The following is a 576,716-nucleotide window of genomic DNA, read 5'->3' on the forward strand; positions in this document are numbered from 1 at the left end:
TGTCACCTGTTGCTAATCATGCTAATAATTCTTGATTTGCCTTGTTTGTTTCAGATGCGGCTGAAGAAACGGGCTTGGGGGGAGGGATCGCTGAGGGGGGAGGTTCCCAGGGAAGGGGGGTTCGTAGGGTTGGGAAGTATCGCGGATTGAGGATTCCCAGGGGGGAGAGTCCCGGGGAAAGGGGGGTACGTGGGGTTGGTGCGGCATCGCGGGCTAGGGTTTCCTAGGGGGGCTCCCGGGGAGAGGGGGGATGTTCGTAGGGTTTAAGTAGGATCGCGGAGTAGGGTTTCCCAGGGGGGAGGGGCCGCGGTGTAGAATCACGGGGGGAGGCGTAGGATTTTTTTTTTTTTTTTTTTTTTTTTTCTGCGACTGGCTTGCTGAGATCCTCCGGGGCGTTACGTCCCGGGGTCCGCCGTCGCCGGCAGGGGCGCTCGCCGGGACCCCGTGGGTCCGTTGGGCGTCCCTGCCCCCGACCCCCCGCGAGGGGGGTCTTTGCCCCCCCGCAAGGGGGGGCTTTTTCCCCCCTCGCGGGGGGTTGGGGGTGGGGGCGCCCAGCGGACCCTTATGGGGTCCCGGCGGGCGCCCCTGCCGGCGACGGCGGCTCCGGGGCGTTACGCCCCGGAGGATCTCAGCAAGCCACGAGTGGAAAAAAAAAAAAAAAAAAAAAAAAAGGGAGGAGGTGGGAAAGGAACCTGGGGGCCGGAGGGCCTGAAGCCGGGGTTGGGGGAGGCCGTCATCGTAACGGGATCGTCGTGCCAGGATCGTCGTACCGGGATCGTCGTACCGGGATCGTCGTACCGGGATCGTCGTACCGGGATCGTCGTACGGATTTTTTTTTTTTTTTTTTTTTTTCTGTTTCAGGTGCTGCTGCTGCTGTTCCCGCAACCGAAGGTAAGATACCGTTTTATTTCGCCTCATTGCTAGATAAGGGTTATAATCGTTAATCAGTTTTAGTGGGCACTACTTCCGTCTCACGAGCAGAGCTGTTTTTAGCAGAATCAAAAACGGCATGGAGCAGAAGAAGCTGGAGCTGCGTCAGCGTTGGTAAGTGTGCTATTTTGTCCCCCCCCCTCCCCCTCCCCCGTGGATTAGGGCTCATGGCGACACCACGTTAAAAAAAGCGCGCCGAAAGCTCTACCTCCAGGAGCAGTACCGTATCATTTTCCTGATCGGACTCTCCTAAGGTGGTGTGGAAATGAGCTTTTCAAAAGTTGTTTCCCCATTCCTTTTCGAGTTGTGCTTTCTAGTTTCTAGCTGTACACATGAAAAACATAAATAAGTAACGTCAAAACCTGAGAATCTTTTTATTGAACCGTGCGAAACTGAAATTTTCAGGTGAGAGCAACACAAAGCTGTAGAAGCTGTGAATTTTTTTTTTTTTTTATATTCAGAGCAGAAATTCAAAATCTTGTAAGTGTTATCAGGTGTTGCTATACCTAATGTTTTAAGTTTCTAATAGACCAAATTTAAAGAAAATTTCCTCATGAAGACGGGGCATTACGCTGAGGAGCAACATGCATATTTTAGCAATAACCTGATGACGCTCGCCAGGTTTTGAATTTCTGCTCATCATGTATCGATGGCTAAATGCGAAAAAGATGTATCTCACTTTTAAGCGTTTTAAAAACCTCCGATTATTTGTTTTATTCTCTGCAAGGATTACTAACCAAAATGGTTCCTTGAAGTTTTCTATGATTTACTTAGAATACATGATTATATAAGTATGTTGGTTGACATTCACTCAAAAAATAAAACATGATCGGAGACTTTTCGTCGCAAACTGAAAAACGCATTTTCCACTTTTCGTCGCAATCTGGAAAACGCATTTTTCGAGTTCCGATGTGACCGTCAAAGGGGCCCCAAGTCGCACAAATTGCAATACGTAGTAATTACATAATGTGAATATTGCTATTCAACTGAGTGTTGTGTATGTTGCCTAGCTCCTATTTGAAGGGGCCCCATTTACTGAAACTTATTGCAATATAATATCTCGGCGTTAATTCCATTAACACATAACTCGTGCCGTCGCGCCGCATTTTTACACAACGCGCGCTTTCCCGGGAAGAATCGTGAACAGTTTAGGAGGGAAAATTAAAAGTTAGTACTTACGTCACGGAATCTTCTAATAACAAAAACATTGTTATTGTTTTAACATCTAACATCTAATCCGACGGATAACTGAGTAATCGTCCGCTTATTTTTATCTTCATTTCATTTTAATTCGTAAAATTACAGGTCTCCGTGCGTCGAACACTGACGAATACTTACAAATGGTCTGTACGCCTACTTTTTTGCACTGTGTTTAAGTCTCCAGAATGATTCCTGCATTTTTCTGTCTTGGCAGGCTCTCGTGTGGCTCAGTTTCTCAGAATGATCAAATTTTTAAGTTACGAAACTTTAGGAACGTCTTCCGAGGCAGATGACGGATGTTGTGCTTGACTTTCAATGTAGCAATCTTTATTGTCATTGGTTTGTGATGCGCACACTTTTCATGTATGCGACGTTACGAAAAACCCCGCGTGATTTTGAATTGAGCCATTCATAGCGCGTCAACAGTTTCCATCATTCATCGGAGCGACCGAAGGCGCACGGCGTGTTTGTTTACAAAATAGCCGATGTGCCGTTTGCCGAGTGACAATTGAAGTTTCGGCCTTCCTTTATCAGTTATTTCCATCAATTTATTCAAAAGAATTTTGTCATCTTCGTAATTTTTGTGTTTTCAATTGTTTATCATGATGGTTAGTTTCTCTTGTTCAGTGAGATGAAATTTTTCTGCCACGCTCAACTATGGAAGTAACGAAAGATAGTAAGTATCTCTGCTTATCTGCGTACAACTCGCTCCTAACAAACTTTCGAGCTCTCATCATGTTAACGCGAGTTAGCCTGATGCAAAATATTACATGTACAACTCATATTTACTCAGCTCTGAATTTGCCGTACCGTTTGCCAATACCACCTACCCATACCGAATCATTGAGGTAATCTGGTCAATGGTGCGGAGAATACACAGGATCGTACGAGGAGGAATTTAAAGAATTAATTCGTTTACTTGAAAAGTAAATTTTTACTGGGCATGAAATTTCTAGTTGAATTTTGAGGCAGGTTAGATCGCAAACATCTCACATTTTTACGAAAGTAACTTCTTTTGCCTGTATAGGTATCTCACGCTCAGTTGGATGATAGCTCTAGGTGTTAATAACTTAGTTTCAGTTTAAAAAATCTCAGACCAAGTATTCTCATACCCATCCGATCAGAAAATGAGATGAATTTACAAGGCATAGTTGAGCAAAACGACGGTGTAAGTCGGCAATCACATAACTCATTTGCGGTGTCTGAAAATCTCCGCCTCTAAGTTATTTTTTTAAAGGAGAACAAATTGACATAATTTACTGAAGTTTTCGCTGAATTTTCTTTGCACAGAGACAAAAAATCACGGCAATTTTAAAGAATTGTGGTTGAGTAATTTTCCATTTAAAAATAAAAGTATGACAAAAAATCTGCGACGTCGCAAACCGAGTTATGTGATTGCCGCCTTACACTGTCAAAAAGAGAGAGCGCTTTAGGAAAAGTAACATCTTTGTATGCAATTCATTATAGAGCTAGTGTATCGTATGTTGAGACAAATGTCAATATCTGATTAGCTCTGAATTTGCACCACTCAACAGGTTAATACATGTAGTCAGGTGGCACCACTGGTGAATGGTAACATTAACAATACTTTGACCGTTTTCTCAACATACGATGCGCAAGCTCTAATCATTGCAACACAGTTTTTTGGTAACGAATTTCATTCTAATCATTTTTTCCCAGGGAAGGAACGTAACTCAATTTCAAGGTGACATAGTCGAAGAAAATTATTGTTGATTTTAGCTGGTGAGCAGAAGAAGAATCAGAGAAATTTTTTTTCAGAAACACCCACCTCGAGTTATAATACCACTCACAAGTGCAAATGCAGTGTTATCCAGTAGTTATGTTCTTTTGTCTGGGAAACAACGCCATGAGTAAAATTATCATTAGGATAAATATCTTGATTGTAATGTCAGAGTTTTTCAAAATTCATATGAATACCCAAGTATGAAAGTCAGATACACCCGTAGATTATAAATATTCTTTTTCCTAACTTTTTTAATTTGTATTTTATTTACCTATTTCTTTTCAGATTTTCAATCCCTCCTCCCAGACATAAAAAAATCAATCGATGAAGCCTCTTTCCTGGCTATTGACGGTGAATTCACTGGGCTCAATGATGGTGGTCCTCGAGCCAATCCTTTCGATACTCCAGCGCAATATTTCGACAAAATACGAAATGGATGCTCCGAATTTTTATTGATTCAGTTTGGTCTCTGTGTATTCAAGTACAATCAGAGCCTCAAGAGGTAACTTGTGCATCAGCTATGTGTACATCAATTTAAAGTAAAGCTTGTACTTGGCTATCTGATAGCACTTTTCTTCCATCTAAGGGGCCATCCTTTGAAGTATCGAAGGTGAAAGGAGCGTAGAGATGCTGAATGAAGAGGGCCTCCTGCGTCCTCTTTCTTATGAGCCCAATCTGACAGGACTCAAGAAATGCCTGTAGATTAAGAATTAATAAAGGTTAAGAAGAGGTAAATTATTAAATTGTATTTTTCCCCCAAAAATTGGGAGAGAGGATGCTCATCCTAAGACATTTTTTAAGAGAGTTTAGAGGGCTCTAACTTAAAGGAAACTAAGGAGGCTGACAAAATAAAATAAGTACCTGACGTAATTTATAAACAACTCAGTAAATATATTAACCAATTTATTCAGGCGCGCAAATAAAACAATTACATTTTGATAATTGAGTTAAAAAATTATTATTTTAGTCAGGCCGATGTTAAAAAACAGAGTTAGGCTGGTCTCTTGTAGAAGACGTCCGTCTTATAAACATGTCTAGAATGAAAGCTGAGCATTTTTTCACTGACTTGCAGATGAAGACCTGAGGCTTCTTTTGCTCAGACTCAAAAAATCTGCTGTATGATTCTACCAACCATTGATTTATCATTATTGAGCATTTTTATGACTCTAATCAAATTTAGATGGAGTTCTGTGATTAATTAAAATCAAGAAATTACATAAATGTGGTGATACTGAAATGAAATGCACAGCAGACACCAAAATTTTACATAACTAGAATGGCGATCCTCATCCTCCAAGGCACTTGAAAGGGGTGTAGTTTGGTACTCGGACTGCATCGAAAGTCCATGAAAGGTACTCCCTAGTAGTTCGATATTTGGACTGCATGAAAAGTCCATGGAAGGTACCCTGTAGGAGTTTGATAAAGATAAAAAAAGATCCTAAAGTAGATTAGTTCCAAGTAGAAGGGTAAGAAGTGCGTGAGAATGAATCCCTTACATGAGAAGGAAAGAGGATGGATGCGCCTCTTCAACAAACATTGGAGTATTGATGGCAAAAGTCTAAAACTGAGGATTACAATATTTTAAAATTTCCCATGATGCTTTATTTTTATGTGGAAACTAACCAAGTTTTCCTCTGAAATTGTATTGTAAGTATGCACATTTGAATGAGCAAAAGAAATCTCAAAAATAACTGTTAATTAGTTAGCTTTTACGAAAATAAAACGCCAGAGAAGTTGAGCAAAGTTTCAATTGAGGACATACATTTTTTTACTGTAGCCATCAAATTCAACCTCGGAAAATAGTTTAAAAAAGGTGACAATTTCTTGAAAAGTCAGAAAAACTTGGAAAAGTCAAGAAATTCTACTCAAAGCAACTCATCCAAGAAAATATAAAATCTTCTCCGATTTAACATTTAATAATATTAGTTCTATGCCGATGCACTAGCTCCATAAATTTTATATTAACTGCTTCTCTTTTCAGGTTCACTCATACTGCTTACAACTTCTACATATTCCCATGCCCAATCAACAGAGATGTTCCTGATTTTAGATTTCGTTGCCAAAGCTCATCGTTGAATTTCCTAGCCTGCAACAACTTTGATTTCAACAAACTGTTCAAAAGTGGTAAGTTGAAAATGTGTTCAGCGCTCAGAAAAACTAACAAATTTCTACTTACAATCGAACAATGGAGCATCTTTTTAAAGTAGCTCATTGTTGAACAAGAATTTGCTTGTTTTACAATGTTACACTTTTTTATCCGAAATCATTAATGTTGGTCCACTTTTTCATTGTTCATAACTCTCGTCTGAGTGGTTCTTCTCCTACTATGAAAATAGCAAGGTCAGTAGATCATACATCTAGTGTGCAATATCACTCAGTTACCTTGATTAACCTGCTTCTTCACTTCTTCAGTGTATTTCTCAGGGACACTGTAAGATGGCTGGTGTTTTATCAAGTTATCAATATATATATAATCAAGTTATTTAATGGCTAATTTTCATCCTCCTAGCAGCCGCCATCTGTCACCTCCAAATGAATACTAATGAGCTAGTATACTAGTATGCTACCAGTTTTCAAAGCTAATCGAGAAGTATGAGAGTAACCTAGAATAAAAGCAATTACTATAATGCCTCTAATCCTGTAATATGGCAGGAAAATGTTGATGCACATAACATAACAGCATTTCTGTGAAAAAAGCATTCTTGTGTCTGCCGAGGTGAATTTTTCAGAAACCTACCAGTTTGCATACCTTGATGGAATTGAAGAACTTCAGTATTGTAAACTTCGATCAAACAAATAAAACCTGTCTATGCTGACCAAAATCTAGGAACATTTAGACTGACCCACAAGCTAATCTATTAGAATACATGTAACTCTAAATGATCTGGAGTCTTTTCTAGCCCATTTTTTATATCGAGTACCCCAGTTAATGTTAAATTATGCATTCATCATGCAAAATAAAATTTGCAACCAAGTGATAAGCCATGGTGCGCCAAATGCTTCCCAACAGCTTTACTCCCTTATATGACAAGCCCTTAATAGAGATGTTTGTACTTTGCGTATTTTCGCAGTATGTCATTATTTTATACATCTTTAATTGTTTCAGAATATAGTTGATAAAGTAAACTTTAAAATCCCAGCATGAATAATTGAAGCATAAGAGTACCAACAGGTCTTTTAAAAAAAGAGATGTGTGAATTCTGACCTTACTGTGTCCTAAAGGCTGGCTTTATTAAACTCCAGCAGCCTGATTGTTGACTTTTTTTGTTTGTCAGGACGACATAGATGACATAGGTTAAAAGGCGGAGCGTGATTGGTCGGCTATGTCTTATCGCTGCTTTGTTGTGCCTATGTCAGGTTGAACTCATGACAAGCTAACGGCACCTTTTAAGTTTCCAACAGTATGTCCTTCATTCCACCTGACAAAGGCACGACAAAGCAGCGATAAGTCATAGCCGACCAATCACTCTCCGCCTTTTAACCCATGTCATCTATGTCGTCCCAACAAACAAAACATTTCAACAATCAGGCTACAGAAATCAGCTTTGTTAGAGAAAATCAATTAGACCATATTCTTGTCAATGGAACCTCATTAACTGGGATCAAAAATCCATTTGAGTAATTTAATTTTTTCAAATATGCGAGTTCGGCCAATTGTGCTCTAGATGATGCATTAGTACGGTTCCGCACCACAAAGTCAATAGAATTGCTTCAGTACCTCTCAACATGCATGTCTAGAAATTACTTCCCAATTTTATATGCCTGCGTTTGGAAATCAGACTTACCAACACTCAAGAGGTCAAGTAACTGATAAACATGGGAGCAATATCAGTGAATGTGCCTCTGTAGCAATGGCAAATTTTACTCTCTTTTTTTTGTTTTTTTTTTTCAGGAATTCCATTCTTGACACACGATGCAGAGCAAGAGTTATTGAAAGATATTGAAGAAAGAGAAAAGCAACTAAACTCGAGTAATTTGCCCAATAGACCTAGCGAAACGCCAATTAAAATTCCTGATGATCTGAAAGAGAATGTTGACAGTGCCTGGTAAGGATAAAACATCACTTTTTTTCTCTTTTTTTTATCATTCAAGTTGACCGTGTAGAGGCTTCTAATACTTTAGTGAATATTAGCAAAAGATTCAAAGAAAGAAAAAAAAGAAAAGAAAGTTTCCAACCCCGTGATTGGTCTGGTCATGAGCCGGTCGTGTGAAGAGGAGGAACCCGTAGGACAGGAAAAAATGTGGGAATCCCATGTAAAATATAGCGTTTTAAAGGTGAAAATGCCGATTTTTTTGGTAGTTGGGGTTTTTCTTTTTTTAAATCTTCTTGGGGAAGTGATCATGAATTTTGGCTACCAGTGGCGGAAAGTTGATTGAATTTGGGGGAAGCCTTAGAGCTATCTGCACACCTGTTTTGAATTTCACTGTGGGTGTCTCATCACCTACCAAATAGTGATTAATTTAGCTGAAGTCATCTGAAATGCATAAAACAATCAATTTCATAATAATATTCATTTTGGTGGGTAAGATCTGATCATCATCTTCTGAAATGAAGTTCAGTAAATATTTTTAATTGTGAAAAATTGTGGCAATACTGCTAAGTAGTCTATTGCTGCCACGTACATTCACGTCAACATTATGGAGTATAGCGCAGAATGGATCAGTTGCGCTTGTTACAGAATTGTGTTTTGATTTTTGATTCTTATGAATCAGCTAAGTATATTAAGATACGTCCAAACAGCAACTTGTTTAGTGCCGTCATCCACCGCGGTAGTGACAATCTTGGTTTCTTCCACCTTGCATTCATTTGGTAGGGAGCCTTGCATTTTCACTGGTTACCAAACTTGAAACTCGGATGAAAACAAGGTTGAAGAAACCATGAGTGTCACTACCGCGGTGGATGAAGTCATATACTGAATCTTTCAAAGCGTGATATATCAGTTAATATTGAACATGGGAAGTTGCTGTTTAGACGGATCTTATTATTTTTAGCTGATCTACAAGAATCAAGCATCAGAACATAATTCTGTTACCAGCGTAACTGATTCATTTATAAAACACCTTCTTTTACTATGGCTGCACAACTAGAGATGACAAAAGTTTCTGATTGGGAATGAGCATTTGGAGACTAGTTTCAGGCACATCCGCCATCCACAGTCCCAGGTATCTCTTTCTGAATCAAATCAAGGCACCTGCCAGGCCATCAATCTGATGCTGGCCTCTCCCCTTAAGCCCTGCATAGACGATCAAATTCCGAACCAATTCCGATCAAAGTAGACATGCTGATGACTGGTGGTCACCATCTACCATCAAATTTTGACGGGCCGCACTTTTTTGTTCAAAGTAAGATCAGAACGGAGTGCCACCATTCATCATTTCCTGCCACAGGAAACATTTCTGCCAAGTTTTCTTTTTAAAATGAAGCAAATTAATGAGTTTAAGACTGATGACTCCCGACACTTTGATGCTACTTTGATCGAAATTGGTTCGGGAATTTGATCGTCTATCGAGGCCTTATGAAACACGCTAATAAAACAGGGCTCTACAGTACTGCTGTGATTTTTCACAACTTAAACCGTTGAATTCCTTCATTGGCCGAAAGGCTCTGTAACAAACATTTTCTACAAATTTTGAAGGCTTTGTCAGTACTGTAAAGGCTTAGAGGTGTACTTTTTCTCAGAATATATCAGTTATTTGAGTGTAGCAAGGAAGAATCGTAAAATCTTGAGAGTGAAGGCTCCATAAATCACAGGGAAAACATCTGTAAAAAAGAAGTCAACAGATTGAATCAGAAGTTCTCTTGACTTTAAAATATGTTTAGGCTCGATTGAATTATTCTCGAAGATCCAACTCTCCAGTCTATGAAGTTCTCCTCTTGTAGGTGTGTTTTCATATTGATGGATTTTATTCACTTATCACAACTTTTTCTTATTTTGCTATATTGCTTTTTGCTTCTTTTTTTTTCTAATTTATATCATGTACCCAAGTGTATGTTCTCTCTTTTTATTTGTTTTAGTAATAAAATTCAATCGCTGATCGACAAAGGCAAGCCAGGTGATTCAATTGAAATCGAAGAACCCAATGGTTTTGCACGGAAACTTATTTACCAGGTTTGTATTTGTGAGAAAATTGAAATTTGTATAAATAGAATTGAATGGAAAATTACCTTTTTATTCCAATTGAATACTTTCCTTTTCATAGACAACGATTACTGTTTCCTACTCTGAAATTGTTCTATTTTTGGCACACGCTTGCAAATGGTTCAAAATTAAAAATAGAATAAAATTTGTAAAATTAAGCTTGGGGGGGGGGGGGGGGGGGTTTGCATGAGGAAGTGAAAACAGACCTGGAGGTGTTCAAAATGGTTGAATGGCACAAAAAAAAAAGAAAAATATTTGATAGGGATAAGAAAGTAATTTTCCTCTCAATTCCAATGAATCAGGGTGAATTAAAAAAGGTTACGTACCCGAATTAAGTAAATCAAATTGGCAACTAACATAGTTAAAATGTGAAAAATTAAATATCTTCACAAACCGTAGATTTACCTAGATGTGTAATGTATCATAAACTTTGCTCTCTTATTTTATATTTTTGGTAGAACACCAAACATCATCAAGCTTTACAATTTTTTGAAGTTCACCTATAAATTAGAGAAAATAAAGATGTTCATGAGTATAATGCACCCCTCGTCGGGACCAGGATTTTTTTGTGAAAAAATGAATAATTCACTATTTAATGAGCAAATCAGAAAAATGACTTGAAATTCAATTTCAGTACAAAAAATATTAGCTTCATATCATGAGATTATCACACACCATGTTTTACTGTATTTGTAGAATAAAATCACGAGAGTAACACTAAGTTACGATGTGATATTGCAGAAATGAGTACCTCGGTTTGCTATGTTACAGACTTCCTGTCATACTTCATTTTCTACATAGAAACTGCTCAATGTTATTCTTGAAAACATCAATTATGTCTGTTCTCTTTGTGAAGAATGTTGTGGAAAATGTCAAGCAATGATATTTGTTTGGTCTCCCTTGAAAAATAAAATAGGAGCAGAGATTTTAAAGCACCAAAATCAAGGCAGACGGTCATGTCGTTTCACCGTCAATAAGCCGTCCGCTATCCCTGCCTTCCTTTGGCTTCCCCCTTACTCTACCCATTACTTTTATTCTCTGTTGAAGAATAAAAATAATACCAACACTTAGAGTAATTTTTACTCAACTTTTTTACCGAACATTCCAATGATGACAAAATTATGAATTCAGATCAGGTTTTCTTAGTGTTGTAGCATGTTATTGACTGGTTCTTTCTTATAATCCGCAAGTGGTCCGCAAATTAGAACTTCAGAGTTCCTACTGCACTATGGTATAACAGAGCTTTTGTTCTTGTTGTATTTATTTTCATCTGATGATGGCATTTTAACGCCAAAATAGCAGTAGTGAGTAAGTCACCCATTTTACCGCCTATTAGGAATTACCAATAAGAACCAGGCCATAAAATAATGAATCATTTCTTCATAACTTCATTTCTTTCTTCATTCTTTCTTCATTTTTGTTTAGGCTGTGGATAATAACTTCTCCACTGACCCCATCATCATGGAGTCCAAGAAGCAGCCAAATCGAACAATATCTTTGATTGTGACTAAAGGCGCAAGCAGGCAAGAATTAGAGAGGATTAAGTCTATGAAAGCATTAGAAGAGATGAAGGCACGTCTAAAGGAAACTGTTGGGTTCTCAGCAATTATTAGGCTTATATCTGAGTCTGTAAGTATTCATGAAAACTCAAATCTTCGAATCTTTTTCAGGAAAGAATCTGCCCTCTGAACGGATTTCTCGTGAAATTGGTACATTTTAGGTTTTAATGTTGGCTTTTCTCTTCAATAAAAGTGTGAGGCTGAAGAGCCCTATGAGGGCAGCCCTAATTCTATTGCTAATTATCTAATTCAATAAAGTCTTCTCGGCCACATTACTCAGGGTTGCCACAGTCAGGGAAAACGGGGAAATGTCAGGGAATTTTAAAAAGTGAAGGAAAATGACGAAGATGGCAGAGAAAAGTTGTTAAATCACCTTCATTTGCTTTCTAGAGTGGGTTTGAGATTTTGAACAACAAATTTTGCCTGAAATCATGCCTTCTTAACCATCCGTCCTATCTTCAATTGTCAGGGAATCCCACTCAGGAAAAGTGTCAGGAAAATCAGGAAATTTTATTTTCGAAATTCTGTGGCAACCCTAATTATTCAGTGCATTACTCATTCTATTTTGGCCTTCATGTTGCAATCACGTGTTATCATCTGGAAATGATTGTGAAGTTTTACTAATAGATGAACTTTTGTACACAGGGTAAACTTGTCGTTGGCCACAATATGTTCCTGGATATTTTCTACACTATATCTCAATTTTGCACTCCACTTCAATCTAGCTATGAAGAATTCAAAGAAATAACCCATTTCACACTGCCCAAGTAAGTTCATCCATTCCTCGTTGAAAATTCAATCATTAAAAATTGTACTTTTATCAATGTGTTTGACGTCTCTGCCCATCATCAGGATCTGCGTACACTCAGAATTTTAATTTTAGTATCCATTTTTTCCCAGTCCTCTTTTTTCTATGTATTGTTCTAATTTTCTTAATCAATGTTAAACTTGGTCATAATTTTTTTTACTTGTTGCCCCACCTAACCAGAGTTCATTTGTGTCCATGCAAGATAGTTACTGAACTATATGTATTTGCTATGAAAAAGTCAAGGAACTGAAATTTCAATCATCCAGTTCCATTTATGTATAGGACCCTGCATGGAATACCAAAGGGTTTGGCAGCTGCTAAATCTTGTTGTAAAATAGGATGATATTCTTTATAACCTCCTTAGCACATCGAGTCTTTAAAATCAAAATTTCTTTATACTTTTTTCAATAAAAGGAGGGCTAAAAAGTGAATTTGCTAGAATTTTTACACCTGTTTTTATAAAGAATTGTAGCTCTGCCGATGTGCATGAATTTATGTGAAAATATTTAAATAAGTTCATCAAATCTACATCACTAAACTCACCAAACAGGGTCTGAGTAATCAGGAGCCTTCTCCTTTGTAAACATTTTGTCTTTGCTGAAGCATCCTCAGTTGAGGTGTTTGATTTTAAACAATAATTGAACGAAATAATACTAAAAAATTAAGAAACTTACTGCAATATTGAATATGTGGAACATGAAGGACCCTGCGTACTCTTTATGGGAAAATGTGCCATGTTCGATTTTCAATTTTTTTATTTGATCAAACTCATCCATGGATGCTGACCAAAAGTATCATTGCACCAACTTTCTATGGAGCACTGTTTTTGCACAATCTGTGGTTGAAGTTTCAGTTATTCTGCCATAGAGAGTCAAAAGTCTTTCGGCACTTGAAAACAGGCCCACTGAGAACAAGGAAAACGCTAGTATGTTCATGCCAAGCGACAGTCTTATCTCGAATTTCGCATGTCTTTTTGCTTCAGCAAAAGTACGAGAGCAGGAGGGAGATAGGCAGGAACAGACCAAAGGACAGATATGAGCTACGATTTTCTTTGTTTTCAGCGGGCCTGTTCTTGAGCGCCAAAAGAAAGAGGGATCTTCTTGACTCTTTATTGGCGAATTATTGAAACTTCAACTGCGAATCATGCAAAAACGGTACTTTGTAGAAAGTTGGAGTACGGGTGATTTTTGGTCAGCATCCATAGATGAGTTGGATGCAATGAAAAAATTTAAAATCGACCAGAACACACTTTTGCATAAGGATTGTGCAGGGTCTTTTGAAAAAACAATGGGTTTTCACCTAAAAGAGTTTAATATTGAGATTTCTAAATAATTTTCTTAATTTCTTCTTCTTCTTGTTCCATATCTTTTGTGTCGTCCTCTTCTTTTCTTCACAATAGGACACCACAAAGTTTGACCATTCCCTCAGGTAGAAAGATCTATCGTGCGTGTGTGGCATTTCTTAAAACTAATGCTAATAGATCCTGTTCTATATTAACAGCCAAATAAAGTATGTCTCCTGAAATGCCTCCTCAAAGGTACTCCAGAAGCATCCTTCAAAAACTGATAAAACAATTAAAAACATTTACAGTTAATACCTCCATTCCTGAATAATAGTAATGGAGTTTTTTTTTTTGTTTGTTTTCAATTTTAGAGTGATAGATACTAAAGTGATGTGTTCTTTAGCTCCTCTGAAAGAGAAAATTCGTTCAAGCGTTCTACCACACCTTCTAGAAACGATTCAAACAGAGCCTTTTGAAATGCAGCAGATTGGTAAGATACTAACACTTCCAGTATTATACTGGATCCGAGTATAGTTTTAAAGTCTTAAAACCAATAAGTTCTCTTTTCAGGAACTGGTGTAAATCTATTCCTAAAGAAAATCAAAGTCAATGAAGTGATAGGAAGACACAACAATTACTTTTATTGTAGTATGGCTATGTGTCTATTACTGTTTCAGCCAAAAACGGACAAAAAGACGGTTGCAATCACCGGTTAGAAAACAGACAAGATAGACTGCAGCCTGATTGTTGAAATTTTGTGTTTGTCGGATGGAAATGGATGATGTAGATTAATTGGCGAAGCGTGATTGGTCGACTATGTCTTATCGTTGCTTTTTCGTGCTTTGTTGGGTGGAATTCACGACAAGCTAAAGGCACCTCTTGAGTATCCGACAGTATCTCGTCCATTCTACAGGACAAAGCACAACAAAGCAACGATAAGACATAGCCAACCGTCACGCTTCGCCATTTAGCCTATGTCATCCATTTCCAACCGAAAAACACAAAATTTCAACAATCAGGCTGCTGGAGTCTTCCAATAACCTGCCACCTGACATACTTGTAGCTTTATCAATTTCTTCATCTTCAAGTAAGAGTAAAATGTGTGTCATATGCCTTAGATAAAAAGAACTATAGGTGTTAATTGATACTTTAACTCACATTCAGTGTCATTCCTCACAGTGTGATGTTGGGAGTACTCTAAATTTTAAGCTTCTCAGTAATTTTTTTTGCCTCAAAGTCAAAGGGATTCTTTTGTTTTTCAGCTATGGACAAGGAAGGATGTGGCTATGCCCTGAAAGACGTCAAGGAACACGAAGCAGGATACGATGCATATATGACCGGAGTCTGTTTTTTAGCCTTGTATGACCACTTAAGTATGTATCAGAAAAAAAATTGCATACCCCATATTGAAATGATATTGTAATCTCAATCATAGAATCTGAATCAAATTACTGTAAAACCAGACCTGCACAATTCTGCAAAACAAATTACAAAAATTTCCTGAGCCGCTGAATCCATGAATGGAAGCAATGATATGTTAGAACGGATCAATTTAGAATCTTAGACAGTTTACCCACTTCACGTTTAAAAACTTGGAGCATTAACCTAACAACGCGTAAAATTCAGACACAACCTGCTGCAAATTCTTGAAGCAGCAATAGTACGCCACTCTCAGAGTCATGCTTCAATTGTATTTTTCTTTTTAATAAAGTTTGCTTATTTTCTGATTGATTTCATGCATATTTTTCCACAGATTCCTTGAAGAAGCTTGATGCTCTGAACTATAGTAGCTCTTACATTTCAAATGCGCCAGCTTTAAAAGATTTCATCAACAAGTATGTACTAAACTTTTTTCATTAATTTTTTTTAATCACCATTCAAATTCAATTTGAGATACTTCAGTTACTTTATCAACTCCAACTATTCATGCATGCTATTTGGTGTCAATCAATCAAACGGGACGGATTATAATTCTATTTGGTTTTTCATAAAATCCCTCTCAATAGTTGAAGATTTATAATCCATTACTGGCTTAGCGCCAAAAAGTCGATGTCAAAATATTCACAATTTCTTTATGTACAAAGTATCTCTCAGAATTTGAAAAGCTAATCAGAGCAATTAAAAAATGCTTGTAAGATATGGTGTGTGGTAGAATAAGAAATATTCTGGTGCATAATTAACATTAACCAGGAAGGAATGTTCAGAAACGGAACTACGGCTTGTCCAATGCTCATTGCTATTCCACTTAATTTATCTATTTGACAGCCATTTTTCAAAGAGAAAACAGAATGCAACTGGGTCATTTAGAAAGTATGGTGCTTTTCTTCTTAAGCCAATCGAAAGAAACAAAATTTAGGATCTAAGTTTGGAAATACCTGTATCAATTAAAGTTCACTTTGCGAAAATGACGGCAATCCATCTCCGGAAATTTTTATTCTTGACACTATTGCATTCATAAAAAGTTGTTCCACATGTGTAATGTCACACAATGTATCTTTAAGCTTCCTACCGAAATGTTTGAATCTCATGTAGCAAAATTCATTCTAGCGTGAAGGTAGGAAAATGGTCATTTTCTGTCTGAATGGGCCTGTTGCAAACTTTTGCTAGAGCAAAAATAAGAGTTGTTTCTTATAAATAATGCCTCAAAAATCACGATGAGCGCATCGGCAAAGTCTGATTGCACTTATAACTTCACAATCTGCGTAAGAAATTTGCGGTTTTTTGAGCTTTCCGCTTCAAAAACGATACTACGGCACAGGTGAACATTTTGTTAGAGGAGTCGCTCCATCGTGGGCAATATTCATCATGGCCGATGCTTGCGCAGTTCTGCGTGTAATTCGAGGAGAGTTCAAGGTCAATCAAGGCGGGCGAGAAAAATATGAACGTAAACACGTCGATTGTTATCTGGTCTAATCCTGTTCAGGTGTTATCTCGTACCATCACACGTGTTTTGGCGGATTGGCGTCGGCCATGATGAGTATTGCAGACGATGGAACGACTCCTCTAATAAAATGTTCACCTGTGCCGTGGTATCGTTTTTGAAGCAGGAAGCTCAAAAAACCGCAAGTTTCTTACGCAGATTGTGAAGTAATGAGTGCATTTCAGACTTTGCCGATGCGCTCATCGTGATTTTTGAGGCATTATCTATAAGAAACAACTCTTAGTTTTGCGCTAGCAAAAGTTTGCAACAGGCCCATTGTAGGGATTAATATTACTGTCATTCTAGCAAAGTGCAATTGTCAGTAAGTTTTTTCTCATGAAAGATGTTTCCTTTTTATTATTTTTTCTGTAAAGTAGGAAATAAGCAATTGCCCATTATTATGTAAGAAAAATTCTGTATTGATGACTAAAGTAGAAAAATGTGTATCTCTGATTTCGAAGTTGCAAACCACCGCTCATGTTTTATCTTTTCAAAAGAAAACTAAGGATCACTTTATCTTGAAATTTTGGTTAGTTTTCTTTCTAAGAAGTGAAACATAATTGGAAATTTTGAAAGGTTACAATTGAGACTTGCACTTTTCAAATTTTGAAATCGGTATACAAATCAAATCATCGCTTCTTTAATTCTTTATTAATTTCTTTGCAAAATATGACCACTTTCTGCTTAAATTTTAGGTTCTTCTTTCTTTTTTCCTCAATAACTTGATTCTCAAATTCTTAGAAGTCCTAGAATTCTCTATAGATTCTGTCTAAAATTACCTAATCATCCTGGGTTTCACAGTCTTTTTTATTTTTATCAACTTTTATGAATTTTCTTTCAGGGTGTACCTTATGAGGAGATTTGATGCCCCTTACATCAATTTAGGTGGCAAAGATCGTAAGTTGAATCCTATTTACCTCTGTCTTACGAAATTTTGAACGCTAATACCATAACTGAACTGCATTTTGCAATTCAGAACAGCTATTTCTAACTCATCTGCAAAAGCACCTATCTGCATGAGGAGACTAACGGCACATACGTTGTCTCTAAAATGAGCAAGGAATAGTAGTCCCTAATTGCAAAATGTAATCCATCTTGCTAATAACTGCAAAATAAAAGAGCTTAATTATCCATAAGAACATCAAAAAATTTGTCTTTAACTTTCTAAGAAGAAGTTCCCTCTTCCATACATGTTTACGTTACTATTTTGAGAATAAGTTAAGATAGCTCAAGAAAAATTTTACCTGATTTAAGAATTTTAAACACGGATTCTTCAGCATTGAAATATGTTTGACAAGAAGTTCAAATGATAGATACCACCAAGGGGTGTGTTCTTCTAGTTCACTGTTGATATTCTATGTGTACCATGTGGTTTCCTTTTTTTTTTTTTTTTATCATTGTGTTTTTTCTCTTCCAGCAAGTGTCTAAGTCGTATTTTGCTTTCGTGTAACTTTTAAAAACTGAGAAAATCTGTTGAGCAGTATTTTAATTTTTCTTCCGTTTTTTTTTTTCTTTTCAATTTTAGCTGTTCTCTTTCGAAGAAACGTCTTTCATGTTGATTTTCCTAAAGAGTGGGCCACTTCTGATCTAATCAGTCTCTTCAAACCTTATGGTAAGTACATTGAACCTGTTCTGGACAAATCTCAGACAAATGGAAAAGTAGCACCACAGTAAATCAGTCTAGCTCATGGTGTCTAGAACGCGAAAAACCGGAATTCATCAGGGAATGAAAATTTAAATGGAAAATCAGGGAATCTGTTCCAGAAACCGGGATCTCTTTTTCTACCGCTTAGGGATCATTTCATTTACAAATTTGGCAGTTTAATCTGACCGAGCGCCACTCTTGACTTCTTGAATTACACATTTGAAGCTTCAAATCATCAAAAGAATGGAGAAGCTTTCATTGACCATACAATATAATCATCAGGAATGCCATCGAAATTGAAATTTTGAATGTGCGCCAAAGAAATGACTGAAAGATTAATTGAAAAAGATATTTATACATGGAACTCTGGAGAAATTTATTTTTACCCTAGAAAATCCCGGGAAAGTTGGAGAAAACTTCAGTTTTTCATCCGGGAATGAGCTCCTGAAAATCAGAGAAAAATCAGAAAATGAGCCTTGTCAAAAATTCTAGACACCCTGGTCTAGCTTAAAATCTGAGCCCCGTCAGATTATTTAAAGCCTATTCAAACCTTTTCCATATGCAGAGAGTATTTTCTATTCAATAAAATTATTTTAAAGGGGCAAAGTACCGATGAAAGGAGGAGAATAATTGATATAAATACATTAATATAAAATTAATATGAAATGAATGGTCTGGACCGTACCTTGAAATGCATGCATTCATTTTCATTACAGTGAACAAAATATTAGTAGAGATACTGGAACACTGCAACCAAAAAGTGCTCTTTTTGCACCTAGCGCTTCTATTATCAATTTCCTTACTTTATCTGTGTCTCTACTTACTTTTCAAATTTTCAACCTCGGTAATCATGCATAATTAATTTATTAATCATTCAAGATATGATTTTGTTTATTTTTTATTTCCGTCCATCTCCTCTGAATTTTTAATTTTTTAATGGAACTTTTTATGCAGTCCAATAATCAAAAAAGCGTTTAATTTAACTGAGCACTGGCTTCTCTTTTTAAGGTGACGTGGATGTAGTCTGGTGCAATTCTACCTCTGCCTGGGTCTCTCTCTATGATAAAAGCAACAACACGATTCAGAAAGTTATCAAGAATCTAGTGAACTGCACTGAGCCAAAGAATTACACAGTCCGAACATTTGCCCAGTATCAAGACTATCTAGAGAGCATGTCCACCCCTGTAACGAATCCATCGCCTTTGATGGGATACCGAAAGCGAAAACTCCTGGAAATGGCTTCACCTGATGCTGGAAACTCTGCAAAAACGCCAAAGATTGAGCCAACAACCTCGAATGCATCTGAGTTAGTATCATTACATTTAAGTAGATTTCAATTATTCCTCGTTTCTCTGGCTGCAACTTTTCCAAGGTTTTCATGTGAGTTGATGTATTCTTTCCGGGAATTACTGGACAAAATTGAAAATAACGATTATCTGGAAAGAATCTATGAAAATAGAATGCAGGAACTACCATTGAATGGCTTTTTTGGAGAGGAGGAGATGCGTAAGTTCCGTCTTTTACAAGAAATTACTCCTAAAGTTCCTACCTCAAGAAAGGTGAAGTCCACAACTATAAGCACTTCAAAGTTACTGGCCAAACATTTGACTTATTCTCAGTTATACAGTTTATACCTTAGTATCTCTTGTTTAATTTGTATCCCAATTGGTGTTCTTCTTATCCCTTTGTGTGTTTATCTCTTTTTTTCAAGTGAAAAGCCGATTTAATTAAAATATGGGTAAACAAGGCTAAAAAATGATTGAACACTAAAAGGCAGGACGTTTCGAGCTGTTACCAGCTCATTTTCAGCTGCAAAAACACATAAAAACGAGGAAAAAATTGAGTTATGTTTTTGTGCTTTATCGTTATCCACACTGGGTTACTGGTGTCCTAAACACTCAATTTTTGTTTTTGTTTTTATGTGTTTTTGCAGCTGAAAATGAGCTGGTAACAGCTCGAAACATCCAGGCTGCTGTAATGTATCATTCACTGGATTCTAACGGTGCATGACTGGATTTCTTACAGTGAAGCAACTCAGGCAATTACCTTGAGCTGCAAATTGCAGAGGGGAGGGTTTTGAAAGGAACTGTAAGAAAATGGCAAAACTAACTGAAGTTAGTGATATTCTGATTGATACCAACTGCCAAAATTATATGAAGGTGTTTCTTATACATACTATTTTCAAACTGCAATAATTTGGGAAATTTTCGTCTAAATAAGTTGATCTTGGTTTCAATCGATTGCTTTTACTCCATCTCAACACGTAGCTCCATCTTAATCAGCTTAACAAGTAGCTTTATCTTGATCAGCTTAATAAGCAGCTCCATCTTGATCAGCTTAACAAGTAGCTTATTGTTAATTTTTGAAGTATGAGGTCTGTCCAGAAATTATCTGGCATTTGTTGTTTTTTGGAGTAAATGCTATCTTATGATGTGGAAGGTTTTATATCTTTCTAAGTAATCTCAAATAGACAAGATAAAATTGGCCTAGCATTATTTAACGTTCGAAGCACTTGGAGAAGTCCACTTTTGAGGATTGATGTTCTTCGATGCTCTCAACCGTTTTGAATCAGTTACTTTTCTATGGAGTTTAGAGGTTCAGGAAGAACCAAAGATTTCAAGGCACTAGGCATTAGGCTGAATATGGAATGTGGTATTTGAGTGATGCTGTGCTTAACCAAGAACTGCTAAATAAGATAATAGGAATGAGCTCGGAGCATTGTTTTTTTGAAGCATCCAGCTGTTGCTTGCTCTTAATTTAAGGTCGTATGTGTAGTATGGCATCCTGTATTCCCTACTATTAAGTTTCTTGATAATTGTCTCTGTTAATTGTTTGGCCCTCAAGAGCCTTTATGATAGACAACATCCCTGTTGTAGGCAAAATCGTCAGCATTGCCTTGGCACTGCTGCGACTCTTCCATCAAAATCGAAACTCTTTTTCCATTGTCTCTTTTGAATCATCTGCAAATGCATACTAATCATTTAGATTGTTTTTGATGACGTTTTGTTGAGCTTGAGGCAAAAATTGGTACAAATTTTTTTAGCAAAATTGTAGGGTTTTCGGCTACTCATAATGAAAGAAACAAATATTGAGCTTTTAGCCAATTTTCTTTTTAATAATGAATAAACTCAAGCCATGCCTTAAAAAAACAGTTTACAAGAGAATGTTTATTTAAAATTTACCTTAATATGGCGATCATAGCAAACGTTTGCTATTGTTCCAATTGAGGACGCCGCACCAAGAACAGCCTATAACTGGAAACCGCGTTTTGAGAAAAATGCATTTTAAGTTTTGTTTTTTATGTACTGCGCAGACTTTTCTCTGCAGGTACCCTGTTTTGGTGTTTTTGGGTGACCTAACCCTTCTATTGAAGGATGCCGGGTAGATTTTGCAATACATTTTGGGTTTACACTCTAATATATTTAATTTAAAAAAGCGGTTTATAGGCCATTATTACGCCCAACAGTCATTTTGGTGGCAATATGAAGTATAAATCATTTTAATCATGCATGATTAACGCAAAATGAAAGAATATCGATAGTGAGTAAAGAAAGGGCACCTTTCAGGCCCTTAAGTTTATAGGCCCGTTTATAGGTCGTTCTTGCACCCATCGATCCAGAGACCTGACTTAACTCGGGAAAAAAAAGGTTTTTCGACCTCGAACCGTTACCTATCTATATTCTGTCGCTACCACGGCATAGTCCAGGGTACGTAGAATCCAAAAAGCAGATGGGCGTAATAACGACTTATACGCCCATAGGCTGTTCTTGGTGCGGTGTCCTCAATTTTAAGGTGAAGTTTAAATAAACATTCTCTTACACGATGATTTTTTAAGCATGGCCTGAGTTTACTTATTATTAAAAAGAAAATCGGCTAAAAGCTCAATATTTGTCTCTTTCAAATTTTTTTTGTTTGCTTGCTTGGTCGAACATATATTGAACAAATCACTATATTCCCAACTGACTTGTCAAACTTACTCATCAATCATTTGCCAACTATTAACTGATGATGGGGCACTGCACTGGGGCAGTACACCTGAACTTAGAACTCTGGGCAAAGTTCAGTCCCAGCCACAGCCTGTTATCTGCCGCAGATATCAGAATGAAAACAAGGCTGGATACTCTCAGGACAGACCTTGTGCAGCATTAATCCAGGTCTGTATTAATGAGACAGCCTTTGTTAGTGTCTGCATGATATAGCAGCACAAAGAACAAATCTACCAACAACCATGTGGATGCGGTATAGGCATTGTGTCTTAACAACAGTACCTGATAGAGGAAATTATAGAATCTAAAAAAGTTGTAAAATAAATTTTAAGTATTTTAACTAGTAACTCATTGAACGTGTAATTTACATATTCTATGAGTGGTGGATTTAGTATTTTAGACTGTTTGAACAATCAAAATTGAGGCAAAAAGAAACGATGTATAATAAAAAATAGCTCTCCTGGCCTTGACTCTCTTTACAATATTTATAGTGGGTGCAAGGAATTCTTTGTGGTAAAATGCACTTCCGAAGTACACAACCTTCATCAGTTTCGATTATTTCAACTTCTCTCATTGGTAAATTAGTGACCGCTCCTCGAAATTTTCTCTAGCTTATCAAGCTTGAGTTTCTCGCTCTTTGATGTAAAAGTATGCTGCAATTATGTAAAATGGGGTGAATTTACAGATGAACTGGTGTAGCTAACTCCCAGTTGAAAAGGTTTGAGTGCTACGAAGAAAAACAGGTAGCTTCATGAAGGTGCTTTAAATATTTTGAATCGGAAGAAAAAATGGAGGGATCCTTTCCATGTAATTTAATGACTCAACAAACTGACATAATAACTGCCTGCTGCTTACAGCAGCTAGAGCTACAAGAAGATTTGTCCTTAATAGAAAATCGCTCAAAAATGACGCAGCTTAGCATTTAGAAGAAAAAGTGCATTCATTTCTCACACGGATGGTGAGAGGGTGCGCTCAAGCTTGTATGTAATTTTTGAGCTTTTTCTGTAAGGATCACCTCTCTTGTTTGCTTTACCTACTGTTTGCAATAAATTTATTTTGTCCCAAGAAACGCAATGTTATGAGCTGAGAAATATAATTTTTCCTACTTATTTTAAAATGTATCGCCCTGTGAGGAGAGTATGTATATGGCAGACAAACATTTCATTGCAGAATTTTTCAGGTAGTGTCATCGTAGAGTAAAAACCAGGAGGCCTCATGTAAGAGCAGAATCAATCATCAGGAAAGGGGTCCTATTTTTCCGTCAAATGACGTCAAGGGAATTCACATTTAATCGTTTGGCGTTTGGACTTCATTTCGCAATTAAAAACTGCTACTTTTGTCTCGTCCATAAAAAAATTTATCCACCCAGGGAAGTAATGACACATACGGTGTTTCTAAAATGAGCAGGAAATAGAAGTTCTTTATTGCAAAATGTAGTTCATTTAATTCTTAACTCAAGGATATTTTTAATTTTTTTACTCCGTTGAAAATCTTAGCTACAATATATTTTCATCACTCTTATATTTTCCATGTCTCACTTCATGCCATTGTTATTTTTAAGCATGTTCTATGTAGAATTAATTATTTTGGTACACCCCATTTTGAACATTATAGAATCACAGCCTGTCTTCTGCTTCAAACATTTGACTCAGAATTTTTTACGCTTCATACTCAATTTATCCTGAATACCATATATTGTGACTCCTTAAACACATTTGTCTATCAAACAAAATTGTTTGTAAAATCTTACCCGAAATGCATCGCTGCAAGTTTAAAATTAATTCAACCTTAATAAACCTCCAATGTTCAAAAATTCATCAAGATATTTTGAATACTTATCTCTGAAGATAACTGAAGTTTTATGGCTTCATTCTTTGATTACAATTCTCCTAATGGTTGTTTTCTTTATTCAAATTTTACCTAAGAATTATCAATCAGTACTGAGGACCCCAATTTCAATCGGAATATTATGCTATGTACGTATCATCATTTAAGGTTAATTTCCCTCATCAACCACACATTTAAATTTTTTTTTTTTTTTTTTTTTTTTTTTTTTTTTTTTTTTTTTTTCCAAAATTAAAATGACCTTATTCAGCCAGATTAGTCATTTAATGACGATTTCATTACCATAAAATATTTCATTTCATAAGTTATTATAATATTAACATTGTTGCTCTGTGGTAAAGTCATAATATTGCACTTCTGGTTCTACTTGACATTATTACACAGCTACAATTTATGACTAAGTCGTTGAATTTATTTTTTCGGAGAGACATTAAAATTCAAACCCTCATCCAAAGCAAGCATTTATATAGATATGCTGGGTTCTTTAAAATAATAATTCCTATTATCTATACTCAATTTTGGTTTAAATTATCTTTCCTCAGAGAATAAAAAAAAAAATCTTACTTTTTTGTTTGTACTAATGAAAAGAAATAGCTTGCTTTTTATTTTTTACTCTCCTGTAATGATGACTATCTTGGAGATTTTATATCTACTTCAGAGATTCTATAATAGTCTGAGTGCATGAAACTGTAGAATTTTTGCTATTTATTCTCATGGACAATTGCCGTAGTCGCAGAATCGTGTTTTGATGGTTCGAGCTAATATATTAGTAGAAATTTATGAGATCAATCCAAATTTCAAATTCATTGTCAAGTATCTGTGGAGGATATCACCTATCACAAAACTTAGTATATGACATCATCCACTGCAATAGTGCATACCGTGGTTTCTTCCACCTTGCTTTCATCCGTGTTTTATGTCAAGTGATCAGTGCGAATGTGTGTATCACTAATTGATCAAACCAAGATGGGAGAAACTATGATAGACCTGTATGTATTACTGCAGTGGACGATGTCACATGCCACGTTTTTTGATGGGCCATATTTTTGTTAACATCTGCTGTACAAAGAAAAGCAGTTTAACTGATCGTGTTATAATTTGCTGATTAATAAGCTCAAACCATCAGAACATGATTTTGTACGAAAATAAATAAGCCAATGCCATGTAAATTGGAAATTTGATTTACTCATATTAATGGTACACATCAACAGTAAAATCCTATTCTTTAGCTTGATAAAATTTACAATTTACATTGCTTGGTTGATTCATTTTTTTAAGAATTCTATCTGGTGATGTTGAGCATTAATTGATTATGATTTTATTCTGCGTTTAGTGCAACTGACCCATTTGAAAGGTCAATCTGACCAATTTTTTCTCAATATCTAAGAAAAATCGTAAAATTTGAGTTGTAGAAAATAATCAAATATGAAGAATAACAAGAAGAGCTTATCTAAAATGACTAGTTATTTTTTTTTTTTTACTCAAAAGGGAAAAAATACTTTCAAAATAGTTAATGCTTGATGATGATCACCCTATTTACCTCTTTTTCTTGCTGTTAAATGATTGACCTAATAATGCACTGCCGATTAGCAAGTGTCCTCCTCTTCTTGTTATATCATAAAAAGAAAATTATGTGATCTCCTCTTATATCATTTACAAGGCCTCCTTAAAAATTTTAAATTGAAACTGAAAACAAAAACAAATCCAGGAAGCAGCTAATTACATATGAAGTTTGTTAGGTTACTGGTTCCAATACTTCCCAAGCAGAGCTGTATTGCTTGGACAAGGAGAGAATTATTCTTGTATTTCATATCCTCGAAGAAAACGATTTTTTGGGGTATCTAAGCCGAAGAGTAATCTACATGTCCGAAACTTCTAAATAAATAATTATTTTACTTATTTCGCGTAAAATCTTAATGTTCTTAGAAGAGCAGAGTGTGTCTAACTTAAAACTGCATTTAGTTTCTTTATCTTGCTTTCAGTCCAAAGAAACTTCGAACTTTTTTTGATGCCTGTGGATCATCAGAATCTAATTTGGGCTGTTGGTTCAGGACTGTATTTTTTTTGGGTGGGTGCTGGCTTTGACCTATTACTTTGCGTTGATAAGGTGTTTTTGATGTTGGTTTTGAATTCTTCTGACTTCGCCCATTGAACAGCAATATGTCAGAAAACGGGTCTCTTCTGCCGAGAATAGGTTTTTTGTGGGATAGATCAACATTTGATGCGTTTTTTGATCCTAATGGGACTGTTCGTATGTGAATCTCAATTTCAGGGATGACTTGACTTGAATCAGAGGTATGAGTAATCGGTGAATCAATATCTGTGAATTTAGAGGCTCCTCTTTCCTTCGCCGCCTCAGACTTAGATTGAATTAATGAATCAAAAAAATCTGGGAGAAGGTTCTTGTCGAATATACTCTGATGCAGGAAGCTTTCATTAGGGTCAATAGCCAGAACAGATTCACCCAGTCTGTTTTTATAATTTCCATCTGGTGAATCGGTGGCAACCAGTTGATCAAGAATTGACGCTAGATCACTTTGATCAGTGATTTTCATCTGCGCATGAGCAGATTTGTTTGCAGAATACAAATCGTATATATAGATCTCTGTGTTTGGTATCTTGTACAAAGGGATTCCAGCTGGTTTTGTAATTGATTTTGTGGTAACAACAGGAAAATTTAAACTTTTTAAAGTATTATATTCCTCCTTTTTTCCTTTGTCTATTTGATTAGAAAATTTTAAATTGCTCTGGTTTCTTTTACTTGAGTTCGAACAAAGATCTGGATTTAAAAATCCCGTGTGATCTTCCATTTTCTTAGTGAGGGTTGCGCCTTTGCCAGGCTCAGATTCACACTCATGTCTGTATCTCTTGTCGATTTCTTTAACAATATCCGCAACAATTCGAGCAGTCAAAGCCGTGATTTCCCCAGTTTTAAAATCCATTTTTTTTACTTCAGAATATTCCTCGCCAGATGCATCATGAGTTTCTTGTTTGGAATTGCTCTCTTGGTACGTTTTTCCTCCAGACCTTTCTCCTACACCCAGAAATTCGGAATTTTTGTTTGAGCTCTTAGGAGAAGATAATGGGACTTTACTTACAGTTTTGCTTGAATTGTCTGCCATTGAGTTGTTGCGTTTTCTAATTTTGACACTTCGGTTCATTTTCCGACCCGTCTTTGTAAAGCTGCTCTCATCCTGTGAGTTATGAGCTTGCAAATTACTATCATCAAATCTACTAGTTTGCTTTGCTGTTAACTCACTTGTTCTCTGATTTGCACCCAGTGTATTCTCTTTTGCCGCAGAGTGCGAGTATGTTTCCTTACAACCATAAGTTGCTGTCGGTCCATAATAAAGGTCCTGTTCTCTAAAGATATTGAAGGGATCCTGCAGAAATCTAGCAGCAACCGTCCTAACTGATGTTTGATCTTGTTTGCTTTTAGTTATATTCCGGATGTTATTGAGAAGGTCTGTCATATTCGGGCGACTGTCAAAAAATTTTGTCCCGGTCTGTTTGTTGGCGTCCGTGCGACTTTTCAAAACTTTTACGTCTACTTGCGAGGTATGCTTAACTTCGTTTTCGGCGGCTTCATTTTTGTATACTTTTTCCTGATCTCCTGCTCCAGACTTTCCTCCGATGTAAGGTGCTAGCAAAGAATACAAATCGGCAAGCACTTCATTCCTTTGAAGTGTCGAAAGTGGTAAAACCTCTTTTTTAATGTTTTTGTCTAAGTTTCGAAAATCATCATCTTTCATTTTCTGGAAGAGCTCGAGACTCTTCCCCTCATCTCCAGACTTACCAAGTATGGCATCAAAAATGTTTGATACATCCGAGCTTTTATTCGTCAGGTGTTGCCCGTTGACCCCATCCGATGTAGATGACAATTCCGCCAACTGTGAGAGTAAGTTTGCCTCTAAATGTTTTTCTTCCCTTTCGTGATGCTCATTTTGGGGGAAAACATTTCGAAGTAATTCGTCAAATTTTTTGTCTTCAGATTGCCTCAGTCCATTCAGATTTGTTCTGGGGGGAAAAGAACGTATTTATAGGTATGAAAAATACCTTACATATGTTCAACTCATAATTAAAATTTTTTACCTGTCTCAAAGCTATTGCCTCTCAGGCTTTGTTCATTAAAAGCACTCCTACCAACCATATCAAAGAACTTCAGCATGAAAAATCTAAAATTTAAAGTGAAAACCTATACCAGTCCTTTAACGAATATCTACTCTCCTCTCAGAATCCCGTTTTGATATGAAATAACTTAAAAAGATGACGTCTATCTGTTAATGTAGGTGTGTGTGGGTTTTTTTTTTTTTTTTTTTTTTTCGTGAATTGCAACATTTCAAAGTCAAAGAACAGGTACCATCACTACGGTTCACAGTAAGGTTGCAGTAATTGTGTCCCAATTTTCACATCCGTTTTTCCTTTTTTTTCTTTTTGAAACCTTATTTGGCCTTTGTAAGGCCTCAAGGCCTCATTTTACAACTTTTCTCCCGAATCTAAATATGACACTTCATTGCCAGTATAGAGCAGAGCACTGCAAGTTCAAGCCTCGCGCTATGGCGCCTTCAATTTTGCAGATGCAACACTGACGTCCATGAAGCTCGAATAATCGTATCTCTGCGCCGTTATCAACTCGCCCTCTTTCCCTTGCTCTGTTTCCATATTGTGTTGGTTCCGTTTTTCTTATTTGTAACGATGCATGTGAGCAACAGCCGAAGATAGGTATACGAGAGACGCAAGCGGAGCTCGGTTTCTAAATTTTCTCCCGAATCTGAGCTAGACCTTGTTGGCAGCCTAGAACGAAAAATTTTGGTTTCACGCCTAGTTCCACCGCGCCTTCAATTTTGTGGATGCAACATGGACATCCATCATTCCATCAAGCACGAATGGCTGCATCTCTGCACTGCCATCAACACGCGTTGAGGTGTCTCTTAGTTTTGAAATTCGAGAAAAGTTATGGATAAGTTTTCCAAAATATGCTATGATGTGTGCAAATCAATAATCATTTGGAAAAAAATTAAATTTAAAAAAAATAAATACAAAATATTGATAAGTAAAACAAGTTCTCTCAAGTGCCCTGAAAGGCGCAAGTCTAAAAATCGATGTTTTAGCGAGGGTTGTGTCGTGTTAGGGAATTTTTATCTGATGACTACCCCTATATACCTTAAGCCGGGTCAAAGTGGTCCGAATATTTCTTCTCCGCGAGTTACATACGGCGGATGAGTAGGGGTGGTGAGAATGAGCTAGTATGTTATCCAGAATGTGAAAATTTCAAAAAAAAGTAATTCGAACCTTCAAAAACATAGAACTACTATTGATAATACTTCAAAAACTATCTGAATTAATGAATTTTAATACGGGTTAATTTGAATCTATTTGGGCGCGTATAAAAAAGTCTCGGGCATCTGAAGGATGAATGATTTATGATACCTTAAGAAAAACTGTTGTAGAGTTTTTTTTTTATTATTATTATTATTATTTTCATGGTTCATAATGTAAAAAAGTTTTTATTTCCAGTTTTACGGGTGCTAATTTTCGGTGTGAAAAGACAGGGAATCCTAATTATTTTGTTCAGAGATATGTGAACTGTGAAGAGGTCATGGAATTTTTCCGTACCGACTCTGTAACCATTGGCGGATCCAGCAATTTGGCAACACCGGATTCCCTCCATTCGATTTCCTTCGATCGATTCCTGGAGGGGCAAGGGGCTCCGACAAGAATCGATTATTTAGCATGGGTTTAAATTGAGGAAATCCGGTGTTCAGGGTGTCTACAAGTCCGGAATTTCCGGAAATAATACTGACTTTTTAAGGGCGGTCAGGAAGTACTGTTAAAGTGCGGAAATTCGGCAAGGAGGTCCGGAATTTTTGTCATTTTTGTTGCAATTTGAGCGAGAAATTCAAATTTTTGAACTTTTTCGAATTTCGTCAAATGGTGGTACTGAAAAAGTACTTAATTTTCCTATCGAGGAGGTATTAAAATTCTTGGGAATGTACTGAAAAAGTACCTACTGTAAAAGTACTGATTTTTGATCATCCTGTTTTAGTAGACACCCTGGGTGTTGCCAAATTTGTGGATTCGCCTTTGCTGTAAACATCATGTGGCACTGTAAATATCAGGCGTCAGTTCTCAAATATTACATATATTCTCCTAAATATTATAAATATACTTTTAAATTCATCACTTTTCAGTTTCTAATTCAAAATATCGTGCGTGTGCCGGAAGGTCTTACCGTGACTCTGTCCCAACGAGCGATGTCCCGAAGCTGAGGAAAATGAGGAAACGTCGCAGTGTCATTCTTCCCACCTTCGCGAGAAACTCGCGTCTATTTAGCGATAATCTCTTTGCATTTCTTCCTACCTCACCGTGTTAGCAACTCGCGAGAATATTTGTAATCAGTTTGTTTTGTTTTCTGTCGTCACGTAGTTTTAAAGAGAGGTTAGGTCGGCCAATCATATGATCCTCGAAGCCTGTGATTCGCAGCTAGAGCCAAAGACAAAGTATTTTAGATACCTCGCACCACTATGTTTCTTGTACTGCCGTGCTAAGAAAAAACGCCGTATGAACATTCGATAGTTGCCAAATTTCCCCCGATTAATCATGCATTTTTCAGGAGAGCTACTCATATTTTTACTTGAAATTTTCAGGAATTTTAAATCCAATTGCGAACAAAATCGTCTGAAAAATTTGAAGCAAAACATTTAAAAAATTTCCAGTAATTTCGGTTTTTATTGAGGGGGATCTGGCAACGCTGAAGGCTCATACGGCGTTTTTCCTTAGCACGGCAGTATATCGACGGTGGAACTCCCACCGTCGCCTTTTTCTCAAAATCCTTCGTAGCTTCTCACGTGGGTCTACGCGAGCCACTTGTGGGGGGGGGGGGGGGGGGGGCAAAACGAAGGTCTTTCTTTTAACGACCAGTGGAACGCTCGAATTCCACCGTTTTTCTGCAAGTTTTCCGAGTCGCGAGGAATAATCTCCCAAAAACTCGTTCGAAGTGAGCGTCTTCAAAGCGTGGAAGTCAACGCAGCAAATTCCACACGGATCGTCCGCTCTGATTCGTTGATGCGACGATCACTCACACATGCGTAGAACACTCCAGTGGATTGCATTTTGCAAAAAGGAACCAAAAGCATTCCTATGTTGCTAGGATTGTACAACGTACATTCTTTGAAATAGAATTACTGAAATCATGCCACGAGTACATTCTTTGAAATAGAATTACTGAAATCATGCCACGAATTAAATTTACAAAGGTTTTCGTATTGAATTAATAGTTTATTGGGAGTAAAGATAAAACTGGTTTAGATGCTCAGTTTATATTCGCAAGGTAAAAAAAGTCGCACGATTTTAGCGACATTGTCATGCTCTTGGTTCCTTTTTGTAGAATGCAATGCCGGTGTTGTAGGTACCTTTTCGCGGAGTTACATCCGCCTTGTTGAAATAGCTTCGCAAATTCGAGCGTCTGATGGACCGCGCTACGATGCGGAGCAGTAGCGTGGCGTGCTCTGCGATGTATCTACTGATACGCCACTCAAACCTATGAAAAAAGATCGATTACCAGGGTGTTCGCAGCGAACACCTTAGTAATCGATTCTTTACCATAGCTTCAAATGGCAAGATATCGATAATCGATCATTCACGCCACGCCACTGATGCGGAGAAGGATTCATAGCGATCCTTAACGATCCATTTCCTTGGTGTGATGCAGAGATGGCGACGGCGAGGACGAGGAAAGCTCCAACAACCTGACTGGAGAGTCGGCCGAGATGGAGGAGGGCTCGGAAAATGGCAGCGCCGAGACGGACGGAGAGGAGGAGGCTACATCGGCCGAGGAGGAGGAAGGAGAGACCTCGGAGAATGGTGAAGAGGTGGAAGAGGAAGAGAGAAGAAGAAGAAGAAGAAGAAGAAGACGAACTTGACGAGAACGGAGTCGAAGAACTCAAAAGCAAAGGTAAATCTGTCGTTTTACCTTCAGAGCTGTTAGTAAGTACACGAGAATAGAAGACAAAAAGAGAGTAGTAGTCAGTGTTCGAAACTCACAGGCGCCAACCGCCATGGCGCCTAAAAAATGAAGACTCTGCGCCAACGTGGCCCCTAAAAACTGCCCCCTAAAAATCTAAATTTTCATATCAGGTGATTATTCGAAATTTTCAGCACTACAAGTGAAAGCTTTCTCTATTCTTCACGATTTCATCCTTTGTGCTTTTGTCTTCCCCAAGTTACAGCTATTTACTAGTTCTGTCGGATACATCTCGCATCTAACTTTTCACTAAATGCGCCGTAATATACAGGCAATAAGTCAATTTGGCCCCTAAAAAATCTTCAATGGCGCCTAAAAATCGCGCTTGATGCGCCACTTGACTCCTAAAACTCAAAAGTGAGTTTCGAACACTGGTAGTAGTAGTAGTAGTAGTAGTAGTAGTAGTAGTAGTAGTAGTAGTAGTAGTAAAGATAAGTTTATTTTAATACGGCGCTTTAGCATCTAAGGCCATTTACACCTCTGTGTGTTTATAAAGAAAGAAAGAAAGAAAGATAGTAGTAGTAGTAGTAAGATAGTTTATTTTAAAGCGGTGCTTTAGCATCTAAGGCCATTTACTCCTGTGTGTGTTTACATGGAAATCAAGGTAACAAAAACCGTCACCTTCCGGCCAAAGTATCACAAGCGCCATGCGAGGTTCCAAAATTGTTGCCGCCATTTTATTATTTTACAGAGACACTTTTCAACGAAGCCGTCCGAAAATTTTACTGAATTTTCTTAGTGCTGCCAATTTTAACGGAAATTTTCAAACAGATTCGACCAAAAATTTCTCTGTAAAACAATAAAAACCGGACGATTTTGACCTTGTTTTTGTTTTTATTACGCTTCTCTCTAAAATTTCTGAAAATTCCGTGAATATGTTGCATTTATCTAGACTATATTATAATAGCTTGGCACTCTAATGTTAGCGTTTCTTTTCTGTCATTGTCATGAGTGCAGAAATGAAGTTTTGAGAAAATGCATTTTTCAAATCTTTACAAGCAGGAAATCATATTGAATAGATACCATCCATTTTCCCGAAAACTATCGAAATCAGAGGCTTCACTCGTGGAAATCAACATGTATTGTGATAATAATTAAGAATAGACAAAATTTTCCCTTGACTGAATAACTAGATTTTCTGTATTGATTATATGTGTTTCACACATGAGGCATGTACCGAAACAACTTCTAAAGGCATGTTGCTCGAGTGTAAATCGCTCCCCGAACATAGCACTTTTAATCTCGGAAGTCCCATCTACTTATCTAATATTTATTTTTCCCGCGGCAAGTTTAGTAACTATTTTTTTCAATCTTCCCCCGTCGTATTTCAGGACTCACAACAAATTCAAAGCAACCCGGAAAATCTGGCAGACCCCAAAAGGCATCGAATAGCAAATCAAAGAAATTGTTCCAAGAAAATAATGCTTGGGAATGAGATGATCAAATATACCCTTCCGTTTGCTCATCTACCATCAACATGTTCATCGCTGCAGATTATTGACATCGAAACACGTATCTTCTGGTCTTGGAACGATCTACTTCTTCTTTTTCGACGAATTCTCCCCGTTAACGAATCATTACTGAAACGGCAAAAAATCTGTTTTGACCGACTGCCAACTATCATGAGCTGTTTTGTTTCAAAATTCCAGCAAATGACTTTGATCCTGAATAAAAACTGTGTTATGTTGCTATGGTGTTACAAAAAAAAAAAATTATGAAATTTTCCGTTGATATTTGTTCCGCAAATCTTAGCTTAAGTATCCATCGCTACGATTTTTTTTAACGATTAGGGTTTTTTTCCGCTTGCGAGACGAGAGAAAACCTTGTTAAATAAAATATAAGCACCTAACACGATATGACACTCTTGTTTTACTCGATGATTTTAACTGGCCAGGACTTACACCAAAATTTGAACTCTGTACTCTCATGGTATGTTGTGTACTTGCCAGAAAGTTAATAAAACTGTGAAACCCGACTTTATCTGTTTGATTATTCATTCACTATTTCTGCCGCAATGCAACCAAGTCTCTTGGTAGCCTTGCCGAAGTATACATATACAATTCTAGCTGGAGCGCACTTCAGCTATGTATTCACCACTGCAAAAAAGTCAAAGGAAATCGACAAGGCAAGCGTGCACGGAGGCTATTTCCATTTTAATCTTCCGTCACATTCTTACGGCGCAATGATACAACTATTTGAACTCTCCGGAATGCGTGAGGTATCACGCCACATTTGAAGGCGTTTTCAAATCAGCCAAGTTCCGATACCTGGATTATCGTTTTGCATGGTTCATATTCTTTTGTTTTATTCCGTACCACTTGTTTATTTTTAATCCTCCTATAATAACCACAAATTTGCTGAATACAATTCTAGCTGGAGCGCACTTCAACTATGCATTCACCACTGCAAAAATGTCAAAGGAAATCGACAAGGCCAGCGTGCATGGAAGCTATTTTTATTTAAATCATCCGTCACATTCTTACGGCGCGATGATACAACTATTTGAACTCCCCGGAAAGCGTGAGGTATCACGCCGCATTTGAAGGCGTTTTCAAATCAGCCAAGTTCCGATACCCGGATCATCGTTTTGCATAGTTCGTATTCGTTTGTTTTATTCCGTACCACTTGTTTATTTTTAATCCTCCTATAATAACCACAAATTTGCTGAATACAATTCTGGCTGGAGCGCACTTCAACTATGCATTCACCACTGCAAAAATGTCAAAGGAAATCGACAAGGCCAGCGTGCATGGAGGCTATTTTTATTTAAATCATCCGTCACATTCTTACGGCGCGATGATACAACTATTTGAACGCTCCGGAAAGCGTGAGGTATCACGCCGCATTTGAAGGCGTTTTCAAATCAGCCAAGTTCCGATACCCGGATCATCGTTTTGCATAGTTCGTATTCTTTTGTTCTATTCCGTACCACTTGTTTATTTTTAATCCTCCTATAAAAACCACCCATTTGCGAAATACATTGGAGATGTTGCATATGTGAGGAATTTGCGATTTCACTGTTGATTATGAAGTAAAAGTTCGTGAGAAACAAGATGGTGTCACTTGTTTTCTCTGAAATCAACTCCCAAGTTCAAAATAAGCTCTCAACTTGAGGCCGAAATGGAGGGGATATCCCACTCTACCCTGAGAATCCACATCTACATCAAGCCAAACTCTCCATGCACAGATAGGGAGCAAATACATTGACAGGGCTGCAACTTTATTTGGGAACTCCAAAACTGAAAACACGACAACCCTGCTAATGTATTTGCTCCCTATCTTTGCATGGAGAGTTTGTTTTGATATAGAGGTGGACTTTCAGGGTAGGGTGGGATATCCCCACAATTTTGGCCTCAACTTGAACGATTTTTTTGAGCTTGGGAGTTGATTTCAGAAAAAAAACCAGAAGCACCACCGTGTTTCTCGCGAACTTTTACATGTGAATCAACAGTCAAATCGCAAATTCCTCACATATGCAACATCTCAATTGAATATGCTACATTCATCAGTAACATCAGAAAAATCGAAACCTCGGAACCTAGACTTCTTAAAGGGGCAATATATCGTTTTTTTTGGCGTGAAAAGGTGCTGTTTTGTGGACCCTCGAAACCCCAGCTTAACGGAGATTTTCGAATTTTCCAGTGCCCGTAATAACTTCCCGGCGCGGGTGGTGCCAGTTTGACCATCCTGGACCCTCGATGATCGGAAAAATAGAGGGCTCAGCGGCCCTTGCACCCTCTAATGGTCCAGTCACACGATCAAATTGAGCCATCAAATTGAAGCTCTGATTGGTGGAAAAAGACCTGAGGTGAGTATGCGACCAATGAGAGGCCCAATTTGATGGCTCAATTTGATCGTGTAACTGGACCTTGAAAGATCTGTTATCCCGTTCGTCCCGTCGGGAGACGCGTGGTTTTTCGTTATTTCCGGGCGCTCCATTTTCGGTCAGCAGAATATTCGGCTGCCCTAGGCGTTCGTCGTCGTAGAAATTGCTGTGGGTTATGGATTTACGGCGGAAGCGTACTTCAAAATTTTATGCGAAGAAACCATTCACATAACAGGAAGTTCGGAGATCAACTTTTAAACGAAATTTGAACAAAGCGATGAGCAAAGTGCGAAGCCACGGATCTCCTTTTGTGAGGTTGCAGAAGCAAACTCCACGCCATACTCAACGTAAATTATTTAAAACTATCTTGATTTTTCTTCACCTTCGGCAGAATCTTCCATACCTATTTCAAGCTATAATGTTAGTTTTTTCCTCATTTAAAAAAAAACGAGTAAACAAAAAGCAGAAAAATGTCCACAATCCGCCGATCTCAGGATTGCAGGCTCGCGGTGCACCGCGGGTTATGGATCTAAAGCGGCATATACACTTGGGAGTAGAACACGTTTTTTGAAAGCGAAACACCAATAGGTACCTATGCAACGAAGATTTCGATCCCTCGACGTCGAGGGATTGAAATCCTAACCGCGGTAATAACGTTTTATTATTAATAAATTCATATTTTTTTGCTCACGGAAGAAATAATAATTTACTTGGGTTAAATTGCAACCTGAACGTCACAATGACAGTCTCAGCATTATGAAAATATGGCAATGTCAATCTTGACGCTCAGCTATAGCAAGCTGTACACACTTTGAACAACACAGCTAGTGTGGGAAAGAAACAATGCTCGATTGAGAAGTCTGCTAAAACCGCTGTAGTGCGCTATTTTACTCGCGTAAGGTATTGTTTTTCTTGCGACCGGACAATTCAAAGTTCCCGTAACCAATATGCTGTATAAAAACGTAAATCGTGTAGCTAGAGGTTGACTTCAGTAGTTATCGTTGCGCGAATCGTCTTCTACGTAAAATTCTGGTGAAGAAGCATGTATCAGAGTGTTTAAATTCGCACCTAGTTAAATTGGCCATTCAATCGAAAAAGCGAACATAGAGAACTTTCAAACTGATTGCGGTAGACTCACTCAACAACAGAATGTTGGAGTTTTTTTTGCCAACGTGCGTTAAAAAATTCAGCATAAAGCTGGAAGTCTCAATACAGAGGGAAAAGCTCATATCTCTCAGAGGGAAATTTGTGCTCGAATGAGCTTTTCCCTCTGTTTTGAGACTTTCAGCTTTATGCTGAATTTTTTAACGCACGTTGGTAAAAAAAAAAAAAAAAAAAAAAACTCCAACATTCAGAGAACCTATCTTTCCTATCTTTTCTCGGAATAAATATCTAATCGGGAGAAACGAGGCAACGTTGGCATGCTTAAAAGGTGTCAAAACGCAACATGCGTCATCATTCAATGCCGCGATCATCCTAACGCGAGTTCGAATAATCGCGCCAAACACAGTGCGGCCGTCGTCAAAATCATATCAGCGCCTGCAAGACCGCATGAATACTTCTCGCATTGCGCCAAACAGTACGGTCGGCGTCAAGCGCTTATTAGCGCCTACAAGACCGCATGAATACTTCTCGCATTGCGCCAAACGCCCTGCGAGATGACTCGACACTCAATCAGCGCGGTCGTGGGAAGGGAGCGCCACTCCTGTCGCTTGCGCGACGCTAAAATCGCCGCAAAGCTAGGACCACGCGTCATTACTTTTGACGGTCTCTACCCGTTTTTTTACCACGAATAAAGGGTTAATATGTACCTTAATTGCTACGATTCAGAAACTCGGACGATGTTTAAACGATTCAGCGATTCTGAAACTCGATTTGCCTAAAATTAATTTTGGTTTAACAAAAAGTAAACAGAACGAACGAGAAGATAGCGTCGAAATTGTTGATGATTATATTTTAAATCATTCCGGGAATTTCTCGGAAACTTAAAAAAAACTGTGTGTAGCTTTTTTAAAAAAAAAAATTGATTAAAAAGAAAATATGAGTAGAGATGTGCAACGTTTCAATGGAGGTAAGAACACTTTTTTCCACGTGCAGGCGTCGATGTTTCATTTGGACGTATTTCTACCAAACAGACCTATGTGGAGGTGAGAAATACAGGGTGAGCGAAAAGTCCCCGACCCCCCCTCTAACTTTTGAACGAATTAAGCTAGGGAAATGAAACTTTGGGGATGTTCCTATCTCAAAGGGGACCATCTTTTGGGGGGGTCAAAATTTTGGTCCCCCCTCAGGGGGGGCGCGGGGGGCCCCCAACTTTTTTTTTTCAAATGGCAACCCCTATCTTGTGATACCTCATTCGAAAGAGCATAAAAAACTAAGAATTTTGGCGCAAACCGCAGATCAATATCTTAATTTTTGACTGAGTTATGATAGGTCAAAGGTGAAATTTGACCTATTTTCAAAAAATCATAACTCCGGTTCAAATTATCGCAAAGAAAAAAATAAAACGGGAAAATTTACCAAATTGTGTCCGCTTTTAAGTAAAAATTGCAAAAATCACTTCGATTTAATTGTAAGGGGGGGCTCGGACCCCCAAATACGTCAATTCAAAGGTCATTCAATTTTCCCGCGAAATAAGCCAATTTCCCCTGGATTTGCCTCCACATTATCTCAGTAAGGTCAAAATCAGTTCAACATTACGTTGGCAAGTCCCCAAATTTCGGGAAAAGTTAAAAAAAATGATATTTAAACGGTCAAATTTAGTTACCTTAAATTTTGTTTTTTTTTAACTTTTCCCGAAATTTGGGGACTTGCCAACGTAATGTTGAACTGATTTTGACCTTACTGAGATAATGTGGAGGCAAATCCAGGGGAAATTGGCTTATTTCGCGGGAAAATTGAATGACCTTTGAATTGACGTATTTGGGGGTCCGAGCCCCCCCTTACAATTAAATCGAAGTGATTTTTGCAATTTTTACTTAAAAGCGGACACAATTTGGTAAATTTTCCCGTTTTATTTTTTTCTTTGCGATAATTTGAACCGGAGTTATGATTTTTTGAAAATAGGTCAAATTTCACCTTTGACCTATCATAACTCAGTCAAAAATTAAGATATTGATCTGCGGTTTGCGCCAAAATTCTTAGTTTTTTATGCTCTTTCGAATGAGGTATCACAAGATAGGGGTTGCCATTTGAAAAAAAAAAGTTGGGGGCCCCCCGCGCCCCCCCTGAGGGGGGACCAAAATTTTGACCCCCCCAAAAGATGGTCCCCTTTGAGATAGGAACATCCCCAAAGTTTCATTTCCCTAGCTTAATTCGTTCAAAAGTTAGAGGGGGGGTCGGGGACTTTTCGCTCACCCTGTATGGGGTGTGCTCGTTAGTTCTCTGGCCGTAAGAGTGAATGAGAATAATAAAGCGCCAGTGACGTCAGCGGCGACGATGGAGACTCCGAGCCGCGGATCCGTGTCTTTAACTCATGAGCCCTGTCCACAAGGCTCTCTTGCCATGCCCGCGGCTCATGAGTTCCGCATTCAGTTGGCACATAGGTCTCTTTGATAGAATGTAATATCCCGCTTTTCCAATTCTTCAGAGGGAATCACGCCCACTTTTACATTGCTTCTTATGCAGCTTCGACGAGCACACCCCACATTTCTCACCTCCACATAGGTCTGTTTGGTAGAAATACGTCCATTTCATTCACGGCAGGCGTAACGAGATAACTATTCAACCACGGGTGTAGCCATACTGCCGCTAGCCGGATGGAAGGCGCGTCACACTGTGAGGATGGCTCCACCGCGTCCCTCCCCTGGTTCGCGCGACTCAGAAGCCACCGTTAAACTAAGATTACGTGTCACCATTCTTGACTCTCTGCTCCGGGTTTTCACCATAATCAAAGGGAAAATATGTATGACGGGCAACTTTACGTTGCATTATCAAGATGTAAACCAAAACATGGTATAAAAATTGAAGTAGCGAAGGGAATTGATTTGAATAATATGATACAACATGAAGTTTAGCCAGTGATTTTTATTTATAAATGTATTTTATTTACATATTAGAAGCGCAAAGCTCCTGGGGGGGGGGGGGGGGGGGGTTGGAACGCAAAGCTCCAGAGTGCACCCCTTAGTCTAATTTAAACTTCTCTTCTATTTCTTAATTTTTACTTTGCTTCGTGGTTCTCCTTTGGGGAGATGCAAGTCCCCCACGCGGTGCACCGCTTCCCCTAGTTCCATCCAGGTCCTTTACCTGCCTCCAGCCCATGGGCGTACGGAAGAGAGAGGTGTCCAAGGGGGCCTGGTTCCCCATAGAATTGAAAATAGTATCATCTGCCCCCCCCCCCCTCCCCGAGAAATTGTGGGTGGTAGGAAAAGACCAACACCGAGGATGATTATCTCTCTTAATGTAGAGTCTTAAATGAAAACATAGGGTTTATTCACTTAGTATATTCTACAATTTTCACAAAGGAAGCCTCAAAATGCTTCCAAATAGAGTAAAAATTACACAAAAATTCCAGATGTATGAAATGCAACAGTTCGAAAGTATTTTGTGCCGAATATTGAAGCGTAATTATTCTGCAGAATTTGATGAAAAACTGCGTCATTCCGCAGAAATTGATGGTGAATATGCGTCACGGGTGCCTCAAAATGTGTTCAAAGAGATTTAAAATTTCCAAAATTTCTCTGGGGAGGCCTCCTTTGTATTGGGGGTATTGCGCACCCCCAAGCCCACGGTAGTAGGAGGGCCAGGCCCTCTTAGGAAAGTGGCCGAGGTACGGCTATCCGCCAGCCGGGAAGGTAAGTGGTTGTTGAGGTGGCACACCGGCCAGAGGTGAAGGCGGTGGGGGCGGTGGCACAGCAGCCGGTGGTAGGATACCGGCCCCGGCCATGATGCTGTAGAAGCAGTTGTTGATCAGCTCGTACCTCCTCTCCTCTCTTGGCGCGTGCGAGTTGACGAGGATGTAGCACCTGCCAGATCCCTTTGCAAACTGGAAAGATAACGTTTTAATTAGCACAAACTAGGGTAATGTAGCCCTTCATACTGAGAGTTAAGACAACCCCTCACTGAAAAAAAAAATCTCGGTGTATTTACTAAGAAAAGGGTAAAATTACCAAGAATTCGGGGTTCTATTTGATCCCAGTTTTTTCTTGGTAAAATTACCATTTATGGAATTTGTAATTTTACCGAGAAATCTCGGTAAAATTTTTGAGCTTTCTCGGTAATTTTACTGGACCTTGGTAAAAACGCCAATATTTTTTATCGACTGTGGTAGAATTACCGAGATAAAATGGCAAAGTTACCGGGAATCGATTACCAATAAAAGTGGTATTCTTACCTGAAAAAAACATTAAATATACCGGAAGCGGGTGGTTGCGATGGACGAAGGAGGTAGGTAATAGCGGCAGCTCACGAGAGACCCTTTCGTTCGTCCATCATTCACTCCCTGGTAAAAATTGGCAGTAGAATCTGTGTTCCAAAATACCATAGACCTACAGCCAGCAGTAAGATTTCCAATAGCTTCTACAGCCGGCTACACAATTTCTTACAGCCTTTTATAGCCGATGGCGATTAAGCAACAGCCAGGCGATAAAGTGTATACTAAACGTTACTAATTACGGATGCTAGGACTTAGTGAGTTTTTGGAATACCGCTCTCTTTTTGGGCCGTAGTATCTTGATTTATTTTGCGAGGAAAGCTCCGTACTTTTGATGGATGCCTGCCATTACTGATATATTAGAGCGCCTTCAGTTTCGTATGATACTGTGCAATAACTCTGGTGTGAAAAAGTTGCTTCAAACGCCGTGGCAGGCGGGCAGCCAGCGCGAAACGCGCATTGGCGCCTACAAACCTAACAGGGATACTTCACGCGTTGCGCAATGCGTGAAGTATCCCTGTTAGGTTTGTAGGCGCCAGTGCGTCGCCGCCGCTCCGCTTTGTGTTAGGCTCTAATATTTAATCTGGCGGAGTCAGCGTTATTCAACTCATGATTTTGAAATGTTTTGCACATCCTGTATGGGTTATTCTCATTTTAATTGATGAAAAAAAATCTGTGTCAAAGGAAAATATAATGTGTGTTTTATCAATATTGAGGTGGTTCCGTATCAAACTTAATGATTTCCAAAGCACACGAATTTCTACACAATTTCTTATAGCCTTTTATAATCGATGGCGAAAAAGCAACAGCCAGGCGATAAAGTGTAAAGCCCGGCGATAGGAACTATAGCCCGGCTGCATAAATTTTAACGCCTCGTATAGCCCGGCCGTATGATTTTCTCCGCATTCTACAGCCAGCTATATGATTTTCTGTAGCCTTCTTTAGCCGGCTATAAGAATTCCTGTGGTATTTTGAAAAGCAGCTCTTATCGCAAATTTTTACCAGGGCTCCATTAGTTTTCAAGAACCCCCCAAATTAACCAATAGGATCGTGCCGTACCTCTATATGTCCGCTTTGTTTATCGCCTCGTCTATCAATTTCAACAATATCCGCCCGCAGACAAAACGTAATCTTTGATAATGGACCATGCCCTCGCACACCATTTCTCTGTTTCATCGATCTGCCGGTTTTTTGTTTAGAATGCTCAGTTTTTCGTTATAACCGGAAGTTGCCGCGGGTTGCCGTTGCTTGTTCCCAAATACGGTGACCATACTGTCTTCAGACGCGGTTTTAAAAGTGTCCCAGCTACGCAAATTGGGCCTTAAGGAGAGATACCCGATTTTTTCCATGTTTTTCTTCGTGCCACTTCACCGCTAATAAGTCTACTCGCACGGCTGTATCTCTAGCGTACTACACTGCCGTGCTAAGAAAGAACGCCGTATGAACATTCGAGAGTTGCCAAATTTCCTTCGATAAAATGTTTATTTTTGAGAAAACTCGTGAATATTTTGCCTTGGAATTTTCAGACACTTTACATCAAATTACGAACAAAATTAATTAAGAAATTGGCAGAAAAAAATTCAAAAGTTTTCCTGAAAATCAGTGATTTGCCAGAGGGAATTTGGCAACGCCTGAAGGCTCATACGGCGTTTTTCCTTAGCACGGCAGTACAGGTCCGCTGTTGCAATGCCCCACGCATTTTTAAATAATCCCCGGTACCATCATTAAAGTGGCTCTCCAGCACTTTTGAGAACGATAGGACAGCCGCACGATCGCTTAATAATTTCTGGATTTTAGTATATTGCTCGGTAACTTCCGAGCATCACGTCACAGTGCACGGAGAGAAATCTATGGCTTTATAAACCAAATATTGGTTCACTTGGAACACGACTGATAGTCGTAAATAAACTAATGATTCCCGGTCTGTGAACCATACTGAGGTATCTGGTACCATACAAAGGTATATCGACGGTGAAACTACCAAACCACGTATCTCGTTTGCGGTGTTTAAAAATCCACGCTCACATTTTATTTTTTTGAAGTAGACCAAATCAATATCATTCCTTGAAATTTTCACAGAATTTTCTCCGCACGAAAAGGAAAAATCACAGAAATTTTCAAGACTGGACGTTAAGAAGTTTTTCATTTAAAAAATAAAGTATGACAGGAAGTCTGCGACGTCGCAAACCGAGATACGTGGTTTGGTAGTTTCACCGTCGATATGTGCTACTATTATATGTTTTCTTTACTACTATTAGTGGTGTTTCATATATACCACTAATTGGTTTAATAGCCATAGATTTTTCTCAGCGTGTGGCGCACAGTGGAGCGAGTCAATCAGAGAGGTCGGACATGAACTTTTTAACAAAAACTGCGAATTTTGGTGTCTAACTCGTCACATTTTAAATTTTACACTTTATCTTACTAATACTTGCACCGTTTTGAGCCATCGCGATATCATTCTCATTCGGCATATCATGTTTCGGCACTTTGAATTACTCCGAAAGTACGAAATTCCCCAAATCTCGTATTCTTCAGTTCTAAAGCGTTACGTGACCGATCGGATCTTTAACCATTGATAATATTGTTTGGCATCAGGTGTTTCAGGAGAAAGAATGAGGACATGTCAGTATTTCAAAAAATGTGTTGCTATGAATGAAAATGTTCCCTCCGACAATACTCGATCTTCTTAGAGATCGATCTATGTATGAATCACCATCACAAGGTTTCTGTCGGGCTGAAAAACTTCGATGTCGATGGATTTGCGGCGACCGGAAAAATAAGGGGAAGAAAAAACATTTTTATGGAAAGTCGATAAATTTCTTGCGGGGCGTGTCGGCACGGAAATTTCAGCCCGCGCCATTCGAGGGGGCTCGAAAATCTTTCCAGCGTATTTTTCGATCAATTTATTATTTAAGAAAATAGGTATTTTTTAAAAAAAATAGGTAGAAGTTTTTTTCGGAGTCCACAAAAAGTTAAAAGAAAGCCGAGAAAAATAGGAAAATTTGTCGATTTTGGAGTCGGGGAAAGCCCGCTAAAAAGGCAAGGGAATATCTATGAAAGTTAAAAAATTTCCAATCGGGAACTGGAAAAATTATGGTAATCCTGCACATAATTTGAACCATCTCATCCTAAGCTAGCTAAACTGAAGTGACAGATGAGGGGGTTTTCTCACTCCGTCGAATTGCATAACTAGAAAATATTAATCTTTTTTTGAAGGATCCGAATTTGAAAACGGTTCAAAAGCTGGTAGACAACAGTCATTTTGAATTATTGCCCATCTTCAGGTCTGAAAACGACATTCGCCAAAAATTTTTCACTAATACAGTTTTTAGACGTGAAAACAATGAGAGCACAGCTCGAAGTGGTCAGCGTCTAATAAGTTTTAAACCGTTTTCAAGTTCGAATCCTTAAGAAGTTAACAATATAAGTCCCAATAACCCCATCTTATCTTTCCTTTCTTGGACCGCGTCAAGCAGAATTAAACCAAGCCACGTTAACTGGATTGCATTTTGCAAAAAGGAACCACTAGCATCGCAATGATGCTAAGATTGTGCAACTTCATCTTTTGCAATAAAATTGCGGAAATCGTGAAAAACTATGAAATTTAGATGGTAATTTTTGTCTTAAATTTACAGTTTTTAGCGAGTAAAATGGAAACTATTAATGGACAATCGCGTTTTTCCTCCAAGACAAAAGAAGTTGCACAAATTAGCAACATTGCAATACTAGTGGTTCCTTTTTGCAAAATGCAATCCAACTATTGCCTTTGATTTGGCGATTTACTTTTTCACGTGAAATGGTTGTGCGTACCTATTCAAGTGCAAATTTCAGTGAATTTTTTTGCAAAGTACGAAGCGAATTCCTGAAAATTGTCAAAGGAATCTGCACGAACATTTTCGTGTAAAAAATTAAATTGCCCGATTAAATTTGGTAGGTAATAGCTGAGTAGCCCGATCGTTGAAATTTTGTGTTTGTCGGGACGACTTAGATGTCATAGGTTAAAAGGCGGAGCGTGATTGGTCGGTTAAGTTTTACCGCTGCATTATCGTGCCTTTGTCAGGTGGATTGGACGACATACTGTTGGAAACTTAAGAGGTGCCTGTAGCTCGTCGTGAGTTACACCCGACACAGGCAGGACAAAGCAGCGACAAGACATAGCCGACCAATCACGCTCCGCCTTCTAACCTGTGTCATCCATGTGTACCCGACAAACACAAAATTTTAACAATAATTGGCAGCCTGATTGTTGAAATTTTTTGTTTGTGGGGACGACATAGATGACGCGTGATTCAAATGCGGAGCGTGATTGGTCGGCTAAGTCTTATCGCTGCTTTATCGTGCCTATGTCATGTCGGGTGGAACTCACGACGAGCTACAGGCACCTCTTAAGTTTCCGACAGTATGTCGTTCATGCCACACTCAAAAAAAGGTATGACTCTGAGACCCATAAAAAATGGCTCGGAGATCCATGATTTCTAACCAAAGTGACTTACCGTCTACAGTATGACTTTCTGAGCCATACTTTATTGGGCGTGAACCTATAAGCATGGCTCCATGAACTATATTTCATGGCTCCATGATCCATAACTCGGCCGGTCAGTCACTCTTTCCATACTTGTTTTTTAAGTGCACCTGACAAAGACACGATAAAGCAGCGATGAGTCTTAGCCGACCAATCACGATCCGCCTTTTAACCTATGTCATCTATGTCGTCCCGGCAAAGAAACAATTTCAACAATCAGGCCGCAGGCTGCTGATGTGGCTTGGTTGATTTCTGCTGAAGGCGGTCCACTTAACCTAACGGAGCTGACCTGGAAGCATCGGCCTGGACCAGGGTCCGGGCAGTTGGGCAGGGTTCGTCCCGTGGCCTGGATGTAGTCCTTGACATGATTGGCGGCATGCTTGCAGCCCTTCTTACGCTTGTAGTTTTTGGGCTTTTTCAACAATGGCACGTGATTCTCCTTGTACTTTCTGCACGGGTTCTTCACGTAGATAGAGATCCCGTCGACCGTGAGGGGGGAGTTGACGATGTCGTCGTTCGGTTCGTCCTCCTCCACTTCCTCGGGTTCTTTCGCCTTTTTGTGGAGTTTTTTCCTGCGGCCCTTGTCCGGTCTCACCACACCCACGCGGGTTCCTTCCGTCTTCGCGGGACGTCCGAAGGGCTTGAAACTGCCCCAACCGCTCTTTGGGCTCTTCGACTTTTTGTCCACCACATTCGGGTCGGACTGCGGGCTGGCACTGTCTGGCGCCGTCACATTCTCCGATGACACCCACTCGTCCTTCAACAAGCAGAATCTTAAGTTAGTAATGGCCGCCCAGGTTGGCCCAGTGCTCAGCGCGTCTGACTCTAGGTCAATAGGCCCCGGGTTCGAATCCCGGTTTTGGCGACAAAATGGAACCGACCAGTGGATCTGCAGGAACAGATTCCGCTCGGCCTTAATCCTTGAAAATTTGAAAGCCTGGACCGTGGATGTGCACTAACCCTGACCCGATGCTCATTCAAGGTTGCGAAATCCTCAAATGGATTAAAGATCTCAAATAACTTTAAAAAAAAAAAAAAAAAAAAAAGGTAAGCAAAGGAGCTTTTTACATTTAATTTACTTTTAATATTTGGCGCTGATTCCAAATATGACCTTGGTTTTTTTCTTCCACTTGCCGATTGTCTAATATTCGGAAATTTACCTGAAAATTGGGCTTTGCCAAAAATAGCTCGATTTTTTTTAATTTGCGTGCACAAGAGAAAAAAACCAAGGTCATTTTTGGTATTCCACGACCAAAAATAGCATAGGACAGCATGTGCCGCAATTTTTCCCCCACTGTTTCTAATAACGAGGTGTTTTCCTATCAAATGCCATAATCCGCCCGTAAACCACTATGTAAAACTGATCTGCTTGTTTTCCGTTTGGAATAACGGGCAAATGTATTTACCCAGGTGTCTCACGAAGCCATTTCCCCTTCCTTTTTGCTGTTGAGATCGAAAATGACCTTGTTCTTTTTCCACAACTACAAAATTTCCCGGAAAGTGGGTTTGTTGGCACCTAAAGGAGGCAGTTTTTTTTTTGTTTGAAAAAGCCGTTTATGACGGATAACAAACTACTGTCATTTTTGGCGTCAGCAGGAAAATGTCAGAGGTACTCGTTCAATCAGACGCAAAACAAACGGATCAGTCGTAAGTGCGTAGTTCTAACGTTTTGCCGAACCATGCTACGTAAGCGGAAAAACTTTGTTTTCTGAAACAGAGGGGAAAATTTGTTTGACATTCGATACCTACCTATTTACGTCCCAGTATATTTTTAGCTGTCAAATCCTAAAATGATCTTAAATTTCTCTTCACAAGCACCATTGTTCAATCGAAGATTTCTGAAAAAGCGGATCTTTCCTCAGAACTGCCTGTTCCTTTCAGAAAATCTCAATTTTTTGGAAATTCGGTGTCGGTAAGAGATGAAATCACTGTCATCGTCAGACTTAGCACGAAAAATTACATGAAAATTATCCATCAGATGCCCGGTATTTTTGGCGCGTATACGTAGTGTATCACTTTTGCGATCGTTTTGACACCCCCCCCCCCCTCCCCACCATATATATCGAGTACCTTGGTTCCTTGCCGGAGAACGACTGTCGTGCTGGTTTCGAATTTTTCGAAGTCTGTAAAAAAGTTACCAAGTTATCAATAATTCCGGCTGATGAATTTTTGCCTTTTTGTCTTTCTCTGTATTTTTTGAGCTTAGATAATAAACACAGAGTCTGCGTCATTTTATTTATTTTAAAGAAACAACATTCGGAAGACTGTGCCGTCCGATTTTGAAGGAATGAATCATTATAAGCAATTCGACGTTGTAAGTCGGCAATCACATAACTCCTTTGCGGTGTCTGAAAATCTCCGCCTCTTTGTTATTATTTTAAAGGAGGACAATTTGACATCATTCTTTGAAGTTTTTGAAGAATTTTCTTCGCATAGAGAAGAAAAATCACGGCAGTCTTAAAGAATTGCCGCTGAATAGTTTCCCGTTTAAAAAATAAAGTATGACAGGAAATCTGCGACGTCGCAAACCGAGATATGTGATTGCCGACTTAAACCGTCGAATGGGCCTGTTGCAAACTTTTGCTAGAGCAAAACTAAGAGTTGTTTCTTATAGATAATGCCTCAAAAATCACGATGAGCGCATCGGCAAACTCTGAAATGCACTCATAACTTCACAATCTGCGTAAGAAATTTGCGGTTTTTTGAGCTTCCCGCTTCAAAAACGATACTACGGCACAGGTGAACATTTTGTAAGAGGAGTCGTTCCATCGTCGGCAATAATAATCATAGCCGACGCCAATCCGCCAAAACACGTTTGATGGGACGAGATAACACCTGAACTGGATTAGACCAGATACAAAGACATAAAGACGGAGCACTAAAAGCAAAAAATGAAGCTTCTAGAGCTTCTTTTCAATCACCTCTACTATTGGCTAGAGGATTGGCGGCGAAATCGGGACAAGTTTGAATTCAAATGTAGGGCGGGAACTAATAAATAAAATTGCGGAAACAAAGTATTTTAGGTTGATTTTTGCCCAAATTCAGGTACACACTCATATTTTATTAACTTTAGGTTAGTTTCGGTCCGTCGTCGACCGACTGATTTCATTTGGGAGTAACGTAGATCTAGAACTGTAACGGCCTGTTTGAACCTGCAGAACCACCATAAGCAGAAGAAAAACTAACTTTATCTGAGATTACTGCCTGTTACCGAGCAAAAGTAGGTGTAATATATTAGGACGCAGACCGAACTTTCTTAATATAATCGTTTTAAGCATTTAAAACACGTTTCGAAGAAGAAATAAGGAAAAATCAAGAGGACAAGTTCAAATCAAATTTCCGTTTGCCGCCATGGATTCCCGCGCTCATTTACACACTCACACAAACGCGCAGCGCCGAACCTAGCTTCACTTTTTCCCCGTGCTTTTAGATACGAGCACTCCGTCTTTATGTCTTTGACCAGATAACAATCGGTGTGTTAACGTTCATATTTTCCACGCCCGAATGGATTGACCTTGAACTCTCCTTGAATTACGCGCGGAACTGCGTGCAAGCGTCGGCCATGATGAATATCGCCGACGATGGAGCGACTCCTCTAACAAAATGTTCACCTACGCCGTAGTATCGTTTTTGAAGCGGGAAGCTTAAAAAAACGCAAATTTCTTACGCAGATTGTGAAGTTATGAGTGCATTTCAGACTTTGCCGATGCGCTCATCGTGATTTTTGAGGCATTATCTACAAGAAACAACTCTTATTTTTGCTCTAGCAAAAGTTTGCAACAGGCCCATTGCGACTTTCAATGGTGCTGGTTCACTCCTATCAGACAAGGAATAGGGAATGCACCTCCTCCAGGATGTTTAAAACGCTCCTGCTGAGTTGGTTTTAACACTGATCATACTCGCTGAGATGTTCCTCAGATGATATTCATGAAATCTTGGATAGCAAAAATCAAACTGATGGGATTTTCATGTTATTCAAGGTAGTATTTATTTTGTATTTTACGAGTTAAGCATGTAAATAACAAAGTTGGTAACGAATTCCTAGAATTTCGCGGACCTTGAGAGGCCGCCATTCTCTCATTTAAAAAAATATTAAGCATTTAATATGGTGGAAATTGCCATTTAGGAACAATTGCGTCCATAGGAGCCAAAATCAGTCGTTTATTTCAAGGGATTGATTAGTTTAATTCATACGAAAAGGTTAAGATGTGAGATTTCTATTGTTCTCCAAGGTCACGTGAAGAGTCATCAGACATATACCTGATTTGCCCCGTTCCAGGGCTGGATTTAGGATTCAAAATTAACAAATTAAAAGGTGATTCGATGGACGCCATATTTTGTGTCAGAACGGCATGCGATATATCGCATCAATTGGTTCCATTTTTTCAGCTACCTACTCGTCATTTTCCTCCAATTTTGAGGTCGCAATTCTGTTGTCAGGAGACCAAAGCACTCACTTATCAATTTGAACAAAGAAATTCAACGTAATAAAGGCGTGGTTTTTTCAGAGAGAAAACATCGCATTCGATACTGATATCGAAACTGCCCTCGAATGCGATATTTCCTCTCTCTACAAAAAAAAAAACACGCCTTTATTACGTTGAATTTCTTTGTTAAATTTGGTAAGTGAGTGCTTTAGTCTCCTGACAACAGAATTGCGATTTCAAAATTGAAGAAAAATGACGAGTAGCTGAAAAAACGGAACCAATTTATGCGATATATCGTATGCCGTTCTAACACAAAATATGGCGTCCATCGAATCACCTTAAGATAAAAAGTAAGACGTTTATGTTGTGGGAGGAGGGGGTGAACAACTTTGTTGTGCAGGCCCCTAGGCGCGTGCCTAGTGCGCCATATGGTAAATCTGGCCCAGTCTTGCCCCTTCAAGCGATTATAGCTCAATCGGCTCGTCTCGGAAAACCTAGGTATAGGATTCGAGGCTGTATACTACCCTAAAAATTTTGTATTCGTCCTTTAAATATTGATCAATTATTATAGAGTTTTTCACATGAAATGTTGAATTCATGTTTTTGTCTCGTTTGGAGAGTACAACCTGGTGTCATTTTTTTAAAAAAATTCAAATTTTCATGTATATTTTTATCATACTGAAGAGGACTGTGGTGTTTCCAGCCGAAACGTCTTGGTGAATGTGTTCTCTAGCCATTTGTTAGCCGCAGTGGTGCTTTATCATCCCCCTCCTTCATTCTCTATGTGATTCTGTGCTCGATTTTTAGACATACGCACACTTTATAGACCTCTTCAGAGACCTTTGAACATATTTCTTCCTTTTCAAAACGACTATTGATTTGGACATATCATAGCATATCTCGGACAAACTTAACCTTAATTTATTTCGAAATTCAAAAGTTAGAGACTTCTAAAGTGTAAATGCGATACAACTATTCTCGCAAGATGGATGTCCACATTGCATATGAAAAATGTAAGACGCGATTGCGTGAGTCGTGAACTTGCAATGCTCTTTAAAGCAACATTACAAACAAGAAAAACGGAAACAAACACAACATGGAAATAGAGGGAGGGAAAGGATGCGCGTTAACGACGGCGCAGAGATACAACTATTCGTACTTGATGGACGTCCGTGCTGCATCTGAAAAATTGAAGGCGCGATGACGCGAAGCGTGAGTTCTCAACGCTCTGCTATATGCTGCCAATGAGGTGTCGCTCAGATTCGGGAGAAAAGTTAAAAGAGAGGCCCGAATACGTCTTTCTTTTCGTCGGCTGTGTTTATACTCCTTCTTTCTTATTTTTTCAGGTTCTTGCCTGATTCTTTTTTTGGATGGATTTTTGGACCCACGTCTTAAGCTCGTGTAAACCGCAGCACTGACACGGTTCTTATGGAAATAATGGTGCTTGAATGCGTCTAGTGGCTTTAATTTTTTTCGTTTTCTTTAATTTCAGAAGTCTGGCGGTCACTCAACGCTTTTACTCAACGATTAGATAAGATTTAGATTTCTTGAAACGTTCAATTTTACAATTTTTACTCTGTACGATTAATAAACTTTGAACCTGAAAATAGCGTAAACTTGTGCTGCTTTGCCAAAATTTTCTGAACCCCTCTCGACGAAGGGGATGCCCCATCAGGAAATATCACATTGCGCCCCTTTAACCGGCCAAGGGTGTACGCCCTCAGATGCGAGCCAGTCCGACCCTGTAGCGTGCATTTTGCTGCACGCGGTTTTAGATTTTAGCACCTGAGTTGATTTCAGCTCGCACATATTTACCACTATTTGCACTCTGGCCTCGCATTTCAATTTAAACTGTTTAAGTATATGTGGCAGTGCATTTTTTTCGTATGCTTTTTTCATTACCTAACTGATAACTGATATCAATTCATATACGGATAAACTTTAAACAAAGCTGACCTATTCATTAAATGCACACTTACCTTAGCAGGCAGAAGAATTATCACATAGATCCCTAATGCCAAGGGAACACTGGAGAAGGATGTAACAGAGTTTTGTGTTAACATTATTGATTCTCATCCAACAACCCAGTTACGTTTTAATGTTGATAAAAATAATACAAATGCAAGACGTAAGTCAGAAACATGCAATGTCGGGCTTAGCACGTGCTCTCTGGAAACCAAGCTCTACATTTTTCAGGACAGAAACATTTTTATCGTAATGTCGTGCTTCTATTTGTCGAGTATGCTTGATCAGCCGTTTAAGTGCCACGACAGTTACAATTGGGTCAATTTAGTAACTTTCCAGTTTCCTGCGAGACATTATAGAGGAGCCCGGAAATGGGGAAACTGCGGTAGTCATAAAAACAACGTTAAGGGGAAATGGATGATGGATGATGGAAGATGAATACTTCGAAGGTGCTGCTCAGTTAAGTAAGACGAACTGAGAGATGTGGTGTTTTTTTCAATCCCCCTTAAAAGTTTGTTTATCATGGGTATGAATTCATATTAGCTGGATAGAAAACTATGATTTTAAACGTGATCTTTAAATCGATTTTCCGCAAAATTTCTGGCGAACAAGACATTAATAAGAAATGCATCATACACAATGCCATTTATCGATGTACCTATCCCAACTTTACATCGCTATTTGTGGTCTGTCCTTACGAAACTGCCATGCATCTTATTTTCTCCTCAACTATTTTCCGTTCTTTTTGGAAAAGAGAAAACTCCAAAAAGGTGGGTCTAGTAGTGTCTATTATTCCTGCCTTGCAGCATGAACCTGCAGGTGTGCTACTTTTAGTTTTCGCACTTAATTATTTCTGTATTTATTTTACCGATTTTTAAAAGTAGAATGACTTAGTTAGAAAAGGTCGTCAAAAATACAAGAGTTTCAGTCTTTCATTTTTTTAATAAAAATTTTGATTGTACAGAGCATACACTCCCCTCCATGATAGTGTTTGACATTTAGTAAAATATATTGAATAAAAAGAAGACATTTACAAGTTTTTATGAGATTTGCTCCGATCGGTTTTTCTGATCCTCTTTGTATTATTTTCTCTTTTTAACTTATTCACTTCTCATTCACTTTATCTTATTTTAATTCATTTATATTTATTTGCATTACAAGAAAGTTTCAAGTTTACAATTTAAAATACATTTAAAATATTTGTCTGTATCTCTCGTATGCAACAGACCCATTTTGTCCAGTGAGCTGTCCTGGTGCCGGGGGTGGGGGGAGGGGGGCGCCTCCACTCCCCTTTAGCTCTATCGATGCTCCCTACCCAGGAAAAACAACTGGCACAGGCGGCGGAGCCAGAGGAGGTGTTGCAACAGCCGGCGGTATGATATTCGACGGTGGTAGAATAGGAGGACTGTAGAAGCAGTTGTTTGCAAGCACGAACTTCCTCACATTTCGGGGTTGGGTTTTGTTGACAAGGAGGTAGCACCTGCCAACGTGTTTGTCAAACTGAAAAGATAACGTTCCAATTAGCCGAGGTCATTGCACCGCGCTGGAGAATTACTTCGATGTCCCACAGATTCTGAAATATTTTGTAGCGCTATTTTTAAGAAAAAAGTCACCGCATTGAGAAAAGAAGAGTCGTGCTACCAGAAGGGCAGCAGTCGGTCATCTTTGCTCCGATTCTTGAAATCCCCGCGACCCCCGCTCAGCCTACCGTTTCAAATTTCGCGGGGATTGGAGCAAAGTCCGGCCGCTCTCACCCTACGTTTCTCTGCCGTTTCAAATTTCGCGAGGAATTAGAGGCAAGTCCGCTTCGAAAAAGTGACTATACGTGATCCTAAGGCCTAGATAGGTACACTCGGCGATTACTCGCCGCGAGTGAAAGACGAAAGCCAATGGAGAGCCTTGATTTCGATCCATTGACGTCGATATATCAAAATCAAGGCTCTCCCTCCATTGGCTTCCGTCTTTCGCTCGCGGCGATTAAACGCCATGTGTATCTAGGCCTTTACGGGAGGATCTGCCAGTTACCTCTCTGCGGGCCGATTATTGAAACTGATAGACAATGCTATAGACAAAGACGACAAAAGGGATTTGGAGGGATCCTATTGGTGGAAGCGGGTGGTGGCAATGGACATAGGAGGTAGGTAATGGACTAACTAACGGCAACCCACGAGAAACCTGACAGGTAGTCTATCATTTTCCTCCTTAGTCTATAAGAACCAATCATGTCAACAAATAGGATCGCTCTATACTCCTATGTCTTCTTTGTCTATCGCTTTGTCTATCAGTTTCAATAATCGGCCCGCTGGTAGCTATTATTCTATGGTCTCTTGTCTCAGGAGAAAACTCACCGCGAAGCACCTGCCGGGGCCGGGGTCCGGGCAGTTGGGGAGGCCTCCCGGCCTGAGGAGGCTGTACGTCTTGATCCGCCTGGCGATATGCCTGCAGCCCACCTTGCGATGGTAGTTCGAGAGAGTGGGAATGAACTGGTTCTCCTTGTAATTCTTGCACGGGTTATCCTGGTAGATGAAGATCCCGTCGACAGTGAGGGGGGAGTCGACGACGTCGTCGCTGGGGTCGGTCGGTTCCACTTCCTCCGGCTCGTCGCCCTCTTCCTTGAGCCGCTTCCCGCGCTTTCCCTTGACCCTCTTCTGAGCCGCACGCACCCCCGCCGTGCTCGGCGGCAGCGTGAAGGGCTTCCACGAACTGGGCGCTTTCGGCGGTCGCGATTTGGATTTCTTGTCCACCACGTTCCTCCCGGACGGCGGGCTCGTTACTGGGTTCGGGTTGGTGTCTGTCGCCTGTGTGTTCTGGGATGACACCCAGTCCTGGAAAAGGCAGCCAAAGCATTATTCGAGCCCATTAACAGAGCTAGAGTCCCTTTATACTGAGAGTCAAGACAACACCCCTCATGGAGTCACAAACGGGAATAAAGATTACAGAAATTGAACGTTCTTTGTAATCTTTGATCGGCCCATTCTTAAATTCCTTTCTCCGTTCCTTCTCTCATTCCGTTTGTTCATTGCCGAACCCGTAATTCCCTGGTCCATTACAGATTATAATCTTTGCAATTGGTGAAAATGTAATCTTTATTCCCGTTTGTGACACTGTGAAGGCCTAAAATACGGGAACCAATCAGAAATGGATTCACATTGCCTTGACTCTCAGTATAAAGGGACTCTAACAGAGCTAGACAAATAGGAACTGGACATATTTCTATCAAACAGATTTATGTGGAGGTGAGAAATATGGGGTGTGCTCGTTAGTTCTCTGGCCGTGAGAGTGAATGAGAATAATAAAGCGCCAGTGACGTCAGCGGCAATGATCGAGCGCGCGCGCGAGGGGGAGATCGTCGTCGAGGCGCTTTAACTCATGAGCCGTGTCCACAACGCTCTCTTGCCATGCCCGCGGCTCATATATCCCGCACTCAGTTGGTACATAGTTCCCTTTGCTCAATTTAAAATCCCGCTTTTCCAATTCTTCAAAAGGAATCACGCCCACTGACCACATTGTTTCTTATCCATCTTCAACGAGCACACCCCATGTTTCTCACCTGCACATAGTTCTGTTTCATAGAAATACGTTCAACCGGAGCGATCCTATCGTTGGAACCAGAGGCGGGCACCACTGGAAAAAAAGTTCGGTCATGTACCAAAGTTCGGTGTTCCATATCATCCAAACTACATACATAAAGTCGCTTTTATAGCGCCGCCTCGCGCTCTGCGACGCCCAATCGCCATTGCCCCCTATCCTCCCAGAGATCATCAGGCAATTGGCACCTTCTGATCTCCTCCTCCACCCCTTGTCGCCAACCTTTCACAGGACCATCCAAACTACCCTGGTAAAAATTGGCAGTAGAATCTGTGTTCCAAAATACCATAGACCTACAGCCGACTGTAAGATTTCCAGTAGCTTCTATAGCCGGCTACACAATTTCTTATAGCCTTTTATAGCCGATGGCGACTAAGCAACAGCCAGGCGATAAAGTGTATGCTAAGCGTTACTAATTACGGATGCTAGGACTTAGTGAGTTTTTGGACTACCGCTCTCTTTTTGGGCAATAGTATCTTCATTTATTTTGCGAGGAAAGCTCCGTACTTTTGATGGATGCCTGCCATTACTAATATATTACAGCGCCTTCAGTTTCGTATGATACTGTGCAATACCTCTGGTGTGAAATAGTTGCTTCAAGCGCCGTGGCAGGCGAGCAGCCAGCGCGAAACATGCATTTGCGCCTACAAACCTAACAGGGATACTTCACGCGTTGCGCAATGCGTGAAGTATCCCTGTTAGGTTTGTAGGCGCCAGTGCGTCGCTGCTCCGCTTTGTGTTAGGCTCTAATATTTTTCATCTGGTGGAGTCAGCGTTATTCAACTCATGATTTTGAAATGTTTGCACATCCTGTTTGGATTATTCTCATTTTAATTGATGAAAAAAATATGTATTAAAGGAAAATGTAATGTGTGTTTTGTAAATATTAAGGTGGTTCCGTATCAAACTTAATGATTTCCAAAGCACACGAATTTCTACACAATTTCTTATAGCCTTTTATAATCGATGGCGAAAAAGTAACAGCCAGGCGATAAAGTGTAAAGCCCGGCGATAGGAACTATAGCCCGGCTGCATAATTTTTTATCGCTTCGTATAGCTCGGCCGTATGATTTTCTCCGCATTCTGCAGCCAACTATATGATTTCCTGTAGCCTTCTATAGCCGGCTATAAGAATTCCTATGGTATTTTGAAACGCAGCTCTTATCGCCAATTTTTACCAGGGTAATTCGGTTCGTTTAACCCAACTTGTATGATAAAATGAACTAACGAGCTATGTTTGGTCATATATGCCGAACGTTCGGTTACACTAGCCGAAAGCTCAATTTGACAAACGGAATATTTGGGATGATATGGGACACAGAACGTTCGGTTCATATGACCGAATTTTTTTTTTCTTTTTCCGGTGGCAGAGACTTTGAACGGTGGGCGGATAGGAGTCCAGAGGGCGCCCCCTCCCCCCCTCCTCCCAAAAAGAAAAAAAATGTTTAATATTTTATAGCACCTAACATGTATTTTGAGTCTACTCCCTCCCGAATAATTACCATATCTAAGCGTCCTTCCTCCTACTTTCCTCCGTTTTTTCTCTTTGGTGTAGTCGCGTAGTTGCAATGAACAGAGAAGGTGGTTAATAGACTAACTAACGGCGACCCGCGAGGAACCCTATAGTTAGTCGATCATTTTACTCCTGAGTCTATAAAAACCACCATTTCAACCAATAGGATCACTTCATTTTCCTTGTGTCTTTCTTGTCTATAGCTGTATCTCGTAAGCGTAATCTTAATCAGGAGTATGGGCGAGGGCCATGAGACCAGGACCCCGCAGGGAGTCCAGTTTAATAGCACAGGTACAAACTGTCGGGAAAATTTGGGTTGGGGGTAACCGATTTCATATCGATGGTTCAAATGCGACACTACGTATCTCCATTGCGGTGTTAAAAACCTCCACTCCTAGTTTATTTGGATTGCATTTGGACGTATTTCTAGCAAACGGAACTATGTGCATTAAGACATGAGCCCTGAGACCCATAAGAATACATGCATAACAGGGTTCACGTCATAATGTACATAGTTCCGTTTAACAGAAATGCGTTCATTTTGCAAAAAGGAACCGCGAGTATTCCAATGTCGCTAAAACTGTGCAACTTTTTTTTACCTTGCAAATATAAACTGACCATCTAAATAAGTTTCATCTTTACTAGCAATAAACTATAAATTCAATACTAAAATTACCATAGTGGATTTAACGTTTTGCAAGGTTTCAGTAATTTTATTGTGCAAGCAATGTAGGCTGCACAATCTTAGCAATAATGGAATGCTCTTGGTTTCTTTTTGCCAAATGCAATCCATTTTTTCGAAGTGAAGCAAGTCAACTTTAGAGCATACCAAATATTATACTAAATGAGAAGAAAAATCAAGGAGGTTTTTAAGAAAATTCATCGACCAGTTCTCCAAGGAAAAAATAAAGTATGACTGAAAGTCCACAACTTCGCAAACGAAGATGCGTAGTTGCGTACTCTCGCACTTTAGCCATCGTTTGTGTTATAAGTCGTGTATAGTTAAAATATATATTTATACCTATAATCATTACTATGAGCTCTCTGACCCCGTAAATTGATATTTTTTGTGACAGTTCAGCAGCAGTACATGCATTCGAATGTATTCGAATACGATTCGGTATGTATTCGCTACTTTATTCATCCTCGTGTACTCGTATTTCTGAATGATTGTTAGATGTTTCAATTTAATCAATATTGGTTTTTCTACATTACGCATAAATTGTCTGGAAAAGTCAATTTTTCCTTGGAATTTCCTAGTTTTAAACAAAATCTAGATCTTTTAAAAATTCATTGCCGGCAGGAGCTAAATCAAGGTCAATTTCAGACTTAGCGCTGAAAATTTCCCAAACCATAATATTCCCAGTTTTTTTTTGTTTTTTTTTTTTTTTGGGGGGGGGGGGGGTCCGACCTGTCTAATTCTAAAGAACTGTAAGTCATTGAAACACAGTTTTGTGACCCGTTTATCACACACTTACCTTTGCAGGTAGAATAATTATCACAATGATTTCCAGTACCAAGGGAGCACCAGAGTAGGATGTGATAGAATTTCGTATGAACATTAATGTTTCGGTTTCAACTGCCCGGTCAAGTTGTTCGTGTCAAGGAAGTCAAGTGTTCGCGTACTAAAAAAATTCTAGAGACAAGTCAGAAGCACGCATATCCGTCTGAGGCCATTCTCTCTGAAAAATAGACTCTAAATTTTTCGAAACAGAAAAATTTATAATGTGATGCCACGCCTCTGTTTGTTGAGTATGCTTGATCAGCCGTTTGAACGACACAATAGTTACACTTGAGTCAATTTAATAACTTTTAAGCTTCCTGCGAGACAATATAGAGGAACTCGGTAATAAAAAATGCGTTAATTTTAATCAAAACATCAACAACATAACTTTTTTTGGGGACTCTGAAACTGAAAACACGGCATTACTGCTAATGTATTTGCTCCCTATCTTTGCATGGAGAGTTTGTCGTGATGTAGAGGTGGACTCTCAGGATAACGTGGGATATCTCCTCCATTTTGGCCTCAAGTTGAGAGCTTTTTTTGAGCTTGGAAGATGATTTCAGCGAAAACCAGTGGTACCATCGTGTTTCTCGCGAACTTTTACATAAGAATCAACAGTCAAATTGCAAATTCCTCACACATGCAACATCTCCATTGTGTGTGTTGAGTGTTGTGTGCAATTAATAGTAAGCCTGATTCTCTGCCATTAAGTCAAAGCAATACCGTTGAAGGCGCTCTGAGCAACTATTCCGCCGCAGAAGTATTGCACAGTATCAGATGAAAATGAAGGCGCACTAACGTACGTAAATGGACTGCTAAAAACCACTGCATCGAGTCCTGATTTTGTTGGAAAAATAGACTTGTGAGAGGCGACATCACCACGCCGAAAAAGAAGTGAAGTCGATTTATGAAATTTTGGATGTAAAAAGAAGTGTAAAGAAGTTTAAGAAGTGTTTAAGAAGTTTTTTCAGCATTAATAAAATGCTGAATTACCCGCTACAGCAGTTGCCGTAGGAATGCCAATATGTAAAACTAACTGCTGTGACGTTTAATTCGGCATTTCACATAAGTTTTCGCACAATTCTTTTTACATCCAGAATGTTGTAATCGACTTCACTTTTTTTTTTTCGGTACAAAAGCGACATCAACATTTGAAACTTACATCAAAACATGGAGCCTTTTTCGAAACCGGCAAAATTCATTGAAGTGTATAACGTGCGCTAAAAACTAATGCGCTTGTTCGAAATTCTCTCTCACTAAATGCGCAGTTCCGATACAATGCAACGTTGAATGGCATTACTCATTTAATTTCCCAGAAGGGGGATTCTTTTGTGAATGTGTGGTGGGAAAATATGTTTGAACGAACATAGTGATATTTTTCGCAGGATCCTGCACTGTTGAAAACTACCTGTTAATTTACTCACGTAAGCCTTCATGTTCATCTGATACTGTGCAATACCTCAGTGCTGCAATATTTGCACAAAGCGCTGCGATCCATTTTGCATAGCCTCCGAGGTCAGATCTCATTTCACGATCCTCAAATCGTCGGCACATTGAAAAAAAAATTCTCGGCATTTTTACGATGGTCCGTTGGTACCTTTATCATTTCACTTTTTTTACCAATTATTGGTAATTTTACCAAGACAGACTGGTAAGCTTACCTAAAAACCGGTATTTTTACTGTTTTTCCAGGTAAGAATACCACTTTTATTGGTAATCAATTTCCGGTAACTTTGCCATTTTATCTCGGTAATTCTACCACTATAAACAATATTGGCGTTTTTACCAAGGTCTAGTAAAATTACCGAGAAAGTTCAATAATTTTACCTAGATTTCTTGGTAAAATTACCAATTCCATAAATGGTAATTTTACTGAGAAAAAACTGGGATCAAATAGAACCCTGAATTCTTGGTAATTTTACCCTTTTCTTAGTAAATACACCGAGATTTTTTTTTTCAGTGCACTCTGACGTAAGGGCGTATCTCGATTTCCGTATGAGCTTCAGAAAGCATGGATTCACATGTGAAACGAGGCTCACGTAGAAATAGACATACGCCCCTACTTCAGCAGGCCAACGATAATAACCATGGTTCCTTCTCTGCGAAACCTTAAGGAAATGTCACGGATTTGCCCTAACCTCAAAAAAACGATTTTGAGGATAACAATCCGATTTTTCGTGAATTGTAAAAGGAATATACAGTTTATTAACGTTACATAAGGAACAAAAGGATCTATCATTGAGACTTTCTTGAATGATCCTGAAAATTATAAAGAATTTTCTTTACACAAAATACTGCAGACAAAGATGTTTGCATAATTTACGAGTAGAATCAATCTACACAGAAATTAGGAATAAAATTGTATGCTAAGTTCGGGTGAAGTTTTAGAAGCACCATATGAGTAGGCATAGCCGCCTAGAACACCCTCCATTCCCCTCAACCAAAAATTTGTTTGATATTGCTTTTAAAAATGCGCTCTGAAAAATACAAATATATCTAAGGCATATATAAGTATACAAGTACAATTGACTCTAGATAAGGTAAGAGCTAAAGCATTCCTTCATATGTTTCCTCCTCAAAATGTTCAGGATAAAATGATTCTTGTATGGAGAGGCTCTGAAATTAACTCCCCAAGCTGATCTATATAAGTTTTTATAACAGTGGAAAAAACAAGGAGGAAAAACGGGAAACGAGGTTAAAAAACACGCAATCAGATTTTTCTCAGATCTCAGCCACCACCATGTAGGGCTCAGGTTTTTCTTCGTTTTTTTAAAACTTTTTATTGTTTCCGACTGAAAATGACTCAGTTTTGAGTCGAAACGTCTTGGTTTTATTGATTGTGTATTTTTTAGCCTTGTTTCCCGTTTTTCCTCCTTGTTTTTTCCACTGTTATCGTTGTCTCGGGCTGCTCTTAAAAATTTGTATAGTTATATACAACATTACACAACTAAGTTTTTATAACTAACATGATTAAAATGCAAAAAAAAAAAAAAATAAACTAATAAATTTTGCCACTACATTCTTCATACTTGGAAGAAAATCAACGGAAAATTTGAGGCGCCAAGTTGCTTATTTTGCCTGAAAAAATGAATCAGAGAAGAAATTATACGATGTAAAATGCAGGTAGGCTATTTAGAGTTACAGCCGTTCCATTTAAAAAACGGAGTTAGATTAATGAAAAAAGGATGCGTTGAAAATAGCAGCCGTATTTGCCAATATTCTACAGTTGGCTTTTGAAAACACCAGTCAAAATGATTATATTTGAAATGAATCTAGTTGTTGCTTGGGCAAAAGTTTTCTCAGCGTAATTCTGTATGCTGCCTTCGAAAATAGCCGAGGAACGCTTAGCAAATTGCATTTTCTTTTCTACTTGTGCATTAGAGGCTCTGAAGAACATTCATTTTGTGATAAATTGACTACTTTTACTACCTATCAAGAACTACAATTTCTGACTCATTCATAGAGGCACCTATTGAAACAGTGAAACTAGAGGAACGCTGAGAGAATTCAGCTTCCTTTTCTACCCGCATGTTAGAGTCTCTCAAGTAACATTCATTTTGTATGAAATGGACTAAATTTTTCAATTAGGAGCTACAATTTCTGACTCATCCACAAGCACCTATTTGTATACATACAGGGAAACTAGAAGAGCGCTGAAAAAATTCAGCTTTCTTTTCTTCCCACACGTTAGAGTCTCTCAAGTATATTGATTTCGTCATAAATTGACTACATTTTTCAGTGAGAAACTACAATCACGAAGCTATACGTTCTGTATAGAGAAACCAGAGGAACGCTGAAATAATTCAGCTCTCTTTTCTACCCGTGTCCTGAAGTCTCTCAAATACATTAATTTTTTAAAAGCTGGACTACATTTTTCGATAAGGAATTACAATTTCTAGCTGGCTTATTCACCCTTTTTGTAAAGGGAAACTAGAGGAGCGCCGAAAGAATTCAGCTTTCCTTTCTACCCACGCGTTAGAGTCTCTCAGTACATTAATTTCTTAATATATACATATTTCAATTACAACAGTTAAATCTGTATTAACATTAGTTGAAATATGTATAGCGCCTTTATAGAGAGAGTATGGACAACTCGAAAATTTGGAGATTAGGTTTGACCAGGTCATTTTGCTCTTGGGGCCCAAAAAGACAGCCAACCTATGAACTCGAACTATCCAGTGGTACTAATTTCCGAGAGTAAGTACACCGATCAAAAATTATAAAATCATATATAAAACTTTTGTTTTGCATTCATTTTCTAAGTTTCAAAATCTTAATCCTTACAAACGCTCGTTAGCAATGCGCTTTTGGCCCTATTGATTAATCTTTCAAATGCATAGGTTGGCAGCGGCACTTTTCTGGTGATTTTCGTTTTTCACGTTGTCGCGCCTTTTTGGGCCCTAAGAGCTACAAAAATCGAGTTGTCCATTCTCTCCCTATAAAGGTACTCTACTTTGAGCGAGTTGCGGGCAGCGAGTCGCAACCTGATTGGCTACAGAGATTGCCGAACAGGGCAGAATACCTACTCGCCGCTCAAGACGCTCGTCTAGCTCGCACGTGTATCTGGGACTTTACACTTGTTCGAAACTCACTTCTAACTGACAAAGCAATTGTTGACAAGGACCCATTTCCTTAACGACTTGGGTGCATTCTGGATTCTCCATGTAATAGGCTGCTCTCACACGTAAATATGCCCCCAAAATACTAATTTCATCCCCTGGAATCAGCCCCTGAAAAATCGCAAAACAGGGAATCAGCGATTACGAATAAAATCAAAAGGAACTATATGTAATTCCCTTTGATTTAATGCGCTAACCCGGATTCCGAATTAAATCAAAAGGCGCTATCTCCACTTGACTTGACGCGCGCGCGGCGAAGCTTGGTGGAAACTTGGTGAAATTTAGTACGGGGGTATTTTTGGACGGGAAACTCGAATTTCGGGTCAAATTTTGAAAATTCAGAAATCCAAGATGGCGGACATGGCCTAAAATGCTATCTCGGCCCCTATCCAGCCGATCTTGGTGAAACTTGGTATCAGGGGGTATTTTCGGACGGGAAACTCGAATTTCGGGTCAAATTTTGAAAATTCAGAAATCCAAGATGGCGGACATGGCCTAAAATGCTATCTCGGCCCCTATCCAGCTGATCTTGGTGAAACTTGGTATCAGGGGGTATTTTCGGACGGGAAACTCGAATTTCGGGTCAAATTTTGAAAATTCAGAAATCCAAGATGGCGGACATGGCCTAAAATGCTATCTCGGCCCCTGTCCAGCTGATCTTGGTGAAACTTGGTATCAGGGGGTATTTTCGGACGGGAAACTTGAATTTCGGGTCAAATTTTAAAATTTCATAAATTCAAGATGGCGGATGTGGCCTAAAATGTTATCTCCTATTTAAACGCGCATCGCCAAAAAATCCCAGATGTCGTCCCCTGAGTGACGGTCACATATCGACCGTGCGTTCCCTCTGGCTCGATCGATGTCAGTGTGCACTGACATGGACAAGGGGCTTTTAACGAGCGAACAAATTAACGAACCCATCGGAATCACTTAATTTTCATTAAAATCACTGTTAGGTACTTTATTGGAATCGGAACAGTATTTAGAAATTCATGAGTATTAAGAGCGCGCTGGAAGGATTACGTGGTCAAAAGCGTGACCGTCACCTAGGGGTTCGTCAGGCCCCATCTTGACTTCCTCGGAGACGCGAGTTTAAATGGGAGCTCAGAATACGCAACTTCGAACTTGTTTTCCGTGGGTTAATAATGTTTCAAAAAATCGGAGAAAATTCCAGCGAACTGTGCGTACTCAATCCTCCAAAAAAATGCAAAAATTAAAAATTACTGAATAACCTCATTGTTAAAATTTTAAACTCCGATATGGCGGATGTGGCCTTCAACAATAGCTCAATGCCTGAATCGTTTGTGTGAAGTTCGGTATTAGGGGCTCAAAATGACAACAGAAACTGTTTTATTTAGATACGAAAATTTTAACATAGGTAATCAGCACATGAAGGGAATTCACGATCCGACGCTGCTAGGTAAACCACGCACCTCGACGAGGCGGTGTATTGTGAACGTACACGGAGAAAAAAACTTCGTGCGTGGGACCCGAAGTTTAGGTCATATGGATCTGTGAAGTTTTCGGATTGAGCATCTGAACACTTTCGGTCCAGCTGCTGAGGTTTTGATCACACATCTGAAACTTCAGTTCTTACATCTAAAGTACTTCGGTTTTCACATCCGAAAATTTCGGTTCTCACATCCGAAAAACTTCGGTTCTCACACCTGAAGACTTCAGACGTAAGAACTGAAGTTTCAGATGTGTGATCCGAACCTCGACAGCTAGACCTAAAGTGTTCAGATGCTCAATCCGAAAACTTCAGAGATCCATATGACCCAAACTTCGGGTCCCACGCACGAGTTTTTTTCTCCGTGTAGAGTGCCATATATTTAAAGTTTACAAACGTGGAAATTTCCACATCTCATCCACATTGGCAAGATGCAGCGGGAAAGCAGATTGAGGTTAGGTAGGTATATTTGGGCTCCCACCACCTCCGGCCTTCACAACCCGGCCCGTGCGCTTTACGCAGGTTCATTGGCGGCCATTCTAGACGTGTAGTGCGTTTGTTTAAGAAATAGATATCATTTTAAGCCACATCCGCCATCTTGGATTTCTGAATTTTCAAAATTTGACCCGAAATTCGAGTTTCCCGTCCGAAAATACTCCCCGATGCCAAGTTTCACCAAGATCGGCTGGACAGGAGCCGAGATAGCATTTTAGGCCATGTCCGCCATCTTGGATTTCTGAATTTTCAAAATTTGACCCGAAATTCGAGTTTCCCGTCCGAAAATACCCCCTGATACCAAGTTTCACCAAGATCGGCTGGATAGGGGCCGAGATAGCATTTTAGGCCATGTCCGCCATCTTGGATTTCTGAATTTTCAAAATTTGACCCGAAATTCGAGTTTCCCGTCCGAAAATACCCCCTGATACCAAGTTTCACCAAGATCGGCTGGATAGGGGCCGAGATAGCATTTTAGGCCATGTCCGCCATCTTGGATTTCTGAATTTTCAAAATTTGACCCGAAATTCGAGTTTCCCGTCCGAAAATACCCCCTGATACCAAGTTTCACCAAGATCGGCTGGATAGGGGCCGAGATAGCATTTTAGGCCATGTCCGCCATCTTGGATTTCTGAATTTTCAAAATTTGACCCGAAATTCGAGTTTCCCGTCCAAAAATACCCCCCGGTACTAAATTTCACCAAGTTTCCACCAAGCTTCGCCGCGCGCGCGTCAATCAAGTGATTCAAGTGGAGATAGCGCCTTTTGATTTAATTCGGAATCCGGGTTAGCGCATTAAATCAAATGGACCTACGTGCAAAAATCCCCTATATCTCGCTTAATATGCATTTTTTCCTAATTTTGGCAACGTACGTAATTAGAGGAACTCTTCAGCTTTCAAACAAGCTAAAGTAAACCAAAATCGGTCCATTAGTACGGAAACGCCAATTGTTTTAGTCAAACTTGCTTTACTGAGAAGTTTGGAAATGGCGTTTAGCGCCTTTTCGCATAAATACGTCCATTTGTGCTTATTTCCAGTTCCGTTCTCTTCGTATTTTCTGCAAGGATTCTTCTCGTAGATGAAGAAGCCGTCCACGGTGAGACCGGCATTGATGGTTGCGTCGTCCGGGTCCTCCTCCTCCGTTGTCGGCTCCTCTTCCTCCGTCTTCTCCTTGAGTTTCCTCTTTTTTGTCCTATCCTTGGGTCTCTTCGCCTTGATCACAGACCCGAGGATCTTGTACGACACCCCGGGGATTATCGGCGCCGAGGTTGGTCGCGGATAGATCAACGGTTGTCTCGGCCAGGGGAAATAAGACGGTGGGCTCTTCACCGGCGATGGTGGCGATCGGGCGGGTGAGGGTGGAGGTGGTCGGGCAGGAGGGGGTAGAGGTGGGGGTGGAGGTGGGAGTGGTCGGGCAGGAGGGGGTGAAGGTGGGGGTGAAGATTTTGGGGGAGGGGAGGGGAATGAACTTTTAGGTGGCGTTGATGGTGATGGGTTCGGTGGAGGTGAAGGTGGGGAAGGTGAAATTAGGTTTTTCTTGGCCGTTATTTGCATGGGGTGCTCATAATCAGGGCCGGCTAGTGCTTCGGTTTGCTGCTGAGCTCTGACCGCTGATCCTTTCTGAAAACAGAGTTGCGCGGCAAGGGTTAGATCTTGTATATTTCACGTCCTTCCCAATTAGCACATAGTGCAATGAATTATTGAAATACACATGTAAAACTGCTACGTGATGCAATAAAATTGCAATATTTTTACATCATCAGGGAACATGCCCCTGGACTGCTTCGCAGTCCAACCCTCCGAGGAGATTCGTGCCGTAGGCGTTATTCTTATGATTTTATGTTACGGAGTAAGATTCGGTCGATCAATGCCGATTTAAAACGATTGATCCTAAACGAGTTCCAAGAATCAGAAAAATAGGCAATTTGCGCTGCAAAGACAAATTGCAACTTATTACAATTTAATTGCAATAAATCTTAATAAACTCCGATGCAGTGGCAATAATTTTACCATGTAATTTGCAACTGAATGCGGCGCGCGTTTGTCGCACAAAAGAGATACAGCCAACGGATGTGGGCTCTGTAAAGGTAAAATCGCACAATAATCACATCGAGCACATCGGGAAAGTTTAAAATTCACTTCCCAAACAAGCCCAATTTGCGTGGTTTGCTTCTTCGATTTTTTTTAAAATTTCCCACGTGCGCCAACTTCTAAATTTACCAGGAAACAGGTTCGCCGAGAGAGAGGTTTAAAATAACCCAACCTTCGTAAACGTGTGAATTTTTAGCCTCGAACTAATATTTTAAATGTTTTAAATTTTTAGCTTTGAAACAATTTTTAAAATTTTAAGCTTTTTTAATGAGTGGCTGTCAGATTTCAGGCAGTCCAGCGTGCATAAAATCGTGAAAAATTATGAAGAACAAAGATTCAATAATGTACTCAAGGTTTATCATAATGGTCTGTTGTATTAGAGCCAATCGAGCCATACAATGCTTGATCTAGCTGTAAATAAGTTTTAAGTGTGAATAACTCTATTCTTTTTTCTTAATGATCAAAAGCAGGCTCAAAACAATACTGACAGGCATGCGTATCTCGTGATCAAGTTTCAGTTTCTAATCATACAACTCTAAATCCAGCCGTATGAGATGAAATTAAAGTTTCTGATAAGGAATTCTAAGCGCAAAACTCTTTTTTCGGTCTTCAAATTATCATAGTTCGCCAACAACCGGTTTAATACACAAATTGCAAAAGTGCGTATCTCGTGATTTAGTGTCAATTATTGGTGCCGAAAACGCAAATCTCGGTATATTTCTGTCGTATTTTCTAACAGTTCGAAAAATTATTCAAAATGCTGATGGTATATGAAAAAGCATTTTATTCTTTGCTATCCTCAAGAATTATTTCCTTTCTACGGACAATAAGGAGGGATGTTGACACTTTTTTTGCTCTTCCGAAAAATCGTGTTTTCCGAGATACGCACTTCTGCCGTCTCACCATCGCATTGGCAGATACGCCCTTTTGGCGTGCCAAAGACGCGCTCCTCCGAGAGATGGCAAAATAAGAAGAAAAAAGAAATTATGACCGAAAAAAATGCTTAAAATTCTTAAATGAACGGGAGAAGAGAAGGTAAGAGTAAAGAAACCAACATAATTTGGACTAGAGGGACGGAATCAAGGGAAAGGTAGCGCGTTGACGACGGCGCAGAGATACAACTATTCGTGCTTGATGGATGTCCGTGTTGCAGCATTTGAAAAATTGAAGGCGCCGCGCCATAGCGCCAGGCTATAACTCGCAATTCTCCACTCGATGCTGCCAAATTAGGTGTCGCTCCCATTCGAGAAAAAGTTAAAAATCGAGGCCCGAACACGCTTCCCGTGAGCACCTTCGGCTGTGTTGACACTCGATTTTTCCTTTTGTTTCAATTTGATGTATGCTTCTTTTTCTTAGGATGTATTTTTAGACCTGTACATCTAAAGCTCGTGGACATCGGCCCCACATCCTGCGGGGCGCGTGTTTATAGGAAGGACACGGTTCAATTTAACCTGGTTTGGGCATTTAAGGGCTAATTTAAACTAATTTTCTCCGTAATTCAAGCGCTCTCCCCATGTTTCTACAAAGACTCAGCTCAGGAAATTTTTAAGAATTACTAATCATGTTTGAGCCAAGCCCGCTTTTTGCGAGTGATGAGGGTAGTGGCGATTCTTGAAAGTTGGCGACACTGTTTTCCCTCCATTTAAATGCATGTGAATCAATCGATTCACCTGAAATCGATAATTTTAATGGATTTAAATTAAAGAATAACAGTGTTGCCAACTTTTCAGAATCGCCATTGGATGAGGGTCTTGCTACTCACACTATAATAAATGCGATAGTCACTAAAAATGGTCTTTGAGAGGGGGGGGGGATAAAAATGGCATAACTAAATTGTGTGTGCCCTTTGGACCGATAGTGTTTGTTTTGGGTTTTGGACTTCTATAATAAGAGCGAGAGACGTAATCGGACGCGGTTTTCCGGATGGATGTTTACGCGTTCGTGACGTCTCATAAGCCCAGGAGATAGACGATCAAAATCCGAACCAATTCCGATCATAGTAGACATGCTGATGACTGATGGTCACCATCTACCATCAAATTTTTACCGCACTTATTTGTTCAAAGTAAGATCAGAATGGAGTGCCACCATTCATCATTTCCTGCCGCAAGAAACATTTCTGCCAAGTTTTCATTTTAAAATGAAGCAAATTAATAAGTTTAAGACTGATGACTCCCGACACTTTGATGCTACTTTGATCGGAATTGGTTCGGGAATTTGATCGTATATCCAGGGCTATAGCCGATTTTTTAGCGGAGCTAAGTTCGTTCGGCTTCAACTTTGGCTCTGGGCGCTCGACTACGCATTTTGGTATAGTTTGCGTTCGCCGAGGTCCGACGCCCTAAGCACTTGGAGATTTGCCTGCTTAGTTTTGGTGTTTAGTACGGTATTGTGGTCACGAAGTCCGAGTTTCGTCGTGTTGTGGGATTTCATAGGAAATTGAGGGAATAACGAGTAATCCCCAGTAAAGTCGTGCGTTAGGAGTAATTTTCATGTATCGAGCTACGCTGCGCCCCCAAAAAGATAAGCTCCGGGCTCCGGGACTCAGATTATTGAGTTTAATTTTGTATTGATTCGCGCAAAGAGCACCCTTTAATTCTAAATATTGAACCCTCGCAAACATAATGCACTGACGAGAGTGATCTGCTGATGAGGTCTAAAAAGACCCAATGCGGTATACGAGGGTCATCCAAAAAGTAAGTTTCCCTACCTTGTATATTCCAAACGAAAAGAGATTAATCAAATCGGTAAAAAGGCACATATTAGGCATACTCTAAGCTTTAAAACAAGCTCAAGCTTTTGAAAATCGGTCAAGGAGTTCGCGAGTAAACTTAATTTTACTGAGACAACCTCCTGTCGCCGCGTGCCCACCTCCGGGGTCAGGATGCGCGGAGAGTCGATTATAGAAGACTCGGGTTATCGCCTCTATACATCACATCAAGAAGAAATGTTAAAGTTTTCATTGAGTAACTACCTTACTAGTAGTTAGTAGTAGTTACCTTACTTTTTGACGTAGTCTCCACATCTTCTTTGACATTTTTGGTATCATTACAGCAGCTTCTTGACGCCCTCCGCGTAGGAGATCTCGTCTTGGCTCCGAAACTAGTCATTGACAGCGATCTGCACTCCCAAATCAGTTGCTTTGCGTAGGGAAATTTTCCCCCAATCCTTCAAACTTTCGTACTTTAGCTTCATGTGACTTTCATTTGTTCCCGAGCGGAAAAACTTCCACGATGGAAGCGATTTTCAACCGATTCAGAGGTACAGATCGCTGTCAATGACTGGTTTCAGAGTCAAGGCGAAAGCTTCTACGCGGAAGGCATGAAGAAGCTGCTGTAATGATACCAAAAATGTCAAAGAAGATGTGGAGACTATGTCAAAGAGTAAGGTAAGGCCTACTCAATGAAAACATTAAAATTCCTTGTTGATGTGATGTGTAGAGGCGATAACCCGAGTCTTCTATAATCGATTCTCCGCGCATCCTGACCCCGGAGGTGGGCACGCGGCGACAGGAGGTTGTCTCAGTAAAATTAAGTTTACTCGCGAACCCCTTAACCGATTTTCAAAAACTTGAGCTTGTTTTAAAGCTTAGAGTATGCCTTATGTGTGCCTTTTTACCGATTTGATTAATCTCTTTTCGTTTGGAAGATACAAGGTAGGGAAACTTACTTTTTGGATGACCCTCGTAGATCTTTCGCCGTGACTCCGACTTAATATTCCAATGCAAACTGCCTGAGCAGAACCCCCCCCCCCCCCCTCCACAGTTTTTTCTGGTACTCATTAGTATTTTTTACTCTAATTATAATTTTTGGAACATCTTGGCTTTGATTTCCCCGCGAAATGGTGTGGACCCAGCACCATTTCTCCACCCTGTTACGTACAGTGTTTGGGCCACCTCTCAGTGTTTTTTTCTCATAATTCAAAGTTAGAGAACAATTAGCTCTGAATTGGATGAAAACGCCATCGAAGTTTGATCGCATTGTTGCCATCTGTGGAAACGATTTATTTCAAACGTTCACAGTATGTATTTTTGTCATCGTAAATGAAGGCTTGAAACTTTGACCCAATACTCTTGATAGCATTAGAAAACGTTAAAAGCTAAAAATTGAGAGTTGATATTTTTGACCCATCATTTGTTTACTACACTGAACAGTTTAATGGTGCCACCTAAAAGCAAAGGCTCTGAGGGTCGATCTTGGGTTTGTAAAAAAAAAAAAAAAAAAAAAAAAAAAAAAAAAAAAAACTCCTATGAACCCAAGTTGCACCGGTCGCAATATATTGCGGTTCTGTGTTCTGTGGTAGGATGTTTGCTATTGCATGTGCAGGAGTGCTGAGTTCGTTGTCTAATCACTAGGTGATTGAAAAGGCTCATCTGATTGAAATCGATTGCGAAAAAGTCGGAATGAATTTTCGCATCGCAAATTGCTACCTTTCTATCGGACTCATTTCATTGGTTATTTAATATAATCGGCACGTCGTATTGATCAAATTATGTAAGAATATTGCAGTTTTGTCGCATTGCGGCGTTGAATTGCATGATTATTTCAATGTTCTCGTTGCCTTGTGCTACTTTAGAGACTTTGATAACAATATCTTCATTTTAACATTTTCGGTGCGGAGGTACCTATAGGTATACTCAAGTCCCTTAAAGGGCAGAGTGAAAATAGAACTATAAGCAAAACTGAATGACGTGATTTAACCTGTTAAAAATATAAAGCACTTAGATGAATTACCTGAGGGGGACCGGAGATAGTCATAAAAATCTCGCAGACTAACATCACACCAAAAATAAGTTTTACAGATCCCCGTTCCAACACCATTGTGATTCAGATGAATACTAGATCGACAAAGCTTCTCAATTTTGAATGATAAGAGGTTGGAATTCAAATAGTCTATCAACATTCCCATGAAAGAAGAGATCACTCGCTTTTTAGACATCCGGTTTGACAGTCGGTAGGGAGAAAACGCTAGCCAGCGTTCCTCCTCTGTTTTTAATGCTTTTAAAACAAGCTGTAATAACGAGATTATGGTAAGTCCCAATTGCGTCAACAATCCTCGACCATTTACCTACATACCATTATATCGACGAGATGTTTGAGCTTTCAATAGTATTTAGTGCGTGTTCCCGCAACTCTGCGCCTTGTATAGGACGAGTGTACGCCATACAGCGGTCATAAGTGGAAATTTTGCCAAGTTCTAGGTGGCATTTTGCTTTGATTATCGCGGCCACGCCAACACAATTCGCACAATCTGTATCAGGTTTTTTAAATAATTGCCTCCATCCAATCCTAACGACCTATCCGAATATTGAGAACATTAAATTACAACTCGTGCTTTATCATTCTATTTTTAGACACATATTGATGGTGAAACTACCAGACCACGCTTCTCAATTATGACGTAGTGCACCTCCTGTCATACTTCCTTTTTTAAATGGAAAACTACCAGGGTCGGACTGTCTCACATCTCAGAGCGTAGACCCTTAACCGGCTAAAGGGTCTTAAAGTAATATCCCCCCCCCCCCCTGGGGAGGGGGAAGTACCCCGACGTAAAAGGCGGTCCAGATATTTCTGACAAATCACCACAATTTTACGCTATTTCCAGGTTCGAAGTTTATTAAGTAATCGCACGGAGCAAAAATTGCAAAATTGAGCACTTTAAGTTACCGGGAGACTTGGGAAATGAAAAATTAAATAAAATCAAAGCTGGCTGCCTATCAGAACGCATCTATGCATCATTATTTCCAGAAGAAACGAGCCAGAGCTTGCAACCTATAGTGCTGCTTTTAAAAACTAAAAGCCGGAAAATGATGCTTCATTTTCGGGTTTTCGGGTTCATGAACCCGAAAATATGTACGCCGAAAGGATCTTTTTAACCTCATCGCAAAATGTAAGATTCAATCTAGAAGATACAAGGTGTTCAGTAAGAAATGTAGAAAGAATGAGATAGAAATACATGTATATTAAATGCACCAGTGATCTAAAGCAGGCTGCAAGATATCCCATTCAACAATCATTTTATTGGTAATAACAATGTTTTGGGGTGTCGCCGAACAGTTGGAGCCTAATTTTCCAAGGTTAAACATAACGAAATTTTATTTAAAACTGACTGATTGCGAATGGTTTCCTTTGGCTCCCTCCTTGAATCCTGAGTTTTTAGCGAACAAGGTGCAGTTAGGTATATTTTAATAATATTTTCATTAACACTTAGATGCTAAAAACCCGGTCACGTGACAGGAGACTTTTTTATAAAAAACGTACCACGCGAGTTGTAAGATACCGTCGTAAATATGAGCCGTAGATGTAGGTCTGTAGATATTTGGACATTAAAAGAATAATCAAACTTCAAATTGAATAAGAAGAAAATATTGAAGAACAACAGAGTCGAGACGTAATCTGGCCTAGTTCTTTAAATTTATCCCTCGAATCTGAGTGACACCTCACTGACAGCACACTAGAAAAAAAACCACAGTGGATCTAGAGTCCAGACTCTTAAAAACATCGACAAGAGAAAATACTCTTGATTCAATCAGATTTAAGCTTAAATCAAGAACCAAGCCTCTTAAATTGAGCGAATTTCCTTTTGATTTAAGCTTAAATCTGATGAATCAAAAGTCCTTTTTCTTGTCAATGTTTTAAATAATCTGGACTCTACATCCAATGTGTGTTTTTTTTTTTCCAGTGCATAGAAAGGAGCAATGCAGGTTCAAGCCTAGCGTCATCGCGCCCTGCTCAATTTTGCAGATCCATCACAAACATCCATCATGTACGAATAGTTGTACCTCTGCACCGTCATCAACGTGCCTCCTTTTATCTTGCTCCATTCTCATACTGTATTTGTTTCAGTTCGTCTTATTTGTATTTGTAGCGATGATTTCAAGGTGTATACCTACAATTCTAGCTGGAGCGCACTTCAGCTATGCATTAACCACTGCAAAAAAGTCAAAGGAAATCGACAAGGCCAGCGTGAATGGACCATGGAGGCTATTTCCATTTAAATCTTCCGTCACATTCTTACGGCGCAATGATACAACTATTTGAACTCTCCGGAATGCGTGAGGTATCACGCCGCATTTGAAGGCGTTTTCAAATCAGCCAAGTTCCGATACCCAGATTATCGTTTTGCATAGTTCATATTCTTTTGTTTTATTCCGTAACACTTGTTTATTTTTAATCCTCCTATAAAAATTACCCATTTGCTACATTCAATTCTAGCTGGAGCGCACTTCAGCTATGCATTCACCACTGCAAAAATGTCAAAGGAGATCGACAAGCCCAGCGTGCATGGAGGCAATTTCCATTTCCATCTTCCGTCACATTCCTAAGGCGCAATGATACAACTATTCGAACTTTCCGGACTCTCCATGCACAGATAGGGAGCAAATACATTGACAGGGCTGCCACTTCATTTGGGAACTCCAAAACTGAAAACACGACAACCCTGGTAATGTATTTGCTCCCTATCTTTGCACGGAGAGTTTGTTTTGATGTAGAGGTGGACTTTCAGGGTAGGGTGGCATATTCCCTCCATTTTAGCCTCAACTTGAACGATTTTTTTGAGCTTAGGAGTTGATTTCAGAAAAAACCAGTAGCACCACCGTGTTTCTCGCGAACTTTTACATGCGAATCAACAGTGAAATCGCAAATTCCTCACACATGCAACAACTCCATTCTAGCTGGAGCGCACTTCAGCTATGCATTCACCACTGCAAAAATGTCAAAGGAAATCGACAAGACCAGCGTGCATGGGGGCTATTTCCATTTAAATATTTCGTCACATTCGTAAGGCGCAATGATACAACTATTCGAACTCTCCGGAATGCGTGAGGTATCACGCCGCATTTGAAGGCGTTTTCAAATCAGCCAAGTTCCGATATCCGAATAATCGTTTTGCATCGCTCATTTATTATTTAGTTTTCATTTTTAACCACTTGTTTATTTATAATCCTCCTGTAAAAATTACCCATTTGCTACATACAATTCTACCTGGAGCGCACTTCAGCTATGCATTAACCACTGCAAAAAAGTCAAAGGAAATCGACAAGGCCAGCGTGGATGGACCATGGAGGCTATTTCCATTTTAATCTTCCGTCACATTCCTAAGGCGCAATGATACAACTATTCGAACTCTCCGAAAAGCGAAAGTTAAAAGCGTAAAGCGTAATGGCGTAGGTTTGCACTTTATTTAATCGAATGTCTGCTGGTGAGTGAAACAATTGTCATTCATTACAGCTTGATTAAACCAGTATGTCCCAATTTTTCACATTCTCTTCCTCAGAAAATTAAGCTACGAATACAAAATCTGGTTTTAGCTAATAAAAAAAAAACGAAAACATCCATTTTCCAGCATTTTTGTAGGCCCAGGCGTCTCTGGTGACTTATTTCCGGTTTATGGTTCCAGGACCTCCATTCACCACTATCATGCGTACGAGTACCCTTCTTTACTCTTACTTTCTATTAATTCTCCTGTTCATTTATGAATTTTCCGCATTTTTTTTCGGTCATAAGTTTTTCTCTCATCTTATTTTGCTATATCTGGCAGGGGGGCGTATCTGCCAATGTCAGATTGGCTTTATGGCCAGTCCGACTCTGAAAACTACTCAGCATCAATTATTGAAAACTTCCGTGATTTTTTTTCTCTGTGCGAAGAAACCTTTGCGAAAACTTCTAAAATTGATATTGATTTGTTCTCCTTTTAAAAAATAAAATAGGAGCGAAGTTAAACACCGTAAACGAGATACGTGGTTAGGGAGTTTCGACGTCGATATGACGTTAGTGAACAGTGGGGCCGATCCATGAGGAGATTCTTAATAAACGCGTATGAATTAAAACAACACCAGAAGTTTTTTTTATTTATTTTTTTTTTTGTTCAGTGGATCCCTCCGGTTGAGTTACTAAAATTGAGATCCCTATCTCCCTACGTTGAACCGATTATTTTCCGAATAATGTAAAGCGTCAAAAAGTGTTTCTTCATTTCTTAATTTTTCAGCGAGGGGGTCGCGGTCGCCATCGTTTACCATAAGTTTTTTAGGAAAACAGTAATTTCTGAGTTCTACATCGATGTTTAAATCAGACGTACACATTTTCCGTGCTAAGATTTGTGGCAAGTCGAGTAATACACATGTTTCTTATTTCTCAAAATCGTGTTTGTGGCATGTGGCACTTGCGTTATTTGAAGAATAATCAAGGTCGGCCGCCCTCTTTAGCGATCATGGGCGAAAGGGCTGCATTTGTATCGGCGAGTCGACTGTTAGTTTAATTTTATTGCGGAGAAGAGAGGATAATAATGTTGCTCTTGGCCTTGCTGGTAGCTGGGCGCTACTCTGCCGTGCTATGTGGAAGAACGCCGTATGAGCCATCAGACATTGCCAAGTTGCCTTTGATAAAATACGAATTTATTGGAAAAGTTATGAATATTTTCTTTTCAATTTTTCAGACGATATTGTTCGCAGTTTAATCTAAAATATGTGAAAATTTCAAGAAAAAATATGCATAACTTCCTTTCAAAATAAAAATTTAATTGGAGGAAATTTGGCAACGCTCGAATGTTCATACGGCGTTTTTCCTTAGCAAGGTAGTAATGGGAAGTGCGAGGCACCTTGTCGTGAAGGGGTGGGGGGGGGGAGGGCTCCAGGATGAAGCTGAATGCGTCTTCCTTTCTTCTGCTAGGGCAAGTTTTAGAAACCATATAGACTGCATTTTGCAATTTGGAACTGTAAATCCTAACCCGGTTTAAAAATAACGTATGTGCCATTAGGTTCTCCATGAACACAAGTGTTTTTTTCAGATGAGCCAGAATTTATAGTTCCAAATTGCAAAATGCAGTCCAATGAGCTTCCTCCCAATCCCCCCCCCCCTTTCTCCGTACCTCTTTCCCTCCATCGCTGATTGTGAGTCCAAACGGATCAAGCAATTCTTTCCCGAAAAATTGAATGACTTTCGGAACGGACAGTTGCTCCATACCCCAGAATAATTTTCGTCATCTAGTTTTATTGAGGGGGTATTCAGAGTCAGCATTCGTAGTAAATTGAGGGGGGGGGGGGGTAGATCTTGCCAAAACGCAAAGGAACCGGGGGGGGGGGGGGGGGGTAAAAATCTCTTAAGAATGCGACCCACAAGATCGACTCATCCATATTTCAAGGGAACTTTTTCGATACTTATGGTCTTTATTTTCCTTTTATTAATTAATTTCATTTTATTTCAAAAGCAAGATGCTCACAATCAGATGGAAACAGCGAAACGGTATTTTTCATTCTTCGTCGTCGTCTTAGTGAAACAAAAACAAAACAAAACAAAAAAAACACTGATATTTGATAAATTAAGAACACCTGTGGTTTTTTCCCACGATGTTTAATGAATTAAAACGCAAGATAGCCAAAATCTAATGCAGATTCGGATTCCTCGTGAAAAATCAATGCGATTTCATGTATCGTGCGTTAGTATAGCGTGTAGGAAAAGATAATTCAAACCTGATTCTAAGATATCAATCAAATGTGGGTCAGAGGGTCGGTTGAGGAAGAAGAAGAATTTACCATGAAGGAATTCAAACCTTTTATCCATGCCGCGCGGAATGTACCCGGGCGCCGGCGCTTAGCATTCGGTTTCGTTTTCGTCCCGAAGAATTTCCGAGAAGATAAACATTCTTCTTACTCATCAGCTGATCCACTCAGTGAGTCCACCCATGTTGCCAAGTTGAACTGATATGATAGAATCAGTATGCCTCCGTCAAGTCTCTTCCCAATACGCTATGCTAGTGTGTGATACATGTAACTGCATCGATTTTTAACGAGGAATCCGAATCTGAACTTCATTTTTGGATATCACGCGTTTCAAGTCAAATTTTCAAGATTCCCAAATCAAAGATGCCGGACGCGGCTAGAGACTCTAGACGCGGACTAAAATGCTATCTTAGCTTTGTGTTCGATCGATTTTTCGGGAACTCAGAATCATTCGGTACTTTTTGTCGAGCAACACGAATTTTCAGTCAAATTTTAAATATTCAAAATTCTAGATGGCGGACGTGGCCTAGAATGTTACCTCGGCTTCTGCTCATTCTATTTTTGTGAAGCTCGGTATCAGAGGGTATTTTTGAACGGAAAATTCGGATTAGTCAAATTTTCAAAATCCCAAAAATCATGGCATACTTGGCCTGAAGTGCTATCTCGGTTCCTGTTTGTTCGATTTTTGTGAAACTCCGTTATTGGGGGGGGGGGGGGGGGGGGTAAAAAAACCTCGAGTTTGATGTTACATAATGCCCATGGATCGAATCGTCCATGTTGCAAGGAATCTTCGGTGGTTTTAATTGCATTACGTTACTTTTACTTTCGATTGTTGATTTAAAAAATGACATTACCTATACATGGTTATTTAACTTAACACCAGGTCAATGTTAAATAAAAAAGAGAAAAAAAAATTATTGCTGTCATAAACAAAATTTTATAAAACTAAAAGAGACGGACGGCGACGTCAAAGTAGGTAACGCGTGGTTGGGTTTATGGGCGGGAAAACACCGATGTTCGCGCGGGGGGGGGGGGGGGGGGGTTGGAATACTTCAACCAACAACAGGTCATAAAATAAAGGAAATGGGTGATTGATTCATTAGAGAAAAATTAATGGTCTATAACTGTAATATACTTAATGTCATAAAACACGGAGTGACGTTACTAAATGCACTTATGTGCTTTAATGGGCGAAAAAATACCAATATTTGCGCGTATGGGTGGTTTGGTTTGGTTCCGAAATTATTGGTTGGAAAAATTTCATCCACCCATAATTTATTTTGACTTCACTGTGACTTCAATGATTCCGTAAGCACAATTTGCGCAATAACCACCTACACGTCTATCCGTGGGCATGTCAGCATAGGTCTGAATTGCAAGAGAAAGTACCTCGGAGGATTAGGTAAGGCCTGGATGCAGGCTCAAATTTCCGTCAATTTCCGATCAAAATGATGACAAAAATGCAAATTCTTGCAGGCGGCAAAAATTTGATTGTATAGTTGGTACGCACTAGTCACCATTTGATCGGAAATTGATGGAAATTTGAGCGTGTATCCAGGCCTTTAGACCGCCCTCGCCAGGGTGGAGGGTGCTCTTGCCCCCAGTGGCGTAACGGGCGCCCCCGCAGACCCTGCTATGCAGGGGGGCCCAGGCGCCAAGGGGGCCCTCGGCCGCCGGAATTTTTTTTTTCTCTCTCTATCTTTGATGCTTAGCTTAGGTTTCAAACTTTGGGCATTTACTTACTGAGATGGGGCTTCTTCCTCCGATTTTTATTGTTAGCTCGGGGTTTTTCATACTTCTTTCGGACTGTTCCGAACTTTTTAGTTGCTGGAGGGCCCCTGCCTTCCAATGTCCACTCAGTGATTACTAAATTGTTTTTCTTTTTTTGTCACTTTTCGTATTTCGGGCTTTGGGAGATCCAATAATCCTTGGGCCTGGGCTGGGCCCCCGCCACCCTTAAGATCCTTGATCCTTTAGGGGTCCCATATAATCGGGTACGGGACCTGGGACGGTGAGGGGTGAGGCAGTCCAAGTCCGTGATTTGGGATGCCTCGGGCCAAAAAATGGGAAGGGGTGGGAGGGGGGGATAATTTTGGAATTTTATGGACATGGGGGGGGGGGGCCTAGAAAAAATTTTGCGGGGGGGCCCAGCGGAAGTCCGTTACGCCACTGCACAAAAAAAGTATAGTTCCTCGCGTTTATGGTCATAATCTTGGCTGCTATTTATATATGATGCAGGTAATGAGCTTGTTTAGTCATTTTTAGTTATTAAATTTTTTAAAAGCAGAGAGTTCGCACACGGAAATTTGCCCCGATTTTTTCGAGTGGTACTAACCCACGAAAAATGAGTTCGAATTTGTGTGTTTTGAGCCCTTATTTAAACGCTTGGTGCTGAGAAAGTCAAATTCAAAATGTCGTCCGGAAATATCTCTGTCGATGCGTTTAAGATCCCAATGGCCTCTGAGCTTTGCCACGATCCTGTCAGTGCAGCCGTTCTCAATGCACGGCTGCCGTAGCACGGATAGGTCACAGCAAAGGCAATTACCCATCGAGATTCTAGCCGCAACAAGATTGAAGGATATTTTCGGACGCCATTTTGGCTTTCTCGGCAAGCTTTGTTAAAACGGGAGCTTACATACGCGATTTGCAAGTTGAACTCTAATTTTCGGAAAATTGCTCAAGGCAATCCAGGAAAAATCCTGTCACTCTCTATCCATGGGCACTTATTATCATTATTGACTAAATTTCGGTTTGTAATATCTAATGGAAAAACCAATTCTCATTCATCTCGGTGATTCCATTGCATAATTTTTCGCAAAAAAATGAGAGGAAACAGAGGAAACCATCTTGTGGGAAATACTCGTACTACAGCAATGTTGAATTTTCAACTACAGTCAAGTTTTTGATAAAAAATAAACAACAAATTTTGGTGGCTTTTTAATAGTGTTGGGCATAAAATTTGTCTTTCGAATAAAAAGTGTGAAATTTTGTCACCCCATTTCAATGAACACTTTGCAATAAATATTGGTTTAAGTACCTACTTCTAGACACATCTTATACACACTTACTTAAATAAGCCAATATTATCTTTCAGTTTCTTGAAAATATAGATACTGTACCTGAAAAAAGCAATTAAAAAATGTGATTGAAAATCTAGGAAAGAATTAAACATTTTACAACAAGGGATTCAGTCTAAAAATTGTATTTAAAATTAATTATTGGTCTGAAAAAAATTCTGCTTACAAACTTCAAAAAGTATCTACTAATAAGATCACAAGATATTTCAAAGATACACATAATTCAAATCTATCAATGAAGACAATCAGTCAGAATGATCTTCAGAACGCACTGTGTCTACCAAATTCTCCTATAGTATTTTACAGAGCTCTGTGTGCTATGTTAATCAGGCCTGTATCCAGGTAAAAAGCGACATGTTCTGTAAAAGAACAAAAACTACCCATCTGATGATATAATTTTTTTTTTCGGTGATAAAAAAAGGTAAAAAAATATCAACTTTTGGCATCTCAAAGAGGAAAACAGGGTTTCAATTGAAGCATAAAAAAAGTTTCCCCTCATGTCTTTACAATTGACCAGTCCTGTGTTATGGAGCAATTCCTGAAATTTTACTGACGACCACTTGCTGACTTTTTTATTACTACTTTCATCTGAAGAGAGGTTGTGACAACACCTTTGCCCATTGATAAATTGATAGCCTACATATTGGTGTTACTTGATAAATTCAGATACCGAAGAGAAAGGCTCAAGATCAGTTTGAGCGATTGGATTTGCTTATTCAAATAACACAAAATGTATGCAGCATTTATGAATCTGTCATCCTCAATAAAAAAATCATACCTTCATTTTTGTTTTTGCAAATTTTATAGTGATGCAAAACTCTAATGCAGAGGAGCATTCCACTCAAATTAGAAAAAATCTGAAATGGCTTTGCCATAATTTTACATTTTGGTTGTTTGTTGAGGTCATCAATACATGTTGCATGCCCTACAGAGTAAGTCTCCCTACTACAGCTTCCTGAAAACTCCAAAAACACTTGAGAGAATAAACTAGTGATGATTAAAAGACATATCATTAATTTACACAATTGTAAGATCCCCAAAACTAGTAAATACAGCCAGATTTTACATGTTCAAATGATAAGCAAAGTTACACACAAGGTATCATAAACAAAATTGCCCATCAATTTCTGTTGACCATTGAAAGAAAAGAAAAAAAATATCAGTGTAAGGCAGAAATATTGCTTAGATATATTGAGTAATTATGTGATTTCTAATAGAAAAAGTTCTGCTCTTATCAGATAATGTATAAATCGAACAGGTAAATAAATTTAGAAGGATTTAAGGCAATTTTTTCTTCTTTTAACTGTCACATCTAGAAGACGCAGCTGTCAAGCTAGAGAAGAGAATGGTATAAGTTCTTGAAAAGACTTTACAAGTTTACTTTATGACCTATTGGCGCTGCAATCTCAACAAAAACAGAGATACCTAACCTTCTCTGAAAACCATTGTTTGATACCTCTCTCAAGAAAATTGCTGGTCAATGAGTAACAAAACAGAGCTTAACAACATAGATTATTTGATTATAGATAATATGAGGTACTTATCAGCCACAAAAAAAGGGTTTAGCAAATTAGAGAGGCTCATCAATTGAATATTCCTTTATATTTCATTCGAAAGATAATTGGTCACAGAGAATTGGAGACTTTTTGAAAGTGTGCAAACTTTTTGAAAGGAGGATATGCTGAACTCAAAATTGATTCACCTTCTTATCAGAGTTTATGTTTAAATAGTTGATTGATAAAAAACTACACTGAGAGTAAAAATTCAATCTCTTTCGATACAGAAAGTATGTGCGTTAAAACAAATGGAAAGTGTCTTTACCTTCAAGAGAGTGTTCCATATTATCTACATAAATTAACAATAATTTATTTTTATAAGAATACGGAAGAAACTGGAGGAAGCACAGTGATTAATAGAACTGCAATTATTTTTCACAGAGATTAATGTGGGAAGTGTTTTAAAGGTTAAATCGAGCCTTGGACACTCGACACCTTTTTTGTTTTGTGAGGTTTTCAAACAAGGGAAACGAATAAAGCCATGGAGATAAGCACTGTGAATCAACATTAGAGATCCTCTCAGAAATATCATATAAATGTTGCTGTTAGCAAAAATTCTGATCCGACATTTGATTTTAGCGAGCCATTCTTTCTCCTGGTACACTCTATAGTGTCACAAAGAATGAAAAACAACAGACTTCAATCAACTGCGTGTAAGTACAATTTTTAGCCATGATAAAAAAAAGGTATCGGACATTTGTAGGAAAGTACAAGATAACGGACGGAAACTGCATTAAAAGGAAAAAGAAAAACAACCTAAAATGTTTTACTACAGGTTCTTTAGTAATTGCTCTCTAGAAAGTAAAAATTAAGTACCACAAATAGCAGTAAGAACGATGATTTCTACAGAGAGTAAAAAACGGGGGGTAAAACAATTTATAGGATCAATCTTTTGCTAAAAAAAGAAGCTAAATATCTCAAAAACCTTAACTTAAGGCTGCAATTACATTCTTCAAAAGCAATTAAAAAATACAGCGTAAAACTCTATACTGCCAATTTACTTGATGGTTCAGCTAAACCTCTATAAAAATTTTCAGCTCCTAAGATAACAAAAGGACAGAATTTCTCTGACACTTGCTATCCTGCCTAAAATTTAGAGCTTTCTTTCGTATTGGGTTCATCAAAAGCTTTCACTCCCCAGTTTTAAAAGTAATTGAAAACCGTTCAACTTTACCTTTAAATAATCTTGGTTATGTCTGCGTTTTTTCTTTCACACCGACTTGAATTTTAACAGTCATTTAAAAGTGATTCAGGTAAAAATCAGTGTTGCGCCTCATTGACCTTGAACCTCCGAATGAGATTTTTCAGTGAGGTGCCATAGAAAATATTGGAACCAAATTATTACTTCTCTTTTGATCAAGTAATTGATTATAATTCATTCACATAATTTTTCTATCATAATGATTACTGCACCCTCAAATGAACTCTGAATCTTGATGCACAATCATTTTTTGAGTATAGCTACGAAGTCATAATTTTTGTATTGACAAAGCTGAGAATTTTTCTCTGAAGCAAGAGAATGGAATTTCATTAAGGTTAGATTATTTTCAATCGATAAAACTTTTGTGTATTAATATTCTTTTTATCTTGCTCCCATTCCCACCTCACCTAATGTTTTTAATAAACAGAAAATACTGAGTTGTTCAGTGAATCTCGTACTACACGATCACTTCTTGTACTAGCTACCATTAGTCTGACACACTGGAAAAAGTCTTAAGACAAGAGATGTTACAATAAAGCTATGAGTCTTTTACATCTTACAAACCTGCCCAGTAGCATTGACTGTTATTAAAAAGTAAAAAAAAAAAACTTGTAAATTTCAAAGATAAAACTCTAAAAAACAATTAAAATTTCCAAGTTAAGAAACCCCTTTTGATCTTTTTTACATGAAAATGCCCTTTTAGACTTGTAAAAGTTTTAGATCACTTTATTTTAGTGAATATTGAAAACAATTTTACAGGAAATTTTAGTTTTTTATGTTGTATATTTTGCACGTTATCTTGTAGCATTAGTATGAAAGATTTTCAGAATTTGACACAATTTTGATAGAAATTTTGCACAGCTTTTTATAAGCATCAATTTCACATTTTTACTTTAAAAAAGCGAAGAGGGTTTGCCACCTAATACATTTTAACAATTATTTCTTGAAGTCCACATTTTAACAGTCAATGATACTAGGGTGGGAATTTGAAATTAGGCATACATCCTTATACAACTAGAGTCACGGGTCTAAAACTATTAAACAGGCTTTCGGTGTTATATTCTCCAATATCAGAAGAAACCTGCTTGAATAAAAAATTTGGCTGCCCAAGAGGGACAGATGCTGAGCATAGAGTTATGACTTTTAAAATCCAAAAATCTGATATTGTTATGGACCTACAAAATTTTAAACTTTGGATGAATCTATAGCGCAAGAGTTCGGCACTTCACCATCACTTAAATCATAGGTCCTTCCAAAATGTTCAGGCATTTTAAAAAAATTAAAAGGGTAAAAAATCTAAATTTAAAATATTTTACAATGCATCAGGGATTTGGCTACAAAATTTGATGATGAAATTGCTTAAAGTACTTCTGAAAGTATACATTAAGTGAATATTGTGATAAACTGGCTTTTTGAAACTGTTCTACTACTTATAATTATTAAAGGCTTACTAAAATTTTTATAGATAGAAAGAAAGAAAAATTTAGTTAAACTGAAGTGGGAAAATGTTTTTTTTTTTACTATGTTTTACTGCTGATGATAAGTGATTACAAGGAACGAAATTTTGACAGCTCTTAGTTGGTTCATGAGTATTTTTAGGAGACTCGGGTAATTTGCTACCTTAATGGGATTGACAAGTCTAGTCAAAAACCTTTTACTCGAAGTAAAAACTTTGCAGACATTGCTTCCCAGTTGGAACATCCTGTTAGGATCTGCTTCAATGGATTCTCCTTAAAAATAAGCTGTAATATTGTTACTTCAATAATTACATAAGTGGTAAAAATTGGCAATCAAATCTTTTCGCATCAAAAAAACTGAATCACTTATTGGAGATATAAACTGAATCTGCGGTGCACTATAGAGCTACCTCTAAAATATACTTTGGGTTTTTCATAGATATGAATACATCAAGAAGCAGGTTAGAGGGCTGACATTTTTCAAAAGAAACATTTTATTCTCTTTGATAAGAGTTGGGATATGAAGAGATGAAACCTCTTTCAGTCATATTTACACCACCCAAGTAACATTTTAAGATGGAAGAGTTATGATTTTCTTGACTATTTATTGCAATAGAATTGCTAGAATTATCAATATTTGAGTGTTTTCATCCGGACTCATTGCAATGAAATTAGACTTTCATAAAAATGAAATTTTACGTCAATTTATTTTTTCTTCCTTATTATCATCTAAAATTGACATTGATCGAAGAGTAATTTAATCACAATAAATTGTCATTTTTGGTTCTGGTAATTTTGAAATAAATTTTCGTTTATAAAGCAGCTATAATCTACCGATCGAATCCCAACTTATTGCCTTCACTACCACTTGGACACCGAGACGAAGCAAGAAAAAGAAAAGGTATAAAGTGATAAAATCATGGAATTCTTCCCCCAGGAAATATCTGTGCATCTTCTCTACATAATAAACGCACCTCTGCTGACCTGAATCAAAGCTACTACTATCACAGGCATTCTTTCTTAAGAGCACTTGTCCCTCTTGAGCATGGCTTCCAAAAAACAAAAACTTAACAAAACATTACACTCAGGTCTCTTGAGCCCTTAACGAACCAATACTAAGTGGGCAACTTTGAGGACGAGGACACACTCAGCTGTGGACTGGATGACTGCTTAACTTTCCTTGAGAATTTGGGAAAGTGAAGAAGCGACTTCTTCTGCCGCTTAAGATCACTGACGTCTTCTGTCGCAGAAGCAAGGAGCTCACCTGCCAAAACTTCCTCGTCAGCAGATGAAACGCCACTGGTTGAGTGTGACTGGTGGAGTTCGTTGCGTTTATGCAGCCGCCTTCCCCGCGGTAGAATCTCAATATTTTCTGTTGATCCTTGTGATGTTTGCGAAGTCTGCGAGTGCTTACGTCCAGGTCGGCACTGTAATTAAACCAAAAGGAAAAGCTGAGTCTCATGTTTTTAAGCTGATGAGACGCACATACAATGGACCTTTTTAGAAAGATGGTTTATTTTCAGGATGCATTTGGCTTAAATTTAGCCGTACAGAGGCTGAGTTAGGGGTAATTTTCTGTTCAGGCCCTTGGCATATAGAATACGAGCGTAGAATAACTAAAACAATGACTTTGAGCGCACAGAATGGGGTGGGGGAGGGCACACTTCCGCAAATATGTTTGTTTTACTGGACACTGTAGAAACGGGACTATATGAAGCAAATGAAATATACATAGAGGAAGATAAAAACATTTAAATGGCTTTAGATAGTTTATTACAGTCTTGAGTGCTTTTTACAAGTGTTTCTTGTTTTTCTCTTTTGCATGCATTGTTTTCATCTTCTAATTTTATATGAGGTCCTATTCAACACAAGCTAGTGGTCCAAAAGTTTTGGACAAACTTTTCTTTAAAAAATCCAAATGTTTTTAAATTCTGTTGGCCTAATTCCATCATTTCCAGCTTAGTATAAAGTCTACTGTAAATAGATGTTTGTTCAGCACTTTGAAACAGAGGGCGGAGCATTCATCCATACCTGCATCAAACATATCTGAACAGATCACAAAGTTTGTGCCCTAAATAAATGACTTAATGCGTACATATCTATCCAATCATCTCCTCATCCATTTCATTATTTTCTTGTCCATTTCAATGATTCAAAGCTGGTGCTGATGGACTACAAGATTTTCAAAGAGCAAAAAAAAATGGCTGAGATAGTATGACCATTCCACTTCTGGACTCTTTTGTTTCCATTCTTCTAACACCAGAAACCTTTTTACCATTTTGACTTTCGCCCTCCCAGCACAAATTTTTCCTGCTTCCTAAAAATATTGATTTTCCAGAACTGGCACTCATTTTTCAGTAACTGCTTTTAATTGTGAGTAAAGCATCATGAATGGTCCTCTGAAGCTTTCTGGTCTTTTTTAAGCTAATTTACGACTAATTCATGCAAAGAAAGCAATAAAATCAACACCTCTGAATTCAAGTGTGCTGGGAGAATAAAGCAACTTACAGAGGTCCCTTACTTTGTAGTTAGAGTTAGTGGTAAAATTGTTCAGAATGCCTAAATTTTGTTAGGAGTTTTCAACATCAAGGCTTCCATAAAAAAGAGCTTTTCGGCAATTAAGTTGCCAGCAAGCCTCATTCATACCATTATTCATCTTAGATAATCAATAAATATGGTTTCTTGAGGAATATTAGAAATCAAGAATTACCTCTGTCTCCAAAGCCATTGCATCTACGTTTTGGCTTACTCTGATCGATTTCTGGTTCTTATTTAAGTAAGGCACAGAAGCTTCTCGGTCACTATGCGACAAAGCCCCTTGTTTCTCCGACGCAGCTGTCGCTTCATCTGATTGCTGGGGAACTAATTTTTGAGCAGGCGATGTCTCATTAACTGGTCTAAAATCAGAAATATAACACAATCACATACATAAATGAAAACCAGCAGCGCACTGAATTTAAGTCTTTGAGTTAATTAAATGTTATTCAATACACATTATCATTATGAAGAGGATAGATGCCTCTCCTCTGAATGGAGAAACCAAAGATAAAAAAAAAAAAAAAAAAAAAAAAAAAAAAAAAAAAAATTAAGTAAACACATTCCTTTCTTTTCTTTTTTCTACATTTAGCATTTATTGTTCTTCCACAAGAAATTGCAATATTACCTACACATCTTAAAAAATGTATTTTCACTCATTTAATAGGTATAGCTCTAAGAGACTTTCACTCCTGTCATACTTATTGATACAACATAGGTACAATTACTAAATCACTAATTTTCACTTACTTCTAGTTTTAGGTGTGGCATTTGACACAGGCAAGTGCTTAGACACAATGGCTGTTTTCAATCTCTAAAATTTAAATTGCTCGAACTGTGTGGTTAATTTTTTCTTTGCATGTTGTTGGTTTTCTTGTATAGATTCAACGAAAAATGAACTCCAGGATGTAGAAAGGACAACAATTTAAATTGGCCTCTTCAAAAATGGAATATTTCCTTTTAAAAGCTATTGTGTTTCTTCTTCTCAATCCAAGTGATATGCAAATGTTAGAGATCAAATAAAATTGTGCAGATGCAAACATTTGTCACAACAAAACCAAGTTCACTTTGAGAAAGGTTTAATTACAACGATCAACACATTTTTTTGGTACAGAACAGTTTTCCTTACTATCCTCACTCAGAATTTAAGTGAGGAGGTGAATTTAAGACTGTGTTGGAACAATCCTTGATCAACGAGCAGCAGACAAAGAAAATCTATCCCCGACTTCTTAAAGTCGTCTCGTTTGTGGCTCGAGCAATGCAGCACCATCTCAATAAGAAAAAAGAATCAAACTTGATCACAAAAATTCACTTGATACCTGTCAAAAATTGGTAGGCTACTGATGAAGTAAAAAATACTTACGAGTCACCTCCTACTATAAATTGAACTTGAGAATGGCGAGATTTTTCATCTTCGTCCTCGGGATCGAACCGCTCACTTTCAGATGAGTTTTGATCCTCTCTTACAGATGAACTTTCAAAATCGCCAAAGTCTACAACAGTTGTTTAGAGATTTACATTCGGTTAGTACCACAACCACAAAGAGGTAAATGCACCAATCAGCTTGACAATGCCAGAATGCAAAATACATAAAATAGTCAGTACAGAAAGGATGGAAGAATTAAGCAGAATTTCAGAGAATTGCTTTCTTTACATATTAATTACTTATTAATCGTTCAATAAAGTCCGTCAGCCAAGGCCGAAATATAATATACAAGAGGCAGAGCCCTCAGTATGCAAGAACATCTTATGGTGCGTGCGATAATCAGAAAGGGTAAGTTATAGGGTCTAGGCATTTCTAGCAGTCATAGAATAACATGGATCATTGATAGAGGATCCAGTTGGTGGATAAAAGAAGTACCTAAGTAATTAAAAAAAATGTCTCTCTTTTCTTTTTCATCATATAGAGATGCTACATTTGATTTAAAGAGTTTGAATAACATAATTTTACAGCAATAGGAGACAGTTTTTAAATGAGAGGGTTTTAAAATGGAAGGTTTTATAAGGTACTTTTTAATATCTGTATATTAGCTCGAACCCCCGATTTTAACATTCAAACTGGTTCAAAAAAAGGTTTTAACCCTCACTTTTTGAACAAGAAAAGTGGTTATTCATTGTGTTTTGTTATGTGATTCCCAACTGGTGGAAAATCTGCTACAGGAAATGCATCTAAAATACGAACCGTTTAATTCGATGTATTAAAGAGAGGGATATGCTTCACCCTGTAGGCCATAATTTTGACCAAGAGAAGAAATTTAACTCAATTGAATTTTTACATTAAATACTTTAAATATTTGTACAACATGATGTATATTGTATTCTCAAAACCAGCTTGTAGTTGAGTAACCATTGATGAGGGTTACATTGCATTATCGTTAAGCTTGAAGATGGAAGAAACATGAAAGAGGATCAACAAAGCAAAAAAATATCATAATGCACATCAAGAGACAAGAAAGAGATTGCATCATCCCTATTTACAGAAATCTTTAGTAATAAAAAAAAAAATTATGCGTTGCATACTGCTTTAAGAGAAAAATACTTACGATCTAGAATGAATTGGATACAATACAAACCTAAGAACCAGAAAAGAAAATTAAAAACTGAAAGCAAAAATTGCTTGATAAACCCTGAATGAAGGATCAATGTTACACCCAAGCCAAATGAAAACTAAAACTTAATTATGACCACATGTACCCTTTGCTTTGGGTTTTTTTCTGACTTTTAAAGCCTATATTTTCTACAGGAGGTGACAAAAAAAAAAATGGTGAGAAAAAAAAGGGGGTGGGGTCTTTCAATACTGATTGTAGGGTGATGCAAGCCTTCAAGACAACTTTTTCATACATGTTCACTACACATGACTACCTTTTCATATGTGAAGTGCAATCTCACATGTTTACAAAACATGAACGAGACGTCATTGAACAAAGAAAAGAAAAAGTATTTAATAAAATTCTATAATGCAAGCAAAAGTTAACAATCTAGAGAGACAGGATGAGACAGAAAAAAAGCATAAATAAATGAAAATTCACTTTTCTTTGTTTATATTTTAAACATGAAGGGAAAATTGATTGACAAGGAGTTCAAGTTTAGATCCGAGAAATATTTTCTACAAAATTTTCCCGGTATTGAAAACAACTTTCAAACTTCAAAAGAGCTTGGCAAAAAAATTACCAAAAATGCATGATATTTTCCAAGAAAAAAAAATGCCTTCACAATGGAAGCAAGAGAAAAGAGGCTGTACCAGTCCAAACCCTTGTCTTTGCAAACTAAGCCTGCGGGCCCCCATTTTTCTGCATTCCTGACTGAGTTTGAAATTAATTATTTGTGAAAAAAAAATTACTTCAGAAATTATAAAGTGCAGAATGTTTCATGTGCCCAGTGAAGAGAAACAGAAATACATACATTAGATTTTCATGCTTTAGGAATTTTACTCTCATGCAGAGGCTAGAGAACATTCAGTGCGCATGCACTACTCTTGAATTTAAAAGAATTATGGGTAAACTGAAAAGACTAGCTACCTAAATGTGTTTAAGTTAAAAAAAAAACAAATTGCATTAAACTCACTCAGCGTAGCCTGTAAATGGATACTGCATTGTTAATAATTCATGCTGGATTGAAAAAAAAATAATAAAGTATTTTCAGGCAAAATGTACGCTCAATAATAGAAAGAGAAAGCATCTTTAGAAAGACTTTTCAAAAAACTGGGCAGTCAAACTGTACATAGCTGTTTGGAGAAAAATAAAAAAGTAATTTTTTTTTTTTCTTTTTTTTTTTTTTTAGGGCTCAACAGCTTTATGTCTTGCATTCGAGTCAATCACTAAAACTCTTCAAAACTCGCTGACTTTACTGATTTTTTCATGAATTTTTTACATTGACACTTGGGAATAATGTCAGGAGCCCATTGACAAATAACAATGCTCTTAATTTGGGGACAGGGTCAAAAACTTGTTACTGAAAGGTGAACGTCGAGCTGCAGAGCAATCTTAAAACCTTTTATCCTCCAGTTATGATCTTAAAGCTCTACAATATATATAATAAAAAATCAAACTGTGACGCGGATTCTGACTCAAGCTCAAAAATGAAAGGAAATGTGATTGGGGGATATGTTAGGTGCCAGCTCTGGACAATATGCTTATCCCACCGTGGTGTTTGCTATAAAGCACCTCTGTTCCTGACAAGTTAAAGGCAGTAAAACTGAAATTGTGTCTGATCTGTTGTTTTGAACTTTCTTTATTAAGTTAATTTCAGTTATTTTTTCCTATTTTTTTACAAACAAATTAATTTGCTATGGAAGCTAGTCAATGAAACTGCCGCTCAGTGATACTAACATCAAAGTGCCATAATCAGTCTGGTCAGAAAAAATGTGCAACAACTTATTAGAATTACAAAGAACGAGTGCTGGTAGAGTCACCAGTGCGCAAGCACAAGGTGGTGATCATCATGTAGTAGATCGAGGTAATTTCCCTTACTTGTGAGAATACACTGCGTATGCAGTGTATGACGTCACCATGGCTATGATCATATGATCACTTCCTTGTCAATAGAATTAGGTGATCATGCACACAATGTTTTCCCATCTCTGGTGGTTGCTTAAATGAATGAACTGACTTAGCTAAACAACTTTGAGCCAAAGTTCAAAGTAGATTTGCCTCTTCAATAGGAAATGGTACAATAAAGAGTTTCATGACTTGTCCTTTAATAAATTAAGGGTTTACAATTCCCACTTTCTTCCCCAAAATTAAAGATAAAAACGAAGCCATCCTTTATCAGAAATTCAATGTGAGTGTCAACAACACTTTCCTATCGGTAATTGGAGTTTTTCAACTCAAAATAGGAAAAGAAGAATAGTAAGTCATTGCCATAAAAATTGTCAAATAAAAATGAATTTGACCATGAAACAAGGCTAGAAATCAGACATCATGACTTGTAGTCTCATCAAGATTCCTCGTGGAACACAGTGAAGGCACTGACAATTAAACCCATTATTTTCTAAATCAAATAAGCGCCGATCTCTATTTTGGTGGTGGTGGGGTTGTTTTTTCTTTGTTTTCTCTGGTATAATCAATCATGTCTGATTTCAAAATAGCCCTCTAAAAGGACATACATTTTTGGGAATTTGAAGATTGTCCCAAAGCAAATAAAACCGTTTTTCTTGTTTTCCTCACATTCTCAATTTCAGCGCTTGCGAGCTTTGGAAAATAATCGATTCAATTTTAAAATAATGTTCACAGTAAGCAGGATTTTGGTTGACAAGCTTATGAGTACGGCATATTAAAGAGAAAGGAAAAATCTAGTGAAGCTAAATTCTAGTCACTTGTCCAGGGATAGGTTTCTTTTTGATGATCTATTTAACTTAGGCTGGTTTTGGTTCTGTCTTCGATAGGAAGTTGGATTCCACCAACTTTAAAGTAAAAAATAAAAGTTGATGACTTGGTTTGGAAGATTTTCGATATGTTCAACAAATTCTGCATGAAATTATGATGATCCTTACCAGGTTAAATTCTTAGTTCATTATTCCGTCAGTTAGTGCACACCTTAAAATGCAAAAAGGTTGAAGATGCTCCACTCAAGCCGATGAACTGATTTTTTTTTTACGGGTTAGTAATTAAAAAATGCACAATATAAAAGAATGATTTAAAATTTTTCGAGTCTCTCCTTTTTTTATTTGTTTTGCTGGGGGTTTTTTCAATGCCTGCGGTTATACCGAACATTATCTTAGCACCTTTTTCCACTTTGTAAAGTTAGTCTTGACTTATTTTTTCATTTATTAATAAGGCTTCAATGAAAAGTTAGCCTCTGTTCACTTTGCTACGACCAAGACACTCAAGTTATGTTCATTATAATTCCATTGCAATGGATTTTGAAGTTCAGGGGCAGCTCTAGTATTACATAAACTACTTAAGGGGGGGGGGAGGGTCTGAGCTTGCCATGCAAGGTCTTACTGGGGAGAAGGGAGTCAAGCTCAGTTTTACACGAGCTTTTTTTTTTTTTTTTTAAAAAAAAAAAAAAAAAGAATAATAGGTAATTTTCGATAAAAATGCATTTTCCAGCCATTTTCAAGCTTTCTCTTTTCCTTTCTGAAAATGTAGGAGGAGGGGGGGGAGGACGGCAAGACCCTGCCTTGAGTCTAAGTTTGGAAAACTTAAAGATTTTTATGAGTCCTGATTATTAAGTAGAAGAGAGTATTGTGAAAGTCAAGCTAGGAATTAAAACGTATCTTTTAAAAATAAGACTAAGATCCTTTCAGCCAAACTTAAAAGGATTTAAAAAAATATATATCTAATTAACAGCTGAGGATTTGTCTAGACCTGAACGCTATATATCATACTTTTGGTAGATACACTTATGTTGGGAGGGTCGTAAAAGGTTACTAATTACTGCTTCTACACATGGATGTAATAGGCCCTTATTTAAAAAAAAAAAAAAAGTTGCACATCCCATCTTTTTTGATTAAACAAAAACTAAGACCAAACAAGTAGGACTGAGACAAATTAAAAGTTAATTAGTGTGTGAAAAAGGAAACATAATTAAAAATTAAGGTTTTTTACAATTATAATTAAAATAAAAAATTAACATAGAAAACATTTACAAAATCAAAAGTCCGGAGCTTTTGTAATTGGAAAATAAATTAAAATGGGAAGAGACGATACATGAACCTATGAGAAAAAAAATTGATTACAACAAATGTCAAGTCTGAAAAAATCAATCTTTTCCTACTTTTAAAGTTTGAGCTGAAAAGTTCAAGAATGTCAAGATCAAAAGCAGATCAGCCAATTGGCACATGATCAGTTTTTTTTTTCTTTGGCACGGAAATGCAAAAACGAGAACAAATTAAAACGATTTAGAAGCTAGGAATACTTTAAAATTTGATTTTTAAGAAGCTTAAAAATTCATGATTTTATTGCAGGTCAAAATCTTCGATCAATTATCAAAGCGTTTAAGAATTCGGGCAAAAATTTTTTAATGATCGAAAGGGAGATATTGCGTTTGTTTTTGGTGAGGTTGGACTAAATTGAAATAATGCAAGTCAAAAACAAGTAGAATAAATTTAAAAATAAAAAATAAAAAGCTGATGAAGTGCAGCCTGATAAAAATCAAGCGAATATTAAGAGACATTCAGGAACTGTGCAGCTCAAATGAAGAGTGTTGTACAAAATTATTAATGTAGATCACGTTTATCACAATTATTGAAAGGAGAGGGTTTAGGGTGAATACTGCAGAAGGAGGGTGTGAGAATTCACTTAAAAAATGAGAAAAGAAGAAATGGTTAAAATTACTAAAGCTCTCCTTTCTGAAGAACTATTTAGCACTGATAGGCGCCCCTGAAATACTCACTGATAAATCTACCATGAGGGACCTGACCTATCTCAGAAACTTTAAAAGCGCACGGAGAGGTAGCACACTCTTTATGCCCAGTATCTCTCCTTGCTTGAAATATGGGAAGTAAGCGGTTATTAGAAAAACAGAAAACAAAACGAAAAAATAAATAAATTATTAAATAAAATAATAATTAAGTAAACAATAGGGAATAATTAAGTAAAAGAAAAAGAAGGGAAATAAATTAATAAACAAACAAATAATAAATAGAGAGAAATAAAACTAAGATAGCGAAATAAGCTTAAATATCTAGATGAAAATTTTCTGACAGTGTGAATAAGTACATTTCATACGCAATCACAAAACAGGAAAGAAGAGATGAGAAAACGTAACCATGATTTGAGAAGTGAATCGAAAAATACATTAAATTTCGGAGAGAACACATGATAAAATAAAGCTCTAACTACACAGACAAAAAGGATTGAGAAAGTTTTTTCAAATTTCTAAGCACAGAAAGGTATTTTTTCCATGATGAATTTCATAAGTAGACAACTTTCACTATCTCTTGAATACTGCGTTTCAAAAAAATGCTTTTGAATAGGACATTCAGAAGCAGTTTGAATTTCATTTTATTTTAAATTCCGCCCGAAATTCGATTTTCATGGCTAATGCCCGGGTCACGATTGTTGAAAGTACGGAAATTTTTGAGAGGAAACCAAACACATAAAACTTGGGTCCCAGGAGATTGAATACAGGAGTGTGCAAAACAAGCTTTTTAAAACCGAAGCAAAGGCGAAGCGAAGCAACAGTCTGCTTCACAAAGCACAAAACAAAGTGTGAAGCAGCTATCTGAGTGTGTGCAAAACACTGATTTTTTGATTAGCTGCATTTTTTAGTCAGATTTTAATCTAAAAACATTGAAAGTAGCTTACCTTCCAAAAATCCTCTTAAAACTCACGATTACGCACCCTTGAGAATGGAATAAATTTACCCATACCTTGGAATACTTATATCTGTACCTTTATATTTGTGGCAAAATCTGATACTACACATGGGAAAATAATGATGATGTGCATACATAAGTATTGAGTGTCCAGGAATTAATACACTATATTTTCAGAATTGATTTTTGGGGTCACAGTGAGACTTTCAATCAAAATTTTTTTGAGAATACTTTTTTTTTCGACACCAAAGCATGTTAAAGTTGTGGATTCTTTTTCAAAAGGACCCCGCACACCTCTTGTGAGAAGCTGCACCATGACCGAATGCTAATTTATTTACGTCATTCGATTCTCCTCAAGATGCTGATCAAAAGTTATAATTGCGCCAACTTTCTACGATGCACAATTGTTGAAAAAAAAAAACCGCCGAGAAGATTCAATTATTCGGCGACAATGAATAAAAACGAACAAAGCATTTGAGAACAGGCCCGATGTAAATAAGGAAAAACCGTAGCGCATGTCCGTCTTCTTATCTGTTCCTGCCGACTCTAGGGCTATCTCCCTCCCGCTCTCGTCTGGTTGACGTTCCGACTTCCCTGTTCTTATGCTCCTCAAGAATCTGATTTGGATGGTCAAGCAAAACGGCGTGTGGAATCTGAGATAAGACTGCCGCTAGGTGCGGGAGTTCCCATGATTTCCTTGTTGACACACAGCCGCTTGCCAATCGAGTACCGAAATGAGGAATCTTTCTGGCTTTTTATCGCCGAATAATTGAATCTTCTCGGCGGTTTTTTTTGCGAAAACGGTGCATCGTAGAAAGTTGGCGCAATTATAACTTTTGATCAGCATCTTGAGGAGAATCGAATGACATAAATAATTTAGTATTCGGTCATGGTGCAGCTTCCCATAAGAGGTGTGCAAGGTCCTTTGTCCATAACTCATCTTCAAAGCGTCAAATGTCAATGAAAACTTGATTTAAGTGAAAAATTTTCAGTCTATATTTCATTTTATGTAGTTCCGAAGGTCGATGCTTCCATGGAGAGGCAGTGGTCAAGATCAATATATTGAAAATAGATATATTTGCTTAACTAAGAGAATTTGCATATCGCCTTTCTATAAAATCATAGGCCTTTAGTACTCCAAAAAATTGAAAATACGCTAAAATTACTCCTTAGATCCAATGTTTACTGACATTTAACCTTTTGAAAAGGAGTTATGAACAAATATCCGAAAAAATTCACAACTTTGACGGACACTAGCACTGAAGAAAAATGTTCTCATAGAAACTTTCATACAGCAAAAAAGTCATCGTTTGCCTCAAAACTCAATTCTCAAAGGAATGCCCATTAACTTTCGAACACCCTATACAAGGAAAGTCAATAGTCGCATGAGATACTTCCTTAAATATGTACACGATTCGTCAATCGTTTTCTTTGCATTTGAAAACCTGAATCTTTTGCAGAATTTTTGTTCACACGATTCTTAACATTCTCCATTCTTCAAAATTTCCTAACCTATTAGAAAACAGATTAAAACTTCCAGAAAATACCTTGAAACTATTCCTGGCCCTCATGACCACCAGATCAGCAATATTCTGTGAACTTTAAATACTTAAAAACTTTTAATTTCACTTCCTATGATCTAGTTCCTATGATCTTTCGACTTCTGACAGGTAATAATTGCTGCATGAGCCTGCTATCTTTACAATTTTCGATTGCAGCTCAAATTCTTCATTCTTATGAAGGGGCAAGAATCAACTAACAGGGTTTGGGCTCTTTAGCAGCAAGAGTGACCTCCTAAGTTATTGCAACTGCACTTCAAAATGTGGGGATTTAGAGCGGGTCTAGAGCTTACGCTTTGCTCTGTGCTTTGCAAAGCAAACATGAAGCTTCGCACACTCTGGAAATTTTCTCCGATCAGACATGAAATTCATAAATTAGAAATGGTATGATGCAGAAGGTTGCATAATTTACACTTGCCTTCTCTCAGAAAACTTAAGGCTTTTCAGAAAAAAAAGATCAACAAAGCTCTCACATTTCATTAAAAAGAGATACGTTGTTGTCTCAACAGAGACATAAAAAAGTTAGGATTACATACAAAATTTGCAAAATTGACAAATTTTAAGAATTTCCGCTTAAAAAAGGAAGATCCTTCAATTTTATCACGATAAAGGTATCAATTATTCATTAGAATTAGACGCTAATATGTTTGCTCAGCTATACACGAAAAAAGCTCATCGAGATTCTCTGCACTTGGCATTATAATATTCGGAACTTAGCTATAATGTATTGTAAATTTTTCGAAGAAAATTCAAGCTCTCCTCCCCCCTACCTTCCTCTTTAAAAATCACAAAGTTTTCGACTAGCTGCCCCAAGCAGGTAGAATTTCAAACCCATCATTGGAAAGGACTCCGGTTAAAATTACATTTTCAAGATGTGCTTTCATCACAATCAAACTTAAATTTTGGTAAGTAACAAATTTCAACATTTCTAATGATCAGTATAACTATTATGGCTTTTGTGATCTTAGTAACTGCTTTTGGTAATCATGATGTATTTACTCAAAGTGATTTGACCTTGGTCGCACCCGAACAGACACGATCAAATTTTAGACTAAGAATTCAGAGAAATGACTCACCAGACAGGGTTAGAATCGATTCATCGATACATTACATGATTCTTCATCAAGATTTTTTATGAAAATCACTTTGGTCAAGAGAAATTTCTTGAAGTAATTGCTGAGCCAAATGATAATGTTTTTCAGGGTCTGTAAATTCAGATAATTCGAACGAAAGCATACAATGCACCTCATAAAGTTAGACCCTGTCTAGTTGGTTATTGACTCACAGAGAAATACACAACATAACCTTCATTAAGGACAATTTTTCTCTTTAGAATGGTAGTGACATTTTCAGATGATACAGACGTCACCACACGGATGCTGCTCACACACCGAATATGGGTTGGGGTCTCGCGATGAGGGATGGCCACAGCAAAACAAATGAAGGTGATGAGATGATGACGGATCAAGCAGAAATGGACGATGCGCACACAGGGATGAGTTATCACACGCAAAACGACAATGCTACTACTCTATACGGCGAAAGGCCTAGTTGTAGTCCGAATTATAGCCAGTTGATTCATCATCAAACTTACCTTGAGACATTGAGTAAGACATTGAGTCATCATCTAAATCGTCTTGACTACTGCTCATGCGACCTGAAAAGAGAGAGATGAAGATTATTGTAATACATGGCAAAATATTACAGCATTCAAACTGAACTCTCAAATAAGCATAGGCAGGACCTATTTTAAACAGAAACGTACAGCAGAGAGTGAATCTTCTCTTCATAAAATATTATTTGAGTTGGATGAACTGAACTTGAAGGCAACAATGTTCAAAATTCAATAACTCAACATTGACTGGTTAGTCTGCATGTCGATTTGGACTAAGTTTGAAGAAACGAACCAAGTTATATTTTGTAAAAATGAGTTAGGAGTAATTTTAGATTTGACTAGATGTAAATTTTCTCCTGCCAAAATTTCAAAATTGAAAAAAAAATTTGAGCATGAAAATAGTCGCACTTAGTTAAACGTTTCCCGCAACATTTAGTCTTGTGGAAGAGTAAAACGTCAAGACTCTTGTCCTCGGTACTAACTTCCTGCGACTTGAGGCCCTAGTGGACATCAGTTTTTGGCCCCTTTTCGTTAAAATTGGCTCATCTGGTACCAGATCTCAAAAAGATGGATCAAAAGAAGGGGATTTGATTTCGAAAAACTTCACAGTTACAGGATGCATCAAGAACCACAATGGATTTTAAATACCACGGAATGTCTACAGAGGTGCAGAAATTCCGTGCGTCCTGTCCTGATCAGGTTCATTCTGTTTAATTTTTTTTTTTTCATTCCTTTTATTCAAATCTACATCTTGTTGCAAGTATCTGTGAAAAACCGGGAAAATACGCCGGTACTTGCAAGAGTGCTGGAAATTAGGAGCGCATTCTGTGAAATTGGCAAAATTATGCAAAAATCCAAAAGAACTTCCAGAAAACCATGAATTCTGGCGAGCACCTGCAAATTGCAGAAATTCTATCAAGTACCCGCAAAACTATGAAAATCTGCACTAGAAAGTTCAGATTTTCCGCACTGGAAGCTTAATATCAAGCAGAGTCCAGATCAGTCGTCTAATTTGAGCTGGTTTGAACTTCTAAAGATTCACACAACCCATTAAGTACATGATATTGTGCATGAAAAGTCTGTTTTAATAAAAGATTCTTACTTCTGAGCGAAAAGCCTCTACCATTGGCTACATTTCTATACAGCATATTTTCTAAATATGCTAATCCACTATTGTTAATAATATTGAAGCCACAAAGGAGTTCAATTTGTTTCCACCGGTGAACTCGTTCTGCTAATTCTTGCGTCACTTCATTCAAAGATGTTCTGCAACAGACAAGCACCATAAATCAGATACATGAGAAAATGTTGCTGTCATCAATGATTTTTAAATTCTGTGTTCCTCTTCTTTTATAGTGGTGTACTATAGAGATAATCAAAGCTGGCTGTGAGTGGTCGTGGAGCCTTTCAAACAAATTAAGCCATTTGAGCAGATTATGACAGAAAATACTGACTAATGAATCTTTCAACATCTTGCTAAAGCAACCAATCCAAACCTATGACAGCTGTAGCTCGCTTTTCTACAGAAAAAAGAGGATACATACCACTTTTGAAAATTACAGACCTGTTTTTAAATTACATCTGTAAAACACTCTGATATAATAGATATTTAATAGGAACATTCTGTTTGCTTAGTAATTTAATACGAACAAATCATGGCCAAAAGATTCTCTGAGGCAGAAAATGTTTGTCAGTTGCCACTTTTTGATATTTTCAGGAAAATCTCTGGTTTTTGTAGGAGAGGCCTTTGTAGACCACTCAAGGCTGACCTACAGACCAGTGTTCCAGAGCTAATAACAGCGCATCGCTGGAGCACTGGAGAAAAAAAGTATGAATATCCTTAGGCCCTGTGCTTTATGAATGTCTTTAGAATTATATAAATTAGGGATATCTGCTTATGGATATTCTGCTACACCGCTGATTTTTTTTCTTCCATAAATCAGAAAAAAAATCCTGTCGTTCCAGTGAAAATCTGAAATTAGCGTCTGCATCAAAAATTTTCTCTGAAAGTTAAGACACATGTAAGAGGTTTGAGAGAATCAAGTGATTTTAAAGAATGAGGACTCTGCCACTAAAATTCGTAGATTTTAAGAAAGAAAATTTAAACGCATTACCTGGCTTCGACTATACTTCTGTCCACATCATCTATTGATTTCCCATGGGTTGAAACAAAGGCACCAACTAAACTAGAACGTTTTTTCCTCAGTTTTTCACACTGAAACAAAACATTCATAATTAATTATAACTATTCACATTATTCTTTTTAAGGGTGCAAAAGCATTGGTGGATTGGTGGATCCAAACTAAACCAAAACAAACCTTTAGAAATCTCATACTGTGCTTTTTCTTGTGCTTTGTAGCAGTAAATATAAATCAAGTGATTTTTGGAAGGTCTTGTTATAAACCTGAACTTTGAGTTTTCAACAGATACCATACTCTGAAGTAAAATATAAAATAATAATAATAAAATATAATAGAGTAGTCATGATTACTAGCATTGCCAATAGGATTAAGAGAATCTTTGTGAGAGCCACCATCACAAAAATCCATGGGAGGTTAAATAAGGCACCATTGTCGTAAATGTTCCATTGGTTCTGAATGGAAATTGCTATTAACTCCTCCAGGAAATACATATTTGATACATAATCATTAACGTTTAGCTGTCTCTAAATTAGTGAATTTTCACTAGGTACTGAGAGATACACAAAAATCAACAAAATAATGTTTCTTTATAGTTTTGCCATGGCATGGCAAAACTGGAGTCCGAGCAAGCTGCACGCACGCTCCACCAGCTACTCCTGCTCTGTGATCGCCTGCACATCGTAGGGGGTCTTTGCCTGCAAAAACGCTCAATCGTGAAGAGGAGTGGCTAGCTCCTGCGATCTCTTTTGTCATTAGACGCAACCGGTCGCACAAGATGCCCCCATCATTATGGCTGACCTGCAGGGGGAGCCACCGAACACTTCCGAATAGTTCCGATTCGTTCCGAATGCCGATAAAGAGGATGAGTTGGCGGAAAATTCAAAATACAACGAAGGAATTGCAATTTCAATTTTAATTCTTTTATTTTTATTTGTTTACTAATTAATATTTTTTTTCTCAGTACTTGAAAAAATTCCAGACTTTTGGAGCAAATTCCCTGACTTTTCCATGTTTTCCAGGCCATTTTTTTTCCCTGACTTTTCCAGGTTTTTCAGGTTTTCCAGATCGCTGGGAACCCTGCATGCAATGTACAATTACGCTACCTTCATTTTTATTTTTTCTACACTTAAAGTCTTTTTCCTGTGGACGATCACAAAACAATAAATTTAAGAGGAAGTAAAGATAAAACTTACAGCTTCTCTGGCCTGTTGTAACTGTTTCTCGGCTGAGATTTTCTTTTTGACGTAGGATTTGTTTTCTAATTCGTGCGTAAGTTGGAGCCAATGCTGAAGCCCTGGAGGTGGCGCCCAACACCGATCTTCCAATTCGCCTTCAGCTCTTTGTAATTCATTTCTAAGGGCCTGTAATTCATAGTATAAAAATTAGCTACAGACAGTACTTGCAGTGCCATTTTAAAATGTATCCTAAAAAGTACTCTACCTAATTTCAGATCTCATGTTAACATGGACAAATTAAATGGTGGAGATTGCAGATTCAGGTGGTGCATTTGTGCAAAAAATCTCAGGAAAACAATAGGTACATTACACATAAGAGATATGGCCAACAGAGTGGACTTGTTAATAGGTGATATTGGATAAAAATTGTAGAGAGAATGCAATTTTGCACGTTTTTTTTAGTTTTTTGGGGGGAGGGGGAGGGAAAGGGGAATGCTGTGACACTGGGGAAGATTTGTGTCGTAGATACCAAGGCATGCAACGTGTTAACACCTACAGTGCTATAACCTCCGTAGACGTATACTTTGAGAAGATAAGATGACGTAAAAGAGGACTTACTTCGATCTCAGCTTTTAGTTGGGACACTTCCAAATCAGAGAAAGATGTCTTCAAATCACTATTATCGCTAGTCTGTTCCTTGAGACGCTTTTCTAGGTTCTGCTTTTCAGTTGTGACAAATTCTTGCTCCTGCTTTGCCCTCTCCAATTCTTTCTGCAGATAAAAATGAAGAACCATACATTAAGACTTGTTGATTATGTCAAAGTAAATGTTATTTTGAGGATGAAATTTTACAGAAAGGCAAATAAAAGAGTCTAAAATTGTAATTAAGACCGTGTTCAATAGCTACCTACCAAAATAATTGAGCTAAATGAATGAATAAAAGTAATAAGAGCTTCATTTTTCCTTAAACTGATTTTTCATTTTAACTCGTCCAATAAAGCATTTGCAAGAGAGGAACAAATCATATTCGTAACAAAAACAAAATGCAAGTGCTGCAAACATGTGGCTTGCAAGGTTAGTTTGTAACGATCAACTATCAAAATGAACAAATTAAATCATAAAAAACTGATTAAAATTTGCATTAAAGATGATTGACAATATAAATCAAAGATAAAAATATATTTGATCCAAATTAAAAATAAATTCAGGGCAGGGGCTCTGCAATAAAACATTACTGTCAACAGTATATGGCAACATTCATTTAGTTTTTAGGTGTTTTCAAAAGTTTGAATGGAGATCAAAGGAAGAGGAGCCATTAGGAAATTCATAAATGTAGCCGATAAGTGATGGTTAAAAATTCCAATCGTCAATAGCAAATCAATTGATGAAATTATGTTTTTGTTGATAAGGAACACAGACATCAAGCTGAAAGGGAATATTGTAATCAGTCAGTGGATCAATAGACAGCGTGAAAATTGGAGTACCACAAGATGAGTTTCCTCATCAAAATTTCACAAGAAAGTGTTGAAGATGTTTTAGGAGTCCTCATGAGAAATAATTTAGTGTTGAATTTTGTACCTCACTATTAAAACACATTAAAACCAATTGATTCAAACCTTCTCTTTGGACAGCATTAAGCAGAAAGGAACCCAACCACATCAGCTATTGCCAAAATTGGGCAATTTAATTTTTTACATGAAAACAGTTGTGCGGATTTTTGTGGAAATTTCAGTGAATTTTCTACAAAGTACGAAGCAAATTCCTTAAAATTTTCAAAGGAGTCCGCTTTTACATTCTCTTGTAATAAAATAAAATTTCCCAGTTTTTGACAATAGCTGATGCGGCTTGACTCCTTTCTGTTAAAGGCGGACCATTTGTGAAAAAATCAAAATCCAATAAGATTAAAGAAGCCACAGAAAATCATTTGCGTCCTATTAAAGGCCACAAATTTTGAGCAATGGACTGAAGACTCTAGGTAAAAATTTCTAGCTCCTAATTGGCGAATTATTCCTGTCAAAACTCGGGGTATTTCACATGATAAAAAGACAAAATTACCTGCAAGTTGTCGAGAGCGAGCTCAGCTTTGTGCAAACCTTCCATGTCTTTCATCATGCGTTTTAAGTGCCGACGCGAAACTTTGTTAGTGTGGTAGGCGTACCAACAGCCAGAAAGTGCCAATAACAGTAAAGATACAAGGACTAAGTCTTTCACGTGGTGTCCGTAGTCTGCAAAAATTAGAACGATTTTCAATTAATACATTTTCAAAAATTTACAGTTTGAAATTTGAGTTTGAGCAATATGTCTTACACTTGAGGGGCTCGGAGAACAAGACGCTTGAGTGCAGTTTTTGAAAAAAAATGAGATATTAATGATTTCAATTAAAATTAGTGTAGATGCATATTCTGTGAAAATTTCGCTCCCAAATTCCAATTTTTAGCATCAAAAAGTCAGTTTGAACTTTCTTTCCACCGTAAGGATCCATGTAATTTCGAAACTTTAAACACATGTTTCTCGAAGTAGCAAGAACTGCACTTATGCGCATTGTCCTTCAAGTCCCTCACTTGTAGAAGCTCAAAAAGGAACAGTACCTGAAATCAAAAAGGCAAAAATCTGAGAGAGACTTCAAACACAACTATCCTACCTACCTCGCGGATTAAATAAGACAAAAGGATGACAAGAGTTAGGAAGGTACCATGATTATGTACTTATGTAGCTTTAGGTACCTGTTGCATCAGTTGAAAACAAAGAGTACAAAAATATTTTGATTTTCGCCTTCAATTGATCGCGTATGCAACACAGTCTCGATTAGCAACGAGAGTTACCTCATGACATGATCCATGTTTTCCTTCATTTACGGCGAATATGCAATACGCACTCCTTGCGAGTCGAAATAGTTATCCGAGATCACGGCGCACCGAAGAAGTCACGCCAGGTCCGTCGGATGTTGCGTTATCTGTGCAACCGTGAATCTCTCGTGGGGCATCCTCTAGACGCTTAAAATTTTGCCGAAAAACTTGTCCTTCGAAAAAAGAACTTTCCTTTCCGAAATTCAGGTACTTAAGCTTGCAGTAAAAATTAAGAGAAGTTCATTCCGTTTCACATTTTCTTATCGACCCGGACAAATAGATTGCCAATGTATTACTAACATAAAAAACCGCATATCTACCTTTTGCGAGTTTCCAGACTTCACCTCTAACTTTATTTTTTATTCGGAAGGCTTACCACTGATTAACAAAATTCATTGAACATTTTCGTAATGATTCTAGGTACCCCGCTCGATAAAGAACTGTTTGAAAATAATCATTTCTAAAGCTGGCGACAGCACGCCCGGCAAATTTTACCTGCGTTCATCTGAAAATTACGATTTGTCGTCTTCTAACTTTAGAAATTCCTTCTTTCAAAGAAATCGTTCAGTAATAATTGCGGAAAATGATGCTAAATTAACCCCTCCTCTGGGCTGTGGTATCGTTAGATTTTTTCCCCACCTTGAGCGGTCTTTTGCCGGACTTCATCACAAATGGACCGCGTTAACAGGGTGTCTAGTTTTTTTTTTCATTTTGGGAAATCCTGATTTTTCCTAATTTTTGACTGCTAAATCCTGAGTTCATAATTTTTTCCGAATCCTGATCAAATCCTGATTTTTTGCGGAGAAAAATCAACGGACGGATAATGGATAGTTAGCGGAAAATAAGCGGACGGCCAACTTTTCTCAAATCCTGATGGAATCGGGAAAATATTCACGCTAGACACCCTGGTTAATCAAAAAGAAACCAAGTCACATCAGCCATTGCAAAATTTCATCAGAAGGTGGTTTTTTTTTCTTTTTTTTTTTCTTTTTTTCTTTTTTTTACGGGAGAAAGGTTTTGTGCAGATTCTTTCGAATATTACTGAGAATTCGCTTCACGCCACAGAAGGACATCCCTATTCTTTTCAAAATAATTTGAGCAACCGTTATACCGTAAAATAATTAAATCATCAGGTGAAATTTGACAATGGCCGGTATGACTTGGTGCCTTTCTGCTTCGTAAGGTCCAAGTGATGTTAAACTAAATAATACTTACAGCCCTATCAAGGTTCCTAGTGAAGTTTCAAAAATTTAGTATCCCGATTCACGCAGATCGTTGGTTAAACTTGAATCGATGTTTGCGAAAATGTTCTTTTTTTCAGACGCGGTGTTCAGTATTAATCTCGAAAGAGGATATGTTTTTGGGATCAAGGAGTTTGAGGTCACCAATCAACATTATGATCAACGTTATAAGTTCGGTTACATAAAACCCATCATTAAATTGGATTTATGGCAGGATCGAGAAATCGAAATAGATCGAATTCACCCAGTCGACATTCTTCCTTTCGATCGGATCCGATTAGAGTCTTGCCTCAACGTTTACAATCATTGAGAAGAGCATCAATGAATGTTATGTTAGTTTATATTGATCAGCGTCCGCCGAAAAACATTAATTCTCGACACAAAGCCGAGTTGGAATTATTATTAAAGTTTTTGTTGCTCTATAATAACGCCATTTTACCACCAATGCAACGGACCACTGGACAAGGTACGAATTTAAGCATTCTGATACATGTTACTTAACCAGAATTTCACGTAAAACACGATTCGTGCAACGAAAATTACTGAAACCAACTCCTAACGGAGATATTAACATTTTTATTTCACATTAGTTACGAGGAATTTGAACTGCCCGCTCACAAGAAACTCAAAGCTTTACGTGAGTCAAATCGCGCACTACAATTACGGTTTCAGCAAGCTCCTCAATCGAGCAATGTTCATTTCCCACCATGTTTTTTTCAAACAATGAGTAATTTGCTATAGCTGAGCCAAAGCTTCAATATTGAGGTTGCCAGATTTTTGTTATCGCAGAGACGTTCGTGATAACGTTTAGCGCGCGATGTGAGTCGCGTAGAGCATTGAGTTTTCATGGGCGGGTGGTTTCAATTCACGCACCAAGAATCATTAAATATCTTCGGAAGGAGTTGATTTCGGTAATTTTCGTTGTGCCCATCGTGTTTTACGTGAAATTTTGGTGAAGAAACATGTATCAGAATGCTGAAATTCGTACCTTGTCTAGTGGTCCATTTTTCACATAATTAGATACAGACGAATTGCACCGGAATTTGCATTTCACGTTGCCTAATTATTATTTTAACACAGAACTTAACTACCTAACGCTTTTAAAATTTCTGTGAATTTACTATAGATAGTGAAGAATATGCTAAACAAATTTCAATTTTTACTGTTTTAGAGGAAACATCAAAGAAATGTGGCAGTGCCTCATATAGTTGGGCCTGTTTAATCCGTTCAAATAGCAATAGCAGCATCTCGCAAAAAAACTTTTGAACATAAACGTCATCGAATCATATATCGACAGTCTAAGTCGACAATCACACAACTCGTTTGCGGTGTCTGAAAATCTCCGCCTCTATGTTATTTTTTTAAAGGAGAAAAAATTGGCATCATTCTTTGAAGTTTAAGCAGAATTTTATTCGCACAGAGAAGAAAAATCACGGTAGTTTTAAAGAATTGCTGTTGAGTAGTTTTCCGTTTAAAAAATAAAGTATGACAGGAAGTCTGCGACGTCGCAAACCGAGTTATGTGATTGCCGACTTACATCGTCGATATCGTGTTTACAGGTTTGACTAACAAACAGGTCTACCATTAACAAAAAGTACAACCTAGAAATGAGGATATATTCAAAATTACCCTAAAATAACAGTTCTTGATGGAAAATTTCAAAAATAAAAAAGTTTATCTATCTCTCCTATCTTTGGCTGTGTTGTTCGCGTAGCTTTTGAAGCACCACTACAAATGAGACAAACGGAACCAACACAACATAAGAATAGAGCAAGGGAAAGGACGCGCGTTGACAACGGCGCAGAGATACGACTATTCGTGCTTGATGGATGTCCGTGTTGCAGCATCTGCAAAATTGAAGGCGCGATGGCGCGAGGCGTGAACTCTCAATGCTCCGCTCTATGCTGCCAAGGAGGTACGTCGCTCAGATTTGGGAGAAAAGCTTAAAAAACGAGTCCTGAACACGTCTCTTCTATCTTCGGCTGTGGGTTGAAAGATGAAGATTAAGAGGTGAGTTTTATCTAGACATTTTTAAAAAAATTGCCCTGATCGTAAATCCTGAATATCGGCAATTTTCGAGGAAAAATGTTCATGATTTTGCAAAAAATTGCACACGCAAAAGTAATACTTAATGGATTTATGAAGATAGATCGATCAACAACGTTATTCCAAATTCGATAGTGTTTTCCCAAAGTTTCCCTGATGCCAAAACATTTTCTCATATCATCTTCGGCTGTGAGTTTCTTTTTTTTTGGGGGGGGGGGGGGACACTCAATTTTTTTGCAATTTGATGGTTCTGGTTCTGTTTTTAGGATGTATTTGTAGACCTACATCGAAAGCTCGTCAGTACAACCCGCGCAACGCGTGTTCTTAGTAAGCCTCGGGTCCATTTGACCCGGCTTGGGCAGTTAATTGCCAATTATAATCGCACTCCTTAAATATTCATAGAATATTTCGGTGGAAAATATTAGACATGAAGAGGATGACAATTTTGCGACAACGTTGGTTAAAGATTTCATCTGAACTGGAATCTTATGAAAGAAGAAAGTGTACACATCCTTCTGCTTGCTTAATTTAAATGTAATTTAATGTACAGTCTCCCTCCAAGGTGGAATATAATCAACTTATCTCGGCTGTCTGTCATAGTGCCTGGTTCGATCTTTGCCATGGCGGCATTTAGGGGGTGGCCACAAGGGGCCGCGGCCCATGGCGGCAAATTTAGGAGGCGGCAATTTTGCAATTTTTTTTTAAATGCAGGTATAAAAAAATCGAATTTCGAAAAAGAATTACGAACGAGAAAAGGCGAAACAATCTCGCATTTCCTGAGAGTATAGTAATTTATAATTTTGTCGTCTTTCGGTGATACAAGAGACAGCACCTTCTATAAGTCGAGTTGAGAGAGAAACCAAACCCGCAATTTGGCCTGAAGCAGCGCGGCGCAGACAGCAATGATGACGAGGACTTGAGATGAATAGGAGAAGCCCTCGGCGCGGCGGTCGGCATGTAAAACATATTAGCGCCTACAAGACAGCATGAATACTTCACGCATTGCGTCAAACACAGTGCGGTCAGCAGCGGTCGACGTGAAATGCATAGGGCTTTCGCAAAAAATGTGTCCAACACGAGTAAAAACGTCTTATGCCCCCTCCGGCACGTTCATTTGATGGTTTTTATTGATAATTCAAAACGAATGAGAAGGAGGCGGCAAAATACAGGCGGCCCATGGGCGCCAGGTAGGTAAATCCGATCTTTGCCTGCGGACATATCCATCTGAAGTCAGAATGTCCAGTACTTTTCAAGAAAAAAAAAGAAAAAAAAAAAAGAAACAGATACGCGATTAAAACGTGGAAGAAAGTGCGATATAACGTTATTTTTATTTTCATTCATTTCTAATTTCCGACAAGTTCGCGTTTTTCGCGTTTGCTTTTGTCCTAAAGATGGACCCACGTATGGACCCGAAATGATCATCGTCATAATTTTCTAAAAACATCAAAACCGCAGATTAAAAGGTGAGTTTTACCTAGACATTTAAAAAAAAATGTCCTGATCCTAAATCCTGAATATCGGCAATGTTCAAGAAAAAATGTCCATGATTTTGCAAAAAATTGCACACGCGAAAGTGACATTTAATGGATCAATAAGATAGATCGATCAACAACGTTTTTTGTTCGAATTCGATAATGTTTTCCCAAGGTTTCCTGATGCCAAAAAATGTCCTCATAGTGAAGAATTTTCATGCAAAATTTTTATTGCTTCATCTGAAAGTGCCTAAAGAGCTTATTTCACAGAATTTGTTATAATTTTTTTCTTTTCTGGGAAAAAGTATGAAAATCTATTTAAAAGAGAAAAAGTAAACCGCCTAGTGACGTCATCTGGCGGCATTTCCCATTAAAACACACGTATGTTAGCAGATTAGATCATTTTGTCATATCTTCCCCAATGATTGTTCAATTCATGAACTAAGGGTATCCTCGTGTTCAGTTCTCTCTGTAGTTTCCATTTAAACACGAAATTCATCGAATTTCAGACACCTGCAAATTCCCTATTCCCGGTGTTCTAGGTTGCAATGGACACCCTGTAACTTTAGTAACTTGGCTTGTTTTCCCACGAATGGTGTGGACCAGCCCATTTCCACCTGTTTGTAACTGTATGTATAGTAAAAATGTGTAAAGAAGCGTACCGTAGCAATAGCACATATCCATTCACCTTCGATGCGAAGCCGCACCGCACCGCGACACATGACACTCCGATATAGCTCCGCGAACAATACGACGGATTTAAAATTCGAAAATGTGTAAACAAAACCTCAAACTCGGCGTTACGGCACGGACAGCGGACAGTAATGTCGAAAAAAAATTTTCATCGTTTCACTGATGATAAGATAGCGCGGGAAAATAAGCCCGATGTCAAATTGTGCACGGTATGCTGCCTCGGAGGATCTCGGACCTGGCTCAACGTAACTACTTATTATAATGGAGATGTTGCATGTGTGAGAAATTTGCGATTTGACTGTTGATTCTTATGTAAAAGTTGTGAGAAACACGATAGTGCCACTGGTTTTCTCTGAAATCAACTCCCAAGCTCAAAAAAAGCTCTCAAGTTGAGGTCAAAATGGAGGGGATATCCCACCGTACCCTGAGAGTCCACGTCTACATCAAGACAAACTCTCCATGCAAAGATAGGGAGCAAATACATTAGCAGGGTTGCCGTGTTTTCAGTTTTAGAGTCCCCAAATAAAGTGGCAGCCCTGTCAATGCATTTGCTCCCTATCTTTGCATGGAGAGTTTGTCTTGATGTAGAGGTGGACTCTCAGGGTAGGGTGGGATATCCCCTCCATTTTGGCCTCAACTAGAGAGCTTTTTTTGAGCTTGGGAGTTGATTTCAGAGAAAACCAGTGGCACCATCGTGTTTCTCGCGAACTTTAACGTGAGAATCAACAGTCAAATCGCAAAATCCTCACACATGCAACATCTCCATTAATTGTTTTGTTGCTACTGCCGTGCTAAGTAAGAACGCCGCCTGAGCCATCAGGCTTTGCCAAATTTCCTTCGAAAAATCACGAATTTTCAAGAAAATCTGAGAATATTTTTCCTCCTGTCTTTTCGTAGGATTTCGCTCGTAATTTGATCGACAGTCTGAAAATTTCAACGAAAAACATTCACAACTTTTTTCAGAAATAAATATTTTCAAAGAAGAAATTTGGCAACATTCGGATGCGTATACAGCGTTTTTACTTAGCATGAATCGTTTATCGAATGCTTCTGATGAATAAATCCTTATCTTAGCAATGCTTTTTATCGATCACGGTCATTAGATATCGATTTACCAACCGATCCTGATGAATAAATCTCTATTTCAGCAATGCTTTTTATCGATCATGGTCATTCGAAATCGATTCATTAATCGATCCTGATGAATAAACCTCTATCTTAGCAATGCTTTTTATCGATCATGGTCATTCGATATCGATTTAACAATCGACCCTGATCGATGAAGCCCTATCTTAGCAATGCTTTTTATCGATCATGGTCGTTCGATAACGATTCGAGAATCGATTCGCTGAATGCATTGTGCCGAAACTGCGTTAAAAACTGCGTTTGAGCATCGACAGCACGAGGCGAGCAGCACGTGAAATCGATAAACCGATCGACATATTAACTGCAGGCGTAACAATAGCCGAAGGATTTAACGAGCGAGGCAATTTTCCGGGTTTGAAAACCAACTCTGACAACATGCTGGAATCGAGGAATTTTTAACAAATTCACTTTTACCGCGCGGCGCGGGAAAAGAGGGGATACGTTACGAATACGTTACACGCGAAAAAACGTTATGATACGGGAGAGACCGACCAAGAAGAAAAACTGAGAGATGTAATTTAATTATTCGCGATCGGTTACGTTGGCCAAGGCGTTACACTTGAGGGCGACGACAATACGGGGGCTCGAACAATGCAAATTTCAGAGTCACTGGATTTTAATCACTGCATTCGAGAGCTGCGTGCGAGTTCGGGCGCCTCCTACGTCGCGTCGCCTGCATTCGGTGTTTTTTCCCAAGGATACATGGACCGCGTTAAACAGAAAGGAACCAAGCCACATCAGCTATTGCCAAATTTAATCGGGCGGTTTAATTTTTCACATGAAAAAGGTTGTGCGGATTTTTGTGCAAATTTCTATGAATTTTCTCCATAATACAAAGCAAATGCCTTAAAATTTTCAAAGGAATCCGCACAAACGCTCTCTCGTAAAAAATCAAATTCCCCTGTTAAATTTGGCAGTAGCTGATGTGGCTTGATTCCTTTCTGTTTAACACGGTCCACATGACTAACGCACTCCAAAAGCAAAGGCTTTTTTTTGGTGAATTTCGCAAGGCCGAAATACGATACTGATGCGCTGAGGAAGAACGCCGTATGAGCCTCCAGACGTCGCCATATTTCCTCCAATGGAGTCCAATAGATCATCAAAACATAAAAAAATATCCTCGATTTCTATATAAAGCTCACAATCAGATCCAGATCAGACGCTAACATTTTTGCTGAATCAGGGGTAAAATCTGTCGGTACATTTGAGGCTTTTTCGCATCAAAGTTGTACTACATTGATTCAAACAGCCTGTAAGAACTGAACTGCATTTTGCAATTTGGAACTATAAATTCTGGCTCTTCTGGAAAAACACTTAGGTGCATAGGGAAACTAATGGCACGTACGTTGTTTTTAAATCGGGCTAGAATTTATAGTTCCTAATTGCAAAATGTAGTCCAAGTTATCAATGATCGTGAAAATTGTACGGGTCCTGCAATTTTCATAGTTAACACTCATCGACGCATCGATGATACTCAGATTCAGAGAAAATTGCAGCGTGCGGTCCGCGCTTGAGCTTGTCTGGTGGTCCATTCAAACAAACAAACATACTCTCAAAAGACACAGATCCGGTGACTTCCGGAAACACTCGGGCAACGAAGTAAGCTTTCCTCGACTCCGCGCAGAGAGAAAAATGTACGGTTCGAGCGGAAAAAATCGGCGAGGCGATAAGCCTAATTCTTGTGGCGCAAAAACAACGCAGACTCGCAGATTGAGGAGACGCAAAACTGATCTCATGTATTAACAAAAAAAAAAAAAAAAAAAAAAAAAAAAAAAAAAAAAAAAAAAATGCGTTGAGCTTTGAAATTCATTATGAAACTGCACAAAGCTTCACGTGAGCCCATGTTTTCTTCCTAAAATTGCTCAATAAAAAAAAAAACTTCACTGTTTCGAATTTTCCCAAAAAAAAAATAGTCACGTGCGATCGGAAGAGCACCCCTTAACCGGTGGAAAATCCCATTAAACCTTATGAGAATTTATGTTAAGATCATTTTTTTCGTCCTTGGATCGGATGAAATTTAGTTGACAGGTTCCATAACTTTATCAGGTTGATTCGAATACCAAGATAATGATTCACTTTTATTTCTCGGCCCTGACTGTCAAATTGGTGAAGTTCAGACTATGATCATTTCGGACTTCTCAATCTATCATCAGGTCGATACAATAATCGCGATCGCAAACGCGATTTTGTCGACTGCAGCACTACTCAAGATGCATAATTCACTTTGTTCCCTCCTGCTGAAGCAGGTCCAGTAAAAGAATGGAGAAGTTGCATGTGTGAGGAATTTGCGATTTGACCATTGATTCCTACGTAAAAGTTCGCGAGAAACACGATGGTGCCACTGGTTTTCTCTGAAATAATCTCCCAAGCTCAAAAAAAGCTCTCAAAGTGAGGCCAAAATGGAGGGGATATCCCACCCTACCCTGAGAGTTCACCTCTACATCAAAACAAACTTTTCATGCATAGATAGGGAGCAAATACATTGACAGGGCTGCCACATTATTTGGGGACTCCAAAACTGAAAACACGGCATCCCTGCTAATATATTTGCTCCCTATCTTTGCATGGAGAGTGTGTTTTGATGTAGAGGTGGACTCTCAGGGTAGAATGGGATATCCCCTCCATTTTGGCCTCAACTCGAGAGCTTTTTTTGAGCTTGGGAGATGATTTCAGAGAAAACCAGTGGCACCATCGTGTTTCTCGCGAACTTTAATATAAGAATCAATGGTCAAATCGCAAATCCCTCACACATGCAACATCTCCATTTGATTTTTGAAAGAGATCAGTGAGCACCGGAAGGCGTCCAATGAAGAGACGTGACTGATTCGGCGCTATAAACTTCTGATTGATGATTACGGAAAACGATACACTTTACGACAAGTAAAAGTATCACGGCTGGCGCCGAGAGATAGTCATCAATGATGGATAGCCTCCAAAAATCTACGGCATGAACACAGTAAATAATTACTATAATTTCTCAGCCCTCGAAGGGATTGGTTCCCTACGAAAGAAATAGTTTTTTCGTGGTCGACTGCCTGCTATTCATACAAGAAGCCTCCGAATTTCTCGGTGTGTTCATCATCACGTGTTTTTCGACGAGTTTCTTAAAGGCACTTTCCAAAATACGATCGCTTCGTATCCGAGACCTCATCTTTCCTTCGAAATTCTGGTTCCTTTCAGCATACATTATGACATTCATATGGACGTAAATCTGTTAAACGGAACTAAGCGCCAAATTGAGTTCCATTTGAGGACTTTAGAATCCCGATAGCGCGTTCTGTCAAACGGAACTAAGCGCCATGGAAAAGCATTGCGAGTATAGGACGGAACGGGCATCCGCAACACCCGCCAATCCAAGCCCCCCTCTCCCTTCCTCCCCTGATGGCGCTTAGTTCCGTTCGATAGAAATACGTCCATACGTCGTCACCGTCCGGCCAAAGTATCACAAGCGCCATGTAACGTTTCAGAATTTCCGCCGCCATTTTTATTTTTTTTACAGAGAAATTATACAATGAGACTGTCCGAAAATTTCGCTGAATTTTCTTTGTGCTGCAGATAAAATTCAGTAAAATTTTCAAACAGATTCAACTAAAAATTTCTGTGTAAAAAATAAAACAGCGGCGGAAATTTTTGAAACGTCGCATGGCGCTCGTGATACTTTGGCCAAGAGGTGGCGATTTCTGGTCTTTAACTCCGAACCCCTGATGAATTCTCTGACTGTCCCCAACTGTCCAGTTTTAAAAGGTCCTGCTGGACACCACGGTTTTAATTTCAATTAGGTTTGACATATTTTCGTCAAAATGTGCGTGACACAGCTTGACCAGTCATATACGAACAACATAATGTTCACTTTTTCGACACTGAAGTCCTTTACCTTGCGTTACCTTCCGCAAAAAAGCAAGAAAAATCAAGAAGCAAATATACGTACTCGTCGGCAGTGAAGTCTTGGCTTCGTATTTAAACCGCCGAAGTTCCAGCCGGTGCACCTGGCTTATTTTTCTCGCGCACTAAATGAGTTCTCGAAAGCAACAATGTTACAACAATTGCAAGATGATGTACAAGAGGAAATCGCACAGGCAGGAAAGGTCGCTCATTCTCGAGAAATCGCGTGAAAAAACGAATCTAGAAGTATTTGACCGTCAGACTTTTATAGAAACTTTGTTAAAATTGGCGCTTAATCTGGAAACAGGAGATGTGCCCACTATGCCTGCAGCAAGACTTCTTCACGTTCGAGAGCCGAACACTGAAACTGGCGATACCGACACTGCTAATTTTCGTGCACTGACATCGAAGATTCACTTATTAAGTAACACTGATTGCACTCAGAGGGACGTTTTCTGCACAGGCTTTTGAAACTTGCGGTTATCTACATGCTTCATGCAGAGTTGAAAAATGAAACTTCGAGTACATTGGATATTTTCAAGGATTTTTTTTTCCATGAAAATATTCAAGAATTTTACGTGTATTAGACTTTTTTTAAAATGGAAAAATTTTCAGAAAATATCACGAAGAGAGAACAGGAGGACTTGAATTTTCATGGATTTGTTTAAAAATTTCAAATTATCTACTTGCATAAGTGCCAACGCAAATACAGCAAAAAACACTTTTAAACATCTCACTATCCGCATCCAGGTTGACTACCAAAAACTTGTTAGGCATTCTTAAGCGTTGTTTTTTCTCACAGGTTTTTCAGGGAGGTTTTGTATCTGCTCACAAAAAGTCAAGTAATCTGAAATCGTATGCTTGATTATCCAGAATTAAAATAGTTTTACGTACAAAATAAAAAAATAAAAAATAATAAAAATGAAGTTGGGAAAATCAAGTACAGAGCGAGCCTCGATTATCCGAGCCCCGCATTATACGGCAGCAATTTTTCGCAATTTTTTTGCTTTCAGATCAATTTGGGGGGAAAAATGTGGCAAATATATCCTTTTTTCATTTTCAATCGTCAAGAGAGTAACTTTCACGCTTTTTTACGTTAGTATCTGATGCATAGATGGATGCACATGATGAGTTTTCAACAGATTCGGGAATTGAGTGGGCAGGTTACTCCAAGTACTACCGCGTTTATCAGAAATGAACCAAGCCACATCAGCTGTTGCCAAATTTAACCTGGCGCTTTAATTTTACACAAGAGAACGTGTGTGCGGATTCCTTTGAAAATCTTAAGGAATTTGCTTCGTACTGTGCAAATTTGCGCACAAATCCGCACAGCCGTTTTCATGTAAACAATCAAAATGCCTAATTAAATTTCGACGGTGTAAGTCGGCGATCACATAACTCGGTTTGCGACGTCGCAGACTTCCTGTCATACTTTATTTTTAAAACGGAAAACCACTCAACGACAATTTTTTAAAACTGCCGTGATTCTTCTTCTCTGTGCGAAGAAAATTCTGCATAAACTACAAAAAATGATGTCAATTTGTTCTCCTTTAAAAAAATAACATAGAGGCAGAGATTTTCAGACACCACAAACGAGTTATATGATCGCCGACTTACGCCGTCGATTTGGCAATAGCTGATGCGGCTTGGTTCCTTTCTGCTAAACGCGGTCGAAATGTATCCAAACTGCACGAACCATGTAAACCGCGGGAAAAAGCGGAAATATTCGCGGAAACACTGAAACCCGAGGGGTCGGGGTTGGACGCGGACTGATCCACAAGCAATCGGAAACTAGAGGGTGCGGTTGAGATTACCTTTGGGCGGGCCGAAGAGGACGACATCCATAGCTTTGAGGGCGATCTTCTGCTTGTGAATCGGGTCCTTGATGCCGAGCACGTTGCTTAAATACTGCATGTTGTTCACCGCCAACCTGAGGGGCAGAAACAGGGAGAGGGTCAGGAGGATCCCGTGGACGAAGACGACGGAAAACAATACGGACTTTTCAAGCTCGCTCTCGAATCGCCGCATCGAATCGCCCGCGAATGGCCGCTCATTAGCGAAAAGCCTCGCGATCCCCGCCGCCTTCGAGTAAGTCATTATCGGAGCCGCGCAGAGACAAATGAAATCGAATCAGATCCAGCCGCGAGCTTTTCGCCGATTACCGGCGCTACCGGAGCGATTCGCGGGTTTCGGGACGATCCGAGCTTCGGCGCATTGTTTGTAAATTCGGTGACTTGTCCCGGAGACTATTGACATAACCTGCGATGCGCAGCTCAAACAATCGTTTCACGCCCGAATTTTATTTGACCGCTCCGGCGCGAATATTTGACAGCCGACTTGTGGAGATTTCAGTCCTCCGTGCGAAAAACAGATCTCGTCTTATCTTCCTAGATTGCGGTTGCGCTTGAGAACGAGCTTGAAAAGTTTTGACCGATGACGTCACAGTGCGAGAATCCCAGGTCGAGAATCAAATAGACTGATTTAGTGGCTACGGCATATTTCAATGGTAAACAAACACATAACCTCATGTTCACGGAGAAAAAAACTTCATGCGTGGGACCCGAAGTTGAGGTCATATGGATCTCTGAAGTTTTCGGATCACGTATCTAAAAACTTGAGGACCAGCTGCCGAAGTTCGGGTCAGACATCTGAAGTACTTCGATATATACCGAAGGGTTCGGGTCACACATCTGAAGTACTCCGGTACATACCGAAGTGCCTCGATGTCTCACCCGAACTTCGGCAGCTCGACCTTAAATTTTCGGATGCGTGATCAGAAAACTTCAGATATCCATATGACTTCAACTTCGGGTGTCCCATGCACGAAGTTTTTTTCTCCGTGCGTCAAATAGCTCGCTCTTGGTTTTGCATCCAAATAAACAAACAAGATGGAGACAGATTCTGGAAGCCATCTTCTAAAACAGGTTCTCAAAATTACTTTTTTTGGATATTTGTACGAAGGATTACAATTTTTCCGTGAGTACCATTCAATTTTCCCTCTGATATACAAATTCTTCCGAATTTGGTTTTTTTACGAAAGTCCTTAAGAGCTCCTAGAAAAGTCTAAAGCGGAGAGCCAATCAGGAGGCAGAGAAGTTTTTCTGAAAATAAAAGAATTGAGATGGCAACGTTTCTCCTATTCCTGCGACTAAAGCTCATGAGCATTCATCATTTTCGCGCAGCTAGCAGGAAAGCTCAGCTTCGGAAGCGCGCGAAATTTGAAATGACGTGCGGCTTTGGCACAAGGCAATTTCGCGCCATACCTCTCATCGAGGAAAATCGGACAAATTACAACATAGAAAAACGTTTAACTAGCAGCTTCTCGTTGAGCTGCAGAAAATACTTATAGCGTATAGGAAGCGATTTTAAGCGTCAACTAACATTTCAATAGTAAAACTGAAGTTAATGAAATGTATCTAAAATTACTTTCCAGTAATTATACTTCGTTACGACTTGTCTGAACTTGTTCAAGAATGACTGGCAATATGTAGATAGTTTATTTCATATTTAATTGAATAATGATATTCTTATTTACTTCTATATACTTTTTCTTAATATTTTAGAAATCAAGATTTGTTTTCTAATTTACTTACGATCAATGTGTCTTATTCATTTTTGTTTTTTTAACTTTTTTTCAAAAGTTTAGTATACAAAGTTGGCCGCCTCTGGGCCGCATACTCCTTATTATTAACGAGAGTTTTCTAGTAATGAAATATTTTAGATTGACAACTTGAAGCATGTTATTCCCAAAAGGAAAATTTCCTTGTCACGACTAAAACAATGGGCCTGTTGCATGCAAGAGATACAGCCGTGCGAATAGACTTTTCAGTGGTTAAATGACACGAAAATTACGATGCTCACATTAAAAAAGTCTGAAATACACTCCTTACTGCGCAATTTGCGTTGTCAGGAACGCGCTTTTTCAAATTTCCCGCGTCGGGGGCAGTTTTCTAACGGAAACATTAACGGCAACTCGCGGCTATTTCCGGTCAACTAAAACTGACAACATAACCTAAAAATCGGAGCTCGTGATATCGTGAAATGAAATCAGAGAATGAAATGTAGAAGGATTGCGTTGGATATTTAACAGTTGATCGATTTGGTTACTGCATAAAGCGTATATGGACCACTATAAGAGATCACGTTGGGTTTGTAAACAAACTGAAGGAAAAAATAACAACAACAACAACGACTCAACATCTTCCGGAAATCACCGAGCCCGCCGTTTGCTCGTTTCCGGTGATTAGAAAACTGCCCCCAGACGCGGGAAATTTGAAAAAGCGCGTTCCCAACAACGCAAATTGCGCAGTAAGGAGTGTATTTCAGACTTTTTTAATGTGATCATCGTAATTTTCGTGTCATTTAACCTCTAAAAAGTCTATTCGCGCGGCTGTATCTCTTGCATGCAACAGGCCCTGGATTCATTTTCATAGAGAAAAACTTAGACGGAATGTCCTGAAACCATTTCAGGTTTCAGGACATGTTGTCAACGATTTTTTGTCCGCGCACCTTTTTTGTCCAGTAGTTTACGCCCACACGTAAAATAAGCAACAGTGACTTGGTCCAAGCGTTGTATTTTAGTCGGTATGTAAAATTATATTGACAATATGGAAATGAGAAATTGAGAGAGAAAGAGGTGTTGTTATGGTTGCTCATTTTCTATATGAAATGTTATTACTTCCTCCTTTTGAATCATCTTTTTAAATTGTCATTGGTGAATATTTGGTTTTATTTCTATCCTTAAAATATTCGATGTACAATATACCTTACATATGTATAGGTACTTTTTTTTATTTTTTAATTTTTTCTTTACGAAATTATTACTTCATTTAGAAAACATTTATATTTTTAAAACGTGGCAAATATTTGTAAAACCTTTTCCAAGAGACATTAATCTCAATGAGCCGCAGTTGTGCCGACAGAAACTGCAAAAATGAATAAAAGAGGGGAAAAAACCAAGAAGCACGCAATCTTTAGTTTTAACCCATTTGTACATCGATCTTTCAGAGTCAAATACGTCAAATTTTGAGCGTTTGGTTGCGCGTACACCTCGCTGCAGCACAACAAAAGCACAAAATGTAAAAGAAAAAATTAAAGTGCTTTGGAAATCATTAAAATTGACACGGAACCACCAATATTTAAAAAACGCACATAATATTATTATTCTCCTTTGACAAATTGATACATATTTTGATCCCATCAATTTAAATGAGAATAATCAATGCAGAGTGTGCAAACATTTCAAAATCATGAGTTAAAAAACGCTGACTGTACGAGTATAAATATTAAAGCCTAACAGAGCGGAGCGGCGTGCTGCCAGCGCGAGAGGCTCACTGGCGCCTACAAACCTAAGTGGATACTTCACGCATTGCACAATGCTTGAAGTATCCACTTAGGTTTGTAGGCGCCAGTGAGCCTCTCGCGCTGGTCGCCCACCCGCCGTGCAGCGGCGCCTGAGGCAACTATTTCACAACAGAGGTATTGCACAGTATTATACGAAATTGAACGTATTAAGAATGACAGGCATCCTTTAAAAGTACAGATCTTCCCTCGCAAAATAAATCAAGATACTTATCGTGCACAAGAAAAATCCAAGAGCCTTTAGCTGAGGCAAATATAGAGGTTTATCCGGTTCAGGTATAATAAGGTTTGGATTTCTTGAAAGATAATTCAGTCCTGTTACACCAAAGAGGTGTAGATAGAGAGTTTTAGTGAATTTTGTCTCATGGAATTGACGCTCCCCCATTTTTACCAAAACTCTCAACTATACATTATTCTCCGTTGGACCAAAGAGACAAAACAAAAAAACAAGCGAACCCTCATTTTTCCAAGACATTACACATTTTCATCCAAAAAACGTCGTGAGCAATTGTCGTTTGTATTTACATGTGGGCCAATTAACTTTGGGTCTCAACTGGCACGTGAACCAAAACTCCCGTGCCGAAAAAATGCGTGGACGTAAATTACTGGAAAAAACAGGTGCGCGGACAAAAAATCGTTGACGAAATGTCCTATAACCATACCTATCCTTAACGCAACGAGAAACTACTGAGAAAACAATGTTTAAAGTGAGCCGAAAGATTTGCCATCTGAATTCGGATTCGTGTGTTTTTTAGAATGATGATGAAAGAAAATATTCTATTCTTTGACACTGTTGAAATGAGTAGTAATTAGTCGGGTTGGTAACTAGAAAATGCATGGAGAAATAGATTCAAAAAGGGGAAGGAAGGGATTGTCCTATGGGGGACTATGGGACTATCCTATATGGGATCGTCCTAACGCACACAAGTTTTTTTGCTATGATACATTGTTTCCAAAACATTTAAAATGACGTCTACGGCAGTTTTGTTCTTAAGAGTATCAAAATACAAAGGCTGCTAGCGAGAAAGACGTACGAACCTTGGTAAGTGGGCACCGGTGACACGATGGAGGATGAAAATCGGCACATACTGCGGCAGTTCCACGTTGCTGGCGAGCCATTCAGAGGTCTGCTCCACCGTCCAATTGTGCACCTGATTTCAATGCCAATCAAAATTAAGTAAGCTAGCACGAAACGTATATTTTGGTTAGAAGCAGGATGTCTATATGTCGCAGGCAATCAGCAATCGCTGGCAAATTGCAAGCAGTTTACATGTTGTTTCTAAAAATCGTAAGAATACTCATAGGCATAATGAAATTTTTAGGGGTTTTGACCTGCAAAAGGACGATCTTGACTTAGAGCCCCTTCAATTACTGTGATACTCTCCGCTTTGGTACGGAGTTAATTTAGTTGCCTATCCAAACGAACTAATATCACAGAGTTCACTACACGCTACTCTGATGATTATGCCTATTCCTACAATGTTTTTTCGGAGGGAAAAGTGCCTATTCACATTATACCTACAGGCAACATAATCAGCGCTCTAATCTTGTTCTTGTGCTTTTTAATTTTATGATTTTCTACATTTATTTACTATTTGCTTGCAAATACCCGGCGATTGCTAATTGCCTGCGACATCTACATCATTGGTATAAATACCTTATTGTTAAATAGTTCAATTGAAAAATTGAAATAATTCAAAAATTGTTGATAATTCAATGGATGTGTTTGCCACTTGCCTAACTTTTACAAAAATTTAAACACAAAGAGGAAGGACAATTGCATTGCATTTTGCAAAAAGGAACCAAGAACAATCCGATGTTGCCAAGACTGCGCTACTTACATTCTCGGCGATGAAATTACTAAAATCACGCAAAAAATTAAATTTTCAATAGTAGTTTTCGTCTTGAAAAATATTTTATTGGGAGTAAAGATAAAACTTGTTTAGATGATCAGTTTATATTTGTAAGGTAAAAGTTGCACAATCTCAGCAACATTGGAGTACTCGTGGTCCCTTATTTCTGCAAAGTGCAATCCAAATTTGTTTCTGATTTTCTCGAAACTTGCTACCGAGAGGTTGTCTTGCGCTCTTTCAGGAATGATTTTTTCGACTGAGCAACTCACAGATGAATCTTCAGATGTTGTTTCCGGACCTTTGACGTAAACTGGACTTTCTCCGGAATTGCAGACCTATTCCGAACACACTAGCCTTTCTCTTTTTTCCCCCAATTTTCCGAACCTGATTGTGAGATATAAGAGACGCACTCACTTAGCCGTATTTCAAGTTGCATAACCGAAAAATTGAAGGAGGGATTAGAATGTTTGAAGACTACGATAAAGAAGACTTACCTCTGACTTGACCCAGGCATCCCAGAGTTCTTTCACCGATATATGCATGTCGTCGTTTCGGTGGAACGCCTTCTGCCTCCGCTCAGCGCCATTTTCGTACTTGAGCTCTTCTCTTAAGAACTGCACGGACATTCAAAGAAAACACGCCCATTAACACAGGTAAAAACTAGCATTTTTCTGGTGAATTTTTTATCCTGTTAATGACATGAGCCAACCACCATAAGCCTCCCAAGAAGCACGCATTGAGATGAAAAAGGGGGAATTTTTCCATTGCACTGGAAAAAAAGGCGCTTGGATCTAGAATCCAGACTTTTAATAACATTGACAAGAAAAAATACTCTTTATTCAACCCGATTTTTCCTTGAATCGAAGAACCGAGCCTCTTGATTTAGGCGGGTTTTCTTTTAATTCGAGCAAAAAATCCGATTGAATCAAGAGTATTTTTTCTTGTCGATATTTTTAAGAGTCTGGACTCTAGATCCAAGCGACTTTTTTTTCCAGTGTGCCGCGGATATAAATTCTCCATTGACGTGCATTGAGTACCTAGCACCTGGCGACTAACGGGAAGGACCCTCCGATCTGAGATATCACGAAAGCTTGGATTTTCGGCGAGTTATAGCGCCTCCGCTCTATTAATAAGTCGTCGATCTGGAGACCCCCCGCCAACCCAATCCCTTGTTTACCGAGCGAATTTTATGTTCTGAAAAATGGACGAAAATAATTTCTTACTCCTTCGATACGTCACTTTTCGAGGGCCTAGCATGAATCGCCACGCTGCGCTGGCGTTGGACATTCCACTCGAGGGGGTTATGCGCCACGCAATGTGTAGATCGTATTCGATAGTGCTTCGATGTATCCTTTGGTTCAAAACAATAGAGCATAATGTCGAATAAAAATTGTAGGATTTAAGTTGGGGAAGCTGAAAATTAGAAAAAACCCAACAATTTCAGTCTTCATTGGCATTTATTTGTACTTAAGAGTATCAAAAATCTATCACAAAAAAACCCCCGTTCCCTCGGATTAACTCAATTGACTTTTGAGGCTATGTCTACACGTTGAACTAATCGAGATCGATACAATCTCGTCACCTGTTTGATGTATCAAATACGATCTATTGTTCGATCCGAAAATTTATCGAGGTGTGACATGATTCTCGACCAATCAGAAATTAAAAGTTTGTCACTTCTTTGGAATTATTTAATAGATCAAGATATAAAACGCTAGACATCTACGTAAGGACCAATGTGCGGGGATGACAGTTGGGAAGTAAGTAGCAACTTTTCCGAAAGAGCTTCCAGTCAGCTAAAATTTACTTTCCCCGAGAAATTGTGTTTTTAATAATTAGTGTTTATTTATATTATAATTTTCAACATACTTCTGCTCACACTTTGAACTAAATAGTTAGACGAATATTCGTGTAAAAAAATGAAGAAGAGAAAAGTATTAAAAATTGAAATTTTTGGCGGGATTTTTGGCAACCCTCGAAAGTTCATAAGACATTTATCTTCAGCATGGCATTACACCATATCGCAACTCAAGACAAAAGTACTGTATCTGGTACAAAAAATGATGTCATCGGTTAGGTGATTATGCCAATTACAGTGATTAATTTATTAAAAAAAGTAAGCTGAATTAAATTAATTAGGCCCCAAGTTAACGGTTCAGTTACCTCTGAGGCGACCATTCTTTTTCTCTTTTTTATTGGTCTAAATTTGGACAGCTCGAGTCTCAATCTTTTGGCTATTAAAAGTAAATTTCTAGAGAAAACTTAAGAACAATGGTATCATGCACACATTATCACTTTTTATAGCTCCTCTCTGAAAATACCGGGGGCATTGATGAGGCACAAACAATGACAGCGCAACAGAGTGATATCTCTTGTATAATATTGTTTATCACCGCTATTCTATTTTGAAGAATTTTACCAATTTCTTACTTTATAATATTTTCCATCAAAACATTCACACTCAGGTTACATCAGATTAACAATGGATATTCAAGGACCGATTGCGATTACGCGTACACAATATTTCATCACTGAGATTTTTGTTTCTTATGACAGTTGATTCTCGTTCAAAGTAAAAAATAAAACGCAAAAAGATGCATGCTTAAAAAAAATTGAAAACAGAGAAAAACTACAAAAAATCATGAGAAAAGACCTCCTCCTCAAATATTATAGAGTACGTTGCCAAATTTTGCGTACCTTTCTTGGGAAATTCTTTCAACGCTAAATTTCTCTGTCAATGAAATACCTACTAATGAAAGGCGATGAAACACTCGTGAAAATACGGAATTCTTGGTTTTTTATGCTATAATTGCTTTAAGAAACCCCCGCATCATCAGAGAATGCAGTTGCAACCACTGGAAATAGGAGGGGTAGCCAGCTGGGTCAATCAAATGTCTAGGATCATTCTTATTTAAGTTGAATTATAATCAGTGCTAATATCTACTAATATTGGCAACCATGTAAAGTTGATGATCAAAACCAAGTGTCATATTCACATTCTTTTAGATAAACAAAAAGGCTCCCACGACTGTACTGCAGCCCGAGCCGATCCCGAGTCAGTTGGTCCATAGTTGCCAGATAGTGCTGATTTTTCAGCGCACTTTTCCCCATTTAAACACATGTAAAATATCTACATTTAATTGCACAATCTGGCAACTTTGTGTTAAACCCTCTGCCCAGAGAACCAGTCATGTACTTAATGTCTAGAAAATTACGTTTTTGACTCATGAGATCCAGCCCAAAACTATATTCCGTTAATTTGACGGGGTGACGAATTTTTTTAAAGTTTAAAATGCCTTGAATTTTCCATGATTTTTCAGGGTTTCCGAACGAGGAATTCCCTGACTGTTCCATGATTGTTTCCGATGGTTTTTCGGTAAGATTTTTTATGAGAATGCTTTCCACAATTAATCTTTGGCGTGACGTTCCTTGCAATGGAAAATGATTACACACTTCGGCCTGACGAGAGAATTTCAAAGTTCTGCAGCAAAATTCACTGACTTTTCCCTGAAGTTACAAGAACTTGGTCACCCTGGTGGAGCCCTGGTAAAAATTGACGATAGGAGCTGCGTTTCAAAATACTATAGGAGTTCTTATAACCGACTGAAGAAGGCGATAGAAAATCATATAGTTGGCTGTAGAAAGTGGAAAAAATCATACGGCCGGGCTGCACGAAGCGATAAAAAATTACACAGCCGGGCTATATTTCCTATCGTCGGGCTTTACACTTTATCGCCTGGCTGTTGCTTTTTCGCCATCGGCTATAAAAGGCTATAAGAAATTGTGTACAAATTCGTGTGCTTTGTAAATCCTTCAGTTTGTACGGAATCACCTTAATATTTACAAAACGCACATCATATTTTCCTTTACTACATATTTTTTTTCATCAATTAAATGAGAATAAGCCATACAGAGCGTGCAAACATTTCAAAGTCATGAGTTGAAAAACGCTGACTCCACGAGATTAAATATTAGAGCCTAACACAAAGCGGAGCGGCGGCGCACTGGCGCCTACAAACCTAACAGGGATACTTCACGCATTACACAATGCGTGAAGTATCCCTGTTAGGTTTGTAGGCGCCAATGCGCGTTTCGGCTGGCTGCCCGTCCGCCGCGCCGCCGCGTACCACGGCGCTTGAAGCAACTATTCCACACCAGAGGTATTGCACAGTATCATACAAAATTGAAGGCGCTCCAACATATTAGGAATGGCAGGCATCCTTCAAAAGTACGGAGCTTTCCTCGCAAAATAAATCAAGATACTACGGCCCAAAAAGAGAGCGGTAGTCCATGCAAAAACTCACTAAGTCCTAGTGTCCGTAATTAATAACGTTTAGCATACACTTTATCGCCAGGCTGTTGCTTAATCGCCATCGGCTATAAAAGGCTATAAGAAATTGTGTTGCCGGCTATAGAAGCTATTGGAAATCTTACAGCCGGCTTTAGAAGCTATCGGAAATCTTACAGCCGGCTGTAGATCTATGGTATTTTGGAACACAGATTCTACTGCCAATTTTTACCAGGGAGCCTTTGAGGCTCTGCCCGACGCGGGAGGATTAAAAAACCATGAACCGGCCGCGGCCGAGAGACAGTCAAGCGCTGTACACCCGATCGGTCCATCATACTCTGACAGAAGAGAAAAAATCACTTTCTGCGAAATCCAAGGGACAAGTATGTCTTATCGTGGAAAAATAATTCACTCTATATACAGGGCGATCCAAATGTCCGCATCACCAGCACTAGGCACCAACTCTGTAACTTCTGAATGAATTGAGATGGAGACTCGACATTTATTTTGTGCGTGCTCTTAGGTCAAAGGAAACGACTTTTGGTAACCCTCTCCCCCCCCCAAAAAAAAAAAAAAAAAAAAAAAAAAAAAAAAAATATGAGAGGCATACCTGCAAGGTTGCAATTTTTTATGACAAATAAAAACTGGAAAATATCATGAAATTTCAGAGAAATGTGAAAAATATTTTACAAAATCAAATGCAAAATAAAATGGAAGGCAACTGGTTTTTGCTTTTTGCTGTTTTTTAGTGCGTGTTGCATACCCAGCCCCTGAAAATATGTTGCATATTTTTCAAAATTTTATGAAACTGCAAGACACATTTCTCGGAAATGTTCATTATTTTATAATTTCAATTTCACCCGTGAAACCCAGGATACCTGAAAAAGAAGAAGCCGACGGTTTATTGGGGTTGGTGCGGGAATTTTGGACGACCCTGTACGAGTAGAGGTAAGAATATGTTGGACTCACCTCATCGGATTCCATGAGATCAACAGCTCCGTCAGCATCGTCGTCCAGCTGCCGGTGGAGAGACCTGATGGCTTCGAGACCAAGCCGATCTTGCGACGCCATCGTCAAGCAAGCCATGTCGTCTTTGCAGCTTTCCGCACTTAAAACTGCACATACAAGAAAAAAAAAGAAAAAAAAAAAAAATATATTAATCATGGATTCCGTCAAACTCGACGCATTGAAACGCTCTTGTGAGCCGAAAACCAAGCTAAAGTCTAATCCAGTTGTGTTTACCTCACTGGAAAAAAGTCGCTTGGATGTAGAGTCCAGACTCTTGAAAACAGTGACGAAAAAAAAATACTCTCGATTCAATCGGATTTTCGCTCGAATCAAAAGGAAATCCGCTTAAATTAAGAAGCTTGGCTCTCAATTTAAGCAAACATGCGATTGAATCAAGAGTATTTTTTCTTGTTTATGTTTCTAAGAGTCCGGACTCTACATTCAAGCGACTTTTTTTTAGTGCTTTTTCAAAATTCACCGCAAAAAAGTCCAATTCTTCGATTTTTGGGACAGGTGTTATGAAAAATCTCCAACACGATCCCATTTTTGTCAACGTTTTAAGTACAATTTTTGTCTGAACAAAAATTGTTTGATTTTAATCGTTAGCTGAATTTATTGTAAAATCGATTTCGACTTTACCGAAGTCCGAAATGGTTCGTATTGGATGGAGGTTCGACGTATCATTTGGTTCAAAACAATAGAACATAGCTTTTCTAACAAATATTTAAGTTGGGAAAGCTGAAAATGAGAAAATTCCTAACAATTTCACTTCCCGTTTCGATGTTGTACTCATAAGAATCAAGAATCCATCGCAAAAAAACCGTTCCCTCAGATTACTCAATTGACTTTTGAGGCGATGTTCACATGTTGAACCAATCGATATCGATAAAATCTCACCTGCTTGATGTATCGAATAGAATCTATTAGGATTATCCAATGCCCAGCTCGCCTGTGCTGAGGAAAAACGCCGTATGAGCCTTCAGACATTGCCATATTTCCTTCAATAAAAACCTAATTTACCAAGAAAATTATGAATATTTTTCTTCAATTTTTTTAGACCATTTTGTTCATCATTTTATCGAAAACGTCTGAAAATTTCAAGGAAAATACGAATATTTTTTTCCAAAAATACATGTTTTTTTCGGGGCAATTTGGTAACTCTCGAATGTTCATACGGCGGTCTTCCTCAGTATACGGCAGAGCTTATGAGTCGCAAAGAGCTCAAGTTCGATTGACTGTGTGACGTTCGGTTCGAAGTGCTATGCATTTGGAATAAGCCGCTGATTTGCTGATTATTCGCGAAACTAATTATCGCCCGACGCAGACACAGAAAAGAAAGGTTCCAATTCACCCACGGCAGTTCTTCGGATGGCGATGTTCCGTTTCGCGCGAAAACCTATATTCATCTCCTTCGATCGGCTCATAATAATACTCAAACAGCGCCTGAAGCTACGGGTCATGGACCCGTGCGTAGAGTACTATTACAGAAGGGGCAATGGGGCATGGATACTGGTATACCCATGGAGACCCTTAGGATCCGAAAAAATGGCGGTGACTCTGGATAGGAGGGGGTTGTTGCCAACCTTTGACGTAGGTATATCACCTGCTGCATTTAACATCGATTCCGACCACGAATCATTTACGTCTCTTGTTTTTTTTTTTTTTTTTTTTTTTTTTTTTTTTTTTTTTTTTTATAAGCGCACGGAGAAAAAAACTTCGTGCGTGGGACCCGAAATTTAGGTCATATGGATCTCTGAAGTTTTCGGATTGAGCATTCGAACACTTAAGGTCCAGCTGCTGAGGTTTGGATCACACAACTGAAACTTCAGCTCTTACATTGAAGTACTTCAGATGTGAGAACCGAAGTTCTTTCTGATAAGAAAACCGAAGTACTTCAGACGTGAGAACTGAAGTTTCAGATGTGTGATCCAAACCTCAGCAGCTGGACCTTAAGTGTTCGAATGCTCAATCCGAAAACTTCAGAGATCCATATAACCTAAACTTCGGGTCCCACGCACGAAGTTTTTTTTCCGTGCATTTATATTGTCCACAATCGCTCACTAGATGGCGCAAGTTCACTTGCCGCCAGCAACCGCTTGCCCAAGTCTCGGGCTGTTTTAACGACCTCTCCGAGCTTGGTAGCAGGAAATTCAGGAGGCTGCACTGCACTTGGGATTGGCCCAACAAGGCCGAAACGCTTCTGCAGATGCCTTCCTGAACGGTTGTTACTAGTTTTGCACCGACCAAGCAGCGTATCTCTTTGAGAGTAACTTGTGCTTGTGTGTGAGCTTTTTCCCTCCGTGTCCGTGCTCTGACTAGGAAGAAACTCTAGTTGGGTGAAGGCGCGAAGAGTGCGGGTGTGGGTGAAAACTCTCGGGTGCGCGACGTGGCCGATGAGGTGGAGGTGGATCGGGTGACGTTGGTGAGGAGCGAGTGTCGACAGGATATTGGCCGAAAAAAGAGCCGGGTCTGGCGAACGTGGACGCGCCGACACTGACGACGACGACGACGGGACGTGGGCAGACTCGCAGACGCGGGTTATGACACGCGAAAAAGTGTGGAGCAGAAACTGCCATCGACTCATTATCACCGCGCGCGGGCTTGCGCTTGACGCTGCAGGTGTGCTCGTGCTCGTGGATCATGTCGAGCGCCTTCCAACCGCCCACGCTCCAAACCGAGGAGAGTACCTCGGGTGTCCACTTACAAGAAATTCTGCAAATGGGCCTGTTGCAAACTTTTGCTAGAGCAAAAATAAGAGTTGTTTCTTGTAGATAATGCCTCAAAAATCACGATGAGCGCATCGGCAAAGTCTGAAATGCACTCATAACTTCACAATCTGCGTAAGAAATTTGCGTTTTTTTAAGCTTCCCGCTTCAAAAACGATACTACGGCATAGGTGAACATTTTGTTAGAGGAGTCGCTCCATCGTCGGCGATATTCATCATGGCCGACTCTTGCACGCAGTTCCGCGCGTAATTCAAGGAGAGTTCAAGGTCAATCAATTCGGGCGTGGAAAATATGAACGTTAACACACCGATTGTTATCTGGTCTAATCCAGTTCAGGTGTTATCTCGTCCCATCAAACGTGTTTTGGCGGATTGGCGTCGGCCATGATGATTATTGCCGACGATGGAACGACTCCTCTTACAAAATGTTCACCTGTGCCGTAGTATCGTTTTTGAAGCGGGAAGCTCAAAAAACCGCAAATTTCTTACGCAGATTGTGAAGTTATGAGTGCATTTCAGAGTTTGCCGATGCGCTCATCGTGATTTTCGAGGCATTATCTATAAGAAACAACTCTTAGTTTTGCTCTAGCAAAAGTTTGCAACAGGCCCATTCAGAAACATGCGCTTCCCAAAAGTGGCTCGACAGCCTGAAATGAGGGAAAATTTGGACGTATTTCCGTCAAACAGAATGGACCACGAGACAAGGTACGAATTTCAGCATTCTGATACATATTTCGTAACTAAAATTTCACGTAGAACACGATGCGAACAACAAAAATTACCGAAATTAAATACTTACGAAGATATTCAATGATTCTTGATGCGTGAATTCAAACCACCCGCTCATGAAAACTCAATGCTCTGCGTGATTCATATCGCGCGCTAAACGTTATCATGGCAGTCTCAGCGCTATAAAATTCTGGCAACCTCAATCTTGACGCTTTGGATCAGCTGTAGCAAATTGCCTATAGTTTGAACAACACATGGTGGGAAATGAACATTGCTCGATTGAGAAGCTTGCTAACAACGTTGTAGTGCGCGATTTGACTCACGTAGAGCTTTGAGTTTCTTGTAAGCGGGCAGTTCAAATTCCTCGTCACCAATGTGAAATACAAATGTTAATATCTTCGTTAGGAGTTGGTTTCAGTAATTTTCGTCGTGTGAATCGTATTCTGCATGAAATTCTGGTTAAGAAACATGTATCAGATTGCTCAAATTCAGACCTTGTCTAGTGGTCCATTATGTGCGAGTGGGGAAGATGGAGTCTGCTAGTTAGTGATGGGGCCATAAGAATGAATGGGAAATATAAAGTGCCGGTGACGAAGCCGTCGTCGCGGCTCCTCATAGTGGCCATGGCTCATGAGTTAATGCTCACTACAACGATATATACGGCGCTTTACATTTCCCATTCATTCTTGTGGACCGGGAGTTATGCTTCCCAAAATATTGAAAACCCGTGAAATCCTCGCCATAAATGCACAGAATTCCGTAAACTGTCAAAATTTGACTACCGGCCTAGGCATTTGATAAAATGCCTGATTTGACTAATTGCCTTCGATATATCAACGAGGGAGAAATGAATGATTCTCGCAGTAAAGCTACTACTCATCTAGTCGAAGAACGTACACTCATTATGTTGAATGCACGTATTGACAGAACCAAGAAACGACGTGCGAGTTTGTCGGTTATCGTCCACTTCAATTTTGTCTGCAATGTCTGTGTTTTGAGCACGCGGGCCTCACGGGCAATAAATCTACCTGGGAGCGCAGATACATTGTATAAAACTTCTGTCTGAAAATCTCACATTAAGTATCCCTCCATAAGCTTGGACCGCATCGAGAAATGATTATGTTAATCAATTGGGTATCGTCCATTCAAAGTTTGCCTTCAATTTTACTGCATAGGCAACAAATCTACCGAGGAGCGCAAATAGTTGCCTAATTGAAACATACACATTTATTTCACTCCATATACTTTTAAGGAACCAACAACCAATAAACCATGTGTCAACCTGTCATCCTCGAAAGTTGCTTTCAGTTTCGCCGTATAGGCAACTAGCACAACCTACCAGGAAGCGCGAATAGTTCTTTTACGAAGAAACATGTTTTAATCGCTCCACCGATCATATGTTAACACAACTTTTTCTCCGAAATATCCAAATACGTTTCCTTGAGCTGCAATTTCCAAGAAGGCATGACTCTGACTTCGATTGACATTTTTGAAAATTTTTGTAGCAAAAACTTAGTGTGAGCAAGGATGCTAATACCTCAATTTCCAGTTTTCCTGAGGTCTCTTAATCGTCGACCACCGTGGAACGCGGGCTAGTCTTAGATTATTACGAGAAAAAATCCTCACTCGAATCAAACCATTTGCAGCCCTTCTATCAAAGCTGATTACTCAATGCTCAATAACCACGGACTAAATTCATCTCTTTCTAATTTTCGTCACTTTTTTGCCTATTTCTGTTTTAATGCAAAAAAAAAACCCCCCGACAGAAAATCACACCTGGAGCCATGTTTCGATGATATCGTTTCTGTTTCAGAGTAAGAGAGAATGATGATTAAGAATAGAAAGGTCAATAAAATATATTGGCGGGAGCAAGTTGAGATAGGAATATTTGTCGCTCTTTAAAAATGGCTACGGAATTCTTTCATTTAAATAGATGCTACATGAAAAAATTTCGACACGTTTTATCAAGCAGATACGGCTTATCTGAGGCTTATCAACTGGCTGAGATTTTATTAAGAGGCAAAAGGAACGAGACATTCGCAATGAGAGAAATCGGACTCATCACAACAAAGAAAGGTGTTTCTACGGCATGACATGTCTGGTTGCGTTGAAGAAACGAATTAACAACAAAAAACAACAACAATTTTTTGGTCGTGACTGTGACAATTAAATTATTATAGTAGTGATAACTGGAAAAATTTTCTTCCGACGGTGAGACTTTCATGTCACAACTGAAAGTTCGCTTGGTGGGATAAATAGCTCCCTTGACTTTCCTCTAGTTCCGACTTTAGTCTAGTTCCTAGACTTTCTCTAGAACACCCAAGACCTGCGAATTGAAACGAAAAGGGTTGCTACCAAATCTACAAAATGAAATTCCCCGATACATTTTTTAAGATTCCCTGACAATTTAAGATATGCCAGATAATTAAACAGACATACTTTGGAATAGTTTTCAGGCGAAATTCGTTGCTTGAAACATCCAACCCATTCTCGAGAGCAAGTAAAGTTGACTTAACAATTTTTCACTGACACTCACGTCATTTTCCCTGACATTTCCATGTTTTCCCTGACTTTTCAAAATTCCCTGACATTTCTCGATTTTATCGGTATTCCCTGACCGTGGCAACCCTGGCAATTGTGCAAAAAATAGCACGAAGAAGCTGCAAAATATTTCAGGGACTAAGAAATAAATTATACACTCTCATTTTTTTATTAAAAGAGAGAAAGAGAGAGAGAAACATGGCGTTCGAATTTTAGAGGTACTTTGTACTCAGTACTTCTAAAACCTGGCTTCGAGAACATTCAACCATTTTTCAAGCACTAACCAAACAATCGCATGTTTCAAGGATTTGGGAAAAAGTTAAAAGTCGAGCACTTCCCCAGGCCGTGCAAATAATGAAAACAATGATGATTTTTTTGTCGGAGTACGAGTTTATTACGAGTAGAAGTTGCAGTTACTCGCATTTGACGTTAGTAACGAATGCCAGATAAGGATACCAATATAAATCGGGAAGACTTCGCGCGAGAATAATAAAGGATTGTAAACATCGCTGCATGCGACGTATCCAGAAATTTGAACACTCAAACGGAACCGTTCATTCACGAGGAGCACCAAAACTTCATGGGCCTCGGAAGCCGTGGTGGATGAAGGACGCAAAGGCCCACGAGATTTGACTCGTACGCCGTTTTGTGATTAAACGGTTCGATATGGAGCTCGATCGGGATAGGGGTACTCGAGAGGAATCAGCGAGAAATAGGAGTACCGAGATTAAGCAGAATGACGAAAGGCTTCGAATCACCTCCTGACGAGCGACGACGGACGAAGACGACGCACACTGTATTTTTTCACCGGGATACCTGGTCAGGGGCGCTGGGCCCAAATTATGTCGGTCCTTCTGCCGTTACTTAAGCCATTACTTTAACTACTTCAGCCATTTCTTTAACAATTTAAATATGCTTTTAAAAGATATGTGTACGTCTAAAAGTGCAATTTTGTACTGTTTATTTTGTGTAAAGAAAAAAAAATAAAAAAAAATAAAAAAAATTACTTGAACATGAACTACAATTTGCAATTGAGGACTAAAAGTTCTAGATCATCCGTATAAACACTTACTAATGTGCGTGAGAAAACTAATGGTATGTACACACGTTGTTCCTACACTGAGTCGGCGCGGCCGGCGGTCAGCATGAAACGCATAGCGCCTACAAGACTGCATGAATACTTCACGCATTGCGTCAAACAGTGCGGACAGCAGCGGTCGGCGTGAAACGCATAGCGCCTACAAGACTGCATGAATACTTCACGCATTGCGCCAAACACAGTGCGGTCGGTGCAGCGGCGGAAGTCAAAATTATTAAACCACATTTATGTTTGTTCTTTCATAATTTTTTCGTTCGTTTGTTATAAATGGAGGGCCTTGTCCAAACAGGGATGGGTTTACGGAATTTAACTTTCGCGTAAAGTTCCGTGAAATTGTATTGGTGTTGACAGGGCTTTCACAAAAAGTGCGTCCAACACGAGTAAACGCGTCTCATACACCCCGCCCCCACTGGCACGATAACTTAACGAATGAGAAGGGGGCGGAAAAATACAGGCGGCCCATGGGCGGCAAGTAAGTAAACCCGGCCCTCAAGGCCCGGCAAGTAATCGTTGATATAAATTATATCAACGATATTTAGCATGTAGAGAACTGAAGATGAACGATTTTTGCATTAATTTCACCGCAACTGACAGAAAAACATGGACCTATTTTTCCCCAGGTAAAGGGTAACCAGGAAGTGAAATTACAATTCGTTGTTGAATTGTCCTCTGTTCGCTGTTCAGAAAGTAACTCAGAACCAGATAGACTTTTAGTTAGATCGCAAGGACAGCGTTGATGGTTCTTTTTTTTCAGATTTAAAGTTTCAAGATGGTTCATTTTGGTATTCTTCATGAAATTCTCTGATTTTTACCCGATTTCATCGATCTGATAAAGTGCCCCGTTTCCCCAGGTATTCTAGGCCTGTATAACCGCTCTGCTGCACTCGGGTCCGTCCCAATGCATCTGATTGGTCAGAGGTGCAGTTTAGACTGATTGACGGAAATTGCATTTCCGTGTAGAAGCACCGATAAAATCCGGCCCCAGCTAAAGCTGATGTCACACGATCAGATCGAGCCATCAAATCTTCAAGGTCAGGTATTGTGATTGGCTTATTCGATGAATTGGACCAATCACAGCGATTGACCTTCACATATTGATGGCACGGTTTGATCGTGTGACATTAACTTAACGCTCGCGTGGGGCGTGAGGGAATCCGCAATCTCGGGGTAAAAATTTCCGTGGCTCGTTTTTTCTTCTTCATTTTTTGCCGCGCAAAAATTGAGTAAAAGCCTCGAAGCACAATTTTTTTTGATGCTTCCGCTTAAAACGTAGGTACTTCTGACATTTACGCGGAATGAGGGGATTTTCCGTGAGAGAGGACATTTTCAAACTTGGATTGCGGCTGATCTTATTTGCTCCGAAGAACTGTCGCCCCTGAACCTAAACCAAGGCCCAATTCCCAATTTTGACAGGAATTTCTCCCCTACAATTGAACCGCGTTAAACAGAAAGGAACCAAGCTACATCAGCTATTGCCAAATAATTGGGCAAATTAATTTTTTACATGAAAACGGTTGTGCGAATTTTCGTACAAACAGTGAATTTTCTTCATAATATGAAGCAAATTCCTTTAAATTTTCAAAGGTACCCGCACAAAAGTTCTCTGGTAAAAAATTGAATTGCCCAGTTAAATTTGGCAATATCTTATGTGGCTTGGTTCCTATCTGTTAAACGCGGTCCGATTGCAATCTTTTCCATCAACAAACATCAATGAGCCAATTTAAATGCAACTGAAATTAGATTTGACTGTATAGGCAGCGCTGATGTTATTCCTTGTTTCAAGTTTCAATATTTTTAAACTTCCAGTATTTTTTATAAAATTCCCTAACGATGCTAGTTGTCCTGACCTCTTACTGCCGTGCTAAAGAAAAACGCCGTATAAGCATTGGATAGTTGCCAAGTTTCCTTCTATAAAATGTTCATTTTTAAGGGATGTTATGAATATTTTTCCTTGAAATTTTCAGGAGCATTAGCTGAAATTGCGAACAAAATTATCCGAAAAATTAGAAGAAAAATATTCATGAGTTAACCAGAAAATTCGTGTTTTATCAAAGGAAATTTGGCAACGCCTGAAGGCTCATACGGCGTTCTTCCTTAGTACGGCAGTCTAGATGCCCTGATGTAGCCAGGTTTCGAGTCGCTACAGCAGAATGTGCGACTGCTGACACGAGTTAACACTTGTAGGGGAACTTCAAATTGCAGAAATTCAGTGGCTCAACAACATGTACTTGAGGAGATTAATCGAGAATAAAAATGGATTTCAGTTGAGTCGGGCTCTCGAAAGTGTCGAGTCTTCCCGTCAATCATGCGTCCGTTTATAGAGCGAGGAAAAAATCAAGAAAAAGAGCGATTCGCCCCAGGACGATTGAGCGCAGTTCAAACACAAGAAGTCTGCGTGAATATACAGGAATATTTTAAAAACGTTTTAAGTCGGGACGTCAACGGAATTTGGAGGGACGAATCCGGACCTTGTCCTGACTTAAAAAATGTCTCGCTATGTGACAGAACGTACCTTTTTTCCTCAAGTTCTCAAATTTTCCTAGTCTTTTCACCGAAAATCCGTACCTCTCCCGTACTTCCGTACCGACCTTCCGAAATCACGTGCTTTTTCAGTGTATCTGTACTTTTTCCGTACAGTAGACACCCTGTGTGAAAATTTTTCTCCTTGTTTATAGAAGATGATAATTTTTTCGCAACTGGGACTTTCTCCGCGGAAATAACGCAAATGCTCTCTTGCTGAGGCATACGAGAGGTATGCAGAAAAACAACTCGAGACAGCAACCCCATCTTCACGCAAGGAGCAGAATTTGCCAATTAACACGCTTGCTCACTGCCGGCTTGTCTGACAACGACAAAGAAAATCACGGTGAATAATACCACCATTGCCGGATCGAGTGAGATCCTAAAATGCCCCATTGACATTGAAAATAACTCGGAAATCTACATCTGTTCCTTCGAGTATAGTGAGAGTCAAGGAATCGATGGAAGATCTATTCCTATGATTGGCTCAGCGGCTCAGCCAGCTGAGGATTTATCGAGCTTTCACTGGGACCCAAAAAATGCGGACATTGCCATTGTAAAATCACCAAGAATCAGCTTCTTCAATAATGTTTAATTCCTCCTTCTTTAAAAACTAGAGAGAGCAGAGAGTTCACAGGAGTTTTCCCCGATTTGTTTCAACAATACTAACCCACGAAAAATGAGCTCAAAATACGCAACTTTAAGCTTGTTTTCCCTTAGTTAATAGTGTTAAAAAAAAAGTCGGGGAAAATTCCTGTCAACTCACTGCACACTCTAGTCTTCAAAAATGCAGGAAACATTGCTGAACAAGCTCACTAGGTGTTATTTACTTTAGTCACGGTGAAATTTACTCAAAATCAGAGACTTCAACTTCATACTTTCAACGAACTTGGAGGGAAAGAATCGCCCGTCTTTATAATTTAGATCCTGGATCAAATTCATCAAAATCCCCTCTTTTCTAGGTTTTTCTGACCTGTAGACACTCTAATATTACACGAATTGGCGTATTAAACTCACAGTCAGTTTTCAATCCAAGTTTGCGCATTCGATAACAGAAAATCTCTTCAACCTAAACCTTTAGTGGAGCAAGGTTGACAATAAGTGCAAAGAGTGATAACCGTCAACGGTTGGCAAAAACTCTCTCTTATCCTGCGTCCCTGCCATTTTTTTGGACCCTACGTACCTAACTTTGCGACGTTGCAAATCTCTCGACGCACCTTCCTTTTTTTAAAAAAAAAACCTACTTGTTGTTTCGGCGCACAATTTCAATTGATTTTTCTCCGTTTCCTCAAGAATATCTTTGGAAAATTTTGCGCAGGAAAGTCGAAAAGTATTCTCTGGAGAAAATAAAATATGAGCGTAGGTGCACTTTCGAACACCGCGATCCAAATCTATGGTTTTGTATTTTGGTAGTTTCAACATCGCTTGTTGCACGATACCTCTGCAGAATCTCGTGCAGGAAATGATTCGTGCGACGGCGAATTCCAGAAACGACTTCTGAAGGGTAAGGATTGTAAGCGGTAAAAATCATTAGTCATTGATGCCAATGCGTAAATGACGCCTTACGTCTTTTATTTGATCAGCTTTAAGCGTTGCATTCTGAACTCGCAGTTGTTTGGTAAATCGTATGCTACGCGAGTCTTTGAAGAAAGCGCCTTGCTTGAATTCATACCCTAGCTGGTACAAGTCCATAGCGTGAGAGTATGCATACAGCGTTTATAGAAACAGTTTACGAAGACACTTAAGGTTGGTAACCGAAGAAAATTATGCTATTTCAGAAATACGGTAAAAAGTTGACGTGCGTACCTGCCTAACGGCATTCATTTCCATCTCATACAAATGAAAAGTTTAAATTGGATTGTACTAAACACAAATTATATGATGGAATCTAGAGAGACTAAGACTTCAGACGAAAGGGTAAAATAAATTTGCCTTAGCTATATGGATTACATTTTGCAATAAGGAACCACTATCTCTGGCTCCTGTAGCTCCCCCATAAAAACACCTTCCTGCATAAGGAAACCAATGGCATTTATGTTGTTTCTAAAATGAGCCAGCAATAGTGGTTCCTTATTGCAAAATGAGCTCCATAATATGTCACTGCCAATAAAAATTAAAGTTCGATTGTCAGTACTTCGCAAAAATTTGGAAATTCTGAGGTAGATGTTGAGTTTTTTCCGATTTTTTAATGTTATTCGTGATAAATTATGCGGTATCAATTGAAAGGAAAATATGGTTAGGGGCCGCCCATTATTTCACGTATTTAAATCAAAAGGAAATATAGGTATTGAAACAAGAGCCTTGAGATTCTTGAAAATACATACATGACAGGGCTCAATTAGTCACAATGGATGTGGTTCCATTCGATTTAGATGCTCCCAAATGACATTAGGTACTTAGAAGGTCTACTTGACAAACATTTTTGAAGGGAGGTGGGATGAGGAGAAGGGACTTAACACGGCGGATAGAGGGGGCTTTTCAAAACTTGGGAAAAAGTAGCTGACGTCATAGAGGGACGGACGGTTCCTTGCGTCAAAATCCTTTCATTTCCAGTTTCTTCGTCCACGTCTGAGTCAAAGTTAGAGATGTGAGGGTAGAGACTTGATTCGGAAAGAAATAGTAAAATTTTCAACCGGGTGCCCTGAGCTCTGCAGTGGCGTAGCGTGCTTTGCGATAGGTCGATTGCTCTGCCATTTAAACCTGTGGAAAAGGATCAACAAACAGGGTGTTCGAAGCAAACACCTTAATAATCGATTCTTTACCACAGCTTCAAATGGGGGAATATCGATAATCGATTATTCACGCCTCCGCACAGCAGCTCTGACTTGTCCTATATGCCCCAAATTGGGATTCGAAGCAAGGACTTGCACTCGCTCCGACTTCAAGTGCAGAGCAGCGGAGTACACTACCGCACTACCGTCATAAGTAAGACCGCCGTATGAAGCCATCAGGCGTTGCCAAATTTCCTTCGAGAAAACAAGAATTTTCAGGAAAATTTGTGAAAGTTCTTATCCGATTGGTCAGAGGATTCCGTTCATAATTTGATCTAAAAAGTCTGAAAATTTCGAGTTGTTATATTCATAACCTTCTTCAAAAATAAATATTCTCCAAGAAGAAATTTGGCAACATTCGAATGCTCATACGGCGTTTTTACTTAAGACGGCAGAGCAGTAAGGTGACTATCACTGCTCAGCCTGGCGACATCGACGTTACGTTGCGAAGTGACAGAGACACACAAATTGTGATTATTCAAAGTTGCTTTTCACCCGCAAAATTAGCATAACTGGCATTCATGGAGAGAATGTGGGTAATTACTCTATTGGTCCTCAAACTGAGAAGTTAAGAGCGGGGCTATGCGGCCAGTTGGTGCGATCCAGGGTTGGAACTTGCACATTCAACTGGAGGCTTGTCATCCGTGTGATGCCTTTCCGAGAATTTTCAGATTTTTGCCTTCCTAGATTTTTTTTTTTTTGGGGGGGGGGGGGGGGTTTATAGGCCCGGAGCAGATTTTTCGAGGGAAAGGAGAAAGATGCATCAGATTCGAAATCGATACGAGTGCTTTTGATAAACCTGAATGATACTCAGGCTTCAGAGTTCTGCTTTAGAGATCTGTAAGGAGCGCTAACAACAATTGGACACATCTCGCTCAATGTAAAAAGTTAAGTATGGAAGTTGACACTACTCTACACATGCTTTTCAACTTTGGGAATAATAATGAATTAAAAACATCTCATGCCTTACTTAACACGTTTTTCTCTCTATTTCTACCTCCCTACAGCATTCTCCCCCATATTTAAAAAAAAGAAAAAACTTGCTGCAAACGTGTTAATAAAAGAGTTTATGATCTCCTCGAGTCATTTAATTAGCTAAAAGTAAGCAAATATAAAAGGAAGATAATTAGAAAATTCCATCCCTTCTCCCCCCTCCCTCCTCCCCTTCTCCTGGAAACTTCAATCTGGTGCTTGAAAGAAGCCCCACATAGAGTGACCTTTTTTGAGGACAATTTTCTGGGGGTCCTTCTAAGAGCGTTTCTTAGGAACCGAATACAGGAGGTTCTTTTCATCCGGTTTGTTTTTAGGGGGACCCTTTTATAAGGGTACATGCTGTATTGTACGAGGAGGGCTTCCTTAGGGGTCAGCCGTGCTGGTCGAGGGGGGTCCTTTTTAGGGATATGTCCTACCGGTTGAGAGGGATCTATTGGAAAAGAGACCAGTGCGGTCTACGACCAGTTCAAGGACCTTTCTCTTAGGGAAGATTTCATTTCCTCTGGTTTTTTTTTAAGAATTCTGGAGGAAAAATGGTACACATTCTTACAAAAGCTTATACTCAAACCTATAGCATGTTCAAACTAACATGCTGTTGAAGCAATCACACGCCTATGCTGTGCACACCTATTACAAGAAGTTTGGGGGTCTTCTGTAGTGGACGCTTGCGGCTGATTTCTAACCTCAATTTTCCACTATGATTGTTGAAAACTGAAGCAAATGTCAGAAATTAATCTACCACTTATAGCCCCAAAGAGAACCTAACCTAACTGGTAGGGAAGTGTAACAATGTGTGTTAAGAATCAGTTTAACACCAATGATGGGCGCTTTCTTTAAAAGAGCTGAATTTTGTTTAAATTCCACTTCCTTTCAATTTCTTAAAAAACCCAATGAGCAATAAGCCTAGTACACTTGAAATGCTAAGGATATCCAAAGCCAGTCAGCAAGAATAACATTAATCTAATTTGATTGCATATGGAAGCAGGAAGTATCATTCAAGGCGCATTGAATCAATATTATTATACCTTTTCATATAAGAAGAAATAGTTCAAAATACTAATAATGGCTAGAAAAGGAGAAATATTATCTGCGGTAAGCAGATCTGTTCATTGTCGGAAACTTCCCGACTTTTATGTAATGTAGCCTGAATTGGCAGCAGCTCAAAGACGCTGTTATCAGCGAAGTGAGAGCCAAAATATAGAAATGGTAAGTGTTTCAGAATAAGAGTAACTAAGGAATACAGTCCTGGCATACTGCTCTCATAGAATTCTGTAACAAAAATCATGGTACAATGCACTGCCACTTTGACTGAAGGCAAGTATCTCTGCTAGAGCGATGACCATGAGAATTGGAGAAGAACAGACGTTAAGAGGTTAGGAAACTACTGATAAGGCTCTCAAACAATCTTCATTAACAGCTTTATCCAATGAAAAACTTGATGTTTTTTGCAATTTGCAGAACCCCTCAATAGAATAAAAGTATCTGTAAATTTAAGGATGCATGAAAAGGAAAATTTGTTTACCAGATGATTCAGTGATTGGCTCCTCTGTGGTGGTATGTGAAGTCCTAGAGAAAGGTCTTGAAGTGGTGCTAGCTGTTCTATAATGATCATCACTCTTAATTTTTTTGCCATCTTCGCTAAACACTTGTGAAATTAAGAAACTGTACAAAACGAAACATAATTTGAGCTCATGACAAACGAGATTCATGATTTGATGAAAATTTTGAAGCCCAGTACAGGCCAGGAACTAGATTGGTTCATTAACACTCAAAACAATCACTTTTCACGAGATATAATATTAGAAAATAACATAGAAACAGTCGTGGTAGAACTTATAATTTAAACAGTAGAAAATTGCTGATTAAAATGAAGAACAAACGATATCATTATAATGAGTGTTGTGATTTTGTCTGGCGCGATCGCGGAGGAAGAGGCGAAAAACTTTGCTCAACTTTTTCTCGGATCCAAGGTCCTCTTCACTGACGATCATGAATCATGAATCGGAGCTCGCGAAACAAAAAACATCGGGGATCTTTGCAGAAAATGTACTGCGTGAACGTTCTTTTCAAACAAAACCGGGGTCACAATTGTAAACAAATCCTTATTGTTCTAATCAAAAACATTGCCCCTTATCGCCCAACTCTGATTTGCCCTGAAACCAATCGTATTTCAGCATCACAAGAGCCAGTCCATGGAACTTATTGTAAATCCAGAGCGGAAGTAAAAAAATTGCAGAGCAAATCCAAGCAAACTCACATGCGGAAATCACGCAAAGTTCGGAGTAATTGGTGGGATGAAATTTAATGCCAGCTGGATAATTTTCAGAAAATTTCAGATGAAAATTAGAAAACGAATTCAGGGAGGGCAATGAAGCAATGGCTGAAAATTTTTGAATTACTCTCTAATCTTGCGTCAGGCACGTGGCCATGGCCAAGAGGAGAAGCGAACTTTAGGGACTCACTCCTCCCCCCCCCCCCCCCTCTCGAGGTCAATAAAGGGTTTCTTTGCAAAAATTTTGGAGACTTCAGAAGTTCGGACCCCTTTTTCCTGCGGGGGAAGATACCCCTTCCCCTTCCTCATCCGGACACTTGGCTACGTACCTGTTTTACTTGCTTCAAAGTGCGGGATGCATATGCGTGGAAAAAAGGGAGGAAAATTTCAGTGAGGGGGCGGATAAGTTCACCCTTAACACCCCCCCCCCCCCCCACCATCGTGCATTTCGCACCTTTCATGAAGTAAAAGGTGAGCATGTCTGGTTGTATGGTATGGCGTAATGGAAAACGTTTGGAAGAACTTTCCGATCGTGTTTACTGAATATTTTCTACTTCCGACCACAATTTATTTAATTATTTTTTTTTTTTTTTTTTTTTAATATGCTAGCAACTATCACTAATAAGATTTTATGGCAGGATGAAAACCTAGTTTTGTTCTCTTTGATATTAGTTTATAATTTGAAGAGATTTTGATTGCCCCTCTAAACTTGAATACTTAATAATTGGTAAATTCAAGATATGCAAAGAGGTTCGCAAACTCTCGGAAAATTGAAAGCATGACAATTTTTTAATGAAAAAAAAAAAAAATCCAGGCATGTGAACGTGGTTTCATAGTTTCGGAATAGGTAGATCCTTTTTCATGTACCTATTGACGGTTGACGGTAGGTCCGAGGAGAGGAAGAGCGGTTGGGGGATGATGATCCTTCCTGCACGTGGTTGCTCTGGGGAGGGGGGGGGGGCGTCATAAAGGAATGTAGGTAGTAGATCCATAAATGCTCAACTGCTTTTCAAATTGTATTACATACGAGAAGTCTTTGAAATTGTTCTCGGTTAAACAATTTTGGAGCGTGGCGGAGGTTCAAACCATGACGAATGCGTAAAGAGGAATTTAAAACACGCATTCGCATCAGCAACTATTGTAAATTAGAACACCACAATAACAAATGTTTGCTGAACTCGAAGTGCTCGAGAATTCGCAATTTTTTTAATTTCCCTTCAAAACGCTATGCGGCAATTTTCGCTACAGGTGTGTCGTGCGCGCAGATTCTAGTGCAAGTAGTACCTTCTAATGTCGCCAGAGTCGCTAGTAAGCAATTATTCAGCCAATCAGAGATGAGGAAAACGTAAAAATGTAACTACAAACCACGCAAGTAGCAGACGTTCGTCGACCTCTCTTCATTATCCCATGGAAGATTTTGGTCTTGTTTTTGTTTTCTCCTCCATAATGTAAACATGGCACGTCTGAAGTCTGAAGTTTGGAGTTGATTATTCTGATCTTTGTGGCATTTGTATTGAGCTAATTTTCAAGTAGCAGAAATGGAAACATCCTTAGCCAGGAAATTATTCTCCTTTTCATATTAATATTAGAGTGCGAAGTGTTGTTTATTTTTGTGTCAAAATTGTAAGAGTCGAAATCTTTTGATATGGAGGAGTCAACTGTTCTTATACTACTATCTTTAGTAATGCTAATTGGGAGCTACTTAGTGGGGTCCATCCCCTTGGTCATGCCCATGTCAGAGGTAAGGAGTCTCCTTTACGCTCACTGATTTTTCAGTTTATATTCCTCAAAACTCAGTATTCTCAGTTATCCTGGAGTAAGCCCCTACACCGAACGGCCCTCTCTCTGGCACCTCTCTGATGCAATATGATATGCGTACATAAAATTAAAGTGACGATAAATGTTAGCACAGTGCTTTAGGTGCTCACCTATAGCTTCATACCAGCTATTATGTGCGGTAGCTTTGAAATAAGGACTTGAATTCCAACTCTTTTGATGTTCCTTACGTCCCAGTCATGGATCAACTAACAGCTCCAGTAAATATTGAGAAATCACAGTTATAACAGGCCTACAGAAATTATGACTCAACATCAAGGAGGTAGATAATGGGGCCCTAGTTTTGTCTTCCAACTGCCCTGTAAATATTCCTAACTCCTTGTCAATGGAATCGTACAATGAAGCGAAAATCAAATCATTCTATCTATGGTGCTATCTGTATCCATGTGTAGAATTTTTACGGAATGCTGATTCTGTGGTGGTTATTCTGAGATTGACATTAGTCTTAGCACATGATGGACAGGATTTATAATGTTGCTTGCAGATTGTGTGACATTTTAAGGTCTGCTTTTGCTTCATCAATTCTATACTTAATTACTTACCTACTTTAATATAAGTTGTTCCCTCTTATTACTAAAATAAAAACTGAAAACACCCACACGATGACTTCAGTTAATTTAAATGGGGAATCATTAAGTGCCTACTGCAATTTGAATTGTTTGAAACTAATTAATGATAACTCACATATCATGAATAGAAAGCTGTGTATGCTCCTCACACTCTTATGAAGTCTTTGTTTTCTTTTTTTCTCTTTAGTCCAAAATGCAAAATGTGTCTGTATTGGGCGCTGGCTTACTGGTTGGAACTGCATTAGCTGTGATAATACCCGAAGGAGTGAGAGCCTTGTTTTCCTCTGTTGGAGCACCTGGTTTGTGAAGCTAATCAATTCAATTTCTTTAAATTTTAAATCCTAGAGCCTACAAGATCAGTTTGACATAATTTTCATTCTGGCGGGCCATATCTGTTTGGCCTGGATTTTCCCAGATGAACTTGTATTTTTGAACTCTGCATCAAGGTATGGTGAAGTTTGATGGTGAAATATTCCTAATCATGTATTTATAATCATGTTGGAATCAAGGCGAAAATCTTATGACATCAATAACTGCAAATTTTTAATGGAAGTTTCTTTTTAATACGCAAAGGATTAATTTTGCAATGGTTTTTTTTTGCAATGTAATGTCACTGTTTTTGGGGAAGAAACCTAATTGCTGAAAAACTCAAGATTAAGCAATCAGTACTATTGTTCCAAGAAGTGTTGAATGAATATTTAGACACCAGAAATGCGCAAAAATGTTGAATCTGACCAGAGTGGTGACTGCTAATTTTATATTTCATGCTCAAAATATATAATCCATTAAGAAGTGCTCTTAAGTTTTAGTTTTTTTTTCTTCAAGTAGCCTTTTTACTAATCCCGCTCCATTCCTACATTTTATTTCTTGTATACGTTATCCCTACACGATCATGTACCTCAATAGAATGCAAGAGACCTTTGTTTCTGTCAATAATATTGAATTTTTATTCGAATTGTACTAAAATTTTTCACCTGAAAAATGGAGCCCTGAGAGTACTTGGTAAAATGTTTTGAAAAGAAGACTAAGTCCTGTTTACAAAGTGGATACGTTCAGTTACATTTCTTTGAAATGCTTTTCGTAGTTTTGGAAGCATAGGTTGATCGCTAAAATTTGCATATTTTCGGATCAAACCAAAGAATGTGTTATATACATGTCTTTTGCATGCTCATCTGTGCCAGGATTTTCTCTGAGAAAGCAAGAGTTTGATTTAATCACTTTTGTCTCTCATTCCAGAACTGAAACATGCATCTCCAACTGACCTCAAATTAGAAGTCGAGACTACAGATTTACACTCGCTCATTGGAGTCTCCCTAGTTTTAGGCTTTGTCCTAATGTTGCTAATAGACCAATGCTCCACATCTTTTACAAAAGGTATGTAATAATTTTGATTAATTCTCCTTTTAAAGTTTCGGTACAATATCCAACGAATAAGACCAATCTACGCAGGTCAGCCATAAGGCATCTCTTTGTGATCCACTTCCTGCCTGGAACCAGAACTTCTTCATCCCAAAATGATCCCATGAGATATGCACTAAAACTAACTGCCATCACCCCGCAGCAGTGTCTCAGACTTGTGCACAGGAATGACTAGCCTGTGTGGAATTGTCTTCACATTGAAGAATCTTTTAGCTCTAATAATAGGAGCCGTATGTTCGTCTGTAGTTTTTCTCTGGCATGACAGCATGCCTTTTAGGTCTCTTGAACTTACAATAGAATCCATTAAGGAATCTCCAGGGGACGAACACTCTCTCTATCCATGAAGGGAGGGAAAGAAAAAAAACAATCTTGGAAAAGATTCATCCTGAAGTGAAAGGCAGTGTATTTTCGGCACACAATTTCTCCAAAACCCTGGGAATGTTATTTTAATAGGTAGATATTCATTTTTGTGTCATGGGTAAACCCTGAAACGCAAGAAAAATTTCTTTTGCCCAGGTAGAACTGTAGCAATGTGAGTAATAACTGTGCAATGCAAAAAAGCACTTTGGCCCTAAAACCTCATCTAGGTAATGGTTTTTTTTTTTTTTTTTTTAATAATTGTTTCCATCTTTTCTTTTAGATGTAGAATCTGGAATGAATATAAACAATAAAGGAAACATGACAGCGACGCTAGGTCTAGTTGTTCACTCTGCTGTTGATGGTGTAGCGCTTGGAGCTGCAGCCACGACCACTCACACAGACGTAGAAATGATTGTTTTTGTGGCAATCATGTTGCACAAGGTATTTTTGAAGATTTATATACTTAAGTCATTAAAAAACACTTGAAATTCATCCTCTAACCATAATAATTCCCTTTAACGCTATTTTCTATTTTTATTGATATAACAGCCAGATCATGAAATTTAAAAATAAAATTGTTGTAGTGTGTTTGGGTAGTCGATGAAAGGACTACGCACAAAATACTGAGAAATTTTTTTTGTGATAATCCTGACAATCTCCATAGTAAGATGAGCTTTTAAAATCAAACTTTCTGTGTGCCACTTTCGAGAAAATTGTGTCTGTCAAGGGAATTTTTCAGGAATGTAACTGGTGTTACTAAGCGGAAAAGTGGCACTATTGCTGAGTCAAAGATGTGGAGCCTTTTATTTTGAACTGAATCTTATCTCTCCGGCCGGTGCAAGGGAAGGAAAGAGGAGCAAGCTGTTTGATCACCTACATTATTTCGCTTGATTATGCATATAAAGTTTCCAAAAAATTCACATTTAGACATCGGTGGATTTTGACACCAAGAAGCGGAGGGGCCAAAGGGGGGTCAGGGGGTCTCTATTAGAAAATGCTTAAATTTGTTAACCATTTAATATGCAGTTTGAGCCAATTTTGCCATGAATAAGCACCAAAAGTAAGCGTTTTTCCCTCTTCTCCCCTCTTTCCTTTCCTCCATTGCAGAGCAGCTGATTAAACTGCATCAATCGAACGATTAAATTGGGACTTGTCAGCATCAGTGCTACTTGGCTCTTATTGGCACAATATTTAGCTAATACTGCAAAAGTCTACATCTCTCGCTCTCTCTGCAGTTTAATTACATTCACCTACCTCTCAAAAGTTCCCCAAAAATAAATCAATCATTAAATGGATGTACTTCTGCCAAACAGAACTATGTTCATTAAGGCATGAGCCCTGAGACAATATGTGCAGAACAGCGCTCACGTCATAATGCACACAGTTCCGTTTGATAGAAATACGTCCAAATCATCATTATTCTTTAAAATTCATTGTGATAACGTCACCTTCCAGACAAAGTATCACAAGCGCCAAGCGATGTTTAAAAATTTCCGCTGCCATTTTATTTTTTTACTGAGAAATTTTTGGTTGAATCTGTTCGAAAATTTCACTAAATTTTATCGGCAGCACAAAGAAAATTCGGTGTATTTTTCGGATAGCTTCGTTGAACAATTTCTCTGTAAAAAAATATAATGGCGGCGGAAATTTTTAAACGTCGCATGGCGCTTGTGATACTTTGCCTGGAAGGTGACGATATTGTATCCTGTCATTAGAATTATTTTTTATTTTATCTTTTTTTTGTAGGCTCCAGCTGCCTTTGGTCTAGTTACTTTTTTACTTACTGAAGGTGTGGACCGGAAAAGAACGCGGAAGCACCTGCTAGTTTTTTCACTCGCAGCTCCTTTGATGGCTCTTCTTACTTATTTTGGCATCGGACAGGTATGCATTTCTCCTGTTCTACTGAAGGCGTATAGTAACAACTAAAGAACCCCACACAGAGCATGGGGTCAGCGGCTCTCGATGAAAATCGATGAAACTTTAATAGATTGATATAAAGTTCATAATTAAGAGAAAGCCCAAAAATTAGCTCACTTTTGCGAGTAGAAGCTGAGATATTCGCGATTGCACCCAGACTATTTTCTGTGCGGCGGAGGTAAATTCTCCGTGTCGCCTTAACTTGCTTGAGCACTTCGGCCAGGAAACCCCCTCTCCTCACCAGGTAACTAAGATGTCGCATTGTTTGCACTCACTCCAGGACGCTCCGTTCGGGCTGTGCGATATGGAGTTCCCTGCCTCTCGCACCTCTCCCGTGTCGGCGCCGTAATCGGAAATGTAGTTGCTGAAACAGAATTGGCAGATGCGGGGAGAGGGAGGGAATGCGGCATTCGCACCGGCCGAGCGCATAAGCACCTATCTTCACGTGAGTGACGTGTGGTCTGATCGAGAACGCCTAACAACGAGAAGAGAGGGGACCCGGAATCCTTAAGCCATGCTGCGGCATGATAGAAAATAGTCCGGATTCAATTGTAAATATCTCGGCTCCTACTCGCAAAAGTGAGCTGATTTTTTGGCTTTCCCTTAATTATGAACTTTATATCAATCTATTAAAGTTTTATCGACTTTCATCGAGAGCCGCTGACCCCATGCTCTGTGCGGGGTTCTTCATTGAATTAAGTATTCTTCAAAATTCAACTAATTCAACTGAAAGGAGCTGAAAGACTCTGTTAAAATCACAAGAGATCAGAATGTTAAAAGGCTTTTTCCTGAAACGATGTTTTTTGAACTATGAATATCAAATAGCTGCAACTATGTTTGATTTGAAATATTTGATCGTTGCTCCAAAATAATTTTTTGAAAGAATCGACTTTTTCAATATTCATACTTAATCCTGGGATACACTACTGTATAACCTACTTACCGACTCTCTGTATCCCCAGAAATTGAAAAAATGTAGAAACTCACCAAGCCCATTCAAATTGGCTTTTGCAAAAAGTGTTGTCCTGCGCTTCAATGAGGACCCAAAAAGTGAGTGTTTATCCTCATGGGTTATCTGAAATTTTATTTTTGTTTCAGGAGGGAAAAGAGACTCTATCCTCAGTTAATGCCACAGGAATCGCTATGCTGTTTAGTGCAGGCACATTTTTATACGTTGCCACAGTGCATGTCTTACCTGAACTTACGCTAAAAGCTGGTGGACATTTTCGGTTTCAACAACTTTTCTTTTTAATTTTAGGCACCTTACTCCCTCTCTTATTAACATCAAATCATCATCATTAGCTCAGGGACAGTTTTAGATTTGTTTTAATTTCTCAAGGTTTTTTAAAAAGTTTTGTTAGTTTTCTCAATTTTGTCATCTTACATTTTCTTTTCTTTTTTTCCACACTACTTAAGTCCAATAGAAGGGCAGTATTTGGAGACTGTAGTGTTTGAACAACAATCATTTTTAACCGCATTGTATGCCCAATTGATACGATACAATCTGTAATTAAAGTTACGAGAGCCCCTCAGAAAATGAGATTTGTCATTCATTTTTCACTTTCAAAAATAGTACATTTATTTAGAGGATGAATGATTCCAACTTGCCAAATCTATTTCTATTTTCAATTTAATGTTGGCTTAAAATCCCCATATTTTCTCTTACCATCTCCTTTTGCGTCTAGAAATTTTGTGGAGAAAAAAGTATGCCATTGAGATGGTATGTATCGTATTCAGGGGAAACCAATTTGTAGAGCTACAAGATTAAAAACTCTGAGTCCCAAATAGTCAACAGCAGAAGATTACAGACAGAAGCTGAAGATATAATGTTGTTAGTTACTTGTGGGTATATATGTATGAATGTGCAGTTTGCAAGAAAGTTTGCAATGCATTTGCAAGAGAGGAATTTTGACAGTCGTTTTAACTCAAATGAAACGTATCATTCAGATTTGACTGAGCCAAATATTTTTTTGCAGTGTGCAAACCTACTTTGAAAACCCTATTGCATTTTAAGACTGAATAAATAATTATTGGGTCACAAACATAATCAAGAAGAATAGATTAATCTAAATCTTAGAGAGGAAGTATTAAGTGTATAACATTAATACACATTATTTGATGTAAAATTTTAATTGCAATACCTATCCAATTGTCAGATATTTTTCAAGAGGAGTAAGACACAACTGAACTTGTTTTTTACAGTGGAGATGAAGCATAATTCGATTAACGAGACATGAGCATTGAAATTAAAAATGCCTTCCTTACTTTGATACATTAAGTGTACATATTGAATAATATCTCGTCTGAAGACTTTATGTTATGCTCTTTCATAAATTCTTAATGTAGCCTTGAATTCTATCATCGTACATAAATGTTATTTGGTTTTCCTCGTACTAAATGGGTAATGGGTCATTAGCACCCATTATTTATAGTTTATTTTCTGAAAGCACAGAGTGAACTAAGTTTCTAGGAATTTTTTCAGATTCTGTATGATCATAAAAGACAAAAAAAAAAAAAACCTTTGTGGAAAATGTCAAGAACGAAACTCGTTTGAAATTATACTTTTGAAAGATTTTGATGATGTAGCCAGGTAGGGGAAACAGTGTTCGTTTATGGCTGAACTCAGCTTCAAGCCTTACTTCATCAATTTGACCGTTGGCATTTGATTGGTCAGATCTTTGTTAGCTGTTACTCCCCTTAAAACTGATATCTTGAATTTTTTAATGAACTGATTAGTTCTCTCACAAAATTTTATCCACAAATAACCGAATTACAACACTGCAAAAATTCCTTGCCCGAAGAATAGTTCATAAGTTATTATTTTGTCTTTAGTAGGATATGGAAAGGGAAAAGATAAATTGATTATGTTTGATCAGGAGCCCTTATTCTAGCAAAGTGACATGTAAGAAATCTAATTACTATAGATGAGAGAGCTGTTTAAGTCAGGGGCAGATAGGCAGGCGGGAACACGGAAAAATCCTGTTCGGCCAGTCGATGACTAATGTGATTGATTTTGGACCGGTTTACCCCCTCGCACTGCAAAAAAAACCAACTAAAATGGGTGGGTATTCCTGATCTCTTTTTTGGTGCCAGTCTGCCCCTGGCTGAAGTCCTTTTGTAATCCATACTACCCTTTCCTTAGCCTGATTTTACAAGGATGAGGTTATTTATCTGTGATCCCTAAAATAGTGGAAAATGCAGCATTGGCACACGTTTATTTATTTATTTATTTTTTTTTAGCCTTTTAAATCCATTTCTAGCTCTGATGAACGTACTGGGTTTTTTCATCCTTTGAGTGGGAGCATTCATCATTTGGAGCCAAAAATTTCTTATCACATCCCTTTTTCCTGTCAAGCACTGCTAGCAAAGGCAAATTTTGTACAAACTCAATTTTATGATTCTAGCCTCATTCCTTCTGCCAATTATCTCCAAGAATCAAGTTCAAAATGTTGCATTATATTAACGCTTATTTATTTATTCATAAATTTACTCATTAATTTTCTCCTTCATTTCATTAGTTAGTACAATCAGTTACAAAATTTTCCTCCTCGGAAGTAACTGCTTAGTTCGAAAGTATACATTATTGTATGGAGATAGTTACATTTGAGTGTAAATTTTTCAGATACAGTAATGGCCCGATTAGCCAACAATTTGTGGCAAGGGTTGTTTCGGGTATTAGAAAAGTCAGATAATCAAAACTACCAATGAAACACCAATGAAAAAATGCTTTCACAGGTTCTGTTTGCAATGGACTTTGTTGGTTAACTAGAGCGTCATATAATCGGGGCATTACTGCACTTTTCTAACTGAGTACTTCAATGTTAGGAGGCTAGATTTTAAAGAGTAATTTTACATCTAAGGGAGCTACCTCTCTCAAGTCAGTTTGTTCCTTGTCGCTTATGCCAGGCGTAATTTCTACTTTTCTAAACATTTTAATTTTAATTTGTGCTTTCTGTGATGCTGATGGTTACTTTTACTTGATATATTAATGCCCCACCCCTCTCCAATTTTTTTTTTTTTTCCAGTGTTTCACTTGGATATAACACTGTTTTCAGGTAATACGCAATGATTTGGCACTAGTTTGAATAAGATTTTTCTACCCCCCCCCCCCCCACCTCCCTCCTGTTGCTTATAAGCAGTATAGTTCATTTCCTCTTTTGATTAATAGCTGTTGTAATTATTATTTTGTATTCAAATTTTTTGCCTATTTTTCTATTGACATTTGCTAGAATTCAATTGATTTTCTTGAACTTTGTGATAATTTCAAATTGAACTTTGTTATTATCTTGTTTCTTCATACTGTTTTAAAGTTTGAGAAGAACCAATCATGCTTCTAAGTATTCTGAGTTTTTAATTGGTTCTACATCTTAAGTTCACATCCTTACAAGTTTTTTAATCCCAGTTAGTTTATTCCTTTAAATTCTCATCAAGACAGATGTAGCTCATTAAATGTAGCTACCTTCTCTGTCATTCAAATCACAGAAATAATATAGGAACCTAAAATGCAAGAAATAAAAATACGAACTGCCAATGTTCATCAAACATTCCATTCATTTTGCAATGCCTCATGTATGGCTAATTACGAAATATTCATACTTCAGAATGAAATTATAAAAACCAAAAACTGGCAACTTCATTAATTTTGAATATTCCAAAGTTGATGGGTTGCACATTGTCGTGAATGTTTTTTTTCCTTTTTCAAAAAAAAAAAACATGATGATTGTAGCTAGGTATTTGTTTAGGTGTAAGGCCTCACTTTTTTTTGTTGGTTTTTTGAATGATTCTGTTGTGCAATAAAAGTAGGACTTTTATGCAATTCTGTTACTTGAGGTGAATTATTACCCTCCAGGTTTTAGTTTGGCATTTTAATTGGCTGAATGACTAATTCAGCAAAAAAAAAAGTAATGCAACATACTTAATGATGATTAAAGGTTCTTTAAATTTTTTAAATTGTCTTGAATTGCATCTGGGTATTATTGCTGTTTTAAAGTACCTATGAAGACATCGAATTTGTCAACTTCAAAATTGTTATCTTTCTCAATTAAAATTTTTTTCATTTTAATTTTAGTGCCGATTTATTATTTCTCAACTAAACCTTTACTGAAAAGCAAATATGTAGTAGAATATTATCATCTCAATCTTCAAAAAATAAAAAAAAAGGTTGATAGATACTCAATTAATTTAATCAACTGGAGACAAGGAAATAATTATTGTCCAAAAACATACACTCAGGTAAAGGTTTTTTCAGAGAGAATTTTACCTTCTTGAAAATGTGCATGCCTGTCTCAAGTTGTTGGTTTAACATCTAGTAATTTGAAGTTGGTGCTTAAAATGTATTATTTTCAAATGCTTTGTAAAATGTTTGAGTATTTAAAAAGTCTTCCTATGTTTCATACAAGCGTTTTAAAAAATATCTTCACACTCCCCTAAAATAAATTTACTCTAAGAAGGAAAATGAGCAGAATGCAAAATGGACGTATTTATGCTAAAAGGAACTATTTGCATAGGGTTGGCATGCAACATAGTTCCTTTTAGCATAAATACGTCCAAATATGAGTTAAAGTTGAATTAAGTAGGTAATAGACTAAAAACTCATGTCTAAGTTTTATGAAAAAAAAAAAAATATCCAACAAGTTTCAAAGATGTCTGTCCTCTTCTTGGTGAGAGACAGTTCTGAATGAAACTTCAGAAGCCGACTGCAGGAGTTCTCCAACAACATCAGATTTTGTTAGTTTAATTCTTGTGTTTTTAGCTTAGGTACCTACCACTTCCAATTTACTTGACGCAGAACTGCTTAAGGTTTGTTACCGCAGACTTTTTCCAGTTAGTCGTTTTAAATTATCTTGTTCTAAGCTATTTTAAATTTCCTTAATTTCTCCCTCCCATTTTCCATTTTCTCTTAGGTACTACCTCGTTCCTAATTTTGAGGATTTTTTATTTTTTGCATGCATTAAAACTCACAATCAGATTTTGTTCTGTGGCTCAAGCATTCATTTTCCATGGATTTTTTCATTGAAATTTTCCTTTTCCAGGCATAGTCAAAAGAAAGTTTACCACGTCTGGGGGCGTAAGTGATAACAATTGGGAAAAAATACTTTTAGTAGTGAATATCATCTGTCATTGGAGTATGCCGGAACAGATCTCATCCATTTCCGGTTCCTCCCCCCCCCCCCCCTCGCCTTCCAACAGTGCCCCTGCCTCGTCCCTCATTGGTCACCCTGCAGAAGTTCAAACTTGATGAGAGCATACTGTGACCTTGGGGAATGACCTCAGCTGCACCCGTCCATCCCCTCGGCCGTCGCCAGTATTTTGCTGCATGAGGGAGAATGACTGCAGAGGAGGGGAGGAGAGGGCACAGATGACGCGCCCACACCGCAGATCCCCCGCCGGAACAAAGAATCTCATCCTCGTAAAATTTGATCTTGCTTCAATGACTAACTTTCGAAGCGCGTTGAGTAATCCGAGTTGAGATGCACCGCAATTAAAAATATTTCCTGGCATTCCTGCGACTTGAGATTTTTGATAAGGAAAATGATGCCGGTCCAACCACCGGACACGAGAGATGATAATTTTCGATTCGATTGATCGCTATTCGTGTCGCAATACAACGCAATCGATGTTTGGGTTTTACTTATTAATGAAGGAATCGTAACTGAAAAAAATTGAGCTAGGCTAATGTTCCGTAAAACTAGAATTAATTTGCGGCGAAGATCACTTTGGATCGCCTGATTTTAACGCCCCTAAAATTTTTACCATCTGTGATCGCGTTCGAGCTATTCGACCTTGAATCGATACCGCGTCGTGTGACATCACCGGCGATTCTTTCTTTCAGGCGTTGTGATTGGTCGGTGCTGAGGAGACCGAAAATTACGCGTAGTGATTTCAGTTGGTGTTGTGACTCGGAGGCCATCTTTCTTTTCTTGTGTTATTAATATGGCGACTTCTGATTACATGGGAGAGGATGAAATACCGCAGCAAGATATGCAGGAAATCGAGATCGAATCCGTTCAGCACGTCGAAATATCCCAGCACGAAATCCAAGAAATCGAGATCGAAGCTATTCAACAAATGCAGGATCCCGTGGCGGAGGAAATAATTTTACAGACCCCTGAAGAAATTGTCGGTTGTAATGATCCTTTGACCGAATATGAAGAAATTCAAGTGCCAATAGATAACGATATGTATGCAATTTCAAGTCCTGGACCATCGTGGAAAGGGAAGAAAATCAAGAAAGAACCCAGGTTTAGTGAAAAGGTTTTTATTACACCCGAGCTCATCGAAACCGACACGAAAGCCAGGAAATGGGAACAAAAGCAAGTCCAAATCAGGACGTTAGAAGGAGAATTTTCGGTTACAATGTGGGCTTCAGGGACAGATGACGGTATGTTATTAAATTGATTCGCTTTTATCCTTTTCTCTTGGCTTCTTTTTGCATTTTACAACTTCATCATCTTCCATATCTTCACAGTTGCCACTTGGTGTCTGTCATCTAGCCAAGACCTCGCCACTAACACTACAATTCACCGCTAACACCTCCCGATCACTTGAAATCTCGCTTCTTTTCTCGAATTTTTTCGCAGCGTTTCGGAAATTTTCAGACCATGAGTTCGCATGGGGGCTGCCATATCAATTTAAATTTGTAAATATGGCCGTTTTATAAATGGCAGATGCTCGCCATATTTGTTGTTATTGAAGGCTCCGAAAAAAGATGGCCACGTTTGTTACTAATGCATGTAAACACGGCGATGCTTTACATTACTATTCCTTGATATTCTCCTGCTCCTTTACGCTGGAAGTTAGTTTCCAGGATGCAGTATTCTTCCCCATTATCATATTCCCACCTTCACCCTCTATGCCTAAACAGGCTTCTTCTTATACAAGCATTTTCATTCACTGTAGTGTGTCCTTGAAAAATTGAAAGGATTAAACTGAATAGATGAAGCCCCTCATCCCCTATGAGAGTAAAACCGTAGGTTTAGGGTTGCTTAATTACTCGCATCAATTATGGTTCCCCTGCATCAACCACGCTGTAAGCCTATTTTCACTCTGATGTTTGCTGTGGCGTAGCCTACGAGCTTTCGGTTTTTCAGAGCACCGTGAAAATTGACTTCACCCAAGATTGAATTACCGCAGCATGTCATGAACCTTTAGGGAGAACATAAATATCTATCCAGGAATATCATGACTGGCAGATATGTATTATTAAAATCTCATGATAACAACATGTTGTAGTGGTAAGTAATGACACTAGCCGTGAGCTGTGATGAAGATGGAACAGCTCCTTTCATAACTCTGCATATCTATCAACATGCTCTGTTATTTTTCATAGAAAGCTCAGTGTATTATCGGGAGTTTTAATTCATATATTTACCATCTACCTCCTAGTTGGGTGTTGTCCTGGCGTAAACGTTTTGGCTCTTAAATGAGCAAGAAGCATCAAGGTTATCAAAAGTTTTCTCGCAATTCCTTGTGGAGACGCAAATAGTTTTTGTTTCTCGACAAAGCGCTCAATGGACACTTTATCCCTTGTGGACACCCATGCTCTTGGCTGTTTGTCGCTAACCCAGTGGATGATTTTTTAGTCCCCTAGGTACTGGTGTGTCGATTAGTCAATTCCAGTCAAACAATATCGTTCAGCCGTACTTAGACATTATTAGTGAGGAGGATTTTTTTCTCACACTTTTCCAAGCACAAAAAGGCATTAGATACCATCATCCTTATAACGTTATTTATAACTTATTTATAACGTTTAGTTTCATTACTTAATATGGTCTCTTCTTTTTTTCTTCCATGTTTCTCTTTTTGTTGTGAAATTGTTGCCAGTTGCCCTTGTTATAAAATATGTATTGTCTATTAAATAAGTAAATGAATGTTTGCAGATGAATGCAGTAATCCTGAACCTGAACAGGAGTATGAAGATTACATGATAGAAAGAAAAATCCCAAGTGAAGGAATTCCAGGATTAGATCTCAGTGACCCAAAACAATTGGCAGAATTTACCAGGTTGGTATCCAAATCTTATGAATTAATAGTTTAAAGGAAGAGTTACTAGAGCGCATACTTTCGTACCCTTAGCCAATTCTCAAAGCTGCGTCTACCAGAAATCAAATATGAAAAATCATTACAGCCAATATTTTAGAATAATGCTTGCTCTACCAATCAATTTTGAGCATAATACAATGGGTTTCCAAAAAATCTGAAAATGTTTTAATCTTAAAAAATTACCCACATCAAAAAGAGAAGAGGGACAGTATTATCTGTCTCAGCAACAGATCATATGATATGACACTAGCACTCTTAATTTGCTTAATAGTCTTTAAAGTGCCCTTGGAGCAGCTTTCAAGATTTTTTTCCCCTTTCTCCTCTTTTTTTCAAACCCTGTTTTTTCTCCCTGTTATGTACTCACTGAGAAGACTCTCATTTAGGGATTCTGATTATGTTCTATCAATCTTCTAGTTTTTCACCTGATTCCAATTTTTTTAAAAATTTGATTTTTTCCTCCCTTGCAAGTAATCATGTTTACTTATACCACATCTACCTTGTACTGTAAAAATACCAGCTTTTAAGTTACTTTTTTCTGATTATTATTTTTTCAAATATGTTTTATTTTCTGCATTTTCTCATTTTGATTATCATTTCATTCATCTAATCTACGAAGTGACCAAAGTGATTATTGTTACAGGCCAGGCAACAAAGTGAAAGCAAAGAAAGACTCCTCCTTGGCTGGAATCGATCGAACGATAGCATGCCCGCACAAAGGATGCACGAAAATGTTCCGCGACAACTCAGCAATGCGAAAGCACCTTCATACCCACGGGCCGAGAGTTCACGTCTGTGCAGAGTGCGGGAAGGCCTTTGTCGAGAGTTCCAAGCTGAAACGCCATCAGTTAGTCCATACTGGAGAGAAACCATTCCAGGTATGTTCGGAAAACAGAAATTAATGTTTCAATTTAAGCAATCTTTAAATCAGTTTCCCCGTCAGGATATTTATTGAAGCGGAAACTAGAAAAGCTAAGCTCCCCTTATGTGAACCCAATAGTCTTATGACCAAGCAACTATTGCAAAGCTCATCACTCGGTTTTTCAAAGCTGCTGGAAGAAGAAAAAAAAATCTCCTACTGGGAAATAGTTATCTATCAAATATTGGTTGACGCTTATTGATAATTTTTTTTTGGAGCCTGATAACATGAAGTACGCATAATGTAAAGGCTGTTTGAAAGGTCAATGTCCTTGTTGATGTAACTTGTCATCAACTCAAAAGAAGAGAACCAGTCACTATGCAAATAATTTAAACTCCTCTATTTTTAATTCCAGTTTAAAGGTTTGGTTAAGGCACCTAGTGTTTTGATAAAAGCTAAGAAGAAACTTGAATTTTTTAAAAGAAAAAAAAATCTTTTCGTGTGATGTGTAACTTTTTTTTTTAATCATCTTGCTGTAATCCTGATCTTATCTCATAACTGGAACTATCAAGTGTTGACAGAAGGTCACTTTCTCGCGTGAGAATTGAAGTATTGCAAAACATGTTTCTTCGTTAAAATTCTTTGCTAACTGATACAAAAATATTGAAAATTTCTAAAATTGACTTACAAATAAGGTATTAATGCTCATTTTATACTTCAAGTTCAGTCTATTTTAACTTCCTGTTTGTGAAATAAACCAGAATCAATATAAGTAGGTATGTCAAATTGGTCATTGAAAAAAAAATAAATAAATAACGAAAAAACGCTGTGAAAATGACCGTGGCAAGGTTTTAAAAAAATGATGTCCTTTCCAGGCGCATTGTACTCATTACCCTGTCTAAAAAAAATTCAGCACGGTGAAAATGTGATTGTATTGCCAAGCATGCTGAAACTAATAGGTACAGCGCCAAGTCTACTTTAATTAGTTTTTCCAGGCAGCAGGTAGTCTTAATTCTTGCTAGCCTGAGATGTTAATTTCATACTATTGAATTTTGAACTTCCTTTAGGAAACATATGCGTATTGTAATGCTCAGTTTTTTGCCATGTCCCACGTTTCATCATATGTTATCCTTAGCTTTGTTCATTCATTTTAATTATTAATGTGTCTCTCTGTTCACAGTGCACGTTTGAAGGTTGTGGGAAGAGATTTTCTTTAGATTTTAATTTAAGGACGCATGTTAGGATTCACACTGGGGATCGGCCCTATGTCTGTCCGTTCGACGGTTGCAACAAGAAATTCGCCCAGTCAACGAACCTGAAATCTCACATTCTAACACATGCGAAAGCCAAGTAAGTAGTCAATCATATTTTCATCCAGGCATGCTATGTGTAGACTCATCTAGTGGCTACATTGTTTGAAAAATGAATAATCAAAATCTAATTTGCTCATTTGATCATTGTCACACTTAAAAAAGCAAATGAAACTGTTTGAGTAAGTGGTCATATTTTTGTTTTGTTTGGAAGTTTGAAAATATCGAGCTACATCATTTTATGTGTGATTGCAGTTTGATGGTTTCCATCTGACCCAATAGATAACTCCATAGTATCTACTTGAGGGTTGTTCCATGCGTCTAAATGTTTCTTGCAGTCAATATTTCTCATATTTGATCAGTCCAAAAGTGATGTATAACCTGCTATCAGGGTTTCCATTCATCTGGAAAATCAGTGAAAGTTAGGAAATATTCTACGATCTGGAGAAGTTGCAAGGAATTTGCTGGGGACCTTGCAAACAAGTACCAGCTCAGCAATCTCAGCTGGTACCTTTTGCAAATAATTCCTGATTGCCATTCTACGTAATTTGAATCTCTAAAAGTGGAAATTTCATCCACAGTTTAAGGTGATTCGATGGACGCCATATTTTGTGTCAGAACAGCATGCGATATATCGCATCAATTGGTTCCATTTTTTCAGCTTCTCCTCATTTTTCTCCAATTTTGAGATCGGAATTCTGTTGTCAGGAGACTAAAGCACTCACCAATTTTAACAAAGAAATTCAACGTAATAAAGGCATGGTTTTTTTAGAGAGAAAATTTCGCATTCGAGTGCAGTTTCGATATCAGTATCGAATGCGATGTTTTCTCTCTAAAAAAACCACGCCTTTATTACGTTGAGTTTCTTTGTTAAAATTGGTAAGTGAGTGCTTTAGTCTCCTGACAACAGAATTGCGATCTCAAAATTGGAGAAAAATGACGAGTAGCTGAAAAAATGGAACCAATTGATGCAATATATCGCATGCCGTTCTGACACAAAATATGGCGTCCATCGAATCACCTTAACAGAAATTAGCCTAATTATGATGAAGGAAAATCTAAGTGGAACTTGTGTTTATATGTTGTGAAAAGTCAAGAGATTTGTGGATTTTGGAATCAAGGAAAGTCAAAGAATTGGAAAAGTATGGAAATCCTGCATTAAATGGCTAATTCTTCCTGAGCTATGTAACATTCCGAACACCTACTTGGCATCACATGTAGATTTAAAGTTAAATTTGTTTTCTAAATATAACCATGGAATGTTGATACATTTAATATTGAAGAATGATTTGCTGTGCACTGGTTTCTCATGCAAATAAGTGACCTAACCAATGCTTAGAAATTGTAGTTTGTATTCGCATAATGCAGTCCAATCTTGATTGTTTTTCATGTACCAAGTAATGATTTTTTTTTTGTACGCAGACCAAGGCAGCACAATGCTGGACGAAGTGTTCAACTGAAAGAAGAAACCCAGTTTGTAGAAGTTCAAATGCCAGATATGGACCATCAGCAATTCATAGTCTATGCAGATTAATCTCAGTAAGTTTTTTATTTATGTCATGTTAAACTTATAATTTTATTTTGTTAACAAATGGACGGTTACATTTTCAACTCAATCTGTTTACTCACACGGGGAGTCTACGATGTGACATCCTGGGATTGGGTTCATTTTGCTTGTACATGTAGAAGAGACAAATCTAAGGTTGGCATATTTTTTTTTAGCCGCCACCTCCCAACCGTTCTCGAGGTATCGATTTTTAAAGTTACGATTTTTGCACGTTTCTGCGCAGTGTGCCAGCAAGTCAAAACTGAGCGCCGGCAAGCCGGACAAAGCGCTTTCCCCAAGAGCGCGGGTCAAGATGTATATCTACCGACTTGACCAGCCTGATCCTTCATCAGTTCTGTAGGCGAGCGGTAGAGCGCTTGCCTACAGATCCGGCGGTCCTGAGTTCGGATCCCGCGATGACGTCTTGCGGTTTATAAGAGTCGCAAGGCTTTTTTACAAGTTTTATATATTTTTATCACCTATACTGTTTCTAAATGATTCTTTTTATGCTCATTCACGATTTCAATGCATGTTTTTTTATGAGTGCTTATTTCTTTTCTTAAATTCCTGTGAAGTTTTTTTTTTCTTTTTTTTCCCCGCTCATTTCTTCTCTTTGTTACGTAAACACAGCTTTTTAAGAATATATGAGGTCTTAAGAAAAGTTTTCATTGGGGCAGTCTAATGGACCACTAAGAAATTTAAAGCGTCTGTACCGGGGGGTAATCATTCGACATTATGCAGCAAGAAAAAATGAGGAACTGATAAGTAAATAGAGTTTGCTGATTTAAACTCCTCTAATTTTTAATTATCTAGGCAGTGCTAATTTCTGTTTCTCTTTCATTTATTTTATTTTAGATGTTTTGAGGCAAAAATTATGCTGAAAGCTGCGTGACAGCCATGCAGCCTTTCAAGCTGATGGCTTCATCGACTGGTAACGAACTTCAAAGATAAGGTATCAAAGTTACTTTAACCTGATAACTAATGTAAGCTCTGTATAATATACGATTCCTCCTCCTACTTTGTTGTGTGTACATTGTATATTTTTATCTGTATTTATAATTTGAGGGTTTTAACCCGTCTCAATCAAATCCAGAGGTTTTTTCTTTTTATTTGTTTATTTTTTTTTTTTCCATCCAACCTCACCTCATGATAATGAGTAAAGATACATTTTAGGTTTTTAAAATCTTGATATATTGATTGTCTTTGAAGTCCTCTATCTATTGGGCCATGTCCATAAAACTACTCCTCTTAATTGGGAATTGAACCCATTCATCCCTCATTGAGCGTAATTCTTGCGCCAACTGAAAGTTACATGTTATGACCTCTATGCGTAACAGTGCAGATTGGTCAGGAGTGGAAGACATAAAGATTCTAAAAGCGATCTGTTGAATATGCGGGTACATATTGCTTCGAAGTAAATGGTGACCACTGATTTTCAACTTCTAAGGTTGCTTTTTTGCATCAGTTAAACACTGTGTGAAGTCAATGGGAAACTTTAAATCTTGCATGTTGATAACAATGAATTCATGCACAGCCCACCCCTGGGGGTCGATTATTTAAAGTTCAGCGCTCCTTTATCAATCAACCTGAATTATTAAAACTCAATTTTCACAGTATTTAATGACGATGGTTGTTGGATAAGATATCGATTGAAGTTTAATAATCAGCCCTCCCTTCTTTCGTTGCACAATAAAGGTGGAAGCTGTTGAATTTACCATCACAATATGGAGGTTTGAAGAAACATGCCAATGTAATTTAGACAACCTCCATTTTTTCCCATGGTTATGTCTTGTTCAATCTTCAAACCTACCGTATAGTTTTGGGGAATGTGATATTGTTTTCATTTGTTTAGTAAAGCCACTTTGTTGTCCTTTCAGTTCTTTTTTTTTCAAATTTGAATTGAAGATACAGATTTTAAATTGTATTTAATGAAAGTACAGTCATCTCTAACTTCAATGGCTTCGATTCTATTTTGAACTCTGTTCCAAAATTTAGGTATTTGGTAGTTCCTGACGCAAGTCAAATATTGTGGATTTAAGTTGCCTTTCAGTTTAGCCGTAAAATATTCCGTTGTGATTATTATAAGCTGGAGTATTTTTCTGCTGAGTGAGTCATTAATTTCCATATCTAAAACATGACAGTCCATTGAAAAATAGAAAATTATGTTCGTGATCAGATTTGGAGAAAAGAAGAAACGGCCAGCAGTAAAATTCTTGGGCAGTAGTAAAATGACCATGATAAGATTGCTAGAACCCACCGTGTTTTAATCTCAAATCCTCAGAAAATATAGGTTATCAAATCCACTGTTGAAAATCTTGACTTCTGAATTTCTTATGCCCCTTTTTCAATGAACTGTCTAATTTAATGAGCATACCATAGGAATACCTGATGTAACGCCCTGTATTTTATGTAATAAGATTGAATTCAAATTTTATGCGAGTTTAAGTTAATTTCAATTTCTTGGACTTAGTTTTCATCAAATAATAAATATTGACCTATATTCACTGGGAGTCTCAAAAAAATGTTGGACCTACTTAAGTTTCGTGAGTTTTATAGAGTGTTGACTTACATAAGGGGAGAGGCCCTCAACAATCGCATTTGTTGGAGTTATTCAACGGATATACCAAGTAAAGTTAAAGTAAGCCTGGTGGATAAAATTGTATTATATTTTTGAGGAAAGAAACTGAAGAGAGGCTCAAAGCCGTTAAGTTCATATCTGTGCCTGTCTTTAAAATGCGAGGCCATCTCTCATATGCATTCCTCTCATGAAGGCAAAAGTTGATGACATTTCAATTTTCAACTCTAGGACAAGATATTCTTTTGCTGTATCACTTTCGTGTCCGCAGGTATTTGCAGAAAATTATTTGACATCTCTTTTTTGACTCATTAATGCAACATGTGCGGATAGATAAGTGTTTGGAAAAATCGCACATCAAGTTTTTTTCATAACTCTTGAAGTTCCGTTTTTCACTGTCTAGTTTCAGCAGAAATGAGATTTTTAATGGTTCATATCAACGTCTAGAGAGAGCCAAATTATTGTTGTTTATGTACAAGTTTGTAATTTTTCTGGAGAATGAGACCGAATTTAATAGAAATGCTCTCAGTTGCATCAAGTGAGAACAGAGAATAAGAAGTTTGAAGTTTTATTCCTCCGTAAGACTCAATGTTTAGGGACAATGTAAAACGGCTATTCTCCTGTTCAAAAACATTTTTCCTCGACTTTAGATTTGTTCTAGGAAAAAGTGAACAACTAGTTCAATCCAAATCTACTCCCAACTCATTTTCCCCTCAAAATAGGTCTATTGTGTTTCTGTGGAACTCAGTCCAATTGAAAAGTTGTCACAAAACGGGTCTTGATAACGCTGAGTTCGAATTTGTCACCTTGTTACAATCTATCTCCGCACTGTTCTTTTAGCGGTTTAAAATTGCGATTAAAAATTCAGCTCCTGGAACTCTACTGAAACAATGCTTGCCTTCCTACAATGTATTATTTCAGCTTGTTGAATTACTTTTTTACCATTGCGAGAGATACTCTTTATTTTGCTACCCTTGAATTTTTAGTTTTCTTCTTAACAGAGTCTGTGTTCACTCCATTGTTTTTCTTTTCACATAGTAGATTGTGAAGCTCTCGGAAATTTTTTGAGGCAAAGTGTACAGAGATTAAGTGATCTCAAAGTGTTAAACTTTTTCACTTGTTACATTATCAGCCAATCAATCGAGAACAGTGGCTTCTTACCTCATTACTTTTGATCAATAACTTTCAACAGTCAATCAAAAGCTCTTGGAGCTTCTGAAAGTTACTTCAGACTATTATTGTTTACCATGCAGAATTTAAGTTAATTTTAAGAATCAGGTCGAAAACTCAAATTGGGATATAAAATGTTGTCTTTTTTAGCTTTTTTAAATTGCTCCCTGTTGTCAAATCACTCCATCTTTGATTCATTTTCTGTCTTTCATGTTTAAAGTACCTATGTTTTTTATTATACATTAGGGGCTCAAAGTCTCAGCACTGTCGGTGAAGTTGAGCGTATTTCTGTTTCGAAGGTAGTAATGGAGACATTGGCTGCAAAAAGAGTGCTCCTACCTTTTTTTACACCCGACGTCTTAAAAATGCATGAATTTCCTATTTTTAATCAACTGCCTTCTTTACAGTTAATTTAGCTCTTTGTACTATCATTTAAGCTTCATTGAAGGCCCTGTTTCCACTGGTGTCTTTGAACAATTGATTGCTGTAACACCTCCGTGCTAAGAATGAACTTAGTATACCTAAACATCATAAAGTTGCCAAATTTATTTTGATAATCTACTGCTCTTCTAGAAAACCTGGTAAAATTTTTGTTTGACAATTTTGAGAATTATATCCATTGCATCTAGAAATATGAAGGCATAATGACTCTTTGAAACAAATTTTCATCGAAGAAAAGTTGGAAATGCTTGAATGTTCTCAATGCTTTTTTCCTTAGTATGTTAAAATGAGTCTGGCAAACGAATCGGCAGTTGATTCTGATCTCTAAATGGACAGTCACAACAAACATATTCAGCAGCAACATGCTAGCATCTTGTATTTTGTCTGTGTATCAATTTTGCCTCACTCTCTCTTCTAAATGCTGAAATGAACTTTGTTTGAGCGACTAGTTACTACGATCACTTTGCAAAAACGTTCAATGGAGATAGGCCTAAATCAAGAAACTCAGCGCTTATGCAGTTTGTTGGTCATTTTTACCAGTAGCTTTAAAAAGAACAAAAATCGGAGCAAAGAATTTTCAAATGTTCTTGTAAAGTCTAAAAACTAATCACAGAATGGTCTATGCACTGGGTCAAACAGGGCAAGTTTCTGCTATACTGGGAAAGTGTTTCATACTTCCTTTTCTTGAAAGTGTGGCACATAATTGTTGTAATTAATGAATGCTTTCCCTGTGGTCCGATTGGCTTTCACTCTAACCAGACTCATGCATACAAACAATGTTAATTAATTTCTTCTGCTCATTTCTAGCGCTGTTATTTTAAGGTTTGCTCCAAGGTCTGAAATAAAAAATTGAGGCCATCGTCTGACTCTTGATGTACAATAAGATTTTTCTCTTTTTTTTAATTTGTTAAATTAGAGTGTAAATACTTTTAAATTATAATTCCTTTACATTTATTTTTATTTTAGTATTCACTGTCTTAAAAAATTATAGTTTTGATGTTTTTTAATAAAATAGAGTCTGAATGATACATACCGACTTGGTTTTTTTTTTTTTTTTTAACTCCCTGTTGTCTTCGACCTACCACTTCAAATTACTGTACCTTGAGAATTGTTTTCTCTTAAAAAAGTTGGACATCATTCAGCAGAACTGATCTGTCTATTATAAAAAGCTACGACCAATAGCTCAGATGTTATCTTATAATAGTAAAAGACGCCTACGCAAAATTAGAGAAGATCGTAGGGATGCTGCTCCACAGCAGAGAGGATTAGAAGTGACAAAAACCGTTCAAGACACAGTTAAATACCAAAGTCAGTTGGAGGTTTTCAACAGATCTGTTTTGTTACATGCAATTCCTGCTTATAGAGTTGGGTAGTCAACTGAATTCGACTGCAAAATTATGTAGAAAAAATAAAAATTCTCTCGTTAGCCGAAGGCCAGCATATTGACTTAAACACTTGTCTTCAATTAGCAGAGGGGTTTATCAAATATAATTTTTCTAGCCCGGCCACGGCACAAGCTCATTTAGAAGATCTCCATCTATAAAATAGATAGGTTCTTTGCTGCATAATGATGTCCAATTTTGGCTGATGTATTTTCTATTAGTGATCAATATTTTTTCAGAGGAGAATTGCCTACAAAGGTCTTATTTGCTCCAGTCAATTAATATCAAACAAGTAAACCAAGACAATAACCATGTATTTTTCGATAAATTTCAAAGAACAGTTTGTTTTATTTAAATTAGGTAGTTATACATCATATTTTTTAAAGTTAAACCTCATTTTAATTCTATGATTAAACAACGAAACACTGTCACAGCACTTCGAAAAAATAGTCCAAATTCATGGGCCTTAGAAGGACTAAAACACAGCAACCAGTGAAGTACAGTTCAAGTCTTATTTATTGACTTCAGTTAATTGAGAAGATAAATAACAATTGACGACAGAGACATTACGTGAAGGCGAGATGCCTTCCTTTTTCTTGATTCTCTTATTGTAATCTTAATCGCACCTTGGTTTACATTTTGAAGAGTGAGGAAAGATATTCTTGGTTACCGTATCCTTAGAGGGTTAAACATCCAAAGATGCGAACCACTCATGGATGTCCTAAGAGTACAGAACGGTCGAATTTCTTGCCAAAAAAGTCAGAACTGAGAAAACAAGACTTTAACCTTAAATAATATAGCTTGAAGTCAACCATCTGAAGGACGTCTTTACATTAAGACATAAGAGGGCTTTTTTTTTATCCGAACCGTACGAAACGCATCACTTTTTTTATCGAGTGGCGCGTTCCAATGGAACACTTGGACTGCTCTTCCGAGGTGGGTTGAGGCCGCGGTTAGGCCGGTTGAACCAGCCCGAACCGCAAAGATCCGGATCCATTGAATTCCGCGGATAAAAAAAAAAACCCTAAGGGATGAGAAGAATATTTCACAATCAGTGCAGTACAGATGAACCAAATTAATATAGGAAAAAGAATACTGACTCAAATTGCACCTTATCGCAATAAACCCATTGAAAAAAAATAAATGCTATGACACAAACCAACTTAATCTATAGACCTGAAAGACATTCTTTAATCAGAGGAGCAAGTTAATGATTTTCTGATGTCATAATCAGTGGGTCTTTCCATCTTCAACCTTACATCATAGAATGAAAATGCAGATGCTTGCTATTGCCAAAGTCAAGAAGCAAGGGCTCGTTACATTTTTTAAATAGGTTCTGCGAGATGCAGGGGCATGGATATACAATTGATTGCTATCATCCTTGACTTAACGTAGTTACATCCTTTTTGTGTTATTCTTACTGAAATGTTTTGAACAGGATACCTCCGATAGTAACTTCAACAGGGCCGGTCAAAAATCTTGCATAGAGGCTTTCAACCTGACAGGACCAGTGTGCATATAAAATCCTTGGACGTTTAGTGATAAACTTCAATTTGAGATTTATAAATTATAAATTTTTAAAAGTGATTAAAATTTAACTGATTTCCTCCCATTGATGAATGATGAAGAAAAAAACGCTCAACAATGATCGATGAAAATCATACAGAAATTGTACAATGCACAACTCTATGACCATGACACCTTGCCAGTGTCCATAGCTGCAAAAGTATTGTGTTCAAAGGAATTTAGGCTTTTAGTTAAAACAAACATAATTTGATTTGATAACAAAAAAAAACCCAACTTGATGTGATGATATTTTATGAAATTTATAAGGGAGTATTTTGGACAAAATTATTACTGCTATTAAATGAGGAAAAACTTGTAATATCAGTGAATAGTATAACAAGCTCCCAAGGGGGAAATACAATTTTTTAGTAAGACTTCAATCGCAAAACCCTTATGCGCTTCTCTCAGTGCATAAAAAGAATGCAAAATAATTATTTGTCATTGGATATATCCTCTTATCAGTGCTTTTTCATGGAATGAAAAAATAATTTAAATTGCAGGAAGGAATAGCAGTGAGAGGGAAAAATGAAAAAAAAAAAGCCACTATCGCTCAATCTTTTGATATTATTTTATGCAAGCACTGAGGCTAAAGTGTGCGTTGTTCTTCCCTACAATCATCGAAAGTACTATTGACAACAGAGTTCTATTTTCTTTCTTATTTATTATTAAAAGATTGACAGATTTTCAAGATAGGAGGTAATGGATCTAATTAGATTTTGAGGTTGGAATTTTGTCTACTTTCTTAAATTTAGAAAATATAAATGGAGAACCGATTTTAATGGAAACATTGAGGTGCTTATCATACCGTGCGAAGTAAAACTCGTATTTCTATTCAGCGTTAGTATGTAAGAGCATTCATGACAGACTTCTCAAATGAGCTTGCAAGTCCATACGGTAAAATTTTGACTGTAATCAGGCAACTGAAAGTCAAAACCACTAAATGCAATCTATTAAAAAAAAATAAATAATTAAAAAAAGCGAAGAAAAGGTAAAATAAGAATGCCTGAGAAAGTTTGCACCCGCTGAGATTTAAATATGAATGCAACAATATTTTACAGATATTTACTTGTCATTACTATGTCACTTTGTGACACACATCTTTCAATTGCTGATTCTTTGATTTTTTTGTTATTTATCTTTGAACTGGAGAGCTTTGAAGCATATTCGTGTACAGTTTGAAAGTACTAAGAGTAAAAGCTCAATTGTCACACTGAAAATGATAAACAGTATCCTGCAAAAATGTTTAAATGCAAATTTTCAGATGAGACATGGATTGACTGTCCTCTTCAGCTACTGATCAGCTTTCCATTACGTCAAATGTAGGGACAAAAGGTTTAAAACTTGTGTTGAGCTCAAAATGGAACTCCAACGACTTGCTAAAAAATTAAAAACAGAAAACTAAACGGATATGAGAATAAAATTTTACAAGATGTAAATTTCAAAATTGACGAGAATAAGGAACTCTTAAGAAAACTTACTATCAAGTTGCTTTTTGCCAACCTGCTTTTAATGAATAAAGAATCATCCTAATTTTTAATTAATTTGTTGGAGAGATAGTGAGAGTTCAAAGTCATAGTACGGTAAAATGTCAACCACACTTCATCATATGCCCTTTTTTTTATCCAACGAAGACAACGCTGGGTTGCGGGGGCATCAAAGTAAAGAGAGCAAAACAAAAAACATGCAAAAGTACGTCCAGTCTTTCCATTTATTTAAAAGCTTCTATTTGCCAAGAGAAAGTCCCTATATCCCCGATAACAAAATAAAAAAATTCGCTGCCTAAATTGGCTGGATTGCTTACTGAGCATGACTCTCAAGACTGGTAACGTAAGCTTCGATGAGCCAAAATAGAACACTACAATTAAGACAAGTAACAGAACAAAATAGTTAACAGGTTTCGAAAACAGGGAGACTCTGTTTTCTCAATAAATAAACAACTTCTTCATACATGTAGATAATTGCAAACACATATCTGTATGTAACTAATTCTAAAGTGAATGTAACAGCGGACTGACAAAAAAAATTTACACTACAGAACTAATTACTGTATGAACATAGGATCCCAGCAACTTCTTGAAGGAAAAAGAAGCGGCAGAGCAAGTCTTGGAGCTAATGGAAAATTGAATGTTATTCAGCAAAAAGGATCTACGTGCAAAGAGCGACCAGACAACATTTGAATTAGAGAAAACCATCACATATTTCCCCTTCAAAATCTTACTTAGAAAACGACTCAAGCGACAGGAGAGCTCAGAAGAAATCATCAAGAAATCAACTTGTGAATGAGACATTAACAAATATTTTTAACACAGATGAAATGGAAATTAGATCATAGAAAGGATGTAATTTGTATTTTTGCCATATGACCAATGTTAATTGTAAACACTTGCGTCTCATTCAAGAGTTTATTTCCAGACTTGATGTCGTGTCGTTTTCCTTAGGAAATTTTGAAGATAAATCAAGCTGCGAAAAGCTTAAATTCATACCTTGTCAAGAGGTCCCACGATTTTACAGAGAGCTTTTATAACTATACATGAGTTTCATGAAACTTATACATGCTTTAAAAAAGCCCCTGAAGATCAATCCTGTTTGCTCAATGACACCCACAATGAAGGATACTGTGGGGCTTAGATAACAAAGCCTGCTGAGAATTCTGAGCACTTTTTCATTTACTTGTAACCTTTCAAGGAAAAGAGACCTTACAGCACGAGAGTAAATTTTTCAGAAGAACGTTTTCAATTTCAAATTCAGTAAAAAAATCAGAATATGAGTTTCCCACCAAAAACACTTACTTATAGCCCAAAAAAAGAACTTACAAGTTGCTCAGTTTAATTTTGCGCCAACTAGAGGGGAGAATTCGAATAATTAAGTAATTGAACTCCTCCACTCGAGGGTACCAAAAACTTACTTTCAAGTTTTTTAGTAAAAAGATCCCTTTTCTTGTTGTATTTGATTCATTCAGACACAAAAATAATTCTAAAATTTGGCGGAGACCAGATACTGCTGCCACAAAAATTAAGACATTGTTTTGATTCACCGTGCAGAAGGGTAACATGCGTTTGAATATTCAATAAACCTGGATCTTATGTTCAAACAAGTGCAATTGATCCTACAGAGATTAAGAAAAAACTTCCTATCGACGAATTTTGAAGCAGGAAAGCAAAATTCTCATTTGATAAAATGTTTGTGGAAATTCCAGGAGGTAAGTTCGATAAATTACTATTTTTTACACTTTTCTACAACATTAAATACATATCAATAGTTTTCAATTAATTTATGACACCATTTAAAGGTAAAGAACAATAGAACGGCTGAGATGCATCACCACCGAATTAGAGAGGAGCAATTCGTAGAATTCCTCCTATACGATCGACCGCTTCAGGCTGCTTAGTCGCTGTCCGCTTTCATTCCTCGCACCGTACCCGTGTTTCTTTGCTGTAACATAAAACAGTATTTATTTTCGAAGCAGATACTAGTATTGTCAGAGGGTGAGGCACAACAAAATACAGAGAACTGCTCTCAGTATATGTTGCATTTCAACAGTGGAAAATTGATGGTTAACGCAGTCACACGTTGCCATATTGAGTGATGAGATATTTATTATTATTAGAGTCGTGCAAGGAAAAATGGTTATTTACACCACCATCTTCCATCTACAATAGAACCATACCTGGATTTCATGTTCTGAGAGCATCAAGCTTTAATCAAATTGAATCAGTGCTATAGATTTTGCATTTTTCTAAGTCTTGATTGTCGTCTTGGATTTGAAAATTTCGAAAAAATAATTTCAAATTTTTGTTTTGCGACCCGAAAAAATCAGTAAGCAAAATGCTCAGTCAATCAAGCATTAACAATCTTGAAACAACAAGAGTGCCATTGACGTTCAGTAAAAATTCGGAAATTAAGAAATAGTAACGGCAGAAAAAACTGGAAATGCACGGAAAATATATGAATGATTCAGAATTTTTTGTGTTACATGCGTTGCTCATCCTGAGAGGTATGCAACATGCAACACTGTCGACTGGGCAGGATTGGTGACTTTGTCATGGAGCATATCAACATTTAACTGTGCTGTTCTTGGAAAGCAAGGAAAAGTAAACAATATCAAAACAGACCATATGTTCTGGGTGGAACCATCAGATATATTGAATATCAAATGACAGCCTCTAAATCTGTCAACAAGAGGCAAGAGCAAAGTCTGCTAGGATAGTCATTTTGTGAGTGTTATATCAAGTAGTTTGATTGCACAGTTTGACCTCATACTTACAAAGTAAACAAGCAAGTCAAGATAAGATTATTTACTCTTAGATTCACATTAATCCTCCAGTTTCATCTCAGTTTCTGACGAGACTTCCGTTCAATCAGTTCATTTTGTGGTGTGCGCTTTCCGAAAGCTCCTATTTTTCTTGCAGCTTTGTTTGATGTGTAACCGAATGTGTAAGAACCAAGACTTTAACTTTTACGTTACTGTAGTTTGCCGCCAGGACTACAATGTTTACGACGAAGCACTTCTCCGCAAACCCCAGGGTGCAGCTGCTCCCTTGGCTGCACCCTCACTCAATGGATCATGGGACCAACAGACATCATGAACGCAGAGCCAATGGATGCAATGATGGCAAATCGATTGGCAACGTGCGTAACGATGCAACACACAGTTGTGGACGCTCCTCGACCGAGTCACTCAGTGGGCGCTCGTCTGAAGGAAGCCGGTCTAGCTCCCCACGATTCCTCTTCTACTGATGAAAACTCGAGCCTCTGAACCTCGGTCCCAGCATCCCAATCACAAATTCTTTATGTAATGACTGAATTTTCACTTTTAGTTACTCAAGTATTTAGTCTTAAGAATTCTGTTCTATTATGTGGTATCAGAATAAAAGTTTTATTTAAAAGCAAAAATTGAACAGTTTAGAGTTTTGAAATATTTATTAACCCATCAGAAATCAGGTTTTCATCATGACCAGTTTGTTGCAAAGGAAACAGCACAAAATCTTTGGGATTAAATGAAGCTTAAATTTTGTTATTTTTTTATAAAGTATCTTCTTATCCTTCAGAGTAGAGTAGACTTTAAACTGAAAAATTTTAAGTGCCTATTGCTTTCTGGACAAAAAGTTCCAGTACATTGGTGGTTAAACCAAGCTGTCTCTCCTTCGAGGAGAGTATAAGACACCTGTCGCCTGCCATTGAATTTATTTCTTGAAAGATTCCTAAAACTAAATCGACAGATTTTAAAAAATAAACTGAACTCTTTGAACTCAGTTCTATTGCTCTGAGAAACGTTTTTATTCCTCTTTTGACAACTCACTTTCTTTCATTTCTCAAAGTTCTCTAATCTCATATTCTCTTCATAGATAAAACTAGTTTTGGTAAAAATTTGAAGTCAAAATAAAAAATCCGAAAAAGAGCTAACATTTTTGGAAATGAGAACAGCACAATGCAGCTGCATAGAAACTATGCATCGTTGACAGTGGTGAAGCCATAGCTCCGGACAAAAAATCTCCATTTTCTTGAAAACGAAACATAAAGAATTTCAGTTTAAAGGCCTACTATTTTCAAAAGGTAATGAAAACAGGAAAAAAAATAACCTAAATTTAACTGACACTGAATTCATTCAGATTTTTTGCAGCCTCCTTTAAATTTTGAAAATGGTCTAAATATGCTGCTGAAGCTGAATTTGAATTATTTTTATGAGGATCTTATCAGCGTCCACAGTTGAGAATATTTTAGTAGAAAGAAAAACAAAAAATTCACCTTATCGAGTTCTTCTCGTGTTTTTTCCTCAAGTTGCCTAATATCATCCATAGTTAATCCATACCAGCGATCTATCCAGCAGAAGAGTTGTCTGGAATATAAAAGGACGATTACAGTAACGATTGTAAGACTGGCTAAGAGAAGGGAAAGATTGATGCAAAAGTAAGCACTTTTTAAAAAATGAAGAAATTAGGGTTCAAATCAGGGAGAATTTCTATTTTTTCCTTTTTTTGGGGGGGTTATTCGAAAAAATGTAAAACTTTACACAGGTCAAATCACAATATCTGATACATTAAATTAGAATGAAAAGAAAGCAAAATTTATCATAATGATCCTACATTTTCAAAAATTTGACCCAAAAGGTTGCTGATTAATAAATGAATAGTCCTATTTAGAACTTTAGGTAGAGAAAAATTGGAGTTGCTCTGTATATACACTGGCTCATAAATAACGAGGAGCGCTCTTGCAAACAGAGATATTCCCTCCTTACTCAACAATCAGCTTTAGGAATTTTAGTATTTTCTATAGCCTCTAACTTCAAAAAATACATAACAGCAAAGGCTTAATTTAGTACAGACGATTTACTTCGATTTTATAATTTCATGTGAAACGCAAAATGACTACCTTCGAGCGGGAGAGTTTTTCAGTTAAGAAAAAACAACATAATGAATGCCTCTTTTCCAAATTTTTTTCTTTTCTACTTTCTAATCTGCATTTCAGTAGCTGAGGTACAAAAATATCTAACTAACATTGCAACATTGTAAGTTCCCGCTCATGTTTTATTTTTTTAAGGAAAACTGACCAACAGTTTTAACTGAAATTTTATTTAAATATTCTTCACTCGTCCTAAAAAAAGTCACACAAGACTGCAAGGTAGCAGCTCGATTTCTTAGGGAAAATAAAACATAATCGAAAATCTTTGAAGTTTGCATTATTTGCATTTAGCCATCAATTTAATAAGGGCGAAAGTTGTAAAGTTGTATTTGTCGTAATTTGAGGAACTATATCACATTAAGGCAGGCATATTGAGTTTCAAGTGAAGTCATAAAACTGAGTCAAATCATGTGTTTCTTTATCAAGTATGCATTTGTTGTACTCGATGCAGGAAGCTCAAGAATGTGCAAATTCTAGATATTACCGATTCACTCATCTTGATTTTTGAGCTACTTTCCTTATAAAACAAATAAGAATTTTGTTTCAGCTATAGCTGAAGTTTGCAAGAGACTTTACTGACTAAGTACAACTCCAAGTTTAAATAATCTAATTCAAATTGTTCCATTCAGTAAGACAAAAATCTCTCTCTCAATTTTGCCTCTGTGCTCTATTTGGGATATTTTTCATCGAAGATAATTACGAAAAAAAAGGGGGGACACATTCATCTTGCAAACTATTATTCTTAGACAAGTAAATAAATACTTTTGATGAAAGCCACATCCTATGGGAAACTGAAGAAATATTCTCAAAAAAGAAGAAAAAAAAAGAAATTAATTTAATATATTTCGATGGATTAAATAATAGAAAATAATTTCATAAATATTATGATGCAAACAATGGCAATTACATACCTGTGAAAATTTGTAAAGAGTCTTCTTTCTGCTTTTTGAATGAAATTTTCTACTCTATTCTGTAGACCAAACCATTTGAATTCCACAGTGACTAGCTTATAACAAGTCATGATAGGATCCGACTGAAAGAGAAGAATAATGAAAATTCAAATAGTTATCGTATTTTAGCTCTTAATTTTTAGAACACTAATTTTAGGGCAGTAGACTTCAAAAAATTGAGTATGAATTTTTCAATTTCAAAAAATGAAAGTACTATAATTACAACTGGATGAGAAGTAATGAAAGCTTTGTTTTCAAGAAAATTTAAAAATAGATATTTGCTAATTTAGTGCAAAAAATTTAGTCAGTTTTCTCTTGAATAATATTCTGGCAAAAATTTGAATTACCCGAGCAAGATACCTGTTTTCCATGTGGCGTATTTGATTCCTCATGCAATATGTAAATTGATTTTTACTCAACTAATAATTACTTCCTCCATTCCAAATCTTTCTCTTTAGCTGGATAAAAATGATGGTTTAAGACCTTCTGAGGTTACAACTTAAGTTACAATAGAAAAACTGATGGATTATAATCCTAAGTAAATACTTACAGAATCTTGCCACTTTCCTACGAGGGGTCCGCGACCAGTTTTCTGTGACTTGAATTTTTTTGGATCCTCAGTTTCCTTGTAATCACCCGGTGGTACAGGATCATTCCCAATATCTATCATGATAACATCTCTATTTTTTAGTTTCTCTGGTGGTAACTCGTGGATCTAGAAGTATGAAAAGGAAAACAAAGGTAGTTTTTAGTTACATAAGGTTTAGCACTCGATTTCTCTCCGAATGATTACTCATTCAAAAAAAATTCAATACCTGTTATGATCAACTTTGAAAAAACATAATGATGAACATACAAAAATGAACGTGCAATGCATTCAATATTATTTTGCCTTTCTTCCACACTTTCCAAGACAGAAATACCCTTTTGTAGGCAATCATCAATGAAAGATTGATTCAGAATTAATTTTTTGCCATTTCCTGAAAACTGGATAATCTTTGTGGCCTAAATGTTTTTTGAGACTTCTCATTAAAAACAAAGTTTTTAAGCCTTAAATGGTAGGAAAAGTGTACTTGGATACTGGTTTCTTGTATATCATATAGAGCATTGCTCATTTATTTCACGTCCATGCTTGCTTCATGGGGATTTGAAAGTTTAACAACTTCATTTTTTATTTGAAGTCACAACAGAGTGTTCAGCTCACACTGGCAGTCCTATTTTCATAAGATAACTAAAAGTTAAATAAATCCTGGCTTGAGATGGGTATTGATTAATAGCCAACAAACGGGTGGTTCCACCATGATCATGCTGACAGGAGTCTCTCTTATCGATCATCAAACATGAAGTCATCGACCAAAATAACAGCATTTAGTGTAACAACAATGGAACCAATTTTTTTCTCAAGAGCCCGAGCGCATAAATCCAATTTTCTGGAGAAACGAAAAAAACTGAGCCACTCAGTATTCCTTGGGCTCTTAAAAGAAAAACTAATAATTAAAATGTTTACTCCTATGTAACCATAATCTGCCAAAAAAGTCAATATAAAAAATGTTGGTGCTCGAGGCTTCCAGAAAAAAATCGCTTCGATCGAGGAAGGTTCCAGAGGGAGAGTCCATGATAGTCCAGGTACACTCATTTCTTGGAGCAGCAACTATCTGGACGAACAGGAACTTGGCTACAACCATTGCTACTGGCTTGTCTGTATAAGACAGATTGGAGAAACGAACTTGCCCATAATTCATGGACTGTTCCTATGGGACCCTCCTTAATTGATTTTTAAAATACATAGAACATGCTGCAAACCATCACCTCCAGGTAAACAAAGAAAATCCACAAGTAATCTGGATTTGCGTAAACAAATGGAAACCGAGTCCAAAGGATAAACATATATATTCATAGCTTTTACCCAAACACCAAACAATTTGAAAAAAACTTATCATATTTGCCTTCAGTTTTTGATTAATTTTCACTTCACTAATTTACCATGAAAGGCAGAATCCGGCTTAATTACAAGATGAGATTATGTACAAAATAATACAGTTACAGATGACACATGGGATAATTTCTACATCAGACGAATATATTCCCAGTTTTTTGAGACCCTCTGGCTCTCGGTATATCACCCATAGCTCAGCTTTGGAGAATTGATTTTTGATGAAGCTAAGACTAAAATTGGACATGGGGAATTTGACCGAGATCTTAGAGTCAATGTATGGAACTACTTGATAATAAGCTAAACGCCGAAGATTTTCACTTTTCAGTTCTTCGTGTTTTGTTTCCATCTCAGATGATGAAATTTTGACATGAAAAGCTTCAGCAATAAAAAGGTTGAGTAATGCCATATACTGTAGCTCTAGGGCCTTAGCCAAATCTACTTTTCCGATAAAAAAACAGCTCTGAATTTGATAAAAAATGCCTTCTACCACTCCACATAAATTGCATTAGAGAGCATCATTCAATGTGTAAATTTATACATCGTAAGTTTTTAAGGCAGTACTTAGAGATTTGATGGACTTGATTACTAATGACGATTAGCTCAAGAAAAATTTCAGTAGTTTCTAGGATAACCCGTTAAAGCTGTAAAGTTTTTAGTGATAAAATTAATTCTGACGATAAGTTGAAAATACACATTTCAAGTTATTACCACAAGTAATTACAAATAAACATGAAAACATGTAACTATGCCAAGTTCATGGTTTTGCAATTGCAGTTCTTCATTTGATGTGAGGTCCCATTGTAAAAATATGTTTAAACGAGGACGTGAGCTACCTTTAATATTAAACCACAACACCGGGGGGAAAAAAAAAAACTAGAAAAATTTAAGTGTCATTTTTCTTTGTATTTTTTTTTTCCAAACTTCCTACTTAATTAAAAAGAAATCAATCTTCTTGTTGTGCCATTGAAGTTCTTGGACGTTCTCTGTAATAGAAATTACATTCCTATAGAAAGCAGAGAGACTGGGAAATTCCCATTTAATTACAGTGTTTTACTGTACGAACAGCTTTAATGAGATTTGTGAGTGTATGAGTGTGTAAATATGCATGCGAGTGCGCAGGTTGTCTCTGGTGAGTCGCACAGATAATTACTTTCGAAATCATCCCATTTCAATAAGCATGTGCAGGAGGAAAAAGGACACCGCTGATACCACCAACCACCGGGCTAGTCATTTGGTAATTGATATTGAGGTGAGGGACGTTTATACAGAGGACTTTGTTAGTTTTGACCGACGGTTAGTACTGATGCTGTTGCTGTGTTGATAAAAACTTACATTATTATGATCTCCTGAGTCTGCAATGTGAAAGGATTCAATAGAAATTGAAAAATTATCTTTCATAAATCCAGGGTTCTAAAAGGGAAAACAAAAAAGAGTGGTTAAACACTTACATTGTCTTGACATCCTGAATCTGCAATGTGATAGGATTCAATTAAAATAGAAAAATTTTCTTTCATATAACCAGGATTCTGAAAGAGAAGATGACAACACATTTGAGATTAAACAAATCAGATGTTTCTGAGCATGCACCAACGCTACTGCACCTAATAAAAGCACCAACGGAGAGAGAGGTCTCCCGAGTGACTTCTTAAATCCAGTTCATACGGCATAAATTAGACACACGTTTCTTCATAATAATATTGAGGGGCACAAGTCTAGATTGGAAATTCACATGCTTCATCAGTTTCATCAAGTTCTATGGTAATTGGAAGAATATTTCATGAATGTTTTAGAATTCTGGTACTATCATGTAAAGAAATTTGAGATACAAATCAGGAATTTTCAAGTATCTGCACAAACCAAGTTGAAAAGCAAAAGGAACTTAGCTCTACTAGCAAAGATTTCCCTCAGGTAAAATGGCATCAAACGTGCATATTTATTTCAATAAATTGTAACTTTTTGGTTGAAAAATGCTAGTTGGGTCGTGTTTTTCGAGTGAAAGTATACATCATGTCTTCATGATAAGAAAAATTGTAGATTTTCAGGACAACCTATGGTGCGGTGCTTTTCACTAATTTAGATAGTAAAAGAACTTACAGTTAGAACTGTTTTACAGTATGGATAAGCGTTCCATGCTTCCTCGTGTATTTCTAGAGAGCCTTTGGGTGCAAGGTACCGGATGAAAGGAGGCACTTTGCTGTAAAAAAAATAACAATAAAATTTGAAGTTAAGATAAGCTGATGTAATTGTATAGTTCCAACAAACAACGAACAGTAGAGAAGACTGAAACTGAAATATGAAATAGAAGTGCAAACTGAAAAATAAGATAAATTTCAAAATTTTCAAATCAAATTTACTCCTTTCATGTAAATATGTGATTGTCCATGAGAAAAAAGACATTATAGTCCACAAAAACTTAAAATTGAGTTATTGATACCTGAACATAAAGGACTGTTCTCCGAACATTTGGGGTCTAAAAATGTCGAGCTCAGCCAAAGCTGTGGTGGTTTAAAGTTCCCAGTTCAAAAATCATAGTTTGGCAAAAAAGGCATTTAAAATTCTCATCTGCTACGTTCAGGGTATGGGGTTGCCAGCTTTTAATGCGAACTTAGAGCCTCTGCCAGCACAAAAATTAACTAAACTATTTGCAACTTAAACTTCTGAAAATCGATTTCCGATTTTTCGACCCGACTCGACAAAATTGCTCTACTGAAAATTTCGTCTCATTCTTGTATGCATAGGAAAATCTCCGAATGAGCACTTGAGAGTCGCCAAATTTCCTCAGTTTGTACACTGTATTTTTGTATTTGAGGAAAGCCACGCATATTTTTCCATGAAATTTTCATAAATTTCAGATTAAATTGCACCAATAGTCTGAAAATGTTGAGGAAAAATATTCACAATTTTCCCAGTAAATTCGTTTTTTATCGAAGGAAATAATATGTCAACGTCTAAAAGCTCACACGGCGTTCTTTCAGCAGGTCAGCATTAGCCTGTGTCACACTATCAAAGCTGGTCATCAAAATATCAAGGTCAGGTGTTGTGATTGGCTTATTCAATGACTTCCTGGACCAATCACAGCACTTGACCTTGACATTTTGATGGAGTATTTTTATAGTGTGACACAGGCTATTGGACTGGGTCCATCAAACTTCTGACGGTCCCATTTCACTTTCCAAAGAAAAGCAAGCTGAGTTAGTTGCTTTGAATGTTCCACCCCTACAAGAAACCAGAGACTAAAACTTTTGATCCTCTGGATCAAAGTACATTTTGCTTTAACACCTTAAAAACTGCACCAACTAGCAAACTAAGTAAACCTGTAAAGTAAACTTTCCAGGCTTCAAAAACTTCGATGTGACCTATAATGGATGTTGATAGTGACGGAAATTACCTTTGCAAATGGTATATTTTATACGTGTATTGCCCAGTCGTGTATTTGCCGCCCAAGAGAGGAATTTTCGGCTCGTTGCAGCCTGGACTGAACGGCTCATTTTTGATGACTTCAATTCCCTCACCACCGCCAGTTTCGTTCTTACTTGCTTCGGCTACTGAATACAGTTGCGCTACTTGATACTGAAATCACAAGAGAAAACCAATGAATTAATTAACGAAAGAAAAGTAGTTAACGAAAAAATTATCAAAATCTTTTTCCATCAAAGTCCGTTCCAAAGCTCAGAAGTTCTTCACACAATTGTTTTTTAACCGTTGAATATTATAGCTTGGTAGGAAACTAGGGTGCTAAGTATGCCTCCTGGTCGCTACACGGCCCAACCCCCAAAGGGCGCTTCGCGGTGATCCGTAAGGTAATTTTAATACAACGGCGGGATCATCGCCTCGAGTTTATCGCAAAAATCACGAAAATCGGCCCGACCGATCTTTAGAACGACCGGGACACAAAAATAAACATTCAAACTGTTTAAATTGGAGAATGCGCCACTTTAGCACGGAATAAAAGAAACACAACCGTCTTACTTCCAAAATCTGAATAGAGCGGGCTTATTATTTAGGGGCTATCGGGTGTCAGCAGCCGTAAAAATTATGGAAATCGGCCCAGTAGAACGCTGGACCGAACGAACTGTAATGAAAATGAAAATTTAGGGGCTCAGGGAGCTTAAAGTAGTATTAATATTAAAATTGAGTCACTCTAGCCTGCCGTCTGCGCTCACTCCGCACTGTGAGCGCAAGCAAAGTAAAAGCGCCTGCATTTCCTTACGTATGCAACACGGTCATCTCTCAAGCTTGAATAGTTGCATCCAAGAAAACTGCACCTACGTGCGTGCATGGTCTTGGCCATCGCTTCGCACTAGGATTTCTTATCCTGTGGGGCTGTAGACGGTCGCAATTTGGCTCGCATTTCAAGCAAAAAGAAACCAGCGCAATTACAGTGTTGTTAAAATGTTGCTTGTTCATAATTATCTGAAAAATCTTCCAAAATAGCGAATAGCTTTTGCATTCCACCGATAAATTGTTCATTTCAAAGGGAAATAATTGTGTAAATTTTAATACTGTACTTATATTTAGCTTTTTTAAAAGAAAAACAGGATTTGCACGATTTTGAAAACACTGTGATCACAGTGGTTACGTTTTGCTAAATGCGATTCAACTGATATTCGTGCATACAGTGCCTTTCACTGGTCTGAAGTTAGACCACTAGACGAGGTTAGCTCAAGCTATGCCTATGGCTCGTAGGATGTCTCCTAAAACAGGCTGGCCAAAAATCAGAACTTTTACAGCTCTTTTTCAGTTCGTTCCCAAGAAATTCAGTGCCTCCTCAACAGAAAAATTCAGTACTTTTTCAGCACCTCCAATTGTCTAAATTCGAAAAATTTCAAAAATTTGAATTTCTCGTTCAAATTGCGACAAAAATGACAAAAAAATGAAAAAATTCCAGGCCTTCTCGCGGAATTTCCGCACTTTTTCAGTACTTCCGGACTGCCTTTGAAAAATCAGTACTATTTCCGGAAATTCCGAACTTGTAGACACCCTAGACTCATGTGACAATGATTCTGGATGGTCTCCCTGCTGAATCCTAAGTTTCACTACAAGCATCATCACCAGGAGGGATTCGGCTTCCACTGGGGCCACATGTGAACTCGTCCATGTAAAAACCTCTCATTCCCAGTTTCTCTCAAGCCCTGAACCTCATGTATACTACTTGGACTCAGGGCTCATCCAATGATGTACTTGCTCGGTTTTGAGATTCATGGATCCATGTGTTGACGCTGATGAGGGCAGGACACTCGACGATGACAAGTGTACCAAGTGGTCCCTCGTTGCCAATCCGGGCATTTTAATCTTCGTTATTCAGCGATTGAGACGTCATCGGTGGAGCAAGACAGGCAACACGCTGCTCATCCTTGGCGTCGCGCGTCGCGGAAAAGGCGCGGGAACCGCAGCACTGGATCAGTAAGGCCAAGAGCGACTGCGGCGTAGTCATGTCGCATCATTAAATTTGTTTTTTTTTTTATATCACGCCGTACCTTTGGAGTGAGAGTGCTGACAGTTAATGTCCATCTCAGGCCCCATGGATCTCTTCGGATCCGAAAATTCAAAATGGCAGGATTCGGTACAAATTTGGGAAAAATATGAGTAAATTTTGGTGCATATAATAGATGGATATTCGGTTAAATTTGATCAAAATTTTTCACGGATATTCTGCCGTGCTAAGGAAAAACGCCGTACGAACCCTCAGGCGATGCCAAATTTCCTTCGATAAAAACTGAGTTTACTGAGAAAATCTTGAATATTTGTTTCCAAAATTTTCACACAATTTTGTATACAATTTAATCCAACTTACCTGAAAGTCTTAAGAAAAAATATGCATACATTATATAAAAAATTCACGTTTTATCAAGGGAAATTTAGCAACTCTCGAATGTTCATACGGCGGTCTTCCTTAGCACGGCAGTATTGGCGGAGAGAATATGATCGAAAGTTCGCAACTGGACGCGAGTACAGAGCCAAAATTCTAAGTGAAAAGGCTTTGCTGTCTCGTCTTGCGACGTGGGAAAAGGGAGGCAAACTTGACAACCTGAAATGGCGCCTGCTATCCTTCTCCGGAACTGAATACGGAACAGTATCTACCAGTATCAGTTCCTTTCAGGCAGGAGACAGTTGAATTGACGCGACTCAGACAGTCGGTCTGTTTGTCAAACCACGCCTTGCCTTGCGAAACTCATCGTTACACTAGCTTCTAATACTATGATTTCGTTATGGGAACGTTAATGTCGATCCGGGGAATCTAGGTTCCCGGAGGAGATCCCCCCCCCCTTTCTCCCAGAGGGCTGCTACCCCCTCTCTCCCGGGAAAGTTGCGATTTCGTGTAGTCGCTCAATACCGGTCGACCTCAATGAAGGGTAAATGGGTCCTTCGCCCCTCCCACAAAGTTTTTCTGCAAAGCAAGCGACTACACCCGAAACTTGCGGTCTCTGAGCCCGGAACGCGGACGGTATGTCTATGTAGCTCATAAGGTCCAGTTACACGATCAAATTGAGCCATCAAATTGGGCCTCTCATTGGTCGCATCCTCATCTCAGGTCTTTTTCCACCAATCAAAGCTTCAGTTTGATGGCTCAATTTGATCGTGCAACTGAACCTGTAAGTGCGACTCCCACGGGTGGTTTTTTTTTCAAGGTAGTAGTTGGTGGATGGAATATTAGCCCTGAATCAGCTTCTAAAATCCAATCCTAAAAACCTGTCCATCTGAGAGGTTCTTTCTGGAGAATGTCTTCCGATGCAGACGCTGGAAGAAAAATTTACGGGCTATGTAGACATGACGTCTGCGTTCCGGGATCAAAGGCCGTAAGTTCCGGGTGCTGGAGCCGTGGCTTCGGTTGCTCTGGTTGCCACGCCCGGAACGCAGAAGGTACGACTATACAGCCCGTAAGTACGGCTTCCACGACCGGAGTTTTTGGTTTAGTGGATGCATTTCTTTGGCGGATATGATTGCACCTAATGGAGATGTTGCATGTGTGAGGAATTTGCGATTTGACTTTTGATCCTTAAGCACCTAAAAAAAGCTCTCAAGTTGAGGCCAAAATGGAGGGGATACGGGATACCCCACACTATCCTGTGAGTCCACCTCTACATCAATACAAACTCTCCATGCAAAGATAGAGAGCAAATACATCGACAGGGCTGCCACTTTATTTGGGGACTCTAAAACTGAAAACACGGCATCCCTGCTAATAAATTTGCTCCCTATCTTTGCATGGAGAGTTTGTCTTGATGTAGACGTGGACTCTCAGGGTAGCGTGGGATATCCCCTCCATTTTGGCTTCAACTTGAGAGCTTTTTTTGAGCTTGAGAGTGAATTTCAGAGAAAACCAGTGGCACCATCGTGTTTCTCGCGAACTTTTACTTGAGAATCAACAGTCAAATCGCAAATTCCTCACACATGCAACATCTCCATTCCGTCTAGTTCCACCCGTCTGTGGGGGTGCCCGCTTCTTGGGTGTACTAACCACCGGTTGGGGACAGACTCGTGTGAAAGGGCGATGAGTCCGTGGTAAAGTTGGTGTTGGACGTGAAGCTGGTGGTGGTCGGCGCGCGGCGCGGCGTCCGAAAGTGATGGCGCGACCTCGCGGATTCGCGGACTGGCTCAATGTTAGCGGGGCCGGGCCTGGGCAGGCGCCTGTGCTGGGCCGGTGGATCGACCTTGCTCGCGCCGCAGCCGCGCGTGTCGCGCGTCAAGCCGCGTATGCCTCAAAGTACCCGTTGCCGTTTCCCGTTCATTGTCACTCTCCGTCTACGTCACGCACGCTCAGACAGACGGCTCTGACTCATGTGCCCACTCTCCACTCTCGCACGTCATCACGTCACAGTCATGGGGAAAATACAAACGGTGCACTCATGGCGAGCGGAGAAATGTTCGCCTACATTACATACGCACTGAAAAAAAAATCCGGCCGTGGAAGCCGTACTTACGGGCTATAAAGACATACCGTCCGCGTTCCGGGCTCACAGGCCGAAAGTTCCGGGCGTAGCAACCGGAGCGATCGAAGCTACGGCTCCAGCACCCGGAACGAACGGTATATCTAATCAGCCCATAACTTTATTTTTCAGTGTAGTGCCAACCCCTGGGTATCGAAGTGGAAACTTCCCCATTTCCATGAACGGGAGCTTTCCCGGAAGTTCCCGGCTAAAATCTAGTTTCCCGGGAAACTTCAACAGAGAAGCACACATACGAGTCCGGGCTCAGAGGTCGATAGTACCGGACGTGACACTCGGAGCAATCCAGGATCCAGCACCCGGAACTTTCGGTCTCTGAGCCCGGAACTATAAAGCCCCTGACTTTTTTTTCAGTGCCGGTCAACTCTACTGAGCTCTTGAGGGTTCTCCATGAGCATTTCTACCGCCACGCCGCGTTCAGCGAAAACAATTTTCATGGAGAACGCATTGATACTCGGCACAGATCCGGAGAACACCTGCCGCGTTGATTATGTCAATTCCGTTCAAAAGCCTGTCAGAGCTGGAGCTCTGCGTTCGCTGAGTGGGAGGGTGGGGTGGGGGAGGGCACTTGTTGACGGTCGTTCAGCGGCGAGGTGGTGAGTTTTATTAGATGAGTAGCCTTTTTGAATACAGGATCATCCCCGGGCGCCAACGCCTAGTTGAGCGACGTTCAGCGACCCCGGCTCACTGTCCGATGGGGAAGGAAAGCTCGCAAGTGCCTTTTGCTAAACCATGAATTAAATCAGGGGTTGTTCTTCGATTAGACCGAGTTCATCAGAAGGGAACCGACCCACATTGAGTTGAAACTGAGAGAAAGACGTTTGAATTTGTTTTATTCCAACATATAAGGCTCAATGCAGAGAATAAACTTTAAAACCCCTTTTCATAAAACTAATTTCTGTTTTTCGACTTGAAGTCTTTGACTGGAGAAAATACACGGCTGGTGGAACTCAAAAACACTCTCAACTCAATTTTTTTTCGAAAATGTGGGTTGGTTCCTTTCTGATAAACTCGCGGTCCATTGGGCACATGTATGCAAAAGAAGCCTGGGCCGGCTACATTGGACGGTTTAAGAAAGACCTTTCTGTTTAAAGATAAAATTGGGATTCCGCTGTCCCTTTGATAATTATGACTGGAGAAATTCAAGGGGGTCTCCCTAGATACATTTTCAAAAAGTACGTCCCTTGCAGTAAAATCGGCCTATTTTTCGTCTTATCCAGCGTATAGAATCTAAATCTAGAAGACCTCTCTAACGTGCGACCTTCGAAAGAAACGCATCAATTCCAGAAATGTCTTAAATTTTTAAGGTGAAAACCCTTGTGGTCATTAGGCAACCCTTGCCTATGGCCTAGAACGAATCGGTGCGAATGTCACGTGTATAACAGCAGTTGGCGTGACACCGTGCCCTTTCCTCCGGAATGGGATGAAAAATTAATCTACTAAAAAATTAAAGCCCCTTCACACCCATTTTAAGTCAAGCTAAAGCAACACTCTCCCAAGGAAATAACTATCGACGACGATCATCCCCTCCATCTAACGATTAACTATTGACGACGATCATCCCTTCCATCTAACGATTTTTCATGAGGCAATAAATTGATGAAACGACCTCAATGCGGACTGACAATGAGTGTGCAATCCGGAATAAATAACCGAAAACCGATTCATGATGATTATGCTCCTCCAGAATTGAGTTTTTTTTAAACTATTTCCAGGCGTTTCGTCGTCTTCTGAGCCTATCGTAAATACTGCCGTGCTAAGGAAAAACGCCGTATGAACATTCGAGAGTTGCCAAATTTCCTCCGATAAAATGTTTATTTTTGAGGAAGGTTATGAATATTTTTCATTTATATTTTCAGAATCTTTATGTAACATAGGGAACTAAATTATTTGAAAAATTGGGAGGAAAATATTCATAACTTTACCAGGAAATTTGCGTTTTATCAAAAGTGATTTGGCAATGCCGGAAGGTTCATACGGCGTTTCTCCATAGCACGGCAGTATAGTAAATAGTTCCAGTTTTCTTTGTGAACTTTCTTTTCACGAATTTCATGAAATTCTGCATCTATGCGTGGCTCCTGGACAAAGTGGGAACATGAAGCGGAAGACGAAAGTCGTCTCTCTTTCCTGCCACCTCCTCCGGCTCCTGGAAATTTGACGAGATATAAAGGGCGTAATATTTAGGTTGCATTAGCCGAGAAACTCGATGATTCGATCAATCAATCAAACGGCCAATCAGTCGTCGCGCACTCGAGACAATTAAATTAATTTGAGCCGCTCTTCTCCCGCCCAATTTCCTTGCTTTTTTTCTCGCCCCCTTCTCCCCCCACCCCTTCGGGTTAGCTCTCTATTGCCGTCTCTTGGAAGCTCGTGCTTTCGATGGCCCGGCGTGACGTCATTAATTCGCTGTTGCGAGTTCGATGTGGCACTATGCTACACGCAGGAGGGTGTACGTGGCATTGAGTCATTGAGTGGGAGAGAGGCTGAAACCTGAGAACCTGGTGACATCTTCATTCTCTTCTTCCCTTTTCCTTTCTTCTTCTTTTCCTCCTTTCCTCTTTCCTTGTGTTTTTTCCTTCAGGCCTCCCCTCTACTTTTCATCATTCTTTCATACAATTTATGGGAAATTTTTAAGAATTTTCTTGCTAATATTTCAGATGATTCGCCACTCACAATGTAACCTGAAGTATCTGTCAATTTCAGAGAGACATAATCATGTAGCGATCCTTAAAAATTTGGCAACGTCCCAATGTTTATACGGCATTTTCCCTCAGCACGGCAGTGGTGGACGATAAAACAGTAACTACGGTCATAAAATCGGCCTACTGCTTCTCCAGACATCCCCTCCACTTCCGCAAATCGGCTAAGCTCCCATTTTCAAGTGGAGTCTCGGTAACACTGCATGCATAGGGGCTCTATCCCCTCGTACCAGTGGCGATTCTTGAAATTTGGCAACACGGTTTTTTCTGCATTTAAATCCATTACAAATGATCGATTCTCGGTGAGGCACCTGAAATCGATACATTCAATGGATTTAAATGCAAGGAAAACAGCGTTGCCAACTTGCAAAATCGCTGCTGCCTCGCACCTTGACGCACTTTTGAAGGCCCCTTCACGAGAAGTAAATGCAATACACGTTCCACGTTCCGTCTGGTGTTGAAGCATACGCTGCGCCGTGCTAAGGAAAAACGCCGTATGAACATTTGAGAGTTGCCAAATTTCCTTCGATAAAATGTTAATTTTTGAGGAAAATTATGACTATTTTTCCGAGAAATTGTCAACAACTTCAGGTAATAATGCGAGCAAAATTATGTGACAAATTGGGAGAAACACGTTCACAAATTTTCCCGAAAATTCGCGATTTACCAACGGAAATTTGGCAACGCCTGAAGGTTCATACGGCCTTAGTACGGCAGTACGGTCACCTAGGAAAAACCGGCAACTCGGTGACAAATTAACGACTACTGATTCACGCGACAAGCGACGCGGCGCTAGAGAGAGGGGGAATTCGTTTCTGCTATCAACTCGTGTGTACCAGGAAGTTTCGGACAGTGTAGTCCTCTTAACCCCCCTCCCCCTCTCCCTAATTTTTTATGCATTCACGCGCGATCGACACGCTGCAGTGCTGAGCGGCTGTCAGACGTCGAAGAATAACGACCGGGAATTTTATCAGCAGACCGGAGGAAACTCGTCATAACATCATTTCCCAACCGAGAGAACGTAACGAGCTAACGACATGTCAAAGCTGCGAAATTTACACTCGCAAATTTTCTTTCGACGAGAACTCTCGAGGATTTCCAACCGAAAAAGCCGTTGATTTTTCATTTGATAACACTGTAAAATCAGCGAAATTGTTTACCGCAGTCATGTACTTACTTGTTAGCAAATGAATTATTGAAGTTGATTTTGCATCCTTGGAATATAGGTTCATATGATTATTATAAAATTATAAAAATTTTGGCTATCCCTCTTTTCTTCATCTTATTCATTAAATTTGGGGTTTAATTCCTCATGTATTTATTTCATGCTCTGCTCATTTTGTGTTCTCTGTCAGACTTTGTTTTTCAGTCTGATTATTTATGATTTTGTTATTTAGACAATACAATTTAGTGACAGGTCGCCTGCGATTACTATGCGAGGGAGATGTGGGCGAAATTCGATAGAGCCGAGCCGATGAAACGTAAGTGCAATGAACTTTTTGGAAAAGAGTCGATCATTTTAAGGCGAGATTTAGCCTTACAAACCATATCTATAGTGGGTAGGTTTCGGATAATTTCATGCTCACGCTCTTTCGCAAATTGAAAATTGGGTGTTAGAGAGAAGGGCCAACGATCTTCGGAAGACCGACAGTCTCTCCTGAGACATTTTCCATGATTTTGAATCCGTGTCGTAAATTCGCAAAATAGAAGAAGGTGCGGTTGGGGGAGCAGAACAGGCAAAAGAGGAAGATTAAGAAGAAAGAAAGGAGAGGAGGAGGGAGAAGCAGAAACAGAAGGAGAAGAAGGGGAGGCAAAAGGAAAAGAAAGAAGAAGAAGGAGAGTAGGAGGATAAAGAACAGGGTGTCTACTAAAACAAGCTAGGCAAAAATCAGTACTCATACAGTCCTTTTTCAGCATATTCCCAAGAAATTCAGTACATCCTCGACAAAAAATTCAGTACTTTTTCAGTACCTCCAATTGACGAAATTCAAAAAATTTCAAACATTTGAATTTCTCGCTCAAATTGCGACCAAAATGACAACAAAATATTAAAAAATCCGGACCTTTTGCGGAATTTTCGCACTTTCTTAGTAATTCCGGACCGCTCTTAAAAAATCAGTACTATTCAAATTCTGGACTTCTAGACACCCTGGTGTAGGTATATGACAGACTACTCGATAACTGACAACTCGAGGAAGATGAAGAGGAAGAAGCAGAGGTAGAAAATGAAGGAGAACAAGAGGAGGAGGACAAAAAAGAAGAGGGAAAAGAGGAAGAAGAAAAAAGAAAAGAGAGAAAACAGCAGAGGAAGAGGAAGAGGAAGAGGAAGAAAGAGGATAGGAGTGAGAAGAAGAGGAGACAGGTTTTCTCGGATATGATGGTTAGATGCGGGGCGAACGGCCGATAAGGCGTCCCTCTGGCCCGATCAAGACGGTTCAACCTCACGAAGTCGAACTTTTGCGAAATTAGTTTGACGGAACAGATTTGACTCATTGCCAGCGAAAACTTGTCCGATGAAACGTCGCAGTTCTGACGAAGCATGACGAAAAGTTCGGAGGCCTGGGCCCCCGGCGGAACGGTGAACGGTGAACAAGAGAAACAAAAGTCAGGAGGAAAGCGCGTTGGAGGGTGACCTCCGTCTCCGGAAACTAATAACATAATGTACACTGACCTCCTTAAGCGCATGTTATATGCGCTGTGGTTTGGTTTATAGCCATAAAATGTGCGATTGTTCCCGTTCGGACAATGGGCGATTGCACGCCTGTATGCAATAACTACGAAAAGACACTTAAGCCTCGTGTTGTTATTTACATTTGTAAAGTTGAGCCTATTGGATTTGATTTGACTCCGAAAAAATATCCGACGAGAAAAGCTTCGGATTAAACGCTTCGAGTGCTTTGGAAATGCGAGCGAGGGAAACTGCCAAGGGACGGGCGACAGTTCAACACTCGATAAACACAACTGGTGAAGACCGGTGTGTTTCAAGCGTGACTTTGGAAAACGTTCTTTCCGTACGATTTGTAAGCATTTAGATTTAGGATGAAAGCTTCAAAACTCTGATTAAGACGCATATTATGTAGTCCGCACTCTACATACATAAAAGTTGCTGTTTTTCTCACACGGAAAAAACTTAAATGCTGATTTAGCATTTAAATTGTTAAAAAAAGCCCGTTAAGCTTCAAACGCTGATTTTACGGTACAGGAATGCTGACACAACATTTGAATTTGTTCGTTTCACAGTGGGCGTAGTTAAGTTAGCATTTCTCCAAATGTAAAATCAGCATTTGAAACTTGTCGGACATGTTTTTAACCAAATAAATGCTAAATCAACATTTAATTTTTTTTTTTTTTTTGCAAATGTATTGCACACAATTGGTTACAAAACTTTAAGTAAACACGTCTGAATATGAAAATTTAGTGAAGTCTACGGCGGTACAAGCAAATAAAACTTCATTTTCTGTCATTTTGAATTAGCTGCATGATTTGGAACCCTAAGAGGTCCACAAAATCTGAGATGGTAGAGTCGAGACACGCGTATTGCCATTCGCTGAGCAAAAACAAGAAAAGCCATGCACCGGCGCCTTCATTTTCGATGTCGGCAACACGGACATCCAAAAAGCACGAATAGTTACGTTCGTTACATTCAGGCGCCGAGTTATCCTGGAATCACGGTTTTCGGCGTGGCCGAGAAAATAATGGCGAGTGGCTTTATTATCCGATCAATCACGGCAAAAGGGACTTGAGTTGACAAGGAAGGCATCCTCGCAGAGCAAACTTTGTCCGATGACTCAAAAATTAGGCACGTCTATTCTGGGGTCCCCGTCACTCTCTCTACGAGGGTACTTCAGTTCCTGGTTGGTATTTTACGTGAGCCACCAAGAACGTTGCCACCGGTGGCTCGTGAGACGCGATCCGTGGCCGCCACGGCCGGTCACCTTGGCCCACAGCAGGAGTGGAGGGGTGGAGGGGGGGCTGACGAGCAAAGCTCCGGCGAGGCGCGCTGATCGCAAGTTGGATTCGCGGATGCGGATCTGAGGAGCGACGAGCGAGCTTTGGCGGTCATGCGGGAGGACGTAACGTGGAATATTCTCGCCGAAAAACTTGGTCCGTGCGCGGGAGCGCAGGCCGCGACGCCCGAGGCTTTCGGGCTCCGTTCGTAGATTTCGCGCCTCAAGCCTCATTTCACGGCATTTCTTCCTTTGAATTACGCAATTTTATTCTCGCATTTAATCGAAAATGTTGAGTCTTTATCGAGGTTGCCAAATGAAAAGAAGATTGCGCAAAAGAGGAAAAAGAGGAGGAAGAAGAGGGAGAGAAAGAGGAAGAAGAAGCTAGGGGGGGATGAGGAAAAAGAAAAAGAAGAGGAAGAAGATGGAGAAGAGATAGAAGAGGAAAAATAAGAGAAAGAAGAAGATGACGAAGAAGGAGATGAAGAAGAGGAAGAGGAAAAGGCCGACGAAGAGGAATAAAAGGAAGAGGAGAAAGAAGCAAAAGGAAAAGAAAAAGAAGAGGAAGGTGGGAAAAAAGAAAAGGAGGAAGAAGATGAAGAAGAGGAAGATGAGGAAGATGAAGAAGATGAGGAAAAAGAAAAAGATGAGGAAGAATATGGAGAATGAGAGATCGATGAAGGAAAATATAAGAGAGAGAAGAAGATGACGAAGAAGGAGATGAAGAAGAATATAAGAGAGAGAAGAAGATGACGAAGAAGGAGATGAAGAAGAAGAGAAAAAGGCAGAAGAAGAGGAAAAGGAGGAAGAGGAGGAAGTAGAAGAAACAACGATTTATCTCCTTTACCTAAATCAGTTGTGAATATTGACGAATTAAAGTGAGGAAAATTTGGAGATAGAGAAACTGACTGAAGAACTGTCTTAAGAGCCATGAAATAATGAAAAATCCATTTTGAAAATTTAGACAGGAAGAAGAAGACTAGCATACGTTATTTTTTCGGTTGAAACCTCGTCTTTGATCGTCAACACGTAATCCGTAGTAGTGTAACGCACGGTGAGACCGCAAAGGCGACAAGACGCGACGTGCGTATTTATGTTTGCTGGGGGATCGAAGCGCCTTCATTATCTTTGTATAGGCAACACGGACATCCATAAAGCACGAATAGTTGTATTCAGGCCCTGAGAATCTTAGCAACACGGTTTCGGCGCTGCGATGGACAGAGATATTCACTGGTGACAAAGTGACACATGTGACCGTCTAAGGAAAATGGGACTTTGGCTCACGAGAAAAACATTCTCACAAAGCAATCTTTGTCTAACAGTGTCGAAAATGTGGATTTTAAGATTTCGATGGAAAATTTTTTACGGTTCAAAAGAATGAGTTGTAAACAGTATTTAGCTTAGGTTTAGGCCGAAATAAGGCACAGAGTTGCATAATGATACAGCAATTGATTACGTGCCTTAAACAAGACGAAATATACTTTTTTATTGCGTTTTTTTCAACATTAGACTTCTTATTTTAGGGCGTTTCAGTCTAAAATGTGCATTAATCATTTCTCTGTGGATACTAATATTATGATATTGGAGTTTTCAGCATGTAGGTCTTTCCTTTAAGGTCTAGGGGAAGGTCACGGCTGACATACAATTTTAAAGAAAAAGTAGTAAATGTAGTGATAAAAAGTCACTGCAATTTTAAAACGGCAAACAGAGATTATTTTCAACGCCTCGATTCAAAGTAAATATTCCACGGAGATGTGCATTAAGCTGCTTCACGTGTTTACGCGCTAGTTGAAGGCCACCCACTTTCGGAACAGACGTCTTCCAACTGTCATTATTTTAATGAAAATTTGACGAAGAGAAACTGATTTTTATCATCCTCTTCAGGAAGAGCATTGCAGGTTTAAGTACAACAGATTGAATTAGCACTGCCGAAGATGATTACATGGCACACTTATAAATATGCACAAATGCTAAAGCTAAGAAACAGCGTTGTAGTTCGGGAAAATTTCTCTCCATCCAGCCAAACTTCCTCGTATGCAGATTTTTCCTCGGATAATAATTCACGGCCTCTATCCTCAAAACCCTCCTCTTCAAAAAGAGGCCGATTAACAATCTAATTAGTTCCAAATTTTCCCGTTAAGTTTCGATCATCTCTTGCCTCGTCATGGGTGGTGTTGAAAAATTCACGGGCTGAAAATAAAAATTGGATGGCTCTTCTCTGAATTGCTTATGATGTCTTTGAGGTATTGTAAATCGTAATACTGCCGTGCTAAGGAAGAACGCCGTATGAACATCCGAAGTTGCCAATTTCCTGCAGTAAAAAGTTCATTTTTAAGGAAAGTTATGAACATTTTTCTTTGAAACTTTCAGGGGCTTTATGTGAGATTGCGAACAAAATGATCTAAAAAAAATGGAAGAAAAATATATCATAGGTCAACCAGGAAATGTGTGTTTTGTCAAAGGAAATTTGGCAACGCCTGAAGATGAACGCGGCGTTTTTTTCTTAGCATGGCAGAATAGTCGAATCAGTTTTCTTCTGTCCTTTCTCGTTCCTGCTTTTTATAGTTGCCACAGAATTTATAAAAAGAAATTTTCTGACGTCTCCCTTACTTTCCTGACATTTTCGCACATGTGGAATGTAAAAAAGCCCTACTTCGAAATGGTTGTCACGCAAAATTGAATTTTTGAAATGTCACACACATCAGAAAGCAAATGAGGATGATTAAACAATTATTCCTTCACACTATCGTCATTTTCTCAGACGTTTCCCCTATTTCCCTGACTGTGGCAAGCCTGTCTTTTTTCTTTTGATTTTTCCCACTAATTTTTAACCTTTCCTTTCAGTTAACATGTTGATTAGATATAATGGCTGTATACCTCTACGAAGGGGTATAAGCCATTAAACCTGCAAAAATAAAGATGTAGCCACAAAATTTCGTTCCGCCAGCTAGGAGTCCCAATGTTAACTGAAATTCAAATTCCCTGCGCATTTCTTGTGTTTTCTTTGACTTTTTTCTGCGTCAGTACGTCGAACGGATTAAGAGCATAACGCGTTCAGCATGAGAGCCATTAGGGCAGCAAAAAATTTTATGGGGGTGCGATAGTAAAATGCCTGAAAAGTTTTCAGAAGATTACAATGCCTCCGTAGGGAACGCGAGTATTACTTTCCTTTCTCAACTTTGGGACACTGATGACGTAAGAGCACAAAAAAGATGGAACAGCTTCCGAAGTAATTTCCGCACTTTCCCGCTTCGAGCCGTCGCTGGCTGCCGAAAAAATGAGTAAAAAAGTGGATACGACCTCGTTAGCGAATTGCTATACGACGCAGACAGTCGCAAAGCCTTGTACAATAATTTACGCATAATAAGACTGCAACAACGAGGCATGACATGGTGCGGCATATCTAGCTGTCTGCGGGGCCAGCACTGGTCATCTTATTTATTTATTCTCATTATTTTCCCCCAAAATATTCCTGTTTATTTAATGTTTATTTGCGTGAAAGGACTGCCGAGCAGTCCTGTGTCCATCAGGGGAATCAGGGCGTTTTCAAGAAAAATCGCCTTTCAAAAAATACCAAGACAAGAGCTCAGACGGTGCTTTTCGGTTAGTAGACTAACTAAAAAAAAGAATGTAAGAACTAGCCGATTTGAGCCATTTGACAAATATATTCTTGTTTTGTTTCGGGTAAAAGAATACAACTACAGATTTTCTTAATTTTTTTTCATAAAGGAAACTGGAATTATTTTGTAGGATATGTTCATTGCAATGTTCCCTATCTTTTCGGCTGCACTGAAAAAAGATCCTTGTCTGAGTCAAAAAGAATTTCAATTTAGTATTTCACGCAAAATAAGTCAAGTTGTTTCAAGAACAATTTCTTTGAGAGCAAACTCTAATACATAGTGCGGCCGGCGTTAAATGTACATTAGCGCCTGCAAGACTGAAGGAATGCTTCACTCATTGCGCTAAACAGTGCGGTCGGCGTACAGCCCATATTAGCGCCTACAAGACTGCGTGAATACTTCTCGCATTACACCAAACGCAGTGCAGACGGTCAATGGAGAATTAGCACACACAAATTTGAGCTGAGTTAGCAGTATATGTCATAATTTTTATCTGACATGGGAAATTGGAGAAAAATTGATTTACAAGCTTTATGACGTCATCTGGCGGCATTTCCCTTTTAAACGCATGTATTTCAGCAGAATCGGTTACTTTGTCATATCTCCTCTAATAATTGCTCAATTTATGAATCAAGGATATCTTCAGGTTCAGTTCACTCAGTTGATTCCACTTAAACACGAAATTCATCAAATTTCAGACCCTTGCAAATTCTCCATTGGCGTGAAACGCTCAATAGCGTCTACAATACTGTAGGCATGCTGAAGGACTGCGTGTCATCATTTTTGACTTTCTGCTCCACTGTTCTCCATAATTAAAGGGAAAATATGTATCCTCATTGTAACGATTCAGAAACTCTGATGATATGTAGTTGTTTTTTTTTTTGTTTTTTTTTTTTTTTGTTTTTTTGATGACATTGAAAGAAAATAGAACGAGCAAGAATATTGCGTTGGAATTTTATTCGTAATTTTATCGTAATTCTAAAACAAACTAACATTATTTCGCCATTAACACACGATGGAAGTTCCAGTAATAAACATTTTTTAGTCGGATACGTGGGTGAATTCAAATAAGGGTCAAATTCAAGGTTCTATTTCCTCCCAAAATTTTTTTGTGAATTTTTGGGCAAACCAAACTTTATTTTGACTATCATTAGGTGTAGACTTAGGAAATATAGCTCGTCGAGCTTAATAGTTGGGCTTAAACCCGAATTTCCACCGTCAAGTGTATCACTTCCCAAAATTTGCTCTAATTTTGCCTGATTTCCCAAATTTTCGTCCCAGAGGTGACATATGATACTTTTAATTGAAAATTGAACACAATTGTCATAAAAGCACCATCGAGCACTAAATTAAAGCATAATTGAAAACATGTAACCCTTTCATATCTTGCAGAACCAAAAAAATTGAGGAAAAATCATCCGTCATGAAAGATATCTGGAGCTTATTCTGCTTGTCTTTTAGACAGTTCCGTCTGTTATCAAAATGCGCACTGTTTTCCTTTAACACGAGAAGAAGCTTTTATTTCTTGGAATATTGCAATACAAAATGGATCAAAAACATCGAATTTTAAAACTTCGAGTGGGCGTGTACCCGCTGAAGTGGAGATAAAGCCAGGAAAAGTTTGAGGACTAACACCGGTCAACTTTTTTTTTTTTTTTTTTTTGATTTTCCGAAGATTTGCCAATGGTTTTGGAGTAGATTTTTGGCGCTGATTCTGAAGAACACCTCCATTTAACTGTATCAGTGCGATTTATCCTGGGAAAGTTCGGAATTTTTCCGGAGAAATCGGAATTTTCCTTAAAAATCTAGCTTTTCCAGTAGAGTCAATTTTCCGGAAGAATCTATGCACGATGGAAAAAACCCAGGAATTTTTCGATTTCGTAGCTTAAGATACGTAAGAAACCCTATTGCACCCCTATTAAAATTTCCTTTCTTTTCCTAATACCAAGGTTTTCCGGTCCAGTTTCATTAAAATCAATTAGTTAGTCACCGAGATAGTGTTTTAAGCCACGACCACCATCTTAGATTTTCGAATCTTGGAAATTTGACTAAAATTCGAGTTCCCCATTCAAAAATACCCGCGGGTACCAAGTTTCGCGTAAATCGCTTGATTAGGCGCTGAGGTAGCATTTTAGGCCATGTCCGCCATCTTGGATTTTTGAATTTTGGAAATTCGACTAAAAATTCAAGTTCCCCGTTGAAAAATACCCCCGAGTACCAAGTTTCACTTAAATCGGTAGAAAAGAGCGCCTACAGGGCTTAAACAAGCAAGTCTCAGTTGTAACAGTTTTCCACTCTGTCCCACTTAACTGGGACATGGGACAGGATGGAACGGAACAAGATGGAACGGGACAGGATGGAATAAGCTGTTTTTTAAGCTTATCTCTAACAGTAAAGACAATTTTGGTGTTTTTTTTCACGGAATATTTAGTAGCACATCCTAGAGGATCGGAATAAGAGAAAATTTTCCCTAACGCACACTTCGAAAGTATTTTACGAGCTGATATTAGTGTGTGTGTGTATGCTTGACGCCCTGTTAGTTATCGTGTATAGAATTCTGTTTGGCATCGTTAATGGCGTTAATCTTGCACAAAAATTTGCGAATTTCAGAATTTTTGCCATCTACGACGTGTGAACTATTCAATCAAAACAAAAAAAGTCGTTTTTGGAAAAACCTCTCAAGGTTACGGCAATCATTTAGAGCTTATTACATCGTTGCCATGTCTCTCCTGACTGTTGCTGACTGTTGCTCGGGACAATGATTCTAGGGCGTGAAAAAGTTATTGATGGAGCAAAAAAAAAATTGACATATTTTTTTTCTCAAATTCAAAAGCATTACCTATCATCTCCGATAAAGTTTTCTCAAATAATCACTCTGGTTATGCTGCAACATCGATTTAAAGTCAAGAACCAGGCACGGGGGACACGCAAATTTGGGACAAATATAGGCAATTTGCACATTCAAAGTTCTCCTAAATTTTTATTTCAGTCCAAATAAAGTGGGAAATAGCATGTAATAGTCAACAATAGTGTGGAAAATGAGAAAAAAATTTGATTTGCCCATGTTTCTCAGATTATGACGATTAAAACAGCTCGGGACACCAGATTAGACGCTTATTTGAACTCACCCACGTACTCAACGATGAGCGGGAGGCGCGCTACGATGGCGAGTCTCGTAGATTGGCAACACTGTTACTCCTCCATTTAAAGTCATCATGAGTAAATAATCGACCCTCATTGAGGCGGTGTATCGAAACATGCATACATTGTTCCACGTGTCTATAGGAATTTAAATTAAAACTTCAAACTTTTGGGCAACTTTTTACGCTTCTATTGAAAGCTTACGGAAAGCTTTACTGCGGTCGATATTCCTACATTCATGACTCTCAGGAGATACAGCACGGCCCTCGGTGCAGATTTCAGGGCAGAGTGACTTGAAAACATTACTGATTTTCGATCTGGTGCAGGTGCTCTTGAGCCCCGTTAGAGGCATTCTTATGGATCCGCATGACTCATCATAGCTCGACGATGGATTAGTCGCATGCAAGAGATACAGTCAAGAAAATTAAGTTTGTTTGGGTAAAATCGCAAGAAAATCACGATGGGCGCATCACAACAGCCGGAAATCCACTCTTTAGGTCGCAATTTGTGTAGTTAGTAATGCACTGTTTTAAAATTTCCGCGTCCGCATTTCAGATTTTTCAGTGGCCGGTGATTTTTTCCTAAGTAGACTACCTAACCTAAATAAACCAACAAAATCTCGCAAAATTTTTCTTGCGCGTGGTTTCAATCTTTTCCAACAGCTTGTTTCCTCTTCAATGCTTTTTTTTTTGGTAAAAACAAATTGAAACCATACGTTAAGAAAGTTTGTGACACTTTGTGAGACTATTTACTTACATTCGGTTTTCTTACCTCTCTTTTTGAGCAAACCTAGTGGCAGGCCTCGTTAGAAAAACTGCCCGCGGACGCGGGACATTTGAAAAAGGGCACGCACTCTACAGATTGGGCGCTAAGGAGTGGATTTCATACTTTTGTCGATGCGCCAATCGTGGTTTTGTCCAATTTCACTCACGAGTCCATTCACTTGGCGGTATCTCTAGCGTGCAAAAGACTCATTTGCGGACTCTTACATACCAACCATAAAAACTACATAATTTACAACCCGGTCGTTAAAATTACGGATTTCTTATACTGACTCGACAAGCCCCGTAGACACCCTGATTATTTTACATAGATTTAATGGACGGAACCCAGCGCTGCCAACTTGTGCTCCATACTGAGCCGCTATGCCCATCGCGAGGGGTGGAGAAAGGGAGGAGGAGGCAAAGGCGCGAAACAACGGACCTAATTATGCATTAATACATACAACTTTCGCTTGATTTGAAGAAACAGGGACGAACGGACGAGGGGACGAAGGGGGTTGGACGGCAGGGCAGGGGGCGCGTGCCGCGACATCGGGGAGGAAGGGGGCGATGAGGGGGGGATGTTCGCGTTCCGGTAGACCTCGTGACCTCAATTCGGGCTCCCGCCGCCCCCGACAACCGACCCCTTACGTTACGTTACCCCCATCCCCCCCGCAGCGGGATTGATTGAATTTTCGCAATTTTCCACGGACGCGCCGGCAATTTTTGCCCCGCTCCGAATTCTGTTCGTCGATCTTGCTTACATCCCTCCTGCATGCACGATGCGGGGATGCAGGTCGACTCGTTATCGAATGACCTCGATTCGATACATTCCCTATCACGGCAATGATTTTTCCGATCAAAGATCGTTCGATATCGATCCGATAATCGACCCGCTGAAGACCATTGGCGGATCCAGCGAATTGGCAACATTGTTTTACTCCGTTTAAACCTGTGGAAATGTATCGATTCTTGGAGAGGTCAGGTGCTCCGACGAGAATCGATTATTTAACATAGGATTAAATGGAGGAAACCCGGTGTTGCCAAATTGCTGGATCCGCTTCTGCTGGTCGCATCGCCAGGATTCAGATCCTAAAGCAAGTGTACAAGGAAACACAAAATCGAGGAATTTCAAGGAGCTTTAATTGGACTACATCAAGGATTTCCAAACGGTTCATTTGAGGAAATCCAACACATTTTTCAGGTACTCTAGATGATGTACTAATAGAGGCGATATACGTTAGAGACACCGCACTGCTTTCTCCCATACAGTGTAAAATTTACTCTTGGAAGTCGACGCTCAGATTTGCTTCATGATGACTGATGATCAAATTAGATTTGAGCATTTGCGGCAATTGGGCTGGCACATTTTCCCACTTTTAAATCTGTTTTTCTACAGTTTTTCAAGCCAGATTATTTTCTTCTTTTTTTTAAAAAAAAAAAAACAAACAAAAAGAAAAAACCCATCTAACTCAGCTTACTTAGCACTCGCAGATGGAGAAACATTTCTCCAAGCCAAATCCTCCATTTAAGTCAATGCGAAGGATGTCAGCGTTTTGCACCAGGGCACCCAACTCGACATTCTCCGAAAATTCTCCACCCGATATCCCGGCATTTTCCGGTGAATAGAGGGAGAACGACTTGGGACTGAAACCGGGTTTCGCCGATGGACGAGGCGACAAACTCGGATTGATGTCCAAGGGAACGCAAACCGCAACTTCCGATGAGCTTCGTGACGTTGCCAAAAGCGACCACGACGTGGGACGTCCGGACCGAGGGTAGACCGTTTCCCCTGCAAGAACCCCCGCGATAGTTGGTAACGCTGGATTCGCCAAGAAACTTGATCCTCACGAGATCCGCCCACAACCCCTTGTAATTATCGCACCTGCATAATCAACGTGCAGTGCAGCATTGCCCGATGCCAATAATAAGATGTAATACTCTCCAGAGTGTCTAGTTTTTTTTTTGTCATTTTGGGAAAACCTGATTTTTCCTAATTTTTGACCGCTAGATCCTGATTTCAATTTTTTTCCAAATCCTGACTTTTTGCGGAGTAAAATTAACGAAATGATAGCGGATAATTAACGGAAAATAAGCGGACGGCCGACTTTTCTCAAATCCTGATTTTACGACCACTTTTTCCTCAAATCCTGATGAAATCGGGATTAAATCCAGATAGAATCGAGAGAATCGGGAAAACCCTGATAGAATCGGGAAAATCCTGATAGAATCGGGAGAATCGGGAAAATCCTGATGCTAGACACCCTGGTTAGTAAACTAGGGTGACGTTGTCTCAAAGGGGGCAGAGTCACCTGTACTTGGAAAACTCGACTTGTGCGAGACAATTTGTGAGTGGCACTCATTATTTCAATTCATTTTCTGAAAATGCTCAGTGAAGTAGACTTCTAGGAATTGTTTCTATTTTTTTTTCTTATCGTAAACTGGCAAAAAAAATCCTGCGTTTAAAATACCAAGACTGGAACCCGTTTGGATTGATATTTTTGGCGGGCTCGGCAACGTGACCACTATGCTGCCGGACTAAGCAAGAACGCCGTAAATCCATCAAGATTTTCCCTCGTTTTTAGGAGCTCAATACTTCATAAAAAAAATGTTGTTTTACCTATGCACCTCAAATTTTCAGGTAAAGTTCTTGATAGTATTTGCGAGAGAATTCTGTTAAAACATTGCCCCAATGTACACGCATTTTTCTGCTACGATACTTTGTTTCCAAAAAATGGACGTATTTCTATCAAACGGAACCAAGCGCCAAATTGAGTTCCTTTTGAATATTTTAGAATCCCGGATAGCGCGATGTGTCAAACGGACCTAAGCGCCACGGAAAAGCATTGCGAGTATAGGAGGAGCGAGCATCGCGTTCCGCAACACCAGCCAATCCAAGCCCCCCTCTCCTTTCCTCCCCCTATGGCGCTTAGGTCCGTCTGATAGAAATACGTCCATTTGTAAATGGCGTTTACGGCGTTTTTGCGTTGCACGGTAGTGTGAGGAAAACGGTGTTTGCTGATTGGCTGGATTTTGCTTCAGACATCGCCTTGCTGCGTCAACTTGACTGTCGATTTTTGATCCGGATGGATTTTGATTAGCTTCCCCTCCCCTTAAAAATTATTTTTCGAATTTTTCTGGGTTTTCCCGAAAATTTTCGTCCGTAAAAATATACAGCTGCCGTGGAAAAAATCCTGAGGGCTGTCCCGTTTGACCAAATACTTTTCTAGGAGCTTTTCATGAAAAGAGGCAATCCCGCATAGAGAAAAAAAAGGAGGTGTTTGCATTTCGGGCATCTTGGAATTTTTTTGATGATTTGATGACGTAGGTCGGTACAGCGACGTTTATCCTGTCGATTTCCTTGGAAATGGTGTAATTTAAGGAAAAAAGTCATTTTATAAAAAGTGCTTGAAATTATATAATGAGTTGATTTAAGTAAAAAAATCGGACATTATGGTCCGTTTTTCATGTTTCGAATTCTGGATTTCGCTGGCCAGGTTGTGACGACCTACGTCACAGGGTAAACAAACCTCAAGATGCAAACACCTCATTTTTTTTCTCTATGGCAGCCCCGCACAATGTGACAGTGCACTAATTAAGGCGCACGCTCGGATTATGTCAGAGGCTGGGACTGGGAGGCGGATCTCGTCGGCGAGGTTCAAGGGTCGCGGATGCGGGTGTCGCTCGCGTTTCGATTCCCTCCTTATTTTTCATCTTCGTTAGGGTCCCCTTGAATTATCAGATTGATCTAGAGGTGTGGCAACGCTGTGCGGAGTTGGCTGAACTTGGGGGCTTCACGGATCCGGTCGGGACTAATCGCTTTTCACTCTCGTTTCCAAGACTAGCGGTAAAACCAAGCGACACGCTCAATCGCTCTCTTGGACTTACTGCAGATCAAGTTTCCACGCTGGAAGCTCATTCGTGGACAAAGTGAGAAAAGATGACCTCGAAAGAAAATTGTGGAAAAAATTAGAAGCGGCGCTCTTCATAAAACGACGAACAAAACTAGAGGAGATGAGGCTTATCCCTGGAAATGTGCCCCCCTCAGAAAATGAGATTTTGTGAAATGAGTGTATTTTCATCTTCGTCATCGTTGATACCTAGTGGCCTTAAATCAATTTTTCAGGGATTATTCTGACGTCATATACGATCCGACAATTATTTTCCGGGGTAGGCCCCTTCGGACCCCATCCGGGAGTTGCTAGATTCGCTCCAGACCCCCTGGTTGGGTTGTCTTCCTCGGCTCCCCAAACTAGGATTCGGAGCTCTTCTGTCGCCCCCGTGCGAGAAACTCCTGGTTCCCTGTGTCCGTCACACGTTCATGATTTTTGGACGATCGGCGAAACAGATGAATGGTTACTCTCAAAACTTCAAGGTATGACACAGGTTGCCCCACGAAGCGGCTCTTTCGATGCGCAAGGAGCCATGCGAAAGTTGGACCGCGTAGCGGACGGGGTAAGAGCCCCTTATTCTGCCGTGCTAAATAAGAACGCCGTATAAAGCCCTCAGACGTTGCCAAGTTTCCTTCGATAAAAACCAAATTTACTGGGAAAATTGTGAATATTTTTTTCTAGAGTTTTCAGGCAATTTTGTACGCAATTTAATCTAAAATATCTGAAAATTGCATAGAGAAATATGCAGGAACGTCGTCAAAAATACACGTTTTATCAAAGGAAATTTGGCAACTCTCGAATGTTCAAACGGCGTTCTTCCTTATCACGGCAGTATTTCTGGCATTACTTCCGATTAGTCAGTTGAAGGAGGAGTTGTTTGGTGCGCATTGCAGAGGTAAAACGCCACGAGTACCATTGGCTCCTCAGTGGAAGGCACATGATCCGAGGAGCGGAAGGGTGGTGATGGTGTTAGTGTTAATGCCGAGACATCTGCATCGGCTAATTTGCGATAATTGGCGAAAAGGCCCTCGAGTGCCCGATCCGAAGACATTAGAGCGCGCGACGGGGGAATAAAAGCGGGCCGCGGGCGTTGCAAAAAACGGGGCCTCGCAGAGCACCGCCGCCGTCGGGGGCGCGAGGGCGCTCGCCCTTCGGAAAAGGAGCACAAAGCAACTGAATTAATGACCTTTCCTCTCGGCCAGATTTCCCGCGCTAATTAAGAGCATCGCCCCAGACTGCCGGGCGGCCGGAAAAACTCCGCTTTTCCAGGGTCTCCGCATCCCAGCGCGCGGCGCTTTTATTCTCGGGGAAAACGCCGTCTTAGCCTCCGGACGCTGCCGAATTTTCTTTGCTCAAAAACACCAAGGTTCAGGGAAACTTCTCAATACTTTTCTCTCGATCATTCGGAGAAGTTTGTTTGTACATCAATCTTCGTCTAACCAGTGTTCCTATTCCATGTCCGTCAAAATTTCCGGGATTAGGAACTTTTGTGTTCCAATTTCTCCCACTCTATGACCGTCGACTGTTCGGGGATTCTTTTTAGTTTTTTCAATGTTCCGAGAAAGTTCCGAAAGATGCAAAAGATCCGGAGAGATTTTGGAACTTCAAAAGTTTCGGGAAATATTCAGGAAAATCTCAAAATGGACCACTAGACAAGGTACGAATTTAAGCAATCTGATACATGTTTCTTAACCAGAATTTCACGTAAAACACGATTCTCACAACGAAAATTACTGAAATCAACTCCTACCAAAGATATTAACGTTTTCATTTCACATTGGCTACAAGGAATTTGAACTGCCCGCTCACAAGAAACTCAAAGCTCTACGCGAGTCAAATCGCGCACTACAACGGTTTCAGCAAGTCTCTCAATCGAGCAATGTTCATTTTCCACCATGTGTTGTTCAAACTATAAGCTATTTGCTACAGCTGAGCCAAAGCGTCAAGATTGAGGTTGCCAGATTTTTACATCGCAGAGACTGTCATGATAACGTTTAGCACGCGATGTGAATCACGTAGAGCATTGAGTTTTAATGAGCGGGTGGTTTGAATTCACGCATCAAGAATCATCAAATATCTTAGTAAGGAGTTAATTTCGATAATTTTCTATGTGCGCATCGTGTTCTACGTGAAATTTTAGTTACGAAACATGTATCAGAATGCTGAAATTCGTACCTTGTTTAGTGGTCCATTTCCGGACTTTGGAACTTGTTCCAGGAAATGGGAGCACTGGGTCCAACGGACGTGAAGTTGGATTTGGGATTCTTAATACACCTATGTCAGATGAAGCCGGAATCGGGAGAATAATAGGGAGCAGAAGAGGAAGACGCAAAGAACGAAGAAGATTGAGAAGACAAGGAGAATGAAAGGAAAAGAAGAAGAGAAAAAACAAGAATATGAGGAAAAATGTGAGGAATTTTTTTATTCGTTTTATCTCCCACTTCATCATCTTCTTCCTTTCCCTTTTCTTCTTATCCTACCTCTTTTCCTTTTTTTCCGTCCTTTCTTTATAAACTTCTTCTTCCACGTCATCTTCCATAATTTAGGATTCCAAAACTATTACACATAATGTGTCCTTCCGAAAATCCCCGTGCAGTTGCCTAAGACTCTATTGGATTTCTTAATTCCATTCAATTATGACAAGCCTCAAGTGGGGCAAACCGTATCAGGTCGAACGAAAATAAATCTACAGTACGCGAAAATTTCAAGGAGAAAAATCAATAACTTTCCTGTATACATGATGACAGAGAAAAGTGCTGAGTTTACTCTATTCTGCGGAGAAATCAAGGCCAAAAAATTAACATTGGAGGCACTAAATGATCTGTAATACGTGCCAGGCAAGATCGAGGGAGTGTTCTGCTCAGTCAGATGCATTGGAACGCTTCCCTTAAACTAAACATTTCATCGGGGAGATTTTGACTCATTTCGGATGCTCATAAGACGTTTTTCCTCACGACGGCAGTGTCTGCGACCGCCATCCGGCACGCTTAGCGGGGGTCTTGACCCCGTCACCAGATATCCGCGCGGTAACCCACCTATCTCTGTGTCCAATCGGGGGGTTTTGGAGATCTGACAACTCCGCCGGTAAAAGGGCACCCCCCGAAAACGATGCTAATGACTCGCCGCCCTCCCCCGTCGCGTCTCGAGCTGGAATAGATTTTCCATTTTCCTCCCCTTTTCCCTTTTTTCAATCACAATAAAATCTGACCCTGTGGAAACATCCACACCACACCGAGAAAAATCTACAGATAAATACGAATCCTCAGTTAGCCTCTTAGCGACGGATGGAAGTTTCTCTTTCAGAGGTATACCACTTGACCCTTGTATTGCCTTCTTCTTCTTGTTGGCTGGTACAATGTACATACAACCATGCGGGAACACCATCTTAACTCGTGGCGGTATTCAGGCTGTAGCAATGCTGCCGCGCTAAGGAAAAACGCCAGATGAACCTTTAGGCGTTGCCAAATTTCCTTTGGAAAATCACGAATTTTCTGGAAAATTTGTGATTATTTTTCCTCCAATTTTTTAGATAATTTTGTTCGTAACTTCACTTAAAGTTCCTGAAAATTTCAAGGCAAAATATTCGTAACTTTCTTCAAAAATAACTATTTTCTGAGCAGAAATTTGGCAACTCTCGTATGTTCATACGGCGTTTCTCCTTAGCACGGCAAAATGATACAGCGTTCGCCGGACACACCTGTGAAATCCTACATTCTTGCCAGATGATTATTGAAGTTGGTAGACAAAGCTATAGGCAAAGAAGACTTAGGGAAAATGGAGTCATCTTATCGGTTGAAAAGGTCGGTTGGTTATTGTAAGCGGAAAAATAATGGAGGAACAATAGCAGGCGGGTGTCTACTTTTTTATCATTTTGGGAAATCCTGATAAAATCCTGATTTTTCCTGATTTTTGGCTGCTAAATCCTAATTTCATAATGTTTTCCGATCCTGATTATTTGCGGAGAAAAATTACAATTTCTGCATAAGCGTATGCGAAAGCATAAACAAATTTGATCGGACAGCCGACATTCCTCAGATCCTGATTCTACGACCAATTCTTCCTCAAGTCCTCCGAAATCGGGATTACATCCTGATTGACCTCAAATCCTGACAGAATCGGGAAAATCGGGAAAATTCTGATGCTAGACACCCTGAATACGGTCTCCCGTAGGTTGCCGTTAATTAGGCTGTTCATAATCTTTTTTTCCATAACAACCACCGGCTTCCACCAATAGGGTCCTTCCATTTTCCTGGCGTATTTTTTGTGTATCCCTATGTCTATAAATTCCGCTGAATGCTGACAGGGCCGGATTTACCTACTCGCCGCCCATGGGCCGCCCGTATTTTTCCGCCCCCTTCTCATTTGTTTTGAAACATCAATAGATCGTATTCGACAGTGGTTCGATGTATAGTTTGGTTCAAAACAATAGAACATAACCTCAAACAAAAATTTTAGGATTTAATTTGGAAAAGCTGAAAATGAGAAAATTCCTAACAATTTCACTTTTCATTGCCAGAGAGTAAAAATTTAGTCAGTCACATATGACCCGTTACCTCAGATTTCTAAATTGACTTTTGAGGCTTTGGTTACATATTGAACCAATATCATGTCATCAATATCATCCATATTGGATCGATATCAATATAATCTCACCCGTGTGATCTGTCGATTACGATCTATAAATGCCATCAAGTGAACGTGCTGGTGGGGGAGGGGTGTATGAGACGCGTTTACTCGTGTTGGGTAAATTTTTTGTGAAAGCCCTGTCAACACTAACAAAAGTTTAGTTCCGTGAACTCATCCCTGTTTGGACAAGGCCTTCCATTTATAAAAAACGAAAGAAAAAATTATGAAAGAACTAACATAAATGTGGTTAAAAATTTCAACTTCCACCGCCGCGCCGACCGCACTGTGTCGGCGCAATGCGTGAAGTATTCATGCAGTCTTGTAGGCGCTATGCGTTTCCAGCAGCCGACTGCTGCTGACCGCAGTGTGTTTGACGCAATGCGTTAAGTATTCATGCAGTCTTGTAGGCGCTATGCGTTTCCAGCAGCCGACTGCTGCTGGCCGCAGTGTGTTTGACGCAATGCGTGAAGTATTCATGCAGTCTTGTAGGCGCTATGCGTTTCCAGCAGCCGACTGCTGCTGGCCGCAGTGTGTTTGACGCAATGCGTGAAGTATCCATGCAGTCTTGTAGGCGCTATGCGTTTCATGCTGACCGCCGCGCCGCTCCGTCCCAGGTCAAATTGCGTGTTTGGTTTCTCTCTTAACTCGACTAATTGAAGGTGTTGTCTCTTGTATCACCGAGAGACGACAAAATTAGAAATTACTATACTTTTACTCTGAGAAAATGAGAGATTTTGTAGTCTTTTCTCGTTTGTAATTTATTTTCTGAATCCGATTTTTTCTCTCTTTTTTTTGATACCTAAATTCAAAAATATTGCAATATTTGCCGCCCCCTACATTTTGCCGCCATGGGCCGCGGCCCATGTGGCCACCCACTTAATCCGGCCTTGGATGCTGAGGCAGCAAGTTATTTTATTTGGTCTATCGCGCTTCTCATTCCGATGGACAGCGACTCTAGAATCGAGGTAATCCACGATCAGATCGAGTACTCCGCGCTCGAACTTCGAGGTGCAATGACTCGAGGAGCTCCTATGCGGAGATTCTTCACTCTCCGTTTTCAACGAGAAAAAACACGGTGCTTGAAATGGACTGCGTTTACCAGAAAGGAACCGAGCCGCATCAGCTATTGTCAAATATAACTGGGTAATTTAATTTTTTACGAGAGAACGTTCGTGTAGATTCCGTTGAAAATTTTGATGAATTTTCTTCGTACTATGCAGAAAAGTGGCTGAAATTTCCTAAAAAATCCGCACGACCGGTTTCATGAAAAACAATGAAATGGCTAATTGAATTTGGCAATAGCTGATGTGGCTTGGTTCTTTTCGGCTAAGCGCAGTCTGAATAGAGGACTACTCGAGTAGCCTAGAGTCTCTTTATACTGAGAGTCAAGACAATGCGGCTCATGGATGTCACAAACGGGAATAAAGATTACAGAAATTGAACGTTTTTCGTAATCTTTGATCGGCCCATTCTCAAATGCCTTTCTCCGTTCCTCCTCTCATTCCGTTTGTTCCTTGCCGAACCCGTAATTCCCTGGTCCATTCTAGATTATAATCTTTGCAATTGGTGAAAATGTAATCTTTATTCCCGTTTGTGACACTGTGGAGGCCTAAAATACGGGAACCAATCAGAAATGGATTCATATTGTCTTGACTCTCGGTATAAAGGGACTCTAGAGTAGCCGAGTGTGTGTTCTACACGCTGAACGAACTCTAAGGATAATTTCGGCTGGGAAAAGAAGAAGAAGGCATTTACGTCACGACGCACAACAAAGCACCATCCTGTTGCCTAATGATATTCATTTATAGCGCTGCCCTCGCCTGATAAAACCCTCGTGAAAACAAGGGCGTTAAAAAAAGCGGGCGTCTTGTCTCATTATCAGCGTGCTCGCACCTATAGCCCAATTCTGCCTACGCGTGCCACCGCCCTCGCCGTTACAACCCCTCCCCAATCTAAATATTTCGTCGTGCATGGGTTTCCTAGTTACAAAATCCCACTGGAAATCGTGACACCATTCCTAAAATTTGATGAAATTCCATTGAAAAAAAACTTTTTTTTTTTTTTTTTTTTTTTTTTTTTTTTTTTGTTTTTGTTTTGTTTATTTGTCATTCAACAACGTTACAATAGAATTAAAAGATTTACATCAAAAGAGATAAAAAAAAAATAAACAGGTAAGAAAAGGGGGGTACGAAAAAATTTAATTAAATCATTAAATCATTGTTGAGTGACTGCTGGAAACACCATCAGGCATAGCATCAGCAAAAAAAAAAAAAAAAGTCAAATCAGTCAGTCAATCAGTCAATCAGTCAATCAGTTGACAGATAAAGTTTCGAAATGGAAAAAAACTTACTTACGGGCTATATACACTGGAAAAAAAGAGGCTTGGATGTAGAGTCCAGGCTCTTGAAAACTATGACAAGAAAAAGTACACTTGATTCGATCGGATTTTTGCTTGAATCAAAAGGAAATCCGCTTAAATTAAGAGGCTTGATCCTGGATCTGGGCGAAAATCCGATTGAATCGAGAGTGTTTTTTCTTGTCGATGTTTTTAGGAGCACCGGAACAAAACATATTGGATCTAGAGTCCAGCACTCTTGAAAACATTGACAAGAAAAAGGACTCTTGATTCAATCAGATTTAAGCTTAAATTAAAAGGTAATCCGCTCAAATTAAGAGGCTTGATTCTTGATTTAAGCTTAAATCTGATTGAATCAAGAGTATTTTTTCTTGTCGATGTTTTTAAGAGTCTGGACTCTAGATCCAATGTTTTTTTTTTTTTTTTTTTTTTTTCCAGTGTACCCTTGCAAAATGCCTGGCGATGCCACTAATCGCAATGTCGGTATCTTTGGAACTGACAGCTGGAATGGATTTTCTTAGCGAAGTATATGTGCCGCATATAATGCTCGAGTTAACTAAGTGTTTCGAGTACTTCTAGAGGATTTTTTTCATCCCCTCCCCCCTCCGTCGAGCCATGATAATGCCCTTATGTTTTCCAAAAATAAGACTCGAAGAAGAAAGTAGGCGATAAAGTCGGATGAAAAAGCTAGAATGTGGCTATGATTCTGTAATAGAAGTGCTATTAGACGCTCGACGGCGGCTGTGAGTACGAGCACAGCCGGGTCACCATTAAATCGATAATTTTACCGCCTCTAATGTCTCAGTGTGCGTACTTTTGTCGTATCTCTCGAAACTTGTTCCAGAGCCAGAGCGTCAATGTAGGCCCGCTATTACAGAAGAAATTAGCATGTGCTATTTTCCTATTAAGCGGAGTTGCATCATAATACTAATTGTGTTCGTCAACGGAAAAGGGGGTCTTAGTGCGCAGAGGCAAAAGTCCCCAGGGAGGCAATTTCTTTCCAACCTGAGGTTCAAGAATCAGATTTTGAGAATTCGACCGAAAAATCTAACAGCAGTGTACAGGGTGTCTGCTAGAACAGGCTGGACAAAAATCAGTACTTTTACGGTGCGGTTTTTCGGTACATTCCCAAGAAATTCAGTACGTCCTCAACAGAAAAATTCAGTACTTTTTCAGTACCTCCATTTGACGAAATCCGAAAAGTTTCCAAAAATTGAATTCCTCGCTTGAATAGAGACAAAAATGACAAAAAAGTGAAAGAGTACCGGACCTCTTGCGGAATTTCCGCACTTTTTCAATACTTCCGGACCCCCCTTAAAAAACCAGTACTGTTTCCGGACTTTCCAAAAATTCCGGACTTCTGGACACCCTGGTGTGGGTACCTATACGTCTGACTATTCAGTTCGCTTCGCTCGCCTTCGCACCTAGCCAGGGGCAGTGGCGTGGCGTGAATGATCGATTATCGATATTTCTATATTTGAAGCTATGGTAAAGAATCGATTATCAAGGTATTCGCTGCGAACACCCTGTTTATCGATCCTTTTTCATAGGTTTGAATGACCGATCAATCGAAATATCGCAAAGCACGCCACGACACTGGCCAGGGGGCTCCGCGGCTCCGAATTCCGGAAAACCAAGTTCAAAAATTCACACCGCGACTGTTCCCGTAGTCGCTACTATAAAAAATGCCTGAAACTCATTAAAGATAGTCATTACGGTCCGTGATTAAACATGTTCTGCGATCATGACCGTTATCAGTCACCGACGGACGGACATCGAACGCACGGAAGAACAAGAACAAACACAGAGGTAGTTCGAAAAAATACTTTAAAAGAATATGATAAAGAAAAACAGGAGAATAATTTGAGCCCCCCACGCTAGAAATATGTATATACTACGAACGGCATTTCTAACAGACACGATTCGTCGCTCCCCAGACGTAAGGGCGTATCCCTATTTTCACGTGAGCCCTGAAAAGCGTAGGGTTGTATGAAGAACAGGGCTCACGTAGAAATTAAGATACGCCCTTACATCAGACGAATCAGAGGCGCGCCTTCTCAGTCACCTTCCTTCATTTCTATTCGAGATAAGTCAATTGGGCTCTTCCGCCGCGAGTTATGTTTTTTGTTACTTTTCCATCCGGCACGATAAAGCGTGACAATCAGCTTTCTGTGCGGCATTTTTTTCGTCGTTATGTCACACGGAAAGAGCAAGTTTAAAACGTTTCTGGCAGCGTATAGTTGTCGATGTCCTTCTCCACGTCAAAATCTTTCAGTGACCTCCAAATTTTCCTATTATTTCACTACACTTGAAAAAGTTACGGGCTAGATAAACATACTGTCCGTTTCGGGCTCAGAGACCGAAATATCCGGGTGCTGGAGCCGTAGTTTCCATTCCTCCGGGTGCTACGCCCGCAACTTTCGGCCTTTGAGCCCGGAACGCGGACGGTCTCGAAAACTATTGGACGTTTTTAATTGAAAAATGCCTGACGTGTTACATGGATATTAATCGAATGTCACGGGAATTGTCAACAGAAATTGCGATATCATTTTCAAGTGAAGGAAATGAATTGTGTGAGTAGATTTTGCAGCCTTGAAGTGAAGATACGTTTCCTCGTCTAATAAACGACGAGAAATGAGTCCACTAAAAAGTGCTTCAAAATTCTCGCTACATCACTTGATCAGAAAAAAGGAAAGAAAGAAGAGGAATCTCGCGAAGCTTTCTACGCCATTCTATTCGTTATTAACGAGACTTCTATGCAAATTTTTTCAACAGTTTCCCTTCCTCTTCCCATGGTTACAAAATGACGCATTGAAAGCGCCTTGGCTATATTTACGAGGCAACCCTTGGGTGAGGGGGGGGGGGGGGCTTTCTTGGGGAGACGGGGGACGGGTTGGGTGGGCGGTGGGCATAGGCTCCAATCCCTCTAGTGTCATCGTTTAATATTCCTTTCACAAATAGATGCGGGCGGTGAAAGAGGATCTACCCTCAGATATTAAGCCAGTGCCGGCCCACATCTATAGGCGCTGAGGCCACGGCCTACGAAAAAAATATGCCTTCAAGGAACGGTCGTTATGTCCTTCTTTCCCGCCGTTGCGTTGTATAAATATGAACGAAAATACAGAATTACTATAATTTCCCAAAAATGGAGAATTTGCACGCAATTTTTTTATTGTTTCGTCTGAAAGTGCCTAAAGAGCAAATTTTGCAGTATTTTTTATAATTTTTTTTTGGCTGTGGGAAATAGTATAAAAATATATTTAAAAAAGAGAAAATGCGCCGCCTAAGGACGTCATCTGGCGGCATTTCCCATAAAAACGCGTACATTTTAGCAGGATAGATAATTTTGTCATATCTCCTCCAATAATCGTTCAATTTATGAACCATGGGTATCCTCGTGTTCAGCTCAGTTGGTAGCGTCCATTCAAACACGGAATTCATCAAATTTCAGACACCTGCAAATTCTCCATTTCTCAAAGTTACAGTTTAGGGTGGAATAGCACTTCAGAGAACGAGTTGAATTAGAGAATATGCAGGTGTCTGGAATTTGATAAACATGTTTAAGTGAAATTTACTGACTCAACTGAGTACGAGACTATCCTTGGTGTAGAACTTGAAATATTATTGGAGGAGATATGGCTAAATGACCAAATCTGCTATAGGACATGTTTTTAAAAGGCAATGTCGCTTAATGAAGTCAGAGGGTGGTAATATTTTCCACTTTCAAATCTATTTTTCTACAATTTTCCATCAGGAAAAAATTATAAAAAATAAAGCGAAACTCGGAACTAAACAAGCGAAACTAAACAACGAAACTTGGAACTAAACAAGCGAAACTAAACAACAATTTTGACTAATGGAATAGATTTTTTTACTTTCTAGGATTTGAAAGCCATCAAAACTTAAAATATTGGCTCGTCATTTGAAAATGAGCGAACCCTCTATAGGTCCGAAAAAAAAGAAGAGAAATGTCTGATCGTACGGTCACCTTAAAAACGGGTCTCACACTCTCACATCCGATTTTCGAGGCAGCTTCGTTATTACGTTTTCGGGCCGTTTTGCCATAGAAATCAACAATTATTGACCTCGACTTCGACACAAGATCTGCGTTGACAAATTCCACGATCGACTCCGACAATGATGCTCCGAGGTTTCGTCACCCGATGTTCAATTGTTTACCTACTCTCGCGTAACCAGGAAATAAACCACTTTTATGGCCAAATGAAAACGAGAAACGAGTGCTCCGTCCTCAGCTTGCGAATTTCGCTTCTTCGCTTTTTTCCCCATTCGAATACGAATCAAGCTTATGTAGAGTCTGCAATGTTTCATTTGAATACAAGTCCTGTGTAAAATTTCGAGAGAGAAACGCGACGCGACGGAGACGACGGACACTTCGGGTTTCATTTAAAACAACGACAAAGCTGTATAGTGTATACAGCTCTTACAATTAGTTAAAATTGCACCGCGTTTAGCAGAAAGGAACCAAGCCACATCAGCTATTGCCTAATTCAACTATAAGGTATCAACTATCAACTTTATAGGTAATTTAATTTTTCACAAGGGAACGTTTGTGCGGATTTCTTTGAAAATTTTAAGGAATTGCTTCCTACCAGGCAGAAAATTCCAGGAAATTTGCAAAGAAATCCGCACAACCATATACATGTAAAACATTAAATTTCCTAGTTAAAGGCAAAATCTGACGTGGCTCGGTTACTATCTCCTGAACGCAGTCCAGTTAAAGCCGTCACAATGAGTTGGGAGAAGCTTTTGAATTCGACTGACTGCTCGTAAATTTTCTTCTGTCAAAAAGTCAAAATCAATAAAAAATATTTTCAACTTGAAAACAATCCCTGAGCTATGTCCTTACAGTTGAGCCGTAAGATTAAACCTCAGACCTCTTTTTCTCGATTCCACGTAGCTGCCTTCGAGTCCCCGAGGCAAACAGACGTTATTCACAAACGTAATCGTATACCTGCTTCGTTCCTGCTCAGCTCGGTCCAATTAATGTCGTTCTTGAGCTCGCGTTTAAATTTCATCCCCGAAAAGAAAATGAGGCTACGCGATACTGCTTGCGTTTCGGGAAACAGAGGCAGTCATCATTACCGCGGGAGCATGCTTTTTTACGAGAGTCGGAGGGAAATTTTCCTTTCGGACAACGATTCCTGGTTAATTTTTAATGGCGGAGCGAGCCGTCGGGTTATCCTCTAGCGGCGCACAGTGGATCGAGTCGATGGGAGAGGTCGGACAAACTTTGGAAACTTTAAAAGCTTCCGTTGAATCAAAACTTTGATACTTTAAAAATGGTTCCATTGATTTCTTCGTGAACTTTTCTTTTGAAAGCACCCCTCAAAATTTAAAATTTGACGAATTAAACGTCAAAATTTGCAGTTTTAGTAAAAAATTTGTTGTCCGACCTCTCTGATTGACTCGATCCACTGTGCGGAGACTTGGAAAGTTGAAGAGGGAAAAACAATGCCTCTCCTACGTTTCCTATCTCGAAAGTCGAAAAAACTACCATTACGGCGCGCCGTTAAATGAAGGGTGAAAATTCAAAACCTGTTGTTCCTCTTGGTAAAATAATCGAAAATATCGTTCTTTCATGCACTAATTGAGATATTTTCTCTACATTTTGGCCTTACTTTCATGATAGGAAGTATTGAAATTCTGTGGTCATTCGATACCCATTAAATGAGGAAAATAGTTGTGCGACTTTAGCAACACCTGATGGTGCTTGTCAGCTTTCAATTCCAATTCTTAAACTGGATTAAATGAAACAAAAGGGAGGTATGGTATCTACTTCTACATTGATTGAGAGTTTAGGGAAGACAAAGGGGGGAAAAAAGACCTACGTGCAAAGTTTAGGTATGCTAACGTAGGTTCTTTGGGGAAAACCATGGCAGAAAACTCAAAAGGTAATTCGAAAAAGATGGAAACATTTCGATCTATTGGTAAAACTCCCTGGCTCTTCGAGGCCAAAACTTATCCCATCAGTCTTTTTCGGGATTTTCTTGTAGCGCTATATATAAAAATATGAAAACGTGAGCTTCGAAAATTTATTAGGTACTGAGAACTGAAAATTATAAATATAACCTGCGGCTGAGTTGCCGAAAAAAAGAGACTTTGAAAAAAAAGAGTGGATACCTACTCTTTTTTCTACTTACTGATATCAGTGATTATTAGATTTCTGATAATGTACGATTCCCAGGAAATCTGGTAGCCGGTACTAGATTTCCGACAGGACTTATCAAGCGGCTGGTAAACGTGATCAGATGCATGATTAAGACTTACGAAAATCTGGTACTATTAGAAGCCACATGGATTACATCATGATCGCGAATCTGGTAACCACATACAATCTTTCATATATTTGCAACTAAGTAGGACTGCCTGAGAGGCAAGCGAGAGTGATAATTACATTCGCTGAGCAGAAAGAGAGGAAGGCTCAGCAATAGTCTGTTCAAGGTCACTTAACATTCATTGCAGATCTTTATCTACTTGGGCCTACTTTTCCCTCTTTCCGATTTCCGAGTTAGAGTGAGAGCACCGAATTCTTGATGTAAAAAAGCAATGACCTACATGTTGTCATTTCCTATCTTCCATATCGCTGGCACGTACAGTTGCATACATAATATACTAGTTAGTATTAACTCTAATTACTTCGTTGGGATAATTCCATCGCAGTCACGAAAGTGCCTTCTCAGCGGATGAATTTCATCCTGACTAACAGTTCTTATTGTTAGATTTTAGGAACCCCAGGGTGTCTAAAACAGGCTGGTCAAAAATAAGTACTCTTACAGTATTTTTTCAGTACATTCTCAAGAAATTCAGTACCTCCTCCGACAGAAAAATTCCGTACTTTTTCAGTACCTCCATTTGACGAAATTCGAAAAATTTCAAAAATTTAAAATTGCGACAAAAATGACAAAAAATTTAAAAAATTCCGGACCTTTTGGCGGAATTTCCGCTTTTTTTCAGTACTTCCGGACTGTCCTTAAAAAATCAGTACTATTTCCCGACTTGTAGACACCCTGGAACCCAGTTTACTTATTTTAGGGTGGAACCCGGAGGGAGGGGAGGGGCACATTCCCTCCCTAAAGCTTGTTCTGAATTCTTCTTCAAAATTTAGTCATTCAGTCAAATTTAGCCACACCTAGTCACTCAGCGAGCCTAATTCTTGGGAGCTACCTTAATTTTTTGGAGAGCCATGGATGTTTTTGATAAGATAGCAGTAGCACGGAACGGAGATGCGACAAGAATCAAGGCTTCACCGATTTATCCACTTAGGTACCGTCATCATGTGAAATGTCGAAGGATAAATGGATTGACTATAGGAAGACTAGGAGGGGGACTATACATCGATTGTTCGAGGGAACAGTTCCATAATTCGAACAAAATGAGTTAATATCAACATTTTGAGGGTCCCTATGAATTCATCTTGGTAGAACTTTTAGGAGGGGTGCAGTCGTGTTTCATCCCCTGAAAAATTATCTGAAACATGATAAAGCATTGTTTTGCTGCGACTCGCTCCAGCCCATTTTGCTACTCGAGTTGAGTGGCACCCCTGCTCCTCCCCTTCCCTTCTATTCCAAGATGAAATGGATAAGATTACAGAATCGGAAACTTTGCATGCTACGTGCAGTCAAGTACGGATACTAAATGTATTTCATTATAACGCCTGTGTGCAACTATTCGGGCCCCATGGATGTCCGTGTTCCATTTAGTGGGTACAGAACACAACGGCGTGCTCTACCCCCACATAACCGGGTTTTTCCATCTTGCAGCGGTCGAGTCGGTTAAGGGTCGCTTTGGCGGCTCTTCACCAGCTGATGGCCGTTGCCGTCCCGGTATTTGGTGGGCCCCTTTCATGGGGGCGTTTTGGCAACCCTCATGATGGGGGCACTGTAGCGAATTTTTCCCCTCATCCAAAAAAAAAAATTAGATTACCTTTAACATGTCAACGCTGTCTTGCCTCCTGCAGAGACACCCTTTCTTTTCAAGGATATACCAAAGAGCATACGCCTATCGGAAAAAGAAAAAAGTAAATTCCAACAGAGAAATAAAATTCACTCACCTCCTCAACTGTTAACGGCAACGTGACTCGGCTGAAACAAGTAATAATTTGATATTAATTTTTAGTGCACTGAAAAGAAGGAAGTTGGAACTCAAAAAAACATCCACACGTTTGCCTGGGGGCAAACTGACTGTAATTTCAAAACCTTCAAGGAAATTGACAATATTTTGTGTATATGACAAGTAGGTAAGTGTCCTAAGATCTTCTAATGAAAATTGTTACTTCTACAGGACACCCTGATCAGCGCGAGTGAGTGGACCGAAAAGTAATTCCTTGTCGCGGAATATACGAGGCTAAGAGCCACTATCAAAATAGGGAATATCGATTGATTTAAACTCAGAAGGTGCATTTATGTATAGTCGCTTTACCATAGGATAGGACAAGATAAAATTACCGATTACAATGATTTAGAAAAGAATAATTGATTGCAACAGTCATCTACAGGGTAGGGATATTATACTACTACAAGATTTTAGATCCTTTCAGCAAGGAAAGGTTTACCGTTGTGGAGCTAAAATGCCGGCCGCCTGTGGAGTAGTGATTGTAACGGTGGCCTTATGACCAGGAGGTACAAGGTTTGATTCCCAGACAAGCGACCTGAGTCTGATAGTCTCAGGTAATGGTCACCTGGAGCTAGGGTATTAAGCGTGGGATTAGCCAATAGGCTATTTGAAACTTGGTAAAACAAAAAAACATTAGGGGAAGTCCCAACTTAAGTAAATAGAAATTATCTAGGGATTATTCTTTGACATCATCTATAAAAAATTTAATGTCCCTTAATCTGCTGGGAATAATATTAAAATTGATTGGATGAAAAAAAAATCAATGATGGACAAGGCATTTTGTTTACAAACCACTTGCGCAGCGCCCAATTGTAGCACTTCATAATGATGGCGCTAAGGGTATCGGCTACATTGTTACCTCTGTAAAAGCCGACAGACTATCAATGCAAGTGCTACTTCCAACTTTATTGAAACGAAAATAGAAATTCTCATGAGTGCGAGGGCAGAAAAGGTTCTACTTTTGCTGTGCTGGAGAAGTACTTGTACTTGGGGCAGGTCCATTATCTCATATTGGTTGAGAACCTAACCTCTCAACTGATAAGGAATCACTTCTCATACACAAGTAAACACCTGCGAAAGTAAAATTCATGCGAGGAATTTGTCCGTGTCTTTCGCAGTTACTTTCTGTGCATGGTGATACGAAGGAAAATCTAACAATTTCAGAGGATGCGAGTCATACTTCAGGCTTATTTATCCTGCACAAGACTCATGGTCACGAAGGGGTGGAGAGGTCCAGTTGCAGTGGAAACTTTCGGGAACGAGAGGAAAGTGTGGATGCAATAAAGAGAGACACAAGCTGGAATTTGAAAGAAAGAAAAATAGTTTGAAAGGTAAAAAGGAAACCGGGTTACAGTAGGATGTTTGAAAAGCCTTGACACAAGTCGAAAATGAGTGTTTTGGCCAAGGCTAGGCGGACACATTTCTCGTGGATGAAACGGGTGCGGAGCATAGCTAAATAACACAAGGGTGATGAATGAATGGTAATAGATGTTACTCACTATTCTTTAATCAACATGTTTCCGAATTGAGAAAATCCACTACGCTATCAGCACTAAATTCACACAAATCGCTGACGAGTACTCAGAGAACTCGATATCAGTCATCGAGTGTCAAGTCACACCACTACACTGACAGAGCGGCGCCACACGCAAACTCCAACTTATCAGCTTCGGCCAAACTGGAACGCGCGCTGTACGGCTGTACTCTATGGCGCTGCTTCGCCTCTCAAGCGCAGGTAAAGCACAGCGGCCAAGTATCAAAGCGGGCAACTTTGTATTCACAATTTCGCGCACCCGTGTGACGTCATATTCTGCCTTTCTTCGAAATTTTTCCGAATTAATTTGAAAATTTTAATTTTAGTTGAAAATTATTCAACCGTAAAGTCTTGGATGCTTTTGCCCGCCCACACACACTTACACCCACATACCAACGATACCTAGGTCAAGGCTCAGGGTCTCGCAGACTGCACCGCATTACTTATTCCTGACTGACGTTGCACAGGGAACATCAGCATCTCAAATTTTCATAGAATAAAATTTCATGAATTTTTAAAATTAACATTCAGGTCCTAGAATTACTCACTAAAAAAAAAACGAATAAGAATTGATTAAAAAAGGATGACCAAGAAGAAACATGATCACGAGCCGAGCTTCGTTATAATGTTCGAAGGATGCATGCATGCTGCTCTATTCCTGAAAATTTTCGCATCACTGAAAAAAAAATTCATTTCGCATCTCTTGTCGTCTGAACCTATGCGGTTCAGATGTAAATAATTTCTTAAAATGTATATTACTGTGTGATTTCACGAAATTTCTAAAAAAAATTTATCTTATAATTTTCATGACGACATCTTCGGTATTTTCTGAGCACCGGTATCCACAGGGCATCGCAGGTAAATTTGCGTGCGACTTAAACTCTCTGAATGTGATTCGGGGCCGGATTAAGGGGGTGGTCACATGGGCCGCGGCCTATGTCGGCAAATTTTGCCATTTTTTTTTTTAAATGTAGCTATTAAGAAAAATTGGATTCAGAAAAAAAAAAAAAAATTACGAACGAGAAAAGGTGACAAAATCTCTCATTTCCTGAGAGTGTATCTCTAATTTTGTCGTCCTTCTGTGATACAATAGACAGCACCTTTAATTAGTCGAGTTAAGACTAAGAGAGAAACCGAACACGGGATTTGGCCTGGAACGGCGCGGCGCAGAGAGCAATAATGACGAGAACGTGATGCAAGATGAAAAGGAGAAACCCTCGGCGCGGCGGTCGGTATGTAACACATTTTAGCGCCTACAAGACTGTATGAATACTTCAAGCATTGCGCCAAAGACGATACGGTCGCTGCGGTCAGCAGCGGGCAGCGTGAAACGCATAGCGCCTACAAGACTGCATGAATACGTCACGCATTGCGTCAAACACAGTGCGTGCAGCAGCGGTCGGCCCGAAACTCATAGCGCTTGTAAGACTGTAGGAATACTTCACGCATTGCACCAAACACAGTGCGATCAGCGCGGAGCGGCGGCGGAAGATAAAATTATTAAACCACATTTATGTTTGTTCTTTCATAATTTTTTGGTTCATTTCTTATTAATGGAAGGCCTTGTCCATACAGAGATAGGTTTACGGAACTTAACTTTCGCGCCATGTTCCGTGAACTTTTGCTAGTATAGTGTTGTCAGGGCTTTCGCAAAACATGTGACCAACACGAGTAAACGCGTCTTATGCACCCCTCCCCCGCTGGCACGTTCACTTGATGGTTTTTATTGGTGTTTCAAAACGAATGAGAAGGGGGCGGCAAAATACGGGCGGCCTATGGGCGCAAGTAATAAGTTAATCCGGCCCTGGTGTGATTAGATCATATGGCAAGAATGGTACTTAGGTAGGTATGTGAGTAAGCAGGGCGAGAGAATTTGTTGAAAAGCGTTGAGATTTACCTTATCATCTAATCGCTGCAAATTTTAAAAAAATTTAATCTGACATTAGCCTCTGAGATCGGAGAGAAAGGAAGAAAAAAAAGAAGTGTTTTCATGTTTGCGACACACGCACGCGCGCGCACCGAAAAAAATAAAATAAAATGAAAATAAAAATAAAAATAAAAATTAGGGGTGTCTAATTTAATATAAGTGTTGCAGAGTATGGTTGGAAAAAATTAATCAGCACCGCGTCAAGCAGAAAGGAACCAACCCACTTCAGCTATTGTCAGATTTAATACTGGGCAATTTAATTTTGTACACGAAAACGATTCTGCGGATTATCGTGCAAATTCCAGCGAATTTTCTCCGTAGAACGAAGGGGATTCCTTACACTTTTCAAAGGAGTCCGCAAAAACGTTCTCATGTCTGCAATAAATTGCCCAGTAAAATTTGGCAATATCTGAATGTGGCTTGGTTCCTCTCTGCCAAAGTCGGTGCAAATGAGAGTGAATGAGTGTGTCCACCCAGTGGGATTTGAAACTTGAATTGGACTACATTTTGCAATTTGGAACTATAAATTCTAGCCCGGTTTAAAAACAACGTATGTGCCATTAGTTTCCCTATGCACATAAGCGTTTTTCCAGAAGAGCCAAAATTTATAGTTCCAAATTGCAAAATGCAGTCCAATTTTGGTTGAATTTCTGAGGCACACTTGTGAAATTTTACTCATGACGACCGGAGAGTTGGATGCGCATGTCTCGGAAGATCCTAATCGGAGATCACGTCGGGTTTCCTCGATGAAGAACGCACAATGCAAGGCAAGCGAGTGCTCGAGTCCGCGAATTAAAGATGCGGAAGGTTAAATGGACAATATACCGGAGATACAAGCTTGCATCAATTTTGTATGCGAGTAGGAGTTCTTTACCATCAAAAATAAAATTCTTCTCTGCAGAGGGTAGGGATTCGATCGACATGAATCGATCGAAAAATGAAAACGTGAGTCGATCGACATGAAGTAATCGACACACCGATTCGATCGACAGTTAATTTAAAAACACCCGTGTTGATTCGATAGACATGAATGGATCGAAAAACGAAAACGTGAGTCGATCGACGTGAATCAATCGACACCGATTTTGTCGACAAAATTCGATTGATTCACGGCTTTTGTCGATCGACTCACGGCTTTTGTCGATCCATTCACGAGTTTGTCGATCCAACCACAGGCACGTCGACCGATTCACGGGTTTGTCGATCGAATCGGTGTCGATCGATTCATGTCGATCGGTTCACGTTTTCATTTTTCGATCGATTCATGTCGATCGAATCGACACCGGTTTTTTAATAGTTTGTCGATCGAATCGGTGTCGATCGATTCACGTCAATCGATACACCCGTTTATTTTATGATCGATTCATGTCGATTGAATCCATACCCTCCCTCTACTGCAGTTCAGTATCAATGGCTAAGCCCGGAGATCCATGCCCGCATTTACGGGGTGAGTAGAGGTAGAGGCCACAAATTACGTACGGAGAGAGGAAGGGGGAAAAGGCTGTTTTAATTTTTTTTTTTTTTTTAATTATGTCATGCAGGTAAAATAAGACCGGACGAAAATTGGGGCAAATTTATTTCGTAGCTTGTATCAGTTTTTGACAGTTTTCCGGGGGAGGGAGGAAGCCCTCCGCACCCCTATTTATACGGAATCTTCCTAGCTGGAACCAAAACCAGCACGGTGGCAGTATGAAATTCTCGTTACCCCAGGGCGGCAAAAATTTAAATCTAAGCGTGGGCGTGGAAACGACGTATCTCATTTGCGATGTCCCAAAGCTTTCGTTTGCATTTTATTCCTCTTTCGAAGGGAAACAAGGCAACTCAATTGTTTGACATTTTTCAGGGAATATAAATAATGCTTTAAACAGAGCAGAGGAATCATGCAAATTTTTCACGCATACGTCATGCAGAGTTCTAATTCAAGAGATTAAACATGGTCAAAAATCAACCACTCCGCAAAGCAAGATACGTGGTTTCTGAGTTTAGCCATCAATGAGTACCCCTGCCGGCCGCGCACTGGGCGCAAACTATCTGCTTCTATCCGTTATGGATCGTTTATAAGTACTTTTACGCTCTTTTTCCCATTTTCAACTCCCCCTCTCCCCTCCCCACTCTTCCCTCCTCCGCCTCCCTGCATGAAGCCGTGCGCCCTTAAATGTCTCCAATGTGATAATGGTATGAGGTTAGAAGGAATGGAACTTGTGGTGAAAGCTCCCAATTTTTCTTACAGCAAAAAATCGCAACTTAAGTGAAAATTATCTACTCTCTATTCTTGGTACATACTAGGGTGATGACTTTCCAACACCCTCAAGAACATACTGGGTTAACATCTCCAGTAATAATATGAATAATATTGAGAGTAATAATACAATTATTTTGAAATGAAGCATGAATAAAACTGGCACCAGGGTCGGACCTATCTTGTTTGAGCTGACAATGAGCGGTAGGTATCAGTCAAGGTATCAGTTATTTGCTCACACATGAAGGCAGAGTTATGATAACTTTTTTTTTTTTTTTTTTAATGAACGTTGAATTCATGGGTATGTTTGACTTCGGCTAACATTTTGAAGAATAATGATCAGAGGTTCCGAACACAAATGGGTGCTGAAACCTTATCACAGTGAAATTTTCTCAAAACTAGGACTGGGTTTCCCCCTATCTTTTGCCTTAAAAAGTGTTATCGAACTTTGGAATACTCCCTTAAAAAGAGTTAATATTCTCCGAATTCTTGGCAAATTCGTGCATTAGGTACAGGATGCAGAATTGACCAGATCATAATTGTGTTCCTTTTTAAAATATTAATTTTTTGATCCAGCGATGTGCAGTCGCTTTGTAATAAGAACTGTTGGGCTTAATCAATTTAAATTTCAGTTCGCCTTCAATTTGCTACGCGACAATTGTTGTTCTTGGCAAGGTATGCAGAGCGTGTACGCCAATCGATGCTGATCGATAGCTGTAAGTGCGACACTATGTATCTTTGGATCTTTCACTATGGATTCGTTTAAGACTTTTTCAAAAGTTCCGAGAAAGTTCCGAAAAATACAAAAGATCCGGATAATCTCGGTAATTTCAAAAGCTCCGGAAAAAATTCAGGAAAATCTCAAAAGGTCCGTGTAACTATAGTATATATCGAGAAATGGGAGCATTGCCTAATCGCTAGAATGAAGGAGCACCTCCGCAAGTTGCTTCGTTAATTTTTCTTTCTCCACGTCTCCTTGTTTTATTATGCCAGCATTTTGAGGCCGTTATTAGAGCAGATCGGAAAAGCTTCACAAGTTGCTGGCAGCGACACCCAGATAATTCGCCGCACTGTGAAGGTTTTCGGCAAGAGAAAGAACCAATTACTTAATGAGCCCAACTCGGGCCCTGACTTTAACATCCCTCTGTAGGACCCAATGCGACAGTTCTGCGGTATGAGACGTAGCGCCCAACCACTTCTGGATGAGTTGCTCGTTATTTTTTTTTCTTTCCCCTTTCGACCCCGCGCCGCTCTCACAGCTCCACATCTCAATCAATACCATCCATGTGCCGAAGAAAGCGCCCCGGGCCAAATTACAATGAATATTACACATCCGTCGGTGGCTGGTTGCCGGAATCGAATACCTATCTCGATTGCAGTGTTTCTAAATTTCCGTCGGAATCTCAATTTCTCGATGGAAAATGATTCAAATACTGCTGAAAATTTTCACCGAATATTTCACAAAATGGCCGCGTTTAGCAAAAAGGAACCGAGCCACATCAGATATTGCCAAATTTAACTGTTCATACGGTGTTTTAACTTAGCAGGGCAGTACGTTCCACACGGCCGGATGGGCGCTAAAATGAGAGGGAAATGAGGAGAGAAAAAATAGTGAGTAACGATGAGTATCGAATTTTCCGAAGAACACGAACAGCAAGACATTCGAGAACATATAGTCATCCCACTGCATGCTTTGACTGAGTCAATGAACGATGTGCGATTCTGTTGGCAGACATCGTCCACTTGGAGTTCGCCTTCAATTTCACCGCATAGGCAACAATTATGCCATGAAGCGCGAATCGTAGTTATCTATTCGAAAAAACACACTTATCTATCGCTCGATTGACCCGATAAACGAGGTTGCCTTCCTGATTGGTACAGTACCTATGGTAGTTATTGTCTATGTAAATTTCGCCTGAAATTTTTTTACATGGCAATTTAATTTTTTACAAAAAAAGGGTTGTGCGGATTTTTGTGCGCAATTTTCAGTGAATTTTCTGCATGGTGCGAAGCAAATTCTTTTTAATATCCAACGGAATCCGAACAAACGTTCCCTTGTAAAGAATCAAATTTTCCACTTGAAATTGGCAAAAGCTAATGTGGCTTGGTTCCTATCTGCTCAACTCGGTCCATATAATAGAGAGTATAGACCAATTACCTACGCAAGCAAGAAAATTGTGAACTGAGACGGGAGGTCTGCAACGTTGCAATCCTATCCATAAATTACGTAAAACTCTAGGGGGTGGGGGGGTCTAAGAGAGCGTTACGCCATTTTGTTTTTACGTTGTTGAAGGATAGGGACCTACGTCACAAGAGCGCGTTACAAGGGGGAGGAAGGAGGGGGAGTCAAAAATTCCGAAAAAGTACATTACGTACTTTACGGGCAGCCCCCAGGCGGTTTACGGAGTCGAAAAGTTGCATTGCATGAGCCGCTTTTGCAAAATAATGGAAACCCCAAACCACGTAGCTTGGTTTGCAACGCTGCAGCTTCCTGCCATACTTAACTCTTTAAATGTGAAAGAACTCTTCGTCAACTTCAGCTTCAACAGGCGTCATCAAAACACAGAAGGGCGCTAAATGAGGGGGAAATGAGAAGAGAAAAAATACTAAGTAACCCCTGGTAAAAATTGGCAGTAGAATCTGTGTTCCAAAATACCATAGACCTACAGCAGGCTGTAAGATTTCCAATAGCTTCTATAGCCGGCTACACAATTTCTTAGCCTTTTATAGCCGATGGCGATTAAGCAACAGCCAGGCGATAAAGTGTATGCTAAACGTTACTAATTACGGATGCTAGGACTTAGTGAGTTTTTGGAATACTGCTCTCTTTTTGGGCCGTAGTATCTTGATTTATTTTGCGAGGAAAGCTCCGTACTTTTGATGGATGCCTGCCATTACTAATATATTAGAGCGCCTTCAGTTTCGTATGATACTGTGCAATACCTCTGGTGTGAAATAGTTGCTTCAAGCGCCGTGGCAGGCGGGCAGCCAGCGCGAAACGCGCATTGGCGCCTACAAACCTAACAGGGATACTTCACGCGTTGCGCAATGCGTGAAGTATCCCTGTTAGGTTTGTAGGCGCCAGTGCGTCGCCGCTCCGCTTTGTGTTAGGCTCTAATATTTAATCTGGCGGAGTCAGCGTTATTCAATTCATGATTTTGAAATGTTTGCACATCCTGTATGGATTATTCTCATTTTAATTGATGAAAAAAATATGTATTAAAGGAAAATATAATGTGTGTTTTGTAAATATTAAGGTGGTTCCGTATCAAACTTGATGATTTCCAAAGCACACGAATTTCTACACAATCTCTTATAGCCTTTTATAATCGATGGGGAAAAAGCAACAGCCAGGCGATAAAGTGTAAAGCCCGGCGATAGGAACTATAGCCCGCATAATTTTATCGCTTCGTTAGCCGGCCGTATGATTTTCTCCGCATTCGACAGCCAGCTATATGATTTTCTGTAGCCTTCTTAAGTCGGCTACAAGAATTCCTATGGTATTTTGAAACGCAGCTTTTATCGCCAATTTCTACCAGGGACGATAAGTATCGAATTTTCCGAAGAGCACCAGTGGCGTGGCGTGCTTTGCAATATAACGATTGATCTGCTATTAAACCTATGGAAAAGGATCGATAAACAGGGTGTTCGCAGCGAACACCTTGATAATTGATTTTTTACCATAGCTCGCAATGGAGAATGTGCCGAGGTGGAGCGCAAATTCCCGAGTTGTTTGATTTAAGCACGAGTATTCCAACGAGTCGGTGAAGGGGGGAAGGCTGCCGAAGAAGATGCTTGATTGGGTTCCTCCTGGAAGGAAACGAACGTGAAGGGGATGCCCGATGAAAGGGTGGCGACAGGGGGTTTTACAAGAAATGAGGGAGTGCTAACTCCTTGGAGGACTTGGAGAGGATAGGGGACTTTGGCAGCCTGGTGTCGGAGAGTGCCAAAGAGCGATATGAAAGCGGTATATCGACGGTGAAACTATCTAACCACTTATCTCGGTTTGCGACGTCGCAGACTTCCTGTCATACTTTATTTTTTAAATGAAAAACTACTTAACATCCAGTCTTGAAAATTTCTGTGATTTTTCCTCTTTGTGCGGAGAAAATTCCGTGAAAATTTCAAGGAATGATATTGACTTGGTCTCCTGCAAAAAAATAAAATGTGAGCGTAGATTTTTAAACACCGCAAACGAGATACGTGGTTTGGTAGTTTCACCGTCGATATGTAGATTCGAATCTCGTCACCTTCCAGCCAAAGTATTACGAGCACAATGTGACGTTTAAAAGTTTCCGTATTATTTTTTTTACAAAGATTTTGTTTATAAAAGCTGTTCGAAAATTTCACTGAATTTTCTTTGTGCTGCCGATTAAATTCAGTTTTTTTCACAAATTTTCAAACCGATTCAACCAAAAATCTCCCAGAGAAAAAGTAAAATGGCGGCGAAAATTTTGGAACGTCGCGTGGCGCTTGTGATACTTTGGCTGGAAGGTCGATCCATGCTTATTAGCGTTAAAATCAGAACCGGAGGGGCAAGGGAGCCGTTTTGATTATGATAACACCTCATCAACGTGAAAGCCTGTGATACTTGATTCAAACTTATTTGAGATTTTATTCATACAAAGGCTACTAAAGTCGTCATTAAGAAGGCAGAAACATTTAATAGTCAGCCAAAATTAAATTAAATGAACTTAAAAATGGATAAATGAGCTGGCTCGTTGCCTCACCGACGGAATGATGAACAAACAAAACGCCTTCAATTGGTGTGCACGCAGCATCTTTTACAATCGGATGTTGCCTAATCTTTGATCAAAAACTTGTCTTGTTCGCATCACAATGGATTTTCCAGTTTTTGTGTCCTCTCATACTTTTCTCTATTTTTCATTTTTTTTTTTTCAAAGAAACCTTCGATATCTAAAGTTTAGTTCTGAAACTCAAAACCTGAAAAACTTGTCTCAAAGAGTCAAATTTGTCAAAATGGCCACGTACTTCCAGAATTTTTTTTGCGGATCACACCAGATTCCGCTCCGTATCTTCTCCGCAGTCCGCAGTTTCGTTCCAGTGTTCCGCCAATGTTCCGCTGTGTCAGAGGTAAACAATCAGCTGACGGCCATTATTATTATTTTACACTGTGTTTTGCTTCGTCCCGAGACGGAGAACTCTTTGATTCGGAGGTGACCGTAACTTCTAGCCACGTATAATTCTATTTGCGTTTAGTTTTTTGTGAAAGTTCAGGAAGTTTCGTACAAGATGACTGTCATTACGAAACCCATCAGTGGAAGTAAATCGGATAAACTTCAGGATCCTCTGGTTGTGAACGAGCAGTTGGTGAGTGAGATGACCCGTTCTAGAAACTTTCACATATTCTTCTGATTATTGTCACCTCTCGCTTACATCTTTTACAGTTTTCCTCAGAATTCTTCCATTTCGCACGTTATTACATGATTAAAAGCTTCTCTCTAGCGCCTCCTTCATTAGGCTCCCTAGCGCTTTCTAATCTCTCCTCATTCTGGAGATTATCATGCAAGGTGTTCCGGGGAGCCAGTTGCACCCGTGGTCAGGGTTTTTTAGCTGTAATTTATAGAATTTCTCCAGTGTTTTTGCTCACTGAATACCCTTATCGTTTTTGCTGGGTTAGAAGATACCTTACACTGGCCAAGCCTACCCATCAACGTCTGCATTAACTAGCCTTAATCTTCATGAGGTTATACGATCGTATTACTATTTAGAACAACCCAGCTCTATATAGTTTCTTAAACGGTTGCATCACTGGAATTTCTCTTACAACAAGCGTGATCAATCATTGATTTTCGTCTAATTGACTTGCGTCAAAAGCCAATTATCATTGCTTCTATCATGAATTGAGCACTCGCACTCATGAGCATCACATCTTTGTTGTGAACAATTATCCAAGAAGCAACATAAGTTGAAAACCAATCGTTGTAAATCAATGAGCAAGTTACAATGCTCCTCAAATACAAGTCATTGGAAAGGCCTGTTCACTCCTTTCAAACTGTGGTGAAACAAAGGATCACATTCATGTATTGCGCAATAATCCATCAAGCAGACGTAACTACTTGTTTACTTGTTTTAAATTATTTTGAGCAGCATATTTAGTGATCACATACTTCTTCTGATTATTGTCACCTCTCGCTTATTTCTTTTACAGTTTCCTCAGAATTCTTCCATTTTGTAAGTACGTTAGTAGTACATAATTAAAAGCTTCTCACTAATGCCTCCCTCATTAGGCTCCATAGCGCTCTCTAAACATATAAGACAGGTTGTTTCACCCAGAATTGATTATTTCAAATGAATTTAAGTGAGGAGAAAACATGTCTCTAACTTGGGAGACCTGACTGCTGTCTAGCTATTATCCATATCCATACATCCTGATAGTAATGCAAGTAGTAGCCACCTAGATTCTCGTAAATGCGAAACTATGCGTATAGCAGATCTCCTATCATCACAACTATTTAATTATCTTTTCTATCTAAAAAAATTAAAATGTCGACGTTTTTCGTGGTCAGAATGAAAAAACAGATTAATTAGTAGCAAGTTAAAGTGTGTCAAAAAGTTGTCATTTTATAGTCAGGGCGTAATTGAAGCGCCGGGTGAAAAAGGACATTTCTTGGTTGCAGTGTCGCAGAATCTCCACTGACGTTTCATCCGTTAAAGTTGAAGCAAATTGTATGGAATTTGTTGAAACTTTTAATGAATTTTCTTCATAATTTTCCAATGCTGAAAATGAAAAATTCCAGAAAATTCACTATGTAGTCTCCTCTCTAAAATATTAGTTTGCAGTGAAGATTTTTAGACACCGTAACCAAGAAATGCCCTTCCTGCATCCAAAGCCTCAACTTTTACTTTACTTTACTTAGTGCAAAAATGGCCTAAAAATGATCGAAAGCTCAGAGAGCATATATCCTAAGAATCCGGGTGAATTAGGTAGGAACATCTTTTCTAAACCCTTGAGTTTACATCAAGAAATGCCTTGATGTGCTAAAATTTAAACTTTGTATACCTCGCTCAGCTTTGAATTCTAACTAAAAATGACAACGAAGGTTTTTCTCGTAACGAAGTTTCGTAATAATGAACCACGTTTCACTGAACTCGCCGGGCTCCCGAGGAAAAATTTTTGAGAGGCTATCACCTCGCCGGTAGTAGCCGGTAGGAGGGACTTGCATAGCTTTTCTCGACTCCTCAAAGCGAAGAGAATGCTTTTTCTGTTGTAGCTACGACGCGACGCGCTCGCACGAAGCAATCTGTGCCGTAAATCCTTTCTTCGGCATTAATCTGAAAACCGGTCTGTTTAAGGCGTCGGCATGCAGCGATGCGCATATAATGACTCTTAAAAGCGCATAATTGACGCGAATAGTGAAGAGGCCGCAGAACGACCTTAACCTAACCACCGATTCCATCAATAAGACTTATTTTCATCGCCTTATACTGCGCGTGCTAAGGAAAAACGCCGTATGAACCTTCAGGCTTTGCCAAATTTCCTTTGATAAAACAAGAATCCCCTACTTAGTAAACTTTTGAATATTTTTCCTCCAATTTTTCAGATAATTTAGTTCGTAATTTCACCTTAAATTCCTAAGAATTTCAAGGAAAAATATTCATAATTTTCCTCAAAAATAAACATTGTACTGAAGGATATTTGGCAACTCTCGAATGTTCGTACGGCGTTCTTCCTTAGCCCGGCAGTGCAGTACTCAGTAGAGTCTTTCATCAAAGGGATTCTACTATGCTCAGGGTGTCTGAAGGCAGGCTGTCTACAAGTCCGGAAATAATATTGATTTTTTAAAGGCGGTCCGGAAGTACTGAAAAAGTGCGGAAATTCCGCACAGAGGTCCGGAATTTTTTTCATTTTTTTCGGTTTTTTTTTTTTTTTTTTTTTTTGTTTTGTCGCAATTTGAGCGAGAAATTCAAAGTTTGAAATTTTTTGAATTTCGTCCCATGAAGGTGCTGAGAACGAACTGAATTTCTTGGCAATGTACCGGAAAAGTACTGTAAAAGTAGGGTCATTCCATGTCAACTCAACGAGGTCTTGAACCTTGACCTCTCGGATCATGTTCAAACTTGGTGTGCTGCAAGTTCCTATTGAAAAAAAAATATTCCCCAAATTTTAGGTCATTTGGTCGCTCCGTTAATTTTGTACGGAATTTCAAAGTTTGGAAAAAATTGAGTTTTTGTATGACCGATAAAACTTTGAACGGCTGTTACTTTTCAACGGATCATCGGAAAAACTTGAACTAAATCTTGTTTTGAAGCCTAGAGGTTCTTCTTAAAAAAAAAAAAAAAAATGAAAAAAAAAAATTTGAAAATTTTTGAAAAATTTTGAATTTTCAAATTTGAATTTCTCAAAAAGGGCATTTTTTAAAATTTTGATTATCTTTGTAGGTGATCCTTAAATAATCTTAAAGCGTTTCCCAAAGTTTCATTGTGGGCCGCCAAGCGGTTCCTGAGTTATAGCAATAAACGTACCGTAATCCTACTTAAAATGCATCATATGTACCTACTATGTATACATAAGTCATGCATAAGCCATGCATAGTAGGGAGGTAGGTGCATAGTAGGTACTATCGACGAATTTAGTTTTGCGCAGAGTCTCTGGTGACTATTTAGCGACGGAGCGGCGCGGCGCGTTGCCTGATAACAGTCTCATGAAGACGCACTCGTTCCGCTGTGAGTGCGTAGTCACTAACACAGACGCACATGAAACACACACAGACATTTTCGCTCATTCAATGTCAGAATTCACGTTTTTGGCTCTTCGGACTGTAAACAAAGCTTTGCCTTTTTTCAACCTTGGCCTGATCTTCGAAATATTTTCAGAGTTGATAGAGGATTACTTCTCGAGTCCAAAACACTGTCGATTTTTGAAATCGGACAATCCCGGGGGGAGGGGGAGGGGAGTCAAAGTAAACAATTTAAACTCGCATATCTCGCTAATGGTTTGTTGTAGACAGGTGATCTTGGTCTCAAAATTTAGAAAATACCACATGCTTTCAGGCAATGTTTTAAAAATTGGTCCATTTTGAAAATTTCATCCATTGCTGCCACGTTGCCGTAATTCAAATTTTCACACTTTCAGCTGTAACGTTGAGGGATTCGCAGTTAAAAGTAACAAAAATATTTTCTGGTGAAAGGAGACCGTTTAAGCTTCAAAACAAGCACAAGTTCATCCTCGGAAAACAAATTGGAGGAGAGATATGATTTTTCAAAATGGGTGCGGTACACTAGAACCTGGTTTGTTCCGAGTCCCAAGATCACCCATGCCCCCAAACCGACCACGAATTGCGATACCCCATTAGCTCATTCCCTAAGAAAATTATTAAAAAAGAAGAAAATATCGAGACATATGAATGTTACAGGAGTAGCCTCAGCTGACGCTCGCTGCATCAACTTTAAAAAATCATGACTCTGTTTCAAATTGTTTCTCTAGGATGGACTTAAATTTTTTAAAACGCTCAAATGGTACGCTTTTATTAGCAGCTCCTCTTGTTTCCTCTTATTTATACCCAGAGAACCGTTGAAGGTGTTAAACATAAATTTTTTTATGATCGAAAACTTTGATTCCCCTGTATCCATCGCATATTAATCATTTATCCTGATCTTGTCATTTTTGACGAATGATTTTGTCTAGGAGTGACCTAAAAAGGTATCGCCCCAACTAAAAATGAAAGAAATTGAAAATTTGAGCTACGCCAACGTGACAGCAATGGGTGAAATTTTCAAAATGGACCAATTTTGTCATCATCATGTTAAAATTGGCGGTTTTCTCTAAATTTTGACACCAAGATCATCTCTCTACGACAAGCCGTTCACGAGTTATGCTAGTTTGAGGTTTTAACTTTGACCCCCCCTTCCCCTCTATCCGTAATTGTTTGATTTCAAAAATCGTCAGTGTTTTGGACTTGAGAGGTGATCCTCTATCGACCCTGAAAGTATTTCGTAGAACAGGGGGAGATTGGAAATGACCACTTTTGAATAAGACCGTCTCATCACCCACTCTCCTTCATTTTACTGAAAGACTCCTGCATGAAATGTTCCTGCAATTCTGCGGTAAGTTAATGTCATAATATCATAGACAGATTTTTAATTTCACCTTTGCCCCGCATTAAAAATATATCCGGAAAAATTGATGATAGTTAGAAATACCTAGTGATTGTCAGTAAAAGGGAGTGACAGTTAGCAAATTGGAGTAGAAATATAGTGTCATTTAGTCCAGTGGGTCAACTTTTCACCCACCTCTCCTCACAAAATGGCGCTGTTGGGTGAATGTTCCCATTTAACCCATAGTTTTTCTCACTTGTCAGCAATATGCGCAGTAGCAAACTTGGAATCGATGTCTGTCGGTGGCGAGATTTCAAAATGTTCAGTCTTACTTAATTTTTTCCCTCGGATGGAAAAAAAAGTATCATGGATCCAAAATCCAGACTCAAGGTTCGACAAGAAAAATACTTTTATAGTCTGTCCCAGATACGAAGAGCCCTGGAAAATCGGAATAATTTGCACGATGTAGAAGCAAGGTATCGTTCGTTCTATTGATACCCGTCTAATCACCGAGCCAACCCCGCACCGCACAGAGGGCTGGTTACGAGCTCCGCAGCGCGGCGGCGCCTTGCGTCGGGAATCCGCTCCTGGGTCCCGGGGAAAACCGGCCTCGTGCATCGCCTATCCCGGTCTGGAGATGCGAAGGGAGTATGCGTTGCCTCAAGGTAGGGCTGTTCAATCGGTTGTCGGTAAGCCACCGAAACAGTTCCGTTAAGAAAAAGTTACGATAAGAGCGCTCTTACCGACAGCGATCAGAGTTTTCGGAGCTGGCGAAAATAAGCTGTTGCCAATTGTACATCTATTTTATACGCGCCGCCGCGCCAGGCAATCTGATAAACCGACACACGGGGCAACAATGTATTGAGTGCGAGCTCTCAAAACTCCGATAAGGCCGGCTGTTGTCGATATCATCGCCACTGTCGGTACTGCCGCCAATTTCAACAAGAGACGATGTCGATAGTGTTCCGGCAAGAATTCGTTTGTACACCCCTACCTCAAGGTGGCTTGCGACCCTCTGTGCGACGCATGTGACAGGCGACGAGATGACAGGTGACGAGGGTCGAGGCACCCCAACCCGCCAAATAGTGCTAATTACTCTGATTTTCCAGGGCTCTTCGTATCTGGGACAGACTATAATTCAATCGTTTTCCTTGAGTCGAGCCCAGCCTCTTATAATTCAAGCGGATTTCCTATTTGTTCAAGCAAAAATCCGATTGATTCGAGAGTATTTTTTGAGAGTCTGAACTCCGAATCCAAGAGACTTTTTTTTCCAGTGCAGGTAAACGAGTTAACATCATCGTTTGCGCTTTTCGTAGATACTTCCTTAAGTACAAAAATTACGTCGAATTGTGTTTTAATTGAAAATTGTCGGAAAGGCCGTAAAGTTGCTACCTAAGTGACGAATCCTTTTCCTCAATCCAAATAAAGAATCATGAGAGATTCAAAGAGGTAGGAAAAAGCTTAGTTTCTTGTTGGGGAACGAATAGTCTAAAAACAATCGCATTTTTCAGGCCCGAGGCGTGAATTCGCAATGCTCCGCTATATGCTGCAAGTGAGGCGTTCCTCAGATTCGGGAGAAAAGTTAAAAAAGGGGCTCGAATAGGTCTTTCCTGTCTTCGGCTGAGTTGATAAGCGATTTTTTTTCAGGTCCATGTCCGATTCTTTTTTGGAATGATTTGCAGACCAACATCTAAAGCTCGCGTGAACCGGCCCCATACAATCTGCGGGGCAGGTTTTGTTAGGAAGCCTCGAGTCGATTTGACCCGGCTTCAGCATTTAAGGATTTATGAAAATATCATTAAAATGACTGCATATACCTCGCAAAAAGTCAGGATTCAACATTGGATCCAAAAGAGGCCATTCAGTCTGTGAATTTCAATAAAATTTGGTAATGCAATCTCACAAAATTAGGCTCCAATTGTTCGGTCACGTCTGAAAATATTCTCATTTCCAATAAAATGATTCCTGAATGGGACTTCCTGCTATAGACCTCTGATGCATTCAATTGATTTGTTCCTATCTCTTTTTTTTACTTGCCTTACTGAACACATTGTTCTTAGCCAAACTCAACACTCTTTTTCCCCCTCTCTCTCCTTCAAAATTTTACATTGTACTCACTAGATTGCATGTTTCATTTTCCGATCGAGGAGGCTAAAAAGATCTTTCTAGCTGACATGTTTCTTGGGTTCATAATTTTCAGACTTATAGACATTAAAGCAATAATTTAATTCGCCAGCTCTGCCTCGGTTTCTCTAGAAATAACGGTGCTTGGATGCTGCTAGTAGCTGTGATTTGTTCTCTTTCTTTTTCATTTCACAAGTCTATCCGTTACTTTTACACGTTCAATTTTGAAATTTTTTCTCTGTGCTATCAATCAATTTTGATCCTGAAAATAGCCTAAAATTGTGATGATTTTCCAAACTTTTCTGGGGCCCCCTCCGCGTAGAGGGTGAATCCCCCGGGAAATATCATACTCGTTATCAGAAAAAGGGTGGCATATTTTTTAGACATGCGGTATGCGAAATATGTCTGGCTAAGTATCTTTAGCTCCTAAATTCAAGAATTACTTTGGTTTTTCTCAATCATGCATTAATTTCCAGACAATCAAATTTTCCAAGGAAAATTCATTTTTAAATAATCCCAATTCACCTGGAAAATGGCGGAGACAGGGAAAAACCAAGGTCATACGTAGACCCAGGGCTGAATATTACACGAGAATCCGCTTTTAAAGCACTAACTTTTTTTTTTGGTGCATACTTGTGTAATCTTCCATAGTCAACAGCGGACCAGTCTTGCGTCATTTTTAAACTTCCTGCGCGAAAAAGTGTATCCTGAGTTAAGGAATTCTTTGGAACAAGGGCGTATACTAGAAAAAGTAGTTCCGCAGAAACCGCTTTTGAAAGTTCAAAAGTGTATAGCGCTGGTTGTAGCCAATATCTTCGCACGAAATTTAATTAATTTAAAAGAACAAGTCTTTGAGAGTATACTTGCAAAAACGGAACATTGTGACTACATTCCCCTATGATTCCTACATGATAACGTGGATCGCTGTGTAAAAAAAAGGGGGGGGGGGGACTTTTTAGTACACTATGTATATTCCCTGAAACTAGGAAGAATCCAGTTTCAGTAAACGCGTTCTCCCGAAAAAGGGCGGATGCGCGCATACGCCTTTGTCCCAAAGAACTCCATGTAACCTGCCGGCGCGGCGGCCGGCGTCTAGAAGAAGAAATCAGTTGCACCTCATGAAATTTTAGCTCTATTTTCGAGTGACCGCGGTGTTGCGCTGTCTATCATAGTTTGCACCTGTAGATGCTTGTCTGAGGGATATTTTCTTAAAAAAGTAGTAGATTTGTCAATTGTCCATGTGCCTCCGTTTTCCTCGTTGGCATGAGATGAGATAGGTCCAATCAGCACCCGATATGTCCGAAACGCGCCACGCTGCGCTGCGCCTCGTCGCACAGTTTACATTTGATTTGGAGCGGCCTATGCGCAAAACTAAATTCGTCGATAGTACATATGATGCATTTTAAGCAGGATTACGGTACGTTTATTGCTATAACTCAGGAACCGCATGGCGGCCCACAATGAAACTTTGGGAAATGCTTTAAGATTATGTAAGGATCACCTGGAAAGAAAATCAAAATTTTAAAAAATGCCCTTTTTGAGAAATTCAAATTTGAAAATTCAAAATTTTCCAAAATTTTTAATCGATGTGTTTTACAAAGCTCCCTGTAGTTTTCTGAAGGTTTTCCGGAAATTTTCTGAAATGATTTAAAAATAAAAATCATAGAAAGGGAAGGGAACGCGGTTGGGTGATCTTCGCAGTTTGACGCGCCTTCAATCCGGCTGGCTGCAACATGCCTACATCCGTGGTCGAATAGTTGTATCATTGCGCCTGCCGTGGATGAACCGAAATACCGACGGCTGCGCGCGAATAAAAGCGTATTTATCTCCGATTGTAACGTTGCACACATCTACTGATGTTTTATTTTTAATCGATGTGTTTTACGAAGCTTCCTGTAGTTTTCTGAAGGTTTTCCGGAAATTTTCTGAAATGATTTAAAAATAAAAATCATAGAAAGTTTCGACGCGTTACTCTCGTTTTTCCATTTTCTTCAATCAAAAAACGAATCAAATACGATTAAATTTTTTGAATCGTTATAGTTGAAATACATATTTCAATTTAAATATAGTAAAACAGGGCAAAAAGTGAAAATAATGACGCGTATTCTTAGGTTTGCGGCGATTTCAGCGTTGCGACAGCCAGGGAAGGGAACGCGGCTGCGTGATCTTCGCAGTTTGACGCGCCTTCAATCCGGCTGGCTGCAACATGCCTACATCCGTGGTCGAATAGTTGTATCATTGCGCCTGCCGTGGATGAACCGAAATACCGACGGCTGCGCGCGAATAAAAGCGTATTTATCTCCGATTGTAACGTTGCACACATCTACTGATGTTTTATTTTTAATCGATGTGTTTTACGAAGCTTCCTGTAGTTTTCTGAAGGTTTTCCGGAAATTTTCTGAAATGATTTAAAAATAAAAATCATAGAAAGTTTCGACGCGTTACTCTCGTTTTTCCATTTTCTTCAATCAAAAAACGAATCAAATACGATTAAATTTTTGAATCGTTATAGTTGAAATACATATTTCAATTGAAATATAGTAAAACAGGGCAAAAAGTGAAAATAATGACGCGTATTCTTAGGTTTGCGGCGATTTCAGCGTTGCGACAGCCAGGGAAGGGAACGCGGCTGCGTGATCTTCGCAGTTTGACGCGCCTTCAATCCGGCTGGCTGCAACATGCCTACATCCGTGGTCGAATAGTTGTATCATTGCGCCTGCCGTGGGGGTCATTCCATGTCAACTCAACGAGGTTTTGAACCTTGACCTCTCGGATCATGTTCAAACTTGGTGTGCTGCAAGTTCCTATTGAAAAAAAAATATTCCCCAAATTTTAGGTCATTTGGTCGCTCCGTTAATTTTGTACGGAATTTCTAAGTTTGGAAAAAATTGAGTTTTTTTTTATGACCGATAAAACTTTGAACGGCTGTTACTTTTCAACGGTTCATCGGAAAAACTTGAACTAGGTCTTGTTTTGAAGCCTGGAGGTTCTTTTTTTTGAAAAAAAAACTTTTGGAAAACGCTTTAAGATTATTTAAGGATCACCTACAAATGATAATCTACAAATCTTAAAAAATGCCCTTTTTGAGGAAATTCAAATTTGAAAATTCAAAATTTTTCAAAAATTTTCAAATTTTTTTTTTCAATTTTTTTTTTTTTTTTAAAGAAGAACCTCTAGGCTTCAAAACAAGATTTAGTTCAAGTTTTTTCCGATGATCCGTTGAAAAGTAACAGCCGTTCAAAGTTTTATCGGTCATACAAAAACTCAATTTTTTCCAAACTTTGAAATTCCGTACAAAATTAACGGAGCGACCAAATGACCTAAAATTTGGGGAATATTTTTTTTTCAATAGGAACTTGCAGCACACCAAGTTTGAACATGATCCGAGAGGTCAAGGTTCAAGACCTCGTTGAGTTGACATGGAATGACCCAGTACTGACTCTTGGCCAGCTTGTTTCAGTAGACACCCTGCTGATGAATTTAAACAATTTAGGAGAATTCAGGACCCGGGAGTGAGGGAATCGTCTGGAAATCAGGGGCGTTGAGGTTAAATGGACGTCCACGCCAATAGCAAATTTGTCGTCTCCTGTCCCCGCCGTTGGTTCCTCGAAAAGGGAAAGAAGACGAGAGTGAAGGAAAGTAAGGAAGAAGATAGTATAGGAAGACGAAGAAGAAATTATGATTAAATAAAAGAAACGCGAGAAAATTTGACGCCCCACGCGTTTTGCTTTTTGTGCTCATTCACGATGGGCTCGCTGGAAATTTGCTTCTTAAGTTTGGAAAAAAACTTTAATAAGTTACGCAACAGTGGTTCAGTTATTCACGTTGTTAAGTGGTCTTGACCTTGACTTTGTACGTTTGTCGTTTCTGGTTTTGTGATCGCTAGGTTTCGACGTACTCGTGGTATGGCAGCCTTTAAATGTAGAATTTTGATTTTCCGTAGCAAAACGGAACTTCAAGAGATTATTTTCTGCCAAACAATCCTCGGATATTGTAAAAAAAGGCATTTGTTAAAGTGAAAATAAACATGATAACGCCTAGTTGATCTAAAACAACTTAAGTACATCATTTTTGGAAAAGCTGAATTTCTTTTGCAGGAAATTTTTTTAGAATAGAATTTCAAAATCTGCTAATCGCCACCAATTGTTGCTAAAAACGTTCAACATTTTTCTCTCTGCAAAAGCACTTTAATGGTCTTGCGCCCTCGCCCCGCAATTTTTACAGGCTCCCGCAAGTTTGCTCTTAATTTCACGAACAGGATGTTGTTCTCTCTGAGGCCACTATTTTCTCGTTTAATCTTAGAAATAGTTGCATGATCTTAGCAACATTTGATGCCACTCGCCAGGTTTTACATTTCCATTCTTCATTTTACGGAAGATCTCTTTTATACAAACAATAATTTTTTCCCTGGAAGGATTTTACAGAAAAGCTCCAATCCTTAGTTTGAATGATAGGCTTCATCCGTGTTAGCAGAATTGGCGGAAAAGAAGAGGAAAAATTGGAAGTTTCGTCGAATCGATCATTGTGCCGGGGTCTGGGAGGGGTTGTGACCGGGATGGGGGAGGGGGGGGGGCAGAAAAAAGCTGACGCAGAGCAGGAAACTTCCTGGAAATCAAAGCTCGAAAAATATTCTGGATAAACAGAGAGCCAGACGATAAGGGAGTAATAATTGTCCGCAGTCTCACCAGAAATTCTGCCGTGCTAAGGAAAAATGCCGTATCAACATGCAGACGCTGCCTTATTGCCTCTGATAAAGCAAGGATGTCTGAAAATGTTGAGACATTTTTCCTTCGAATTTTTCGCAGAACATTATCCCTGAAATGTAGCGTGTCTCAGAATGCTGAGGGAAGAAACGCTGAATTTTCCTCAAAAAAATTCGAATCGGAAGTAACTTTGCAACATTCTGATGCCAGTAATGAAATACGTATTTTATTTTAGAAGAAAAATTCGAATTTTGTCCTATTGAAATGTTATCTAATGTGTTTGAAAATTTGGGGGGAAAACACTCTTTTAACTTTGCTCAAAGTTTTATCGGAGGCAATTTGGTGGCATTTTTCAGGGTTGCAAGTTTCTCCGCATTTTAAAATCTCCCGGCTTTCCATGGACTTCGGTGAAAAAATTTGCTGACTTTCCCCTGACTTTCGGCGTGTAATATGCTGTTTCACGAGACCTACTTATTGTTAGGACAAAGTTCAAGCTCTGCCGATCTGAAACAGCTGTGTCATCTTTCTACATGGTGAAGTTTGGACAAATTGGAAACAGATTTTGATAGCGAAACTTCTCGCCTTTCCACGGTTGGGTAAAATTGTCCGTCTTTTCAAGGTTTTCCTTGTAGGCTCGTCCCGCTGCTCTCTAGCTCGTCAAAGCACAAGGATGCCGTTCCGACGCATATACACTCGGATCTTGTAAATAAAAGGAGGGGAATAAAATAGAGAAAAAAAGAATGAAGGAAAGGTTTTTGAAACGATTTCCTTGGAACTCGGCGTACGAGTCAGAAATCGATTAGAGGCGGAAAGATTCGAGAGGGATGCTTCGAAAAAGCGCGGGTATCCCTAACAGCTGGAAAATCAAGGAAAGTCAGGGAATTCGCGACGACCAGGCAAAGTCAGGGAATTTGTGGGAAAAGTCGGGGAATTTCTGAAACATTTACTTATCAGTGAAACGTTTCACTGATCTTCCAACTGTCTATCCTTCTGGTTATTTTTAAGGCTCGTAATCTTTTGAAGTAGCCTCCACGTTGGCCTTGTCGGTTTTCTTTCCCGCTATTGCAGTTTTGACCGCATAGTTTAAGTATGCTCAAGCTATGATTGTATTTAGCAAAATAGATAGTTTTCATAGAAGAGTTAAAAATAAAGGAGCTGTAAGAAATATAACTAAATAAGATGAATTCAAGTCAATGATAAAATACAAGAAAGTACAGTAAAAAGTATGTATAAAAAGCTTACACAGAACGGAACTACATCCGAGCAAATTACACGCTCGCTATCAGTTGGAACGAAAGCTATAAACAAAAAATTAAAAGAAGGAGATTTGCGCACAACTGTTGCACTAGCTCGTAAGATCAGTCATTCTATTTATCTCATGCCCTGAATTTTACGCTACACCGAGGATCCCGATATGGAAATCTGGTAGTTTTGAAAACGCCTTCAATTGTGGCGCGATACCTCACGCATTCCGGAGAGTACGAATAGTTGTATCCTTGCGCCTTAGCAATTCGACGGAAGATGAATATCGAAGAAGCCTCCACGCTGGCCTTTTCGGTTTTCCTTCGCCGCTATTGCAGTTTTGATCGCATAGTTTAAGTGTGCTCAAGCTATGGTTGTATTTAGCATACAGGTGGATAATTTTTATAGAAGAATTACAAATAAATAAGTGACAAGAAATATAACTAAATTACTGGAACTTAAGTCAACCATCAACTTGAAGGTACCGAAAAAGCACTGAATTTTTCTGCTTATGAGGTACTGAATTTTTTGGAAAGGTGTTGAAAAAGTTCTGTAAAAGTACTTTATGTTTGCCAGCCAGTTTTAGTAGACACTCTGTAGACCCAAAATGCTTTCATTTTATTCACTTTTCATCGGGATTTTTTTTTTTTTTTTTTTTTTTTTTTTTTTTAAAGAGTGTCTTTTTATTTACATCACAAGAATTGCTATTTCTAGACTCATATGGCACTCATAAAATGAGTCGGACAACGTAAGGGACACCTGATTACGGTTATTCAGGTTTTGAATTTCTTTTCTTCAGCTATGTCCAAGGACCGGTGTGGGGCGTTTTTTAATGTAAAATCAGGCAGCATTGTTGCAAATCCTTTTTCCTCTGATAACGTTGTTGGTATATGGCCGGTCAAGAACTTCTCCTTCCTCTCCGAATAACGATGACGGAGTTTTAGCTGCATCTCTGATTCGCCGCTTATTGAGGGATAAGGGATGATCTCCATCTATTTATACCAGGAAGCTCACGATAATCATTCGAACAAGTTGATGGGACCGACCTTGTAAACAAACTTGATATTGGCGTGTGTCATTTTCCTTTCTCGGTCTCATCAACTTTTTCCTTTTCAACGATATCATAAGAGCTGAAAGCGCTGTTTTCCTTCGAGTTAAAAGATTGAAGATTATTCGCTTCAATAACACAGCAAAGCTTAGCCCTTACGAATACGTCAACCGACCAAATTTCCAACATCCAAACTGAAAGCATATTTGGCATTGCTAAAATCGTGCAGTCGCTACTTCTATATTACTCCTCTGCCCTCTTCAACCATACATAAACATGTTGTTAAAATGAAGATACAATAGATGAAGCTAAGCAAAACGATTTGTTCTATAAGGAAAATACATAGGTTGACAATAAGCCATTCGAAATATTTCATTACCATTTTGGAAATTGTCTCTTGCAAACAACAGCACGTGCAGCCACTTGACGAGACAATGAGGAACATTAATGATCGAACTTGATAAAGTTCGCAAGTTTTTGCCCTAATCATCTGTCTGATGCTCTTCGCAAAAAGTTCTTTAGAAACTTGCTGGTATGCCACCGTAGGTTTTCACAGGAGTTAACTTTCAACGCAGGAGAAAAGGCCAAAAGTTAAGGCAGGCCAAAATTGAGGATCATCCTCGCTTTATCCGAAAGTCAGCCTCCATATACAGATAATATTCTATTCGAAGTTGGGATGAATACATTGGGGGTCATCTATGAATTGTGCGCACGCCAAAAAGAACTGTGCAAAAAATGAATTATTCCAAAAAGGACTGTGAAGCACGCAAATCTAATGCATGTACCGCCGTGCTAAGGAAAAACGTCGTATGAACATTCGAGAGTTGCCAAATTTCCTTCGATGAAATGTTCTATTTAGGAAATCTATGAATATTTTTCCTTGAAATTTTCAGGAACTGTAGTTGAATTTGCGAGAAAAGTTATCTGAAAAATTAGAATAAAAATATTCATAAGTTTAGCGGGAAATTCGTGTTTTACCCAAGGAAATTTGGCAACGCATGAAGGTTCATACGGCGTTTTTCCTTAGCACGACAGTGTAGTCCCTCTTCAATAAATTAATTTCCTCATAGTTCCTTTTGGCATAAATACCCCCATCTACGCCCCTTAAAATGGGGAGAAAGCTTTATTCTCCACCGCCCTCCCTCTCTGTCCAAGAAGAGCAAAATTTTCTGAAAATTGTTTGATAGATAGTTTAAATAAAAATACGCGATGATGAGGGGAATTTCACACATTTTCGAAGACCATTGTCACTATTAACGTAGACATCTGCCAATAGCTTAAACTCGTGTCCTAAAGATACCTCATTTCCAAAATGACCATGATAGGGCTTCCAGATTCCCTCATGTCTTCGAGAGGCCTCAGAGAACCTCCTATCTCATCAACTCAACTCCCAATAGATGTTGTTTGGATCTGGGCCCAAGAACTCTATTACAGTCAAAAATTGTATTATTGACCATGAGTCGGAGCAAGCAGTTTTCACCTACTGTCGAAATTCCGGTTCACGTGAAAAACGGTCCGCAAACATTCGAGCAGGCAGCTTCTCAAGCTTCGGTTCCACAGACCTCGCGCGACCCGGGTTAGTACTCTGAAACCTATCAGCGGGCTGATCATTGAAAATAGACAAAGTAATATACAAAGAAGACAAAGAGGATATGGAGGGATCCTATTAGTGGAAGCGGGTGGTTTCAATGGACAAAGGATGTAGGTAATAGACTATAACTAACGGCAACCCACGAGAGACCCGATAGTTATAGTCTATCATTTACCCCTTTAGTCTCTTAGAACCACCCGTTTCAACCAATAGGATCGCTCTGTACTCCTTATGTCTTAATTGTCTATAGCTCTGTCTATAAATTTCAATAATCGGCCCGCAGTTACAACAGACTTTAACGACGTCGTCGTCCTAAGTGGCAACAGCAGTAGGCTAATAACTGAAATCGATAGGCAAATAGAAAATAGAGCAATCCTTTCGGTGGGAGCGGTGGTTGATAGAGACAAAGGTGGTAATAGTTATTGGTAGTCATGAGGTAGTAGTAGACTAACTAACGACAACCGACGAGAGGAACTTTTGTTAGTCCATCATTTTCCTCCCTTAGTCCATAACACCGTTCCAACCAATGGGATCATTTCATTTTCCCTTCATCTTCTTTTTCTATCGCTTTGTCTATTATTTTGATTTGACTAATCGAATACGATATTTTGCTCTCGCGGACTTACAGTTTCATTGTAAAGCTTGCAAAATAGGTATCTTTGGGGGAAAACAGCTGAAATGTGCCTTTTAACGTTAAGAGTCCGCTTTTTATGACCATAAATTTAAATGAAACCAGTGTTTCAGCAAAATCTGTCGGACATCTAGTTGTTTGTTTACTTCCGGTGTAGATTGCCCTTAACTTTGCGCGACCACTTTCGCGTCGTGCGCTATCTGTGGAACCGTGGCTTCAACCGTCATACCGCGAAAAGCAGCCGCGCTGGTGAGTAGGGGGGGGGGGGGGGGGAGGTGGGATGCCGCAATAACCGCGTCACAACGGAAATTAGCCGAAATCATGAGTCTACCCGCTGCAAATTGCGTACTTAGGCACCACACGTTCCAGCCGCACCAGTACTGCCATGCTGAGGAAATACGCTGTGTGAACTTTCAGGCGTCGCCAAATTTCTTTTAGTAAATCACGAATTTACGGGAAAATTCGTGAATATTTTTCTTCCAATTTTTCAGATAATTTTGTTCGCAATTTCACCGAAAGTTCCTGAAAATTTCAAGGAAAAATATTCATAACTTGCCTCAAAAATAAACATTTTATCGAAGGAAATTTGGCAACTCTCGAATGTTCATGCGGCGTTTTCCCTTAACACGGCAGTAGAGAAACCCGTCGACGCACAGTGAAACGAGTCTCTGGAAGAAGTCGGACATGAAATTTTCGACAAAAATCCAAAAATTACACGTTTATCTCGTCACAATTTTAATTTCAAGGAGTGCTTCTTACAGTAAATTTTACGGAAAAACCAATGAAACTACTTTCTAAACATCAACTTTTCATATTGATGAAAAAATTCGCTTCTAAAGTTTTTAAATCATGTTCGACCTCTCCGATTGACCCGCTCCTCTGTGCGACGGCTCGAGTAACGTTTTATGATCCGTTGCGTTTGCCGAAAGAGCATAGTGCATCGCGTCATGCGATGGGGCCATCAGAGATAAGAACTGCAATTTTTTTTCTGGACGACTACGTTAAGTCGAAACATTTATCAGGCGGCCAGCGAAAAAGAGATAACGGCGAAACATGATCTCACAATCAGCCGCACACCCTGTCCATCTAATATCCAATTTTGACAAGGGGCCGTTCAAGTATTACGTAACGTACTTAGGGGGTTTTTGAGCCAGCGTTACGGTGCGTTACACGAGTGACGGGGGGGGGGGGGGTTAAAACCCAGCGTCACGTAACAAAGCCAAGCCGGAAAATGAAAAAACTTTGAAATAATTTCCCAAAAATTGAAAATCCCGCCCTTACCTTGTGAACACACCTTTGTTGATCTCTTCTCATCGTATTTCAGCGAAATATCTCCAAAAAACCCCGGAGAGAGAATAAGATTTTGTTTGTACGTCTTTGAAAGTCCTTAAAATTTGTTTCGAAATTCTTTCAAAAGTCCTTAAAACCTCTTGATCCATATCATAGATAATTAATTTTTGAAAAGTCCTTGACTTTGATTTTGAATAGCTTTCATGAAAGCCGTGAAAGTCCCTAACCAATACGGCTCACGCAGGCGGATCCAGCAATTTGGCAACACCGGATTTCCTCCATTTAAACCTGTGCCAAATAATCGACTCTTGACCTGGCCCCTCCAGGAATCGATACATTTCCACCGGTTGAAATGAAGAAAAAACAATGTTGCCAATTCGCTAGCTACGCCAATGATACGGCAACAATGGTCGGGAACTCTTCAGTCTTGACGTGGTGCGGAGTGCGTGTTGGCTGTTGGTTCGCCGCAAAATGCGAAATGGGAATCCGAGGATTTGACGGTTGGCTTGTCTCACGATCTCGCGTGCAGGACAGAGAAATTTTTCGAAAGGCAAATAGAAATAAAAAATTGCGACCTCAAACTGTCACGGAAAATTCTATCCTACCGATAAGTCGGAGCCAGCGACGTGCATCCAGCGCAGTGCGCACGAAAACAAAGTTCAAACGACGTTTTCTAATGGATTTCCAGAAAATTCTGCTTAGCACCTGATACCACTCACGTTGATGTCTAGACGAAAGTGAAAAAAAAAAAAAAACAAACAAAAAAATCCACGCCAAAATCTTTTCCACGACGATTTCGAGGTGAAGTAGGCGATTTGGGGGTTCGATTGGAAGCCAGATAATTCTACCAGTTTCAAACTAGATTGTGGGCGGATTCAAAATGTGTCACTTTCGGTCAGTGTTCGAAACTCACAGGCGCCAACGCGCCAAATGCGCCTGGCAAATCCGTCATGGCGCATAAAAAATGAAGGCTCTGCGCCAACGTGGCCCTAAAAATTTTCCCACCCCCTCATGAAAGAATCCTAATTTTTCTGTTCAGTTATTTTTTGAAATTTCAACGCACGGCACCGGATTCTACTTTTTCACTAAATGCGCCGTTATAAATAGGCAAAAAGTCAATTTGGCCCCTGAAAATGGTCCCTAAAAATCGAGCTTGATTGGCCACATGGCTCCTGTGACTCAAATGTGAAATTCGAACACTGCCTCGATACCATAGACAGGGTTGCCACTGTCAGGGAATACCGGGAAAAGTCAGGGAAAAATTGATAATCCACCTCCATTTGCTTTTTAGAAGATGAGATGGTATACTCAAGCCAGAATTTCTTTCTCGTGCGTAAAAATTCGAAATTTTCCTTGTTTTAAAGTCTTCACATTCCTCACGAGTATACACATTGCGGAATCACGATTCCGTCAAAAATCGCGCGCGCAAAATCGTGAATCACGATCGCAAAATTTTCTTTTAGAATAGCTCTTCACAAAAAGTTTTACGCGCGCGACAAAAGACAAACGATCGTGGCATTCCTGGTAACTTATCTGCTTTTCTAGATAACTAAACCACGATTCTGCAATTATTTCTCTACGCGCTCGTGTTACAAGTTATTTTCGAGAGTCAATAATAATTTTACCAAATTAATCTGTTGTTTGTAGAAAAGGAACTGGTCAATTTCCAGCTGAGTTCGAGGGGGAGGGGGGGAGGCTGGAAAGCTGCCAGAAAGGTAAAACTTCTCTGTGGGGCTATTTTCTTTGGGCGCTTCCTGTCGAAAGGGCTTACTCATAATGGGCAGAGGTTAGTCATTTCGTCGTAGGCACTGGAGTACAGGGAGCTATCCATGAAACTTCATCATGGTATCTTATCGCATTAAAAGCTCTCCTTCGGTATCGCCAGAGATTGTGCGTGTGTGCCTGCCAGAGCGAAAACCATATAACGCCGTACGATCCCTCAGATGTCGCCGAATATTCTGCCATGAAACACGAATTTACTGGGAAACCTATGACCTATGAACGTTTTTCTTAATTTTTCAAATGATTGCAGTCGCAATTAAATCTATAAGTAGTATCTAAAAATTTGGAGGATGAGTATGCATAACTTTTGTGAGAATACGTATTATATCGGCCAAGATTTGGCAATGTTCGAACGCACGTACAGCGTTTTGCCCAAGCACGGCAGTATGGGGATAAACGGTCGAAGGGGAGTATCTCTAGACTGAGCTGAAAGCGTCTGAAACGAAATCATGTTTCTATCATCGAGTTTCTTTTACGGAGCTCCACGAGACCATTTCCATCAGGAGATATTTTTCAGAACACACTTAAAAATCTGCAGTGGGATGGGTTTTGCAATAATTTTTTTCCCAAGCTTGCTTGAAATTTGACTACTGGAGACCTGCTTTCCTGATTGGAGGGTCCACAGTTCCAGACCAAGAGACATTACTGCCGTGTTAGGAAACACAGCGTGTGAACATTCAGGGGCCAAATCTCGACCTAATATTTGTTTTTGAAGAAAGTATAAAATTTTTCTCCTTTAATTTTTCAAATGCTTTGGGTTGTATTGTAAATGAAATACTCTGAAAAATTTAAAGAACAATAGCCTCATGTTTTCCTGAAAATTCTTCTTTACCAAAGGAACTACGCAACGCCTGCATGCTCATACGACGTTCTCCCTAAGCATTATCCGTGATAACGCCTTAAACGTCTTATGAGCAAAATGCATTAGATAGATCAAAGTTAATCGGAAATTATTCTCCCTAAACTTTTTAAAAAATGTTGAAGAAATAATGCCCTCTTATCGGAAAATTCGTATTTTATCTGGATTTTGCACTGTTCGAATTATCATACGGCTTTTTTGTGTCCTATGTTGCCAAATTTCTCCGGTTAAAACACTTACTTAGGTACTTTGATCAAAGTTATTGATTTTATCCTTTGAAATCATCAGATAGGTAAGAGTAAATCAAAAATTTTTGTCCCTAAACTTTTTCCAAAAATTTGGAAAAATAATGCCTTTTTATCGAAAAATTCGTATTTTATTAGACTGAATTTTGTACTTCTCGAATTATCATACGGGCTTTTTCGCGTCGGGACGGCTGATTACCTTTTACGCGTTTAGAAAGTGTTATTAGCGTAGACTTTCAAAGTCATTAAAATCATATTTTTAGCCCGCCGCACGCGCCATGGTTGATTTTCATTGTGCTCAAGTCACGAGTTGCGTCCTGAATACAATTTTCCCAGTCGTCAAGGTCAAAACTCAAAAGCTTTTTCGATTTTTTGCACATTTTTTTTTTAAAAACGTCTCGCTGATGGGTATAGAAAAGTAACGACGTGACGTCAGCTAAAAGCTAAAAGCCGTTCGATTTGCGTGTGTGCAAATATCTTTCAGAGGCTCCATTAGGGTATGCTGCCGCTGCCGTGCTATGGAAGAACGCCGTATGAACATTCGAGAGTTGCCAAATTTCCCTCGATAAAATGCTTATTTTTGAGGAAAGTTATGAATATTTTTTCTTGAAATTTTTAGAAGTTTTACATCAAGCTACGAACAAAATCCTGTGAAACATTGGAGAAAAAATATCCAAAGATTTTTATGAAAATTCGTGATTTGTAGAAAGAAATTTGGCAACGCCTGATGGTTCTTACGGCGTTTTTCCTTAACACAGCAGTATGGGGTATGCGAGGGGGAAGGTGAAATTTCAGATCCCGATGATTTTTCCCGTCGGGAAAGAGACCTGCGCAACGGCTCTGGATGGATTTTCAGCTAGGCCTGAAATCGGATTGTATGTGATCGAAGCTCTGTCGGCCCGGAGACATGGTGCGTGTGACTTCTTAGACATTTCCAAAATCCATCCCGCATCCACGATCTCGGGGGATCGCGCCCCTAGCCAACCTCCCTCTCCGACCGCGATTTTCTCTTCTGCCGACCTTAATCGAGACCGGGTTTCCGTTTTTTCGACTCTGAAAATGTTGTATCTTTCTAAAAAAATGTGCGGATCCCCGACAAAACTTCCGGTAAGTGACCTAACGACCATCTCAAGTTCATCGATATCGATGTTTTCCCTCCACATTATAATAAAGTTACGGGCCTTATAGGCATATCGTCCATTCCGGGCTCAGAGGCTGAAAGTTCCGGGTGTTGGAGCCGTAGCTTCGATTGCTCCCGGTGCTACGCCCGGGACTCCCGGCCTCCGAGCCTGGAACGCGGACGGTATGTCTACATAACCCGTAAGTATGGCTTCCACGGCCGGAGTTTTTTTCAGTGCTGGAACGACAGCGCAAGATCGAGGTGCTAAAAAGAGGATTTTTTTGGTTTTCTGTGTTTGCGTGTTCGAATTGAGTGTTTTTAAGGCGTCAAAATTGTGGCTCTCGCATGTAGATTCGTGTTTTGGTGATCGGGTTTTCCAGATTTCACTGGAATGACGAAATTAGACCGTTCCGAACGCTCGGTGATTCGAACTATTCGGTTCGTAGGCGGTAAGCTAGGCTACGATAGGATTGCGCGAATGCCCCCTGTTTTACCTTATGGAGATGCTTAGGATTGGGCGAATTTTTTTGATACCGACTGTACTGCGTTTGGCGCAATGCGAGAAGTATTCATGCAGTCTTGTAGGCGCTATTGTGGGCTTTACGCCGACCACACTGTTTGGCGCAATGCGTGAAGTATTCCTCAAGTCTTGCAGGCGCTAACATACGTTTAACGCTGGCCGCACTGTGTTGGGCACGATTATTCGAACTCGCGTTAGAAAAAATCGCGGCATCGAATAATAGAGCTTCAAAGGCTTACGTTGGGTTTCGACGCTGTATGAGCATTCCAACGTTGCCTCCTTTCTCCCAATTAAATATTTTTTTGAGAAAAGTGAAGAAAGTTCTCTAAACCCACGACCATCATTCAGTATTTTCACCTCATTTATCATCAGAAGGTAAGATATCGATGACTTGTCAAAAAACTAACCTAAACAAGCGTTAACATAAAAATGCGTTTATTCTCCGACTGTTTCCTGTTTTGCCAAACTTCTACCTTAAATTAATTCCATTTTAATTTCACGCTTTTCTGTAGCAGATGGTAAGGTTTCTATTCGCGCAATCCTTGTGCCTATTTTGCGCAATCCTCATATATTTTTTAAGACCTTTCGGGTAATCCTGGATTACCGGTAGGCGATAGGGCGATTCATAGGACCTAACGGTTGATTCGTATGATGGAACTTATTTTATCAGTTCGTTTCTATCCATGAGTTCGATCTCATATTGGAAATGCCCACATCACCCAACATCCCCTACCTCTTTTTTCTCCGTGCCAATACCCTTTTCCTCTCTTTTTTCACTTGTTTGTGAATTATCGGAATCCGATGCAGTATGTTCATTCCCATAGCCATCGTCCGCATCCACCACCGGTGCGGCAGTGGCAGAATTCGAGATCATCCGTTAAACCTTCTCCTAATTGGACAAGGGCGACCCGCGCCGCGTAAGAACGGAGCATAGCACTTTCCGTTGACTGGTGACGGAGCTTTTGACACATCTCATCGGTTTGAACACGGGCTGGAATTGGGTAGAGTCCCTTTATGCTGAGAGTCAAGACAATTCGGCTCATGGATGTCACAAACGGGAATAAAGATTACAGAAATTGAACGTTTTTCGTAATCTTTGATCGGCCCGTTCTCAAATGCCTTTCTCCGTTCCTCCTCTCATTCCGTTTGTTCCTTGCCGAACCCGTAATTCCCTGGTCCATTCCAGATTATAATCTTTGCAATTGGTGAAAATGTAATCTTTATTCCCGTTTGTGACACTGTGGAGGCCTAAAATACGGGAACCAATCAGAAATGGATTCAAATTGTCTTGACTCTCAGTATAAAGGGACTCTAGAATTGGGTCGAGACAGAGTTCCTTGATAGTGGAGCCTGGACGATAAGCCCCAGCCTGGAGATCAAAGTGTGCAGCCTGCGCTTTGCCGCGTCGCGTCGCCGTCGCACACGGAGAACGAGTCAATGCAATAGCTTGGACAAAATTTGGAACGCTTATTTTGTCGAAAATGAAGTTATAATCAAGTTTAAAAGTTGTTCCATTGGTTTTTTTGTGAATTTACCTGTCAGGAACACTCTTTGAAATTGAAATTGTGGCGAAATAAACATCGAAATCTGAAATTTTAGCAAAAAATTTCTTGTCCGACTTCTTCGGATAGCTGGTTCGACTGTGCGTCGCGTCGTCGCGTCGCGAGCTGCACTTCGGTTTTCTCAACGTCAAGTGCAAAGATCCACTGTGCTCGGCTAGCTAACAATAAGTAAAATCGCACCCAGACATCCAGAAAAAGACAAAAAAAAAAAGACTTTCGAACGTTGAAAAATTGCTTCGCATTGAATTAAAAATTCCAGGGAGGTCGAATTTCTTTCCGATTTTTTTTTCTCAGAATGTCACCGTCGTTTACTCACAATACCAAACTGCCGTATTAAGAAAAAAACGCCGTATGAACCTTCAGGTGTTGCCAGATTTATTTTGATAAAACACGCATTTCCTGATGAACTTGTGAATATTTTTCTGCCTTTTCAGGTAATTTTACTTGCGTTTTTACCTAAAGTTCCTGAAAATTTTAAGGATAAATTTCCATGACTTGCTTCAGAAATGAACGCTTTATCGAAATAATTTTGGCAACTTTCTAATGTTCATACGTCGTCTTTCCTTAGCACGGCAGCGAAGGAATCGTACGTTTCACAATGTTCATGTCGAGAAAATCCCTTTCCAGGTTTACAGTCAGTTACAATCTTAATTTTGCACTAATAATTTTTTTAATTCCGGTATTGTGGATCCTGGGGAATTGTGATTGGTGTGGGTGCAGAAAGTTCAAAAATGCTGACCGTTTTCCGCGATCCCGCGTTTATTCTCCACTGCATTTTTCCGATTTTCTTTACAGCCGAACACGTTTTATCTCATGGGAAATGTACGATTTCCCGGTGATATGTACGATTTGTCCTACCTAAAGTCCCGATTTGCCAATAGCTTCAAAACCTTCGGCTTACGTTTGCCGGCAGGATCGAGCACCCTCAGTGAGGAATCGAAAACTCTATTCTTAGAGCTCTACTTTCAACCCCTAACTACCCTTATTTTTTTAGTTTTTGAACAATTTGTTCGGCAAAGCAGTTGACGTCAAGGTAGAGAACTCTCATAGTGTGAATATGGGCTCAGGTGGATCACTTTCTGACCATCTCACTAACCATCCTAGACTTCGTTGAACTGTCAGTTATCTATAAAATGGTGATCCTTGCATATAGCTGATTCAAAATGTTGAGTTTTATTCGCCTGTATCACCATGCGTCTTGCGATTAGCTGACACAGCTACCTTCATTCATTGTAGAAATTTCTAATGGATTTGAAAAGTGTTCCTAACTTCCGGGAATCCCCATGCACCGGCCTCAACATGTATTCCGATCGATCAAGCCGTCTAACAGATGAATATCGCCACAGAATGGATCAATTGCAAAAAACTACATCCGTGGACGGATCCGAAAAATCGTTGTTACATCTCCCACGAGTCAAGGTCGCGCCATGGAACGTGCGTGTTACGATAAACACCGCCGATTTGCAGTCGTATCACAGTCGTAATCCTTATCTCTAGCGAGCGTGAAATTTCTAATCGCGCACGCTTAGAAATGATATTGAAAAAAACAGAAACAAACAACTATCATCCAGTTATCACCTCTTGCAATAAAAGCAATATCTCAACGGGAGAATGCCGGATCATCAGTTGGACAGTTTTGCTATACTTATAGATTTGTGGAATAACTGCGCTTCCTCGCGATCTGCTCCGCCGCCGCGTCACCAAAGAGAACGGTACCGCCCTTTCGAAGATCGGGTTTCCTTCAGAATTCGACGAATCTAGTTTAAACGAACCAATTGATTCCTCTGACACAACAAAATTCTTGTTCACTACTTGTAAATAAACCCTGGAATTGTGAGAAAACAGTATGTTGTTGCGCAAAAATTTACGGACACTTCAGACGAAACAGCTGTTTCGGACAACACGGCAGTGTTGAAGCACCGAAGATTATGATGCACTCGTATGATAGAGGTGCGGTACCATGGTGTCAACAAGTCCGGAATTTCCGGAAAGTCCGAAAATAGTACTGATTTGGGCGGTTCGGAAGTAATGAAAAAGTGCGAAAATTCCTCTAGAAGGTCCGGAATATCACTCATTTTTGTTTCAATTTAAGCGAGAAATCCAAATTTTTGAAATTTTTAAAATTTCGTCAAATGGAAGTACTTAATAAGTACTGAATTCCTCTGTTGAGGAGGTACTGAATTTCTTGGGAATGCACTAAAAAAGTACTGATTTTTGGCCACCCTGTTTTAGTAGACACCCTGGGTGCATTTAAATCAATGAATTTCCTCGACTATCGCACCAGCGGCGAGGCGTGAATGATAGCTATCGATTTTTCCCCATTTGAAGATGTGGTAAAGAATCGATTATTAAGGTGTTCGATGCGAACACCCTGTTTGTCGATCCTTTCCCATAGGTTTTAACGGCCGATCAATCGATTCATCGCAAAGCTTGCCACGCCACCATATCGCACCAGCAACGGCGGTCTGACGCCGGTGTAGAGATGGGCCTAATGAAGATGCATATTTCTGACAAGTTACGTGTGACACTAATGACACGGCGAATGACAACGCCAGCCCACATCCTACATTTGCACGAGAAAAGAGGTTAGTTCCAGTTCGCACCGATCCTACACCGTACTGCCGCTGACCAATGTCCGATGTCGAACACCACACGAGTAAAGAAAGAGACTGTAATCCCTCAATTTCTCTCGGTAATTTCCTCCCCCTACCCTATTCACCTTTCCCCTTCGCAACAAGATTAATTCTAGTAAAGCCTTTGGAATTTGTGTCGGATTTGAATATTTTCCGCTCATCGTCATCGAGAAGTAACAAGAATACAGGATGATTCAAAATTATGTGAAATTATTCTGTGAGACGATTCTTTGGGTCAGAATGGGGCTCTTATTAGAGCTGAGCTATGATCGGGAAAAACTGGGAAATTTCTGGTAATTTTAAGAATGACTTAGGGTAACCCGGGAAATTTCTGGGAAAATGGTTTGATCCCTGTTAAATTAAATGACTTTGCCGTTTCGAACTACAAATATTGTTTGAAACCCGTCCCAAATCATGTTTTTTCAACCACCGCGGATATCCTCAAATGTCGTCGCTTCTCTGACGTAAGGGCGTATCTCGATGATCTCATGAGCCCTAGCAGGCATGGATCTATACGTAAAACGGGCTCACGTAGAAATTGAGGTACGCCCTAACGTCAGAGGAGCGCCGATGTAAGGGAATCCTATCAAAATATGTCTTGGAAATCAGGATGATGCCAGGAAATTTTAATTTATAAATTCTGTGGCAACTTGTCTAATAGAGAGACATTTTTCGTTGGATTCGGATATTTTCCGTTCATTTTCATCGAAAAGCAAAGTGAATACAGGGTGATTTGGATGTAAGTGAAAATATTGCATGAGACATAATTCTCTGGGTCAAAATAAGACTTCCGTGCCGAGAATTTTTTCTTTTTCCCAAAACCGCTTAACCGCGGGCCTACAGCTCTCGATTTTCAATAGCTCTCATAAGTTTTATTGATTTCTTTTTTCTTTCTCTTGTCGAGGCCGAAAATGGGTTATTCATTTCCTTGTGGTAAAATGCAAGGTTTCAGAAAATACTCGCGCGTGACTTAAAAAAAAACGCGAGCTGATGAGAAAATTGTTCGATGAAAAGGGGTTTTTCTTCAGCGTCAAATGAGACATATACGATGAATAAAAACGAAAAAAAAGCGCTGCATTTTAACATTGCACTGGACGCGTAATTTTCACGTTCCGCGGATGTAAACAAAAAATGCGTCATGAATTTTCGTGATTTCCACCTCTGCAAAGGCTGAAATCGCGACTACATTTGGCTCGGAAAAACTTTCCGCACCCCAAGCGAACTGCGAACGCGAGTATCGAGTCCAATAGCTTTTCCTTTTCACAAAAGCTCGTACTTAACGGAAGTTTCAGATTCGATTGCCTCCAAGTCAAGTTGATTATTTACTTTACCGCGAAAAGCGTCGCGTAGATAAAACCTCAAAGCCGACCACCGAATGCGAAGGTCGCGGCTACTTTTCAGCCAAGGAAAAACGCCGTATGAACCTTCAGGCGTCGCCAAATTTCCCTCGATAAAACACGAATTCCCTGGTAAACTTATACGAATATTTTTCTTCCAATTTTTCAGGGAATATTCTTTGTGTTTTGATCTAAAGTTCCTGAAAATTTCAAGGAAAAATGGACCGAGTTTATCAGAAAGGAACCAACCCACATCAAGTTGAAACTGAGGAAAAGAGACTTGAAGTTTTATTCCTCCATAAAACTCAAAGTAGAAAGTGAACTTTAACTTCTCTTTCCACAAACTAATATTATTTGTTTTTCGACTTCAAGTTTTTGGCAGAAGAAAATATACAAGTAGAGAAACTCATAAACATTCTTAACTAATTTTTTCGAAAATGTGGTTTGGTTCCTTTCTGATGAACTCGGTCCAAATATTCATAATTTTCCTCATAAATAAACATTTTATCGAAGGAAATTTGGCGACTCTCGAATGTTCATACGGCGTTCTTCCTCAGCATGGCAGTTTTCTGCGTATATTTCTGCGACTTCGAACCGCCTCCTCACTTCTCATAACAAGAACCCCCGTCGGATCGGAAAGGACTTGAGTTAATGTATATTGTCATCGAATACGTCGCCCACTCACGCCGTCGCTCCGAGGACCCAAGGGCGTATCTTCATCCCTGCGTGAACCCTCTTGTCCACGTGTCAACATGCTTTCGGGGCTCACGTAGAAATACAGATACGCTCTCACGTCCGGGAAGCGAGGGATCGGCCCACAAGCAGGAAACTCAAATACCAGGATTGTTACGGCTCGAAATTCGGAAGTACCTCACGAAATGATGCGGAAAAAGGGAGAGTATTCATATCTATTTACGGCTTCTTTTTTCCATTGTAGAGCGTGATGGAAAGTTACTGAATGAATCCGAGAAAAGACTGTGAATCAGGGAAATTTGACAGAAGTGGAACGTTTTATTTTTTTTTTGAGGGGGGGGGGTAGCGTCAATAGGGTTTCAAAAGTCTGCGCGCAGAAACGTGAAATGTTAGGGGAAATCTGTAATTGTCAGGGAAAAGGTCAGGTAAAAATTGTCAAGTCGCCTTTATTTGCTTTCTAAAATGGGTTTGAGACTTGGATTAACAAATTTTGCCTGAAAACTATTTCTAATTGTGTCATTTGAACCATCTGAAATATCCTCATTGGTCAGGGAATTTCGCCAAAATGTGTCAGAGAAATCAGGTTAAATTCAGGGAATTTCATTTTATAGATTCGGTGGCAACCCGATTTGAGTTGCGGTGGTTGGCTGCTATTGGAAAGACTGCGCGAGGAGAAAAATTAAAGAAATTGGGGCGTCAGGAAGAGCCGGAACAGCCGGTCCTCTCGGGAAATGCATCGAGTTGAGGTCATGACAAAGCGTGCAGTTGTTTTATCGCAGCGCTCGCCACAGCAAGGGACAGCCGCTTATTACCCACCAGCAGTATCCGAATGTCATATAACCACACACACGTGTTCTGCCGTAAGGAAGAACGCCGTATGAGCCAATAGGCGTTGCAAAATTTCCTCCGATAAAATACGAATTTTCAAGAAAACTGTTGGATATTTTTCTTCAAATTTTTAAGAACATTTTTTTACACACTTAAATCTAAAATATCTCAAAATTTTAAAGAAAACTATGCTCAACTTTCCTTTAAAGGGCATTTTTTATCTGGGAAATTTGGCAACTCTCGAATGTACATACGGCATTCTTCCTTAGCATGGCAGTGTTACGTTCCACGAGGACAAAGGGTCTTTTTGTTAGTTCAAATAGTCAACGGAGCAGCCAATATTATTGGTAAGGTGAATTTTGTTAAGTTCGATGTTGATGGAGAACTTTCTAAAGGAGCGTCCTGCAGAATAAGCTGCAAGCCGGTTTAGACCATTTTGATTTTCGGCAATTTCGTGTCCTGAACTTAGTAGATCAGAATTTCGAATCCCTGTCTTTAAAATTTTGCTTTTGAAACTAATTGTAAAATCTAAAGAGCGCTCAACTCCTCTGGTTTGTTTCGATATTTTTGACGCTCTTAGCCTAGGACCAAAGCGAACTAGCCAAATAACGACGTAGTTCTAGACGTGATAAGGATTTTTTCGATTTCCAACTTTTGAAGTAAGTTACACTCTAAAGCCTGAAATGATTCACTAAACAGAGAGCTGCAGTGACAGCAATACTAAAAGCTATTGCTTGCGCCTGGGATTTGCGATTTAAGTACTTTGTGCTGTGTACAATGTCGCAAGAAACACGATGGTGCCACTGTTGTTTCCTTAAATGAATTCTCAAGCTCGAAGAAAAGCTCTCAAAGTTGAGGCCGATATGGAGGGGACAGGGCCGGATTTACCTACTTGCCGCCTGTATTTTGCCGCCCCTTCTCATTCGTTTTGAAACATCGATACAAACCATCAAGTAAACATGCCGGAGGCCGGGGAAGGGGTGCACAAGACGCGTTTACTCGTGTTGGGAACAGTTTTTGTGAAAGCCCTGTCACCACTAGCAAAAGTTCACGGAACTCGGCGCGAAAGTTAAGTTCCGTAATCCTATCTCTGTGTGGACAAGGCCTCTCATTCATAAGAAACGAACGAAAAAAATTATGAAAGAATAAACATGAATGTGGTTTTATGATTTTAATTTCCGCCACCGCGTCAAGCGCACTGTGTTTGGCGCAATGTGTGAAGTATCCCTGCAGTCTTGTAGGCGCTATGCGTTTCACGCCGACCGCGCTGTTTTTGACGCAATGCGTGAAGTATTCATGGAGTCTGTAGGCGCTATGCGTTTCAGGCCGACCGCTGCTGACCGCACTACGTTTAATGCAATGCGTGAAGTATTCATGGAGTCTTGTAGGCGCTAATATGTGCTCCATGCTGACCGGCGCGCCGAGGGCTTCTCCTTTCCATCTCAAGTCCTCGTCATCATTGCTCTCATTTTGCCGCCCCCTAAATTTGCCGCATGGCCGCGGCTCATGTGGCCACCCCCCAAATCCGGCCCTGGGAGGGGATCATTGACGCCACGCCGTGACCGAGAAATCCATCTCCACGTACCGTACCTACAGTACCTACACGTAGTCAAGGAGACTACAAGGAGACCCCGCGCCAGCCGGAGCAGAGACAAGAGACCCTCCACTAGTTTCTTGGCAATGGTTGAAGCTTTTACTTTGGGACTTCAGCATTCTATTGTTGACCTACCTAGATGATAGATGTTTAAGAACGCGTTGGCAGTTTCGTTTAGCAAACAAGCCGAAATTTGGAGAACTTGTTTGGCTCATGACGTCACCCGAAGCTCATCATCCACCATGTAGGTAGGTCAACAGCCGAAATAAGAGTGGTGACTGTTGCGCCCTTATAATTGCCAAGAAATTGTTGAGTCCCCGAAAGTAAAAGCTTTCACCTGTCGCCAAAGGCCTCGATACATGATCAAATTCCCGAACCAATTACCATCAAAGTGTCGGGAGTCATCAGTCTGAAAATCGTTACTTCGTCTAATTTTCAAATGAAAACCTGCAGAAATGTTTCGCGTGGCAAGAAATGATGAATGATGGTTCTCCATTTTGATCAAAATTTGACGGCCCGTCCAATTTTGATCAAAGAGGACTGTTGCATGGTGACCATCAGTCATCAACTGGTTTACTTCGATCGAAATTGCGGGCTGATCATTGAAATTGATAGACAAAGCAATAGACAAAGAAGACTTAGGGAGAATGGACCGATCCTATTGGTTGAAATGTGTGGTTCCCATCGACTAAGGGGGAAAATGATTGACTAATTGTCAGGTCTCTCGTCGGTTGCCGTTAGTTAGTCTATTACCTACGTCCTTTGTCGATTGCAACCATCCGCCTCCAACAGTAGGATCCCTCCATAACTCTGTTTTCGTCTTTGTCTATAGCTTTGTCTATCAATTTCAATAATCGGCCCGCAGGTTCGGAATTTGATCGTGTATCGAGACCTCAAGAAGCCAGTGGAGGGTCTCTTGTCTCTGGAGCGGAGCCTTCTGGTGGCCGAATCGGAGCCGGAAAAACGGCCGATGAATTTCCCAGACGACGCTTGAGCCAGGAGCCGCGGCCAGAGCCAGGCTAGAGGCCTGCTCGGCCGGGGCGATCGGCGATAGCCACTTTCTCTTCCTCGTTTTCTGAGTCTCGGCCTCTTGGCGCGGTCGGCGCTGCCTCTCGCGGGTACAATCGCAATCGTCGTCGCCGAGTTTCCACCGCTCCCGGCCCCGCTCCGTCTTGCTCCACTCCCGCGCCGCGCCGCGCGGCCCGCCGAACGAAAAAAGGAAAGGGAGCAGAAAACAGCGCTAATCTACCGTCACGCTCCGCCTCTACACTCCCGTACCGTGCTGCCGTGCTGAGGAAAAACGCCGTATGATCATTTGAGAGGTGCCGAATTTCCTCCGATAAAATTTGGATTTTTCAGGAGATTTATGAATATTTTTCCGAGTAATTTTTAGGAGCTCTCAGTGAAATTGCGAACAAAATTATCTGAGAAATTGGAAGGATAATATTCATAAGTTTACCAGGAAATTCGTGTTTTATCAAAGGAAATTTGGCAACGCCTGAAGGTTCGTACGGCGTTATTCGTATCAGCCTTCAGCCCTCGCCAAATTTCCTTGGATTAATCACAAATTCTCAGGGAACCTTAAAAATAGTTTCCGTTAAATTTTTCACAGAATTTTCTTCGTTACTAAATCTATATTATCTGAGAATTTCAAGAGAAAATATTCGTAACTCTCATCAAAAATAAACGATTCATTGGAGGAAATTTGGCAAGTCTCGAATGTTCATACGGTGTTTTTCCCCAGAACGGTAGTGGACGCCACAGCACTGCGTCGGCCACCACCGTCAACGGCCGAATCTACCACCTTCCGCAGTGCGAACAACCCGGTAGCAGAGACAAGAAACTCCGCTGGCCTCTCGCCGAAAGGTGGAAGCTTTTACTTTCGGGGATTCCACATTTCCCTGTGGACAATCGTGAGGAGGCAAAAGTCATCACGGTCTCGCTTAGAGGGTAAACTTGATGGATAAACAGGGCCGGATTTACCTACTTGCCAAGTTGCCACCCGGGGGCCGCCTGTATTTTGCCGCCCCCTCCTCATTCGTTTTGAGACATCGATACAAACCATCAAGTGAACGTGCACGAGTAGGAGGGGTGCATAAGACTTGTTTACTCGTGTTGGGCACATTTTTTTCTGGAAGTCCTGTCAAAAATAGTAGAAGCTCACGGAACTTCGCGCGAAAGTTAAGTTCCGTAAACCTATCTCTGTGTGGACAAAGCCTTTCATTTATGAGACATCAACAAAAACATGATGAAAGAATGAACATGATCGTGATTTATTAATTTTAATTTCTGCCACCGCACCGACTGCACTGTGTTTGGCGCATTGCGCGAAATATTCCTACAGTCTTGTAGGCGCTATGCGTTTCACGCCGACCGCTGCTGACTGCACTACGTTTTTGACGCAGTGCGTGAAGTATTCATGCAGTCTTGTAGGCGCTATGCATTTCAGGCCGACCGCGCGCTGCTGACTGCACTGCACTACGTTTGACGCAATGCGTGAAGTATTCATGGAGTCTTGTAGGCGCTAATATGTGTCTCATGCTGACCGGCGCGCCGAGGGCTTCTCCTTTTCATCCCGAGTCCTCGTCATCATTTTTCTCTGCGCCGCGCCGCTCCTAGCCACTTCGCGTGTTCGGTTTCTCTCTCAACTACACTAATGAAAGGTGCTGTCTCTTGTATCACCGAAAGACGAACAATTTAGAAATTACTATACTTTAACTCTCAGGAAATGAGAGATTTTTTCCTCTTCTCTCGTTTCTAATTGTTTTTCAGAGTCCGATTTTCTTTTTATACCTACTTTTGAAAAAAATGCAAAATTTGCCACCATGGGCTGCGGCCCATGTGGCCACCGTCTTGATCCGGCTCTGGGTAGGTATCGTTTATCTGAAGTTCGCTTTCAGTTCTACTGCTTAGGCAATATACCTGCCTATTCGAAATAAACACACTATAACCTCGTTCTATATTTGATAGAACCAAATGGCCATGCGTATACTTTTTTACAGGTATCGCCTCTTTGAAGTTCGCCTTCAATTTTGTCGCATAGGCAACAAAAATATTGTGGATCGCGATTGGTTATATTTTTTAAACCTTCCATTCATATCGTTTCATAAAATTTGATTGAACCGGAAAGGATGTTGTTTAGTGAAAAATGCGTCTGGTGATCCATTGATGCAACATTTGCATCTCCGTGCTGTTAACTTTGCATTCTCAGGATGTAAACTTCATCGCGGCCAGGCTGTCTAGCCAGCATCCTGGGGATCACTGGAATTATTGTTTTTCCCAGTGCAGGGTATATAGGCCTGGATACACGCTCAAATCTCCATCGATTTCCGATCAAATGGTGACCGGTGCGCACTATCTACCATCAAATTTTTGCGGCCTGTAAAAATTTGACCGCCATTTTTGTCATCATTTTGATCGGAAATTGACGGAGATTTGAGCGTGTATCCAGGCCTTATCAGATACTGAAAAAAAGCAAGAATTCATGAAATTATGTTTTTGCTACCACACTTTTGTAAGTACCCTTTCTCTGGTCGAGGAAGGTCGGTGCCAACACTCACTTGAGTGCCGAACAATGGTTTGATCGTAGCTCCACGAGTACTCAACAATCGCTCGTAGTAGCAAATCCATTACGTTCGCCGACCCGGTGGTCTATTGTTTGACGCTCGGTGTTTTTTTTCTCTCTCTCTCTCTTTCTTTTTTTTCATTACATTTCGGCGCAGCCATCCGCAGCTAGCCGCGCTAATGTTCTTACTTGAATCAGAATGCTTGCAGTTGCAGGTGCTTTGGACCAAAATCAGTGATTTTGTTCAAAACAGGACCCTCGAGGACCTGATAAAATTAGAAACAGGAACCGATATGTATTAGAAAATGAAAAATGACTGGGGAAATGAAAAAAATTTCAGGGAATTGATCTTATAAACCGGGAATTCCGTCTATCTCCACTTTCCAATTAAATCTTCAGTACGATTAAAGTTTCGTGTTGGCTCATTGTCAGCCTCAAAAAATCAGAAAAATATAGAAAAGTTGATTTTTCCCTCCAAGCGTGGAGCTCTTCAACGAATTTAAGGGAGGAAATTTGTGGTAGGGGAGTTAGGGGGCGCCCCTGAATATGTAAAAAATATACTGTCTCACCAGGCCCTAAAATCGCTTATGTATACCAAATTTAATACAACATTCAAACAATGATCTTTTTCCTATATTTTTTGCCTGCCCTCAGGCATATGCGTCTGATCTTAAAATCAGAATAAACATTTTTTTTAATACAAACTTTGGTGCATTGGCAAATCTGACGCAAGGCAATTAAGTAGTAGTGTTTATTTGGTTCCTATTGTTTTTGCTCTTCAAAATGTATGCAACTATAATTTATTCTCCAATCTTATGATGATTTTGTTTTGTGTGTTTACAGCCTTCTGGTAAAGATGTTGAGGCTAACATGGGAGCTGACTCCCAGCCAGCTGACTTGTTCCTTCTCAAAGCTCAAAGATCCCGAGCCTTGAACACTTTGTTCCTCCTCCTCACCGCCCTTCTGGTCACAAGTATTGGAATTTTCAGTGGAATCCTTGTATACCGTCAGTACACCCAGGTATGCCATGCTAAGTTGGGAATTTTTAACATTTATTATTTTCAGTGATTTTCTAAAAAATCGAATCTTAGAGAAAATTTTATCTATTTATTCATGGCTCACAGCAAGAGGTTTTCAACTTCACTTTTCCGCATTCCCAGATATAACGCATGAAAATTGCCTGGCAGCCTCAATCTCTTTGCTGTATAATTCGCATTATTTGAAGTTTCGCATTTGCTTAGCGATAGGTATCACTAGCGAATTCTTTCACTTCTTAAGGTCTCCTTTTTTAAAGCATATTAAGAGTAAGAATGACTCGATTATTCTCAAAATGTTTGTCTAAATTCTCTTGTTCTTAGCAACTGGTAAAGCCATTTATTGCCGCATCCATGTCTCATCCTTAAATGTAAACTCAATTGATTTTTGATAACTATCTTTTTATACACTGTTAGATATTGTCCGTTCCAAGCATTTTTGTGCTGATAATTGTTTCGATGAGTCATGCAAACAAATTTGATCTTTGAATTATGGAGAAGGATGAAGTAAAAAAAAATGGAAATGGTAAGATACGTCTTTCATTAGGAGAGTTACTGAAAGTCTTCTTGGTTGTGACAATTAATTTTAGTAATATTTTAATTGTCGATTCATCCGCAAAGTTTCCTGCATCAACTTATTGCAAAGTAGTGGTGGAGATAGGCCTACATAGCATTGACATTTTGTGGCTGATCAGTTATCACCCTCTAATTTTCTCTCATTTTAGATGAACCGTTACCAGCGCACTCTTTACCTCCCTCGTGAAGGCTCCTCTGACGAGACTCTGCAACAACTTGAATCCTACTACAAGGTATGTAGCCTTCATATCAATTGTGCAGTATATCAAAGGCAAAGTAAAAAAATGCAATAGTCTAATGTATCATTTCAAAATCACGGACTATGTCTTATTTTATCGAAAGAAAAAACGAAAATGTATCATTTTAAAATCAAGGACTATGTCTTATTTTATTGAAAGAAAAAACGAACAAAAATGGCACCCTGAAATTTTTAGCGAAAATTGTTTGACAAGAGAAGAAAATTTTTTTTTAAAAAAATGATCTTTGGTTTTTTTCGAAAAAGGTTCAATATGAACTGCAATTTGCAACGCTCCAATCAGAGAACCGCAGTTTCCTACTTTAGCCATCAATATTCTGAATCATTCTCAGATTTTGCGATCCGCTTGAATATGTGAGATAGTTTATTTTATGTTTGTATGAAGGAAAGGAATTGGGATTTGGCCTTTCAAGAAGTATCATATTTCTAAAATTGCCAATTGATCTAAAACTGTATCAAATACCAATAATTTATCCTGCTTATCCTTTTCTGCTGTTGGGAAAGGAAAAAATATTCAGAAAAAAATTATGAGTCCTTCATCAATTTTATTAAATTACTGAAAGTTTCCATCTACACTTTTTGTATCTTCATTTTGCTAAGGTAAATCTTTTCACAGAGAAAAAATTATCCAATAAAAACATCAAAGTAGGATGAAGAGCAAATAATATATCCTCCTCCAACATGAACATTTTCGAAAAAACTCACCTCTCTTTTATCCTCAATTTTTATTTTCAAGATTGTTAATTTTTCAAATTTTGTTTGTTTTTAGGACCGTGGCTTTTTGGATGGATTGAAATCATGGACTTGGGGAAAACCACCTGCAGGTGATCACGTACAAGAAGATTTCGATCTTGATGTTGCAGATGGAAATTACGAAAAGATCACAGTTCCAAGCTTCAGCGGCGGACCTAACACTCGCTTCATCCACGATTTCAATGCTGTAAGTAACCAAGAATCGAAAATGCTTGTTTTCAGCATTAGCTTCAAAGACTTTTTCGGCCAAACATAGATTAGATTTAAAATTGGTAATGGTTTAGTGATCGTGGATTTAGTTAATTGTCGTTGTTTTTCAAGAAAGGGTTGGCTCAATGTAAGGTGTAGTTTTTTTTCTTTAATTTCGAAGTTTCCTGTTTTTACTAACCTACCAAATCAGTGTTCTTACACGGGGAAAGGAGTTTGATGCCTCGAAGTTAAAATTGCATTAGATGGTCTCCTCCATGTATTTGCATTGGATGGAAAATTTGGTCAGTATTCCAACTTTTTATTTCCTAGTTCTGAGAAAAAAATTTTCCTCTTTCTTTCAGAATATGACCGGAATCGTTGATTTCATCCAACAAACCTGCTACATCATGCCTCTCAACAGATCTGTCATCATGCAGCCCAAAGATCTCATGGACGCCATCAAGCACATGATCACCGGTGAGAATTCTAAATCTACAGCAAGATATCACTGAAAATCAGTCTTGGAATGTCACATGAACAGAAAGTCAACACAAGCTAATCTTTGAGATTTGAAGACATAAAGTGGAGAATAAACAAAGCTGCAAGTGGCAGCTCTTGCTAGACTTTTATTAAAGTTATAAAAATATTGCTGTACCTTTATAAATACTCCAAATGATCGTGGAGGAAGCTGCGTAACAGCTGAATCAGCCAATGACAGACAAAAAAATGAGAGTGAGAAAAAGCCTGTCATTTTCAGAGTTGAGAGAAAATATGGGCAAATTTTTATCACATGGCTTTGAAGATGGACAAAAGGAATGCAAAAATCGACTTCCAATTTTCCTTTTTTTGTAATTTAGAACCAAAAAGTCTTCTGACGTCAGCTTTAAATGTCAAACATTTCACAAGAAGGTTCCAACCAGTCATCAAACTGTACAAATTAATCACCTTTTTGTAAACAATTTAGGTTTCCCTGCTTTATCTTTCATCATCGATTTTAGCTATTAATCAATCGTCTTATTACAGGAGATTACACCTTGGAACCAGAGGAGATCCGCGAAAACTGGAGAGTAGTAACCCCTGCCTTGAGTGCTTCAGAAGTCGCTGCCAAGAGCGAGCTCCTATCCAATGAGTGCATAGAATTCAACACCTACAATCTTGAGAAAATTGTCCAAGGAGGTATGTTTCTACTAATTCTTACAATTTATTTAGGTTTTAAGTTTGATTATCCAAATGAAATATCTAGTCGATAAAATCAGATCAGGTTGTATCTCATCGAATTTATGCTTCAGGGAGTAAAGGAGAGAAGCCAAACTTCTGTGATTGTGAGGATCAAATTAAAATTTTAGAAATCACCCGGAGTCTTACAGTCCTCAAAAGTTTTAACTTGTTGAAATGTTTGAATGTGTTACTGTTGAAAATTGTGTTAGCTTACTTTGATTTGATTAGCCCACTTTGAAACTGAGTTTTGTTGAAAACGCTCAAGATTTTAATTTTTTCAAAAATTCAATGTGTTTTTTTTAATAACCAGAATTTCAACCTCTACCAAGGCTTTCTTAAAAATACTGAAAGTCATCCTGTTCTGAAGAACCATTCAAGATGCTAGAATTTGGTTTAGGAGCTTTTAACCAAATTTGTTGATCTCATTTGGTCAAAAATTGTTTGTGGCAGTGATTTTTTGGCCGTTTGAAAGAAAAACTCTGCAATTTTTCAGTAATCTTTCTCTTTAAGGACACAGCAATATTAGAAATAAAGTTGACAACCTTTTAGCTGTTCAGTACGACTTTTCCAATGAAGTTTTAATCAACATTGTAGAAGTTTTTGCAGTGTAATGCTCAGTGTATTCGAAAATTGCCTTTCCGAAATTTTTTCCGTAGAACATCGTAAAATCATAAAAAATATTTGTAAAAATTTGAAAGTGCATGCATTCACTTTCCTCATTTTTCTTAGTGAAATATCAGTAATACTACAAGGTATGTAGGCTTCTGAAATACTGCAATGTAGAAGTTCCCCTCGTGTACCTGGCGCCTCAATCACAGTGTTTTCTAAGGGCATAATAATATGTATGTTGCTAAATCCCTCAGTTAATTTACTTATGATTCATATAATTTAACGGATAAAATTACCCTTGTTTTCAGTCTTCAAACGAAGTCTTGACGCAGCAGATGTGCGGCAATTTGATGAAATCATTGGATCCAAGAAATTCTATTTCAACATTCACCAGTAAGCCGTTATTCCAGCCCCGGAAAATTTAACTATTTTTACAAGTTTGTAAATTGAGATGACTGTAATAATGGTACATAAGTGAAGATTGTTGTGTTTACCTATTCGTAATTATTTATGATAAATTTGCCCTAACATTCGCTCATATTGTTGATGAATTTGCACTCTGTACATTTGCATGGGAGGGGGATGACGAGGCTCCTGAAACCTCACTTGAAAATTTAAATCATACACCACAGCAAATTCCCATGATCTGACAAACTTAATCTCATCAATCTTATTACTGTGTGAAGTTGAAATAATAGGAGAAAAACTTACTTTCTCAAAAGTTTTCCTCGGTGCTCAAGTAGTATCGATCGCCACATCATTGCAATTTTATCAACAGGAATTTATTGCAATGTTATAGCAGTCAAAAATCCTGACATATTGTTTTTTCAGTTAAATAAAATTTCATGCAGATGTCAATTTTTGGCTGTATTATCAGTGAAGAAATGGCAATAATTGTGATAAAGTCAGGCAAGGCAGCCTCAATGTCATTCTATCATGATAAACCAGGAATGAAATTCCAAATTTCCCATCGAAAAATGCTACTTGGACGATTGATCATGCTAGAAATTTTGGCTCTGAGCTGGCATCCGATTTTCAATGCTTAAATAAGATTTTCAATTCTCAACACTATCCGAAGATCTGGAGTGAGTCCCCCTCTCTTGTAATTATATTTACTCTTACCGATATCTGTACCTTTTCGTATTAGAGTTTTTTCTGCTTGAAATTCAATATGTATATCCATGTAGGTGTCCATTCGTGGTTAAAGTCTACATATTATTGTCTACTCTTTTTCTGTCTCTTCAAATCTTCAGGAGGATCGAAGAGGCTCATCCAGCAATAAGTTTTTCAGTGAAGATGTTTTGTCGAATTATTTTTAACCAGACATTATTTTATCTATCTTATAAAATTCCATAAGGGATCCATCTAAAGTTTTTTGATTCAAGATATAGTTTTGTTGAATCCTATCAGTTCAAGATGACATTATCTGAGGAGTATAAGCCAACGACTCGCTGAAGTTAAGACTCTAATTAAGTCAAATTTATCAATTTGTAAGGGTCAAAGTTAAGTACATGCTTTCAATTGCTCGCTTTGGACTCAAAAATATTTTTTTACCATTCCTACCAGAGTATGTACCAACTAACCCTTCTTCAGGAAACCGTAGAAGTAGTTAGGTTTGAACATTTGCAGAGTAGAGGGACTCAATCTGTTGTGTACATTCTTTGTCTCATTCTTGAGCACTCACTGTAAACCACTAACTTTATGGGATAGGATAGGAATTGTGATACTTCTATTAATTCTCAAATGATTAAAAATCAATAGCCTTTATCTCTAATCGCCCTCTAATGTTATGACGTACACTCAGTTTCTCTTTTATATTTGAAACTCAAGTTTTATCACCAGTCTTGATCATTCCATTTTCCAGCTTAGTTTTTCAAGACCATTTTAGAGGACATAAAATTTAGTGGAACTCATTTTATCCAGTTCTAACTGCAATCCTTTGAATTTGAGTACCTAATTGACTCCAGGAATTCGTGAATTGTGAAAATTTCCCCACAAAAGTCACTCAGATTGTAACGTAACTTGATACTCATGATGATAACTCGTAAAATAATTTGTCCACCAATTGCCATGCGATTCGTATTTTTGTCTGACATGATCGAAGTAATCCTGTCTCCTCAATAGCTTTCTTCATCCACCAAGCACGTAGCATTTACTGTGTTGCCATATTTTAGTTATATTTTTTATTTCTGAGTAAATTTTTGTCAAAAAAGTTTTCCTTTACAAATCTCGACTTTTAAATAGGAATACACGAATAATAATAATTTATTGATCATAAAATAAATTACTCTCTAAGGATCTGATATTTACACCAAATAAACTACATTTATAGTTTTTTTTTTCTTCCTGTATTTGTAACTTTGTTACTCGACGTAATCTTTCCAGTGACTGGTAAAGCTTGAAACTAATTTCTAGGAGCAGGCTCTAGATTAAATTTAAATCTGTCTCCTGGTTTGACAAGTATTATTTCATTTTATTTGTCGCATAATCATCATTGAACTTCAAAATTGTTATTTTGATCTCCCTAATTGCTTGGATTATTTTTTTTGAATAATTTTTAAGAGGAAATATTTGAAAATGCTCCTTAATCTGGATATTAATGTGGGTTCAAGGATTAAAATCCTTCCTTTAATTTTTGCTCTTTTGGGCCAATTCATCCTTTACTCATCAATTTTTAAACCCTTTTTATGTTTTACAGTCATCTTACCCTTCTTTACTCTGGTCCATGTTTAATTTCATTAATTACCTGAATTTTCTTTTCAACAATTGAATCCGTTCAGTTGTATTTTACTCCCTCATCAGTTTATTTTTTAGCTGAACACCTGTCTCATTGACAATGATTGGTAGTGGATCAATGTACTCAAATTTTATTGTGATCAGTTTTGAACGGTTTTTCATGAAAAAATTATTTTGTATCAAAAAGTAGATGTGCTGTTACAAAAATTATACAATTTCTTTGATTAAAAATTGTCGTTTTGGTTTATTTTAATGTTTCTTAATAGTGGCTAAAATAGGATGGGTCCATTTGGATGCTTGATTCTTGTGGATTAGCTAAAACTAATAAGATCCGTCAAAACAGCAACTCTCCACGGTCAATGTTAACGGAGATATCGCACTTTGAAAAATTTGTTTAATGATGTTATCTACCGCAGTATTGACACCCTTGGTTTCTTCCACCTTGCTTCCATTTGTCAGGGAGACATGCATTTTCTCTGGTTACTCAACGTGAAACCCGGATGAAAGCAAAGTGGAAGAAACCGAGGGTGTCACTACCTCGGTGGATGATGTCATGAACCGAATTTTTCAAATCGCAATATCTCGGTTAATATTGAACGTAGAAAGTTGCTGTCTGGACAGACCCTATTACTTTTCACCGATCTTCAAGAATCAAGCATCAAAACACGAATCTGTGACCAGCGCAACTGACCTATTGGGCGAACAAGGAGACATAATAAGAAATATGCTATGATCAATGATAATGATTCCTATTCGCAACTGTCCTTGGAAGAAAGACTGTAGGAACTGGAGAATCAGATCATGGTTTGTGCGGCCTTGAGGGAAGCGTAATTTTAAAACAATTTTACAAGGCCTTGAAAGTGCTTGAATTTTACCCTTTACTATCAAATGTCAGCGGTAAAAATTTTGCTTTACGGATATTGGAAAACATTTGATGTTAAATAGATTGTTTGGCAAAACATCCTTTTTACAAACAAAATCACTTTCTTTTAAAAGAATCAATAATTGCGGAACTAGGACATGGGGAGAAAACTGCATTTGAGAAAAAATTAAACGAAACGTCTTGAAAAGAACTTCATTTTCAATTCTAGAGGCTGAGCAAACCACAAAGAATACGGCTGTTAAATTGTTTCAAGTTGCGTCAAAAATTCATATTAGATATAACTTCAGATAGAACATTAGATATAACATTCTGTCACCACTATTTCTTTCAGAGTGAGGAAATCATCCATACATGTCGCTCTTTGATCGTGATTCGTGACCATCTACCAAAACTTAAAATACATTTTCATCCAAACCCTTCAGGGATAAGTTGCTTGATAAAAGAAACTTAATAGAATTTCTCTGTACTCATAATTTATTCAGGAAATAGTCGCCAAAAAAACAAATAGGTAACAAATTCACTTAACACCTGTGGAACTGGTAAACCATTTTCTTCATTCTTATTGAAAGATATGATACTTCGTTGCCTTATTTTATGTTTGTAGATCTCCATTGAAAAGAGCCTTTTGTCGATATGCAAACAGCTTCTTCACCCATCTGTTAAGCTTGTCTGATTTGTTCTCTAGCAATAACTGTCAACAGAAGATTTGAACAACATATGATCAGACGGAGAGTGAAAAACAAGGAAAAAGGCCATGTAATTAAAAGACAAGGATAGACTTTTCGAGTGGGTAATGAGTTGGACTGCATTGTATTTTCAAAAATCATTATGCAATTGGTTTAAATGAGCACACTTGAAAGTGAACAGCTAGAGAATGACCCCTTTAGGTCCAATCATAGGTCCTCACTGCATGAAAGAAAAGTCAACTCTTTCTAATGAAGTTACCCTCAGGCGTGCCTTCCTATAAATCGTAATAAGCCCAATTGCACCGTGTTGTCTAATTTTCTCTCGTGTTCCATGTTTTTAACAGAGAACTAATCTACTTAACACCTTTAAACTTTCTTTATGAATTGACCCTAGATTATGAAGAAAATACACACTCACAAAATTGAATCAGTGAGAACGAAAACACACCGACTCGGTAACTCGAAAATGCTCAATTTCCATTAAAGACTGTTAATTTACATAAAGGTCATTGAAGTTAGTGCATCTGTTCTAACTTGGACCTTTAAAGTGTCCATGAGTACTTGTCTTTCGGCAGCAAAAATCTTTCTCTGAAACTAACTTCTTCACCTGCTGTGCAGTTTTGTGTGTCTTAATTATTTTCATTTTTCCGAGTTGGTGTGTTTTCGTTCTCACTGATTCAATTACAAACTTCAGTGTTGAATGGTTTTCTGTTTAAATAGTAAAACATCAAAGAAAATTAGGCAACTTCTGAAGTGGGTAGTTAGGCTGATCCCGAATAGATGGATCCAAATCATTCAGTTTGATTATTTTTGTGTCTAATTTAGACTGTATGAAGACTCACGAGAAAATGCCCATCATGCTGGATTCGACAGTGAAACTTTAAAAATGTATACCTTGCTTTTGGTGTTTCTATTCAAAAGTCTGCTACTATTTTGTTTATTAAAAGAAGACTCAACCAACATCATGGCTTGAAATTTTCACAGAATATTTCATTCACGGAGAAGAAAAATCACTGAATTTTTCAAGAAATAACGTTTTGTAGTTGTCCATGTAAAAAATGAAGTATGACAAGAGGTCTGCAACGCCACAAACCGAGATGCGCTTTTCTGCAGTTTCCTCATCGATATTTACTGCGAGATGTAACACTTTTAGGTTTTACAAAAGTTAACAAGAAGCAAGTTGAATTACACCAGAGTGAAATCTGTACAAATGTGGATAGATATTGATTAAATATCATTACAACGAACTTTTGAAGATTACGAACATTATATTATTTAAATTGGAAGGAAGAAATTTACGATATTTGGGAGATGGAAATGGGAGCAAACTACATTATTGCTTGAATTTATAATTTCATTTTGAGTGACAGCAATCTGTGATTTTTGTTATTGTTATGATGTTTAATCTGTATCTTTTCAAAGAAAACCAAACGTTATTAACTTGCATGAAACGCTGATCAGCCAAAATGGTTAAGGTGCGATGATATAATGTTACTTCAAAACATCGAACGACTTCAAATTTTTTAACCTCACATCCCTTTCACTAAAAACAACATTTTCTGTTTAATGTGGAGATGCTAAAAGCATATTTTTTGAATTCCTCACAATGGAGAGGCGTCAAAGATGGCACTTACGTTTGGATGAAATATACTATCCGCCATTTCATCATCTTTAGGAGGAGGATTTCCAGCATAGGTTTTTTCTGTCAAATCAACCATAACAGGGGCTGATTTTTCTTTTAAGGCACTTGGTTGAAAAGCAGTAGGCTTGAAGCCAGAGGAGTTAATTTCATTTAATACATCGCTTTTTGGTGCTGCATCACCTGAAGAAGAGAAAAGCAATTTATTAACAGAACAATTAATCGGATAGACATATCTCACTTTTTCATTCCCACACTTAAAAATAACTGCTGATAAAGCCTTATAGTTGGATTAAGCTAGACAAAACCGTCAAATCTACTTACAGTGTTTCAAAATCTCATCTCTTATTTTAATTTTTTGGGAGGAACCCAACAAAAATTTTGCAGAAGGAACCCTCATACAGGTAACGAAAATTGCAACAAATTTTTGAGTGGGACTGTTGGTTGGTTTCTTTCTAAAAATTTACAATGAGAGATGAGATTTTAAAACACCACATGTCAATGTGACTGTTTTGCTTAACTCTATCCATTTATCAGTTAGAACAATTGAGCAGTGAGAAGATTGTAAAGTACAAAGCAGACAATGAAAATAACAAGGGTCTGTTAAAACGAAGATACAATTAAGATGTTTTGTAACAATTTAATTGTATCGGCTTGGAATATCAACTGAATCCACTAAATGAAGCAAAACAGGGTAAATGACAGTGTAAACTCAGAATATATACGAATATATATATCTCCATAAGAGGGATTCAATTGTAAGTATCAAAAACCTAAAAATTGAGGAATTGGGACCATTGTTCAAAGGAGTGCCTAATGTCAGAAATATTGGCACAAAGAGTGCTTAAAATTGTCATACCAAATCAATGTTAGGAGTTAGATATGCGTAGATCAAAAAAGCAGTTTTCAGAAATAAAAAGAGGCTGATTTCCGCTTTTTTTATAAATCTTACAGTAAAATCTTGTACATTTTATCATGAAGTATTAAAAAAAAATTGTATTCTGCTCGTACTGCAGATAATATAAACCCCAATAATTAAACCTGGGCCAAAAGTCAAATTTGATGGACAAAAATGTCTCACAATTTTGTCACTGAAGTTTATCATACATAAAGGAAAAAGAAGAAAACACTCATCTATACTTGTGGTGTTTCACATCTTCTGTTATATGCTCTACATTTTTTTTAAGTGCCAAAGAGTGCGATGCCATTTCTTGAAAATTTAATTTTTCCCCCTATTGTAAAAAAATTCTGCGATCTGAATACATAAACTTGATACAATTCCTTTTGAAAAAATATTATGAGAGCAGATATTTTGAAATGCTGCAAACAATATGAAAGTTACTTTAGTTTCCCTAGGAATACATCCTCAAGATTTTGAAAGATTGGCCTTACCTACTTGAGTTTAACCGACTAACAATCGAAAGGTACTTACTGTATAAATTATCTATGGAGGCAAAAGATTTCTTCTTGAGCGAATCATCTGCATCTGAAATCACTCGCTTCAACCTTTCAACAAGGCTCTCTGGACTCAGACGCTTATCTCTAGGTGACTTCGATGATTTAGAAGATGTAGATGATGATCGAGATGGGGACCGTGACTTCTTCTTTGATTTTTTCTTTTGTTTCTTGTCTTTCCTTCTCGGCGATTTGGATCTGGATCTTGAGTAAGACTTTTTCCGGTACCTTTTGGATCGACTATTACTCCTGGACCTAGATCGATAGCGTTTGGGAGATTTTGAAAGACTTCTAGAGTAAGAACGGCGATACTTTGAGACAGATCGAGATCTGGATCTACGACTTGAAGAGGAAGATCTTGAACGATGAGACCGTTTGGTGTAAGATGATGATCTGGAGCGCTTGTTACGAGACGATCGGTCTCTTGATGTTCTTCGGTCTGATCTGCGGCTGCTTTTAGAGACATCTGAGTGTTTGGATTTGGATCTAGGAAAGATACAACAAAGATGTAATTTCACGGAACAGGTAGAGAGGATTTAAAAGGGGGAAGAATATTTGCAGATATTTTTATTCTCTTCAATTTCGGCACAGTAAAATGCCGATGGTGCTGATGATTAATCCTTGAAGGGGTCTCCCACCTCTCCCAAACTTTAATAAAAAAAGTAAGCTAAACATTTGAGGTGATACCACAAAATTTAAAAATATTGAATGCTCTGATACATTCAGTTTGAAATTTAAAATTCAAAGCAAATGGTTAATTTATCTCAACATTCTAGATCTTTTTATCCTGTTTTAAACTTTGTTAGGTAAATCCAAATTTTTTTAAATAAATGTCTTGTTCTTGAATTACGGACGATTCTAATTGGGGTATTAATTTGCCAAGCTTGCAATATAACAGTGACTAAATTGGGCTCACACATGTTTGGTATGTTTGGTTTGCCATGCTTCAAAATCACCACTCTTAGGTATTTTATTCTTAAAAAAGTAGATGAGCCAATGTATTAGCTTGACATTTTCATTGAGTGTTTTTGAAACAAAGAAAGAAATCAAAGAAGAAATATTCATAAATTCTTCTGATAAAAAATTAGAGTATTAGTCCTGTATAACACATTGTCTACAAAAGGGAAAACCGAGATTATATTTTCCAACTTAAGCCATCTAAATGCTGCCTCAGTTCATTTGATAGTGATCATCATATACTTACATTACCTCAATGAGCTATAAGAACTACTAAAAAATATTTTTTAGGTGACCTTGAAGATTTGAACACAATCGGTAAAGAAAAGAAACACGATTAAGACTAATGATGAGTGGTATATCCGTTGGTTTCACTGTTAATAGAAGAGGCTGCTATAGAGAGAAGTGAAATAAAAAGGGAAGATCACACAATATTCCACCTAGCTTTTAACCAAAGGATAGTCAAGTTCCTTCAAATTAAACAATTATTGGATTTTTTTTTTTTATTGGCTGATCGATTGGCATCGAAGTGTGTAAATCCTCTACCTCAGATCTCTACAATTCTCTCCAGCTTAATTCTTTGGAACCTACTGAAATTTTTTGGAGCCTATTCGCAAGGACAGCTGAGTAGGGGTCTAAAAGTTTCAAATGAAGAAACTTTTTGCAAAAATCTTATCAAAATCAATGTGCGACACTGCTTGACCACCTCCATGAGAAAGAAAACGTTTTCTTATTTTGAGGAGGAAAAACGCTCAAAGAGAGAGGGAAAAAAAACTTAAGTAATAGACATACTTGCTCTTATGGTATGAACGAGACTTTGCATGTCTCCTGGAAGAGCTGCGACTATCAGATGATGACGATCTACTGCTGGACCTGTATTATGAGCAAGACCAAAAATACAGTGAATTAATATTTGAAGGCATAAGGCATACCGAAATGAACATAGACAAAGAATGTAAAGCTTGCATTATTTTTTAATGAATGACAAATTAAACATCCCTTAGATAGGTAAGTGCTATAAAATAGACATGACTTTGGCTGATGCTCAGGCAATTTAAGACCTGTATTTACTTACTTCTTGTGGATAAATTCATAGAAACAATTTGAATAAAACTCACAGTTAATGCTATGTTGAAATAGAAACTATACGGAGACCCATACGGATCCTAGATTAGCTCTAATTTGAAATTGAGTGTGTAAATATAAATGAATGAAAATGCCTAAAAACGCTGCACACAAACTTTTTTGAGTGCATGGGTCTTGCAACATTTAAGGGTAAATTTCAAATGATATTATGCAATTTAAAGTGGGATACAAGATTCGCATCTTCATCTTAGATCTCCAGTTTAATCCTTAGAGAGGGTAAAGTTATACAGTGTGGACTCCATTACATTGTAAAGAATGTTGAGTTTCCCGTAATTTTTAGATGGTTAAGATTCAACTCATTTTTCTTTGATTTAACCTCACGATTAATAAATAACATTTACATTACATTAGGAAATTAACACACGAATGTTAGTCTCTAACAGAAATATTACCTTCGAGACCTATGCTTCTTTTTGCTGCGCCCTCTATCATAAGAGTCTGAATCACTTGAGTATTTACTCATTATTTAAATTGATCTCTAGACAGTGTAAGGGATAAAGGATGATAGTTTTACAAAATTAACAAACTTATAAAGATGCGATTTTAAAGAAGAGAATGTCTCGTGACATCTGTTTGTAGATTTACAGGTGACAGGTTTAACATTCAGGGTGACTTGCAATTGAAAATATTATTTCAACAAGCTTTTAAGAAAGCTGTAGTCTTAAAAAAAAATCACTAAAAAACAACTGAAATATTGTAAAATGTCAGAATCAATTAAAATTACGGTAACTTGCACATAAGCTCCACGATAGGAATCGATCCTAACCTCACTTTTTGTTTCTGGTGTGTTTGTTTGTTTACCCTGAAAGTAGTGCAAGCAACCGGTAGGCAACCACAAAGCACTATTTCCGCAAATATCTAGGCAATTCTTGGAAGAAATAAATAAAATAATATGGTAAATCAATATTGAGAACTTTTCAGCGGTAAAAAAATGGCAATCGGCACATTTTTATAATGCTGCAGTAAAATTTCTCTCTAGCACATTTTAATTCGCCTTCAATTCTGTGTACGGCAACTGTTCCTGCAATCATGTTTTTTTATCAAGACGCATAAAAAAAGCGGTTAACCTCAAAATCCTCACAACCCAACGACAACATAACCCCTAAACAAAACAACTAATTTTTGTGATAGCGATTCCAATCGTCTTTCAAATTTTTTATTCTGTATCAAAATGTTGTTTTTGTGAGCCTTGTTCATAGTGTTTTCAAATTCTGCGTCGACTACTGTCCGTTTTAATTTCACCACAATGGACAGAGTGGACATATTTTTCGTAAGTATACAAGTATTATAAGCTGCAATACTAACGTTTTTTCTCCGGCTTCAGTTATTCAACGTCCTCATGTTAGCATTGCATTTCATTGCTCAAAGATGCTCCCAAGGAGTATCATTTTTTATCAAAAGTTGATGGATCTTGCATGATTTATTCCAAAAATTTTCTATCGTGTGGTAACACGCAAGCATCAAACTTATGATATGACGATGCGGACCGTTTCTGTTGAGCATTAGTTCTGGTGCTTAATGTTGACCGGATGCCAATTCATTGGTCTCCACCAAATCACAAGTAGACCAAAAGGTAGGTCTGCCCGTCGAGATTGTCCCTCCAATTTGAACTGTTACGAAGGAGCATGTGGCTTCCAAACTAAACTCAGATTCAGCTGAGAATGCGCCTGTTGCAAACTTTCGCTGAAGGTAAAATAAGAGTTGTCTCCATCCGTAAATGTCTCAAAAATCATGACGAATGCAGCGGCCAAGTTTGAAATGTACTTTTAACTTCACTATCCTCGTAAGAAATTTGCAGTTTTTTGAGCCTCCCGCTTTGAAAACGATACTACAGCACAGGTGAACATTTCGTTACAGGAGTCGTTACTGTTAACCCTTTCGCAATAGTAATACTCAACACCCAATATAGCCGACGCTTCTGCGCGCTGAACGCAATCGGTAGCTTAAGCTAGGTCAACCCAAACAGATCTTCATCCACGCGGAGAAATCATATGTAAACACAATGGCTCGTTAACAAATGGTTAGAATCTCGTCCAGGCACATGTGTGTTGGCGGATTGGTGCCGCCCATGTTAAATATTGTGTAGTATCCCAGTGCACAGGAGTTGGATAGAACGACACCTCTAACAAAATGTTCACCTATGTCGCAGTATCATTTTTGAAGCGGGAAGCTCAAAAAACGGCAAATTTCTTACGCAAATTGTGAAGTTAGGAGTGCATTTCAAACATTGCCAAAGCGCTCATCGTGATTTTTAAGACACTTACTGATAGAAATAACTCTTATTTTTGCTCTAGCAAAAGTTTGGAACAGACCCATAGCTGTATCCATGAAGGACTAGGGCCAGTAAAATTGATGAAAGTATTTTTGTTTCTTGGCTCAGTTACCTGAAGCAAATGGTACTCAGGCTCATTTGCCTTTGAGCTATTTATCATTTCTCCTCGAGAAAATTGATTTTGATACACTCATTCGAACTTCCTCATGTTACTTATCTAATCCTCCATTATTCAGAAGTTTAGAGCCTAATAGAACACATGGCTTGTCTAAGAGAGGTCTAGAAGAACCCGAGACCTGGAGGTAGCTTTCATATGTTGAAACTGCTTTGGCAGAGTGAACGTGTGTGAGTGTGTAAATAAGCACAGGAATCCATGCGCAGCAAACGAAAATTTGTCGTAAAGTATTTTCTTGGTTTTAGCCTATATTATGTTCTGAGTCTACCATGAGTCTTGAAAAAAAATGTGATCGATAGCCTAATCTGACTTTATAATGTTTTATCTATTTTTACAGAATGAGGAAGACTTACAGTATGAAGAGGAAATCCTTAGAAATCCTTACTCAGTAAAACATTGGTTGAGGTACATTGACCACAAGAAAGAAGGACCTAAGTCATCAATAAATATAATCTATGAAAGGGCTTTAAAAGAGCTGCCTGGGAGGTAAGTCAAGTATCATTTCTAATGAAAGCTAAACTGAAGAAACATTTTGAAGTTTTTTTTTTACTTGAAGTTTTACAAGCAGCGTTCAAGAGTTCATATGCTTTTCTGTTGCTCTAGTTGAAAGATTAGGATCAGATTAACCAGTCAACTTTTCTAGACGGAGTTATTAACTTATCGAGCAAGCACTTAGCAGTATGGCCCTTTAATTATATCTATTTTCTATCCTTGTACTTTAGTATTCATGATGGCTTTTTCTAACATGCACATAAATGCCAAAATGTATTTTCCATTAGCAAGGGTTTTTGTGCCCCTTGTGTCTTTGGTATAAGATGGGATTAGCAAAGTCAACTAAAATCTCAGCAACTTTGCACCTAGATTTTTTTGTAATCTCTGCTAATTTTACAGCAGCCTATGATTTGCCACATGAAATTCACCAGAGACAAAACATATTTCATATGCACTGAAAGTGTCAAAACATTTCCTTTTAATTAGTAATTTGATTTTACCTTTTCTTCTTGATACAGCTACAAATTATGGTACAGCTACTTGAAAGTAAGAAGAAAACAAGTGAGGAAACTTTGTATCACAGATCCAGGCTTCAAGGATGTCAATAACTGTTTTGAAAGAGCCCTTGTATTTATGCATAAGGTATAATTTTCCTTTCATTATCATTGCTGTATTCTTACATTATATCGTCACCTTCCCGGCAAAGTATCACAAGCGCCATTTTTACCGAAATTGAGTTATGAATAGTTCCGAAATAACGAGATGCATTTACATACGAAAATAATCATTTTTTTTACAACAAATATGTAGAAATATGAATAAAAGTCGATTAAAGTTGATGTACTTTCGTATCACAAGCGCCATTTGGGAGAAAAGTATCACAAGCGCCAAGTTCGGCAACCGCCTACCTTTCTGATTGTTTTACAATTTTTGTCACGGCAGTCTTCGGAATGACTTGAAACTAAATTATTTTCGCATGTAATTACATCTCGTTATTTCGAATATAATATTTTTTTTTAGACTAAATATAAATAAATATTTAAAATACTCCATTGAAGTTGACGAACTTTCGTATCACAAGCGCCATGTAAGAGAAAAGTATCACAAGCGCCAAGTTGGGAATAATCGCTCATCTTTGAGATTGATTTTCGATATTAGTATCAACAACTTTTGGAATGACTTGGAGCGATTCGTCACTTTTCGGCCGAAGTATCACAAGCGCTATTTTTATTAAAGTTGAGTTATGGGTAGTTTTGAATTAATGAGATGCATTTACATACGAAAATAATATTTTTTTTTAGATTAAAAATGAAGAAATATGGAAAAAACTCCGTTAAATTTGATGGGCTTTCGTATCACAAGCGCCAATAGATTCTCAGAGTGCCCCGAGAAGCCGATATCACAAGCGCCAATTTTCAAAGAAAAACCCGTTTTTTTAAAGAAATTTTATTAAAATTCGAAGCAGGGAGGTGTGCTGGATCTATATTTCAAGTTTCAAGCCAAACATCCGTCTTTTACGGTCGCAATTCAGTTTTTTGTGTCTCTTGAAAAGTTGGCAAAGTGGCGCTTGTGATACTTTGCCGGGAAGGTGACGATATGATACTTTTAGTTCGAAAGTAATTTAATTTTGTAGTAAAATTCAGAATCTAGTTCTGAAATGAATACTAACAGGGTATACATGGATGAAATTTATTTTCACTAGCCTTTTGAATTATCTCGCGAAATAGCTTTTTTTTTTAATTCTGTAAGTATAAATTTTATTAGTTTTCCCTCTATTAAGGTAGCTTTACTGAGAATCGTAATTTTTTGGACTGTGTTAGAACCCAATATTTATCAGAGAAGATAATGTTTGATGACATTAATTAATAACACCCACAGGTCTCAAAGAAATTGAAACACAATTACCTAATAACCCAGGTTCTAACTGATTCTCTCAGATTTTTGATGTCTGAATTATCATAAGAAGCCAAAAAAATCCAAATGTTTTTCAGAAATATGGAGAAGTTACTAAAGAATACCTCCTTTTGTGTAAAAACTTTATAGTGATTTTCAGTTTCCAAGAAAACGTCTTTTTTCTTCAGATAATTATTTCAAGGATATCGAATAAGATTTTTTTTTTTTTTTTTTTTTTTTTTTCTTATGTTGTACTCATCCGTTTCTTAATGGTTTTCTTTTCCCTTTCAGATGCCTAGAATTTGGCTTGATTATTGTGAATTTCTAATTAGTCAGAAACAAATTACTACGACAAGGAGGGTGTTCGATCGAGCTTTGAGAGCGTTACCAATTACTCAGCACCATCGAATTTGGCCTCCTTATTTAGAGTTCGTTAAGAGCTACAACATAACTGAAACAGCACTTCGGGTTTTCAGGAGGTATCTAAAGGTATGATACCTTTTTGAAGTTTTTTATTTTGTGCAATCATTTGGCCACTCTTTTGTGTCATATGTTTTTGTTTTTCTATTTAAGATACCCAAGATTTTTCCAAAAGTAATGCAACAATGAGCTTGTCAAATAATCTTAATTTTGAGAATTTTTGAAAAGTGAAAAGCATGCACAGTCCACAAGAATTTTCCTGGATTTTCTTGAATGATATTTCTTAACTCTTAGAAAATGAGCGTAAAGTTGCGTTTTTTGAGCTCCCATTTCTATGTGCATTGCCAAGGAAGTCAAATGGTTAGATGGCGTCCGAAAATATTCATCTGGCTACGGGTACACTTTTGCTCGAGCAGAGCCTATGCTGAAGTTTATGGTCTGTGCAGTCGCGCATTGATGCATGGACCATGAATCATGACAGAGGAATCTTGCAGACACAAGTGTACCCACTGCCTGGAGATATATTTTCAAACGCCCTACATATAGAGTAAAAAATTATTTTGACACATGTGTCTGCCAAACTGGTTCAGATTTGTCAACAATATCTGAAGCAACATTCCAAGATTAAATCAAACTTTAACATACAGACTTTTTTTTATTGTGTCATGTCAACCCATGATTTGCATCTGACTCAAAATCAATATGAAAATGGAAAGGAATCTTTTGTCCATGTGAATCTGATGAAATATTGAATGTTTTTTAGACTTGAAAACCATGTTATGTTAACAATGGGTTAGTTGGGCTGGTCATAGAATCACTAGTTTCTACGCACAATATTAACAGAGATATCGCCCTTCAAAAAACATGACGTATAATGTCTTCCACCGCAGTGGTACGCATCATGGTTTCTTTCACCTTGCATCCATCTTAAACACATATTTGTACTGGTTGTTGGACTGAAAACATGCATGAAATCAAGGTGGAAGAAATCATTGTATGCACCACTGGCAGATAATGTCATACGCCAAGTTTTTTAAGTGCAATTTCTCTGTTAATATCGGGCCCTGAAAGTTGGTGTTCGAGTAGATTCTATTATTTTTTGCTGATCTATAACATGAAATAATTAAAGCATGATTTTTGACTAGCGTAACTGATTAATTTTCATAATTTTTTGAGAATCATTTGCTTGTTCCTAAAATTATTATTTGTTTCAACAGCTTTGTCCTGAAAACACTGAAGACTACATTGATTATCTAATCTCTATAGATAGTTTAGATGAGGCAGCAACCAAGCTGGCTGAAATAGTAAATAAGGAAAATTTTGTATCAAAACATGGTAAATCTAATCATCAATTGTGGAATGAGTTGTGTGAACTGATGTCGAAAAATCCCCAGAAAGTCAGGTATGGCAACAAGCTTTCAAATAAATTGATTCTCCTGTAAAATTCCTCCCCTGGAATTTGTTTACCTCATTAAGGAAGTAAGTTTGATGAACGAGGGCCCCTATTAGGTCTCAAATGCCCTAAACAAGTGCAAGCACTTTATAATTTTCGAAATGGTCTGGAGGTTCTTTTGTGATTCGCTTTAGTTGTAGCTGTTATCCTGCGAGTTATGCAGCCTGTCACTCTACGTATTTGTGACGATGAGGTGAGGAGTGCAATGGGGAGAATAAGGAGCTGTATGTATGTATAAGTTGCTGTGAAATTGCACAAGGGGATAACTATTGATAAATAGTTATGGCTATCGTTGTTGAAGAGATGATGAGTTGAAAACGCTGATCACCATTTACTTTGCATTTAATCCAGCTCTCTATTTGCCAAGTCTTTCTTTTACCATAATTTCTTTCCTGCTTCAAAATCAGAATATCCAAATTTTATTCAATTCCAAGTGTTATTTTCAATTGTTTTAGATCTCTAAATGTAGATGCAATCATCCGCGGAGGACTAAGGCGATACACCGATCAATTAGGACATCTATGGAACTCGTTGGCTGATTATTATGTGCGCAGTGGTCTTTTTGAACGAGTAGGTTTTGTAACCCTAATTTAATCCGAAACACCTTTTTTCTTTACCTACAAAAATGCTACCATACTTCAAAACTTTGGTTAGGATACCTAGGAGGCAAACTTCAATGTTTTTTAACAATTTGTTGGAGTCTTTCAAACCATCAAATGAGTCTTCAGTTTTTTCTCTTTCTTCTTCATCAATGATAAGAAACCTGTGGATAGGACCATTTTTGTTGTTTAAGGGTGATGCATAGCCTAATTGGACGTATCTCTGTCAAACGGAACCAAGCGCCATTGGGAGAGGGAGGCTTGGATTGGCAGCGGAATCGAGCATCGGGCTCATTCCGTCCTATACTCGCAATGCCTTTCTATGGCGCTTAGTACCGTTTGACAGAATGCGCTATTCGACATTCTAATTGCCTCCAAAAGAACTCAAATTGGCGCTTAGTTCCGTTTGACAGAAATACGTCCAATTGCTGTTTAGTCTCAGCACTTATAGAATGAAAAAAATTAATCCATTTTTGTAACTGTAATCATGAATATAGCAATCACACCTACGTCTTGTCAATATGTACGTATCTGAAATATGTATAATTCGCATCTCTTGCTTTTAAAAACACAGTAAACGAATTTCATCTCATTCCATCATCGCATTTCATCAGGATTTATTTCAAGTCATGTGCTGAGAAAGCTGATCTGAATTTGCAGAGATTGTTTAAAAACTTTGCAATCTTTGTTTCATGTCACACCAGGTGCTGCCATCAGAGATTTTTTCAAATAATAATGTATACCGTTCTCTGTTCTCCCAGTCTGGACTAATTATTATGATATTTACCGTAACCATCCTTTTTCAGGCAAGAGATATTTATGAAGAAGCAATTCAAACTGTGCTTACAGTCCGTGATTTTACACAAGTGTTCGATGCTTATGCTCATTTTGAAGAACTCACTCTGAGTAAAAGGATGGAAGAAATTTCAGAAAAGGAGGAACCTACAGAGGAAGGTATTCAATTTTTGGACTCTTGTTAAACGTACACATCCTTGCTGTCAAGATGCGGGTTGCCCACTCAGCAAGTGCAAGAATGCAGAGCTTCATTTGTCTCTTTTCTTTATTCGATCAGTATTTCATGTTTTGGAGCATTTCGTTTAAATTAATACAATCGATTAAAGGAATGTCAAAAAAAGTTTCTGTTACATTTTTGCCTCATTACGTTGTCTTGCACAGGAAGGAGCTTATCTTGATTACATTGTTTCAGTATTTCTTACTTGAATTTTATTTGTTTGTAAGAGAACCTCCCCATGAATTTTTCTAAAATTTCTAGTGATTTCTCTTTACCCCTCTGAGAAAAGACTCCGAAATTTTCAGACTAATTTGTGTGATAGTTCTCTTATGAAAATAAATTGTGTGTAGTAATACTGGAACATTGTAGACAAGATACATTCCCTCATCCGGAAAACCATTATACATCCTGTTAGTTGTGGGGTCAAAATGGTCAGAAAATGACAGCTGTAATATTTTTTTCTAGATTTTCAGAAGAGAAAAAAGATAAAACGGCAACATACCAATAGATCAAGTATTTTCTCTTTACAGGAGTCTCTTGAAATCAATGCATCAAGATATTTTTAGTGTTCATCGTATTGTACAGTGAGCTGACTACTGAATTTCTGTGTTTTTGAGCGGGTAAGATGAGATGCAGGTGAAGTGGAGGTATTTTATTGGTCGATTTCTTTATCCGCTTCCACGGAACTCTCTTTTTTAAGCTTATATCTGGCCAAATAAACATGAAGCTCAACAGGTGCCGACGAGGGAATCAACCTATCTCACAGCTCCATTTCATCTTAGTTTTGTCATCTAGTCGGGTCAAGAAACGAAGAATAGCAAAGATCTTCCTGCTGAAATACACCTGTAACTTATATGATCTTTTTCTAAAAACATTACTTGTCCTACAGTTAAAAGCCATCTGATTGCCAAAAATTCACAGTTGGTACACATAAAAATTATTAAAATTTTGAAGTGCGAACAATAATGCCTCATCAATTTAACATTGTGACTATGCAGTCAATGTAATGTTGTACGGCCAATTGCCATTATTTTTCAAAATATGTAGATAAACTTATTTTAGGAACAAAGAAAAACTCACTGATAAGGTGGCAATTTGAAATATGTTCTTTCCCATTAGCTGAAATCCTTTTATATTCTTTCTGGATTGAAGTAAAATGTACTTATCCTGTTTTTTTTTATCATTTCAGAGAATGTAGAAATTGAATTGAAAATGGCGCAGCTGGAATATCTTATCGAAAGGCGGCCTCTTCTCCTCAATTCTGTGCTGCTTCGTCAAAATCCTCACAATGTCCACGAGTGGCATAAAAGAGTCAAATTGTACGAAGGCAACCCTCATCAGGTATTTACATTCAACAACTATTTAAATCAGAATCAGTGTAACTGCATTAAATGTTGCCTAGTTTCCTTTTTTGTGCAAAAATATTTGTAAAACACTCCTACAAGCCCCTCTACCTACACTTTAATTCGGAATTTTTTAACAGGAAGATCTAAAATATCTTTCTATGTGGATGGTAAGATTTGTTAATTATCAATAATGAATCAGTACTGGCACTGATACCATAATTTTAAATTCATAGTTTTAAAAACGAAGATTTCTTTTTCCAAGGATGGTAGCGTTTGTTCAATCATCCTCTCAAGGCATTTCAATTAAAATTTCACTAAAATTTTCCTTTCAGATCATCAACACATATACAGAAGCTGTTCAGACTGTTGATCCCAAGCTAGCTGTTGGCAAATTGTTCACATTATGGGTCTCATTTGCCAAATTTTATGATGAAAACGGTCAAGTTGATGATGCAAGGCTTATCTTTGAGAAAGCAACCCAAGTGCCCTACACCAAAGTTGATGATTTAGCTTCAGTTTGGTGCGAGTGGTGTGAAATGGAGATCAAACACGAGTAAGTTGCATCAATTTCATTTTTTTTTATTCAACTTCTTCTTTTTCCAAGCTGTGACCATAAGTGCCGGCCCTCCTAAAATCGGACCTGTGCTGTACTAATGATAAGTCCAACTGGACTCAAACCACATCCAGAGTTGCTTTCTGATTGGTCGTGACTTGTGTTGCGCCAAACAGCATAAATTCAAGAAGGATATTGTGTCCTAAATGAGTTTTTGCCCTCTGAAGTGAGAATACTGTGTATAATGCCGAAACATTATGTCACCTTCTATGATCAACAACTCGAGTTAGCTGACTTGTAAGTTTCGCCGTAATGCATTTTGTAACTGACAAGATGGCCAGTTTGTACGAAAGTGAAAACAGAAAAAAATGTAATAGATCAAGAGTAATCTACTCTATCACAGATAACAACCCAAGAGCTTTTCTTACACTTTCATAATTATCATTCAATATTATTGAGAGTCAGCTAATGTAAGCACTCTGTTTTGTACTTATTTTGTTCACCTCTTTTCTACCTTGCTCAACAGCCTAAGAACAACACTCCATGCACTCTGTTTTATATTTTCAGAAACTATGATGAGGCTGTAAAATTGATGCAGAGAGCGATAGCAATGCCGGAGCATAAAGTTGCTTACCATGATGAGACTGAAACAGTTCAAAAGCGACTTTATAAATCACTAAAAGTGTGGTCAATGTATGCAGATTTGGAGGAAAGTTTCGGGACCTTCAAGGTAAGAATATCATAGAATTTGGGGGAAAAAAAATGCTGATGTAAAAAAAAGCACTATGTTAACAATTGCATCTTAATCGGAATCCTATCATCCTCTTTCTAGACTGCCGCATGAGGGCATTAACTCTTAAGTGCTATTCTAATTTTCCGAGACCAGTTATTCACAGAATATTTCCCTGTTTTGTTCTGTCTCCACGTTCAATCGCCTTTAATTTAAAGTTGAAAGCATTTCTATCGGGAAGAAACCCAAGGTATAATCTCTTCTAAGTTTTTTTTCATAATAAAATGCTGCAAGGAGAAAATGCCTGTGGAGAGTAGGCGTCGCAGAGCGCCCTAGCGCCCCATAAAAGCGGCTTATACATATACAAATGCTGCAAAGTCACTTCATGTTCAAAGGTATTGTGGGGGATTGGATGTTTGAAGTTTTAACCAAGAGATAGTATGCTCTACCATCCACGGGTAAATTCGCTTTAAGCAGCAATGCTGTTTGGCAAGCAGACCAGTAAAAATCAAATATGATAGAATTAGCATTCTATTTCAAACTTTGTACTAAAACTGAAATAGGGTCAAGGAAACTGAGCAATTCATTGATTTTAGGTGCTTAAATAGGAGAAGAGAATACCTTTGTTTCACTCATCTTTCTATTGAACATCAATGCATTGAGTCTGACAAGAATGACGTAGGCACTAAACCAATCTACGTTCTGATTGCTGGTAATTCCATTATTCTTAATTTATTTTATGTTCTGAATTTAAATCAGAATGTGGTTTAGCATTCCGAAGTGTCTGATGAAGAATTTTCAAAAACTTTGAAATGAAGGAAGCACATAGTTCCTCAATAGACTGATGTAGTGACTTTGTCATTCGATATTTGTTACATTTGATGGTTCGACACAGAATCAAAAGGACTCTTTTGATATGGATCGCTTTGCCTCAAGGGCAGCACAATTTAATAACAAAATATCGAATCATGCAGCCACCAATCAGTCTATAGCTATTGTCAGGTAAAATAACAAGAGGAGATGGGGGGAATCACGGTGAGTCATTGTCTAGTAGGTGAATAGTATTTATTTATCCAGTTTAACTATTACTTTCAATCCTCACTCTTTTCCTTAATCTTTTTCAGTCTTGCAAATCTGTCTACGATAGAATAATTGATCTGAAGATTGCAACACCTCAGATCATCATCAACTATGGTGTTTTTCTTGAAGAACATAATTACTATGAAGAGGCTTTCAAGGTAATGTTATCACTCCACCATTTTTACTTACTTAAGTTTCTTCAGTTCTTGCTAATGTGTGTAATTCTCCCAATGTCTCTCACTCAAAATTATTCAATCATGATGCAAGAGTGAAAAAGCAAATCAAGAAAAAATCTCAGGCTGTTTGAGAGTCTGCGGCATCTGAGAGCTGCAAGTTTCCTTCTCAGGAGTTTTGCTTTTCACTAGGGGTCCGCGAAGCGGCGATTTTCAAAGGCGAAGCGAAGCGAAGCGAAGCTTCGCTTCGCTTCGCAATTTGCGAAGCAATGCGAAGCGAAGCGGACAAAAAAACCCCTTCAAATACGCTGGATGCAACCCGCGGAATTTCGTAGCGGTTACTCCAGCGAGCCGCGACTCAGCGTGCGGCAGTGGTAAATTTCATTGAACACTGGGAAATACGTGAAAAATACATTCATTAAATTTGCCCCCTCTTCCCTTAAATTTTAAGAATGAATTTTTATTGAGATGCCAGCAGATCTAAGATTTTTTTTTTTAAATTTGTCATCGGTTTTGCTTTAATGATCACGGAATGATAAAAAATAAAAACTGTTTTTACTTTTTATTTTTAGTTTCCTTTTAATTTTTTTTATCTAATTTAATGTAAAACAAAGAAATACCTAAAAAATTGTGGTAAATATAATTTAAAAACCATTGATTTAAACTTCTTAAGAAATTTTATTATTTATATTCAATTCAAGAACAAGAACACAAAGTAAAAAAGTCTCATAAGACGTAGGAACAAATAAGATAAACATTTGTTACAAATGTTATGAAAAAACGATTTACTTAAGTCAGTGAGTGTCATTCACTAAGTGACATGGTAGGAACGCAGTCTTATATAAAAGAACACAGAACGTCTGAGAGGAAAGAAAATAAATCTACAATTTCTTAAGGATAATAAGAAAAATGAGCTAATAAAAATTGAAATATTGAAAACAGATGGAAAAAACTTCTGGAAGGAACAAAGAAAAAAATTTCCTCCAAGAAAAACAAACTAACACACTAAGGACTTAGAATAAGTTGTAAATAACAAAGTGTGAAAAAGGTTGTTGCAAAAACGGGTGGCTGATCGGAGGGAGATTTCAGGAACAACCCGAACAACCATAAAAAATAGGATTACAAAGTATTATATGAAAATAAAAAAAGGAAAAGTTTAAACAAGGTAGAAAAAAATCAGAAAGAAAACAAAACAAATTGTGAAAAAATTTGAATTACATACTATTCAAAAATCAAGATAAAAAAAAAAACAAAAGAGAATCAATTTCCAAAATCACAACCCTGCTTCGGAAGCTGCTTTGGAAGCACAAGAGATTCAAAATAGGCAACGGAAATTGCACTGAAGTACATTTCTGCACTGATTAAGTAGTTAGCGTTTACAATTTGCATTCTAATTTAACTATTAACAGTACTTAATTCATTTATGGGGTAGCTTTATTAATAATTAATAATAATTAAATTTTGTTAGTTTAAAAATTCATCCTTAGGTTTTTTGAAAACTGTTTCTTTCTGGAGGTAAATTATTTGAATTTTGTATTTGACTAGTATCACATAATGCCCATGGTCATATCTTCTCTAACATCAAACGCAGTAACTCTTAATCAGGCAAGAATCAATCACTAAAACTTCACGGAAAAAATTAAATTGCTGATTTAACAATTCAATTGCTAAAAAAAGTGACTGCCATGTTTCAATGTAGATTTTAAAACATAAAAATGCTACTTTAACCACCCCTGTGGTTAAAGTAGCTTACAATAGTGGTTAAAGTAGCATTTTTTTGTTGTAAAATGTACGTTGAAACGTATTTGAACACATATTTTTAAAATAAAAGTCATCATCAAGGTAGTGGCCAGTAACACCTAAATAGGAGTCCCCAGCTTTTGATGTCCAACCATCAGTAGTGAATGAAAATGAAGACATGGAATCTTTATCCTCGTCAATGGTTTTCTTTAACTCTGCTTTTTTTTCATTATAAAGTTCTGGAATAATTACCGATGCGAAATTGTCCGCTGATGGCACATGGTAGTTAGGTTCTGTCATTTCTATTAGTTCAAGGAACTCTGGTTGTTCAACGTCTGTGTATGGGTGGAAACCTTTCACAAGCCACTGCGCCGTCTTCTTTGTAAGGGCTTGGGCTTTGGGATGCTTGGAAGACCACTGAATTTTCTTTTTTTTAAGAACCGTTGTAATCAAGGGGTGGGCAGCTCCACATGATTCCTCCTTACGCTTTTTCTTTTCAAGTTCAAGCCGCTCTTTGTCCGCGTTATAGGTCTTGAATGCTTCATCGTGCTTCCGTTTCAGATGGTCTGATAAAGTTTTGGTTGTACCTGAAATCAGAGGAAGAGAAAAATTGAAAATGTAAACCAATGATCAATCAGTATGCAGCTTCTAAATTATTTATAAAAATAGGTACAGCTTTACCGTGAACTTCCACAGAGTTTGACTGGTTCATTACATTCTATTCTGTAGGCAACAGGATCAGATGAGATTCAAGAGCGAGTAACATTGGCCATGCAGATGACCATGGAAAATGAAATGGAACGAAAGAATTGACATTATAAATTGTTACTCTGCTCCACAGGTTTACAACTTTTCCCTTTCTTCTTTCGATGTAATTTCAAGCACATAGTTTAATACTTTGGACAACAAAGTTTCAAACATCAGAGAGAAAGAAAAATCAATTGCTTGTCTGCCAAACTGGAGGAAATAAATAGGGATGGCAGAAATAAAGAGCATAATTCCAGCCATGATTGTATTTGTGTATTATAGATTTTATGTGATGGCAAGAAGAAGCAGATAGCTCCAGCAATGAATTTGAATCAGCAAGAAATTATGAGAGGTACTTACCAAATGGTGTTTTAAAGATGAGATTACAATAAATGCACTTGGCTGTTTGGTCCTTTCGGTCTTTTGCTTTGATTGATACATAATGTTTGAATAATGGCCTTTTAGACACATCTATCTGAACGTCAGTGTTACTAGCTTTGTTTACCTCCTTTTCAGTTGTGTCGCTTTCCTCATGTTCTGTGAGATCAATGTGGTCATCATCCATTGCCATTACTGATTCGGAAACTTCAAACTTTAAATAACTGCACTCCGCGTTTGTGATAAGGAAAAATATGATGGAATTGAGGTTAGGAGACGAGAGACGGCGCTAAATAACGTAAATAATGCGGGACGGCCGCAAGCGCATGCGCAAAGAACCGGCTCACGGTATCCATCAATCATCGGCATTCGGCATCAATTGCGAAAGCGCGCGAAAATTTGAATTACCGCGAAATTTTCGCTTCGCTTCGCTTTTCCCGACCTCGCGCTCCGTTTTGCGAAGCGAAGCGAAGCTTCGCTTCGCTTCGCAAAATGCGAAGCAATGCGAAGCTTCGCGGACCCCTACTTTTCACCAGATAGTTTCATCTCAGCCCACAGCTCACACTATTGTATTAGTCTAGGACATAAAATTTTATTTGATTAGATGGATTGAAAGCACTCTTATGTTCTGAGGACTCACTAAATATGTAATTTCTTTTCCTAGCATAAAATTAGTCAATACAATTTTATATTCACTCCAAATAATTATTCTAATTCTAATTTTTTTAATGGTTTTAGTGTGATTCAGTCTGAATCTAAGCGCATTTAAAAAATATTTTTAGTTTCTGGAGGCTTTCAAAATTTTTTTTGTCTAACTCAAATGCTGAAATTTTTGTTTGTTTCATTTAGGCCTATGAGAAGGGTATCACATTGTTTAAATGGCCAAATGTTTACGATATCTGGAACACGTACCTTACCAAATTCCTGAAGCGGTACGGTGGTAAAAAGTTGGAACGAGCGAGAGATCTCTTTGAGCAATGCCTTGAAAGTTGCCCTCAAAAGTTTGCAAAGCGTAAGTTTAGAGATAACCAGTGTATACTTTCCGATTTAGTTATTTTAGTATGTTCTGATTACGTTGAAGCTTATTTGTAGTATCAAGAACCATGAATAATTGAATTGATAATTTTCAAAATGTGTCGTCCACTTTCCAATGCCATGCTGCTGAGATTGTGCAGTTCATTCATTTATTTGCTGAAAATCTGAAATAAGCGCTTTCACTTTGCTAGTAAGCAAGCAAGATAAGAAGGCAATGTGATAATTTTACCGCAAAAAATGGCTTTCAAGCCTATCGTTAGATTTTTTCAGAACATAAAGAAAGTGTTGCCAAATTTTTGCGGCACTGCCAAGGAGATGGCATAGTAAAAAAAATAATCGATTCAATTCAAGCTGAATTTCTCCATTGTTTCAAACTAAACAGTAGTGTCTCTGGAATACACACAGTAAATTATAGGTAACCGAAAAGAGTTTCTATCTCATACTTTTAATACAAATGGGTTTTGTTGATAGAAAGTTTTGTTGAAAAGACCTCTCTCTGCTACCAAGCTTGATGGGTCATGAACAAATTTTGGTTACCTGTTTTTATCTCCTTCAGGTTTAAATTTAATATTTTCTTCTGCATCAGTAACTATCATGAATTTAGATTAAATTTACGGTGAAAAACGGACAAAAAGTTCATCAATCATTTCTCTATTTTTTATTTTACTGAGCTAATTTTTCTATTTCAGCACTGTATTTACTGTATGCTAAACTTGAAGAGGAACATGGTTTGGCCCGGCACGCAATGGCTGTTTATGACCGAGCAGTAACGGCAGTTTTGCCTGAAGAGCAATTTGAGGTCAGTGTAATTAACCAACATTTATTTTTATCTTTTTTTTGCATGTAACTTTATAAGCTGCAGATCTTTACTTAATTTTTATCCAAATCAAAAATGCGCAGTTTAGATAAAAGTACATATAATTATGCAATATCAGGTCAATCTGCAGTGATTCCACAATAATGTTCTTGATATCAATTACATCAATTTTATTCTGAAATTTCAATAACAATATTGAAATCCTGATTCTGACAAGATTCTTCAAGAATACATTTTGATATAGTCATTTCCATAGTGTTCCACTTTAGTTTTGCTCCTATACTGAAGATTAAATTTTTCTACTTTTTTAGTTCATTGTCTGTTCACTGAGGTGCAATTTTCTCAGTTATTCTATTGATTTTAATTGATTCTTCCATTTTTTATACAGCTTTTCAACATATACTTAAAGAAAGCAGCAGAAATATATGGCGTTCCCAAAACGAGACAAATTTATGAGAAAGCCATTGAAGTCCTCACCGATGAAAACGCTCGAGAAATGTGCTTAAGATTCGCAGAGATGGAAACCAAATTAGGAGAAATAGACAGAGCAAGATCAATTTATGCTCATTGCAGCCAAATCTGTGATCCAAGAGTAAGATTACTGTTTAATATAATTTACATTTTGTATCATCTTAAAATATTGGCTTGTTTGTGTCTGCGTACACAGGGTGATACAAAAGTTCCTCACCACCAGCACCAGGCATAACCCCCATAACTATTGAACGAATTGAGATACAGACTCGAAATTTTGTTACTGCTCTTAGGTCAGAGGAAACGACTCTCGAAAACCTCCAACATTCTAGAGGGACCACCCTGATAAAGGGCAAGAACCCTAGGTTAGGGTGTGCCTTATTTTTGAGTTTTGCGAAAATCAAGTTGGTCAACCCCTAAAAAGTTTCTATGTAGTCTCTAAATGAACCTTCTAAAAGGAAAAAATTTTAAAAAAATTTTAACCCGTGCCTCAAAGGGCCTAAAGGGCCTAAACCCAAAATTCAAAAATTTTGGCAAACGACACATCAATTCTGAAGGAAAATGGCAAGTTACGGCCCTTTTAGGGCAGAAATTTCGTCCGTTTTGCCGTATCTTGAAGCGTAAGGTCACAAACGGCCCAATGACGACGTGAGGCTATGGGCTGGCGGGGCGCGCCGCGGCCGGCCCGCCGCTGAGCGTGCGCGCGCGGCAGGGTTGCGCATCGCCGCTTTACACCGGCGTAGAGGAACGAACGGTGGGGTAGGAGGGGGATATCCGGTGGAAGAGCATCCACATTTTCTATCCATAATGAAAATGCATTATACTTTTTCAATATAGATGAGGAAATATGAGCCATACAAGGAAGTGATGAAAAGAGTGACAAATACATATATAGTTTGTACGGTTAGGAGTGTAAGTGGGGAAAATTTGCCGTAACTACAGAACAGCCCTGAAAATCTCCGGGAAATAAAAGCTGCTATTGATGAGAGGTTTGCATGAGAGGTTTAATTAAGGACTAATTAAAAAGATAGGTGCGATGTTGTCGAATCGTAAGCCCTTTACGCGATCAAAAGCGATTAGTGTAAATTTAATTGGAAAAGTTTAAGAAAAATTTGATGAAAGAAAATTGCCCCAAATTCGGGAAGTGCTTAAAGTGTTTTTCTATTATGTGAAGTTTTCGCACATTAATGTCAATGGCGGTGCGTCGAAAACCTCTGATCTTGTAATTCCAATATGGAATGAAAAATGTAGAATCCCTGTGATACATCCATGTTTTTAAAAATGTTTACATTTTTATGAGGAGTGGAGGCGCGTATCAAAAAATGCTAGCCGTCGATCGCTGGTTCAAGAGAATTTGGAGACTGATTTTACGGCAAAAATCGACGTGTTATTCGACATTGCTTTATGCAATACTCTAGATATCATGGAAAATGAAGAGGATAAAGCATTTTTAATTCTTCAGAAAAAACCTGAATGAGAATGCATAATATCCACAGTGAAGGATACTATCCTTGCAGCAGAGGTGAGGAGAGCAGACAAGAAGAAAGCTCGCGCCCAGGAGAGAGTTTCTCGACAGGAAAAATTCACGCTCGCTTATGAGTCCCGCCAAACGGAAGAAAATAAGTTTTTTCATTTCATATGAAATCACTGAAGGTTTGATACATCAATAAGACTTTGTTTACCCTCCTTTTCATTGGTGTATTTGACGCGGCATCAATTAGAAAGTTTTATTCAATCGGTTCAATCTGGCTTCGCCAACTTACAGCTGATGTTGATTGCCTGGCCTTACCCACGGGGCTAAAATAATGACACATTAGCCTCAATTACTCAAATCTTCCTTAGTAGCCGAGTGGCCAAGGGCATTGCCCACGGTTATAAAGAGTGGGGTTCAAACCCCAAATTAAATCATATTGTTTCGAGAAACTAATATTACATTTTTGATTATAGCAAGTAACTGTGGCGGGGGGGGGGGGGGGGGTTCAGTACCAGAAAATGTAAGTGGGTAAGCCATATTGAACCTCTCGAATTAAACTTTCTAATTGATGTCACGTTAAATGCACTAATGAAAAGGAGGGTAAACATAGACACTATGTATCACAGGGATTCTACATTTTTCATTCCATATTGGAATTACTGCCATTGACATTCGTGTGCGAACACTTCACATAATAGAAAAACACTTTAAGCACTTCCCGAATTTGAGGCAATTTTCTTTCATCAAATTTTTCTGTCGAGAAACTCTCTCCTGGGCGCGAGCTTTCTTCTTGTCTGCTCTCCTCACCTCTGCTGCAAGGATAGTATCCTTCACTGTGGATATTATGCATTCTCATTCAGGTTTTTTCTGAAGAATTAAAAATGCTTTATCCTCTTCATTTTCCATGATATCTAGAGTATTGCATAAAGCAATGTCGAATAACACGTCGATTTTTGCCGTAAAATCAGTCTCCAAATTCTCTTGAACCAGCGATCGACGGCTAGCATTTTTTGATACGCGCCTCCACTCCTCATAAAAATGTAAACATTTTTAAAAACATGGATGTATCACAGGGATTCTACATTTTTCATTCCATATTGGAATTACAAGATCAGAGGTTTTCGACGCACCGCCATTGACATTAATGTGCGAAAACTTCACATAATAGAAAAACACTTTAAGCACTTCCCGAATTTGGGGCAATTTTCTTTCATCAAATTTTTCTTAAACTTTTCCAATTAAATTTACACTAATCGCTTTTGATCGCGTAAAGGGCTTACGATTCGACAACATCGCACCTATCTTTTTAATTAGTCCTTAATTAAACCTCTCATGCAAACCTCTCATCAATAGCAGCTTTTATTTCCCGGAGATTTTCAGGGCTGTTCTGTAGTTACGGCAAATTTTCCCCACTTACACTCCTAACCGTACAAACTATATATGTATTTGTCACTCTTTTCATCACTTCCTTGTATGGCTCATATTTCCTCATCTATATTGAAAAAGTATAATGCATTTTCATTATGGATAGAAAATGTGGATGCTCTTCCACCGGATATCCCCCTCCTACCCCACCGTTCGTTCCTCTACGCCGGTGTAAAGCGGCGATGCGCAACCCTGCCGCGCGCGCACGCTCAGCGGCGGGCCGGCCGCGGCGCGCCCCGCCAGCCCATAGCCTCACGTCGTCATTGGGCCGTTTGTGACCTTACGCTTCAAGATACGGCAAAACGGACGAAATTTCTGCCCTAAAAGGGCCGTAACTTGCCATTTTCCTTCAGAATTGATGTGTCGCTTGCCAAAATTTTTGAATTTTGGGTTTAGGCCCTTTAGGCCCTTTGAGGCACGGGTTAAAATTTTTTTAAAATTTTTTCCTTTTAGGGGGTTCATTTAGAGACTACATAGAAACTTTTTAGGGGTTGACCAACTTGATTTTCGCAAAACTCAAAAATAAGGCACACCCTACCCTAGGTGTTACACAGGTGGTGCAGAAGTTTTTGATCACTCTTTATTTTTCTTAAATAGAGTGTGAGTGTTTTTTTTTAAAATTGAGAATGAATTCTGTATCTTCATTATCTTTTTGATTCAAGAATTTGTCGCGTTTTTTTAGAACAATCTTTTTCATAATTGGCTTTGGCTGTGCATATTTGATTAACTATGCAAAAACTACATCTTGAACCATGCGCAGTTGAGGAGTCAGGTGGAAAAACGGTCCAAGTGGGGTCGGCCCGTTTTTATGGAGGACAATCCTTTGGATTATACATGTCATTCTTAGGTGGATAAATTTTCAATTCTTCCTCTAAATTTTTTTTTAATTCATTAATTTGCATTAGTTTGAGACTTTGGGGCATTTTTTATCTCAAAACGTTTATAGAACTTTTATCAATGCTTTGATATCAATAACTTCATTTTGCGTCTTAGATGGAAAATTAAATTAGGACAGTCATTATCGCATTTTGCATTTTGCATTTTGTATGTGGTTGAGGCAGATCAGATGTAATATATTGCTTTTTTAATTTTCAGGTGACAAGTACATTCTGGCAGACGTGGAAAGAATTTGAGGTCCGCCATGGCAACGAAGATACTTTGAGAGAAATGCTGCGTATTAAACGCAGTGTCCAAGCCACTTACAATACTCAGGTATGATTGACACTTTTTTCAGAACTACTGCTGCTTCTTACTTCTAAAGAACACTGTAAAATAGTAAAAGTTTTGCTCATCTTGGGAGTCAATCTTTCAGATGGGAAGTATCTTTATCTCTTAGGACATATACATGTGATGGGTTCTTTACAGCGTGATTTTCGATATATTATTCAAAAAAACTTTTGTTTTTTTTGTAAAATGCGTAGACAGTATGAAACTTGATTCAAGAAGGGTGGTAAAAATTTTAGGGTAAAAACCAGTATAGAAAGAAGATTCCAATGTTATCCAAACTTTATCGTTAAATATCTGTACATGCAAACCGAGGAAAATTTTCAAAAAAATAAATTTACAATACATGCAAACGATTTTGGTCTTGTATTTGGCCGAACGAGAGATAATTTGGTCAAAGGAAGTCTGATCAAAGTATGATTCACTCTTAACTGTATAGTTCATGTACAATCTTACCATCCTTATTTTTCCATTACTTGTATAATTTTTCTAATGATTTTGATTGCTTTATCAAAATGACAAAGATTTAGAAGAGAATATTAGATTAGGGCGCAACTTTCTAAGAGGTATGTACTTTTCCTATAATGAAGTGACTCCGTGCTTTTTGCAAGTCTTTGTACAGGAATAAGAATCTTATTTTACGGAGGACATTTGTTCATGAGAGTAATTTTGTCAAATTTCATAAAAAAAAATAGAATTTCTGAAGGAAAATGGTATTATCTGTCCCCAAGAATAAGTTGCAATCGGTGTAGGTACTTAACTGTAAAGACTAAACAGCTTTCTCTCAGATGTATAACGTTTGATTTTATTTTTAATTTTAAATCATCAAAACGTCAGTCTGGTTTGACACTTCTAAGCTTTTTTTCTGGCAAAAATTTCTGCAAAATTTTTTTCTAAGTAGCGTTTCAATATTCAGCATCAATGTCCCAGTTTGAGATTTTTTTCTGTCCCTCCAAATTGGTTTGCATCCCTAGCAAATATTGGTCACCAGTGCCAAATTCTTGCATATGGGCCTATTTTCAAAAACCTCAAATTGGATGCATTTACAATGCTTTGTCTGTCTGTTTGATAGTTTCATCCAAATAATCTACTGTTTCCTCGTCTGTGTTACATTTTTGATATAATTTAATCATTTTTAAATTCATTGATTTCAGGTGAACATGATGTCAGCTCAGATGCTGTCTGCAAATACTGCTGCCACTGGCACCGTGGCTGACTTGACTCCTGGCATAAAAGACGGGATGCGCCTGCTGGAAGCAAACGCAGCGGCAGAACCACCGCAGCCGAAAGGAGGCAACATCCTGTTTGTACGTGGAGAAACTCAAGGCGCAGGGGAAGACAGGATTGTCAACCCTGAAGAGATCAAGCTGGACGATGATTACTCAGACGAGGAGGATGAGGAAGAAGAGAAAGAGATGGAGAATATTGATAGGGATGACGATATTGATGATGATAATTCAGATGAAAATGAAGAGGAGGAGGAAGGTAATGAACAGGATTGAATAATAAATTTTATTTCCTTGCCGTTTTCATGCTGTTTTTGTGTCCAGATGTGTTGCACTGGGGCTAAGCAGGCTGCTCAAATAAATTGCAACTTTTTATTATGAAATACTTCTTGGAAGGTGGATTCAAATTTTTGTTATGTTCAATGAAGGAACTAAAGTTTTGGTATTTTAAAAAAACAGACCAACCCAAGGTTCAGGTAAGGACAAGTTCTGTAGGATAAGTTACTGGTATTACAGTAGATCGCAGCACAACCTCGTGTAAGATCCTTGTACAATCAGAAGATCCCACCCTCCCCAACCCCAACTCATCCATCATTTGTTTCTAGAGTAAGGTTAAGCCAACAATTGATAAATAAAATGTTTAGTGGCTGAACCATTAAAAAATGAAAATAGTTTCAACTTTTCTGAGCCCTTTTCCATTTTCAATGCATTACATTGATTCATTTCAATGCATTTTCGATGCCGTTCACACATGGGGTAATACAAATTTAAGGTAGATATTCGTCATATCATGATTTTTTTTTAACATGTCTGACATAAATTACTTGCAAAAATCCTACAGAAGATTGTGCTGCTCACAGGTTTTTACATTGGCTCTTACGGAAGTCTATTCGTCCCTGGTTTAAGTGTAACAACTATGTATTTAGAAACGTAAAAATAGAATTTTCTCAATCATAAATCCTTGTGGATCTCTCACTAGACTTTTTTCCTTGTTTAAAATTTTAATGTCTTTTTCTTTTTTCAGAACTCCCCATTGAAAAGAAGAATATTCCTTCAGAAGTTTTTGGCAGCCTGGGAAAAGGCGGACAGATTGGAAACTAAGAAAACATAATTAATAATTGATGATTGAAAGAATTTGTGAATATTTCTTTCTTAGTCTAAAGATCTCTTAAATATTGTCTTCAGACTCAATTAAGATGTGTTTAAATCTCCTCTTGTACTTTAGCTCAGATTGTGTAATATATTGTAAATATTAGGGTCCCATATCTAGGAAAGTAAAAAATTAAATTTTGACATTATTTTTACAAAAACTTAAATGCGGAGGTTTTTTCCCCCTTTATCCTCTCAACCTATAAATAGTCCATCATTCAGACCAAGACCAAAGAAGCCATGAAGAATTTGATCTGAAATAAATTACAAAGGACAACTGGGCTGCATTTTGCAATTTGGAACTATGAGTTCTGGCTCGGTTTAAAAACAACGTATGTGCTGTTAGTTTCCCTATGCACATAAGTGTTTTTTCATAGTGACATTTCTTAAAAATTAAGGTCACTTTTAGTATCTTCTAATAGAGCAGAGCTCATCTTGAGACATAATCTTCAAGAATTAGTTGAACATGGGAGCTCATTTTGCTGAAATTCGGGTAGTTGGAGTATATAGGTGACCAGTTAAAATCTGATTCTCTCCAAAATATCAAAAGAGTCTCAGGAAGAAATTCCCAGTCAGAGAATTGTAAATCATAACACGCAACTTTGTCGGCCTCCTATGGTGTAGTGGTTATAGCGCTTGCTCTATGATCGGGAGGTCCCGGGTTCGATTCTCGGCCAGGCGACCCGAGTTTGATGGTCTCAAACAATGGTTGCCTGGGGCTGGTTCAGTAGGGACGGTGGGGGGATGGGACATAAAGCGTGGGATTAGCCCTTGAGGGCTATTTGAAGTGGTAAAAAAAAAAAAAAAAAAACTTTGCGTCGATCAGCACCGAGATGAACTTTTTGTATCAGTGCTTGAATTACCTGATAATTCTCAATTCGCCTTCGATATTGTGAACGGCAAATACGACTATCAAAATGATGTGTGCCAGTTATTACATATTTTACCTTTTTGAAGGCGTTTTTCAGTGTAGCCAACCAACGCAATTAATAGAGTTTAGTTCGGAAAACCACACACAGATGTCGTTAGTGAGTGAATCGATGTTTTTGTGTTTTTGTTTATGATGATGTGAGGTTATGTTTACATGAAACCGTAAAAAATGTAAAATTATTTTATTGTGTTGTGTTTTCGGTGTGTCTTGTGTGAACTTACAGAAGGATATCCTGGATTCAAGAACGTGCAATGTAAGCGGCGTTGAATGGAGCTCTCAAAAATATGAGCAGTTTCGACATAATTTACGGCAACTTGATGCATGCCTTGGACAAATCAGATCGCATCAGAAGCATCTCGAAAGTCTTCTCGGAATGCAGTTGTGATGAGAAGAGAGTTGAATTGGTATTTAATATATTGCAGGAAAATGTACTCCCGCTGACCATCCATCAAAGAGGTAAAAGTACGGAGGAATCAATTCGATTAAGGAATGTTGGAAACTCAGCTTTCAAGCAGAAGAAGCTCTCTGCTGCCTTGAAATTATACTCTCAAAGTGTTGCTGTTGCCCCTAATGACAGTGCTGAACTTGCTCTGGCTTATGCGAATAGATCTGCTGTGCTTTTCATGTTAAAATCCTATGAATTGTGTGTCGTTGACATCAACAGGGCAATAGCTTGCAACTATCCGGACCACCTGAAGTACAAATTGTATGAGAGAAAAGCAAAATGCTTTCTGCATAATGGATGTCTTGAACAATCTAAAAGATCTTTCACTGTAAGTCAATCAATAGATTTTTTCTGATAGTATCATAGATTCAGCATCCCAAGCCATTTTTATCTGATAGAGGTGTCGTCACATAAGTTGCCCATTGTTTACTTTCGGTTTGCAAGCATTTTGTGTCACCACTATCCACATGAAAACATCTGTCTCTCGCAGAAGCAAGAATACAAGCTTAGATAAGTTTTTATATCCTTTCAAACCTTGTAACACTCTAATTTTTAGCCACACAGAAATCACAACCATATAAAAGTTGCGAATCATAACTGATCATAGTTTTTTTACTATACGATCATGATACGAAGGTTTTCAAGGTGGATAGTAGCAAACTCCGCTTTGTGCAGAGGCCTAAATTCGTTGTTTGCGCTTGCAAACCGAACGTAAACAATGGTCAACTTATCTGACGACACCTCAAGTACCTCTTCGCCATGAAAATGCAAGCAATGTTTGATTTAAGTGTCACTTCACTTCTAACACATTGTATGACATGGTCTCATGGGTCCACATTTCTCCCAGCACCATGGTGTTGTTGTCGTCCCCCTTCCCCTCCCCTAAGAAACAAAAGTTCAGTCCTGACTCCTGCTGGGGCCATGCTGGTCGTGAGCTGTTAGCATATACGTAGCTTCAACAAACTGCTGGCTTTATGAAAGCGTTTAATGCAAGAAACCGCATCCCAATCGAAAACAGAATTGTGGTAGGCAAGGTGTCAAGGATAATTGTTGCTGAAAGTCAAATAAAATTGTGCATTCAATTCAAAGAAAAGGACTTTTTTTAAAGTAAAGTCGTGCTGCCAACTGAGTAAAATACGTCAGCTTTACCGGATGTCTCCTCTTTCTTTTATACCAGAAAAGTAAAGGATGCTCAAAGAAAAATAGTAGCATTCAATTTTGATCCTCAAATATAAACTAACTGATTTTCATCTTATCTCAATTTTATGTGTAGAAGTAGGTAGACGATTTTATATCTTGCTCTGTTCCTTTGTTAATGACGGAGCTCATGAATTTTTTTTAGAATTTTTAATTTCATTGCATTTTTTTAATATTTTATTCTTTATGTTCTTATGTTAATGTATTAATTTTTTTTTTTAGCTTGCATTGAAGAACTTGGGGGTGTCCACAGTAAAAGACAAAACAAGGGAAAATCTAGAAAAAAGCTACAATTCTGAACTTGAGTCGTGTGTGCTGAAGGCAGATGGAGGAGAGTCAACAAACAGCGAGACTTGTTTCTCAGCTGATGTTGAAGATGCAAAAGACCCACTATCATGTCAAAATTCTAACTGTCTACCATCCGTGTCGTCACCTGGAAATGCTGTCATCCCATCTGCATCTCGGGCAATCAAACTGGACTACAACAGTGAGGAGGGGCGATACTTGTGTGCCACTGAAGATATACATCCAGGTCGGTTACAATATTTATGTCATTAGAAGAAAAACTATTACTCCCCTATTACTTGACTTTCGTTCAATGAGCTAAGACCTGGGCCAAATTCCTCATCTGCCCCCAGAAAAAAAGAACAGGGATTTCAAGAATGAAATATGAATTCATCATCAGTGTCATGACTCATTTTAGAAACACAAACTTCAATAAAGCTCTCGGATAGCTCTTGGATATTTCTGACAGCCTTTACTAGAATCTTTGTTAAGTAACACACATCAAATTGCTTAATTTCATCTCGAGTTATACTTTTAAAGACAAGAACTGAGCATTGCAATACTTACAAACTTTCTGTGATTTTCTTGCTAATCGCAAAGTATATTCTTCTGAAATTTTGAGACAAAATTTCGCTCGCTGTTCTGTCAGAAAAATAAAGCATGGGAGAATGTGATGTAATCGAGCTAATTCAGATCATAGTATTTTCTAATTTATTTTCTTTAGTCAGTTACTTAGACCCTACCTAAATCCCTCATCCGCCTCAAATAGAGGAGGACCAACATTTCATCAGCAATTCCAAAAATAAAATATGAATACATTGATAAGTAATATAAGATCTCCTCACTCAAAGTGAAAATTCAAATGAGCCCTCTTTAAAAGATTTTAATTATTTTACTGCTTTTAAATCTATTAGGGACCAGACCAGATCTTTCGCTAATGTTTCTGAGAAAAAAAAGATAGGAAATTCCTAGGAAGTCTCTTAATTAAAATATGAATCCATTGTCGATCTCATAGCTCCTCTGAGTAAAAGAAACTTAAAACAAGCTTAAAAGTACATAATACTCTTATCTAATTTTTTCACTGTAGGTACACTGAAAATAACTGTACATTTCTATGTTTTGATCTCTGGTTTCAGGCGATGTTCTAGTCGTGGAGGAGCCGTACTCTTCTATCTTGCTTCCTGATCAGTACTCCAGTCATTGTTTTGAGTGTTATAAGCGAAATGAAGCTCTAGTCCCTTGCTTAAGTTGTTCATTGGTGAGACTCTGCATTTTTTTTTATTGTAGTAGTTGAAAAAAATATGTATGTACAGGAAGTAAAATTGGATGCTTTCTCCTAACCTTGCAAATTTTGCAATTTGACAAGTATGAAATTTTGGTGGCTCATTTATGGTCAGCATCAGATGTTTTCTCCCCTAATCACTAAAACCCATGCCAACATTTGTTTACTTCATCTTACCTCAATTTTCCAAATTACCAGCCTTGGAAAACCTTCTCTTGTGACTATATAATCAGATCCCCGGGACATGCAGATCATACTGCAAATGCTGTAATCTGTACACCAGAAGAGACCAACATTTTTTATAATCAATGAATGAAACAAAAATTTAATCCTGGCTGATGATAAACAGTTTGAGATACTTTTCCTGGAATTTTTCAAATAATCCAAGCAATAATTTTCGAGAAAATAGTGTCAGTGAGTTTTCTCAATATTCTCTGAATAATCTTCCCATGCAATTTATTTAAAAATAATTTTGAACCTCTCTTTGCTGGCTGTTCGTAAGTTGGTATTTTTCTATATGTCGATGGCTGAAGTGCGAAACCATGTATCTCCGGTTGCGACGTTGTAGACTTCCTATAATTCAACGTAATTTCTTGGAAACTGTCTTCAGTTTTCTTCTCTGTCAGTAGAATATTATGTGTAAATCTCAAGGTATAAAGTTGGCTTGTTTTTCTTTGAAAAAAAATTAGGAGTGTAAATTTTGAAACACTGCAATGCAATACATGGTTTTGCACTTTAGCCATTGATGTGTAGTTGCATTTTGGAATGCGATGGCTGAAGGAAAGCAATGTCAGTTTCTTTAGATTCCATTAAAAACATTCCAAACAAACCGGGAAAAATACGGTTAAAAGCACAGTGCTCTCTATCTGTAGGGGTCCTCACCGTAACATAAATCTTTCCCTAATGGATAAATCCATTGGTCTTCTCGTATACTTAACTATATACATGTTTTTTTTTTCTATGTCTGTTGTATTTTCAATCCAATCTAAAGAGGGGAAGCAGAGAGAGAGGGAGTACTGAATTTTTCAAAGATTAAGCTTGGCTTCTCTAAACAAAAGTGTACTTGTAATTCTGCAAGCTGTTCAGTTTGTGTGTAAGATATTAGTCAAAAAAGTTAGAGGAGTCAAAACAATTTATTGCCCATTGGTCTTGTCTCTTTATTATACATTTGTTTATTAATGACCAAATTGAAGTATATTTAGGAATAAAATTGAAATTGGAAGGATTTTGACCAAGACCAAGGCCCTAGAAGAGGCAAGGTAGTTAATTAGTATGATACATACCAAAATAAACCAAGTCCAAAGCGTTTCGTGCATGCTGTCGCACATTGTCAGGGAAAGAAAATTAAAGAAACATAAATAAACTAAAAGATAAGATAAAATTGAAGGTAATACTAATGACCGAATTTTTTTCAACAGGTCATGTACTGCTCTGAAAAGTGTCGCAATCGAAATTGGGAAAAGTGTCATAAAATAGAATGCAAAATTCTCCCGACGTTGCTGGACCTTGAGTTCAACAAGATGGAACTCTTAGCTCTACGAATATTGTTGGTAGCCTCGAGACAAGGCTTAGAAATAAACTTGCTACGAGATTATGTTGAATCGTTTTCCCATCAGGAGTCTGATGTGATAAAAGGGCTCAATTCTAGCGGTCAATATATCTCCAGTGATTACTGTTCGATGCACCATTTGGAAACAAATAGTCACCGTCGAAGCCTAGCTGATTTGTTCCGTCGATGCACAGTTGCGACTGTCTTCATTTACTTGTTGGGAAGGATTGATTTTTTTGAGTCCGAGTTGTCCAGCAAAATTGAAAATGTAAGTTGTGACTGTCAAAGATTTCAAAATATTCAATATTGGAAACCTTAACTCATTTTAAATCTCATGTAAATCTTGTTTCCTGTATAATCCAGTGAATAAGATGTACCATTACTCTTGTTAGGGAGTATCACTAAACTTGAGCAGGGTTTCACATACATGTATTTAAAATATTTAAAGATGAAAATTTCATGAATTCGATTTTAATGCCAGCAAAATCTCAATGGTGTTTTCCATCAGCAATAATTTGAACTCAATTTGACACTTATTCTTAAATCATAGTGGATCCCTAGACAGAGATAGAAATTAAACTCTATAATACATTTTTCCTCTTATAAATTCTATTTGTAACATGCTAAACACACCAGATTTTTTCAAGTACATCTCATCAATGAAAAATAGGAATTTTGTACCCAGTAATCTTCAGATTCTGCTCGCTTAAAAACCGAAGTTTATTTGAGTCGAATCTGTCTCAGAGTTCACTTTGGCAGGTTTCACATTAAAATATTTCTTTCTGTGTTCTGATTTTTTTTTTTTTTAATTAGAGTTACCAGACACCAAAGTAGAGGGGAAATTAGCGTAAAATCAACCTTGCATTATCTTATTTCCCGAGCGTTTCAAAGTTTTCAATGGCTGGTTCAACCTACATTGACTCAGATTTTTTTACGAGCAGGAAGTTTCTTACTGATCCTGATATGATTTACAATTATGCTAGTCTCCATTTTTAGACTTACAATTAGTCCATAAAATTTGCATATGAAAACTTGTAATCATAGTATACTGGTTAATCAATTTTCATTGCAATTTTTTCCAATAAAAATATGTCTAGAGAACTTAAGTCTGAAGCCTAGCAATCCAACTGTAATGTAGTAGGTAAAAAATAAACATATTTGGGCACAGATCAACATAAAGGTGTATTAACAAGTGAAACATGAGTATAGCATTGATTTAGATTTATTTTATCACCTTTGGCGGCTTGTGAAGACATGCATGGAATTAAAAGATTATACTCCCCCCCCCCCCCTTCATGTTTAATTTACTGCAAAATATTTACAATTTTCTGTTGCATATTTTCAGGGTTTTGTCGGATCATTTGAGATGCAGCCTCACCTGTCAGGGGCAGAGCTTTTCTGTGGTGCATTGCTGATGAAATATTTGCAGTGTTTACCATGCAATGCGCACGAAGTGTCTGAGATGCTGTTTTCAAAGTGTGCTGATAGTCACATGGTATATGACAGTCTTGAAATTGGTGCTGTCGCTTACCCTGTTCTGAGCCTAATCAATCATTCATGTGATCCAAACGTTGTTCGGCACAGTTACAACGGAGACACAGTCGTCCTCAGGGCAATCCAAGTCATACATGCTGGTGATCAGGTAAGCCTTTTGTTTCTATTTTTGTCATTGAATTCTACATAAGCGCAGTCGCAGATCATTTCACGAATCTAGTTGGTCATTAGACCAGAACATTTTTTTGGGCAAATTTGTGGTTAAATAGATTTTTACTTGATTACCAAGGTTCTCCTCTATTATTATTTACGTTTAGAATAATAAGTAGTAATTTTACCTCCTATGTAATTCTTTTTCTCTTTTTTTTTAGTTGTACGATAATTATGGTTACCACCATGCTCTGCATTCGCGAGAAGAAAGGCAGAAGCATCTACTTGAACAGTATTACTTCCAGTGTCAGTGTTTAGCATGTTTGGAGGATTGGCCACGTTATGGTGACCTGGCATCCACAAATCCGGTATATTTAACTAGGTAAGTGTCTAATATTTATCCTTTCACTCCTCACTGAGGATGTATTTTAATTGGACTACACTCAGCACTGTCAGAGAGAGATTCATTCACTGAAAGACGGAAAACTGTTTGCATGCTTTTGTAGCCTTGGACAACACAATTTCGGGCTGAAAATTTAAATTAAATGATACCAGTCTTTTCTACAAGGGGAGAGGGTCTACTAAACTGAAAACCACTATCTAAAAATTGTTTATACTCTTTGATGCAAAATATTCACTGTAAATACACCCCGCTGTGTTCATATCGCCTGACAGCACTACCTACATGAGACTTTCGTTGTCATCATTCTTTTTTATCAAGTTTTTTAGGAGAATGATTGCAGCATTTGATTAGATTCTTTATGTTCCAGAGATACTGAACTCCTGAAAAAAGTTTCTGTATCATCGAAAGTATTTCAAAGTATTTTGGAGAAAGTACTTGAGATGAAAACCAATGGACACCTAGATTTCCTCTACAAACACTTAGCCCTGTTGCAGCAGACCATCCAAAGACCATGGAAGGAGTTCAGCGAGTGTCAGGAAACAGTGAAACAGTGCCTTAGCATGGAAGCCAATCATTATATCTTTGAGAATCAATCTTGAATTCAGTAGTATCCAGAGTTGCCTTCTTTTCTCTAGTATTTTTCATTTTCTCAGGGCTTCTTTCAAAGAAAACTTTCCAATGGAAAGCTCAGCCAAATGCAAAGCAAACAGAATGATTAAAAAGCATTAGATTTTACGCAAAAGACCTAATTGAATCAATTTCTTGTAAGAAATCATCAGTCTTTATTAAGTCAGCTGTAATCTTGAGGACAGTTGCGTCTACGAAAATTTGCAACGGTGAAGGACAAGGTCCTAGTGAACTTGCAATGATGACTCATAGTATACGTATTTCAGAAGCCTATTTTTTGTTTTCAATTAAATCTTCTATTTTTTGTTTTTATTAACTTATTTCAATTGACAGTAGTTATACTAGTTGATTTTTATCTGTGATTTTCAATGTCACTGGATTGTTTTTATTATTAAATTGTTTTTAAATTAATATCTTTTATGGTTCTTTTATCATGTTAAAACATGGGAGAGTTGTCGCTCATTCAACTATAAGTTGTAATTTCTTTCCTTTTGTAAGCATAGCATTCGTTCAAACCTCTAAGCCTAGGCTTTAGAAGTAAAATTTCAAGACCTTTTGCAACATTAATGAGTTTATAAACTTACTCTCTCCCCCACTCTTTGAAGTATATTTGAATCTGAAAATCTGAATCAAAAAATTTGTGTCAACAGAGACAAGGAGCTGAATAAAATCTTCTGAGCAAAAATCATTCAAATATAAGTTAAGTGAAGCTTCTTGCTCCCCTCCTTTAGAAAAAAAAAAAAAAAAAAAAAAAAAAAAAAAAAAAAAACCTGCAAAGTAAATGTTTTCTGATTTTAAGAAAATGACTAAAATTTAAAGATGACATCAGGTATCATGGTTGGCTCACAGGAATTTCAAAGTACAAATTGAGCTTCAACCTGTCTTTTGTAGCACCACTTATTTGGTCTCCCACATAGATTCCTATTCATTTATTTTATTTTTTTGGGCAGAATTAGGTCCTTCTGAAACAAGATTTGTTGAAAAACATCTTTATTCCGATTTTATCAAGAATTTCGTTCACTCCCTTGATACACCTCTAATGGAAGTAGCAATGGTTCCAATGAATTAAGATCACGCATCAAGTTTCATTTATTCATAAAACTTAGGTAATGTTAAATGTGAAGTTTAACGTGCTTTCAGGCTTAAAAATGTTTTCTCGACTTTGAATTTTAGCCAGGACACGATGCAAGACTAATTGTATTAAACTACTTCAAACTCTTCTCTTTTCAAAATGCGGCATGGTAACTGGTAAGTTCCTGCTGAACTTGGTCCAATTCGTTGCTCCTATGGCGTAAGGGTATATCTCAAATTCCGCATGAGTCCCGGCACAGTGGTTTTGAAGCAAAAAAAAAAAAATGGGACAAAAATGTTCCCTAAAAATGGTTTGCTCCCGGTGAGTCCATGGTACGTGCACACTTAAAATCGCGAAAAATCAAAATCTTGGCTAGTGCTATTTTCGAATTATGCGCTTTGAAATTTTCATAGTAAATGCAACTTTTCTACTGTTCTTGATCCACTTTTTATTTATTTGTACATTGAATCGGTGTTGATCGGTTCACGTTTTTATTTTTTGTTCGAATCAAGTCGATCGAATACATGCCCTCTCTTTACACGCACACTTCCTTTCATACTCCTTTTTACCGAAAAATTCGCCTTCTGCTGCGTCTGCGGCAATTGTTGTTACGTGTATGCGGTGCGTGCTGGTTTCAGGTAGTTACATACTCGACTCTTTGAAGGCGTTTTGTGTGCGAGAGCAATTCGCCAGTTCTCCAACAGGGTACGCCACTTGCGCACATAAAACGCCTTCAGAGAGGTGAGTATGTAATGACCTGAAACCAACACGCACAACATATTCGTAACAACAATTGCTGCAGACGCAGCTGAAGGCGAATTGCTCTCGCACATGAAACGCCTTCAGAGATTCGTGTATGTAATGACCTGAAACCAGCACGCACAACATATTCGTAACAACAATTGCCGCAGACGCAGCTGAAGACGAATTTTTCAGTTTAAAAAAAAAGGGTATGAAAGGAAGTGTGCGTGTAACGAGAGGGTATGTATGATCGACATGAATCGAACGAAAAATGAAAACGTTAACCGATCAACACCGATTCAATGTACAAAAAAATAAAAAATCGGATCAAAATCAGTGGAAAAAAAATCAAAATCAGTGGAAATTTACTATGAAAATCTCAAATCGCGTATTTCGAAAAAAGGATCAGTCAAGATTTTGATTTTTAGCAATTTTACGTGAACACGTACCATAGACTCGCCCACTGCAAACCATTTTTGGATGCAATTTTGTCGCTTTTTTTTATCTTTTAGATAAAAAATCTCGGCAGATTTTGAATTTTCAGCAAAAAAAAGGACGATAGCCCCTGCGCATGAGTCTAAAGAATCATTCTAAACCCAAAAATCGGCAAAATTAAGAGAAGTGAAAGCAGAATAGTGTTTGGAAAAAAACCTCACATTCGATACAGAAATCGGTCAAGGGTCAATTCCAAGCGAGCTTACTTAGTTCCGACCCTATTGGCGAAATTTCCATTTTGACCCGAGAAATTTAGTCCATGTTATCCGTTTCGATTTTTCTCGATTTGGGACGGAGAAAAATATTCGAGATTTCAGTTGCATCCTACGTTGCTGGAAGCGTAGAATCGATTCAGCACGGTCCCGACTCTCGGCGAGGCTCCCTGAGCTAAGAAACAGTCAAAAATTGGTCCAAAACTAGCTTTTCTGACCACTTTTTGTCTCTTTCTTCGGAGCGTTTTCAGCGGATAACTCGTAGCGAGGGACACGAGGAGCTTTCCCGACTGGAAAATCCCACTCAGCGGGTCAATTACAAGCGAGCTTACTTGGTTCCGACCCTATCGGCGAAATTTCCATTTTGAACCGAATTTAGTCCATGTTATCCGTGTCGATTTTTCTCGATTTCGAACGGAGAAAAATATTCGAGATTTCAGTCGCACCCTACGTTGCTGGAAGCGTAGAATCGATTCAGCACGGTCCCGACTCTCGGCGAGGCTCCCTGAGCTAAGAAACAGTCAAAAATTGGTCCAAAACTAGCTTTTCTGACCACTTTTTGTCTCTTTCTTCGGAGCGTTTTCAGCGGATAACTCGTAGCGAGGGACTCGAGGAGCTTTCCCGACTGGAAAATCCCACTCAGCGGGTCAATTCCAAGCGAGCTTACTTGGTTCCGACCCGATCGGCGAACTATCGATTTTGACGCTAATAATTTAAAAAACGAGCATTTCTGACTCCTTTTTGAATCTTTCTCTGGAGCGTTTTCAGCGGATAGCTCGAAGCGAGGGAGTCGCGGACCTTTTCCGACTCGAAAATCGCACTCAGCGGGGTCAAATCCAGGTTACCTTACTTGGTGTCGGTCCGATTGGCGAACTTTTGATTTTGTCCAGCCGAGAACCAGTCAAAAACAGGTAAAAAACGGGCATTTCTGACCACTTTACGACCCTTTCTCTGGAGCGTTTTCAGCAGATATAGCTCTGAGCGAGGGACTCGCGGAGCTTTCCGGATTCGAAAATTGCACTCAGCGGGTCAACTCCAAGCGAGCTTACTTGGTTCCGACCCGATCGGCTAACTTTTGATTTTGACGCTAAAAATTTAGTCCATGTAACCCCTGTCGATTTTTCCCGATTTGGGACTGAGAAAAACATTGCAAGATTTTAGTCGCATCCTATGAAGTTAGAGGCGTAGAATCGATTCCGCACAGTCTTGGTTCTTTGCGAGCCTTCCTTAGCCGAAAAAACAGGTCAAAAACGAGCTTTTCTGACCAATTTTTTACTCTTTGTCTAGAGCGTTTTCAGCGGACAGCCCGAAGCGAGGGACTCGCGGAGCTTTTCAGACTGGAGAATCGCACTTAGCATGGTCAATTCCAAGCGAACTTCCTTGGTTTCAGCCTGATCGGCGAACTTTCGATTTCGACCCCGAAAATTTAGTCCGTGGTTCGTACCCCTGTAGATTTTTCTCGATTTGGGACTGAGAAAAAAATTTCGAGATTTCAGTCGCATCCTACGTTGCTGGAAGCGTAGAATCGATTCAGCACGGTCCCGACTCTCGGCGAGGCTCCCTGAGCTAAGAAACAGTCAAATATTGGTCCAAAACTAGCTTTTCTGACCACTTTTTGTCTCTTTCTTCGGAGCGTTTTCAGCAGATATAGCTCTGAGCGAGGGACTCGAGGAGCTTTCCCGACTGGAAAATCCCACTCAGCGGGTCAATTCCAAGCGAGCTTACTTGGTTCCGACCCTATCGGCTAAATTTCCATTTTGACCCGAGAAAAGTCCATGTTATCCGTGTCGATTTTTCTCGATTTGGGACGGAGAAAAATATTCGAGATTTCAGTCGCACCCTACGTTGCTGGAAGCGTAGAATCGATTCAGCACGGTCCCGACTCTCGGCGAGGCTCCCTGAGCTAAGAAACAGTCAAAAATTGGTCCAAAACTAGCTTTTCTGACCACTTTTTGTCTCTTTCTTCGGAGCGTTTTCAGCGGATAACTCGTAGCGAGGGACTCGAGGAGCTTTCCCGACTGGAAAATCCCACTCAGCGGGTCAATTCCAAGCGAGCTTACTTGGTTCCGACCCGATCGGCGAACTATCGATTTTGACGCTAATAATTTAAAAAACGAGCATTTCTGACTCCTTTTTGAATCTTTCTCTGGAGCGTTTTCAGCGGATAGCTCGAAGCGAGGGAGTCGCGGACCTTTTCCGACTCGAAAATCGCACTCAGCGGGGTCAAATCCAGGTTACCTTACTTGGTGTCGGTCCGATTGGCGAACTTTTGATTTTGTCCAGCCGAGAACCAGTCAAAAACAGGTAAAAAACGGGCATTTCTGACCACTTTACGACCCTTTCTCTGGAGCGTTTTCAGCAGATATAGCTCTGAGCGAGGGACTCGCGGAGCTTTCCGGATTCGAAAATTGCACTCAGCGGGTCAACTCCAAGCGAGCTTACTTGGTTCCGACCCGATCGGCTAACTTTTGATTTTGACGCTAAAAATTTAGTCCATGTAACCCCTGTCGATTTTTCCCGATTTGGGACTGAGAAAAACATTGCAAGATTTTAGTCGCATCCTATGAAGTTAGAGGCGTAGAATCGATTCCGCACAGTCTTGGTTCTTTGCGAGCCTTCCTTAGCCGAAAAACAGTCAAAAACGAGCTTTTCTGACCAATTTTTTACTCTTTGTCTAGAGCGTTTTCAGCGGACAGCCCGAAGCGAGGGACTCGCGGAGCTTTTCAGACTGGAGAATCGCACTTAGCATGGTCAATTCCAAGCGAACTTCCTTGGTTTCAGCCTGATCGGCGAACTTTCGATTTCGACCCCGAAAATTTAGTCCGTGGTTCGTACCCCTGTAGATTTTTCTCGATTTGGGACTGAGAAAAAAATTTCGAGATTTCAGTCGCATCCTATGTAGTTGGAGGCGTAGAATCGATTCCGCACAGTCTTGGCTTTCTGCGAGGCTTCCTGAGCCAAAGAACAGTCAAAAAAGGGTCAAAAACGAGCTTTTCTGACCACTTTTTGCTTGTTTTTCTGGAGCGAATTCAGCGGATAGCTCAAAGCGAGGGACTCGCGGAGCTTTTCCAACTCGAAAATGAACTCAGCGGGTCAATCCCAAGCGAGCTTAGATCCAAAGGAGTCAACGTCACGAGATAGTCGATAGGCTTGGAGGACAAGGCGCACATGGCGCACAAGTGCAGTTTCTCCTATTTCGAGAAATACGTGTTTGAAGTTTCGAAATTATACATGGATCCTTATGGCGGAATAAAAGTTCAAACTGACATTTTGATGCTTAAAAATTGGAATTTGGGGTCGAATTTTTCGCGGAATATGCATCAAGACTAGTTTTACTTGGAATTAAAACTGGCGTTACATGGACTAAATTTTTAGCGTCAAAATCGAATGTTCGCCGATCGAGCCGAAAGCAAGCTTGGCCGCTTGGAAATGACCCGCTGAGTGCGATTTTCCAGTCGGAAAAGCTCCGCGAGTCCCTCCCTTCTAGCTATCCGCTGAAAATGCTTCAGAGAAAGAGTCAAAAATTGGTCTGAAAAGCTCGTTTTTGACCAGTTTTTGACTGTTTCTCGGCTCAGGAAGTCAGGCCGAGAGTCGAGACCGTGCGGAATCGATTTTACGCCTCCAATTACATAGGATGCGACTGATATCTCGAATTTTTTTTTCTCACTCCAAAATCAAGGAAATTGATGCTACCGTGTAGGAGTGCTGTGTATGTTGCCTATCCACAAATTGAAGGGGTCTCTCTTTTTTATCGCAATAAAATTGAAATCAGTAGCAATCTTTCTTAGTATTTCAAATTACCTATTTTTCTCATACATATAAATACAAGTAGAAATCATTTCGAGTTTTGATTTATTTAAATTTGCCTTTAACGGCCAAATCGTGTAGAAATATTACAATCTAATGGCAAAAAAGTCGGCTATTTTATCGTATTACTTTGCACATTATTTCAATATTTTCGTCATGAGTGCTACTTGGGAAGCACACTGATTTGCTTTTAGTCTTTAGTCACACCTGGAATTTTTTGTCTCGTAGCTTGCGTTACTACAGTAAATGTCGCAATCTTCTTTTGAAAGGGACTCTCTTCCACGGCGGGTACCATTCGCAAAAAATTCATAAAATATAAGTTTTTCTTGAGGATACACTTCAGGGAAAATTGCTCTGTACTCACTCAGTAAAAATGGAAACAGGATCAGTTTGACGCCTTATTGATTGTCCATGACTGAATATTTCGTTCTTAGTCTCCCTCAAAGATTTATAGACAAACCTATCACATATTCAGGAATCCTCCTCTTTTTTTAAGGATCGAAATAATTACACTCTCTTTTCGACCACGAGGTTAATTCGACGGTTTCGGATCTCTTTCTTCATGGAAGAAAATCGACAGGGAGTACAAGAATAGTATCGAAATCGAAAGTTCTCCAAATACCCACGTTGCCGTGCTAAGGAAATACTCCGTATGAGCCGTTAGACGTTGCCAAATTACCTTTGATAAAACACTAATTTCCCAGTGAACTGTGATGGGAAGAAAGAGCGGTGCGTTGTTGGGCTTGTGTACGTTTGGAGATTGACGTCAGAGCTTTCGAGTTTCATTGACTACAGCAGCATCTACGCGGCTTGGCCTCTGATCTCGAATGCTCGACCTTCTCTCCGGAGTATAAAAGCTCAACAGCGTACTGTATCGAGAGAGTGCCCAGCCAACTGATTCAATTCCTAGCTCGATTGGTCAGCTGGTTCCCCATTTCTCCCTACGTACAAACGTGGGGCGATTTCCCTTGCTCAACGGGACTCTCGTAGAGCGTAGCCACCTACGGGCAATCGTGGGTCGCTTCCCCCCCCCCCCCCCCTTCCCCAGCGTCGGAGAGCTTTTCTTGTATCTTCGCCCCGGAGAATAGTATGTGTAAACGTATATCATGAGATTCATCTTATTCACTCAGACCACTATACCTATTACCATGACAGAACTTATGAATATTTTCCTACCAATTTTTTAGACATTTTTGTTCGCAATTTCATCTAAAGTTTCTGAAAATTTCAAGGAAAAATATCCTTAACTTTCTTAAAAAATAAACTTTTTTTCGAAAAAAAATTGGCAACTATCGAATGTTCATACGGCGTTCTCCCTTAGTACGGCAGTACGCTGATTTCAAGTTAGACTTCTGTAAAACGACACGGGAAGCGTTTTGTGATCTAAAAAGCTCCAAGAGTCCAATATTTCAGAGAATGAGGATTCCGGGTGCATTCCTAAAAATTGTCAGAAACACACGTTCCTCAGCTCAGGGAGGTCTTGAACTCCTGCGGACTGATTGTTGAAAGAGATGGGCAAAGCGATAGACAAAGAAATTTTAGGGGTCCTATTTGTTGAAATGGGTGGTTCTTATTGATTAAGGGGCTAAATGATGGACTAACTAAGGGCTACGTGAGTAACACAACCGAAGATAGCAGAGACGTAATCGGGCCTCGTTTTTAACATTTCTCCCGTATTTGAAAGACTCCTCATTCACAGAATATAGCGGAGCATTGTGAGTTTACACCTCACGCCATGGCGCCTTCAATTTGGAAGATGCAGGACGGATATCCATCAAGTACGAATAGTTGTATCTCTGCGCCGTCATGAACGTGCGCCCATTCTTCTGATCTGTTTGTATGCCATGTTTGTTTCCGTTCGTCTTATTCATAGCATTGCATTAAGGGCTACGAGAGTAACACAGCCGAAGATTGGAGAGACGTAATCGGGCCTCTTTTTTAACATTTCTCCCGAATTTGAAAGAATCCTCATTCACAGAATATAGCGGAGCATTGATAGTTTACGCCTTACGCCATGGCGCCTTCAATTTGGAAAATGCAGCACCGACATCCATCAAGTACGAATAGTTGTATCTCTGCGCCGTCATGAACGCGCGTCCATTCTTCTGATCTATTTGTATGTCATGTTTTTTTCCGTTTGTCTTATTCAAAGCAGTGCATTTAGGGCTACGTGAGTAACACAGCCGATGATAGGAGAGACGTAATCGGGCCTCGTTTTCAAAATTTCTCTCGCATTTGAGCGAATCCTGATTGGCAGAATATAGCGGAGCATTGTGAGTTTACGCCTCACGCCATGGTGCCTTCAATTTGGAAGATGCAGCACGGACATCCATCAAGTACGAATAGTTATATCTCTGCGCCGTCGTCATCGTGCATCCTCTCCCTTCCTCTATTTCCATATTGTGTTTCCTCCGTTTGTCTTTTTTGCAATGCGCTAGTGCCGCCTCAAGGGCTACGTGAGCAACACAGCCGCAGACAGGGATGCCTGAATAATTCGGCCTCGTTTTTTACTTTTCTCCCGACTCTCAGTAGCAGCACAGCAAAGACGTGGCGTGCTTTGTGATTGATCGATATTTCCCCATTTGAAGGTTTGGTTAATATTCGATCATTAAGGTTTTCGCTGCGAACACCCTGTTTATCGGTACTTTCCCATAGGTTCAAACCGCCAATCAATCGATACATCGTAATGCACGCCATGCTACCGCAGCATTGAACAGAACATAGCGAGTTCACTTCTCACTACTCACGCTGACTCGCCTTAAATACATTATGTCACGTGTAATATGGTTATGGACGTCCATCTACCACGAATAGATTTATCGTGTCCAGACGTCTCTTATTTTTGAAATATAAAATAAGTTAAGTTTGCTCAAAATATGCTATGGTATGTCCAAATTGCTGATCATTTCGAGAAAACGAGTCCCTTTGGGAAAACTAGGTATTTTTGACGTTTGGATGCGAAATTTTCAAATAACAATCCTGATGAATCGCATAGGAGTCGAAGCAAAAACAATATGATCATTAATTTTTCAACCAAATGAAATGCGACAGGAAATCTGTAATATTACAAGACTGAGTAAATGTATCTGATTTACTAGGTGCGATGGCGGACCTAGCACAATAAAGTCTGGTTAATATTTTAGTGTATATTAGGTATATTGTGTTATTCCCTTCCTGAAATGTGGGCTGAGTCTAGTCGTATTTAATTGCAACCAGTGCCATACTTAGTGGGTTAGTAGAGGATGAAGGAGAAATTCTTGGTAGAATCATAATAAAGGTAATTTTGAACACACTTCGTTTTAAAGTAGTTCCGCACAAAAAAAATGAGGGGACGGGAGTCGAAATTTGAGGGGGAGGGGGTCTAAATGCAGGAAAAAATCCGAGGGATTTTAAAATGTAGGGGGTATTACAATCAAAGGAAATTTTGGAGGGGGGTCAAAATTCGGGGCAAGTCTTAGGGTAGATTGCAATTCTAGACGAGAGGTCAAAATTTAAATTCAGCGACAAATCAAGGGAAAGACAAAAACTAGGCAGAGGGCAAACATCTAGGATACAATGCAAAATTTGTATTTAAAATTTTTTGAACTTGAAAAAAAAAGAAAAAAAAACACGTACCCCCCAATTTCGAATTTGAGGTGTTGTTCGCACGAAAAACCCGCGTCGTTCACAACTTTTGCCCAACGATTCGTCCATTTCCCACTCGCTAATAGTGCCGCGTCTCAGAAAAACGATGTGTATCGATTTATTCTCATTCGTAGCATCGAAAGAGATTATATCATTGTTATTGTTTGGATCCAATTCGATATCTGGAGAATTCCTATGGTGATGTCAGCACTAATAGAATCTACTCTGCCGTGCTAAGGAAGAACGCCGTATGAACATTCGAGAGTTGCCAAATTTCCTGAGGTAAAGCATGTTTGTTTGTGGAAAGTTTTTATATTTTTCCTAGAAATTTTCAGATGATTGAGATGAAATTGCGAACAAAATCGTCCAAAAAATTTAGAGAAAAATATTCAAAATTTTCTTAGTAAAGTTAGTTTTTAGTGAGGAAATCTGGCAACGCCCGAAGACTCATACCGCGTTTTTCCTTAGCACGGCAGTATTGCTGTGGGACCTGGGCGCTTGGCGCACAGACACTGAAAAAAACTGCTCCTGGCCCGGGGCTGGGGGGGACCCCGCGTCTGGCGCTGCAAATCCTGTTTCGATCTTGATCCGCGATCCAAGATCGCGAACCGCGTTCTTTCGCCGCTCGACAAGTTCAGTTGTCGCTCCGCGTTCATCCTCGACTTGTTCGTCTTCGCGTCCATCCTCGGCCTAAGGTACTAACCCTCTTCTCCGTGACCCAGACCCCATGCGTGAAGTGTATGTGATGTTCCACTTATTTGGGACAGAATTTCAGCGTCCCCCTTTGGGATCCGAGAGTGCATCAGTACAATTCGTGCTCTTTATTCTGGAGGGAATTGCGGGGCATTTGGTTTTACCCGAATGAATGGAATGTCATTCTAAGGAAGATGTGCCGATAATTGTGGCTGAAAATTTAGGCCTGTTTGAAGCTTGTTCAGCCCTGGAGGTTTAGATTAGGCAAAAATAAAAAAATAAAAAATAAACAAAAAATATAAAGGAAAAAAAGGAAAATCCCCGTAGCATTGATCTTCCCTCCAAATATTATCTTCCTTTTCGGTGACTCAGGCGCCTAGCGTGAAGTGTGAGATGCTTCAATTATTTGGGGTAGAATTTCGGTGGCCCTCTCCTGGGATACAAAAGTGCATCATTACGGATTTTTCCTCTTGATTTCAAGGGAAATTGCGGGAGATTTGATCATGTCGTTCAGAGCTCTAATTTCTTGGAAGAAGTGACTTCTCTATCTGAAAATTAAAGACTACGTAAAGCTATCTTTGAGATTCCCGATTATGTTATAAAAAAGCATTAGACACCCCCCTTCCCTAAAAATCCCCCGAAAAATATCGATCATCTTCTAAAGAATTACCTTTTTCCTCTCCCGGTGACTCAGACCCCGTTCGTGAAGTGTGATGTTCAAATTATCTGGAACAGAATGGCAGTATCCCTTTCCAGGGATATGAGAGTGTAATAGTACAAATTCTTCCCCTTTACCTGGGAAAAATTCTGTAAAAACGAATGGATGAACGAATGCATGAAATTTAATTCTAATCTCTGCTTTTAAGAATATGTAGCTGAAATTTAATTTTGGAGTAAATTTAAGGGAATTTAATTCTGGTTCAGTTTTAAGGTTGCTGATTTGGTTGAAAAAAGGATTTAAAATAGAGAGGGAAAAATCCAAAACATTAATGATGACTGAGCTCATTTTTTCAGAAATTTTGTCGGAAACCATTGATAAAATTGTCCAAGCAATTAAGGTTGTCCAGAGATGGAGAAAATTTCATACGTAAGGCGAGGGCGACTCTCGTGATTTGGCCTTGCCTTTGACAGTGTCATGCAAAAATGATACGTGTTTTATTTTGAACAGGAGAAACGATCACATAGAACATGACGTAAGCCTAACCTGCGTCTAAAAACGATTACTTAAGGGAAAATTTTACGATAGCTTCTGTTCGTTTCACCATCCGTGAGCTATATGTTTTGCGAGATTCACGTTGAATGCAGGACTAGCAATAGAGCTGCTGGACAATTGGGCATATTAGGCATGTTTAAGTATTACTTGAATTCAAATGAATCACGTTATTCCAGACATATTCTTGGTAAAAGTGGTTACAGTTTCCCCTTTCTGTTCGTGTGAGTGGAGAAGCAGATTCATAATGACGCCGAGAACAATAAACAAATAGTAGAAGATAATAAACGGTCGAGTGAGTTCAACGATGACATTCTCAAGTTTTATAGAGGAAGTCATTGAACTGACAGTACCTAAGCTCGGTTAAAGCCGAGGTGCGAATTTATTCTCTTTGAAATCGGGATTTTTAATTGTTTTTCTTGTTTATTTTCAATGTCAGCAATTCGATCCAGAATCCGGTTAAAATGTGGTCATTATGGCGTCAAATATGAGACGCAAACTTGCACTTGAGCGCACTCGTACTCAAGTAGCACTAATCGCGATAGGTCGCGATTTGATCGGAGAATGTACCGCGATTTGATCGACGTCTATCTACTGCAATATTGTCGGATGGACATAGACATTTGCAATAAATTGCGATTTCATGGCATAAATTTGCAATATAATCGCGATTTCATCGATGGCGCTTTATTGCAATATTATCTAATAAAAAAACGTGATAAATTGAAATAAAATTCCGATTTTATTGAACGTGATTTTATCGAGTCAAAATCGCGACAAGATTGAGGATAATCACTCTAATGTTGATGATCCTAGCGATTTTATCCCTCAAAAATTGTAAAAAAAATGGCAGCTTAATTTAAAAATATCGCGATTTTTCCGTTGCAAGAAGCTGCTGGAGTATTTATACAGCTGAATCACGATAGCCTTATCTCAAGTATGACACTTGATTCCGTATAAAATATTATCGAATTATCCCTACCATTTGGACTGCATTTTCCAATTAGGAACTACTGTTTCTGACTCATCTATGAAATAACGTACCTGAAGTGGGAAACTAGTGATACGTATGTTATTCCTAAAATGAGCAAGAAGTAGGTATTAGTTCCTGATTGCAAAATGAAATCCACCCATAAAAAATTAAAGTACATGTTCAGCGTAGGCAATGACGTTTTCTGCATTCACTGTTTGAAGCACGGTATTCCAGAGGAAATTCGAGAGTGCTTTATTTGAAGATTTCATTCAGAAACAGAGAATCAAAATGAGCAAGGTTAAGTCAGACTCAATATACGGGGAGTATGCTTTGATGAAAACATCATGAGGCACAAATTCTTGAATATTTAACCATTGCTTCAAGGATTACGCTTTCTTGCCTACCTCAGAAATTGAAGGCAAGATAGCAGTGTGCGTAACCATTATACCCTTTCCGTGTCAATTTCATCTCCTCAAAATTTTAAGTCGGAAATTGTGGGGAAAAAGTCCATCTAAGGCCGAAAAACCATAATTTTCCGACCTTTTTTTAAAAGTCCCTGACCTAAAAATGAGATCGAGTCTTTTTGAAGGTCCCGTCATTTGATTTACATTCTTATAACACCCGCTCGCTACTATCCCCACTCTTCATAAACGTTTTAACAACAGCGTTTTATTTGTCAACTCGTGAAGTAAATTAAGGCAGTGAAATAATGAACAAACAATAGGAACTAAGTTTGAATAATTCAACATGATTTTCCTTTCTCCCATTTATCAGCATCGCCCGGCGTAGCACGAAAGAGGAGCAAAAATACTGTAAATTTTACATCATCAAACCTCACACATTCTGCAATAAAAATTAATTCTGCAATGATAACTGACCCATAAGACGGATCCGGTTCCGATATTTTTCGGATTTCTTTTGATTTCTCTCCATTTTGGGGCCCGCATTTCCCTTTTACGGAATTAGTTTATGGGTTTACGGGTTTCATTCCAATATTAGTATGTTGTTTCGTTGAATAGGTAGATAAAGTTGTTGGTTTTTTTTCGGGGGACTGTGATGTGCAACATTGGACTAACAATTCACAGGTAAGAAATTCTTCGTATTATAGTTTAAGTTTAAATTATTAAGGCTTACATCGACGGTGACATTGCAAAAACGGGTGTCTCGTCTCCGGTGTTTCAAAATCTCCACTTCCTTTTTATTTAAGAAATCGAGAACGAACACTTTCAAATTTTTACAGAATTTTTTTCATACAGAGTGGACAAATCAGGGATGTTTTAATTTCAAGAAATAAATTACTTTGAGTATTTTGCGGCGCCACTTAGAATATGAATTAGATATGACAGAAAGTCTGCAGGGTTGCACACTGAGATACGCGTTTTTGCAGTTTCAGCGTCGATATTTGTAAACATGTTTCTATTTGTGAGTAATAAGTCTGTTATTATTTATGTTTTAACCTGCATGGAAAAAACGGATTGCTGATTGAACAATTAAATTTTTATAAAATATGTCCGACATGGTTCAAAGGTACATTTCACAATAGTGGAAATCGAATTTAACCACGGGGGTGGTTAAATTAGAATTTGTTTATTGTAAAATCTACATTGAAACATGTTGGACATTTTTTTTTTAAACTTCATTATTAAATCAGCAATTAAATTTTTTTCCGTGTACCGGATGGCGAAGCTCATGATTGAGTCCCCAGTCTAGAAGGAGTGATGATTTTAACCATTTATGTGGTCTTCATTTTTCAATCTTTATCACTGACGCATCAAAGAATATTTCCGGTTATGCCCCAATTAAAATCTAATTTAGCGCAAAGTGGAAAGTTTTTGTAGGCATATAGTTTTGATAAGAAGATCCCTCCACGATATTTTTACTCGTTTAAATCCACCTGGTTTCCCCCTGCTTTCAACCCTTTCATGTGTGCAAAAGATCACAATTCCCTGCCCTTTTTTAATTTAGATCGTGTTTTTACTCCAACTATGTTTTAAATGGTAGGACGTCACAGGAGCCTTAAATCTGCACAGATAAAATTTCAAGTAATTTTATGAATGAAAAAAAAGAAGAAAAAAAACATTTGGAACGTATTTATAATTTATAATGTATTGAAAACAATATTATTTATCCATAAACTACTGCTGCCGTTACAACACTAATGTTAGTTAATAATGATGAAATCTCGCAAAATGGGATTTAATGTGAAAGATTAACTTTTTCCACTACCCTGGTAAAAATTGGCGATAGGAGTTGCGTTTCAAAATACCATAGGAGTTCTTATAGCCGACTAAAGAAGGCTGTTGAAAATCATCTAGCTGGCTGTAGAAAGCGGAGCAAATCATATAGCCGGGCTATACGAAGCTATAAAAAAGTATACAGTCGGGCTATAGTTCCTATCGCCGGGCTTTACACTTTATCGCCATTGGCTATGAAAGGCTATTAGAAATTGTGTAGAAATCCGTGTGCTTTGGAAATCATTAAGTTTGATACGGAACTACCTTTATATTTACAAAACTTACATTATATTTTCCTTTAAAACATATTTTTTTTCATCAATTAAAATGAGAGTTGTCCATACAGAGTGTGCAAACATTTCAAAATCATGAGTTGAAAAACGCTGACTCCGCGAGATTAAATATTAGAGCCTAACACAAAGTGGAGCGGCGACGCACTGGCGCCTACGAACCTAACAGGGATACTTCACGCGTTGCGCAATGCGTGAAGTATCCCTGTTAGGTTTGTAGGCGCCAATGCGCGTTTCACGCTCTCTGCCCGCCTGCCGTGCCGCAGCGTGCCACGACTATAAAAGGCTATAAGAAATTGTATAGCCGGCTACAGAAGCTATTGGAAATCTTACAGCCGGCTTTAGGTCTATAGTATTTTGGAACACACATTCTACTGCCAATTTTTACCAGGGTATATATACCTAGAGAAAGAAACGCTTGAGGTCATAAGTATAGAAATTCAGTTTTCGATGCGCAATACCTTTGAACACTTCCGAGAACATTAAGTCACGATTTTAAGACCTAATCTACGTTGTAAGTAATGTTATAGCGTTTGAAATGGACTGCTTCAATAGCTAGCGACAGCAAAATTCAACCGCGTATTTCTCAGATTTGTGATTGAATACTCTCTAACTTAGAACTCCCCTATTAACGTTAATTTTGCTATTTTTAGGTTTTCTTCATTATAAACTATGCAGAATTGGACCGCGTTTAGTAGAAAAGAACCAAGCCACATCAGCTAATGCCAAATTTAATTAAGTGTAGGCAATTTAATGTTTTACAAGAGAACGTTTGTGCGGATTATTTTGAAAATTTCAAGGAATTTGCCCTTGCAGAAAATTAACTGAAATTTACATAAACATCTGCATAACCGTTTTCATGTAGAAATTAAACTACTCTGTTAAATTTGGCAGTAGATGATGCGGCTTGGTTCCTCTCTGCTTAACGCAGTCAAATTAGCACTTTAATCAGACTTTAATTAGTTTCAGTTTTGGTAACTCAATATTATAATTCTTCATCTCGAGACACAATTCCCATAACTGCATTCCAAACGAAGAGTTACCACTCTGATTTTTTGTGCGACCTAATTATAAAATTATATCATACTTAAACACAAGTATAGATACATAAAGAAAAAGACATCGAGGAAAACCTAAAAATATGTGGATTAAGTAACACGATATTGTACTGAAGGGAAAAAAATTGAAAGTGAAATTATGCTCGATTGCTGGCGGGTAATCAATAATGAACTCGTGAAATTAGAAGAAAAGAACAGGAAAAAAGGAAACGAAGTTGGCGAATGATTATAATTGAATGAGAGATAAAAACAAAGTAAATTAAAAGGTCTCACCCCCTAACAAAGGTTTTATGTTTGGTGCGGGAGAAAACTTTTCCTTTATCTTTCTCTCGTATTTAATTTGAAATAATTGCTCGGATCGCACTGTTGCTCGTGAATTCAATTTTCTCCTTTGCAACTTTTCCCGTGTATTATAGTCTTTGTCGCAATCGGTTGTACCATCCCAAGCAGGACCCCTCGCAATTCTACATTCAAACGTAACTTTTACATTTTCAGCAAAGGTTGTGTAATGAAGAAAAAATTGTCTCGCCAGACAAATGAATAGGAGGCGGAGAAAAGTATTTGAATTATTTTCTCGAGTTTTAAACCTTGAAATTTACAAGCGTGGGGGAAGAATGTCTTTGGGGGAAAGAGTCGAAACTCACAGCTAAGTAATCAAGGAAATATATTTTGAGTAACTACACCCATATGAATGCGAAGCAAACCCCTTAGTTACTTGCCCACCAGAGATTTTAATTACCTACTTCATTTTTCTTTTTCTTCTCTCGCCATTTCGTTTACTTATTTAGTTTTTTTTGACCGAGACATTTAGAGCCCACTTTTCGCATTCGTTTTGGACTTACGACTTGTTTATTTAGAATAAAGTACTTAATTCAGAGGGTAAGATATAATAGAAGGGCAAGAATGTAGAGTGTGACCGAGGTCTCGTTATGATTTTTTCATAGGGTGCCATACTGCCGTGCTAAGGAAGAACGCCGTATGAACCTTCAGACGTTGCCACATTTCTTTTGATAAAACACGAATATCATGGTAAACTTATGACTGTTTTTCTTCGAAATCTCCAGATAATTTTGTTTGCAAATTCACCAAAAGCTCCTGAAAATTCTAAGGAAAAATATCCATGACTATCCTCAAAAATTAACATTTTACTGGGGGAAATTTGGCAACTCTCGAATTTTCATACGGCGTTCTTCCTTAGCACGGCAGAATAGTCGTCTCCCGAGTAGAATTACTCAGAGAAAAAGTTTGAACATTTCAATACAGTTTCAACACGTTGTAACTCCAGGCCAACCTAATAAAATTTAATGGTCTTGATTTTTTTTTTTTACAAAAATCGTTGGCTCTTTGAATTAGAAATATAGGCAACAACCAATACTTTAAAAAATGCAATTTGTTGCGACTCAATTGAAAAGTGTTATAAGTCCTTTGCTAAGGTCTAAAACGACGCTTGCTTCTGCTTTATTCTGTTGAAGGGGAGCAGGGCAACTTTGATACCGGAAATTTTCAAAGAAAACGCTCTTTCCAAAGAAGAAAAATGACAGAGATTTTCAAGAAATTATATCCATTAGTTTTCAAATTATGAGATGAAGAATGGCGGGAAGTCTACGACGTCGCAAAGTGAAATACGTGATTTTCGAACCAAGCTACGTATAAACCATAAAATGCAGTAATCAAATTAGCTCAATACATACAACTTATCGCAACCTATTCTTCTGAATTAGAACTCCTCGCGGATGCTTGACTGAATATTCACTGGAGTAGAAAAATGGAATAAATTTCCTGTTTGTGTAAATATACTGAATGTTAGTCGGAGCTTCAAGGAAGCTTCACGGCTGAAATCACGAAAGGGCACAGCTGGATCTTGAATCGCAGATTTTCCCTCGTCCAAACCACTTCCATGACGATTTGGAGGGGGTAAAGGCCCGGGTAGAAGATTTTGCGGGCTGAGCCGCCATCATAATCAAGATCGCACGCGAAAAAAGATTAATCAAATTCTGTAACTTCCGACGTCGCGAATTTTAGGACCTTAAAAGAACGAAAATTATTCGCGGAGAACAGGCTCAAGGATCCGAACGCAGCGCCGTGTCGCAGAATATGTCCGAGTACCTTACGAATCACGGTGTTGTCAAACTGCGGCACGGCGGTCCACATGCAAAAGCTGGGCAGAATATCTTTTCCGCACAAAGTACATCTATGGTAATTTTTCCGAGTATCGTCGCTGCACAAAATCATTTTCGCACAAATCAGATCTCAAACATCTGGCAACATCGCACAGTATCTGAGCAGGACGAATATGAAGTAAATAGTTATTTTAGTACATTTTTCATCGCGCATGTTTCAAGTTTTTTATTTTAATCGTGATATTTGGTATGAATTTTTAAAGCGTGTCTTGAATCGATATCATGCTCGAAACTTTTAAGATAATTCAAATAAATTGTTCACTCATTTTCCTTAAATATGCCTCATATTTTTCTCGACGTTGCCATTAACTTACTACAGAAAAATATCGGTGCGAAAATGATTTTAAGCGGCAACGATAATCGGAAAAATTACCACAAATGTACTTTGTGCGCAAAAGGTAGTCAGCCAAAAGCTGTACTTGCGTGCGTTATTCACGGACAAAATTGAAGGTTTTCGATTAATTCGATTAATTGAAGGTTGTTCGTGAGAAATTTTTCTCGAGGAAACATTCGGTCCGGCACAGTGCACTGTCTTTGGGTAAAATTCTCTTTTCATGCAAAATAGGGAAGGGGGGACACCGTACACGAACCTCGGCACGTGTTCCCGACATTTTTTTGTAAAGTTTTTTGAGGGAGATATAAGTCATTTTCAGTTTTTTTGCACGTTTTGGAATTGACCTTGAGCTGTCATAACGCAAAATAATACTTTGAGATCATAAAAACCAATTTCTCAAGGGTATAACTTATCTTGATCGGATTTTATTCGATTGAATTTTCTTATTAGTATGTTGATTCCTCAATTTATTTTGTAAGAATGAGGATGCTCCTCATTTAAAATTACCGCAAGCATTAAGTCTCTGAGAGAGTGTGATTTTATTATCTAATACCTCAGTTTAAAATGATGAATATCTATTTCAAAATAACGTCATTTCTCATACATATTATTCGAAACTTAGACGGAAAAAATAATGTGGGAAATGTTGAAAATCCACAATCAGGAGTTTTTCTTTTCTCAAATTGCAATTTTACCTTTCAAGGTTTTGACAATTTGTCCAAGCATTTGATAAAAATGCCTGATTTGACTATTAGCTCGCAAAAAATATATCCTTTAACATATTATTTTAAAAATCATCGTTACTCTTGACATGGCAACGAGAGTGGTAAAATTTTGAGTCATTAAATTTTTCATTTAAATTAATGTGCCTTGTAAGTTGCTTAGGATGGATCCCATTGTAGATGACCTCACCCGGATCACAGCATCGATTATTGTTGACAACCGAAAAATTCATCAATAACCCAAGCTGCTGTCAAAGACTCCTCACTCATCGATCTCTCGGATCTCATTGAGCATTTGGAATGTGACATCGTTTGTCAGAATAGATAATTAGGGTTGTTTGACAAGTAAAAATTACAAAGGTTATCCAGCCTCAAATATGAAATCGCCATTAAAATTGGGTGCGCGAATTTTTTTTATGGTCAGCTGCTCATCCGATCTGCGTGTGAAAGATGATTCATTGAGGCGCTTCGTTTCACTAGGACGCGCATTCAAGGCTTTTTATTGACGTTGGATCAGAGTTGACAGGCTGAGAATTGCCCTTTGTAATGTGTACTTGACTTTTTTTGTGATCCCTCGCTTTCACGGAAGCGTGTTAAATCCAAGTAATTTTGATTGAATAATGAACCACTCGCATTTAAATGCGAAGCATGAGATGCGACTGCCCGTGTAGCAGAGTTTATAAATTTTACTTCAACTTATTATCTAGTCGATACAAGCGCTGTGGGCTCATTGTTGAAATTGATAGACAAAGCGATAGACATAAGAGACATAGGGAGTTGAATGGGCTTCTTTGTCCATTGCAACCACCCGCTTCCACCAATAGGATCCTTCCATATCTTTTTTGGCTTCTTTGTCTATAGCTTTGTCTATCAATTTCAAAAATCACCTCCCTGGCCCAAAAAATGATAGTTTGTTTTTCTCCGTGTATATGAGCCTTTTTTCTAGTAGACTATCTTTATTCGAGAAGAACGATGAACATCGAATTCAGTTCTAAATATTCCATCTCTGATTTCTCCGGCCATTGCCGCAGCTATATACAGCGACAATTCTTGCAAACTGACAACACTTCTTTTCCCCCATTTGAATACATGAAAATAATCGATTTTAAGCGAAGCAGAAGCAGACAGACTCATCCAGAATCGAAAATGTAATATGGCTTTAAAGCGAGGGGAAGCAGCGTTACAAACTTGCTAGAATTACCATTGATTAGACGCTGCGAATTCATGGACTACTTTCCTAGTGCGCGTTAAAGTCCTAGTTTGCGTCAAATGTATATGCGCAGCTTCGGGCAAATTGTTTTTGTCTCGATATTTTCCCATCACTTTGAAGTGCAAAGCGCAGAGGAAAGAGGAAATAGAGAGAAAGAAACGCCACATCTTTTGTTTATTCTCATTCTCATTTAACATGAAGGTGCGAGAATAAGTACGGGTTCTTTGAATACAATTTGATTTGCCTGCATTTTGAATGCGAAGCAGGTTCGGGTATTTGGCAATTCAGGTTTTAAATTATTTCATCACAATGGGCCTGTTGCAAACTTTTGCTGGAGCAAAAATAAGAGTTGTTTCTTGTAGATAATGCCTCAAAAATCACGATGAGCGCATCGGCAAAGTCTGAAATGCACTCAAAACTTCACAATCTGCGTAAGAAATTTGCGTTTTTTTAAGCTTCCCGCTTCAAAAACGATACTACGGCACAGGTGAACATTTTGTTAGAGGAGTCGCTCCATCGTCGGCAATATTCATCATGGCCGACGCTTGCGCAGTTCCGCGCGTAATTCGAGGAGAGTTCAAGGTCAATCAATTCGGGCGTGGAAAATATGAACGTTAACACACCGATTGTTATCTGGTCTAATCCAGTTCAGGTGTTATCTCGTCCCATCAAACGTGTTTTGGCGGATTGGCGTCGGCCATGATGATTAGTGTCGACGATGGAACGACTCCTCTTACAAAATGTTAACCTGTGCCGTAGTATCGTTTTTGAAGCGGGAAGCTCAAAAAACCGCAAATTTCTTACGCAGACTGTGAAGTTATGAGTGCATTTCAGACTTTGCCGATGCGCTCATCGTGATTTTTGAGGCATTATCTATAAGAAACAACTCTTATTTTTGCTCTAGCAAAAGTTTGCAACAGGCCCATTGTCATGATCCGACATAAATAAAAAAATCCGACTTATAAAAAAGCCTCTTGACAAAATTTTGTATGGTTAAAAGATAATCTGATGATAAATTATCAGAAATCCAAACGGGACTGGTTCGTGGTATAATTCCACCAAACAATGTTCTTTTCCTCAGGATCTACCAGCGAGCTGATAGTTAAAATTGATAGACAAAGTCATAGCCGAAGATGACATAAGGGATATGGAGGGATCCTGTTGGTGTAAGTGGGTGATTGCAATGGACAAAGGAGGTAGGTAATAGACTAACTAACGACAACTTAAGAGAGAGCTTATGTTAGTCCATCATTTTCTCCCTTAGTCTACAGGAGCCACTCATTTCAACCAATAGGATCCTCCCATACTCTCTATGTCTACTTTGTCTATCAATTTCAACAATCAGCCCGTAGGTTCTTTCTTAGTTGGTCTGTTCCTCTTCGATTTTTTACATCCTTTACTTGAAAGTAACGAGGAGTGTGTTAGAATTTTAAAAATTCGACTTTTGGTAAAGTTTTAAACATTTCCTCCGAAATTTTTGACTCGTCTTTAAACTCAAAATTTGAAAAATCACCTCATCAGATTTTCGTGCTTACGTGTTTAAGAGAATAATATAGAAGAAGAGAAAAAAATAAACTAAAAAATGACTGGTTAACCAAATTGTCAAAAAAAATCACATTCACTTCCAAAAAGATATCATTTTGGGGACATTTGGGTAGAAAATTGAATTGAGCACTCTTAGAATAATTAAAAAGTGCACCACACAATCTTCATTCATTTAAGACGTCTTTTGGAGAACAAATCGTGGGATAAACGATTGTTTTAGTTTTTTTTTTTTTTTTAATGCTGAGCATGTAAGAGGAAATATCCTTGCAAAAAACCGGCAATTTGCGATTTTGCCATGATTGATCCTCTTAAAATATGTTTGAGATAAAACTGAACAATTAGTGCTTCACAATTCGTGAGGAACCGCGTACTCTCACAAGGATATAGGTCAGAGGAAGCAGGAAAATCTTCAGGGGCAACGACTCGCCGTGCGAAAAACTCATGCAAAATTGTAACGAAATATTTCAATTTTCCTCATATTATCATACCAATATATATGATTATTGGTGTATGATATGGAAACACTGTTCGTTACAGTACATGAACGATCTCCCCGGTAGAAAAAAAACGGGTCGCGATATCGAGTAAATCATTGGCAAAGAAACATCTCTCCATCTAATTAAGAGCTTAAACTGGACGTATTTATGCTAAAAGGACATATGTCGCACGCAGGCCCTATGCACATAGTTTCTTTCGGCATAACTACGTCCAACTGATAGCGGATAGGCTGACAATGAGTTTAATTGAATATAACCTCGCGGACTTTATAGAACAAGGGTCCGGTCACAGATCCGGTAGACAGCTGATGGACGTTGCCAAACCCCATTATTAGTCACCGAACGCCCAAGTAGTAATTATTAAGTTGCGAAATATCATACGATCGGTAGACTATCGCGATTTTATCGACGATATTCTGTATACGAACCAAAAATCGTGAACAATGTTTGGTTTTTTCCCCCGGGAAAATCAGTAATTTGTCAGTGCTAATTTTTAGCGACATTATCAGTTATGAAAATTACGAACTCCGAGCGATTAAATTATAATATCATGCTGTTAGAAAATAAAGTGGTTACATCGTTTGGATGTTGACTTTTTTAATTATTCAACATCTTCCTTTATTTGGGGGAGGGGAAGGGGGGAAAATGCGAATTTATAGCGTTTTCACAATGGAAGGAAATCCGGTTGTAATATTTTCTCACATAACCAACTCAGAGATTTTTCAAAAAGAATACAATTAAATAATGATGAAAATGTTTGTTGACTTTTAGGTAATTAGTCAAAAGGTGCAAAGACATTACTAACCATGATGCTAATTAAAAAAAAAAAAAAAAAAAAAAAAAAAAAAAAAAAAACCTTTTCTATCCTCCAAAATCTGCAGTGCTTATTTTCGCCTCACGGAAAACAATTTTTTTTATTGCCGAAATTCACACGAGTTAATTATTTAAAGTCCTTATTTTAGCGTTGTATTTATGAAGATTCTGATACGGTTTTTCAAAATGGGTCAATCAAAAATTTCCCAGGTTTTTGACCTGGAAAACTCATCATGAGAAATGTCATTTTTATCAACGCGTTGCAGCATCGCAATAGCATCATTCGCGAAGTGTTCTCGCAAAATGACTTTCCTGAAGAAGGCCTATGCTTTTTCCCTATTCTACCGTTAAATGGTCATAGCGCGACGCGTGACCTCAATTTTACGACTGTCCGCATGCACTTGATCTCTATTAGACGCTATTACGCTGCTATTTAGGTGAATAAACACGGTGTTCGTGGTGATCTTTGATTGATGCTGTGAAGTGTAAAATAATGTCAAAAAGACTTAGCTGTGCGCGAGATGAGCAGAATAATTTTCTTGAAATACGCCGAAGTATGCAGAATCAACTCTAGGTTTTTCGGACTTGCAAGAAAGAGGAGATCGAATGGAGAAATTTTTGAGGGTTGGAGATAATTGGATCGCATTTAGCAAAACGGAGCCAGCGGGATTACAGTGTTTTCAAAATCGTGCAACTCCTTCTTTTCTTTTAAAAGTACCCACTCAAATTATGTACAATATTAAAATTTACGCAACTCTTTGCCTCTCAGATTGACAATTTTTTGGTGGGAAGCAAAAACTTTTTGCTATTCTGGGAGATTTTCTTTTTTTGGATAATTATGAAGAGACAACCTTCTTACAACATTGTAATCACGCTGGTTCCTTTTTGCTAGATGCGATCCAGTTATACTTATGTATGGTTGTATATGGACATAGTGTTTTTAAAATTTCTGATTTTGAAATGTATCTATGCGAGACTTAGTAGTGAGAAATTGACTGGAAGGAAAGTTTGGCAAGAATGGTTAGCGGCCGGGTGGTAATCTAATAATTTGTTGAGAGCACGCGTCGGCCGCTCTCATTACCCTGATTTTGGGGCAATTTCATTCGTCAGCTTCCGCTCTTTAATGCATTCCACCCTTCGTAAAACTTCTTTGACCGGTACACTCGGATATAATTTTCCAACGTTGCCAAGCTGGACCAGAAATCTTTCCCTTTTCTCAAAATACACCCAGGTCAATTTAATGTGGTCTTATCATCGTTTACCGTGCGAAGGAATGAACTTCACTGAAAAAAAAAATGTACAGATTACATAAGCTCAAGTTTTTAAAAAAATTGAGCTGAGTAATGTAAATTTAAAGTTTATTAATTTTCAGAAAAGAACAAGCTTGAGCTTCTATCTGGATTTTCTCCCTCCCGCGGTAAGGAAGAAAGGCTCAACTTGACCTTAAAGTTCATATACATTGAACATGCACACCCCCCTTAACATTAAACTCACACACGAAAGAATTTACGGTTATCATTAAAGGCTGAATTGAGGTAAAACGTTTCTTTTTATTAGTTACCTGACACTCAATGTGCGAGTAGCTTCAGAATTCATTTTAGATGTGTATTTTTCTAGCTCTTCATAAAAAAGAATCTTCAAGAAGGTAATTGAGGGCCCTTATCTTACTCTTACACCTCTGTTTTTATACGTACGTAAAAATGTTCACTTGCGTTTTCCTCAATAAAGTGTAACGTCCTTGAAAAGTCATGGCATGAAACAAAAACAAAAGAAAGTCTTTGAACTGTAAATTGAACCAAATGCGCAGTCATTTTCTCAAATTTCTGCAATTTAGCTCCAACTAGTTTCTGGTCGCGTAACGACCAGCGGGCTGATATATTGACATTAATAGACAAAGCTATAGACAAAGAAGACAAAGAGAAATTATAGTCATCTTATTGGCGGCTGGTTGCAATGGAGAAAGGAGGTAAGAATAGGCCAACTGTAACAGCGATACCTACTATAATCTACGAGAGACGCTACAGTAGTAGTTCCATTTCACTCCCTGCGGGCCGATTATTAAAATTGATAGACAAAGCTATATATAGCTTTGTCTATCAATTTGTCTATATATAGCCTAGCTCGGTCGGAACTTAGAACTTTTTGTTGGAGAGGGGCCAGACAGATACCTCGTTAAGGAAGGTCTAGGGGATGCTAAACACCCTGTCAAGATGAATTTTTGAGTTACCCTCAGCTCCAAAGATACGCTCAGTGAATTTCTCTATCCTGGGAGAGAGGGGAGCCCGGGGACTCCTTTATCTTTAGCTTTGTCTATCGATTTCAATAATCAGATGACAGGGCCCAATTCAAATCGGCGATAGTTTCTATTGATTCAAACACGTCCTATTGTCGATCGGAAATACATCGGCGGTTGAAATAAATGCTTCCTTCCAACATTAGTCCTTAAAACCTCTTAGATGCGACTTGGTTCGTCATTGAGACGCCCGACACTTTGTCTAGGATTTTTGAGGAAATTCATCTATTCGATAAATCTTTGATTGTCGGCGGGAGGAAGATTAAACGAACGCATAAGCCCGCCGGGGGAGTTGGACTTGGAACTAGACACGCGTAAAAAAACGATGGTCCGCCCGGCGCACACTGGTCCGCGTCAATAGGGGCAGTCGGACAAAATCTGGAAACTTTAAGAGTTCATATTTTCAAAAATGTGAAGCGAGAAACTTTAAAAGTAGTTCCATTAGTTTTTTTTGTGAAATTTCCTTGCAGAAACACCGTTTGAAAGTGAATGGAGATGTTGCATGTGTGAGGAATTTGCGATTTGACTACTGATTCTTATGTAAAAGTTCGCGAGAAACACAATGGTGCCACTGGTTTTCTCTGAAATTAACTCCCAAGCTCAAAAAAAGCTCTCAAGTTGAGGCTAAAATTGAGGAGATATTCCACGCTATCCTGAGAGTCCCCCTCTACATCAAGACAAACTCTCTATGCAAAGATAGGGAGCAAATACATTGACAGGGTTGCCGTGATTTCAGTTATAGAGTCCCCAAATAAAGTGGCAGCCCTGTCAATGTATTTGCTACCTATCTTTGCATGGAGAGATTGTCTTGATGTACAAGTAGACTCTCAGGATAGCGTGGAATATCCCCTCCATTTTGGCCTCAACTTGAGAGCTTTTTTTGAACTTGGAAGTTGATTTCACAGAAAACCAGTGGCACCATCGTGTTTCTCGCGAACTTTTACGTAAAAATTAATAGCCAAATCGCAAATTCCTCACACGCGCAAAATCTCCATTCATAAAGAAATAAACATCAACATATGAAATTTTAGCCAAAAATTTCATGTGCGACCTCCTCGAGTAGCCGGTTCCTCTGTGCGGCGCGGCGCGAGGCGGACGCGGGCTGCGTTCGTGAAATTTCAGCCTTGTTCAATTAAAGCGACCGCAGTGTTTTTTTTTTACGTCTCCGTAAGTCACGATCGAGAGGAATTAAAACCGGAAACGACCGCGATTCATCTATGTTTCCTGTTCTGGCGTGAGCATCACCGGATCATACCTCAAACTTGTTTACCTGGCTCACCGTCAGCCGGCTTGACCCCCCTCGCTCCGCCGTTGAACTTATCGTTTCATCGAATTAATGTGCTTTTCGGCGAGTTTATTCATTTGCTCCGGTAGCCTTCGTCCTCTTAACCCGCACTCTGCCAGTGGCGTGGCGTGAATACTCGATTATCGATATCTCGCCATTTGAAGCTGTGGTAAAGAATCGATTACTAAAGGTGTTCGTTGCGAACACCCTGATAATCGATCTTTTTTCATAGGTTTAAATGGCATAACAATCGATACATCGCAATTCACGCCATGCCACTGCACTCTGCCGTGCTAAGGAAGAACGCCGTATGAACATTCCCAAGTAGCAGTGATCGCGATAAATAGCGATTTCATCGGTTGATTATCGCGATTATATCGGTGGCAATTTATCGCAATATTACGAATAAAAAATTGCGATTCGTGGCGATTAAATCGCTATGCATCGCAATTTTTTTATTCAATAAAATCGCGATCAATTTTCGTCGATAAAATCGAGATTAAATCGCCATATATCGCGATAAATTGCCGGTCAATATAGTTACGATTACATTGTAACAAGATCGAGGATAATCGCTTAGATGTTGATGATCCTAGCGATTTTATCGCCGATTTCCGTTGGAAAATGCTACTTGGGTTCGAGCGTTGACAAATTTCCCGAATAAGACATGTATTTTTGAAGAAAGTTATGCATATTTCACCTAGAAATTTTCAGAAATTTTAGATATAATTACGTACAAAATCCTCTTGTAACGGGGAAAAATCACTCTTCCCGCCACATGGTTAGGAGGACACAGGGTTTCACTCAACTCTAGAAAATAACCGGACTTCGGGCGCCAACCTGTGTCTCCAACACCTACGGAAGCTCAGGGTTGGCTAGGGTCTGGGAAAGCATACTACAATAACAATGCGGTAGTACAGGGATAATACAATTTATATCAAGAAAATACTACACAACAATGAGAAATACAAGCACTACAAAATCTATTGCAGCATAAACCACAAACTACATTCAGGCCTAACTGAATTTAACAAGATTCTAAATGCAAAATATGCAGACTTGAGAAATGCAAGCCATACCGAAACAAATGAAGCTAAAGCTACAAAAGATAATCAAGCATACATGGGAAATACAGTATGACAAATGCAAGCGATATAATAGTAATTGCAGTAAGAAGCTACCGGCGATAACCGGTCTCAAAGGACAAAATACAGAGTGAAAATACAAGCGATACAAAACAATTCAGCATGACACTACAAGTGAAAATCTGCAGAAAAGAGATAATACAGAGTGAAAAATACAAGCGATGCAAGACAATTCAGCATGATACTATAAGTGAAAATCTGCAGAAAAAGGGATAATACAGAATGAAAAATACAAGCGATACAAGACAATTCAGCATGACACTACAAGTGAGAATCTGCAGAAAAGAGGTAACACAGAATGAAAAATACAAGCGATACGAGACAATTCAGCATGACGCTACAAGTGAGAATCTGCAGAAAAGGGATAATACAGAGTGGAAAATACAAGCGATACAAGACAATTCAGCATGACACTATAAGTGAAAATCTGCAGAAAAAGAGATAATACAGAGTGAAAAATACAAGCGATGCAAGACAATTCAGCATGATACTATAAGTGAAAATCTGCAGAAAAAGGGATAATACAGAATGAAAAATACAAGCGATACAAGACAATTCAGCATGACACTACAAGTGAGAATCTGCAGAAAAGAGGTAATACAGAATGAAAAATACAAGCGATACGAGACAATTCAGCATGACGCTACAAGTGAGAATCTGCAGAAAAGGGATAATACAGAGTGGAAAATACAAGCGATACGAGACAATTCAGCATGACACTACAAGTGAGAATCTGCAGAAAAGGGATAATATTGAGTGGCAGATACAAGCGATACAAAAGCAAAAATCATGAGCTAATATCATCATCAAAAGCAATATCATCAAGCAGCATACAACTACAGGTGAGAATAAACATACATAGAGGAAAATACAGAATGAAAGATACAAGCGGCACAAAAGCAAAAATCATGAGCAAATATAATCACCAAGAGCAGTATCATCAAGCAACATGCTACTACAGGTGAGAATCAGAACACACAGCGGAAAGCACGGGTGGCGGTTGGAGGCGATGATAAACGGCGGTGTGTGGCAGGCTGAGCCTCAGGTGATGGCTGGTGTGCCGAGGCTTTGATGCTCCGATAGTAATGAGCGGGACGGCTATGTGGACGCAGGCGCTATTCACGTGACGTTTCACGTCCTGCGTCACCCTGGTACCTGATTTTTGATGAGAGTGGGTGGGGCGATCTCGGCTGCCTTGCTTTCTTGCACCACACTCTGGGCCTCGTGGCTCAATTCACTATCCGCCTGATAACTCCTCAATTCCGCGATCGAATGTGATACCTAATCACGAGGAACACAGTTGCACAACACAAATCGACGGCTAGCTATGACTTTTGCAAAAGAAACGCACTTCACACAACTTTTCGGTACCTAATACTTCGCCGGCTTCGCAACGATACGGGACGGTACGGGATGGCATAAACAAGAAAAAAACTCTGTTTTGTTCTTCTTATTCTATTGATTCTCAAGTTCACGGTTTGAGCTTTTCCGGCCAGACCGCGCGCTATCTGCTTCGTAAGCAGACGCGATCTGGCGGGAGATTCAGATCGCGTCACACTCTTAAGAATTGAAGAAAAAATATTCACAAATTTTTCTGAAAACTCGTGATTTGTCGAAGGAAATTTGGCAACGCCTGAAGGTTCATACGGCGTTCTTCTTAAGGAAGGCAGCGTAGTGTAGGATCTCATCGTGGGGCCCAAATGGACCGCGTTCAGCAGAAAGGAACCAAGCCACATTAGCTATTGTCAAACAGGGCAATTCAATGTTTTACAAGAGAACGATAGTGCGGATTCTTTTGAAAATTTTAAGGAATTTGCTTCGCACTTTGCAGAAAATTCACTGAAATTTGCACAAAAATCCGCACAACCGTTCTCATGTGAAAAGTCAAATCGCCCAATTAAATTTGGCATTAGCTGATGTAGCTTGGTTTCTTTCTGCTTAACGTAGTCCAAAATGACGGTAAGGTTACTTCGGATCTCTGGAATTATTCGACATTGAGGGCCGAATTTATGGTCCTTTCTTGACCATACCCTTGACAAATAATTGCGTTCTCCCACCTCAAAAATAACTATGTAATCTAATCCTGCAAAAATTTTAAATCATGCTTTGAATCTAATTACGCACCGAAGTCAGTGGTGATTCTTGCTAGTTGATAACATTTTGTCTTTCTATTTCAGTCCATTATAAAGCTGTCCTGGCCCATTCTTTGAACTGTTAATTGTGTTCGCTAACTCCCAAAATTACTATATTTAACGATGCGGAAATTCAAAGTTTATTGGTCGGTTGAGCACAATCTCCCACCTGCAGAATTATCATCTAATTCCGCGAAAATTGAAAGCCTACTTGAATGAAATTTCGGCTAAGATGTCAGTACGGCATGCAGAAACTTTTCACTCCTTTAGGCCTTATGTCTCCACGGAACGTTTCATGGGATTTGTCCTAGGGAAAAATCTCACTTGCGAAGTTGGGAAAAAATTTGAGTTAGTCAATACTAATCACAGTACCGACTAAAAGTCCTTGTGGAGTCCTAGGAACGGTGTAAAAATAAGAAGAAGTTTGTCGTGTTATTTAACGGGGAAAAAGCTCAGAAGTTTCATTCCTGTGACTCGAACGTGGGAAAAATCCCGTGAAACATTCCGTGGAGACAAGGCGTAAGTTGGTGTTCTCGTCCATTTAACCAGGCCTCCCACACGTCAAATAAAATTATCCGGGAAAATTTCCGTAATCTTCCGGCATATTCTCCGAAATCTTCCGGAAAAATTCTCAATTTGCTCTTCCGGAAAAATTATCGATTTGCAAATCCTCCGGAAAAATTCTCCTTTGCAAATCTTCCGGTAGAATATCCCGGAGAGGAGAAGCGGGAGGTCTTCATTTAACTTAAAAAAACTCGGAATGGGGCCATATATTTAGAGACAGCGCTCTTTCCGGCACAATATGACGCTTCTCCAGAGCACGATTCGGGCAAATCAAAGCAGCGTGCTAAAAATCGCGGGATTGTGTCAATTTCTGAGACTGTCATAAAATTCGTGGGTCACTACCCCGAGTGCCACCCTCCCCGCCTTTCTTATTACGTCGTCTACGAGGTGTTATGTGGCTGTTTCGGTAATTGTGGTTACTGGGTTACGTCTGGACAACGCTATTGCTTTAATATGCCCACGCCGCGATGGTCGATTCTGCGAAATCGTGAAACTCTGCGGTAACAATCTTATCGTGAGTTTAGTCCGTGTAGGATGATGTAAGACCCAAATCTAGGGTTTTGATGACACCTTTTCGCTGATTCCGAATCAACCACGATACGAACGAATTTCAAACCCCGCAAACAAATTAAGATTCTTAAAAAATACTTAGACTCTCGTGCGAGTAAAATTTGATAGGCGCACAGTGGATCGAGGTCGGAAATGAAATTTTTGACAAAAATTGTGAGATTTTACATTTATCTCATAAAAATTTTAACTTCAGGGATGCTTTTGGTTGAAAATTTCTCAAAGAAACCAATGGAACCACTTTTAGAACCTCAAAGTTTTGTAAAAACGGAGTTATAAGCTTTTAAAGTTTCCAAATTTTGTCCGACCTCTCCTATTGACTCGTTCCACCGGACGCAATGCGCCGGCTCTCCCTTCGGCATCCTCAGCGCGGAGTTCGTTTTGACAATTTTTTAAGCGGTACATGGGATAATCGCACATTTTTGTGGATTTCAGCGTTCAAAGGGTCTCCGTCATGGAGGCAAAAGGTGTGAGTATGGCCAAAACACAAGTATTTCTCTATTATAGACGCCGATAACTGGAAAATATCGCGAAATTTTGAGATTCCGGTAGTGGGCTAATTTTGGCCCTTATCGATATCCCCCCTTTACTTCCAAGAAATTAGCTGCTACTTTCTTCCGATGATTGCAACTACTGCAGGCTACACTGAAGGGCGCAATAGCTGTGCTGCGCCGCGAGGATTAAGAAACCCGGAACGCCTTTGGTTATTCGTGTATGCTACACGGACATCTCTTGAGCACGAATAGTTGCGTCCAGGCGCTGACAGGCGCTGACCCAAAGTCCCACCGCGATTCGCGCCGCGATCCGTCACTCACGGCGTTATCCGATGCCCTTGATGCTCGAGAACTTTCTTCTTTCGCATTGGTTACTTTATTTTTATGTTTGATTTTAATCATTTTTTGATATTCAAGCCAAAAGCTCAATTTTCGACAGCTAAAGTCGTGTGAGCGGAAAAAAAATTTTTCCCTTCGCCCACTCAATTTCACCCATCCCTTCTACCTGGCATCGATATCGTCACCTTCCGGCCAAAGTATCACAAGCGCCATGCGACGTTTCAAAATTTTCGCCGCAATTTTATTTTTTACAGAGAAATTGCTGGTTGAATCTGTTCGAAAAATTTACTGAATTTTATCGGAAGCACAAAGAAAATTCAGTGAAATTTACAAACTGATTCAACCAACAGTCTCCCCGTTAAAAAATGAAATGGCGGCGCGGAAATTGTGAAACGTCGCATGGCGCTTGTGATGCCTTGGCCGTAAGGTGACAATATGTTGGCCCTACCTTCGTGAAATATATTCGTTTCCCAGACGAAAGAATAATATCATATTGCAACGTAGAAAAATATCCACTCCCAATTGAAGCTTTCATCTGGAAACTGTTGGTCAGTTCCAACTGATGATCCTCCGGATATTGCTCCTGCAAAACTGGCAAAAATCAGCATGATTTTCTGCAAACACGGCACAGTCATTACTGTGTAAAAAATGAATCGCTTGGGTCCATCTTTGCAACTTTTGAAGGGAAATACACGACGATTTGCAGTATTTGATTTCTCACGAGAGGTGGCCTTCCCCCAGCAAGCGGGGCATACGCGGAGAAGGAGCGGACCTCTGTTCCGTTCAGCAAAAGCTTGGTCATGCTTTTTAAATGCTGTCTGCCTGCTTGGTTTTTGTCTGATGGTTTTGTTTTATTTTTACGAATTAATTTCCCCTGGTTGCGGGCCACTCACTGGGACTGGCTTGACTGGTCTCAAATTTAATACTACTGTGACGGTCCATCAGTGTAGTAATCCATGCTTTAAATTGTTCGATGGACGAGCATGCAAGGTGTTAATTAATTACTATTTTAAATGCTTCCTCGTTTCGCATAAAACAAGTTCCGTCATACTGAAGCGAAGATTTTTCATATTATGAATTGGGTTCTCCTCTCTGAATGATGTAAAGTGGAGTTACATTAATAATTGACCTGCTTATTGATCAATTCCGTTGCATGAAGTGGGGATTGTATTGTACTGCACTGTTGTATCACTCATTAACTGCAGTTGCTCGTGCAGCTTTTCTTAACAAGGAACTGAAGGGTCTTATTATTAGCCAATGCCCTTTACCGTTTCCCTCGTGGTACAGATGTGGGACTAAACTTTCCAATATTCGTGGGGCCACTCGAATGAGATCCACGCAACAACTAGTACCGATCTGGGAAACTTTCAAGGGAAGAGAAGATTCAAGTCTTCGAGCAGATGTAAAGGGCTAGAGGAAAAAACGTCCGCAACATCGCAAAATTTCGCAAACATTTTTAAAATTTCGTACCTCTAGGACGCGATTCGAGACGATTTGAAGGTCTATGTACCATAATAATCGTCTCCAAAAATATGTGGATCTCATCTCTGCCTGTCGCTAAATTTTGAATTTTCGCTGTAGGAAAAATAGCTTCGGATGATGATCTAATTTAGGTTTGCCTCTTCTTCTTTTTTTTCGCCTCGAAGTATAGCATCCCTATATCTAATTTTCCCCCTCTTTTCACTCGTATTTTCTTTCTTTTTCCTCCCTCTTTCGGTTCGAGGAATTTCGTGAATACTTCCTATCGAATCCGCTCCTGCACAAGGATCTTTGAATTTCTATAATATGTATTTCAATAGCTACTTGATACACTCGCAGAAGACAAACTCGCGTTGTTCTAATAATAAAATGCGGTGACTCCCTTCGATGCATGGGAGCCGACGTTGTTCGATCGATTTTTTTTATCTGCTTTCTGATGATCAAATTAAACTTTAAAGGTTTGAATTAATGGATATAAAAGCAATCACAGATAGTCCCATCGAATTTACGCTGTATTTTGAAGCATTTTTCTGTTCAACAGAATTTAAAACTGCTCACGAACTTGTTGACCTTCGTGTGTCTTTTTGATTGAAGGCTCCCAAAACTTAGGTATACGGGCGTGAATGTTTGAAATCATGACAAGAAATGACGACAGGACATTTCTTTCAGTTGGGTTGGAGGTCATTTTTGTAAAACCTTAAAATTAATTGTGCCAAAATTTAAAAAATCAGATGAATTAATGATATAATAACGATGTAATAAATGATTTAAATATTGCCGAAATTAAAAAAAAATGAGGAATTATGAATTTAATGAAAGTTTAGTTTCAGATCCGATCAATCCAAACAGATATGTAATGAAAGTTAATATCTGATTAAATAAAGTAACAGGTTAAAAAATAGAACTAGTGAAATACTTTCCTTGTCTTATTGTTTTTATAGAGCTCGGAAAATCCCAGAAATAACCGCCCCTCAATAGTTTATTAATGCCTCTTCCAAATAGACTTCATGGAAAAACGAACTTTTTGACGATCTGCCAGAAAAGTTAGAATGTCGACAAATCGGGCTAAAAAAACTTTCAGTATACCCCTTATTGTACAGATAACGTAGGAGTATACATTTGCGTGGATGGAAAAGCGTTTGTGTTCACACATCAAAATACCTCAAGCTTTAACGGAGTGTGTGTATGTGTACCCTGAGCATAGTATCGTTTCCACGAATTCAACTCGGAAGAATACTGCCGTGCTATGGAAGAACGCCGTATAAACATTCGAGAGTTGCCAAATTTCCTTCGATAAAATGTTTATTTTTGAGGAAAATTTTGAATATTTTTCCTTAAAATTTCAGAAGTTTTCAGAAGTCAATAAGATCAAATTACAAACAAAATTATCTGAAAAATTGGTAGACAAATATCAACAAAATTGTCCTGAAAATTAGTGATTTGCAAGGAGAAATTTGGCAACGCCTGAAGGCTCATGCGGCGTTTTTCCTTAGCACGGAAGAATAGCTCCGGCTAAAATATACAAAGAATTGGTAAGGGGGTTGAAAGTTGTGGGAGTTAATGATGCTGGCGGAGCTCATAAAGTAATCAATCTTCATTGAGGAGCCTTGAATTATGGCGTCCACTTGTATCAAATGCTTTTAAAACTCCATTAATATAAATTTGCGTTCTGCTCTCTTGCGGCAACGTTTTTTTCACGCCGAAAATTAATACAACAGTAACCACCAGAGGGAAAATAGATCTAAAGAAATGTATCGGAAAATGAGTTTAATGAGGAGGCACCCCCAGCAATTATACTTCATATATATACCCAAGTGCTGTCGAAAACAAGGGTCTTTCTTCGTAGTTTCTTGACAGTGCTCTACGCAAGAGACCATGCAAATTAAGTTGCAATGGTTCCTTTTCAAGAGTTTTGTTTTATTCTTGAGCGACCACACGGAACCAATTACATAATGACTCCGTTTCAATCTTTAGTTAAACCTTAGTCGATTTCGAAATCACAGAAAGGAATCTCTTGACAAACCGTACAAAACATTTAAACATATTTTGACCGATTCATTTTCTTCGCTATGTAAGTCCATGCGTATGCCAAAAATGACCAATTATTTGGTAGATAACTCTGCCGTGCAACGCAAAAGCACCGTAAACGTCATTTTAAATGTTTTGGAATCAATGTATCATAGCAGAAAAACTTAAGTACCTCGGGAAAATGTTTTTATAGAATTCTTTCGCCAATACTATCAAGAACTTACTCTGAAAATTTAAACTGCATGGGTAAAACAGCTTTTATTCTATAAAGTGTTAAGTTCTAAAAATGCAGGAAAATTTTGATCGATTTACGGCGTTCTTGCTTAGCACGGCAGTTCTCAACTCGCGTATTAAGAAAATTCCACAAATGACGCGCGATTTCTTAAAAATGCCTACGCTATTCTCTCCTTGTGGAAAAAATATTGGGCGTGAAATAATTCACTCTCCTCTAAATAAATCACAAAGGCTCTGACACTACTCAAATGAAAAAGAGCTAAAAAAGATTAAAGAAAAAAATTAGAGGACTTGGCGAGTGAAAAAATGTAAAAATCCAGAGTTAAGTTGGGGCGTTGTTGCGTCTTACGGGAAGCGGGGCGAGGGCACGGAGGATGTTGAGCGTAAAAATACGCGTAACCTGTTACGTGAGACAGGTATGAATTGGACGTATTTCTACGAAACAGACCTATGTGGAGGTGAGAAATATGGGGTATGCTCGTCGAAGCTGCATAAGAAGCAATGTAAAAGTGGGCGTGATTCCTTTTGAAGAGTTGGAAAAGCGGGATATTACATTCTATCAAAGAGACCTATGTGCCAACTGAATGCGGAACTCATGAGCCGCGGGCATGGCAAGAGAGCCTTGTGGACAGGGCTCACGAGTTAAAGACACGGATCCGCGGCTCGGAGTCTCCATCGTCGCCGCTGACGTCACTGGCGCTTTATTATTCCCATTCACTCTTACGGCCAGAGAACTAACGAGCACACCCCATATTTCTCACCTCCACATAGGTCTGTTTGGTAGGAATACGTCCAATTCATGAGTGGACTAACTTTATTCCGAAGGCATTTCTCCGGATCGGCTCACTTTCTGAGAAACGACGATGAAGAGGGAATGCAATCAAGTTGGGCTATCGATCGGCCGGCCGTGGACGTGCACGGTTGAAGCCTAGGGTGAACAAACTTGGCGCATCGTAGGTCAAGTTTAGGTATACTTGCCCAACTCGCGTCGCGGCGCGGCGACGACGCCTCTGTCCCCTGCGCTCCGCGCCTTGTGTATTTCTCATGGCCATGGTTACGCGGCGGCTTTGCCACGCGCTTATTCAACTTATTCCATGTCCGCTTCTTCCCTCGAGACCCATCCTGCCGTGCTAAAGGTCTGGATACACGATCGAATTCCGAACCAATTCTAATCGAAGTAGACCACTTGATGACTGATGGTCAGTTTGAGTGGTGATTGAGTTTTTGGACTACCGCTCTATTTTTGGGCCGTATAGTATCTTGATTTATTTTGCGTGGAAAGCTGCATACTTTTGAAGGATGCCTGTCATTCCTAATATGTTGGAGCGCCTTCAATTTCGTATGATACTGTGCAATACCTCTGGTGTGAAATAGTTGCTTCAAGCGCCGTGGCACAATGAGGCGCGGCGGGCGGGTAGCCAGCGCGAAAAGCGCATTAGCGCCTACAAACCTAACAGGGATACTTCAAGCGTTGCGCAATGCGTCAAGTATCCCTGTTAGGTTTGTAGGCGCTAGTGCGCGCTTAAGTCTGGCAGCACGCCGCGCCGCTCCGCTCTGTGTTAGGCTCCAATATACATATAATCTCGCGGAGTCAGCGTTTTTCAACCCATGATTTTAAAATGTTTGCACATCCTGTATGGATTATTCTCATTCTAATTGATGAAAAAGAAAATTTATTGAAGGAAAATATAATGTGTGTTTTGTAAATATTATGGTGGTTCCGTATCAAACTTAATGATTGCCAAAGCGCACGAATTTCTACACAATTTCTTATAGCCTTTTATAGCCGATGGCGTTAAAGTGTAAAGCCCGGCGATATGAGCTATAGCCTGGTTGTATACTTTTTTTATCGCTTCGTATAGCCCGGCTATATGATTTGCTCAGCTTTCTACAGCCAGCTATATGATTTTCTATTGCCTTTTTTAGCCGGCTGTAAGAATTCCTTTGGTTTTTTGAAACGCAGCTCCTATCGCCAATTTTTACCAGGGAACCCTGCTTTGCCCTGAGATCCACTCGGCCGTAGAAATAGAAGACATTTTGCTAAATAAGTTTGTGACATATTTTTCACCTTTGAAATTCTGTTTGCAGTTTAAAATCGGTAGTTTCAAGTATTAAAAACTTGAAACTGTCAAACAGTAGCAGCAGTTCTGCGCTAAATGCGTAAGCTTGCATGCTTTTCTCTGTCAACAAGGACCCTATTCCATATAAGTTTATCGTTTTTGCCTGCTTGTACGGATAGCAATTACGGTATCTAAAATCTAAATCTGATTTGCTTTTTCCCATTGGACCCTCGCGGAAAGCCGAAAGCCGTCTAGCATTTTTCTAAAAGTGAATATCCCGAATTTCAGCGAGTCGAGGATGTGAAAACGCCAACGATAATAGCTGTGGCAGTTTAAAAGCCAGCGCTTCATTTGAGTGCATTACGCTCCTGATAAAAAATGCAAGCTCTTTTCATGACTGCCGTGTAACCGTGTTCCTCTGTAAAAATCCCGGATAGAACACACCACGAGTAACCGCTCTCTAAAAGTTTCCTCTCACGTCGCGTCAAAAAACCCGCGTGTTAAATTTTATAAAAAAAACGATCTCCCCTCTTCCTCATAACCTTTTTGCCTCTCTTTTTTCACTTATCTCTATTTCTCATGCTTGTTCTTCTAAGGTCTCCTATAACTTTCGATTACTTCCACCTTTTCCTCTATACTCAAATCAATGTCACTTGGTTCCTTTCCTCAAACTTTTCATCGTCTTCTAGTAGTGTTGTTTAGAGGTAATTTTGGAGGGATCATTCATTTGGGTCTAGGCTTTACGTTATGAAATGTCCAACCACCCACAAAATTAAGAAAAAATCGCCTCCACCTCCGCCTACGCCTCCGCCTCCGCCTCCGCCTCCGCCTCCGCCTCCGCCTCCGCCTCCGCCTACGCCTCCGCCTCCGCCTACGCCTCCGCCTACGCCTCCGCCTACGCCTCCGCCTCCTCCTTCACCTTCGCCTCCCACTCCGCCTCCACCTCCGCCTCCACCTCCATCTCCGCCTCCACCTCCACCTCCACCTCCACCCCCACCTCCACCTCCACCCCCACCTCCACCTCCACCCCCACCTCCACCTCCACCCCCACCTCCACCTCCACCCCCACCTCCACCTCCACCTCCACCTCCATCTCCGCCTCCACCTCCACCTCCACCTCCACCTCCACCTCCACCTCCACCCCCACCTCCACCTCCACCTCCACATCCACCTCAACCTCCACTTCCACCCCCACCTCCACCTCCACCCCCACCTCCACTTCCACCTCCACCTCCTCCTCCTCCTCCTCCTCCTCCACCTCTACCTCCATCTCCACTCCACTCCCATCCCCATTCCCCATCCCCATCCCCATCCCCATCCCCATCCCCATCCCCATCCCCATCCCCATCCCCATCCCCATCCCCATCCCCATCCCCATCCCCATCCCCATCCCCATCCCCATCCCCATCCCCATCCCCATCCCCATCCCCATCCCCATCCCCATCCCCATCCCCATCCCCTCCATCCCCATCCCCATCCCATCCCCATCCCCATCCCCATCCCCATCCCCATCCCCATCCCCACTCCCAATCATTATTGACATTGGCGTAACGACTAATAATAGCGTCGCGTCACACTATCCCCAGTAATGTAAGATCGGGGGCGGCGCGGCGGTAGCGGGGAGCCGTGACATGCGGTAGGTGTACATTCAAGCGCGAGTCGTGGCGGCCGTGGTGGCTCAACATTGCAAAATCACGCGTACTTGGCTTGAAATTATACGAGGAAAAGTGTTGGATTCTGAGGACGGCGTGGCAAGGGTGTGGCGGGCGGTGTGTGTGCTGTGTGGCGGGGGATTTGATTAGCGTGGAGCAGAGTTCACTCGGCCGACCGCATGGGCCGGGGCCCGGATCAGCGCAGATCCTCTTCTTCGATGCCGCCAATCAAACATTGTAGCGGTCGGCGCCGCGACGCGCCGCACGGTGGATCGAGTCAATGGTAGAGGTCGGTCATGGGCGACGAAAAAAAAAGTCTGATTTTAAATATTTTTTCTTGGTTTTCTAGTAGTTAAGCTTCCAAAATGAATGTATCCACGGTTCTAGGATCTTTGAACCCTTCCGCTTTGACATGCGGGTTGCCTAAAGCTGACATTGCAGGTGGTATCAAATTTGCCGTCTAATTCTCAAGGTTTTATTTCGCTTTTGCATGAGTTCTGTGGCAGATTTATCAAAATTTCAATTAAACATGCTTATTCTCCTCCCTTTAAGGAACATTTTGGTATATCATGAATGTGCATTGGCATATTTTTAGGAGGACCAAAACCACCTCCAAAGCTTGCTTTAAAAAAAACGCCCAAAAAAATGTTAAAATAGCTCGATAAAAAAATGTCCACAAGTGTCCGCAAAATCCTTTGTTGGGTTGCCTCCTGTACACTATCAGGAATGATATTATGTAATAATTAGCCGCTAATATCCGCTAATCTGCGAAAACGGTCCATTTGAATGATAGGAAGTCGCGCCTGCTGGGAATCCGATCTTGCTCTATTGCCATCAATAAAATCGTGCATCACACGATATCCTTCAATCTCGATAATTTTTCTACTGATTACTGATTTTGGCTTATTTGTTGATATTTTTGGACGAGACATTAACCTTCTGTTAGTCTTTGAAGTTGATTCGATCAACGTTATACTGTGCGATAAAGTTTAAGGTGTATGTTTTGCGCAATGTATATTTCACACGTCCCGTTTCTTGCAAAATGTCTTCAACATACCTAGAATTCTTTCATGAGCTCCATACAAATAAAATTTCAACTCCCCCCCCCCCCCTTGGAGGATGACAATACTTTCTCTACCCTAGGGTAGCGAGAAAGTAAAAATTGGTTGTGGGTTGAAAAAGAAGAAATACAAGAAATTTCTTCAAGAGACAATAGTCCTTCTCAGAGGTTCTTCAAGGGATCAGAACTTGCATGAAAAATAAATTTCCTCTTATTTTCATATTTATTCAATAAATATGTTTCAAACTTCACTCCAAACATTGAGGAACAAAACGAAATAATGGAAGATGATATAATTTTTTTTTTTCTCTGCACATTCAATTTTTTTATCTGGTGATACTGATAAGTACCTATAATAATCTTCTAGGATGACTCGATAAAAAGAAGCTACAGTATATACATCTCTTTTTTATTTCTTTAATATATTGATCTATTTTTTGAAATATGCATATTTGTTGAATATTTGAAAGAGTAGAGAGTTCATAAAAATGAAAACGTCTATTGACTGGCTGGAGGAAAAGAGAAGAAAAATGAACATTATCAGAATGTTCCGTATATTATGTGTCAGTATGCAATTGCGAGAAACCAATTAACATGAACAAAAAACGATGTTATCAGAAATTGAAAGAAATATGGCAACCTTCGTAGTGAGGGGGCTGTAAAGCCGCCCTCCCTCACTCCTCAAGTAATGTCCTTGAGTCAAGTTCTGCAAAATTATTCTTTATGGAAGATGCTTACGGTCCCATTCGCCGAAAGTAACGTGAAAAAACAGCTATCAAGGATCCCAATTTCAATAGTCATGAAAAAGTGTGTCAAACTCGTATTAAAACTCGTTATTCGGCTGAAAAATGATGAAAAATGGAATCTACGACGAAAAATACATAGGTGAGTGTAATTTGCTCTATTCTAAGGGTGGGAAATCTCCGTAATCAGAGAAAATAAGACGCGTGATGCGCGATGACCGACCCCTCCCATTGACTCGATCCACCGTGCGCCGTGGCGTGGCGTGCGCGTAGCGTGGCGTGGACGTCGTAACTCCGAGGTTGACGAGACAGCCGCCTCGCGCCCTGCGCCGCTAATTGCACCTCCGTCGCACTACCGACTCACTCCGAGCTTAGCTTCCTCCTCCACGGTAATCCACTTTCCGTCCCCCTCTCCCACCAGACACCAATCGTATTGTAGGGTTACGTAGGTCAAGCGGCATTTCCACCTTCAGCCTGACTCCATGCAATCATGCACCCATCTCAGTCGAGAATGGCGAGTGGAGATAGGTGAAAAATATGGAGGAAAATCAGAACAAATGTAATGAGACCGCGTCAAGCAGAAAGGAACCAAGCCACATCAGCTATTGCCAAATTAAACACGGTTGCCAAGAGAACCAGAGAACGTTTTCGCCGACTCTTTTGAAAATTTTAAGGAATTTGCTTCCAACTATGCAAAAAAAATTACTAAAATTTGCACGAAAATCCGCACAACCGTTTTCGTGTAAAAAAATTTAATCGGCCCTTTAAATTTGAGAACAGCAGATGTGGCTTGGTTCTCTCCTGCTTAATGCGGTTCAATTCAGCAGGGTTTCCGGCGATCTGGAAAACTTGGGAAGTCTGGAATTTTACAGCAACCGGAAAACTAAGGGAAAGCCAGGGAATATCAAGAGCAGTGTCTAGCACAATTCATCATAAATAAAAGGAAAACAAAATAAAAAAAAGTCAATGTGTTAGCTTCGTCCTGGAAAAATCGGAGATGGTCACGGAATCCGAAAAAATTTGAGCCAGGAAAAAGCAAAAAGTCAAGGAATCGGATAATGAGGAAATTGTGAGAACCCTGTGATTGCATTTCACGTTACCTCAAGTCATGTCGTTATTTGTGTTTTGTTTACATAAGAGAGTTAACAACACAATGTTCTGAAAATTTCTATGATTTTTCTGCTAACTCATACGCAGGGCATCCCTGCGTATGAGTCCTCCTATGGTTCAAATCATGGTTATTTTTTCGCTCAAATTGAGCGATTTCACACTTTTTTTCTCCTGTTTCCGAAAAATTGGTACATTCCTCCCAATTTTTCAAACCACATTATGAACCATTTTATTTTTCCACTTTACAAAATAACCTTTTGGAGTTTTTCACGTGACTTGGACCCTTTAATTTCTGGTGTATCACACATCTGTCACGAGGGCTATATAGGAGGCACCCCTTTCTCTCGAATCGAGTGACGTTATTTATAAACAAACTTTATAAGTTTGCTCCTCAAATGCGTCACGACAGAATGAGAGGGGTCAACTTTAAATGAAAAGCAAGTCCTTGAGGACTGGAATGCCCTGAAACCGTATCCATGCGTGAAAAAACAAGGGACCCGTTTGCCATCGGACCAAGAGAAAAAGAGGTCTCAAGGGTCGTAAGTAGAAACAAATCACAGATATATATATATATATATATATATATATAGGAAATTTACCTTATTTATTCAGCTTGCAGCCATAAAAAATCGAAACATTAGTTCCTACGCATCCGCAACGTTTCGCCCCGCATGGGGGGCATCCTCAGGCAGGCACACATTATAACTTAAAAACTATTCATAAAACTGATCGATTGTCCACGCGAAATGTTAAAATCGTCGAATGTCTACGCGGAAAAATAAAAACTTTTAAAAACACGAGAACTAAAACTACAACGGTGGCCACCACGAAACTCCGACTCGTATAACTGCTTGAAAACTGACTATAAACAAAGAGAGCCCGTCACCGCGAGGAGTAAATAGATAGCACACGTAAACAATCAGAAGAAAGCACTGTACGCCGTGCCCAGTACATCGGTGTCAGTTCTGAAATTAATGGAGTTTGAGCACCGTTTAATCTGTATGGCTTCATGATACAGCCTTGCCCTGAAATTGGGTTCCCTGACAAGTACAAATAAAGTGACAAGTACAAGTAATGTTTCGATTTTTTATGGCTGCAAGCTGAATAAATAAGGTAAATTTCCTATAAATATTACAGCCATTTTATCTTGATATATATATATATATAATATATATATATATATATATATATATATATATATATAGTTAGTTAGTTAGTTAATTTTATTTAACGACGAATCAGCATCTAGGCTATTTACGTCGGGGACTAGGCAATTTTAAATTTTTAAATTTAGTGTCTTGAAGAGTTTTAAAATTTCTGTTACTACTATTGGACTATCTGAACACAAAGGGTGCATATTAAGAGGGAGGGAACTTCGAATTTTGATACGTGTGGCATAGGTTTTAGGGCAAGAAAGTAAAATATGGTCGATTGTAAGGGGGGAGTGTTGACAAAGAGAGCATAAAGGAACTGGAGATTTTGAAATTAAATGAGAATGAGAGAAAAAAGTATGGCCGATTCGCAGTCTTTGCAATTTGGACTTCGCAGGTGCGGTGTTTGTTACCTATATATATATATATATATATATATATATATATATATATATATATATGAGTCGCTTTTATAGCGCTCTTTGGCGCTGTGCGACGCCTAATCGCCACAAAGCTCGGTCTTCCCACAGGTCATCAGGGAGTTGACAATCTCTTATCTCATTTAACACCCCCCTGTCGCCAAATTATCACAGAAATTACATAGTAAATAAACTCCAAAACCGTTTATAGTTATGCTGCTGGCTTTTGTTTACACGATGAAATCGCGCAACTCTGGAATAACCGGTGGAACAGTCGTCTCCAACGGAGACTTACTCATGAATTTTTAAAGTCGCGGAAGCCACAAAATTACCAAACTCAAAATTCTCAATCCTTACCTCACAGTTTGTACAGGAATTTGTTTTCTGCAAAACTAATAAGATCTGTTATTCATAAAAAAAAGAAAACTACTACCTCGGCGCCCTAGAGCGTTCTGCGACTCCCAGCCGCCATTGGAATTGATCTGCCCACGGATCATCCGGCAAGTAACACCTTCTAAAAAAAATTAAAAAAAAAAAAAAAAAAAAAAAATTGTTACCTCAGTGGTTTCTGGTTAGAATGCGCCCAGAAAATACTCGTTGCGAATGGGAAGCAACTGATTATTAATCAGTCATTGCACGGACGTAGCACGATATCTGTGGACTGTGGTGCTGCCAGGGCCAGGAAACCCGAAATGCCTTCAATTTACCGTGTATGCAACACGGACATCCTTGGACCACGAATAGTTGCATCAAGGCGCTGACCTAACATCCCGTCTCGTAGCGCCCGACAAAACAGTGACACTATCTGAGAGTTCTTCTTTCTATCTTCAGTACTTTTTGTTAATTTCTTAAATTCTTCATTTTCAGTTGTGGCCGTCACAAATATTTCGTTTCATCAACTTCATGTTACTTCTAAAATTCGCGTCCGTTTGTCAAAACTCAGTTTGGTTTTGAAAACCTCTCCGAGTTTAAGAGTGTAAACAGAAAATCATGAGGCTTGTGTATGGGGTTGGACCTTGAGTCATATGATGGGTTCAAATAATGAAAAAAACGCTTCTACCTTCGCTTTCTGGTCTGACATTACTGGTGATAAGGGGCCTGGAGGACAAGGCGCATAAGTACAGTTTTTTCTATTTTGAGAAATATATGTTTGAAGTTTCGAAATTACATGGATCCTTATGGCAAAGAGAACATTTAAACTGACTTTTTGGTGCTTAAAAATTGGAATTTGGGAGCGAATTTTTTACAGAATATGCATTAAGATTAGTTTTATTTGAGATCATTAATACCCCAAGTTTTTCTAAAACTGCACTTATGCGCCTTGTCCTCCAAGCCCCTCTGGTGTATCTGTATTAAACGGCATAATTACAGGTGAAAATTTGTACTCGGAATGGGTTTTTTCCTTCAGTATTTACAGGCTCTACTTGATGTAGAGAGAAAGACATGACATCACCTTGGCTGATCTAACTATCATAACCTGTGTCTGTCGACTCATGCGTCTACCGCCTCTGATCTTCACGACTGAAATTCCACTTGACGTTATCACGGCTTTCTTGGCGTATTGCGTATTTTTCTCAGCGTAGCGAGGACCGTTAAGGAAACGGTTTCCATCAGTGGAGTGGCGTGAATTTCGATGTATCGATTGTTATACCACTTAAACCTATGGTAAAGAATCGATTATTTAGGTGTTCGCTGCGAACACCCTGTCTATCGATCCTTTACCATAGGTTTAAATGGCATAACAATCGATTTATCGCAATTCACGCCACGCCACTGGTTTCCATCGTCGGCGCCGCTCCGATTTTTCTCAACGCGATACAGCCAGTCCAAGATAGGTAAAGAAATATCACTGTTGCGGAAAAAGAGGCATTATTTTCGATTAATTAACTCGGCTGTGGAGTTTTCTAGCTCCGTCTCGCGGCGACTTAGCCTTCGATCTGAGTTCGTGGTCCGTTGCGTCGTGTCGCGTGGCTCGTTTATTTTGTATTCCGATCACAAACAGACGCCTACAATGTGTAACAACAGCACTTGCAATACCCTCAAGGACTTATCCGAGCAGCTGTGTTTTTTAAAACGTTTCGTTTCCCACCATTTTCCTTCCTTTTCACGTATTTATGATGGGTTCTTCTAGCGCGCCATCTTATGGACCAATGGAGAATTTGCACGCAAATTTTTTATTGATTCATTTGAGAGTGCTAAAAGAGCTGATATCGCAATATTTTTTGTAATTATTTCCTGTAATGGGAAATAGTGTAAAATTGATTTTAAAGAAAGAAAATGCACCGCCTAGTCACGTCATCTGGAGACATTTCCTATTTAAATCCAACCTTTATTTTACCGTTGAATCCTTTAAGATTGGAAGTTTAAAATTGACCCGCGAAAGAATTATACAGAGATGATCAAAAATAAATCAAATTGAACCATTGGCAACTATTTTCATCAATTTCTCGTAAATAGGTAAAAAAAAATATCTATTTTTATCATTACTGTAAGCTCTCAGACCTCCTAAATTTTCATTTTTCGCCACTGTTTGTGTCTGCAAAAAAAATTTAGTGCCAGGTAGGATGGATGCCATTTTCTTTCCCGACTAGACCTCGCGAATTGCGTAGATTGGTCTATTCTTGTTTCCGAGTCGTTATAATATACACCAAACATCGGCAGCACTCATCATTTCCCGATTTGATCGCGAAAAGCCCATCGGCGGATCCAGCAAATCGGTAACATTGTTTTTCTTCATTTAAACCTATGGAAATATATCAATTCTTGGAGGGGCCACGTGCTCCGACAAGAATCGATAAATTAACATGAGTTTAAATGAAGGGAATCCGGTGTTGCCAAATTGCTGGATCCGCTTCTGAAAATCTATATATGAAATTTTGCTATGAGTATACAATACTGAAAGTTGAAGTCTTCTCATAGCTCCTTGGCATCCAGCCGATAGCAGAGAGCGCTTCGTAGGAGCAGCATTCAAGAGCGACCCGAACTCAGGTCGCTGAAAGTTGCGGCGTTCCGTGGGTGACACGGTGACACGTTCGCGACAGGCGCGATTTGGCGCGTGGAAACCGGAAATCACCGCGTCAGCGACGCGCCAAAGTGGTTTCCGATCGGCTCGCACAAAAGCCTTTTCCTCTGACGTCAAATGAAGCGGCGCGCGGCGCACCGCGGCGCCCCGGGCAGACGCGGCGGGGTATCCGAAGAAAGCGCCGCAACTTTTTTTCATCGCTGAAAGTTACAGCCTGTCAGCTTTCCCCGACGACCCGTATTTAGCGTGGAAAAATTATTGGTTTCATCGCAGAGTTCACGAGTTGCAAATTGGAGACGCAAAGAGGTTCATCCAAGAGCCCCCAGTAGACCGCTGATCATTGAAAAGACTACTAAAGGAAGACTTAAATGGTGTGGACCCAGCACCATTTCTCCACCTTGGAAGACTTAAATATATAGAGGAGGTGGAGAAATGTTGCTGGGTCCACACCATTTCGCGGGGATATCAAAGCCAAGAAGTTCCAAAAATTATACTTAAGAGTCAAAATTAAATTTTTTAACTCTAATGAAAGAATTTCTCTTAAAAAAATTTATTTTTGACTCTGATTATAATTTTTGGAACTTCTTGACTTTGATTTCCCCGCCAAATGGTGTAGACCCAGCACCATTTCTCATTCTTGTTACATACAGTATTTGGGCCACTTCTAAGTGTTTTCCCCCCCTCATATATAGAGGAGTTCAGTAACAATCATGAGAATGGATAGAAAAATTAAATTAAATATGATGGGAAATGAGCAGAATAAATGCACCGAAAAAAACGGTGTTATTAAAATGTGCGACAACTCTTGGATGTTGTCATTAACACTCTGGTGTTGAGTAACATTCTAGAATGTAAAAGTAAGATTCTAGGATGTAAAAATAAAATCCTAGGATGTTACTTGAATACCTGAGTGTTAATAAAAACATCCAAGAGTTGTCGCACATTTTTTTAACATCGGTGGTGTTACTACAGCACCTTTTTTTCGGTGCACATCACAATTCTTTTCAAAAAAATGATTTTGAGATATATTTCATTTGATAATGGATTAGACCTCAATCGCATAATATAAATTCATGAGAGTAATGCGTAATGTATGACGTCTGAGGCGCGAAGCGCTTCGGAGGTTTTGGACCGCGAAACGGTGAAGGGTCATAATCCCATAGTATTAAATAATCTATGATAAAATACTCTGCCTTTCTTAAACACATTAGCCGTATGCCTCCATTATTTTCAGCTGTCATTAGCAACTTGTGAATTTGGCATTAAGATGAGGTAACAATGGCTACGTCGCTACGTCTGTAACTTTAGGAAACCTTTAAATTGTTGCAGACATTCTGGTTAACGGAAAATTCATTTTGTGTCAATTGCAATAAATTGACCGAAAGAAAACTTTTTGAATTGTCAGTATAATAGAAGGTAAGCGGTAAAGATGAAAACTGAAAAATTGAAAACACGGAAATAATCTTCGGTTGGGGCCTCAATCGATATTCACACCGTATAATAGGGTTTCGAAGTTTCGATACCTTATATCATTAGCATTTTCATAATTATTGCATAATTAATTTGATCATAGGTTGGAAAACTCAGCATGATCATGGATCTCTGATGGATGAGGCTCGATCGGATATATAACGCAGTTGCCAAGTTCAGGAAAATTAGCAAGTTTGAAACATGTCACATTCATCAAATTGTATTTCAATTAATAGATTGACCTTTATTCTCATTTTCAATTCATTACACCCATTTTCGATCACTTAAATGTTATTTTGCCTGGGTTTGAAGATACTTTCTCAACAGACTGTTGACTGATACCTAGGTTCTTACTTTATTTTTGAGGTGGGAAAATACCAGAGGAGTGAAGATCCAGAAAATACGGCCTAGGAATCAATTCTTTATAGGATCGCCAAAAGTTTAATTCAATAAAGTTTTACGATTTGCTTTTTCTGTTGCAGGTAATTGATGCATTATTTTGTTCAATCCTCGATCATTGGATAGTGTAAGTGATGAAACATTTATTTTCCTGAAAGAAAATTATTCAAGAGAACTTTGTTAAGCCCCGAGATATTTCGGTTGGTTCCTCTCCAAACAAATGAAACATACCAGGGTTGCCACAGAATTTAGAAAATGAAAATCCCTGACATTTCCTCGACTTCTCTGTCACATTTTGGTAAAATTCCCTGACGATTGAGGATATGCCAGATGGGCAAGAAGCAAGATTTGAAATAGTGTTTAGGCAAAATGTATTGTTCGCAACGTCAAACCCACATTGGAAAGGTAATAAAGGCGACTTGACAATTTTCCCTGAAATTTTCGTCATTTCCCCTAGCATTTCCCGGTTTTCCCGGTATTCCCTGACTGCGGCAACTATGGCATAGTTGAATATTTTGAAACGTTGTAATCCAGGTATGGACTATTTTTCAATTCCCGCTGAAACCGGCAACGACCCCGCGGCTGAAACCGGCGCGGCGCCAGCACACCGCTCTCGCTAAGAGCGGCCAGCTTGTTGCTTCCTGAGGAGGGAGCTTTTCTGGTTGCCAGCAGAGTCAACGCCACGATTCCGCACCGCGAGTCTCCTGGAAAATCCAGGGATTCTTGCCGGCACTTGACATCGCAGCGGGTTCGATTGCGGGATAATTGTTGTTTTCCGCCCGTGGAATAATAATTACGCCAACTAATGATTGATTATTGACGTATCGTTGGACATCTGAGCATCGGCTCACACGTCAACCGCACCGGAGTGAAAAATGGGAAATCAAGGACTAGGTGAGTTCGTCGCGTATGTAGTTGTTTTCCTCAAGGGCGTGAGATATTTCACGCGAGTCTCTTCGGAGCGTTGCTCCCGAAATTTCCGACCTTGATCCGAGTATTTACACTCATGCTAATGACTAAGTGCGATCCTAAAGCTCAAATAACAAATTGAACAAACGCTTTTTCTCTCCGGGACAGAACTGCTGTTGACCTGACCTTCGTCGGAAAGGGAGAAATCATGTCCTGGGACTGGGTTCGAATGAAAGCTGTTCAGCAACAAGAACAAATGGACTACATTTTGCAATTTGGAACTATAATTTCTGGCTCATTTGCAAAAACATTAATGTCCATAGGAAAACTAATGGTACATACGTTGTTTCTAAACTGAGCCAGGAATTGTAGTTCCCAATTGCAGAATGTAGTCCAAGTGTCTTCAGAAACAAGAACTCTGATATTTTGTTTTGGCACACTGAGAAAAAAAGTTCGGTCATATGAAAAGTAAGTACGGTGTTCAATATCGGCCGTACAATTCAGTTCATGTGATGGAGCTCTCGGTTTTGGGAAAAGTATTCTCGGTTCATGTAACCGAGCTTTTCTCCATTGTTCGGTTTGGTTAGAGCGCTCGGTTCCATGGATCGAGGATACCGTCCCCAGATTTGAGAGACTGGTCACATGAAACGAACAGTACGGCCGATCTTGAACACCGGCTTTACAGTTCATAAGACCGTTCTTTTTTTCTCGGTGCAGGATCCTCTGTAAACAAAATAGTACAAAAACCCGATTAGTGCTTCGTTCCTATTCATAATTTGAAATTCACTCTTTAAGTGATTCGATGAATTCCATATTTTGTGTCAGGACGGCATACGATATATCGCATCAATTGGTTCCATTTTTGTAGCTACTCGTCATTTTTCTCAAATTTTGAGATCGCAATTCTGTTGTCAGGAGACGAAGGCACTCACTTACCAATTTTAACAAAGAAATTCAACGTAATAAAGGCGTGCTTTTTTTAGAGAGAAAATATTGCATTCGAGTGCAGTTTCGATATCAATATCGAATGCGATGTTTTCTCTCTGAAAAAACCACTCCTTTATTACGTTGAAGAAATTTGTTTGTGAAAATTGGTAAGTGAGTGCTTTATAGTCTTTTGACAACAGAATTGCGATCTCAAAATTCGAGAAAAATGATTCGTAGCTGAAAAAATAGAGCCAATTGAAGCGATTTATCGCACGCCGTTTTGACACAAAATCTGGCGTCCTTCGAATCACCTTATGTAGCCACACTAAGAAACTAACACGACTTTTCTGTGGGCTGTGATGCTGCGAGGGCCAGGAAACACGAAACGCCTTCAATTAATCGTGTATGCAACACGGACATCCTTGGACCACGAATAGTTGCATCAAGGCGCTGACCTAACACCCCGTCTCGTCGCGCCCGACGGAAAAGTTACATGAACTGAGAATTCTTCTTCCTATTCCAGTATTTTTTGTAAATTTATTAAATTTTTTATCTCAAGTTGTGACAGTCACAGAACCTTTGTATCCAACAATTGGTGCTTCGTTTCTATTCACATAATTTGAAATTCAATCTTAAGAAGCTACGCCTAGAAACTAACTGACCATTTGGTTACCCTCGGTAATTTTACTCAGCTTTCCCCCAAAATTTACAAAATTTAACCAACTTTTTTTTCGTTGCGTGTGTTTAAATTAAATTAGTCTTAAAGTTATTGAATGGTTTTAATTTTTCCGTGCGTCTAATCGAAGAATTTGGTTCATTGGGTGGCTTTAAAGAATCATTCAACTTGGTTACATTGGAGCATTTAAATATTTTTTTTCCATACATACAAAGATTTGACTTGAGAAAGTCTATATAGGAATTGCAAGCCTATAGAAAGACAGAATACAAATTGGAGCACGATTTTTAGTATTGCTGTCAGCCGATGAGAAAAACAAGATAATTGATTGGTTCGCCGAGTGAGATATGGAGAGCTTTTGTGTAGGTGGTCCTGCTCGACAGGTATATTAGCAGGGAAAGTAGCGCCTCACACTCTTTTTGAATGGCTCATTACGATCACGCGACAAGGCTTTTTTTTACGTAGGTGTGTAAAAACAGCTGTAACATAAAGGAAAGAAATCTCTGTTGCTTCGAAGCTTCAAAAACTCAGCCAAATTGTATACATACGACTCGGCGAACCTACCTTCTACTCTACCTTCCCCCGATTATATTACTTATAGATTGCTGGTGTGAAGTCTCTAAACTATATCATCTATGATCGTCAGATTCAGATTTTGCACTAGAGGGTTTTTTATCGTTGAAAGACGACTAATTTTTATAACTGATTATCTCGCCACACCGACCGCAGATGGAGTTAATGTGTCCACGCTGTGACTCACCGGCCTGATGTTGGGAGAAGATACCCACTAATTTTGGCACTGACGTAGACCGCAGATGAAGTAATTCCACATTAATATCCTAACATCAACATAAAATTTTGAAAAAAGGCGCGGAATTTGATTCAAATTGGCTCTTGTAGATAATGTTAATTTTAATGAGCACAACCAAAAGCAGCAAGTTCGCAATTCACAGGGTGATAATGGAAGGCCTTCAAGGAATTTCGACAAAGTCTCATGTCGAAATGAGAATTTACAAAAACTTAGACAGTGTTGTCAATATTGCGTTTTGAAATGCGAGGTGCGGCCGAAGGTTTGCAATGTCACCCCTGAGGGTTAATGCAGAATCTGAATGGTAAAACTATAGTCACTTGCCAGAATACTTTCTAGCTTATTCCCACTCACGTTGACATTCTAAATTAAAATTACTTGCTAAGGCGCACGTATGTGCTTGAAGTCATCTCAACAGTTGGAAGGTACCTCGTCTATTTTAATTATTAATTTTCAACCTCTAAAAAATGTGAAGAAGGAGGAAGAAAACCGATTTTAAAGTTCATAAATGATTCACTACTGGTTTAAAGTGTAATTCTGTTAATGAGGGCCGTCTCAATAGAGAGGCCTGATGCAATAAAGGTGGGAAATTTTTCATATAAGCGCTTTTTGTCTGGTTAGGTTGAAAAATTAGAATTATTGAAGTTTATGATTTGAATATCGTGTCCTGAAAATTCACAGTGCGTATTAAAATTGAAAAAAAAAAAAAAAAAAAAAAAAAAAAAAAAAAAAAAAAAAAAAAAAAAAAAAAAAAATACAGTAAGCTAAAGAGATTGAAACTGATTTGACGCGCTGAAACCGAACTTATCAAGGCTGTAAAATGAGATATTTGCTACATCTCATTTTTGGAGCCCTTTCATGCAGTAAAATCGACGAAAATTTTGCATTTTATAATGCGAACCAATCACTCGACCAGAGCGGCGTCACACCCAAATAACTTCATTTTGAACTTCACTGCGTTCAATTCGGCAACACATGCTCTTCATTGTGAATTGGCACACTATGACGTAGGCATTATTTTTAGGCGACCGAGATAATAATGTCAAATTTTGATGGGGCTCATTGACCAATAGAGCAAAGTTGCTCGTGCGTTCCGTTGTGCTTATAACGGTTCGATCCATCACATCCATTTTATCACATACGTTCTTTTAGCTCTTTATCTGTAAAAGGCTCAAGTTTCCGACAGTTTTGTGATACATGCCAAAATATGCATTTACAATGCTGCAACAACTGCTTTAATTACTTTCAATCTGATATAGAATGAAGAATTTTTCGGTAAATATTTCGAAGTCTATAATTAATATGTGTGGATGACAAGATGAAAAACACAAAAAATGTGGCCGAAACAACTTGTAACGGAAGTGGTTTTTTTTTTTTTTTTTTTTATTATTTGTACAAAAGTTATAATATGTACAGAATGTTTTTAGATGTAAGATACATCTTTAAAAAACTTGGGTTTAACTTATAAGATAAACTTATACTAGGTTACACACATTTTTTTTAATTTATATGGAGAGAAATACAACCTCTGAAAAATGAGGAGGGAAAAATAAAACAATTTTGCTTCAAAGTAAAAATGTCTTTTTGCTTTGACATGGAATGCGGGTGACCGAACCCGGTCAAATGCCCAAGAGCCCCTGATTGCGTTCGAAGAGCACAAGGAGGCCCGTCAGTTTAAAAGAAGGATAATTTTGAGAACCCCTGAATTCCAAGCTCGTGGGGTTTGCGACGTTTTAATCTTCGGGTGCATTGGTCCTTTTCCAGAAGCGCAAGCGCTTCTGGGTTGGGATGCCTATGCAGCCTAGTTTCGTAAGAGTTGTACATTTTTGTTATGTAGTCCTCTACAGAATCAATGTTGAGGTCGGCGCGAATATCCGCGTTCCTCTCATACCATCTGGCTTTTGAAATGCTTCGTAATATTTTCATTTGTATGACTTCTATCTTTTTTAAATTTGACTTGGCTGCACAGCCCCACAACTGGCAGCCATAACTCCAAACCGGCCTCAACATTGACTTGTAGAGGAGCAGTTTGGTTTCTAGAGATAACTTGGATTTGCGGCCAATCAGCCACTGCATATCATGAAATTTAAGTCTTAATTGCTCGACTTTTTTCTTTATGTGTGCACCCCACTTGAGCCTGGAATCCAGGTGGAGGCCGAGATATCGGGCGACTGTGTCGCGAGGGATTTCAGAGTTTCCTAAGTGAAGAGGAATATGAGTAAATGGCCTGTTGGTAAATACAATTTCTACCGATTTAGACGCATTTAATTTGGTCTTATCTTTGTTTGTCCATTTATTAATCCTGTTTAGGTGGGATTGAGCGTTAAAACGTGCCTCCCTGTAGCTTTTCGACGCTGCTAGCACAAGCGTATCATCGGCATAAACTCCCAGTTTCCCCCCTCTCCCAGACTGCGGGATGTCTGTGGTGAAAAGGGAATAGAGAAGGGGGGAAAGACAGGAACCCTGCGGAACTCCTGCCCTTATTGGTCTGAAACTTGAGGTGGTATTTTCATATCGCACTCTAAATTGTCTACCTGATAAAAATGAAGACAGGAGTTCAACATGGTTACATGGGAGCATTTTGTAGAGTTTTCCGATGAGGCGCTCGTGCCAGACACGATCAAATGCCTGCGCTACATCAAGAAAAACCGCCACACAGTATTCTCCCTTTTCCAGGGAGTCTTCTATAAATTTAGTTATTCTATGAAGTTGATCAATTGTAGAATGTTTCGCTCGGAAACCAAATTGGGCGTCGATTATTAGATTTTGCTTGCCAACTATCTCGTTCAATCTCTTAATGTACAGTTTTTCAAAGAGTTTGCCGATAACAGGCAACAACGAAATTGGCCTGTAAGATGCAGCCTCTGTAGGAGGTTTGTCTGGTTTTAAGAGGACGAAGATTTCCGCTATCTTCCATTGAGAGGGAATATATTTGCATCTAATGACAGCATTAAAGATTGAGACCAATTTCATTATTGCCCTGTTAGGCAAGTTCTTCAAAATCAGTCCTGAGATTTTATCAAATCCAGGTGCTTTGTTTGCCTTAATTTTACCTTTTATCTCTTTAACGATTTCTGAGGGAGATATGGTTTTTATTTTTATTGGTGGGATTTTTTTGATTTTTCGGGGTCTCAATGTGGACACTTCCCCTTCATTCTGCAAATCTGAGTCAGAACTGCCGGTGGAAACATCAGAGTCAGATAGTGTTTCCAGGTCTTCGTGCGGTTGAAAAGCGGCTTCAAAGTGATCAGCTAAAACCTCTGCTTTTTCAGCATCTGTATTTGCCCATGTATTGTCAGGTTTGCTGATTGGGAATTTTAACTGTTTTGGCCTTTTTAAATATTTTGTGGCTGCCCATAAAGAGTAGTTTTTATCTGCTGACGGAGACAAGGAGTTAATAAATTTTTTAAATTTGTAATTTAAAAATTCTTGTGTTCTTTTCTTTACTATTGCATTTAATCTGTTAAATTTTGAATTGTCTTCAGGAAAATGGGTGAAATTTGCTTTTCTTTTGGTTTTTCTTTTTAAACGAATAAGCTTTAGAAGTTCCTTTGGGATAGCGTAAGGTTTTATGTTATTTACAGCTACAGGTGTATTGGCTGCTGCACAGGATCTGATATTTTCCACCAGCAGCTCCGACTCCCTGTCAATATCTTCTGGAGTGAGGACTGGAACGCTGTTGTCAATTAAATTTTCTAGATCTAACCTGAAATTTTTCCAATCTGTTCTTTTAGAGCAAATTGAGGGGGGACGATTATCAAGGATTGGAGTAGTAAAAATCTCCAGAATGATTTTTGCATGACCTTTTTCCATAGACATTAAGGTATCACATGAGACGTGGTCAATAAGATTTATGTTTTTAAAAACAAAAAAGTCTATTAGATCAGGTTGGTGGCCTGGATTAGTGGGAAAATTTGTCGGTTTTCCGGGGGATATAAAATTCCCGCCAACCAAATTAACTGCTTCTAGGAGTGATACGCCTTTAGGGTTATCTCTCCTGGATCCCCATCGAGGATTTTTAGCGTTCCAATCCCCACCGATCAGATACTTTGGGCCTAATTCCTCCAAAAACTCAGTGTAATCCTCAGTTGAGAGGATGTTACGGGGTGGAGTGTATATTGAGGCTATGTTGAAAGAGTCTAATTCAGTTTGCACGTTTACGATTACAACTTGAAAAGCATTTGTCTCTATCAACTTGATAAGATTGTGAGTAATGTTTTCTTTAATTAAAATGGAAGACCCACCTCTGTGCTTATTTGCTGGATGAAATGAGTTAAACATTTTATATCCAGCAAAATACCTTTTATAATCGGTCCTGGTGAACCAGGTTTCCGATAATAGGGCTATGTCCACATTGAAATCCCTTAGCGTGACATTGAATTCTTCGGCCTTCACCCGGGTCAGTCCGCCGCAATTCCATGCCATAATGTTTAATGACTTGCAATTAGTCTTTGCTCGTAGCTCTTTAACATCATCGAAATTGATTTCTGGATAATTTTCCTGTTGAGACATTAAGAAATTCTGATTAGTCAATGAATCACAATTCAATTTAAAAAAGTCATTCATTTCTTTGTTTATCTTTTCTGGCTAGCTTCAAGTTTACTCACTTTCTCGGTGAGAACTCTGAGCTGAGCATTCAAAGTTTCTATTGTTTGTAATAAGACACCGATCAGAGCGGCAGAACTGTCTCCTGCGCCCTGTGTTGCCGGATTAGCTGTATTGCCTGATAATGCTTGAGCAAAAGTCCTATCTAATTTCTTTGGAGGAGCATGAGTTGTTATATTTTTCCCTAGTTTCGGAAAACTTTTTTGATCAGGGGAGTTTTTCTTAGCTTGGAGTTGCTTTTTTCGTGCAACTTGAAATTCTTTCGCGAAGGGACATCCGCGATAACTCGCGGGATGACCGATCGCGCCACAATTTACGCATTTTGGATTTAAGATCCGACCTTTAAAAGGACACTCAGGAGATAAATGTTTGCCTGCGCATTTGACACATCGTGGATTTTTTCTGCAAAAGTTGTGAGTATGCGAAAAACACTGACATCTTCGGCACTGTGGAACTATCTTATTATCTATCTTCATTGGCTCTATTTGAACAATAGTATGAGCAATTGCTTTGATCTTATAGATGTTTTCTATTGATTCTGAATGGTCAAAATCAAGTTGATGAACTGGTATTTTTATGAGTTCGAATTCCTTGATAGGTTTAGCATTTGTAGTTTGATTTTCAGATGTTGTTACCGAAGGGGTAGTTTGAAGGGGGGGTAGCAGATTCAGGATCAGTATCCATAGGCATAATTGTTTTTTCATTTTTTTTCTGTTGTTTCTCTACTCTTTTTCTCATGCAAACGGCTGATTTAATTTTGAAATTTTTTGAAAGGAGATCCGAGACAATTTCATCTTCAGGTATGGAGGGGGGGAGACCTTTGCATACAACTTTGATGTTCCGAGTGTTTTTATTGGAGTGAGAATACCATTGTACTTCTCTTTCGTTTAATTTTTCAGAGATTTTTCTGAAAGTTTCGTCGTTAGAGGGATTTACCTTCCAGGTTTCACTACCTAAAAATTTTAAAACATACTCTTCTTTATCAGACGCTTCTTTCAAAAGTCGCTTAATTTCCTGATAATCTTTAATTCCTACCACTTTAATGGGAGGGGGTGGTAGAATTTTTGGGGACCTATCATTAGGATTAGAGGTATTAGACTTATCGCCAGGCTTAGAGTTATTCGACTTATCCTGTGTAGCTTGGACGTCTGCTCCACTTCCAGAGGCGTCTTTGGAGTCCGGGCTGGATTGATCCTGCTTCCTTTTCCTCTTTGTAGTTTTTTTAACTTTCTTTGCCGCCGTCCTTCGTTGGTCTTGATACTCCGGATCTGAATTGTAGTTCGGCCAGTCACCTGATGAAAAATCATCATCCGTTTCCGCATCTAGCAGCAGGGCTCCAAATTTCCCGCCGTTTTGTTGGGGAATTTCCTTGTTGACAGTCACGAATGTCTTCCCCTTATTTTTAGAGCCGCCGGCCACTTGAGGTTGCGACTTATTTAGTTTAAGCTCCTTAAACGGAAGTGGTAAAATAGTACTGGGCTCTTAACTATTTTAAGGCCAAAAATTCTAAAAAGAACTCTGATGCTACAGTGCTAAGGAAAAACGCCGTATGAACCTGCTGGCATTGCCAAATTTTCTTTGATAAAACACTAATTTTCCGGTAAACTTATAAATATTTACCTCCCAATTTTTCAGATAATTTCATTCGAAATTTCACCTAAAGTTCCTGAAAATTTGAAGGAAAAATATTTATTGTTTCCCGCAAAAATAAACATTTATTCAAAGGAAATTTGGCAACTCTCGGATGTTCATACGGCGTTCTTCCTTAGCACGATAGAATGAATATCAGTATGAGACCGAGGGGCGAGAATGTTCAGCTTGGACAGATGCACTGGAATATTAAGCTGAGGTCACGTCGAAAGACCTATATCGTGTCAATAATTAGTGTCCCGCGTCATATTCATGACGTCACACACTGGATCAAATCAAAAGAGGGATTCGGACAAAATCTGGAAACTTTGAAAGCTTATATTTTCAAAAATATGAGACAAAAAGTTTGAGAGTGGCTCCATAGGTTTTTCCATGAAATTTCCTTTCAAAAAAACTCCTTGAAATTGAATTTGTGACGCAATAAACATCAAAATTTGACATTTTAGCCAAAAATTTCATATCCGACCTCTTTTGTTAGCTCATATCACTGTGCGGCGGCGTTTCGATGCAGTCTTGGATTTTGCGGGATGCTATGCTGGGCTCATCCATTTTGACAGTCAATTACCTGCTAACTACTCTGCCATTACTGTTGCTACTCCAATAAGTGACATTTTCAATCCGTGTGCGAGATTTCTAAAATGTTATCGTGTCGTCATTGTTAATGTGTTGTTTATGTTTTGTGTCCGGGGTCAAATGGGGTAACCTGGATAAGCTTAGAGATTAAAATCTCCAGAAAGAGTCAAATGCCGCAATGTCAATGTTCGCAGCGAACACCATAATAATCGATAATTTACCACAGCTCCAAACAGGGAAATATCGATAGATCGGAAAGCACGCCACGACACTGACGGGAATCCTCGGAAAAATTCCTAGTGATTCATCGAAGAGGCCGTGATTAGCATAAATACATCAGTACCCAAGAGCAAAGTTATCTAACTCCATTTTAGTCTTTTCGAGATATCAAGGGAAAATCGCGCGTGGGCTCCATTAATTCTAATGTAAATCGAAAATTTTGAAACTTTGTATCTCATAACCGGCGTAAGATCGGGCTACCTTTTCCACACACACGGAACCGTTTATGGAGATTTCGAAAACGCAACTTTAATTTCCCCAAAAATGTAGATACAATTTGGCCTGGCGGCATTGATAAGTGCACGTATGTGTGTTTTTTTCCCGGCCAAACCCAGGCCGGACCACTGACCCATTTTTCAGACCCAGGTTTGAACATTACATTTACCAAGGTCTCCCGGGAAAGTCGACTGAGGGAGACTGGACTCCCAGAGGAAGTTCCTGATTGATCTTCAGAGTATGGGCAAATACTATATGTATATGTGCATTTTGTATTAATTCATGCAATGTGTGCGTGTGTATGTTTTTGTCAAAGTTTTCAAAGAAATTCAGATTTCAGCCGGGAGTCCCTGTAGTTTCCAAAGACATTGGGATTCCAGCCTAGAGTCCTTATGAAGTTTCCATAGAAATTGAGATACCAGCCGGGAGTCCCTGTAAAGTTTCCAGTACCTTTATGAAATCCCTAGAAAAGAGCCAGTTCACCTGCGAGCTAGACGCGCGTCTTGAGCGGCAAGTATAGGCCTTCGGCCATGTTCGGCAGTCTTCGTAGCCAATCAACTTGCAGTTCGCCGCCCGTAACTCGCTCAAAGTAGGATCGGATCTTACTTTTCGCGTCTAGACGAGAGTCTAGCAAGCCGGTGTATTTGCGCCTTAAGGCTTCGATCCCTCAAGCTCCGTTTCAAGTGATCCGCGATACGCCGCTCGCCGACCCGAAGCACCATCATCGGTCGACCGGTCGGAGTACGATGATGCAAATTGCTAAGTCACACTCCGAAGTCAGGGTCCCCGGAGAGATGAGTAGCCGACAATGTCAACGATTTCTTTTCAAATTGGGCGCACGACCCCTCACCTTTATCCGAGGCGGCCGCGGCCTCAAGACGCACACGCGGGTCGCCCGACTCTTTTTTCGAGCGGTCCTCGTCCCAGGTGAATGAGTCATTAATCACCGCTATCATTCGCCACCGCCACCAGTCAACGTCACTCATCAGTCATCGCCGGACCATGTTGCCGTAGCCATCGTCTTACGTCTCTTCACGTCAAATTTCGCGAAATAATTTCATTCAAGTTTTTAACTTGCTCCCAATCTCTCCTAAGGCCTGGATACACGCTCAAATTTCCATCAATTTCCGATCAAATGGTAACTGGTGCGCACCGTCTGCCATCAATTTTTTACGGCCTGCAAAAATTTGATGGTGGATGATGGAACTGTGGGTCTCATCCGTCATCTGATTTCCATACAACCGTGCATATTTCATGCTTATTTCCATCAACACGGTGTTTTAATTAATTTTAGATAACAATTTAGATAACTCTCGACCGCCATTTTTGTCGTCATTTTGATCGGAAATTGACGGAAATTTGAGCGTATATCCAGGCCTATTCAAGTTTTTAACTCACTCCCAATCTCTGTTCCAAAAAAATGAAATTCCCTCCGGGCGAAGGTGCGCTTACAACATTTGATTTTCATACTCGCAGCAACGACGAGCGTATTTTTTGACCAAAATTTTCGACTCACCTTGGGAGATGGGTCAAAAGACGGATGAGTGCAAACGCTGGCCAAAATTCATCAAGCGGCTGAGTTTAAGGCCTCGATGCACAATCAAATTCCCGAACCAATCACCATCAACGTGTCGGGAGTCATCAGTCTTACAATCGTTACTTCGCCTAATTTTCAAATGAAAACCTCGCAGAAATGTTACATTTGGCAAGAAATGATGAATGATGGCACTCCATTCTGATCAAAATTAAAATTTTTTAAGAGTCTGAACTCCAGAGCCAAGCGACTTTTTTCCAGTGAATCAGGTGGTGCCTAGAAGTGTCTCACTAGTGCTTTGTAAAAATGGAACAATCTGAGGAAAGAAGAGAAAATTGAAATTTTAAAAAATTGAAGACCGGCAACAGCGACAGACGCGGCAATGCGTGAGAAAATACGGTGCCATTGTTCCCCAGTTAAGCACCTGCGGGCGCGAGCGTGTCAGTTTTTCATTTCTCTCTCGCTCCATAACCTACGAATCGTTCTATGTTCCGATTTTCGTGATTTCGTGTAACTTTTTCCGCGCCGAGACCTCGTCATGTGTCCGATTCGCCGTGCGCGAACCCGAAAACGCTTTCGAGCTTTCGGGGATAAAGCCCGGGGCGCACCCGATTTTGTGCGCAGATCAGTCGGATACTCGACAAAAGAACGTAAGTATTTGGGATTGAAATCTTCGTTTTTTCAGTGATGACCGAGTTTTTGATGAACTTTGATCAGGTAAATGTTTGAAAATGGACTAACTTTATGGCTATACATCCTACTTACAAGTGGACCGCGTTTAGCAAGAAAGGAACCAAGCCACATCAGCTATTGCCAAATTTAATTAGGCAATTTAGTATTTTACACGAGAGCGTTTGTGCGAATTTCTTCGAAAATTTTAAGCAATTTGAGCATTAAGAAAAATTGAGTGAAATTTTGTGCAAAATGGGTTGTCTATCTTCAGAAAAGTAAACAGTGGCAAAGAATTTTCAACGTCGCAAACTGAGGTACTTAGTTAGGCCCCTTCACGACCCTTATGTTTCTCTGGCGGCTTGGAAACAGTCTCATTTTGTAAGGTGGAAGGATGCCACTTAACGTGTCTCCAAGTCGAGAAATGGTATTCCGGGATATTGAAGGCGAAATCAGTGGGCAGTTCCTCGACCGGGTTTCCTCTTTTTAGGGCAATCATTGCTGCCCAGCTCCACCTTCGGTCTTCCGGTCACACCATTTCACGACGCTCAGACACGGAAAGTCGCATTCAATCGTCTTTCAATCTGAACGCGTTCAACAACAAAAACGGGGCCCATTTAAGAGAATCATCGACGGCCAAATTCGCCTTCAACTCTCTGATGATACCATATCACGACATGGACACAGGTTAAGTTTGCATCCTACCGCCTTTCAATTTAAGTGTCTCCAGCATGATGCTCATTTGGACCGCGTTAAACAGAAAGGAACCAAGCCACATCAGCTATTGCCAAATTTAATTGGGCAATTTAATTTTTTACATGAAAACGGTTGTGCAGATTTTCGTGCAAATTTCAGTGAAAATTCTTCATGGTACAAAGCAAATTCATTAAAATTTTCAAACAAATCTGAACGAACGTTCACTCGTAAAAAAATTAATTGCCCAGTTAAACTCGGCAATAGCTGATGTTGCTTGGTTCCTTCCTGTTAAACTCGGTCCATTTGAACGTTTTTTACGTGGTTAAATAAACTAAGTACATTTTGCCGAAAGAAACTCACAGTAATGCAGCGTTGCCAACATTGCGCAAAACTGTTTAAAATGAATCAAATGGATGAAAAACAACACTGCAAATTTTACGGGATACCCGTAAGGGGTTGGGCCACATAGCGGTCCGGGGGTGACCTCCAGCACTGCACTAAGATTCCCCATATGTAAATCGTGAAAGGAGCTTGTTCCGGCTTTAAAACAGACTTCATGTCTGTTTGACTTTATGAGTCTCGTTATAGAAGTTTTTCCCGCCGTAAATTAAGAAACCAATAAAAGTCGGGAGAGGAGCCATGATATGCTACGTTGTAACCACACAAAGTTGGAGCGCAGAGTGTAACACGCAACTTTAAGCCCTCGATCCTACAACGTGAGAGCTTGCTCCAAAAACAAAGATCGGAATGGCGATGTACGTCTTTATTAATATTCATACTTCTCTTACTGTGCACGCGGGCATGGGCATATAAGACCCGCAATTAAAGACTCATCTTGGAATCCGATTCTATGAGAAATGCCCTCACTATTATGGGTGTTTATTATTCTGGCGCCGCTGAAGGTTGCATCGATTGCATTTCCATCAAGAAGCGTGCAAAGCATGTGTGAGTTTGCGAAGTTCACGAACGTCTGAGTTAGTTTTTTCGGAAATCGTGAAAATTCTCCTAATTCTTCAAGTATAACAGCCAACAAGAAAGTTGTTCAAAATGTAATACGTTAATTGACGGAAGAAATATTACGGATATCATTGAATAAGTTATATGTTTTTCGGAGTTGTAGATTTTAGATGAGCAGAGCGGAAAAAACATCCGACCAAAACGTTTAAGTTCAGTGCAGTCGGACTATCATCTTCCTTTCAAAAAAAGAAAAAAGGAGGAAAATGTATGGCTAGGTATATCCATTATGATGGTTGCAATCACTTGAATTTCTCAAATATTGCTGTTCCGTCCGCACCGTTTTCTGTGCGTGCATACTGATAATACCACGGTGGAATAGTGGTCTAAGGTATCGCACAATAAACGGATCCACAAGAATTATTCGAAAGAAGAGACCCCATTTTCGCTCGGATCGCATTTTTTGGGATATTTTGTTCTACGATCAAATTTTGTTAAACGTAAGTTTCAACGAATGTGTCACGAAGTTTAAATGTCTTTTCTAGACAAGGTCTGAAAATTTTGAATTCATCAAACGGCGAATGTTGAGCGGTGAAGTCACTACCAAACTGAAGATCGTCAAAATTTTATAAAGTACAACAACCGCGAAACAGGGGTTCAGAGCCGGATTTAGGGGGTGGCCACATGGGCCGCGGCCCATGACGGCAAATTTAGGGGGCGGGAAATTTTGCAATTTTTTTAAATGTAGGTATAAATAAAAATCAGATTCAGAAAAAAAATTACAAACGAGAAAAAGCGACAAAATCTCTGATTTCCTGAGAGTACATTAATTTATAATTTTGACGTCTTTCGGTGATACAAGAGACAGCTCCTTTAATTAGTCAAGTCGAGAGAGAAACCAAACGGGCATGGAACGGCGTGGCACAGAGAGCAATATTGACGAGGACTTGAGATGAAAAGAAGGAGCCCTCGGTGCGGCTGTGGGCATGTAACACACATTGGCGCCTACAAGACTGAATGAATACTTCACGCATTGCATCAAACACAGTGCGGTCAGCAGCGGTAGGCGTGAAACGCATAGCGCCTACAAGACTGTCGGAATACTTCAAGCATTGCGCCAAATACAATGCGGTCAGCGCGGCGATGCAGCGGAAGTTAAAATTATTAAACCACATTTATGTTTGTTCTTTCATAATTTTATCGTTCATTTCTCATAAATGGAAGGCCTTGTCCACACAGAAATAGGTTTACACAGTGCTTAACTTGCGCGCAAAGTTCCGTGAACTTTTGCTGGTAGTGATGACAGGGCTTTCGGAAAAAAATGTGTCCGACACAAGTAAATGCGTCTTATGCACCTCTCCCTCTCCGGCACCTTCACTTGATGGTTTTTATTGATGTTTCAAAACGAATGAGAAGGGGGCGGCAAAATATAGGCGGCCCATGGGCGGCAAATACATAGTAAAGCCGGCCCTGAAGGGGTTTTAAGTTTTCTTAATATGAAAGCCTAATTTTGAACGAAACTATATACGCATTACATTTTTTTCCTCAATCACAAACGGAAAGGAGTGGAAAATTCGGATTTTATCAGTCCGTAATGTAGCAACCGTATTAGAGACGGAAACTAGAAGTTACTGAAATGTGTAACGGTAGTTTTATCATTCATAAAATCTGCGTCATTTTATCATGTTGTTCGACAGCGAGGATTCTCCGGGTAAGCTAATTTCAGTGACGTAGCGACAGAGGAGAATCGTTAGAATAACAAATTATTGTTTTTAATAGGATGAAAAAAGTGGCATTCTGCCGCATATTTAACCTTTGCTCACTGCTTCAGATCAACATTCATAATATGTGCTTATACGTAGAAACCACCGAATAGGAACGAGAAGTTGACGGAGAGTAAATTTTTTGGAATATTAATGCGAAAAAATTACCAGTGTGGAATTGACGCGTTCATCGAGCGAACTTGCAATCAAGCGTGTGGTTCCGTGGTTATAAATAATGCTTTGTACTTTCCTGGTCTTCTTCCCTTCCTACGACCTACGAAAAACGAACTTCTCGGCGTTAAATTCTTCCAACACAAATTTCTGTGGAAGAACTTTGACAATTTTCTCTGAAATACAAATAATACATACAAATAATAAGCACGATTACAGATTGAATAAATACAATAATTGATTGGATTTACATTGAAAGCGAAGCTTTCGGTTTTTTTAAAAATATAAATCACATTTCCCCCTAGAAAGATGAATATCATATAGATGGCAATGACTCGCAAAATCATGAAATTTCTACAGTAGAAGATAAACTTATGGATCTCTGATATTACATCTTTCAAATTGTATTTTCCATATCAATTCTATGATAACAAAAATGTTTCTTTTGGTCTAATAGTTTTACGTTTCTTTTTTGTTTCAGATTTTGCATATCATCGTGAAACTTCGGAATCGACCGAGATAGATTCTCTTGGTTCCAATGACAGTCACTCGATCAAAAAATAACCGTCACCTCATCACAATAATTTTTTTATATAATGGGTCCTCCTAACATTTTGCTTTTACATAATATTCATTACTTGATGGCATTTTTCGAGAGTTGGCGGTCGTGTTGTTTAAAAATTAGGGACAAAAAATAAGGGAAGAATAAGAGTTGAAAGAATAGGGCAGTTTGGTTCCAGTCGAGTAAGTTTTGCCTACTGATGAAAGCATAACCAATTCAAGTGTAACTTGATTTAATTTTTAATAATAATAATAAAAAAAAAACTCAAATTGCAATTTTCAAACTGACATTTTTATGCAGTCTCTCTGCGAGACAGTAAGATTCAACGCATATCTACTGTAACATGCATAATCACAAGGCAACAACTTGGTTGACTGAAATCTAATAATTTTACCGTAAGTTTTCTAAAAGTCTGGTCACATTTTACAGCTGGCATAATCCGCGAAACCAAGGATGAAATCTTGCAAATCGGGCGTGCGGAATAAATTGCCGTGGTGAAATTTTGCGTACCTCTGACAGTGCGCGAGAAATTTTCTTTTATAATACTTACCATCGATTAAAAGGACAGTATAAAGTGATTCACTCAGCAACGTGAAAATACTCAGTTTTCTCAAAATTAAACTTGGCCCCGAAGGAAATACCCCATAGGCTGTGACCAATCGGTCAGTGCGTTCATTCTACGGCTTAATGTGTGGGGAACCGCTGTTCGTACAAACGCGTTTTGCATACCCGAGAATTTGAAGGGATAGTGTACGGTGCGGGTTGCATAACCAGTGCGCCGTTTATCGCGGGTTGTATAACCAGTGCGCCGTTCATCGCGGGTTGCATACGCAGAGCGCCGTTCATTGCGGGTTGCATAACCAGTGCGCCGTTCATTGCGGGTTGCATAACCAGTGCGCCGTGCATTGCGGGTTGCATAACCAGTGCGCCGTTTATTGCGGGTTGCATAGCCTTCGGGAGCGATAGATCCGTTTGAAAATGGGCGACGAGCAGAAGGAGAAGGAGAAGGATCCGAAGATGCGGCGAGTGTCGACGGTGACGTTCCGGCCGGAGGTGCACGAGGTGGTGGAATGGCGGGTCTCGGAGGAGTCCGAGAGCGAGGACGAGGAGGAGAACCTGGGGGACTTCGACGAGGCCCTGGAGATGGGCTCCATCCTCCGCAACAACAACAACACGGTGCCCATCCTCAACACCTCCCGGAAGCCGGGCCTCAACAGGATCCCGACCCGGGCCGAGATGAAGACGCTCACCCACAAGGCCAAACGTCCCGCCGTCGACATCGAGTTCCAGAACCTCAATTTCACCGCTCAATCCTCCGCTCATGGTAAGCTCTTCATTTTATGTCCATTCATGTTCTTATAAACGATTTTTAAAACATTTTAGCTTTTGGCAACTTTATGCTTAGGGCAACTGAGATGGACATTCGTTGGAGGTCTGCTGGCATCTCAAGAAGAGAGCGTGTCCGCAATGTAAAAGTGCGCGAAATAATGGGTGTGGAGAATGACATCGTGCACGATATCAGGTCCAAGCAGTTGGTCTGGCATGAACATGTGCGAAGAATGGCAGACGATCGGTTGCCCGAGCAGGTTTTCGATTGGGTTTCTCCCGGAAGGCGACGGCGTGGACGTCCTGTGAAAGGTTGGCGACAATGGTTGGATGAGGAGATCAGGAGGTGCCAATTGCCTGATGGTCTCTGGGAGGATAGGGGGCAATGGCGGTTGGGCGTCGCAGAGCGCGAGGCTGCCCTATAAAAGCGGCTTAAAGAATGTGTAAAACATTTTCCGTTGCTCACATGTGGTAATCTTTTTTGGGGAGACGCGTTTCGGAGCTCAAAGGTGCATCATGCATCATCAGTCGGCAGCGAAATCATGCATGTTGCATGTTGTTGCAGTGCTGCCAATTTATTTTTCCGAAGATTCCGAGGTTCCCGGAATTATTGCCGATTTCCGAAAGTTCCGAGAAAAATTCTGATTGTCCCAGAAATTCCGGGAAAAATTTCCAAGATACGCCCGAATTAGTCCCGAGGATCTTAAAATTCGATTAAAAAGAAATAATACAATTTGATCATATGATCGGTCAAACTGATAGAAAAACCCCAAAATTCCGAGAAAATCCCAAGAATAGCTGAATATTGCGGGAATTCCGAAGATACCGAGAAATTGCAATAATTTCGGAATTCGGATTTACTTCCGGGAAATGGCAGCACTGTGTTGCTGGTGAAATTACGAATCTCGGTTTCCGAAGAGGATGTAATGTAAAATTGGTGTCAATTCAGCTTTCCTTAAATTCTCAGTCTGAAAATGCCATTTTGCCAAGGTCTAAATCTGAGCGAGAAATAAACATAGGGAATAAGGGTTCACCGTTCAGATTCAAATGAAAAGATGACTTCATCTATTATGCATCGTGCACGAGCGATAAAACTACGTATGACTGTTCCGAATTCTCAATCTCGTGTCAAGTCGAATACAGGAATGGAATTAGAGTGAAACACCGTGAGATTACGTAGTAAGCGAGTAACAAAACGGTCTTGCACACGGATTAAAAAATAAATTATTCAACGAAAAGTGCACAAAATTCCGACGATGCAGCCGCGCCAGCCCCGGTTACGAGGAATGAGAAACTCCCTTTCGAGTGAGTTCATATTTCCACCGTTCGAGAGACAGGGACACCCTCCTCACTCATTCGCGATGAAAATATATAACACGCATTTCAATTTACGACTGTGCGGAAATGGATCACTGCTAGACTGGATGTTAGAATTCAAACAGAGGAGAAATATTTGCTCCTCAACATTCCACGCCACGGTAAAAAAGTTTCAGTCCTCAAAATCGAACTTTGGTTCATATACACAGAGCTTTCGGCTAACGTAACCAGTTTACTGTTAAGGTGATTCGATGGACGCTATATTTTGTGTCAGAACTACATGCGATACATCGCATCGATTAGTTCCAGTTTCTCAGCTAGTACTTGCCATGTTTTTCGAATTTTGAGATCGCAATTCTGTTGTCAGGAGACTAAAGAATTCACTTACCCATTTTGACAAACAAATTCAACTTAATAAAGCCGTGTTTTTTTAGGGGAAAAATATCGCATTCGATTCCGATATCAAAACTGCACTCGAATGCGATATTTTCCCTCTAAAAAAGCCACGCCCATATTACGTTGAATTTTTTTTTGTCAAAATGGGTAAGTGAATTCTTCAGTCTCCTAACTGCGATCTCAAAATTCGAGAAAAATTACGAGTAGCTGAAAAATGGAACCAATCGATCCGATCGCGTGTCGTTTTGACACAAAATATGGCGTCCATCGAATCACCTATAAACATCGTAAAAGTCAAGCAAATATTTTTAAACGTTGCCCTAGAGAAACGCAATTTTCGATTTCATATACTCCTATTTGAAGAAATAATGAGTTTATCATTGCAGAAAAGAACAACGCACCATTCTATTATTCTCGCCTCGGGTGTGAGCAGACTTATCGTCGCTTCTCTGACGTGAGGGCGTATCCATACTTTCACATGAGCCACAGAAAGCATGGACTCATATGTGCAACAAGGCTCACGTGGAATTCGGGATATGCCTTACGTCAGAGTCGCGACTATACATTCCAGTAAAATCTGACAATAGCTGGTGGCATTTATATTGCTGTTCATTATTCGGACGTATTTCTGGCAAACGGAACTATGTGTATTATGACGTGAGCCCTGTTATGCATTTACTCTTGTGGGTCTCAGGGCTCATGTCTTAATGCACATAGTTCCGTTTGGCAGAAATACATCCATTTGATCCCTCGCGGTAGCGAGCCATTGAACTTCATCGATGCATCATTCATCAGTCGAAGCGACACCGCGACATCAGGCAATTCTTCTGCCTTTTGATGAACTCGCAGCATTTTCTCGCGTCAATGGCGTCCCATTAGTGCGTGTAACTCGCAAATACACACACATAATCCTGATGACAGTGGCTGTTGTCACATCGCCCGAGTTTGCAGATCTACCTCCGGTGAATGAATGAGAACGGTTGAAGGTTGCGGTAAATTTGGCAACTCAGGCAGATGTGCTACTTTGAGGGCCAAATGCGCGGCTAGTGGGTACTTCAATTTTGGGTAGGAGGTTCCTTTTGAAGCAAGCGAGAACCGGTTTCAGAATTTTTGCAGCTGATGAAGCGGCTGTTTCGCGAATTATGTATTATTATAGTATAGATGCGTACGTTGTATTGGTGGAGGCTGAAAAAAAAAGAAAAGAAGAAGAGGGGAAAAAAATATGGCGGCAATGCAGTGCTTACGAATGGACATAAGTATATATGTATGAAAAAAAGCTTGACTTCCAATGAAATTTCTAGTGACAGAGTTTGGTTGGTTTAAAAACAAACCATCTCTACGGTTCTCCATCGCTAAAAATTTTTGAAACAGAAAAAGGGAAAAATGTATTAATTTTGCCTATTGGTCTCTGTAAAGTAGGAAAACGTGCACGAAACAATCTTCAAGTCATTGAAAATTATCAATAATTAGATATCCAATCCAACCTTTATTTCGTTCTTGCGATTTTTAATTCCGGAGAGTTTGATAATTTTCAGACTGACAGATTCATCAATCAGAAATTTATGAGTGGCTTCTATTTGGGCATGAAATCAGTAGTCAATGAGGATGAAAATATTAAAACGGTCGCTACTCGTTTTTCCTACAGCGATGGAGCCTCTAAATATCAGTGTTACGCATGAATGCATTTACACCCGATACTTACGGAACAATGCGGAGTATTTGCGGAAAAACACGATGAATTTATTTACATTAATTGAATGGCTTGGACTGCAGTCGAAACGCAAAAATATTCCGTTTGCATGGATAACTTACTACGATCGGTGATATTTGCATTGTGCATAACCAAGTACCGTTTAGAACGAGTGCAATCTTAAAAAGCCCAGCGATAAAAGCACTGTTATTAAGTCAGCACCAAAGATTTTAACTGCTCTCTATCGTAAGTCCTTTCCAAGATGATAAACAAAAGCAGCGCAAGCGGGCAATCAAGTAAAATATTTGCAAATCGTACACCTTGATACAGACACACCAGTCCAAAATATTGAATCGCCCTTATCATGGTGGGAGAAGATACTGAAACGACCCTGAATGAATTAGTTGCCAATCTTTCACTACTCCAGCAGGAATTAGTAGCAAGTTTTCTCGCCTCACAAGATATAAGAATAGACATAAGCAAATAAGAACAGAGTCGCACACTCAGGGTTTCAAATCATTTGACATAAATGAAAGGGGAGGAAAAGTATATAAGTCAAAGCAGCCGCTAACAGAGACAATTGAGAGTATAACTGGACTCTGGCCATGACTAACTAAGAACGAATGTGACTAGACGACTCTAACTAAGCGTTACTGTGCACTCTATAGTATTGGTGAAGAGATTCTTCAATTTCTGATCGAGTTTACTTTTTTCATAAGATATGACTCATTGGGAAACGAGGGAAAAATTTGGCCACGAATTTGAGGAGATTTAGTGAGATCAGTGTCATAGGTACTGATATCATGGAGGTGATATAACGTATTGTGTTTATCATTTTACGTCTGAAAGTATTTTCTAATATTCGATCAGCGTTACGGTCAATTGTACTCTAGAAATTCCTCCAAGCGCAAGGCAGTGGCAATTATCGCAATAAACTTATAATGACCCTCTAATTAAATTACTCATAAATAATTCATTCCAAGGGAGACAGCTGCGGTAAATTACATCAATTTTGCGAGTATTATCACTCTTTCGGCCACGGTTGGCAAAAGCTCTTATTTGTCTAGCGATTCATCCCAAAATGCACTTACTCCTCTTTTCCGTAAAACGGCAGCAGCACTATAGTGCAAGGGATGAATAAGTCGCTGGGGTAAATGGGTTAGCCACTTGATATGCGAAACGCGTCTCTCTTTATTCGGCGATCCGCAACTGACCACTTCTCCACTTTTGAAACGAAGAAGAAGAAGAAGAAGAAGAAGAAGGAAGAGGAAGAGAGAATAAGGAGGAGGAGGTGGAAGAAGACCAACATAGTCCAGAGTGAAAATGCATGAAGAAAACACGATGGCTAGCGGTGTTGTTACATCGGAAGTTTTATTCATAACAATTTTCCAGTCTTGAAAGTTCCTTAAAGGTGGCTCATTCTGAGGACTGTGAAAGAAAGGCTACAAGAAATTGTATAGAAATTCGTGTGCTTTGGAAATCATTAAGTTTGATACGGAACTACCTTGATATATACAAAACACACATTACATTTTCCTTAAATTTTTTTTTTTTTTTTTCATCAATTTAAATGAGAATCATCCATACAGAGCGTGCAAACATTTCAAAATCATGAGTTGAAAAACGCTGACTCCGCAAGATTAAACATTAGAGCCTAACACAAAGCGGAGCGGCGACGCACTGGCGCCTACAAACCTAACAGGGATACTTCACGCATTGCGCGGCGACGCACTGGCGCCTACAAACCTAACAGGGATACTTCACGCATTGCGCAATGCGTGAAGTAGCCATGTTGGGTTTGTAGGCGCCAAAGCGCGTTTCGCGCTCTCTGCCCGCCCGCCGCGCCGCAGCGTGCCACGGCGTCTGAAGCAACTGTTTCACACCAGAGGTATTGCACAGTATCATAAGAAATTGAAGGCTCTCCAACATATTAAGAATGACAGGCATCCTTCAAAAAAACGGAGCTTTCCTCGCAAAATAAATCAAGATACTGCGGCACAAAAAGAGAGCAGTGGTCAAAAAACTAACTAAGTCCCAGTATCCGTATTTAGTAACGTTTAGCATAAACTTTATCGTCTGACTGTTGCTTAGTCGCCATCAGCTATAAAAGGCTAAAAGAAATTGTACAGCCAGCTACAGAAGCTACTGGAAATCTTACAACCGGCTTTAGGTCTGTGGTATTTTGGAACACAGATTCTACTGCCAATTTTTACCAGGGTACATTGCGTTGATTCTTTCTTGATTGACTGATGTTTTCACGTTGGTATTACAACATGGCCGGAGTACGGAAATCAGCATTTACGTGGAAAATAAAAAGGGCATTCCCACCTAAAACGGGCTCTGCTCGGGTATTAAGTCACGTGCAGCGATGAAGCTCGAAGCTCTTCCTCTAAAAAGACGCGATGGCGGATCATTCGTATTAATTGGTCGATACTAAGACCTATCAAATCAAATTTCTGATGAGCCTTGGGCTTCGCAAGAATGCCCAATTTCTGAGGCTCATCACGCGATAAAAATGCACGGTTCTAAAAGTGAAACTATGCTAAGCCTCGTCTGAAAATGCGGAGCCGGTCCTCCGAAACAAACGAAACAACGCTGGACCGGTCCGAAAAGTCGCTGCCGCTTCCTGGCACGCGTGGGTTGGTTATCTCATCCCGCGTCTCCGGAACTATAGAGTAGACTCGTCTAGCCTCGACGAGAAACCGGTTGCAGGGTAATCCAGTCAATGCGTTTTACAGTACGGCCGTGCGGCTCCCCGAAATATTGCGTCACTCATCCGAGTCGCGAAATTACCTCTATTTATTCGGCGACCGCCCGGGCTGACGAGTACACTCATCCATTCAGTGTCGGTCTGGCTTGAAAATTTTTGGGGTGCTCATACGTTTTCAACCCCCACCCCTCGAACCGAAAGTCTTCTTTTAAATGGGTTCTTTTAATTTTGGGGGCCCCTGAACCACTTGTCTGATTTTCTGTGGTGCTGAAGCATCCTGTAGCACCCCTGGCCAGACAGCCCCTGCATCGATTTATATCTTGGTGCAGCCCGGCGGATTGTTTATTGAGAACTAAAGACGAAGCTGCTGACAAAGAAGGCAAAGGAAAATGGAGCGATCTTATCGGCGGAAATTACCATGCTTTTGGTGAAATATGCAAAGTATGAAAAAAACGTGACACACATGGAGCGGTCGTTCGATAGGTGGGCGGTGAGTGAAAATGGCCATTTGCTATCTTCGTCATGACCTCAAATCAACCTCAAATACATGGGATCTTACGGGAGTTTTCACAATAAATGATTTAGCGTTGAAATTTTCAAAGTAAACTCACGAGATAAATGGCTATGTTTCGTATCTGGACACAGATTTTCAAAAAGTTGGTTCTAAATTTGCTATAAGTCCGCATTCAGTAACAGTCCCTTAAGGAGCCGTAGAAAACGACCATCTTTGTCCTAACCTAACTGTTGCTCCTACACGGAGAAAAAAAAACTTCGTGCATGGGACCCGAAGTTTAGGTCATATGGATTTCTGAAGTTTTCGGATTGAGCATCTGTACACTTTAAATCTAGCTGTCGAGGTTCGGATCACACATCTGAAACTTCAGTTCTTACATCTGAAATACTTCGGTTTTCACATCCGAAAAACTTCGGTTCTCACATCCGAAAAACGTCGGTCCTCACATTTGAAGTACTTCAGATGTAAGAACTGAAGTTTCAGCTGTGTGATCCGAACCTCGACAGCTAGATCTAAAGTGTTCCGATGCTCAATCTGAAAACTTCAGAGATCCGTATGACCTAAACTTCGGGTCCCACGCACGAGGTATTTTCTCCGTGTATAAGGTGTGTTACGAATTTCACTGTTGGCATGGCATAGGATCCCTGTCTACAGTTCCTAGATGGTTCGGTCCTTTCGAGTGACTTTGCATTTGCCTCTTAAAATGGAAATTGATGGATTGTAGCCTGGAGTGCGGTCATCACTTAGCGATTAGCCCCGCGGGGTCAAACGTGGGGACGGAGTGAGGACGGAGTGAGGACTCGCGTGAGGAGGAGGAGGAGGAGGAGGAGGAGGAGGAGGAGGAGGAAGAGGAGAAAGAGAATCGATATTACGCACGGACCCGGTCGGGGGACAGCGAAGCAATTTGGACGGATGGACCCTACCTTTAGGATCGGTAACTAATTAATCAACAGAAATAACTTGACCCAATTTTTCCCCCGTCCAAGACGCGCAATGGATTTTGCGTCATCTAACACACTTCTCCCGCTCGCGGAAACCCGCCGCGCCGCTGTCAAGAACCGACCGATTTTCCCGCCAACATCCAGCTAAACCTTCCGATCCACTTGATGCGATAACCTAATATTAACAGAACCAGTTTAGACTTGTGAAATATCCAATATGTAAAAGTAGATAAATGGAACTATGTGCAAGTGGAAAGATGGGGTGTGCTCGTTACTGCTCGGGCCATAAGAATGAACGGGGCTTTAAAAGCGCCAATGACGTCAGCGGTACGAGGTGGTACAAGGAGCCCCGACGGGGAGATGGGTGGCGGGACTCTTTAACTCATCATGAGCCCTGTCCACAAGACTCTCGTCACATGTCCGTGGCTCACGAGTTATCGCTCAGTTCCTTTTGATTTAATGCCCAATCCCGCTTTTCCATTTTCTCAATAGGAACTATATTCACTTTTACATTGTTTCTTATCCAGCTTCCACGAGCACACCCCATCTTTCCACTCTCACATAGTTCCTTTTAGCATAAATACGTCCAAATGCATTGTATTTTCCAAAAATAACCAAGAGCATTCTAATGTCTCTAAAATTGTGCACCGTTTTTTACCTCGCAAAAATAAACTGATCGTCTAAATAGGTTGTTATCCATTGCTGGTTTGATATACGTCGATAATGTTTTTTTCGCAAGCTGGAAACTTGAATTTACTCTTTAAATGTATAGTACAAACATTTAAATGCCGCTTTATGGGTTGACTATTTTAAAACTTTATTTTCAACGTGATCTTTAGATAACTATTGATTAGTTTTATCTGATGGAGGTGTAATTGTTAATTTGTCTTGTCTCTTGTGGTCCATTCTCGATCCGTTACGTTTATTGAATGTATTGAATTTGAATACTCTGTAACACACACACTTTCTGTGTAAAACACACTTTCTGTGTAACACACACTTTCTGTGTAAAACACACTTTCTGTGTAACACACACTTTCTGTGTAAAACACACTTTCTGTGTAACTTACACTTTCTGTGTAACTTACACTTTCTGTGTAACTTACACTTTCTGTGTAACTTACACTTTCTGTGTAACTTACACTCTCTGTGTACTCTGTGTGTGTGAACACTTCGCTCTCTATAAAGCTTTGTTATAGCTTATAAGCTTTGTTCGATATTCTAAGTATAGCTTGAAGAAGATGGAGAGATCTCAGGTTCATTATTGGCTGCTACATCAAAAATTAAGTGAAAAAAGTCTCATCGCAGACCCTGAAAAAATTTGATCGTCCTATTAGACGCAAAATGTCGCTCTTGACAGGGTGAGACCTAAGCCGATTTTTAGACGTGGAACTAAAAAAAATATGAAAGATTTGCGCATTAAATGCCAGGCTTTCTTTTAATGCAGACCTGCGATGTAGGTCTGGTTACTCTCATTCCTTACTCGAGCCCCATTTGTGTTGATCTCGAGAGAAAAACACAGCAACATTGAAGCGAATTGACGTAAAAAATGAGACTCATTAAAAATGATAATTCCGGCTTAACGCGTGGTAATGACGCCCGTGATCTTAAAAGGCAGCCTTTCTCATGATGCAAAGGCAGCCCGTTTTGAGTTTGAGAGCGGGGAACCCTTTAATTATGACTTCCCTCTTAATTGCTTAATTCCTTCATTAATCGTGTTTAACGCGTCGGTGGTTCATCCCTGCTTCCACCAACACTCGACGCTTCGAATACCAGCAGAAAGTCAAGTGCATCTCAGCGACAGGGATTCCATATTGACGTCGATACGAAAACATCAATTTTTCTTGCTCCTGCGCTGAGAAAAAACCTCGTATTAACATGTTGTCCGTGCCAAATTTCTTCAAGTAATGTATACAATTTCTGGAATAATTTTGGAATACCCCTTGCATTCCTCGCACAACTTCGTTTACAATTTGATGCATTGTTTCTGAAGATTTCCAAAACAATTTTGATAATTTTCCTCGAAAACGTACAATTTGTCAGAAAAAATTGGCAACACCTGGAAAGATTTTCTAAGTTTAATTAGATTTAGATCAATATTTTTTTATCCAATTCTCCATAATCAATCATCAATATTGTGTCGTGTAAAAATAAATATTCAGAGGCCGCTCAAGAATTATTTTGCGCTCAAGACATTTTTGCCGCCTTTTTGCCATTTTTAACCTCGTAATAAGGCACCTGTAAGGCGATTTCTTATCCCCGTATTGAATTACGCGGGACTAGTCTCATTCAATCCCTCCTGAAAAGAGAATAACCGTGACTGACAAATAGTTAAAAAAATTTGTTCTTGGTGTAAATCAATATTATTTTTGTTTTAATTTAATTTCAAATGGGAGACTGGTTAAACCTTAGGTTCGACCCCTACCAACCTCCTTTTGTAAGCTCTCATAAGGGAATCTCAGATCCCGTTTCCATTTCTGGAGGTTTACATAATACTTAAACGGCCCTTCATTTCCAAATTTCCGCGAGGGGGGGGGGAGGAGGGCTCTCCTGACGTAGACGCAGAAAATGCTACTGATGCCTCAAACTTGGGAATTGAATAAATAACGAGTATCGAATTTCGACTCATCGCAAAGATTTCCCGGAAAAAGTGACAGTGAGGCCTTACTCGAGGTCCTGATGCTCGGATCTCTAATGAGACCCAGGAGAATGGGAAGGACGCCATTTTTCAAAAACTCGGCGGGGCGGGCAGGAGAGGGAGTCTTAATACTTAACGAGAATGTAAAACGCCGAGAGGGCGCAACCGGGACCCAAGTTGCCAAGTTGCCCGATAAAATCAAGGTATGTTATAGGGGTTTAAATGGGGGAAAAGCCCTGGTTTTCCCGACTATCTGGCAACAATGACGGGGACACAGCGTGAAAAACTTCTCATGAATATTTCCCTTCCTTACGCGTGGCTTCGGCAACCGGAGAAAGTTCAACACAGACTGCAGCACGCCTCTTTAAAACTTTTGAATCCGGACTTTTTCGAGCGTGAACTAAAAGCGCTCCAATTCGCCGCTCGGCGAAACTTGCCAATGGGCTTAGCTAATTTTAAAGGTTTCACCTGCTCGCCGTCCCCGTAATTCCCAATAGCGCCGATTCAGTTGTGAAGTCTATGATTGTGGTGGAATTTACCGGGTCAGCGCTTTTGCAATTTTTCCTCTTGCTTTTGCATGGCTTTCGGTGCTTTTACTTGACTTTAGGTCAAGTTCTTGAGACTGCGAGTAGGTTTATCCCAAGTTTTGCTCCGTGATGATGTCAACTCTGACAGAAAAATTCTGAGAACCACGTTTACAATGAATCACTCGTTTCTATTTTAACCCCAAACTTTAAAGACAAATAATCCCCGGTAAAAATTGGCAGTAGAATGTGTGTTCCAAAATACTATAGACCTAAAGCCGGCTGTAAGATTTCCAGTAGCTTCTGTAGCTGGCTGTATAATTTCTTATTACCTTTTATAGCCGATGGCGATAAGCAACAGCCAGACGATGAAGTTTATGCTAAACGTTACTAAATACGGATACTAGGACTTAGTTAGTTTTTGGACTACCGCTCTCTTTTTGTGCCGTAGTATCTTGATTTATTTTGCTTGGAAAGCTCCGTACTTTTGAAGGATGCCTGTCATTCTTAATATGTTGGAGAGCCTTCAATTTCTTATGATACTGTGCAATACCTCTGGTGTGAAACAGTTGCTTCAGACGCCGTGGCACGCTGCGGCACGGCGGGCGGGCAGAGAGCGCGAAACGCGCATTGGCGCCTACAAACCTAACAGGGATACTTCACGCATTGCGCAATGCGTGAAGTATCCCTGTTAGGTTTGTAGGGGCCAGGGCGCGTGTCGCGCTGGCAGCACGCTGCTCCGCTCTGTGTTTGGCTCTAATATTTAGACTCGCGGAGTCAGCGTTTTCCAACTCATAATTCTGAAATGTTTGCACACTCTGTATGGACTATTCTCATTTTAATTGATGAAAAAAAAATATGTTTTAAAGGAAAATATAATGTGCGTTTTGTAAATATAAAGGTGGTCCGCATCGAACTTAATGATTTCCATAGCACACGAATTTCTACACAATTTCTTATAGCCTTTTATAGCCAATGGCGATAAAGTGTAAAGCCCGGCGATAGGAACTACAGCCCGACTGTATACTTTTTTATAGCTTCGTATAGCCCGGCTATATGATTTGCTCCACTTTCTACAGCCAGCTATATGATTTTCAAAAGCCTTCTTTAGTCGGCTATTATTTTAAAACGCAGCTCTTATCGCCAATTTTTACCTGAGAAAACATGTTTGATGCATGGAAGATGTATCGCAAAAATGTTCATCAGCTCCCAAAAAGCTCCTTGCTAACACAGATATGAGTTTTCGGTCCTTCAGTAGTGCAGAGTGAAGTTATCAAACATCGAAGTTAGACTTTTTTCCAAACAAGCAAGATCCCTGCCTGGCCATTAAATGTGAAATGGAAAGAAAACCATTCAAAGGAAAATTTAAGTAAAAAGGGTACGTGACTTTAAAATCACTTTTCCTGCGATGGAAGCAAAGGTTCACGTTTTTTGAGCTCGGCGCACTTTTGGAAGCGAACAATTTAATCGTAACGTTCCAAAATACCCAAGGATACAATAATATTTGAGGGTATAACATGTCAATATCATGTATAGAAATTTTTGGAGGGCCCGAATTCAAATACCACCGTAGACTTTTGAAAACGAGGATAAAATTGAAACGTACATGTCGACATTAAAATTTCCTAATTTTAGATTTTTTTTTGGACGTTTGCGATTACGAATAATGAAGAGCTTAGCTGCTTTAAGTTGTAAAACAATTTCTAAAATATCCTTTTGGCAAGTAAAATAAAGTTTCTACTGAGCCCTTAAACGAATAATAAGACATTCTTCTCAATGTTTGATATATCTCTGTTTTTTGCAGTGAACCCTATCGAAAAGTCTTGATCTGTATTGGTTTCATTCATTTTTAATTTTTTTTTACCTGTAATTCCTGGTTTTCCGCTCGCATAATTTGTCTGAATAACTTTGTTTCATTGCATGACGACTCGTGCTTTTTTATTTTTTGTCTGGTGCAAAATAATCTTCCATTTTGCAAAAAGTATGCGGTTCGCGAAAAGGATTCACCGCATGCATGACGATGCTGCTAAAACTAGGCAAATGTTTTTATCTGGGAAGACAATCGGTAAATTTTAAAAAATTCAATCTGAGGAATGTCGATTAAAACTTTATAGAACCATGGCAACATTGTAATGCCCTTGGATGGAACCTCTTTGCAACATACTATTTCTGAGAGACCGCACTGGTCACGATATGAAGTAAAGCACCGCAAGGTATATTCCTTCCTTAAAAGGTAACGCAAAACCCATCAGGCCTTTTTAGTTTATCCAAAATCAACTGATAAACGAGTAATTATTCTCTCATATTCTTTTCATTTGACCTAGGAGCTACGACCCTTGACAGCTTTGCCCCCCCCCCCCCCCCCCCCGGTGCGCTTCGAGTCTCAGGCATTACGTGTTACTTCTATGATTTTACAGTATGGAGTGTGACCAATAAAAACTTCCCTCTTTGGAAATACCAAAATCGATGACGGTCAAAGCGACCACTGAGAACAAATACGTCGGTTGACTAATAAAACTAAAACGCACGAAAAACCCCCTACTCTGATTCTTGGTGCTTCTAGGCCTGCTAAGAAGAACCCAGCACAGTGAGAAAATGATTCATTTGAAAAGAACACTGAGATTAGTTTAGGTAGTAGCCAACTGGATAATAGATGTTGCTAAAGAAGTGAGTCACCTATTAGCAGTAGCAAGGGTGACGATTAAGATATTTTTTTTTGTTTTATTCATTGCGAAACTCCGCTTCCTGCGTCAAGGAGCAACTTCCGAGGAAATGCAATAATTTGACTTGTAAACAAGTCAAGTCCTAAGAAACACGCAGTTTTTATCTCTATTAAGTTTTTACGCTCGATTCTTTGGTTCGTGAATACACTTGGTTTGTTTTTCTGTCATTTTTTCTGTCTGCCACAAGATCTGATTCTAATGCTCATGTCGGTTTTTCGCTTGGGTGGGCCTACTTATTAATGACCCCTTCATTGGAGGCAAAGCACCAATTTGAATCCAATAAAAATGTTTTATGTACTCTGCCTTTTTATAAGTAATATGTGTAATGATATGAGGACCATTGATAAGAGATCGAAACAATAGTCATCCCATTCTTGGCTTTAATTTATCACAAAATAGCGAGAGAAAGAAAATAAAAAAATATTTCCCAAAATATATGAGAGAATACAAAATACAATCACTGTGTTCAAGTAAAAACAAATTTCACACGACTGACAGTGAAGCAGGGCGATTGCGGTAATTTTTTTCAATCTCACTTGCTCTTTTACGGTCATATACAATTACTACCTCAAGGAGAGCTCTGCGTTAAAAAATTGAGACGTGATAAGTCTTTTGAATACATTTTTGGATTTGGAATTATTTTTTTCTTTGCTCTTTCTTTTTGGAAAATGAATAAATCATTCTTAGCAATGGTCTGAATGTTATTTCAATACCCTCTCTGGGCGAACGATGCTTAACATTAAATTAAATTATTTTTGAATGAATAGATTGCTCAGTCATATACATTTAAAAGAGAAGCTTGAGTTTTCAGACTTTTTAGGGGAAATAAGTCAGCTGGACGATTTGCGGAACCTTTCAGATGAAAAGTTCCGAAGAGAATAATTTCTCCGTTGGAAAACTGCCAAAGAATGAGCTGCACACTTTAAAATAAATATTATAAAAATATAAACATCGAGCTAGTATCATAATCAATGACCATGGATTGATGGAAAGGATCAACGGTAATATTACTAAGGTCAGAAAATCCGGATCTTTACTGAAATGTTGCAAAATGTTGGCTTTTCTACGAATTTGTATGGGATGATTAATCGCAATTTAATCCCAGGAAATAAGCTGCTGAGGGGGAACTTTGTTCGTGAATCATCAGACGATGTCCGGTTTGTTTCGATAAAAAACAAATTCTCTTATAAACATGCTAATATTTATTTTAGGAATTTTCAGGAGAGTTTCTTCACTTGCATTTGAGTGTATTTTTTATATGAAGCGGATTTTTTGCGATGAAGTAGGCGTTTATGGGGGGAGTTTGTGGTTGAGCTAAAGTTGCGCGAAAAAACAAGTATAACTGTATATGTGCAGTGAAATTAAACGAGGAAATTTTCCTTGTTGCCATGGAATTTGTATAGTTGTGGCAGTCACACGAATATTATCGTGACAAGAAATAACTTTTTTGTCATAACTGAAGTTTTACTTGCTGCGATTCATTGATATATGCATAACGAAAATTTTTGTAAGCGGAAGGAGACTGGAAGAGAGGTATCAAAATTATACATTATTTTTAACATTCTATCCAGAGATGCGCTGAAAAAATTGCCGATTCCAAGCCAGCTAATAAAATTTTACTGTATGGATAATTTTGGTCAACCGTTTCGAAATGAGAAGTTTGTTAGGTGCACAGCACCAATTATTTTTCTGCTTAGTGGCGCGACTTAACAAATAACGCTCTCCCGACAAATGTCACGTGCAGATTTAATGATTTCACATCGGTGGCGATGCGTCATAGATCTAATATCGATATTTCCCCATTTGAAGCTACGGTGAAGAATCGATTATTCAGGTGTTTGTCGCAAACACCCCGTCCGTCGATCCTTTTCCACAGGTTTAAATGGCAGATGAATCGATTATATCGCAAAGGCTCTCGGGCTCTTGTGATAATCAACTTCATACGAAACGTTATAATAAATTTCTAGGTCAAAAATCAAAGTTTTTATGGGGAGAAAAAGCGAGAAAAGTGTGTATAATAGAGCGCGCCGCTACACCAGTGTCGAACGCCCGTGATTAGTAGATTGCTGCGTAGAATACTGTCGTGCTAAGGAAGAACGCCGTAAGAGCATTCGAGAGTTTCCGAATTTCCCTTGATAAAACAAGTAATTTAGACAACATTCATGCATATTTTTCCTCGAAATTTTCAGATATTTTAGATCAAATTGCGTACAAAATTATCCGAAAATTTTGAAAAATAATATTCACGATTTCCCCGGTAAATTCTGGTTTTATAGGGGAAACTTGGCAACGTCTGAAAGCTCATACGGCGTTTTTCCTTAGCACGGCAGTGTAGAGATGAAGATGTTCCCCCGTGCACTGGAAAAAAAACACATTGGATCTAGAGTCTAGACTCTTAAAAACATCGACAAGAAAAAATACTCACGATTCAATCGGATTTTTGCTTAAATTCAAGAACCAAGCCTCTTAATTTGAGCGGAATTCCTTTTGATTTAGGCAAAAATCCGACTGAATCAAGAGTATTTTTTCTTGTCAATGTTTTCAAGAGTCTGGACTCTAGATCCAACGTGTTTTTTTTCCAGTGTGATGTAACCGTAGCACGAACAAAAATGAGGAATATTTGTCGCCAAATGCAACGCCGCTCATATTTCTCGATCCGCGGATGAGAGGAACATTCCTGGGGAATCTTTTGATGGTGGATTTTTGAGGCTGCCAACCTTGGCAAGGCCTCAAGGTCAACTCGGATGAAATATTTTGCATCATTACATTATCAACACTAATTCGATGCCACAGGACAAGCCGGATTCCTCTTTTCATCTTGTTTTGGTCAGGACCCAGACGCCGCTATTAGTTCGCGGATTACTTTTATGCTGACCTCACCGAATGAACAATTTTTACTTTTAATTGTGATTATCTTCATTTCCACCCATCAAGCTCTTTCAGAACTTTGGTTCGCTTTTGATTCTGAAATACAACCCATATTTAAATCCGTTTGGCACACGTCAATTGTGGTTCTCTTGCAAGGAAAATATTAAATTGCTGATTTAACAATTCAATTGCTAAAAAAAAGGGACTGCAGTTATTCAATGTAGATTTTACAACAAAAAAATCCTACATTAACCACCCCCGTGGTTAAATCAGCTTAGTATAGTGGTTAATTGAAGTAGCATTTATTTGTTGTAAAATCTACGTTGAAACGTTGCAGTCACTTTTTTTTTAGCAGTTGAATGGTTAAATCAGCAATTTAATTTTTTCCTTGTGCGTGTTGTGCCAGGTATATTTTAATGTCGGGACGGATAGGATTGTTATTCCTTCAGTTCGGGACGAAAAATCCCACAAAAATGTCGAACCAAACTGGAATTTTGGCGGTTTGAGATTCCGAGTTCAAGAAACTCAATTTCCAGGACACGAAACTACTGTATAATTGAACCGATTGTTTTCCAAACCACGTAAGCGCCAAAATTACGAATGCGAGAAAAACGAGAAAAACTGTTTTATTCGCTTTGTAAACAATGTTCGAGCTCAAGAAATTGCATGCTCTCTTAAGGGCTATTTAGAAAACCGACATGATTGATAATACCAGAGAAAACAAAGAAAAAACAACCCCTCACCACCGAAATAGACATTGGCGCTTACGAGATTTGGAAAATAATCGGTTCAATTATGATATCCTATGTTCAAGGTACAAAATTGCCGCGTTGCAATGTAACCTAACGTATCCGTCAACTCCAAAAATCCAAAATGTACCAAGCCGTTAACAAATTGTTTTTTAGGTGGCAAGTAAGAGCAATAATATAATATATACAGCAATAATAATAATAGTAAGAACAACCAAGAAATCAATTTTTACGATTCATTAATTGTTATTCAACTTAAATTTGGAAAAAAAAGTAGGTAGAATCAGATACTTCCTGTGAGAAGATATCATTTTAAACTTTTGATGTATCAATAAGAGTTATTTTTATTTTAATTTTTGGTAAAATTAATCAGACCAAAATTTATAATAAGTCTATATTTCACTATTAGTACTATTAATACAAGTTCAGTATCGATGTATCAAAATCTGATAGTTTAATGCGACTCAACAGGAAAATCTCTACTGAAATTTTTTCCCCGTGGAGTGTGGTGCTTTCTTCTGTGAACGATCAGTGATCACATTATAGAGAAGGAATCGTGGCACAAGCTCGAAGAGAAGTATTTGATACTGGAAGTCTATACCTTAATGCAGTATCCGATGGCCAATTAGCAGTGACACCTGAAGCCATTATTCCGCATCCTGCAGGGACCCCTCTCTTCATCTCGTTAAATGATAGAAAGACCGAAGAGTGAAGGAATCATAAGGTATCTAGTGCCCTAGAAGCTGCATTTTAGCTCCGCTTCAAATTTTCACGCTTTTTCAAAACTCCTAGAGCTAATAAAAACTACTAAAACTTTCTTATTAATTATTCTCTCCTCTTACAGCAAGTTTCCTGAAGCGACTAGAAGTGGCGTCTTCTGTATATACGCTTAGAAAGCACTGCATCCTCGCTTACGTATAGGAGTGATATTTTTATCATATTTACCCTGGTAAAAATTGGCAATACGAGCTGCGTTTCAAAATACCATAGGTGTTCTTATAGCCGACTAAAGAAGGCAATTGAAAACCATATAGCTGGCTCTAGAGCAAATCATAGGGCCGGGCTAGACGAAGCTATAAAAAAGTATACAGTCGGGCTATAGTTCCTATCGCCGGGCTTTACACTTTATCGCCATTGGCTATAAAAAGCTATAAAAAATTGTGTATAAATTCGTGTGCTTTGGAAATCATTAAGTTTGATATGGAACTACCTTAATATTTACAAAACACACGTTATATTTTCCTTTAAAACATATTGTTTTTTCATCAATTAAAATGAGATGGTCCATACAGAGTGTGCAAACATTTCAAAATCATGAGTTGAAAAACGCTGACTCCGCGAGATTAAATATTAGAGCCCAACACAAAGCGGAGCGGCGACGCATTGGCGCCTACAAACCTAACAGGGATACTTCACGCATTGCGCGACAACGCACTGGCGCCTACAAACCTAACAGGGATACTTCACACATTGCGCGGTGACGCACTAGCGCCTACAAACCTAACAGGGATACTTCACGCATTGCGCGGCGACGCACTGGCGCCTACAAACCTAACAGGGATACTTCACGCATTGCGCAATGCGTGAAGTATCCCTTCTCTCTTTCTTTTCTCTGCTACTATGGAAAAATGAAATTCTATTGGTCCTTTAAAAATTATGGGCAAAATGATTTAGCCTTAGCCGCTCTAGCCTTTCTGAAAACGTCAAAAATCCCTCGATTGTTCAGCTCAGCAAAACTGAAATATTTTGCTAATTTTCAACCACAATCAGTTTTCCTGTTTTTCACATTGCCCTTGGGTGGTTCCTAATAAAAGGGACTGCGTTTAGCTGAAAGGAACCAAGCCACATCAGTTATTGCCAAATTTAACTGTGCAATTTAATTTTTCATAAGAGAAAGTTTGTGCAGACTCCTTTGAAAAGTTGAAGAAATTTGATCCGTGCTATGCAGAAAGTTCACTGAAACTTGTGCAAAGATCTGCGCAACCGTTTCCATGTAAAAAAGTAAATTTCCCAATTGAATCAGTGAGATCGAAAACACACCTACTCGGTAATTCGAAAATGCGCAACTTTCATTAAGGACGGTCAGTTTTTATGAAGGTTATTGAAATTAGCGCATCTGTTCCAACTTGGACCTTTAAAGTGTCCGTAAATGTTTGTCTTTCAGCACCAAAAATATTTTTTTTGGACGAATTTCTTCATCTACTTTGCAGTCTTCTGTGTGTCTTGATTACCTTCATTTTTCCGAGTTGGTGCGTTTTCGTTCTCACTGATTCAATTAAGTTTGGCAATGGCTGATGTGGCATGGTTTCTTTCTTCTTAACGCGGTCCAATGAGTAAGGAAACATTCAAATAATTTAAGCCGTGGTTAAATTCTTGAAATGCGGCTTCAGCGGAAGCCACGAATTCTTCACCGACCGGACCTGACCTGCAGTGTCACGGCTGACAATCCAATCGAGTCTCAAAATTTATTTAAAATTCTGCATTTTCGACCGAGTGCACTCCGCGCTCTTGAGAAACGCCGTATGAGCTTCCGGATGTTGCCAAATTTTATTCGATAAAATACACATTTACTGGAAGACTTACGAATATATTCCACCCAACTTTTTAGAGAGTTTTGCGCGAAATTGAGTCTACAGCATCTGGGAGTTTCATAAAAGTACATTCATACATTTCCTCGAAAAAAATTTTTCATCGGGAGAAGTTCGGCAAAATTTGAATGTTCATATGTAAGGCTTGGAGGACAAGGCGCATAAGTGCAGTTCTTGAAAAAATTGAGATATTTATGAGCTCAATAAGAACTAGTTTGAAAGTATATGCTGTGCAAAATACGCAGCTAAAGTCCAACTTATTAAAAGCATGAAAAAGTGAGTTTAAACTTTCTTTCCACCGTAAGGCTCTATATAATTTGAAACTCGAAACATGTATTTCTCTAAGTAGCAAGAATTGCACTGCCGTGTTAAGGAAAAACGCCGTATGAGCACTCGAATTTTGCCAAATTTCCTCTCAGAAAACGATTATTTTCGAAGAAAGTTAAAAAAAAAAAAAAATCATTGAAATTTGTAGACTTTTTAGATCAAATTACAAACAACATCCTCCAAGAAATCGGGAGAGAAATATTCACAAATTTTTCTGAAAACTCAAGATTTATCAATGGAAATTTTGCAACGTCTGATGGCTCATACGGCATTCTTCCTTAGCACGGCAGTGCACGTATGCACCTTGTCCTCCAAGCCCCTCATATGGTGTTTTTTTCAAGCAGAATGGTGGCGTTGTCGCAAAGGTGTTCGAGTATCAACATCGCAAGTCTCCAGTCTCGCTGATCGCTGCATCGAAGCTCATTAGCGGCCAAGGTCGGGGTTAGCGTCCCATCACCACTGATTCACTTTTTTTCCAACGATAAACATAGGTTTTGTTAGTTTTTCCCCGATTTTCGTCTCCTGTTCGTGAACAGCGTGCTCTGCAATTAACTCTCCCGCGTCGCGAGTCGCGCGACTCCGTTGTGCGGCTCTGCCAAATCAGCTGATCAATGCTGATCGCGAGTCCATCAGGCCCGGAACTCGTCGACCAGAACATGGCGCCACAGCTCTCCCATTTACATCACGACTGTATGTACTCTATGGAAATGGAACACAATGATTTACTACTGGAAAAATAGAAATACGGAAAAAAATACATTGCGCAGTTTTCAAAGTTTAATTAAACTTTACAAACCTCGAGCCTACCTTAATGTAGATTCGCGCCTAGCTCAAACATAATCAAAGTCACAGACTTTTTTCTTCTTTATTTTGTATTTTTTGCGGCGACCGCAACTCATCGTAATTCCTTGCAAGGATCCGTTTTCTAAGTTATTTTGCTCCCTTTCACACTGAAAAAAAAAATCTCGGTGTATTTACTTAGAAAAGAGTAAAATTACCAAGAATTCAGGGTTCTATTTGATCCCAGTTTTTTCTTGGTAAAATTACAATTTATGGAATTGGTGATTTTACCGAGAAATCTCGGTAAAATTATTGACTTTCTCGGTAATTTTACTGGACCCCGGTAAAAACTCCAATATTTTTTATTGACTGTGGTAGAATTGCCGAGATAAGATGTCAAAGTTACCGGGAATTGATTACCAATAAAAGTGGTATTCTTACCTGAGAAAAACAGTAAAAATACCGGTTTTTAGGTAAGCTTACCAGTCCGTCTTGGTAAAATTACCAATAACTGATAAAAAAAAGTGACATGGTAAAGGTACCTACGGACTTTGGTGAAAACGCCGAGAATTTTCTTTCAGTGCATTAGCGGTTTACGATAACATTCTATTTCGAGGGCTTCCTTAGAACTCTCTTAACCACGATGTAAACCATGCGTGGCCTCCCAAGGAAAGAAGTTGTTTAAGGAACGACTATGAATGCAACCCTTAACGTGAGGATCGTAATCATGGAACAGATTAAAAGAGTCGAATGGCTAACCCGTACATTGCGGAATTTTAAACAGGATCATTCATTTAAATCGCAAAATCCCGGTCGCTGTACAGTTTTTAGTGTCATTTGCGAACAAATCTAAAACAAGGTGTTACGCGTATCAAAGAGGCACGGTGTGAGCTCATTTTTCGACAGGAGTACTTAGCCCCGCCCTTGAATTATTCATGACAAAAAGCGTGATTCGTCAAGTCAATGAACTGTTATGTGCTTTTCCTAATGTTATTATCCCGATTGATGCGCGAGGTAATGTGAATTGGACGTATTTCTACCGAAAGGAACTATGTGCATTAGGACATGAGCCTCGAGACCCATAAGAATATATGCATGAAAGGGCTCACGTCATTATGCACATACTTCTGTTCGGCAGGAATACGTTCAATTGAAGTCGGTACAAGAGAGAGAATTAATAATTTATCAGTTTTTAGAGGTCGACAGACAGCGTGCCCGTATGCTCCGATGATCGAAACCTAGACACCGTGTTTTTTTAATATTAATTAACTTTATCCTTCTCTGACCTCCTCGTTTCGGTGGTTTCTAGAAACCCCGACACCGTGTTTTTTTAATATTAATTAGCTTTATCCTTCTCTGACCTCCTCGTTTCGGTGGTTTCTAGAAACCCCGACACCGTGTTTTTTTAATATTAATTAACTTTATCCTTCTCTGACCTCCTCGTTTCGGTGGTTTCTAGAAACCCCGACACCGTGTTTTTTTAATATTAATTAACTTTATCCTTCTCTGACCTCCTCGTTTCGGTGGTTTCTAGAAACCCCGACACCGTGTTTTTTTAATATTAATTAGCTTTATCCTTCTCTGACCTCCTCGTTTCGGTGGTTTCTAGAAACCCCGACACCGTGTTTTTTTAATATTAATTAGCTTTATCCTTCTCTGACCTCCTCGTTTCGGTGGTTTCTAGAAACCCCGACACCGTGTTTTTTTAATATTAATTAACTTTATCCTTCTCTGACCTCCTCGTTTCGGTGGTTTCTAGAAACCCCGATGGAGATGACATGAGACATTGTCTGTTATAATTTCATGGCACAGCATTTCTTCCGGAAAACAACTTACATAGGATGAAATATGATATTGCTTGCAAATGATGACTGTCCAGTTTACGCTGAACATTGGAAAAACAATACAAAACTACCAATCGGTAAAGCCAAGAAAGAGTTAAGAAATTTCACGTTGATAAGTCAGGATTTTTTGAAGAATAAAAAGACTTGTCATCCTGATTTGAGAATCACGCTGAAACAGGTATCTTATAAAATTCTAACTAGTTGTCGACTAGACAGTTTCGTGTACTTTAAAATCCAGTGTTATGCTGTCATGAATGACTCAAACTTCCATATTTTGAGTGTATCAGATAAGCTTTCCTGCATTTCATTATTTTTAAAAGTTGGCGAATTTTTCATCGGTTTCAAGTAATTTCTCCACTATACCCTGAGATCCATGCGAAATCGTTCAAGTTTTATTTTTCCTGCGAATGATATCCCGGTGCCAAAGTGAAAGAAGAAAGAAAAAGTAATTTAGCCTGTCCTCCACTTTCTTACACTATTTGACAGCACCAGGTGCCAAAATTTTGGGGACAATAGTTTCATGCTATGTTCCAATCCCTATGTAGGTAACATTAACTAATCGGACTGGCCTCCACTTTACGCGTTTATCGCCAAATGCGCATCATAATACAGAGAAGAAACGTTCAGTTTGAACTACCATAAAAAATTATCACTAAAAACCGGTTTCCAGCAGATGTTTTCGTTTTCATTTGCAACCCTGAGGCGATCCCCCCTTCTACTCTCTCCTTCTTCCGAAAAAAAGAGGATCTGCGGCGATCTAGCTCTTCGGAAAAGCGCTGCGACGTCTCAGATGCCAGCGTATAATGGAATTTCTAAACCGTTCAGCAAAACAGTGATTATTGGCAGAAGCCTCGGTGCTTATTTACACGGTTTGACAAAGTGTAAGGAATTAGTCGCTTGTCGCTCTTTAGTTTATGTGTAAGTGTGTAAGGCCCTGTTCACACGCGCAACGGTTTGCGGAACTTTGCTGTAAAATGAGTAGTATGACTGAGCTATAAATTATTCCGCCGAAGTTCCGAGAATTCTGCGCGCGTGGACGAAGCCTAACTTTGAAGAAACGGAGGGAAATTTTTAGTCATGCACTGAACACCGAAACTTAAAGTCCGAAGAAATCTGGACATCGCGTAACCTTTATCCACGGTCGGAGGTAGGCTCAAGCCTCCTGTCTCCGAAATAAGGCTGATTAGGATGCGTTTTAAGAATCGGACGAGGGATGAAAAAAAAAAAAAAAAAAAAAAAAAAAAAAAAAAAAAAAAAAAAAAAAAAAAAAAACAGAACAAGAAGGAGAAGGAAATGGAGTATATTGTGAGAGAGAAGAAGAAGAAAAAAGAAAAATAAATAAAAATGAATGAGAATGTGAGGATAAAAAAGTAGAGGGAAAAATAACAGAAGAGCGGAGAAAAAGAGAAATAAGATTTTCTGTTCTTCTTCTATTTTTTATTATGCTTCTTTTTTATCTCCTTTTCTTCTTCCTCCTCTTCCTCTCCATCTTGGGAAAAGATACAGTGTCCAAAAGACCAGCCTCTGTCAACTAGAGTTAAAACAAGCAGGAAGCTCCAACGCATTGGCGTCGGAGAGCGGCTCTGGGGGCAGTAGTTGTAGTCAAGAATGAGGGCCTAGACACATTTTGTCATTGATGTACAATCCGACAACTGTCGATTCATGTTTTGTAACTTAGCAGATTTACGTAGCCGGTGTATAAATGTGTATTGGGCTTTGATATGGCGAATACATGGCATTATCACTTGTTGTATACTTTTAATTTTGAAAGCTCTTTGGAGGTCCGCTTCCTAAAAAATCTCTGGTTGATAAGTCGTTTAGCGAGGCTGCAAAAAATTTGCATTTTTATATCTGAAAGTGTAGGTATTGGTTTTTTGTATAATTGTTTTTTTGGATTGCTGGAAAAGTAACGCATACTTCTATAATTTAGGACTGAGTCAGGGAAATATAAGGTTCGTTAAATAGTAAATATTCCTAGTACCGTGTGACACTATTGTTAACGAAAAGTTTTTGCAACTTGTCAAAGAGGTTGTTGAATGATCTTCGAATAACTTTTGATGAGCTAGAGGTAATGGTTCTATCTGCAGCTCGTGGACTTCTGTACGATATTGTCCAGAATCATCTAAATTTTCAAAAAGTGTCCGCTTGTTCGATACCCAATTTGCTCATTCATGCATACAAGGAGAAGCGCATGAAAGCTTTAGCAGACATTTTGGAGATGAATCAAGAATTAGATGAAGAATTTATGACTTAAATCACGGCACCTTAATCACGGGATGACCTTAATTACGGCAACTATTTATTGTCCATGAGATGCAGATGGTTCCATTTCCCTAGCTCATCAAAAGGTATTCGAAGATCAATTTCATAAATAATCAGCCCATGAGTGGGTCCAGAATGAGGGAGAAGGAAAAGTTGAAATAATTTTACTGGAAGGAGGGATAAATGAGGTACTCACCGAATTTATTCGTACAGAACATTCAAAAATCCCGTGAAAAAACAGCTCACAAATAAAAGCAAATTGCCATAGAAACTTCTTCACGAAATCACACACACAACGAAGAACGAGGCGCTACAGACGAGTCCGTCCAGGACAAGTTAAAAAATTCCCATGAGCCGAGTGTCGTAGGTTAAGGGCCCGTTCGCCAAAACTAATCGGAACTGTATGAATGAATTGCTCCTTTTAAAAATCAAAACAATATCGAATTGCGATATATTACACAGTTAAGATAGGGCTATGTCCTGTCGTAAGCGGCGACATACAGTCGATATCATTTCAATAATCGCCCCAATGGCCACGATAGTTGTTTAGACGTTTACGGTTTCCCTGGTAACCTTTGTTTGCTATCAGCTGATATCAAGTAATATGACTAGGAAGCTCCAACCCAGTAGTTAAAGCTTCCTTAACCGCGAAAACTTTAAAATTCAAATTTTCAAATTTTGAACGTAAAGTACATTTTTTCCATCACGAGATAAAAGCACAAACAAGTTTTGAATTGTTGACTGTATCACCATGATTCCAAAAATACAATACACAACATAGCATTGACTAACAATAAAACAGTATGCAATAAAATAAAGTCATGACAAGGAACATAGCCGAAAATGGCGCCGATTCCCATCAACCAACGCGCGGTCTCTACAATGTAACATGCTGCATTGATACTCCCCAGCTGGGACCGTCCGGAATAGCAGCTCTAGTGCAAGCACCAGAGCCGCTAAAACATAAAGCCGTACGACTATACTGCCGCGCTAAGGAAGAACGCCGTATGAACATTCGAGATTTGCCATTTTTCGTTCGATAAAATGTTCATTTTTAAGGAAAGTTATGAAAATTTTTTTTTGAAAATTTTCAGGAGCTTTAGGTGAAATTGTGAACATAATTATCTGAAAAACTAGAGCGAAAATATTCATAAGTTTTCCAGAAAAGTCGTGTTTTATCAAAGAAAATATGGCAACGCCTGAAGGCTCATACGGCGTTCTTCCTCAGCACGGCAGTATAGTGCGCGTTCTGTGTTCCGACTTGGCTAGCGACGTGAGGTCATCGTGTTTCGATTTTAATCACCGCAATTTACTCATCTGTAGCGTATTAAATAATATACCCAGTTAGACTTGAGCAAATAGAAGGAAAAAGACAGAAGCGCCACAAGAATATGGGAAACCTTTACTCTCCTCATTATTTCAGTGCCGAAGTCACGCTAAGTCTGGAGGTCAAGTGAATCGAACAAATTTTGAAGTGTAATACTAAAAAAGTGCCGTAATTTTCATGGGAGGTGAGGGGAAAGGATAGGCTTTGCCCCCCTCCTAGAATTCTAAATAGTAGCTAAACATCCTGAAAAAACTGAAATTTTGTAAACATTAAATGAGGGGCTTGGAGGACAAGATGCATAATTGCAGTTTTTGCTACTAACGTTGAAACTTGCATCGTAAACTCACTTGATGAATGGCTAAGTTCCATATCTGGACACAGATTTCCAAACAGTCGGTTCTAAATTCGATATAAGTCCGTATTCAGCAACAGTCCCATAAGAAGCCATAGAAATAGACCTATCTTCGTCCTAACCTAACACTGGGGGAAAAAAAAACACATTGGATCTAGAGTCCAGACTCTTAAAAACATCGACAAGAAAAAATACTACCTATTGATTCAATCGGATTTTTGCTTAAGTCAAGAACCAAGACTCTTAATTTGAGTGGATTTCCTTTTGATTTAAGCTTAAATCTGATTGAATCAAGAGTATTTTTTCTTGTCAATGTTTTCAAGAGTCTGGACTTTAGATCCAATGTGTTTTTTTCCAGCGAATTGTTGCTCCTTGTGTGTTACGAATTTCACTATTGGCGTAGCATAGGATCCCCCTATCTATAGTTTTTAGATCGTTGGTATGATCTCACAGCTAGTAGCTGATGACGTCATCGGGGGAGTAGTATCGCGAGCGGGCCGATCCTTGGGCCTGTCCTGGCGGCAGGTCATGGCTCGTGACGGCGGAACTTGACGGGTGATCGCACGCGGAGCCCGAAAATTGCCCGCGTTGCGAAAACGGGCCACCGAAACGCAGAGGCCGCGAGCCCGGAGCGGAGACCGCTGCTCCGCTAGAACGCCCGACGCCTTGCGACCTTGACACCGCTCGGCGTCGCGGCGCCACGCAGCTCAGCAGCGCCTTCGCGGGCTCGCCGCACCGTCGCTCGGTGGGCTCGATCCCAGTCGCGCGGGAACTGCGCACCACTTCGCGCCAAGAGTCCAGTTTGGACTGGCGGGTATGGATTCGATCGACATGAATCGATCGAAAAATGGAAACGTAGATCGATCAACATGAATCGATCGACACCGATTCGATCGACATGAATCGATCGAAAAATGAAAACGTGAATTGATCGACATGAATCAATCGACACCAATTCGATCGACAGTTAATTTAAAAACATACCCATGTCGATCGAATCGACATGAATGGGTCGGGAATTGAAAACGTGAATCGATCGAGACCGATTCGATCGACAACCGTGAATCGAATGACAAACCCGTGAATGGATCGACAAAAGCCGTGAGTGGATCGAAAAGCCCGTGAATCGATCGAATTTTGTCGACGGAATCGGTGTCGATTGATTCACGTTAATCGACTCACGTTTTCATAATTCTATCCATTCATGTCGATCGAATCGACAAGGGTGTTTTTAAATTAACCGTCGATCGAATCGGTGTCAATTGATTCATGTCGATCGAATCGGTGTCGATCGATTCACGTTTTCATTTTTCGATCGATTCATGTCGATCGAATCCATACCCTCCGTTCGGACTTGGGCACCTAGAAGCCTTAAATGCAGAAACGAGACATGACCACAAAATCAACTCTTACCGAAGATGCAAAAACTATATAACTGCTTGTAGAGTCGACGAAACATTTGGATTTAGAATTTAGAGAATACCTAGTATCAGAAGTAGGTAAAGCCTTAAAAAGATATTGTGATAGTCTCATTTTATATGACATTAGCAGCAATGACAGCCAGTGGCGTGACGTGACGAAAAATAAAGGGGATGCTGACGTTTGAATCAGGGTTTTCTTGGAACTCCCCTCCCCTCCATCGTAAATTGTATTGCCTTATATTCTTTCCAGAAGCTCCTACTCCTTCAGTACTGGCAACAAATTTTTTATTCTAAAAGGAACTATGTTAAACGCAATTCCTATGTACATAGTTCCTTTCAGCATAAATATGTTCAGTACAACGCAAGGATACAACTATTCGAGCTTTACGGATGTCCGCGTTGCATAAGCACAGAAGTTAAGGCGTTTTCACCCTGCAGGCACTCACCACTTTACCGGCGGCTGAGCGGTTTTACTGCGAGATTCCAAAATGACAGAGTCAGACAGAGCCTTCAATTCTTCGTCTGCTACACAAACATCCACTACGCCTAATCAAATTAAAATTTGACTCTACTCTTTCTTCTGTGCTATCTTTTAAATTATTAGCACCCAGAAAATAATCAAGTTTGCATTATCTATTCAAAAAATCTAGGGGAAGCAGTGCTTCCCTTGCTTACATGAACGCCACGCCACTGATGACAGGCATTTTGCTTTAATGACATTTCGCTTTTCCGCATTTAATGAGGTTTGTAAGGGATCCTTAGGGTAATATTTCTTGAAAATAAGATTCTACCGGTAACAAGACCTAATCCCAGCAGTAGGGAGCATAATCAATTTATAGTGAGTGAGTATTTGTATGTAAAAAATGCACGTCTAAAAAAAAGTCTAATTTCGAATTTTCTTTTGCGTGAAAACTGCCCATTTATCGACCGCAATATTTATTTTAAGATAACTCAAGTGCGTAAAAGTACTCAAGGTGTAAAATTCATGTTCTTCACTTTTTACATAGTCCACGAAAATTCAAAATTCCTTAATGAGTATCAGAGCAGATGTAGTCGTCTTTTCTAGGAGCATTTTGGATAAAATCATAATTTTGAGAATATGTTATCTGCACTTATGCTAGCGGATAAAATTATCTGGCACTGCATATAATAGATAATACATGTATTTATATTTTGTTTGTTTTAGGTGAGTTTCAAAACTGAATGGTGTATGAGACAAATTATTATTCGGGTAAAGTTGACCAAATGTAAGTGAACTTTCGGAAGTTCAGTGCCATGGAATGCAGGAAAAAGGTATGTGCAAACTCTCATCATTAATAAGTGATGAATAACTTGAAAACTGTGATGTGCTTCTAGCAACGTCCAAAATCATGCGTCATCAACCTTTGTTGCCGAACTTTATACTGGGATCCATGCCATTTGGTCATGAATGTTTAAATCGTTGACACCACGCCACACAGTGAATCGAGTTCGGACATGAAATTTTCGACAAAAACTGCAAATTCTAATATTTATTTCATCACATGATAAATTTTAAGAGGTGCTACCAGAAGACAATTTCACGGGGTAACCAATGAAATCACTTTTCAGAGTCCCGTTAAAACGGAGTCGTAAACTTTTAAAGCTTCCAAAATATATCCGACCAGTCCCATTGATTCGATCCATCGTGCGCCGTCTTGGCAGAGTGTGCCGAGATTTGTTGACTCCTTCGAAAAATTCCCAAGAGTGACCGTACTATCTAATTTTTCAGGGAAAACGTCAATGAATAAATGACTGTCTCAAAAAAGGGAGCTTACAATTAGCCCACCGAGGCGAAGTTTTCAGTGGAGCAAGTTTTGTCAAGTTAGGTCGAGAGATAATTAAAAAAAAATAGGATTGCTGATAATACGGTGCCTGTGCATAAAATAAACGAAACTACCTCTGTACAAGTTCGTTCTGAGGATTGACCCACTCAAACATAGATAAACAAACACATACCTTTAAATACACACTTTTAAATGTATCATCATCATCATGACTGCGACCTTGCTACATGCTATTTTATAAAATTTAATCTCTACGCCTCGTTTTAAAATCTTCATTTTTGCAGTAAATCCTGCTAAAATTTTAGGAGATAGGTATCCGATACGAAATTGCAGCTTTCTGGAAAAAATCAAATGGAAAAAGTTTTATTGTTTTGTCTTGCGAGTGAATGTTGATAATTTTAATAATCAAATCGCTTTTTACTCGTCATTGATTCTTATTTAAAAGCACATCTTTCGACTCATTATCTCGCATAAAGGATTGAAATGAAGAGAAATTCAGTCACTTATTGTGCCAGAGGAACAAAACAATCCTTCGCAGGTTAAAAGCATGCCCAATGAATCAATTCTCTGCCCGGGAAATTCCCAATTGGACGCATTTATGCCAAACGAAACTACGTGCAATGTGCATTATGACGTGAGTCCTGTTATGCATATATTCTTATAGGTCTCAGGGCTCTTGTCTTAATTTACATAGTTCCTTTTGACAGAAATACATAGGTTGTCCCAAAAGTACTGCACGTTTTTTTCTTATTGACGAACGGTAGTAGATATCAAAATGCGGTTTGTGTAGTCTTAAAGACCGGCCAATTACCGATAGAACAAGACAAATCCGAGCTCTCTAAGTCAAAAAATGACCAAGTTACAGCGTTTTGAAAATGACTTGTAGAGGGGACCCCTACGGGATTTTCAGCTTCTTTTCTGGAAAAAAAAAACAAAGAATTAAGTATTCAAGTGGTTTTATTGAATCAATTTTGCAGAATCTTACCAAAATTACTAGCAATAACTCTTCTTCACTGGATGACTGGACACTAGTTTCCTTCTCAAAATACCCTCCATCACTTGCCACACAGCGCCGCAACCGTTCTTCCCAATTCTTCAAAGATGGTTTTTTCGAATTCTTCTTGCCTAATGTTCTTTAAGAAAGTTTCAACAGCTCTTTTCATCTCGTTGATGGAGTTAAACATCCTGCCTCTTAAGCCCTTTTTCAACGTAGGGAATAACCAAAAATCGCAGGGTGCAAGGTCCGGGCTGATATCATGTTACCAACTTCATTCGATCGCGACGATTTCTCTGTAGAATTTTTGATCAATCAAATCTTTGTTTTTTCCAGAAAAGAAGCTAAAAATCCTTAAGGGGTCACCTCTACAAGTCATTTTCAAAACACTGTAACTTGGTCACTTTTTGACTTAGAGAGCTCAGATTTGTCTTGTACTATTGGTAATTGCTCGGTCTTTAAGACTACACAAACCGCATTTTGATATCTGCTACCGTTTGTCCAAAAAAAAAAAAACAATCAACTCTTTGTTTTTTTCCAGAAAAGAAGCTGAAAATCCCGTAGGGGTCCCCTCTACAAGTCATTTTCAAAACGCTGTAACTTGGTCATTTTTTGACTTAGAGAGCTCGAATTTGTCTCGTTTTATCGGTAATTAGCCGGTCTTTAAGACTACACAAACCGCATTTTGATATATACTACCCGTTTGTCAAAAAGAAAAAAACGTGCAGTACTTTAGGGACAACCTATGTACATCTAATCAAAGAAAATTTTGTGATTAATCCAGGCGGTAGCTCTCTTGCATAGGAAATTTTTCGAGTGAATCGACGATGAGACTACAAGTACACGAAACTCATTTGCGGTGTTTAAAATCTCCGCTCCTACCTACCGCTTGAAGTTTTCAAGGAATGTTCCTTATCAGGAGAGTGAAAATGAGGGAATTTTTCAAAAAATGACGTTAAATGTAGCTCCCCATTTAGAACATATAAAGCACGACAGAAAGTCCACGGCCGTCGCAACCTGAAGCCGCGCTTTTGCAGTTTCTTCAACGATGCGTATTATCGTTTTCATACTTGTATAATAATTAACGTGTTTCGTAAAGCGTATAATAGCATATTTTTTGAGAAATGCATCGCAAAAAAATGTCGATAGTGGCATTCATGTAATTTTGTAGGAGGAATTTTCATCGTTTTAATGAGACATCACAACGCATCGCTGTTGTATTTTTTACCTTCCGAACTTTTTTTTCCTAAACTGCCTCGAAGGCCGATGAAACATCACGCAAAAATTTGCGTACTTTTCTCACGCGTGAACCTAAAATTAATTGTGTAATCGATGGATTAATTTCAATCTTAACAAGACTTTGTATCTGCACCCGAAGAATGACTTTTTTGGTGGTGAATCTCTGAATTATCTCATAAGAAAAAAAAATAAAATGCAAATGATGAAGAAAAATGTCCTTGGGTAAGCTCAAAGGTATTTTCGATTCAACAGGATAATTTAATGAATTTTTAGTTTTGCAAATATAAACTGATTATTCAAACAAGTATTATCTCTCCTCTTAATTAACTATAAATTCAAGACGAAAATTGTTTTTGGAAATTTGACTTCTTGCATGACTTCAGTGATTTCATTGCAAAGAAAGTAAGCTGCATCAGTCACACAATCCTATAGCAACATTGGAATGCTCGTGGTTCATTTTTGCAAAATGCAATCCAATTCTTACCCCGCGTCCAGTGGTCCTTGTCTCTGAAATGACTAAACCTTTTTTCCAGGATGTGATCACTCGAAGTAACTTTAGATCCAAAAAGAAAATGTTCTTCATAGCGGGTCATGAAGTTTTGAATTCCTCTTCCCCCTGTCCACAGCTTCTTGAGGAGTATTTTTTTGGAAAACTTCTGTAATCTGACAGGGTGCAGGATAAACGGGCCAATTTGAGCAGTGGTTCATTTTTTCTGCAATAACCGGAATTTTTCTTGGAAAGTATATGATCGATGGAATTTTTCATTCAAAACAGAAATGTTTGAATATCCTTTCCTCCACGTCCCACTCTCGGCATCGCGATGAATTTTCCAAGGAAAAAATTATAAAATCTGAAAGTGTGCAAATGAGAACGGACTACACTATTTAACGGTTGAGTCTCTCTAAGAAACCCGCACTTCTTCTCCGAAATGCGTTTAATCGAAGTAACTTATGATTCAAATTGAGATGAGTCAAGTTTAATGAAAACGCGCTAATCGCATTTTGAAAAATTGAGGTGAGAGTAGTTTTGAACTCAACTAGCCATGAATTTTGTTCCATCAAAAATTTAAAGTCGAGAACAAATATATTGAACGGGGAAATAGTCGTTAAACGATGTCCTCAATATTGAGTCTTATGGAGGAATGAAACGGAGGGTATGGATTCGATCGGCATGAATCGATCAAAAAATGAAAATGTGAATCGATCGACGTGAATCAATCGACTCCAATTCGATCGACAGTTAATTGAAAAAAACCGGTATCGATTCAATCGACATGAATCGATCGAAAACCCCAAACGTGAACCGATCGACGTGTTTCGATCGACAGTCTTGTGAATTGATTGAATTTGTCGATCAAATTACGTCGATTAATTCACGGGGGTTAATCGATCGATTTACGTCGATCGAATAGATACCGGTTCTTTGAAAAATAATTATCGATCAAATCGTTGTCGATCGATTCTCGCTTTTGATTTTAGATCGACTCATGTCGATCGAACCTATACCCTCCGGACGGAACATCCAACTCCTTTTCTCTATTCATACTCGATACGACTTTGTGCGTTTCTGTTTACCTCAGTTCAAATTTTTGCCTACTCGGATCATGGAGCAAAGGCGGATCGAGAAATTTGGCAACGCAGGATTTCCCCCCATTTAAACCTATGCTAATTGATCGATTCTTGTCGGAGCACTTAGTCTCTCCAAGAATCGATACATGTCCACAGGTTTAAATGGAGAAAAGGCAATGTTGCCACTTTGCTGGATCCGCCATATCATGGAGTTTGGGATATCGGTTCCCATTCCTTTAGGAATCGTGAAAAATACTCCCCAGGAAAACTTCAATTTTCTGACAGGGTTCAGAAGAAAACGACCGCATATTTCGAGGATCATGAGAATTCGGCAGAAAAAAGACACGATTAATCGGCTGCATACATCTTAAGAACGATCTGAGCGCGTGGGCCTTGACCAAAATCCGCTGCCAAAAAAACCGAGCCTTGACTGAGGGCCCGTCTCAGCGCGGCGTGCCGCTTTAGCTTCCGGAGCCCTCGATATGTCGAAAATCGCTTGTCTCTTCCCTATTCGCAACGTTTGAAGTATCGCAGGGACGATAGGTCGAGGTATCGATCCATCGAAACAACTTGCTCCCCCCATCGTATAAACCGGGCGAAACTGTTAAAGACAATGAACTTCCGAACGACTCCGGGAAGGAAGGAAATAAAAACTCAACCAGTGTTGCCGTATGACGGTGAATAGTTTGATTTTTCGTCTGGTTATTATTAAATGATTCGCAGGAACAGTGGTTCAAAGACTTCATCTAATTTCGTTTCAAAGGATTTAAGAATGTGAAGGATTAATAGGAATAATGTCTTAGATTTAAAGAAAATATTTTTGCTTTATAATTTTTTTTATCCTAAGAAAAATATTTTTACTGGAAGACTTTTTTTGTAGAAAAACCTTGATATTTTAATTACATGTTTTTTTTTTTTTTTTTTTTTTTTTTTTTTTTTTTTAATTTAAGGAATTGTAATTCTCTCGTTGATCACACATTCTTTCTTCGAATAGAAAACAAAAATGTAATGAAGCAAATCGAAAAACTAATTTTTATAATTGAATTATCTGTGTAACCCTTGATTATTTTAATATTTCATTTTAATGGAATAAACAATTATCTAACATTTTTTCCTGTTCGTAAAAAATGGCATAATTTTGGTCACTCGGTGAATCAAGAATACATTTAGCCAAGAAGGTGTGTTGAAACACTGTATTCTATTCTGACACATGGTTCGGCATTACGGCATCCTCAAAAGAAGATAAACTTTTTTATCTAATATTTAAGAAGGAAACCTTATATTTTTAGGGAATGTAAAAGAAATAGCAGAGAAAACACGAGGGAGACTTTGCCTTCAAAGAATAATTTAGGAGTAGCTTATCATTTTTTATATAATGTGTTTGTTATCAACTTTAGAGACTCAAATAAAAAACCAAATTTAGCATCAAATTCGCCTCAGGTAAAAAATTCAATTTACTACGCGGTGAGGTTTGTAGGCGGTGTAGGAACAAATCTTCGAAGAAATAAGTAGGTATAATGCGTCTCGCCTCGAAACTACCTTTGTGCCTCTGTCTTTCCGACTTTCAGTCCAAAAACGACACTGTAATGTGTACCTATTTATTTTAATTTTGAGGTTTTATTAGAATACCCATATAAACTGGTTCGTTAGAGATGGTATGCCCTTCTATCGTTGGCATTGCGATCTGACATTATTCTCAAGAAGTAGCTGTTGTGCTACAAAAATTCCCGGAGAGTCTGAACTTTCGGCGACCCCCGCGAGTTGGTCAGTGGCATGACGTAAAGGATCGATTATTGATAGCTCGCCATTTGAAGCTATGGTAAAGAATTGATTACTAAGGTGTTCGCTGCGAACACCCTGATAATCGATCTTTTTTCATAGGTTTGAGTGGCGAATCAATCGATATATCGCAAAGCACGCCACGCCACTGGAGTTGGTATTACTATCTCATTAATAATCGGAAGCTCCTTTGAAAAAATTTGATTGGCTCACAAGCATGTCAATGAGCATAACCGAGTAGCTACCTACAGGAACTGCCGCTAGTCTGAATGTCACACGTGCTCCAGGAGTCCAGTTAAATTAAGTTTATCTCAGCTAAAATACCAATGGTGGAATCCTTATGCGATTGAACGTAAAGGTTGGCATTCAAGGAATATCAAGAAAGGATCACGACGTGGCGTTCGGGAAAAAAATTACATTAAAAAAATCAGATGCTTGGTCGGACATTCCATAAAAAAAGATGTAAGATTTTCGGAAGTAAAGTCGGCAGCCTTAGAGAAAATTAAGAGATAAGCCACCGAAATAAGCGATTTGAAAATTTCCTCGGTATGTGATATTGAGGAGGCAAGGTATGGCGTGCATTTCTTTAAGCCAAGTTTTTTTTTTTTTTTGCTTTTAAATACTTATGTCGCTTCTCGTCTTGAACGATACGATACGATTTCCTGAACCAATCCTTTTTATGATGAAGGGTATAATGCATGAAAGAAAAAAGCCACACTTATGTAATCTCAAGAAAAACACATTTAAAGTTGGGAAATTACACGCGAGTTAAAACACTAACCTTAAACCCGAGGGACGTGGTTTGGTAAGTTCACCGTCTATATAAGTTAAGCTCTAAATTCAATTTAGTTTTCTTTATATCAAAATATGGAAAACAATGAAGAAATTTTCTTGAGAAACCTTTTTTAATGCGAAATTTGTTTTTCTTTCAATTTGAAAACAACTTATTAAATCGAGAAGGATTTTTAAAGAAAAAAAATTATAAATGTATTGTAAAATTGTCGAGAACACATTTTTCAATGTGTTTCATACTCCTTTTATCCGCGAGACGCTTCAACCAGAGGCAGATCCAGCAATTTGGCAACACCGAATTACCTCAATTTAAACCTATGTTAAATAATCGATTCTTGTCGGAGCACCTGGCCCCTCCAAGAATCGATAAATTTCCATAGATTTAAATGGAGAAAAACAATATTGCCAATTCGCTGGATCCGCCAATGGCTTCAACTTGATAATTAGAAATCATGAGGGACTCCCAAGAGAGAAATATATTAGAACTAGGAATTTAATTTTTACAGCGGGTCTTGTGTGGTGTGGGACTTGAGTCAACCAGTTGAAAACCTCCCACACATCTTCACCTACGCAGGAGTCTCCGAAGCAGAATTCCGCCCAAGTTACCACCATGTTGATGAAAGGTGTGTGCTTGCGAAAACTTTTAGACTTTATATGAGGGTGAATTTGCATTTTATTCTAATTATGCCTCCGGAACTTTTCTTGAATTGCTCCAAGTTCGAACTGAAGAAGCCCGTCCTCTCCTCGAATACAATAGCAACCCAGCCGCTCAAAGCGCACCTCCAACTTGGTGCACCTTATTCTTACTTCCAATCGGCAATTGATCCACGGAGAAAAAACATAGGTTACACGAGAAGGCGCTTCTCGGTTCAAAAGACTTAGGCCTGTGTCACACTATCAAAACTAGTCATCAAAATATCAACTTCAGGTGTTGCTATTGGCTTATTCGATCACTTGGACCAATCGCAGCACTTCTTGACCTTGACATTTTGATGGAATATTTTGATGGTGTGACACAGGCTTTAGCCCTCAGTCGAGCAAATCGATCGCTTCAATCGACAGACCCGCATTTTTGGTTCAAAGAATTTTTACGAGCTGAAATACTTGGGTTCACATAGAACATGCTCCATATTAACCCAAGTTTTTCGGTTATGTGAACTGAGACTAAAGTTGGTTGAAATGATATGTCGGTTCACCGAAATGAGTTGTTGGTTTCTACACAGTTAGGACTGTGTGTGCTAGCTGCCTAACAGATAAAACAAGGATGTCAACGCCACCGCGCCAAAGAAAAACGCCGACGATGCCAGATTTTCTCCGATGAAACGCGGATTTTCTCGATTTCCTATATGAATGCCTTTCTTTACATTTTCCAGGGAATTTTACGTGCAATTTGATCCGGTCCATATAAAATTTTCATGAGAAAATACCTATGAATTCCCTAAAAAAAAGGACAAACTTGTATCAGAGGCAGTCCAACAGTGTTTGTTCGCCTATGTGTCGTTCTTTCTCCACACGGCGCACACTTAACTGAATCAATCAAAGGAGTTGGACAAAATTTGGAAACTTTGAAAACTTAGATTTTCAAAAATCCGAGACAGAAAAGTTCGAGAGTAGTTTTTTTTTAGTGAAATTTCCTTTCAGAAACACACCTTGAAATTGAAGTTGTGACGAAATATACATCAAAATTTGAAATTTTAGCCAAGAATTTCATGTCCGACTTGTTCTACAAGCTCGTCCCTCTGTTGGGAGAGGTTGGACTCGGCGGCTCCGCCACACAGTGGATCGAGTCAGTCAGAGAGGTTGGACATGAAATTTTTTCACCAAAACAGCAAATTTTTATGTTTAATTCGTCAGATTTTAAATTTCATATGGTGTTCCTAGCAGAAATTTTCACGAGAAAACCAACAAAAGCACTTTCAGAACTTCAAAGTTTTAAATAAACGGAGATATAAGCGTTTAAAGTCTCCAAATTTTGTCCAATCTCTCCTATTGACTCGAGCCACCGTGTGCCGCTAGGGCTGAAGCTGAAACATGATCGGGCGGCGTACGTTCCCGATGCAGTTCCCACGCTCGGCGTTACGTTCAATTTCCCCGATACCTGCTCCTGGTATTGATTTTATTAAAAGCAATAAGGCCGCCAGTAAAGAAAAAAATCCATCAGAGACTACGCCGACTTTACCCCCTCCCCTCAGGTAGCTGCCCTCCCCGTGAACCCACCCCCGCTTCGATCGTGACTCGCCATTTTCAGTAATTTCCTCCCGGTGGATTTCGCACTTTCTTTTTTGCCTCCCTCCTCCCGAGCTGCCCTGAGCCGTGTGGGGGTTGCGGGGGAGTGGAGGCGGGTGTCTCCAAGGATGAACCGGAAACTAACGTGTTGCAAACGCTGCTCGCCGAAACTCGGGTTTCACCACTCATCGGTGGCTAATTGACTTTCTCTTTGATGGGATGATTGGAATCCTCCCCCTCCTTTCATTTTTAAAATCATAATCCATTTTTAATCCGAAAATGTAATCCGATTCATTCCTCTGCCTACCGTTTTATTCGTTTAGCGGGCTTTGAGTTTGATTACATGGTACCTTATAGTCACCCCCACTCACCACCCAATTGTAATTGCTAGAATGCCTGTTTCCACGTTTCATTTTATTGCAATTTCTTTCATGCCTCTCCTGGATGGGTAATGCATGTCAATTGTTAGAATACAAATCCCCGTACCTCAATTTTCGACGTTTTAAATTTTCAGCTTGCTATATTGTTTTTAATGGTGATGTTAAAGAGAAACCATTTATTTTAAAATCATGGGACGTATGCATTTTCTTCAGCTATTTGAAAACACTCCATTTTCTTTAAAAAAGAAAATAATTATTTTCTTTTAATTTAAAGAAAAATGTAATTTGAGCGACAGTCTTAGAACATCGCGAAAAACGTACAAGTTTTTTAGGTTTCATCATCGATTGCTTACTGAAAGTACAGTAAAGTCGCTGTTCAAAATTATACGATTTATTTATCATTGATCTTCGAGTAATGTTCTGTATGCTCAAAACTTATAATTTTTGGTTTATTTGTGTTACAAAGAATCCGCATCGTTAATTTAACTTTAAAAAGAGTATTTGTCTAAATGATAGTTTTCGGAGAATGATTCCACATTTGCATGATTTCAGTGTTCACGATTTGTCCAAAAATCTGCATCTATCCATACTGCTCCTGTGCCCTCCGACCACCCCCCCTTCCCCCAAAAAGAGAGAAAAATTGCAGCAAGTAGCGCAACATTTGAGAGGACATCAAATCATGATCATAAAATTTTTGTTACTCTACGCAGGGAGCACAATTACATCCACACAGCGTTAAATGTGACCAGAATAGCTTCCAATTTCAAACGAAGTCGATGCTAGGAAAGGAGCAAAGATCAGACCAAAGGAAACGATTTTAAACTCCCCCGCCTAATTATCTCCACTCGAAAAGTTCCACGCGGTCATTTAATGTTCCTGGACATCACGTTTCGCCAGAAAGTCCATCAGTGTGAGGTGGGCTTTTTTTTGTTAGCTTTCACGAGGAGGTGGCAGCTTTTTGTGCTTACTTGCGACGGTCGTTAGGCGTTAGGAACTCCGCAGCTATACGTCTGAGGAGCCTTAGATTCCTATCTAAGATTGTCGCTGAAAACAAAACAAATTCATTGCCACACCACTGACCATCGTGTCATTGCTTAGAGTGTCTTGTCGTTACCAGATGAACAAAATCAACTTTTCAACGTTGCAAAATATCACTCGCAAATTTTTTTTTTTTATTGGAGATTGTGGGTTGTTTTAAATTGAAAATTCCTTCAAAACCTTTAAATGATTCGGAAATATCAGTAAACTTTTTTACAGAAATTCTGCCGTGCTAATAGAGACCGCCGTAGATGTTATTCGAATCTTGAGAAATTTCCTCTCAGAAAATGTTTAATTTTGAAAAAAGTTATAAATATTTTTCCTTGAGATTTGTAGACTTTTTAGATCATATTACAAACGACATCCTCCAAGAAATCGAGAGAGAAATATTCACGAATTTTTCTGAAAACTGAAGATTTACTAAAGGAACTTTAGCAACGCCTAATGGCTCATGCGGCATTCTTCTTGAGCACGGCAATATTGCACAGTCATATTTTTGTGATAGATTGAATTATTTGCGTCGATTCAAAATGTCAGTCAAAATGTGTTGACTTGGCTTTGTATAAAATACTACTACTCCTCATGTTTATCAGAAATATGAAGTTACGTAACATCACCTTCCGGCCAAACTATCGCAAGCGCCATGCGACGTTTCAAAATTACCGCCGTCATTTTATTTTTTTTACAGAGAAATCGTTCAACGAAGCTGTCCGAAATTTTCACTGAATTTTCTTTGTGCCACCGATAAAATTTAGTAAAATTTCTAATAGATTCAACCAACAATATTTCTGTAGTTAAATAAAGTGGTGGCAGAAATTTAGAATCGTCGCATGGCGCTTGTGATCTTTGAGCGAAAGTGACGTTAAAACATACAGGTCTCGAGCTCTCGAGGAGAGCGATGCTCTTCGTTTTGAAACAAATCGCTCAACTCTTCAATCACCTATCAGAATTTGATGAATCCGAGCGTTAACCTCCAAAAATAACTTTTACACCTTAAGGAAGTTAGCAGTGCGAGGTTTCATGCACATAGAAGGGTTTTAGGACATTCCGTCAACGATTTTTTGTCTACGCACCTGTTTTGTCCAGTAGTTTACATACATGCGTAAAATAAGGAACAGTGACTTGGTCCAAGCATTATATTTTACTCCGAATATAAAATTATATGACAATATCGAAATGAGAAAATTGAGAGAGAAGGAGGTGTTGACTCACTCAGGTGTTGAGGAGGCGATAGCTCATTTTTGAAATGAAATGTTACTTTCTTCCTTGATTCATCTTTTAAAATTATCATAAGTGAATATTTGGTTCTATTTCTATCCTTAAAATTTTCGTTCTAAAATATACTTTTTCTATACCTTTTTGTATTTTTTTTAAATGAGCATATTACTTCAATTTAAATACATTTACGTATTCAAAACGCAGCAAATATCTGTAAAACATTTTCAAGCGATGGTATTGATATTAATCGCAATGAGCCGTACTTGTGTTGAGAGGAACTATACAAAAATGAATAAAAGAGGGGAAAAACCAAAAAGCACGCAATCTTTGGTTTTAACCCATTTGTACATCGATCTGCTAGAATCAAATACGTCCAATTTTGAGCGTTTGGTTGCGCTGCAGCACAGTAAAAGCACAAGTAATAAAAGAAAAAAATTAGAGGGCTTTGAGAATCATGAAATTTGACACGGAACCACCTTAATATTTACAAAATACACAATATATTTTCCTTTAACACATATCTTTTTCATTAATTTAAATGAGAAAAGTCCATGCAGAGTGTGCAAGCATTTCAAAATCATGAGTTGATAAACGCTGACTCTGACGAGTTTAAATATTAGAGCCAAACAGAGAGGAGCGGCGTGCAGCCAGCGCGAGAGGCTCACTGGCGCCTACAAACCTAAAGAGATACTTCACGCATTGCGCAATGTTTGAAGTATCTACTTAGGTTTGTAGGCGCCAATGTGCGTATGGCACCTCAAGCAACTATTTCTCAACAGAGGTGTTGCATAGTATCATTCGAAATTGAAGGCGCCCCAACATATTAAGAATAGCGGGCATCCTATAAGAATACGCAGCGTTCTCCGCAAAATAAATCAAGATGCTGCGGCACAAAAAGAGAGCGGTAGTCCTAAAACTCATCAAGTCCTAGCATCCGTATTTAATAAAGTTTAGCATAACTTTCAAATTTCATTGGAGAAAAAAGTGACTCAATTTAGGCAGAAAAATGCCTGAGTATGCCGTCAAGGATATTTTATTTTGAGTCACAATAATAATTGGTACGTGGACCAAAACTCCCCTGCCGAAAAAACGCGTGGACGTAAACTACCAGAAAAAACAGGTGCGCTGACAAAAAATCCTTGACAAAATGTCCTATAACCACATAGAAGAGAACAATTAAATAATTGAAAGGTCATTAGAAGGAAGTGAAAAGATATTTGACATTCATTTCTTCTCCGAGCGTAGTTTCAAAGAGTTTCGTTAAGGAACCTTTAAGTAGACTTTTTGATATTTTCTTTAATTCGTGCGCGTCAGCTACAAATGTAATCGGAAAGTTACATTAAAGCTGATATTGAAGGATAAAGTGTGACTTGATTGAATCAGAGTGGGTTGCTACGAATCGGCACTCGGGGAAATACTGCAGCTCAAGTGCTGATAAGAAACGAACGCCTTGAAGAAAGTGAATTCGATTGAGCATCTACTCGTGCTCCGCCGCTCTGCTAATTGTCTACATATAATATTGCAGGCATTTCACCAAGAGGGGATTTTTCCCCTTCTTAAGAACAGCAAGAAAGTAAACATTTCGTTCCTTATTCGAGCGTCCCTCTGAAAACTTTGAAACGTCCCGTCCATTACCCTTTGATACTGAAAAATGCAGTGTTCACTGTTCATCATCGTAAGATAACTTTTTTCCGGCAGATTTCTTGTTTTCCTATCTCGCTAAAGAAAACGAGGGACTTTTTACTAAAAGTTTAAAGTTTAGTTCATAGTTTAAGTTATTTAAAGGGTAAAAGTTTTGTAAATGAGACAATAGAAAGTTCACATGTCAAAAATCAATTTTCCAAATTGTGAAAGAATCATTTGATTTTAGGTAATTCTAAAGTTTTCTTCTCAATTAAATCGCTGAATCCTTTGATAAATTTTAAGAAGATAATACATTGAATATGTCGATTTATATGAATATTTTTAAAAATGTTCTTAAATCATATTATAAAACCACCATTCTATACTTGCGGAACGGATTTGTGGAAGATACGAACGGTGATTAGTGGTTTGGTACGTATTAAGTTCATTCGTGCTGGAACAACAGCCATAAATTTAAAAAAAATTGTCATTCTATAATGATTTGATATTTCAAAAAGTTGCACACTAACAGTCTTATTTGCTTTTTTCAATAGAAACACGGGGAAAAAGAGGCAGGGGTTGGACATTTCAAATTAATTGTGGTACTACCCCAATAAATTAAGTTACTCCCCTAAATGTTGCGGTACTGCCAAAATTAATTGAAAATGTCCATATCATCCAACATATTGGAGTACCGCCGTAATTTCAATGGATAATCCCCGACATTATTTTTTCCGTGTCGACTTGTTTTTTTTAAAAAAAATTTGGAGTCAATCGCTCCTTCATTCATTAGTTTTTTTTAGACGCAAACTTCTAATTTGAAAAAAAAAAAAAAAAAAAAATCTCCCACCTGGAGAACTGTAATTAAAACGAAAATGAAGATAGTGGTTTTCGATCTAACATGTGATGCGTATTTCCATGATTATAATACATGGCAAGGGGCATTATCGCCGATGACCGCAAATAAAACAAGGAGGAAAAAAACCGCATCAGCTTATATATTTGACGAACCATAATTATACGTGATTAGAGGATGTAGGTTATTTTAAACATTTTCACAGCACCTCTGAAGTAAGTGCGTATCTGCCTTTTGCGTTGACCCCCTTCTATCATATAATTTCATGCTTTCTACGGCTTATGTGGGAATGTAAATACTTCTTTATTTTAAAAGAGCGATGATTTGTCATTAAAATTCCGTTCGACGCAGTGTGCGGTTTCTTCATCGTTTATTAACAATTTACAAAGTAATTACTATCAGGAAACTCTGTGCATACATAAACCCATCATGATAATTAATGGAACGGGATAAAATTGTCTTAATAGTATATGCTCACAAGCCTCGCGTTGAAAGAAGAGCATATCTTCGATAAAAAATAGCGATTAAAATTGAAGCAAGTGTGCCATTAAAAATGTAAGGATCTACCTTTCTTAATTTCCGGGAAATCGCAAAAACTTTGTCAATTTATTTTGAATAGATGGATTTTTCTTGACTGAAGTTTGAGAAGAGGCCCTGGTTACATGAGACTGGGTTTAAAATTTAAACTCACTGTGGTTTTTGGGCACTTACAAAATAATGAAGGATGGGTCTGTGCCCTTTTGATCCCATACCAGTTGGGTTGTATTTTGCATAATAGAACGAAGAGCATTGAAGAAAAACCTGATCATCCAGGGCCGGATTAAGGGGGTGGCCACATGGGCCGCGGCCCATGGCGGCAAAATTAGGAGGCGGCAAATTTTGCAATTTTTTTAAATGCAGGTACAAAAAAATCGGATTCAGAAAAAATTACAAACAAGAAAAGGTGACAAAATCTCTCATTTCCTGAGAGTTCATTAATTTCTAATTTTGTTGTATTTCGGTGATACAAAATACTGCGCACCTTTAATTAGTTGAGTTAAATTAGAAACCAAACACGTAATTTGGCCTGGATCGGCGCGGCGCAAAGAGAAATGATGACGAGGGCTTGAGATGAAAAGGAGAAGCCCCCGACGCGGCGGTCGGCATGTAACAATTATTAGCGCCTACGAGACTGCATGAATACTTCACGCATTGCGTCAAACACAGTACGGTCAACAGCGGTCGGCGCGGCGTGAAACGCACAGTGCCTACAAGACTACATGAATATTTAACGCATTGCGCCAAATACAGTGTGGTCAGCGCGGCACGGCGGCGGAAGTTAAATAAACCACATTTATGTTTGTTCTTTCTTAATTTTTTACAAATGAAAGGCCTTTTTCCCACAGAGATAGGTTTACGGAACTGAACTTTCGTTCGAAGTTCCGTGAACTTTTGCTAGTAGTGTTGACAGGGCTTACGCAAAAAATGTGTCCAACACGAGGGAACGCGTCTTATGCACCTTTTTCCCTCCGGCACGTTCACTTGATGGTTTTTATCGATGTTTCAAAGTAAATGAGAAGAGGGTGGCAAAATACAGGCGGCCCATGGGTGGCAAGAGGGTAAATCCGGTCATGTGATCATCTATAAACAATTTCTATTCCACACCCTAAAAACTGCGAAAAGACAAACATGATCATGTAAATTTCATATTTTTGCATATGAAATCATTGCAAAGGATGACGTTGCACGATTTTAGCACATTGCAATGCTCTTGGTTCCTTTTTGCAAAATGCAATCCAGTTTTAGTGTCAAAGAAGTCTTGAAAGTTGTCATCAAACTTTAATGAGCGTATTTCTTCTAGTTAAAGCCTCTCTATTGGAACTTTTACAATTTGTGATAAGCGAATTTCTTTTCTCTGACCCTCAAAGTATACTTTTTTCCTTTCTTTGGATCCAGCATGATTAAACATGATAATACCTAAATTTTGTCATGGTAAGATTGGATCCGTGCAGTTTCGATTCTACGTGCACTTCTCAATGTTTTTCCCCTTCTAAACCCTGTTTTGCACCCGCGCGAAGGAGATCTCACCGTTGATGATGATCAGCGTCTGACTACCTGTGAGGACAGTATTGACAGTGGCGAGTGGCGCCTCTCGTAAGTTGGCAATATTATGAGATTCGACCATTTTAAAGTGTTTGAAAGTATCGATATCTATCGATTCAGGGTGCTTCGACTATAATCAGTTTTTCATAATGGATTTAAATGAAGAAAAAACAAACTTTTCCAATTTCCGATGATCGCCATCGAGTGTACTATGTGCTGGCGGGGACGGCGGGCAACGGAGAGCGATCGATCCGAACAAGTCCTGGTGGATCTAATCGTTGGCTGACGAAACATTAACCTCTGTCTGTAATTTGTCACTCCATAACTGCCGTAGAGGTGTAATTCCATTTTCACGTGAACCGTGAAAAGTACCGAGAGTTACGGACGAGAGGGCTCATCTTGAAGTACAGTTATGCCAGTTATGTCCTTACGCCAGCAAAGTGACGAATGCGGACATTGTTGGCATTTAAACCGCAGTTGCTTGCATACCAGCAGGCAAATAAATGAAAGTATTCCGGTTACCATCTGGCAGCGAGGCTGGAGGGGTAATTTCATGCATCGACACCCCGAAAAACTGACCGGGTGAACCGCCGTGCTAAAGGAAGAAACGTGGTAAGAACTTCCAGATGTTACGAAATTTACTTTGGTAAAATACGAATATTGTAGAAAACTTGTATATTTTTTGTCATGAAATTGTTCAGGGAATGTTATTCGTAATTTATGCTCGTGTTTTTGAAAACTTCGAGGGGAAAAATGTATGGATTTTCTGAGAATGAAATATTTTATCGGTGAGATTTTGACAGCATTCAAGTGCTCATACGGTGTTCTTCCTGCGCACGGCAGTGAAGTAAATAATTCAAGAATTTACGGATCAGCGGGCTTGAGCCCTGAAAGGAATGTAATTTCAAGTCCGTTTGAATAGTTAAGAGACATTGGACATTATACCTCACTATTTTTGAGCTATTGATCTGCATTTCTGTTTGAAATCGATACCGAGTCTCACTCCTTGTTTTGAGATTGTGTACATACATCCATTTGGTAAGCAGATTGTGTGAGAATGATGAGTGATTCCTTTGCCGTTCTCAACCACTCTCATCCAAATGAATTATCGGAATTCCATAAATAAAAGAACGCACGATGAGCAAACAAAAAAATTCTTAAAAAGTGTATTTTTAATAATAAAAAAAACTGCTGTTTTCGAAAACTGGAACACGCGGAGTCCTCTTTTGCGATATTAAAGTGCGTTTTATCGAACATCACCTATGTTCATACCCCAAGCGTATGATTTCAGATTATCACACGCATTTCAGTTTTCCGGGTTGTGAGCCAAGCCCTTTCGTTCGTAAAGCAAGTACCGTACGATTACCACAGTTAGATACGAGTAAAGACGCTGTTATTATTACGTCACCGAAAAACTCTATACAGGGTGTCTCATGAAAAAAAGTCACCTGCCGAACGCGTTCGGTAGATACTTCAATTGACTTTTTTCGTGAGACATCCTGTGTGCAGATTTATTCTCATCAGTGGCATTTAAAGAGGTTATGCCATTGCTATTGTTCGAACCTATAGAACGATTTTTTAACGGAGAACCCTCATGGTGACGTCACCACTAATAGCATCAACTCCACCTCCCCCCATGCACGGCCGCCGAAGCCATGCATTAATCCAAGACGTGACGTCACGCAGATACAATCAACCGCCTGGATAGACCGGACAAGCGAGAGTTGTATTGTTTAATCATTAATGGGGGTTTCCTGAAATAGACGACCCGATGGAACTTTGAGCGTTGCCTCCGCGAAGAAGCAAACATTTAAGGAGCCTTCATTAATTTGTGCCGACAGTATTTGCTGGCTCCGCATAATCGACAGCGTGGATTCGTGCAAAAGAGCGTAACTGAAAGTTGAAAAGAACCTGCGGCTCGTATAGCTGCCAGCTGTTCGAGGGGTAGGTGAGAATAGTGTTAAGCGGTTTTGTCGGCGGGGAGGCGGATTCTAGGGGAAGTTTTTAAATACACCTGCCGAACTGCACTGCGTCGCACAGTGACTTTCTTTGCTGTGTTTGCGGTCGCTGACCTTCTCAGTTGCCTTTTTGTCCTCGCCGAATATATCGCGTGCAATAAATCAGAACTTTGTCTTGAAGATGTGTTGTTTAGAGTTTTTAAAAATTTGTACAAATCATTCAGTTTGATTACGAATTAGAATTCGAAGGTGACTGAAATACTATTACTTTCGTTTAAAAATAAAAACTACCGTGCAGAGGCGTGGCTTGATTTGCGATATATCGATTGTTATGCCATTTAAACGTATGGAAAAGGATCGATAAACAGGGTGTTCGCAGCGAACGCCTTAATAATCGATTCTTTACCATAGGTTTAAATGGCATAACAATCGATGTATCGCAATTCACGCCACGCCACTGCTACCGTGTAAGCTGAACGCGCGGGGGGGGGGGGGGGGTTGAGTGTTGGATTGGAAACATACGTATATATACATGAATTATTGGTGTTTGATCATGGTGGTATAATAAGCGCGGTGTACCTAAGGTGAAGACGAACAGTTGGATTTGAGCTTCCTCGCGATGAGTTGCACCGCGCGAACAAGGTGGAATAGATTAATTTACTCATCCAGTTGTCTGTTGGACTTAAGTCCATTTATAATGAAAAACAAATACGCGGCCAGGAGCCAAGGAGACTCCAAAAGTTTAATTAATCCTCTTTTATTATAAATGGACGTATTTCTGCCAAACGGAGCTTTGTGCATAATGACGTGAGCCCTGTTATGCATATATTCCTATGGGTCTCGGGGTTCATGTCTTAATGCACTTAGTTCCGTTTGACAGAAATACGTCCAAATGCAAACTCTACTTAGATTCCTGGAAACTAAAGACGAGTTTGCCAGGAAGAAAGAGGAGACCAAACGTCTTTGTTGATACAGATTACCTCTTCATGCTCATAATTTTAAGCTCTCGAACACCCACAATTTTTATTTCTCTTCGTAGTTGCGTATCTAAAGATCCACGGAGCTAATTTCCTAAAGTTTTTACCTATCTGCTAGTAGCTTTTTGTAGATGAACTTTCCGTCTTCAAAAACGTAAAGGATGATAATTATGTTTTTTATTGCTGCTAAACGCGTTTTGGAGAATTGGAAACTTTCATGATGGATCGTATTCGATACGTCAAACAGGTCAGATCGTATCGATATCGATTAGTTTAATATAGCCAGCCTCAAAAGTCAATTCTGTAATCTGAGGGAACGGGTTTCTTGTGTTAGATTTTTTAGTCTTATGAGTATTTAATAGCAATGAAAAGTGAAATTATTAGGAATTTTTTCACTTTCAGCTTCTCTTACTCAGATCGTAAAATTTTTGTTTGAGGTTATGTTCTATTGTTTTGAACCAAATGCTACATCGAACCGCTATCGAATACGATCTATATACGTAACGTTCTAGATGGGGAGTTACATTACGTGGTAAACTTTATATTGAATAAGTCTCGTTCGCCTAAGTCGATCCAATTAGTCTCCTCGAGACAGGATATTTCAATTTGCCGAGAAGGAAACTTGGTGATATTTTCCACCATCCGTGGAAAAACGCGACCAAAAGTTTGGAAATTCACTCCTCGTAACTCCTCGGGAAAGAAGGCCCTAAGTCGGAAAGTTCAAAGCATTGCGCGGCTGTCCCTCAACAATATGCAAGTTCCGTTTCTGGCGGCGCGTAAACTCCGCGAGCCACTAAAGATGTCTCCATCTCGACAGCAAACACGGCCGCCGCTTCGTCACCAAAATCACCACCTTCCCCCACAATCCGACTTAAATACGGCCGTGCTAAGGGAAAACACCGTATCAACATTCGAGAGTTGCCACATTTCCTCGAATAAAACCTTTATTTTTTGAGGAAAGTTATGCATATTTTTCCTTAAAAATTTCAGATATTTCAGATTGATTTGCGCACAAAATCGTGTGAAAATTTTGGAAACAAATAATCACGATTATCTCAGTAAATTCGGTTTTAACGGGGGAAATTTGGCAACATTTGAGGGCTCATACGGCGTTTTTCCTTGGCACTGCAGAATATCACACAATCCGGCGATCCCGCCCGGAATATTGCAAAAAGCGCCGTAAACTAGGCAACCGGCGCGGAGCCCCGAGTGAGTGGTTGCGTAAAGCGACGGGCAGAGTATCGGTTGTTGTCGAATTGTTCCGTCCCTCAGGAAGAAGCGCGTGAATCCAATGGGGAATCGTATGTGGATACGTGGGTTTGGCTAGGATGGGAGAGAGCGGGGGAGGGCTTCGGGGTCGTGATACTCGCTTGGCGCCTACATCTCGGATGGAGACGTAGGAGGGGCGGGTGAGGGGCGGGGAGGGGTGATCGGGGGTGGATGTGATAAATTAGGGTGCTGTTTGTATACCTTGTCTAGAAAAGAGTTGTCCGCTCGCGCTCGGCGGAGATGTCTCAAACTATTCTCAGAGGTTTTTCCACGAGTTGCCATTCCGTTTCAGAGTTCATGCATTTAGAGTAAAGGTTTGGAGGAGCAACCAGAAGGTCAAAGGATTATTATCGAATTTTCTATCACACTGAAGAGAAGAGACGGTGATTTTTATGAGTGTTAATTGAAGCAAGTGTAAGATAAAAGAATGGAAAACAACTAAAAAAAAAAAAAAATAAAAACAATAAATAAACACTGCAAAGTGTAGTATGTGAAAAGAAGAAGAAGAGAAAAAAACCACTAAGAAGTGGTCCGAATACTATACCTATCGCCGGTGTAAGTCGGCAATCACATAACTCGTTCGCGGTGTCTGAAAATCTCCGCCTCTATGTTATTTTTTTAAAAGAGAACTAATTGGCATCATTCCTTGAAGTTAATGAAGAATTTTCGCCGCACAGAGAAGAAAAATCACGGCAATTTTAAAGAATTGCCGTTGAGTAGTTTTCCGTTTAAAAAATATAAAATATAACAGGAAGTCTGTGACGTCGCAAATCGAGTTATGTGATTGCCGACTTACACCGTCGATATGTAATAAGGTGGAGAAATGGTGCTGGGTCCACACCATTTCGCGGGGAAATCAAAGCCAAGAAGTTCCAAAAATTATAATTAGAGTCAAAAAGAAATTAGACGTTTAGAGTTTTATAGAGTTTATTAGAGTTAAACAATTTATTTTTGCCTCTAATTAGAATTTCTGGAACTTCTTGACTTTAATTTCCCCGCGAAATGTTGTGGATCCAGCACCGTTTCTCCACCCTGTTACATACAGTGTAATTTATATATGCGAAAAAAGAAGCGAATTCATGTACCAGTGATGTATATATTTATCAGGCTGATTCTCAAGAAATAATTTTCAAGTGTAGCAGTGCGTCTAAGAATTTGCCAGATTTGGTCCGATCCGAGCCTTTAAAATTCCTTGATTTCTTGCAAAAACAAGAGAGGTTTCGTTTACGCTTAGGCGCTGCTTTCCGATTTGATTTTCTTGCTTTGCGCGGTCATTCACTCCGACTTATGGTCTCCTGACTCTGCTCCCGTCCAAGTCGTAAACATTTCTCGGGTCGCCTTCCCAGATGTTTTAAGCCTCATAAAATCACCTTGTGGCTTCAACAAATTGTTCACCTTTTCGAGCGATCCTATTTTCCAGGGATGCATTCCTCAGGCTTGGCTTTATGAAATTTTAGTGCACGGAGAAAAAAACTTCGTGAGTGGGATCCGAAGTTTAGGTCATATGGATCTCTGAAGTTTTCGGATAGAGCATCCGAACACTTATGGTCCAACTGCTGAGGTTTGGATTACACATCTGAAACTTCAGTTCTTACATCTGAAGTACTTCGGTTTTCACATCCGAAAAACTTCGGTTCTCACATCCGAAAAACTTCGGCTCTCGCATCTGAAGTACTTCAGATGTGTGATCCGAACCTCGACAGCTAGACCTAAAGTGAAAACTGACAATCTGAAAACTTCAGAGATCCATATGACCTAAACTTCGGGTCCCACGCATGAGGTTTTTCCTCCGTGTGAATATGTTTCTGAGGGTTGTTTGGAAACACAAATACCGGACTGAAGATAAATTAACTTAATTTTTTTCAACGGCGTACCTAGGATTTTGCCGTATTCGTCGTCCTCAGATCAAAGGAAGCAGGGGCACAGCCCACATTTTAGGACGGGAACGTTGTTACTTCTTTAAACAATCAAAGCATTATTTGAAAATGTCGCGATAGATACAAGCAATTCTTTACTTCATCGGCACAATAGGCATCTCTGGGATTAAGTTATGATGGGAGAGAAATAATCAAAGCTTTAGTCAGTTTCGCATGCGACGGATACTAAACGAATTCCATTATACCGACTGAATGCAACTTTTCGGGCTCCGTGGATGCTCGTGTTGCATTCGCACGAAAGTGAAGGCGTTTTGACTGTCCATCAACTTGCACTTCACGCGCAGCCCGAGGCGCGGCGTCGCGCGTCGTCTGTGGGCTTTATTGGTAGAATTCAAAATATCACAACGCTTTCAATGGGTCAGTTGTGCTGGTCACACGATTCCTTGTTAAAAAGGTTAATGATCCTGCGATCATATTGATATTTAACTTTATCCATTTCTTTTCTGTCCTGATAAGAAATACATTTCCGTGGGTCTTTGGATTATTTAAAAAACTTGGCTTTTAGCTCGTTTGATGTATCATTTACCAGGTCTTAACATACAGTTTTGGGTGGTTGGAAATCGTCGAATTTTACGAGTTTCACAAGTTTTTTTCCGCCTTTTGTGTGTGCTCTGAAGGGATAGGTAACGTGTGACGGGGTCTGCCGGCAGATTGCGTCATGTCTGTAGAGCTAGGATAGGGTGTGCTGTCCCCCCCCCCCCCCCCCTGTGCCATTAATCGACTGTTGATTCTATCACAATTGCCGCGAACAATCTCACAACTAATAAAGGTGAAAGAGAGACAGACCCGCTCATCATCCGTCGGTAAATAATAGAGTGGAACAGACGTAGAAACAATTACGAGACCGCTGAATGGCTAATCGCTCCGCACATAATTCACACTTGAGTCCTTTGAAGCCACCGTGCCAGACCGTCGTAATAATGCAATCTTGATGCATGTTCAATAGACCGCTGCGCAAAGTAAGAATTAAAACATCACATGCCAATTCGCAATTCATGGAAGCAAGTTCCACACGTAGAAAATGTCTGAACGCAACTCGTGAATAAGATTTTAGCGTTTATTGTTTCCATTACAATGAGTTAGCTTAAAGTTCTAACCGTGAAGAAATTCAAGACCCATGCTAGTCAAATCGGATATTGAAAATAAATCCGTCGTGTTACCAATAACTGCATCTTTCTTTAACAATTTCGTTCCTCCTCTTTTAGAAACGTTTAAATTGCAAGTGAAATTCTGTGGAAAATTCATAAATTCTCTGGAAAATTTGCATTTTATTACTTTAAATTTGGCAGTGTCTGAATATCCATGCGGCATTTTCTCTTAGCACGGCATGCGGCACACAGTGAATCGAGTCAATCAGAGAAGTTGGACATGAAATTTTTAACTAAAATTGTAGATTTTGATGTTTAATTCGTCACATTTTAAATTTTAAGGAGTGTTTCTTGAAGTTAATTTCACGAGAAAACCAATGAAATCACTTTCAGAACCTCAAAATCTTGTGTAAACGGAGTTTTAAGCTCTTAACGTTTCCAACTTTTGTCCAACTTCTCCTATTGACTCGATCCGTTGTGCGGCAGTGCGGGCGAAATCCTAAAGTGAAGACCCCCCGCGAAAAAGAGAGTCAATCAACAAATCCGAAGTATAGCGTTGAAACATCCATAGTTTCTTTTGTGTGTGTAAGTGTGGGGTGGGGGGGGGGGGTAGAGGCATATACTGTTGAGCTTTTGTCAAAACTGGCGTGAAAGTTAGCAAAATTATTTTCTCTCGGGTTTCATTGTGGGGAGTTAAGAGGGCACGAAAGTCACAAACTGTAATCCTGTCGCGAAGATCGTATGACTCAGATGGATTTTCTTGATTTTTGTATTCCTCTCCTCCGGTCTATTATGCTTGTATAATCCTTGGTATTGAGGGAAAGACGACGGTTCCCAATGAGAGGATAACCTACGCTACTGAGCAACACAATCATTGTTACATACATGAAGAAATATACAAGATATGAAAACTTCGGGGCATTGTAGAACTCGCCCATGATTTTGAACAAAAAAATTCAATTGAATAAATGAATGAAATTTAAATTTTCAGATAGAAAGCTCCGCATAATAAATTTACAATATAATTCTACTGTTATTTTTTTGGTCTGAATTTTTTAGCACATACCGTAGTACTGTTAGCTGCCCCTTCCCATCTGCTGTATGCATTGCAACATTGGGCGAAGCCGTGAAGGTACTCCTCCCCTTTGCACCATTGAGCGAGTCGTCCCCGCAATTATCGTTCCTCCTCTGACGAAAGGACGTATCTCGATGTCGGGATGAGCCCCAGAAAGCACGGAATCCTATGTGAAAGAGGGTTCACGCGAAAGTTGAGATGCGATATTACGTCGAAGGAGCGACGTTATGTGAGAAGCGGGAAACGTGAGATCAAATCTTTTAATTTCTCAAGTGCGGAAAACAAGCGCGGGTGATCACAGGGCGTACGCGCACGACCTCTGGCGACAATTTTGCTCAATTTTCTCGGTCAGATAACTCGACGACGGGCCCACTCGAAGCTACTTTGTAATAACACCCGTGAGAAGTAAACGATGATGAATAAAAACTATAAAACGCGCTTTTTCCCCGGCGCGTGCTTACGTGATGTGAAGACAGATGTCTTCAAGTTATCCCTGGAGGAATGGTCTGCCGTCAACTTTTGCTATAAGGAAAACTTGGCTACGTTTTCTTACTTCGTTTCATTTATCTTTTAACTGAGTTTACTAAGTAGAATAGGTTATGGTAATGTTAGAAAAAAAGATAAGGCCTCAGACATTTTGGTTCATGGGGAAGAATAAGACATTATTCCACGGAGAAAAAAATCAGAAAAACGATTTTCACCGAGTTGTATAACTAGAAAGAGGATCGAATGGTGGGATTTTAACGGAAAACTTTCTCCGTCCTCTTCTTCTTTTTTCTCTTCTTCTTCTTCTTCTCCTCCTTCTCCTTCTTTCTCCTTCTCCGTCTTGTTTCTTTTTCTCCTTCTCTTTCTTCTTCTTCTTCTTCTTCTTCTTCTTCTTCTTCTTCTTCTTCTTCTTCTTCTTCTGTCTCTACCTATCGACTAATGATATAGAACCCTGTTCCTATAACCGCTATTCTGAAGAAGGAGTACGGCCAGATTTACTTACTTGCCGCCCATGGGCCGCTCGTATTTTGCAGCCCCCTTCTAATTCGTTTTGAAACATTTAGTATAAACCATCAAGTGAACGTGCCAGAGAGGGAACCGACCGCTGCTGAACGCAGTGTGTTTGGCGCAATGCGTGAAGTATCCGTGCAGTCTTGTAGGCGCTATGCGTTTCACGCCGACCGCTGCTGACTGCAGCGACCGCACTGTGTTTGACGCAATGCGTGAAGTATTCATGCAGTCTTGTAGGCGCTAATATTGTTACATGCCAACCGCCGCGCCGAGGGAATCCTTTTCATCTCGAGTCCTCGTCATCATTGCTCTCTGCGCCGCGCCGTTCCGTTCCAGGCCAAATTGCATGTTCGGTTTCTCTCTTAACTCGACCAATTAAGGTGCTGTCTATTGTATCTATATTATTGTAAATAAATAACCGTGGCATTTTTGCGGTTTTAAATCCAGAATCTGGCTATCTGAAGCACGTTTCGCTCGATGTGAGCAACCTTTTTCTTGGTATAAGTTCATTTTCTTCTTAATATAATTATTTTTTCCTTGATTCTCGCGGATTTTTGGTAACAACTTCAATACGTAGTGCTTTTGTCAAAGCCAAACCAATAATTGGGGTCACAATTAACTAAATCTACTTATGCTTTTTAACGAATAAATCATCGAATGAGCTGCATGAACCATCAAGTTCTTCAGGTCTTGTCAATTCTATCCGGTGTTTTTTAGTTTGGGTTCTCAAGGCAGCCTCACACTTGCTCCTCAGCCACAGGCACTCATATTTGGGGAAGTCAATCAATGGTACAGAACAATAAACAAAGGACACTCACGTTAATAGGCTTATTGGTCTATTTATGTGTTTACTATTTGACTTATTGCTGTCTGGCCAGCGGCCAAAATATCCTGCACAGCGCCGCGTTCTGTATTTTGCCAATGACAAGTGAGCAAACACCACTCAACTTGTAGCCTGAGGGAGCAAGAGCAGTGAGCACATCTCAATTCTGATTGTATCATTTGAAAGGACAGCCGTCTATTAGGAAGTTCAAAATCCTGCTTTGATGACATTACGCGTTTCGCTATGAGGAATGGCAACGTCATCAGATGGCCTCTCCCTAACATCGCCCACCATACAGCGTATGCAGTGTTAATTATCAAGGACCGATCCCTATTAAAAAGTACGGTGGAGTGCATTTCACACCGGAGCCTAGTTACTCTCAAACATCTGCAATCTTATAATTGCGGAGTGGTATGTACTCCTTTTGCGGAGTGAACTCTGCTCTCACGGAGTGGAATCAACACCATATTACTATCACTGATTGGGGGGGGGGGGGTAGGCCACAGTGTAAAATGCACTCTGGATTTAACTCTGATATTTCTCATAGTGTTTGAAGTTGGCAATCTAATCTGGATGTAGAGACCGGAGAAATTGTTCGTAAAATGCTCAGAAAAACCTAAAAATGTGATTTTTTGTTGAAATGACAGGCATAATTAAGGCCATTTGGATCGTATTTGGCAACAAGGAACCAGTACAATTACAGTGTTGTAAAAATGTTACTTTATAATTGCCTACAAAATCTCTCAGAATAACAAATAGTTATTGCTGCCCACCAATAAACTATGGGCTGTCAAGGAAAATAACCGTGTAAATTCCTAAATTATTCTTAAATCAATAATTTTGTTGTTTAATAAAAACAACTTTTTCGCTTAACCCAAGCATTATTTTGGTTGTATCAAGAAAAATTCAGCTTAAATCAAGATGAAACAAATTCTTGGCGGCAAATCCAAGAACTGTCATGCTTGAGCTAGGCACCCTTTTTTTCAGTGTTGTTTTAGACGTAGGTCTAGACTCTGTGTGGAAATAAAACTGAAAAATTCCAATTAAATGCTCAAAAATGATACGTACAAATGATACTTATTTTCACAGTATGGTATAAATAAATTTTTCATTGATCAAAATTTATTACGCGATCGTCCTATTGCCAGAACTTGAGCTTCTGTAATAATTTCTGCTACTTGCGAATTGATGTTATAGTGCCAGTTTTGAAACCATCCAATGTGAAAAGAAAGAAAAAGAATAAAATAAAAAAGATATGGACAACTCAGCAAACAAGCAAGTGTTAAAAGATCGTTTTCAAGGACATCATTCCCCGATTTTTGAATGTTCTTTTTTTCCTCGTAATTTCTTTTTCTTTTCGCTTGATTACCATCTTTCCACCTTCAATTTCTCGCTGTGCCCCTTGCGCGTTGTATTTATTCTAGTTTTTTCTCGACCGGTTTTGAAAATCCTTTCTCTCCGTTTCTCTGACATTTTTATAATTCACTCTCATGCATTTCTGCGGCTGCTTTAATGGAAAATACCTGTTTCTCGTGCGCGTAGAAGCATGAACATATTTTTGAATTTCACATGACTTAAAAATTGTAAACAGAAAAAGCCCAGCCAAAATGTATGTCTATAATCTTGTATCGCTAAAATCATAAAAAATGATACTTAAAAAAAAAAAAAATATATAAAACACTTTTTACGGCATTATAAAATGATTTTTTAAAAAAAAGAAAAAAATATGAAACGCTTTTTACAGCTGTTATTTTTTTTTCAAAATGAGGACTGTAGATTTTTATCCTTTAGCTTTTAATTATAGACCTTTAATTTTTGATAAATTATTTTAAAAACGAGGGGAATTTTTTTCTGAAGATACGTCGTGAAATTACCTGCTGTCCCTCCAAAAACTGCACAGCAAAGCATCCCTTCAATGTAATGTAGATAAAAAATCGACATGATGACATTCAGATTGAATCAAATTTAACATTTTAAATACATGGTGAGGAGGGCTGAATGTATAAACAAGTAGAAGAATAAATGCAGGAAAATATAGGAATATTCAGAAGTATACGTGAACTACTGCAGAGAAATATACCCTTTGAACGGCAAAATGGGTTACAGAACATGATCCAAGGAGGGCCATCGTGAGAGATTTTGAGGTATATGGTATGATTCAACGGCAGCCTGCTGTTGTATCAAAGATTCTGTCTGTAAGCATATTTAATGCCAACATGTTGACGCGTATACCGCCTTTCCGAACGTTTCGACCCCTTACCAGATACAATGAATCGAGTACCTGAGTTCCTTGAGTCAATGACGCGCCGTATCAATACACTGTGTAGAAGTTGACTGCTTGGTTTTTTTTTGTATATGTGATACTTATTCGGAAAATATATTTTCTAAAATATTTGTCTGTTTACTGTTGCAGGAAAAAAACATATCTTACGGCAGATAAATGGTTTATTTAAGGCAGGAGAGCTCACAGCTATCATGGGGCCTTCCGGAGCCGGGAAAAGTTCCTTAATGAACATACTTGTAGGATACGTGTAAGTAAATGCTTCACTTCTCATTCATCTATCTTTTCCAGGCTCTGCAATTAAAAAGTCCATATTTTACATGACTTTAAATGGGGAAAATCTAATTTTCCGCACTCTCTTGGCAACAATGCATTTATTTATTTGTCATATTATCAGTCCCATGAAACATGTATTTGAATCAAGGACTATCGGAACTGCATTAATCAGCGGTTTCAAAACATTCGGAAAATCGCACAAAATTTTCAGTTCGTCTTAGGGAGCCACATGAAAGTCAACCATACTTTAAAAGTTTGAATTGACATTAATCATTTGAAAATCCGAGGTGTGCACGCATCAAAGGCAAGTAGTTCATAGACAAATAAGAGCCATACACCGGCTGCGTCTTAAGGCTAGCTGGAAACTTCTATTTTCATCGCTTTATCGCTCAACCTTCGAAATTGTCTTCTTGCTTGCTGCTGAGTCATTTCTTAAGTAACGCAATTCAGTCAAGAAAAGGAAAAATGAGTGTTGCTGCCTATAAGATTATGTTGAATCTCCGAAATTAGAAGTTTCCGCCATTGCTGAAAAGGTGATAGAGGTTCTACGGACTCGTCTTTGATTATTTTAAATTTAGTGTATTGTATGAAAATTTTCAAAATATTGGGGGCAATTTCTGTACCTTAGGCCCCCAAAACTTACTTTTGAATTTTTTTTACTTGAATATGACGTAAAAAGCATTTTGTAGTAATTTTATTAATCCGGCTCCTTCCATGAGTGAATTTTTGTACTCGATCTTGCAATTTCTTTTACCCGCTTTGCATCAACCTTGAACTTTAAAAAGCTGAACTTTATATTATGTTTTGGAACGGACCATTCTTTTTATTGAGATTGAATTTTGATGTAAATTGGTAACTGCTTTGGAGCCAAGCCGTGAGCTTTTCAGTTTTTGTCGTGAATTTTGAACTTTACCTTGTGCCTTAATTAATTGACAAACATTACATTCTGGTAATTAATGATACGACCTTCAATAATTGTTGTTGGGGAGTGATGTAGCATTGTGAGGCTTGATCTTGAAGACAAACGAACTGTGAATGATGAAAAGTGAAATTCATCTGCTCATTTTGATCTCTTTTTCCGATCCAAAATTATCGATTGACCGTCAAAAAATTCGACTTCCAATTTCGAATACGTCTGAAGCTCGCGTAATTTAGCAGTCCGAAAATATGACTAATAGGTCTTTTTCCCAAACTTTTAACGTAGGTAAGCCCCTTTTGCTTAAATTCTTCCAATCAATCAACTTACACTGAAAAAAAAAACCTCGGTGTATTTACTAAGAAAAGGGTAAAATTACCAAGAAGTCAGGGTTCTATTTGATCCCAGTTTTTTTCCTGTTAAATTGCCATTTATGGAATTGGTAATTTTACCGAAAATCCGGTAAAATTATTGAACTTTCTCGGTAATTTTACTGGACCTTGGCAAAAACGCCAATATTTTTTATAGGCTGTGGTAGAATTACCGAGATAAAATGACAAAGTTACCGGGAATTGATTACCATGAAAGTGGTATTCTTATCTGAAAAAACAGTAAAAATACCGGTTTTTAGGTAAGCTTACCAGTCTGTCTTGGTAAAATTACCAATAATTGGTAAAAAAAAATGAGATGGTAAAGGTACCAACGGACCTTGGTAAAAACGCCGAGAATTTTTTTTCAGTGCAAGTATCGCAAGCTAATGAGTTTTCTTTACGTTTTCAGAACGGCGAATACCTCAGGGAGCATCCTCACAAATGGAAGCCCACGACAGATGAACCTGTTCAACAAACTTTGTTCCTATATTATGCAAGATGATCTCCTTCAACCTCATTTAACCGTCTTAGAATCGCTAATTATCTCAGCTCATTTAAAACTCGGAAATGAATTACCAATAGAAGATAAATTATCAGTGGTAAGCCCTCCTTGATTCTTCCCATTTGACGTCTCGCGGAATTCTCAACAGTTGCGATTAATCTGAAGAATTGAGCTCTGATTAATTGAGGGCTCTCCCTGAGTTTACTCTCCGTGACGCCCACTGCTAGCACTCAGTTTTTAGTTCAGGGTTTCTGTTGCTTTTTAAGTGTGAAAGCAGAGGACCAGGTATAATGAAAGTTATGATCGCAGGCTTAATTTATCGGACCGAGCTCATCAGAAAAGGAACCAACCCACATTTGCGAAAAAATTGAGTTAAGAATGTTTTGAGTTTCACTAGCTGTATATTTTCTCCTGCCAAAAACTGCAAACCGGAAAACAGAAATTAGTCGGTGAAATGAAGGGACTAAGTTTATTTTTTACATTAAGCCTTATGCAGGAATAAAAGTTCAAACCTCTTTTTCTCAGTTTCAACTTAATGTGGGTTGGTTCCTTTCTATTAAACTCGGTCCGATTTGATTTATTTTTTAAGATTTTTAGTTGATGAAAAAATGGTTCACGAAGATATGCAAACACTTAAATTGATGAAACTTCTGCTTGCATTAAGAGGGCCTGTCCTCTGAATGCTCCCATGTTAGAATCAGTCTCATAGCAACCGGGATTTTTGCCACCAAACTCATCACGCGCCAATAACAACATTATGTACAGTTCATCCCATACCCATCAAGTTAATCAAAAGCCAATATATCACATGAAAGTGAACCGAATGAAATTTAGGTTGCTACAAATGTGCCATTTGTAAAAATTTCACGAAAGTTGTTGTACCGATGCATAGTGGATTTTCGCCTTATTGAGAGATCCAATATTTGAGATATTATTTGCAGGAACGTCGTATGATAGTAGCGCTTTTCATTGTCAGATTGTGCAACTGTGTGTAATTTGTAGGAAACCAAAGAAGCACATGTTTTATTAATTATGATTATGATAAGTAAAAATGAGTTGGATGGGGAGGGTGTGAGGATAGGCCTTTTGAAACGTCTAGTTGCAGATTAAGCACACATTTGCACAATCCGAGTGACGTTGCAGAGCTGATACGTCATTCTACAATTATTCACCAACAAATTATTGGCTTTTATCTTCAAAATTGTAGCTGACAAACTATAGCAAACCCTCTTATTACTCAAAATTGAGTAACAAAAGTGGATTTCTACCGCGCTAAGGAAGAACACCGCGTGGGTCTTCAAACGTTATAAATTTTTTTGGTAAAAAAAAAAAACAATTCGCGGGGAAATTTATGAATATCCCCACCCAAATTTTTCACAGATCTTAATTTGGGCCCTAAAAACTTTAAGGAAAAATACTTACGACTCTCCCCAAAAATCAATATTTAATCGGAGGATATTTGGTAACTTTCGAGTGATCGCACGGCTTTCTTCCTTAGCACGGTAGGAATTGGTGAGCCTCAAGCCACACGTATATTAAAGACAGCATCCCGAACAGCACAGGAATTACATTTAATTGCTTCCTGGAAAATACCTCTGCGGTCCTATCTTTGCGTTGCCAGCATTGGGATGAAAAGATCCTCTTTGCATGTTTGTTTCAATTGCGAAAATATAAATTTATCAGGGAGCAGGCAACTTCCTAATAATCAATGTCATAATTGGAATAATGCGACGAGAGGGGTCCTTATCTTTGCCTGGATTACGTAAAACTAATTGGTTCAGAAATCCTTAAATACTATTTTTTTGTGACCACGATGAAAAGTAGAGAGCTAGAGACGGGTGAAGAAGAAGTTAGTGTGGAGGTTTTACTTTAGCTATTTTCCGCCTGTTGATAATAATTGATGAGCGACTTGTTGATCGGTTTTCTTCGTTGAACGATGTCAGGTCGGGCAATTTGAGATACAAGTCGTCAAAGTGAAGCTTGTTCAATTATGACGGCAACCAAACTAAAATGAAAATTGAAATTATCTCACCAGCCCCGACTTTCTCAGACTTAGCTCAGTTGCCCAAGAAAAAAATAATTATTATTACTACATACGATTTGAGGAAGACAAACCTTGTGCTCAGAGTAGTCTGCCGTGAAAATGAAAAAAAAAAAAATCCTTCAAATTCACCAAAATTCCCTGCCATTCCAATCTTAAGTATATGTAGTACATCTATATTATAAAATGTCTTAAAAAAAGTTGTTCGAGTATTTTTTCAGTGAACAACTTTTGCCTCTGTTAAGATTGGGCTGGAATAGTGCCACTGATTTTACGTAACAACAACTTAATTCGACGTACGCAACGTAACAACGACGCACATAAGGGGTGTGGGAGGAGATCAGAATGTGCCAATTGCCTGATGATCTCTGGGAGGATAGAGGGCAATGGCGATTGGGCGTCGCAGAGCGCGAGAGTGCGCTATAAAAGCGGCTTCATGTACCTATGTACGACGTAATTTCATGTCTCTGAAATACTCTGTCACCACTAAAAATGAATAAGCTCATGTGTTCACTTTAAAAAAGGATGGATTATTAACTGTGGCTACTGTCTACTGATGTGTGGAATTTTGTGTTTCAAGGTGGATGAAATTATCGAAACCTTGGGTCTGCAAGTCTGCAGGAATACCAGAGTCGAAGGTTTGTCCGGCGGTCAACGGAAAAGGCTCTCGGTCGCGTTGGAGCTAGTCAGTAATCCACCTGTTCTATTTCTCGACGAACCTACAACGTAAGTCAAAGTTCCAACTTCAAGAATAGAAATAGTTCAAATAATTTTTTTAAATAACGAATTTTTTCCCCTTTTGTCAGAGATCATTTGTTATAATGTAAAAAAAAATAACAATAATCAAAACAATATTAAAAGTAAATTCGAGAAACCCAAACAGGGAATCGATTTGAAAAATGTTTGCAGAAAGAGTGTAAACTTCCAACTTCAAGAACTTTCAACTTCAAGTTCCAACTTCCAGAATAGAGATAGTTCAAATAATTTTAAATTTAGATAACGAATTTTTCCCCCACTGTCAGAGATCATTTGTTTTAATGTAAAAAAATAGCAATAATCTAAACAATATTAAAAATAAATTCGAGAAACCCAAACAGGAAATCGATTTGAAAAATGTTTGCAGAAAGAATGTAAACTATTGTGAGATTCACTTTTCCTCGATCTATTTGAGTCGTTTTCAAGTTACAGCACCATCGTGACTGATCGCCTCTTGGGCGGAGACGCGAAAAAATGACCTCGTCATCGACGCTTTTTTGTCCGAGCAACCGACTTTTGAGGCATCTCAAAAACGGTTCATGACCCTCGCATTTCTCACCGCCTTTGAATCTGAAAATTAGTGTGGAATAATTAGATGTTGAATTGAGCTTCGACATTAGCACTGTGATTTCTTCCTGGTTTTTCTAAGCAGGTCTGTTGTGAGGAAAAAAGCGAGAGAGACGGATTTTTTTTGCTGTTGTAATGTCTGGCTGTGAAAGTTCTTAATTTTAAAATGAAAGACTGAAAGGAAGAAAATCTCCGGAGTGATTACCTTAGGGTTCAGGCGTTAAAAACTTTCGGATTAATTTGACTCATGCAGAGTGAAGAAAACACCAGATTGGCCCGAGTAAAAAATAGGTCTGGACACGCTTTTTTTTATGCAGTATTTTATTTAAAAATTCGATTGAATACTTTAAATCTGTAATTTCGCTTCCCACTGTTACGAGCAAAAAGGTGAACAAAAAATTTCAAATTCACTTCGACAATTTTTTCCGAATCATTTGAATTTTTTGTATGGTCCCTTCTATATCCAAATTGGAAAGAAGATTCTTCTTAGTTCTTTTTCAATAAGTGATATCTCCGACGGAACTGGACGTAAAACATTTTTCGATACCCCCATCGTGATTTTTGAGCCATTTTTTATTACACTGAAAAAAAAACTCCGGCCGTGGGAGCCGCAATTACGGGCTATATAGACATGCCGTCCGTTCCGGGCTCAAAGGCCGAAAATTCCGGCTGCTGGAGCCGTAGCTTCGGCCTCTGAACCCGGAGCAATCGAAGTTAAGGCTCCAGCAGCCGGAATTTTCGGCCTTTGAGCCCGGAATGGACGGCATGTCTATATAGCCCGTAATTGCGGCTCCAACGGCCGGAGTTTTTTTTCAGTGTAGAAATAACTCCTTTTTTTGTTTAAGCTAAAGCTTGCAAGAGGCCCACTCACAGTTTTGATAATGCGATGCGATGTGTGTATTTTCAGGGGTCTGGATCTTGTGGCCACGAAACAGTGCGTGGGAGTTCTGAAAAGTCTAGCGCAACAAGGGAGAACGATCGTGTGCACGATTCACCAGCCGAGTGCAAGCATTTTCGAGACGTTCGACCACGTGTACATGCTCGCCAAAGGGCAGTGCATTTACCAGGGAGCACCCACGCAACTCGTCCCTTTCCTCGCCAACATAGGTCTCCACTGTAAAGCAACCTATAATCCCGCCGATTTCGGTAAGCCCCCGCCAAATGGACGTATTTCTATCAAACGGAACTATGTGCATTATGACGTGAGCCCTGTTATGCACATATTCTTATGGATCTCAGGGCTCATGTCTTAAGGCACCTAGATCCGTTTGATAGAATTACGTCCAAATAATATACTATTTCCTCTCCATTTTTATGAGAGATTTCCTGAAAAAGATAATTTAATCAACATTTTTATCTCGATTGGAATAAGTCGGTCCTCTCAAAGTAGAGTTCCTTTATACTAAGAGTTAAGACAACACCCTCTCTTGGAGTCACAAACGGGAATACAGATTACACCAGTGGTATGGCGTGCTTTGCGATTTATCGATTGATCGGCCATTTAAACCAATGGAGAAGTATCGATAATCAGGGCGTTCGCACCTTAATAATCGATTATTTGCCACAGCTTCAAATGGGGAAATATCGATTGATCGCAAAGCACCCCACGCCACTGGATTACACAAATTGAACGTTTTACGTGATCTTTGATCGGATCATGCTCAAATTCCTTCCTCCGTTCCTTCTCTCATTCCATTTGTTCCTTGTCGAACCCGTAATTCCTCGGTCCATTCCAGATTATAATTTTTGCAAGTGGTGAAAACGTAATCTTTATTCTCGTTTGTGACACTGTGGAGGCCTAAAATACGATAACCAATCAGAACGGGGTTCACATTGTCTTAACTCTCAGTATAAAAGGGACTGTACTCTCAAAAGAGTGGCGATTGTTTTATTACCCTAGAATTCTTCTCAATTCTAGCAAGTTGGCAACGTTTTCATTCATTTAAATCCATTATGAAAAGTCTGGGGGAGGCAGTCTGTTTTTGACAAATGTTGATTGCTTCACATGCTTTTAAATTGACAAAATACAATGTTCAAACTTGCCAGAATGATGGTTTGTCCATTGTTGAGCTCTGAAACATTCGACAACACGGGCCACACCCCGTCATATTGTCACTCTTAATTTTTCTTAAGTGTCCTTATACAAACTATTTCTCGGCGCTTTTTAGTAAAATTTTAGTCCGCATATTTTACCAGGAAGTTTTTTTTGGTAGGGTTACGCGTGTTTGCGAGTGTAACACATCACAGATCCATAATAATTCACTGAGAAATTCAAAGGGAAACAAGCGGGCAAATCTTATTATTTAAAAAATAGGATAGCGCTAGGTACTAGTGGGGTTATTCGTGTAACAATTGTAATTTTTTTTGGAAAATCAGTAAGATTCAAAACAGGAGAAGGCTGAGGTAATCGTCTGATAAACAATTTCAAATTTTACCGCACATTTTTTACTTAGACGCGCAAGCTAGCGAGTTTTCACAAGCCCTGAGTAAACTGTGGATCATCAAAAAAAAAAAAAAAAAAAATCGTTCTTTCAATTTCACTTAACTTTGAGCAAACAGAGGCTTTGTAAATTTTAGAATAAAATACTCAAATTTGCTTTGCATCTGCTCTGGTTGTTTGACATCAGAAGTCTTAAATGAAGGTATCGTAGCTGAATATATTCTAAATACGTTAGGCCCCTCTTCGGCATCTTTTTGTTGATCAGATGCGTCATTTGAACGTAGTGGCACTAGTATACTGGAATTGAGAGGCTTGGAAGACAAAGTGCATCAATGCAGTTTTTGAAAAAATTGAGATATATATTAATGAAAACTTTTGTAGGGGACAGTCATAAGACAATTTTTGTAAATAAGTGTTAAAAATTGCGTACTCACTTGCGCTAAACTAGCAAGTTAGTAGCGCAGTTTTGTTTTGCGCGAGTAAGTACGCGATTTTTATCACTTTTTCACACATATAAATGATTTCAAGCAAAACTAGCCTTAATGCATATCCTGCAAAAAATGCGCTCCCAAATTCCAATTTTTAAGCATCAAAAAGTCAGTTTAAACTTCCTTCCTACCATAAGAATCCATGTAATTTCTAAGGTGGCAAGTCATTTTTCCTACTGCAATTTTTCGTAATACTTTTTTCCTACTCGTTTTTTGTCCCATCACAGTTATTCCTATGAGTGAGATGTCCTACTGGCTTTTTTCCTAGGGGCATTTGTCCTAAATTCAATTTTAAAACTAGGGGATCGAAAAAGTAAAAAAAAACAACATAGGTACCTCACAAGTTAAAGTTGTGGCCGCGTGCCCGTAAGGAGTGGAGCTTCATCCTCCTTCTTATATAGAGGGTATGGAAGGCTCAGCTTGTGATGTCTCCTGTCCACGCGCTTATATTCAGCTCGCTGAGAAAACTTTACTCTTTCTGAACAATTTCCCTCTACTCCACTCATGTTTACGTTTCAATTATTATTGGATTATTAGGACAAAAACCCTTAGAAAAAAAGCCAGTGGGACATCTCACTCGTGGGACTTACTGTAATGGGACAAAAAACGAGTAGGAAAAAAGTATTAGGAAAATCTGATGTAGGAAAAAAAAATTAGGAAAAATGACCTAGCACCAATTTCTAAAGTTCAAACTTGTATCTCTTGAAAAAGCAAAAACTTCACTTATGCGCCTTGTCTTCCAAGTCCCTCAATTCTAGAGGCCGGCTCAAATAAAAAAAAAAACCGGCGCTCCGCTTCGCTCCGCGCCGGTTTTTTGGGGGGGCTTCGCCCCCCCAAGCCCCCCCAGGACGCGCGCTTCGCGCGCGTATTGTAGACGCGCGCTTTTTAGTTTGAGTGTCCATTCCAGTTGTTCTGTCTTCTTAAGCGACCCGCGCGTCCACCGCGGGAAGAGTGTATTTTCCGAAGGGGGGGGGGGGATCAATCTGTAAGGGAATGAATTAATTTCTTGAGCACAAGATAGTAGTTGCGTACGTTGCCAGCGAACGCGCTGCGAAAGGTTGTGACGGTTAAATGGTGAGATTTTGTTCAAGAACAGATCATTTAACCTGACCCACTGTGCGACGAACAATTTGTCCAGAATCTTCCTTCCCCTGACCCACTGTGCGACGAAAAGTTTGTCCAAAAACTTCTCTCCCCTGACCCACTGTGCGACGATCAGCTTGTCCAAAAACTTTTTCCCCCGACCCACTGTGCGGCCCTGCTCCGGCCGGCTCCCCTCATGCCGCGCACCCCTCGCCTAAAACTTTCAAAGCTCGCCATTTTTAAACGGCTCGGCCGATTTAGCTCAAATTCAATACCAAACCAGTCCTAGGGGAGAACTACCACCCGTAAAAATTTCAGCTCAAAATATTCATTTTCGCTCGAGTTATCGAGTGGACAAGATTTCACCTCCCCCCACTTTCGAGCCCCACCCCTCAAAATCTATTGCCTCAAATTTCAATTTTTTTTCGCAGAATAGTAGTCCTAATGAGTCTCTACAAAATGCAAAAAAATTGGTCAAAATATCTTTCAACGTAAGAAAGATATAACCACTCAAAAATCGAAAAATCTTCAAAAGGCGGAAATACATACATACATACATACATACATTTAAATAAAATTAACTAACTAACTAACATATATATATACATACATATATATATACACATGAATTTGAATAGCATATATTTTCGTGATCTACGACCCGTGATCGGTGCTCTTCACAATGTCTCAGGTCTGGGTCCGACATCATGGGAGAATGCAATAGTGTATTTCCTTCGGAAAATACACTAAAACCTTCCCTAACGGCTGAAAACTTGAAGTTTCCCAAAGATCGAATTTTATCGGAAGAAATTTGACATCGGCTGAATGCTCACACGACGTTTCCCCTGAGCACGGGAGAAGGCTGGACGTTGTGTTATTAGAGATCACATCATTTTCCGTTTCTCGATGAGATTCCGGCATCTAAACCCTATTACGCGACGCAAAACTGACGTCATCCTCGTGAGAGTATATCTCCCCCCTCGAGGCTCTGTTATTGAAGGTCTATGTCGAACCCCCGGATTCTCATCAAAACAGGAATCGGAGACAATCCCTCTCAACATTTCGAATTCCGCCGCGCTCCCGGAAAACCGCGGTTTCGCGCGGAGTTTTCGCTTCCACTTACGCGGTTCTTCTGGATTAGTGAGCGTGTGCGGAAGTCATCTCCGTCTGTCAAAAACAGGAGCCCACAGCGACGTGGACGTAATGAGTGCCGGCGATTTCGACAACACAACAAGGTTGGTGCGTATCGACGGTGAAACTACCAAACCACGTATATCGGTTTGCGACGTCGCAGACTTCCTGTCATACTTTATTTTTTAAATGAAAAACTACTCAACATCCAGTCTTGAAAATTTCTGTGATTTTTCCTCTTTGTGCGGAGAAAATTCCGTGAAAATTTCAAAGAATGATATTGATTTGGTCTACTTCAAAAAAATAAAATGTGAGCGTAGATTTTTAAACACCGCAAACGAGATACGTGGTTTGGTAGTTTCACCGTCGGTATGCTCCCGTTTTGAGGAGCAACCGCGTATGAACATGCGAACTGTGCTCAATTTCTTCACATGAAACCCATCTTTCCTGAAACAATTGTGAATTTCTTTTCCGTGATATTCTCAGAAAATTTTAAACTCACTTTTTTCCAGTGGAAGTGAAACCCCGAATAGAAAATATCGATAAATCGCCCCTAAAATAGAAGTTTTACTCCGAGAAATTTTACAATGTTCAGATGTTCATACGTCGTTTTTCCTCGGCGCGGTGATGCGATGAGGGACGGGGAGCAATTATTTTCGTCCGCGTCTTTTTTCGGGGGTGTTTTCCTTTCATCAGCTCGGCGAGTCTCCAAGCGCGTATGAACATAGCAGCGTTGCCGCGTGGCCCTTGGACTGGCGCTTTAGCACGGAATTTCGGCAGGGGGATCCGAGGAGATGGCAACAGGGTGGCGACGCTTCGGCGGGAATTTCTCAGAAATTACAAAGCTCTCGAAAAAAGTTGGAGCGGCGAATTCGACGCTCTTGAAAACGTCGGTCAGCCTATCCGTAAGGGACCATGTAGACTCCACGCATCTGGTCGGGATGCCCATTTTCGCCCATGCGTCATTTATTTATTTGTTATTTTTAATTAAGAAAGACTCAGCCCTTGTCAGAATTCTTACCCTCAGAGCTCACTCTTTTTTTTCTTCTTGAGCAAATTTTACTGTCCGTGGGATAGTCCAACTATGGTGCCTCCCGAAGTGTAAGAAAATATTCCTTGACCAATTGAAATAAAACTAAAAAATAAAGCTTATTATAATCTGAAAGAATTTTTTGAGGAACTTGTATAATTTCATTTCATTTTGCTTAAATCGTTGTAATTGTTGTATAAATTGTAAATTTGACTTGTGCCAGAGCTTTTTACTATAGGCTGTATGCATCAATAAATTCTATCTATCTATCTATCTATAAGAAAAAACTTGAAAAAGCTGAGCCGAAACGCCGATATTGAGGATGTAATAAACTGAGGAAACTGTCACGTAACGGTAACGTATAGCAGTGGCGTTGCATGCTTTGCGATACTTCGATTAATCGCCCATATAAACCTATTTAAAAGATAGAATGGGTGTTCGCAACGAACGCCTTAATTTTCGATTCCTTACCATAGCGTCAAATAGGGAACTATCGATAATCGATCATTTACGCCTCGCCACTGACTTAAAAAATGTGCACTTTCATTCAAGTTGACTGTGTTTTTCTTATTGAGCGGAAAGTTTTTAATTGATGCATGAAAACCCGTTAAGGTGATTCGATGGAGGCCATTTTTTGTGTCAGAGTGACGTGCGATATATCGCATAAATTTGTTCCATTGTCATACTTGTCATTTTTTTCGAATTTTGAGATCGCACTTCTGTTGTCATAAGACTTAAGAACTCATATACCAAATTTGACAAAGAAATTCAACGTAATAAAGGCATCGTTTTTTTAGAGGAAAAATATCGCATTCGATACTGATATGGAAACTGCACTCGAATGCGATATTTTCCCTCTAAAAAACCACGCCTTCACTACGTTGAATTTCTTTGTCAAATTTGGTACATGAGTTCTTCAGTCTCATGACAATAGAAGTGCGATCTCAAAATTTGAAGCAAATGACAAGTAGCTGAAATAATGGAGCAAATCGATGCGATATATTGCACGTCGCTTTGACACAAAAAATGGCCTCCATCGAATCACCTTAATATCTCTGGGAGACATTTTGAGTAATTTTCGTTGTAAAAATCAAGTTTTACAAGAAATCGTCTATCGTTATGGTTCCATTATTCTCAACGACTAATTGACACTGTCGAATATTTGACTCGTTCTGTTGATACCGTTTTCATTGTTGGCAGTTTTCGAAATCCTGGATACGGAAAACATCAAAAGGATGACACACGAGATCGCGAATGGGAAACTATCTCAGCCCGACCCGAACACGACGGAGACGCCGGCGGTAACGAAGCTGTGTAAGTCATTATAAGTTACTTATGACCTGTAGTTAAAATTGATCACACCTTCTTATGATCCGATGAAGCTCCGCACTAAAAGCTCTAACCTAACTAGAGCTGTGCTGCCGTGTTAAGGAAGAACACCGTATGAACCTTCAGGCGTTGCCAAATTTCCTTGGATAAAACGCGAATTTTTTGGTAAACTTATGATTATTTTCCTCCCAATTTTTCAGATAATATTGTTCGCAATTTCCCGTAAAGATTCTGAAAATTCAAAAGAAATATCTTCATAACTTTCCTCATAAAAATGAACATTTTATCGAAGGAAATTTGGCAACTCTCGAATGTTCATACGGCGTTTTTCCCGAGAACGAAGGCTTTGCTCCAACACTTGGTCGTTTCCCGGACGAAGGAGCGTAACGCCATTCCAACGTTGCAAAATTAGCTCAAACAATTCACTTTTTCATGATAATTCACAAGTGCAAATTGTATCCACTTCTCTGATTTTTCCATGCGATCACAGATAAAATCAGTGTTTTCAGTTAGAAGTGCCCATGATTCTTCTGGTGAGAATGAAATGTGCGAGAAGAAATTTGGCAACATTGCGATCTAGTTACGTTCTTCTGTGGGAAAAACGACAGTTTATCGGGTTCAAGCGCTTCTGACATTCCTAGGTGCCCTCCAGCTTGGAGGATAGCCAGTACCGTGTTCTTTAAATGAGGACGAAAATGTATATCTAGTTAGTTAGTTAGTTAGTATATTTTGAGACATTCGGCGTCACAGGCTATTAACGTCTTTACAGAGAATTTTGAAAAAGGGAGTATATACGAAAATTTAGATTTTTAAATTAAGAGAGGTGAAGAGTTTCAGAATTTTGGTAGTAATATTGGGTTCATCGCATGTAAGTGGGTTTGTATTTCTGTTGATTGTAGGGGAGTAGATCCGTATCTACAGCGTGAGACGTATGTGTATATATGATGGTAGACGGTGAACACGTAGTCACAACCAAACTACTGAATTGTTTTGCCTTTCTTAATTTAAAAATCTGAATTGTTGTATATACAACCATCTTCCAAATTATTTCAAAAGACGTTAATAGCCTAGGATGCTGAATGTCTACAAATAAAATTAAGTAACTAACCAACTTAGTATATTTAATCCTTTATGTCATTCTTTTGATTCCTTAAATTTGATAATTTTAGACTTGACTTTTTATTAATACTTTGTCAATTCTGGAAAAACTGCACGCGTTTAGAGCCTCGAAGCTCACCTCACACCATGTCAACGTGTTAATAAGGCCCCGAAAAACTTCATCAAATTTTAATTGTTTCCGAAGGCAAAATAGAACTATAGATTCTTATAGTTTTTCGTACAGCAAAAAGACGCGACTCAATTCAAAATGATCCGATTTCTGATCCTGATAATAATTGCTTCCTCATGCTCCTAAATTAAACTTATAAGCTAGAAACTTGATAAAAAAAGATGAAAGACGGAAGATGAGAAAACCGCCTTCAAAACGTTGGATAGGCAGATATGAGTACACACGCGTGCGTGCAATCATTCCAATCAAATCTCATGCAGCTTGCAATTAGTTTTCCTTTAAATAGCGTTTTTTTCCGCCAACTGGCCGGCCATATCTCGTTGACAAATTTAATTGCGGGCGAACTAATGGCGTAACTGATTCTCTTCAAATTATTCTCTCATTAAACGCCAAAATCAGTCTATGAACGAATGAAAACCATTCTGATTCCGAAACGGATACGCTGTTTCGTATCCACATCTAGCTAGCGCGAATTTTTCTTCACTTGGGGTTAACCACCCTGAGGGACATCCCTGGTTTATCGAAAGTTGAAAACTTAAACTCTGTGTATTTTTTATGAGACAGTTCCTTTTAAATCAAATTAACCTCCACTTCGAACGGGTTTTTGGAGGAAAATAAAAAAAAGAAGTATACCCTCGTGTCAGAAATATTGTCCTGGTCACAAATATTATAACAAAATATTTGGAAAATTTGAAAGTCAATTTTCGATTTCGTCCATGGGATTCCGCACTGTGCCCTGCTTGAGAAATTCCCAACTCCGGTGAGTACTTAAATGGACTGCATTGAGCAGAAAGGAACGAAGCCACACAAGCTATTGACAAATTTAACCGAGCAATTCAAATTTTTATACGGAAAAGGTCGTGCGAATTTTGGTGCAAAATCCATTGAATTTTCTGCATAGTGCGAGACGAATTCAATAAAATTTTCAAAGAAATCGGCACAGACGACCCGAGTTTGATGGTCTTAAACAATGGCTGCCAGGGACTGGTTCAGCAGGGACGGAGGGGGGATGGACTTAAAGCGCAGGATTAGCCCTTGTAGGCTACTTGAAGTAGTAAAAAAAGAAAGAAAAGAAAAAACAAGCAGTGAACTCCAACACAATGTGTTGATAAGGCACGTCATTAACTCGCACATATCAACCCTTTAGTTTTCATTTATAGAGATTTCAAAATAGGCAAGTAGCACAACAAGAGAATTCATACGATCCAACACTTCAACGACGCACTTTGACGAAACCGTGTATTGTGAATGTAGAAAGCTATTCGAACGAATTTAAGTTTTTTGATCTGCCCCCAACAAAATCTTATCAGATTCTTGAAGGAAAGTGCTGCGGAATAATTTAAGCGAAGAAAGGACAAATTCTGTCAAACTCCTAGAAGATAAAGTCGATTTAAAGGTATTTTGGGGCTAAAATACCCAAATCACCGGTTGTATAAATCCCGTTATATTATTGAAAAGAAATTGACTCGATATAAATGCAATCACTTTAAATATGTCTTGATTTTGTTACTTTAAACGTCTTTCCATGGAAAGAAGTTCAACCATGTCTATGCTTTATTCATTCATGAATTGAAAGTAAGAAATCTACATCCCGAAAATCTACCGATTTGCCGTAAAATATCGCAGAAACTTGATATACCAGGTCGATGTACCCACTCGTTGAATTTACGAATCAATTTCGTGAGTGCACATAGGTTAAATTCAATATGCTATAGTCATTTTGGGTGCCTTTATTTTTCAAGAAACAATTACAAGTAATTTCAATCCCGAAGAACCATCAATTTTCCGTATAAAATCGAAAAAAATCAAAATATGTCCACTCCCTGACGTGAAAATTAGATTCTACGTGTGAAAATGCTTATGCATCGATATGCTGAACAGAATCCATGTCTATCTCAAAATTTTTCTCGGAGCAAAGGTTTGTGTTATTATCAGCTTCCCTTTAAACCCCGGTTCGCTGGCCGAATCGGCTGCCCAAAAAGCAAGCTATTTTTGAAGGGTTCTATGAGAAATTCGTGATATTATCGGCTCTCAGGAAATCACCTCATGGCTAAAACTGGTGGTATAAATGTTTGAGTGCTTAAAATAATCGTGAACTAAGGCATTAAACTATGGAGTCAATTTCTTTTAATAATATAACGGGATTTACTACGGGTGATTTAGCTATTAGCCCCAGAATACTTTTAAAGCGCCTTTACGTTCCCGAATCTCGACGGATTTTTTTTATTGGCTTAAACGACTCAAGAGACACTGTAGTCAAAAATATAAAAAATTTCGATTTGGATATATAAAACATGTTTAACTCGTTGAGGCACACAGTGTATTGTATGGAGTACTGTTGCTTTCGACCCTTGTCTTTAGGTCAAAATTCTTACAAGGAAGCCCTTGCAAGAGGCGAATTTGTTGTAATTACTCCCAATTTTTTCTCCGTCATATAATGGAATTGCTTGTCAAATTCTGCGGTCAATTTTATCTAATTGTAATTTATACATTTCTTTTTTTCCCCTTCATTTCATTTTTGTTTGGAGAATTCGAGGTTTTGTTGATTTCTACAGATTTCGAATACTGTAACTTCTCTTCTATTCGGCCGATTTTTATGAATGAGACCTCTTTTAATTCGTGTTTTAACAAAGAGTAAGAAAAAAATTGCTAAGTACACGCAAAACAATTTTTTTTGAAAATTGGACGAATCCTAGCGTGACGGCGAAATGGTTAATGAAGCATAAGTAATTGTGCGAGGGGCTGAGGATCCCAGCCTCGCTTGGCGACCGTCATTAGCTATTGTTCGTCGAGACGCCGACGCAGTGATCAGGAGCGTGGGGAAGAGAGGGCTAAGTGGATTCCTGTATGAGCCACGTTTAGCAAATGGTCAAATGAGTCTCGAGGCTCGTCACAGATTGCACTTACATGATACTTACTTTTGTCTGGTTACCAGAGCAATGGTACCAAATTTTGAAAAGCATTTCAGGGGTGTGGAGATCTGCCAAAGCAACGTTTTGAACGAAATGGAGCAGTTCAATTCTCATTCAACGAGTGCCGACCTGCGCAGCCATCCTCGAATCAGTTCGCTTGCCTCTGCTTATACAGGGTGTACCAAAAGTCCGTCCCACCCCTGCTAACTTTTGAACGAATTGAGCTAGGGTAATGAAACTTTGGGAATGTTCCTATCTCAATAGGGACCATCTTTTTTGGGGGGGGGGGGGGGGTAAAAATTTTGGTCCCCCCTCAGGGGGGGCGCGGGGGGTTTAAGGTGATTAAATTTGACCGTTTAAATTTCGTTTTTTTTAACTTTTTCCCGAAATTTGGGGACTTTCCAACGTAATGTTGAACTAATTTTAACCTTACTGAGATAATGTGGAGGCAAATCTAAGGGAAATTGCCTTTTTTCGCGGGAAAATTGAATGACCTTTGAATTGACGTATTTGGGGGTCCGGGCCCCCCCTTAAAATTACAGCGAAGTGATTTCTGAAATTTTTACTTAAAAGCGGACACAATTTGGTAGATTTTCCCGTTTTATTTTTTTCTTTACGATAATTTGAACCGGAGTTATGATTTCTTGAAAATAGGTCAAATTTGACCTTTGACCCATCATAACTCGGTCAAAAATTAAGATATTGATCTGCGGTTTGCGCAAAATTCTTAGTTTTTTATGCTCTTTCGAATGATGTATCACAAGATAGGGGTTGCCATTTGAAAAAAAAAAAAGTTGGGGGCCCCCCGCGCCCCCCCTGAGGGGGGACCAAAATTTTTTACCCCCCCCCCCCCAAAAAAAGATGGTCCCTATTGAGATAGGAACATTCCCAAAGTTTCATTACCCTAGCTCAATTCGTTCAAAAGTTAGCAGGGGTGGGACGGACTTTTGGTACACCCTGTATATGCATATTTTAAATCAGCGCGTCGCATTCTTAGGCTTTTTTTAAAAAAACCAAGTAACGTAGACTCTTGGTATTCACTGCACATAAACTAGAAAGCCCCAGAATGAGAAACAACTTTAAATCATAATTATTGACGGATAAATAAACTTTTTACACGCTTTGGAAAATCTCAGAAGTTCGCGGTAGTCATTTTTCGGTAAGGAACTAAGGGACTCGGTTATTGTATCGAGCAGGGTTCGAAACGATCGCAAAGGCGGTATACTACGTATACGCGCCAAAACGCTCTCTTGTAAAAAAATAAATTGCCTGGTTAAATTTGACAAAAGCTGTGGGCTGATTACTGAAATCGATAGACAAAGCTATAGATAAAGAAGACGCATAGGGGGTATGGAGCAATCCTATTGGTTGAAATGAGTGGTTTTCATAGACTAAGGGAGAAAATTATGGAGTACCTGTTGGGTTCCTCGTGGGTTGCCATTAGTTAGTCTATTACCGACTGCCTTTATCCATTACAACCACCTACCAGCTTCCACCAATAGGTTCCCTCTATATACCTTTTGTCATCTTTGTTTAAAGCTTTGTCTATCGATTTCAATAATCGGCCCGCAGATATGGCTTGGTTCGTTTCTGCTTAAAGCAGTGGAAATGGACGTGCGAATGCGGAGATTGATTTTGAGGATTTGTGGTATCAGGTCGACGCGAGACGATGGCGGTGATCCCGCAGGTCTCTGTGACGGACGAGGAGGTGAAGAAGTCGGTGGAGTTCCCGACCTCGTTCTGGACGCAGTTCTCGATCCTGCTCAAGCGGCGGCTCCTCCAGAACTCGAGGAACAAGACCTCTCTCTACATCCAGAGCCTCCACCACCTCTTCTCCGGCATCTTCCTCGGCGGGATTTTCCTCGGGGTCGGCAACGACGCCGCCCGCCCCTTCGAAAACTTCAAGTTCTGCATCAGCGTCATCGTCTTCTTTATCTACACTTACGTCATGACCCCTGTCTTGCTCTGTGAGTATCTAAAAAATCCATCAAATCTCAATTGTTCATCAATTTTCCCCATCCCAATCTCTCCTTCTTTTTATCTCTCGTATTCCTCTTCTCCTCCTCTTCTACTCTTCTTCTTCTCTTCTCCTCTTCTTCTCCTCTTCTTCTCCTCTTCTTCTCCTCTTCTTCTCCTCTTCTTCTCCTCTTCTTCTCTTCCTCTTCTTCTCCTCGTCTTCTCCTCTTCCTCTCCTCTTCTTCTCCTCTTCTCTTCCTCTTCTTCTCCTCGTCTTCTCCTCTTCCTCTCCTCTTCTTCTCCTCTTCTTCTCCTCTTCTTCTCCTCTTCTTCTCCTCTTCTTCCCCTCTTCATCTCCTCTTCTTCCCCTCTTCCTCTCCTCTTCTTCTCCTCGTCTTCTCCTCTTCTCCTCCTCTCCTCTCTAGAAGCCCCAGAAATTCATATTTTTCTTTGTTTTAAGCACTATTTATTTGTTTTTGCAAATATTGTCAGATGTAGTTTGTTGTATTGTATGCAATGAATGTGCTGTGCTGGCCACAAGGAAGACAGGGTTTTGGTCCTATTGTTGCCAGCCCAAATCAACTGGCTTAATCTAAATCTGAAGCTCTGCCTCCTCTCCTCCTCCTCTTCCTTCTTCTTCTCCTTCTATAGCTATTCCTTATTCCTTCTCCTTCTCTACATCCTTCCCCTTTGCCTTCTCCGTCTCCCCCAATTTTTCTCATATAATTCTAGACCTTCTTTTTTTCCACTAAATCCCTTTCCCTCCTATAAACTTTCTTCTCCTATTCCTATTGCTTCTTCACCTCTTTCTCCTTTTCCACCATTTTCTTCTTCCTCTTTCCTTCCTTCTTATACTCCCTCTTACTATAATTTTCCTCCTTCCTTTTTTATTCCTTTTCGCTTGCCTTTCTTTTCTCTTCCTACTCATTTATCGCGTCTTGTCCCTGTGCTGCATTTTTCACTGTCTCCTTTTGATTTGTAATTTTCACGTAAAGAGAACCAAAGAAAATTATTGAGGAGAGGATCATATGCAGGTAGATTCTCTCATGCTTTGGGGAGGAGTAACATGCTTTGGGGGTTGTTTTGGGGGTAATATAGGATCATGTCTTCAATTTTTAATTTCAAAAATGACGAAAAGATTACAGAGACTTTCAGTCCTCGGGATTGTCGCGAGAAGGACTCTTATGACCCCAATTGCCTGAGGGCCCCTTCATATCTCCAAAGCATCGCACTAGATGATGGATTGTTGCTGATTTTTTAACCTTCAAATGCGAAAAACATTAATTAATATCATAAGCTAAAGAGGAAAAGTGAGTGAAAATGAAAACAGGTAACAATTCCTATATCGTTGGTAGTTGCCGAGAGAATAAACTGGATTGCATTTAGCAAAAAGGAACCAGCGCGATTACAGTGTTTTCAAAATTGTGCATCTTCTTCTTTTTTTTTGATATTTTCAATTAATATATGCACAGTATTAAATCACACAATTATTTCCCTTTAAAATTAGCAATATTTCCAAGGGAAGCATAAACAATTTGCTATTCTGGGAGATTTTTTACTTAACTATGAAGAAGCAACATTTTCACAACAGCACTGTAATAGCGCTGGTTCCTTTTTGCTAAATGCGATCCTATTGGACATTGTGGATTCTTGGTAATCTAACCATGTTTGATAAAAAATGACGGTATAGCCACCGGGTACGTTCTCCGAAATTTACGAAGGTAATTTTTCCTCTCGCTTCCAACTACTTAGAAACCACAGAGAATGATTTGTTACATTTTCTTCGTAATTTTGAAGACGAAATGAGAGGGAAGTTGTCACAGTAAAAATAGCTCTTACAGTTTCTGTCGGCGACAGCTCGTTCGCGATGGAAAGTTTTTGATAACGAGGCGTTTTGTTTTGTTTTAGTTCCGTATGAAGTAAAGCTACTTCGGCGCGAGTATTTCAATCGATGGTACAGTCTCAAAGCTTTCTACGCTGCCATGTCCATCGCCTCGCTGCCAACAACGGTAAGTTTGAACTCTTTCAACTGTTGCTGTGCTGTTCCGAGAAGGAAGATGGAAAAAATGGCTATTATATGCCTGGATTTAGCTTAAACTTTGATAAAAATAGATTGAAAAAAGAAATGTAGCATTAGAGAAAGCTCGGAATAGTATACGTTTTTCGCTTCTGGTATATACGGTCTGTTTCATTGACGGATCCAGCAAATTGGCAACATTGTATTTTCTCCATTTAAACCTATGGAAATGTATCGATTCTTGGAGGAGCCAGGTGCTCCGACAATAATCGATTATTTAGCATAGGTTTGAATGGAGGAAATCCGGTGTTACCAAATTCCTGGACCCGCCTCTGGTTTGTATAAACCCACGAAATTCAAAACTTATTGGAAAATGGACCCTGTAAAATGTTTTAGTCGGCGTGAAGTTACCACTTGGCAAACAGTGGTTGACGGCTAAAGTCAATTTTTATACTTTATTGCGCCATCAATTACATTGGATACTGTGCAATACTTTCGTGGTGGAATAGTTGCATTGGCGCCTACAAACCTAACAGGGATACTTCACTCATTGCGCAATGCATGCAGTATCCCTGTTAGGTTTGTAGGCGCCAATGCAACTATTCCACCACGAAAGTATTGTACGGTATCAAATGTAATTGAAGGCGCACTAACGTATGAAACTTGACTGTTACCGTCATGGTGTCAGGGGGTATTTTTTAACGAGGAACTTGAATCTCAACTCAATTTTTTAAAATTCAAAAATCCAAAATGGCAGAAATTGCCAAAAATGTTATCTTGAGACTTTCGAAATCTAAGACGGTTGACTGCCTGACCCAATTGAATGTTCTTTGTCACATATTTGGACGTATTTATTGGCATGGGAACGGAGTTCCCATGTCTTTACAATCGTTCCGTTGCTATTGCTATGTGATTCCCTATGCCTCTGCGACCTTGAGCGTTTCGCCCAGTCTTCGATTTTTGGTTGATTTTCCGATGTATCAAAAACCGTTGTATTTTTTAGCCAATCATGTCTCTACGTCAAGTTGTGTCGATTTCTAAAATTCGCTTTCAGCGAGTTTTTTTCCACCTTGAGATGTCGTGTCTGACTGGTAAACCTGCGCAGAACCACGAAGTTCCGATTTTGGGTAAATTTTTTTTTTTTGGGAGGTTCCGATCGGTTATTTTTCGCCATCAGTTTTCTGTTCGTTGGTGCAAAAGATCGCCTACCTCGTTGCTCTGAGAAGCCGCCATTATCCCACCTCAAATTTTAAACATAGATATAAAGAAATAATAACTATCGTACAAGGTGGAAAATTGCTCTGGGGGACCCGTTACGGATATATGAGCCAAAATCAGAACTCGATTGATGGATTTAATCCATAAATACAGAAATATTGCCTCAGCTTACTGCCGCGATCGCAAATGCATGCTGAGATGAACCTTGTGACACATGACAGCATAGGTAAACAATGTCTCACAGAGTAATGCGCTTAATCCGTTGTTTCTTATCACGCCAGTTGCCGAACCGCCGATATCTCAAGGACGTCTTTTGTGAAGCCCCGCTCAGCGTCCGAGATCACTGTTCTCTTTTCTCCCGGTTGTCCCCAGCGCCGAGGTGGCTCGGTTGTCTGCGACACCACTCAGGCTCTGGTATTGCGTACTTGTTGGTGCGAGCGGGGGTTCGAATCTCGTAGGGGACAGTTAATTTTTACTGGTTGTATTGAATGTTTTAGACCAATCATCTAACAATAATTAATACTTGGCAACTTAGGAAGCACATAGGTCCCTTATGATGCGTATTCGGGCATATGTGTAGAGTGCAAATATCATACGTAGGGTGTCCCAAAAGTACCGGGACTTGTTCTGTAACTTCGAAAGTAAGATAGATACAGACATGATCTTGGTTTCATTTTAAAGATCAACTCAATACCTATCGATTAAAACCAAGATCAGCTCAATCGAATAAAAATTGACCGAGTTATGACAATTTGAAATTAGTGAGGAAAGTTTACCCCTACGGTTTTTAGGAAGATTTTTCGCTTACCAGGATTCAAAAAGTTAATATTCGTATCCACTTTCCTCCGAATCTTCCATAACTTCCTTTTGCTTTTCAAAGTACCGTCCATCAAACCGGATGCACTTTTTCATGCGCTCTTGCCACTTATCCAACATTGTTTTCCTGAATTCTTCCTCTGGGATGGAGTTGAAGAAGTTTTGAATTGCATTCTGGATTTCGGTCTTCGATACGAATCTTCGTCCGCGAAGCTCCTTTTTAAGCGTAGGAAACATCCAAAAATCACATGGAGCCAAGTCAGGGCTATAAGGGGGATGAGGGATTGTTTCAACTCCATTTTTACTCATAAATTCACGTGTTAAGCTCGATGTGTGAGACCGCGCATTGTCTTGATGGAGTATCCACGAAGCTTTCAAGTCCGACCGTTTCTGGGAAATGTGCATTCTCAACTCCTTTAGTACTTTGCAATAATACGCACTGTCAACTGTTGTGTTTGATGGTACAAAATGTTGATAAATGACACCTCGAAAATAAAAAAACACAATAAGCATCACTTTATCGGCCGACTTTTCGATTTACGGCGATGAAGAATCTTCCTTAAAAACCGTAGGCGTAAACTTTCCTCGCTGATTTCAAATTGCCATAACTCGGTCAATTTTTATCCGATTGAGCTGATCTTGGTTTTAATCAATAGGTATTGAGTTGATCTTTAAAATGAGATCAAGATCATGTCTGTATCTATCTTACTTTCGAACATACAGAACAAGTCCCGGTGCTTTTGGGACACCTTATGTATACTTTACGCCGAAAAAGCGAACCTGAAACTTAAATGCGTTAACTTCCGAAAACCATATATAATCCAACGAAAATAAATAATTGGTACATAACAGCTTTCTTGTATGCAAAGAAAATAATTAAAAATGTTAAAAAAGATATGTCAACACAAAATTACATAGCCCCTTCAATTCAGGAGATACTACAAACGAACTGTACCTTAACATTTTCATATCCCAGAAGCTAACGTTCCCATGACGAATATTGCTATCGCTAGCGATTGCAAAATCCAACTTGTTTAGTATTTATGAGTATTTGAAAAGAAATCAGAGACAGGTGGGGAATAAGGAGTCTGCTCGTTAGTTGAGGGCCGTAAAAATGAATGCCAGTGACGTCAGCGGTGAGGACTCAGATGATGATTTCAAGTGAAACTAGTCTGAATGCAAATTCTGTTAATAATCCGCATCCAAATTCCAATTTTTAAGCATCGAAAAGTCAATTCGAACTCTCTTAGCAGTGAGAATCCATGGAGTTCCGAAACTTCAAACACGTATATTTCTCGAAATAGCAAAATTTGCACTTATGCGCCTTGTCCTCGGGGCCCTTCAATTTCAACAACTTCGCAGTCTCAGCCGAAAACAAATATGACCGTCTGCTGTTGATGTAAACTAACAATACAAGATAATTTGTGAAGAATTAAAATTTTTGTCCTTTAAGTGAAACGGCTCTTTGTTCATTTACATCAATGGCAGACGATCACATTGATTTTCGGCCAAGAGTGCGAATTTAAGTTGATGACATTCAAAGTTCGCGCCACGAATTTGGTGGCTGCAGGAACGAAAAACTGCGTCTCGGCCAAAGAGGTCGTGAAGAGCACACTTACCCTGGGTGTGAGTGTCACAAGCCAATTGTAGAATCAGAATTTAATTGAATGCGTAAGCTGATGGTCAGACCAAATAAGGTTTGCATGTTTTTAATGCAGATTTTCAGTGTATTTATTGGCGCGTATACGTAGTATACCGCCTTTGCGATCGTTTCGAACCCTCCTCGATACAATAACCGAGTCCCTTAGTTCCTTACCGAAAAGTGACTACCGCGAACTTCTGAGATTTTCCAAAGCGTGTAAAAAGTTTATTTATCCATCAATAATTATGATTTAAAGTTGTTTCTCATTCTGGGGGTCTCTAGTTTATGTGCAGTGAATACCAAGAGTCTACGTTACTTGGTTTTTTTAAAAAAAGCCTAAGAATGCGACGCGCTGATTTAAAATATGCATATATAAGCAGAAGCAAGCGAACTGAATCGAGGATGACTGACCAGTTCGGCCTTTTAAGAATGAGAATTTCACTCACTCCGTTTTGTTCAAAACGTTGCTTTGACAGATCTCCACACTCCTGTAATACTTTTCAAAATTTGGTACCCTTGCTCTGATACCCGGGCAACCGTAAGTGCAATCTGTGATGAGCCTCGAGACTCATTAGACCATTTGCTAAACGTGGCTCATACAGGAAGCCACTTGCGCCTGACCGCAGCGTCGGCTTGTCGAATGAGACAATAGCTCCGGATCCCGCCGAGCGGCCGGCGGGACCCGATTACTCACGCCTCATTAACCATTTCACCGTCACGCTAGGATTCGTCCAATTTTCAAAAAAAATCGTTTTGCGTGTACTTAGCAATTTTTTTCTTACTCTTTGTTAAAACACGAATTAAAAGAGGTCTCATTCATAAAAATCGGCCGAATAGAAGAGAAGTTACAGTATTCGAAATCTGAGGAAATCAACAAAACCTCGAATTCTCCAAACAAAAAATGAAATGAAGGGGAAAAAAAGAAATGTATAAATTACAATTAGATAAAATTGACCGCAGAATTTGACAAGCAATTCCATTATATGACGGAGAAAAAATTGGGAGTAATTACAACAAATTCGCCTCTTGCAAGGGGCTTCCTTGTAAGAATTTTGACCTAAAGACAAGGGTCGAAAGCAACAGTACTCCATACAATACACAGTGTGCCTCAACGAGTTAAACATGTTTTATATATCCAAATCGAAATTTTTTTATATTTTTGACTACAGTGTCTCTTGAGTCGTTTAAGCCAATAAAAAAAATCCGTCGAGATTCGGGAACGTAAAGGCGCTTTAAAAGTATTCTGGGGCTAATAGCTAAATCACCCGTAGTAAATCCCGTTATATTATTAAAAAGAAATTGACTCCATTGTTTAATGCCTTAGTTCACGATTATTTTAAGCACTCAAACATTTATACCACCAGTTTTAGCCATGAGGTGATTTCCTGAGAGCCGATAATATCACGAATTTCTCATAGAACCCTTCAAAAATGGCTTGCTTTTTGGGCAGCCGATTCGGCCATCGAACCGGGGTTTAAAGGGAAGCTGATAATAACACAAACCTTTGCTCCGAGAAAAATTTTGAGATAGACATGGATTCTGTTCAGCATATCGATGCATAAGCATTTTCACACGTAGAATCTAATTTTCACGTCAGGGAGTGGACATATTTTGATTTTTTTCGATTTTATACGGAAAATTGATGGTTCTTCGGGATTGAAATTACTTGTAATTGTTTCTTGAAAAATAAAGGCACCCAAAATGACTATAGCATATTGAATTTTACATATGTGCACTCACGAAATTGATTTTTAAATTCAACGAGTGGGTACATCGACCTGGTATATCAAGTTTCTGCGATATTTTACGGCAAATCGGTAGATTTTCGGGATGTAGATTTCTTACTTTCAATTCATGAATGAATAAAGCATAGACATGGTTGAACTTCTTTCCATGGAAAGACGTTTAAAGTAACAAAATCAAGACATATTTAAATCAATTTTATTCATATCGAGTCAATTTCTTTTCAATAATATAACGGGATTTATACTACCGTTGATTTGGGTATTTTAGCCCCAAAATACCTTTAAATCGACTTTATCTTCTAGGAGTTCGCCAGAATTTTTCCTTTCTTCGCTTAAATTATTCCGCAGCACTTTTCTTCAAGAATCTGATAAGATTTTGTTGGGGGCAGATCAAAAAACTCAAATTCGTTCGAATAGCTTTCTACATTCACAATACACGGTCTCGTCAAAGTGCATCGTTGAAGTGTTGGATCGTATGAATTCTCTTGTTGTGCTACTTGCCTATTTTGAAATCTCTGTAAATGAAAACTAAAGGGGTTGATATGTGCGAGTTAATGACGCGCCTTATCAACACATTGTGTTGGAGTTCAATGCTTGTTTTTTTTTTGTGTATGGCTTTCGGACGGTAAAAATTGATTGAAAAATCAATTATTCTTAAATGCGACCTGGCCACTTTTTCACATCGTATTTTTATCGCGGCCAAAGTTCAAACAATCTGTGTTTTTTTAAATATCGATCAATTTTGATAATTAGATGTTTCCTCATTGCTGTAAATTTTGAAAACAATGATGAATTGATTAAATGAACGTATATTTGATAATTAAAAGAAAAAAAAAAAAAAAAAAAAAAAAAAAAAAAAAAAAAAAAAAAAAAACCTTGAGACGTGTGGGAAAGATGGGATGTGCTCTAGAAAACTCTTAAGAAAAAATTTACAAGTAGGCGTAGTAACAATTTGGGATTTGCCGTGGGCATGTCACGAGAGCGTCGTGGACAAGGTTTATGAGCTAAAGTGCACCAGCACCAATCTCCTCGTCGTTGCACATCTGAGTCATCACCGCTGACGTCACTGGCATTTATTTTTACGGCCCTTAACTAACGAGCAGACTCCTTATTCCCCACCTGTCTCTGATTTCTTTTAAAATACTTATAAATACTAAATAAATACGTCCAAATATGTGACAAAGAGCATTCAATTGGGTCAGGCAGTCAACCGTCTTAGATTTCGAAAGTCTCAAGATAACATTTTTGGCAATTTCCGCCATTTTGGATTTTTGAATTTTAAAAAATTGAGTTGAGATTCAAGTTCCTAGTTAAAGAATACCCCCTGACACCATGACGGTAACAGTCATGTTTCATACGTTAGTGCGCCTTCAATTACATTTGATACCGTGCAATACTTTCGTGGTGGAATAGTTGTATTGGCGCCTACAAACCTAACAGGGATACTGCATGCATTGCGCAATGAGTGAAGTATCCCTGTTAGGTTTGTAGGCGCCAATGCAACTATTCCACCACGAAAGTATTGCACAGTATCCAATGTAATTGAAGGCGCATTAACGTATGAAAATTGACTATTACCGTCAACCACTGTTTGCCAAGTGGTAACTTCACGCCGACTAAAACATTTTACAGGGTCCAAATTTTCAAAAAAGATACTCATGGTATAATCTCCGTGTTTTAGCGCACTTTTTCAATGGCTCCTGAGTTTTTTTTTTTTTTTTTTTTTTTAGCTCTAGAGAGATGATATTGAAATAAGTCGAAATTCACGATTTTGCTGAGAAAAATGACAACTTCGCAGCGTGTCAAAATTATTAGAAGGGGAGCATTGGGAGTATCTAAGCTACTTATTTCACACTCTGATTACAATTTAGGCATCTGTAGCGTTAATTTATCGAGAGGGAAAAATCATCAAAAACAGTCAAAAATTCGCTATTTTCATGCGTGAAATTTACACGTGGGGTCAAAATCATGGAGGGGGTCAAAAACTTCACTAGGGTGTAGTTTATGAACTAATTTTGCCCTCTTTTTAATTTTCAGACCCCTCCGACTTTATTTTTTGGGGAGCGAAAAATTACTGAACAACAGTAAAAATTCGCTATTTTTGCTTGGATAAATGGCAACTGCGCGTCGGGTTAATTATGTCCGATTGACCCCAAATTTCATTTTCCGTGTTTTTGAACATGCTGTAACCGATTTAGGGGGTTACGGCTATAAATTTCCGAAATTCATTTTTTTGTGGGCCACCCTAACGTGCATATACCCTTCCACGCCCGTTAGTGTATACTTAACGAAAATTAATAATTATATAGTTTATATCAGGAGCAACATTTTTCCCATTAATTGAGGCACTGAATGCGAAAAAAGCACTTCTCGATTGCGGTGTTTCCAAATCTCTGTTGCGAATTAATGCCGTGGAGAAGAATTCAATGCGTGACTTTTCCAGAATTCTTTCCATAGAAAATTGTAGAATCATAAGGAACATTCAGTAAAATTTTTAGTGAAATGGATGCATTCACTTTCCTTGCAATGAATGAAACATTAGATGAGACTCCGGAACACTGCAGCCGAGAAGTGCCCTTTTTGCATCCAGTGCCTCAATTTTTGTGTGTAGGTTGGTGTTTTAAAGGATGGACAAAAGATAAGCAGAAAACCATCCTTATTGCAGAAAAACACTGAAAAAAATGGTATGCTGTTTTACCACCTAGGATGTCAAAAAAGTGATCCTGAGATGCTACCTTAATTTCCCACGCAGTTAAATTTGCATTCACAGGATGTTAAGTTAACTGCGAGGGCAATAAAGGCAGCATCTTGGGATCACCAGACACATTTTTGACATCCTAGGTGCTAAAACAGCATATTATTTTTCAGTGAAATTCCAATAGTGCTGTTCCTTCTTACAAAACTTACAATCAGAGTTAAGAGAATGCCACTGCTTTTTCCTAAATTTACGCATCGGAAAATGATTAGAGAGTAGAATCAAATAAGTTTTGCTCTTGGAGCCATCGTTTTTTAAAAAAGTGACTTTAGTTATTTTAAGACTTCAGCATGTTTTCTGAAGTCCTCATACTCTATGAAAGTCGATTTTAATAGTGGTCAATCTTCGTTTTCAACAAAAAATTTTTTTGGCCTCTTTTATCACTGGAAGTTAAATTTTTTGTCCGTACCGTAGACCAACTAAACAGGCTTGTTTTTCCATCAATACGTGCAATAATAATACCGTTTTAAGTTTTTTTGCACTCATTGAGCTATATTCTTGTAGAAGAATAAAACAAAATACCCTTCAAAGTTTTTACTTTCAAAATTTAGCCCCCAAATTGCTCTAAAGTCCGATTTCTAGAATTTTGCGCCATCATTTTTCTCCTAAGAAAGCCAGGAAATGTATTTAAACGCTTAATTTTAATTAATTTCTTTAGAACTAACTTAGAAGATGTGGTAGACAACTTTTTTAAAGAATTTCTACAGGTATGCTCTTCTTAAAGCTACAAATTGTACAATTTTTTACTGGTCTACGGTACGGACAAACGGGCTACGGTAAGGACGAAGAGGCATTTGTAAATATTACTGTATGCAAGGGCCGAATTATAAAGAACTGAAATTCATTGGGGAATAAACTGCTAAGTTATAGCATAGCTTATAAGTGCCACTTTCATAAATTATTACAGGCAATAAAGGTAAAAAGAGTAAGTAAATCAGTTTTTCAAAAATAATGAACTGCTTTTGTTATAAAGTAAACGCATTAAATAATTAGGGACAAATCTTAGAAGCTGAGTTCTTAAAACAAGCTTGACAACGTTAGAACGTTTTAGGTGCACTTTTACAAAAAAAGAAAGAAAACAAAAAGGTAACTTTATCGAAAATGTGGTCACAAATCACCTTAAATAAATATTTAAAGGACGATAAGAAAAAAATAAGTTAGATATTAACGAGTAAATATTAAACGAATAAATTGCTATGAACTTCAGACGAAAAAGAGGACTCAAAGTTCTAAAAGAAAAAATGAAAAAAATAAAAAGATGGCGATCCTTATGCAATCATCGAAAAAAAAAAGCCTCCTTCTTCTAAGTCGCGTCGTACTAAAAAAAATACGTCTCTCTCTCTTTTTTTTAATTCCAAATTTTGGTGATAGATAAAATAAAGTAAAGTGGGATGATCTATCAAACAGCGCACCGATTTTTGGATGACTTTCGCATTTTGTTCGTACTTACCGTAGACCCGGCCGCATCGCGCGTGAGCTACGGGCTACGGTACCGGACGGCTACGGGCTACGGTACGGACGGCTACGGTGCGGACAAATCGTGTGATTATTGGCAACGGTGCTCGGGCATATTCACGCATGTGGTTGAAATTCTGGATTTGAGGTTAAGATATCAGAGCGTATCAAAATATACCAAAATTCGAGAGTTTGAAGTGATTTATGCATTAAAAAGGTAGGTACACGGTAAGGACATCCTAGATGGTCGTTAAACCTAGAAACTCATAAAAAACTGTCAAAATTTACTGTTTCACTGCGGTTTTTTTTCCTCTACTCGACATCAGCGTGTGATAGTCACGATAACGCAAAAAAAGTAAACAAAGTTCATAAGTGCTGCACTCTAACGGACGAAATGATGCTGAAAAAAGGGGGCTACGGTACAGGACGCGAATTCCGCAGACAAGGCTGCTTGACGCAAAGACGGTCAATATTTTCACTTATTTGGATGAATATAACTGAAAATAATAAGTTAGGTACAAGTTGAGTGTGAATTTACAGCAGAAGTGGAAGTATTTAGATGCAAGATGATGGTTGTGAAGCGTTAAAGTTGCGCACTTGAGTCGCAGACAGGCTACGGTACAGGACATTTCAGCTGTTTAGGGCCAAAATTCTGATATTAAATGGCAAAAACTGCCTAAAGCGATGTTGGGACCTGATTAAGCGTAAAATTTTGAACAACTTTAACAAAAAAAAAGGTCAGATTTTTCCATTTTGAAGGGCTAAAAAGTCGGGAGACATGGTAGAGCAAAACTTATTTGATTCTACTCTAGAGTCGCCAGTCACATATCCACTCCACTCTCACATTAATTCGAGGACAAAATATAACGACAATACAACGCTGCTGCTGACTGTGAGATCGTAAACAATGACATAAATCCTGTTCTGAATCATCCATAAATCGGACGTAATTTACTCAAAGTGAAACGTGCGTACTCCCAAGTGCTCCTTAGTTAGCCCGACTTCTTATGCAACTCGAGGCCCTTTCTTAAAATGCTGATTCATCCTTCTCGCTTAGGTGTGTCTCATTGATGAGCTGAACCACGCTGCCATCGGTCAGTAACACCGACGCAAGGTTGCAATTCGCAATAAAAATAAAAGTGCGAAGCGAAAAATTGATGGCAGTCTCGGCTGTTTAACGGTTGTTTGGCAATCCTGCTATTTGGCACTTTGAGATCCAAGCTAATTTCAAGGAGCTTTAATGTTGATGTAACATGTTTACTGTTGATAAAATGTGCGACAAGTATCAAATGCTGATTTTACATCAAAAAAGTGCTAACTCAACATTGAATTTGTTCATTTAACCGTGGACGTAGTTAATTAATTGATTGACTGATTAAGTACAGTTAAAATCACGAAATATAAAAGAAAGAATTCTGTGTTTTAAAAATTATTAAATTTGACACGGAATCACCCTAATATTTCCAAAACATACAGTATATTCTCCTGTAGTAGATAATTTTTTCTTATCTTTTTAAACCAAAATAATCCATGCAGAGTGTACAAAAATTTCAAAATCATGAGTTGAAAGAAGCTGACTTCGCGAGTTCGAGTATTAAAACCGAGCACAGTGCGGCCAGCTCGAACCCACATCAGCGCCTACAAGACTGCATGGATACTTCACGCATTGCGCGTACACCACGGAGTGCGCGTACCTCACGGTGCTTACGCGTAATGCGTGAAGTATCCATACAGTCGTGTAGGCGCTTGCACGCGTTCCGCGCTGGCAGCAATATGTTCGGCTCTAATGTTCGTACTCACGACGTCATCGTTTTTCAACTCATGGTCCTGAAATGTCTGTACACTTTGGATTAGTGTCGTCTAAAAAGATAATACAATTTTGTACGTAAAATCCAACTAATCTCTCTTTCTTCACATGCATATTAAAAATCTAAGGGCTGGGGCTAGGAGGCGCAGCCTCCGAATCTAATATATCTGTGAATAGTTAATTCGACCACTTCCATTTGATTCCAGTGAAGAGACCAAAATCGTCTCTTTTTTCTGCGAAATAAGACGATGATGGGAAAATTAAGACACTTTTGTTGAAAACTTGGTCAAACTTTTTGTTCTTTTTTTTTTTTTTTTTTTTTTTTTTTTTTTTTTTTTTACAAACAGCTAAACTTTTGCAATGGTTCTGCTAGCAATTATTGTATTAGATTCTCGAGAAATTCTGTCTTCATTTCCGGGTGGTTTTAATAATATTGTCAAAAAGGAACTCTGCAACGTCGATAACCGAGGCACACGTTTTTGCAGTTTGGCAGTTACACGTTAGGCAGGTGGAGAATGATAATTAATACAAGTAAATGCACATAAATAATTCAGAACATCTTCGATAAAATTACCTGTAAGGCTTGCAAAGCTGCTAAAATGTTGCAGCTTAGCTCTTTTTGCACTACTGACATATCTACCTTGAGGGGAAAGATCTGTCATAAGTACCGTTTTGCATATTGATTGCATTGGCTGAAATGTCTATCCTTACATTTTTCAGATACTGTTTGGAACGATGTTCTCGGTAGTTACGTATTTAATGTCAGATCAGCCTTGGAACTCTGATCGTTTCATTTGGTACCTTTTCATCGGGCAAGCAATGGCTCTTGTGTCTGAAGGCATGGGTATCCTCATCGGATCGATATTCAAAAGCACGGTGAGTTACTTTCATCCATGTATGTGAGTTCGAATCCTCAGCATTTTACTTATAATGTGGCCATGTTTTCTTCGATAACATTTTTATTTTTGATACAAATTACCGGATGTTCCAGACCACCCGTCCACAATTTTTTCCCCAGAAACGGCCGAAAATGAGGCCTCTCGACAAAAACTTCAATTTTTGATTAACAAAAATTGTTGATAACTGCCATGGATATTTTCCCCTAGAATTATTTTATGTGATTATATGAAAAAATGAATAAAATTAACATAATGTCGAGAAAATTTTTCTACTTAATGAGGAGAATTTAGGCAACGTTCAAAGTCTCATACGGCTTTCTTTTTTTGAAATCGCAGAATCGTCCTCCCCTTTTGAGTACCGCATTAAATTCCAAAGGTTCAAAGGGGTAGTAGAAAGGGTGGAATGTAGACCCCTATTTAAAGCGTCAATCTCAATTTACAAGTTCTTTTCCACAGCAGGTTTTTAAGCGTGCCAGTAGGGCTCGCTTTTTGAAATCACTCGGATGTACCATAGTACAGCACACAGATCAACCAATGCTATTCAACGGGTCGTCCAAATACTTTTTTCCTCGCACCCGTTTCTTTGTCTTTGAACCATTACACTGTCAAGCCCTGATGGTTTTTTACCAAAAAATCTAATGAACTGCTAATTGGAAACCCTTGAGAACATTTTTCTGTCAAAACCGTATTATTCAATTTGACAGAAACCTCATAGGAGCTTTCTTACGCTCGGAGGACTCAACTCTAGAACCTTCTTTCCCGCCAAAACTCTATAGCCAATGAGCGTCTTGCACTGTAAGTGCAATCTGTGATGAGCCTCGTGACTCATTATACTATGTACTAACCATGGCCCCTGCCGAAATCCACTTAAACCACAACAGTTATCTCGCGATATAGCTTTGGGTGTCCGGTTTCGAGCAAGGCAATAAAAGACGGCGAGGCGATTAACCGATTAACCATTCACCGTGATGCCAGGATCCACCAAATTTTCTCAAAAATTGTTTTCCGTCTATTTAGCGAGTTTTTTCTTTACTTTCCGTTGAAGTACAAATAAAAAGAGGCCTCATTTGTACAAATCGGCCGAATAGGAGAGAAGTTACAGTTCGAAATCCAAAGAGATTAACTGAACGCGATTTCGATGCACGGCAGTTCGCCCAAATCACGGTCGTGCGCAAATGCCGCATATCAGCTTAAAATCAAGATAATTGGACGGAATCTTTAAAATTAATTTACATTCAACGTTCATGAATCAATATTTTCTCCCAAATTTAGCAAAAAGTACCAATTGATGCAAAAAGCAAAGACGTGAAAATAAGAGGTATTTGTCCAACATTTCAGTTATTCGGCACGCTTTTCCAACATACTCATGTTGGATTTTTTCTTCTTGTTTTTTTTTTAAAAAAAGGAGTTAATCTGAAGAAGTGACTTACGAAGGTCTTTGATCAAACTTCGTAATTTTTTGCGTTTGTATCACAGCGAACTGTTTAGAGTCTAGAAACTCTGTTTGAGCTATGCAACAAATGTTGAGTATTTCTTGTGTTGGCAAAGGGAAGTTAAATTATATCGTCCGCATAAGGGAAGTACTAATGAGTACAAACGCACTGCTTTCAGAATATATTGCTTTTTAATGAACAAACTTTGTTTCTCTAGTCTTGCATGCGGAATTTAACTTACCTCTTAATTTTTTGCTTTGGAAAATTTGCTACTCATTTGTCCCTATGTCGTCACCTTCCAGGCAAAGTATCAGAAGCGCCATGCGACGTTTAAAAATTTCCGCTGCCATTTTATTTCTTTACTGAGAAATTGTTGGTTGAATCTGTTTGGAAATTTCACTAAATTTTATCGGCAGCATAAAGAAAATTCAGTGAAATTTTCGGACAGCTTCGTTGAACAATTTCTCTGTAAAAAAATAAAATGGCGGCGGAAATTTTTAAACGTCGCATGGCGTTTGTGATACTTTGCCTGGAAGGTGACGATGTACTAATAATGTCACATCATCTGTGTTACCGCGTTGAAGGAAATTACCGCATGAATAGAGCGGATTGCATAATGCATACTCTCCTTAATGAAGGCATATTCTATTTCCCAAAAAAAGAATTTCTCATTTAAGGCCACGAAATTCCCACCTTTCTAGCCCCCACCGTAATTTCATTCAAGGGCAGTTAAAATACTTAAACATCTCTTGAATTATGGATGCCACACATAGTAGTTCCACTCGGCACCCGCCCATCGAACGTCCGCTTCATGTAGGATGCCTTCTAGTAGACCACCACCATTTTGTATAGTTGGACGTATTCATGCTAAATGGAACTATGTGCAAGTTGGAAGATGGGGTGAGCTCGTTGGTGCTCTGGCCATAAGAATGAATGGGAAATACATATAAAGCGCCAGTGACGTTAGCGGCAACAACGAGAGCTACGACGATCGACAGGGCGGTCTTTAACTCATGAGCCCTGTTCACTGCAATTGTGTCACGTGCCCACGGCTCACGAGCTAGCGCTCAGTTCCTTTTGATTTTATTAAAAATCCCGTTTTTCCATTTTCTCAAAAGGAACTATACACCGGAAAAAACACATTGGATCCAGAGTCCAGACTCCTGAAAACATTGACAATAAAAAGGACTCTTGATTCAATCAGATTTATGCTTAAATCAAAAGGAAATCCGCTCAAATTAAGATGCTTGGTTCTTGATTTAAGCTTAAATCTCATTGAATCAAGAGTATTTTTTCTTGTCTATGTTTTTAAGAGTCTCTAAGATTCAATGTGTATTTTTTCCAGTGTATCCACTGACCACATTGTTTCTTATGCAGCTTCCACGAGCACACCCCATCTTTCCATTTGCACAAAGTTCCTTTCAGCATAAATACTTCCAGTTTATACTTGTACTAGGGGCTTATTGGGCTGCTCCGCAGCCCCTTATTTTTCATGTACACCTTTCCCTTTCACATGTCTTTTTTTTTTTATTTATTTACTTTCATTTAATTTTCTGGTCTGTCTTTGAATTGGTCCTAATTTTTTCTTTGAAGTAATAAATATAACATTTTTTTTCAAAAATTGTAAGTTTATTTTGTAAACTTTAAATTAAAATTATTTTTAAACCTTCATGCAAACTTCTTTTTAAGCTTTTACCTTTGTTTTCAAACTAAGTTTTAAGTATCGGTTTTTTTTATCTTCTAAATACCTTACTTTGTTTTCCTTTTAATTGTTGCTTCTTCTTTTTCGATTTCTGCCCTGCTATTTTCCAATTTTTTCCTTCAACTCTTCTCTTTTTCGTTCCTCCTTTTTTTCTTTTCTTTTTTTTCTTCTTTTTCTTCTTCATTGTCTGCTCCCTTTTTTTCTTCTTTATTTTCTGTTCTATCTTTATCTTCATCCAATTCTTCCGCTTTTTATTCTTCTTCTCCTTGTTCCTGTTCTTTCTTCTTTCCGTTTTCCGTATTTTCTGTTTCAGAAGTTTTTTTTCCTTTTTCCAGTTTAAAATTAGACGTTTAAAAATTATTATTCTTTTAAAAAAATCATAACTGACGAAGTTCATATACTAATTTAAAGAAAAAAAAATCAGAAGAAAAAGGATGAAAAGAAAATGGAAATTAGTTATAAACATATTAATACACATTGAAAAGAAAATAACTAATAGCGTGAAACAATAAACATATTAATACACATTGAAAAGGAAATATAACTAACAGCGTGAAACGTTCTGATTGGAAATGAGAAAAAAAAATTGGAGGTTATTGAGATAATATGACAAAGAGTAAAAAAAACGCGGGAAAAGAAACATGTAAGTTGATGGCAGTTGAGTGTTGGAGGTAAAATCATTTAATGATGATTGTTGAATGAAAACAGCTGATAAAAAGACAGCACATAGTAAAGTAAGATGCGTAGCAACAAAACTTTTCCGAAAAACAAAAAACAAAAAACCCCTACTTCCCCTCATCCAATTTATGAGTTTTTAGGGATTTAAAAATCGGGACGAACCCCAGAAAATAATTTATAGTTTTCCCGAAGCATTGAGAACAACACCTTTCAAATGAACCAACGCCCCTCGCAATTAGTACAGTGGTTGATTCACAATTTCATTCTATTTTTCAAATTAAATATTAAGATATCGTCGTCCCGATGGCTTTTTTGACAAGTTTCAAACTCGGTTTCAGAACGGAGCTGCAGTAGCGCCAGCATCCCTGGCCCCCCTGCTGGCGGTGGCCGTCTACGGCATGGGTTTCGGCTCGGTGATCGAGCCGTTCATGCAGTTCCTCATGAACCTCTCGTTCATCCGCTACGGCCTGGTGGCGCTCTCGGTGACCCTGTACCAGAACCGGCCGCTGATGGAGTGCAAGGAGTCCGAGCTTTACTGCCACTACAAGAACCCGCGGCTCCTTCTCCGGGACCTCGGGATGGAGGACATCGACCGCACCAACGAAATGATCAGCCTCTCCGTCTTCATCGTCCTCTTCAGGATTGCCGCCTTCTCCGCCCTCAGGTATCGCCTCACCACCGAGTTCTCCTCCAAGTTCATGCGCATCATCAACAAGGTCCTCCGCAAGAAATAAGACCAATCTCCTCCACACCAAGTAAGATAGCTTCCAGCAAACACCAATTGCCGGCCAGGTTGGCCTAGTGGTCAGCGCGTCTGACTCTAGGTCAATAGGTTCCGGGTCCGAATCCCGGTGGTGGCGTCTAATTTTCACAGAATTAACGAGTAGATCTGCTGAAACAGATTCTTCTCGGCCCTAATCGCTGAAAATTGGAAAAGCCTGGAACAACTAAACATTGTCTAAAGTTGGCTAAAGGTGTTAGACACGAAGCCATTAAACCAGCAAGAAAAAAAAAACTCCAATTATATGGTAAAGTTATACTATTGCATCCGAGTATTGTGTGTCTAGCCTATGCACTCATTGAAAGAGCTCCTCTGACTAGAATTGATTATTAAAATCGAAATAGGTTTCAATTTTTTCGCATTGCAACTTGCCTAACTTTCAAACAACTGGGCCTCGCTTTTTCGATCGTTTAACTCGACAGTTATTGAGTAAAGGATGGTTTAAAGTATTGTAATAGCATGGTAAAAAATTGTAATTTTATTTCAATACTTTTGTCGCTTCGAGCTACTTGAAAGGTGGACAAATTAAATTAGCTTTACACTGTTATGGCAAATACATGAGGAGGGGCATAGGGAAATTTTTCTACCCGGTGAGATGAGAGGGAACTGTTATGAGGATTAGGAACGGAGTGGAATGGTGAGACAAAATCACCATTTGCTGAATGTACTCAAAAACAGAATCTGTGGCTCAGCACACTCTCTATTTACTCGGTCCTCGGAAGAGAAAGAAGAGAATCCTTTTTAACTGACTCGAAAGGGACTTGAACCGAGAAAATTATTCCGGCAATATCAAGTCAACGTTGCGCAAAATTCTTGAATTTATTGGCTCAATATTGTGTAAATATCGAGCCAGTGCTAGAAGGAGGACATTGATTTGTTGTGGCAGTATTTAGACCATATTATTTTATTGAGTATTTCCGTAGTATTTTAGGACCGTTTAGTCAATATTTTCATGTAAAGTCTTGCCACAGTATTGATTTATCATTGTTTAAATATTTTCGTAGCCGAAATTCAACAGTAGAAAATGTCCAAACGGTTAATTTGCCGGTTATGAATATAATTGAGGAGGATGTTTAAATGTATCCGCGTGTCAAAATTCAAGGGGTGCCTTGAGAATTGAAGTCTTAATATCAATTCACCTCAACGGCTAAGTAAGAGGAAAATATTTAAGGTGTATTTAAGGTCCTTTTAAGTTTTGTAAATTATTCAAATTTCATAATTTTATTCTAAATCTTGAAAGTATTACTTCGTTGAAGACGCCCAATTGACATCTGTAATATGTACTTATAGCGTTTATTTTAATTTATTTCATATTTTGTTGTTGTTTTATCTTAGTATATTTAACCATGGAGTCATTCAACTCTAACCTTTATGAGAATTTTTGTATACCTCCATCCATTTTACCAAGAGTATAGAGTAGTTTTTTATGTAATCAAGATCGGTTTAGAATATCTTTCAGATCTAATAACACAAGCCGTATCTTAAGGAAAATACGGAAATACACCATGACAGGATAATTTTATATCATAAAAATGTTTCCGGTTAATATAAGTCAGAAATTTTCTGCGATTACCTGGAGGAAAATTGACCAAGTTCATGGATTTTATGGAAACAACCACACGTATGCAAAGCATAAAATTACCTTTTAGAAAATCTTCAATTGATTTTTCTCTACTTTTTATTCTCATTTTTTCGTTTTCTTCCATGGATTAGAGTCATGAAATACGTAATGATTCTGAGATATTCTTGGAATATGACATCGTTAGATTAACGTTTTCATGATCGAGTCAACTAAACTGCTTCATTTGACGTTAAACACGTGTGTGACTCATACCAAATAGAGGTGCTTCCTTGCGTGGAGTTACCGAGCTAACAGTGGCGTTGCGTGATTTACGATATATCGATTGTTATGCCATTTAAACCTATGGAAAAGGATCGATAAATAGGGTGTTCGCAGCGAACACCTTAAAATTCGATTCTTTACCATAGGTTTAAATGGTATAACAATCGATCTATCGCAATTCACGCCACGCCACTGCGAGCTAAACGCTCAATCCTCGCGGGTTTTCAAATATTCCCTCATATTTTTCACAGTACATATCTTTTTCCTTTGCTCAAAATGTAAGCTCATTCGAGATAAAAGTTATCAGACTGATGAAAGGTAGAACGTGTAGGAGTTTGTATATATTTAGTTTTTTTGTTTCTTTATTCTGTCGATTTCCAATCGCAACTTTTTTGTACATATACTACCAAACCGCTCCAGTTGGAGACTGTTAATTTACAGATACATCGGAATTGAATAGCTCACGGTGAAACTTTTCCGGTATGACCGTCACTGTGCTGTCTCGTATTTAAAGCCTTCCATTCCACGTTTCATACTCGGAATAAATTTGTCTAACTTTCATAGGAATTTGTGTTATTTTCAGTGCCTGTCTCCATTCATGTAAAGTTGAACGCAGTTGCGAACGTTCCGAAATGAAACGAATGAGAAATAGACCTGAATTGAATAGGTTCAATAGAAAAAGTGCATCTAACTCTCGTCAGATGCAACTGCCAAGTCGATGCATGAATAATCCCAGGTATACACGTGTATTTTTTTATGATTGTAACAAATTAAGAGGAAGGATATAAAGTGTTACGTTTTATATCCGTCAAATATTTTTTTACGTTTCCTTTTCTTATGAAATTATGTGTTGGTTTTTAATGTTTAAAATTGTTTTTTATTTAAAACTTGGGATGATTTCATCCTTTTTATTCATAAGTTTGAATTCCCTTTCCCATTTCTTAGAGGGGAAAATATTCTATATATTTGGACTTGCAAGAGTCAATTTATGAAAAGAAGAAAGAACTATGTACCTATTCAGCAGTAGAAAACGTGTTAAAAGATTCCATAAATTTCACGTTTTGTATAACAATATCCTGTTCAAAATACTTCATACTAAATCAAATATTTTATTTCTGAAATTTACTTCAAAGTTGAGAAATACTACTTTTTGTGCCTCTTGCATTCCCTAGTCTACATTTTTTCAACTTGAAACTTTTCATCACAAATGTATAAATAGAATGACTAATCTAGAAAACTATGTATGATGTTAACGTGTCAGTCACCTCAGTAATATGTACAACCAATGCTACCTACTATTTCTTTTGAAAAAATATGCAAATTTGTATATTATCGTATACTTTTATATTTACGGAAAGTTACAATCTACCATTTATTTAATTTTATTATTTTAGTAAACATTTTCCCGTGATCGTACTTCCGAAAAATCCCAAAAGTCATCGGCAGCATTAAATTATGTTTTATCTGTGAATTACGTCTTCTTCTCCAGTGGTTCGGGTCTCTCCGTTTCTGTGCTTTAATTTTAAAGGGAACTCTGCACACAAAAATAGCCTCTCAATTAGAATACGAATTATATAAACGCTACTCTCCGCTTCAATGAAAGAGATACACCTGTGTGAAAAAACGAAAACAAAAAAAAAACTCGTGCTGCATAATTTTTATCAAATTCAAGTGCCAGAGATTTCATGTGCTCATAATTGATAAAATTTTGAATTGGAACCATCAGATACCGCAATACTGAGGAAACGACCTCCTGGGTAGAAAAAATAATTCACTCCATGCACTGACAAATTGGTTTTACTCGTATAATATTTTCTTGTCCAACTCGTGAGTCACTCTCATCTCATGAGAGTCTTTAAATGAGTTTCTGCTTGTTGCAGTTAAACTTGCAATTAATTTTCAGTGTATTCCACGTAGGTTTTTAATTTCGACATTTTCATCACTTTACGAAACTTAATAATTTTTAATTATGACTAGCCGCAGACTTCTTTGATCGATGTATTAACACAATGTAGGTACTTGTATTTATCATGGTTGACGAATGGTAATTATTGTTAGTATTGATGTAATAAATCAAAATGTTCTTGTTATACTTGCGTCTAATTCAATGATCGAGTAATGAGTATATAGGTACATAACTACCCTGAGCGGTGGCGAGGCGTGAATGATCGATTTTTTATCTTTTCTCAGTCGAAGTTTCTGTGAAAGATCGATTATTAAAGTGTTCGTTGCGAGCACCTTGTTTATCGATCCTTTTCCACAGGTTTAAATGGCAGATCAATCGATATATTGCAAACCACGCCACGCCACTGACCCTGCGGATTTGACTATTCATAATAATCAACGAAAAGATTCTTCTACGAGGCTCTATTGTGGCACTGCGAAAAATTCGACTTTTGTCAAGAATATACGACCGGCGCGGCGCTTACACTGTTAAAAATCCCGGCACGAAATTCACGCTTACTCAGTTGCTATTTTGACCACCTGTTCCTCTGAGTGCAAAAATCCGGCGCGAAATACGAAAAATCTTCTTGACGGCATACCCAATAATGTTTCCGCCCAAATAAAGTCACTTTTTTTCTCCAATAAAATTGAACACGTATGCTAAACGTTAGGACTAAAGTGCTGGGACTTAATGAGTTTTTGGACTATCGCTCTCTTTTTGTGCCGTAGTATCTTGACTTATTTTGCGAGAAAAGCTCCGTACTTTTAAGGATGCCTGTCATTCTTGATACGTTGGAAAGCCTTCAATTCCGTATGCTACTGTGCAACACCTCTGTTGCGAAATAGTTGCTTGAAGCGCCGCGCCGGCCGCAGCGCAGCGGGCGAGCGTGCATTAGCGCCTACAAACCTAACAGGATACTCCACGCATTGCGCAATGCGTGAAGTATCCTGTTAGGTTTGTAGGCGTCAGGGCGCGTGTCGCGCTGGCAGCACGCTGCTCCACTCTGTGTTTGGCTCTAAAATTTAAACTCACGGAGTCAACTCATGATTTTGAAATGTTTGCACACTCTGCATGGATTATTCTCACTTAAATTGATGAAAAAAATATGCATTGAAGGAAAATATTATGTGTGTTTTGTAACTATTAAGGTGCTTCAGTGTCAAATTTACTGATTTCCACTCATATGATTTGGTCACTGTTATTTTTCTTTTTCATTTTGTGCTTTCACTGTGATGCAGCATGGTATACGCGCAACCCAACGCTCAAAATTGGCCATATTTGTCTCGAAAAAATCGATGCACATATGGGTTAAAACCACAGATAGCGTGTTTCTTGGTTTTCCCCCCTCTTTTATTCATTTCTGTGGTTTCTGTCACCACAAATACGACCGGTTCGGCGCGAATTTCGCGCTTTGGCCGGAGTGAAAACTGACTGGCAAATGTAAAACGGAACTGCCGCACCATGGAGTCGTACTCGAGTCGCGGCGGTGACAGACGAGTGCGTTACCACTTTGCTATTCGACGATCCCATCACATAAATCTGAATTCACGCTACTTGAGGGAGCTCAACTAGTTCGTCCGTCGTCGTTGGTAATATTCACGCTCTGATCTATTCACTCAAAGTGCGGCGCGTAATTCGCGCTGAAATTTATTTTCACGCCGGCTATTCACTCATAGAGCAAATAATTGATTATTAAAAGTGTAGTGAAAATGTAGGCATGGTAAGAAATACTATTTTTCTTGGTTAACGTTTTCTGGTTGTTACAAATGAGCAACCTCATCGAGGCCAAGAAACACTCGCTCGTTATTATGAACAACACATTGTATAATCAGTCTCTTCTTTAAATGCGCGGTTAAATTGTCGCTGACGCAGAAGTGGATCGAGTCAATTAGAGAGGTCGCACATAGAATTTTTTATCAAAACTGCACATTTTGGTGTTTATTACGTCACACTTTATATTTCAAGGGGTGCCAACTGAAGAAAATTCCACGAAGAAACCAGTGAAATCGCTTTTAGAAACTTAAAATTTCGTATACACGGAGTTATGAGCGTTTGAAGTTTCCAAATTTTGTTCGGCCTTTCCTATTAACTCGATCGACTGTGTGACGTTCAAATTTTTTAAATGAAACTCACCGACTTTGTCTCTTAGATGTCTGCAAGATTCGGCTAATCATTCAGATATACTCACAGAACTATTCAAGTGGATATTATATGACCAGTTTTCACAAAAAATAAAATAAAATATAATAGGCTATTTTGAAACGTCACTAAGAAGATACGCATTTTTCGACTTGAGCCATCAATTTTTCTTGGCACAATGAGAATCTTTTAAGGAGGAGAGTTTTCTGTCTCGTGCTGAATCCAAATTTTCTTTTGCGTATTGCGGTGAGCGACTTACAAGACACTTCCTTTTTAAGCGCATCCATAATATTTAATTTATTCTCGTTGGTTTTAAGGCAAATTTAGTCGAGCTGCATTTGTGACCATATTAGGAGGCGTGCTTTATGAGCTCGCATGATCTGATCGCACGACTCCTCAAGATGGAACAGTCCTGAAAGTTGGCGCGCCTTCTTTTTTAAAATATGCAACATACACATCCATCGAGCTTGAAAAGTTGCATCATGCAGCGACACTGGCATGGCGTGCTTGCGCTTGCCGGCTGGGTTAATCAATTTAACTGGACGGGCGTGCTAAAGGAAAACACCGTGTGAACACTCCAATGTTGCAAATATTCCCCAGATAAAAACTTCATTTTTTAGAATACTTTTTCTTGAAATCATCACATACATTGCGAATAAATTGCAAGGAAAACCCAGAAAATTTATGATAAAAATCAAAGAAATTTGCAGGAAATGACTGTTTTAGATGAAGAAATTTGGAAACACCTGTGAGTCAATATGACACAATTATTGGCACATGCATGTGTTCATGTGGTTACATCTTATTTTTTCAAAGGCCTTCAACCAGGTTCTGGTTCCAGTCTTAGTTTCACCTTTAAAGTCAATTAGACGTATTTCTGTCAAACGGAACTATGTGCATTATGACGTGAGCCCTGTTATGCATATATTCTTATGGGTCTCAGGGCTCATGTCTTAATGCACATAGTTCCGTTTGACAGAAATACGTGCAATCATACTAATTCTACAATTCCACCTCTCGTCCTTCAGCATGGTATAAGGATAATTAATTGCCCGCGTCACAAAGAAAAAGTATAATAAAATCGTATGATTTTGACATGACCAAAAATATTTCATTACGACAAGGAAAATCTCGTCGTCAGGCCTAAACTTTTTCTCCGCATGAAAAGTCACTTCCCTAACGCAAAGAGTATTTTCACAGCTAAGCTCTGACTCATCGTATGAAGTCACATATTTATTTGCCATACCTTAGTTTTCAATCGAAAAACTAGTCCACCTATTTTATGAAAATTCTCCGTTTAGATATTATAGATTATTCTCTCTTTGAAGATTAAACTGTGAATTTCAAACTATAAAATTGACTCATTTTCCGTCGTAAAAATAAAAAAAGGGTGATCATTTTAGATCATTTAAAAGTATCGCAATCGAGGTGTTTAGCCTCCAAGATCAACCAGCATCGATTCTTTGGATGTCATGAGAGGCTGTCAAGGTGGCGATTTTCTTAGTTGGGATGAATTCGAAATTCCACAGTGTGAAGAAACGCCTTAGTTAAAGGACCCCCTTTTAAACTGACATCCACAGTCAATGCTCTACGTTTCTCATCGTGTCATTAAAAACACGTCCCCTTACTGATAGAGTAGCCCGATTTGAATTTTAAAAAGAATCTGGTGGAGACGTCCCATAAGAACATGTCCCCTGAACGTGTCCCATAAGAACATGTCCCCTGAACGTGTCCCATAAGAACATGTTCAACAGTCTAAGTCCAAGTTCGCGGAAACAAACCGCTCCGAAAAATAAAATCAACCGTCTGGGTCCCGCAAGTTTCCCAGCGATGCTAAAACACCACTGTACCCGCTCGAGATCTTTTCGGAGCACACTAATTAAATTTTTCCATTCGACTAGAGCTCACTTTCAGAGGGTAACTTCTCACCGGACTTTTTGACTCGGCGCACAGTAGAGCGTGTCAATGTGAGAAGTCGGACATAATGCTGAAACTTTAAAAGTCTCCATTTTCCTCACCACAAAACTTGGAAGTTTAATACCGGTTTCATTGGTTTTCTCGTAAAATTTCGCTGGAGAGATACCTCTTAAATGCTATAATTTGGCGAGATAATCATAAAATTTCCCATTTTAGTAAAAAAATTCGTGTCCAAACTCTCCTAATCCGCCGTTCCACTGTGTGACGCTTGACTGTTATTGTTCCGACTCGTTTCCATCAAAACTCTTGGCTCCTTTGACTTAAAGTCGTATCTGTATTCGAGGATGAGCCCCTTCGTCCGCACAACTCCATGCTTTACAGGGTTCACGTGGAAATCGAGATACGACTGTACTCTAGAGGAACGACGAACTTTCGAGTGTTGAACCCGTTTCGTGTGGAGGGACGGGTAAGTTGCCCGTCAGCTGTTTCTCGTGTAATCAAAGATCAATACAAACTTCTCACTTTTCCGCTCTCGAATCCTCCCCCACCTCTCTTCTTTCGCGGGCAAAGGTGAAGATTTTCGTACATTTTACAATGGGAAAATTGTATATGTTACGGGCACATTCCGATTTTGGGACAATCACGATCGGTCCAAAATCGGAATGTGCCCGTAGCATAAACACTAGAGGACCAGTTGTACACGATCAAATTGAGCCATCAAATTGGGCCTCTCATTGGTCGTATACTCACTTCAGGTCTTTTTCCACCAATCAGAGCTTCAGTTTGATGGCTCAATTTCATCGTGTAACTTAACCTCAGAGCATTTCCCCGGGCCCGAAGAGTTCTCCATCTCCACACTTCCCGCGGGAAGCGGGTCAATATTTCAATTGAACATATTTCTGCCAAACAGAACGATGTGGATTAAGACGCGTGAGCCCTGAGACCCATAAGAATACATGCACAACAGAGCTCACGTTATATTGCACACAGTTCCGTTTGACAGAAATACATATATGTCCAATTGGCCCCACAACCGTATTCACAGTCGTGCCTTTATCACTGCCATGCTAAGTAAGAACGCCGTATGAACCTTTAGGCGTTGCCAAGTTTCCTTCGACAAAACACGAATCCCCTGGTGAGCTAATGAATATTTTCCTTCCGATTTTTCAAATAATTTTGTTCGCAATTCATCTACAGTTCCTGAAAATTCCAAGGGAAAACATGCATAACTTACCTAAAATATGAAAATTTTACCGAAGGAAATTTGGCAACTCTCGAATGTTCATACGGCGTTCTTCCTCAACACGGCAGAACAGCTCCTTTCCTTAGGTGGATACTTAAACTAGGGTTTAAGTTGTGAGGAAGGGAGACTTAAGGAGGTATTTGACACTGCGCCATAAAAATGACAATTCTCACGAATCTTCAGTGGAATTGGACAAAATATCTTTATGCATTAGATTTCATTTAGCTTAATAAGGAACCAGTGCGATTACAATGTTGAGAAAATGTAGCTTAGTCGAATAGTTATCGCAAATAACTCTCCCATTGCGTTTGGTGCAATGCAAGAAGTATTCAGGCAGTCTTGTAGGCGCTACTATGCGCTTGACGCTGATCGCACTGTTTGGCGCAATGCATGAAGTCTGCCTGCAGTCTCGCAGGCGCTGATATGAGTTTGACGCCGACCGCACCGTTTTTGGCGCGCTTATTTGACTCGCGTTAGGATAATCGCGGAATCAAACAAAAGGGCTTAAAAGGCCCATGATGAGTTTCGACGCTCTATGAGCACTCCAACGTCGCCTCGTTTCAATAAAAAATCTTCCAGAATACCTAATAGTTTTGTCTTTCCAACAAAAAATTGTTAATTTTACAGGAAAGTGGCTAAATTTTACCACTGTACAATGTACATATATGTAGTATTTTTAAAAGAAAATGACAGAATATTTTAAAAGAGAAAGACGTTGCACGAGTTTGAAAACACTGTCATCGCTCTGGTTCCTTTTTGCTAAATGCGATCCAATGCATCCTATCCGGGGGTCACAAGACTTTACCTTTGTAAAAAATGTGAAAAACCCCCCGAAAAAGTATTGCGGATTTTCGAATCATTAAAGCTAGCCCACGCCTCTGTGTTTTTCTTATATGATATAAATTTTCTTAAGTACTCTTTTGTATACACTTTATAATTGTATGTAATTTTTTCCCACCTATTTACCACCTCTTATAATCCCCCCTCCATCTCTTCCTTCTTCCTCGTAAAGCCCCTACAAGCTCCTCCTCCTCCTTTTACTTGTCTATTTCTCCCGAAACCGAGTGTGTGCTCCTCTGTAGGCTAATTGTTGAAATTGATAGACAAAGCGATAGACAAAGAAGACATAGGGAGTATGGAGCGATCCTATTGGTTAAAATGGTCGGTCCTTATAGACTAAGGGTGAAAATGGTGGACTAACTATAGGGTGTTGCATGAGTTGCTGTTAGTTAGTCTATTACTTACCCTCTTTGTCCATTGCAACCACCCGCTTCCACCAATGGGATTATGCTTCATCTCCCTTTTGTCTTCTTTGTCTATAGCTTTGTCCATCGCTTTCAACGATCAGCCCGTTGACAAGTATCATCGTATCATCTCGCTCACATTCAAACTAGAGGCCTGGTAGGTGCCATCGATTACCCCAACTTGCAGCGCCGGCCAATGAAAAGGCTCAAAAAGGCACGATGTTTTCAAAGCCTACGGTTTGACAATGGAGAAGAGCTTTTAGTTAGAGCGAATCCGTCGGCGGAGGGTGAAGATTGAAACGTATTCGCCCCGGCAGGCGGAAACCCCAGCGCGGGGCGATAAGCCGAGACGAGAGAACTAAGATCACTCTTAAGATGCGCGCTTGGCGGCGCCCCAAAAATGTTAGTTTGATGATGATTTATCCGGGGAAAGTGGCGCGTCGCCATGGGACGGGAGGGGAAACAAATATAAATATAAATAAAATAAAAGGCTGCGCAGTCCCGGAGGCTGGGGCGAGTAGCCTCACCTTGACATTTACCTGCACTAACATGACGGCGCACAGTGGATCGAGTCAATCGGAGAGGTCGGACACGAAAATATGAACTAAAACTGCAAATTTTGAAGTTTATTTCGCCGCATTTTAAATTTTAAGGGGTGTTTCTGGAAGAAAATTTCACAAGGAAACCAATGGAACCACTTTCAGAACCTCAAAATTTTGTATAGACGGAGTTGTAAGCGTTTAAAGTTTCCAAATTTTGTCCGACTTCTGCTATTGACTCGATCCATTGTGCGGCGGCTCCCACCCGGCACCCGCCAGGGGCCGCCAACAGATGGAGATTCGAATGTGTCCCTTCGGAGTCGCGGTCGCGGAATTTATGGCGCTGCCACGCTCCGGAAAAACCCCGTAAGAGCCTTCGAACGACGCCAAATTCCCCTCGATAAAATACCGCTTTCCGGCTCAACATACGCATATTTTTTCTCTACTTTTTCAGATACTTTTCTTCACACTCTAATTCCAAGTTTCTGAAAATCCTAAGGAAAACTATCGAAAATTCTCTTTGAACGTGGAAATTTTATCGGAGGAAATGTAGGAATTTTCGAGTGTCGATACAGCGTTCTTGCTGAGCCCGGTAGGAGGGGAATACTGCCGTGCTAAGGAAGAACGCCGTATGAACCTTCGAGAGTTGCCAAATTTCCTTTGATAAAACATGCTTTTTTGACGACATTCATGCACATTTTTCTCTGAAATTTTCAGACATTTTAGATTAAATTGCGTACAAAATTGTCTGAAAATTTCGAGGGGCAAATATTCACAAGTTTACCAGGAAATTCGTGTTTTATCAAAGGAAATTTGGCAACGCTTGAAGGTTCATACGGTGTTTTTCCTTAGCACGGCAGAATAAAACTGGGATGCGGGACGCCGGCCGTAAACCTACATCCGCTCGCCGCCGACCCTCGGGGATGACAACCGCTTTTATTTCCATTCAACTCTTATTTACATACTAACACACTCCACCCTCCGCGCTCCCCGGATTCTCATTCACCTCCTTTGTCAAAGTCCCGGTATACAATGACGGCCCTTTTCCAGCGTGAAAGCTTCGTACAGTAGGGGGGCCCGAATGGACCACTAGACGAGGTAAGAAATCTACCACTTCAACATACCACATCGGATACGCTCTCTGCAACCGCATTATTGACATTCATAGACAAAGCAATACACTGGAAAACACACATTGGATCTAGAGTCCAGACTATTAAAAACATCGACAAGAAAAAATACTCTTGATTTAATCAGATTTAATTAAGCATAAATCAAGAACCAAGCCTCTTAATTTGAGCGGATTTCCTTTTGATTTAAGCTGAAATCTGATTGAATCAAGAGTCCTTTTTCTTGTCAATGTTTTCAAGAGTCTGGACTTTCCAATGTGTTTTTTTTTCCAGTGTAGACAAAAAAGACAAATGGAAAAAAAATGGAAAACGAAGCTATTGGATAGGGCCGGATTTACCTACTTGCCTCCCATGGGCCGCCTGTATTTTGCCGCCCCCTTCTCATTTGTGTTGAAACATCGATACAAACCATCAAGTGAACGTGCCGGAGGAGGAGGGGCGCATAAGACGCGTTTACTCGTATTGGGCACATTTTTTGTAAAAGCCCTGTCAACTCTAGTAAAAGTTCACGGAACTTTGCGCCAAGTTCTGTGAACCTATCTCTGTGTGGACGAGGCCTTTCCCTTAGAAGAAAATAAATAAAAAATTATGAAAGAATAAACATGAATGCGGTTTAATAATTTTAATTTCCGCCACCGCGCCAACCGCACTGTGTTTGGCGCAATGCGTGAAGTATCCCTCCACTCTTGTAGGCGCTCTGCGTTTCACGCCAACTACTGCTAATCGCACTACGTTTGACGCAATGCGTGAAGTATTCACGCAGTCTTGTAGGCGCATTGTAATATGTGTTTCCTCCTAACCAGCGCGCTGAGGGTCTCTCCTTTTCATATCAAGTCCTCGTCATCATTGCTCTCTGCACCGCGCTGCTCCAGGCCAAATTGCGTGTTCGGTTTCTCTCTCAACTAGACTTATGAAAGGCGCTGTCTCTTGCATCACCGAGAGACGAACAAATTAGAAATTACTATACTATAACTCTCAGGAAATGAGAGATTTTTTCGCCTTTTCTCGTTTGTGATTTTTTTCTGAATCAGATTTTTTTCTTGATACCTACATTTGAAAAAATTACAACATTTGCGGCCTCTAAATTTGCCGCCATGGGCCGCGGCCCATGTGGACACCCCCTAAATCCGGACCTGGTATTGGAGCTTTTAGTTGAAACGGCACTGTTACTAAGAAACTAGGAAAGAAAATGTCATACTACAACTGAAGGGTCTCTCATGGGTTGCCGTTGCTTAGTCTATCACTTACCTCCTTCAGCCAAACCACCCGCTTCCACCAATAGGATCGCTTTCTTTTTCATTTGTCTTCTACTCATATAGATCTAGGTATCAATTCCAAGAATCAGCCGCTGGGCTGGACCTCACGTGACCCAATCTCCATGGGATGCTTCTTTAATAGCATATACAGGGTGTTTCAGACCACCCGTACCAGGCCTTTTTCTCGGTTGGTTTAGGTCGTACGAAGTCGGAGACCGCGGGGTTGAATAGGGAATTGACCCAAAGGAATCCGAATTTTGTGGTCCCGAAAGCCCCCCACCCCCCCTTGGGGAGTAAAGGGGGGGGGGTCACGATGCTAAAAGTCACGGTTCCCGACCGAATTGCGGATCGATCGCATCAGAATTGAAAAGCACGGAAAATTTCACGTGGAATTGACCCCTAAAAATCCAAATCGGACCATCCAAGGCCCAAAAATGATCCCCTAAAGAGGGGGACAATACCCCCCTCCATAATTTCTCTTTGGTCTCAAAATTGACGTAAATTCTCCAGAAAAAGATGGTTTCCGAGGTAATCGACCTCGAGAAATCCAAATTTCGTGGTCCCGAAGCTCCTCCAGTCCCCCTTGGGGAGTAAACGGGGGGGCCTAATTTTAAAATCGAAGAAGCTCAGGGAACATGAAATTTAGAGTCCTCGGGGTCGATTACATGGGAAACCGTCTTTTTTTGGAGAATCGACGTCAATTTTGCGACCAAAGAGGAATCCTGAGAAATTTTTGGCGGGGGCGAGGCCCCCTTCCTCAGGGGATTACTTTCTGCCGTTCAGGGGGGTCAATTAGAACTCTTAGGAGTCACTTAAGATGTAAATGTGTTCTGCTCCTCAATTTGGATGCAATCAATTTGCGATTCGGAAAGGAACCCCGATTTTTAAAATTAGGCCCCCCCGTTTACCCCCCAAGGGGGACTGGAGGAGCTTCGGGACCACGAAATTTGGATTTCTCGAGGTCGATTACCTCGGAAACCGTCTTTTTCTGGAGAATTTACGTCAATTTTGAGACCAAAGAGAAATTATGGAGGGGGGTACTGTCCCCTCTTTAGGGGATCATTTTTGGGCCTTGGATGGTCCGATTTTGGATTTTTAGGGGTCAATTCCACGTGAAATTTTCCGTGCTTTTCAATTCTGATGCGATCGATCCGCAATTCGGTCGGGAACCGTGACTATTAGCATCAGGACCCCCCTTTACCCCCCAAGGGGAGGTGGGGGGCTTTCGGGACCACAAAATTAGGATTCCTTGGGGTCAATTCCCTATTCAACCCCGCGGTCTCCGACTTCGTACGACCTAAACCAACCGAGAAAAAGGCCTGGTACGGGTGGTCTGAAACACCCTGTATTTAAAATCTATTTTAGATTCTTAGATTATGTGTAGCATTTTTATCCCCAAACTATATGGTGTGGACATCCGATCCTGTGCTTAGTAGCAAATATAGTTATGTGGGAGCATGCCTGAAAACCAATTTGTGCGGCAGGATTCAAGATGAGCTCATTTCTAATACAATTCTGATTTTGTTATAAAAAGTCGTTGATCTCTTTGGCGGTTTGTTTATGTTATAAAATTAGGTGAGATACTAGGACCAATTCAACTGAAATTATAGTGATAAGTAATTGTGACCGTCCACGAGAGAGGGGACGCCAGTTCACAAGAGCTTCAAATTAATTTATTCATACACCAGGACCAAGGGGCAAAAGGATGTTTAATTAATATTTTATAAGACGCTGGTAATAAAGAGTCTGTCAAAGAAAGGCCTTGTTCTTCCCCTTTTTAAAGAACCCAGGGTTTGTGTTCAAATGTGGCCCAAACGAAACCTTATGATGCGACAAATGCTAATATTTTAAAGTTACTCGTTTGGAAAAAAAAAAAAAAATTCGTTGTGATCCTTTTTCACTTCCTGAGGCACATCAACATCAACTGAGGAAACTGTGCCACAAAAAACAGAACGTGATCAAATCAAGTTGCTGTTTTTCAATCGAGGAATAAACTATTTTTAAACTTTTATTTAAAAAATATAAACCTCGCAACACTGTATTGCTAAAAACGAGGTTTGAATTCAAGCAAAAACTCTCACTGGAGGAGTGTCTCATCACAAGGTTTTGTTTAGGTTATATTTTGACAAAATACCTGATTTCTCCACGAGAGAAGGCATTTTTTTTGACAGGTTTATTCAAATATACCAAAAATATGATGGTTAGAAGTTTGCAGTTGACAAATTTAGGGTTGAGAGAAACATGCACAAGATTTTGCCTATGCTCGGAGCTTAAAATTGTCGGATGAAATCAGATAATTCGCTCTTTACAGGCATGAAAAGATACTAGACTGGACCCGGTGTATTCTTTGGATTACTGGTGAATATTTTTTGACAAAAACTTCAATTTCAAAATTTTTGAGATGCATTGACCAAAATTTTTTACCGGAAATCTCGCCTCCGTGCACTGAGGTCCAATCTCCCATGGGCAGTCATGATAACTGGAAACGAACTTTTCTGTGGATGAATGTTTGGAAATTTGGATCAAATAAACTTCGAACTCAAATAAGAAGTAATTTACTATATTTTTTTTTACAAAAATAATTAGTATATTAAAAAAAAATTAACTTAAAAGAGAAATATACAAGAAAATATCAATAAACTTGACATAGACTCTATAAACAAGAAGGTTAGTAATTATTAAAAATTCTAGGGCCTGTTAACAATTTAATAGAAGTAAAAGTTTTTTTTTTCTTTTCTGTACTCCTGTTTTGTTAATTCTTTTTACAATCATTTTAAAATATAAGTTTTGGGTTAGGAGTGACTGGACTATGACCGAGATAAACTATCAAGATAATCAATTTGTATCGAATTAAGAGGAAAATTTACAAATAAATTCAGGACACGAGGGTATGCCGTCGCATGATTGCGGCTAAAAGATACATTTACAGGATTTCAAGGCAAACGGAGCCTTTAGGAAGATAACTCCTCGGGACAAGTGAGCGGAACTCGTGTATAAGGAGATGCAGAATCGTAGTTGAGGTAAGTTAGGCCTATTCAGCGGGAAAATTCTCAAAATGTAAGCAGGAATCTCAGGTACGAAAATTCAAGATTGTGGCTAAAAGAGGGTTCAATTAGAGTCAAGGCAAAGCACAAGCTCTCTCTGAAAAGTAAACAAAATTATGGAGCAGATTCGAAATGGCCACCAATTAAAAGAACCTAAGATACTGCCTTGTCATACAAAAAATTGACTCCATTCCTGGATTTTTCATCCAAAAATATTTGAATTCTCAGCGTTTACTGAGGATTTAACTTTTAAATGCAACTCTGTAAATCTTTAGACTAATGCGTCCCATGTCTGGTTGTGTTCATTACCAGCTAGAGGCATCTTCTATTCAAATGAGTAGAGGGTAACATAACAGAGGAAAGCTATGCCATCTCGGCATTCCATAGGCACACTCACTGCTAAAAATGGTAATCCGATTGAATGAGAGATATTTTTCATTTCCCGGAGAAAGGAGTAAAACAGACTTCTCTGAGTGTTGATAGTACCACGAATGAGGAGGAAGTGCGGTGTGCGCACAACTTTGGTGGGGAGTCAATTACACTCCAGTTGAGAGCTTGGTATTGTGAACTGATATCAATATTCATTCATGCGTTACCTCGGAGAAATCTACTCCCCATTCGTCAGTAGCAGAATACGTTGCCTTTATTATTTTATTTTTTTAAAAAATGTTTTATTTTTTATTGTACAATTAACACACATATGCACTCACCTAGACAAACTAAATAATCATTTTTAAAGATTGAAGATATTTCAATGTAAAAATGGAAGGAGTGGGATCATTTTTTAAGGGTGTAATCTCGACAACGGTATGTTCATGTAGGAAGAAATGTAAAAATAATCTGTTCTCAAACCATCGGTAAGCTTATAAGCGCATGAGCTGAGAAGGAAATGCACGGCACAACATGCCAAAAATAAGTCATTTCTCCATTATATGTTCGTACTCCTCAGAACATCTAATTTCTGTTGGGTATAGCTATTGTTGCAAGTTTTCCCTCTCTTTGAGCCTTCCATTGGCCAAGTAGCTGTGCCAGTCTCTTATTGATTTTCAGCCTAATGGTGGCAACACTGAGTTTCAACCATTTTAAAAAAATTGAACAACCAATATCTATAGAGATAGGCTACCAGCATCGATTTTTTAACATTTCTTAAAATAGAGGAATAATAGTGTCGTTGATGTACGAAAATTGGCTTTGGAAGTACCTCTTATGTGGGTGCTATAACTCGGCTTTTAGAGGCTCAAGAAGAGAAATAACTGGCAAAAACTGGTAACGTTGGTAGTATCTTAAAGCTTTCGTCCGCATGACCATATATAATTTGCCTCATGGCTTAGATTTCCTTAAAATAATTGAAGATATGATGAAATAAAACACGTGGTGAAACTCATTCTAACTGGAACAGCTCGTTTGATTACTTCCATCGAAAATGCAAGGCAAAATAATAAAGCGAGCACTCATAGCTGATACGATGATGGTAAATTGCAAAATTTCTCCTTTCACACTTACTGAATTTAAAAAACATTAAAAATAAATTATAGATAACAGACATCAATGAAATACAGTTCGATAGCTTGAAAACATGTAAGGTGAAACAGACTGTGCAGTAATAACGTAAGTATGTGTTGATAGATTCATTCGCGTCCGGCAATCTATTCATAATCAAGGGATTTTTTAATTGATTGAAAACAACGTCTGCATGCTACTATACGCTTTGAAGAGACGCCCGTGTTGCCGATGGTATAGTTTGAAGGCGCTATAACTTTAGTCCTTTTTAATCGATGACACATTTCCTAGAGATCTCATATTTTTTACTTTTTCATTATAGCTGTCACGACCTGCCCTACTTTGCAGACCTACATTAGCCTATGCATGCCAATTGAAATTTCTCTTTGGCTTACATAAACTTTCAAGAACGCCGTGAAATTTTCACAGGACATTCTGAACATTCGGAAGAAAAAACGAAAACATATCTGAAACACAAATGTTTCAATCCAGATTTGTCTGTTATTTCCAAATAAAATTCTTTACAGCAAGGCAACTTGATTCTTTATTCTCCGTTACATTTTCTTAGTATGCGTGTCCAATAGTATCACAAAATCAGCCTGAAAGTATGGAGGGTGGTTAATGGCAGGGTTCCTTGGGAAGAAATCTTTGTGTGAGGAAAAATTTAAAAAATTGTAAAGGAGCTACGGCCTCCTTTCTTCGGACGAAAGCAGGATAATCCTAATTGGGATAATGTTTTTCTTCTACCTTTGCTTCTTTAGAATTCTTTGTCACTCCTGTAAGCTCCGTGACCTCTAATTTTTTCATTTTTCGTATTGATTAAGGTGAACTTGAAATACATGTTTTACAATTCAGAAATTTTCAGCATAAATGGACGCCGCGTGGCGAAACCCTGACGTAAAGACGGTGGCATTACTTTAAGTACCTTCGATTCGAAGCTTCGTATCGAAATAGCATTTCCCGAGTTTTCTTCAGTTTGTAAAAGCGGAAACCGTTGAGGCCGCCCACTCCCTTCGCCAATCATCCCGGAAGGGAAAGGACATCCCGCGTGTTAGTGTTCTCCATCGCATCTGAATGACACCAGTGCGTTTTTTTTTCCCCAGCGCAACTAAGATGTTCTTCATGAAGTGGCTTTCGTTTTTTCCCTTCAAAACTCGCTCCTTTTTTTTATTGGCTCTCATTCCTCTTCGTCAAGGTAATAGAATCATTGTTTTTTTCTATTCCTTCAAGCCTTTCAGAGGACGAGCATCATTAAAAGTATATTATGCCTACGTTGAAATCGAGCCTACGCTATAATTTCTCTACTCGCTGATTGATACTGGAAACTGCCGTTAGATTCCTGAGCCCCAGTGGATGATAACCTGCCGAGTGGCGTTAAATAATACAGGGTGCGGCAAAAGTCCCGGGACGGCTGCTTATTTTTTAAACGGCTACACGTAGAAAAACGAATTTTGGGGGATGTTCTTGGGTCAAAGTAAGCTACTTTTTGGCACTCCCCAAAATTTTTTTTGGGGCCCCCCCTAGGGGAGGGCGGGGGGCAACTTTTTTTTTTTCAAATGGCAACCCCCCTTTGTGATACCTCATTCGAAAGATAATAAAAAAAGAAAATATTTGGCGCAAACCGCAGGTCAAAATGTTCATTTTTGACAAAATGGCGGCCGGTCAAAGTTCAAAATGGCGGAAATTTGGCATCTCCGTTCTTTATTGACGGATTGGTGTGAAACTCAGCATTCTAGGGTTTTTCGAGATGAGAAAAACGATTCTGGCATTGGTTTTCCAGAAAAGTCAGTCCTTTTCAAAATGGCGGCGGTCAAAATGGCGGCCTCGAGCGGGAAGTTGATATTTAGGTTGCATATCGTTGGATTTGCATGAAACTTGGTATATGGGGGTATTTCGGCACGAGAAGAACGAATCTTTCATTGGATATCTGAAATTTTGACAAATTCCAAAATGGCGGCGGAAAAATTGCGGGAAATCAGTTTTACGGCTCTTTACCGATGGATTTGCATGAAACTATTTGATACTTCAAGAATCTAATGAAAGATTCCTTTATAACGAGCCAAAAACCGCCAGGATATTAAATTTCATGCAAATCCATCGGTAAAGAGCCGTAAAACTGATTTCCCGCAATTTTTCCGCCGCCCTATTTGGAATTTGTCAAAATTTCAGATATCCAATGAAAGATTCGTTCTTCTCGTGCCAAAATACCTCCAGATACCAAGTTTCATGCAAATCCAACGATATGCAACCTAAATATCCACTTTCCGCTCGAGGCCGCCATTTTGACCGCCGCCATTTTGAAAAGGACTGACTTTTCTGGAAAACCAATGCCAGAATCGTTTTTCTCATCTCAAAAAACCCTAGGATTCCGAGTTTCACACCAATCCGTCAATAAACAACGGAGATGCCAAATTTCCGCCATTTTGAACTTTGACCGGCCGCCATTTTGTCAAAAATGAACATTTTGACCTGCGGTTTGCGCCAAATATTTTCTTTTTTTATTATCTTTCGAATGAGGTATCACAAAGGGGGGGTTACCATTTGAAAAAAAAAAGTTGCCCCCCGCCCTCCCCTAGGGGGGGCCCCAAAAAAAATTTTGGGGAGTGCCAAAAAGTAGCTTACTTTGACCCAAGAACATCCCCCAAAATTCGTTTTTCTACGTGTAGCCGTTTAACAAATAAACAGCCGTCCCGGGACTTTTGCCGCACCCTGTATAGCAAATTAGGGCTGTATTGACCGAAGTCATTTCATGCTAAATAATCGATTATGATGAACCCACAGATGATGGATCTTAGAGCAATCGATTGTGTCTGATTGGATTTAAGCTATGAAGCTATGTCTCCGATGGGAGTGTATCGATTTTTATCAAATATTCGATACTTGTTTGTGACTTAGGTCTGGGGCAGATTATTGGCGTAATAAATGATGCAACCGGTTCATCCGAATCTAATTTACTCTCTCGTTTCTTGAGGCGACTTACTGATGAAAAGCTCCCCTCAAGAGAGAGAAGTCCCTTTGAAGATACTGAAGACGAATTGGATGGGGAAAAGCCATCGACACTGTGATAATTAGATTTAAAGTCAAAAGAGAATTTCAGGGAGAACGATGCCGAGTGGCCATAAGGTCTAATCATCTCCTTCTCTTTCACTGAAAACCATAAAACAAATGCAAAAAATTGTGTGCAAAAAGACTGCTTTCACAACTTTCAGAGATTTTTAACTTCATAATCTCGCATTAAAAATTTACGATTTGAGCCTCACTATTAAAACTTGTTAGATCTGTATAAATTGTCATGCCCATGCCAATTTTGATCAGTTCCACAGCCTACCGATTTTCCCATAATTTTTTACCCTTCAAGATTTGCTCATAAACATCTCTAAAAATCACATCACACTTTAGTGCAAGATGTATTGATATTGAAATTTCAAGCAATGAATACTTGCAAGTAATTCCAAAAGTTTGCAAACAGCCAATGATGCAAAATGTCTTTAAAAGTGTTTATTTTAAATGGAAGCAGTGCACATGATTCTTACCTACACATTAGACTTGTAATCTCATATGATTCATTATGTCCTGTAAACTCACGAGCATGCTTTAGGTATGAGAACAACCGATACCAAAACAAAAAAAATCCCTACCCTGCCTGCTCTCTTCCTAATTTGTAACATCCACCCACCAAGCCAAAATGGTTGCATTCTCAAGCAACCAGGCGCAATTTACGGAACGGGTTTCCTTCAGCTGGGTTTCCTTCTGCTGGGTTTGGTGATAATGCAACTGTATTCCTTGAAGTAACTATCACTTGAAGTGGGATTGAAGTAACTATCCCTCGGACATTGTTGGCGTGGCATTAGGAGAATATAATAAACGGACAGCCATTCTGGGAACTCAATTCGTAAAATGTCTCTAGATGAGGAGTGATAAAAACTATCGGAATTCCGCCCGTTGTTATCGTCCCGCACAGTCGTTCCGTCCCGAATGCCAAAAATCCAAAAAGAATTCCGGAACATTTTGACTAAGAATTCTGGAATTTTTTAGCAAGATTAAAAGTCAATAAATCCAAGACGCTTAGCCCATCGTCATTCTTTGGAACTTCGCTCAGAAAAATTCCTATCACATACCTTTACTTAAAAAACAGAATCGTTCATTGTCCTCGATAGCCTGATTACATTATGTTCTTCCAAGATCTTGGAAGAACATAATGTTAGCATAAGCATAGAGCATTCACAAGGTTAGACAGTTCATAGTTCAATCTTCACAGAAAATGACTCAGGTCCCATTTCGAAATAGTTTGAATATATTGCCGGACGGTTGGTAATGTAAATCAGAGACGATAGATGTATGAACAATTATAAAAAATTAGTCAAAAACAATTCTCAACGTTCATTTAGGAAATTGAAACAACGTTGTCACGTAAGAGGAAAAATGATGAGAACAAAAAGAGGCAATCAAACGAGGGAAGAAAATGTGTGACGTACTGCATCTTCGTGACACTTGTTGGAACTATATTGAACGTTGGAGCATGCAAGTAATTTTGGAAAGAAACAACTATCAAAAGTTTAAGTAGAGACTCGTCAAAATTTCATGTCATCCCCATTTTTGTATTTCTTCTGTATTTCTTCCGAGCAATAGCAGATTATGCCTTTAAAGATACGTTGAATTATAGTCCATAATGGTGACGTCTATTTTCATGAATTTCGATCGCCCTGACTTCTGCCATATTAACAGGGACAAAACATAGGTTTAAATTCAGTCGAATGTAATCAGAAACGAAAATAGTTTATCGAAATACGTCACTTGAATTCTCGGAACCTATCTCCTCCAGGTCAATTATCGATTATGGAACTTGAAACTCTGCACCTCGTCCTAGCTGGAATGTTCTGCGTATTTTATTTTTCAAAAAGAAAACTAACCATCATTACTTTTTAAAAGTTGCCCGGTTTTTTTCCCTGGCACAGAGAATATTTTGGCAAAAATTTCAAGCAATAAAATTGGTTAATTTTCCATCAAATTTTAAAACAAAGTTAAAATGAAACACCTCATAGGCTGCAATTGAGATACTGTTTCTTTTAGTCGTATGATACAATATCGTAAAGGTGTCTCTCGAGTCGAGTCCATAGAACTTTTTACGTGCGAGAAAAGTACACAGAAACATCAAAATACATAGTTTTCTTCAGTGATATTAAAAGATTGTAACTGTTCCTGTGTGATTTTCACCTTTCTTTAAAAAAATTTCAATGTGTTTGCAAAAAAAGAGAAATAAAAAGAAATTGCTCGTTAATGTAATTCCCTTGAAATTCGTATGCATAATTCATACTTTGAGTTTTAAGTTTTTTTAAGTTGTATGCCAGAAAATAGATAAAGGTCACTCTCTTGATTTATGAAACATTAAAGACTTTTAACAAAGAAAAAAGAGAAGAGGAACAATAATTTCTGCCCACATAATTAATTAAATAAAAACTATCTATCAAATATAATTCATAAAACATTTACATACTTTCGTTCTTAGTCGCATTCTAAGTAGTTTTGGCGGATTTATAACATAAACCGACTTCTCATCATAATCAAAATTAAAGGTAGTTATTCAGTCTTTGTGCGATATTGAATTAATTTTAATTCACAAGTCAAATCCAAAAAATCTAGATTGAAACGAGCGCTTGAGCGAAGGAATTCAACCAATTTGCCCCGTCTTTAATATCAAGATGACTCTCCAGTGAGGCAACAAACTCTTTGGTTGCTAATAAAAAGTTGAATGTATTTATGCTAAAAGGAACTATGCTTATAGACACATAGGGGTTGCGTGCAAAATTCCTCCTTTTAGCATGAATACGTCCAATTCCAAAATACCTTAATTATTATTTATCGTTTCTTCTTCGGAACTTAGGAAGTATTAACAACGAAAAGTAACATATTGCGAAACAAAAGTTGATTTTGAATTGACTATTGATCAGTACTGTAAAACGGTATGATAGCTGAGCTGTAATGACTGTTTGACCAAGTTCCAGAGTAAAAACGCCGTCACAAAGTGGCCATATTTTGCAGAGACTTCCATGTGTAATGAAGATATTGCCCTTAACTTAATTCCTTCATTATGACGTATGAACAATTAATATTCTACAATGTTAGTCATGTATTGAATAAAAATAAGTTTTTAGATGGATTGCATGGCACGTTGGATCGATCATTTTTCAAAATTTCAGGGGACAAAGACGTAACACTTTTGAATTTATCAACTTCAAGAATTTTACCTATTTGAAGTGTTTAGAGACTATTGTTAAACTACATATTAGAAGTAAATTTGTGAATAAATGAAAACCGTCACTGGTTAGCCTTCTCGACAAACATTTTGTTCCTTCACCTTCTCAGGTATAAATAACAATTGATTGATGAATTTAAAACTGAGTAGATTAAGACAGACGGATAAAAAGTTTGCATATTCTAAACTTAACAGAGATTTTCGTTTAATAACCATCCGATACAGAGCATATCATCATGTTTCTATCAGTCAACTATCAGAAGGTGAAAGGAAGTCTGCCATACTGAGTCACAAATTTAAGCTCGATACAAGGTTGGAAAGTTAGAAGTTGCTCTACGGTTCCTTTTCCAGCATTAAAATTTCATGTGATCACATCATTAATTGTACAACTTAAAAGCCGTCGCTGATTCATAATATTGTATCAATTTTCAAACGGCAATAATTTATGGCCAATTTGTACTGTCATATATTAATTTAGCCTCGAAGGTAAAACTTGATCACGTACAGTGCATGTGTCCTAGTATTGATTTAAGTATAAAGCTTTGATTAATATTACCACGAAGTCAGGTGTATATGGGTGCTGTTTAGATGTATGGATAATATTCCAATGCCCAATAATGGGTCATTGCTTTTTTTCAACCAGCAGTATTGCCGCAAGCATACTTGAGGTATATGATGTTGTCAGGAGACTACGCTTCGTGTGTGAAACATTGCGACAAGCTTTAGGCAACTATAGTGAGAAAAATCATAATGTCTACAGGTAAAAAACCAGTTGCCTCAGTAGTTTCTATTGCGCTAACGGAAACATATGTTGCATGAATGAAAAAGGGGCCTATCATGTCATGTAAAATTACAGTTCAAAAAAGTTTACATTATTCCTGATAAAAAGGTATAGCTAACTTCGTGTTTTATATTTTCTGTCACAACTAAAAATAAATAAATAAAATAAATCGCTTCTTTAACCAAAGAAGTATTTTCTTGCATCCCTCAAGGAGAAAATCTGGAAGAAACCATTTCCTTTCTAAGAAAAAGTCCACTATTTCTCAGTGCGTTGAGGTTAAACCTTACCCGCTCAACTAACTAACTAACCAACCAGGGTAAAAATACAGGTGATAATCGAGGTTAAAATGAAAGTTAAAATTGATTAGATTCAAGGTAAAATTTCTGATTGATTTTATAGCCCAGTATTATGTTGATAGACTCGAAGGGGTTTTTTTTTCTCTTTCGAGCGAAACCTCAACGAAAATATCATCAATACATTTCATAATATTACAAATGTTAATCACTACGATATTCGGGAAAAACGAAAATTAAAGCCAACAATTGACTGACAGAAATTGATTGAATTCCTCCACGGCGATTTTTTTTTAAAAAAAAAACGCACCCCCACTAAAAAGCGGGGGACCGCGATCGCTAATGAGCTTCATTCTGTAAAATCACAAATCTTATGTGCTTAATGACAGTTTGAATGGAAACAAAACGAAAAAAAAAATCAGAAACAAACATAATGCGAGAGATAAATCATGAATAAATTATTTAGGGTTTTTTTTCTGATTGCCATTTGTTTAACTATCGTTACGTTCGACGAACATGTTCGGCGCGCGTCTCCTCGGGCGTCTACAGACGCCATTAGCGGTGACGTCATCAAAAGGATTCTCCATTACACGGAATCGGATACAAAGAGTATCAATGCTAATGGGATCTTTCAATGCTACCGATGAGAGTGGATGGCTTTTCTGTGACGTACCACTAACGGCGTCTGTTGGAGTCAGAGTGCCGCCCCGCGTCAAACTCACCAGCGCAACGTCGCGTCGGAAATGATACTTGACTATATTTGATAAAAATAACTTTGAGATTCTGGTGATAAATTTGCCTGTTGGCGTCCCGTCCTCGGGGCACTCTGCTCGTTCCGGCTGGGGTCTCGGCTCCGGCCCTTTTTAGCGTCCTCTCGCCCAGCGAAGGAGGGCGTCCGCTAGCACGTCCAAATGAGCTTTTGTCTGAAACAAATCAAGCACACCTAATTTAGTCTCGGAAAATCCACCTAACATTGGGAAAAAACACATTGGATCTAGAGTCCAGAGACTCGCGTCCGCGCCGATCGCACTGTGTTTGGCGCAATGCGTGAAGTATTCATGAAGTCTTGTAGGCGCTATGCGTTTCACGCTGACCGCTTTGTATCTTTGAAAACGTAGACAAGAAAAAGGACTCTTGATTCAATCAGATTTAAGCTTAAATCAAGAGGAAATCCGCTCAAATTAAGAGGCTCGGTTCTTGATTTAAGCAAAAATCCTATTGAATCAAGAGTATTTTTTTTGTCGATGTTTTTAAGAGTCTGGACTCTAGATCCAATGTGTTTTTTTTGCAATGAATCCTAAATTCAATCCTTAATGGGTTTCTGCCGTGCTTACAAAAACGCCGTGTATACAATCTAGAGTTCACAACTTACGTATGACAAAATATTCACTGAAAAAAAAAGGTGCTTGGCTGAAGCATGTTAATTCTTGAATTTGCCGTCAAGAATTAGTTTCATCTTGATTTAAGCTGAATTTTTCTCGACACAAGAAAAATAATGCTTGGATTAGAGAAAAAGTAGTTCATATTAAGCAGCCAAATTCTTGATTCAAGAAAAAGTACTTCTAGGCGGCAAATTTAAGATTCTTTATGTGCAACCTTGGTATGAAGCTATATCCTTTAATCTGGGAAAAGGCGAGATGAGGTGTGAGCACTCCCTCAATAAATGTTAGTCCTGTATTTTTCTTAAGCGTTCATTGTTTATGGACAGCACTCGCGCTTTTGTGCCCTCTAATTTCGCACGGGGCTCCATCAAACATACAGAGTGTTTCAAAAGAAAGTAACCACCTCGAATATCTTTTGAACGAATTCGAATGGAGTTGTTCGATATTTATAAAAGATATTCAAGATAGATACTTTCTTTTGAAACACTCTGTGTGTTACCTTTGCTAAGCTGTTGCACGTACTTTTATTTTAACGAAGACAGTTCTAGACTGCTTAGTGACGTCCGAATCAAATTCTTCAGGGATGCCTTGCGTGGGAGTCCTCGCAGAAAACAAGGCTCGGGTTTACTAGGATTAATTGAAAGGCACTGGCGTTTGTATTATAGGGCGTGGGGCCTTTAAATTCCGTTAAAGGGCGGAAAAACGGAGGGAAAAAGGGACAAGTGGAGGACTAGAGGAGCTCGCCGACAGGAAGTCTCACTCGAATCGGGTGCTGCTCAAAGAAGAGCTCCGCCCGCCACCGCACTCCAAAGAGAGAAATTTAATTCCACCGTCACCACGCGTCGGTTTTGCCAAGTACAGTCGACAACCCCCCCGCCCCCCGCCCCACTAAATTCCACCCCAGCGAATGTAATTAACCGACGATCTACTCGCTGCTTATCCATGGCGCGCACTGCGATTTTCAATTCCGAAATCTGGCCGAAATCCCGATTTCCAAAAATAATTTTTTCAGAGACACAGAGAGCCTTGTCCACACGAGGAGCCTCGGGCGAAATTGTTCCAGGAACTTGTTGTAACTCGCCGTTCCTGGAATCCCTAGTTCGCGGAACTAATGCTGCATATATCCCGTAACGGCTTTGGGGAATCTTAAGGGGTCAGCCCCGAGATTTTGACCGTAAGAAAAAAATGTCAAATTTTTAGCGACATTTGAGGCCCTAATTGGCACTTATTTAAAAGTGGTTCGGAAATTAACTCTCAGATTGGTCAAATAACGAAAAACAACCAAAAAGTTGAGCTAAGTACTACTTGAGAAAACTTGACGTAATTTTTTTTTTTTTTTTAAAAAAAAACTGCCCAGAGGAATACCTACCAAAACCTTCATTAGCAATCAGTAGGCGAATTATTTCCTTAACTTTGTCCTCATATCATATGAGAAAATAGCGTTGACTTAGCGTTGACTTAAATTTTGCCTAACCCGATCGCATTGCTAAGAGTGAGAGCACGGGATGAGACGATAAACCCATATTTTTGGTAACCCGTACTAGCAAACTGAGCTATGTAATCGAGTGAGGCAAAAGTTAAAGTCGATGGTCAAAGCTATTTTTCGCCCAATTATGATTGATAAGTAAGTTGTTGAGCATGAGCATAAAATAAAATAAAATTTGGCTAAATATTTGCCCATTTCCTGAAGGGAGCAGGTCACAAATTGTTAATTAGTATTATTTCTCATATACAACATTCGAATTAATTTGATTTACCGCACTAAATGTACTAGCGAAGGTAGCGTCTATAGTTATCTCTGCGATTCAAGCGCGCGAATAGCGCAGAGGCAAAAGGGGCTACCAGCAACTAAACGTGCTCTGATGTGCTCGTATGGTATTCTTCGTAAATGAAGGCGCTTTATACACCGTGCGTTGCGTCGCGTTGCTCCTCCCATAGAAACACGCGGATAACGGGCATCACGAAGTACACGTATTACGCGTGTATCGAAATACGCCCATAATGAATTATTCGTATAACTTATGATAGTGTGAGGCAGAAGTTTAGTCTGAAGGTCAACGCTATTTTTATATTTATTGTGATTAATGAGCAACAAATTGTTGAGTAAAAATTCAAATAAAACTCGCCTAATCATGGCTGTTGAATATTGAGCTTGAGCACTGATTGAGCATTTTGGTAAGCGATTTTTTGTAAATTGGGTTAGAATTGCTGAGTCACTTGCTCAACTTCCTGGTAATAAGTTATGATTATGCGAAATCTCAGAGTTAACTTTCGAAAGTAACTTCCATATTATGGAGAAGATTGAACATAACAGCTCAGGGTCTCTGAACTTTATTCTGCCATGCTAAAGAAAAACGTAGTATGAGCTTTCCGAAGTTGCCAAACTTCTTCTGATAAAATTAATATTTCCAAGGAAACTTCTGGACATTTTTCTCCCAAATTTTAAAAGATTTTATCTCGCAATGGAGAATTTGCAGGTGTCTGAAAGATGAATTTCGTGTTTAAAAGGGAAACTACTGAGTGAACTGAAAACGAGGATACCCCATGAACCAATCATGAATTGAACAATTATTGGAGAAGAAATATGACAAAATGATCTAATCTGCTAAAATATCATGTTTAAATGGGAAATGCCGCCAGATGACGTTCTCTAGGCGATGAATTTTCTCACTTTTGAATCCATTTTTATACTATTTCCCACATCAGAAAAAAATTATAAAAAATACTGTGAAATCAGCTCTTTAAGCACTCTCAGATGAAGCAATAAAACATGTCCATGCAAATTCTCCATTTAATCTACAGCATCTAAAAGTTCCAATGAAAAAGACTCATAAATCTCCTAAAAATGAATGTTTTATAAACGGAAATTCGGCAACATTGGGATGTTCATACGGCGTTTTCCCTTACGGCAGTATTGTCTCCGATGCGGGGTCTCAAAAGTATACCGTCTTTACGTATAAATCATATTATCTTTATCTAAAATATATCGCGTTTGAGGAGAGTGTGCGGCGAAGATAGGTTATAAAGCGGCGGAATGGATGTGTGCAACTCGCAAGCTTGTTTCCGGGCTTCGTTTTAAGGGACGATTCGGGGCCGCAATCACGGCGGTGGGTCGCGAGTCTGCGGATTTGGTCCCGAACAGCGTTAATTGGACGCCATCAACCGGAAGGGATCCCTCCACAAAGGGACCCTCCCAAATACGCCTATCTATTAAGGCACTACCACGAGCTCCACGTTCTTCTCTCATACTGCCTTTATGGGTAGAACCCATCTACTCACTAACATCCCATTGGGTTTCGGCTTATGAGCACGGTCTCATCTCAGTCTCTGCGTCCACATTGTGGCTTAAATTATCCTTTCTTTATTTTCATTTGCGGGATACAAACAATGGTCATACTTATTGAAAGTAATGGGCTGACGATGACATTGATCGACAAAGAAATGGACAAGGAAGACAAAGAGCAAATTAAAGTATCCTTGTCAGCTGGTGGTTGCAGTTTACAAGGGAGGTAAGACCTATTCAGACGTTTCTATGACATTTTAAGAACTACGCAATGGAAGTCATGAAAATTTAAGTATACTTTAAAGTAAATTTACGTCATAACTTTCAAACCCCTTGACTATTTCTCTAATGTCTACGTATTAGAACTTTCTGCTTGTTTCTAATATGAGATCACAAGTCAGCTTGACAATAGGACGAATGTTTGTTTGTTTTCTTGCAATCAAACGGGTCGTCGAAAATAATGACAAAATCCATAGGCCCTGCCACACGAGCGCAGTTTTAACGAACTAGTTCCACGAACTTCGAGCCCCAAGAACAAGTGGATTGCATTTTGCAAAAAGGAACTTACATTCTATGCAATACAATTACTAAAATCAGGCAAAAAATCAAAACAAGAATAATTTTCGTCTTGAATCTATATTTTATTGGAGTAAAGGTAAAACTTGTTTAAGTAATCATTTGTAATCAGGCTGAGGGGGGAGAGTGTTCAGCTCGGGTAGCTTACATTGGAATATTAAGGTTTTTTTTTTCCTGCTGGTTTAATGGCTTCGTGTCAAGCACCTTCAGCCAACTTTAGATAATGTTTAGTGTCCGTAGACATCGTGGGATCTCCACGCTCCAGGCTTTTCCAATTTTCAGGGATTAGGGCCGAAAAGAGTCTGTTCCAACAGATCTACTCGTCAATTCCGTGAAAATTAGACGCCACCACCGGGATTCGAACCAGGGACCTATTGACCTAGAGTCAGACGCGCTGACCACTAGGCCAACCTGGCCGGCAATATTAATTTGAGATCCTTGTTACATACAGATTGGGCCATTTCTTAGTGTTTATTCTTGAACAAGTTATAGCTGAGTTATAACAAGTTCCTGGAACCGCGCTCATGTAGACAAGACCCTAGGATAGAGTTGCAGCATTTTTGCTTCGAACGGCAGAACAGAACTCTATTGAGTTTTGTAACGTGACGCATGGAGAGTTTACGTAACGGACCGAATAGGCCACCAAACCATCAAGGATGCCACTGTTCTGCCTACACGGAGAATTGAAGGCGACTTACCGTTTTGTAGAACATACACGATTGCCGGTCTTCATCTTCCCCCGTTGGGCAGTCTATAAATCCATCACAAAGGACATGATCGTCTATACACCTATATCTACCCATCCGGTCGGGCGTTGGACACGCGAACCGCTCCATCCCGTCTTCTGAAGGCGGGCATTCTGTAACAAACGACAAAAAAGAATGTTAGCTTTTACGCACTTTATAATATATTAAGTTCCTTCCATGACAGTTGACATTTTTCACGTGTTCCTTGATTGATATTTTCCCGCTCTGGCCACACTTAATCCTCCCCCATTTGCGGGAACATCTATATTAAAGACATTCCCTTAGTATTTAAAAACTAAAAGGTACATACATTCTTGATAACAAAATCTTTAGAAATCCTATTTTATTAAATGCATCTACACAAAAAATTGTGGCAAACCATTAGAGATAACTTGTCTTGTAAATTAGGGTCAAATCACCTTAAGTGGTGCTCCATAATTTCCCCATGGTTTCAAATCCACGCTATTAAAAAATATAAAAAAATTTTATGTGGAAAAGTTGGCAACATTTAAACGTTGATCCTGCGTTTTTTCTGAAGAAGTCATTGTAGTGAATCCCTTCTTTTACTCCACTAATACTTTCTCCTCTGGTTTTTTGGTGATTTCCATTCCGCTTTTATGCCACTTTCTCTCCTGACCATCGCAAGTCATCATACTCTGTGCTCTCGAGTAATTTTCTCTTTAATTTCTACTTTCGTTTCCCTACTCAGTGTTTTCAGTTATTTTCTGATGCATATAGGTTATTGTTATCTTTTAAAAATTTTCAAGTGTTAAAAGATACGGTAATCCAGAATTCCGCGAAAGGTCTAAGAAAATATTAAAGGATTGTGCGAAAAAGGCACGAGGATTGAGCGAATAGAAACCTTAACATCTGCTACAGGCATGCGCGAATTTTAAAATGAAGTTAATATAAGGCAGGAGTTTGGTAAAACAGGAAACAATTGGTAAATAAACGCATTATTATGTTACGCTAGTTTAGGTTAGTTTGTTGACAAATCATCAATGTCTTACCCTCTCATGATAAATGAGGTGATATGATTAAATATTGGTCGAGGGTATGAAGAACTTACCTAACTTTTCTTGGAAAAAAATATTTAATCAGGAGAAACGAAGCAACGTTGAAATACGTATGCGGCGTCAAAATACAACATAGGCCTTTTGATTATATTATTCGATGCCGCGATCATTGTAACGGGAGTTCGAATAATTGCGCCAAACAGTGCAGCCGGCGTTAAACGTATATTAGCGCCTGCAAGGCTGCAGGAATACCTCACGCATTGCGCTAAACACTGCGGTCGGCGAACAGCCCATATCAGCGCCTACAAGACTGCATGAATACTTCTCGCATTGCGTCAAACGCAGTGCAGTCGGTAAGTTGGCCTGAAACGCATATTAGCGCCTACCAGAATGTATAGGAATGCTGTTGAACTGCGATTCATCATTTTTGACTTTTTGCTCAAGTTTTTACCATAATTAAAGGGGAAATATGTATCCTCATAGTAACGATTCGGAGTCTTCAATGCTACTTGGTTCTCTGTTTAAATAATTAAGCACCAGAGAACGATAGGCATAGTCTGATGTAGTTAGTCTGATTCCGATTACATCCGTCCAATTACCATAATCCCCCCATCCATGTCATTTCCTCTCCGTTCCTCCCGCCTTCCTTCAAAAGAGTTTGTCAGGCAGTCCCGCCCCCCTCACCCTAAGTACCTGACGTCATTTTACGAGCGGCCCCGGTAAGGCAGAATAAAGGAGGCTGTTAATGCGAGGGCATGCAACAGGTGGGGCTGCAGCTAACGATTTCTCCCCCGGCGCAAGATGAGGGGCGGGGGAGGGGCGCGGCGGGGCGCGTGCCCTTGGACTTGTTTGCGAGCTCGGATCGGTAAAGGTCAGGACAGGTGGCCGGAGCCGGGGAGGGGGAGGGGGAGGGGGACGGGGAGGGGGACGGGGACGACAAGTGTCGGTCAAGGGCCCTGCCTGGTTCATCCGATCCGTTTGTTCAGGCCTCCGGCCTGATTTTAATTATTAACTGCAACGCGGCCGCGGATAAGTCATTGACAGATCCAGCAAATTGGCAACATTGTCTACTCTCCATTTAAACCTGTGGAAATGAATCGATTTTAGGAGGGTCAGGTGTTTTAACAAAAATCGATTATTTAGCATAGCTTTGAATGGAGGAAATCCAGTGTTGCCAATTTGCTGGACCCGCATCTGGGGTCCTGTAAGAAGGATCGTTTGGAGCAAAAGGCACATGCTCATCTGGTATTGAGAGGATTTTGCAATTTTGTCATTATTTTACCGCAACAAGCTCTGGGATATATAAATAAGGCAACCTCGAAATTGGCGCTTCCGCTCAGCTGTTGCGTGTTGTTTACATGCACTTTAAAGAAAACCCAGGGTGGGGAAGGAAACGACTGCTCGATAATTTAAGAAGCTTGACATGACCGATGTAAATGACGATTTGATTCAAGCAGACTCTGATTTTTCTTGTGAGCAAGAAATTCAGATTTTTTGTAAAAAGCGTTTTACAACTCAATCGGCCCGAGACCTAACTTATTTGTGTTGCATTGTTAGTCTCATAATAATAGCGGCGAGGCTCGATGATTTTTTCTCTCGCGAATTAGAAACGTCGAGATTTAGTTAGAGTTAATTTCAGTAAATTTTACTCCGTGAATCGTGTTTTAGGTGAAACTTTGAAGGGACAAGTTGTATCGTCATGTTCCGGCCTAAGTATCATAAGCGCCATGTGACGTTTAAAAATTTCCGCCGCCATTTAATTTTTTACGGAAAAATAATTTCTAAGCATCGCATGGCGTTTGTGATACTTTGGCCGAAGGGTGAGGATATTAGAGAGCTTAAATTCGTAATTTGTGGTCCATTAACCCCTGCGAGCCGTGGTACAGACTTAGAATTTTATTTATTTTCCATCTTAGGGGTCATTTCGCCTGAAGTCATCACATATTTCATTCGGAAAACGACCATTTAATTACAACGTAATAAGCTAGCGGGGATAAAGCCTGTTGAAACTCCAAGTGCCGAGGGCCATGTCTTGGGATTTGTCCGAGGGAAATGAATAGCCCGCGGAGCGCCAACAACTCCTGGACGTTAATCCGCTGGCCGGATGACGGGGGCCGCGCTTTTAAATGTATCGTCTCCCTCGTGACTAAACAACTCAACTCCAGTCTCTAGAAAGCCCTAGAAAGCGTGGATTTTAGCGATAACAGCGCTCATCCCGCGGCGGGAGGGAGACCTTTCTATGAGTAGGGCGACGGTATAAGCCCGGTATTGCTTTGCTGAGCCCCTCTTGCACGCTTAAAATACTTAAGCACCGCAAGACAATTCAAACAAGCTTGACTTAAGCCCCAATTTACGAATGTCTACGCAGTAACTGCGGCAAGCGACTTGGCGGCTTGCTCTTACGCAGCCTTCGAATTTTCTTCGTGTCTCCGAATCTGAAGTTAGAGTCGATGAGGAGGCGTTTATGAAACTCATAACGCTGAAAATCGGGTTTTTGACTCTCTTCTAGTTTTTCACGAACCAGTAGCACAGTAATATTATACAAGTCGTGGTTTATCAAAAAGAAACCAGCATTTAATAATTCAAACTGAATAAAAGTTTTAAAAGAAGGTGCTAATTGATTCTACATAGTGCCTTTTACTTCCACTCAGTTCAACTTCCGCTCAGTTCCTTTTGATTTAATTGAAAATCCCACTTGTTCATTCTCTCAAAAGGAACTACAGGACCACATTGTTTCTTATCCAGCTTCCACAAGCACACCCCATCTTTCCACTTCCGCAAAGTTCCTTTTAGCATAAATAGTCCAAATTACCAAATGGAACTTAGCTACCTCGCGATACAATCGAGCTCCTCTGGTTTTCAACATTTCAATGATGTTCCACATATCATACTTTCGGTATGAGAAAGATACAAAAAATAGACACGGGTGTCTGATGTCCGAGTTAAATTTTGAAATTACAACATTCGTATCAATGAAGTATGCTTTATTGATCTTTAGGGGCCCTTGGACAATTTTGTCGGTCATTTCGCTTTTTATTTCTTCGGTATTGAATAGATGTTTTTATTACCATCCAAAAACTTTGATTCTTTGGTGGACGACAAAATTTTACAGTTCTTGTTCGTGAAATGTCTTGGAGCAACTGCATCTTAAATAGACATTTCTCATGGGTTAACGCCTCCAAATCGAGCATAAAGGGAAAATCCCTAAAAAAGTAGCGCTATAAACTTGCGGTTTTGCACAATTCTCACCCCTTAGAACGTACTCTTAACGTTATGTAAAAATCCCGTAAAAATTTCCCAAGACTGGTCCCAACCCACGACTCTCCGCTCCTCTCTTAGTGAAAAAAGTAGTATAACTTCTCGTCATGATAAATTCAGACTTTCAACCTTTGTTTAAAATAAAGTTGAAAAACTCATTTCAACCCAAAATACCATTTTAGGTTCTTCGTCATTTTGCATTTCACGTATGCACCTGAAACATCGCTCATAGTCAACACACTAAGACTCAACTCTCCGCAGGTCGCGGTCGGACCAATATAAAACGCCTTCAAATGCGTGTGATACTGTGCAACACACCGAAGTTTATATAGTTGTATTCTTAGGTTGCAACCTAACTCAAGTAAATTGCTCTACCAGAAACCAGATGGATAAGGACCAATATAAAACGCCCTCAAATGATGTGTTGAAACTGCTTGTGTCTCCCTTTTCCCTCAACGACTCCTCGGTTTTACTTACTTTAACCTCACAATTCCCTATTTCCGATACTCAGCTTCCAACTTCTAAGTAAAATACTGAGTATCATCTTGATCTTGGACTATAATTGCTAGGCCATCAGTAAAGCATTAGGAAAATGAGTTTCTTCGTCATTCTTAGGGACACCTCCACCGTTACAATTTTTCCCTCATTTACGTAGCACATCCGTAGTGAATTTAAAAGTAGGTAGGATAATACATACTTATTGTTTTAACCCCTTTGTGACATAAAACCCTGAGACAGGGTGCCATGACGTGTAATTCCTCTTATAACGTCAGAGGCTCGTAGACGACGTCTATACTAGGAGAAAAGTCATATGTTTCCTCTTCAGAATCATACGTAGAAAACAAGCCATGCAACGAGATGTTTGAAAATCAACTCTTGAACGAGATATTCACAAGTATTGTCATTCTCATTGTTGCCATGTAACCAATGTTTCTCGTAAGCAGTTAGGTCTTCAGTATGTTTCCCGGTGTGTGATTTAGTTTTCCTCCGTAAGTTTTGAAGAGAAAACATGTTGCGTTGAGCTTAAATTCAAATCTTGCCCAGAGGGTGTCTGAGAATCCCAATACAATTTTTCTCGGTACGAAGTATCTAGGAAGATTAGGAGGACTTTATCAGTGAAAACGTTGCAACTTCAGGGCGTTCATAGGATGTTTCTCCTGAGCACAGCAGAGCTGGCACGGATCTTGTTCGGCGATGCAGTTATTGTCGGTTCGTTGGTGGAAGAGCGCCAATCAAAAAGCTAATTTGGCACGAAATTACAGCGGGGGAGTTTTCCATGTCTCCAGGACTGCAGCATCCTTGCTACAGGATGCGCTATTATTCCCATCCATTTGACTACTGCGCTCTGTCAGGATTTTCCAACGGCTTGCCTCCAGCCTATTTGAGTATCAGACTCCCTCGGATAGTTTAAGATTAAATGGAGGCGCAACTGATCTCCGAGAAGTTGAGCTTTCCTTCATCGAAACTTCTCTCTTATCCTTGTTTGCGCTCCTCGCAGAAGCAACATTTGTCAGCCAAATATGGGGTGGGGGGAAAAAAATCTCCGAAAATAATAATATATTTTTCATTAATCGGTGTATATTGACGTCTAATAAAAGTGTGAGTTTGAATTAGGATGATGATAAGAAGGAAACAAGCTTAAAGAAAAAAGAAAAAAAGCATAAAAATAAAAGCTTCAGCTACAAATTCAATTTTTGAAACATGACCTAGATTTTTTTTTTTAATATTGTGTGTGATGAAGTTGCAAATCATTCTATCTAAATAAAATCGATTTTCTTATTTTGTGAAAGTTACACGGAAAAAATGGATTGCGGATTTAACAATTAAATTGTTAAAAAATATATCCGACATGTTTTAAATGTGTATTTTACAAAAGTGGAAAGCTAATTTAATTACGGGGTGGTTAAATTATTTGGTTTTGTTTTATTGTAACATACATACATGCATATAAGTCGCTTTACAGCACTCCCTCGCGCTCTACGACTCCTAACCTCCACTGCTCTCTTTCAAACCACAAATCTTGGGGAATTGAGCACCTACATTGAAATATGTCGGACAATTCTTTAACTACAAAATTGTTAAATCAGCAATATAATTTTTTCCGTGTAATCCTAGAGATCCACCGGGCTTTTTTTTTTTTTTTTAGCGTGTTTGAACTTTGACCCGGGAGGCATTCTATGGGCCCTTGGAAGCTAGCCGCTAAGCAGCCAAGGAGACGACCCCTTATTTAACTCGTACGTAATAAATGAACGTTTAATATTTACATTAAAACCAGTAAAAACTCAAAATTTTTGCTTCCGCGTGGATAGAAGATAATCAACATAACTCAACCCGAATTCACGAACTTAAGGTTTGGTCAATGACCAGTCGAGTTCGGTTTCACAAAAGTGTATTTTTTCCTTTGATGCAAGAAACCACTGAAGGTATCGAGGAGTAATTATGCTGCAGCAAGCGGAGAAATCTTGATTTTCATCTTGAAGCACAGTGAACTTCCTGGCAAGGCGGAAGGTCCACATTGGAACAAAGGAAGCGCTAATTTCTCAATTGCGAGGTCATTTCGTAAATTTTGAATGTGTCCACCTATTTCACCATGAATTTTCTACAAGGAAACACGTTGTCTCGCTTCATCCTTCATCTTGTCTGGTGGTCCATTGCCCCCAAAACAGACCGACTTTAAAATGCAAGGAGGGGTCGCAATTGCTCCCACGCCTTCCACAAATGACGTCATCGGCTGCTCGTATGAGCCAAGAATGAAAGAAACTTTGCTCACTTCCGCCTTTGATCGTCGGGTTGAGATGTCACTCAGTGCACACTAAAAACTCATGGACCAGCAACAAATCTGCGAGATGGAATATCAAAACACGATTTTGTGACCGTTGTCACGGACTTATCAAGTCAACCTACACGAGTAATAAAACAAGCCCGACGAGTCAGCCAATGAGGGGCAAACGCGGGACGTGCAGCTGTAGGTGGACGGTGATTGGCCGCCCGCTACATGGCCATACCTACCTACACCAATGACGCACACGAAGTGTCCCGAATAAAAATATGAATGTTTTAGGGATCACTCCTTCAAGCCAAAATAAGAATTTGTTTCTCTCACCAACTCGCAAAACACCTGGAGACAATGTCTACTCAATAATGAAATTTGCAAAAACTGCAAGTAATTTAAAGTCACAAGCTCAGCCTCGGTAAGAATAATCTGGTGCCGATCAGAGTACTGCACTCTTACCGGGACATTAATTGTGTTTAAACACAAAAGTAACATTGCCTACAACTCTGACTAGAAAAGTAGGATGGACCTGGAATCCAACATCCTATCAGTATTGTGAGAGCAACTATTCTTTTGGCTCCTTGCTTATGTGTTGTGGATTGCTTGCTTAGCCCCTTAAAATTCTGTTAAAGTTCCTGAGCACAAAAAATGTAATGCAATTTAATGGAAAATTTGCACGCACATTTTTATTGCTATATATTTGAAAGTGCTTGAGGAGCTGATTTCACAATATTTTTTATAATTTTTTCTGATGTGGGAAATAGTATAAACATGCATTTAAAAGTGAGAAAATGCACGGCCTAGTGACGTCATCTAGCGGCATTTCTCATTGAAACACACGTATTTTAGCAGATGAGATCATTTCGTCATATCTTCTCCAATAATTGATCAATTCAACAACCAAGGGTATCCTCGTGTTCAGTTCACTCAGTAGTTTCTACTGAAACACGAAATTCATCAAATTTCAGACACCTGCAAATTTTCTATTGCATCATATTTCATTTGGGTGCTCTTTTGATGTGACTGTACATCGTGATAGCGTTCTAAAAATGTGTGCAGGGGTCGCGTATTAAAGTTGGTCGATGAGAAGTGGCAACAGAGGCGTCGGTTTGCGGTGGCGCGTTCTTGTGCAGCGCCGCGCCAGAGCGGCTTGTGTAACATCTGTTGGTAATTGCACCCGTGATGAAGTGATAGAGTCATAATGGACTTGTAAACTTCCACGCAAACGATTTTATTTTATTTACGCTCCACTCTGTGCTTCACACCTCCTCGTACCGCACCGCTAGCCACGCTCCTGCCTCCACACGGCGCGAAAGCCTCCCCTTATTACTTGATACTTACTTTTCACGCCTCAGGAAACCGGATAACTTCATCCTCTCTCCTTAAAAGTTGCCCATTCAATTACGCTCCAACATCCCCGGAACAAATCTGTGGTTGTCTCACTTCGCTCTTGTTGTTTCTTTCGCCTGCTTTTTGTTTGATTACCCGGCGAGGGTAAAGTGCTTTCATTGAGCTACGTTTCTGTCAGGCTATGGAGAAACGCCGTCTTTACATTTACAATTTTACAAATTTCTTCTGGCAAACAAATTTTTAATGATGAGTCATGGTTATGTTTCTTCAGAAGATAATATATACGTTGTAAAATTCTGTGTTTTCGAAGATAAATACGTAGAAAATAATTGGTTTTTATCGGCAAAGATTGGGCAACGTCTGGAAGACAGCACGGAGAGGGCAATGAAGGCCGTGCCCGGTGATAAACTTGTTGCACTTTCTGAAAAGTTTTGAACTTTGACCGGCAGACATATCAATGCTAAAATAAACGCTTTCCAAATGAATTGATGAAGAGAAATGGAACATCACGCAAATTTGGTGTGTGTGGTTCTTTCGATAAAATTCATTTTTTTAAGCATTAATACGTTGCACTGGAGAAAAACACATTGGATTTAGAGTCCAGACTCCTAAAAACATCGACAAGAAAAAGTACTCTTGATTCAATCAGAATCTAACTTAAATCAAGAACCAAGCCTCTTAATTTAAGCGGATTTCGTCTTGATTCAAGCAAAAATCCGATTGAATCAATGCACCTGAGTAATGATGAGAAAAAATGAGAATAATCAATGCAGAGTGTGCAAACATTTAAATATCCTGAGTTAAAAAACGCTGACTATGCGAGTATAAATATTAAAGCCGAACAGAGCGGAGCGGCGTGCTGCCAGCGCAAGAGGCTCACTGGCGCCTACAAACCTAAGTGGATACTTCACGCATTGCACAATGCTTGAAGTATCCACTTAGGTTTGTAGGCGCCAATGCGCGTTTGCGGCGGTGCGGCGCCTGAAGCAACTATTTCACAACAGAGGTGTTGCACAGTATTATACGAAATTGAACGTATTAAGAATGATAGGCATGCTTTAAAAGTACAGATCTTTCCTCGCAAAATAAATCCAGATACTTATCGTACACAGGAAAAATCTAAGAGCCTTTAGCTGAGGCAAATATACAGGTTTATCCGGTTTAGATATAACAAGGTGGGAATTTCTTGAAAGATATATGTACTTAAGTCCTGTTACACCAAAGAGGTGTAGAGAGTTTTAGTGAATTCTGTCTCATGGAATTGACGCTCCTCCATTTTTACCAAAACTCTCAACTGTATATTATTCTCCGTTAGACCAAACAGACAAAACAAAAAAACAAGCAAACCCTCATTCTTCCAAGACATTATATATTTTCATCCAAAAACGTCGTGAGCAATTGTCGTTTGTATTTATATGTGGGCCAATTAACTTTGGGTCTCAAATGGCACGTGGACCAAAATTTTCGTGCCGAAAAAACGCGTGGACGTAAATTACTGGAAAAAACAGGTGCGCGGACAAAAAATCGTAGACGAAATGTCCTATAACCCATCTCGAATAATACGAATATTGAGAAAAACAATATTTGTTTAGCAATGATGGTCAAGAGACAGCAATAGACATACGTAGAGAATTAATGCACTTAATAATCTGACGATTTTCTGACCTGCAACTATTTTAACACTTCGGAGCGCGGGAGGTATATCCATTCAATTGAAGGCGTTCTAAAGCTTCCAGCGCGCCGTTACTACAATTTGCCTTGAAGTTAGTCGGTACGTTCACACACGTCATTTTATAAACGTTAAGGGTCCAAAACAGAATGTAAACAAAAGTTGAGTGACAATTTTGTGATTATTAGAGACCCTAATTTTAAAAAAAATGAGACTTGAAACGAATAAAATGACGGATGGCAGGAACGAATGAAAACAAAAAACCTCAATTTTGCAGTTTCACTATGGGTGTGTATTAATCTGCTATACAGATACGCTGAGTTTTAAGGAGGCCCTGTGTAGATGTTTCCGTTCGCTTCGATACACCCACCATTGAGTTTGATTAATGCCACTGCGTGTTGTGTTATCTCCAAGAGTCAAGCAATTGCCTCAGCATCCTTCACTCCGCGAGAATGTAAGGATGTAAAATCGATCGATATCGTAATCACACTCTAAGGAGATATAAGCGAACAAAAACGCTCGGGTTAAATTTAGTGAAAGGATTCGGAGCGTGTATCCTTGTCATCGGAGAAAGAATGAGTGAGCAATAAAAGTACTTTTTGTTTCATCCAGTCGGATCCGGATAGCCAAATTCACATAATGAAGAGGGCACGGCGGCGAGGAACTCAACCCACCCTTAATCACTGTTGCAAAGAAATCCGGCGAAGAAACGGAGGCAGGAACAGGGGTGAGAGTAGTTGAGAGCAGACGTGTGGGTGTGTGGAGTGTGGGGCTCGGGGGCGCGGGGGGGGGGGGGGGTGGAAGTCGGAAAACTAGGAGCGTGGGTGAAATGATGCAGAGGTTAAAACTATTGCGGGGGGGAGGGGGTGAACGCAACACTTTACGGTGACCTTGGCTCGGCGCGTCCGAGTCGAAGCAGATGCATCCACCCCAAGGTCGCCGAGGAGAGAGAGAGAGAAAGCCGTAAATCCGGAGCCGACGATGACGAAAACAGGGCGGGGAGATGACGTCATAGGTGGGGGTCCGCGGGGGCAGGCTGAGTCGCTGGGAATTGGCCGGACTCCAAGTGAAATCACTAATAATGCCTCGATTTCTGATGGGGGACCGGGACTGTAAAACATCCCTCTTTATGGTTTACTGTCTCTTTCTCCCCCCCCCGCTTCCACCCCGCTCCGTCTTCCTCCTTCCCACGCTGTCGCACGCCCTTTCTTTCTTTTACTGGCGTTTTTCTATCCGGGATCTTTGAATATCTCTTGTAACTAGGCCAAGCATTTCGTTATCCGCCCAAGAATTTCGGATCCCGCGGTTGCCGAGTGGATCTCTTGTAGAGTGATAAAAAAAAAGTGGTGTTGCTTAATGGCTGGATATCCATCAAGATATAGTATGGCCATATGCTCACACTAAGGTAAAGAAAATACGGATCGTAAAATTGAGATCAACGAAACGAGGTAGTGTTTATGACAGTGATGGCGGATGCGTGTGTGAGTGGTGAGGACTAAAGTGAAGCACCTTGAGAAAAAGGAATCGCATCAAAGGAAAGCAATCGCGGAGGTACAAGCAGACATGAATCAATAATAACTGATGAGTGACGTTCTCGCAATCCACATTCGGTTATTAAGACCCACTTCGCAACGTTGCTCAATTGACTCATTATTCATCATTATCAAGCCATGAAAATGCTCAACAAGTTACTCATCAGTCATCAATAATCTCAAGTTGTGATCCTACACTTAGATATTTTTTTCTTCAATCATTATTTTTGAAAACATCGAAGAAGTTCTACAGTTTGCACGATTCCCAAAGATCTCTCATCAACACATTCCGAAATTCATTTTTCCCGTGCTTTTTCATACCTATTGCTTTGTAAAGTCCCCGAAATTAAAATGACAACTGAAGACCCTTTATAAGTGTCTGAGCAGTGGTGGTTCCTTTTATATCCTCGGGGATTCAACATTCTTCATGGACAGCAACAGTCATTTCACCACCTTGACGATTGTTGAGCTTATTGAAGTAAGCAGTTTGATGACATGTTTATCAAATGTTTGGTTGCTGAGCAAATAAGAGCTCACTACCTTACCCTACAGCCAGCAAGAACTAGTAAGGAGGCATAATTGCAAGGGTTGAGAGGTGGTACCCCGAATACAGAAATTATCACTTATCGCTAAGACGCTTGCGGTAGGACTTTTCCCTAGGTAGGTGTTTCCTTATCCCTGTCAATAGACAAAATAATGAAAGAACAATAGAAATCAACAGAGATGAGCGTCAGAGGTGCGCGAACCGCGCAATAGCGCCTACAAACCTAACAGGAATACTTCAAGCATTGCGCAATGCGTGAAGTATCCCGTTTGGTTTGAAGGCGCCAGTGCGCATTTGCAGAACGCCGCAGCGTGCCACGGCGCCTCAAGCAACTATTTCACAATAGAGGTGTTGCACAGTATCGAACGAAATTGAAGGCGCTCCAGCATATTAAGAATGACAGGCATCTTTTAAGAGTACAGAGCTTTCCTCGCAAAGTAAATCAAGATGCTACGGCACAAAAAGAGAGCAGTAGTCCAAAAATTCACTGAGTCCTAGCGTCCATATTTAATAACTTTTAGTAGGTATAATTTTTGAATTAAATCAGAGAAAAACGTGACTCGATTTAGGCAGAAATATTCTTTCGTATTGACTTAAACTACACTGGAAAAAAAACACATTGGATCTAGAGTCCAGACTCTTGAAAACATCGACAGAAAAAGTAGTCTTGATTCAATCAGATTTAAGCTTAAATCAAGAACCAAGCCTCTTAATTTGAGTGGATTTCCTTTTGGTTTAAGCTTAAATCTGATTGAATCAAGAGTCCTTTTTCTTGTAAATGTTTTCAAGAGTCTGGACTCTAGATACAATGTGTTTTTTTTTCCATTGAACCTTCTTGAAAATAAAGTTGTTCCCCTCCTTAACTTCGAAAGTATATCCATGTTACTTTTGACATAAAGTCATATTGTTTGAAAGCAAGCAGATGGCAAATCTGCTTGTGATCTTCTCCAACTAAAGTCCTACCCGAATAACGGTTCTAAAGTGGCAACCGCGGAAAATTTCAAGGCGGCTGAAATATTGAGTGGTATCACTCAAGCGGATCAGAAGCATTTCCGCCCGCAACATTCGGGCGATGGGTTAAAGTTATTCAACAGAAGCCGAGAAAGGAAATGAATTAAGCGTTTTTATCCCCCCCCCCCCCTCCCCCCAGATGCCCTCTCATCCCACGCGAGAGCCAGGCGACTTGCTCTATCAATGAACTTTTCCCGTCCACTATCGTCCTACGATTATTTACGGCGCGTGCTGCTAATTTGAAACTGAAGGGACCGGAGATTTCTCTCGAATGAAAGGGTTTCCGAATTAGAGAGATCTCGAAATATAGAGAGCGGCTTCGAAATTGTGTTTTTAAATGAGTTATATAATTTGAAAGAGGGCACCAAAACCCCCTATAAATCCAAACCTCGCGCCTCTTCTTATGGACATGCCTTGCCGTCTTAGAGACAATATATAATTAGTTTAGAGATCGCGCCCTAACAATCAATAAGTCGGAAAGGTGGTTTTAGTATGGATTAGGATCGACCGATACATCTAAGGAAACAGTCCTCCAAAATATTCAGGATTTTGAATATTTTAATACGTTAAATATCTTAAAGTTGTTGCATTTATGTAATTAGGTGTTGTAATTACAGTTGAGTTATGAAAACTTGATAGTTGCTTTAATTTTTGTTGGTTTTTTAGTAAGTAATTTTTATTCGATTAAAATGGATGCACTTGTTTGGATACTTTTTTCAATAGTGAGACAGCAAAATACAAAAAGATACAAGCTGGAAGATTCGAGATCACAGTTACCGTGAATCTGTGTTGTTTGGCAAGGAAGTTGAACGATCCAACTCTGGACTTTTCGTCTTGAAAGTTACAGGGGTGGGCTGCAAAGTTTTAGGGGAGTTTCGCGGGTCTCAACGAAGTGCCCTCTGGTGGCAAAATTTGCGTCTCGGAGCTTGTCAAGGTGAAAATCCAGCCAGACCCACGTCTGGCTTGTGCTTTTGACATGCGAAACTTTCACAATAAAGGGTCGTCTGCTTGAACGCAAAATGATGCTACAAGATAACACGCGGAATATTGATTTGATCAGCGAATGTTTTTCAAATATTTTTTATGAATGAATTGTACAATCAAAAATTGACTCTACTTATTCTTTTATTATTTTTAATAATTTGTATTCTATCGATGGTTTGAGTTGAAAAATGCATATCCCAGACAGCGATGTTGTGATTATCTGTTCATGTTCTACCTTTTCAAAGGATGTTTCGTTTATTTATTCAATCGAATATCGCATTAGAAGCCGTTCTTCATGCATGAAACAGCTTGAAACCGAACCGTATTCGATATTCTCTGTTCAATACACAATTTTAATTTTCAACCGAGTCTTTTTTCTTCATCACAATACAGAGAGTGAAGATTGTTATAATGTATGACTGAATATGTTTCGCCGCAGTAATCATTTACCTTCCCGCGACTGACCCCCTCCGTGCACCGTGATAACATCTAGATGCAAGAAAACGTGCTTAATGGATGTACATATTGCATAAATGATGAAATGAAGGTGAATCCTGCCACTCAGTCCTGCCACCGGTTCATGTTTCCTTTTAGCGGAATTGCTTCATCGTAATCGACCAATAATACCTCTTCTAAATTAATTCTTTACGTAGATTTCGTTTGACTCTTGTCAGGCAGGACCTCAAGCATATATAAGTGGTTTTGCTCTTTGAATATTTCATTTAACTCAAACTTTCCAACTCCTGAACTTTGCTTTATTCGTCATTATCTCTGTCAGAGAGGACTCGACTATTTACGCGGGTGTTGTTAGGTGAACACCCGTAGATCAGTGTGTGCGCTTTACATTTTTGAAATAAGATCCGGATCTTTCATGTAGTGCAATTTCAAATTATTCGAATTAAAGATGTAATTTTTTCATTTCTGGTCATAGCTCATCGTTCTAGAGACCAGGGTGGCAAAATTTCATGAAAAATAAAACCTTGAAATTTCATGAAAAATAAAATCTTGAAATTTCTCGTGAAATCTTTCTCGAAATTTCAGAAATTTATGAAAGATATTGAAAAATAACGGCTCCTTTTCATGTTCCGTAAAATGTAAAAATTGTGACTGTCTTCTATTTTTGTGTGTTTGAGTGCGGGTTGCATACTCTAGCCCGTGAAAAATATAAAATATTTCACAGCCTCGTGAAATTTCATGAAATATTTCCAATTTTTCATTTCTTTCTTACATTTCATGCCACCCTGCTAGAGATATACTAGCCGGGGACAATCTCCATGATTAATGCTGCGATTGGCAGATGAAAGCCTCGAGTCGAGCCCAGCATTCTCCTTAAATTTTGAAAAAATATTATCTCAGAGGCAGCTTTTTTAAGGGCGCAAAATGCACTCTAAGGATTGAACCATACGTAGCGGCTTGAAGGCGTACCGACCTGCTAATATCTCATGAAGGTTCTTCAACGTACACAAAGCGCATTAAGTTTAGAGAAAATAAAAAGAAAAAAAAAAACTGTTCAAAATCTCTATTAAAGTAGTACGAAGAGTCACTAAAAGCAAGGAGGAGCAGACTTTAGGGACTAAATCTCCTCTGAAAGTTTTAAAAGCAACACACCTCAAAGAATCAAGATACATGGATGCTCTTTGAGAATCATTTCAACATGCTGCATGAGATCTATGCGCTCGTTAGCTGAAAGCTTTTTTTTTTATCAACGGCTATTTTCGTAAGTAGACAGTAAAGTTTGCGCACATGGCTGGATAAAGTCTTCTCCTGCGCTTTGAACTTACTTTCAAACAATGATGATGCGCTTCCCAAGTTTTCATAACTTATGCAGGGCTGCCAACTTTGCTGAGATACGTTTCGTGCACGTTAGAGGTGTTATAATCGGTCACCGCATACAATTTATGGGATGGACGGGACAGGAATCAAAAACAGAAAAGGAAAAAATATGCTGCGCACACCGAAAAAAAAGTGAAATTGCTTTAACATCCTGGATGTAAAAAAGGTGCCTGCGCGGCGCAAGCGCCGCGTACCGGCGCTTCGCGCCGGCATGTGGGGGGGCTTCGCCCCCCATCATGGTGCGAAGATCGCACAAGACTTTCTCGCTTTTGCCGGCGCTCCGCGCCGGCATAGACACTTTTACTGCAATATTTAGAAAAATACTGCCAATTTCACAAAATCATAAAGTTTGATTGGAATTTTGATCGCAGGATAATAGTTATTAAATTTTTATTCAAACCACTGCACTATATTGTAAATGTCTTCGAGATATAGGATGAATTCATACATTCGGACTCGACTTGTCGATATTATGAGGCATCTTCAATTAAATATGTAATTGATTAATGATGCCTCCTATTAAAGACGGCGATCCGTAAAAATCTTAGCTTTTCTACGATTCATTAGGATCCATTAGATTCATTGGCATCATACTTCAGATACGATTATATGTTATAATCTTTCCTTAAGCACGGTCAAAAGCCATCAAAAATCTACTTCAATGGGTAGATTGACTATTCGATGTTTAAATAGTCTTAAAACTAAACGGTTTTCGCTTAGCATCGTCCAAATTTTAAATTTGGCGGGCGAATCTACCTGCTGGTAATGGTTCACCACCCGCCCGCCAAGAGCGCCAGTTCCTTAGCGCGTATCCCGTAATTCGAAACGAAAACAATAGAGAGCGCCACCTTCTTCTTGCTGCTCGTAACCAGTCGTAACCCCGTGTCAACAAACCTCGCAACAACAACATCAATACCTAATTAAATCAATCATGTTTGTGCAGTTTTATTATATTATTATATTATATTTGTGTTCAGTACCTCGTAAAAAGGAACCGCGAAAGATGGAATCTGCCGGGATTCTAAATTCATCAACAACAAACATATTAGTTTCTAATAAAAATCCAAGTGTCAGTGCTTGCGTTTTAGCTTCGATAATTGTATGTAATGTAAGTACCTGATTAGTTGTCTAATTTTGCTTGGTGTATACCTACGGAGTAATTTTGGAGATAGTATATGATGCATTATACAATGCATTTGAATTCCTAGGTTTCATCTGACTCAAAGTGTTCGCTGCTATTATCTAGGAGCGTACCGACTCATTCATTGGAGAATTGAGCGTTTCCTATCGGCCCCTCTGCAATTATGAGATTAGTCCAAGGACCCTTTAGGAACTTAATTAATGACTCAGGTGGTGCTTTTGAGCCAACTTTCAAAGAATTAAAGGCATTTTTTTAAAATCTACTGTCCATGAGCTCTCCGTCTGACCGAAGTGCTCTCCTCGCTACATGACGCGTAACCCTTCAATTTTTAGTTTAGTCCAAAGACCTCACAGGAACTTAAATTAATGAACCAGGTGGTGCTCTTATGCTAACTTTCGAAGAATTAAAGGCATTTGTTTCTAAAATTTACAGTCCTTGAAAATGAGCTGTTTGTGATGTCGCGGAGCAAAGTGCCCTACTTTTGGGCCTCGTAATCCCTTGAATTTTGAGTTTAGTGCAAAGATCTTTTTGGAACTTAAATTAATGACCCAGGTGATGTGCTTGATGCCCATTTTTAAAGAATTAAAGCCATTTTTCAAAATTTACAGTCTTTCAAAATGAGCTTTCCGTGTGATTTTGCTAAAAATGGACAATTGAGCGTAGCCCCCCCCAAATTTTAGCGTACCTCAAAATCGTTGGACGTGCATAAGGAGACCATAGATATGGTGTCCTGTGCCAATTTTGAATGAAATCGAACAGATAGATTCTGAGATATCGCTGTAGACAGATTTGGGGGACGCCACACGGACGGACACACATTTTTTCAAGTATGGTTATTTTTACTCCTGGGACCTTAAAACGTCTAGAAATGATGAAATTTCAACTTTTTTTTTTTTTTTTTTTTTGGAGGATGACAATACTTCCTCTCTACCCTATGGGAGAAAGTGTGCGAGAACTTATGGAATGCTGATTTACCCGCTACAGCAGTTACTTTAGCAATGCCAAGATGTAAAATTTACTGATATGTGGGGTAATTCAGCATTTTACTAGTTTTCGCACACTTTTTTAACATCCAGAATGTTAAATCAACTTTTTTTTTCGGCGAGGCGTCGGAAATGTGTGCGGTGATGCTTGAAAGCTGGTTTGACTACCCTCACGGTTGACTTACATCCTTGGAATGCAATATTCACGACATGTATCTAGGTATTATCAGATGCATTTTTTTATTTATTTATTTATTTTCATATTTAGGATGCTATTTGATCATTTTATTTTTTTTGTGCGATAATAACAGACATGTCCCACCATCACGCTACTATTTTATAGTGAAGATGACTCTATGAATTATGAAAAGAAGAACCAAAAACTGGACGCACATTCTTGGCCGCGGCTCCAGGGTCAGTCACAAACATCGTAGAAATGAATTTTATTTCACCATTTTTGTAACGTCGAATAATATTGATCAATCGTTGGATTCATAGCTTTACTTTAGGTGAAAATATACACTTAGGTATGCCTAGGTATAAAAATTCAAGAGTCAGTATCCGAACTCTCTTGTGTTTGTCGTTTTCTGCGTGAGATTTTAAAGTGGATACAGTTGACGTTTTATTCTTGTTCAGGCGTGGTCCAGTGGCCCACTTTAGATTAAGGTGAAAATTATCACGAAACATCTTAAAACGAAAATAATTATAGTTTAATTTTAACTATTCAACCGCTTTGTCGGAGAAAATTTTGTAAAACGGGCGACGCACAGTGGATCGTGTCGATAGGAGAGGTCGGACGAAATTCGGAAAATTTTAGAGCTTATGACTCTGCTTATTCAAAATCGTGACGTCCTAAAAGTGGCTTCTTTGGTTTCCTCACGTAGTTTTCTTCTAGGAGCACCCCTTGAACTTTAAAATGTGACGAAACAAACTCCAAAATTTGCAATTTTAGTCAAAAATTTTATGTCTGACCTCCCTGATTGTCTCGATCCATTGTGCGACGTCTCACTTTCCTGTGAATAATTTGCCGGAGTAAGTTTCTAATATGCCATGCATTTCGCAACGCAGCCGCGCTGCGCCCTAATGCACCATAAAAGAAGATGAAAAGGGAATAAAAAACCGATGGAGGGGGAGAGGAGGCGAGAACTCGGAATGAAGCGGCAGGTGGCTGATTAAAATCCGGCCTGAGAATTTGCCATTCCCTCGTTTAATGATACACTGCACCCGCATTGCCAACGCCTCTCGGATAAACTCCGTAACTTTTACCATCTAGAGACTCGTAGGTTTTAAAAGGCGTTGAACTTAACTCTAAAGAGTCCAGACTCTTAAAAACATCGACAAGAAAAAATACTCTTGATTCAATCGCATTTTTGCTTAAATCAAGAACCAAGCCTATTAATTTGAGCGGATTTCCTTTTGATTTAAGCTTAAATCTGATTGAATCAAGAGTAATTTTTCTTGTCAATGTTTTCATGAGTCTGGACTCTAGATCCATTGTGTTTTCTTTTCCAGTGAATAGGAATACTTTCCTTCAATCCGTTTCGGCCTCTGCCGCACAGATGGACATATTTCTATCAAACAGATTTACGTGGAGGTGAGAAATATGGGGTGTGCTCGTCAGTTCTCTGGCCGTAAGAGTGAATGAGAATAATAAAGCGCCAGTGACGTCAACGGAGATGGATGCCGTCGTGCAGCTCGCCTCGTTGGTCATTAACTCATGAGCTCTGTTCACAACGCTCTCATCCCATCCCCGCGGCTCATGAATCCCGCATTCAGTCGGTACATAGTTCTTTTTGCTGAATTTAAAATCCCGCTTTTCCAAGTCTTCGAAAGGAACCACGCCCACTGACCACATTGTTTCACTGGAAAAAACACATTGGATCTGGAGTCCAGACTCTTGAAAACATTGACAAGAAAAAATACTCTTGATTAAATCAGATTTTTGCTTAAATCAAAAGGAAATCCGCTCAAATTGACAAGCTTGGTTCTTGATTTAAGCAAAAATCCGATTGAATCAAAAGTATTTTTTCTTGTCGATGTTTTTAAGAGTCTGGACTCTACATCCAATGTGTTTTTTTCCAGTGTTCTTATCCAGCTTTCTAGAGAACATCCATATTACTCACCTGCGGCACATAGTTCTGTTTGATAGGAATACGTCCATATCGTCGTTACTGCTTTTTCAGTGAAGTCTTTTACTGTCCATATCAATGGCCAAAGATTGAAATCACGTATCTACATTTCGGCGTTTCAACAATTCCGCTCCTACTATATTTTTTCGAAGAAAAATTAAGCCAACTTCATAGTTTGCAACTTTTCCGGAATATCATGTTAACCAAAAATGAAAATACCAGTTTCCCAATAAAGCTTAAAAAAAATGAACCATGACAGAAAGTCTGCAACGTCACAAAAAGAGTGAGGCGGTTTGGCACTTTGGCTATAGATACAACTCCCTGTTTTCCGAGTTTTACGGAAATATGAGGAGGTGTTCCTTACGCCAGAAAAGCCACGATACATGTGTGAGGTAGAGGCGTGTTAAAAAAACCATCACTGCCTGGAGACCAATTATTTTTCTTCATCGTTTATTGAAAGAGACAAAATTCAGCTGAGATGCAAAGGGCCGTTCAAGCATTGTAGGGCAATTTTGCCCGACTTTTTGACATCCCCTCCTGTAAGCAACCTTCACTCCAACCCCTGCTACTTCATTCTTTGAATAACGTAAGCCTAATTTGACCCCGTCTGGCCGGTTGTACCAAAAAATAACGCAGCAGACACAAAAATATGCTGACTGACTTGGGATCTACACAAAAAAAAAATTTATGCTGATTTAACATTCTGGATATATAAAAGTGTGCGACAACTCACAAAACGCTGAATTAACCACCACATCAGTTATAGTTTTACATCTTGACATTGCTAAAATAACTGCTATAGCAGGTAATTCAGCGTTTTGTGAGTTCTCGCACACTTTTTTACATGCAGAATGTTAAATCAGCATCACTTTTTTTTCGATGTAGAAGGTTACTTTCCTGAATTTCTCTCGACTCGAACATGAACCCGATGAGTTCTCGTTGATTCAACTGGAAATCTCTCCGAGGCGACAGGACGCCTTTTGAAATGACAGGAATACCGTCTGAAACACGGAGATTTCCTGTTGTTTCGACGAGAGATTCCTGTCGTGATACATTAAACAGGAATTCCTGTTAGTCTAAAGAAAGCATGGCATAAGGTCCAGGAAAGTTTCCCCTTGTATTTCCTTTCTGTCAAACTCAGTCCGACTTTCAGTAGGGCTTCCCCTGCTCGCACTCGATCTAGGAAATTCAACGAGACAATCTGATCCCGTCATCACTCTAAACAGTATTCGTAATTGCTCGGAGAGCCGCGCCATTTTTTATGATTTGCTTACTGCTCGGGGCAAAAACCCGCGCCGGTCTCTCACACCAACACACAACCAAAACGGTACTTCCCCACTGATTTACGACACAGTTTAAAACACATTTTCGTGCCCTCAGAATGAAAATTACGATACGAACCCAATTTAATTTCTTCCATTAGCCTCACCTCTAAAGGTCACCTGTCCTGCGGTCATGAGCATAAATATTGCAATAAAGGATTCAAATCTCAGGGCACTTTGTATGCTCAAGCATTGGCTACAAGATTGCCAGGCTGGGCAATAAAATGGATATTTTATATGGGTTTAAATGGAGGAAACCCTCTGATTTTTCAGCACTATTCGGCAAAAATGGTAACTTTTTACTCGCAAGCGGCGGTCCGCAGATGACAACGTTATCACGCGTTGTTCCGTAAACGGAAAAAAGCGGAGATTCAGGATACCGGCGTTCTAAATGCAAAATAGACTCATGTAAGTGGTATAGTTAACGCTAGCCGTTAGAACATATCTGCCAAAAGAACTTTTTTAGGTACACCTAATAACATCAATCAAATTGAATTTTCTTTCAGCGAGGGAAATGATGTTATGGGTGCAAAATATTTCAACTCGGCAGGAAACTTCAACGACTGAAAAAAATTGCAAGAGTTTCCCAGGAATTTCATATTTTGTCAGGAGAAATTTGGCAATATTTGAATGTTTATACGGCGTTCTTCCTTAAAACGGGAGAGCCGGAGAAAAGTTATCCATAAAATTTTGTCACGCGTCCTCGGGGGATTCGGAGAGCTTCATCATTTAGAGAGGATGATCTCACGTGGGACACTGTGGCGTTGCCCTGAGGAGGAACTATCGATGGAGACGAAGAAAAAGTCCGGGAAACTATCTGATACTGAATTCTATCGATTGCAGGGTTGCCTTCTATCATTTTTCAAGTCTTTCGATTCGAGTCGGGTACGTCCCGACTGCGGCCTGACTCGGCGACAGGTGGTCTGGGCCGCAACGAAGGATTCGTTGAACTCGTGCAGGAATCATGTAGGAGGAGTTGTAGTTCCAGTTTCTCTACGTAATGCTTGACATGTGCCCGCTATTGTGGCCAGACATCGCTCTCTAAAATCTCTGTTCCTCCGTATTCCTGGTTTCTTTTTTTTCTTCACTAAGACGATAAATCGTAATTTTTCGCGGCTAGAAAGAAAAGTAGAGTCCCTTTATACTGAGAGTTAAGACAAGCCCCCCTCATAGAATCACAAACGGGAATAAGATTACACGTAACAAAAGTTTTCGTAATCTTTGGTCGGCTCATTCTCAAATTCCTTCCTCCGTTCCTTCTCTCATTCCACTTGTTCCTTGCCGAACCCGTAATTGATCACCCGTAAATCACTCTTGATTGATGCTATAAACTCAAAACAAACCCGCAAGTATGCAACGCACATCAACTTCAAATACATTTTAAGTACAAACTGTGTTATACTGCACTAAAATAAAGTGATAGAAACTCGTAAGAAAGTTCAAAGTGGCATTTTTACGTAATCAAAAACAAAATTTTTTTCCTACCTAGATTTTTCACAGTTTTTTGAGATTTTTCTTTTTTACATTTACGATTTTTTTCAAACTCTTTTCCTCACAGTCAGTGCCACTAGAGTACTTTAGTAAAAAAGAAGATTCTGACTGCTCTGCACTCAAGGCGACCCTCAGTTTTTTTCAGAGTATCAAAAAACCATTCCCTAAATAAATCAATTAAGAGTGTCATCCAAAGAGATTAACATTTAAATGCGCCCTGAAATAAGCTCTATAGTGCCTTTTCAAGTTTTCAATGATTACACTGTTACATTTGTATTTTGGATTAAAAAGGGGGCGAGGAGGGGAAGATCCCTTTTTCGCTACTCGTAAGCCGAGCAATTCATCGTTCGTTAAGCGATGATTCCTCTAGGAAACTTCTCACCGTAAAACCTGCGTTGACAAAGTACTTAAGTTGAATTAAAACCTTACATAATAAAACAAATGTCCCCAAGAACATGCAATAATGACGAAACTCAATTACGTAAGACATACATACGAAAGTAAGAAAGAGCGCTTAAGGCGAAGTGAGAGACGAATTCTTTTCCGCTCAATTGTTTTTTCCTCAAGCATAATCAAACTTTAATTCGTTCGGTCTCGAAAAGAATTCCGATTAGTGACTAATGAAATTGATTTTTAAGGCAACTTTGAAAACTGGAGTGAGGTTAGTGAAGTCATTCTGGTGTGCTAAGATAGGACGCTGTATAATATTCCGTAAGTTGCAAGACTTCCTTTAGAAATAACATGTTTCTTCGGGAAATTTTGAATAATTCTCTTTGGAACTTTTGAAAAATGGTCTGTATTTTGACTAAAATCAACTGAAAATTCAAAGATGAGTATTCACAAGTTTATTTTCCAAAATCTACTTATTACTAAAAGACATTTGGCAACGTTCGAATGCCCATGCAACGTATTTTGTATAATCACGGCCTAATCGTTTTGGAATACAATTCAACCAGCGGTTATTTTAACGTTCTGGAGCGCAATTCACCCACCCGCCAAATTGAAGGCGACTTGACGAGGCAGGATCAGGTCGTACTGAAGATCGTGAACAAGTCCAACCGCCCGACACATCCCATAATCCCATGATGAGGAAATCAGGAGGGGGAGGAGTCTTACTAATGGATAGCTGTTTTTAATTTAATGGCGAACTCTTATTATGGGTGCATGTGCAAAATCTATTCAATCGTTTATTCTCAGCTCTCATAATTAAAAAGAGATCATCTTTAATGCCGGCCAAATATGGCAGCTCTCTTCTCCTTGATGGCCTGCTCCCATTTTGCTCGTGACAATGGAACTCTTTCAGACGGTGTTCTTCACTGCAACTGTTTACCTATTTCGTCAAAGTGCATTATGTCTTAAAATAGACAAACCTCGTTCACTTGCGACTTTGAAACTTCTATCGGTCGGAGCTTTGCTCATTCTTTTCCTAACTTGCGTTCCAAAAATAATCCACTCGGTTGTAAATAGAGGATGTGGCTCAGTCTTTTTCTGTCCCCGACGACATTTTTCCACACAATTTCGAAAATAAGAATGTAGGATCATTTGTACTGGAACTTACTGGATTTCAGCTAAACGATCATGTTGCACACGTGAAAAGCGGATAAATGAATTTTTGGAGATGATTCCGTTTTAAAAGTCACGTATGCAATACACGTGGCAAAAAGTTATTAAAAAGTTGGTAAAAAGCTATTAAGTATACCCATCCCTTTACGCCTAGTTTGTGTAGTCCGTATCACACATTTACGAATTTTCCGTGTGCGTTCGCGGGTTTTTTTCTCTCTTCGTTGGCAACTAAGATTGCCTGTGAGGAAATCCAAAATAAATGTATATCGACGGTGTAAGTCGGCAATCACCTAACTCATTTTCGGTGTCTGAAAATCTCCGCCTCTATGTTAATTTTTTAAAGGAGAACAAATTGACATCATTCCTAGAAGTTTATGCAGGATTTTCTTCGTACAGAGAAGAAAAATTACGGCAGTTTTAAAGAATTGCCGTAGGTAAGTTTTCCGTTTAAAAAATAAAGTATGACAGGAAATCTGCGACATCGCAAACCGAGTTATGTGATTGCCGACTTACACCGTCGATATATCTTTTACAAACAGTTTCAGATCTTCTACACGTATGATTTCAGTAGCTTTGATGCATTAATGTTTTCCTCTTTTTCTGTTGCACAAGGAGAAAATGAATGTTTCCAGACGATCGAAATCACACGTGAAAAGAATTGATGTCACTTCATTAGGTAACATGTAAAGGAAGATTACGTTCAAATCTCCAATCACAGATCTACTCCCCTACAATCAACAGAGATACAAACCCACTTACATGCAATGAACTCAATATTACTACCAAAATTCTGAAACTCTTCACCTCTCTTAATTTTAAAATCTAAATTTTCGTATATACTCCCATTTTCAAAATTCTCTGTAAAGACGTTAATAGCCTGTGACGCTGAATGTCTTAAAATATACTAACTAACTAACTAACTATCTACCTGAGACAACTTGGTTCACCACAGCGAAGGAATGCGCGCCCACTGACGGGGAAAATATGTAGCCGCGTGGTACAGATGACTCAAATTTTGTGTTAACCAGTCATGTCCTCCTCTTGATTTCAGTAACATTTAAGCTCTAATAAATACGTTTATCTATCAACACCACTGGTGTGTAAAGCACTCATTCAGCCGTTAAATTGACGGACTATTTTTATAAAGATTAAATGCGGCTAGGTATCGTCAAGGTCGTAACTCCATCCAAAAACTTCAGAGGCCATCAACCAGGAGGTCCAGAATTTTAGGAACCCTGCGAATTTTTCTTAGTAGCTACGGCAATTATTCAATATGAAAGAAGACAATTTGCAAGGAGAAAGGTCTCAACAGAATTAAGGTTGCAATCATTTCTTTAAACACTGGACATGACTTCGGCGCACCGCCGTTATTTCCGTCTCTCATTCCCCCAAAAGGTAAAAAAAAACTAGGAAACTTAATCAACTTATTCATGGCGGCTTTTGTTAGAATATCCCGGTCTCTAGGGTTGAGCTGTTGTTCCGAGTAAAAATACGGAGGACCAAGGGGTTGGAAGCTCATTTTCCGATCTCATCGAGATAGCTAGCTACGCGCCATTGGAGCGGAATAATTCGATTTCACACCATTACTCTCTCTTCTTCCGTCGAGCTAATCTCCTCTAATAGCCATCAACTTGATATCATCGTGAATTAAAACTTATTGGTATGATATGTCAATAAGGGTATTAAGTTTTCGACCATGTTTTAGTGTAAGGATAATTCTCTTTAGACTTGTTTCTCCACCAAGGAACAGTTCCATCCAATGGGTCTATTGCACGCAGGAGATATAGCCAATTAAATATACTCTTTACGGGTAAAACTTCTCGAAAATCACGTTGAGCGCACGTCAAAAAAGTCTGAAATGCATTCTTTATGGCGTTATCTGCGTAGGTGTCTGCAAAGGCACTGAAAAATATTATATTGCAGCTACACCAGGAAAAAACAGAAAGAAATTCAATTTTAAAAACCAAACGCTACCCTAATCATATAAAAAAATTCAAAATTGGGCTGAAGTTTTTAAGTAATAGTATAATCAAAATTATAATTTGCTACTAGAAATAATTTGAGCACTTTAAAGTTTTGAGACCGTGAGCACTTAAAGTTTCACTTAAAGACCGTAGGGCGCATTTAAAAGCGCATACCTTTTATAAATTATTACGATACATAATTATTCATTCCGTAAATAAGTAAAAAATGCTAAAAAATATCAAAAGAGTATACTTGCGAATGTATGCGTATGTTAACTGTATGTACTTAAAACATGCTTGGAGTGGGATCCCAACAAGGTGACCTCTTAATTTTATAAAAGCCACGATTCTCTTACCTGCAACATAAAAGAAAAACACTCGTTTGAAACAGTGAGGTAAAATTAGAGGAATGCTGTGTTTCAAATATAAGCAGTAAGTAATATTTATTTTAAAATCAAATGTTGCAGATATATAAACAGCACATCTGATGCAGAAGATTTTTTTGATAAAACGACTAAAAAAACTGAGAGTGACGAGTGCAACGCAAACAGCACTCTAAGTAACACATCAAGATTTTACACTCCGTAGGTCGCAGTCGGACCAATATAAAACGCCTTCAATTGCGCGTGATACTGTGCAACACACCAAAGCAGTAATAGTTGTATTCTTAGGTTGAAACCTAACTCAAGTAAACTGCTCTAGTACCAAATACGGCATGTCAACCCATTACCTGCTGCATTTCAGGTCACCCCGTATATTTTAAGCCTATTATTACCCATGACAAAAATTTGAGCCTCCATTGATTTCAGAAGAAAGAATTATCATTATTAATGTGGGCAACAAAATACTCACCTGAAGGAATACTTGCTCTTGCAACTTTTACAGTTTACCAATTCGTTAAAGTTAGGGGAGGGGGTATTTTCTGACGGGAAACTCAAATTTTCTGTAAAATTTCCAATATTCTATATGCCTTTTTCTTTATACCTTTGTAGTAGGCGAAACCTTGAATAAAACTTTAAAAAAAAAAAATAAAAAAAAAAAAATAAAAAAAAATTCGCAGGTCGCGAGGTAGTCATGTAGGCGAATAGTCACAATTTTAACTTCAAGGGGTATTTCTAGAAGAAAATTTCACGAGGAAACCAACGGAACCACTTTTATAACCTCAAAGATTTGTATTAACGGAGTTACAAGCATTTAAAGTTTTCAAATGATGTCCGACCTCTTCTATTGACTCGATCCACTGTGCTACGGCTCATATGATAGAACTTCTTTTGTATACGGGAGTCCTGATCTATGGGGTTCTGATAATAATATTTATTTCCTCTCCTCATGCTTTCTTACTTTCAGTCTTTCTGCATCCGACCACGTCTTTTTTTTTTTTTGCTCTGGATGACGAGGTGTTCTCTTCCCGGATATGATCTGAATAAGATCAGAGCTTGAAATCGAATGGTCTAATTTTAGTCTGGAATGTATGTTTCACCAGATCATTGCAGCATGGCAAATGAATCGGAATCGAAGTGGGAGGATATTTTTAGGTGAGTAGTTTATTCATAGGAGTTCCTCTACTAAAATAGTCGAGCACGACCCTACATGCGGAGAGCGGGGCCAAGACCTATTTGCATGTTCAATGCTCAGCGCGTCCAATAATGCTTTCACGGCCGCGTCTCTGCAGTGTTGCACATTTTACAATTGCTCATTTCCTTTCTTACAATTAATGGAGAATAGAGATGTTGCGTGTGTGAGGAATTTGCGATTTGACTGTTGATTCATGTGTAAAAGTTTGTGAGAAACACGATGGTGCCACTGGTTTTCTCTGAAATCAACTCCCAATCTCAAAAAAAGCTCTCAAGGTGAGGCTAAAATGGAAGGGATATCCCACTCTAGCCTGAGAGTCCACGTCTACATCAAAGCAAACTCTCCATGCAAAGATAGGGAGCAAATACATTGACAGGGCTGCCACTTTATTAGGGGACTCCAAAACTGAAAACACGGCAACCCTGCTAATGTATTTGCTCCCTGTCTTTGCATGAAGAGTTTGTTTTGATGTAGAGGTGAACTCTCAGCGTAGGGTGGAATATCCCCTCCATTTTGGCCTCAACTTGAGAGCTTTTTTTGAGCTTGGGAGTTGATTTCAGAGAAAACTAGTGGCGCCATCGTGTTTCTCGCAAACTTTTACATAAGAATCAACAGTCAAATCGCAAATTCCTCACACATGCAACATCTCCATTATCTCAGCAAAGTACCCAAACATAGAGTCCCTTCATACTGAGAGTTAAGACAACACCCCCTCATGGAGTCACAAACGGGAATAAAGATTACACAAATTGAACGTTTTTCGTAATCTTTGATAGGCCCATTCTCAAATTCTTTTCTCCGCCCCTTCTCTCATTCCGTTTGTTCCTTGTCAAACCCGTAATTCCTTGGTCCATTCCAGATTCTTTGCAATGGGTGAAAATGTAATCTTCATTCCCGTTTGTGACACTGTGGAGGCCTATAATACGGTAACCAATCAGAAATAGATTCACATTGCCTTAACTCTCAGTATGAAGGGACTACTCTACCCAAAGACAACGGCTCTTGCATGCGACTATTCGTGCATTCGAAATATTGAAGGTGCTCTGGATTCTTAAAACGTTAATAGACTTCCACATAAAATTACATTAGGACGAGCAATTTTGAGCGTTTACTCTGAAAGTAAGAGAGAAAAATCACACGGATTCATCAGGAATTATGATGAATACCTAGTTTTCCTCCATAAATATAAAATAATGTAGCCGCTTTTAGCGCCACAAATCGAGATAAATGTCTTACCGCCACCCAGTCTCAGCGTTGCTCTTCCGTGCATAGAGTGTCTTGGAAGTTAATTTCAACAATTTTTCAAGGCTCTATATTCCAGGCCGAACGAATCTTTTTTGTCTACTTTTTGGTCTCTTTAGCTTATTTTTTTGCTTAGATCATTTAGTCTAAGGGAAATGGGACGCCGTATAGAAAGTGAGGTAAAATTAGAGGAATGCTGTATTTCAAATATAAGCAGTAAGTAATATTTATTTTAAAATCAAATGTTGCAGATATATAAATAGCACATCTGATGCAGAAGATTTTTTTTGATAAAACGACTAGAAAAACCGAGAGTGACGAGTGCAACGCAAACAGCACTCTAAGTCAACACATCAAGATTTTACTCTCCGCAGGTCGCGGTCGGACCAATATAAAACGCCTTCAATTGCGCGTGATACTGTGCAACACACCGAAGTTGATATAGTTGTATTCTTAGGTTGGAACCTAACTCAAGTGAACTACTCTAGTACCAAATACGGCATATCAAGCCATTACCTTCTGCATTTCAGGTCACCCCGTATATTTTAAGCCCATTATTACCCGTGACAAAAATTTGAGCCTCCATTGATTTAAGAAGAAAGAATTATCATTATTAATGCGGATCTCTTTATAGCTTATTTTTTTTTGCTTAGTTTATTTAGTCTAAGGGAAATGGGACGACGTATAGAAATTTTTTTTTGGCGCGTATACGTAGTATACCGCCTTTGCGATCGTTTCGAACCCTGCTCGATACAATAACCGAGTCCCTTAGTTCCTTACCGAAAAGTGACTACCGCGAACTTCTGAGATTTTCCAAAGCGTGTAAAAAGTTTATTTATCCATCAATAATTATGATTTAAAGTTGTTTCTCATTCTGGGGGTCTCTAGTTTATGTGCAGTGAATACCAAGAGTCTACGTTACTTGGTTTTTTTAAAAAAAGCCTAAGAATGCGACGCGCTGATTTAAAATATGCATATATAAGCAGAATCAAGCGAACTGATTCGAGGATGGCTGAGCAGGTCGGCACTCTCGGAATGAGAATTTAACTCCTCCGTTTTGTTCAAAACGTTGCTTTGACAGATCTGTAACCTCGGTTATACTTTTCAAAAGTTGATACCCGTGCTCTGATAGTGCAATCTGTGTAAGTGCAATCTGTGATGAGCCTCGAGACTCATTAGACCATTAGCTAAACGTGGCTCATACAGGAATCCACTTACCCCTCTCTTCCCCACGCTCCTGATCACTGCGTCGGCGTCTCGACGAACAAATGACGGTCGCCAAGCGAGGCCGGGATCCTCAGCCCCTCGCCCAATTACTTACGCTTCATTAACCATTTCACCGTCACGCTAGGATTCGTCCAATTTAAAAAAAAATTGTTTCGCGAGTTTTTAGCAATTTTTTCCTTACTCTCCGTTAAAACACGAATTAAAAGAGGTCTCATTCATAAAAATCGGCCAAATATAAGAGAAGTTACAGTATTCGAAATCCGAAGAAATCAACAAAACTTCTCCAAACAAAAAATAAAATGAAGGGGGAAAAAAAGAAATGTATAAATTACAATTTAATAAGATTGACCTCAGAATGTGACAAGCAATTCAACTATAAAAAAGGAGAAAAAATTGAGTGAAATTACAAAAAATTAGCCTCTTGCAAGGGGCTTCCTTGTATGAGTTTTGACCTGAAGACAAGTAAATCCCGTTATATTATTAAAACGAAATTGACTCCATAGTTTAATGCCTTAGTTTCTTGAATACGATTATTTTAAGCACTCGAAAATTTATACCAGCAATTTTACCCATGGGGTGATTTCCTGAGAGCCGATAATATCACGAATTTCTCATAGAGCCCTTCAAAAATGGCTTGCTTTTTGGGCAGCCGATTCGGCCATCAAACCGGGGTTTAAATGGAAGCTGATAATAACACAAAGCTCTGAGAAAAATTTTGAGATGAGTATATGAACGGTTTGTAAATTACGAGGAGAGGCGGGCATTCTGTTCAGCATATCGATACTTAAGTATTTTCACACGTAGAATTTAATTTTCACGTCAGGGAGTCGACATATTTTGATTTTTTCGATTTTATACGGAAAATTTATGGTTTTTCGGGATTGAAATTACTTACAATTGTTTCATGAAAAATGAATGCACCCAAAATGGCTATAGCATTTTGAATTTCACATACGTGCACTCACTAAATTGATTGGTAAATTCAAAGAGTGGGTACATCGACCTGGTATATCAAGTTTCTACGATTTTTTACGGCAAATCGGTAGATTTTCGGGATGTGGATTGCTTACTTTCAATTCATGAATGAATAAAGCATGGACATGGTTGAGCTTCTTTGCATGAAAAGACGTTTAAAATAACAAAATCAAGACATATTTAATACAATTGCATTTATATCGAGTCAATTTCTTTTCAATAATATAACGGGATTTATAATACCGGTGATTTGGGTATTTTAGCCCCAAAATACCTTTAAATCGACTTTATCTTCTAGGAGTTCGACAGAATTTTTCCATTCTTCGCTTAAATTTTTCCGTAGCACTTTTCTTCAAGAATCTGATAAGATTTTGCTTGAGGCAGATCAAAAAACTTAAAGTTCGAATAGCTTTCTAGATTCACAATACACGGTCTCGTCAAGGTGCGTCGTTGACCTTGCAGTGTTGGATCGTGAATTCTCTTTTTGTGCTGCTTGCCTTTTTTGAAATCTCTGTAAATGAAAACTAAAGGGGTTGATATGTGCGAGTTAATGACGCGCCTTATCAACACATTGTGTTGGAGTTTACTGCTTGTTTTTTTTTATTAGTATTTTTTAATACTCGCGAGAAAACCATCCATAAAACATTAGGGATGCAATATATATTTCCGGATGTATATTTTTGAGTTTCTTTCCTTTTTATTTTATCTCATACAAGAATTTGTTTTTCACACATTTATCGGACATTCTTAAAGTAATTGACATGCAGCAGCAGGAAAGGGACCATTAATCAATCGTAATATTTCCTCGTTTCCGAGTTACTTAACCACGAAACAAAAGGAGTTTTTCCATTAGGGCTGAACATTTTTACCCCAGCCGATTTGAACATCGGTGGGAACTCTCAAAAGATCAGAGACTCAGAAATGCGGGGAGCTTCGCGGCCTGTACTTCAAAACACGGCTCTTGTTTTCTTTTCGATGGATCGTATGCAATAGTGGTTCAATGTATCGTTTGGTTCAAAACGATAGAACATAACCCAAAAAAAGATTTTAGGATTTATGTCGGAAACGAGAAAATTCCTGAAAATTTCACTTTTAAAAGCCATTTGATACTCATAAGAATCAAAAATCTATCACAAAAACCCGGTTCCCTCAGATTTCCAAATTGACTTTTGATGCTATGTTTACATGTTGAACCAATCAATCAAACAAAGATTTTAAGATTTAAGTCGGAGAAGAGAAAATTCCTAACAATTTCACTTCTCATTGCCATTTGGTACTCATAAGAATAAAAAATCCATCACAAAAACCCGTTCCCTCAGATTTCCAAATTGACTTTTGATGCTACGTTTACATGTTGAACCAATCGATATCGATACAATCTCAATATGATGTATCAAATGCAATCTATTGCAACCATCCCACGTCGATTTATCGGAAATTGCGTGGCGACTAAACGAGCCATAACGTCACTTCTCTGACGAAAAGTCGTATCTCCATTTTCGCATGAGCCCCAGGAAGCGCCGATTTACATGTAAAAAAGGGCTCACGTAGAAATTACGCTCACGCCCTTACGCCAGAGGGGCGACGATAAATCGAAGCGTGACGTAATCCCCGAGGCGCGTCTGTAAGCAGTAACGATAGAAATTAAGCTCGTGGAGTGACTGTAGCTGATCGATGGAACTGCCGATGGGGAGGGGGGGGGGGGGGGGCAAGGCGGAGGGGCGAGAGCATAGATAAACACATCCTACGACGGCTACAACGAGAACATTAATGCAACACGCACTCCTGGCGCCGTTCAAAAGCTTGTTAGTCATCCGGGAACCCAATTTGTCGGCTAATGGGTTGCATCTCCGAACTCCCCGCGCCCCACCCCCGCACCCCCACAGCGTCCTCGTAAAAATCATTTCATGGATGATTTACCGCCCTCCACTACCCCGCATCATCAACGTTTCATCCTTTCATCGCGGGAGGGATACACGTCCACGGCGACCAGGTAACTTTTCCTTCAACAGCCACTCTACAGCGGAGAAAAAAAACATTGGATCTACAGTCCAGACTCTTAAAAACATCGACATGAAAAAATACTCTTGATTCAATCGGATTTTTGCTTAAATCAAGAGCCAAGCCTCTTAATTTGCGCGGATTTCCGTTTGATTTAAGCAAAAATCTGATTGAATCAAGTGTATTCTTTCTTGTCAATGTTTTCAAGGGTCTGGACTCTAGATCCAATGTGTTTTTTTTTCCAGTGTACAGAGAGTTTTGAAAGTAACGTTTTGCAAATCGAAAAACTGGGAAAATGTTTTTGTTGTAGGCACGATGATAAGATTTTGGCACACGGCAAATATGAAATTGATGATTCAACGATTTCGTAGTTGAAGAAAGTGTCCGACATGTTTCAATGTAGATTTCACAATAACAAAATGCTAATTTAACCTTTACCGTGTTTGAGTTAACATTCCACTATTGTAAAATGTACATTTGAAACATGTCGAACATATTTTTTAACAATTTAATTCTTGAATCAGTAATCCATCTTTTCTCTAAGTCAACTTCACTTCACTCTAAGTCAACACATTAAGATTTTACTCTCCGTAGGTCGCGGTCGGACCATTATAAAACGCCTTCAATTGCGCGTGATACTGTACAACACACCAAAGTCGAAATAGTTGTATTCTTAGGTTGGAACCTAACTCAAGTAAACTACTCTAGTACCAAGTACGGCATGTCAACCCTTTACCTGCTGCGTTTCAGGTCACCCCATATCTTTAACAATTTAATTGTTAAATCAGTAATCCATTTTTTCCGTGTAATCATCGACAGACTCTTAGGTAGAAAATACTGTAATTGCAATCGCGTTAAGCTAAATATATCTTGTTATCCCTACCCGGTAGTATCACTGTGTCAAGAATCAAGTAGATTTATGATAGAAGGTGGAGAAATGGTGCTGGATCCAAACCATTTCAACAAAGCCAAGCAGTTCCAAAAATTATAATTAGAGTCAAAATTACATTTTTTAGAACTCGAATGCGCACCAACACAAAACTGAGGGGGAGAGTGTTCAGCTCAGGCAGTTTGCATTGTAATATTAAGTTGGAGTCACGCCGAGAGATCTATATCAGTTTGGGCTTTTTTAGACCTCATCAGCAGAAATACTAGGCTATGTTTTCCCCGCGAAATGGTGTGGCCCCAGCACCATTTCTCCACCTTGTTACATACAGTTCGGGCTACTTTTTAGTGTTTTTTTTTCATTCATGATAGAATTTACTATAGTTTTACAAGTAAAATCTATCATACTTTTTTCAGTCAAGTGACACGGCGGTAGAGCATTGATAACAGAACTGTTTGCAAAAAATGACTGATTGGTAAATCATTTCATTGTGAAGGTAATTCAACCATGAGAATGTCAGATGCCAGGTTGCCTAATAAGGTCCTAGGTTAAGCTTCTCTCAAGAGAGTGCGCATAAAGCGCCTGACGAGGAATTGAAGGATTGGTATCTAACAGTGGCGTGGCGTGAATTGCGAAAAATTGATTGTTATGCCATTTAAACCTATGGCTAAGGATCGATAAACAGGATGTTCGCAGCGAACACCTTAAAAATTGATTCTTTACCATAGGTTTAAATGGCATAACGATCGATGCATCGCAATTCACGCCACGCCACTGGTATGTACTCCAAAAGTCTTAAGGGCAAAACTCTCGCAAGACTTTAATATAATATAGATCAGTGGCAGCTAAAAATCATAGAGCGCGAGTGATCGCGATGAAGCGATAAATATGTTTGTATTTTCCAATAATTGAGGTCATCACCACCTTGAAAATTTAGAAAGACCTATTTACGATATGCGTAGTTCCCCATTCAGAGGAACATAATTCAATTCCAAGGCCGACAGTATCGCACGAGAAATTGAATTTCTCATAAAAATATGACTGTGTGATTTCTGTCCAAAATTTGTCTGATTTTTACGGGTCGTCAAACACCAGATGGGTTGACGGGGAGAATACGTTCAAAAGTAAACTTCAATTGGATCGCATTTAGCAAAAAGGAACCAGCTCGATTACAGTGTTTTCAAAATTGTGCAACTCCATTTACTCTTTTAAAAATACTTAATATATGTATACAATATTCAAATTTACACAATTATTTTTCTTTAAAATTAACAATTTTTCGGTGGGAAGAAAAAACGATTTGCTATTGTGGAAGATTGTTTTAGATAATTTTGAAGGAGCAACATTTTTACAACACTGTAATCACGCTGGTTCCTTTTTACTAAATGCGTTCCAATTTATATGAAACGCAAAATTGGGCGGTCTGGGTGCCCGAAGTTTCCCGTTATGGGGACTGAACTTAGGTGCAAATAACCGAAATTTCCAGTAAAGAATATAAGTCGCAATCTACACAACAAAAATATTTGTGTACAAGGTTACCGCATCTGATTACTTAATTTATTGGGCAGCCGGCGTGGGTGTTGGTTTGGGTTGTATCTACGTCGGTGCACATTTCCAGGGAAACAATCTCAATGAAGGTGCACGAAAACAGAAGCCGCATTACGTCCTTTTTGTTTCGAAGTTGTGGGAACGTCGATTGCATGAAGTACGATGAGAATCGTGCAAAAGTAAGGAGCCAAAAACGAAAACTTTCAATTAGCTAGTAAGAGAGCAAGTTATTTTCTGACAAATTTCGAGGAAAGTATCCGCAGTAGTGCACAGAATTACCCAGTGGCGTGGCGTGAATTGCGATTTATCGATTGTTCTGCCGTTTAAACCTATGGTGAAGAATCGATTATTAAGGTGGTCGCCGAGAACGCCCTGATTATCGATCCTTTTCTATAGGTTTAAATGACGTAACAATCGATAAATCGCAAAGCACGCCACGCCATTGGAATTACCCCTTGTCGCCCTCGTCACTCGGAATCACATGATCATTTTACCCGTTAACTTCCGTTAAGGCTCGATTTCACAACTCCCACATGCACGTAAATTGACTCACACTCCTACTGCCGTGCTAAGGAAGAACGCCGTATGAACATTCGAGAGTTGTCAAATTTGCCTCGATAAAACATGTATTTTTGACCACATTCATGCATATTTGAATCAGCGAGAACGAAAACACACCAACTCGGTAACTCGAAAATACTCACTTTTCACTGAGGACAGACAATTTTCATAAATGTCATTGCAGTTACCGTATCTGTTCCAATTGGACACTTAAAGTGTCCTTAAGTACTTGCTTTTAGGCACCAAAAATATTTTTCTTAGACTAACTCCTTCACCTAATATGCAGTTTTGTGCGTGTCTTGATTATTTTAATTTTTTCGAGTTTGTGTGTTTTCGTTCTCACTGATTCATTTTTCCTTGAAATTTCCAAATATTTTAGATTAAATTGCGTACAAAATTGTCTGAAAATTTTGGAAAATAATATTTGTAATTTTCCCAGTAAATTAAATTTTAATCGAAGGAAACTTGGCAACGTCTGAAGGCTCATACTGCGTTCTTCCTTAACACGGAAGCGTAGCGGTGTAGCTACCGTTCAGAATATTCCATACATGTAATTATGAGTCGGTTATTTTTATGCGAGGCGATTATCATGAAAATGTCGCAACGGTGTGCAAAGCTACGCTTCACGCCCCCTGTTATTGTTCTATTTCCATGATGGATGTGATTTTTTTAATCGTCAACAGTTAAAATTAAAGGTCTAAATTGGGCACGAGGAAGTAAGGTCAAAGAATGAAAAAATGTTTCGAATCTCTTTATGATATTCCAGAAATAATTGTTTTACGTGCCACCCTCACCCTGCATGATCAGAATGTCACATTTTGTCACATTTGACATAACTCTCTTATAAGGGCAGTGGTTTACTGAAAAAAAAAAACAGGGAGGTGCGGTCCTATTGATATTGATAGTTTCGTTTTATCTTTGCGGGTCATATGTCCTTATTTTGAACAGAAGAAATTAGCCGGAAAGAAAAATAAACTTAAAGTAAGTTGACGTATTTTATAAGAGAAGTCAAGTTGAGTTAGTTGTCGAGAGTTGAGTTTTTACTTGAGTCAAAAATTAGAATTTAAATGTCCATGCAAAATTCTTACCCGAAGCAAATGTTTGCGATCAGTCCAAAATTGCTGTACCAAGGATAGGCATAAGCTCGTGTTTTTTTATTCAAAATTTTAAGCGCGTGGAAGATTATAATTACAATTAGTTTTTACTCCGAACTATACTTTTTGTACAGAAAATTTCAAACCGTCCCAGATCTGTTTCGGTTTGACATTTTTGGGCATTTGCTCTTCTAAATTTTTCTCAACGTATTTCTTCAAGTTCGTAGTTTTAATCAATTTTTAATTTCTAGGTATTCAGGTTCCTGTTCCTCCTACGTGGACCATCAAATATCGACGCTGAAACTGTAAAAACTCGGATCTAGTTTTTAGTTTTTCAAAATCTCCGATTCCATTTTATCCACTTGCATGAGGAGAGACTCACACTTAAATTGAAAGTAGCACAAAATGTTACATGCGGATAGTTTTACACATACATTTATTCTGTCAAAAAATGTGCAACAAGTGTCAAATGCTGATTGTTCATTAAAAAAATTGCCATTTCAACATTGAATTTGTTCATTCAACCGTGGACGTAGTTAATTTAGCATTTTTTTATTGTAAAATCTGCATGCATATTCATTGCACATTGTTTTAAAATTATGAATGCTAAAGCAACTTAATTTTTTCCGCCGTGTGTTAATTGTCAAAAATTGGGTCGATTTAATGGGGCGGAATTTCAATTTCCATGAAATATTATTTAATATTTCAAAATATAAAATATCAGTTTTCATTTCTACCCGAAGGTAACTCCTACACATAAGGAGGTTTAAAGTGTAAGTTCCGTTAAATAATTTTCCTCCGCGTGGCTTATATTTTTCCACGAATGGACGAGAAGCACAATGGCTTTGAAGATATGGTTATTTCCGGCCGTTTAACTGTATACGCACGGTGGTCAACGTACGGTGTTTGGAAATCAGAAAAAAGGGGAAAAGTCCGTTCAATGTCAAATGAAAGGGAGGGTTTCGGGCGCGGCGCGGCGCGCCAAAATAAATAAACTGATATTCGTTTGTCAACAAACTGCAGAGGCAGAAACGTAAGAGAGGCCCAAGGGCTTTCATTTCGACAGTGACCAAACCGATGGCAATATTTCGATGTATCGTTCCATTTCCCGCGTATCTGTCGCCTAGAATTCAATTATCGAAGTCGAGATCAGACTGTCGCTTCCAATCTAAATATTTCCCGAAATCTCTAAGAGTCTCTGTTGTTTAGTCACCACAAAAATAAGTGTTTTGTTTGCCTGAGATATTTGTTCACTTGTCTAACATTAAAAATGAGACCAGGTATGCGGCAGGAACCTTGTCTCCTGAGAAAAGTTTCCGGGAAATTGGTTTTATGCGACGCAAATCGAAATTAGAAAATTGGCCTTTTGACGAAAGCGTCCCCTGAAGACCTTGAGAGTTAGTTATACGTGCTAACGCACATCAGGGTGGCATGAAATGTGAGAAATAAATGAAAGATTGGAAATTTCGGTGAAATATTTCATATTTTTCAGGGGCTAGAGTATGCAACCCGCAATCCAACACATAAAAATAGGAGAGAGTCACAATTTTTACAATTCGCGAACATGAAAAGGAACCGATATTTTCAATATCTTTCATAAATTTCTGAAATTTCATGAAATATTTCACGTGAAATTTTCAGATTTTATTTTTCATTTAATTTTGCCTCCCTGACGCACACTCTCTCCCCCCTTTCCTCATTTATTTTTATACAAAGAGGTCACCAACTGGACGAAATGAAACTAATGGGACGTATCCATATTGCACATTTTTAAAAAGATTACCTATATATTTGTGTTAAGAAAATCGTGTTATATCTTGCAAAAAGGAATTACAAATTTTTGCTAATTTTGGGAACATCATATTTGCCACCAGTTTCTCAAAGTAGATAGGTGCTTTTATGGATGAGCCAGAATACCTTTACTGCAAAATTTAGTCCAATTTGGCTTTTGAGATGTATGAATCCTAGACTTGAAGGCATGGTGCGCTAAATCCTGGCCGCATACAAGCGTTTAGTAGTCAAAATGGCGGCCTTGGGATAGTAGGATGTTTCTTCCTCGCCATTTCTGCAGAGCGCTCTCATTTGCTAAACGACACAAAAGCGAGTACTTTATCACGCAGATGAGCCTATCTATTGAAACAATATCATCTTTTGTAAATCTACATATATGACTCCGGACTCAAATGGAGTTTTGAGTATTTGTTCTTAGTGCTTCTCGTTTTTTGGGCGCTTCTGGGTACCAGATGCGCCCTTTCCAGCCGTTCGACTCCCCCGATGTAACATGTGCTATACTACATACCGTTTTGCCTTATGGGTAATGACGCCATTCTGGTACACCCGGGAAAATTTGATTTTTTTCTGCATCTGGTATTCGTAAAAGTTTTCGTGAAATGTTTTGCTTTTAAGCATAACAATCTCGCACGGACGTATTACCTGGTTAAACTATTTCGGGCTTCGTTATGCTTAAATGCCTCATATTCGAGGTTGTAGTTTCAGATTGATTCGAAAAAATCACGAACAGTCACGTGATCTCTTCATTTTAGTGACGTATTACTGTGCTATTTTGTGATTGGTTCATTTTCTCGGCGCAGCATCGTCAAGCGTCAGCTGTTTGCGGCTCTGGGTTGAAGGTTTAAGGTTATGTCAGAGAGAATAGAAAGTTAGAGGCCCGACTCGATGCTAGGTAATTGAAACAGATGCGCTCGCAGCGCGCTCGCTGGCAACGTACGCAACTACTATTTTCTATTGTTTTCCAGAGACTAGCGGCGGGTATGTTGCTGCCGGACCACCTTCACGTAGGCAATTTGTTATACATCGTCCGTCCGCAATACTCTCGCTTGGCCGTATGAAAACGTTCCTCGCATGCGCAGTGTTAAAGAAGCGCCCTCCAACGCTTTGGCGTTGGAACTGCTTGTTTATCCTCCACACAGAAGAAAATAGATTGTGCTGACGACAGAACCTTCTGTTCACAGGGCTCTTGCAGTTTCTTTGTCACACTTACACAATTTTTCTGTTGTGAGAACAGAACTTCGGTTGTGGGAACAGAGTACTCTGTCCTCATAACGGAGGCTCCTGTGACTGTTACAAAAGAAGTGCAGAAGCCCTGTGAACAGAAGTATTTTTTTCAGAGCGTGTATCGCCTCTCTTTTCTAACTTTGTAAACGTTACATTATATGTCGTCAATACTAAACTGTCATACATACAGCACAGAAACGAGAAGCTTACGTTATTAATTTTACGTTCATATGTCGTACAATACAGAACGCGATACTCCAACGACACACTTTAAATATTGCAAACCGATCTTTTTTCAAATCTCTCAGTGTCCGTTAGGTCTTGTTTGCTTAATCCCATCCGGATATTGGTTTAGTGGACACATGGTTGAAATATTCTCCTAGAAAAAGCGACGCGAAGACAGGACATCCGAAGGCAGCAAGAGGGGGGGGGGGGGCTGACAGGGAACCGGGCATCAGTGTGGAACGTGTGACTTGCCGGTTCCGTTTTTTCCACGTGTTTGATGTGTTACATCCGCGCTCTCACACGGACGCGGCGCCTGCCAGCCGGCGTACATGCAACCCACAACACACCGACGCAAAATACACAGCAGCCGCGAGAGGGATGAGTGGGACAAGGGGAGGGGTAAGTGGAGAGGAGGTAATTCCGATAGGTATCAAACAAACTCAGCGCTATGACGCCGCAGCCGTGTTGCGCTGCTTGCTCTCGTGTGGGGAATATTATGAACGGGTGGTATTTTTTTGATGGAGTGTTTGTTCAACGCGGAAGAAAATTGGCTCGCAATGGAAGCACCTAATGCTAATGTCACCGTTTATTCGTCTCTAACGTATCAGACCACCGAGGCTACCAAACTCATCAATGTATTGAATAATTTCGTCATCGAAATTAAATGTGCTGAACACATAAAAAATATTAGCATTATAACATAACGTGCAACGTTTTGAAAAAGTTTTGAAAAGATTTTGTGTGGATTTCTGAGCCAGACTTTTAAAATGAAAAGAGAAATTTTACAATAGTAATTTTCTAACATTTTCAAGATAATGCTTCTGCTTAAATATTTTGAAATTATTATATGTACATGGTGTCATAAAACACCCGCACCAGTCCTTTTTCTCGGTAGGTATAGGTCGTATTATGTCAGGGACCGAGGGGTTGAATAAGGAATCGACTCCAAGAAATCCGAATTTTATGTCCCGGGACCCTCCCGACCTCTCCCAGGAGGTAAAGGGGGATCAAGATAGAATTGCGATTTTATTGTGTTAGAATTGTAAAGTACGGACAATTTTACGTGAAATTATAGGGTTTCGAGTTTCGGGACCATGAAATTCGGATTCCTTGGGGTCGTTTTCATATTCAACCCCTCCGTCCCTGACTTAAGGCGACCTAAACCAACCTAACCGAGAAAAAGGTCTGGCACGGGTGGTCTGGGACACCCTGTATATAACACAAAGAAAAGGCTTGGACTTTTTGACAATATGTACTGCCCCTCTTCGCCTGCCCCAACAGTAGAAAAACTACTGATAAACCTTAGTTTTTCCTCGACTTCTTTTATTTGCGAAAGAATGTTAAAAGACAAAAATGAAAGGAGGAAATGATAGCAACAAATAGACGTGATACAAGCATGATTTAACTTTAAAATTCAAAGAAAACAGGAGACTACACTGAAAAAAATGAGTTAGCGTCAGATGACTAAAAATGGTTTCTATACACTAACTCAAATTGTGTGATTTGGACACACATGATTTTTGGTTTCTGTACACTAACCACTATTAGTGCTGGAAACTAATTCCGCTACTCTAATTCGCATTCGGTAGGGTTGGGTCAACCTAACCTCAAAACTGAGAGAGGAGGAAAACGGCTTAGCGAATGATAACTGGACAATACTTTCAGGAAAAGAAGATTTCTTAAAAGATGAGAGGTAAAAATCAACTGACCGGTTCCAAATGAACGACAGAGGAAAGGAATATCCCATAGGTATGTGCAAGTAGACAGAATTATCCTTTAGAGAGACACACACTCACACATGAAACGGTAGCGAATGTTCACACTGAATAAACATATCTCGTCCGAACACTTGAGATATTCTTTTGAAATTACGGGAGAACACGAACTATAGAAGTAAGCAGTAAGTTCACAGATTTTCGTAAAATATAAACTGAACGCGGAACGCTTTAATCGCAATTTAATACAGAAGATTGACGACTCCAACGAATATCATGCTTGTTTACGTTTTGAATCGAACAGACGATTTCTAACCTTAACAGGTTTATTTATGTTGCTTTCGAACGTTTTCAAGAAAGAGAGGACACTATAAATCATACCGGGAGTATTTACATTGTCAAACGAGCCCGAAATTTCACATTTTAATTGATTTTCACGAGCTGACGCGATTGAGGCTGTTGTACCGACGCCACTTTTTCGAAACTAAATAAATGTAACGGACAATGTGGCAGTTAGTGTTGAGGGCGAATTAGTTTGACCCGAAGGTGAATTTGTCTTACCACAGCGCTAATTTTACAGCTAGTGCTGTTTTCCAATTCTGGTTCGCGCTCTAGTAAAGTCAAGTCAGCGTATGAAGCGAATTGATTGGTGCTTCAGTACAATAAATTAGTTCTGAAGCCTAATTTTGATTCTACTTGGCGAGAACTTACCAAATTAGTTCTCAACGCTAACTACTTTTTTTTCAGTGTAATGTACCAATTATTTCAGTAAATAAGTAAACATATACAAAATCAAGCGTTACAATACGCAGTCCTGAGCCCCTATCCCCCGTAATACCGCGTAACGCGGGCTCTGATCCTCTCTCTTCCAGAGCACAGTGTATTTCATGAACGTACTCTATTCGGAAGAGACTCGTTCAGTTCAATTCGCATTGACATCAGGTTTTAGCGTTAAGTCGTCATTTTCGATGCAAATCTAATGATACGAAGCGCTTCTCCAACAAACTCGTGTTGAATTTGAACACCGATTGTCAGATTGTCGGACTCCAGCGAAAATATATTTAAAAAACCTCGCACTGCTATCTTCTATCTAAATTGGCGGACACAGCATATTGACAACATTGTTTTTCTCCATTAGAACCTATGGAAATGTATCGATTCATGGAGAGGTCAGGTGCTCCGACAAGAATCGATTATTAAACATAGGTTTGAATGGAGGGAGTCCGATGTTGCCAAACTCCTGGATCCGCCTCTGTCTAACGCACATCATGACCAAAGACCAAAGAGTTGAGCAATTGGTTGAGCAATCCTAACATAATTTGCAAAAGCTCGCCTCGAAAAATTGCTCATCTCAAAATTCATCAATCATTATTAGGCTTTATTTCATTTTTTTTTTGCAACAAGTTACTCGTCAGTCATTATTAGGTGAAAAGTAGGTCGATAATCGAACTCAACTTTTGCCTCACTCGAATGTGTACGTTATACGAGTACTTGTTATGCGCTTATTTCGATACACATGTTATACGTGTGTATCTAAGAGAGCAGTCAACGAGACGCACGGTGTATAAATCGCCTTCATATACTGTGAATACTACACAAGCACATCAGAGCACGTTCAGTTGACGGTGACCCTTTTCGCCTCTGTATTCCTTGCTCGCTCTCTGAGCGTTCTTAACATTATACCTTCACTCTCCCATATTTAGTGAACTATATCAAAATAAAAGAATTCCTTTAATTGTTGTAGGGTACTTTACATCCAATTTTAGCTTTTCCTCCCCCAATGGACCATTAGATAAGGTACGAATTTAAGCATTCCAATACATATTTCCTGACCAAAATTTGACGTAAAACACGATTCTTGCATTGAAAATTACTGAGATCAGCTCCTAACTAAGATATTGACGTTTCTATTTTACATTGGTAACGGGAAGTTTGAATTGTCCGGTCACAAGAAACGCAATACTCTACGTGAGTCAAATCACGCATTATAACAATATTGGAGGGAACAATATTCGAACAATATTGAGAATAATCAATGCAGAGTGTGTTAACATTTCAAAATCACGAGTTAAAAAACGCTGACTAATGCGAGTATAAATATTAAAGCCTAACAGAGCATAGTGGCGTGCTGCCAGCGCAAGAGGCTCACTGGCGCCTACAAACCTAAGTGGATACTTCACGCATTGCACAATGCTTGAAGTATCCACTTAGGTTTGTAGGCGCCAATGCGTGTTTCGCGCTGACCGCCCGCCCGCCGTGTGGCGGCGCCTGAAGCAACTATTTCAGAACAGAGGTGTTGCAAAGTATTATACGAAATTTAAAGTATTGAGAATGACAGGCATCCTTTAAAAGTACAGATCTTTCCTCGCAAATAAATCAAGATACTTATTGTACACAGGAAAAATCTAAGAGCCTTTAGCTGAGGCAAATATGGAGGTTTATCCGGTTCAGGTATAACAAGGTGTTAATTTCTTGAAAGATAATTAAGTCCTGTCACACCAAAAAGGTGTAGAGAGTTTTAGTGAATTTTGTCCCATGGAATTGAGGCTCCCCCATGTTTACCAAAACTCTCAACTATATATTATTCTCCGTTGGATCAAACAGACAAAAGAAAAAAACAAGCAGTTCCAACGCCCAAGCGTTGAAGGGCGCTTCTTTGACAAAGCATATTACTACCAACTTATGTACTCGAAGACTGACGAACAAGGTAGATTTACACAGGTATGGACAGAACTTAACAACTGGCCTCTGATTGGCTCTCCAGCGGCCCCTTAACGTCAGCCATTTTGAATGTTTTGATTATTTTGATTTATTTTGTTCGGTTTATCGTTTGTCAAAATTTTGTGGGATTTTTTGCACAATTTTGATAATGCGATATTAATTTTAACGTTTAAACGCACAAACGTTTGAATGTTTATTTGATTGTAATTTAATTAAAAAACGGGCCCCTCAACCTACGTCACGTAGTCATGTGACACGTACTGAGGCTCATGGGAAATTTTCAACTTTTCCATACCTGTGTAAATCTACCTTGACTGACGAAGCTGGAATTTAAAATGGGATTCTTTAACCGCAAATCCCTTCAGAACTTCAGATCGACCGCGAAGATCTATAACTTCCCACAAGCACTATGCGATGAATTTCAGTTGGTGGTGCATAAAAACATAAAGGATGCACTGTAAATCAGACGACGGGAAAGAGCGGCGGAACCTCTAAAGCTGGTGCGTCAACGCGATCTAGCGGACAGCGGCGTCGCGACGCCGCGAGGTAGGGCGCGCAGGTCGCGGGGGAGCGGGGCCGCGTGAAGAAGAGTTCAGCAGTGGGGAGGGGAAGCGCGGGTCCCGGGGAAGAGAGGGACCGGCCGGCCGGCGGTGACATCGGCGCTGGCTGGACCCATATTCACGGCGTGAACGCAGGCAGCGCTAATGTCTCCGCTAACTGGAGTTGGGGGTCCTTATTCATTCTCTTGGTCCATGACATAACCTTAAACCTTCCGCTCAATGCCGCAAACAGCTGACGTGTCGATGCTGCGCCAAGAAAATGAACCAATCACAAAGTAGCACAGTAATACGTCACTAAAATGAAGAGATCACGTGACTGTTCGTAATATTTTCAAATCGATCTGAAAGTACTGCCTCGGATATAAGTATTTAAAGCATAATGAGGACCTAAAATACTTTAACCAGGTAATACGTCCGTGCGAGATTGTTATGCTTAAAAGCAAAACATTTCACGAAAACTTTTACGAATACCAGATGCAGAAAAAAATCCAATTTTCCCGGGTGTACCAGAATGGCGTCATTACCCATAAGGCAAAAGGGCATGTAGTATAGTACATGTTACATCGGGGGAGTCGAACGGTTGGAAAGGGCGCATCTGGTACCCAGAAGCGCCCAACAAGCAAACCCTCATTCTTCCAAGAAATTTTATATTTTCATCCAAAAACGTCGTGAGAAATTGTCGTTTGTATTCACATGTGGGCCAATTAACTTCGGCACTTTTTTTAGAGAGAAAATATTGCATTCGAGTGCAGTTTCGATATCAGTATCGAATGCGATGTTTTCTCTCTAAAAAAACCACGCCTTTATTACGTTGAATTTCTTCGTTAAAATTGGTAAGTGAGTGCTTTAATCTCCTGACCACAGAATTGCGATCTTAAAATTGGAGAAACATGACGAGTAGTTGAAAAAATGGAACCAATTGATGCGATGTATCATATGCCGTTCTAACACAAAATATGACGTCCATCGAATCACCTTAACTTTGTACTTTGTCTAATGGTCCATTACATTGCTTAGTTTGTTCCTGCAGAGTCTCTATATTGTACTATCTTCGGACGAAATGCGTATTTCATATTCACTGAAGCGTTGGCAAAAACGTTGGAATTAGAATCGTCTGGAAAATGCTGAGAATGCCTGCTATGTGACGACGCTGCACGGGGATGAGGGATGATCGGCATTTTGTTTCCACGGCCGTCCAAGCCTCAAGGGCGGATTTTAACCGCGTGCGTTTCTCATATGGAATACTCACGTTCCCTATCTCGTCGGCCCGGTGGCTTTTTATGCCGAAAAAAAGCGGGGGAAATTGCCTCGGTGACGGCGAGGGTGGTAGGCGAGACCTACTGACTGCGAGAGCTCCGAGCAGCCTTTCCCAGAAATTTCATACAAAAATTATGAAGCAACACAGCTCGCAAAAGCGCACGGAAGAAGCGGGATCTAGCGCTTTTCTTGTCGTGGGTTAATTACTCTTGGCGCCCTCAACTCTATCTCCATCCAGGCTGGACCAAGCATCTTTATCCTCACTTTAAACAAAAGAAATTGGTAGAATTTACCATTCCTTCATGCTGCGTATTTAACACAGTGTGATGGAATGGTAAATTCTACCAATCTTCGAGTCGATTCTGCCAGAGGATTGGTTACCTGTACCAGTATATCGTAACGTTTACCTTTCTTCTGGCAGAATTGACTCTGTGTGAAATACAGCGTGAAGGAATGGTAAATTCTACCGATCTTTTTTTCAGTGCATCTGGAAAAAACAAGGGCAAAAAACGGGAAACAAGGCTAAAAATACAACACTTAAAACCCGAGACGTTTCAACTCGAAACTGCGTCATTTTCAGTCGGAAAATAAATTAAAGATAAAAAAATATCGATAATATACTTGAGATCTAAATGTTGGTGGCCGAGATCCGATAAAAAAAATCTAGATTTGAGTTGAAACGTCCCGGGTTTTTAGTGTTGTATTTTTAGCCTTGTTTTTCTCATGTTATACCATTGTCTCGGGATTCGTAATATTTGGTATCTTTTATATTCACTTTCGTCTTCATCAATCTAAACTTCATCGTCTCAATATTCACACCTTCGCAATCTTTATGTTAATTTTTTTCATGGTCTTCATGGTCTTCATCTTCTTCTCCTCTTCATCATCTTTATCTATTATATCCATTTCCTATTCTTCATCCTTAACTTTTTCATATTCTTCTTATTCTTCATCTTATTGATCCTCTTCATCTCCTTCATCTTCTTTTCCTCCTCCATCATCTTTACCTCTTTAATTTTCATTGTCTTTTTCATCCTCCTCATATTCCTCTTCTACCTTACCTCTATCATCTTTCTTATCTTTCTGTCTTGTTTCCAGATGCTAAAGCACCGCTTTAAAATAAAATTATTTTACTACTACTACCCTCATTCCAAAATATATTTAAGTATGCTCTATTCCAAAAATACAGCACTTCATTATTATTAAATACATTCCTCTATATCTTTACTTTACTAATGTTTATTAAATATACCTATACACGGAGATAAATACCTCGTGCGTGGGACCCTCCCGTTCTTACATCTGAAATACTTCAGATGTAAGAACTGAAGTTTCAGATGTGTGATCCAAACCTCGACAGCTAGACCTAAAGTGTTCAGATGCTCAATCCGAAAACTTCAGAGATCCATATGACCTAAACTTCGGGTCCCACGCACAAGGTTTTTTTCTCCGTGTATTTTAAGTTTATTCAAGATCAAACGACCCTTATAATTAAAATTTTTCTGAAATCCATTGAAATCATCCATTTGATGCATTCAAAACAAGATAGTGCCTAAAATGAATTCAAGAGGAAATAAGTCCTGGAGTGAAATAAGTCCTCTTCTCTCGCTCGGTCAAATAATTCGACCGCTTCCGTGGGCCAATAACATGGGCTCTGCAACGTGGGTCCTTTGTTTTTATTCATTATTTATTGGTCTTTATCACTGTACACAATACATTCTGGAAGTTTCCTCGTTGTTGCGCGGAAGGAACGGCGGCTGTTTCGACAATCTGCCGGAGAAATCAGTCGTGAAGGAGTAGGCCGCGCGCGGTATCTCTCGGCAATTCATTCCTCCAATTTGAGAAGTTTTCCTGTTCCGGGAAGTTTCCTCGTTAATGTATGCGCCGGGGGCACTCGTTACTTTTTCTTCGATTGTGAAAAGTTTCGCGGATGTTTTATCGAACCTACCGGGAGAAGCTGAGAGGAAAATCTAACAAACTGCAAACATCAGAGAACCTCAAATAAAAACTTTCGCTGAAAAAAAAGAGACTTACTGCAAGCAGCAACATTTTTGACTTTCCTGCCGAGAGGATTTTCTTTCGGATCCAGTGGCGCGGCGTGCTTTGCGGTATATCGAATGATCTGCCATTTAAACCTATGGAAAATGATCGTTAAACAGGATGTTTGCGGCGAACACATTAATAATCGATTCTTTACCATAGGTTTAAATTACATATCAATCTATGTATCGCGATTCACGCCACGCCACGCCGCCGTTCGGATCGATCTTAAAATTGCTTGAATCAAGCAGGTTTCTCCTTCATATGAGAGACTCTCTTCTTGATTTAAGCATACTTTTTTTTCTAACTTGTTTTTAACGGGTCAATTGCGCTGGTCACAGAATCGTGTTTCGATGCTTGGATCTTGTAGCTTAGCTAAAAATAATAAGATTAGTCCAGACAGCAACTCTCCATATTAAGTATTAACTGAGATATCGCCCTTTGAAAAGTCGAGTTTTTTGACGGAATCCATCGTGGCTAGTGACACCTTTTGGTTTCTTCCACCTTGCTATCATCCGAGTTTTATGTTGAGTAACCAGTGCAAATGTCTACCACGCCGACTTTTAAAAGCAAGGTGGAAGAAACCAATGGTATGTGACTACCGCGGTGGATGACGTCATAAACCGAATTTTTAAAAGCGCAATAACTCGGTTAATATTGAACAAAGAAAGTTGCTGTTTAGACGGATCTTATTATTTCTCCTTATCTAATTGTATAACTCTTCATGTGTTTTAACCCTAGAAAAAGCTCCATCATAAAATTCTTTAATCGCACCAATTATTCCCCACTAAAACCCCTTTTGTTCAAGGCTTCTCAAAGTTTCATCAATGGCACAATATCGTAAACTTTCTGGAGATCCACAAACACTAGATGTAATTCTTGGCCTAATCCCTTCTTATTCTCGATCATGTAGATGATGGTAAATAAGTGATCAATCGTTGACCGACCGGTTCTGAAACCTGCTTGCTCCTCCGCTTCATGTTCTTACCACTCCTCCTCTATTTTAGCTTTCAGAATTGTCAGAATTGATTTTCTGATTGTTTAATGTGCGTCCAAAATTTCACTGATTTTAGCCTATAATTAGAGGAAAATATCAGTGAACATCCTCAACCTCCCATGGTTTAGTGCCTGTAGCGCTGGTTCTGTGATCAGGAGGTCTCGGGTTCGATTCCCGTCCGGTGCGAACTCGATAGTAAAAAACGGTTAAGTGGTGTGGGTTGCCCGGTAAAAGCTGAAGGGATAGAATTCTAACTCTATTAATGCATAAGATTACCTCTTACGTAAGATACTCGTGGTAGTTACAAACCAAAATTAAAAAAATTAAAACACAATTAAAATAAAATATTCTTCTGGTGACAACTAGCGCATGGCTAGTTTGTCGAGCGCTTGAGTACCGAGAACGAATAAATCTCCGATAAGTATAAAAAGTTCGTCAAAAATTTAAACGAAAAACAAGAATAGCACCATTCAATTATCTCCAGGAGAAGGGACCAAAGAGAGTTCTGTGCCCATCTCTTAGGTGGTCGTCCAGGTTAAAAATAAAATAAAACAATAAAAATACAAATCGTCACCTTCCGACCAAAGTATCACAAGCGCCATGCGACGTTTCAAAATTCCCGCCGCCAATTTATTTTTTACAGAGAAATTGCTTAACGAAGCTGTCCCTAAATTTCACTGAATTTTTTTCGTGCTGCCGATAATTTGGTGAAATTTTCAAGCTGATTCAACCAACGATTTCTCTGTAAGAAAATAAAATGCCGGCGGAAATTTTGAAACGTCGCATGCCGCTTGTGATACTTTAGCCGGAAAGTGACGAAATTGCAAGTGGAAGTTCATCGAGCGTCATTGAGTTCTCTCGTCCGAGGTAGAGTCCCTTTATACTGAGAGTCGAGACAACACCCCCTCATGGAGTCACAAATGGGAATGAAGATTACAGAAATTGAACTTTTTTGTAATCTTTGATCGTTCCATTCTCAAATTCCTTTCTCCGTTCCTTCTCTCATTCCGTATGTTCCTTGTCGAACCCGTAATTCCCTGGTCCATTCCAGATTATAATCTTTGCAATCGGTGAAAATGTAATCTTTCTTCCCGTTTGTGACACTGTGAAGGCCTAAAATACGGGAACCAATCAGAAATGGATTCATATTGTCTTGACTCTCAGTATAAAGGGACTCTAGTCCGCGGAACGTGGCTGTATCCCAATCCCTGCCCTCCGAACGGATCTCCGACAGCAGTCTCAAAACTCCCCGAACACCCGTGACATCCAGGGTCCCACCTGCGGACGCAAAAATACACAGGTAGAAACCATCGTGAGAACACGACCTTGACGTTTTTATCGGGCGTTCTGCTTTTATCGCCGCTCCCGCGTATGATTCGACATCCGGGGCTGGAGACGGGAAGCGGGAAAAATAAATAGCCGCTCCCGTGAAAATAGCCCGCGGCTCCAATTTTCGCGCGAGGCCCGAAGGGAGATAATGCCGGCATAGAATCGGAGGCTCCCAACTTTTTATAGCTCTGACCGAGATGAATCGAGGCGGCCCACAGTGGATCGCGTCGATGGGAAAGGCCGGACAAAATTCGGAAACTTTAAAAGCTCATAACTCGGTTCAAACAGAACTTTCAGGTTTTCAAAATGCCCCCATTGGTTTCCTCGTGAAATTTTCTTTCAGAACCACCCCTTGAAGTTAAAATTGTGACGAAATAAACATGAAAATTTGCAGTTTTAGTCGAAAATTTAATGTCCGATATCTCTGATTGACTCGGATCCACTGTGCGGTCGTGGTGGGGGTGGCGCTGGCGTTTGCTCGCGGGCAAAACGTGGGTTCAATAACTTAAGTCCTGAATAGCTCGCGGGGGGGGGGGGGGGGGGTTGACACCACTGTGGCGGAAACAAAGAGCGAAAAATCTGACTTTGCGGAGAGGGGGGGGGGAGGGGGGAGCACAAGCAAAAGCGAAAGCCGGGCAGACGCGCTTCGTCTGGAGGGACAGAAATATTCTGACAGGTGGAAAAACAAAAGCAGGAACGCCCACGTGACGAAATTCCCAACCGTACGCCTGCATGTCCATCACGTGACACCCGCGCCTGTCGATTCTCTCCCCAAGGCTTCCGCGATAACCGGGACTGGGAGTCCTTAGACCTCGAGTGTGCATTCTCGACAAACTTACCGATACTGAAAAATGGGCCGGAAATGGCTTCGATTTCCGGCTACGTTACAGGGCTTTGATTTCCCTTGTGGTTCTTCAATGCATGCAACGTAATAGGAATAATTAGCGATGGAAAAAATAACATTGACGGAATGTTGCATGTGTGAGGGATTTGCGATTTGACAATTGATTCTTACGTAAAAGTTCGCGAGAAACACGATAGTGCCACTGGTTTTCCCTGAAATCAACTTTCAAGCTCAAAAAAGCTCTCAAAGTTGGGGGCGTAATGGAGAGGATATCCCACGCTATCCTGAGAGTCCACCTCTACATCAAGACAACTCTCCATGCAGAGATAGGGAGCAAATACATTGACAGGATTGTCACTTTATTTGGGGACTCTAAAACTGAAAACACGGCAATCCACAGAAAATTGCAATAACCTAGGAATCGAATCGCGACTTATCAGGATCATCTCCACTTACTCGGAGCGGGTGAAAATGAAACGCCGGAGGGAGAAAAAAGTGATATCGACCGGGACGCGGAGTTAATGAATGAGCCCTGTCTGAGTAAAAATTTACAGTGTTGAGGTAACTAACACCGAACCTGAGCCTGTCCGACAGCCAGATGCGCTTCGTATAGGAGGCACGTTTGAGGGAGGGAGGGGGGGGGGGGGGTACAATAGAGGATTTAAATCCGGATTCAGCTCAGCTTGGTGCCTCATCCGGGGATAAGACGTTACGGCTTTGTTTACTCGCCGCGGAGAAGGTGAAAATGAGCGAGGAAACGCCGCACCGTAGGATTTTCCAGGATACAGCTGGATACACTCCAAAGTCCTCCATCCTAACTGTGGGAAGGAGCAGTTGTTCGGGGATTTGTTTTCCATTTTCGCGAAGGAATTTTAGGTTCCTCATGTTTAGGAAGGTGTGGACTTAGTCTACAGTTGGCTGCAGGTGCTTGACGCAAAGCCATTAAACAACAGAAAAAAAAAAGAAAGATAAAAAAAAAAGAAAAAAAGTGTGACTTTTGCTCGGATCGCTTCGTTGCCATCGTAATAGAGAATTTTTGGACGCATGAAATTTGGCGAGTTTTATGTTTAGATTATTTTACTTTATTTATTTTTATTCAGTCCTTTCCAATGAGTGCAAAAGTTCCACATCATCTAGGTTAACTTCCTATTCTAGGTTTACGAATAACTATTTTACATGATTTTCAACTCTAAAATTACAAAAAAAAAATATTATACAAGTGATTAACAATAGATATTGAACTCTCAAAGAATCCCTTTATTTACATCAAGTATTATTACCTCTGGCTGGTACCTCTAGCATATTCACACCCTTTATCAGCAGAAAAAAGGAACAAAATCACTCGTGACCTATTCCATTGAATTCTTTGGAGCAATCTTCGCCAAAGGCTCCAATTCTAATTTTTCTACCCTACTCGACAAGAAAGGTTCTCTCAAAAACTTATTTTTTCATGGATTAAGGTCGGGTTTCATGTGAACGGTCAAACTTTTGATTTTTATTTTCTCTCTTTTTTTAAATCTTTATCAGGGGTTGATAGAGACCTTCGTCTTTACCTCTTCCCTCTGCGGCGACACAAAATCTCTACTATCGGATTTCAACCCTTGAAATGACTTTTTCGTCGGTTTTTAAGCGACACGTTGATGTTGATCAATTTGGTGAGCAAACAAACCGTGTTCGACCGACTATTATCCAGGCCAAAACCTCGCTTTGTAAAAATGGTCGTATTTCTATCGAATGGAACTATGTGCCTTATGACGGGAGCCCTGCTATGCATATATTCTTATGAGTCTCAGGGCTCATGTCTTAATGCACATAGTACCGTTTGGCAGAAACACGTCCAAATATTGAGTATTTGATTGCTGTATGAGCATTCGAACGTCGCTATTTTTTTTCTTTTTTTCAGAAAAAAAAAAAAAAAAAAAAAAAAAACATATTTAAATAGTTTTGATCAAATCGCACATAACATTTTCTGAAAAATTAGTAGAAATTTTGTAGCGTTGTTATGTAGTTACATTTACTCGTGTGAGAAACGACGAAGCGTCGGTATATAATATCATGTTTTTTGTTGTATATTAATGCCAAAGGCTGGCTAAGCTATTATAGACATGATAAATGATATATTAGACGAGCTAAAAGCCAAAAAAATGAAATAAATAATTGTTTCCATTGTTATACTGTTGCACTGAAGGGAACCCTAGTATTTTGGATCGAAACGTCTGCCGCTGTTTTTGTTTCTCCTTTTTTTTCTTTCTTGTAAGTTGTATTTTCATCTTTTACTTCTTTTTTCCCGCCTAATTTATTGAAATTATACTTGTGAACTTTTAAAATTGTTATAGACTTCTCAGTCGTGTATACAATATACACACCTGTACATTACTTTATAAGCAAAGTGTGAAATTCCTGAGTTAAGGCTGCCGTGCTAAGGATGAACGCTGTATGAACGTTCGATAATTCGAAAATTTTTAACTTCAATTTTAAATTTAGGGACTCTCCTTTGCATTGAATTGCCGGGGGAGGACTAAATATCTACCAGCCTCGAGCTGTGAATGGAGATACGAATATTTAATAATAATAAAAAGCTTTTAATTTTTGTGTTAGCTTCATATAAGTAGTTAAATACACTGAATCAATTTGTGTATTTTAGCTTGTTTGATATACCATTTATCATTGTTTTAGTTTAGTTTCCATGGATGATAACCATTGTGCGGCCGGGGCTATCCATAGCGAGTGGTAAGTTTGGATGCAGGAATAGGTGTCTGGAGAAAGACGCAGAAACAAAAGAGATAAGTCTTGTACCACCCCCTTACCGCTCGGAGTACCGCTGGGTTGAGTCAAAAGTTTCAGCTTGCCCCGTAAATTTCCTTTGTGTTTGTCTTCGCAGTACCACCCTCTCCCCGTTCCACCTCCCACCCCCTTGCTCCCTCCCGTGTTCGACCAGATCCCGACAGATTTTATTGGTTTCCGAAGAAGCGGTTGCAGCCTGGTAGAACTTGATCGAATAAAATGCATTTTCCAAACGACCGCAAGTCGCTTATCTCGTAATTTTCCCTTTTCCCGAGAGATGGTAATCTGGACTGAGTGTAAGGGCGATCCATCACTATTAGTGTGAGGGCATTCCATAAGCGTTGCCAGGTTTCCGCGACAGTTGTCCAGGAAGAAATCATAACGATGGTGAAACTACCAAATCGTAGATCGTCAGTTTCCGGCCAAAGTGCCACAAGCGCCACGCGACGCTTCAAAAGTTCCGCCGCTATTTTATTTTTTTACAGAGAAATTATTGGTTGAGTCTGCTTGAAAATTTTACTGAGTTTTATCGTCAGCACAAAGAAATTTCAGTGAAGTTTCCGGACAGCTTCGTTGACCAATTTCTCTATAAAAGAATAAAATGGCGGCGGAAACTTTTAAACGTATCATGGCGCTTGATACTTTGGCCGGAAGGTGACGTGATCTCGATTTCGACGTTTTGAGAATGTCCGCTCTTATTTATTTGTTCGAAAGAGTCCCATCCCAAATTCATGCATGAAACTTTCAGTGAATATCGTTGAAATAACGAAGACAAATTAAACGGAAGTTTCTGCGAATAAAAATCTTCTTACGCGGACCACGATGCGGCGACGTCCCAGGCTATGATACAATGATACATACTTTTGGTACTTACACCACCAATAATACGTTCCGAAGATTTTAAAAGAGATTTTCTAGAAAGATAATTAAGTCCTGTTGCACCATAGAGGTGTAAAGAGTTTCAGTGAATTTTCCCTCACGGAATTGACGCTCCCCCATTTATACCAAAAATCTCATTTATATATTTTTTCCGTTGGACCAAACAAACAAACAAGAACAAGCAAACCCTCATTCTTCCAAGACAGTATACATTTTCATCCAAAAACGTACTGAACAATTGTCGTTTGTATTACATGTGGACCAAATAACTTTGGCTCTTTATTGGTAAGTGGACCAAAACTCCCGTGCCGAAAAAACGCGTGGACGTAAACTACTAGAAAAAACAGGTGCGCGGATAAAAAATTGCTAACGGAATGTCCTACAATGGCTTCATAAGTTACTTCAATGAAGAAGTTTCTTGATTACCGGCTTTTGGGTTTTTTAAATAACCCGTACACCAGAATAGGGTTGACATTTTCGTGAAAGCCATAATTAGTTATTTGTCAAATGATTAGTTTATTTTCAATGTTTGACTTGACTTGCGTTGAGTTACGTTATTGCGACATTCGGAGCTGGAAATTCTAATTGTGCTTATTTTCATGTAAAATAATAACTCTAATTTAAAACACCAACGCACAGTGTATTAATCGCCTTCATTTACGGAGAATACTACACGAGCACGTACAGTTGCTGTTTGTCCCTTTTGCATCAGTGCTCCTTGTGCATCCTACTCTTAGAGCCCACTGAACGTTACTCTCACTAGTATATTCAGTAAATCGACCGAACTAAAAGAGTTCCTTCTTTGGGGGAAATTAATCATAATTGGACGGAGTTAAACAGAAAGGAACCAAGCCACATCGGGATCGAACCGAGAAAAGGAGGGTTAAAGTTTGGCTCCTGCATAATACTCAATGTAAAAGATAAACTTAAGTTCAATTTCTGCAAAATTTGCTCCAACAAAAACCTTGAATTTTTGGCGATAGATAGTAGAGCAGTGGTTGAGTTCAAAGTCACTCATAACTCAATTTTTTAAAAAATGTGGGTTGGTTCCTTTCTGCTTAACTCAGTCCAATTAATACTCTTGAGACATTCCCTTAGGAAATGGGTCCTATGTAGGCAAAGATTTGATGCTCATGCTCAATGAGTTCCTCGTCGATCATTACTTGGCGAAAAGTAGCATTGACCTCCGAATGTAACTTTCGCTGCACTCGGACACATAGCTTAGGATTTTCGTGCGGGGTCCCACAAATATCGACGGTGTAAGTCGGCAATCACATAACTCGGTTTGCGACGTCGCAGACTGCCTGTCATACTTTATTTTTTAAACGGAAAACTGCTCAACGGCAATTCTTTAAAACTACCGTGATTTTTTCTTCTCTGTGCGAAGAGAATTCTGCATAAACTTCAAGGAATGATGTCAATTCGTTCCTCTTTAAAAAAAATAACACAGAGGCGGAGATTTTCAGACACCGCAAACGAGTTATGTGATTGCCGACTTACACTGTCGATACAGGGTGGCATGAAACGTAAGAAAGAAACGAAAGATTGGAAATTTCAGTGAAATATTTCATGAAATTTCACGAGGCTTTGAAATGTTTCATATTTTTCAGGGGCTGGAGTATGCAACCCGCACTAAAACACACACAAATAGAAGAAAGTCATAAGTTTCACATCTTGCAAAACATGAAAAGGAACCGGTATTTTTCAATATCTTTCATAAATTTCTGAAATTTCATGAAATATTTCACGTGAAATTTCAAGATTATGTTTTTCATGAAATTTTGCGATCCTGCGTCGACATACTGTTTCCTTGCATTGTCATTGGCGAGTGTGAAAACGAGGATTTTAGGGCCGGGGTGGCATCTTCGGGCGACAGTTTCACGATCGAAGAGATGAGAAGCCTCTGAGTGATTTTATTAGCCACCGGTGGCGCGTCTGTCACATTGTGCTAAAAATCGGCATTTTCTCCTTAGAAACGAAAGAAACCATGGTAATTTTACTGTCCGGGCTGGCAACTACGAGCGTTGGCGAGGTGGCGAGTCGCGACGACGTGCCCCATGTTTTACGAGATTTACTCTCGACTCGAAAGCAAACGCTCGGCCTTGCCGTGAGAGCTCAAACCAGCGTTCAAGGGGAGAAAAAGTGAACGTATTTATGCTGAAAGGAATAGGCAGTAATCTATGAAATCAAAGGGAACATGGAACATGCAAAATCTACGCACACGGGTGGTTTCACGATATCTGGAATAGTTTTGTCGCCGTAGGAGACAACTTTTTCGGCCATATTTTTAGTAGAAATGATAATCACTCGAATATTTTCGCATTAATCTTTAAAGGGTTATGTATTATTACGCTCTCTAATGATTTATTCCTCTACTTCTTAATTAAAACTATGTAATCTAAAGACCCTGTTTGACAAACATATTGTAAAATACTCAACTCGATAAAATCATCAATCAACATGAGACCACGTCACTCAACAAGTTGCTCGTCAATCAACATTATCAGAGCTAAGTGTTGACGCGGGTAAATAACTTCCGCCCCATCCAATTAAGAAACATAGCCAGCGCAATGAGAAATACTAACTCAAATATACGGCATTCAGGTAAGCCGCTTTTTGAAGGACTTTTGAAGAGGTTTAACTCTCGGAAGAAAGGGAGCTTTCAGCATGGCTGATGCGACGGGGGCGTTGAAAGTCGAAAGTTGCATAGCTTAACATTGCAAGAAATGAGGGGACGAAGGTGAAGGGTCACGAGATCTGCGGAGCCCACCGAAAACCATGGATTTACGTCGAGTTTTTATTGAAGTTCCGCTAGCTCCTGGAAAGCTTAGGGCAGCATTAAAGTCTCTGTGTGCTTTCAAAGGAGCCGTGCCTCGCAGGGCTAAGCAGCCGAGGAGATGAGAAAATCAGTGATGCTATTCCAGATCTCATCGTGAATATTCCTTTGCGTCTGTATTTTCATCCTTCGGCTATGCTTAGATTAGCTGAATCGGAATTAATTCACAGACACGGTGTGGGCTGCGATTTCACTCACAAAGGATGCACACAAGAGAAGTGAGTTGTACTGCCAGAGGAAGGATGCTCACGGAGAAAAAAAATTAAAAAAAACTTCAGTTACAACGACTGAACTCAATTTCTCATTCCAGATAACCGCATTTACTTGTCAATGTGAACCGAACTTCAGTTTGCGGATAACCGAAGCGGTTTCCCGGAAAGAATATTCATCGTGGTATGACTCATTAAAACTTCGGTTTTCTGAACTGAACCTCTGTTGTCATGACTTAAAACTCCAGGTACCTGGACTGGAAACGTCAGTGTCATATGGTCGTATTTCTGCCAAACGGAACTATATGAGAGGGAAAGATGGGGTGTGCTCTAGAAAGCTACATAATAAGGAACAATGTAATAGTGAGAGTGGTTTCATTTGAAAGGAAATGGAAAAGCGGGATTTTACATTCTGTCAAACGGAACTGTGTACCAACTGAATGTGGCACTCATGAGCCGTGGGCATGGCAAAAGAGCGTGGTGGACAGGGCTCATGAGTTAATGACGACCAAAAGCGACAACGGAGACGGTTTCGTTGACGTCACTGGCGCTTTATAATTCCCATTCATTATCACGGCCCTCAACTAACGAGCTCACCCCTTCTTTTCCATCTGCCTCTGAGTAGCGGGCTGGACCTAGGCTCCCGCATTTTCTACCTACTCCTCTGGTTTCGTTTGGCAGAAATACGTCCACGAACTGAAGTTTTTTCGCCGATTAAAAGAAATGTCTGACCTTGGGATCCACGGATTGCTGCAAATGTGAGGCAAATTTTGGGTCGAGAGGCTAATTCCAGAAGTGATGACTTTTATTTCGCTCCGCACCCTTTAAAAGTCGGGTAAAACACACATTTTACAGTGAAATCGAGTATTTTACCGTAAAAGAGGGCATTTTCCCGCGAAGGAAACCGGGAATTATACCGCGAAGATAAAATATCAAATCGCAGCGAACCATCGGTTTTTTGGAAATGTTTGTTCCCTGGCTTCAAGTGTGCCTTTGAATGCACACAGTAATGATAATGGACACTGCAGAGACTTTTAACACCGAAAAATGGCGGTGAATTTTGGTGGGAGGGGTTTTTTTACTAACTCAGTAGCTTTTACGAAACACACATTATGTTTTCCTTCATTGTACATGTTTATCATCAATTTAAGCGAGAATAATCCATGCAGAGTGAGCAAACATTTCAAAATCATGAGTTGAAGAACGCTGACTCCGCGAGTCTAAGCGGAGCAGCGTGCTCCCAGCGCGACACGCGCCCTGGCGCCTACAAACCTAACAGAGATACTTCACGCATTACGCAATGCGTGAAGTATCCGTGTTAGGTTTGTAGGCGCCAATCGCTCGCCCGCCGCGCCGCGGCGCTTCAAGTAGCTAAGACAAGACATGTAGGTCAGCTTACGCTGATTTTTGTAACGATTTTACCTACAGCGGTATGTCAGAGGCGCAATGACTTTTCTCTGTGTGTTTGTAAGTAGTTAGAGATGCAAAACGCACGATAAAAAGATTATTATTGTAAGTGATTGATACAAATATATTATTTCATATTATGTACTTGGAGTTATAAATTACTTTTGCCGCAATTAATTCTTCATCCACCCACTGAGCGGTTGAAAAATTATGAACGTGAATGGAAGAAGGCTCTTTCCACAAACAACGGAACGCCCACATTTAATTCTGTTCCACGTGACTTTGTCTTATAAAAAACGCATTCATTTGATGCCCTTATTTGTGTCCGGTAATCATACTCTACCTTTTTATGCGTCATAAAGCATGCCGTAAAACTTTGATGGTGAGAACCTGACGCCCTTGGTTAGAAAAAAGCCATTCGGCTAAAATTGGGTCCTAATTATATTGACGACATCTTACACCGGAATCATCTCGTAGGAACAACAGGAAACATTTCAGTAATGTGAGTAAATCGGATGCGTTAAACAACAATTTTCGCCAAGGTTGATCACCAACACCTCAAGGTTGATCCTTAGAGGAGTAATAAAGCGAATAACGAGGTATCGAAAAAATTATGCTAAAATACTGATTCCATATTAAATTTTTCCAGAACAGCGGATTGACTACTCCTAGAGACACATTATTTTCAGCCATTGTTTCAAAAGAATCTATTTTTTTATCCCTAAAATGGACCGTGTTTAACAGAAAGGAGCCAAGCCACATCAGCTATTGCCAAATTTAACTGGACAATTTAATATTTTATGAGAGAACGTTTGTGCGGATTCCATTGTAAAAACAAGGGAATGTATTCTATACTATAGAGAACATTCATAGAAATTTGCACAAAAATCCGCACAACCGTTTTCAAGTGAAAAATTAAATTTCCCAGTTAAATTTGGCAATAGCTGATGTGGCTTGGTTCCTTTCTGTTTAGCGCGGTCCAAATAAAGCTGAAAATACGCAAACGCAAAAAAACGCATCCGTTTTAACTAATCAAACTCCTCCCCCTAAAAAACAACTTATCCAGGAGGCTTTCCATAACCTAAATTTTGATGGTAACGTGATTTGATGGTTTTTTTATCATGGTAACGCTTCGTAACGGAACCCCGGACCCACTCCCCCTAATAATTACGTAACGCTTGAAGGACTCATTCCTAAAGTTCCAACAAATTGAGGGAGCTGTTGAATACACAGCTGGAAAAAAAATTGAAGTATTTTCAATGACAGTGTGACAAAAGAACGTCAAAAAAGTGTAGATGATACATTTTGGATTTTACCTAACACCCCGGGTTACCTAACACTGGCATTGGTCGCCCCTTCAGCGCAGCGTGACGCAATATCATACCTACTCTTTCCCCTCGAGAATAGCAAAATGCCACAAGTGGACTTCCAAAAGTTTTACAACTGATGCTAGTTACATTTCGTGATTCAGTGTGATCATTGTGATGAGAATGGAAGGAATGCAGTTTTAGAATTCTTGAGTTGGGGATGGACGAATCAAGGCTGATAGCAGCTTGTTGTTGGAGATTTTTTACCTCGTTTGAGAAAAAATAGCTTTTTTGCAAGATTTCTTGGCGCCGAATTTAGTCAGGCGTGCCTCAATAAGCCAATCGATGCCATTAGAAGTCCTTCTCCACGACCGTCGTAATCTTATCCCTTTTGATACATCGAGAGAGATAGACGAGGATAAAGAGGTGAGGCAAAAATTGGAATATATTTCCGCCAATTTTGCTCGGAGTCAAAGCTCATGCCTAACCTCTACCTTTCGCACTCAGGTTTCCACGATGCTTTGTGATTTGTGCGTTTCGTCCTCAAAAAGCGCACTTAGGACGTTCCTCGCCGGGAGAGTCGGGATGTTGGTGAAGGTTTTGCATTTCAACTCCCCTTCCGCCGTTTTACCTCCATTTTCCTCCTTTTCATAAATCTTGCATGTTTCCTCCTTATCTGGAGCTGTTATTTCCTGAAAGAAATTTAGCTTTCATCTTCGCCCCTAAGTGCATCGTAGAAAGATTGGGAATAGAGTGCCTCTAATAGGGAGCATTGCCGATTGCATTCCTTATGTATAGAAAATTTGTACCGATCTCTGAGTGACTCCACCTGTTTTAGCCTATTGTATGTCGTGTGAGGAGGGACCAATTTAGAGAACAGAAAGCAAGAATCGTCCTTTTTTGCTCTGTAGCCCTCTGATGGGCAAGAGGAGACTCTTTTTGCGAGGAATTCACATCAGATGGACTTTTTCTCATTTTTTTAAGCGTGCCAGTAGGGCTCGCTTTTTGAAATCACTCGGATGTACCATAGTACAGCACACCGATCAACCAATGCTATTCAACGGGCCGTCCAAATATTTTTTTCCTCGCACCCGTTTTCTTGTCTTTGAACCATTATACTGTCAAGCCCTGATGGTCTCTTACCAAAAAACCGACTGAACTGCTAATTGGAAACCCTTGAGAACATTTTCCTGTCAAAACCGTATTATTTCATTTGACAAAAACCTCATAGAAGCTTTCTCACGCTCGGAGGACTCAACTCTAGAACCTTCTTTCCCGCCAAAACTGTTTAGCCAATGAGCGTCTTGCACTGCAAGTGCAATCTGTGATGAGCCTCGTGACTCTTTATACCATGTACTAACCGTGGCCCCTGCAGAAATCCACTCAAACCACTGCAGTTATCTCCCGATATAGCTTTGGGTGTCAGGTTTCGAGCAAGGCAATAAAAGACGGCGAGGAGAGGGTCGCCTCGTCGAACCTATTATCTTCCACGCCCGATTAACCATTCACCGTGACGCCAGGATCCACCAAATTTTCACAAAAATTGTTTTCCGTCTGTTTAGCGAGTTTTTCCTTACTTTCCGTTAAAGTACAAATAAAAAGAGACCTCATTTGTAAAAATCGGCCGAATAGGAGAGAAGTTACAGTTCGAAATCCAAAGAGATTAACTCAACGCGATTTCGATGCACGGCAGTTCGCCCAAATCACGGTCGTGCGAAATGCCGCATGTCAGCTTAAAATCAAGATAATTGGACAGAATCTTTAAAATCAATTTACATTCAACGTTCATGAATCAATATTTTCTCCCAAATTTAGCAAAAAGTACCAATTGATGCAAATAACAAAGACGTAAAAATAGTAGGTATGTGTCCAACATTTTAGTTATTCGGCACGCTTTTCCAACATATTCATGTTGGATTTTTCTGCTTGTTTTTATTTTGTATCTTCTTCAAACTCGCTATCATCAGCTCATCAAAATCAAAAACTCTTTCCAGACGACAAAATCGTAAGCCGAAATAATAAAGTATGACCGTCAGGCCCGGTCCAGACTTTCGAACTTTTCGTCGTGGGTTGATCACATTGCACCGTTTCGTCAAACTAATTGTAGCTGCAGATTGTGTTTCATAGTCTGGACCGGGTGTACATCTAATTTTATTTTTGTCCGGGTGAAGTAAAACTCCAAGATGGGAATGTGTCCAATCAAAACTCATTGATGACAACTGAGAGACTGAGGCTACGACCTAATGCGATTCAACTCAAATACCGTTGTCCGCGTTGCCTCAGATACCGTCGGCGGTGCATGAAAAAAGTACGCTTTTAATCACCGATTCGTTGTGAGTCATTATTTCATCAATTCAGATGAACATTTCAACCTCCCTCATACAACGCAAGAGAGAGAATAAAAAAATCCATATTGATTCGTATATAAGCAAACAGCAATTTGGGTTTAAACCGAGACGTGCATTTTAATGGAGACTTAACTACTTACTCTATTTTTTCAGGACTGAATGCAAACTATGAACTCTGTTCACGTGTCATGAGACATGACACAGTTTTTGATCCTTCTGTGAGCGGTGGTAAACCTAGTTTCAGGTGTGTCAATAAGCATAAAATGTCCAAGGAGCTTGATAATTTTTTCTAATCTTTTCTAAAATTATGTGGAGCATCCAGACATCGTTGTCAATTTTGGCGTCGGTTTTTTCCAAGCTTCGATGAAGTCACAAATTACCTCCTAAAACCCTTTGCCACGCTAACTTTTTGCGATATGCGCACTCCAAACATTCTCCTTTAAGTATCCTCTTAGGAAAAATTATGCGACTATGTGTAAACAGTTGCTCATTTGAAAATTGTTCATTTTTTATTATGTGGTATTTTTTAGGCAGTGATTCATTCTTTTCTCTCTTTCTTGGTGCATATATTAGTATGATCAAGATTGATGAGTTGTGTCTCTTCAAGGCTTTTCTACAAGGGTGCTTATTGTTTACATCGTAAATGAGAGAGAGATTCAATGACTTTTTCTGACAGGAAGAAAGTCTTATAGCTTTTTTCATAATCCTATGGAGCCAAGGTATAACAATGAATTGCTATTACATAAAATATAACTTTATACTTGAGCCTGGGCCATAGCATATTGATAATTCTATAAACGGATTGCGGTTAGACGCACTACGTGTTTAGGCAGTGTTGATAGTTCAGCCAACGTGTGCGTTTTTAAAACTGAAATTGTCATCGTAACATGAAAAAAAGTATCTTTCTCAAAAAGTTATGATGTTTGGCGCAACGCTATTTACGTTAGTTAACGCTATTTTTTCCTCTATAATAAGAATTCCAGTTGTTTACCTCGATTGCACCATCTGCTAAATAACCAATACTTTATTAATAATAAATAATATAATTTACCACGTGGATACGTTTTTGGGCACTTTAAATGTCGACCATTGTTAGGACTAAAAATGTGCCTTACGGACACCCGTTCTTTATCTCCAGCGATTACCGTTGCGTGAGAAGCACCAAACGCGACACTAAAAATACTTTCTTGACACAGAGAGAATACGACTGGGTTCAATGATACATGGGCGTGCAGTTTCTAAAAGAGAACGAGTCTATTTCCAGAAAAACTTCAAAAAGATGGTATCCATACGTAACCTAGGGTTCATCTAGAGATAGGCATGTTCCCTCCTAGGAACAGCACGTTCACATGGCTTGTCTGAATGCCCACGGCCTTTGGACGAGGAGTCGTCACTTTGAAGTCCACTTCTCAAGAGCACTTCTCTCTGCTTGATTGCCACTTCAAGACTAACATGAGAGCACTGGAGAGGAGGATGAAAAATCAAAAGCATATCTGGAGCTCAATCTATCCCACACTCCCAGCTTCTTTACCGTCTTCATTAGGGCTAGATTTATCATAGAGGCTCACTAGGCGCGTGCCTAGGTGCCCGCACCACACATTTTTTTACCCCTTGCGCCTCAACACGAACGTTTTAATTTTTTCTGACCACAGGATTCTCCACAATTTTTTGTAAACTTATAATTGAGTCGATTGGGGGCCTCTCTCCTTCGTTTCTCGCACAATGTGCGCCTCAAATTTTGTACCTGCAGCAACATTCCACATTTCAAATTTTAACAGGGTGGAGAAATGGTGCTGGGTCCACACCATTTCGTGGGGAAATCAAAGCCAAGAAGTTCCAAAAATTAAAACTTCGGCCACTTCTTAGTGTTTTTTTTTTTTCATTTCAAATTTTATAAAGATAGATCCTCTTGGACTCACCTTTGGTGGCGAATTCAAAAGGGAGGGCTCTCAATAAAATAGTCGTGGTAGTAATGGCGAGGCGTCGATCATCAATTATCGATGGTTCCCCATTTGAAGCCACGATAAAAGATCGATTATTAAGGTGTTCGCTGCGAACACCTTGTTTATCGATCCTTTTCCATAGGTCTGAACGGCAGAACAATCGATAAATCGCAAAGCACGCCACGCCACTGTAAGTAAGTGCACTTCGACGTAATCCTCGTCGCATATGGACACGTGCGCTGGTCGAGGCTCAAGCCGAGATGTTTTTTTACTACCCTCTTCCGCAATACAATATTGTACCTTGGATATGATTTTACCGAAGTCACAAGGGTGTTACTGGAGGCACCCATGGTATCAGCTCAGTAAGTTTCAAGAATCATATGCACGTGATACGGCTTATGAACAGGAGGTGAAAAAAGAAGAAAAAAAGAAAGGGAGGAGACGGATAGAGAAGAGGTAGCTGTTGGAGAAGGAGGAGGACAGATTAAATAGAAGGCGCGAACGATAGAAGGAAAGGAAGAGAAAGATGGAAAAGAGAAAGGGGGAGAAAAGGACGAGTAAAATAAATGACTCCCTCCTTATACTTCTTGTTCTTCTTCTTCTCTTTTTCCCTATTTTCGTTCATTTACTTCGTATTTCTCTTCTTCTTCTATTCTTTTTCCACTTCCTGAGGTGTAAATGGCCTTAGATGCTAAAGCACCGCTTTAAAATAAACTTATATTACTACTAGTACCTTCTTCTCCAACCTCGTATTCACGTACTTGTTCTGATTTTTCATCTGTCCTCATCAAACGTATATCAGCACTTCTACAAGCTAAGTGTATCAGGCTAGGGTTTTATGCGTTTCCACAATTACATCTCTCCATTGTATTGTCTCTACTTGTCTCCTACAGTCGCTCCCACATATATCTGTTTTTCATCACCTTATTTACCCTTTTTTCTTTTTCCTATTTCCCTATATGATTACGTTCACCCGGCAACCCATCCAGAAAGCACGAACTTGACATGATGGTGCTTCAAAAAACAGTTCGTTGAGACAAAAGCCTCTGAGATGGAAGTTCGAAGACAATCATAAGATAAAATAACCACTCACTACCAAAGAAGAGATCTTGTAACTCGATGTCATTGGTAGTCAGTGGTTATTTTATATGAGTGTCTTCGACCTTCCATCTCAGAGATTTTTGTCGCAACGAACCGTTCTGAAATCAACTACTCACAGCGAGAATGAGTTAAAATAAACTTCTCTTCCTTGGCAGTCAGTGGTTATTCTATCTTATGATTGTCTCCGAACTTCCATCTCAGAGGTTAATATGTGTGAGGTTATATATAATGGACCATTAGACAAGGTACGAAATAAAGGATTCTGATACATGTTCCTTAACCAAAATTTTACGCAGAACACGATTCGCGCAACAAAAATGTCTGAAACCAACTCCTAACGAAGATATTAACGTTTTTATTTCACATTGGTTACGAGGAATCAGAACTGCCCGCTCACAAGAAACTCAAAGCTCTACGTGAGTCAAATCGCGCACTACAACGGTTTCAGCAATCTTCTCAATCGAGGAATGCTCATTTCCCACCACGCGTTGTTCAAACTATAAGCAATTTGCTATAGCTGAGCCAAAGCGTCAATATTGAGGTTGCCAGATTTTTACATCGTAGAGACTGTCATGATAAACGTTTAGCGCGCGATGTGAATCACATAGAGCATTGAGTTTTCATGAGCGGGTGGTTTGAATTCACGCATCAAGAATTATTGAATATCTTCGTAAAGAGTTGATTTCGGTAATTTCCGTTGTGCGTATCGTGTTCTACGTGAATTTTTGTTAAGAAGCATGTATCAGAATGCTGAAATTCGTACCTTATCTAGTGGTCCATTGTAATAATTCAATCTAGCGATGTATTCACCTCATTTGAACGCTTTCCAACCCTTGCCTCATCTAAAATGCAGTATTCTCATACAACCAACAGAAGCTAAAATGCACCGCACATTTTGCGATAAGGAACCACTATTTCTGGCTCATTTTAGAACAACATATATGCCATTGGTTTCCCTATGCAGAAAGTTTCTTTTACAGAGGAGCCAGAAATAGTGGCTTTTTACTGCAAAATGTAACCCAAATAATCTCTTTGACGATGCGCAGTAGCTGATCTTTTCATTCATGGCTGGGCGAAAAAACGGTTGGAAGTGAACGTCCAAATATCATTACTCAAATTTCTTCTGTCGTTTAGGTAGACGACTATTTCACACACTGGAAAAAACACATTGGATCTAGAGTCCAGATTCTTGAAAACATTGACAAGAAAAAATACTCTTGATTCAATCGGATTTGTGCTTGAATCAAAACGAAATTCGCTTAAATTAAGAGGCTTGGTTCTTGATTTAAGCTAGATTCTGATTGGATCAAGAGTACTTCTTCTTGTCGATGTTTTTAAGAGTCTGGACTCTAGATCCAATGTGTTTTTTTTCCCAGTGTATACACTTTAGTAGGTCAAATTTTGGTAACTTTAATTTCACATTGGGAACTTCAAATACATATCTGAAAATTCAAAGACTATGGTTGATCTATGTTCATCGAATCTTCTTCGTCGTTAGCACGGATCCAATTCGTGAAAAATGACGTCAGACGCCGGGGATCCGTGACCCGATGTCCAACGTGGACACACCCTCAGCGCGGCAACGGTGTTGTCCAACACTGTTCCGCTCGGGAGCTACGCGTGGGTGCTGAGATGGAATTGGGACAGCGAGTGGAAAGCGAAAAAAGTTGTGAGATGGAAGCGAGGTCAGGCGACCACCCTCCTTACCCCCGCCCCGCCGCTGCTCGTCCCTCTCAGCGCCGCTAACCCCCCCCCCCCCCCTCTTTCGCTCTGTTTGTCCTCTTGAGCCACCGTTTACGTCTTTACGGACTCGTTCCCACCAACCACCAACCGTAATTCATTCACAAAGAGAGACCCGGCTCCGAGTTACTCGATTATCATGTCCCATTCATAAATAGCAGACAGGACTATTTTCCATGTGGCTTTTGAGGTTACCGCCCCCGCACTCACACACCCCCTCTCCCTTTCCAGGGAGAGGGATGAAATGTAAAATAGCCCCGACGACATACAGATCGATTCTTACTCGTGTACCCGTGCATTATCCTAAACCGTGCAATTCGTACAGAGACAATATGTAAATCAGTTTTTTTCAAAAAAAAAAAAACAAAAAAAAAAACATGACAATTTTTGCGTGAGTCTTGGCTTGCATAAAAGGACATGCTAACTACGCACTGCAAGAAAAAACACATTGGATCTAGAGTCCAGACTCTTAAAAACATCGACAAGAAAAAATGTTTTTGATTCAATCAGATTTAAGCTTAAATCAAGAACCAAGCCTCTTAATTTGAGCGGATTTCCTTTTGATTTAAGCTGAAACTGATTGAATCAAGAGTCCTTTTTCTTGTCAATGTTTTCAAGAGTCTGGACTCTTGATCCAATGTGTTTTTTTTTTCAAGTGCGACTAATCGAGGAATGGACCTGTTTCCTTTTGAAAACAACTGATTCATATTTTAGAACCGCACGAATAATCTAAGCAATATATATATTAGTAAGCTCTGTGAGTAGAATGCGCGCGGAGCACAGACGTGAAAGGGGCTAACCAGCAACTAAACGTGCTCTGATGTGCTCGTGTAGTATTCTCCATAATTGAAGGCGATTTACACACCATGCCTCTCTTGTATACCGCGTGTCACGCTCACTTCAAATTCCAGTTTTTTATATTTATCACGTGATTTATGCGTCAAGATTTCTGCTGGTCCGAATTTAAATGTGTGTGAAGGAGGGGGGGATGTCCAAACAAAATATACCGATGTTTGTATTATTGACAGAGTACAGTGAAAAAAGGCGAGCGAACACAAAAAAGAG

General features: G+C 39.2%; 13 protein-coding genes across 23 annotated transcripts; 7 read left to right on the forward strand and 6 right to left on the reverse strand.

Annotated features, from left to right (window-relative positions):
* The first annotated feature begins 2,618 nt into the window (after positions 1–2,618).
* LOC109037606 (poly(A)-specific ribonuclease PARN) lies at positions 2,619–34,057 on the forward strand. Of its 2 annotated transcripts, none has more exons than XM_019052366.2 (15): positions 2,619–2,806; positions 4,160–4,376; positions 5,856–5,998; positions 7,767–7,920; positions 9,891–9,984; positions 11,440–11,643; positions 12,219–12,340; positions 14,035–14,153; positions 14,926–15,036; positions 15,417–15,498; positions 17,425–17,480; positions 18,109–18,195; positions 19,237–19,534; positions 31,771–32,013; positions 33,414–34,057. In XM_019052366.2, the coding sequence occupies exons 1-14, from the start codon at positions 2,788–2,790 to the stop codon at positions 31,979–31,981; spliced, it is 1,917 nt and encodes a 638-aa protein (XP_018907911.2). In that variant the 5' UTR covers positions 2,619–2,787; the 3' UTR covers positions 31,982–32,013; positions 33,414–34,057. The 2 variants fall into 2 exon arrangements, with proteins under 2 accessions (XP_018907911.2, XP_072155303.1); XM_072299202.1 differs by lacking the exon at positions 33,414–34,057 and adding an exon at positions 27,499–27,617 and having other exon boundaries at positions 31,771–31,944.
* A 19,051-nt stretch (positions 34,058–53,108) lies between these two features.
* On the reverse strand, positions 53,109–61,743 carry LOC109037555 (uncharacterized). Its single transcript, XM_072299025.1, has 3 exons — positions 58,776–61,743; positions 54,545–55,021; positions 53,109–53,696 (listed from the first exon to the last, which is right to left on the reverse strand). Exons 1-3 carry the CDS (start codon positions 58,857–58,859, stop codon positions 53,508–53,510), a joined length of 750 nt encoding a protein of 249 aa, XP_072155126.1. The 5' UTR covers positions 58,860–61,743; the 3' UTR covers positions 53,109–53,507.
* Positions 61,744–81,141: 19,398 nt separating this feature from the next.
* Positions 81,142–143,886, reverse strand: Stim (stromal interaction molecule). Its single transcript, XM_019052324.2, has 14 exons — positions 143,269–143,886; positions 128,329–128,474; positions 123,566–123,685; positions 122,257–122,369; positions 117,672–117,787; positions 104,587–104,756; positions 103,150–103,302; positions 102,550–102,717; positions 101,330–101,430; positions 100,318–100,481; positions 99,195–99,257; positions 89,145–89,274; positions 87,957–88,143; positions 81,142–86,673 (listed from the first exon to the last, which is right to left on the reverse strand). Exons 1-14 carry the CDS (start codon positions 143,453–143,455, stop codon positions 86,362–86,364), a joined length of 2,130 nt encoding a protein of 709 aa, XP_018907869.2. The 5' UTR covers positions 143,456–143,886; the 3' UTR covers positions 81,142–86,361.
* Positions 143,887–145,470: 1,584 nt separating this feature from the next.
* Zip102B (Zinc/iron regulated transporter-related protein 102B) lies at positions 145,471–155,181 on the forward strand. Its single transcript, XM_019052373.2, has 6 exons — positions 145,471–145,759; positions 146,611–146,722; positions 147,660–147,797; positions 148,483–148,643; positions 149,949–150,083; positions 151,218–155,181. Exons 1-6 carry the CDS (start codon positions 145,664–145,666, stop codon positions 151,419–151,421), a joined length of 846 nt encoding a protein of 281 aa, XP_018907918.2. The 5' UTR covers positions 145,471–145,663; the 3' UTR covers positions 151,422–155,181.
* Positions 155,182–156,973: 1,792 nt separating this feature from the next.
* On the forward strand, positions 156,974–168,087 carry LOC109037604 (transcription factor YY2). 2 transcript variants are annotated; one of them, XM_019052364.2, is made up of 6 exons: positions 156,974–157,500; positions 158,999–159,122; positions 159,787–160,036; positions 161,198–161,367; positions 162,750–162,866; positions 163,729–168,087. In XM_019052364.2, the coding sequence occupies exons 1-5, from the start codon at positions 157,053–157,055 to the stop codon at positions 162,859–162,861; spliced, it is 1,104 nt and encodes a 367-aa protein (XP_018907909.1). In that variant the 5' UTR covers positions 156,974–157,052; the 3' UTR covers positions 162,862–162,866; positions 163,729–168,087. The 2 variants fall into 2 exon arrangements, with proteins under 2 accessions (XP_018907909.1, XP_072155304.1); XM_072299203.1 differs by having other exon boundaries at positions 156,977–157,500; positions 159,802–160,036.
* A 647-nt stretch (positions 168,088–168,734) lies between these two features.
* Positions 168,735–222,097, reverse strand: vib (phosphatidylinositol transfer protein vib). 2 transcript variants are annotated; one of them, XM_019052336.2, is made up of 9 exons: positions 221,914–222,097; positions 220,353–220,383; positions 182,681–182,862; positions 181,387–181,486; positions 180,741–180,818; positions 177,907–178,071; positions 177,318–177,439; positions 175,753–175,843; positions 168,735–173,439 (listed from the first exon to the last, which is right to left on the reverse strand). In XM_019052336.2, the coding sequence occupies exons 1-9, from the start codon at positions 221,928–221,930 to the stop codon at positions 173,392–173,394; spliced, it is 834 nt and encodes a 277-aa protein (XP_018907881.1). In that variant the 5' UTR covers positions 221,931–222,097; the 3' UTR covers positions 168,735–173,391. The 2 variants fall into 2 exon arrangements, with proteins under 2 accessions (XP_018907881.1, XP_018907880.1); XM_019052335.2 differs by lacking the exon at positions 180,741–180,818 and adding an exon at positions 180,625–180,702 and having other exon boundaries at positions 221,914–222,095.
* A 9,090-nt stretch (positions 222,098–231,187) lies between these two features.
* On the forward strand, positions 231,188–273,142 carry LOC109037579 (integral membrane protein 2B). Of its 2 annotated transcripts, none has more exons than XM_019052316.2 (7): positions 231,188–231,445; positions 266,384–266,560; positions 267,300–267,383; positions 268,176–268,346; positions 268,711–268,825; positions 269,372–269,524; positions 270,484–273,142. In XM_019052316.2, the coding sequence occupies exons 1-7, from the start codon at positions 231,368–231,370 to the stop codon at positions 270,570–270,572; spliced, it is 867 nt and encodes a 288-aa protein (XP_018907861.1). In that variant the 5' UTR covers positions 231,188–231,367; the 3' UTR covers positions 270,573–273,142. The 2 variants fall into 2 exon arrangements, with proteins under 2 accessions (XP_018907861.1, XP_018907862.2); XM_019052317.2 differs by lacking the exon at positions 231,188–231,445 and adding an exon at positions 252,608–252,795.
* Positions 273,143–274,250: 1,108 nt separating this feature from the next.
* On the reverse strand, positions 274,251–280,469 carry LOC109037578 (uncharacterized). Its single transcript, XM_019052315.2, has 5 exons — positions 280,070–280,469; positions 279,324–279,404; positions 277,552–278,060; positions 276,115–276,302; positions 274,251–274,485 (listed from the first exon to the last, which is right to left on the reverse strand). Exons 1-5 carry the CDS (start codon positions 280,138–280,140, stop codon positions 274,387–274,389), a joined length of 948 nt encoding a protein of 315 aa, XP_018907860.1. The 5' UTR covers positions 280,141–280,469; the 3' UTR covers positions 274,251–274,386.
* A 276-nt stretch (positions 280,470–280,745) lies between these two features.
* fand (Pre-mRNA-splicing factor SYF1 fand) lies at positions 280,746–303,722 on the forward strand. Its single transcript, XM_019052314.2, has 17 exons — positions 280,746–280,947; positions 282,462–282,610; positions 283,135–283,258; positions 284,801–284,998; positions 286,147–286,331; positions 286,838–286,952; positions 287,788–287,935; positions 289,183–289,334; positions 289,672–289,892; positions 290,460–290,622; positions 291,747–291,860; positions 295,590–295,752; positions 296,465–296,574; positions 296,981–297,184; positions 301,058–301,174; positions 302,341–302,671; positions 303,437–303,722. The coding sequence occupies exons 1-17, from the start codon at positions 280,924–280,926 to the stop codon at positions 303,511–303,513; spliced, it is 2,595 nt and encodes an 864-aa protein (XP_018907859.2). The 5' UTR covers positions 280,746–280,923; the 3' UTR covers positions 303,514–303,722.
* LOC109041429 (E3 SUMO-protein ligase ZBED1) lies at positions 292,214–295,268 on the reverse strand. Its single transcript, XM_072299038.1, has 3 exons — positions 294,723–295,268; positions 293,669–294,202; positions 292,214–292,266 (listed from the first exon to the last, which is right to left on the reverse strand). Exons 1-3 carry the CDS (start codon positions 294,931–294,933, stop codon positions 292,214–292,216), a joined length of 798 nt encoding a protein of 265 aa, XP_072155139.1. The 5' UTR covers positions 294,934–295,268.
* Positions 303,723–304,608: 886 nt separating the features above from the next.
* On the forward strand, positions 304,609–312,337 carry LOC109037619 (SET and MYND domain containing, class 4, member 4). Its single transcript, XM_019052384.2, has 7 exons — positions 304,609–305,265; positions 306,357–306,666; positions 307,556–307,677; positions 309,120–309,518; positions 310,596–310,892; positions 311,116–311,276; positions 311,665–312,337. Exons 1-7 carry the CDS (start codon positions 304,777–304,779, stop codon positions 311,894–311,896), a joined length of 2,010 nt encoding a protein of 669 aa, XP_018907929.2. The 5' UTR covers positions 304,609–304,776; the 3' UTR covers positions 311,897–312,337.
* A 9,960-nt stretch (positions 312,338–322,297) lies between these two features.
* Positions 322,298–479,543, forward strand: LOC109037617 (ATP-binding cassette sub-family G member 4). Of its 7 annotated transcripts, none has more exons than XM_072299205.1 (12): positions 325,779–325,836; positions 378,192–378,454; positions 378,702–379,596; positions 437,707–437,824; positions 439,547–439,736; positions 442,261–442,406; positions 443,911–444,149; positions 450,376–450,489; positions 456,360–456,671; positions 458,569–458,669; positions 470,836–470,991; positions 475,166–479,543. In XM_072299205.1, exons 3-12 carry the CDS (start codon positions 379,251–379,253, stop codon positions 475,559–475,561), a joined length of 2,118 nt encoding a protein of 705 aa, XP_072155306.1. In that variant the 5' UTR covers positions 325,779–325,836; positions 378,192–378,454; positions 378,702–379,250; the 3' UTR covers positions 475,562–479,543. The 7 variants fall into 7 exon arrangements, with proteins under 7 accessions (XP_018907925.2, XP_018907924.2, XP_072155306.1 ...); XM_072299204.1 differs by lacking the exon at positions 325,779–325,836 and adding an exon at positions 373,870–374,107; XM_072299206.1 differs by lacking the exon at positions 325,779–325,836 and adding an exon at positions 373,870–374,107 and having other exon boundaries at positions 378,192–378,242.
* A 16,470-nt stretch (positions 479,544–496,013) lies between these two features.
* On the reverse strand, positions 496,014–506,921 carry jeb (low-density lipoprotein receptor domain-containing jelly belly protein). The gene is made up of 2 exons (XM_072299209.1): positions 506,675–506,921; positions 496,014–501,658 (listed from the first exon to the last, which is right to left on the reverse strand). The coding sequence occupies exons 1-2, from the start codon at positions 506,810–506,812 to the stop codon at positions 501,599–501,601; spliced, it is 198 nt and encodes a 65-aa protein (XP_072155310.1). The 5' UTR covers positions 506,813–506,921; the 3' UTR covers positions 496,014–501,598.
* Positions 506,922–576,716: the final 69,795 nt, after the last annotated feature.

This window comes from Bemisia tabaci, chromosome 4, assembly GCF_918797505.1.
Source record: "Bemisia tabaci chromosome 4, PGI_BMITA_v3".
Classification (NCBI taxonomy): domain Eukaryota; kingdom Metazoa; phylum Arthropoda; class Insecta; order Hemiptera; family Aleyrodidae; genus Bemisia; species Bemisia tabaci.

Bases quoted from the DNA above. Each gene is read 5' to 3' on its own strand.
- LOC109037606 (XM_019052366.2), top strand. The intron at 11,644-12,218 runs GTAAGTATTCAT...TTTTGTACACAG, and splicing joins TTAGGCTTATATCTGAGTCT to GGTAAACTTGTCGTTGGCCA. The intron at 19,535-31,770 runs GTTAGTATCATT...GGTGTGATGCAG, and splicing joins ACAACCTCGAATGCATCTGA to AGATGGCGACGGCGAGGACG.
- LOC109037555 (XM_072299025.1), bottom strand. From the start codon at position 58,859: ATGTTCATACGAAATTCTATCACATCCTACTCTGGTGCTCCCTTGGTA. The intron at 55,022-58,775 runs GTAAGTGTGTGA...TGCCTTTTCCAG, and splicing joins TAATTATTCTACCTGCAAAG to GACTGGGTGTCATCCCAGAA. The intron at 53,697-54,544 runs GTGAGTTTTCTC...TTATCTTTTCAG, and splicing joins GCCCCGGCAGGTGCTTCGCG to TTTGACAAACACGTTGGCAG.
- Stim (XM_019052324.2), bottom strand. From the start codon at position 143,455: ATGAATCTCGTTTGTCATGAGCTCAAATTATGTTTCGTTTTGTACAGT. The intron at 117,788-122,256 runs GTTCGTACGTCT...TCTGCCCCTCAG, and splicing joins ACCGGTGCCCACTTACCAAG to GTTGGCGGTGAACAACATGC. The intron at 99,258-100,317 runs GTAAGAATCTTT...CTCTCTTTTCAG, and splicing joins TAGAGGCTTTTCGCTCAGAA to GTCGCATGAGCAGTAGTCAA.
- Zip102B (XM_019052373.2), top strand. From the start codon at position 145,664: ATGGAGGAGTCAACTGTTCTTATACTACTATCTTTAGTAATGCTAATT. The intron at 145,760-146,610 runs GTAAGGAGTCTC...TTTTCTCTTTAG, and splicing joins TGGTCATGCCCATGTCAGAG to TCCAAAATGCAAAATGTGTC. The intron at 148,644-149,948 runs GTATTTTTGAAG...TTTTTTTTGTAG, and splicing joins TGGCAATCATGTTGCACAAG to GCTCCAGCTGCCTTTGGTCT.
- LOC109037604 (XM_019052364.2), top strand. From the start codon at position 157,053: ATGGCGACTTCTGATTACATGGGAGAGGATGAAATACCGCAGCAAGAT. The intron at 157,501-158,998 runs GTATGTTATTAA...GAATGTTTGCAG, and splicing joins GGCTTCAGGGACAGATGACG to ATGAATGCAGTAATCCTGAA. The intron at 160,037-161,197 runs GTATGTTCGGAA...CTCTGTTCACAG, and splicing joins CTGGAGAGAAACCATTCCAG to TGCACGTTTGAAGGTTGTGG.
- vib (XM_019052336.2), bottom strand. The intron at 180,819-181,386 runs GTAAGTTCTTTT...CTTCTCTTTCAG, and splicing joins ACTGTAAAACAGTTCTAACT to AATCCTGGTTATATGAAAGA. The intron at 178,072-180,740 runs GTAAGTGTTTAA...TCATACTTCTAG, and splicing joins ATTCAGGATGTCAAGACAAT to ATCCACGAGTTACCACCAGA.
- LOC109037579 (XM_019052316.2), top strand. From the start codon at position 231,368: ATGACTGTCATTACGAAACCCATCAGTGGAAGTAAATCGGATAAACTT. The intron at 267,384-268,175 runs GTATGTAGCCTT...GTTTGTTTTTAG, and splicing joins AACTTGAATCCTACTACAAG to GACCGTGGCTTTTTGGATGG. The intron at 269,525-270,483 runs GTATGTTTCTAC...CCTTGTTTTCAG, and splicing joins TGAGAAAATTGTCCAAGGAG to TCTTCAAACGAAGTCTTGAC.
- LOC109037578 (XM_019052315.2), bottom strand. From the start codon at position 280,140: ATGAGTAAATACTCAAGTGATTCAGACTCTTATGATAGAGGGCGCAGC. The intron at 278,061-279,323 runs GTATGTCTATTA...TATCTTTCCTAG, and splicing joins CGTTCATACCATAAGAGCAA to ATCCAAATCCAAACACTCAG. The intron at 276,303-277,551 runs GTAAGTACCTTT...TCTCTTCTTCAG, and splicing joins CTCCATAGATAATTTATACA to GTGATGCAGCACCAAAAAGC.
- fand (XM_019052314.2), top strand. From the start codon at position 280,924: ATGGACAGAGTGGACATATTTTTC. The intron at 282,611-283,134 runs GTAAGTCAAGTA...TTCTTGATACAG, and splicing joins TTAAAAGAGCTGCCTGGGAG to CTACAAATTATGGTACAGCT. The intron at 289,893-290,459 runs GTAAGTTGCATC...TTATATTTTCAG, and splicing joins GAAATGGAGATCAAACACGA to AAACTATGATGAGGCTGTAA.
- LOC109041429 (XM_072299038.1), bottom strand. From the start codon at position 294,933: ATGGCAATGGATGATGACCACATTGATCTCACAGAACATGAGGAAAGC. The intron at 294,203-294,722 runs GTAAGTACCTCT...CTCTGATTTCAG, and splicing joins CATCTTTAAAACACCATTTG to GTACAACCAAAACTTTATCA. The intron at 292,267-293,668 runs GTACATTTTACA...CGTATTTCCCAG, and splicing joins GTGTTCAAATACGTTTCAAC to TGTTCAATGAAATTTACCAC.
- LOC109037619 (XM_019052384.2), top strand. From the start codon at position 304,777: ATGAGCAGTTTCGACATAATTTACGGCAACTTGATGCATGCCTTGGAC. The intron at 306,667-307,555 runs GTCGGTTACAAT...CTCTGGTTTCAG, and splicing joins CACTGAAGATATACATCCAG to GCGATGTTCTAGTCGTGGAG. The intron at 307,678-309,119 runs GTGAGACTCTGC...TTTTTTCAACAG, and splicing joins CTTGCTTAAGTTGTTCATTG to GTCATGTACTGCTCTGAAAA.
- LOC109037617 (XM_019052380.2), top strand. From the start codon at position 379,251: ATGGGCGACGAGCAGAAGGAGAAGGAGAAGGATCCGAAGATGCGGCGA. The intron at 456,672-458,568 runs GTGAGTATCTAA...GTTTTGTTTTAG, and splicing joins CATGACCCCTGTCTTGCTCT to TTCCGTATGAAGTAAAGCTA. The intron at 458,670-470,835 runs GTAAGTTTGAAC...TACATTTTTCAG, and splicing joins TCGCCTCGCTGCCAACAACG to ATACTGTTTGGAACGATGTT.
- jeb (XM_072299209.1), bottom strand. From the start codon at position 506,812: ATGGAGCGGTTCGCGTGTCCAACGCCCGACCGGATGGGTAGATATAGG. The intron at 501,659-506,674 runs GTAAGTCGCCTT...GATTTGTTTCAG, and splicing joins CGTGTATGTTCTACAAAACG to ACAAAAGCTCATTTGGACGT.